The following is a 541,391-nucleotide window of genomic DNA, read 5'->3' on the forward strand; positions in this document are numbered from 1 at the left end:
GCACAAGATGCTGCTTGAACATTGACATTTTCCTTTGCCGAAAAAACAAAGTTAGAAAATCTTTCTATAAAAAAAGTAAGCAACGAGGGAAAGATCCTCACAAGGGTGCCAAGAGGGAGATCCCTCTTTGACTAAGCTATCCTTATATACTCATGACCTCTATATTGGTCACTATAATCTTATGATGTATGTTTGGTTTTACTTCTAGTTTGATGTGCATGATATATAAGCAGTAGTTACTTTTAACATTTTACACTTATGATATTTTGAGTAGACTCACGTAGTGTTGATCCTTTTAGGATCAAAGGGGGGAAAATGTAGGGAATTAATGTGCACCAATGATTAAAATATATACATGTCTTTCACATTGAATAAAGGTCTTGCTTTAAAAGTCTAAAAAAGTTTGGTATGCTGCAGAAAAGAGACAGAGGGTCTGGCATGCTGCTCAAAGTGCAACTTTAGATCAGCGCAAGATGCTGCTCTAACGGTTCTAAGTGCAACTTTAGATCAGAACAAGACAGTGAGTCTGGCAAGTCCAGCTAAAAGTGGCTTCTGCACTGAGGCTAAGTTAAGAGTGCACAGATGTCCAGCAAACAGACAGCCGAGCCCAAATAAGGCCTATGTATGAGACATATGCTTGAAGAATAGAAACACAGAAGGTTTAAGTACCAAGATTATGCCAACCATGTTTAATGTGAAATGCTATAATCATGAATCACTGAATGAAAACTTTGCTCTGCAATGATCACTGAATGAAAACTTTGCTCTGAAACAATAATGACTGGAATATGATGTGTTTTTGATTTAATGGCAACATATGTTATTATGACTTATAAGAGATATAATCATGACCTGTAATAAAGTGTTTTTTAATTAAATATATAAAAAATATGTTTTGAAAAGGACTTTCCTCCGGTAGGATAAAATTAATTAAACTTAACTGAAGAAAATGCATCTAAAATGATGAAAAGAAAGGAGGAGCTTGGGGGAGGAGCCCCCAACAGCCTGAAATGTATAAAAGGGAAGCTGTTTCATTGTATGTTCAGTTCTCCGGAGATCATCTCAGTGTGTATGCTCTGTGTTTTTCAATAAAACACTCTGGACCTGGAAGACCGCAACTTCTGCCTGTTTTTTTAGATTTCTGGTTGAAGACTTTTCTGCTTTTTGAGAACTTTGAATTTTTATAAAACTTAGCTTCAATTTTTAAGTCGTTGGGAAGAGAACATCCACGACATGAGAAGCTGGGCTGTCTGGAAGGCCGTGGGAAGTTTTCTGAGGGGAATAAGATGGCAGGACTTTGAGAAGCGGTCAACAATAGTGAATATGGTGGACATACCTCGAGAGACAGGGAGACCGGTGACGAAATCGATGGCGATATGGGACCAGGGACGCGAGGGAACAGGAAGTGGTTGAAGCAGGCCAGAAGGAGGTTGGTGTGAGGCTTTGTTACGGGCACATGTGGGGCAAGCCAACACATACTCCTTTACGTCCCTGTGGAGAGTTGGCCACCAGAAGCGTCTGGAGATGAGAGCTACTGTTCTACTGACTCCTGGATGAGCAGAGAATTTGGCGGTATGCATCCACTGGATGAGACGGGACCTGACGGAAGATGGAACATAGGTACGGTTAGGGGGACCGTTACCTGGATCTGGTTCAGTGGCCAGGGCTGAGTTGATGAGGTCAGTTATTTCCCAATTGACTACTCCCACTGTACAGGTAGCCGGAAGAACAGGTTCAGGTGTCTCGGGATGATCGACGGAGTAGAGACGAGAGAGAGAATCGGGCTTCACGTTCTTGGATCCGGGTCTGTAGGAGATGATTAGGTTAAACCGAGAAAAGAAGATTGACCACCTGGATTGGCGGGGATTAGCTTGTTTGGTTGACTGGATGTAAGCCAGGTTCTTGTGGTCTGTCCATACAAGAACCGGGTGCTCAGCTCCCTCCAGCCAATGCCTCCATTCCTCCAGCGCCAGTTTGATGGCCAGAAGTTCTCGGTCACCCACATCATAATTTTGCTCAGCGGAAGAAAGCCTACGGGAAAAGAAAGAACAGGGGTGTATCTTCTGATCTGAGTCTAGTCTCTGGGATAGGACTGCTCCAACACCGGAATCTGAAGCCTCCACCTCAAGGATAAATTGCTTAGCTGGATCAGGTTGCATGAGGACTGGTGCTCTGGAAAATAATGACTTTAATTTTTCAAATGCTGCTTGAGCCTCGGGAGTCCACTGAAAACTGCGTTTGACAGAGGTCAGAGAAGTTAATTGAAGGGCGGTCTGGCTGTAGTTTCTGATAAATCGACGATAGAAGTTAGCAAAACCCAGAAACCTTTGTAGTTGTTTGCGGTTCTCTGGAACTGGCCAGTCTAAAACTGCCTTAATCTTGTCCTCGGATGGTTTAACCTGGCTGCCCTCGAGCACAAACCCCAAAAAGGTGACTGAAGGTTGATGAAATTCACACTTCTCGGCTTTCACGAACAGTTTGTTCTCCAGCAGTCTCTGTAAAACAAGACGGACATGATTCTTATGTTCTTCGAGGTCCTTGGAGTAAATGAGAATGTCATCAATGTACACGAAAACAAACACGTTGAGAAAGTCTCTTAGAACATCGTTAACGAGGGCCTGGAAGCAGGCTGGAGCGTTGGTTAGACCAAAGGGCATAACGAGATATTCGAATTGGCCCAAGGGTGTTTTGAAGGCAGTTTTCCATTCGTCGCCTTCACGGATCCTAAGGAGATGATAAGCGTTTCTTAAATCCAGTTTAGAAAATACAGTAGCTCCCTGTACGGGCTCAAAAGCAGAGGCAAGAAGAGGCAGTGGGTATTTGTTTTTAATAGTGATCTGGTTCAAACCTCGGTAGTCAATACAAGGTCTCAGGGAACCATCCTTCTTTCCCACGAAGAAGAACCCGGCGCCCAATGGAGAAGATGAAGGGCGAATTATTCCAGCAGCTAATGATTCGTTGATGTATTTTTCCATTGTTTCTCTCTCGGGCTTAGAAATGTTATACAATCTACTGCTAGGTAAAGGAGCACCAAGTAAAAGTTCAATGGCGCAATCGTATGGTCTGTGTGGAGGTAGGGACGTCGCACTGACCTTACTGAAGACTGGGGCTAGATCATGGTACTCAGAGGGAACTGAAGAAAGGTCAGGAGAGTCCATCTCCCCCCACCTCTAGGAGACCCCACCAAGGGGGCAGCAGAACGAAGGCATGTCTCGTGGCATGAGATGGACCATGATTCCAGGTGACGTTTAGTCCAGTTAATGTGAGGATTATGCTTCTCCAACCATTCGAAACCGAGCACCAGCGGGGAACATGCAGAGGGAAAAACAAAAAATGTTATAGTCTCTCGGTGGTTACCTGACAGAAGTAGCTCGAGGGGCTGAGTTTGGTGGGTAACTTGATGGAGTCTTCTTCCGTCAATAGCGGATACATTGAGAGGCTGAGTCAGGGGAATGGTTTCAATTTGGAGTTGCTGGACGAGGTTTGAATCGATAAGGTTACATTCACAACCTGAATCGATAAATGCTGAGAAGGAGAGGCTCTGGTTAGCACAGAAAAGTGTGGCAGGCAGCAACAGTCGAGGAGATTTCTTAGTGTTTATTTGGCCCGCCAGACTCCTCAGATCCTCTGGCGGGCCCAGGCTTTTGATTTAGCCGGGCAGGAAGCAATGAAGTGTCCACTCTCACCACAGTAGATACATAGTTTGCTTAGAAAACGCCTTTGTCTCTCCTCTGGAGTGAGCCTGGTGTGTCCCACCTGCATGGGTTCGACATCCCTTTCGCCCGAATGAGAGGCTTGAACAGGCAACGGTAGAGACTGGGGCTTAGGCCTCTGAATGGGCAGCTGCTCTGTAGAGGGAGAACAAACAGTCACGTTATGTGAGGCAGAAGAAAGTGTACCCTGCTTCTTAGAACTGTTTCTGGCTCGTATTCTATTATCTAATCTGATGGAGAGGCGAATTAAATCTTCGAGGGTAGCAGGTTCGTCGAGGGTTGCGAGTTCATCTTTAATGTGCTCGTTTAATCCCATGAAAAAGGCTCCCTTTAAGGCGCTTTGGTTCCATCCGGAAGCTGCCGCTTTAACCCGGAAGTTAATGGAAAATTCAGCCACCGAAGAGTTTCCCTGTTTAAGATTGAAAAGAGCTCTAGAATCAATAGTTTGATCAGTTTCTTGGTTGAATACCTGGGTAAATTCAGAAATGAAATCAGAGTAGTAGCAATTTAAGCTATCGTCAGCGGCAAATCTTGCCTGAGCCCATTCTAAGGCTCTTCCTGTTAACTGCGAGAGAATGAAAGTTATCTTCTTATGATCCGTGGAAAAACAGCCAGGGGAGTTCTGAAAAATCAACCGACATTGAAATAAAAATCCTTTGCATTCTTTCATGCTACCAGAAAATCTTTCTGGGAGACTAGGACGGAACTCAGATGACGTCACAGCTGGTGACCTCGGAGGTGGAACTGGACCCGGAAATGGTTGTGGGACAGCATTAGCGCTGTTCAGATAATTAGCACAGCTCTGTAGCATTTGGTTATGAGTGTCAACTAGACGGTATAACTCACGGAGCATTTGGGTTTGTCCCTGAATTTGAGCATCCTGCTCCTCCAGTCGACGGGTGAGGTGATCTGCTGGGCCTTGAGTTAGGCCGCAGTGTTCTGTCATGATGGGTTCACTGAAAGCGACCCAAGAATGCAGAACACCACTGACGGACACAAGGATGAAAGTTTAACAGTTTTATTAATGCACAAGCATACTGAATATACGGGTTCTGGTTCGGGGCCTGGATTCTGGTTCACCGGAGTCTGCGTAAGAGACAGTTCAGTTAGCGTTGCCAACAGAGGTTTGATTTCCTGAAGTTTACTGATTGTACCTTGAGGGTTCTTGAGGTTAGCTTTGGGAGAGTCTCTGTTGGTTCTGGAGATGAGTTCATCAGCAGAGTCCGTTTGCTGCTTCAGCGTCTCACGTCTTATTTGAACAGACCTTGGCTTTGGGTTTCCCAGCTCTAGTCCAGAGCTGCTTGGAGGTTCTCTGTGAATCTTCAGGTTTGGCTCAGAGGGTCGGCTCGGCAGGTTAGCTCTTCCAGAGCTTTCACAGAGGAGGCACAGGTTTCCTGGAAAACAGACACAGGGGTTAGAATCCTAGCTGGATTCAAAAGTCATCGAATTACTCTGAGGATCAAGGCTTAAGCGCTGACCAACTGGAACAACACTGCGACGTTGAGGCAAGGTCTGAAGACAGCTTAAGTAGTGGATCCTCTGATGATCTTGACGAGCTGCAGCTGTGCAGGAGGCTCCCTCAGAGGATCCACGGCGGACTCTGCTGGAGAAAGGTGGAATTTCTCCAGCTCCCAACACCCTGTTCCTCTCCTGTCTGGATCATATTCTGTTTCCCCTATAATGTTTTTGGTTAACTGCAGACTGAATTCTTTATGACTTTTTTTCTGTCACTCTTCCATAAAGGCCAAAATATGACAAATTTCAAAATGATACTTGTGTAAAGCACTGATTTTATTAGCATCACAGGGACCTTGGCAAACACTACAGCATTACCATAACTCAAAAATGCATCCAACCACCACTAAGGCATTCTCCTTTTATCTTTTAATTAGTTATTTTTGCATCGTCCGCTACTGTAAGCAGCAGATTTGGTATTTATTTGCTGAAACACAGGCTCCCATGTGCTGCTCCACGCAGGCCGCTGTCCTCTTTGATTCTGGCTGATGGAATCCCACCAAGCTACACAATATGTGTCTGTATTAAACCCTTCTGATTCAAAATCATCCTCAAAAGAGCAGAGCAAAAGAGAATACCTTCACGATGAGGCAAATGCACAAAAAGAAGAAAAGGGTGAGAAGAAAAGACAACAGAAAAACTTGATGTGATTTATTTATTTTTTATTCCCATGATCAATCTGCTGCCAGTCACAGGGAATGATTAAAAGGAAGCTGCTTCTTATTGATCTCTGGCACAAAGCTCAACAAGCTACAGTGGTAGATCAAAAGAAACAGGAAAATAGATTACAGTACATTAACATCAGCTACGTTCATGAGAATATTGGTTTTCTGGTAATGGGAGCATGTCAAGAGTCAAATGCAATGTTTACTAAAAGAAAAAAGAATTCCCTTTAATTTGGCCCTAATTTGTTTGAATTTTTAACAACAGGAAAGATTTTTCCCACAGAATGACCAGTGATGTGGTGAGCAGCTTTTAAGCTGCTGCTCCTTAGCAGGACTCTGTCACTGGTACTCTGCTAAAGTGTCAGGGTTACCATTGAGATTAATCTAAAACTGGCCACAGGGTTATTTTTAGACCTGGCTGCAGGGTAAAAAGTTTCTGAGCCTCATAAAGTAGGTCAGCTCAAGTGGTGTTCACATCGGGGTTATGTACAATTACTGAAAAGTTGCATCTCCGGTGCAGGACAACTTTTTAATCGACTCTTCAGTGAATCAGCAGGCCAGCTTCTCCCTCACTGACTTCCCTTTTTTCTAATCTCCTCTAATCCACAAACAGTTTGTTCTTCAAATCTGTTTTCTGAACATCGTCAGAAAACAGCTGTTGGTCATTTGTACAGTTGCTGCAGCTTTTCCTGCCTGATGGAAGCATCTTAGATATTTCTCATTCTGTAGTTTGCCTTTTTTTCCACTCTTTCTTACTTTAAGCCTCTTGGTTGTTTAAGCAGGACATGCTTTAGAGCAGATGTCTTCAACAGAGGGGCCGCAATCCCTAGGAGGTCCACGCCATAGAGGTACTGCATTGGGGTCGTGAAAATTTTGGTTGATTAGACTTTTTTTATATTTCCCCTTGCAATTTTTTCCACTAATTGAAATGTCTTTAAATCCGCATGAACATGAATTCAACACACTGTAGTAAACAGATAAATGGAGGCAGAAGATGTCTTTCACTCATCAATGCACACATTCAGGAGCTTTTTCAAGCTGGGCACCATTTCATTCACAACACCTCTCCCATCAACCATCAATCAGTATCAGAAATACTTTAATAATCCCAAGGCGAAATTACTTTCGTTACATTACTCCATCTGTAATAGACTTACTATAGGACCAGTTTGATATAACATAATTTAAACAATAAATATATAAAATCATCCATCCAATATCCATCTCGCCATCAGTTTGGGGGTCCTTGGCCTGGAAAACCTTGAAGACTTCTGCTTTCGAGGAATTTGTCACAACATTCTTGTTCAGCCTTCTCCTTCTTGCCTCCGATGATTTACATGGTTAAAGACAAGTATAGCTATACACAGCTGTGCTGAAATTATTCTTTTTTTTACAATAGACTTATGAAAGTCTTATTTATTTTCAGCTTCCTTCCTGTGGGCCACGATCCTACAACTTATTTTTTATTTTGCAAATTTCTTTGAGGCTCAAAAGATGGTTTGTGAATTCATGAATAGCGAATGCTAATGCAGTCCAGGTAACACTCTGCTGTATGTACCCCACCGGCGCATCGGCTGCATTAATTGAATAACAGTAGGAGAGCAGGTGACAGTGTTGGAGCAAAAAATGATGAGTGGCACGTCCTGCATTCCAACTTTGACGGGTAAACAATCTAATTGATTTTTTTTTTCTATGCCGTCTCGCCGGACCGTTCAGCACCACATTTCCTGTTGAAGCTGTGACCATCATCTGTGTTTGCAGAACAGACAAGCCCGTCATCTGTAGCACTGAAAACATGTCAAGTTAGAACGAGTAATTTGTGGTGATGAATGACAAGTGCGGGCTCCTGTTCAGTAGACTGAGCGCTCATTAGAAAACACATTTTCAGATGTCGCCGAGCTTCTTTGTTTTTTTTTTTTTTTCTGTTCCTTTTTAGGGGTAGAATAAACAGTTATTGCTTGAATACTGCAGTGTCATAGAGACGAGCAGAAGGAACTTAAACCTCAATTGACATGTCTCAGGCAGCCGACTTTTTTGAACGTTGACAGCCATCTGTGTGGATTCCTTTCACTCTCCACTAATGAGCTGTGGGTTGAGGAGACCCAATCTACACAGGGCTGTCCCTTGGGCCCCCGTGCAGCTGCTGGGCACCCACACTCTCATGTGCATAGAAGTTACCCCCCTCCATCCAATCATCACCAAACACACACACACATAAAAAGATCCACTTCTTTCCTTCCACGTGCGAATGGACACTTTAACTAACTCTGAACTTGATCCGGTCGAGCTGCTTTTTTACAACGTATAAATTATGTACATTAAGTCCTACATGCCTTACAAAAGTCTTCACGCCCTTTAAACTTTTTTGTTAATCTTGCAATATTACAACCACAATTATTTAGATTTTACTTGAACTTTATGCAACATATCAGCACAATGAGGGTTGAATAAATGAATAGAAGGAAAAAACATAATATCTTGTACCTTTTATACATAATATTTTTTACATTGAGTGTTTTGTTATTGTCATGTGATTCCTGCGATGGACTGGCGACCTGTCCAGGGTGTACCCCGCCTCTTGCCCATTGACAGCTGGAGATAGGCACCAGCACCCCTCACGACCCCACTTGGAAGTAAGCTTGTTAGACAATGGATGGATAGATGAATTGTTATTCAGCTATTTTACCTCAGAAGCCCCTTTATGAAATTTGTCTTAATTTTACAACATCAAAAATCACCTGGTATGTAAATAGGGTCCACATATCTGTAATTTACAGCTTTTCTTTTAAGGTTTGCTGGAGATGTTGCAGGTGAGCAAACATCATAAAGACAAAGCTACACAGTGAACAGGTCAAGGAGAAAGTTTAATTTGATTCCCTTGATTTATTAGCGCTGGTTCACAACACTCTTCATCTTAATGCACTTTAGAGAGACAATTTCATCAGATCATACAGTCACTGACTTGTAAGAGTTGCTTCCAATGGATTAGCATGTAGGGACAGAAGGTATTAACCTGCATTTTGTCAATGGCCTCAGCAATCCCTCGCACCTAGCATGCACACCTACAGTGGAGAGGACCCCCCCCCCCCCCCACCACACCACCACCCCACACTTTAGCAGAACAAGGATCAATGTGAGCCGAGGCCAACTGGGGTTTTAACGAGACAGAAGCAGACACACAAAAGGAACAGACACACTGGTCCACGAATACTTTCGGTGTTAGAAAAGCAGCATAGCTCCATAGCTCTGTCCATGAAAGAAACAGTTCTGCAGTTTAGCTCTGAGCCAATTTTCATGGCAATAGGGATCAAAGAGAGCACATAGAGTTAGTCACAGTAAAAACTGAGCACATAACTATGTCTAGGAAAGAAACAGGACCAAGCACTGAAAAAAATCCAACTTTAGCATCTATAACGCTACGTTCACACCGGACGCAGCAAGAGCAGCAAAATCTCGTCTGCTGCTTCCTTTTTGCTGCTTGTACCAGTTAGTTCTGACGCGCGGCTGAAGCAGCTTTGCTGCTCTTTCTGCGCAGTGCAAAAGTGTGTCTGACGCGCGTTGGGCGGAGCTTCACTATCCTTTCTCTGCCTTGCAGCTATATGTGCTGTGATCAGTGGGAATAAAGTAGTTTTAATCTGTTTTTAAGTGAGAAAATACACCTGAAAACTTCATCACTGCAGTCAGTTCATTCAGATTATTCTCCTGCCTTCCAATATTATTTCTGTCGGAGGCGCTCAGACCCCCACATACCAGCGGTGCGCCGACAGTAGGAATCCCTTCAACAGCAGCCTCTGGTCGGGTCGCCTCCTCGCGGTTCACCGTGGCGGCTGGTAGGTGTTTTTCATCTAAATAATCCAAACTGCAGGCACCACGATAATAAAAGCGAACATATTCTGCTGGCAGGTTTCTGCATTTTAAGTTAATTTAGGCGTCAATAAACTGTTTCAGAGGAGTAATCACAGCGCTCTGTGTCATCAGCGATGTGTCGCTCTCCCTGCCAGCTCCCAGATCAGCTCCTCTGATTGGTTGACGCGGCGCATCGAGCAGCAAAAGTTCAATTTTTCCATCTCGAGCAGCAGCGCGTTTGCGGTGCGTCAGATGCTTAAATGCACCCGACGCGCTGCTTCAGCTGCTCAGACGCGCTGCTTCAGCTGCTCAAAATGCGCTGCCGGCCCTTTTGCTGCGCCTTGACGCGCGTCAACCATTGACTTTGCATGTAAACTCACTGCTTCTGTCGCGCCAGCTGCGTCTGGTGTGAACGTAGCATAATGGCCACAACAGAGAAGTTGAACTAACAAATACTGGAGAAATGGAGACAAGGAGCAGAAAGAATCAGAATGATGAAAAGTACAGTCCCTATGTCCTCCAGTATACTAAGCCTTTAGCAGCATAACTATAGTGATAGCTCAGTATAACCTAAGCCACTCTAACTATATAAAATGTAAAGTTTTAAGCCTAGTCTTAAAAGTAGACAGGGTGTCTGCCTCACGGACTAAAACTGGTAGTTGGTTCCACAGGAGAGGAGCCTGATAGATAAAAGATCTGCCTCCCATTCTATTTTTAGAAATTCTAGGAACCACTAGTAAACCTGAAGTTTGAGAGTGAAGTGCTCAATTAGAGACATAAGGAAAACAACTATAACCTGAAATAAAATGCAGCTTGGTTATCTAAGGCTTTATACTGTATGTGAGAAGGAGGATTTGAAATTATTTTCTGGATATAACAGGAAGCGAATCAAGGGAAGCTAAAGTTATGGATGACTTTGGGGTTATAAACCAGTAGTGAAAGCTTTACACATCTCACATAGCTAAGTTCAATCAATTACCTGAAAACGACAATGAAGTCTGAATCTTTAAGTGGTCTCTACCTATACTGAGTGAGTGGAGAAGTACAGCATCAGTCAGAGAATGCTAACCTTTACAAGCTCATTTATTCATATTCAAAGAATTAGAATAATTTTAAAAGTTTTGCACATTTTGGTAACAAATCTCATTTAGTAAAACATAGTACATAGATTTATTCCTCATTTTTAAAACGTGACATTTTATTAATACACAGCTGATAAGAACACAGTTTTCATGATAAAAATATCAAGTAGTTCATTAAAAAATGAATTCAGATAGGTGAGCTAAACGAAAACTATGCTAGATAACAGTTAAGTTGCGATTTTTAAAAATCACTCCTGATTACAAAATGCATCCTGACTCTAATTTTATGTTAGAAAGCACAGCACCACTCCCTAAAAACACCATTCCTAATCTAAAGAGTGGCAGCATCATGCTGTGGGCACACAAAAGGTGGTGAGAGTTGATGGAAAGGCAGATTGATCGACATGAGGGGCAATCGTGGAAGAAAACAAGTTAGAGGCAGGAACAAAAAAACTTGAAAATTGGCATATTTAACATCAAACTGAAAAAAAAGGCTTAGCATACAACCATTGTTGCATACAAAGTTTTTTGTTGGCGATTTCTTTTCTATTCTTGTGTTTTATTTATTTTGCAAGAACAACTGAGGAACAATACTGTGCATGTGCACAGGGCTTAAACAAGAAAGCAATGCAGCACAGCACCTCCCAGCAAAGTGTGAAAATAATGAATAAAAGTCCAGGATTTAATGTGAAAAAGAGCAAATAAATATTCCAAGAGTGATAAGAATGTAACAGCTCAGAAAACAGCATGAAAGTCGGTGTTTACTGAAGAAGGGCTAAAGCTGCCGAGGTGTTCAGATGTAATAAGTTGATGGATGTGTGAGTGAATGTCCTCATTAATATTGATACTAATGATAGCAATGATATTTTAGTCTCTATAGCCTTAGTATAAATATAATTATAAAGAGATGTTGCCCCCTGGCTTTCTGATAGTTCTGTGGTGCTGCCAACAGAGGGCGCCGCGTTTTTTTATGTCTGCTCATAGCACCCAGTGCTGGAATTCAATAGAGCAGTGGTCCCCAACCTTTTTTGCACCACGGACCACTATATGTCAGACAATATTTTCACGGACCGGCCGGGGATGGGGGTAAATATGATGAAGTAAAATGATACGACTGGCATAAAATCAAATACAAACATAGCATAGCATAAAAATAAAACAAGCCGGTCCCATCTAGGCGTAATCGGAGACAATGACACACAAAGTTTGCTCCTGATCTCCAGTCTGCTCCTTAGCTTTGTTTTGGTCGCGGTAACCAAGGAAAATCCCGCTTCACAAAGATAAGATGTTATAGATAGGATGAGTCTTGAATTGAATTAATCTGTGTCAAGAGGCACAGATGCACTGAGTGATGTAATTAGGAGAGAATACCGCAATTTTTTATATTTTTCAAAATAAAACATCACTCAGGCTCTGACCGTCGATAAATCATAAATATATATATATATATATATATATATATATTTTTTTTTTTTTCTGTGCAGCCCAGTACCAAATGACCGACGGACCGGTACCGGTCTGCGGCCCGATGGTTGGGGATCGCTGCAATAGAGGCTCAAGAAGGACTATGTAAACACTACCAGGATGGACCCTTGGAGTATATGACCTTGTTTTATCATGACTCAATGGTTTACGCCCTTCTTGGCACAGGGATACTTATGTGACTATGGGGCTAAAATAATATTTTTTAACAATGTGTCTCAATTGTTTACTTTTTACTTGTTTTACTTGTTCCTGATTTCTCTCACACAGGTGACATCATCAATGCTAACGCAGCGTGATGATGTCACAAGACACAGCTGCGGGGGGACAAAGGCCACGCAGCTGGCCAGTGAGGGTTCAGACTCAGCTTTTTGTTAGTGGGAAGGGCGCCAAATGCCCAATGTTAGCGGTCAACCCATGATTCAAAACATACGTTATCGGCTATTTTAGGTTGGAAATAGGCTAGAGAAAACTTTAAACCAGACGACTCTATAATCTGGTTGGATTGTCTCAGTAAAGTTCTTGGAGAGAATTTGTGTTGTGGATTGGCTCTATATAAATAAATTGTGAATAAATGTGTGATTGATGAAGTGAGCAAAGCAGGTAAGCAAACTAAAAATAGGTCAGATCCAAGTTTGACAATTGTTTTGTTTTTCTCCTTTATTTTTTGCCCTGATGACGTTCCGTACCTGTAGATGATGTGACAATGTGAGGAGATCCATCTGATCCATATCATTCGCAAAAGCAAATGAGCTGGAACGTGGCTGATACAGTGTGTGAATAGAAAATGACAGGAAGAGCCTAATCAATGTCCTGCAGGGCTGGCAACCATGTCCCCTTTGTTTCTTTTTGTAAATACAAGCCTCTTTAACATCACAATGTGAGCCATTATCTCTCCTGGCAAGGTAAATTTTTTGGAGGAGCTGCACACAACAAGAAAAAAAAAGCATACATTTTCTCTCAGTTTGGAGCCGATCAGTTGGACAAGATCTAAAGTCATGCAAATGCTTCAGCAGGAAAATACTGGCAAAACTCATTCTAATTATTCCATATCAGCACATTTGCATGGAATAGACTTTTTTTTTTTTTCTTAAGAAGGGAAGAGTTAATGATCAGTGGAGCTTGGGCATGGAGCCTGTTTAGGAATTCACAGCATTTTGATCTAATCACAGAATCAAAATATTCATGAAACACAATGATATCTCCCCCAAGCAGGCGGCTAGCCATTAATTTTCAAATTCAGGTAATTTATTAACACTTATCAGGGGCTGAAAAAGCCTTGCTCTGTGTTTGTAAAGTGGCTGAGAGGGAGAGAGGAGTTCGAGAAAACTGATTCCAGATGATTTATAACCATGTGTTAGGTGCATTTTCACCAGGTATTCAATTAGAATGCATGTCCAATTTTCTATTCTAGATCTACAGTTAAAAACTCTATTAAAGCACCATTTTCCTTAGCATACATATCTATTATCAGCGTTCACAGCAAATTTGATCACTTTGGACCCGGTTGTGTCATTGTGCTCTTTTATAGCTCCTTGCTCTCTTTATTTCCCTCTAATTAGAATATATTTGACAATAGACTACAAAGTGCTTCTCAGGCATATTTTTTCCACATATGTTAACCACTTGCTTCAGTATTTATTTGTGCAATTAAAACGGTGGTTCTAGAGTAAGAATATCACAGTTGCAGTCATTACCATTAACCACGAAAGCTGCTTGATCTCTCTCATGCTTAGCGTTTAACATCCTACTCCTGCCTAGCTATTCACTGCTCTTTGGCTCGTATGCACAGTTAACACTTGAAACTTTGCATTCAGGTGTTTTTCTACTTTTGCATGTAACTTCTGAGAGAATAAAAAAAACAGCTTTTGACACTGCAGGCTTAAACTAACACATTTTCAGAAGCAGCTACTAGCTTTCTCACTTGTCCTTATTTCAATGTTGTTGTTTTTTTTAAATCTATATGAAGAGATTTTTGTTCCATTATTGTTGCAAGCAAAGAACATGTTATGTAATTGGAAATAAAAAAATGCAATCCAGATATGAAACAAAAAAAAGGTTTTAGCTTTGCTGTCTCTTGTGTTCTATTTTTTCCAGATTTCTCTTTTTCTAGATATTGTTACCAATTGCAATCTTCTCAAAATGTGTTTTGCAGACCTCCCTTGATGCACACGTTGACCTAGAGAAATGCATCTTTGCTCACAGAAGTGAAGTGAGTGTGATCAGTAAAACAGAATCTAAAAAGACAGCAATTCATAAAATCTAATAAAAAAATAGAATATATATAAATATATTTATCAAATAATAATAAAAAAAATGAAATTTGGAATTTGGAAAAAAAAAACTGCAAAGTTCAAAAAGCTGTTTATGTTTAAGAAATTTTTAAAAGTTTTATCTATAGACTGCATTTTTTCATTAATTCCCATATAGAAAATTTGTAGTTTGCATGAATAATGGAAAAACCGTCATATGATGAACTTAAGAGTTAAACACCTGTAGAAGTTGGGGACAAAGAGATCAAAGAGGTTTTGCATGGGCGGTTCTACACAAGAGCCGAATGGGGCCTATGCCCCTGTTATGGCCCCTGTACTCTAGATATTATAATAGATCAGTTCCCTATGATGTTACAGTTACAATTTATGTGCTGGCACATAATTGATTAAAAACTTGATAAAAAATTATGTTTACATGATATTTATGTCCTGCTTTGTAATCCAGTGCAGAATCACCTGCACCTTGGCGTATGTCTCATAGATTAGGAGGAACTGGGGAGGAACAGTCCTTTTCTTTACTCCTGTTCATGCATATCTATCAAAATTCAGCGCTATGTTTCCTCCCAAGGTCTGAGCGCCAACGACTAAATAATTATATCAATACATTTCTTTTAATTGTCTTTTCTCTCCATGTGAGTTTTTAAGATTGCAATACTTTTATTTTCTTGGATGGATGATTTTTGCTTACACTTGAGTAAAACTCTCACGCTCAAAAATCAGTACTCTTCCCACCTCCTAGCATATGTTAAACTGCCAAAAAAAAAAGAAGAAGAAAAAAGAGCAATCTCCTACATGCCATACACTGAAGTTTAAAGACAAAATGCAAAAAGATTTATGGCTTTGGGAAGCTGCTGCAAAGCCTGGCATCTCATCCATCTTGATTTATATAAAAGCATAATGTTTCCTAAAGTAACTTTCAACATTTTGAAGCGTGTCCAATACTTTTGCTGCAAGTATTTCAGTGATTCCCACATCTATTAAAATGTATGTTACATATCTATGTGCTATTTAATATGCAATGTATGCAACTTTTCCAAAGGGAAATACTTTGAAAAAGACAAAAAACCTGATTGAGTTTCTGTGATTCACATCTTAGAGATTCTAAAGAAGGCAGCATCTCCAACATGTTCAGTACTGCAATAGATTTTGTGTAGCTGTTAATTCATCAAGGGGGTTGTGTGGGTGTATTTTTGTTAACCAATCTACACCACAGTGCAAAGATAATATCACCTACCTACTATTGTACATTTACACATCTCAAGGAAGCAGTGGGCCACATATCTTCCGAGTGTTGCTCACACAGCAGTGGTCTGGGGAGAAGGATGGTCCAAGGACAAGGCTGAAAAACAGCAGGGTTGGCCTCTTTTTGTCTCCCACTAATATAGTGGGATGGATTCAAATGGCCCCTAAAGCTAAGCTGAGCCGAGCCCTGAGCTGCGATTGCTCCCTGATAACGACAAGATGGATCAATACATGCGTTGTAGAGGTTAAATGATGTTATGTTGTTGCTTGTTATTGGACATGGCGTGTCACACTCCATGATACTGACACCTTTTTTTCCCTTTGCATTTTGCTGAAGACCCCACATTGCTCCTAATTTTCATCTATTATTGAGATATTTGACAATTAACCCCCCTAGCGTGTAAACAATAAAATTAAGCACCTCCAAATGGCCTTATTACTGCCTGGGTGTATTGATCTGCTTTGGAAACAACTAACCCTTAGGTATATACTAACATTGTTTAAAAAGACTGGGAACAAGATACATTTTCATTCAGGAAAGCAGATTATTTGATAATCTTTCTATTTTCAGAAAAGGCAGCGAGGCGGAGAGAAAATAGTTACTCATCTAAAGATGGGAAGAATGTTATTGAGTAGCGCTTAATAAAGACTGGCATGTTGGAGTCAAGTTTTTTATAACGAACCAAAGATGCTTAATAATTAAAAAATACTTTATTAATCCGAAAAAGAAAATATTTATTAAATTAAATGACTATCGTGATAAAACTGTTTTTTAGGGATGCCAGAAAAGAAGACTAGTCAGAATAGCGATCATAAACGTAAGTATGAGGAGTTTGTAAACTCTACTGTGACATGATGCGCCTTTTCTTCAGATGAGAAAGAGATTTTTCATGTTCATTGGAAAGTATGATGCATGAATCTGTGATGCTTTTGGTCTTTTTATTTCCTGAGGAACCTGGATATCTTGAGCTGTCTCAAATGCCATGGGGAACTTAAATACAAAATCTGGAACCATTTTTTTTATTTATTTTTTATTTATTACCTTAGACGCAGATTAACAGGCAAATAGTACCACAAAAAAGAAAAGCAGGAAAAAAAACAGACAAAGAGAAAAAAATAAATAAATAATACTAATTAAGTCTAAACTGTCAGAAAACAGCATCACTGTAAAGTTTAGCCTATAGCACATATCTTATCTAGGTCTTTGCTCTAGAAAAGGATATTTTAGATTTCGAAAAAGCCATAATGATAATAATAGTAGTAATAATAATATTTATACATGGTTATAGTATTTGTATAAGAGTCCTTAAATACCAAATCAACACAGAAATAGTTCACCAGATACATAAACACCCTTCATCCAAGGTCGTCCCCTGAGTCAAATCCTATAGAACTCTATTGAGATAAGATAAGGAGATGAGAGCAGAAGAGATGATTCTGGATGATCTAGAAGAAAGGAGCCCAGGTTCAGCCCGCAAGAGCAAACATCTGGTAACTTTTAGACACTTCCCTTTTTCTATATAACTCAATCTAATGAGTGGAAAGTGCAGAACCAGTAGGAGTGATACTGTTAAGTTCGTAAAACCTACTATGATTATAAAGGGACTCTAAATAAATATTGATAGCCCAAAATGCTCCATGAGATTTAGCTTAGCTGCAATAATAAAATAATTGGCTTTAAAAATTCAATACCGAAAACTGTCCCCCATAAAACATAAATGCTAAGTCTAAAAACTGCATAAATTCTGTATTAGAACTCTTTAAATGTACAGTAGTAAATTACTCTGATTTTTGTTGTCAGTTTTTGGCAAATATACTAATAACCTTGCAGATGCTGTCGTTGCATGTGGATGCATGTAGAGCAAACACTTAAAAGTTTCTTAAGGTATTTTCCTGCACGGCCCTTTATTACTTACCTACATTTGTATAGTATGTGGACACACATCAAATATGGAATACCACTGGAATGATAAATAAAAGATCAGATTAAGTCATAAAAAACTGACAAATGGAGCCTAGGCGGAAGTTTAACTAAATAAACTGATTACTTGACTTAACTAGCTTTGAACCGCGCCTCCATGAAAGCCTATCAGCACCCAAAGTTTATCTTAAAAGGCCTCCGATACGCAATTTGTCTGCTTCTATTGCGCAAGCAGTGGTTTAAATCCACCTCCAGCTTCATTCCTCCTGCACTCTTACTGCATTCCGTGTCTCATTTCAACCGATCTGGCAGAAAACCGCCATGTTGAGCCTGGTTCTGCCACAGGTTTCATCCAAATGGGGAGATTTTCCTCTCCACTGTCGCTTCATGCTTGCTAATCTTGGACAGGTTCTCTTAACCTGTATTATCAAAGCTGGACTTCCATCTTCCAGGTCCCTGAGTGAAGTAGAGACTGACACGGGACTGGATTTTCACTCCTGTCCCGTCCCACTCCCACAGAAAAAAATTGTGTCCCGTCCCGATCCCGGGCCAGAGTAGAAATCTAAATCCTGTCCCGTCCCACTCCTGGTGAAATTACTCCCACTCCCATCCCGCTCCCATTCAGAATGACTCCCGCTCCCGCACCACTCCCATGATCTGTTCGAAAACCTAGGACGCGTCCTTAGAAGGCCAGATTCGAAGTACGATTACGTCATAGTGCGGCGCTGAGGTCTGGTCGGATTCCAAGACTCCTTTTTATGCGGCCTTAAAATGTGTCCTTCTTTTAGCCCGATTTGAAGGATGAGTGTCGATGTATCCTCGGTGTCCTTGGTTTACCCAGGATTCATTGCAAGACCAAGCAAGCCGTGATCAGAGGAAAGGTTACTTGGCGCCGAACAGTGGTGAAAATTGGAAGTTCAGTTTAATATAATCCAGTCTGTGAATAGTTCCGTCTGAAATGAATGAAAATAGTTGTTTTAATGGTTATTGAGTCAGATATGTGGCGGTAATGTTTGATTTATCTAAAGGTTTTTATCTGTTACTGTGTAAATGAGTTTGGCTGTAATTTAAGGACAGATTCTAATAGATCTGCAGGGTGGGGGGAACTATAAATCTGATAGGATTTTTATCTTTTTATTGATGTTTTGCACAATAGGCTTAACTAAGATTTTTTTCCTGTTTAATATTAGAGATTTTGCAGATATGTTTTTAATACATACATTGTTTAGATTTACTTATATCTTTCTATCCCTTTTATAGAATAGAATAGAAAATCCCTTTATTGTCCCACAATGTCCAAATTTACAGCAGCAGAAAGATTATTGAAAATGGTCACACAAATGTGGACCTTAGAAAAATGTATAAGAATAACATAATAGGGAAGAGTTAAAAAAAATACAATACTGTAAAGTGTTTTAACAATATAAAACTGGAGAATAAATAACCAATATGCAGCTATGGACATTTTTGCAGTGATGGATATTTAAAAATAGCAGCAACATCAGAGATGTGCAGAATGACAGCAGCAGGTTATTTAACTGACTAAGGTTTCTATCATTACATTTGATTTTATTTGTTCCTGCTCCCGGTGGTTGGAAACTTTATTCCACTCTGGATTCTCATCAGTCTTTGTTCACTTTACAATAAAAACGAAATAAATAAACAAACAATTTTGGAAACTTCGGTTTTCATTCTTTTCCTGCTTTGTGTGTCAACTTTCGCGGTTGCTAAGCAACAGACCTTACGGCGATAAAACCCGCTGAAGGGTAGACCTGGTCGAATTCACAGCCAAAACTCTTCCAGTCTCCTTATTTTCACGGACTTCAAAGGATCCAGTCTAAGTAGACCGCGTCCTTGGAGGATGCAGCCCAGGATTTCGAACAGAGCCCCATTGTTGTTGTTTTTGAGCACGGGTGAAAAACTCAGAGCGGAATCACTGTTGGTTTTTGGGTCGTGTAGTTTTTTTGACTCGCATTATAGTGTAGGCTTAAAGGAAAAAAAAACTACAAAATGGCGGCGCCGCGCCAGTACTGGATTTGTTTTCTTTCTATTTTATTTAATTTTTTGGCATTGATACTAGTTTTTTTTTAGTTATTATCTGTTTGCTCCCGCTCCCGTCTGCTCCCGTTAATGTTTAATCCTGTACCGTCCCAATCACGTGATCGTTACTAATACTGACTCCCATCCCACGGGAATCCCACGGGAATCCCGTTACCTGTGGGATTCCCGAAAAAATGTCAGTCTCTAGAGTGAAGCTCTAGTATCAGCTCACACAGTCCTCTGGATCTCCCCATAAAGCTCAGCAGACCGTCTCTCTAAACAGCAGTCTAAGGACTGACCTATACTTCATCTCCACTCCACCACCAGTTTCAGGCCTGGGTGGAAACAGCCCTTTTGTTTACTCCTGTTCATGCATATCTATCAAAATTCAGCGCTATGTTTCCTGCCGAGGTCTGAGCGCCGAATACTAAATAATTGTATCAATAAATTACTTCTAATTGTCTTTTCTCTCCGTTTGAGATTGATATTCAGTCAGTTTGCTCTGTATGCTTTATGTGTATTCCAAACTATTTTCTGAGAAGAACAAGCAGCTTGCACAGGTATCTTCTGACGACTAATAACACCAGGGTGAGGAGGACTCTGTTGTGCTTAATCCTACTGGAATTTTGACCAAAGCATGTCTCAGATATTTCATTAAGACTAGTGTCATCAGTCTGTTAACAGGACGTTCTTTCTGTCATCACTTTTATGGTAATAATGCTTACAATTTGATTCAGACTCTTGACAGCAAACATTGAGCCATAGTAAAATCCCCATTTATGCGAGGCTGAACAGCACATTAAAAAACGAGGCAATAAAACAAGCCAAAGATTTGTCGAATGTCTCAGAGATTCATATTACCTGAAGAGGTGTGCTGTGGTTGACTAATATATTCTGGCAGTGGAAGGTACCTGTAAAAAAATAAAAAAATATTGCCTTGAGACGTGTTTCGGCTTTGTTGAACAGGTGGTGTGATGAAGGACTATAAGCGGCCTCTTACTCGTAAAGGTTTTAAATGTATTTAATGAGCTCGTTGTTAACAAGTGGAGGAAAAACACGGTTTGTCATACATTACCTTGGTTCACTGTGCTCACATGTACCTCTTCACTCTCCTCTTTGTGTGCGCCAGGCAGGGAAGTTAAATTAAATTCACATTATTTAAAGCTTTCTCTTTTTTTAGTTGCTCAGAAGTAAAAAATAAAATAAAAAAAAGAGCTTTGGTAAAACAACTAATGATGGGATGAAAACATGTGGTGCAGAAACATTTGGATCTTTTATGTCAAAACAACAGATCACGTCCCAGTTTTACTTCTTAATGGTATTACATGCTGTTTAAACTAGAGTCATGATGAAGACATACAGTAAAACTCCCTTCTTATTAGAGCAAACTTCACTCAGAGCAACAAAACGGTTCTTTAAGAAACTTTAATAGAGAACAACTTCAGAGCCAACTATAGGAGCATTCAAATTTAACAGCCTCTCAATGTTTTTTTTTGTTCACCATAGCTATAAGTATAATATTTCTGCAAACATTTTTTTCATAATATGCAGTGCGTCTCTATTAGAAGGAAAGGTTTCTGCACTTATTCCTGAGTTACTGTATTGTCTCTAAAGTAGCATGACTGTCATGATGGGCTTAAAGGACTTAATCCACATGCAGAACACCAAACTGGAGACAGAGGAAAATTTAACAATGTTTATTAAAGAGGAAACACACAGGGTAATATGGACTGGTTCTGGTACAGGTCCGGGACTGGTTTCACAGATATCTGAAGGGATGAGAGTTTGATTAGCCAGGCAGTTAGATGGTTTGACCAGTGAGTAATTTCTGAATGTACCTTGAAGAGGTTCTGACAGATCCTTGAGATGGGGAACCGGTTGGGTCCAGAGATTGTGGAATTAGCAGAGAGCTCAGCAGCAGCAGCGTCTAGCTTCTGGTTAGTGAGGCTCTGACGTGTGTTTGGTTCCTAGCTCTTCCCTGAGAGCTGAAGGAGGAATCCAGACTGAGACCTACAGGTTTGACTTCCTTGGGCAGGCAGGCAGGTTTCCAGGTAAAGCTCATCCAGAGCTTCAGACTTCGGTCAGGTTTTCTGTGAGTAAAGAAGACAGAGGCAGGTTAGAATCCAGTTCCTCTCTAGAGTCTACTGTGATTCACTATGTTTGCAGAGGCTTAGGTTTGCTAACCAAACTTGGTCAACACTCCGGCATCGAAGGAGGGTCTGACTGCTGCTTATGTAGGAAGGTCTCCTGATGAGTAGATGAGCTTCAGGTGTGCTGGAGGCTCCAGCCCAGGAGACCCACAGCGCTCTCTGCTGGAGACAGATGGAGGTCTCCAGATCCCAACAGTAACCCCAGTCTTTAACAGAAAACATATAACAGAAGATGATCCTCGGCGCCCTCTGGCGGGCAAGCCTCAGGATCCCAACAATGACAGGATAAAGACAAAGATATTTTTCTGTACAGGATGCTCTTGACTAGGGGTGTAAATCACATCCATCATGGCGATTCGATTCAGTATCGATTTCCTGACCCAACGATTCGATTATTTTTGATACTTAAGAATACACCACGATTCGATTCGATTCGATTCGATTAATCGATTAATCGATTAATCGGTTAATTTTTTTTTTATTATTATTATTTTATTTTTTTTTACACCTTACAGGCTAAACAAAGTTTCAAGTTTGAAATAAATCAATGAAAGCTGTAATATCATTATGCATTTTCTTTAGAAACAACAGCAAATAACAGAAGTAGAAAAGTTGCATCAAAAAATACTGCAAAAATACTGCACAATATCAGTGTAATGAGTTCAATGCAATACCTCGGCTCCAGAGAAACTGTCCAACATATTTTTTCAGAATGTAATAAATATATTCAGGAAAGAGATATGTTGTGTAGAGAGTTAGACAGGAATAAAAATAAACTAGATATAAGGGAATTGTTTCAAAGGTCATCTGGGGATGTAGTTTTTGGTAGTATTTTTAATTTTCTAAGAAGAACGGGTATTTTAGGGAGAATATAACAGTTTGTCTGGTCCATACTCCATTCTGGAAGGTGGCGGTAATGCACCTATAAGTTGTTTGCCAACCGCCATTAAAAAAAAGAAGAAGAAGAAGGCTCCAGAGTGTTGACGTCACCGCCCCTTGAGAGACGCTCCGCTGCTCCTCTCCCAGAGTGTAGCTGACCGCAAACAGTGCACCAGACAGGAGGCCGGCTTGTTTTTTTTTATTACCGAAATTGCGGAAAACAACTCGTGAAGTTTGACCCGCTAGAAGAGCGAGGTGCGCGAGAACGCTGGGAGCCTTTTTCCAGCTGAATATCCGCTCTTTTTGCCCCATTGTCCCTCCGTCGTTGGACTAAACTCGCCCCCACTTCCTCATCGCCTCGGCCGTATCTAGACCCACAGCGTGTAGCTCAGACCACGCTTCAATATTGAGCATAATTTAAAAATGTCTGTGTGAAGCTTGCTGCAACAAACTGCTGTAAGAGTATAACCAGGAAGCGCGGTAGGAGGGCAAAATAGGTTTAGCGGCACCGCAGCACGGGAGGAAGAATTACGCCCAGGAGCAAATGGATAAAAATAGACCGGAGGAAAAAAAAAAAACATGAATCGATTATCTTGCGGACGTGTCGATGCATCGGATCGTCGGCTTTTGGATCGATGCATCGATACAAAACGATTATTATTTACACCCCTACTCTTGACGGCCAATATAGCCAACCTGTGTGGTTGTTTTTAACCTGGTTAGCACCTTATATAACACATTTCACAGACAAGAGAACTTCAGTAGGTGCTTTACAAAGAAAATGCTAAAATACAATGAGATACAAGATGGGTAAAACTACAATAAAACAAAATCTAAAACAATACAAGAAACGAGAAAAAAATCAGCATGGTTGTCATCAGGCAAACTACTGGTGTTAAAATGCACGGAGCATCTTCAGCAAGCAGGTGTACATGTCAGGAATTTAAAATGCTATGTATGAGTTTATGTTAGATCTTCTATTACGGAGGTCTTCAACAGGGGGTCCGCGACCCATAGAGGGTCCATGGAGGTACTGCATGGGTGTCACGAAAGTGTTTTTTCCACTAATTGTGTGTAAATGTCTTTAAATACACATTAACATGAAGTCAACACACTGTAGTAAACAGATAAAAAGAAGCAGAAAATGTCATCAATGCACACATTAAGCGACACACAGGAGCTCTTTCAAGCTGGGCACCGTTTTATTCACAACACCTGTCCCATCAACCAGGAATCAGAATCAGAAATACTTTAATAATCCCATGAGGGGTTACATTACTCCATCTGTAATAGAGTGACTATAGGAACAGTTTGATATAAAACAATATACATATATATATATATATATATATATATATATATATATATATATATATATATATATATATATATATATATATATATATATATATATATATTAGTGCTGTCAATCGATTAAAATTTTTTAATCGCGATTAATCGCATCAATGCCTGAGTTAACTCGCGATTAATCGCATTTTAATCGCACATTTTTTTCCTGATTGAAAATCATTTAAATACTCTCGATGACATACAAAAAAATACATACAGGCTAGGTTTGTGCCAATGTTCTTTTTTTAAAATGAAAACAGGTCACAGATACTGATTTATGCCAAAAATAACAAATATGTAGCCAAAAAAAAGGCCCTGAAAACAGGCTGATGTAAAAGACAGTCTTTACAGTTAATACAGTCTTTTGAACAAAGACAAGCATTTTACCCTACTGCTATAAAATGTAGTAGAGTTAACATTAGATGTTAATTAACCAAGGTAATAATGAACAATTTTCAATCAATACATCAAAATCAATAGACCGACATCACTAGATGGAGGTAGTCTATGCTCTAGAAAGTTACTTTTCAGCCTCTTAACAAGAATGAGAACACACACACACCCACCCACCCACCCACACACACACACACACGATACCGACCTGTGGCGAACACAGACGGCAAGAGTGCCGTAGCAGATTCCATTTCACCTCAGTAATCTGTTTTCTCAGCGTATTTCAGGTTGCTACTAGTTACCAGACACTCAACTTGTTTGTTGGTGGTGGGGCTTAAAGAAAAGGCACTAGCGCCACCCAGTGTATGAGCGTCTTTTTTCCTTGAGGAGCTCCGCTCTCGAAGCCTATGAGAAATGCATAGACTGGGGGAAAATAGCCCCGCCTTCCCGCAGGCTGCAGCGGGATGTACTTGGAAAATTGTACCATAAAACCACATAGCGTTAATCTCACGTTAAAAAAAATTATCGCCGTTAAAATGGCCTCGCGTTAACGCGATAATAACGCGATATTTTGACAGCACTAAAATATATATATATATATATATATATATATATTAAATTCGAGGGTCCCCTCTCCATCTCGTCATCAGCTTGGGGGTCCTTGGCCTGGAAAACATTTAGGTTTTGTTCTATTAAAACATTTTTTTAGCCGCTGCTGGGACTTTTACTGTGTCTTCTTCTCATTGTCTCCCTTCCTCACTATTGCTCAGGGCAGTTTCATGTTTAACGCTATAACTGTCAGGGTTCTTCCCTCTGCTTGGATTTATTTTTAGTTTTTTTTTGTGTTCTGTGTCTTTGTAGTTGATTTCTACCAGTGCTGAGTTCTTTAGTTACCCTCAGTTGCCCCCTTGTGCTTGTTTCCTTTCCCCTTGGCTTCGTCCTAGTTGGTGCTGCTCCCAATCTGCTGATTAGCCTGTCTTGGTTCAGTCTCTCCATATATACACCACCTCTGCAGTTACTCAGTGCTGGTTTGTTGTTAAGTTGCTTCATCTCTGGCTCCCCCCATGAGTTTTCCCTGAAGTTTCCTATTTTTGGTCCTCAGTATTTCGTATGTTGGATTTTGGATTCCTGCCTCATTGTTCTCATTAAATCTACAAGACTCGCCTCTGCCTCCCGATCTCTGCATTTAGGTCCTCAAAAACCTCCACCCAATCTTGACAATGAACGATGTAACTGCAGCTTAAATAATCTGATTACCTACCAGCCTATGCACAATTTGGAGGTGTGTGTGTGCATGTTCCTTCAGAGCAGGAAACCATTTTATTCAGGGAGAACCACCAAATTCTTTTCTATACGAGCGAATGACCAGAATTGATTATTAAACCTTGAAATGGTTTCATATTGGTGGCAGAAAGAACTTTTGTGTCGTAGAATGCTCTTAACACCATCAACAGCAGTTCAACAATTTCTTTAAAAGTTTTTCCTTAATCATGAAGCCAGCATAAATACTCCTCATAGTTTTTTAAAGGTTTGTCAGGCCCAGGCTTACTGTGAGCTACCCCCGCTGCTAAAAGCCCCCTACATGAAGTACTAAACATCCAAAATGGCCTCATGTTCCAATACCATGTAGCTCAAATAAAATAGCTGTTTTACTTCCTCAATTGTAATAGCTTTGTATTAATATTGCAATTTAGCTATTTTTGTATGTATTTACCAAAAAGTAGATTCATCTTAAATATTTATCAATACGCTGCTCTGGATCCATCCATCGTAGGCAGATCTCAGAACTTAAACTGAAAACACAAGGAGACAAAGGTCTCAATTTAGCAACAGTGGCATCAGATAAAAGAGTTTGCCCTGCAACTGAAGGGTTGTTGGTTCAAGCCCCGGCTCCGGCTCTCAGGGTCATTGGCGTCTTTGGGCAAGACACTTCATCTGCACTACTGATGGTTATCAGAGGGACTGGGTTCACCAGTGTACGGCAACCTCACTTCGGTCAGTGAGCCCCAGGGCAGCTGTGGCTACAGTGTAGTTAGCCACCATCAGTGTATGAGTGCTAATGGGCAATTTAAAGCACTTTGGTCAATTCTCCTGACTTGAAAATATAGGCTATATAGGTACAGGCCATTTACCAAAGCATTACTGTACATCCATGTTCATTAACTGCACATGAAATTTGGACAAAAAAACACACAGCAAACAAAGACAGCAATAAATTCCAAACAAATCGCAGATTTTCTGAACCTAATAGCTTCTAACCAAACAGAATTTAAGGCAAATTTGACAAAAATTGTGATTCTGCAAGGAATTTCTGTTTTATAAGAAATAACCAGATGTGCTGCTGATATTTATGTTACAAGAATACCTGATAACTACCTAATAAAATGAGTCATTCAATATTTACGATGAAGTACAATGCTAATACTATAGAGAGCTTTAGCTTATATTACGAGTCACATTACTACAACCAGCAATTAGCAGCTTAGGGTGTACTTGTCTGCATGTTGACGACTCAGACTCTTGTTTCTGAGGTGCGCAACTTGGCTGTGTTAAGGGATTATCAGTGCTCCAAATTACATAACTGAACTAATGAGATACACACTCGCACAGTCTCAACCCGTATTCCCACCGGGTGCCTCACTGGCGGAGTGAAATATTCCACAAGTCCCTGTGGACTCCCAGCATATCCCTGCCTGTCTGGGGGAAAGGAGAGCTGAGCGTGCAGGTGAACACAGAGAGGAAGTAAATGAAGATGCATTGCCACCAAAAGTGACCGACATGAAGCTAATATGCTGTAAATGTTCAGCAGCTGGACTCCAACTCCTTCCCTTTGTGAGGAAAAATAAATTTTTATGTCGTTCCTGTAGCTCATGTCTTAGACAAAAAAAAACTGATGTTCTTTATGAGTTGCAGAGTCATCAACAAATCCCACTGTAAAAAAATAACACATGGTTATATTTGCTGTTTGTTTTTATTTCAAAGCAAACTGATTGTTGACTGTATGACTGGAGTGAAACTGAGACAAAAAAGCACTTTAGGATGGAAAAGCACTCCAAAAAATGGCATCTTTCTTTCTCTCATGCAGCGCAGAAAATTGAGGTCATGCTGTTGTTTTCTACTCGTGGTAATAAGGCATTAGATATAATTGTAGGTTTTGTTTAACATTCCATTTTTTTATTACATGTTTATGGCTCACAACCTGGCACCCAATTTATATCTCACTATGAACCACTTGGTGAGAGATTTAAAGCAAAAAACACAAAATATAATGATTTACACCAAATGAAACAGTCAACATTAACCAAATCTTTTCATGCCTTTTTCACTTGACTTTTCCTCAGTATCTGTCATAAGTTTCCAAGCGGTTTCAAATATTCATCCTTTTGTAATATTGCAACCCCCAGTATTAATTGTGATTATTATGACAGACCAATAGGAAGCTAAAGAAAACAGTGATCATTTATATTATATCTGTCTGCAAAGACTAATCTTTGAAATATGCACATCATTTTTTCTTGTCATTTTTCTAACATCTACTTAAAATAAAGGGCAATTAATTGACTTTAGAAGTCATCTTATTAATAACAACAGACTAGTCAGTTTTTTTTTTTTTGTTTAACATCTAATTGAACCCTAGGAGATCTGCTCAGGCCACCATCTTAAATGGAAGCAACATGGTACCACTTCTTTTATCTTTGTAAAACCTTGCATCCTTCACCTTCCTCTTTCAACCTACTTTAAGTTGTCCCATAAAGTTTCAATAATACCCAAAGACGTATTTGGCTGTAATGCAAATATCCAAGGGGTGTGAAGTATGTAAACATTTGCCTGTAACTGTGTTTTATACTCTTAATTGTATAAATACTGATTGGCACTGCAATAAAAAGACCCAAACAAAAGCACTTTGCATGACTGTTTTCTCTGAGGAAATTTCTCATAAGAAAAGCTTCAAATAACTCTTCTTTCAAGCAGGCAAACTGTGCCAAAAATGGATATTTGCAACAACAACAAAAAGGACTCTGTCATCAGTGGTGGACTGTTTCCACACTCTTAATAATGGACTATGAAGCAACTATTTTGACTCACTGCAACACAAAACGTGGAATTAAAGTCGCTCTAATATAGAGAGGAATCAACCTAACTGGAGGGGACAGATTCTCAGCATTATTTATCATGTTACAATGAGCTTATCCCATAATTACCGTATGGTAATTCCCTTATGGATGTCAGCTGTGTTTTTCCTCTCTCTCCTCATCCAAATTAAAATCTACAGTGCCTTCTTTATCATTCTAACTACTGTATATTACCTCTAGTACTAATAATGAGGCTTTTAAAAGACACTTACCTAAAAAAAAACCTAATTGTTTTTGTTTGATTTTGGTCACATTTTATCAGGACTGGCGGTTAATTAATAGCAATTATACATTAACTATTAAAGGAGGAACCTTATTAATTAATAGCCTCAGATGCAATTAAATTACAGATGCACACACCAATTTAGCTTCCAACTTTCCTTAATCCTGCGTAATTTCAAAGGGATTTCAGAAAGGGGGAAAACGATTCATTATGGCAGTAGTAGGTGTTAATTAGGAAGTAACTAGGGGGTGCATCTAATATGGATGCTGTGCTGATGTGTGTGTGTGTTTGTGTGTGTGTCTGTGTAGTATGGGATTGTCAGAGCAGGCGTAGGATCAGGCTGGTATTTATGAAGCACAAACAGAACGGATAAGTTCACCACACGCACACAACGGCCACATTTCTTCTCCAAGAACAAGACATTTTACTGATGCCACAGCAGAGGTGTGTGTTTCTATCAGCTTAAAGCTGCCTTTCTTAGAAACAGTTTCCATTCTTCATCACATCCAGAACTGCTGCCACTCATTCTTCTTCTATGGTCATTGCTGGCTTTTATTATTGTGATACTAAGGGCTAAAAATCACAAGCTAACTACTGTAAATTAGGAGAAAGGGACAGTTTATGCAGGTTTCTTTTCAACATAGTTAAAATTGTTTGTCTTCCAGACATTTATCTACACCTGCAGTGACTAAAAGTGAGGAAATTCCTCTTTGATGCACTTCTCAGAAAAAATGTTTTTCCCTTTCCACCCTTGAATGCAGCCCACTACAACAGTTTAGTTAGATTAAATGACAAAGAGCAGCTTAGGGGAAGCTGGATGTACTCCCGCCATCTTCTGCAAGGTTTAGAGGAACAGTGCAGCTCGCATGGGAATATTCTAGGCAACATTCATGTTGTCCGATTATGTTAATAGTAAATCCAATTATGCACTCACACCGTAATGTTTGAAAAATAAAACTGGGCTTGTTGCCCATTTGGTCCCAGAGAAGTGGAACCAGGTTACTTATTTTTGAAAACATTAGATGGTTACCTTGCCTTTCCTTTTTTTTCTTCTTCTTCTTTTTTTACATTTAATGTTCAGCACACTTTTGATACACATACAAAAAATAAAAAAGTTCACTGGCTGCATTTGTTACATCACTACCAGTCATATTAATTATAATATTTAATACTATTAGCAAAATGATAAAGAATAAAGTGCATATTTTTATGAGACCTTGTGATTTTTTCTGGTAATAATTAGAACTATTCTTCTAAATGTAAACACTTTTAGGAGAAGACTAATTAGGTCAGTGGGTAAAACTTAGAGCATTTTCTATGCAGAAGCTAAAGTTCATGCATGAATTTGATTTAGATAATTACCCTAAGCCAGGTATACACTGTGCGATTTTTTTCAATTATTGCATGCAGCTATAGCTATAGCTGTTTCATCGTACAGTGTGAGTTCATAGTTCAGAGCTCAAAATGTATGTTACAGTTACAGTATGTTAGAACTTACAGCTCACAATGTATGTTCTCACACTGTGCGACACTGAACATCTAAAAACCATGTGGGACTCAGCCCTGCAGTGAGATGGCACTATTCGGACATGTCTATCCAGAAACCAAATGAGTAGAAGAGGAATATGAAGCTCACTAGAGTGAAACGTGCTTTCTTGGGAATTTGTGCAAATTTGTGCTGAAAACCCTGAAAGAAAAAATGCTACGATGTATTTGGACAAAGACATGGCTGAGCAAACATGGCTACTAGGGTCTGTCAATTTTACAGAAAGAACTCCATTTCACTCTCACCCCCGCCATGCTTTTGTGTTTTCGTCTGAGAGGAAGAAGAAGAAGAATCCTTGCTTGCCCACAACGGCTGACTTTTAAATACCGGTATATTTGCTTTTCTCCCGACATTAGCATTCCTGATCGGGATGTGATCGTGAGAGGCTGATCGGCCTTCGTTACCCCCCTGTACACTACACAATGCATGACAACCCATCAAGTTGAAACTCAGACCGTTGGAAAAATTCTTGCACAAAAGTTGGCCCGAAAAGTGAAATAAATCGTACAGTGTATGCCCGGCTCCAGGAAATCAGTTCAAATAAAAATCAAGCAGAACTGGTCCAACTCTTATGCTAACATATGATTTAAAAATGTTTTGATTTTCATTTAAAGCTACAGTGTGTAATAATTACAGGGATATACAGTCAGAAATGTAATATATTATACATAACTATGTTATTTATCATCATCTACGAGCTCAGCCTCTTAACCTTAATATTTGCGTTGCCTTAGAATTCGTTATTTATAATTACATAGGAGCGGGTCTCGCAGCCATGGAGGCAGACATCTTTGCGCTACGGCAGCGCAGAGCCAACAAACTAGCGATTGCGAGATCGCCCATTACGCTCGAAAGTAACTACGGCAAGTTGAGAGAGATGAACTGAGACAGTACTGAACAATAGATGGCAGTATTATGCCTGAGAATACTATCTGTAAAATTATCTATGTAAACAAACCTCATCACTTGAGAAGGTAGGTGATGCGGACGTCGTGGAAGACATTTTGTCCCGTAACGCTCGCCGTACTGTTGGGGGGGAGAAGCGGTGGGGGGGAGATGTTCATGTTGCTGCGGTCTGCAGTCTGAACGTTAGATGTCGCTGAAAATTACACACTGTAGCTTTAAAAAATTGGAAAACAAAGTTTGTAAAAAGTTAGTTTTCTTAACTTTTTACCAAACTATTAAGAAAAGGATGATGTGAACTGTCTTTGCAGTCCATCTTGCAAACTTTATAATTTCATTTCATTTCTGTTTTTAAACTTTCCCTGTTTACTATGTCCAATAGCATTCAGCTATATTAGTCTAATTTCTTATTTCTGTTACCTTTGTACAGTAGTTTTCAGCTGATGTTTTGACCTGTCCTTCAGTAAATTCCAAGTATCTAGAGGCAGGATGAAGAAATGAGACTCACAAGAGACATGAGTGGTGCTGAGGGTAACTGCAGCCATCAGGGAAGCCATCATGGGTGTGCACGAAAACGCAGACAGGTCGTATTCACAGCACACTGCTGGAGATGCTGTTTACTACATGACGTTTAACTCCATCACCACGACATGCAACTACTACTGAAAAAACTGTGACTTCTTGTATCAAAGCTGTGCACATACAGCATCAAATGACATCACATCCTGAGGACTGCACAGGAAATTCTGCACCTGAATTGGAAACACAGCCTATTGAAGGCAACGGAGGGATGTGTTGGTGGGCTTGTTGGTTTTTAACGCTTCATCCACTTTAAGCATAAAAAAACTGAACATGCATGTCTATTCTTCCTTTAAACGTTTCCTTTTGCCTTTGTTCAGCTACTTTTGTGTTAATACATCTCTCTCTCTCTCACCTACGTCCCATGCCATTCTCCACACTCCTCAGTAGTCAAGTTCACTGTTGGCCATTTTCCTTAACTGCTTTCTCCAATTCTATCATTGAATCTTCGTTATCGTCATCACCCGATCCTGTCTCCATTTTGGCTCTATGGACAACATACAGAACATGAAATCCTGCAGGAAGAAAGGATAGACGCTGCATTTGCTTAGTTTCATTGATGGTTTAGATGGAGTGAATTCCCCTTTTCTTTTATGTTTGTTGTTACTTTTTTTTTTTTAAGCATTCCTTTGTAAAAAACACTTGGGTCCCTGCTGGGGTCGTGAGGGGTGCTGGTGCCTATCTCCTGCTGTCTATGGGCGAGAGGCGGGGTACACCCTGGACTGGTCGCCGGTCCATTGCAGGGCAACTAAGAGACAGTGTTGCCCTGCAATGGACCGGTCATGATTTTGGACTGTGGAAGCTGGAGCACCCAGAGACAACCCACACTCAGGGGGGACATGCAAACTTCATGCAGAAAGACCCCGGGCCAGGAATCGAACAGAAACCTTCTTGCCGCAAGGTACCGTATTTTCACGACCATAAGGCGCACCGGACTAAAAGGCGCAGTCTCAGTTATGTGTCCCATTTCTGTATTTAACACACACATAAGGTGCACCGGACTATAGGGCGCGTTTTTTATATACAGGTACATGTCCTCTCAGGTGGATTTTCCCACTTAAAAACATATTAAAACTACTTTATTCCCACTGATCACAGCAAATAAAGCTGCAAGGTGTATTTATTACAAAGTATTATTCAAACCTGGGAACCGGCTGTGAGAGACACATCGCTGATGACACAGGGCTGTGATTACTCCTCTGATACAGTTTATTGACGCATAAATTAACTTAAAACATAGGCAGGATAATAATCTGGATGAACTGACTGCAATGATTAAATTTTCAGGTGGACTTTCTCACTCAAAAAGATTTAGATTATTTAGATGAAAAAACACCTGCGGAGGTGAGCCCGGATGCGCCGCGGCCCAGAGGCTGCTGTTGAATTAAGTTTTCAGGTAGAAAAATAGAGCGGGAGCAAAACTGAGTATGATTGTGCTTTATTCAAGTATTTAGCCTATTACGGAGTATTAATCAAACCCCTCAAAGTCCTCATCCTCTGTTTCTGAATTAAACAGCTGCGCTAAATCCGACATGCCAGTTTCCCCTTCTTCTTCGCTGTCAGAGTCATTTTCCGTGCCGGGCGGCTCCCTGGAAATGATGCCGGCTTTTGCGAAAGCCTCTTTAGGCAAAGTCTTTCTTTTAAAAATCACCATAGGCGGCAGTTTCTGTCCATTTGCGTGGCAGCCAAGCACAACAGTAAACGACGCCTTTTCATACCCCGTTGTGTGTATCGCTACAGTGCTGGTCCCCTTCTTCTCCACGGTGTGATTCACCGGGATGTCGAAAGTGAGCGGCACCTCGTCCATGTTGGTGATGTGGCTTGGCTGGATGACTTTGTCAGCGATGTGTTTGCTGCAGAAGGAGTGGAAGCTCGCCAGCTTTTCATCATAATCCGCCGGACGTCGCTGAGCAACTGTAGTCCTGGTCCGGATGGAAAAATTGCACCGTTTCATAAAATGGAAGCACCACGATGGACCTCCTTGAAAATTTTCAATTTTCATTTCTTCCGCCAGCTTTACTGCTTTTAGTCGAACAGTGACCGTTGAAACGCTGGCCCCACTCGTTCTTTGCTCCACGATCCACCGCTCCAGTCTTTCCTCCAACTCGGGCCACCTGGCCTTATGTCCGCGGAAACTCAGCTGCGTCTTCTTCACCAGTCGGAGTTCGTTTTCCAGCTTCCTCCACTTGCGAACCATCGATTCATTTATATTGAATTCTCTCGCAGCTGCTCGATTTCCATGTTCCTCTGCGTAGCTGATAGCCTTCAGTTTAAACTGGGCTTCATAGGCGTGTCTCTTTGCCAATTTCAGGGTTGTTAAGACAACAATGTTCTGCATAAAGCACATACCTGTTCTTTTATACACAAGCCACGCCCACACTTCCCCCTTTAAGGTTCTCACATACTCATGGTGGTCTCAACAACGTCCGCAGATAGGGCGCACCGTACCATAGGGCGCACCCCACATTTTGAGGGAAAAAAAAGACGTTTAGGTGCGCCTTATAGTCGTGAAAATACGGTACAAACATTCATCCACTAATCAATTCAGTTATCTTGTGTTTACACAACCATAGGACAGAATTACAGAGCCATGTTATTTCTTAATCAAAAGTAAAGATGGAGGAAATACAATGAAGGAAGTGGGGAATCCTCTTAAAAAGTTCTTAGGTGGCTTTTGAGGAAGTTGTTTTCATTTAGCCTAGAAGAACTGTTTCATATCCTACCTCCAGCGCAGACACTGACCAGCTAACCCTCCACTGTCAGCCAGCCATAGTTCCTCCTACAGTAACTCAGTCTCCTTGGCGGGCTTCTCTGATGTACCACCTTCAGTATTTTGTCTACCCTGAGGACTTATCTGATTGTCTGTGGTCTATAGCCCGCCTCAGTCAGCTGTAGCCTCTGTAGCCTCTTTGGCTCACTGCTGGCTGTCGCTATACTCTACAGCTAGCAGTGGCTTACCGCTGCCTTCTCTCCCTGCTCTGGTGCAATGTTTTCCTCTGATACTGATTTCCTGCTGCTCGACTCTAAACTCCATTAAACCCCAGTCGGAACTCTGACCTCTGTTGTCCTGGAGAATCAGGTGAACCCAGAATAGCAACACCATCGCCTTTGTTTGTTTTAAAAAAAAGAAACAATAGTCACTCGGTAAAATCCCTGTCATCCATGTTTTCTGTAAAATTTTCTCTAGCTCTTCTCAGCAGCAACTATGAATACTTCAGTCAATTCCAGTTTATTAATTATGTTCAAAAGTTTTCTACTTAAAGTCGTAGGGAAATCGTATTTAAATGTCAAATCATTCTGGCTTAAACATGTATATAAATGTACTCAATATCAGACGATATTGTCCCAAAATTTAGAAAATTTCAATTTAAAAAAAATGTCATAAAATCTGTGGAGGGGTTGTTCGTTATCTTCTACAGGTCAGTTAGTTATACGTCAGCTTGTACACCTAAATTCGGCCAATCATATATCGACAGTCATCTGTCAGTCAAGTTTTTTGGGTCATAGCATCTTAATTCATATGTTGCAGCTAATATACGCAACGGTTGAAATAAAAATAATTTCCTTTCCCATTGAGTTCCGTCCCAGTGTTCACAGGGATGGACGTCTGTGTCTTCAGCAGGCGTAGAGCTAACAGAACTGGCAGCGTTGTGAGGCAAGGGCTCAAACATGTACGGCTGTAAGCCTTCTACACCAAACCAAGCTTCTGCCGCCCTGGCGTCCTCTTCCACAACATCTTCGTCCCCGCTTTCCTCCTTTAAATAAAAATGATATGAAGGAGGAGACTCATCCACGACCTCCGACACTAAACTCTCCTCCTCTTGCATGTTTCCTCTGTCCATAGCGTTCCTTGACAGTGTCGTTTCTAAGTCACCAATTTAGTGCTACTTGATCCCAATGGAATTTCCCATTGGGAACCTACTAGCACTAAGTTGCTAACTGGTTAGCAAGATGCTTCCGGGACACAGGCCACAACCAAACTTGCTTGCAAATCTTCCACTACAACAATCCCACCCCCTTGATAAATGACCAATTACATTCACTTTATTCACTCGTGTAAAGTCGTGCACCACTCAGGAGAATTCGGAAATGCAAGTTGGAAAAGCAGCTTCCCTGCGACTTTAAGTTGACTCTATTTATTACATTTGTTCAGTGTCTTTACAGCAATCTCTCTCCCCTGAATTCAAATGTAGGATTTGTATGGAGTCTATAAAAGCAAAATTAAACTAAGAGAATAGATGTGCAAAAAACTCCTCTTTCAAAATAAGAAAAACATTGAGCACAACAATGTTTCAATGTAAACATCTGCCTGTTTGCTGTGGGTTTGGGAACACAGAAAAAATACAAAAGAAGAAAACAGAGGAGCAGTGATCTGCAATTGTTTTCTATGATAAAGAAAAAGTTAAAAGAGTTAACGGCCATAGCTACTCCTTTAGTGGCTTCAACTTGGAGAGAATCACAACTAGCTGTGCTGCTTCCATCAACACCCTTGTTTATAGATGTTGGAGATTGGCCTGTTTTCCAGTGTAGTCCTGTTTCTCTGACCGTGACTGAGTGGATGTGCTCTCTTCATCCTCTGACATGGAAGCTGGCTCGGAGCTCGTCTGCCTGGCTGTGTGTTTCCTGGACGGGGCCGCCTTTTACAGCTGCTTTTTGTGTCTCTGCTTTTGACTCCTTGAACCCCAGTCGGCCTCGGCAGATGACCGCTCTCACTGAGCCTGGTTCTGCTGGAGGTTTCTTCCTGTTAAAAGGGAGTTTTTCCTCTCGACTGTTGCTACAAGTATGCTTAGTGTGAGGGATTGTATTTGAGTCAATGAGTCAATGCAATCAACTGGTTTTCCTTAGATAGAAAACTTTGAATCAATTTGACTGTATGATCTGGTTGAACTGTAAAGTGCCTTGAGATGACATGTGTTGTGAATTTGGAGCTATAGAAATAAACTGAATTGAATTGAAATTGAACTAAACAGACATGATCATAACCAGTAGTGAGTTTCTGTCAAAAACAGTTAGTTTGAGCGATACCTCCTTTATGAAGCAAACACTGTAAAAAAAAGATATGTATATATTTAGACAAAATTTATGAAATGGTTTTAAAAAGGGAAATAATAAAAAAATAAGTACACCACTTTTCATTTGACTGCCAGCTGTAGTTAACATTTGAGGAGAACTCACACTGTTTGTCATTAAACCAAAACACTAGCAGTTATTTGAGCTAGAAAATTAATCAGAATATAAATTTCTAGTAATTTAATAAAGTTAAAGGACTGCTTTATATATTTTTTTTTACCTAAAATGAATTTGGATAAATGTGATTAAGTTTAGTTATTAGAACATGTTAAATTGGGTTACTTTAAACAAAAATAGTTTGGCTATGTAACTAGAATAGTAATGGAAAGGTGTTATATTTTATCCTTTTTTTTTTTTTTCCTGACAGGCTTTTCAAAATAAGACATTCACTCTGCTACCTGGCAGAATCTGCAGGATTATAGATAAATCAGCTATTCCATTAAAACCCTTAAATTTCTAAACCTTGATCTGTCAGGTAATAACCGGTTGTCCTTTATTTAAAGTAGCCAATGTTTCTGTTTTCCTTTTATTTCCCCAATTTTCTTTCTTCTTTTCAGCTTTTTGCTGCCCAGATCCACGTGATTTAAACATTTGCTGTTTGTGTCGTACATAAAACAGCCTCTAAAACACCCAAACTGTCTGAGCCCTGCTAATTAATGTTTACTAAACTTGAAAGGCAACATAGACTACACTGGGAACTGTAATTACAAATACGGCAATCTGTTTCTTGGGTGACTGAGACCATTAAAAGTCCGACTTAAATGGGCCCACAAAGCTAACAAAAACATGTATTTACAATATTTCAAGCTCATTTTGATCCCTCAAGACATCCTATCAGTGACAAGTCCCTGATCGGAGAAGAAACCATGCAACACAGTCAAACCAGCAATTAGTGCAAATTAGCCAACATTTTCAAAAAATGTCTTTGCTCTGAAAATGGCTGCTTTGTAGTTCAAAAAAAAATCCCACTTTGGCCTTGGAGTGGGAGGGTTTCCAGCAAATGCTTAAATCCTAAAATAAGTACTGCAATCTTCTGGCACAGACACACTGTAATGCTTAAAAAACAATTTAGCAACTGTCATCGCTGTAATTACAGTAACTAATTACCATCCTCAGCAAACAAATAGCTTAACATAATAGGCAGGCCCAATCAATTTGAAGAAATGCAAATTCTGAAAGTAAAAAAAGAAAAAAAAAGACATTTTGCCAAACCTGAAAGAATTACAAGGAAATAATACACTTTGTTTTATCCTCACATAATTCCCAGGGAATATCATATCATAAATATTTGCATTCAGTTCTTATCAGGACATTTGCATTTGCCTCTTATCAGTCAGCAAGCCAGGTACTGGCAGATAGGGAGGGCTGCCTCCACGCCATACACACATTTGTAATGAGTCACGTCGCAGGCTGATATCATATTTTGGCTAGAACTTTATCACCAAAACGAGGAGGTCATTTTCTCCTGGAGTTGGCTCATCTTGGAACTGTCTTTGAGTTTTTTTTCCCTCTGATGTGATTCAGCTGAGATTCATTTTTTAAAGCCCACAAAAAGGATTATTTCTTCTCCTCCCCCAACCGAAACAGGCCCCATATCAGTGGCACGTTTGCTTGCAATGATTATCATTCTGTCATAAAATATTTCAGTTTTATCAGAGTATTATTTTATTTGCCACAGCATCCCTCCGAACAGAAGCTCTGGGGAAAGGGGAGAAGAAGAAGAGGGAGGGGGGGTGAAAAAGAGCTCATCTGCATGAACAGCAGTGGATGACAGGCGGGAGGCTCCGAACCGCCATCTCATTTTTAGGTAGACGTGTGCAACAGTTTCCAGGGGGGGAAATTAAAGTAATTGTTTGATAACATTTTCAAAACGGTATTCCACAATAACAATTTCATGGTGAATTGCAGAGTATAATTATAAATCAGCGTTTTTTTTTCCTTGGACAGCCAAGAAACACTGGGGGTCAAGTAAAGTATCCTAGTCAAATTCTCCTCTCATTAGTGCAATCGTTTCTCTCTGCTAATTATTTCCTCTCTTTCTCACCCGCACTCTCTCTCTCCCTCCACTTGACTGTTCAGAGCTATGTACAATATTAAGCTACCCAACAATTTGATATAATTTTCCTTAAAAAATATTTTAAAAAATGCATTTTATTCATTATATACAGCTTTATGTGACAAAATGTTTAAATTTTGTTTTATGTAATGTAATCATGCATATTAGAAAGTGTGCTTGGTGTTTTTTATGTAATTGTAAAGGTGTAGTTTGAATCCAGTTGACAGGAAATATCCATTCTCCTCCCAATAGTGGAAAGATGTAGGAGAGGGAAAAAGAAAAGAGAAAAAAAAGAAAAGGCACAGATGTATCATTAAAGGTTTTAGGAGGCATTTCGACATATAATCTATCTAAACAAGTTAGTCAAACCAGAAAAGCAATGAAATAGGAAATCATTTTATTAACATTGAATAGTGGCCAGGTTAAATTTAGTAGAAATTGCAGAGATAGCAGACAGGAAACTCATTGTTCGGCAGTCTGTCCAGTCCTCTTATTGCGTTTTGCCCTTCTTAGCTTGGAGCAGGGCAGCTGGATTACCTTAACGATTCTCCTTAAATCTTATCTCAGGATTTGTTTAAACAAAGGAGGGAAGACATTCCATAGGGCCCACCTCTGATGGCCCACCAAAAGGAAAACCAAAAAGGCTTTCGGACAATCAGCAGCTGCCTTTTTTCAAGTATCAGCTCTGAGTGCTCAGAGACTTAATTTCATGCAGGACAAACAAATATTGCAAAATATTGCTCCAGTAAATGTGTCACAGTCTGATTTTTTGACTGATGACTTACATAAATGTTCAGTACCTTTAATCACACAACTTTCCCGTGGCACATGCTATGTTTAATTGTGCCTTTAAAAACTTAAGACGGAGGTCTTCAACAGGGGGTCCATGGCCCCTAGGGGGTCCATGGAGGTACTGCATGGGGGTCACGAAAATGTTGGTTGATTAGACTTTTTTTTTAATATTCCCCCTTGCAATTCTTTCCACTAGTTAAAATGTCTTTACATCCACATTAACATGAATTCAACAGACTGTAGTAAACAGATAAATGGAGGCAGAAGATGTCTTTCTGTCATTAATGCACACATTCAGCAACACACAGGAACTCTTTCAAGCTGGGCACCGTTTCATTCACAACACCTGTCCCATCAACCAGGAATAAGAATCAGAAATACTTGAATAATCTCAGGGCCAAATAACTTTTGTTACATTAATCCATCTGTAATAGAGTGACTATAGGACCAGTTTGATATAAGACATTTATACACTAGTAGACTGGTGTTCGGTCGTTCTGTCCCCTGCTGGCTCCCTACTCCCATCCACCAGAGTTCTCGGACCAGCCCCAGATCTGGTTCTGCTGCACTGTAGTCGACCAATATCCCGGATGATTTTGAAATACCCCCTGGACATTTTTTTTTTGGTATGAAAAGTATTTCTGGGAAAAGGAAGGCGTCTGGTCATCCTAACTTAAAGGTCATAGCAAATTCTTCATTGAAATGGCACATTTTTCAAAAATAACACCCTCAGAACATCTGGAGTGGTGCAGAGCAAAAATATAAATTTCACTGAAAAACATACAACTCTAAATAATGCTATTTTATACATATGACAGGTTCAAAATATATCACTATTCACTTTTGGTTTTGATGCCAAACACATGAAAGCATATTAAACCAACAGAAATAATACGTTACACATGAGACGAGGCTCTAGATCCTAGTAGCTCTGTGATTTCCACATGGAGATTGCAACTTTCCTCCCACGCAGGTAAGTTAAAGGAATAATAAGCGATAAATATATATATTTATATTTATGTATCTTTCTTTTCCATTGAAATAACGCCAGCCAGCTGCTAAAATTAAAAAATTAGCGGTTGCCTAGCTCAAGTGGTGAGTCACCCGTCCTGCATTGTGCTTGGAATCCAGAGGTTCTGAGTTCAAGCCGCACCCCCACAGACTGGTACTCTGGGTCCCTGAGGAACCCCACACTGCTCCCCGCACAATGGCAGCCCACTGATCCCCAAGGTGATGGTTTAAGTGCAAAGAGTTAATGTCGTTGCTCTGTACTTGTGACAGTGTAATTACAATAACATGCTGAAGAAAAAAAAACCTTTAAAAATTGTTTTGTAAAGAAAGTATCGTTTTCAAAATTGACTAGGGTAAAACATCACACACAATCTCTGTATAATTCTCTAGGCTCTTGTTTACGTACCTGAGTATGTATGAAAAACGACCACTCTGGGCTCATCAGGGTAGCAGAGGAGTAAAATGGCAGAAAGTGCTCTTCCTCGTTTATTCATTGTAGTAAGGCTGAGTGTTTACACGGCCACCATGTTGAGTGTGTGATTATTAGTTTTTTGTTTAGCAAAAAGATGAGAGGAGGGAAACAATAGATCTCAAATTGTATATTAAAATAAATTTTAAATTATTTTATGCAATAAAAGTAGCAAATCACACTATGATGTGTACATATGTGTCTGTAAATATTGTTAATATCATCAAGCTTTGATACAGTGTGTTTTTTGATAAATTTGACCCCCATTGCCTATAATCTGTGCATTCTGAATTGGAAATCTGTAACTCAAAGCTCTAGGCACTAAGATATGACATGAATAAATAAGAGAAAGTGGCACGTTTGTTTCAAAAGGCCCGATTCAAAATGGTCGACTTCCCTTTGGGTTTGGACCATGGCTTGAAGATGCTTTTTTTATGCATTCTGATGGGTTATATATGTGTACTAAATTTCACAATCCTCGGAAAAAGGATGGCTTGGGGGTTATTTACCTTTGTCCCCTGGCAAGAGGTCTTAGCTAGAAATTTGGCCACACCCACATACTTTGTCGCAGCAAAAATCTCTTAATAACTTTTGATCACTAATGTCTTTTTTGTTTTTAGTCACTAATGTCTGAAGTCTTGGCTCAGTTAGTTAGAAGTATGTGACAGACAGAAAAGTTGTAGCAGAAGTTCACTGAGATTAGAGTAAAAAGGCCAAGTGATGGCTGTGATGAAAAAATGGCTGACTTCCTGTGGTATTTGGAACATGGTTCCTTGAGACTTTTTCATAGGTTTTCTTGGTTACACATGTGCACCAAATTCTATAAATCCCAGTCAAAGCATGGTCTGGGTTTTTTTTTTGTTTTTTTGTTTTTTGCCTAAAAGTCCTATTGGCCATGCCAGCATGCTTTGATATAGATCAATTATTTGGATAACTTTTAACCATAAAGGCTTTAAGCCTCTGCCTAATGAATTAAATGCCTGTAACCCAGAATCTGTAGCAGAGGTTAGTGTAAAAACAACAGTTAAAAGAAAGCCAAGTAAAAACTTTAATTCAAAAAGGCTTACTTCCAGTGGGGTTCGTGCAATGGCTCCAATATAGTTTTTTGTAGTGTCTTGTCTTGATGGTTTATACATGTCTACCAACTGTCTTAATTCCCAGTCAAAGCATGGTCTGGGGCTGATTGTTTGTTTTGTTAAAAAAAAGTTTGTGCTTGGCCATGCCCACATGCTTTAATGTAAAAAAAATATATTTTATTAACCTTTGATCCCCTGTGTATTTAGTCTGTATGTAGTGAATTTTGTAGACTCTGACTTAGAAGCTCTAGGAGGGGTTCACTAAGATACATCATAAGTAAATGAGAAAATGTGGCACATTTGACCAAAAATAGTTGACTTCCTGTGGGGTTTGGAGCATCGCTCTGAGAGACATTTTTGGATATCCTGGAGGCATGCACACCTGTACCACAGTTTCATAATCTTCCAGTAAGCATGGATTGGGATGGGTTGTTTTAGTGTTTCTAGAAGCTGTAGAGAAATTAAGCCACGCCCACCAGGTATTGGGCTGTTTGGGTTAGGATTAGAATCCATCATATTAATTTTGGTCCGGATTCGAAATCTTATCTCAGGATTTGTTTAAACAAAAGAGGCAAGACATTCCATAGGGCCCACCTCTGATGGCCCACCAAAAAGAAAACCAAAAAGGCTTTCGGACAATCAGCAGCTGCCTTTTTTCAAGTATCAGCTCTGAGTGCTCAGAGACTTCATTTCATGCAGGACGTACAAATATTGCAAAATGTTGCTCCAGTAAATGTGTCACAGTCCGATTTTTTGACTGATAACTTACATAACTGTTCAGTACCTTTAATCACACAAGTTTCCCGTAGCACATGCTATGTTTAATTGTGCCTTTAAAAACTTAAGACGGAGGTCTTCAACAGGGGGTCCATAACCCCTAGGGGGTCCATGGAGGTACTGCATGAGGTCGCAAAAGTTTTGGTTGATTAGACTTTTTTTTATATTCCCCCCTGCAATCTTGTCCACCAATTGAAATGTCTTTACCTCCACATTAACATGAATTCAAGATCTATTTGGAAATGAGAGCCAATGGTCATGGAAAATGCTGTTTATTCAAAACTCTCAAACATCTCATTGGCCTTCTGAACTAGTTTCAAGTTGATGGGGTTAAAAATGTCAGAAAAGGACCCTACCAAGTAAAAAAAGGCTCTTTCTTCTCTCGGGGGGCAGGTCTTTCATTATGTCATCACTTGACCAGCCAGTATTGTCATGCACCCAAAGGGATGGTTTTTGTAAAAGTTATTGCATTTAAATTGCTTCAACATACCCAAATATAAAAACCTTAAAACCACATACGCCTTACCTACATACTGACCAAGTTTGAAGCTGGTGGTTGAAAATCCCGAGGAGGAGTTTGTTAAAGTTTTACATAAACAAATATGAAATATTGACCTTTGACTCTAAATGGCAGACTTCCTGTCACTTTTAGGGTATATCTCCAGGAGATGTTTTTTTTATGATTTGAAGTCTACCTATGTACCATTTCAAATCTCTGCGACTTAAGGTTTTCCCCATCTCAGTTTAAGGGATGCTGTTAAGGTGTTTGGCCATGCCCATTTCGGAATCCATTAAAATACATACATTTCAAATGAGGGAAAATTTACTGTGAAAAATAATAAACATTCTTAGACTTAGACAGATTTATTTTGTAATTTTTTTATACACGATGAAAATTTTGTTTAAAACAGCTCTAGACAATTTCATTTTTTAACTATTATTCAAATGACAATAGGCTTTTGCAGCAGAACCCTGCACCGGATCTGGTACCCGTGGATATCTGGCGACTACCCATATAAAACATAAATCTACGGGTAGAAAAAAAACCCTATATTATTTCACAGGTGCGGGCACGGGTATAAACGAATAAAATGTTGCTATCACATGCATGTAAATACATGCAAGAGTACCCAGAAAACAGTATTTTTTAAGCAATGAGGAAAACCTTCTTAATTCTGCCAATTTACAGCTGTTAAAGGAATAGTACACCCAAAACATGATTAGCCTTCATTTTCTACTCACCCCCATGCTGAACAACACTCTGGAGTACTTTTTTGATATCTCAAATGCATCTGGAGATCTGGGAGGCTTCTTGCTGTCTGCTGACATTCAAATAATGGAGGTCTATGGTGACCGAGACAGAAAGATCCATAAAAGTCCACAAAAACGTGTCAATATTCCTCCATACTGCTCGTCCAATGTAATCCAAGTGTCCTGAGTGGGTAGCATCCAGAATTTACTCGAAACGAAGTCATTTAGAACGTTTTAGAGCCTAAACTGTAGTGTATAGGATTTCCTAATAGCGCCCCCATGCGCGCTCACGATTCTACGGAAGCCGACAGACCAAACCGGAAGAAAGTGCGCATTCAGCGTCTGCTCTGCCGATAATGCAAGCGTAGAAGAAATGTGCTGTTTACCTGTGCAAAGAAAGAAACAACGAAAGAAAAATGTCTGAGGACTTCAGTGTTGAGGAAGAGCATGAGTTCTTTGCCGAGCTGAATGCGCACTTTCATCTGCTCTCTTCTGCCTCTGTTATTAAGAACGGCTGTGTGTTCACTTTAAGATCAAAGGTCAGGTCCAACTATTTTTTATGAGTTTTAAATGGGGATAATTACGGGTAATGGGTCAGGTCTTGGTTCTGAACTCTGGGTACAGGTGGTTACAGTTTTAAAAAATCAGACCCATACAGGACTCTGCTTTGCAGCACTTTGCTGCTCGTGGCTAATGAAGAATCAAAAAATCAAATCTTTTATTCAGATATTAATTTTTTTCAATTATCTGAAACAATGAATTGAAAAAATGGCAAGTATTAATAAAACATTTAGACTTTTTCTAAATCAAGCCTTAAATTTTTTTGTGTTTGATTGTATTTTTTAATACATGAATCTGGAAAAGGGCTGTTTTCCCTGCTGCCCTCTGGGAGGAGGCTTCGCTGCAGGTCCAGCAGGTTCTGAAACAGCTTTCCTGCTGCTGCCAGACTGTTGAATTTTTGAAACCCTAATCAAGACTCTTCATCACACTTGTAAACATCATATTTGCAAAACATAGCTGGTTTTTCATAATCCCTTTAAATAAAACACAACTCAATGTTCTACTGCATTTTGCACCATAATTATTTATTTTGCACTAAACTTTTTCATCTTAATGTCATTATGCACCTTTATTTTTCAAACTGTTGTCTTTTCTCCTACACTGTCTACATTCTGATCACTGATGCACTAAATGGTAATGTTCATTTCACTGTTATGAACGTAAGCTGCTTATTTTACTGTTGTAATCTGTATGCAACAGGATTTCGTTTTGTACACACTCTGTGCATACAAAATGACAAAAAAAAGTTTGTCTAAGTCAAAAGGCTGGCTTTACAAACATTTTTATAAAAGAAATCCTGCAAAGTTTGTCATTCTTTTATATCCTTATATATATGTTTTTTTTTCTCATTATACAGTAAATACAGTTATTCTTAAGAGTTAATGATTAGAGAATATTATTACAACTAAAAGTACCGTACAAAGTAATTCAGCAGACAGATACAGGATATATATGGGGCTAAGTTAAAAGGGTTAGAAAAAAGGGTAAGTGAGAAAAATGTTCTTAACTTCTAGAGGCATCTAAACACACAGTCCAAAGAAGTAGATCATTAAAGATCCATATCTCAGGTTGGAGAATCTGTTAGCAGAACAGCCATTGAACACATCATTTAAATGGTGAGGGGCTATGGACAGGTGGGGAGCTAGTGGGTGGCCTGGGGTGGCCACCCCCTAGCTCCAAACTGAATAATAAAACAAAAAATTAAATCGGGGCATAAGTTAATCGTTTGATATATTAAGTGAAAAGAGCAAGCCATTTGCAGCTCTGAAACCCTCAGATCCGACGGGAAAAAAATGTGTTTATATCTTAAATTGACTGAAGCTAAAAGTACAAGAACTACATTTTTTTTTAAATATAGAAAATAAAACTATAAAATAAAACAAAATATTATTCCAAAGCATCTATCAGTTGTAGTTTCTGTTCCAGTGCATGCAATAATTTATTTACCACAACTTTATTATGTCTACTGTACAGGGGCCATAACAGGGTCCAGGACCAGCTCTACAGGGGCTCTGGCCCCCGCTAGCCCCCGCCTATAACAACCCATGTCTAGGAGTCCTATTTTTAATGAGCAATAAAGAACAACCACTCTTACATTATTGTGTTTATTATGTAGAACTATAAATCATTTAGACATTATAGGTCTATAACTATATTGTGTATAAATAAGATCTTTATGAGCAACGATTTATTTGGAAAATACGTATATTGTACTCATTCATTTTCCAGTTGGTACAGTGTGACCAGTGTAAATTGACAATGTTAGATACATTTTATACATGTTTGGGAGATTTTTCTATGTTTGGTATAAAAAGCAGGAAACACAAATACGCCTATAAGCCCTTACAGTTTCTAGAACAGTTTAACTATTATATTAATAATTCATTTACATAGTAGATCTGTTGTTTCCACTGGTTTTCATTAAACAGTGATGCAAAAAAGTAATTTTTTTACCAAGGCACTGTATATTTTACCCTAAATAAAAATTGGAAATTGTGACACATAAAAAAATCCTGTTATTTATATTGTGTTGTGTTGCCAGTGACACAGTGCACAGATTCCCAATGGACAATAGAAAAACAGAAGTGTTTATTAATGTAATTTTTCATCATATAATTGTGCATCGATGCATGTTTAAACATGTCTGTTAGATTCTGTAAATTTAATTAAAATGTGTTGGCAGCAAAAAGTGGGGACAAGACAAGAATCGTTATTATCATTCTTTATAAGTAATACAATTTTGACAATATCGTATAATTACATTTATTTTTAGTTAAATTGTAAAGTAGCTGTGAATTTGAAAAATATTACAACATGAACATAGCTTGTTTAATGGTAAAATCTGTATTTTTGTATGTATTATATGAAAACGTTTTCTGCACAATGATATTATGACCATCAAGTGTTTCATCCAATAAAGCTTTATGGCACAAAGATAATGAACCGTTTCCCATTGTGTTAGATGTCTTAGAAAGCCATTTGATCACATTTTATACTTTAGATCATGTTATATCAGAATGTGTGTAATAAGTAGAATTTTATATGCTTAAAGTTAGGGCTTTTTTCAGGTTTCATACTGAAATAAGGCTTTAAGAGCAGCTAATACCTCTCTTTATAAAATCATGTTGTTGTCAAAGCTTTGTTATTATAATATATGAAGAAACCGGAGGATGTTTTTTAAAGCAGGACCCTTGCATTTTTCATACATCCTTGCAATCAGTCTTAAAAAGCCAACATCTGACTGAAGAGACCATGTCATCCTCAAGTTATGAACTAAAGAAAAAAAGATGGACATAGAATATCAATATTTAAACTATTCAGATTCAATGTGTTCATTTTCTTTAACAAGGCAGTATTTCTCTAATATTTGTTGGATGTTAATAGCTTAGAGTGTTAAGACAGGGTTAGAAATGAGGACCCAATTATTGCAGTATGATTTAATGCTACACTGTGTAAAAGCTTCATCTGCAGTAATGGAGAATTACCTCAGCATGCCAAATGCTTGAAATGGCTCCAACTAAAGTCAGCCTGAACCTCCTCCAGAATAATCTGCCTATAATTTTTTATCTTATACTAAGACCATAGACCATTTGGGGGTCTCAAAAATGAATCATGTGGAGAATTTGATTTTAATCGCCAGATGTAAAGACGATAGAAGTTTTTATTTCTATAAATAGAAAACACTTTAAATGTCACATTTCATTACATTGGAAAACAATGAAATCTAGATGAGTCTTCTTTTTTTTTTAGATAGGTGCATTTGTTCTTGTATTGAGGAGGTAAAGGAGACATTTTGCCAATTGAACAAGAATATTTACATTTAAAATAAGAAAACACAATTGCATTGTCTTATTTCAAGTGCATGTTATCTAATTGTGTTTAAGAGTAAAAATACTAATTCCATTGGCATTCTCATTTACCTACTCAAATTAAGGGTAAATTCACTTATTTTGAGACATTTTTACTTCTAGATTTTTTTCCATTGTAGCATAATAAAGTTGTGGAAAGTTCATCTACAGATTGAAATGAATGATATTTAAGGTTAAATGTGTAATAGCATTTCCATGTCTCCATGTTCTTTTGGAATGCCAAGCAGATCTGATTTAGAATTTCTTAGATGTAAGGAAGGTTACTATAACATCAAAAGTTTAATTTATGTCAGTGCTAAAACAAACAGGTGTTTTAAAACCAACATATTTATTTTGAAGTTTATTATCTGAGATGCAGACAGCCAGTGTAAAGACTTAAGAGCTTAAGGTTATGTGCTCTATTTTCCTTGTTGTAGTGAGGAGTCAGGAGCAGCATTCAGGATCAGATGCATCTGTCTGATCCTCTTTTGAAACAGACCTATGGAGGTAGGTTATGATTCCAACAAATGATGGATGCTTGGAGGAGTTTTTTGCCAATCCTGCTAATCTAGAAATAAGTAAAAATGTTTTAAATTAAGTGTATTTATCATTAATTTGAGTAGGTAAATTAGATGGTTTGCCAATGGAATGAGTATTTTTACTCTTAAAATAAGATATTTAGATAAAATGCACTTGAAATAAGACAAAGCAATTGTCTTTCTTATTTTAAATGTAAATCGTCTTGTTCCATTTCAAAAATGTCTTTCACCTTCTCAATTCTAAAACAAATGCACATATTTTAAGAAAAAAATCACTTATCTAGATTTAGATTTTTTGAGAGGAGGTCGACTTTGTAACTGTGTTTTTGTGTCTTTAAAGTATTAAGTCTACATGTTTTCTTATGCTTTGGTTTTGGGCTATATTGGAGATTTCTAGTTGTTTGCTGCTCCTCTGGGGTTTTTTGTCTGTTTTTTTTTTTTTTTTCAATTGAAGATCATTTCCATTTGCTCAGTTATGGAATGGATTTAACGTCACCTGTTGACATTTTGATGTGTTGTCTGAATAATTGCGGTGACTTATATTTTCTTTTTTATAATCTGATCTCGTAGAAGCATGTAGAAGATGCAATCCTTGGGAAAGCATCCAGCCATCTACAGTTTGACCCTCAGGGTCATGTTGGTGGGGTTGCTGCCTGCCTCCTGCAGCCTGAGAAGAAAGTTCGAGGTCCATCGCAGTCCTTGTGGTAAGAAAAGTATTCTGTGAGCAAAATATCCAGACAGCTGGAGCTTAGTGGATGCAGAATCTCTTTTAAGCCGTATTGTGTAATTTTGTCAAAGTTTCTTTGACTGAACATTATCTCTAAACGTGCCTCTGATATACAGACTTTCCTTCAAACCTATTTGAATATATCTGGTAATAAAATTTTAAAAACTCAGTGCAGTTTGGAGAGAAGTTTATGAGCTAAAGAGATATAAGGGGGATTTCTTTTAAGCATTGCTTTGTTACTGTTATTGCTGCAAACAAGGCAAGATGAATATTTTTTGTTGTTGTACGGATTCCTTTGCATAACTCAGAAGTTACATCTGTGAGGACACTCCTTACAGCTCACATCAGACCTGGAATCTAGTCTTTCACCTCCTTTGTTTGACTTTTTATGATTTTTCTTTTTCTATACCAGAGCAGCAATATTCCACAGAGATTGCTTCCACCCAGAGACAACCTTCACCTTGGTGGGAAGAGAAAGAATAGACCTAGTTAAAGGTTTAATTTGAATGTTCTTAAAAGAAAAAAAAAAGTATTTTCTTATAAAGTCTTAAAATGGTACAATAAAAGAAGGACATTATTTTACACTGCAAAAATCTTAGTCAATTCTCCTTAAGATAAGAGCATTTTTTTTCCTTGAATGAAGCAGGTAAGTGAGACTTACAATACACTGGAAAAAAATCGAAATCGAGATAAGTCCTATTTTTTTTTAAATAAGTGCATTTGTTTTTGGATTGAGGAGGTAAAAGAAACATCTTGCCAATGGAACAAGACAATTTATACTTAAAATAAGAAAACACAATTGCACTATCGTATTTCAAGTGCATGTTATCTAATTATCTTCTTTTAAGAGTAAAAAATACTCATTCCATTGGCAAATCATCTAATTTACCTACTCAAATTAAGGATAAATACACTTAATTTAAGACATTTTTACTTATTTCTAGATCGTTTTTCCAGTGTATGCGTACTGTAAGACAATATACATTTTAAATAATAAAAAATGCATGGTCTCATTTCAAGTTCATAATATCTAATTATCTTATTTTAAGAGTAAATATTCTTATTCCATGGGCAGATCATCTTATTTTTTCAACACAGAGACAAACAAAACAAACAAGCCAATTTACCTATTTTTTAAATAATTTAAAATTTCTTGAAATAATATATGATCTTCAGTTGAGCAGATTAGTTAAATTTGCTGAAGGTGAAATAAGAATTTTTGCCCCTAGAATAACATAATTATGTATACTTGAAACTATGAGTTTTTTTCTTATTTTAAGTGTAAAATATTTTTATTATTTACTCAAATAAAGTACAAAAACAGAACACTTATTTCAACAAAGTCACATCAGAAATAATTCACATATTTAAAAGACATATAGGGACTCAATGTTCCCCAGAACGTCTCTCATTCTTTCCTTTTAGACCAACATAAGCTTGGTGGGGATCCCGACTTTTTTATCTAAGTCTAGAATATCACACTGGAAAAAATTGAAATCTATATAACTAATTTTTTTCTTAAAATAAGTGCATCTGTTCTTGGATTGAGGAGTTAAAAGAGACATTTTGCCAATGGAACAAGACAATTTACATTCAAAATAAAAAATGCATTGTCTTATTTCAAGTGCATGTTATCTATCTTATTATTTTAACAGTAAAAATACTCATTCCGTTGGCAAACTGCCTCATTTACCTACTCAAATTAAGGGTGATTTAGGACATTTTTTCCTATTTCTAGATCGTTTTTCCAGTGCAGAAGCCCATTTCCCCCCTATCTGATTTCAGAATTGTGTTCATTTCTACCAAAGTGCTGCTAAACCAAATTTCTACTTTTAGACCACTCCTACAGCAAGAGTCACATTTTAGCCAAATTTCTGGTCCTAGTAGGGGACAAACTCTCTGTCGTGTTTGGAAGTTTTTTAAATAAGCCTGTTAGAAAGATGACACTATATCATACAGCGGTTGATCAGAGCAAATAACAGAGCAGCGTTTGGAAGGCCTTTGCCATATAACTGAGGATATATGTGGCGGCTTTATCTGCGTTAGTTACTGTACACTTGACACGTTGATAAGGTCAGCATCATATATTATTCCATACCTTGGTTGTTCTGTTGATGTGCGGTATGAAACCCTGGATCAGGGTCAGGCGGAGAGATTTATGTCTTTACTGAAGCACCTCTGAGCATTTCTCAGACTGTTTCTGTAGAGAAAAATGTGGTATAAACTGCATCTGAATTATTTATTTTCTGATAAAGCATTGATAATCCATGGTGACAGACTTAATTACACAGGAGTAGATAAATAAGGGGTAAATACTCTGTAAGTTGATAAAAACTCCTCAGTACATGCTTATATCCATAGTTGTGTGTACTAAAGAAACAGGACTAAGCACAGAAATATTTTAAATCAGAAATGTCCAGTATTGTTGATGTAGGGGCCAGTCCAATGGCTGTTATTGTTAGCCTGCTTTATCCTATCCAAATCCTTTGGATGTCTGTTAGGAGCTGTAGTAAACAATATACATATGGAGATTGTTCCCTGTTTTCCATCTTTAACTGACTTTGTGTTTTTTGCTTTAAAAGGTCGATCTTGACTTTCAGAGATTACCTTAACGTGACCAACTATTTCAGTCTTCATCTCGACTAATTTAAGAGAGTTGTACATTTTCTAAAATTAGACCAGAACCTTGCTGATAAAAACAAGTGAGCTTTTTTCACTGCAGCTGTCTAAAGACCGTTATCCTGGTCTGATTACTCATTTACCTGCCTATCTCTGCCCAGCTCTCATCATTGCTCATCTGTTTCACCTGCTTCAGTGTGTATTTAACCCGCCTTTAGATCAGTCATTTATGTGATTAATTTTGAGCCTGTGGTGAACAATTTTCCTGCGTATCTGTATTTCTGATTGCCTGATCGTGACCTAAGGCTCGACCTCTGAGCCTGCCTGCTCCCATCTGATCTGTTTGCCTGACCTGTCTTCTGACTGCTGCCGAATCTCTGTCTGTCTGTGTCTAAACCTTGGAACTGTTAGCTGACTCTGTCTCGGTTTTCCCTCGGCACGACTTTGTATCTCTGATGTCCTGGCTTTGACTTTGATTATCCTGCCTTCCTTCGGTTCTGATCTCCTGTCTGTCCTCTGACCACCGATACATCAGTGTCTGGGACTGTCTGGGCGGCACCCGCCCCAGGAACTAACCTCACCCTCTGGACTCGGACTAGACTATAGGACCAGGTTAGTGACTCACACGTAGTCACTGACCTGCTGTCTCCACCCGCAGAGTTTCATGCCTTAGAGTCTGATGCCGCTCACTGAAATCTGTTTAGCCACCTTGAATAATAGATCCTATTGTCATGTCAGTCAATGTTTGGTTGTTAATTATTTCTTTATTTGAATTGATTCATTTGAGTTACCTTGTTTGATTAGACTTGGATTGATTGATTGTGTCACCAAAAACAAATATAGGCACAATCACAGACACAGAAAAGTTTCTCAAAAAGTTTCTTAAATAAGTAATGAGAAGTTAACGGGATCGGCAGATCATTGGGAAAGGAGTCTCTGTAGGGGAGAGAAGCTGAAGCTTAACTGATGATATATTGTTTTTTGAGAGAATTATGGCTTACTGATTCCAGGAGGATGGTGACTTCCAGGACATGACTGTGTAGGATCTGTAGGAGGGGTCTGACACTGTTAAGTGGTGGATTGAAGGCAATGGTAGCTGTGGTGGAGGGCGGAACAGGCTGTGGATAGTTTTCCTGAAGCTCGGATCTGAACTTTTTGGTTTAGCATTATGAAGCCAGAGAATTTGCTGGAGAGAGACAGAACTGAACTTTTCAGAAAGCGGACAGGAGAGGACAAACTGGGGAAATCCCAGCTCAGTACAATCCTTGACGACTGGAACACAAAAGGTGTGAAAACCATCTGTCTCTGGCAAACGGCTCCCTTTTAAAGGCGGCACTGATTGTAGGAGATGAGCCTGAGCTGGGCCCAATCAGCCTAAGGAGGAAAAAGACAAGACAACAAACACAGCGCAGCCTGCCTACCTAATAGTAACCTGAACATACGTGTTTTCCTTTACTCTATGAACAATTTTAGTGATGGGTTCCCTTTTGTGAGTTGAGCATCTGCTTCCAAAAAATGTGTCCACTTAACTGCCGGTTGCATTTACTTACATTTACTCTCTCCATACTTTTAATATATATCCCAGACTCTATCAAGGCTGTTTTGGTTCTGAACATGACTAATAACCTTTGACAAACACGTTGAAAAGCCCTCCATCTCGATCGACATTGTCTCCTGTTTCACATCGGTCATCTTTTCAGTAAGACATGCAATGCAGACAATCAGAAGTGCAATGCTTTGGTAATGCAAGGCCAGCCTCCAGTATGACAGAGTCATCAGTGCTCTTTGTAACCCTTTTACTCAGATGTCGCCCACACACACAGAGTGAAAATTGACTGTTTGGCGCAGGGGAAATAGCATATGATGGAAGACAAGGACGCTGCTGGGTGGAGTCAGACTGATTAAGTGATTGTGACCATTCTAGTACCGAAAGGCTTTCTTCAATCCTGCAGATACCATCATCCTTGGGCTTTATCTTTGCTCTTGAACTTATTTTAAACACCACCACCGCCGCTGCCACCCTGCTTTCACTGCATTACATACTGTCCTCTCCTTTTGGTATCCGGTTTTGTTCCCACTGATTCATCTCGGACATCCTTCATTTCTGTCACTCTGTATATTGTGAGCTGGGGATTTTGAAGATAAGTGATAGGAGAACATTCCATACAACCGCAAATGTAATGAAGACTTGTTTAAAAAAATCTTACTTTGTATGCCATGAAGAGAGGGGATTTACTCTTTATTTATAGCTGATGTTTTTAAGACAGTAAGAACTGGATTTGCCTTTAGTTTTTGATCAAATATCTGCTGTGCACTTCTTCATCTCATCATTACTTGGTATATAAAGAGTGTTCCATAAGCGTGTTAACTGTAAAAAATTTAAGTGGTGTTTTTTTTAAGTGGGATAGAACAACATTTGACTTTAATGGTTTACGGGTGCTATATATATATATATATATATATATATATATATATATATATATATATATATATATATATATATATATATATATATATATATATATATATATATATATATATATATATATATATATATATATATATATATATATATATATATACCTTGAATCAAGAATTCAAGGTCTTGTTTGAGCTTTTACCCAATAACACTCATACTGTATGTCATTGCTTTTAGAAACACTAAACTGCCTTAATTAACCTTCATAAATAGTGCTGCTTAGTTGTACCACTTGATGCAACAATGATCTATAAAAGAAAAGACAAACACTGCAAGATGGTCTCAGAATCTGCTTGGTTTCTTGTAATATATTTTTTTCTATCTGCATGTTACTAAAAGGTTCATCAATGTTCTTCATTTCTATGCCACAAAGAAAACTACATACAGAAAAAAAGAAGCAAGGGCTTCCACAACACTTTAAACTTACCATAACAAATTTAAACCTACATAAGCCATTTTCTCTTAAAATAAGTGCATTTTTTCTTAAATTGAGATAAAAGTGAGACATTTTGCGAATGGAACGAGACAATTTACATTTAAAATAAGAAAACAGAATTGCATTGTCTTATTTCAAGTGCATATTATCTATTTATCTTATTCTACTAGTGAATATACTCATCTCATTGGCAGACTATCTCATTTACCTACTCAAATTAAAATTAAACACACTTAATTAAGACATTTTTTTACTTATTTCTAGATAATTTTTCCAGTTTATATACTCTCACATTCTAGAATGTTAAATCTATTACTTGACTCTGGCTGTGATCCCTGTTTGGATCAGAACCAGGTCCTATGGAGATCTTAATGGACACTGGTGTAATGTTTTCTGAATGTTTTGACTGAGTGAGCAAAAAAAAGCAAAACATTTAAAACATTCAAAAGGTATGGCAAACAAAGGCATAATATAGGGGCTTTGCAATTTAAAAGGCTTAAACCTTTAAGTAAACCAGGCTTTTCAAAGCCCCAGTAACGAGTCAATATACAATTAGCCGATCTAATTTCACTTTCCAGGGCTTTGATTCAGGGGTGGATCAGATCTACTTTAGATTTTAAGTCTGCAAACTGTGCTTTTAGAGTTTCCAGATCTCTGAGCTTTCAGGCTACTCTGGCTACCAAATGTAAATTTAAGATGCTTTTAGATAAAATAAGATACTCCTCAAAATATCTGTGCAGTCAGTTCAATAAAATTATGAGGCTAATTTGGATGTACTTTCTGCCTTTTCAGATCAGCAGAGCTCTCCTGGATGGCCGGTCGGGCTGCTAGGCTAGTTAAACTAACCCAGCAGTTGCACTGGAATTCTCCACTTATCACAGCCTCAACTTGGTCTGGATGTCATGTTGGCCTTTGAATGTCTCACTGACATCCAGAATTCAGAAGAAGATTTAGAAAAATTACAACAGATTATATTAGTTGAAGAAAGCACTTACAAAATATCTGCACAACGGGGTAAGGGTGGTACCAAGTTGCATCCCCTATCTATTTATAAACGATCAACCCTAAGCTATGAGAACGCTTTCAGTTTTGATTTGATGTTATTGAGCCTTTGCAGAATATGAGGAATACTTTTTTTCTTTTTAAAAGGGCTTTTCCTTTACACACTGTCTCTTTAAATTTCTAAAAAAATAAAATAAAATAAACATTGTCATTTTTAACATTTTGCCATGTGAACCAGACTTTTGCTGCCATCAGGATTACAACTGGGTGGAGTGCCTGTCATAGATGTACAATCCTGGCCCTAGGGTGACAGCTGATAAACGCCTGGTGCCTTCCAGATGTCACCTCTCCTTCACAGTACCATAAATATGTAGGCAGCATCTAATGCAAGGAAATACCATGTCTGGGATATTTATAAAATGTAGTCCCTATTTGTAATTTTACGACAGCTTCTATGCTCATCCACTGCTCTAATGCTAAGTTCAGACTGCAAGCAACAGGGGCAGCAAAAACGCATGTGCTGCTTCATTTTTTATGCTTGTACCAGTTTAGTTCTGACACGCAGCTGAAGCATCTTTGCTGCTCTAGCTGCACGGTCAAAAAGTGGGTCTGATGCACGTTGGGCGGAGCTACACTATAATTTCTTTGCCTGTAACGATGGCAGCTATATATGCTGTGATCAGTGGGTAAAAAGTAGTTTTAATATGTTTTTCAGTGAGAAAGTGTGCCTGAAAACCTTCTCTGTGCAGTCAGTTCAACCAGATTACCATCCTCCCTTCAAATATTATTTCGATTTTGGAGCCGCTCAGATCACCGTACACAGGCGGAGGTCTGTCACTAGGAATACCGTTCAACAGCAGCCTCGGGCCCGGTCGCCTTTTCACGGTTTTCCGCTGCTGTTCACAGTGGCTGAAAGTAGATGCTAGTGTTTTTCAAATTTGCTAAGCAAAAGTGCAGGCACCAGAATATTAAAAGCAAACAGGTTTTGCCCACAGATTTCAGCAATTTAAGTTAATTTAGCCGTTAATAAACTGTTTCAGAGGAGTGATCATAGTGATCTGCATCAGCATTGCTGTGTCTGTTTCCCTGCCAGCTCCCAGATCAGCTTCTCTGATTGGTTGATGTGGTGCGTCGAGCAGCAAAAGTTCAATTTTTTTCAACTCCAGGAGCTGCTGATTCCACAGTGCATCCCATGTGTGAGATGATCAGAAACTTGTGAGGCGCTGCTCAGACGTGCTGCAGGATTTTTTGCTGTGCCTTAATGCGCATCAACCATTGAATTTGCATGTAAACTAGCTGCCTCTGCTGCTTTACCTGTGAACGTAGAATTAGACAATATTCAGAGCAAAAGAATGGTAAGCTAAAATTTTGTGGATTGTATTGATATTTTATGTTTGAGAAGACCAGTCAAATTTGGCTGGGAGCACACAAGTAGACTCCAGGAAATGAACATGACATGAGGGCATTGGCGGTTCTAGACAGGGGCCAACAGGGCCAACGCCCCTGTAGATCATGTCCTGGCCCCTGTTATGGCCCCTGTACTGAAGACATAATACTCAAAGAATTTCTAATGATGATATGCGCTGAAACAGACATGGTTACTGATAGGTCCTTTGGTCTATTTCATTTGTTTTCTTTACAAATTCTGTTTTACTAATTATTTAAAATCAATAAGGTGATAGCAGTGGCATTGATATAGGATGCTAGTTTTCAACTGCTAAATGTTTTTTACAAAAGAAATAAAATACTCAAATTTTTACAGCTGAGTTTATTAGTTTTCATGTAGTTCTAATTCAGATATTATAGAAAACGGTAATTTTAACCTAAATTAATTCAAAAATATGTAAAATTCCTAATTTATGAATGCATATTGACCAAATAAGACATAGAATAGACATTTTTAATTAAGCCTAACTGAATAGAAATGTCACTTCATGCAGCTATCTTCATATACAGGTGCTGGTCATAAAATTTGAATATCATGAAAAAGTAGATTGATTTCAGTAATTCCATTTAAAAAGTGAAACTTGTATATTATATTCATACATTACATACAAACTCATATATTTCAGATGTTTATTTTGTTTAATTTTGATGATTACAAATGACAACAAATGAAAATCTCAAATTCATCATATCAGAAAATTAGAATATTGTGAAAAGGTTCAAAATTGATGGCCCCTGGTGCCACACTCTAATCAGCTAATTAACTCAAACCACCTGCAAAAGCCTTTAAATGGTCTTTCAGTCTAGTTCTATAGGCTACACAATCATGGGGAAGACTGCTGACTTGACAGTTGTCCAAAAGACGACCATCGACACCTTGCACAAGGAGGGCAAGACACAAAAGGTCATCGCTAAAGAGGCTGGCTGTTCACAGAGCTCAGTGTCCAAGCACATTAATAGAGCGGCGAAGGGAAGGAAAAGATGTGGTCGATAAAAGTGTACAAGCAAGAGAGATAACCGCACCCTGGAGAGGATTGTGAAACAAAACCCATTCAAAAATGTGGGGGAGATTCACAAAGAGTGGACTGCAGCTGGAGTGAGTGCTTCAAGAACCACCACACACAGACGTATGAAAGACATGGGTTTCTGCTGTCGCATTCCTTTTGTCAAGCCACTCTTGAACCACAGACAGCGTCAGAAGCGTCTTGCCTGGGCTAAAGAGAAACAGGACTGGACTGCTGGTGAGTGGTCCAAAGTCATGTTCTCTGATTAAAGTAAATTTTGCATTTCCTTTGGAAATCAAGGTCCCAGGGTCTGGAGGAAAAGAAGAGAGGCACTTCATCCACGTTGCTTGAAGTCCAGTGTAAAGTTTCCACAGTCAGTGATGGTTTGGGGTGCCATGTCATCTGCTGGTGTTGGTCCATTGTGTTTTCTGAGGTCCAGGGTCAACGCAGCCACATACCAGGAAGTTTTAGAGCACTTCATGCTTCCTGCAGCTGACCAACTTTTTGGAGATGCAGATTTCATTTTCCAACAGGACTTGGCACCTGCACACAGTGCCAAAGCTACCAGTACCTGGTTGAAGGACCATGGTATTCCTGTTCTTAATTGGCCAGCAAACTCTCCTGACCTTAACCCCATAGAAAATCTATGGGGTATTGTGAAGAAGAAGATGCAATACACCAGACCCAACAATTCAGAAGAGCTAAAAGCCACTATTAGAGCAACCTGGGCTATCATAACACCTGAGCAGTGCCACAGACTGATCGACTCCATGCCACGCCGCATTGCTGCAGTAATACAGGCCAAAGGAGGCCCAACTAAATACTGAGTGCTGTACATGCTCATACTTTTCATGTTCATACTTTTCAGTTGGCCAACATTTCTATAAATCCTTTGTTTTTATTGGTCTTCAGTAATATTCTAATTTTCTGATATGATGAATTTGAGATTTTCATTTGTTGTCATTTGTAATCATCAAAATTAAACAAAATAAACATCTGAAATATATGAGTTTGTATGTAATGTATGAATATAATATACAAGTTTCACTTTTTAAATGGAATTACTGAAATCAATCTACTTTTCCATGATATTCTAATTTTATGACCAGCACCTGTACTTGAATCACTTACCCTGTTTTTTATTTCATGCCTCTCTGTTCCCCCATTAAAAAAACGCACTGGCCCCCTCCTGGCCCCCTGGTACATTTGGTCTAGAACCGCCACTGCCTGAGGGCTGTTGGGATCCTCAGGCTTGCCCACCAGAGGGCGCCGAGGATCCTCTTCTGTTCTCTTTGTCTTTTTCTCTTAGGGCTGGAGTCACTGTCAGGTTCTGGAGATTACCCTTTGCCTCCAGCAGAGTGCGCCGTGGGTCCTCCTGAGCTGAGCCTCTCACACACCTGTGGCTGATCTACTCATCAGGAGGACCACAGTATTTAAGCTGCCTTCAGACCTAGATTCCAGGCCGCAGTGTTGATCTTAGTTGGTTAGCGTCCTGAGCCTCTGTGACAGAAGAATCTTGGTTATCTCTAGAGTGAGATCAGATTCTAATTCTTCCTTGTTTCTGCCTTACAGGAATCCTGTCTCCTCGTGAAGCTCTGGATGAGCTTAACCACCTGTCTCCTCGTGAAGCTCTGGATGAGCTTAACCTCCTGTCTCCTCGTGAAGCTCTGGATGAGCTTAACCTCCTGTCTCCTCGTGAAGCTCTGGATGAGCTTAACCTCCTGTCTCCTCGTGAAGCTCTGGATGAGCTTAACCACCTGTCTCCTCGTGAAGCTCTGGATGAGCTTAACCTCCTGTCTCCTCGTGAAGCTCTGGATGAGCTTAACCTCCTGTCTCCTCGTGAAGCTCTGGATGAGCTTAACCTCCTGTCTCCTCGTGAAGCTCTGGATGAGCTTAACCACCTGTCTCCTCGTGAAGCTCTGGATGAGCTTAACCTCCTGTCTCCTCGTGAAGCTCTGGATGAGCTTAACCACCTGTCTCCTCGTGAAGCTCTGGATGAGCTTAACCTCCTGTCTCCTCGTGAAGCTCTGGATGAGCTTAACCTCCTGTCTCCTCGTGAAGCTCTGGATGAGCTTAACCACCTGTCTCCTTGTGAAGCTCTGGATGAGCTTAACCTCCTGTCTCCTCGTGAAGCTCTGGATGAGCTTAACCTCCTTTCTCCTCGTGAAGCTCTGGATGAGCTTAACCTCCTGTCTCCTCGTGAAGCTCTGGATGAGCTTAACCTCCTTTCTCCTCGTGAAGCTCTGGATGAGCTTAACCACCTGTCTCCTTGTGAAGCTCTGGATGAGCTTAACCTCCTGTCTCCTCGTGAAGCTCTGGATGAGCTTAACCTCCTTTCTCCTCGTGAAGCTCTGGATGAGCTTAACCTCCTGTCTCCTCGTGAAGCTCTGGATGAGCTTAACCACCTGTCTCCTTGTGAAGCTCTGGAAAAGCAGTTTCTCTGGCCTGCAGCTCTGGGAGAGCTGCATCACAGGAAACCAGTCTCAAGCCAGAAGCTCTAGGAGAGTCTAACCAGCTAATCTGCCCTGGTGAGCCAACCCGAAGATTCCTACGTGGATGAAGCCTGAAGACTTCTGTGTGGAGTTTCCCTAGAGGTTCCCACGTGGATTTTCCCCTGTTGTTCCCTGCTAAGAGCTGGAAGCTCAGCCTGAGAAATCCTTCGTGTTTTTCCCTGATGTTCTCTGCTGTAAGCTGTAAGCTCAAACCCAGGACTGCCAGGCTAAGCCTGAAGCTAATGCTTAGCTTCACATGAACTCAGCTACCAGCCATCTCCCGTTCCCCGCACATACCCCAGTGAACCAGTCCCCTGCCTCAACTGTTCCAATTATTTCCATGTGCTTGTGACAATAAACATTGTTAACCTTTCAACCAGTTTCCTTCTCCGTGATGTTCTGCATACTTGGGTCACTTTAGAGAACCCATCATGACAAGGGCTAAGATGTTGGCGAAACAAACTAGGATAATGTTTCTCCACAAAGCCTGCAGATATCTTTTGTTTGCTTTTTTGCAATCGAATAAATTTAAGAAATTCATATTCACACTCATTGTTCTTTACAGAAAAAATCTGCTGCTTAAATAGTTTCATTCTTTGTTGTTGACAGAGTAAAAAAAAAATTAAGTTATTCTGACCTCATTAGAAACTCCATTACTGTTTACAGATCTGTGTTCCGGTTGCCTCCCAACTCCCACTAAAATGATCGGGTGTCGTCTTCATCTACATGATATCAACGCTCGTCTGCACCACAAAAAATGTAATTGCATCACTCAACACGCAGGTTAAGAGATTGGGTTGAAGAAATTAACTTTTTTTTTTTTTATAGTGCAGATTTCCCTAGTTGTTTTAATAACCCATCTCAAACCTGTGATCTAATCTACAGGAACAGTGGAAGTAATTAAAGTAGAAATTAATTACTGCCTGCGCCTGATATTCTAATAATGGCTTTGAGTTTTGTAGCAGGAAGTTGATATTTTGTCGCTCATGTTTTATCTCTCTTGGCCGTGCGTGATTCTCTGCTCTTACAGATTATTAATATAGTCAGGAAGGGAGCAGGAAATGGCAGATAAAGACGGGCAGACTTTCCTTTCTAGCACTCCTGACCACACTGGCCCCTCTTGACAGCTCCAAAGCCCCTCCTCCCCACCTCCTCCCGCTCCTCTTTTAACAGTCACTTTATCATGACAGTATTTAGAGGAGATACGGTAGGAAAGTGTGGGCCCTATGACTGCTTTTGATAGAAATTATACAATTGTTCATTAGTGGTTAAGATAATGTCCCTCACTTCTCCCTGCTACACCATCACCCCACTCTCCCGGCTCTGTTTTCCCATTGGGATCTCATTTAGGAAGCTCTGCATTCAGCAGTGCATACTGTCGGGGTTATGGATGTGACACACACAGGACCAGCCGCAGACAGTGCAGCAGGAAATGTCAAGTTAAGTGAAGGAAACAGTTCGGCCTGCACACTCTGCTGAGCAGGGTATGTACCTCCCTGTGTGCATGAGGGAGGATTGGGGGGCTACATGTGAGTCTGTCACTCTTACAGTGGCTATCATGTTTTTAATGGAAAATGGTCAGCTAAAATCAAATATTAAGCTTTGATAACTGTGTTGGAGGAGCAGTGCCCTCTGAAGTGGAAAAACCTTTCAGCTGTCTTTATATCGTATCACTTTTCACCAACTCGGGAGCTTGGGGTTGATTCTAAAGTCGTGTTTGCTCCAATTCACAGAAAGATAATTCAGTCCTTGGATACCGCCTTTGTTAGATCTCATCAGTTTGTTTTATGCATCCCATCTCAGCGGCGTCTTACTGCTTGTGACCAAGCAGGAGCTTATTAATTAAGATTTCATCCGAGCGTCTGCTCTGTGTCTGTCTACTCGGCTGCTGAACTGCCAACATTTTTTGTACTTAAAGGGATAATTCAATGCTGACCAGTAGAGTTAATTTAACGCTAAAACCCACCAGAAATACACAGTGTTATGTCCTCGCATGTCTATGTTTACAGCTTATTTATCTCCAGCAAAGCAGCCTGCTTTAAAGGTGGCCTGAACTTACTTTTATTTAATAGTTTGGAAAGTTCACCAAAAATCTGTTAATTTATGTAACAAGACCCAGAGGTATAAAAGGAAACTGAAAGTCAGCTTCATATGCAATTTACAATAATTTAAGGTCAAACACTTCATTTTAGTTTTAAAAGGCAAATATTGGTTGTTTAAAAGTTGTAGGGAAATCATATTTAAATGTCAAATAATTCTGGCTTAAACATGTATATAAATGTACTCTGTATCAGATGATATTGTCCCAAAAGTTAGAAAATTTCTATTATTAAAAAAAATTCCTGTCTTAAAACCTGTGTTTGTTTTTTTTTTGTTATCATATGCAGGCCAGTTCGTTATAGGTCAGCCTGAACACCTAAATTCATATCATATCAAATCATATATCAACGGTCATCTGTCAATCAAATGTTTTTGGTCATAGCATCTTGATTCATATGTCGCTGCTAATATACGCAACGGTTTAAATAAGAAATAAGAACAATTTCCTTTCCCATTGAGTTCCGTCCCAGTGTTCACTGGGATGGACGTCTGTGTCTTCAGCAGGCGTAGAGCTAACAGAACTGGCAGCGTTGCGAGGCAAGGGCTCAAACATGTACGGCTGTAAGCCTTCTACACCAAACCAAGCTTCTGCCGCCCTGGCGTCCTCTTCCACAACATCTTCATCCCCGCTTTCCTCCTCTAAATAAAAAATGTATGACAGAGGAGACTTACTGTATCCACAACCTCCGACACAAAACTCTCCTCCTCTTGCATGTTTCCTCTGTCCATAGCGTTCCTTGACAGTGTCGTTTCTAAGTCACCAATTTAGTGCTACTTGGTCCCAATGGAATTTCCCATTGGGAACCTACTAGCACTAAGTTGCTAACTGATTAGCAAGAAGCTTCAAAGAAACCTGCCACAATCAAATTTGCTTGCAAACCTTCCACCACAACAATCCCGCCCCCTTGATAAACAATCAATCACATTCACTTTATTCACTCGTGTAAAGTCGTGCACCACTCGGGGGAATTTGGAACTTCAACCGTTGGAACAGCAGCTTTCCCTCCGACTTTAAGCTATACTACTTTTGAATTCATTTTACCAGCAAGAGTTTGTTCACTACAAGTAGAATAACTGTTGTTTTCTTCGTCTAAAATCTCTACGAAAGTAATTTTTTAAGATGTTCCATTAGTGCTACATGGTCCCAATTTAATTTCCCATTGGGAACCTACTAGCACTAAGTTGCTAACTGGTTAGCAAGATTCTTCCGAGAAACCGGCCTCAATCAAACTTGCTTGCAGACCTTCCGCCACAACAATCCCGCCCCCTTCATAAACGACCAATCACATTCCTTTTAATCACTCGTATAAAGTCGTGCACCACTTGGGAGAATTCGGAAATGCAACGTTTCGAACAGCCGTTTCCCTACGACTTTAATAACGCATTAATTTTTATAGAAATACATTTTTGTCTGTCAGATAACTCAAATTTCGTCATACATGAGATCAAATGTTTTAATCTCTCTCTTCTTCTTTTTTACCAATAGTTTACCCTTTCTCAATGGTTTTCTTGAATTACTGCTTTTAGTTCTATATGAGTAAAAAATATGGTTAAGTAGTGCCAATTGTTGAGCACAATTTAGATGTGGATTATAAATTCAAGCACCACAGAACATAACATTAAGGAAATACAATTTGTCAATTTCAGTCTGTCAACACTGAAATGCAGACGCGCAAAAGCAACAAACATGATGTTCCTATGAAGCTACGGTAACAGAAGCTGGAGAAAAAGAAGGTTTGATATCCTGCTGAAAGTACAACTGTGCTCCTGAGAAGTCATTTCTTTGTGAGCATCAATGATATCTTCTCAAGTTGCCATGACCACAGCTGAATGCTGGACTCTAGAAAGTGTCCCTGCTTTCCTTCTATGAATGACTTAGAGCTGTTGTCCTTGACTATCATTAAAACCATATAAAGAAAATATATTATTGCTGATTTTCAATAGATAAATCTTAAAGATCTTTATCACCTCTCCCACACATTTAAAAAATAAGAAAAGTCACATGATTGGTAAAAGTAAAGATTATAATAAAAAGATGTCTAAATCTAAAAATGTCTAAATTTTTACTTCAAACTTGAAAGGATTAGAAATCAATAGAAAAGCATTCAGTTGATCCACTAAATAGAAAATGTGTAACCCTAGCTTTATATTGCCTTACTTTTTTTTTTATCAGACTAAGGCAGATAACGCTTAATATATTTAGTTTTGCTGTTATTATAAAGATAAATGACACCCCTTTTTTAAGTTTAAAGCTTTAATATATAAATCTGGATAAGGCCTTTATAAAATATAATTCTAAAATACCTTTTTAGTTATTTAAACATGAATGTATAAATGAAAGAAATAGTTGAAAATTAAAATACCTCATAAAAACTTTATTTGAAAGAAATTACATAACAAATTTGATCATATAAACTTGGGACATTGCTTGGGATAATCTGACGTCCTCTTCAACAGTCGCCACAGATCTGAACGTCAATGTTTCTCTCCCAAAAACCCCGCAGTCTTGTCAAAGCTATCAGAGCTAACGTTAATAAACTTAAAGGAAAAGTCCGGTCACATTCAGAATACAACTTCTGAAAGTACTTTAAATATGAAATTGTTACATACTGTTCAATAAATGATAAGTGTTTTTTAATTAAGAGTCATTTTCATTTGAATATGCTTTACTGGAGGCATCCATGTTTGTCAAAGAACTCTACTGCCACCTACTGGTTTGTGACGTCACGGTGCGGTATCGGCTGTTGATCAAGTCCCAGTGCTGTATCTGATGTTTGTCACAACGCGCTATTATCCAAGTCATCTTGAAAACATTCTTCTTCCAAATGTTGGCTACATATTACGTCTGTTGTTTTTCTCTGGCCAGAAGTTCGACGGCAAATTCTCCCTCTTCAAGTTGGCAATCCAACGATGAACCCGTCCGTGGAGGATCAGGAATCGGAAAGATGAAATAACTCTTTTTTTCTTTCACTTTTACCCGATGTATTCCAACATCCAACTGCCATGCACATGGGCATTGTCAGCTTAACTATAGCTCTGGTGAATTTCAATAGTGAAGTCCTCTGGAAATCTTCAAGAATTGTTGTTGATTGCAGATGTGTCTAGTAGTTCCCATTGATTTTGCTTGTAAAGCGGGGAGAATGGCGCTAGGCTTACCACACCGTGATGTCACTGCCTGAAGATGGCAGGAGTAAGGTGTTACTATATTTGGGCAAAAATGGCCGCTCCCAGTCTCATTGATCGCAACAAAAATTTTAATTTAACATTTTTGAACTGATTAATTCTAAATTTAAACCACACTTTTCCTTTAAGATGCAATACCGCCACCTACTGGGCTGGAGTCTGCACATCAGTGTTGCATTTGTGTAACAGTAAAACTGAAGAACAAAAAAATGTGATTAAGCATGCCGTTTCTTTTTTTTTTTAAATCTGTAATTAATGAAAAAACTGAAAAGCTTTAAAGTTGCAGCTACATTAATAATATTTAATTACCTCTCAGACCTGCTGCCGCTAACTAACACAATTTTTTTTCCCTCGAAACTTTATAATTATATACCATTAATATCTCTTAAACTGTTTATATAAATAATGCTATGGGAATGACAAAACAAATGCCTTATTTTTCTGTCGTTAAGAGTTTTGAAACCCTTTTAACTCTTTTTGACTGTGGAATTTGGCTGTACTATAATAATAAAAATAAAACAAATAAGACATGCATTTTATCTGACAGTTTTCAGCAAACTTCAAGCAACTTCTAAAAGCTTGGATTATCTTCTGCCAGCTAATCCTAAAGTTAGCATTAAATCTGACGTTATCTACATGTCCTTGTAAATGCCAATCTAGTTTTTATGACATTTCGTGGTTTATACTGAAATATCGGCATTAAGGTTGTGCATACCAGGGATGTGAGTACTTTTATCAAAAAAAATTGTGTTTAGTTAAAAAATATGGCTAACTGGCCGGCAGTCACATTGACAAGAAAGAAAAAGTAGCAGAACAGAACTTCCTTGCCAACAGTGAAGTCGGGTGACATACACCCCCTTTCCCCCTGTCTCCTGGATCAGCTATAAGACGATTTCAATGACATGCAGAAGATCAACTGTTGGGAGAGTGAGGACTGGAAGACAGGGGCTTAGAATCGCGGCCGGATCAGAATGAGATGAACATACAATCAGAGGCAGCGCCACACGGGCTTATCTGCCCTTTCACGATGGCTGTCATCATCTGAGAGTTCACTCAGCTTCTCCTCTGCCAAGATGAGAAGGCTTTCTGGCAGAACCGGAAAGTTTCCCCCTTTCTTTCTTTTCTTTTTTTTTTTTTTTTGCTTCAGGAGAAACTTCTGGAGGAAACTTGCAGTCCCCGACAAAAGAACACATGAAAGTCATCAAGAAGGGGGCAAAAGAAAAAAAAAAGGGAAGTCAGGAGATGTCAACCTGGGTGAGTGTAACAGAATCAAACACACGGAGGGTGAGATACCAAGCTGCAGGGCATACAGAATAAGATTAAATAATGCATGGATGTGGGGAGGCATGGCTGTAGAAAACACACAGGGCTTGAAATAAAGTTAGTTTCCAATTACAAGCTGCTCCTCTCTCTTCCTCATTCAGTTTGATCTGTATTACTGGTTTTCTTTAAGGCAGAGACATACTTTCTGTTCCAAACCCCCTCCCCCCCGCTGTGACGCTTAATGCATGCATACATTAGGTACCATAATGTACACTAGGCGTATCCCTTCAAACAACACAGCTTCATCCCCTCTGAGTGTCAGTTTGATGTGAGCTACTGATGGATTGTCGGCATATGTTACATATACTTCATACAAACCCCATTTGGCATCAGTCTTGTTGGGCTGTGTGGGAGATCCGTGACATAAAATGGCTCCATTTCAGTGCACATCACTGAACATATCCCATACAAGGCTGCGGCCAGTGTTTATAGCCTACCCCCTGTGAGGTATTGGCATCCAGTAGCGGCTCTATATCTGAGGCAGCATTGTGGCTGGTGTAGTCTTTTCCCAAGTGAGCCTTGCAATGCGAGGTGATTAGAGCATCTCTGTCAGTGGCTGAGGGGACAGATGGAGCAACAGAGGACTTTCTTGAGAGGCTATGGTAATTAGGAGTGAAAGGAGAGAAAATGGCGGCTTCAGAGCCACTGGGTTCAGGGACAAGCTTTAAACAACGCCTTTCGAGTGGCGCAGGGAGTTGTAGGCCTTTTGGCCAGTCAATGTGGCATTGTTGTGTTCGTGTTAACATGTTTGCACATGCTGTGATGTAGCTGCAGGATCACTGCTCTGGTAAAACACTATTCATACAAAAAAAAGACAGGGTTTAACCACAAACATTAACAAACAAGCAAATGTTAACGCTCAGAAGCTGCTCTGGGAAAACTTGATTCTTATTATTCTTCCAACTCTGCCAAAATGCAAAATATATCACCTAAATGTTTAACAGGATTTTTGTTTTTCCAAATGACAGAGACTGACTTCATTAACAATGTCTTAGCTATTATATTTATATAAGAAAGGGAGTGGGTAGAAAATATGATGACAGGGGGATTTAACAATTCATTACATATCACAACTTTTATGAACTTTAATCTTGGAATTATGTTTTTCAAGAAGTGTTGTTATAAACAAAAAAAAGTTATCCCTTCATTTCTTCAGTGAAAATACTGTATAGTTCTTCAAGGTAAGAATGAATGGCATTAGATTAGCAAATCAAACATAGAGTACAACATAATTTTAGCAACATTTCTCTTTCTGTTGTATATTCACATTTACAGTTACATTTTCTAGAATCATAAACTTTGTCGTAATAAACAAAAAGTTAGATCAAACCAAGTATTTATTTGGGAACTAAAACAGAAAATTGACACATTTAGCATTAATTGAAAGTTTGAAGCAGTAGAAGGTTTAGTGTTTTCTAGTATTTTATGGTGAGGTGGCTGTTAAATTCTCATTGCTAGCTTGTTAGCTCATTAGTATTTTGTCTCACTACCTCTTAACCCTATAATGCCAAATGTATCGTATTTGATACATACGGTTTCTGAAATGTTTTGCGTCTGACACCTTTTGCATAATTTAATGGTAAAAACTTTGCTCAAAATCCTATTGTACACAATCAGATATACCTGATAACAGCCAGTAGAAGACTACACAAAAAATAATCTTGACTTATTGCATAGTAATAAATGATTAATATCAAAAATGTATTTTTGCTTTTTACATATTTTGTTAAAAGGCCAAATAAGTAATTTTCTGTTTTGTTTTATTCTTGGATCAGGCTTTAAAGGGTTAAACTGCTTCCCGTTTGTTTCACAATAAAATTTTTAAAACATATTAGGGTCGCCAAGCTCAATACACCAACCTTTATATCTGGGATTCCTAAGAAAAAGTTGCAGATACACTTTGCTTTGACAAGAAAATTGGTGGAGTTTTAATACTGTAATTATTGTCATGAGAAATGTGAGGCAAGGCAAGGCAAGCTCATTTTTATCGCACAATTCGGTACAGAGACAATTTAAAGTGCTTTCCATTAATTAGATAATAAAATAGAAGAACAATAAAAGCAGAATTTAAACAAGTAAAGATAAAAATAAGATTTAAACAAAGATAGTAAAGCAAACAGTTGAAACACAAACTTAAACTAATAATACATCAGTTAAACAAATGGGTTTTTAACTTTGACTTCAAAGAACTCTGGCTTTCAACACTTTTCCAGTCTTCTAGAAGTTTGTTCCAGTTGCGCTTGGCCTCGATTCCGATACCTGGCTGTGCAGTATTGGTCGATAGCGATACCACCTGTTCGAAATTGATGTGTGTATATATATGAAGAACTGCATACTACTGCTATGTAAAATAATAGCCATCATGGCTTTGTCAAGCTGCTTCCCACCTTTGTGAAGCAGGAAAAAGACTAAAACAAAGTGAATCCAGTAGAACTTTTTATTGCCTACCTGGAATGGGTGACAATAGTGGAATAAACTTTTGGCTCTCAAAATGGTATCGGTGCCCTATTTGTTGGTGCTCGCCGATACCGATACCACCATTTTAGTGCTGGATAGGGGCCCCGCCTTATACTGGTAATGGTATTGGTGCAACACTACAGATCAGTGGAGCATAGGAACTAAATGCTGCCTCTCCATGTTTGGATCTAGTTCTGGATGAACAGAGTAGGCTAGAACTAGAAGAGCTGAGTGGTCTTCTTTCTTAAGCCGACTGTAAATCGAAATCCATATGAAGTAAATTTTGTTTATTTGTTTATTTATTTTTTCAATATTTTTCGAAATTTAAAAAAAATAATAAATGAAACTTTGAAAAACTCCTTATTTAAAAAAAAATGCTTTGAGAGTAACTTTGCTGTTTGCTTACATTTTGTTTTTATTTTTGTTCTACAATTTTTTTTTTCAGTTTTTTATTTCTCTTTTTCAGATTGAGGTTTATATAATACAGTCTTTTTAAACAGCTTCTTACCAATCACATTGTCTTCACTTCAAGCCCAATACAAACACTGAATCTTGACCAGTATATGAAATGACCAATAAATATGTTGTTGCTAACATCCAAGCAGTAAAGAATACAATCTTTAAAACTCAATCTGAAAAAATTACATTATAAAAGACAAAAATTATAAAATTATATAAATTATTAAAATATATCTGTAAAAAAATAAATTTAAAAATACAGTATACATAGTATAATATATTAATATATATTAATAGAGTATAAAATATTACTTTTCAAAATATTGAACTTGAAAATCTAAAATGTTTAAAGCAAAAGAAAAAAGACAGGATGTATTATAAAATTTGAATTAAGGTAAAATAAACTTTTGGGAAAAAAATCCTAAAAGATTTGGAAAAAAATTAAATATTCTTTTGATGAATATTAAAAAAACTGCGAAAAAAAAGAAAAAGTTACAAACCAAACCTCTTTTTGAGTAAGAAATTTTATTTCCAGATTGCATTTTTATTTTATTTTTTTCAAATTCCTATTTAGAAAATATGTTATTTACTTGTAAGAATCAATAATTGAAAAACGCAACACAAAAAGTATTTGCGTCCGTCACGGTCCAATCAGCATCCGTAGTTTATCTTAAAAGGGACTCCAATCCACATCTCATAGAAGGAGCCTAAAGTGAGGCAGTGGTCGCACTGTCAAAGATGACCCCAATTCAACCCGCCTCCATCCCCTCGTTCACCATCGTAGCTAAAGCTTCATCAGAGTGTCATTCTTCCCGGACTCTTACTGAGTTCCCTGTCTCATCTCAACATCAGCATGTCGAGCCATGGTTCTGCCAGAGGTTTCTTCGCAAAGGCGAGTTTTTCCTCTCCACTGTCGCTTTATGCTTTCTCATCATGGACAGGTTCTCTCAACCTGTGTTATCCAAGCTGGACTTCCATCTCCCAGGTCCCAGAGTGATCAGCTTGCATAACCCACCGGATCTCTTCATACAGCTCAAGCACACCGTCTCGCCAGCCAGCAGTCAAACAGCCATATTATTTACTCCTGTTTATGCCTAATAAAGCAAATTCAGCGCTAATGTTTCCTGCCGAGGTCTGAGCGCCAAATACTAAAGCAATTGTATCAATAAAACTCTTCTAATTGTCTCTTCTTTCGGTGTGAGTTTTTCAGATTGAAACAAAAATCAGTGAATCACCCCCCCACCCCTGAAAAAAAATATTTAGCTCTAATCAAAAGGTAAAAAATTGTTTTAGCATTTAATAGTACCTACTTTGAAAAAAAACTGATATATTTGAAGGTTTCAAAACTGACATAACTTATCTCTTTGCCCCTCTTGATATTAAATCGTTAAAGCTTCAACTCATTACTTAAAAAACTCAAAGAACCCCTCCTCCCCTTTGCAAAGGGGATGATTTGTCCACATTGTGATTAATTGCTTTGTCAACCATCAATCTCGAGCACCATGAAACAGCCAGAGGACCCGCTGCCAGCAGGTTGCTGTTGAAACAAAGGCGGTAAAGTCCCCATGGGGAACATATTAATGAGTCAGTGGCCACAGCTAGTAAGTCAACATTAAAACCGAATGCATTCTTTAATTAATTACATCCTAATTTATAAACACTCCTCCATTATTCTTCTTTTGCCCCTTATTTGACCTCACAAGAAGGTATTTAAGGGTTTATAGGGGTGTGGGAAAATATATTTACCGTACGTGACATTAGCGTAGCAGATTCCCAATTAAGGTTTTTTTTTTTTACATATATAAAATGAGTTACTTAAGAGCTGATTTTTGCAGCCTTTTGTTTATTAAGATACGGGATCTGACTGGACTCAAGCAGCTGCGGTTGTGTATAAACTCAGGTCTTAGGCCCATTTTATTGTTTCTACTTAGAGCAACTTGTTAAATTGCTAGTTTAACGATAGCAACCTATTTTAAAACAATTCAACCTATTCCATCAGTTCAGCCAATGATATAGAGACAAAGATAACACGAAAGATTTTTATTTGACTTCATAGATTTAGCAGAAAACCTTAACAAAATGCGATTTCCAAAGAACATTGTCTGCAGCAGCCAATACAGTCTGTCCTATGTTGTATTGCTGTAAAGCAGACATGTCTAAAGTCGTTCCACGAGGGCCGTTGTCCTGAAGGTTTTAGAGGATTCCCATGCCTCTTGTAAGGGGTATAAATGTCTGTGAGAAAAAGAAATAACAACAGACCTTCTTTAGAAAAAAAATATTTTTGCATGTCAACCTGTAACAACAAATTGTTAAGGAAAGCCCAGATTAATTGTATTGACAAAGTAACATCCACTGCCATTTATTACATGGTTATATACTGTGATTGGGGTTGTTAGCAACAACTTTCAATTGCCGTTAACTTGTTGATCAACAGTGTGGAGGTACTACTTATAAGGCTGAGTTTACCTTTAAAGTCATAGGGAAATTATATTTAAATGTCAAATCATTCTGGCTTAAACATGTATATAAATGTACTTTTTATCACATAATATTGTCCAAAAATTTAGGAAATTTCTGTTTAAAAAAAAATCTGTGTGTTGTTTTTTTTCATTATTTTTTTATTATTATTATTCATTATGCAGGCCAGTTAGTTATACGTCAGCTGGTACACCGAAATTTGGCCAATCATATATCAACGGTCATCTGTCAATCTAATTTTTTCGGTCATAGCATCTTGATTCATATGTTGCAGCTAATATACGGTTGAAATAAAAAATAAGAATCATCTACTTTCCCATTGAGTTCCGTCCCAGTGTTCACTGGGATGGACGTCTGTGTCTTCTGCAGGCGTAGAGCTAACAGAACTGGCAGCGTTGCGAGGCAAGGACTGATAAACGACCAATCACATTCACTTTATTCACTGGTGTAAAGTCGTGCACCACTCAGGAGAATTCAGAACTGCAACGGTTGGAACAGCCGCTTCCCTACGACTATAACTCCTTAGATTTAATGGATGAAACGAAGAATTTTTTTTATCTACCTACCCAGAATTGTGTTTACAAATCTGTCATTTAATGACAGAGATGCTGATAGAGATGAATGCAGCATTTTACTCTTGAAAATAACAAATAATAAATACCCTAAAGATGCTTAGCTAACCTTATTCGCCACAACCAGGAAGCGAACAGCATTTCTTTACTTTCCAAACTTGAACTTGATTTTTTTTGTTGTTCCAGATTTTATTTTTAGGCAGATTTCACATTCATAAAAGGAAGTGGACTTTCAACAAACCTCCCTTAGCCCTGTTTTTACAACAACTATTTTAAAATAGATGATGCTTTAAAAACATTTTGTTTTTTATAACCAATGTATTTTTCTTTTTTCAATGTCTTATCGGCTTATTTTAAACTAATATAATATACTTTTTGTTGAATTGTCTCTTTTATTATTTGCATCCCTTGTGAACCGTTTTGTTCTGTAAACATTTGTTGATAAATAGAGTTAAAAAAGGAAGAAAACAGAATTGTCTCAAGAGGCAGGATTTCTTCAAAAGCAGCCAATCACGGGCAGTTTACTGTCTCAGACTGTTTTCACCCTCAAACAGACAAAAGTTGACACGATCACACAGAAACAGATCCACACAACAGGGAGAGAATCCACGGGCGCATAAAAAGCAAGAGCCAAATAACATATTTTTGCCCTCAGTGTAATAAATCTGCACGTATAAAACGTTCCTAATGCGCATGAAGAGTAGTTTACCTGCATGTGTTTTTGGAATAAACTGCTCATATGAGTATTTATTACACATCTGCAATCTGGCATAATTCTGACTTAATACGTTACTATATGATAAGCACTGTGTGTTTTTTCTTTCTTTCTGAAAGTTAGCAGCCTGAGACGTTTAGACTCTGATCCATAAACAGAAATTCCATGAACAGAAACGTATAAATAATTGGAGCAGAAGTTGGATATTCTTCCCATCGGTGCCTTAAAAACAGGTAAGGAAAGGGCAAACATTCCTTATGTGGAAGCTAAAATACACTTACACTGGAAAAACTATCTAAAAATAAGAAAAAGTGTATTAAGTGTATTTACCCTTAATTTGAGTAGGTAAATTAGGTATTTGCCAATGGAATGAGTATTTTTACCTTAAAATAAGATAATTAGATAATATGCACTTGAAATAAGACAATGCAATTGTCTTTTCTTACTTTAAATGTAAATCATCTTGTTCCATTGGCAAAATGTCTCTTTTACCTCCTCAATCCAAGAAAAAATGCACTTATTTTAAGAAAGAGTGACTTATTTACAGTAGATATCAGTGTACCGTCAGGTGACCAACTTCCAACTCAGATAATGACTAACTCTGGATCAACTTTCATGTCACACACGATCACAAAAAAAAAAAAAAAAAACTTACATTGGCTCCTAAATTGGTTGGTTACTCCAAAATTGAAAAATAGGTCATTTTTTTTCCCTCAATCCGAAGTGTCTGCTAGGCTCTGTGATTTCAGATTGATATATGGAGTAGATTTATTTCATTATTATTTAATTTTAAGTAGAACTCTAGAGATTCCAGGCACAGCAGGAGCTAAGGTGTGTGTTTCTACCAAACTTCAAAGGAACGAGGAAATAAACATCAAGAAATTGGCAGAAATAATTGTATTATTTTAATGAGAGGTACTCAGGTATTGAAATGTAATTTTTTTGGATAAAAATATATATTTTTTCATGCCTCCCTCAGGATGATATGTTAAAATTATCCCAGTGGAGTTTGTTTTTTTTTCTCTTTGGAATAGCAGCAAAGCTTTAAGGATATAAAGTGAACAAATGTATTGCAGGACAGAAATTAAATCCAAAGTAATTTCAGTCTGTTTCAGTTTGGTGCTCTCAGTACAGAGAGTTGTGTTCTAACACAGGTCAGTTCCAGAATAACTCACGTCTAACTCAACTAAATTACTCCCCCACAACCTCTTTCATTTTATTGATGGCTTCAGACTTCAGGCCGACCCTCATGATTAAATCAAACCTAATCGAGGTCGGTCCGTTTTGGCTGCTCCAGAGCCCCTCAACATCATCATTTCAACCCCACCTCTGCACTGACTCCCCAGCGAGCCTGCCAAACAGCTGCTCATCATATGTCTTGTCACAGTCCTTGTCCTGCTTTTTGGAACAGCGGCTCCTCCATTCACCAGGTTTGGTTTGAAATTTCACCACGATCCAAATCAGAAATGAGACTTTGTGTTTAAGATTTCACTTCCAAGCTGTTTCTGCCTGTGGGACCTGGTCCTTGGGCTTTTCATCAGCTGCCATTTTCGACGGCATGCAGTAATTTCATGGCTCATTGCAAGCGCTGAAAACCTTTGAAACTGCAAATGTTAACTTTGCCTGGCCTGGAGCCATTTAGGAAGCGATTAATTTAGCAAACAGAAGTGAGCCACTTTCTCCTCCTAGCCTGCGCATAATTTTTTGGGGAAGGGGGTGGTGGGTGCGTGAGAGGCGGGGGTGGGCTTCTATCTGTATTTGAGTACGAGTGAGCAATGTAATGACGGCTGCTGTAATTGTGGCAGTGTGAAAATGGTTCCTACCTGAGCCTCTGCTATCTGACTAATCTCTGCTGGCTGAGCTTTTACAGCTCGGCTGATTGAGAAGAGGTGGAATCACTTACAAAAAAGCTTGACCTCATTTCTTCTTGTAAGTTGTTAAAGCATGTTAAGAGCATGTTTTGTTTGCATTTTTTTCAGCATTTTTTTTCCTGCTGATTCTGTTTACAGATTTGCAAATCACAGAATTCATTTTCTTTTTTTTTAAACACATAATTCTTTGACCCATTGGGGAAGCAAGTGTTTGATTTGGAAAAAGAAGCAGAGACAGTACTGAGGGAAGTGATGCTTTTTTTTTTTTTTGGCTACGGTATGCTCAGGAAATAGTGTGGATCCCAGTGAGAGGCTCATGGTGTTTGCCCAGTATTCCTGGAGGCTTGTTTTGTCACAGACTCTGTGCAGCAAGGCATGGGAGCGGCAGAAGGCAGCGGGTCGGCCAGCCTTCCCCCACAGCTGTCCTCCTCCATTCTGGCACCCGACTTTACCAAGCCAATATGAAAACAAATTCTCAGCCCTCTTCGCAATTAATTTTCCCTCGCAGCAGAAAAAAAATAAATAAAAAATCAGTCTTGACAACATAACATATAGCAGGTTGTGTACAGAAAATCTGGCTGCACACAGAAGCAGAACAACCTCACAAAAATCTGTTTGTTTCCCAAGAGTAATTTTTCACTCTGCTGGGAGCAGTTGTCTCGCACATATTCCTCCTCATGTGCATATAGATCAGTGCAGACCATTGAAGTGGTACTAAAGTGCACAATGGGGAAAAATGCATGAATATTTTATACATCTAACGTTTATTTTTGTATTTATGGGTAATAGCTGTGATGTGGAAGTTTCAGGGTAATATTTAGGAATGTCGTACATTGTTTTTATTCTCATAACAAAAGCTGGGAAGAGGAAAATCCAAACTTGAGATAAAGCAAACTTTGCCTTAATTATTTGACAAAGCTTTAAAAAAAATCAACGTGTTTTGAAAGAATGAGGCGCCGAAATAACAAAAAGGAGTAGACCTGAATGATCCAAAATCCTATTTTGATTCTTACCTCTCCAGCATAGTTGTCTGTGTCACTGCAGTGTTTAGGAAACGACTGCTTCCTTACCTGGATGCCCCTACAGCTACATCTGCATCCTGTTTTACCACAGCCATCCCCCCTCCCCTCAACCCAAACCATTAATTTCACAGAAAGCCGTTCACAATAACTACGAGATACTGGGCAGCGGTCTTCAAACGCTTTCTTCCTCCCTTCTTATCATAAAGGTCCCACATGTCTTGGCAATATCCCCAAAATACGGAAAAAAAGAAGATAAATTTGTCCTAATTACGTCCCTCGAACAATGTTGTTTGACGGCCAAAGACATCAAATTAAATACTATTTTGATTCTGCAAAAGTGGTGTCAAGGTCTTATATTTTCATTGCAGGTACACTGCCTGATAAATATGAAGGAGAGAATAGTAATTATAGGGTGGAAATGACATCAGAAATTAAGCAAATTGTGAAAGGGTTTGGCTTTAAATGGGTTTGAGCCAGGAATTAAAAAGACCATTAACTGGGAAGAGGCAGGTGTTATCCTCACGGCCCAAAACAAAACAAACAGATAGAGGGTGTGTGTGTGTGTGTGTGTGTGTGTGTGTGTTCTCATGAAGGGATATGCAGGTGTGTGCTGTTATCTTAGAAATCCCATGTCATTATCCAGCGAGGGTGTATTTAGCTGATTTACTTCAGTCCTGTGAGAATTAGTTTCATAAATATATATATGTATATATATATATATATATATATATATATATATATATATATATATATATATATATATATATATATATATATATATATATATATACATATACATATATACATACACACACGTATATATATATATATATATATATGTACATTTACATATATATATACATATAAATATATATACATATATACTTATATATATATATATATATATATATATATATATATATATATATATATATATATATATATATATATATATATATATATATATATATATATATATATATATATATATATATGTAAATGTTCATATATAATATATATATATTTTTTTTACCTCCCACTGTTCTATAGTGGGACTGATTCAATAATTAATTAAATGGCAAGCTTTGTCACAATTAATCAGCTTTATTCTAAGCCAACTATTCATACAGGTTACTTAACGTACTCTATTTAAATAACACTTTATATTTTTATAAAGAAACTTTCATACATTTGTCACCTACTGTATTACAATTCAAATAGCTTAGAATAAATGCACCAACCAGTTTTGTTTGTATAACTTTGTCCTTTAAAGAATTGCAACCTGAAGGATACATGTCTTTAATTTATTGGGGAAAAAACAAAGTTTTGTCTGTGAATGTCTGAACTTTTTGGTATGAAATTAAAATCTATTCTAGATTTAATGTTTTTTTACCTGGAGGGACAGCAAGCAAATTGGACTAATTTCTTAAAAACATGCATATACCATTTTGGAAAGTTCACTGTTAAAAATCTTAAAATGCATCAAAAAATGCAAAGTTCTGCTATAGTTAATTTCAATTGCGTGGTTCAGCCTGGTCCAATCCAACATTTTGACTGTTTCTATCATCAAGCTGGTCCATACAACCAAATCCGACCACAATGTCTATAGTCCTCTACGGTAGCTCTATGGACTAATGGTTCGGATCAGTTAAGGTGTTGCTACTGGTGTTAAATATAACAATCTATTGACTGCTGGACAGAATATTGTCACATGGGAGGTGTAAAACAAACAGCAATTCAGCCAAAGTTGGATTCATATAAAGATTTCTGCAAACAATAGTAGACAAATAAATCACTTGAACTGTTGTTTATTACCTTCAATTTGTCTTTATGCTGATGTGATGCTAGGCTAGGGATTAGTCCCTGCATGGCAGAGAGACTTGCTATTGAAATGCTCGCTTGAATCAAGTTTTTGATCGTTTTTTATTAATGATCTGATCATTTTTTCATGCAGGTAGGAATAAAATGGTGAATTAAATAATTCTGCATCACTGCTCCACTTTTGTTCATAACAGATTGTGCAAGCTTTCTCTGTAAATGGAAAATACAATCATTTTAGTTTGCAGACCAAAATAAAGTGTTTTGCTTATGTGAGAAAATATTTCTTTAATAACCTTTGTTTACCAGCTATGATTGAGGACAAAGAAAAAAAGTTTTTTTCAAGAAGTGTCAACTGCATCTGAACGTATCTCATTTAAAACTTTTAGTTCCCTTTTACATAAAAGGAATCCACAAAATAGTGCCAGCGTTTTGTGGATTAAATTCACCAGCTCGGAAACTGCACTTTTAAAATCTCGTTTTAATGATTCTTTGCTATATTTTAATACAGAATGTATTTATTTGTTTTATGTCATTATTCATATGCAACTAACTTAATTAAGTTTAAGTAAAGTTAAGTAAAGTAAGTCATTATTACTTTAAGGTGCTTTGTGTTGAGATGCAATTGTGGACCTTTCGTCCAGGTCTTCTTGAGTTTGGAACTTGTTTTTTTCCTTGTGAAATAAAGAGTTAAATGAAATGAAAATAAAAAAACAAGAAACTGTTAACCTGCCAGATCTTAATTTTTAAAGCATAAGGTAAACACAGGATACTGAATGCTCTGTTGCAAAGGTGCAAACAAAACTTTCAGGTTAACCACTGAAGAAGCTGGACTTTTACTCAGACTGGCTATTTTAGATTAGTTGTTAGCTTTGTAATATATGTTCATGTCACAATTCACATTCTCCATTCATGGTTTCATTGAATTAACTTTCTCTGCATTTCTAAATCCAGATTAAAAGAACCTGAATTCTTGCTCTAAGTAAAGTGTTGCACAGTGACTGCACCAGATTTCAAAAGGCAGAGGATCAGAGTCTCATTTCACCCCATTTTGTGTTGCCATAGTTTTTTTCTCTTTCATTTTTTTTTCTTTTATCAAACCCATACCTGGTCTTTTCGTGAGCCCAGAGAAATTTAAAGGTGATGAGAGGTCTTCTTACTGATAGGACACGAGGCTGGTGTGGTGATCAGACGAAATTACATGAAGTCCCCCCCCCCAACCCTTCTAGACTACACTTGCCTGCTTTTATTCTCTCCTCTCATTTAATCAAAGTTCTCGCCGCCTGATGCTGCCCTCTCTCTTGGCCAGGTGTCAAACACTTTCCATTGATGTCAATGTGGTGATAATCACAAAGTCTATCCACAGATGCCAGCGTGTGCAGGCATTTCACTGGGGCACCGCATTCTCTGCTCAACACCTCTGAGGCATGTAAGATTATTTCTCCAATCTGAAAGAGAGAATAACCTCCATGAAGGAACCAAATCACAATATAAAGTAATTAAGCACATTATCAACTTGGAGGTTAATTAGTGAGACCTTACACTGCAGCACCATTGGTAGCATTGCAAACAGACAAATGCTTTTGGTTTTTTCCGTCTACTTCTGACCACTCTCTCACACATGTACACGCACTCGTGCCCATCCAATGCACAACACTTTAAGGCGTTTGATTGTCGCTTTCTGACGCTCTGAAATTGATTAAACAAGTCGCGATCCAGCTTAATTAATAGAAACTATCTGCAGTTCAAAGCGCCTTAACTGAAATGTTGTGTCTTGGTGCTGCCCTCCCGCTAATTTTGCTTAAACAATAGAAGAAATTAATCAAACACTTGTATGAAATGACATTTTTAAGCAATCTTTGATGTTATAGTTTATATTAAAAGGTGCCAGAAAGTTAATATACTGTTAGCCAGTGTTTATCCAATGACAGAAAAAGGACTGTACCCTAGCTGCAATATCACAACACCGGGATGACAACATGCTCAGCCTCTGTATCTCTGAAGTGCAGCTGAGTCCAAAATGGCACACTGACAACAACATACATAGTTGCTGCATAGAAACAAAAGAAGAAGCATTCCTAATTATTGACAAGCAACATATATTTACTTTTCCTCATTTGAAAGTGATAAGCCCTTGAAGCTCCACTCAGTGTCTGCAGTGTGAAGATGTCCCTATCAAAAAACAACAGGCATACCTGTTTATTCAGGAAAGGCTTGGCAAGAAAACACCAGCCCCTGTGCTGCAGCTCCGAGTGAAGCCTTTAACTAACTTAACTTTTCTCCCTCTCTTTTTTCACACACACACATTCAATTTTTTTGATTGGTCCTTTTGTGCTTCATATCTCCTTTTTAACTACTGTAGAAGGGGAAGAAACACACACAGGGGTTCGGGCTTCAAACCTACATGTACATTTCATTATCCTTGTTTCAGTAGTTTTAAAAAGGCTTGGCTCTCTAAAGCAATGATTCATGAGAACTCAAACCCTGAGGCTTTGGGCTGCAGGACCAGTTACTGTAAAATATGCAGACAGCCTATTTACATACTGTATCCCAACTTAACTACCAGGGAAACTCTTTAAGAAATACGTCTCGATATATTAGTCTGTTTGTATTATTGGTATCATATCAACTCAACTCAAACTTTATTTATAAAGCCCATTTAAAACAACCAGGGTTGACCAAAGTGCAGTTCATATATCACAGTTGCAGGAAATAAGGTAAAAACTTAAAAGCTAAAATACTTAAACACTATGAGATCAAATAGAATTAAATAAGTAAAAAAAAAAAATTTATTTACATTTGTCATATCAAATCTGACAATAAATTAGCCTCATAGAGAGAAAAAAATTCAAAGGAAACCTATTAGCATCTGAAATATTATATTAGAAATACTGTATTTTGCCAGGGTGACCATATTTTCTTTTGGGAAAACCAGGACACCTTGGGGGTGGGGGAATCTCTGTTCCCATGCATAGAGACGTCTGTGGCATGCACTCACTTAACATAGACCTACGTAATCCTACAATAACATGATATTTACTAGCCTGACGTAGTCCGACTCAATTCTAGTCAGAATATGAGTCTGATACTGCTCCATAGAGCTGTGATTATGGGGCGTGTTTTGAACGAACCAGGAAAAAAAATGCCTCTGTACTCAATTGGACAGACCTACAACCAATAAGAGCAACGGAGTGCGTGACGTATCTTAAGCGAGGCATAGTTGTTGTCCACAAAAATCAAAGCGTGCAGTTTCACGCCTATAATAAGAAGATGAGTCTTGATCGCGTTTCTCTGTTCCTCTTTTAAAATTAATTTGCTGTCATCTTCTAGAACAGACCTAATAGCAGAATCTACTCACCCAAACTCTCCAGCGGCAGCCATTATTGTTGTCACCCAAGCGCGCTTTGGTCACGTGGTTGATAACGTTACTCTTGATCATCTGTCCATCATCGTATAAAGCCCACCCTGACAATTTGATTGGATCGCCTGACAGTGGGCTTTAATACTCGCGCTACTATGGAGCAGAGCCAGACCGAACTTCCCCCGACCTCAAACCTTGTGGGCGGGACTAAGTTCGGACTGGCACCCAGGCTAGATATTTACAGTTGATTTATTAAAAATGCTTTTCAGTAAAATTCAACAGCAATAAATTCAATAAAAAATTATAATTTCATTAAAAATGCATTGATTAAAAATGCTTAACAATTCCTGTAATGAATGAATAGTACAATGAAAGAAATAATGTCTCATCTAAACATCCCTCACATAACAATAAAATTCAACAGTAACTCTCAACTCCCAATAACACATGATACACAACACAAGATAATGTCTGTTTTGTAGGCGACTGGAAAAAATAAACAAATGAGCTAATTAACAAAAAATACCTCTTGTGTAGCAAAAATAACTCAAAATGTACCAAAAATGAACAAACATATCAATAGACTATCTTTACTTTCGGTGTCCAGGTGGCTTTTCAGATTCCTTGCACCTCCGTTGGACACCGAGACATATGTGCCTGCTTTGCACACTGTGCACAAGGCCTCCCGTTTGTCTCGACCCCGTCTGAAAGCGGGGAAACTCTTTTGTAAATCGTCGGTAAACATAAATTTGCGCCTTTGCATGATGTTGGCGTACTGACAGCCACGCTATTCATATTCTGATTAAGAGCAGGGCTGCCCGCACTGAGGCGGCTCAATGATTACGTCACACGCAGCGCCGTGCGCACTGCCTTAGCGCCTGTACATTTAATGGTCCAATTAAGGTAATTTAAAAAAACAGGACATTTCCTCACTTATTAAAAAAAAAACCAGGACGCCCGGGACAGGACGTGAAATACAGACCTGTCCTGGGAAATATGGATGTTTGGTCAACCTATATTTTGCAGTCCTTAAAATACAGTCCATTCCCTTTTAGGGATTGTATTAAAAGAAGTTAGACCTACACAGCTAATGACACACAAACATTACTGGTATTACATGGATAGAAGATGGACTGGTCAAACCCAGACATTGACACTGATGATCTGTAGACATTCAGGTAATAAGATGCACTGACAATTCATTGCATTTACAATATAATTGCAAATTAACGAAACAGTTTCCAAATACAACGGCACTGAATTTTAGTCATTTTACATCTCACTCCAGCTCCTTAGGTGGCAGTGCAACACTGAAGAGAAGAGAGAGGTCTAGTCAGTTAGTGTGTTGCAACTTAGTGCTTTTCTTACTAAATATAGTAAGAAAAGCAAAGTATGGCAAAGCTATATTCATCCATCCATCCATTTTCCATCACACTTATCCCAAGGGAGTCGCGAGGGGTGCTGGTACCTATTTCCAGCTGTCTACAGGCAAGAGGCGGGGTCAGCCTGGACAGGTCCCCAGTCCATCGCAGGGCAACACAAATAACCATTCAGGCATACACTCACACCTAAGGAGAATTTAGAGAAGCCAATGGACCTAACAGTCATGTTTTTGGACTGTGGGAGGAAGCTGGAGTACCCAGAGAGAACCCACGCATGCACAGGGAGAACATGCAAACTCCATGCAGGAAGACCCCGGGCTAGGATTTGAACCCAGAACCTTCTTGCTGCAAGGCAGCAGTGCTACCCACTGAGCAGCTCCAAGCCATGTTAATAAAGCTTTATTTATATTTTCAAATCTCTCCAGCTCCAGGCTGGGTGACAAATTAATTGGCTTGTTGCACCAGGCAACGTAAATGTAATTCCGCATTCCTACGTGTGATGTTGTCCCCTTCCAGTGCCGTTCTCTAAAAACAATTGCGCAGTTTTACGACCGCTGTCTTCAGGACCTGCTTAAAGTTTTTATTAACAACCCTCTTTGCTTGATTGGGGCTTTGTCATCCCAACACACAAAAATGTGCAAGATTGTAAACTTTGATTTTAATGAATCACACACCCGCAAATAACCTAGCAACTCAGTTATTAGCACGTTACAATAGCTAAATACAGAATATAAAGTACAAACTTACCTTGCATAGTGGCAAACCTGGGCATCTGTGGCGGTAAAGCCCTCCAGACAAAACCTGAGTTGCAGCCGCTCAGTTTGACTCCGAGTCAACTCAGGCTGTCTCAGCAGGGACTCAACTTCTTTTATTAACTCGTTGGCCATTACCCACGTTGCCGCTGAAACAAAATAATCGTGGCCGGGAACCACCACCTCCTTCTGCGATTCATAAGAGTCCTCAGGATCTGTAGCCGCAGTGCTCTCCTCCAGCCGTGGCCTACGCTCCCAAACTAGGGCTGTTTCTCACTATGTGTACTTCTGCGTTCTCATGTGCTCGTTTACTCGTAAAGCGTCATCAGCCCCAGCTTTGTACTGTTTCAATTCACAAGCACAGCAGACCGAGAATGGACAAAGTACCCGGATGTTGTTCTGGCCCCTCCCTCTTTACCCAGCATGCATCAGAGCAGACTTGTCCATTCTTGAGATTGATAGCTGTCCCAGCATGAACTGCGGCTGCAGCAGCTTCCAGGTTAGTGCTCACAGAGCTCAGAGTATTAAGTAAAAAGTTCTCTTTTCTGTTGCTGTTGTTCAGTAAAAGTACGTTTTAAGATAATTTTAGGCGAGAATATTCTACTTTAACGCATCACTAGCAGAGTGTGTGGTGATGTCACGAGTATGATTTTGTTCCAATTGACCCATATTTATGCTGCATGCTTCCGTTCTGCCCAGACCAGTGTTGGGCAAGCTACTTGTCCAGTGTAGTGAGCTAAGCTATCAGTTATTGAACAATAAATTAAGCTTCACTACACCAAAGCTACCAAATAAAGAATTATAGCAAGCTAAGTTACACTAATGTGTTAAAAGTAGCTTAACTACATCAGAAGCTACTTAACGTTGTTCCAACCTAATATCAATTCAAAATGAGTCTGATACACTGGTTAAAATATTTATTAAAGATCAGCCAATGACATAACACACTGTAAACATTGCTTTATGATCAGCATATTAAAATAAAAACTAAAGTAATTACTAGTAGACAAACTAGTAAACAATCTGCTGTTATTAGAACCAAATTAAAGGTACTGTGTAGTGTTCTACACACCGAGACATGGCTATGAGTTTGCATTCAATGGACATCTCCAGGGAAAACAAAACCCTACAAAAGACCTCAATTAAACAGTTGATTCAAGTAACAAACAAAACTATGGGAGAATTATCCTGCCATAATGCAAGAGCACATAACTTCAATTAGAGAAAAGAATTTCATCTTCTTGCTCTCAAAACTTATAATGCTCACACTCAAAACATGCGCTCTCTCTCAAATATTTTCTCTTCTCTCTCAAATCTTTGTTTCTTCTCGCAGATTTAATGCTTCTTGCACAGATATTTTCTCCTCTCGCTTGCCTCCTTCTCGTCGTGCACAAACCGCGCTCTGCTCAAGTCTCAGTTACGCTCGCAAACCCGTAGGCTCTGCTTGCGGATTTGTTTTGCTCTCTCTCAGACTGCAGTTGGATCGTCGCCTAGCAACTATTCCAGCCAATAGAACGACAGCCTGGGAAAGGGTGCGCTTGTTTAACCCTACGGAGTGTGCCTGTGCTACTACGCCACTTATAAGAGCATCAGCTGAAACTGCTATTTACAGTAGTTTTGTGGCTGATTGTTGTTTAGAAATAGAAAACCTGGTTTCATTTCTTAGTTTTGCCTTGGATTTTGTAGCGTTTGTGGACGCTACGTCGCTACTTGATCAAGACAATAACGTCGCTACAGGAAAGTTACTTGATAAATAAAGCAGCGGCGCTACGGTCAAGCTACTGGAAAATGTAGTTTAACTAATAGCTTCGCTACATGTAGCGGCGCTACTGCACATCACTGGCCCAGACTTTCCTTTGTTCTTCTCAAGAACATACTTGGTGAGAACACAAGTCCGTACTTGTCACAGTCTTGGTTTTGTTATGTTTATTTAGAGTATTCAGCATTACTTTGCTTCTTGTTTTAGTGTTTAATTATTATTTTGTTGTTTTCTTGTTAGTTCCTGTCTTCCAGGTTTTCCATTTGTTGTCCTCTGCTGCCCTCTTGTGTCCTCTTTCTCTTGCTCTGTTTTCTGCTCTGTCCTCACCTGTTTTCAATCCTCTCGTTAGCCCTCTCTTTGTCTCTGTCCCCTTTAAAAGCCCTCCCTCTTCAGTTCCTGTTTGCTGGATCCTCGTCTAACGTCTGTCTGCTTACCTCATCTCTCCCTGGCTCCTAGAGTTTGGTTTCCCCTGATGTCTCCTTGGTTCTGGTTTGTTTGTTATTTTTGTTGGATTTTTTTATTCCTGCCTCTGTTCCTGTGAACCTCATTAAACCCACCTAAATTCACCTCTGCCTACCTGCCTCTGCTTTTGGGTCCTCAATCCAACACCAAATCGTGACAGTACTCATGTTCTTGTGAATTGAGAAATAGCCTAGGTCTTGGCTCAGACAATGTAGACATCCCAAGTCTCCTGGAAGTTCGGGCAGTCTCCCTGATATTGACAGTTGTTTACGGAGGCCCACGAGTCTGATCAATTATCCCAGATTTTAGACTATACTAGGTGTTGTTTTTTTAATGTGAGTGAGAGCGTGCAGGCAACACAATAATTTGTGCGTCAAGTGCGGATTAGAGCTACTTCAATTGCGCAGACACAGCAAGAGAGGAGGTGTGGGGAAGAGGTTGCTTGTGAAACATGTGAAACAGTAGAAACAACTGGGGGAAAAAATTTTTCATAGTTAGCATTATTTAGGAAAAAAATCATGTTTTTTCAATTTGTACATGTATGCATCTAGAAGCTAACTGCTGGATTAGGGGAGCCAGCGGTCGGTCCGAGTGGCGGAACGGAATGAGAGAAGGCATCAGCTGGTCCATGTCTGTGTGTGAGGTAGAACACAGTCTAGAAACAGTCTTTCTAGGGCTAGATTAAAATGCCTTTTTTTTTAAAGCCACTAAATTCAATTCAATTTATTTCTATTGCAGCAATTCACAACACATCTCAAGGCACTTTACAGTTCACCAGATGATACAGTCAAATTGATTCAAAGTTTTCTATCTTAGGAAAACCAGCTGATTGCATCAACTCATTGACTTGAATGCAATCCCTCACACTAAACATACTTGTAGCGACAGTGGAGAGGAAAGACTCCCTGTTAACAGGAAGAAACCTCCAGCAGAACACTTTAGTTAGATTTTTATATTCAGATTAAATTACAACCATTAAGACATCTAGAAATCTGGATCATTCTCATGAGCAGCCTGAAGCACACACAAAAAAATTACATGTTTTATTGTTTTTAGACCTCTAGAATAATGAAAGATAAGCCCTCAGGGCATAAAAATAATCCGTCCTTTAATAAAGTTTTAGTGAAACCTAACGGGAATATATTTTCACAATCCTAAACCTATTTGCTATCCATAGATACAGCAGTGCTTTTTGATTTAAATAAGCTGTTATTATTTTGATAGGATGTAAATGTAAAATTTAAAGTTAATGTATATTTAACTTTGTCATGTTTTGATCATTTTCCTTTGTAAAATATTACAATAAAAATTACATCGACAATGTGAATTATACTTTTTATTTTCACATCTTTATAGAAGTATTAAAGCTTGTGTAATTTTGGGTCTGGGTGAGAACCCAAGATCAATGTCTGTCATGGGGCCCCAAATTCTTGCCGACCCCCCTGTATCTCCCATTGAGTGCACCACCCAATTATGTATTTATAAACTACTCAATCTAAGCTATGAGGACTCTTCCTTTTTCATGTGACGTTATTGGACTTTTGCAGAATTTGCACTCATTAAAGCAATACTTGATTTTTGCTACTAGAAAGCAATATTTATAAAACCCTGTGCCTTTAAACTTTGACCCTATACATTTTCTACAATGTATATGTATGTATATGTATGTGTATGGAAATGAAGCTCTAGCGAAAGTTCAATTGAAGAAACTCTGACTTACCTCACATCATCAGAAGCCGATCCGTCTCCGAAGCGAGCCAATCAGCTTTGAACTACTCCACCACGAAGCCCAATCAGCGTCCTGCTTCCACTTTATAAACTCCCTCAAATCTCACCACAGCCGCTATCCTGCAATCGCAATGTCGGATTTCGATCCAGACGACAATCCACCCTCCTCCATCCCCTTCTCCGCCATCGCAGCTGAATCGTCCTCCATGACACGACTTCACCTCAACCTCATCAGAGAGTATTAATCTCAGTTGTCACCATCCCTCGTCTCATCGCATTGGTCCGGCAGAAGACCACCATGTTGAGCCCGGTTCTGCCAGAGGTTTCTTCCCAAAGGGGAGTTTTTCCTCTCCACTGTCGCTTCATGCTTGCTCATCATGGACACTTCACGGTACCTGCATCACCGAGCAGGACCTCTATATCCCGAGTCTGAGTGAAGCCCCGGCGTCAGCTCCCTCAGTCTTCTAGTCCCACAATTCTGCCCAGCAGATCACCTTGTCAACCAGCTCGGATTAAACCACCACCAGTTTCAGGCCCGGGGGGAACATCCCTATTCACATTCATCTACTCATGCATGTTAAAGCATAATTCAGCATGAATGTTCCTGCCGAGGTCTGAGCGCCAAAGACTATACTTTCTTATCAATAAATTCTTCTAATTATCTTTTCTCTCTGTGTGAGTTTTTCAGATTGAACTGTTTTTGTTAGATTATATACACCTCCTACATCACAAGAAAAAGAACAGCTGCTTTTTCGCTGCAAGACTTGAAAGCCAGATCAGACAGCATTCTTCACCCCTCCCTCTCTGTTCAGCTCATCCTGCCGGCGACCCCCCCCCCCCCCCTTTTTTTTTTCTTAAATGGCATGAAGGTTGAGTTGGAGTCTAAGATCATTGCGCCTCAGACCACACAGATGGGGAGAGATAAAAGTTCTCTGTGAGCCGCTCACAGTGCTGCCATTTTGCACAGAAGGCGAAGGGACATGAGGGGTGGGAGGAGACAGGATGAGGGAGGGAGGAGGGAGAGGGGGAGCCACCTGCGGCCGTGACATCACCACCACCTTATCGCATATCATGTATCACCTGCAGCTCCACGTCAAGCCCAAAGAGACAGATTTCATCTGTCATCTCTGAGAGGATCTCAATATAATTTACTCTGCTGATCTGACATCCAGAGGAGAGGAGTAGAGTTGCCAAACCTAATCTTACAGACGAGCACTCTCTTTTTTCTGCCCAGTCATGTCCTCTGGTGCTGATGTGAAGGGGGAGAGGGGCTGGCATATCAGATTCAACTGTTATTTGAAAGCAGCATCTTGGGTTAAGTGGCTCTTGTGGTTTCATTTCTCTGGAAACTCGATTCCATGTTGGAGTCACCCCGCTGTTCCAAGGAAACACTCCATGGTTTTGTACACTGAAAAAAAAAATCTATAAATACACATATCTCACACAAAAAAAAAAAAAAAAAAGTTACAGACAAGAAACTGAACTCACAGAATGGAGAGCAAAGTTTTACCACATACATCACCGGTTCCATCTCCATGGTGTCTGTACTGTTACGCACTGCAGGAAAGTAGGGGGGAAAAAAGATTTGCGTAAAAGCCAGAAGCTAAACACAGACGTAGTATCAAAAGCAAAACCTAATTAGAAGGACTAATCAACTTTAATGTCTTATTATTTATGGGAGAGCAGAAAGATAATTAGTCTTGGGGTTCCTCCTCTGTTTCTTGGCAGTCATGCTATTAATAAAGAGTTGATGCTGTCTAGGACGGCCACCTACATATAGAGTTAATTGCAGGCCTTTGCCCTCAAGCAACCTTCTAGTTGAAGAGGCAACATGAAAATTGGCCTTTTCAGCCTGGCTGGTAACTGTTCATATTTGACAGCACTTTTTTTAGAGTAATACTTTCACTAGAAACTAAAGCACAACATACTAGGAGCTGGAATATTCTGCTTTTTGCTGTAATAAATGTTATTTAGGGTTAAAACAAATGTGTTTTTAGAACGTCTTTAGTTTATAAGATAATTTAGAAAGTATTGAAAGGATATTAATAACATTTGCTAGTTACAATGCAATAGCATATGGTTCTAACACCTATTTATCGGAAAATATATTACTAAATATGAAAGTAATTAGAGCAGCTGGGGGCTCAGGGCCCTGGGTCTCTTCTGGGATAAACAATACTGATTAATTCCTTTTTTTCTTTTCTTTTTTTTTTTACAGGTTAGCATACACTGGAAAAATGATCTACCATTATGTACAAAATTCTCGAAATAAATATGTTTGCTCTTACTTTGAAAAATAAAATATGAATGAAATACACTGATCTTCCAATGGGATAAGTATTTTAGGCTTATTGGATGTTGTGCACTTTAAAAAAAGACATAAATCATATTTTTTTATGGAAAATTATTCCTTACCTGCTTAAATCAGGGGGAAATACATTAGTTACAAGCAAAAATGACTTACTTTACAGTCTGCAGGCAAGTGAGACAGTAATTCTGTATGCTGTTGTTGAAGTTTCAATTTCTTTATTCTAGTTTGTCACTAATTTAGGTTTTAGGTAAAGGAACAGTTTTTACTGTAAAACTCAAAGTGAACTTTGTTGTTTCCTACTAAAAATAAGGGTTATTTTTATCGATTACTTTTCCAAACAAATAACACATTTTCAGAATTATAATGAATGTATAAAACAATTCTAGAAATGATAACACAGAAATTCCTTTAATAGTATGTAAAATTACAAGTCACCAAGCAATTAAAGCTGCAGATATGCTTTTATAACCTAACTCTGCTTTGAAGCTGAAAGAAAACCAAGAATATTTACAGGGATGTTAAACGATTACGTCACATTTAGGGGAGCAGCACAATCATATTTTATTATTAGTAATTTTTTACATTTTTGTTTAATGAGAAATTTACCACGTTTTTTTTAAACTTTCACTAAGAGCAACTCCTGTCCAATAATGACCACTTTTGTCTTGAATGTAATAGCTCTAAAATTCCAGTCATCCAGGTTTTCATGTTTTAAGTGATTTTTGAAATTTCACTAACTGCTTAAGTTAATCAGGATTTATAGAATAATGTGTTAAAAGAAATTTTATAAATTATTTTGGACTTGTGGAAAAATATAGTAAAATTTTACACTAGCCGTCCTTCTACTTACAATTTTTTATGCAAATTTTGAAATATTGAATTAGAAGTGTTCTTTTTATTTCTGGCTAGTGTAACATATAATGGCATTACTCTTTACTATTACTGCTTTGCCTGATTTGCAGGATGGAAATAATTGGCATTTTCTTAAAAGTTAGCTTAAATCTGCATGACATTTGCATGGAAATATGGCTTATTTTTCTCTGAAAACACTACATTTATCTTAGTTAATAAACTGCTTAGAAGTAGATTTAAATTTGGCAAGGTCACATTTTGATTAACCCCTAGCTGTCGGTTTTGGCTTAAAGCTATTGGCTCCTTAACCCTCAAGGGAGGTCTTCAACAGGGGGTCCACGACCCCTAGGGGGTCCACAGAGGTACTGCACCGGGGTCGCGAAAAGTTTGGTTGATTAAACTTTTTTTTATATTCCCCTCTGCAACTTTTTCCACTAATTGAAATGTCTTTAAATCCACTTTAACATGAATTCAACACACTGAAGTAAACAGATAAATGGAGGCAGAAGATGTCTTTCAGTCATCAATGCACACATTCGGCGACACACAAGAGCTCTTTCAAGCTGGGCACCGTTTCATTCACAACACCTGTCCCATCAGCCAGGAATCAGAATCAGAAATACTTTAATAATCCCAGGGAGAAATTACTTTTGTTACATTACTCCATCGTTAATAGAGTGACTATAGGAACAGTTTGATATAACACAATTTCATACTATATATAATTAGGGGGTCACGGCTCCATCTTGCCATCAGTTTGGGGGTCCTTGGCCTGGAAAACGTTGAAGACCGCTGGTCTAGGGGCCTCCAGTTGGCAATGGATGGTTAAACTTCCCTCTCTAGATGTGAGCCTGTTTACAATGACTTTAAAAAAATAAAAAAAGATCTTTTCTGTTGTTCCTGGTATTTATCTTTGCGAGGAGTTTAATTTATTGTTAATAATATTAACATTTAGTGACCAACCATGCTGGTTGAAATATTCTATATCGTTCCTAAATTGTAGTGCACACAAAATCTGTTCGGGGGCCAGAAATGGCCTATGAGCCACACTTTAGACACAGTCACCATATGAGAGGTATAGCGACTGAATATAAATATATTCCATTTTCTCTATTTTTGTTGGCAAAAAAAAAAAAATGCTTGTTACTTTCAGTCCATTTAACATCTTAAACGTTTATGTTTTAGAAAACATGAAAAAGTCACTTTACTTTTACAAGGCAGTCTATTTAACCAGATCCTCTTCTAAGAAGTCATTCATGGTACTCTTCAAGGGTAACCAGTCACTGTCTTATAACTTTATTATTCTTTCCTAATCGGTTTATAAATATTTATGAATCACCAAAGCCACCTTGGCTTGCTTTGGAGATTGAAGGCGGGACGTAGTATGTAAGTTCCAAAGCAGCCTTCAGTCGGGTGCAGAAAGATAGCATGAGCAGGAGATTTGTGACAGAGCAGAGCATGAAACCCATCACTTGATGAGTGGAAATCCCTACTTTCTAATTAATAGAGGTACACAGGCCAGGAGGATAAGGAGGATCAGGGAAATGAAATCAGCAAAAAGATACCATCACTCATTTCTGAGGTCCATTGTCACACTTCAGAATCTGCTGTAATGAATCACTCAAGCATTCTGCAGATACATTTGAATGGTGGGGGAGACTCATTGTCCAGTGGAGAGCATTCGATAAGGATCTTTTCTCTTGCCTTTCCCTCTCCTTCGGCTTCTCCTTTTCCTCTTTTGTCAAAAAGCCTCCTGATCAAAAAGCAAAATCAAGGCTCGAGCAACAGGTATGCCGCCTGAAAGGCTGCCTTAATCTGCAAGTGAACTGGAAAGCTATCTCGGATTTAAGAATAAAGTGGTATGCTTCAAGAAGTTTCAGGGAATTTGTTTCATGAGATCCACTCAAGGGTAAGACGAGGTAAGGTGAAAGTATAGGTTTCCTAAAAGCAGATCTAGTTCTTGTGAAGCACACGGCATAACCTGCCACTAATACTGAAAAAGAAAAAAAGTCATTTTCCCAAACCAAAACTTTCAGATTCACAAACAAAATAACTCTCACTGGGAAGAAATAAACAAGAGTCATTTTGGTTGTTCAGGACATTTAAAGGTGAGTGGTTATATTACATGGCTTTACAAAAAATACCAAAAAGCAGAAAGTTATATACACCAATTTTCCGTCTTCATAGTTTTTAGATGCTCTATTTTTGAGCCTTAATAGAATTCCAGCACGCGCAAAATAAGCAGACATAAACAGACATGGAGCCATCTGCTGGCAATATTACAGAACTACCATAGAGAGACTATTGAATAGAGTCCAACTATTTTTATTTTATTCCCAATATTTATTGTTTGTTTATTGTCATTACGCTGCCACAAGTACAGAACAAAAAAAATTAACTCAGCATTTAACCCATCCCCTTGGGGAGCAGTGAACTGCCATGTGTGGCCCCCAGGGAGCAGTGTGGGGGTTAAGGGTCTTGCTCAAAAACCCAGGGTGGCAGTCCGTGGGAGTGGGGCTTAAATTCAGAACCTCAGATTCCAAGCGCAATGCTCTAACCTCTAGTCCGCCGTTCATTAGCGTGAAGGGTCTTGCCTAAGGACCCACACTGGCAGCTCATTCCCCCCAATGTTTACTCACACATCTATCAACTTAACAGCAACATCTGCAAGCAACAAGAAACAGCAAGTTCCAATGGCAATGATGTAAGCAGACCAAACCCAAAGACGTCCTGTCTGTGAGACAAACCATCTGCTGCAGAACTGTGATGCAGGTGAGCCAGACTTCCGTCATGCCGCTTTGGCTTCCAGCCTGGATGGGAGAGACTGCCTTCACGTGAAGTCCCCTGTAGTCTTTTGAAGTCAGTTCGCGAGCAAATTGAGCCGTCTTCTCCTGCGATTCAGAACCTCTCATTGCAGTGTACCCATCGCGATTCATGCTTCTTGTGAAGCGGACAAGAAAACAGTTGTGGCCGCCCTTGGTCCACCAGAACTGTTGAACACAGGACCACCCGTGCTGTGAGGAGCCAGCTCCACAGTGCACCAATTAGGGCTCCTGACATGTAAGTTAACAAATCAATTAAAGCCTATCAGAATCCCTTGTTGCTTGCATCAGACTGATTCAAATCTCCCGAGAGCTGACCCGACTTTGGAAACGGAATGGTTTGTGGACTGGATTGGATCGGAAGCATGCTCAATCAAGGTGCTATAGCTTGGTTCAGTGCAGTTATTTAGGTTTTTGCATGTATTTAATTGAGATTCTTGATTTTAAAGCTGATGGTTGATATGAAAGATTTCTAAATAAATTCTGGTGTCAAGAATGAAAGTGTGACTGTCTGCAACTGAATTATCTTCTTTAGTTTTGTCTTCTCGTTCTGTTGTCCTTAAGTTAAAGTGCTAAAAGTGACTTGCTAGCATGATAAGGCCTTTTTGATGTCTCATTGGAGTCATGTTTTATGCGTTTTACAACTCATTGTATGTCCCTGCATTATTAGCCCTACAACTTCCCTCATTGTATGATTGGAGCGGCAATTTTATGAGTTTTATGACCCATTGTGCTCCCCAGCACTGTTAACACACCTTCTTTGACCATATGGTAGAGAAAGCAATTTTGTGGTTTTATTACTCTTTGGCTGTTTCTGCAAGTCCACCCTAACACCTAAATCCTTCAATCACTTGTCATGAACCGAGGACAGATGGACCCAATATTCAAGGAGAGACAGTCAGTAGGAAAGTTCAAAAAGTTTATTAAAATAAAACAAAAACTGAAGTGGAGCTGAGGCTCACGGACACTGCAGGAGGGGGGGCGGGGCACCGCCCAATCTCAGACACTCTAAGGGAGAAACACAGGTAAGTGACCACGATCATCTGACTGAAGATGATGTTCTCAGTGAGTCACTTACCTGGTTTAGCAGTTCAGTCCATACCCTTTGAGAGGGGTGCAATCCAGCCAATGGGCTGACAGCTGACGCAGCTCCCGTCACCCAGAGTGTCCCCGGTGCAGGACCTTTAAAGTGGTCTCCTCCCTGGAACCAGGCTTACTTGGATAAAAACTGAACCTCCCCACATATTGAGCCAAAAATCCAGAGGACTCCGCGGGGGAGGAACAGTGGACGATCAGGAGACGAGACAAACACAAAAACCCTCTTTCCACTGGCCACCAGGATCCAGGACATGAACCATGAAATCAAAAACTGAACGGACAGACTAACAGACAAACAAGTAATGATCTGGCACTGAATGCTCAGGCTGAACTGAATATAAACCAGAGGAAACAGGTGAGAGGAATAAATTATAATTGAGGCAGGGAGGGAGACAACAGGTGAAAGGAATTACTAATTAAGGAGTCGCAAACAGGCCAGATCATGACATCACTATATAGAGCAGGAACTATATAGTGGACTTTCTAGTGAACTCAGTTAACTGACTGGAGCAGTTTGCTCATTAGTAGTAAAAAAAAAAAAAAAAAAGTCTACAACAGTTACAGGAATCATTTGATTGCATTCAAGGTTGTGCAAAAAAATATTAAGTTAAGGGTATAATGATTTTTGTACAGGCCTGTTCTCCTTTTTTATATATCTGTTGGTTAAAGTGGTTAAATGAGCTGAAGAAGAAGGGTATATAGTCTTCAACAATTGGCTGAGCTGAGGGCTTGGACCTGTGTCAATAGACTGGATCAGGGGCAAACAAAGAAGACAAGTAAGAGTTTTCCAATTAAACTTACGACTGTTACTCATAACAGAAATTTTAAATTTGGATACAACATAATACCAAGCTGATCTGAAAGACTAAATACCAGTTATTTGATTTACATTCAATATGCATTTGTCTAAAGTCTTAAGTAGAATCTACTCACAATAAATGCATTTTTCCCAAGAAACATGACATATGATCCTTCTCTAAATAAGTAAATTTGACTCAAATTATCAGTAAAACAGCTATTTTTGAGGAAAAAAATATGTCTATATCTGGAAAAATGTACTTTTGTTTACCCTTCTGGGTTGATTGTCTTTCTCTGGATAACAGTGCCAAATTCTAAAACATTTGTCCAGATGAAGCTAAAGAAAATGTAAAGGTGACTTACCATCTTCTAGTTAGCTTAAAGTCTCTATTTCTTCAGAAATGAAAAGTCACACCAATTTAGAGTTGTGTGTCATCAGCGTAGCTAATGGCAAATTGTTGTTGTGTTTCTGTTGTCTATCGAAAACTCCACTAAGATCTAAAAATATCAGCACTAAATATTTCTTAAATATATTAAATGCGCTATGAAGCATTTTCTGTAATATCAATGGTTTTAAAACTAGACTGGAATGTTATGACTGCTCAGTAAGCACAGAGACATCAAGGCAACTACTTACTAGGAATGAGTTGAATGAAAGTCCTTGTGCTTGTGAGAGTAATGAAAGCTGTTGAGTTTGAATTGACAAGAACATTACTATGGGTCAGCACTGGCACATGAAGTGAAATTGTCATTGTACAAAATCAAAAGTCAGTTAATAGGGTCCTTCCCCCACATTCCCAGTTCACATGTGTTTCGAGTAGATATTGAAGACCACTCTAAACCCATGATGTGTTCCTACTTTGTAGTTTGCACTAAAAATAATTACTGCTTAAAGAACAGTATAAAATGTCCATTGATAAATAAGCTAGCTACACTTTGAAATGTGTACACCTGGATGTTATTACTTTATAGTATTAGATGTTTCCAGAGGTGTCAAGTAATGAAGTACAAATACTTTGTTACTGTACTTAAGTACAGTTTTTAGGTATCTATACTTTACTCCATTACTTATTTTTTTCCCTACTTCTGACTTCTACTCATTACATTTTCACACAAGTATCTGTACTTTCTATTCCTTACATTTAAAAAAAAAAAAAACGTTACTCGTTACTCTTGGCTTCGGTTTAATGTTTATAAATATTTATTTCACGTCATGTGCGCCATCCAATGCAGATCATTGTCTCCATACACATCTAGTGAAAACTAGTGTAATTGGAGGAGTCATATAACGCAAACACTCATTGGTTAGTTAAAGGAAATCATCAGAAGCAAGCAGGTGTTCTTCAAACTGCAAACGTGAATTATCTACGCCATGCTACATTGTTGGATTCAGAAAAAGATATTCGTATGTCTGAAAGGTAGGACACAGGCGAGAGCGAATCGGGAGACGCAGACCAACAAAACCTCCCTCATCCTTGGCCCTGTCTCAAAGAATTTCTTGAAATAGTCGAAAAATTTAGATTTCAATTCATATACTGTAGTGGCATCTGCCATTTTTTTTTAAAAGGTTACTTTATACTAGTTTTTGGAGCAAATACTTTTCCACTTTTACTTAAAGAGGTCAAGTTGATATTTTTAAACTGCAGTATCTATACTTCTACTTATGTAACAAATGTGTGTACTTTTGACACCACTGGATGTTTCTATCGCTGACCTGGAGATAGTGGACACCCCATTATGCTACTGAGGTTTTAACTTAAACAATAAACATAAGTCATAACACTATGGCCCCTTACATAAAGGGTCAGAGCAGTTGATTAGGAGACTGAGAACTTTGCAATAATAAGAGTCCCTGGAGACATTTTATTCTCTATGATTTCTCATCAGCCATCCTCCCTAGTGTAGTTTGTGGTGCTGCAGTTTATCTACAGCTAAGAAGAAACATATGTATATATACGTGCAGTTTTATTTAAAATACGAGCATGTAAACTATAAACCTTGCACATTCTGAATGTTTTCTGCATTCAGATTCAATAACATAAGCCCTCCAATGTGCCATACGCATAAGTTCATGCTCCTTTAAATTTGTGGCTTGCTTTTTATGCAACTGTAGATTCCCTCCTACTCATGAGGACCCGTCTCTGTTTAATGTCAACTTTTATCCCTTTGAGGCTGAAAACAACCTGTGAAAATTAACTACTTGTGATTTTCAGTTTAGTTTCACCTCTGAGAACAGTACTGGTACTGGAGAACGTACCTGGTTTCTCCGTCAAGCCAGGCACGGTTGTTTTGAGCTTAGCAGACAGCCGAACGCAACGAATGACCAACACAGTGAAAGTATGAACATGCACACAGAGAGAGAGAAACCATTCCAATGTTACTTACAATCGCATCAGCAGAAACGCAAGGTCTGCGTCAGCCTTGCAGCCTTCTTTTTATTTTAGCTCTCGCCATTCGGAAAAAGCTTGCCCGATGTATACCCGTGTACGACTCCTCTCTCTGTCCGGAGCCCTTTTCCTTTTTCTTGCCTGCTCCGACATGGGCTTTCGCTGTTTTCACGCTGGTTCCGCCATGATAACTGCACAAAGATCGCCACTGTGCTAGCAACGAGCATGCTTTCAACTGGGGGCGTGTAGCAGTTCTCGCCGTAAAGCAAGACCGACTCTCGCGAGACTTCTGAGCCTGTGGGTGCGGGCCGAGGGCTCCTGCAATTGCAAGTGCGGTATTTCTCCCACAGACCACTAGGGCGGCCGAGAATACCTTTGTTCAACCTGAAATGACTCATTTAATCATCCAAAACGTTATGGAACACATTAATTAACTGAAAAATGTTGCATAGAGTGCCTTTAAATTTAGATTATACATTTATATTTTATAATTTATGTTTATAAAAATAATTTTGAACTATATTTATATATTTTTTTTAGATATGCAGATAAATATTTAATCTTTAATGACGAGTAAAGTGTAATTAAATTTTTCGTCAGATTGGTAATGTATTTCTTTGCCCATTGACTTTCTAAAAAGTTGTAAATGTGCAGTAGCTCCTCTGCAATAGTATAGGAGAGCTCTGGACAGCAACTCTCATCACAGTTGTTGTGTGGATGATTGACAGACCGAGTTGTGGGAGGGAAGCAAACTTACCAAGAGAAGCTGGAGGTGAAACCGTTTGGACCTGATCAGCCAAACATCAAAATTAATCAGCAGTCCAAATGACAGATGGAGACGGGAAACTCTGTCTTTTTCCAGGACCGGGTTTGGCTACAAGGCTTGGCTAACTGCATGCAGCGAGGCTAACGCTTTATTCTGCTGTCTTGACTGCCTGACTCTTTTTTCAAACGTCATGACCTGATCCAGCATTGATAAAGAAAGCTAGGACTGATTTAAAACACTTTTTAGAGAAGGCAAAGAAGAATGAACAATCTGGGATTCACATGGAAAATAATATATCATAGTGTATAATTCTACCTGTTTGTTCATTTGCATAGTTGCTCTTAAATAAACACATTCTCAGAAAATAAATAGTTTAAAGCTGACTAATAGCTTCTTAATTATTTAACAAGTACATTATTTTTTTCAGGTTTGTGACACATTATGGAAACATGCAAAACACAGCTTTGCCTTCACAAAACCTCAGAAGGGCAAGATTTATGTACGAAAAGTAAACCTGTATTTGCAATTATGTGTTGTTTTTATTTGTTACGTTTTATTGTTTGTTGGTATACGTCTATTTTGAATTTATACCCCGCCCTGGAGAAAATTCCACCAGCCGCCACTGGATTCTTGATAATAGCCGCAAACTGAATATAAATGTAAATGTCTGTTTTCAACTATAAATGAGATTTTATTCAACCTTCCTTTCCTCGATATTAACAGTGCTAACTTAGCTCATTAGAGGTTTAGAATTTAACATTAAAACATTTTCAACATTTTGCTACTGCTCTCAGAACACATTCATTTATGTGTCGAACTAACGATGACTTCATTTAACCACTTTTTAACTGTTCAAGTGAAAAGTGGTTAGCCTAAATATGCTTTGCTAACATTACTAGCTACAATTACAAAGAAAACAAAGTTGTCCTAAGAGACGGGGTCTCCTGAAAAGTAGCCAATCACAGGCAGTCTACTTTCTCAGGTTTGTTCCTGCCTCAAAGGGAAAAAAGTTTACCTGAGTTACAAAAACAGGTCCACAAATGAGCAGGAGAGAATCTACAGGCAAATAAAAGCAAGACATGAGAACAGAGAAGAAGCAGGAACTCATACTTGGGACATATTGGGGACCTCATTGTCAGGGTTTGGTTGTGGTTTGTTGACCCAAATGCAGAGGCAGGGAGGAAGAGGTGAATTTATTGATGATTTAATGAAAGGTTAACTGAATACAGAGGCAGGAAATCCAAAAATCTAAATATGAAAACAAAATCCAAACGAACAGGAAAAATGGAATCCAAAATCCAAAAATGAAAACAAGGTCCAAACAAATAGGAAACCAGGAGTCCAAAAATCAAAACATAAAAACAAGTCAAAACGAACCAGAAACCATGGAGACATCAAGGGGATCACTATCACAAGGAAGAAGGCTCAGAGAGACGAGTTGGAGGAAGTAAGACGAGGAACCAGCACCAAAGAACTAAACAGAGTGAGTATTTAAGGGAGACTGAAACAAACAGAGGACTAACGAGCAGATTGGGAGCAGGTGTGAACAGAGCAGGAGAGGAAAAGGAGCTAGGGAAAAAGGAGAACACAAGAGGGCAGCAGAGGGTAACAAATAAAAACCTAAAACTGAAAATAACCAGAAAACACAACAAAATAAGAATTAAACTACTAAGACTATAAAACATGGAACAAAGTAAAACTGAATACTTAAAAAAAAAAAAAACATAACAGAGCCAGGACTGAGACAGTAACTAAGAATAAACCAGAGAACACAAGAAAATAAAAAATTAAACCACTAAAACTGGAAAACAAGGGACAAAGCAAAACTGGATACTCAAAAGAAAACATAACAGAACCAAGACTGAGACAGTAACTGAGAAAAAATCCAAAGAACAAAAGAAAATAAGAATTTAACCAAAAAAAACTAGAAAACAAGGAGCAAAGCAAAACCGAACATCCAAAAGAAAAACATAACAGAACCAGAACTCTAACACTCATGCTATTAAATTTAAACACAGAAAACATTCCAAGTCATGGAGTAGTTTACATACACATGTTTGAAATTAAACTCCTTGTATGAGTATATTTTATTCATTTTGGCATTCATTCTTTGGCATGACCCTGAATTTATATAAACAGTTGGATAAGCTCATCAGGAAGACCAGCTCTGTCCTAAGATGCCCCTTTGACCCGGTACAATAGCATGAGACACCTGGGAAACATAACATTACTGTTAGGCAGTGTCTCCTTTTCAATGCAAGAAGCTGTTGCAGAGTTGGAGAGGTTCTTCAGCGACATATGCTGCATTATAAAAGGAATCCTACCACAGGTCAAATCTAAATGTATTGCTGAAAAATATTTATTGGAGAACCACGCTGTGTTTATATTTCTCCTGTTTATTTCACTGTCTTTTTGAATTCTTATAAATACTCTGTTCTTACTGATAGTGTTTTTTTTTTTAATATATCAGCTATTAATCTTCTTATTTCACAAGTTGACCTTTACTGCACAATCTCGTCCTTGATTTTCTTGTTATATTATTTACCCTTGTGTCCAAGTGCATATACTTCCATTTGCTTTTGACTTACTTTTGGGACTCTTGAATATCCCCACTGAGCGACACTACAGGTCTTTCTGGTCTATTTTCTATTATTCATATTATTCTTCTGCACCAGTTTTGTTTCACAGACACTGATTTTGAGGTGAAATAAGCATCACAGAACATGCAAAATCCATCACTGGATCACACAGTACATAAGATGGGAATGTTATACAGAGGAAGCTCTGCCATTAGCTTTTATTTCATCTTTGCTGTTCAGCTGAGTATTAGCTGTGAATTGCTTCTCAAGAAAAAAACATCTACAAAGAAATTGCACCATCTTGATTTTTTTTTTATTTTAAATCACAAACTTATAACTGATAATGATTATGATATTAAAGCTGATTCAGCTGCAGCAGAAGATCTATAGCATTAAACTGAGTCACAAAAAGGCTGTGCATAAAAAAGAAGGCTTTAAAAACCTTGTCTGTTTGCAGCTACTGTAAAACATTACCGGTTTAATCTGCTTCCCCTGTAAGGAATACGAGAAACGCAAGCCTAAGCTCTGAACATATTAGCTGCTCTTCACAAAGCTGGCAGGCTGTGCACAGCTCCTCGACATTTGAAAACACATAACTGCGATGGGGAAATCTGAAAGCAACATGAGAACAGAAATAAAATGCTGCAAATACATTTCTGTATCCTTGCTGTTTATGTTTCCACAATGCACCCAGAGCATGTTACATGTCGTTATGCAGAATCCAGTGTATCTTCTGTTTAGTCTTTGTTTTTGTTTGCTTTCCATACATTTGAGTTCTTTAATTCAACCCAGGGGAGCAGAGACCACGAAGAAGAGGAAGAATATCTTTAAACTTCCCTTTTGTTCCATATATTTCTTTTACTTTCACCCTTATATCTCACCGCAATTATTTAATGTACTGTACACCCAGTCACAGTCTGCATATGAGATATGAATATAATTGTATGTTACTTTTTAATTACAGGAAAAATCTAACTTGTAAGATGATGGGCTGGAAGGTACCACTGCATTGTTATTTTTTTTTTCATCCTCTTTTTCTGATTATGTGAGCTGGGCTCCTTTGCTAAGCGATGATAAGCAGAATTTCCATGTTCTCTGCATAATTAATCCATCTTTGCCTCTCTTCATGCCAACTCTGCCGTTATCGCGGGCACATGCCTGAATAGCAAAAGAATCCTCTCTTCAATTGGAACTTATTGATATTCCGAAAAAAAGAAGAAAAAAAAAGAAAAACTGGAAATCCTCAAATTTAAGCCACAGATTGTTAAATGGATTAATTTCGCGGCAATCGCAGGCATCTAACGCGGGGAGACAGGCAAAGCAAATTGAAAGTGTCTCCTGTTTGTGGAGTTTTAGTCCCAAATGATAGGGCTTATTGGCATGTTTTTTCCCCTCTTCATAGTCAGAAATTACCATTTATTTGCATGCCATAAAATACTTTTATATGGTTGAAAATTCAGAGGAAGTTCTTTCAATGCCTGTCGTTGGCTTCATGATAACAACTTCAGCTCCCCACATCTGGACGCTTTTGATACTGGCTGAAAGGAATGTCTGAATATTTAATATTTTTATCTGCTCTCATCGATGGTTTCACCATTAAGGATGGCTCTGCTGTTTGCATGGAGCCTGGCAGATGTAGATTTATTTTTCTGAGCTGTCTACGGCCTGCCTTTCTGTGAATAGATTGAAGCATTTTTCCATTTTGCTGTGCACTGATGCCTCTGCATATGTAATAAACCAGCAGACACACTTATAAAATACATCAACAGACTGTATTATAATACTGCATTCAGATGTGGCTCCTCAGTCACTCGTGCACATACAGGGAAATAGGTTGGAAAAAAAATCCACTACATGCATCAAATATAATTTACTTGACCTCATAAAAATGAATAACATTAAATCACAAGATGTCAAAACACTGTTTGTGTGTGAATCAATATAAATCTAATGTGGGCACTTTTCTCTGCAGCAGCAGAGAAAGAAGGACATGATCAGACCAGGAGAGCTGTCTTTTAGGATGTAACACACATCAAACTGATGTTTTCAATATGAATTTAAACATATTCCACCTATTCATTCAGTTAGTTACATTTTGATTTGCACAGCTTGGAAGTGTGCTTTCCCTCTTAGCAAAACGAGTCGGACACGTTTTAAAATAAATACAAGGCTTTAAGTGTGAACTGTAAGATTCAGAAGAAAAAAAAGGTACAACTTTAGACTCTAAAAGAAGAATCTGTTATGGATTGGGTATATACAGCCAACTGTTTTTAAAATTAGAAGAATTAGTAATAAATAATTGTATTTGTTTAATTCAGTCTCAATGTCTACAAAAACAAAAACAACATCATTTTAGAGTTTGTCTAATACTTTAATAAAAAAAAACAGAAATAATTCTGAAAACTGAAAGTTTTTTACTATTAAAAAATAAAATAACTGATTATTTAATCAACATATTAGTTTCTATTGTTTATATAAAATGTTTGTCAGATTTTACCTGAATACAAAAAATTAAAATAGACATTCTAATATTTACAGTAGAACTATTAAAAACAGATATGTTTCACTTCTAGCTAGTTAAACGAGAGCGCTAATGCTAAAGCCAAACCAGCTAGCATGATGACCGAGGCATGATCACGATGAGATGTAGACGTCATAAAAAAAAGCTTTAAATAAAAGCTTTTTACTGATTATTTTATAAAAATAAATATAAAAAACTTATTTTAAAATGTTTAAAATTGAATATCAAATCATTTGAAAAGAACTACTTCACTAATTTAATTTAGGGATGATATTTTGAACAGTTTTTTAATTCAAACAGCTTATTTCTTACATTTTAGCTATTAAAATTACATTACATCCCTCAAAAATATTTTAAAATTCTACTCAAATAAAATATTTGCAAGCTTTTTTGTTAATTTTTTTGTGGCCTTGAATAAAATCTGCTTCCTCTTTAGGAAAATGTCAAAATGTATTCCCTTTTTTAGGGGTGCTTCTGATATAAAATGTGCTTTGGTTACACAGAGCTCTTTGTATTCAGTTTTTAAAATATATTTTCTAGCTATAGTTTATCTAATAAGAAAAAAAAATCACAATAATTGATTCAAGTTATTGGTTGCTTTTAAGAGATATCTGTTTCTAAACACCTTTTTTTTAATTATAGGTTTTGTGTCATTGATTTATTAGGTTATTGCTATTATTTAATTGTAAACAGAAATATTAATTTTATGTACAGCTTCACTGTAAATCATATGCAACCCTTAAACAGAATACATAATTTTTCATCTTAATAAATAGGCCTATAGGTTAAATGTTCATTTTTACATCCGAACCCCTGCGATCTCATAACACACACATTATTTGCAGGTATTGTTCATTCATTCATTCATTCATTCATTCATTCATTCATTCATTCATTCATTCATTCATTCATTCATTCATTAATTCATTCATTCATTGGTTCATTATTAATTTATTCCACAGGCTTTAGTCCTTCACATTTACTGTCAGCTCCGTTTTTTTTTCCATCTCAGCATGCACCAACCCTAACATTTCTCGAAATGAACCTCCTTGAAACTATGACGGATATTTGGGATTTTAATCCACTAAAAGCTTGCCGGTTTATCCTCTGGGGGTGTAACAATCTCCGCTTCTGACCACCTAAAAAAAAAGAAAAAAGGGAAAGACTTAGATTAGCTGTAAGAATGAGCAGCCCTATAGTTTTCCCTCCTCTTCCTCCTCCCTTCTTTTCCTCCTCCTCTCAAAAACAGCTTTTATTTACAGATTTACACACTCCCATTGGGAGGAGCATAGTTTGTTCATCCGCCCTCTTTCAGTATCTTTATCATTTTTCCTGGACTTTTATTTTTTTTTGGTGTAAACTTAAGATGCTTTTTTGGGTTGTGTAGCATTTTTGATAGCTGTGTTTTTTATTTTAAGCTTCCTGTTAAATGTGAAGGATGAGAAGAAGATGGAAAGTGGCACAGAGAGAGCAAAGCGTCCCTGGAAAGAGCTGGCGCTGAGGCCCTCCAGGGCTGCGGGTGGGTTTGGCAGCCCGGCCAGCGGAGTGGGCACTTTCTCACTCTCTGCTGCTGGAGATGCTGGCTGGCTTAATGGGAGATATGGGGGGGGGGGGGGGGGGGGGGGGGGGACTGAAGAGGTACAGTCCCAGACACAGGAGACTTTCTCCAATCAAATAATAAAAACTCATTTTAGTTGTTATAGACAAATGGTTAAATAAAAAGCATTGTTCTCTCAATTAAAGGTTTGTTTCAAACGGTTCTGCTTTAATTGTTCAGGTATACCGGCTGAAAGATGGTGCTGCTTCCTGAATAAAGAGCAACAGTTGGAATATGTGATGAAACATGTTTCTACATGAGCTATTTTTTCATAAATTTCATTTCATTATTATCGCTAGTAAAAAGAGTTATATAGGCTGGGTACCACCCAAAGCCTTTCTCCAACACTCCCCCCTTATACCACTCTCCACATCACACTCACTCCCACTTTACTTCCTCACAAGACAAACCAATCCCCAACAGCCAGAGGGTGACATCGCAGCAGGCAAACTTCCACCACTGGTGTCCCAGTTGAGCTGCTGAGGCTGCTTTTTAAGGAAGCTGCCGCTGTCCACGCCATGGCTGTCACTTCCAAGAGCCACCGGACATGTGTGATCCGTTAAAGAAATCAACCTTGTAATTTGTCACAGCAGAACCCCCCTGTGATATTACTCAGTCAGCGCAGCAGCTCAACCCAAACATAATAAAGAGGAGGGCTGAGGCTGGGTTTTGAGAAACATACTGATGGAGGGTGCTTGTAAAATTAAACCAGTAGAGGAAAAGGGAAGGCTCTGTTTCATTTGGGTGTTTTTTAAAGTTATTTGAATCTTTTCAAATTTGTTTTTCATTTAAAAAAACTTATTCTGTGCCTCCTTTAATTTGATTGTGTCTCTATGTTTTATATAATAAATATAAACCAAAAAAAGATATATATATCCAAAATTGTCATATATATATGTATACACACACACACACACATACATATATATTTATATATATAGATATGGATATATATGTAGCTTAACCCTTTTCACCTTTTTATCCTGATTATCTAATTTTTTTTATATGATTTAATTACAGATTTTGAGTAACTTTATGATTTTCATTTAATTTTAAATGTATGGAGTCATTTATTTTGCAATAAAAAGAATGATAATGTTCCTTGTTTGCTTTTGTACAAATGTATTTGTGTTGTTATTACATATATTACATATATTTTTTTATTGTAACAGTTCAGCATCTTTATCGTGTGAATGACAAATAAAAAATCCCTATTAGACTGAAAGTAAAGCTAAGATTAAATAAGCGTTTGAACTTTTGCAGCATTTTTTTAAAAAGCATAAATCTTGGATTATAAAGGCATCTAAACCATATTTATAGGCTTTAAATGCTTAAATCAGATGCATAAAACTTTTTCAGTACTGCAAAATTTTTACAGTAATTTCTGATCATTATGTCCAAGAAGGAATCAGGATGACATTAAACAGATGATTCATTTAAAACATTGTTCTTAAGCGTGAAAAATAAATAAACCCCCAGACAGCTCCATCATCATCGTGACTGCCCTGACACTGAACGCTGCTGCCCAAATGTGACCTGGCAGTTCTAATCAAAAGATTTAGTACATTAAATCAACCTTTCCCTCTTATAATCAGATTATATGAGAGCACTGCGCAGCATCTCCGCAGTCATACTGTATACCCTAACCTATTAATGTGACCAACCTTGTGTCAGTGATTTCCCCTGCGATGGAATCAGTATCATGTTAATTATCACAACCATCTGGTCTCAGCAGTGAAGAAAATATAAAAAAATAAAAGCTTTCTGTTCCTCTCGCAGATTTGTAGCTGCCAATCAAAGTCGGCTTCAAACGAGCCACTGGGGCTCAGGAACAGCACAGGAGAACCACCCTCCAGTCTCAGAGGATTTAGGAGTGGCGTTAAATTAATCTGGAGCTGGCAATTTGACTCCACTCTCTCCCCATGTTGTTGCTCTCGCCACAAATCATTATTGATTTTGGTGCAGGGTGCCTTAATATACCCAAGATAGGCTATTTATGTGCATTTAACATGGTCATTTTAGCGCCTGCGTGTTTTTATTGCAGGAATGTTTGTGGGGGTGAAAAATTAATCAGTGGAAATATTAAAATGTTTTCATGTTTTTAAAATATTGTCGGCTGAAGCAAATATTTGTTTTTGACTCTGTTCCGTGACATCAGCATCACTGGATCACAATTAAAGCTACATGTGAGAATAACATAGAAAAGAGGGCAAATATAAATATACATATATTTACATGTTTAGTCTAAACAGGGGAGTCTTTGCGATGGATGTCAAGCCCCATCTGAAGGTGAGCCGCCGCTGACCCTTGTGTCACATAAATTATTCTGCAGTTTCAGACTCCATCCTAAAGTTGTGGAATTGGGTTACGAGATAATTTCACAGGCCACTTGCTTGTCTTCCTTGGCAGTCCAACTGGCTAATTGAAGAGAGTGATTTCCAGTTTGGGCAGCTATTCAGAACATGGCAGTCAAAATCTGAACCATTCAAAGACTCTTCTTTTCTCAGTCTCTCTCTCGCTTTTTTTTTTTTAACTAAATATTTCAAAATGTTTTCCTTTTGCACAGAGACTAATTAAAAACACTCTGATTTTGACTGATTCTTTATCAAATCAAGCTTAAAAAGAGAACATTTTATTCCTCCAGATGTTAAAAACCTTTTTATTATAGTTAAAACTGAAACTATCTGATTGTTTATTCTTAATCTGATAAATTACTTAATTTACTCTAAAGGAATAGTTCAATTTATTCCCTTACTTATCTTTTCACTTACATAAATGAATTAGAACCTCAGCACCCTTATCAACTCATAAATTATATAATAGCAACACTGGAAAAATGATCTAGAAATGAGTTAAGGTTTTCTTAAATTAAGTGTATTTACCCTTAATCTGAGCAGGTAAATGAGATAATATGCCAATGGAATGAGTATTGTTACACTTAAAATAAGATAATTAGATAAAAAGCACTTGAAATGAGAGAATGCACTTATTTTAAGTGTAAATTGTCTTGCTCCATTTGTAAAATGTCTCTTTGACCTCCTCAATCCAAGAACAAATGTACTTATTTTAAGGTAAAAATGACTTGTCTAGGTTTCCATTTTTACCAGTGAGATAATAAATAGTTATCAATCCAGAATCATCTTTTTCATACTCGTTTAGAAACTTTAAGCTGAGGTCGACCAAAACCAAATTAGCTGAACAATAAAAGGATACAGTTTCACAGATCCAGTCATCAGTGACTATAAAGTAGTTTTATTGAGGTTTTATGGATTCAGAGGATCCATAAAACGACTCTGCTGGATCCTCCTTGGCGACAGAATCATGAGCAGCTTCACTGTTTCTTTCATGTAGTGATCTGTTTAAAGAGGAATGACTATTAGTTTATTGTTGAGAGATACAGTAAGTACGTAGACATCACTCGAATTTTAATATTGTTTTCAAAGCTATTCTACATATAAAAATGTGTAACTCTATACTAGTTTTCAAGAAGACTTTAAAATCTAAAATTGTAAAAGGTTGCAATGAAATTTTACTGAGTTTGATGTTTCAGTTTAAGTTATGTGTTTTGTAATTATTAATTAGTACCAAATTTTAATTGTGAATTATTGTAATGATGGTACAGGAAAGGCAAAGATAAGCATTGGACCTTCAGTCTATTCCTTTTTCGGTTGGTGTCTGATGGATTCTTTAGTAAAAGATATTATTTTATTTTTTGTTTTTAAAGCGAAATAAAGTAATCATTCATTCATTCATATTTCATGATTGTTTGACACGTTTGACCTGGTAAAACTAATTTAGAGATTAAATCTATTCTCCAACACTGAAACTGTCTCAAATATAAGTAAACTTACTGGATCTCTGAAATGTTCTACACAAAATCTATCAGTAAAGCAATCAATGTTGTTTTTTTGTTGTTGTTTTTTACAATAAAGCATTTTTGCACACTGACTGTTATATTTAATTCTATATAATTATTATATATAATTATATTTGGCCATATTTGTCATTAACATGCCCTCCATTTTTTTTTTATATATATATAGCGCAGCACACCTAAACAATTCAAACTCTGTCTCAATTTTTTTCCTAAATGTTTTATTGATTTTTTTCTCTAGCACATAGTTACCATATAAAACTGCTCCAGATTTATTGTTTATCAAACAAATATGACGGGAAACGAGTTTCCACTTCTTCTTTTTATGGCACATGAACAGTTTGAGTATTTTTTGTTTGTTTAACAAGTAAAGTCACTCTATTGAAATCACTCTATTAAAGTTTCTTTGCATTTAGGGTCATCGATGTTACAGTTAATGGTTTACACAGTGTTTAATCTACTCTCAGCATTTCTATGTAGTTTATTCTGTCTGATGGATTCAGCATTAAATCATTAAATGAGGAGCTTGTTAAATTTTATGTGTCCTAGATAAAGTACATAAAATTTTGTCACTTTTTTCCTTTAAAGAGGGGAAAAAAGTGTGTTTTGTTTGTATTACCCTGCTCTCCACCCACACCCCAAAATAAAATAAACAAACAAGGAAAAACAAAACAATAATAGACTAACTATTAATTAATACCAGATGTGTGAAAGTGACTACAGATCACAAGAAGTTCACGACGCCGCGGCTACGGTGCCCGGTGAGGAACAAACCTTTTCTTCAAACAAAAGCATGAAACGCTTTATGGCACATGATCAGTTTAAATAGTTTTTTTGTTTTTGTACAAATAAAGTCACTCTATTTGTTAAAGTTTCTTTGCATTAAGGGTCATTTATGTTACAGTTAGTTTTTTACACAGTGTTCAATCTACTCTCAGCATTTCTATGTAGTTTGATCTGTCTGATAAATTCAGCATCATTAAATAAAGCAGGAATTTGATTTCGTTCACACTGTATTTTATTAAAGTTTTTCGTTTTTTGGCTATAACCTAAGTTTTGTTTGGTGTAAAATACAGATGCTCTTTTCTATATCAGTTTAACATTACATAGAAAGTATTAGATAATTGTTGCTATTGATGCACTGTTTAACAATAATCAGTCTGCAGCTATCTTTAGGGTAGATGTGGATTATAATTGAGCTGTGATGGACTCAAAGATGCTTTAGTGAGCTGCAGGCAGCACTAAACTCCTCCTGCTGTGTTTCAGTGCTGCAGACATTGATTGGTCAGAGATATGAATGAGTCATGGGCTGTTTTTACCTAAAAAGCTGCAGTAAAGGGGTCGATTTAAAATAAACTGACTGCTCAGTTCAGTATCATGATAAATATAAACCATTTTTAAATCAACATTAAAGTTAAGAAAACAATTGTTTCCCTCAAAGAGGATTTTTTTTTAAAGAATTAACATTTTATTTACACCATTCAAACAATAGATAAATTATTGATGTAAATCAAAGTTAGTTAAAAATGACTATTAAGGTAAAAAAAAAAAAGTTTCAGCTAAAAAAAGGAGCTTGTTAAAATTTTATTTGTCCTATATAAAGTACATTAAATTTTGTCACTTTTTTTCCTTTAAAGAGGAAAGTGTGTTTTGTTTGTGTTACCCTGCGCTCCACCCACATCCCAAAATAAAACAAACAAGGAAAAACAAAACAATAATGGACTGACTGAGGGTTATTAATTAATACCAGACGTGTGATAGTGACTGCAGATCACAAGAAGTTCACGACGGTTACGGTGCCCGGCGAGGAACAAACCTTATCTTCAAACAAAAGCGCGAAACGCTTTCACCTCCCCAGTCAGTGCGCGCGGATCCCGGAGAAGCGCAGGAGAGGAAAAAAAAGGGGGGAAGAGCGAGGCAGAGAGAGACCAGGAGAGAGAGAGAGGAGGGAGGGAGTGTGTGAGGGAGTCAGAGCTGGAGCCAGAGAGACCAGAAAGATAAAGGAAAACACAGACGGAACGATAGACTTGTGCGTTTTTAAAAAAGTGCTGCTGCCTCCTTCTTCTTTAGCTTCAGTTTCCAGTAGATAAGAAAAGAAAAAAAGAAAACCACCTTCCAAAATCCGACTGCTTGGATGAAGCTGAACCTATCGATCTGTCAGTATCAGTACACCTGGATTCAGTGAGCAGCCGCGCAGCAGGCATGTCCCGAAGGAAGCAGAGCAACCCCCGGCAGATCAAACGTAAGTTCATTTTTACTCTTCATTTTTTTCCCTTATTAGAAAACGTATCTTCAGCATTGTTGAACTTTGCAAAAATAAAAAATAAAAAAAAACGGTGTAATTAAGCTGATCAACTATGGGCGCGCGCCGCTGCGTCCTGTCCGTCACGCGCTCCGCTCATCCTCAGCGACACAATTATGGATTTATTACTAATTAATAAACATTCAGAGTGAAACCCCGGCTGTAAACTTTCTGAAAAGTTGCAAGAAACCTGCCTTATTTTCGCGTTGCTTTATAGAAGCGTTAATCTAAACTGCACCAGAGTGCATCACTCTGAGTTCTGGAAAGCGCTTTAATTGGCACTAAATCCACATTATAGGCCAGAAATGATAAGGCAGCATGTAAGAATAACTTAAATAAAGACAATTTCGCTATAAAGTGTGAATTGTTGCAGCACAGACTCACATCGACTGCACACACTCTATCATAATTTACAGTTTTCACTTTTTTTCCCACCGTGCACACCGTCTGGCAGGTGTGTCTCTGGGTGCATGAATGCATGCACATGCAAAAGAAACGCTTTTTGGACAGTTTATAAACTGGCATTTGCAGCATATTTTAAACATGCATAAAGCCTACTGTAAAATGGCCCAGCTAGAGATAACACACACTTTTGAAACTCTTTGTAAAAATGAATAAAAAAAAATTGGACAAAACTCACAATATGATTTTATTTATGATTGTTGCTTAATGGTGTGTTCACATTTGCAAAACAAGTTTGATGCTTTTTGAAATACAGCTTTGAAGCAACTTTTAAGGTTTTGAGTGAGTATTGGTTTTGTAAACACACTGGTTTAGCTGTCAAATGTGTGTGTGTGTGTGTGTGTGTTCAGTGTGACAGTTATATGCAGGTTCTGAAAGAGGATAAAAAGCAGATAGTGTGTTGTTTCTAATGCTAGGGGTGCACTGATGATCTGTTAAGTCATTTATTTTGATTAATAATAAGAGGTAATAATTGATGCACACATGTAGTGTGTGTTTGTGTTTGCAGGAATGAGGGGACTTGCCTGTTGATGAAGAGAGTTTGTGTGTATTTCATTTGCAACGTTTATATTTTATGTTTTTGGTTACTGAAAGAGATTATTTTAAAATGTACTTTTTTGTTTTATATTTTGGGATTTTAGTTTTTATCCCTAAAAAAAAAAAAAAAAGTTGTTAATTGCTTTTCATTTTACAATTTTTTTTAAATGTATTTTCTTTTTGTTTTCCTTATATATTTTACAATTATATGCAGCAAAAGCTAAGAGAAAGCGTCCGTAGTTATATTGACGGTCTCCCTGAAATAAAACCATCTGTGACGTGATAGGCCTTCACGTCTTTAAACCAATCCTGTTGGTGTCTTCAATTTTTTTATTTATTTAATTTGCTCTTGTGTCGCGAAAGGGAATCTAATGCTGTTCTGCTTTCGTCACTTTTGACCCAACCTTTGTGTGGGTTAGCATGTCACGTGTAAGATCTTGTATGTGTCTACATATATATATAAGCAGAAAAGGTCATGTGGAGCCTAGATCCTTGTTTCCATCCCAGGAACCCCCCCTCCAAAAAAAAAAGAAAAGGAAAGCAGAGCAGGCAATACATAGAGAGTCAGCACAGACAGTCATTCTAAAGGACAAAAAGGTTGTCGGGCGCAGTCCTCACCACCCCCCCTTTTTTTCTCCCACCCTCCTGCATACATTGGGCCGTTATCTAAAATTGTGATTTATGCAGTATTTTAATATTTTGCTTATTCTTTCCCCTTGGGTGCTCTCGGAGCGGCGATAAAAAGGCGATGCTGAAAGAGCACCATTAATTTGCTCCGATGACTGAGGAGATAAGGCCAGATAATGGGGAAGATAAGCAGAGAAGATATACCATCAGAAACCCGATTATTACCATTAAAATTCCAGCCCAGCAATCTGCAGCTGGCTGATAATTCCTTCTCCGTTTCCACCACTTTGGATGATAAGGCAAAAAATAGTCACTCAGAGCTCCTTGATTAGACTGCCTGGATATCCCGATAATACAGTGATAAATTATGTATTTTCCTCCTTGTTTTTTTTCCCCTCACTGAAATGTTTCATCTGATTATATTATATATATATATATATATATATATATATATATATATATATATATATATATATATATATATATATATATATATATATATATATATATATATATGTATATATATATATGGTTGCTGTTGTTTTTCACATAGAGAAAGAAAGAAAATCCCATTCACTTTTATTGTAATAAGAGTTTGATAGAAAGAGGAGATAGTGGTGGAGGTGTTTTGTGTGGGAGCACATATCAATGTTATCAGCTCATCTCCCCGGGCCAGCTGCTGGCTGCTGTTGTTTTTAGCCTTATCACCCTGTGCCAATATGCCAATAAATTGCCCAGATTGTTAGTCATTTCAAACGTTAGGGTTTGGGGGTCGGCGGGTGGGTGGGTTGGAACAGAGGTGTGGGGGGGCGAGGATTCAGGAGAAAATTGACAGATGTGATGAAAATATCGCTGATGCTCGGGCAGAGTGCGATTAGCTGATGTAATATGATGGGCGAATTCCTTCAAGCGCCCTCAATCCCCTCTTTACCCCCCCCCGTCTTGCTCCTCCCTCTAACACCCCCCCACCCCCATCATCTTTTGGTAGAGTCCATACCTCCACTCACAGAGAGGAGGAACAGTTTGATGCTTAATAGGAAGGGAAGATACCAGGAACCTGGTTGGAGTAATTTTTCTGTAAAATTGCCCCCCAAAGTTTCATAGTGGAAAGGAAGATGGGGTGGGGGGGGTAGGATGATGTAGGGGAGCACGCCTCCGCCGGTGTTTATGGCAACATATTGAAGCGCCCGCCACCCCCCCCCCTTGGAGGCCAGGCGCCGTCATCTGATGTCAAATGTGCTTATTATACTGACTTAGTGCTCTCCCCTTTTTACTGTTGTCTTCACTTTATGGACCATCTGAGAATTCATGCTGCATCCTCCGGCTCTTTTAGCCGCCGTTGTAGAAAATGAAGCGCCAGAGTGTGGTGTTTACTGTAAGTTTGTGTGGTGCCAGTGTGGCGAGAGCACAGGTTCCCACAGCTTACTGCTATGTGCTACAGTCCAAATGCTCCATCTTACCTCCTTAAAGATGCTATGTGCAATGAGGGGTCAAAATGTCATGATTTAGTGGTAAAAGCAAAACAAATTCTTACATGTTTATAATAATGTTTAGGCTATTTTCACTAGAGATGCAGCAATCCTTTTTTTCCCCCTATCTAATCTGATACCGATACATGGGCTGAGCGTTTTGGCTGATATCCTAAACTTATCCAATATGACTGTCTAATGAATGAACCGTAAACCTCGCCATGTGGGAAGAAGTCAAAGGAGTCATGCTTGATGTAAACTTTGCTGAAAAAAGGTGACAAAAGAACTCATCTCTAGCTGCCGTGTGATGATGTAATCAGCGTTCAATGCAATCATTAAACTGAAATCTCTAAATCTTTGTAACTCTATTACTGTGTCTGATTTCAGGTAGATTAGAAACTAATATCTGAATTTAATATTAAAGTTTCTGTAACCAACAGGTTCATAATTAATGGCTCAGTTGTTCTCATACCTTTTGTAAATGTCTGTTTTTCTTTGTAATATAGATCAAGCCTTTTCTAACATGCTACTCTGCAAAAGAAATAATTAAAATATGAATAATTCACGCTAATATTGTATTGGGTCTATATCGATATGTGCCAATGTTTCAGGCTGCGATGTAAGTATTGTATGGGAAAGAAAGAAAAATTGACACAGTATTTAAATTAAGTGTATTTAGGTAAATAAGATGATTTGCCAATCGAATGAGTATTTTTATTCTAAGAATAGGATTATTAGATAATATGAAATTGAAATAAGACAATGAATGTCTTGTTCCATTGTGGCAATGTTTCTCACTTTCCACCTTAATTAAAAAAATTATGCATTTATTTTAAGAAAAAACTACTTATTTAGATTACTGTTTTTGCAGTGTATCAGGATATGACTGCATTTAAGTTTATAAGCTGGCCCATTTTCACTTTGCACACCATGACTTTTGTTTTGCTACCAGATTTTTTTTTTTTGGTTTTTCTTCCAAATTGATCTAGCCTCTTAGCTAGACATACTCTAACCTGCTGTCCATAGTGTGCAGCAACAGGTGGGGGAGGGGCTCACTCTTTGATCCAGCAGAAGGAAAAATCTTGCCACTAAGGCTTTTTCTTTTAAAAAGAAAGGAACGTTTTAGTGCTTGAAAGAGATAAATGCAACCAACCCATTCATAAATTAACCTTATTCAGTTTTTGCCAAACCCCAAAAAAAAGTATTACACACAAACTGAGCTTCAAATAGAGCTCGTTAAGCATGGACTGATACTTATCAAAGAGATTTCATACCTTAGTTAAAAAGGAGCTGATCTTAGATGGTCCAGGTGTCAAAGAGAAGGGAAATAATCCTTCATTATGTAGCAGAATAGATACCTAATTGATAATTCATGATTTGAATAATTGATTAATTTATAATAAAACATAATTAAGTCTTTTTGCTTCTGAAACTACTTGTATTCCTTACAATAAGTTATACAATTGGAAAAACGCGATAATTTCAATTGAAATCGAATAGATGACCAAATATCTGACTCATGTCATGTGCAGTAAAGCTCGAAGGATGAGAAAACATTTCAATTTCATGTGCTGAATTCTACTAATCGCTAACTTTCTTTCTACCTGGTGACCTTTCAGCTAACTTCCAACCTTTCAAGTATGTAACCCTTGAAAAATGACAACAAAATGGCTCTTCTTCTCGCCCTACCCCGCCCCAATCCAGTCAGTGTGAACCTGAACCACAGCTGAACAGAGCTGCTCCAGCTTAATGTCTGCTTTTTATCACGCCAACCATTTTTTCCATCTCCACTCCACAGTTAATCTCTCCAACTCCTTAGCATACGGCCACTTTATGTAACGTCAGCATACTGTTTATCATATCAGGTGACATTTCTATCTTGGAGGGGCATTTATCAGAGGCAGATTACACTAGTAAGGGATAAGGGGAGTGTTTACAGAATTGACTGCCAACATCCTGTATCTGAATGTGTGTGTTTGTGCTTGTTTGAGTATACATTGGTGCGTGTATGTTAGGCGTTTTTCAGCAGAGCCTTTGGAGCTGTTAGCTTGATGTGCTTCATGCGTGTGTATTTTTCTCTCGCTTTGACTTCTTATTCGTATTTCCTACAACTTAGCTATGTGGGCTATATGTGGAAAATGCTGAAATGTCACCCCTGGCCCGCCAAACGCTGGCAGCTCAAGTCGTCAGATGTTTTGGGGGTGTAGAAATCTTAGAAAAAAAAAAATAAAATGTTTACATGCCAGCTTCCCAGTATATTTAAGGGTCCTCCTTTCATTCGGGTGACAATCACGGCACGTCTCTCGTGTTTCTCTGGTTGATTTCTGTCAGGAGAAGAATGGTTGTTGAATGCCAACTTTCCCTCAAACATCTGTTCCCTGCCAATAACAGCTTGTGCCGTTGCCTTGTCTTAGCTGAAGGATCCCCAATTGCCTCCTCACTTTTAACACAAAGCAACAATGCAGATGAGTGTCATCCCCTGCATTGTTTTTAATTTTTTATTCATTTTGTGTCTAAACCCAGACTGTTTCTTGTATAAACTCTTTGTGCTTCTATTGCTTTGATTGGTCCCTACATTTAAAGTCTCCATAGCTATTGGGGGAGGATTTTATGGCAGCTGCTGCTTCCCCTTTTTTGTTAACGTCGGTGTTGGATTCGCTGAGCCGAAGCAGATACACTGTCGGAGCCGAATGTCGCCCCTCGCTGTGGCTTCAGCCTGCAGTGCCTGGCTGGGCAGCTGTGGGAGATGTGGGCAGGGTTGCCGCTAAAGGTGGAGGTCACTTCCTCTCCCGGCTTCCTCTTTATCTTCCTCTTTCCTGAATTCCACTGCTATTATTCTAATAACCGCTGGTTCAAACGGCCGCCATTGTGTTTTTATTTTTATTGGAACATAGGATCTGTCACCAACGTGGATAAAATTGTCATTTTTAGAAGAATGTCTGAGACGAAACTAAAGCGGAGTAAAACCTTTAGAGCTACTAGCAATGAGCGGCTTCAACACCAGAAAGTTTATGTATTATGTTTTCCATGGCTTTAAAGACCTTTCATGGCATTTTAATGAAAAGTGCATAAAGCCCAACCTCCCCCTCCCTGACTTGTTGTTGCTCACCACTGATCAGTTTAAAATCATAGGGAAATCCTATTTAAATGTCAAATCATTCTGGCTTAAATATGTATATAAATGTACTCTTAATCAGACTTCATCTGTCTTAAAATCAGTGTTTTTTTTATCTTATGCAGGCCAGTTAGTTATACGTCAGCCTGAACACCTTAATTCGTCCAATCAAATATAAACGGTCATCTGTCAATCAAATTCTTTCAGTCATAGCATCTTGATTCATAAGTCGCTGTTAATATACGCAACGGTTGAAATAAGAAATAGGAATAATTTCCTTTCCCATTGAGTTCCGTCCCAGTGTTCACGGGGATGGACGTCTGTGTCTTCAGCAGGCGTGGAGCTAACAGAACTGGCAGCGTTGCGAGGCAAGGGCTCAAACATGTACGGCTGGAAGCCTTCTACACCAAACCAAGCTTCTGCCGCCCTGGCGTCCTATTCCACAACATCTTTGTCCCCACTTTCCTCCTATAAATAAAAAATGTATGACGGAGGAGACTCATCCAAGACGTCGACACTAAACTCTCCTCCTCTTTCGTGTTTCCTCTGTCCATAGCGTTCCTTGACAGTGTCGTTTCTAAGTCACCAATTTAGTGCTACTTGGTCCCAATGGAATTTCCCATTGGGAACCTACTAGCACAAACCGTCTACAACCAAACCTTTAGCAAAGCAATCCTGCCCCCTTGATAAACAACCAATTACATTGTAAAGTCGTGCACCACTCGGGAAAATTTGGAAATGCAACCATTAGAACAGGCACTTCCCTACGACTTAAAGAAATCTTCCATCAGTGATGAGAAGGTAAATCCGCAGAACTCCTCCCCTCTTAGTTTTTCCTAAAACAAGTTGGACAGCTTTTTTAACAAGATTAAATCAGAATTCAGTGCATCCTGCTTGCTTGCATACTGCTATCTTTCAGAGTCTCATATCTTCTCTTTAAATTCTTTTTTCAACTTTTTTTTCCCCCTTTTAATGGTATTCCCCTTGTTTTGATTTCATATCACCGATGCTCACTGAGCCCCGGGAAACAATTGACTTTCAGCTCGCTTTAAGTTAATAGCCTTGTCTCTTTCCTCGTTTCGGATCAATATTAGTATTAATTAATCAGCATTATCAGGAGCAGGATCTAGTTCCATTTGTTGTTACATCTGCAAAATATCAATAGAGAAAGTGGACTCCCTGATCGTCATGGCAACTTCATCTCTCAGGTCAAAGAGAGTTTATCTTATCTTGCTGCTGAGAGTGGCAAACTGCTCAGGAATCTAGTTTAGACCCAGAGATCATTGATTTAAGCTTTTTTTTTTTTTTTTCTCTTTGCCCCACCTTGTTGTTTCAGGAGAGAAAAGAGGAGGCCAAAAAAAAAGGGTGGAATTCTAATCGCAAAGGAGATGTGAGATTTGAATATTGATGTCTGAAGACCATTACAGCAAAGAGGGCCTCTGGTCTTGCTGTTGCTCAAGTACGTCCTTTTAAGACCCAGACAAAGCTTTGATTATGAGACGTGTCACCATGGAGTATGTCTGTATAGCTGACAGTGTTGGACTGCAGGGATCAGTTTCCTGCAGTCACCAGCCCAGAATGTTAACACAGCTATCTGCACATCCTGGCGTTTCTACGGGCCTCTGCATGTTTACCGTGTGATGGGATTACTCTTAGAAACATTCAGAGTGGCCTGAAAGGGGTTTATTGAAATTATTGATTTGTGCAACATGAGGTGTTTCCAGTTTAAAATGGTTTCCTATATATGAGAAAACATCAATGTTACATTTAGATGTCATTTTTCCAAATACATAAAGAAATGTTTTCACTTACAGAGGTGGGTATTTATCGAATCGATTATCCTCACTGGGATACATTTCTTATCGTCTTGACAATGAATTATAATAGATGTTTAAATCGATTTTGGTTTTCCTCCCAAAAATGGGTTGATTGTAAAAAGTTGGATTTTTGCTTTTCTTGTATTCTTGTGTAGGATTGGGGATGCAATATTATCACAGTTTAGTTCAGTTTCAAATTCCAGACCTTTAGCTACGGTATGCATTTATTGTGGATCTGTAGCCATGCAATAGGGATGAGAAAGTTGCAGCTAGCCTACAGATCCATTAATTTAAGTAAGGGTAAGCAGTTTTTCCCACACATTAACAATAAATTCCTGCAACAATGGACTCTGGACAAGCAAGTTTTCAAGGTCATGAAAATAATGAAACACTGGAGTAAAGCATCTAACTAATGGTGATTAGTGCAAAAGAAAATCAAATGAAATCAGAATATTGGTTGGAAAAAAACGCAATTTAGATTTTCTCCCCGTAAAATCATTCAGTCCTATAAGGGATTGACAACATCGAAGACTATCATTAAATGCAGATAAAGATCATAACTCTTTATGTAACTGGTGCCCTTAAGATACCTGTTTTAAATGGGTAATGTTTTTAAAAGTAGTAAATTGTAGGGCTATGGTTGCTGTAGCATGCAGACATAGACATACTGGTAAGTAATAAGGAGTTTTTATTATTTTTAAATTGTTCATGATAAGATCTTGAGATATGGTGATAAGAATTTTAATCCCTAACCACTAACTCTACCCTGGAACAGCATGTGTTTGTAAGAATTACAGCTGAGTTGGTTTATTTCTTTTGAAACGTAAAGAAAAAAAAAAACGTGGTAGAAAAAAAAAACATACATCAAAGGTGTTCTGGGTAGCAAAATATGAAAAAGCATCTTTTGCTCTTGTCCATGCAGCTTTAGTTGTTGTGGCTGTATTTTTGCCCACGAGAAGTGCAAAAATATTCAGAAACTGACCTCTTTTTCATGCAGGAGACACAGAGTTGATTATAAATTTCCTCGAGCCAGGACCTATAAATTGCAGAGCAAAGTGTGTGGGTCTCACGGGAAGTTAGGCCAGGTGTGATCTATCCGTGTGGGTTGGCAAGCCTGGTTGCCTGGATCTACCTCGTTGTACTTCCGAATGCTCCTCCGGGTTGGAGCAGAGGGCGCGGGTACTTTTTTTTTTTTTTCCTAACACCTCTTCTTTTTGCCTCCAGGACACAATTGCCTCATTTAACATTCTCTATTTGGCCTCTGCCAAGAGGGGAAATAGCCAGGGTGAGGGAGGGAGGTCGCCACACATCATGAATTCTTCTTTCATTTAACTTGCATAGTCCCTTTTCACCTTGGTGATGCACATGGATCAGGAATGAAGATATTGCTCAATTAAGGGGATTTCTGAGGTGGCTCCTGAGGTATTGCAGTTATTTTTCTGCCACTCCGAGGTTCTGATGTATCATGGATATGGATATTGAGTTCATCGCATCCGCGTGATGCTTTGACATCCTCACAGCCCAGAAGAGAAACAGCTCTGTGCCAGACACAGGAAACTCTCTCGCCTTCATGTTTGCAAAATAAAGTCCAGGGGTGGAAATATGTCAGTCTCCCTTCTACAGGCTTATAAGTAACTTGTGTGTTTCTATTCAGACCCTTTTTTTTGTCTCTTTCAATCGAATTAGCCACAGATGATCAAAACATTTTCATGGAATCTGTCAAAACTGATATTAGGGGTTTGACTGAATCTTGGATGAGACGGATGCGAGGGACTTGTTTGGAAAGATGACTCACGGCTTGCAGCAGGCATTGTCACCTTTTATTCTTAGCATTGTACGGCGTAAATACCGGCCAACATTGAGTTTGACTCGTCTTTGTGTAAAAACTGTGAATTCGATTGTAATTTTAAAAGAGGGGATCTGGAGGTTAGAGTGTTGGAGGAAAGGACTGGGAGAACATGGTTTTTCCGAGCTGGAATAGAAGCTGGCACTTCCAGAGAGTGATGGCCTAATAGCTGTTCAGTCTAAATCTCTGGCTTGGCAGGAATTACCGAGGATGTATTTGTGGGGGCGCGCTGAGACGCAGAAGTTTGCGACGAGGTTGAAACGCACCCGGCGTGGCAGTTCAGGGATAGTTGGCAGCCCGAGGATTAAGTAACAAGCCTTTCACTTCAATTTGTTCATCAGCATTTTCCGCCAGACAAACGCCACAAAACACACACCATCTTAAAGGTTGGGTGGAAAATCACTAATGACAGAGCTTTGTACACAGATAAACAATTTCTGTCAAATACGTTGGAAAATTATAAAGCAAACTCAGAAACACATTAATGCTGTAAAAGAGGCTGTGTTTAGATTTGCATCACTGCAAAGCTGGTAAAGCTGTTGACAGCACAGCTTACCCCCGTGATGCGATCAGAGGCCGTATCTGCCTGCTTGTGATTAGCGAGCGAGCGCGGCGACGCAAATATACAAACGGAGGTGATACTCAAGTGGAAACAGGTTGACGATGATTGATTTTATTTATTTCAAATGGGTTTGGATTGAGTGAGTGCACCAGTGGGCAGTGACAAAAGCAGGGACGTGTTGCAGAGAGCACGTCTTCCTCTTCTTTTTATTGTCTTAAAGCAAGCTTTGTGAAGTGACACAGTAAACACCAGGAGAGAAATGCTGCAGCTATTATTTCACATTCAGCCCATTTTCTTTGTCTGCATGTATGTGTGTGTGTGTGTCAGCGTGTTTGTATTTCAGAGAATGCTTATCTGGTAATTACTAAAAACTGTTGACACTGAGCAAGTGCTGTAGCCAACTAAAATGCCTTTTTGTCTTATGATATCAGATCGGATTTTTATCTGTGGTTCATGGAATCGTGCATCCCTGAAAAGCTAAGATAACCGCCTCAAACTCCTTATTTTCCAGTATGAGTGTAGAATTAAGAGTCTGGGTTAAAAAAAAATAGGGAGAGTATCTAAAAAAAGAAAGTCATTACATCTGCTGTTCATTTTCTTTGCTCAAATACGGATAGTAAATATATTTTTCTTTGCGGGATAAGTCTTAGGAATGCGTCTGTGAATCTTTGAGACATACGTTTGACCATAATCAAGTTTCTTTAAACCCTCAGAAACAGGATAACGACTGGGTCAGATGATAAGCCTGGGCAAAAAGAGGGAGAGAAAAAAACCTGTGATAGACGAGGAGAAAATCTGATTGATTGATGTCTGCTGGCTCCGCCACCATCACAAGCCGGTTGACAGTTAGTTTAGGATCAGATGATTTTGCTCTTAAGATTGGGGTTGAGGGAGAGCTAGGCAAATATGAAGGACACAAAGGTCAATGGCTTCCCTCCTCCTCTCTGTATCTATCTCTGCCTCGCAATAGCTTGCTTTGACAAACTCTAATATGTCGCTAAGCTTTGTGGAAGCAGGACACATGGTCATAGTTTGTACTGTAATATCCTATAGCGGTAATCTCACAAGGCTATGATTGAAAGTGCTGGAAGGAACCGGCTGCTTGCAGGGACTCGTTGACATCATCAGTTGCTGCGGACTGGCACATGTCTGCTGGCGTGTTTGAACGGTGTTTCCCCCCCCGCTGGGACCGAGTAAGTTAAACAACAGCTTCGACTTAAAGGGGATCTGTTATTGTAAGCAGGATCTGATAGGATGCCGCCACATTATGAGTTTGTAAAGCAAAGAGGGGGCAAAAATGGATTCTCCAGAGAGTGTGGTTTTGGGGGAAAAAACGACGAACGTGGAACTGTGACAAAGGGTGATTGGAGACGTATTGTAAATAAACACCCCAGCCTTATGCAGCTCCCTCGTGGTGTCTTTAGAGAGATGTTCCATGCTAGATTTCAGCTGTCACTGGTGCTACAAGGACTGCTCTGGGGTTGACCCTCGTTGGCTAGATTGTTGTGATGCCAGGTTTAAATTAAACCAAAGTAAACTTTCACCAGAGGCTTATTTTATCTTTCCTTGGGCAGAACAAGTTGTAATAATCCCACTGGTTGCCATTTTGTTCCTTTAATCAGTGTTTAGATTTTGTAATACGAGGCTTGGAGGTGTAAGGGTGCATCAAGCTCTCATAACCAGAGAACAAAGAGGAGGTTTCATACTTTTTAAAGAATCTCCATTCACTTTTATTACTAAATATACATTTAATCAGCTGTAATATTTTATATATGGAACTTGAGATGATTAGATTTAGCCCAGTCTGGACAGATGATATAATTGGTATGGTAGCAACTGCTAGGAAATAAACTTTACTGATTTGGCACAGAAATCTTCATTGATTCATGGTTTTTATTCCTTATTGATTTGAAATTTTGATCATTAATCTAACCCAAACATAGCAGGCAGACCGATACATCGGCTGGCCGATGTCATTGGCCGAAATTAGCCTTTTTATCTTATTAATATTCGCTGATATGTAGTGTTGCGCCAGTGCCATTTTTAGGCCCTGATACCTGTGCAGTATTGGCCCATACCGATACAGTCTGTTTGAAACCGATGTTTACATGAAGAACTACATACTACTTGGATGTAAAATAATTGCCATCATGGCTTTGTCAAGCTGCTGCCTACCTTTGTGAAGCAGAAAATAGACTAAAACAAAGTGAATCCAGTAGAACTTTTTATTGCCTACCTGGAATGGGTGACAATAGTGGAATAAACTTTTGGCTCTCAAAAAGGTATTGGTGCCCATTTATTGGTACTCGCCGATACCAATACCAATTAATAACAATATTGAATTTGTTACACAGTAGAATAAAACAACAAAACGTTTCTCTAAAGGGGGTAGTTTTATCGATTAAAGGTAGATCATAGTTTATTTTATTGCAATTTCTAGTTCACCTTTATTGATTTTTATTTTTTCATCTGCTGATAGGGTTGGAGCAGGGGTAGAGATGGAAAGGGCTCAAGACTGTCTTGTAAACAAAAGGAAGAAAAGTTTGGTTGTATTCAGCAGGTGTGTGTTAAGATCGTATCAAGTGCATGCATTGCCACTCAATGTTTTTTTTTTTTTTTTAATTGAGAATAACATTTGTTATCACTGTTCAATTTTTATTATTTTAATGGAGTAAAGAAAAGCAATATCTAAGCTTTAAGAAGTGGCCCAAAATTATCGGCAGCACATAACAGATAGTTAGATTGATGTTAAATTCATTGGTATCAGCTTTGGTCGAAAAAATAAAAACTGTCTTGGTCGATCTCTTAATCATCGTATAAACATCTACTAGAGTTTGAATTATTTTCTTGCATGTATTCATGAAAATGGGCTTTTTTCACAATATAGGGTAAAACAGTAGTTATTAGTCAGGCTATCTGCTGATGTAACCATCCTGCATTTCGCTCTCTAATAGACATACTGCTTCTAGATTGTCTTTTGTATTTGCACCATGTTTTCTTTATACATTCTGCAGTATCTCCAAACCAGAGATTTTTTGCTTTTTTTAAATTGTGAACATTTCCACTAGCCGTCTTTCAGCCGACTGCCAGTGAGCAGCAACTGGTGGGGGAGGAATGGCAGTTTTGTTACTCTATGCTCCTTACTATGAAGGACCAACTCTGCCATATTTAAAAATAAATACAGAAATAAATAAATGCTCAATAAATGTTTAAGCATACAATTAATTGCCAACAAAAAAGTGAGACATAAATGTATATAACTGTTAATTAGCTTCTTTATTTATTTGCCTTTGTAATACTTACCTTATTTATTTTTCTGTCCTTTATAATCTTCAACTTTATTTTTTAATTACTTATATTTTTAAGTATTTATTTATGTGCATGTTATTATATTTTTGTCTGTTTTATTCTTCCTTTGTATTTTTTTACCTTAGTTATTTCTTCGCCGCTGTTTATTTCTCTCTGCCCTTTTTACATTTCTCTATGCCCTTTTTACATTCCTCTATGCCCTTTTTACATTCCTCTATGCCCTTTTTACATTTCTGTATGCATTTCTATCTCATTATGCAAATGAGGAGGGGGTGTGTCCTAGAGAGTCAACTTCTGCTCATTGGTTGGCTTGGCGGTCCATCTTCTTAACTCACAGAGCTCAGAGTACTAAGTTAAATGTTCTCTTTTCTGTTGCTGTTGTTCAATAAAAGTACGTTTTAAGATCATTTGAGGCGAGAACCTTATACTTTTAAGCATCACCATATGGCCCATTCACAGATTTAATGCGTAATTCAAAAGAAAATGTGACGAACTTGAGAGGACCGTGGCAACCAGCAAAGCTCCGAAGCTGACGGCAGCCAGGTCTAACCACAGCCCATCGGCAGCGGCCCTCTCTCGGCATAGCCGTGTGTGAAGCATGTTGGTTAGCATTTTACTACATCGGTCGAATCTACAGGAGGAGAGTCTGATGTCGAGTCTGAAGTCATTAGAACTTGAGTAGGGACTTTGCCAAACTTTGCCAAATACAACAAAAAATCGCCATCATAGCCTGGCTATAGACCTGGCTGCCGTCAGCTTGGGAGCTCCGCTGGTTGCCACGGTCCTCTCAAGTTCGTCACATTTTCTTTTAAATTACGCATTAAATCTGTGAATGGGTCATATGGTGATGCTTAAAAATATAAGGTTCTCGCCTCAAATTATCTTAAAACGTACTTTTATTGAACAACAGCAACAGAAAAGAGAACATTTAACTTAGTACTCTGAGCTCTGTGAGTTAAGAAGATGAGCAGAAGCCAACCAATGAGCAGAAGTTGACTCTCTAGGACACACCCCCTCCTCATTTGCATAATGAGATAGAAATGCATAAAGAAATGTAAAAAGGGCAGAGAGAAATGTAAAAAGGCAGAGAGAAATAAACAGCGGCGAAGAAATAACTAAGGTAAAAAAATACAAAGGAAGAATAAAACAGACAAAAATATAATAACATGCACATAAATAAATACTTAAAAATATAAGTAATTAAAAAATAAAGTTGAAGATTATAAAGGACAGAAAAATAAATAAGGTAAATATTACAAAGGCAAATAAATAAAGAAGCTAATTAAGAGTTATATACATTTATGTCTCACTTTTTTGTTGGCAATTAATTGTATGCTTATACATTTATTGAGCATTTATTTATTTCTGTATTTATTTTTAAATATGGCAGAGTTGGTCCTTCATACCTTACAGCCAGAAAATCTCTGATGGCTCTGGCACGTTCTATGGAAACTCATTAAAATGTCTTTAAATCGTATTAATACTATTAAAAATATTAATAGTTTTATTCTGATTGAGTGAGCGTCCTGGCTAAGACAGGTTACACAACAGTCACAAGATCTGATCTGTTAGAGGCTTGTACTTGTTAAAGAACAGTGATTTATCCCTTTATTTCAGCACCAGTAGTGATATCATTAGCTTTTTTTGTGAGGGCTCTATTGTTAGCCAGCGGCTAGACATCCTTCCATTAACCGTTTTTTAAATTTAATTTTTTTGCGTTTTGCAGTGTTGGAAACAACAAATTTGGATCAACTTACATTCATTTCAGAAAAAGTTTTATGGTCTTGAAGTTGTTTGACTTTCAAAAGAGAATAAAGAGGAGTTGAAAACACATTTGTTGGATGAGTTCTGATGTCGCAAACTGACGACATATAACTAATCAGCTTTTTCCGCCACCACCGGCGTCCTGAATGAAGCATTAGAATCACATTTCTCTCTAGATGTCTCCGGATGGCACGTGTCATCCCTCATACTTGCTGGCATTATAATTAAGCACAACTCACCTGATTTCAACACATTGAATAAAACCTTGTTCCTTTACTGCTCTGGGTCTAGCTTGCTAGTTCTATTACCTGTTTACTACAGTGAAGCATAACCTAAATGTATGAGACATTACACTCTGCATCAACCAGGTTAATTCACTCCAACACTGATCGAAATACACCTACAGTATCTTTAAAGTACTATAAATTCCTCATGTATTTTGAGTTTGCTACCGTATCGGTAAGTATATGTGGAAAAGATCCAGTAAAGCAGATTTCAAGGCCCGCCTCTGAACTGATTATGCTTAAATACAGATAAAGATAGTGTAGTCATATTTGCATGTTCAGTGGTGATGTCAGACAAAAAATTTCTAATGCAGTGTAAAAAGATGTTCTAAGAAAAATCATTATTATTGTATACAGTGTAGGGCAAAATGCTTTAAAGATTTAGGGATAGAAATAAGTACTTCCTGTGCCCTAATTATGTTATTTAATTGTGACTTGGATGAATTTCTGATTGAACATACATACATCAGCTAACGGAATGGATTGGGTAGTGGCACGCATTATCAAAACTTGATCCTCATGGTTATTGATATAGGCTGTTGAATTATGGGTAATTCTGGTGGAAATGTAAACTCCCCCCTCACACACTGTAATTGGTCCAGTCTGTATTAGACTGCAGAGACTTAAGGCTCATTTATACTCAGAAACCAGGTCGTCTGCGTGTGTGTCGCAGTGAACGCAGATATGCCCCCCGCCCCTTCCGCAGACACTCTGCTGCACCTCTCCGAAATTGTAGGTGACCGCAGACAGTGCCACGGATAGTAGGCCTCTGATTGGCCTCTGAACATAGCCTAGAAGAAGCTTCAATATTCGGCATAAATCAAAAATATCTGTGACAAGCTCACTGCGACACACTGCTGTGGGAGGATAACCAGCCGTTTATCCTTTCCAAACTAACTTTTGTCTTGTGGAAGTCTGTCTGGTTGGCCAGGTTAAAACAGCAGTGCAATTAAAAAACAAATCGTCCTTTTTTATTTAAAAATAGGAGCCCATAACTTCAAATCTTAGGCTAATAATAGAAATGTTATGTACTGACAACAAATGGATAGAGCTAAGAGAGACAGGCTTAACTTTAATGAGAGACATCAAGCTCTTTTGATGATGAAGATTTCATGGATTTTGGCTCGTTACAAAAATATAGCCCAAACATTGGATCCTTAGTGATGTCTGATGTTAAATAGGTTTTCCTTCAAGGGTCCATCCCTAACAGACATGTCCATTAGCTTTGTCTGGGAGCTCCTTTAAAGATCAAGGTCTCACTTGTAATGAAGTGGAAATGCAAATGCAAGTCAAATTCAACTATTGTGGATCGTCTGTTTTAATGAAGTTTTCACTAAAAGAAATGTAGCTTCCATTCAGAGCCTCTAGCCAAACAATAAAAAACAGGGATAATCCAGAGACAATCCTCATCCAAATGAAACCGGACATCATTTAGGGGAAGAGACAACAACTCTTTGTTTGTTTGAAGTGGTTGATATGACAACCTCCTTGTCAAAGACTCGGGGGGAATAAAAGGGATTTGTAATTACCATAATTATCTCTTATATGTTTTCACCTAATGATGTCCATTAAATGCCCGGGACTTCATTATAGGCCGCTTCACTGTAGGTTGGCATACACTCATAATACAGCATGTTATATTACACAGAGAGAGCACAAGTAATGAACTTCTTTCATCGCAGATGTTTATCGCGCAGCCCTTCTGGGGAAAAAAAGCTGATGTACTACAGCTTTTTGTTACAGCTGGATTAGAACAATTCTCATAGTTCCCATTTATCTTTCACATTTTCTCCGCATGTGATATCAACCCAATTGGCTTCATGTCTAAACAGGATGGCTCTCTAATCTACACCGCTGTTCGTTTCATGTAAAACATCTCATTTTGTGGCTTAGACTGGTGGCGGGCCTTATCGTTACATAATTCGCTGCCCTCTTCGTGGTTTTCATTGTGGCAATTTATTTAAATTCCCCCATGTTTATATATTTTCTGTCTCCCTTTATTCTCGGTGATTGCCTTTTTATAAGTTCAAAGACTCATCTTGCAGACTTTTGATACGAATTGGCAACAGGGAGCATGGAAAGCTGAGCTGTTTTGTTGGAGAGCAGAGGTAGGAGCTCGTGTCCATCTATGACTCGAGGCGCTAAGCTCAAGGCTGAGCTAACCCCGTCGGAGGGACAGATATAACACCTTTTTACCATCCTCACCTCAGCAGGTACAGCGTTTGGCAGATCTTAGCTGAATAAATGTGTGCAGTTCTACTCCTGTGCTGAGGCCCTCAGTCCTTGCATGTGGCTTCGCTCCTGTGGACGCTTTGGTCTTTGTCTGCCACCTATCAGCCTATCAGCAGTGTCTCTGAAGCCCGGTTGTATAATTCACCATTTATGGCTTTGTGGAGAGAGATGACGGTCGGGGCGGCGGAATAGCTCCAGGCCTTCCCTTCAGTGAGTGGATTAACGGCGGCCTGCTTTAGCGCTCTCAGCCGCGGTGTGAAATCGGCCCTGCTTCGGCGCCGGCGATCAGGCTGCCTTTCTCTCTCTTTCCCTCTCCTTTCCATCTCTCTGTCTCCTCACCTCATGCAAAGCCTCTCCCAGCCATCTGTGAAATGTGGAAACTCTGTGTCTAAGTTGAGTTCAGATCCCATCCCCTCCCGTCAAGCTGAGGCCAGCAAGCAAATGGGCAGGCATTCGGCAGAGGGGCTTTGCAGGGGAGGAGGAGAGGAAGGAAAGAGATGATGAGGCGGGGGGGGGGTGCAGCTCCCTGATGTCGTGCCACGTGTGCAGGAACCCTGCCTGTTCTCCGCGGGCGAGTTGGAGGAGGGTCCAGGCCTGGGTGCCGGCCGAGAGATCTCTGGTTCCTGCTTGCAGGTCCAAATCCCCCCTCTGTGTGTGTCTGTGCGGAGGCGAGGCGATGGCACAGCTCCCCTGAGCCCCTGCCCAGTCCTTTGAAGATAAGATGGTGATACAGACTCCCTTTCGGTACGAAGCTAACCGATGGTCTTTGTGCGACACACTTGCCTGTTTCCGCTGGAGCCTGCAGCTGAAACACCTATGGTCTTTACTGAAACGAATCGGCTTCATGGCCTGTGGTCAAATTAGATTATGAATGGGTGACAAAATTTTAGATCATATGTTTAGGATATTCGTTTTTTATTTTTTTTTGCCACTATTCATGCTGATAACGTGGAGTTGTGCTAGGGCTGATTCTCTATTTCCATTTGATTCCCCTCCACTGAAAAGAATCACTTTCCTTTAAAACCCACTACTGACTTACCTTTTTCCCCCACTCAATTTTTCATGGCAACTAGTTTTCATTTTAACTCTGATTTCTCTACCATCTCCCCTCTGTTGCTCTTAATCACCGCATATTTTTTTTTCTTTTTCCATGTCTGCCCTTTGCATTTATAACCATATTTTGTGACACTCATGGGCCAATTCTCCCACTTCTGGCTCGCCACGACAGCTTTTCGAAAGAGCGTCCTTGGTAATCAGGCTTTTGAATCATGAAGTCAACATTTCCCTTTTTTCTCTTCTGCTATCCTGCGGCTTTGGGAGTTCAGAGCCGTGCATAATGTCTGGTGATTGCACGGCATTATGGTGGTTTGGAAAGCCAAGCTTGAGGTCCAGCCACGCACATCTTTCCATAGACAATGGGGATCTGTGTGTCCCTCTGAGCTCATCAGGGATGGGGCGTTGATTGCTTTTTGATACCCCTCCAACGTGGATGAGGTCCTGCATACATCAACTAATTAGAATGTACTTAGAGCATTTGTATGTGACAGACCCAACACTTCTCATCAGATCCTTAGCCCAAGTGCACTAACCATATTCACCAAAGGGCTTTACCAAATTCAAAAGAAAATAGGTCAGAACTAGAGCTTTCATATGTGGGAGAGAGTTGATATATAGTAAGAAATAAAAGACAAAGATTTTATTATCACAACAGTCATAGATGCTTTGATTATTAAAAACAAATGATGTTCAAATCCAAAGAAATTCAAGAACAAAGACAAAGTCTTTATTATCTAGATAGGTTTCCTAAACTATTTTGCAAAAATAATTAGAGCCATTATGCTTTTGTGGAAAAATGGTTAAGTGTTGTTAAGGAACTTAATTTACTTCAAGAACCCAACAAATATTCATCCAAGATTCATATTTCTGTATTTCCTGTCCTGCTCTTATAGAAGTCTCTATATGCCACTGTTTTTCATCCTTCAACTTTAGTTAAACCCTTAAACGGATAGCTCAGCTTTGAGAGTGAGGCTGCTACAACTAAATATGCTGCATCAACATCAATTCACACACATTTATGAAATAAAAGTTGAATATAAGACAACATCCCTGTTGCTTACACAATTTTTATCTTGGCAGGGCTTCTCAGAAAGCCCTCATAAGTCAGCTAACGAGACCTTATTTCTGTCACAGACTCACTAAACGGCCTAGCATCATGCTAGGATCTGTAGAGGGTGTTGGGGTGTTGCTATATATTTCATAAAGGCATTCTATTACACCCCCGTGGCTCGTAGGTAACAGCATACTGTGGTCTGGTCCCCAGGCAGCAGAGAATAAAGTGTACGACATGGCACTGGAACAGAAATCTAACTGCTGTTTCTGCAGCTAATCTTGACTTGGATCTTAATTCCAATAAAGAGTTATATATATTTTTTTCAAAGCATAAGCCAAGCAACAACACTCCACTCTGTGTTTTCAGCAGGTATGCTTTATTCAATATCATTTCAGATAAGAAGCGTAATCCTGTGGAGGAGGAGGGCATAGTGATGTATATTGACCAGCTCAATGATAGCCATGCGGTGCATGACTGTGATGGGAGAGTAGCAAATAACGATTTGTGTCATCGGCTCAATCAGGTGGTGAGGATTATGGAATACTGTCCTCATTGTTGTCAGCTTCCAACTGTATTGGGTGAAATTTAAATGCTCTGCAACTGGGGAAAGGTAAGACATAGTGTCTTGGGGCAGGGCTTCTCAAACACTAAGTGGGGGGGTCATGAGATGAGATTCTCAATCATTGTGATGTGATCCCTGAGGAGCATGGACCAACGGGAAATAAATCCATTTACCATGAAACATTAGGATATTACATTTTAAATGGTACATTTTATTTATAGTATTTCAAATATTGAATTATAATTTTAAAATTTACATTTAAATAATTTTCCACTAAATAATAAAAAGATATTCAAAAAAAGATACATTAACTTTACTGTATTTGTATATAAATAAGGGTTTAAACAATTAATCGGATTAATAATAGTCAACTAATATAGTAATCGATTAATCATTAACTGGAGTAGTTAAGTAAGCAGTAATTACACCAAAATTGTAAAAATATATATATAAACATTTTGAATTTAAGATAAAAAAAAATCTTTTTCGTCTGTCAATTATCTCTATCCAGAACTCCTCACTTAATTTCATAAAAAGTCTTCTTTAAGCAACTCTTTCCTATCCGATTATTAATTGAAAAAATAAGTGACAGATTAATCGATTTGCAAAAATAATCGTTAGTTTCAGCACTAATATAAATACTGGGTTAAATAATAATATTTATTTTTAGGGGGTCTTTAATCTATGGGACTGTTTTTTTTTTTTTTTTTTACTTTTTTGGGATCTTAGGCTGAAAAGTTTAGGATACCCTGACTTAGAAAAGTGTAATCAGAAATTTGAGTGTGTTTAACTTCAGTTTTAGGTATATAAATATGAGAGGGCAAATTAAAGAAGTGTAGTATTTAAAGTTTATGGTAATTGTCCATTTTTTCAGAGGAACAACAAAGCTGAAAATAGTGGTATGCGTTAAATTTGAATATTTATCCTGTGTTTCCTCAATCTCTGGATTAAATCTAGTAGAACCGATTGCCTTCAGAAGTCAAATAGTAAACAGTGAGTAATTTAATCTGGTCATTAAAACAGCTGTTCTGTTTTCACATGTTTGTTGGAAAAGGTTAGGAAACAAACTGCACCACAAAGAGAGCTGCTAAACTAACAACTAAATAAATACAGAGTAGGATTTTTTTTTTATACCTGTTTGTGAACCTCTTTTGTTCACTCTTTTAATTTTCTGAGCTTGACATATAGCTAGTTAAACACCAAAGCCTGTTAACATGTTCCTCCTAGCTGTTATTCAGTGGATAGAATAAGATAAACAAAAAAGAAAATTGGCAGCTCTCATAGAGCCTGTCCAGCCAAACTTACGTCATATTCTCGGCACATTAGCCTGGAGAGGAGCGACTAGAGCCCGATTTTAAGGGCGGGACTAACAGTTAGTGGAAACAGTTTATAAAAATCATATAATTGTGGCTGTGAGGCAAAAATATTTATAGAAATAAAGAAAAGATATTATAGCAGCCAGTTGTTGAAGTTTTAACCATGTTAACAGCTCTTTTGAGACACGCTTTTTGCAATTTCTTCTTTGCAATCTTGACGGTTATGGTTACAGAAAAGTGCTTTCTTATCATTGGCCCGTCTCCCGTGCTGTGATTGGTCCAGTCCGTTTTAGATTGAAGAGAAATTAGCCTCACCAGTCTCACCTACACCCGGTGTAAGTCTGCCTGCTTAACCAGGAAGCATCGTTTTACACAACGATGATGTATTGGTGTAAAATATTTATTTCTCTTACTTTACACAAAAACTTGTAAAAGTTTCAACTATGCAGCTTAGGGGTCTAAATATACAGTGTATGTTGAATAATTGATTGAATTTGATCATTTTCTGGTCAATGAGCACAAATGTATGAATAATAAATCACGAGAAAGAACCCACAACCTTTACCAGCCATTGCTGTTGGATGCAGGGGGGGATTTACCATTAGGCAATACTAGGCAGTTGCATTGGGCCCCAAGTTCCTGGGGGCTCCATAAAACTGTGTTTACATGTATGGTTAATACAACTATTCCTTATTTGTGCACATTAGTTATGTTTTTGATAAAAAATCCTTGGGCTAAAATGCCATCAGAACTAGGGTTGTCACGATACTAAACTTTGCAACTCGATACCGATACTACCGGTAAGTAAAATATTCGATTCTCGATACCCTTTTCGATACCACACGAATAAAAACAAAGACTCTAAAATTCAACAGAAATATTTGTCATTACTAAAGAAATACAAGAAATAAATAAAAAAAACAATAAGAATAATATTTTGAGGTTGTATGCTGTGCACAATATTAAACAAGCTTGATAAAAAACTTACAAAATTAAAATTAAGTGTTCCTTCCTTGGCTATGCTTTGCAGACATAACAATGACGCCAGCCAAACCAGTTAAACAAAAATCAGTCTCAGCAGCTGCACCTGTTACAAAAAAAGTCTGAAACTGAAAAATGCACAGAATTATTCAATCACACAGTGTTCAGAAAGTGCATTTTCCACTATTCTGCACTTTAGATGGCTGTATCGATACTTTTGAAAATGAGTATTGTATCCGGATACAACGTTTCAGTATCGATACTTTTGACAAACCTAATCAGAACGCTTATAATATTACAGTAAGTGTGTCTCTGTAGCTATTATTTCATTTAAATAAAAAATGGAGAACAGATAAGCAGATCATGGCTTGTCTACGGTAAAAAGAAGCACTTTTTTACTTTTGCCATCGCCTTTTTGGAAACACAGGAAGGAGAAATCAGCTAAGTGAGCTTAGTGAGTCCGCTGAGTACATAAAATAGAGAAGAAAACAACAGGAAAAGGGACAAGAAGACAGGGACTAAACCCGGAAAAAAAAATAATGGATGTCTATTCTATTAAAATTTCTGTGTGTTGTCTTCTCAATTCAGAGGGTCCCTGCCTGTTTTTGCCTAGGGCCCCAAATTTCCTAATTCTGCCCCTGGTTGCATGGGAGTTGTATCTGCGCCTTCTCCCTCTTCTTAGACAGGATTGTTGTAAAGCCAGGTCACTCAGGTCAGTGCCGCACTGCTTCGGTCTCACCTTCCAGAGTGACTTCCATCAGTGGAGAGCACCCACATGCTTCATTTCATCAGGTTTTCTTTTATCTTGACTGGCCAGGCCCACGACCCCTGAACACTGATAGTCTAACACGACTGCCAGAGAGCATTACCGGGGCATTGTGGGGAATCAGAAGGAACCTAACTAGGTTAAGTTTTCTCTTCTGTTAGATTTTTACTTTGCTCTGGTGTGTGATTCACTGACCTGCATGTGTGTTTCTTTGAACCTTTTGGGACACAAGAGTTCAGGTTTGAATACTTCAGACGGAGTGAACCGTTAAAGGACCTGGAGGGTGAAAGACATTTCTATGATGGACCAAATGAAAATTCTGCTTTTGAAGCATGTTTTTAAATATATACAAGGTGCTCGGCAGGTAGTGCAGCTTTCTACATCTAATTTTAAAAAACAGAGGTGCTGATTACGCTCTGAATTTTCCAATTTCCATGAACCATGAATGTGTCATGTTTACTTTCTTTGCATGGCAGAAGAAAAATAAATGCTCACAGTTCCCTGTAAAGACAGATATGAAAGGAAGCACCGAGACCTCTTTCAGCTCTTTCTCTGGTGTCGTCCCTCTTTTACCGCTTAGGTGGTCTCTGCCATCTGACTGCGGTTTGAAGTCAGCAGAAGTCTGCAATATTTGCTTTTCAGCAATTCTCGCTCACTCTGTGTCTTTTAAAAAAATATGACCACTGGGTTCACCTCTGAGAAAGAAAAGACTCAAATTAGGTGGCTTGGTTTGTTTGGGCCTTTCCTTACGAGAGGTTTTCGGGTCGGTTTGTTGTGGTGAGGTAAAGGTGATGGACAGGGAAGGGTGGGGGCAGTGATTGTGGTGTTGGAGAGTGTGAGAAGCCAGGCGGGGCCATCAGGGAGTGGCAGATAGCCACAGTTCAGACCTGCTGGGGTGTGATCTCACCAGAGAAGTAAGGCTCGGCCAATCTTAGGCAGCCTTGCTTAAAAAGCAAGTGACAGAAGGTGATGAACAGGGAGATTACAGCATTTGAAAGAAAAAGGGAAAGGCGCAATCAGTGACATAAAAAAAAAACAGTTTTACTTAACCAGATAAGTGATGAGGGGATTGGTCTCCTCTTTATTGCTTTCTGTTGATTAGATTTCTTTAAATGCATGCTCACATTATTTGATATTTTTCAAATGCATAGACCAGTATTGTTACATGCAATGTTTTTCTGAATTACTCTACATTAATGTTTCTTTTTGCTTTATTAGCAGATAAAACAGATAAAACTCTTCCTGTATGTTTAGGATCAAAAAGGAGGCACAATAAAATACATGGGAGCAGGGCGTAAACAAGGAAATAGGTGAAGTTTGCATGACAATTAAATAAAAACATTGCACATGTGTAAGTCAATTGGATTGTTATGCCACTAGTTAAATCAGGCTGTTACTGTATTACTGAGGGGTAAACCTTTGGTTTTGTTGGGTTTTTAGCTTACTCACAATTTTTTGCCTTTTGAAATTATTTCATTTGGATATTTTTTGTAACCTGTCTTTTCAGCTACATCTTTGTTAAGGACCCTTTTGCTGTCTGATTATTAATTAATTAATCGAAAAAATATATACACAGATTAATCTATTTGCAAAATATTTGCAGCCCCAGTCAGAATCCACACTTCGCAGAAGACGTCCTACACACTCCACTTTGTTTTTAAAAGATATAAATATAAAAAAGTATAACAGCGGATGTCTGGGGTCAGTGATTCACCTACATGTTATGAATGCTGGCGTACCATAAAAAATAAATTATAAACAGTTTAGTTTGTGCCTTCAAGTCGTTGCCCATAGGAAGACGTTACTTGGATACAACCTAACGGAATATCTTCAGAACGGCTCCAAATGACACAAAACTCATATGAGTGAGTAGAACATGATGTAATAACGTAAAATATATAAAATCCCTTTAAGCCTCTTTAATTTGTTGCCATGATTGGCTAAAATCAAACTGTGCGGCTTCACTCAGTGTCCTCTCCCTGATAGATTTGAGTTAGTTAATTTCAGCACTAGCACTTATAGAGAAATCATAAATGTACTGGAAGGTCAGAAGTTGTCTACAAAACTCTGATGTGTGCATCTTTATGCAAATCTCTTTTAAGCAATGCATGTACATGTACCTCTGTTGACCGCCTTCCCTTTTCCGTGTAACACTTCATGAACTAAAAGGTGACATTGTACCTTATAGAATGCGTGCATGTTTTGCTGCATTGAATGCTATTTTTAATGGCATTATTCAAGAAGGGAGTTTGCTGCTCCTTTTTTCTTGTAATGGTGAGTGTGTGGGTGGGTGGGTTGTAAGGGAGGCTGCAAAGCTGCTGAGACCCCTTCGTTATCAGCACCAGATGCACGTTGACTTCAGACTTTCAGTGGAAGGTAAAGAGAGAGGGGAGGGAAATTAATGAGAGCCATAAAACCAGCAGGATAAATAATTAGCCAACTGGTTCTCAGATCTGTCCCTTCGTTTTTTTCTTTTCTTTTTTCTCTTCAAATAAATCCTCACAAAGTTTCTTTGTCAAAACTGCAAGCTGACACTCTTAGGTGCATCTGTATGTGTGCTTATTTACATTTTCTGACTTTTCTTAAGCCTCAGGTGCCAGTTTTACTGTCTATTCCTTTCTTTGTGTGCATATGAGTGACATGTCAGTCTGTTGACTGGAGCGGTTTCGCTTCCCACCTGAGCAACATACATGGACAATAAAAGACCTCTCAGCTGTCATAATTGAGCTCATAAATCATCTCAATGACATGGTGTCAGAGTTTGTGTCCAATTTTTTGTTTAGAATAATCAAAGTTGTGATGGAGCCTTGCTTAGTCCAACCTGATGTTCCCCAACTGAGCCTATAGAGAAGGAGTGGCTTTTCTCTGCATAGATAACAGAACCTAATTGCACCTTAAATTGCACCTTTGTGCCCCCCCCCTCCCCATTCACCATCAAAGCTAATATTTCTCTTGCATTAGAGCACACTTTGTAGCAGTGTGCTGATCTGAAAGTTACATGCCGTTCAGTCCCTGAGGATTTTGTATTATTGTTGTCAGGCTGTGTGGAGCACAGCCACTTGCATTGTTCTAATGCACCAAGCAGTAGATTTGAAAAAAAAAAAAAAAAAAAAAAGAGCTGAGCAATCACAGAAAGACTTACCCTATCCTGCAGTCTTTGATCACTATTCATACGTCTGCACTAAGTAATCTTCGCCTCTAATCTTATTCACAGATATAAATAAACAAGCAATGCTCTGAATGACACGAGAGCATACGAGTGAACATCCAGAGGATTATGGTAATTTTATGGATAAATAGGAGTGTTTAAAAAAAAAAAAAAACGGGGATAAAAAAAAAAATGGATATATCTTTCAAAAAAACGCTGTGAAACCATGAACCCAGAGACATCAGTGAGCGTGCAGATAAACTGACTTAATAGAGGACAGACAGGCGGGCTTTTTGTGAGAAGATTGGGTTGTTTCAGGCGAGGTTTTGGCATGGAAAAACGTGCCGGGTACCAGTATAAAGGCATACCAAGGTTTAAAAAAATATTTTAATTAGATGCCAGAAAAGAGCTGCAATAAGCAGAGACTTCTTCAGCTGAATGGAAAAGAGACTGATAGCAAGGCCCCTTACCCACCTGTTGCTGCACACTGTCTGTCAGCTGGATGTTTAAATACCTTTGAAATTCTTCCTTTCTTTAGAAAAAAGACAAATTTGAAACAGTCTCCTTTCATGATGTCTACTCATCATTCTTGTTCAAGTAAAAGTGGGGAAACTAATAAGATCCTAGTTGCCAACTCTTCGCTAGCCACATCCTGTCATAATAAGGCCACTGTCCGCAATTATTACGGTTTTAAATGGCAGCCTAGACCCAAGGGTTAACACCAGCTGGTTTATTTAATGCTTTTTATGCTTCGCCTTTAAATATGACCTAAACCTGACATTTAACCCTTTTGTCCATTTGAATGCCTGTGAGAAATAGCATTATGTTTATCTTTTTATTAACAGCTGATTATGTCACATAGAGGCAAAAACAGTGGAGGATATAATTGCAGGGATTTTGTTTATATTTTTTGAAATCTTAAATGTACGGTGGCTTTGAGCATGCATGATAATACATCTACAGCCTCTACAATGAGGTATGTATGACTTTCACTGTGCTCTTCCTCTTGCTCTTATTGTGAGTGGGAGAGACCGCTCTGCCATGGCTGGTCGGCCTGTTAGCACCCTGGGTTGGGAAGGGACCCCACAGCAATACCTGCTGCCTAGGGACGAGCAAGAATGAGCTATACCTCAGTATCTAATGCCCATTTTCCACTAGTACCAACAGAGCGATCCACTACAGATTTGCCTTTTTCTACGCTTCCATTAGTAACTGTTACATAGATCCGTTACCATTTATAGAACCTGCTAGATTGTGGGTTTAATCGTTCCAAGGAATTCTGGGAAACATGAAAAATCAGTGGACTGTTAGTCACCGATTGGTTAGGGGGAAATGTTACTAATCACAGCTTATCTTATTTACTAATATCTTTAACTATTAAAACTAGAGATGCACGATATTGGGATTTTGGCCGATATCCGATATGCCGATATTTTAAAACTCATGTAGCCGATAACTGATATCGATACTGATGTTAAAGCTGGACAAAAATAAGTAGTCATTGAAAATAGCAGTTTTGTTATCCATTTCTGACACTTTGAAAAATAATATACTCAAATATATTTTCATATGCTGATATCAAATAGATTTTTTAAAACGCGGTATCAATCTATTTTACTTTCAAAATCTCGTGAAATTTCATCATTCTGTTACAAACTCTCGTGATATTTTGCAAATTCTTGTGAGATTTTGTTAGTAAAATAGATCGATACCGCGTCAATATATCAGCATATAAAAATATGGCAAAATTTCGTGAATTTTCGGGGGATTTCGTAGCATAACGATGACATATAGCAATATTTCATTAGTAAAAGAGATTGATATGGTGTTTTTAAATGGCAATATATCAGCATATGAAGATATTGTGATATTTTAATGTATCAATATTTTTTTTAAGTCTGTAAAAAGACATTTTTGAGGAAGAAGAAGTAGTATTTTTTTTGTTAGACTTTAGAAACTCAGAAGCTGATCAAATATCAGGTTAAATATCGGTGTGGTGGCCGATTTCCGATATTCATTTTTAAGGCCGATACAGGCCGATACCGATAGGGGGCCGATTATATCGTGCATCCCTAATTAAAACATTGTAGGTTGAGTTTTTCCAGCCTTTTCTATTGTCACAAGTGAAGAGCAACGAAATTAACTCTTCGCATTTAACCCACACCCTTGGGGAGCAGTGGGCTGCCATTGTGCGACGCCCTGGAGCAGTGTGGGGTTAAGGGTTTTTGCTCAGGAGTGGAAGTCTGTGGGACTGGGGCTCAAACTCACAACCTCAGGATTCCAAGCTCTATGCCCTAACCACTATGCCACCACTCCAACCTTATGATGTATAGAAGGATTAATATAAGATAGTAGTAGGTAGCATTAGTATTAGATAAAGTTAGCTTATATATGCTGTAGCCTGTGTCTTTCCATTTACTAAAGTATAACTTCTTTCTCTCTCTAGTTCATATCCAGGTTCCCTTATCTTGACGTCCACAGCCTTCCTTGGTTCTCCTCTTTTACTCTGAGCCTTAAAACAGCCATAAACAGAGCAGGATCTTATTGTGGTGTAGCTTCAAACTACCTGCCTTACTAAGACCAATGGAAAAGAGGCATACGAGTGTTCAGTAACACACACACACAAAAATGGCACTAGTTAGAGGTTGAAATACTTGCTAAATATAACAGCAGAGTATCTGAGATGATAACACTAGATTAGCTTTGGGTAAAGCAGCTGACTGCAGGCTGTAGCTGCCTAATAATTCAATTCAGTTTATTTATATAGAGCCAATTTACCACTCCTGTCATCTCAGGGTGCTTTACAGAGACAATTCAATCAGATCATCCAGACTGATTGGTTTAAAGTTTCCAATTTAGGGAAACCAAGCTGAATGCATTCAGTCAATGACTTTGCAGAATTCGCTCCACCTGGATGAGGATGTAGAGACATTTAATATTGCCTTGCATTGAGATTTTGCAACCAGATTGCTGGACTAGTTAACCAGCTTGTAATAATTGTTATTGAGAGAGAGAGGAGATGTTATAGCATATGTTTAAAGCTAAATGCCTGCTATAAAAGCACTATTTGTGCTTTTTGTTTTGAAGAAAATTCTTGTGGTATCCATTTTTGCTTTGAATTGTTGAACTACTGTGACCCCATTAAATGGTGTAATTTTGCTTATGACTCTTTTACTGTGAGAATCCTATATTTGCTTGTGGTACCAGTATAGCTGCAGATACAATCACTAAACAGCATCTGGATCAACGTTTCCACGCTCTCAATTGATTTTTAGGACTTTGGCTCTTTATCTAATCTCTTCTAACTTAACTTTTTGTAAGTCAGAAATCAATTATGTCTCCTTTTCAAATGAAAGGCAAAAAAAAAAAACTAGTGTATGGCTTTAAAGTCAGCCTTGCTCTCCTTTGACACAGTGCATTACAAAGGGAAAGGAAAATCACACTGCATACCTGATCCATAAAAAAACGCCTTTGAAATGGATTGCTGGGTGCAATCCAGTCTGGCACAAGTCATGGCAATGATGGCACAGCCTCTGGGTGTTGGGGCGCTTGGCCTGGACAAGATGGTTGCTGGGCCCTATATCAGTGGGCACTGGCCCATCCTCCGGGGAGCTCCTAAGCCATGCCGTCTGAAGAAGAACTGATGAGGTTGGCAGCACATGTGGGCATGTTACCGGTTTTTTATTTCAGTCGGATGCGGCTCCGATGTTATCATCTTCAGTCAACAGAGCCGCAAACTGACCCAGATGAATTTCTATAACAAAAACTCTTCCCCCCTTAATCATCTATTCCACCTACACCAGTTGTGAGTCATTCCCCTTCGTGATAGGCTCACATTCTGCAGGAAGTCGACAGCTGCAGGAGTTTTTAGGAAATAGTCGATAACAATCCACGGGGCAAAGAAACTTCCACCTTTGATGGGAAGTTGAAAAGAGCGTGTTCCACTGTTGGTTTGGCAGAACATTAGACATGGCTGCAGGCGGGCCAAGGCCAGCGAGGGATCGAGCTGTTTTAATAGGGCTCATCCAGAGGTGACGAGAGTGCAGAATGCTCTAAACTGGAGGTGTGAGCCGGGGCTGCCACTACATATCTTTTGTCTTTCATTATCTTTATTTCCTTATTATTTTAAATAGCCGGTGTGTGCATATGCGAGTGTTTTTTTCTCTTCTCTAGAAGCTTTTTTGATATCCATTTAGATTGGGGCTTCATTAAAAACCTCAGACAATGGAGTGACTTCTAATTAAGAAGCGCCGCATCTGGCCCCTGGCACCCTATCCTGTTGTTCCATCTATTTTGCTGGGGAGAATTCATTTGTTTCTTAATTAAGAAAAACACCAATAGCGTGAAAAATCTGCTTATGGTACCTGAATCCTAATGAGCTAAATAGTGAGGGGAAAGGGAAATCACATTCCAGTAGCCCTAGAAATGAACTCAGAGCTGATAAAAATGAACTAACTAGCCTTGCATAAATCCAAGCTGTGGAGAAAGTGTACCATCATTATGGCTAAGACAATATGCAAACTATCTTCAAAGAAATCAAATTGCCAGAATGTTTTCATTTGCATGTATTAACCATTAACATAATGAGGAGAAGTGACATTGGACCCGGATTGTGTGTCTGTTTGGATTGATAACTCTGCTGCATCTGCAAATAGTCTCCTCTGCAAAATTATGCTAGCAGTCAAATCAGTGCTGAACTGTGGAGGGAAAGGGAGAATGATGGAGGGAGGGAGAGAAAGACAGAGGTGCACTGAGAGGGGAAGGCTTTCTGCTTTTTTTCGCCGTTTTATCAGGGAGCTCGGTGCAAACCTGCTGCAGTGTTGAATCGGAGCCATCATCCCCCCCTGACAGCTATCCTTAAACAGGAAAGGGCCGCGAGTTGTCCTCTCTGAGGCTCTGCAGAAACCCGCCCTGTGTGCTGTTGTTTTTTTTTTCTATTTGTATGACAAACATCTAGCTGGAGACTTACTCTCCAGTGGGCGCACTTCACCCACACGCCTGCACACGGACTCATACATACGTGTCAAACCCCAGCTGCATCCAAACGCTTCCAGGACACCAAAGTCTCACTTATCTGCTCCGTATATGCCCCACATTGGCTAGTTGGCGGGCAACCAGCCAAACCCAGTGTGCATTCCCCACTGCAGGCGTCAAACCCCAAACAGTCTTCAACGTTTAATTTTATTATTATTTTTTTCAGCATGCTATTTCTCAGGATCAGCCTCCTAGGTCAAATTATTCAATTAAAGTGTCTGTTTATGACTGATACCAAAGCTGGGTGGTGGGTCTACTTATCACCTATTTTGCAGATTGGTGTTCTCGCAGAATACCACCATAAAGATTGTCTTGGCTGTAATTAAAATGGCACAGGGACAAATTTTGGCGCAGAGCTAAGAAATGAAGGAGGTAGAGGTGGGGAGCGGGGAGAAACCGCTGGGGCTGCATTCAGTTAAATATAGTTAAAGCTTTAAAATCAAAGTAAAAAAAAAATATCCCCAAAGGCCTAATATGTAGCTAGCATGTGTAAGATGCAGAGGGGTTAGCAAACTTGGATGTTCCTGGTGGATTTCTGTGCAAGAAGTAAACAGGAATCGGGGATGGTTTCTGTGGTAGAGCGGTTGCTCTTTTGACTTTCTAAATGCCATCTGGGGCCAGCATCCATGCACAGTCCGGCTTGTTTGATGAGCTACTGGCAGGCTTTGGAGACACGTGTCCCCCGTGCCTCGTTGCAAACGTACCTTTCACCGTTAGTGAGTCCACCAAGCCTGCGTGCGACTTCTCAGGGAAAAAATAGAAAAGAAATCAAAGCAATAAGCTGAGAGTGTTAAGCCAGAGTATGGGTGGGGTGGTTGGGGGGAGAGAGAGAAAGGAAAGAAAAGTAAAACCTGAGCGACTTTGGATTTCGACAGAATCTCCGGACAAAAAAGAAAAAAATTTGCATTGTTATCGCAGATAGCTGGTGATGTTTTCACTTGGTTGTACTTTTTTTTTTCCGGTGGAATATTGGAAATGTAAACCGAGCCTCTAACGACTCCCTTAATGACGCGGATCTTGCTTCTCTCTCCCCCGGATCGCGTCTTAGCGGGGCTTCTCGGCACGGGATGTCTGATATCTGAATATTAAAAGGGAGTTTCAAGCTCATCTGCAAATGTGATTTGCACATATCACACTTGTGCAGTCGTCAAGCTGCTTCATCGCCAAGCTTCTGAGCAAAGAAGACACAGGCAGGGGAGGGAGGGAGAAAAAGAAACAGAAAGATGCACATATGGGTTGCTATTGATGTATTCCATTTCTGACCTAATTTAAATCCCTGCCAACAAGCTCATATGCATACTGTACATTTGCTAAATTACAGAGTGTAAACCTCAGCCGCCTCATGGAGACAGGTGTAAACATGGCTGTTGTCATAATGTGCTACCTGTACATATAATAATTGGGCCATGCTGTTACTGAGCCCAACAAAAATAATTTGGACATCATTTTGATGCCTGGAGGGGCCCCTGGGGAATGCCCCTGTTGAACGAAGGTGGCCCATTGACATGCCATACACGCCAAGATATAATTACGGCTGCCTGTCTTTGTTCCTCCCGAGTTTGCTCTCAGAACACTAGTAATTATTTTTGATATTTTGGTATTCTTTTACAAGTGAGCTAGTCTCTGTGGACTTGATCATTACATGGGTGAAAATGAAGCTGCAAATTAGCTCCCCTGCTGCCGAATCCCAAATTCAGTAATTCAGTGTCACATAATAACAGGGAAGTTGCTTAGAGGAGGAACTTGAAGTGCAAAGGCTGATCTGAGATTTGATTTGGGGATTTTGACACACGGCAGCTCCCGTTCCTCACTTTTGGCTGCCTTGACGACTATCTGCTGGGGGGGGGCTGATAATAAGGGGCAGTGCCAGAATATCTTTAGGGTATGCAGCGTGTCGAGCTGCGGTTTGTTGTCATGATAATCCCCTCATTTGTAATGTCGGGATCAGCAGGTTACGGCTCTCCACTTGCCTTCCGTGTCAAGGCTTGGGACCGGCGAGGTGGATTGTCATTTCTGAAGCAATATTTTGACAGCGCCTTCACTTTACTCGTATGCCGAGGCTCAAAGGTCAGAGCTGTGCCACTTCCATTTACTGTGCATGAACACTCAATCCCTGAGGAGCTCTCTACATCTCCCAGTGACACACACACAGTGGATGCAGCTGCTCTTTGTGTTTTAACTCACTTGTTTTAGGAGATAAATGTCAGAGCCGGTCCCTCTTAGAGCTTCACAGCCAGTTTAAAGCTCCTGAACTGCAGGGGAATTACAGATTCTCAATGTTTGGGATGGGGGGGAATAGTAGAAAGCCTGTTTTCCATGTCTGCCATCCTTCCAATTAATGTATCAGAGACAGCCACCTCAGTCAGAGCTGTCCTTGCTCCCTCCCATCCTATCACTCACACACATGGACATACTGCTGGGGATTTTTTAAAAACATAGTGTGCTGTGATTTCTGCAACAATGTCTCAACGGTGTAGCTGTCATTCGTTTCCCTGTGTGCCCAGCGCCGCCCCTCACATGCACCGGCAGGTTATGTCAAGCAAATAAGGCACTTGTCAGTAATACAAAAAGACATTGTTGCCGGGCCATTGTTACCTGCTCTGCCAGCTATCATATAGAAAGTGATAGAGTGACGGTGTTGCTGCAGCTCTGTGTAGCACCAGAGCCCCCAGGGGTATTATGGGTTTAAATCTCCCTCTCACAGTTCCGCTCCGGGCCAGGAGGAGGATCATCATTAGCCGGAGCAGATGGAGGGGCTTCAGCGCTGTTTTCCTCTACTAACTCTGCTGCTGTCAGACTTTTTATGCTGGAATCTGGGCTGGAAAAATGCAAGTGGATGGGAGTCCTGGTAGACAGTTAATGATGAAATAAACATGAAATCATTTGAAACACAGAACCAGGAGACTGAATCATCATTTATATGTGAAGTTAGAGATGCAGAGATTTGGTCTAGTACAGCTCAGCCATTATGTCTCTATCTATCTACCTACCTACCTACCTACCTACCTACCTACCTACCTACCTACCTACCTACCTACCTACCTACCTACCTACCTACCTACCTACCTACCTACCTACCTACCTACCTACCTACCTACCTACCTACCTACCTACCTACCTACCTACCTACCTACCTACCTACCTACCTACCTACCTACCTACCTACCTACCTACCTACCTACCTACCTACCTACCTACCTACCTACCTACCTACCTACCTACCTACCTACCTACCTACCTACCTACCTACCTACCTACCTACCTACCTACCTACCTACCTACCTACCTACCTACCTACCTACCTACCTACCTACCTACCTACCTACCTACCTACCTACCTACCTACCTACCTACCTACCTACCTACCTACCTACCTACCTACCTACCTACCTACCTACCTACCTACCTACCTACCTACCTACCTACCTACCTACCTACCTACCTACCTACCTACCTACCTACCTACCTACCTACCTACCTACCTACCTACCTACCTACCTACCTACCTACCTACCTACCTACCTACCTACCTACCTACCTACCTACCTACCTACCTACCTACCTACCTACCTACCTACCTACCTACCTACCTACCTACCTACCTACCTACCTACCTACCTACCTACCTACCTACCTACCTACCTACCTACCTACCTACCTACCTACCTACCTACCTACCTACCTACCTACCTACCTACCTACCTACCTACCTACCTACCTACCTACCTACCTACCTACCTACCTACCTACCTACCTACCTACCTACCTACCTACCTACCTACCTACCTACCTACCTACCTACCTACCTACCTACCTACCTACCTACCTACCTACCTACCTACCTACCTACCTACCTACCTACCTACCTACCTACCTACCTACCTACCTACCTACCTACCTACCTACCTACCTACCTACCTACCTACCTACCTACCTACCTACCTACCTACCTACCTACCTACCTACCTACCTACCTACCTACCTACCTACCTACCTACCTACCTACCTACCTACCTACCTACCTACCTACCTACCTACCTACCTACCTACCTATCTATCTATCTATCTATCTATCTATCTATGAACATATGTTTTTATAAATTATTAAAACTATCTACTGGACTTTGTTTCCAAGTTTGAATACGTTTCGCTTCACTTTCAGGAAGCTTTTTCAGTTCAACAATTCAGTTGAATTAAAAAAGCTTCCTGGATGGGAAGCGAAACATCTTCACCAGCTTTAGAAAATAAATCGAAACTTGGGAGGTTGTGAGCAAAATAGCTGAGTAAGCATCTATAGAGAAGATATATTGATTATATTTGGCACTCTGGACCATAAGCAGATTACAGTGACTTTAAAGCATTGTTTATCAGGAGGATGTGGCAAACTAAAGCATGGTTGGTGGTTGTCCAATGGAAATTGATCTATCTTATATCCAAAAAAGCAGCCAAAACTGTAAATGTGCAAACTGGCAAATGGCTTTTGATTGTTGTTTGAGCACCATGGCAACATAGATACAGCTGTATACAGGGTATACATTATACTTTACATATAATATTGGAAAATAATGCAATTGTTTTCAAATAAAGGGTTACATTATTCATTATAAATACTTTTACCCACAACATGGTCATTTTACCTTCTATTTTCCCCTTTTCTATAATTTCTTGTGCTGACTGAATCCCTCCCCCTTGATAAACAACCAATCACATTCACTTTATTCACTCGTGTAAAGTTGGGCACCACTTGGGAGAATTTGGAACTTCAACTGTTGGAACTGCCGCTTCCCTACGACTTTAAGCTACACTTCTTTTGAATTCGTATTACCAGCAACAGTTAGTTGCAAGTAGAATAACTGTTTATTTCTTCGTCTAAAATCTCTACGAAAGTCATTTTTTAAGATGTTCCATTTTTCCTCCTCTTAATGAAAATAATTAAAATAAACAGAGACTTTTTTTGTCACTTTGTTAAATGGCAGAGCTGAGTCTGTCTTTAAGACATACAATGATCATTTTCTACTTTCGGCTTCTTTAGATCGCCAATGAAATGTAAAATAACAGCAAATATAGCAGTGTATTCTCATTATCAGTTCGTATGAAATCGTACGAAAAGTTGTGCACAGTAGTTTCGTACGTTTTAGACGTTTTTTTAGTCGTATTTCGTCGTATTTTTACGTCTTGCCTCGAGACAAGATATCCTTGCACATGCGCATCTTACGCACCATTAAATAACATAGAATTTAGCATACAATTAACCCTGACCCTGACCCTAACCCTAAGCCTAAGATACAAAACAGCAAGCAACCTAGTGAGAGACATCAAGAAGTAATTATTGCACTGTTTTTCCCAGTTTTACGTCCGTCCGCGGATCTGCTTTTTTCGTCTGTCTGGCTGCGCATGCGCACTAATCTGTTTTTTTTCGAGGAAAAACGTCCAAAACGTACGAAATACTGTGCATAACTTTTCGTGCAATTTCATACGAACCGATAATAAGAATATGTTGAATATAGGTAATAATATGTTAAGACTTCAAAAGACATTTGATCCTTAAGAAACGGGTGCAATACAGTTTGTGCGAGTGGAGTTGCCATATGTTGATGTCATAAGAAGGGGCGGGGCCACGAGCAGATCTGACCGCCAGAGCAGATTTGGTACCCACACCGTAAATGCAGCTCTTAAACAATAATTTTAAGTTTGTTTAATCAAATTCAGAAGCAGAAAAGTAGTAAATGATTTGACGCATACAGGAGGATAATCTTGCTTTATGTTCAGGGTTTTTTTTTTTGAGCATATTATTCTACAACAACCCATCTTCCAAAGATCAAATCAAATTTAAAGCTAAATCTCTTAACGTTAGACAATGAGACTTCAAAGAAAGCAGCATTTTGACTCTATACATCTCTAGATTTTAAGTGAAAGCTTAGAGATATGCAAAATGAGGCTTGTTTCATTGTCCACTGCTGATAGATAAAAAACAACTTTTCAAAAGTCTGTGCTTTATCAGGTATTTAAACAACTCCCATCTTCCTTGTAAAATGTAACAGGAAGTGGGATTTCAAGTTAATCAGAACAATCATTTGTCAATAGGGAGTATTTATCTCCAGCAGCCATGAGCTGTTCATTGATGTAGCAGAATTTCACCATGTATTGGAGGCCTGTTATCCAGGGAATAAGGGGTGTGTGTGTGTGGGTGGGTGTGGGTTAGTGGGCCTGTTTTCTGTGAAGCGCTGGCAGAATCCTAATCGTCCAGCGTGACGGTATTCATGGCTACATCAAGAATTATGAAGGAGGCAGAGGGATGGAGGGGGGGGGGGGGGGGGGGGGGGGGTAAAAAATGAAGCTTTCTCAGTCTGTGTTTTAAAGGACAGTGCTTTGAATGTCATTTGACAATTTCCTTTTAATTAGAACTAATTTACAGAAAGATGCCCAGCAGCTAATCTTTACAGGATAATTAACTTCTATTTTCTTTACTTTTAATTAAAAAGTGGAAAAGATTTAGCTGATCCACAAAGAATTGTTCTTTTGAAATGTTCATCAGACTTCACACTTCTTTTGGCATTGGTAATATTTAGATCCTATCTGCCGCTCGCAGTCTCCACTGAGTTATTGCAGCGATTTTCTCCCTCTTATCCGGGGTATTAAGAAGTAGAACTATCAATAGTAGAAATAGGAACCAGAGGCAAATTAGAATTGAATTAATGAAGAATTTATTGCTAAAAGACCCCCCCTCCCCTCACCTCCATCCTTTATAATACTGGGATGAAATTGACATCTTAGATATATCCATTTCATAGAAATTCCTTGATGAGGAAATGCTTTTTTATCGACACTATTTGATGCTGTAATCAGCTTCCTTGTTCATAAGTAAACCCTTTAATTTCTTTGAAATTATTCTAGACTAAAAGCTAATCATTGCAAAAGCCTTTTTTTTGCATTTATTATATTGCTATTTCAGGCCTGCAGGCTTTCTGGCCCCAAAACATGATGAATATTAGACTTTTTTAGGTTAAACTGCGGCCTCCTCATAAGTACTTAAGACGCAGTTAAGTGCCGTGTGGCTCAACAGATTGAAAAGTCCCTCAGCCTCATCAGAGCTGCTGGAGAAAAGTCTTTTCTGGCCACTGTTAGCACCTTCCAAACAGACTTTACTTAGTGGAGATAAAGTGAGCCAATATGAGGTGAGCGTGCGGCAGACAGAGCCTCCACTCATCTGAAAACGAAGCCAGTGGCTGAAGATGGATGCCCCCACTTAACCATGATAGCTCCCTGGAGGAGCCTCACTCAATGGCTTCATTAGAAGTGAACGTTCTAGTAAAAAGCTCGCTTATAAACCCGTAATTAAGAGCACAAATATTTTACCTGCTTTGTTTCAGCTGTCACCGCCACGTGGTTAACTTATATTTCCCTATAAGTAACAGACGGGCTCCAATAAATCATGCAGTTTGATGAGAAGCGGTGAGGAGCAACTTTCCGTTTGCTTTAACAGCATTTTAATCCCCTCATTGTACCTGCGCTGATAAAACAGACACAATTCAACCCATAAAGTGCAGTTCACAGCAGTTTGGGTTGGTGATGTAGCCCACATTCTTAACAAATTTGATTGTTAAGAAAAAAGCTGAGTCATAACCAGAAAGAAATACAATCAAACTGAATCTGATTATTCTGTGTTATGATAAAATGCATTCAAATGTTATTTTGCCAAATGAGATCAAACTCGTCCTCCAATAGAGTGACTGATACAATCCTACCAGCTGAGTGAGATTATGGCAACACACTGCAAAACAAAATATTGTCAAGCACATTTTTCTTGAAAAATTTGTGTTTTTCTTCAATTTGAGCTGTGACTCAGACATTCTGTCCCTAAAATCACATGATTAACATTTGAAATGAGGAAAAAGCAACTCCATTATTTAATTTAAAATGCATAATGGCTGAAATACCCAATCCAGTGGCATATAATTTTATTTTACCTGCTCAAATTATGGCAAATGATTATTTTTTTAAACCTATTTTTAGAATAAGTAGTATAATATATGCATATATCAATCAATTATAAGCCTTGGGAATAATTAGGTAATCTGGTTTGCCTTCTCTCAAAAACAGACAAAGAACTAAACTGATTTCTGATTGAGGTGCACAACTTGACTCAACTATTAATATAATGTTCATATCTTTTCCATTAAACCAGCATGCCGTCTTGTATCCAGAAATCAACAGCTTAAATGTGTTTTTCAGTGGCAATCTCTGGCTTTGAGTTTGAGTTTGAGTTGCTTTGAGAGTTTGTATTTAGCATTTGCAGCAGCATCAAAGTAGCTGAAGTTGTTTACTGATAGAAATTCTTCATTCATGACTGAAATTTTCTCCATCAAGTCTCTTTTCTTAGCTTTGTTCTGGTTACAGTAAATGTTTTTCTCCTGGACAAATCCCCCCATGGAGCTGCTTTAGTGTTACTGCAGCTGCATACATCCATCTTCATGTTATGAGGGATTGCAGCAAAGTCTATATACAAGCAAAGGATTCTGCAAAGTCAGTTACTTGATGCAATCATCAGGGTTTCCTTAGATTGAGAATTGGTGCAACTGAATTAAACTGAACAAGTTTTCCAGCAGTGATGTTATTTTCGACAGAGCTCTTCTGTCTCCCACCACTTTTTCCAGGTCGAAGGGATATTCTACAAAACAGCTAATGAGATATTCTAACCACTTCCTATCACCTATAAATGAGCTGCAAAAAGAAAAAGAATTAGTTTATCTATGTTAATCATGTAGGTCCATCAAAGATCAACTGTTTTACTTTATGTTTTTTTAATAAACTTTCAGGCACCCTCAGGAAAATGTGTATGCTTTCCTTACATCTCCATTAGTTTCTGGTGAATATCAGTGATTTCATTGCATCAGCAAAAACAGGCCTGTGTTAGATTGAAATTACTTTCTGAGGGTTTTTTTTGTGTGTGCAAACATTAAGACATTTCATGAAACGGGTTCTGTTCTTTTTGCCCTTTTTTTTTTTTAGTTGAGATACATCTTTTCTGACCAGGCTCATTTTAAGCTGATCATGACCATCGATCCCAGCAATGTCAAAACACATTTAACAGTCAAGCTATGTTAATTTCCATCTGTAAACACAATTGGTTTGGTGCACCAATGTATCCTGCTGGGGATTTATGGTGCTGGAAACTATAAGCAACATGACAGGCTATGTTTTCGGTGTTAAAAAGCATAAAAAATACCTTTTAGAGGGATTTCCTAAACACAGATTAATTCAAGCAAAGCTTATTATGGTTCCTTTTTCGAAATATTTCTATATTTTTTAATGACACAAGTTAGTGTTTCTTTTTTTATAAAAAAAAAAAGCATTATATAAAAGAAGGTTTGCTTGAAATGTTTGAATTGTAGCATTGGGTAATAGCAGATGTGAGTTTAAAATGTAAAACACAAATCAAACCATAGGTATAAAATTTGTGTTGCACCGATGCCCAGATCCAGCACTAAAATTGTGGATCCTTTCTGTTGGATTCAGAAAATGTAGGTTTGCAAATAAATAGATATTAAGTCTACACAGGAAAGAGATTCAAGCAGCTTCTGCAGGAGCGGAAGGAAAAGCCCAACCCAACTTCAAGCTTATTTCTTATTAACAGAACATAACACATGGTTACAAAACAGTATTTGTTCTGACAGAACAATTGATCAGTTCATGAAGACAGAATGCTCCATCAGAATGACAAGGCAGGATGGTCTCCTGACTGAATCATGAGACAGGAGTGGAGCAACACCTTGCAAAAATGTTTCATAAGCACAGATTAATTTTATAATCATCATTGAATAAACCTAACAGGTTCGGCGAGTACCAACAAATAGGGCAGCGATACCAGCCAAATGATTGTTCAACTATTGTCATCCATTCAAGGTAGGCAATAAAAAGTTCTACTGGATTCGCTTTGTTTTAGTCTTTTTCCTGCTTCACAAAGGTAGGCAGCAGCTTGACAAAGCCATGATGGCAATTATTTTACATCCAGGTAGTATGCAGTTCTTCATATATACACACACATCAATTTCAAACAGATGGTATCAGTATCGGCCAATACGGCACAGCCAGGTATCGGGTATCAGGGCCAAAAAATGTCATTGGTGCAACACTATATAAAATAATTGAAGTTGTTTGCAAAAGTTTAAAAGATATAGTAAAGTTAAATATTAGCTGTTTAATAATTAATCAGGTGAGAGTATTTTCTCTAATTTATTACAATAACACCATAATGGTCATAAGAATGTTCGAAAAATAATTTTAAACCTCTTCTGTTCGACTCTTTACTACTAGCTGTGTTAGTTAATAAACCACAGTTGGTTAAATTAGGCTGCTATTGGTTTTAGAAGATAAAGTGTTTAAAGGAAATTTGGGCCATTTTAAGGAGTAAAATTAGTTCTGTTCAAAATAGATTATAGATAAATATCATTTGGACCATGGAGGCGTCGTGGTACCAGTTCCTGTTCAGAGTCTCTCTCCTTAAACTCCAGAGAGGGGGAGAGTCAGCCCAGTAAAACAGGACTAAACTCTACAGAGGAAGAGGCTGGCATCTGCTGAAGCCCTCGGGCACGCTCAGAGGTGCCTCCAGCATTTTAATGGCGTAGTCAAATGCCAGCATGTTTTCATGCTATTCCAATTCAAATTCATTGGATAAAGAAGTGAGAGCATGTTATTCTCCTTCAACAGGCCAGACAGAAGCGCTGGGCGTGACAACACAGAACTTAGCAACTCTGGAAACATGCTGGGATCCAACGCTGTGTCTGATTGGAATAATACACGCCACCAGAACTCTGTTAGCTCTCTTTATTAAACACTTTTTTTTTCTTTTAAGGAAGTTTTGTTTGTTTTTTCTGCACGTGGGTTAAATAAAAAAGGCTTTTAATAGGACTTTCCTCAAACCAGTGGGTGTGTTTCAATCTTACTTCACATGGAAACTCCTAAATGAATGATTTCATCACATTGTGCGATGTTTACATGCCATGTCATCTTTAGTGTTGCAGCCTGAGAGAGAAGTGTGTGTTTATTAACCAGGGAATACATGTATTTACCAATTTACCACCCCACCCGACGCCGACCGCCTCCTATCACACCACAGCCCACCCTCCCGCCCTTTTTTTTTTTTTGCCACACTTTCCAGACGAGTGTCACCGCTGAGTTTTCAAGCAGTTTGTTGACTGCTGATTGTAAGTGCCCAAATTTAGGAAGGAAGCCATTTCTAATCAGGAGAATTACATTGCTTAGCAACCGGAAAATCAAGTTAAACAATAGCATTGCTTATTCTTGCTCGCAGAACGCGTTGTTCTCCACTGAAGCTGCTCCACGCTCCTCCCAGAGCGCACACACATTTACACGCACAAGAACCTTTTCACTGACAACATGCATGTGGATAATTTACGTTTGACTCGTGTTACGGCATTAGCTCCACATTTAGTTTTTTGATCACAGACTGTAGAACTTGGAGAAAGGCTCTCGTTTTTATGACATTTTCAATGCATGAAAAGGAAAAGATAGAAATGGAGCAGTCCTTTGAGGTTTCCTGTGGCGTATTAGACTATTAACAGTTGCATAAATGGTATCTATTTCATTACTGTGATCAAGGATTAAATTAGAAGCGTGAACTCTGTAACGTATATGCTAAGTTGCCACTAAAGTCAAGAGAGCCCTCTGCTTCCCAAAGGTCATTAGGAGCGGAGGAGACGCTCTCTTCCTCATTTCTCTGAATATTTATAAGTTCATCCTATGAGTTTACTAGTGGTTCCTCGAATTTCTAAAAGAAGAATGGGAGGCAGATCTTTTATCTAGTTTTATCTAGTTTAAGGCCGTGAGGCAGACACCCTGTCTACTTTTAAGGCTAGGGTTAAAACTTCCCTTTTTTATAAAGCTTATAGGTAGAGTGGCTCAGGTTATCCTGATTTATCTCTATAGTTATGCTGCTATAGGCTTAGACTGCTGGAGGACATAGAGACCCCTATTTCATCATTCTGCTCCATTCTATCTCTATTCTCCCACTCTGCAGAATTTGTTAGTTCAATCTCTAACGTTCTGCTCTCTCTGAATTTTCTCATAGTAGCTTCATCTGTTCTGTTCCTGTTTGGCTGTGACTCCATCCTGGAGAGAAATATCAACAACTTTATTTATAGATGTTGGAGCTTGGCCTGTTTTTCAGTGTAGTCCTGTTTCTCTGACTGGGACTAACTGAATGTGCTCTCTTGATCCTCTGACATGGGAGCTGGCTCGGAGCTCGTCTGCCTGGCTGTGTGTTTCCTGGACAAGGCCGCCTTTTACAGTCGCTTTTTGTATCTCTGCTTCTGTCTCCTTGAACCCCAGTCGGCCTCAGCAGATGGCTGCTCACACTGAGCCTGGTTCTGCTGGAGGTTTCTTCCTGTTAAAAGGGAGTTTTTCCTTCCCACTGTCGCTACAAGCATGCTTAGTGTGAGAGATTGGCTTTGAGTCAATGAGTCGATGCAACAAAGGTGGTTTTCCTTAAGTAGAAAACTTTGAATCAATTTGACTGTATGATCTGGTGAACTATAAAGTGCATTGAGATGACATGTGTTGGGAATTGGTGCTATTTAAATAAACTGAATTGAATTGAGTTGAAATAGTTTCTTGTTTCTCTTTGGTGAAAGTTTCAGTGGAAAAGTGAGAAAGGCTTGATGGCCAAGTCGCTGTGATTTGGCAGAGGTTGGCCTGTGTGGCCTCTGCTGGATTTTAGGTTCTGCACGATGCATACATGTTTAGCCTCAGGTGCTGTTTTTTATCCCCAGGCCAGCTTGGACACGTTTTCAATGGACCTTTTTTTGGATGGAAAAACTGTATAGGTGGATGCAAAAAAAAAAAAAAGAAAAGATTTCCATGCTTATAGAGATCTGCCGCTTTGTTCTGTCAGATTCAATTACCTCACCTCTAATTAGGGAGCTATAGAAGAGGCTGGGTTTGTGATCCACACATCACACTGTGGAGCCTGCTGATAATGCACGGTATCGCTATCACAGCCCGGCCACAAGCTCCCCACATTGCAAACGGTTGAAAAAGCATTCCATGAAATTAGCAGCCACTTCTACAGTTCTGCACATACCCACAGATTTCTTTAGAGCTCTTCCTTTTTTTTTTTTTTTCAAAGCGAGCTTTGGATGAAAGGTTGGCACATTTTTCTTTCCATCTTCTGTTTTTATCCACTAAGTCACAGACTGTAGAGCAAAGTATTTTCCTAACAGATATGCTCATTCCTCCACCTGTGTCCGTGCTCCTCTCCCCTCTGCTCCTCTTTTCTCCATGACTCATTAATCCTCTGTCCATCATATGGTCTCAGAGTATCACCCCGTTTTATAGACCCAGCAGGGGCATTACCATATCCCTCTCCGGAGCTCCACTCCGCATGGCCGATCGCTATCAGTCGGAGGCCATGCCATGAACAAAAGAGCCACTGTGATCAAGCCTGCATTGGACTAGCAATGTCTCTATTAGCACGGGCTGCTCCTTCTGCAGGAGTGTTTGAGCGAGGATAGTTTCTGCCTGTGGCTGACAGCAGAAGAATCGGATGAATGTGGAGGATGCAGTTCAAGCTGGAAGGTTGCAGAGATATCTGGATGCAAGTGCTGTGACGATGCATCTGTTCACGATATATAAACTAGAGTAAAAGGCTCCAAAAAGATGCCAAATTGGCTCCTTTTTAAGTCTAAGCAACAAAATAAAGGTTTTGGAAAGAATCAGCAATCAGGGTAAAAATCACGTGTTTTAATGAGACTGTGTTTCTCAGATTTTGATCACGTAACCAGATTTTCACTGCTGTTTAAAGCCAGAAGTTGTCCAGTCTTTATACCTTCAGAGTGAAGAGCCGCCAAATGAAGGATTTAGAGGAAAAGCTTCACTTTTACTTATAGCTGACTGTTAATACAAGAGGTCAAATCAAGAGCTGCTTCCCCTTGTCCTTCAAAATTAGAGCCTAACTGAGCTCAGAAAGCCTTAAACTTCCCTCCAGCGCGGCACCCATCGATTGCTTTAGTAATCGATTATTTTTTAGATTAATCTATTCATCTAAAAAATATTTTTAGTAGAGTAAGAGTTTTAAACAAGCAAATATTATTGAAAAAAACACATACATACATGAATAAAGAAATAATTTAATTTAATATGGAAAATATATTCTAATTTTATAATTTTTTTCTTTAAATCTATAGTTTTTTTCCTTAATTGCTGTGGTAAGCAGGTTATTCTTTTAGCAAATGGTATGTCTGTATAGTATGGTATAGTCTGTTTACCATTATTGTAGGTAACAGTTCCATTTCAACTACTAAATAGTTCATCATCCATTCATCCATCTATCCATCATCCGCTTATACATCCATCATCCATCTTCCATTTATCCATCATCCATCCATTCATCCATCCCTCCATCATCCATCCATTATCCATTCATCCATCCCTCCATCATCCATCCATCCATCCATTCATCCATCCCTCCATCATCCATCATCCATCCATTATCCATTCATCCATCCCTCCATCATCCATCCATCCATTATCCATTCATCCATCCCTCCATCATCCATCATCCATCCATTATCCATTCATCCATCCCTCCATCATCCATCCATCCATTATCCATTCATCCATCCCTCCATCATCCATCCATTATCCATTCATCCATCCCTCCATCATCCATCCATCCATTATCCATTCATCCATCCCTCCATCATCCATCATCCATCCATTATCCATTCATCCATCCCTCCATCATCCATCCATCCATTATCCATTCAGCCATCCCTCCATCATCCATCCATTATCCATTCATCCATCCCTCCATCATCCATCCATCCATTATCCATTCAGCCATCCCTCCATCATCCATCATCCATCCATTATCCATTCATCCATCCCTCCATCATCCATCCATTATCCATTCATCCATCCCTCCATCATCCATCCATTATCCATTCATCCATCCCTCCATCATCCATCCATTATCCATTCATCCATCCCTCCATCATCCATCCATTATCCATTCATCCATCCATCCCTCCATCATCCATCCATCCATCCATCCATCCATCCATTATCCATTCATCCATCCTTCCATCATCCATCATCCATCCATTATCCATTCATCCATCCATCCCTCCATCATCCATCCATCCATCCATTATCCATTCATCCATCCATCCCTCCATCATCCATCCATCCATCCATTATCCATTCATCCATCCCTCCATCATCCATCCATTATCTATTCATCCATCCCTCCATCATCCATCATCCATCCATTATCCATTCATCCATCCCTCCATGATCCATCCATTCATCCATTATCAATTCATCCATCCCTCCATCATCCATCCATCCATCTATTATCCATTCATCCATCCCTCCATCATCCATCCATTATCTATTCATCCATCCCTCCATCATCCATCATCCATCCATTATCCATTCATCCATCCCTCCATCATCCATCCATCCATCCATTATCCATTCATCCATCCCTCCATCATCCATCATCCATCCATTATCCATTCATCCATCCCTCCATCATCCATCCATCCATCCATTATCCATTCATCCATCCCTCCATCATCCATCATCCATCCATTATCCATTCATCCATCCCTCAATCATCCATCATCCATCCATTATCCATTCATCCATCCCTCCATCATCCATCATCCATCCATTATCCATTCATCCATCCCTCCATCTTCCATCATCAATCCATTATTTATTCATCCATTCATCCCTCCATCATCCATCCATCCATCCATCCATCCATTATCCATTCATCCATCCCTCCATCATCCATCATCCATCCATCCATCCCTCCATCATCCATCCATCCATCCATTATCCATTCATCCATCCCTCCATCATCCATCCATTATCCATCCATCCATCCATCCATCTATCCATCCATCCATCCATCCATCCATCCATCTATCCATCCATCCATTCATCCATCCCTCCATCATCCATCCATTATCCATCCATCCATCCATCTATCCATCCATCCATCCATTATCCATCCATCCATCCATCCATCCATCCGTCCATCCATCCATCCATCCATCCATCTATCTATCTATCCATCCATCCATCATCCATCCATCCATCATCCATCCATCCATCCATCCATCCATCCATCATCCATCCATCCATCCATCCATCCATCCATCCATCCATCCATCCATCCATCCATCCATCCATCCATCCATCCATCCATCAATATTGGAACTATTTTCTATCTCATTGTCGTACCTTGGACTACATACTGTACATGAAGGAAAACTACTCCCCTCCTCCTCCTCCTCCTTGTTTGAAGGCAGGCTCTGTTTTGCCACGGTGAGGTGAAATGCAGACGTCTTCTCCGTGGTGTCATTGGCCATCTGAACTCCGGCGGAGGCTTGATAAGAGGCAGAAGCAGCAAACAGTCCTCTGGCCCAGTTCGTCAGCAGCCCCCTATAGAAATGCACCGAGGAGCGCGGGTCACACAGAGAATGTGACAGGATTTTAAACAGTACACAACTAAATATAGCAGGAACGCCACTATCAGAAAATGAGTTAGGAGTGTGGTGCTGGTCGTTTAGAAAGTCATTATTCTTATCATTGCTGTCTCTGAAATAATTTCAGGTCTCTCCATGCAATGAATACTGTATAATAAGCTAAACATGTGAGAATGCAGGCAAACTTTTGCCATCTACGCGGCTCTCAAGAAGTAGCCCATCAGGCCCCCTTTAATGATCCAGACAGGGTGGAATATTTCATTTTTCCATATTCACTAAGGCCCCCAGTATCTCTATCGCTCTGAAAATGCTCCATTTAGTTACTATCTGCTAGAGTGGGGAAGTGAGATGCCCTTATTCTGAGTCTATTAAACCTCAATTCTATCTCATCTTATCTACCTAATCTGTGTGTCTTATTGACCATGAAGTTTATCTTTAATCTCCCTTTACTCTTATTATCTCACAACACTGTAGGTCTATTTTCTGCCGCAATAGTGCTGCCTGTATTTGCGAGCAACAGAGGAAGAATCATTTAGCTGTACACACGGTCCTCATTCAGCTGTGTAATGGAATGTGTACAGACCGCGCGTATAGAAATGTATTTCCTTGCTTTCTTTCACACCGTCTTCATTTGCCTTGGCAGAAGCTTTTAACGCCAGTCATACAAGCTCCCCTTGATACTGTGATATTTATCTCTCGGTATCATCCTAAGCCATGGTAGACTCATCGAGTCACTTCACGCCTCACTGCGCTCTTCTGCGAATCAGCAGAAGGCATCAGATAAGATCATAAAACTGTATCCTCATTTAAAAGCAGCACTCGGCCTCTGCAGTGTCTATTAGAGATCTGTGCGCTAATTCTTTTCATGTCCCGGGCTCCTGCAGATGCTGGCTTCTACAAAGGAGTAATTTATAAGACTAATGAAAAGAGCAAGCAGTTTGTGGACATCAGGGGGGTCTTTTTATGAGGCTTCGGGTGCGGAGAAGAAAGAGAAACAGGAGGGCTGAAATTATTGCTTTATTAAAGCTGAAGGGTTCACTCCTGCTGCAACAGAACAAACACGCTGAGAGGCGTTGAGAGGATACCAGTGCACCTTGTTTAGGTGATGAAGAAACATAACTAGTGACAAGTAGGACATTTGAACGGTAAAATGTAGCACCGGTTTACTGTACTCCCACCTTGTTTTTTTTTTTTTTTTACTGTATCCAGGCTTTTGTAATTTGGTTGGGAACAAAGGCATTCAGCTAAAGGTCTGCTGTTGGATTTAGGAATTTCTTTAGAGTGGGAAAGGAAATGTTTTGCATTTTCAGTCTGCATCTTTTATCCGACCATTTTCCGTCACGCTTATCCCAAGTAGGGTCGCGAAGGGTGCTGTGCCTATCCCCAGCTGTCTACTGGTGAGAGGCGGGGGGATACACCCTGGACAGGTCGCCAGTCCATCTCAGGACAACACAGAGGCTAACAAACATAAAGACAAATTTAAGAGAAACCAATTAACCCGACAGTCATCTTTTTGGACTTTTGGAGGCAGCCAGAGTACCCAGAGAGAACCCACGCATGCTCAGGGAGAACATGCAAACTCCATACAGAAAGAGCGGGCCGGGAATTGAACCTTGATCTTCTTGCTGCACCATCTATCCCATGGTCCAACAGTCCCTTCCTTGATTCCTCCTATCATTATTTCCCGTCTTTTGCTCTTTATTATTTACTTCCACCTGTAATTCTTGTCTCATTTCCTCTTCCTAACTTTATTTCTAGTGTCCTTTCTTTTCTTTTGTGCTTAATTAGTCCTTGTTTTGATCCTTTCTCTACATACATCTGTCTTTCCTATTATCCTTTCTTCCTTATTTCCTTTCTTCCTTGTGACTTGCACTCTTTTGCCCTTCCTTCCTCTCTTCCTCCTTCATTACTTGTATTCTTCATTCCTTCTCCCCTTCTCTTCTCTCCTTTGTGGCCTTTCCTACTTGATTTAATTCAATCCTTGTGTCCTTTCTTCCTTGCATCCTTCTGCTCTAGTCTGCAGGTTCAAATCTAAAACCTGGCTGGAGTCGAGGTTTATAGGGATTATGTTTTTTATAAACAGTTTTTTTGAAAGAAATATGGGATTTCTCTTATTTCTTTAAATTAATGTAAGTTTTTAGCTGTTTTGGAATGAAACATAAAAAATAAAACATCATCGCTGGACCAGAAGTCCCAATATTGAAACATAAAGAGCTAATTTTACTATATTTTTTTCCTTTTTCTTTCATAAACATAAAAACACTCACACAATTTTTTTCATTACTGTTTTTATGGTAATTCGTGGAGAGAAAAAAAAAGACTGCAGACATGTTTTCAAGACACAGAAATGTGTGCCAGATGCACCATTATCTTAATAACATTCAGAAGCCGGGTGAGACGTTTTTCACAACTAATACAATTCAGGTAGCAGTACAGTAATTCCATCAACAGCCTTGATTGAAGCAAAAAGCAAAACAAAAAAAATGGTAATATGCAAATACCAACAGAGATGTACAGCTACAAGCAAAATTCTGGAATCATTTAGATTTAAAGAAATAATATTGCACAGAGGGGGGAAAAAATTTATCACACGGAAAAGTGTCTCCTTTAAGATTGCACTGGTGTATTACCCCGAGGCTTGGAATGTAAATGGAAAATCAACATTGTACCCTGTGATAAGGCTAACAAATTAATAAAAGTATTTTTCTCTCACTCCCCCCCCTCCACTCCCATACTGATCCCTCTATGAAAAGTCTGGAAAGGACCTTTTTTTTTTCCCTCCCCCCTCCTCCCTCCATCTGTGTGAGGTTTTGTTTTGCAGGTAGAAGGATTAACATCAAGCTCACCTTGGCTGCATGTCAACTCGCTTTTCTCACCAGCGTCACAAAGGACTTTTCCTGTAGCTATTGAGGAAAGACTGTGAAATATTGTTGCAAATATAGATTAATATATATTTATCTTACTGACAGGACTCTGGGTGCACTTGAACATAGCGTAGACAAGACCGTGTTTTGAATTGCATCTGAATCAGTTGGATTGCAAGAAGAGGGGCGCAAAGAAGCAGAAGTTCTTTGTTTGTTCTTGAAAGCCTGAAGGATGTGATGAAACTGCTGAACATTTCCCTCGTGTGTCTGTGTGTGTGTTTATGTATGAATGTGTGTGTGTGTTCCCTCAGGTCCTCTGGAGGATGGCCTGGAGGAAGAAGAGGAGGAGTGTGTCTCCGAGGAGAACGAGCTCCTGGCCAAAGACGAGTTCTCGGTGGAAGAGAACTTCCCGGCAGAGTTTGAAAGCGAGAACATGAACTGTGAAGACATGGAGTACTTCTGCAACAAAGGTGAGGGGTTGAGGGTAGAAATAATGCTGGAAATGTGGTGTGAAAGACTAGAAGTGGATGAAAACTTTGATGAGTGAAGTGTTTCTCCTTAGTGGCAGAGAGATTTTATCCTGCACCCCAACATTGACTTCCTGCAATCCGCCAAAGAGCAACGGTTTGATCTGAGAGTGCACTGGAAAAAACGATCTAGAAATAAGTAAAAATTTCTTAAATTAAGTGTATTTACCCTTAATTTGAGTAGGTAAATTAGATAGTTTGCAAATGGAATGAGTATTTTTACTCTTAAAATGAGATAATTAGATAAAATGCACTTGAAATAAGTTAATGCAACTGTGTTTTCTTATTTTAAGTGTAAATTGTCTTGTTCCATTGGCAAAATGTATCTTTTACCTCCTCAATCCAAAAACAAATGCACTTATTTTAAGAAAAAATGACCTATCTGGATTTAGATTTTTTCCAGTGTGAGATGGTATGTTTGGACCACCAGGTTTCTGCTGTGCTGCAGCCCTCCCCTGCTCAGCAGCACCTGCTACAGCTCGGAGGTCCATCACTTTAAAGCGCCACTGCATCGCCAAACGCGCTCCACTCCTCTTTGAACTGCAATTCAATTAGATTGCCTCTTTGTGTGTTTGTTTGACTTCAGTCACACCTTGCCATCACAGAAGCTAATTTGTGGTCTGCTTCAGGTTACAGTACGAAGATGACAGGCTCGTCCCGCTTCCCTTTCCCCCTCCCTCCGTCCCACCTTCAACAGCCTCTGGTTGTGTGGAGCTCGCTGCCCCAGGTGGCCCCCGCTCTCGTTGGCGCACGGATCCCTTAAATTGGACTTTTTAATGAAGAACCGATGCTTTGAATGTCTGCCCCTTCGTTTGTCTTTCAAAGGAAAAATTTGTTTAGACTTATTTCCACCCCCAGACACTTCTAAACTGATGTGCCTTGTGGGATTACAATTATTCCAGACGAAATAAATCTTTCATGTTTCAGGTAGGCTCCCCCCCAGTAATCGTATCAATAATGTTTTCCTTTTGTTCTCAGGAGGGGAAAAATTGAACGGCCCAATTGTTTAAAAATTGCAATTACAAGCAATGTCTCGGTTTCTTTGCCCTTTTCTTTGTCTTTCTTGTAACACGAACATCCTCAGACTTCAAAGCACAATGCATGGGCCTATAACCAGCCGTTAGTCATGAAGTAGATGGTAGTGTATATGGCGATTTAAAAAAAAAAGAGGAAAAAAAAAAGTTGTGGAAATCTTCAAAGAACCTCGCCGGAGTTGCTTGATACTCCCTTTGTTTTGGATAAAACCGCCAGAAACTAAGACTCAAATCTTCTTTCCGTGTTTTCCAATAAACTCAACATGACATAGCAATCCCAAATGTCAAATACTTCTTTTCGTGGGCATTGGTAATCTGTTCCTTGTCACACACAAGCCTTAGCAGTCAGATTTTTTTGTATTACTTCCCAATCTAAGCTTACAGTGGCTAAGTCCCCCATTGCCTCCTAAGACCTAAATGATGTACTATCCACTGCTCGGTTTTCTGTGTGGCAAATTCAGTGCTATCTTCAGGTATACCCCCCTCGCCTCTCTTATAAAGCTTTCCTCCATTAGATCTCTATAAAACTAATGTCATAGTGGCTTAAATTTACCCCACTTATGTGAAATTCCTGCGAATTAAACAGGGTGCAATCCTGGCAGCATTAAATGGTTTAAGTGTGTTATTCCTCGACTATAGGAAGGCAAAAAAAAAAAGAAAAAGAGAGAGCCCCCTTGATTAACTAAACCCTCTCAAATGCGATGGCATGCTGTAATTAGCCCTGTGCGGACTTGAACGTGGGTTTAAAGGCAGCCACTCATCCCATGGCCTTTATCTGTGGCTGCTTCCTCGAGAATAAGGTCTCCCGTGTAAGGTTCCTGCACTGAGCAGCGGCTCTCCGGTCTTAGCTTAGCCTTGTATCTGTGTAGTCACTCTCTGAAATGGGCTTGTCAGGGAGACCTAAAACCTTCCATTAAAAGTTTCAGTCCATAATAGGTATTAAAAAGCTGTAGGAACACAAAGAGGAGTACCAATTTTCATTAACATATGAAGCACTTATTAACTTTGATCAGAGAGCGGTGAAGAAGCAAAGCCGCTTAAAGGCGCAAAGGTCAAGAAGTTGAATGCCACCAAAGACTCAGCCATTTGCCTTACCCTTGCAGAAAAGCGTCTCCCCAGATAAGTGCATGGAGCACCTTGACGTCCCATTTTGGTCTGAGGCAGGAGGAACCGTGAAATCTGCTCTTAGTTTTGTTTTGTTCAGGTTCTTAAGGAATTGGAGGCACTTGATATGTTTCTCTTGTTGAACGCCATGATTTCTTCCAAACCTCCCTAAAGTCACCTGCAGACGTCCCGCCTTCTATATGTGTGATTTTCCTGATGGCTTTGTCACTTTTTGTTTTTCAATGATAGGGCAGGCTTCAGTGCCTCTAGATACTAGAGCTTTAAATCCAGATACAGTTTTTTGCAAAAGTATTCACACCCTTCGGACATTTTCAACTGTTTGTCTGTATCCATCCACAAAATGTTATATATGTAATTGTAATTCAGTGTAAAAGATAGATAAAGGGTAGTTCTGAACTGTTTGAAGGTTTTCCATTTTATTTTTAACAAAGTTCGAAAAATTGGATTATTAAGTAACTTTGAATCTAATATATCTCAATGAAAGTTACATTTTTAGCTTTCAGATGGTACATAAATAGTGAAAATAGTCCATTCCTGTGTAACTTATTCTCAGCTTAAATCTAATTATTTAGAATAGTGAACAAACAGAATCATAGAGACTAAAGAATATGACAGACAGGCCAAGAGAAAAGTTGTTTAAAAGTAGAGTAAGGTTAGAAAATATTTTAATGACGGTTCGATCGGTCAGCTGAATGTAGAAAAGGTATGGCACAACGACACACCGACAACACATGGCCTTCCACCTAAATTAGCGTGGTGTCCTTGTCCAACATTTATAATGGGGGCAAAAGAGATGCTGATATTAGTAAAGATACATATAGGCTTGGGGGGAAACAATTAGTTCCACATAAGGATGTAAACAAGTGATCAGCTTACCAGTCACTGTTATTATTATTACTATTAATTCGATTCAAATTTCTTTTATCGAATTCGTTGATAAAAACAGCTAAAAAGGGATTTCACTGTGTTTTTATCTCACTATCATCCACTAGAGGGCACACCTCTGTCTTCTTAGGCAGATTCTCACTGGTGTTTGCAAGAGAAGTAATACCAAAGCAAAGGCGTGCGAGAGTAGAAGTATGAATCCATCCAGAGTCTGTGCTGGGATTATTTACTCTGTTTAATGGTGATAAGGATGCAGAATGGACTTCACGCAGTTTTTTTATGTAAATGTAAAGACTGGATTAACTCCATCCAGGTATCACCTAAATAGCGCTAATTTAGCTGTGCTGTATGGTGGAGGAGTGTCCCTTCTCTGCTTTGTTCAGAAGCAGTGGCGCTACCAGGGAGTGGCCACGGCCACCATGTGCAATGTCCTGGCCAGCCCACTGGCCAACCCACTGGCCACCCCACTGGCCTACCCACTGGCCAACCCACTGGCCACCACTTTGGCCAACCCACTGGCCACCCCACCGGCCAACCCACTGGCCACCCCACTGGCCACCCCATTAGCCACCCTACAGTGTAAATTGTAGTACCATCAGTTTATTTTTCACCATAATTTTTTGAATTGAAAAAGCTTTGTGCTGTATGGTGGAGGATCGTCCCTTCTCTGCTTTGTTCAGAAGCAGTGGCCCTACTAGGCAGTGGCCACGGCCACCATGTGCAATGTACTGGCCAGCCCACTGGCCAACCCACTGGCCACCCCACTGGCCAACCCACTGGCCACCACTTTGGCCAACCCACTGGCCACCACTTTGGCCACCCCACTGGCCGCCCCACTGGCCACCCCACTGGCCACCCCACTGGCCACCCCACTGGCCACCCCACTGGCCAACCCACTGGCCACCCCACTGGCCACCCCACTGGCCACCCCACTGGCCAACCCACTGGCCACCCCACTGGCCACCCCACTGGCCACCCCACTGGCCACCCCACTGGCCACCCCACTGGCCAACCCACTGGCCGCCCCACTGGCCACCCCACTGGCCAACCCACTGGCCACCCCACTGGCCAACCCACTGGCCACCCCACTGGCCAACCCACTGGCCAGCCCACTGGCCACCCAATTAGCCACCCTACAGTGTAAATTGTAGTACTATCAGTTTATTTTTCACCATAATTTTTTGAATTGAAAAAGCTTCCTGGATGAGAAGCGAAACATCTAGTCGATTGTTTTTAATTTTCTTTTTATGGACTGCCTATGACCTGGATGACTGAGAACCTTCACCAGCGTATCAGTTTATTTCTACATACATGTTTATCTCAATGGTGGAACCCTGAATTTATGGCTTTTAGTTACAGTGTGCTACCCCAAGATGTTAGTGGCCCCATCTGGCCACCCCTGTGAAACATTTCTGTAGGCGCCACTTCTCAGAAGGTGAAGATGTGATGATAGAAAACTGAATAACATTGCGCAAAAAGTTTGTAACATGATAGAGAAAGATATGTAGCAATTGGCACCATATATAGGCAAAGCTTTTGTAAGTTAATGCACTTTATGATGCCAATTTTAACATTACTCTGAGCAACCAGAACCCTCTGTTCAAAAGCACTGCTACCAGCACAAAGTTTATTCAGCTATTTATGCTGAATAACACTAATCACAGAGCTATATCACAGTAAGCGTCCACTTCTTTGAAACAAAGTGGTAAATAGTCAGCGAGTTAGAGCAACATACCCTGTCTGCTAATTAGTTTTACATCTTTGTATTTAGATAATCATACAGTTTGTTTTGATTAAAATCAAATAGGTTCTTGATTGACTTTATTTTATACATATTTCTGAGTTCTGTTTTGTGTAAGACAACATTTTATTTTGTTAATACAGTCAGTATTGAATACAAATGGCACAATACATTGTTTCAGCATATTGTGACAAATGATATTTACATCTTTATTTCATGGAAAGATCTTCTTGTTACAAGAAAAACAAAATGGCAACCTATCATACTTAGTTGGTGGACAAGATCAATTAACTTTGGATTAATTAATTAACATTAGGATTACATTTCTAGTTCTGCACTTTAAGATTAAAAATTTGCGGTCAGTTGGTAAGAACTAAAACGTTTTTCATTTACTCACATGCAAAATGCAATTTGTGAATGACCAATCTGCTGCAAAACACTAGCGGCTGGAGCAGAGGTTCACCTTCCAGGAAGACAACGCTTAACACAAAGCCAGAGCTACATGGCTTAGATGAAAGCACGCCCACTCAGGATTCAGACATCCAATGAAATCAAATTAAAGTATCTGTGGCCAGACTTTAAAATTGCTGTTCACGGTTGCTCTCTATTGAATCTGACTAATTTGCAATAGAGAACAAGCCTATATTCAGGCTCTAAAGATGATTATAGAAAGTATTCACTATTATTACAAAGTCAAATACTGATTAGTTTGCTGGTTTTAAGAGGATGGGGGCATTGTTTATCTTTTGCAGTTTTTATTGATGTTATATAATACTTTATGCTGTTTTTATGCAGTGGGGTTGTTTTGAGTTTAGTTTCAAAAAGGGAGCTAAATAATTACGTTTTTTTTATTTTAAAATTTCCCCTGATGTATCTTCTGGCCATTTTAATTAGTTTTTATTATTTAGCCATATAATGGCTATAGCAAATAATTGCATTATTTTATAGAATACTGCAAGCCCATGGACAATAAAGTCCAATCTAGGGAGGGTTTGCAGTACAAGCTTTTAAAATGTATCTAAACCTACTTTTCAGCTGCAACTTGGGAAATACAGACCAGCACCATGTGCAGAATAAACAAGACATTTTAAAGATGGTCTGTCTACCTTTCAGAGTTGCAACGAGGGGGGTACTATAAAGAAACAACCTTTCTTTCCCCAGGTGATTAAACAGGATTCTTACCCTAAAAAAAGTTCCCCCTCCATTTCACATTTATGGAGAGTTTCCTATTTTTTCAAAGCGTGCAGATCAACACACTGGCTCAACAGCAAAGATTTATGCTCTGCGGCTGAAGCACCCGGCTCTGGAATTGGGAGAAACACTTCTTTTCAGCGAGCTTGTTTTTTTTTTGTTTTTTTTACTGAAACTGTGAAATTTCACCTTGTCGCTTCACCCCGTTTTATTGCTGGCTATATGTGAAGTTCTGCGCAGGATGTTGCCACAAGCTGTTCCCTTTGAGTGGTCCAAGTCTTGTCTGATGACAAATGACTTCCCATCTCGGCTCCGACAGTAAATTTACATTTCACTTCATGTGTGTCGTTTCCTCTGTGTAAAAAAAAAACAAAACAAAAAAAAACCTTTTTTTGGAAGTCACATTCCATGATTTTCTTTGTTCAGGTTTTATTGTTGCTCCCTGTGTGTCAGGATATATCAATAACAACTAAATATGAATGCTTGCACTCTCATGCACTGTCCTCTACAAATGATAGGAATTACAATAGGGCAGAAAATATTTTATCAGAAGTGCTAGGTGAAAGCAAGGGCTGCAGGACTTGGTGTAGCAGATGAAAACCCCACCTTGACCTCTCAATATCCTCTCTGTGATGAAATTCACTTGCTTCAGTCAGAGGCATGTAGCAGCAAGGAGAAAGTCCCAGAATTAATTAGTCTTTGTGTAACACAGAAGTAATCAGAATCTCCAGCAACACAGGAGGAAGATCTCCTTTCACAGCTGCCAGTGCCCAGAATGGTAAATGTAGAATTTTAATGCACAGTTGATGCTGGAGAATATGGGGAAATGCTAATTTGCAATGCGATAAGATGAATCGAGTCATCCCTTTAGCCCCATTTGACTCAGTGGAGGAAATTAATCATTAATGTTTGTTAAGTATGACAATCTAACTGGGCCAGATCTACATGCTCAAAGACTGAGGCAGAGCGAGATAAAGACCCAGGCTGCAGACGGGGAGGAAAACTGCCAGATTCTGTAATGATGGGAATTTATTGGCATTTAAAGAGACAGTGCTGAGGCATTTCTCTAATAGCCTCCCTCCATTGGAGTGCTGTGCCTGACACAAATTGCATGCATTTCCCAACCCCTTTTTTTTTTGTCAGATAGCAGAAAAGTCTTACAGCTATGCTTGACTTTAGTGAAAAAGGTTGCTTTCTGGAATTGACTTAATCTGTTGCAGCATAATCTGCATCAACAAGAAGAAATCCCATATCAGGATGGAACGGGGGGAAACTGCAATCCTCCTATCAAATATCCTGAAAGTTGAGGCCAAACTGCTTTAGAAATTGTCTGGTTTAGAAAGTGAAAAAGATAAAGAAAATGCAGAAGCCATATATACCTCAAATTGATAGATTTGAATAATTCGATTTAAGGTACTTTAATAGATATTTTTAATAGTTATTTCTAAACTAGCGACCTGACCAGGGTGTATAATGCCTTTCACCCATAGGCTGCTGGAGATAGGCATCCATACATCCATCCAGGGCCTATCTGGATGGATGGATGGATGGATGGATGGATGGATGGATGGATGGATGGATGGATGGATGGATGGATGGATGGATGGATGGATGGATGGATGGATGGATCCATCCTTGTTAAGGCTGATTTATACTCAGAAACCAGGTCGTCTGCGTGTGTGTCGCACTGAATGCAAATATGCCCCCGCCCCCTCTGCAGACACTCTGCTGCACCTCTCCAAAGTTGTAGGTGGCCGCAGACAGGAGGCCTCTGATTGGTCAAATCCACATCCCCTCTACACTATGCGTATTTCCTGTTTGGTACCTTACCGGCTTGTTTTGTTTGTATGACCGCCATTGTGGAAAACGACCTTCTATCACTTATAGAACATGATCAGGATTAAAAGGCTTCTCTTAAGTCTATAAATCACTGAATGGCTTAGCTCCAAAATACATTAATGACTTATTTTGGGTGGAATAATCATCCAGACCTCTAAGGCCTTCTGGTTCAGGTTTACTCTGCCCACCTAGACCCAGAACCAAACATTGGGAAACAGCATGTAGTTCTTATTCTTCACTAATCTGGAATAAACTGCAAGAAAAGTAGTGCTACTTCTAAAATTGACTGGGAGTAGTACTAAAACCTTCTGTAACTTTAAATTCAGATTAAGAATGTATTTGTTAAGAGGTGCCTGTGACATCTAAAATTATTCTAACACATCTAACACACTGCTATCTATTTTTACAACAATTAGATTTTTCCAGCTATTTAAATAACCATTATCAATAAAAACGCCTTGCCTTGCTTAAACAAATGTTAAAGACAAAATGATGAGTTTTTACCATGTCCAAAAAAAGGTTTAGCTAATTAAGCCACAGTTTGTTTCTGTCTCTATATGTTGTGATTAGAAAATCTTAAACTTAGGCATATATTTAGATGAATAGACAAGTTCATTATAGTCGAACATCTTGTCTTTTCTAAAGGCGACAACTGTTTCTGCCACAGTCAAAGCTATATTAAAAGTTTTTATTGTCCATTAGCTTGGCGCCTAATGGAAATACAGGCCACTCCATCGTTGATACAAGTTTTTGCATTTTTGCATTATAAATGTATGGTCACCATTTAAGATACTGGTTGCTTGCAACCAATTAGTTTAAATAAATTCTAGTGTGTGTTGAGATAAACTCCTATGATCATCCAAAGCGGTGGCCCCATCTCAGTAGCTGTTAGCCTTAAACCTTTCTTAGGATTTCTTCCATTTTATCTACATATCTATCATTTTTCTAGAATAACTAGTGGAACCATTAAAGATGGTACCTTAAACTGACACATTGGCTTAAAATAATTTTATTGTTACAAGTTTAAGTCTTTAGAATCTGTGTTGAGGATTAGACAGATCTGAGCTCCTTAAAGTCACGCACGACTGATTGACATTTTCAAGGGCTTTCTGAGCAGAGACAATGCTAAAAGGAAAAGCCAATATGACTTTGTTGCTACCTTGCTCGAGGAATTGTTTGTGTAAATCGCCTATAAGCTTATTGACCCGAATGCGTGGCACGCTGCGTGGCGGCTGTGATTTGGCTGGAGAGCCGTCCTTTGATGGAGCAGCGATAGGGCTGATTTTAACAGCTCACTGGCTCCTCTTCCATGCCCGCCAACCCTGAACGCAGCAGGCCGCTTTGCCTTGCCTTGTCTCACCAGCCCTCCCCTTAGCTCCTTCGCTCTTTAGTCTTCTCTCACTCTTCTTTAAATGTAACCATTTGATCGCATGGCCGAAGCAAGACGGAAATGATTGTCAAAAGGAAGAGAAATCATTGAGAATCTGTGTCCTTTGTTTAAATTGCAGAGGGTTTCATTTCAAATTATGAGACAAGGGTTGATTATTTTGAATATTTAGAGTAGAAATGAAACAGAGCTCCTCAGTCGGTCAGTAGATTCTTAGAAATGCTAACACTGCTCATAATTTCTGCCAAACGGTGAGGTGAGCAGAGGAATGCCGCTCCAGCACTTCTTCCTCCTTCTTATTCCCTGCAGACAACTGTGCAGAAAACTTCATCAAAGCCCTGTGACATTGTTCCCTGTGAGGTTGCCTGGGCGATTGTGTTTAAAATGCACTGCAAACTGCATTAGATAGAAGGCAGAAAATCCTTAATCACTGCTTAATTAAGGAATCATCTTGTAGCTTCATTTCCCGAGCCGTAATTAAACACTTCCAATACGTTTCGTTACAGGGCTTAGCATGTTCGCCTGAGATCAAGGTAGTGCCTTTAATGTTATCTCACCAGCTCCTTTTTTCCCCCCTTTTTAAAAAAAAAACTCCGCTCCATTGGAAGGAACTGTTGATACACGCCTTTGTTATGCTCATCATAACACGAGCCTGGTATGCTAAAGAGGTTCTCCAGGCCCAACAATAAATAGTGGGGGAATTGAGTTGAGTGGGCTCCTTAATACAGTGCGAGGGAGGAGGAGCAGAGGGAGAATTGCCAGCCCAAGCAGACACTTTTATTAGCAAAACTGGGTCATAATGACCTCATGGATTGTAAGTAGGACATTTCTGAAGACTTCCCTTCAGTATCACTTTTATTTTCTTTTTTTCTAATGCATCTTCTATTTTAGTGTGAGGCAGAGAGCTGACATCCTTTTGGCAACATTCGCTACCTTCTTTGAAGTGAGCCATGTCAGGAAATAAAGCTAAACAAGCAGAGTGTGTGCTTGATCAGGAGATGAACCACGGCGAGGATGGACAGCGTCCTGTGGGCTGTGGCTCAGGGAATGTAAAGTTACAAAACTGCAAATCCGAAACACAAGATAAACAGCTAAAGATCGGCAGGTTAGGTAGTAATTACATTTCCTGACTATGGAGAAAAACAAAAACCCTACACCCCAGGCAATGCTGTTATAACCAAAATCCAAGCTGGCTAAGTTATTGATACTACCAACCATCCCTTCCAAATAAATACAGCTGAAGCATTGCCTTAATGTAAGCTTTCCTTCAAAACATCCCAGTCTTTATGGACAACTATTTAGTTAGACCTTCTCTGTCCTTGGTTATAAAAAAATAATACGACACAGAGGCGCATCTCTCCTAACCACTGGAGTCTAGACTGGAGACCAATCATTAGACGCTATCTGTATATTTAGCCTTTTATTAGGAAGGCCATTTTCTGTTTCTATCCAGTTTATTTATATAGCGCCAATTCACAGCACATGTCATCTCAAGGCACTTTATGGAGACAATTCAACCAGATCATACAGTCAAATTGATTAAAAGTTTTCTATGTGAGGAAAACCAGCTGATGGCATCAACTCCTTCACTTGAAAGCAGTCCAAGCATGCTTGGAGAAACAGTGGAGAGGAAAAACACCCTTTTAACAGGAAGACATCTCCAGCAGAACCAGGCTCAGTGTGAGCGGCCATCTTCTGAGGCTGACTGGGGTTCAAGGAGACAGAAGCAGACATACAGAAAGAAGCAACTGTGAATCAGCTCCACAGGCGACCCAGTCCAGGGAAAACAGCCAGGCAGACGAGCTCCCATGTCAGAGGATGAGGAGAGCACATACAGTTAGTCACAGTCAGAGAAACTGGGATGACGTGGCAGTGGGGTCAGACAAAGGAGTTTGCCCTGCAATCAGAGGGTTTGTAGGTTAAATTCCTATCCTGTGTAGTTGTGTCCTTGGGCAAGACACATCACCTGCATCGCCTACTGATGGTGGCGCCAGTGTACGATTTAGGTTTACTGATTTTGTTATTACGATGATGACCCTGATTTGCTGGCTCTAATATGGGGTGAAATTTATTGCAAGAAGAGCTTGTTTTGGAAATGGGAAAAAAAAGACGTTTTCTGAACTGAAATTTAAAAAAAAATCCATAAATCAACTGAAAGACGTTTTCATAAAAAAAGGTTTGAAAAGTGACTGTGGTTTACTCATATTTTTTTGTTTCAAACTAATTTATCATATTCTGGTTTTTCGAATGTTAATCTATTTTTTTTACACATTTTAATAATTCAAATATTTTTTTTATTTTTGTTTTTCAGATTTAGTTTGACAAATTCAATTCTTCTAAAATTGGGTTTTACAGATCACATTTTCTTCACTTCAAGCCAAATATAAGCGCTTACTCTTGGTGCACACATTGACCATTAAAAACAGTGTTGCTAAGATTCATGCAGACCATTAAATTGCATCTTTGCTCCCCTCCATTGCTGCATAATTTGAAAAGAATGCAATTCATAAAACTAAAAGTGAAATTATAGTACGTGTAAATATATATATATGTATATGTTGAAAACACAGAATTTAAAAAAAACTACATTTTGGAAATATTAAATATGGAAAATAAATAGATAAATAATTTGGAAGAAAAAAAATCAGAGAAAACAGCAGAATGACTCTCATTAACTTTTCCTTCAAAGTATGCATTGCTTTTTTTTTATATTTCGTTTACAAAACATGTTTGTAAAAAAAATGGAACAAAATTTATTCCATAGTCAAATGGACAGATACCATTGATTAGACATAAAGTTTTTCATCTTCCATGGCCATCTCAGTTCAGAGGGAGACAAATATCTCACCCAGGTCTCTCAGGAGAAACATTTGTTGAAAGTATAGAACTGCAAAAAGTATTGTCCTAAAGGGGCTTTGTTAAAAAAAAAATTTTTTTTGAGTTAGATTGTTTTCCCTTCCAGCATGCCAGTAAGGATATTAAAAGTTTTGCGATGTTACACTGCTGCAACAAAAACCACACTTTTATTTCAAGGCTTTCAACATGAGTTTATCAGGAGTGCCAATAAATACGACTGGGTCTATCCATATCCTTTTCCCTCTGGAGATTGTAAAGTAAAGTCAAATAATCCATCGTTTTAATCCTGGCCTGTCCTTGACCGTTCACTATTGGGTTTAAAACATCAAAGGAATGAAAAAAAAAGATGTGGTGACAAAAGTGGGGGAAAATGTTCCACTAGAAGCCATCGACCCCCAGCCCACCACCCGTTTCATGCCCCGAGCAGCTTCGCCTTAACTCCACTCAGTTTGGAGACACACTGTGCAGCCACTGTGTTGGCCACATTGGATTTATCTAGAGCACCACACTAGAGGCACCTCCTTAGCGCTGATTTATGTTCCCATAAACTTTGAGCACAAACTGTGCTTACTGTAGACATGCAAAACTAGATTTTATTTTACTGTAAGTGTATCAGAGAGCACTCAACAAGCCCTCTCGCTGCAGAATCTGTTTAACTCGGCCTTTAAGCACTTACATCCTGGAGAGAGATACCCAAATATCCCTTAGCAGGGTGTGTGTGAGCCCTGAGACTGTAAATCAGCCCCTACATCCTATAACACACATTGTAGCTCGCTCCACAATAGATCAAAGAGTAATAAATAGCCACCTCTCTTCCACACATTGCTTTCCTTCCTGTTCCATGGGGCTTCCTCCTGTCCCTGCAAGTCCTCATGGGAACTTCTTTCATACAGGAGTGCACAGCTGGCCCCGGTGAGCACTGCAAATGCACAAAGCTATACATGCCCGCATTTACACAATGGCTCAAATGTTACAGGAAAGAGCAAATGATCCCTGCTGGGACGCTCTCCAAAGTCCATAAGAATGTACAGGCAGAGCAGTCCATAATGCAGCACTTCATTAAATTAGGTCTCTTCAAATTAAATATGTGGAGAAGTTTGCTCTGCCGGGGGTCCTTAGTGGAACTTAAGGTTTGTTTGGTTTGTTTTTTCTTCTCTAACAGGTGAGGAGGACGGCAACCGAGAGGGAGGAGATGTGGAGATGGAGGGCCAGAGTGAGAAGAGCAGGAACGCTGCCGTGGGGCCTGAAGAATGGGATGGACCAAGTAAGAGGAGGATCTCTATCAATTTATTCAAGCAACTGTGAAGATATTTTTGATTAATTCATTACTGCCTAACAGTGATGGGACTCACAGTAGTAGCCTTTCAAAATTTCCCCACTTTCCATGATGGGTCCTTGGCCGGTGCTCTTAGGTTCCTTTTTAAACATCAATCTTTGTACTAAAATATTCTTTCTGTCATGATTTGTGGACATAAAGATCTAAAGAGAAGCGTCATCTCCTGGTCAGACCCTGTAATTCAGTGAAAGGGTGGAGTCAGTATAAAAAAAATATGTGTTCCAGTGGCTGGAAGTGGGCTGGCGTTCGGCTGGCGTTTGACTGGGAAGGGCCGTTTTGAATGTCTGCTACTGTAGATAGCTTGAGGAATGGCCACGCGACTGAAAACTAGAGGAATATGTTCACATGAGATGAGATGATTAAAGATATTTTGTTCATGGGGACAAGATGTTACTGGATTTCAATCAGAACACCAAAGTATATTAAGAATATCTCATCATCTGGGTATCAGTCTCTGCAATATCAAATTCAAAAAGTATTATTTGCTATAACACATTTATAAGTTAAATTATTCACAGTATTACACTTAGCATGCCATTGTGTCATTCAGTCTGGTACATGGAGGTTTTCCCAACATACTATAAGTCACAGAATACCTCTTTCCATCAACCTTTTTTTGTAATATCACATAAAAAAAGCTTAATGGTAAAAGCAAAACTGAAATCAACCACCAAAATATGCAATATGCACACAAAAAAAAGTTTGTTATGCTCGTTTGAGTTTTTTTATTGGCTTTTCCGAAAGAGTATCAATTCAGAAAAGTGGAGGAGGAAACTGGTGTTCTGAATAAAAAAACATTTGAATCTTGATAGTATAAACCATTGCTAATAATCACTAGCTCTACTTGAGCCAAGCGTGATTTAAACATATGACAAAATTACGCTCTTCATGGCTTCGTTAGTTAGCTCCAATGAATGGAAGCATCTCCAGTTTGCATTACATTTTAAAATTTGTAGAAATTTGCCTGACATTTGGAAGGAAACTTGCTAGAGAGAGATAGAAGCACTGAGGAAGATGAGGATGTCACTACTGATATGATTATTAGCAGCCATTGTTTTTTCTAGCATTAGATTAGCATTAGCATTCCTAAATTTAGGAATAGTTAAGATAAAAATAAGGATCCGCTTCTTTTCCAGAGATAGTTTAAACGTTTCAAAAATCATCATCTTCAGTCCATATCAGATTGGTCAGCTTTTATCTATGTTGTCCCTTAGCAAAAAGTAGTATACTTGAAGTAAATTTTATTAAGAATACTTAAGCATAAGTATAAGTTTAGACAAGTACTTTTAGTGTACTTAAAGTATTACTAAAGTAATACTTCTTTGAACTAAATTTGGACATTTTTAAGTTTACTAAAGTATACTTAAAGTATACTTTAGTAAACAATAAAATAAACATTAGTATAGTCAAGTACACTTGACTATACTATTGAAATTAATGCACTTTTAGTATACTTGAATAAACTACTTTTTGCTAAGGGGTGGATTTTACAGTTAGAATAAAGATTAGAAATAGACATATCCTTTATAATCATCTTGGGGAAATTCAATGCTTGAAAAACGTCCTACATTATGTCTGAAAGATAATAACATATAGCAAGAATAAACTTGAATTGATAACTCTTGCTAGCCTCCGAAGCTAATAATATTGCTAACATTTTTAGCTTTTCTGTTACAACCGTTTTCCCTCTGTTAGTTTGTTGAAAGCAGCAATAACTGATGTCATGCTCATGTTCAAAAATGCCTGAATAAGTAATTTTAGTCTATAATGTTAACTTAAAGATTGCATTCAAGCTGCTTGTTTGATAATGGTGGTTGCTGGAAGTGGTTGTTTTTGTGAGGTTTTGACGGTTTGGAACAGATTAAGAGCGAAGAACGCTGTGATTAATAAAAAAAATAATTAACTTATAATGAATATAGAAAATGTGACACAATTTCAAACTGTTTATTTATGATGGTTGTATGTAGCCTGTTAGTTTAGCATCACTAGGAAGCTGTGAAGAAGATGCAAACTTTAGCAATATTACACTGAAAAAACATAAAACACACCCGTTTTTGGTATTTACTTAATCATATTTAGTTACTTTAACACAATTGTTTCATGTTAGCAGGGTAGGACATGAAACAATTGTATTAAAGTAACTAAATATGATTAAGTAAATGCCAAAAGCCGTTACAGTATTTTTGTCAGTGTAGAGCCTAACATCCAGCCAGATTCTTAGTGTTAAAAGCTGTTTATGTTTCAGCAAGGTTTATTTTTTCACTTAGTATGATAAGTGCTGCCACAGAGATGATATTTATGTTTATCCAGAGTACTTTTGTAACAAAGTGTTGACAGCTAGCATGAAGATATAACCTTTCTAGCAGACAGGATAACTCAAGAATAGCTTATTTCCTATTTGATTAGAGACTCAAACACTGTGCATTAGTGTATCAAGCTTAAAATATTACATCCATATAGAGAGATAAATTAACAAATAATTATTGCACTAAAAACACCTATACTGACAGTTTCTGCAGTGAAGAAAGTAATGCAACAGTTTTTGGGATTTTTAGTTACTTTAACAGAATTGCTTCATGTTAGCATGGTAGTATATATAAAAAAGTAACTAAGTATGATTAAGTAAATGCCAAAAGTAGTTGCATTATTTTTTTCAGTGTGGATGGTCCTTACTTAACTTTGATTAGACATATATAAATGTTTTAATATCGAACAATCTCTTAAAACCATATCTCTTTAAGAATAACTGAAAACTGACTAAATACCATTCACTCTCTCATCAATACTCAAAACTAGTATTTCCTGAATTGTAAACCAAATAAGCCATGTTATATTTAATGGATGCTTTACTTAAAAGATTCACACATTCCCAACAAAGAGGCCCTTTTTTTCTCAAATGTTTGCCACAATAACTTAATCTATTTGATGGATATTAAAGGGAACTAGATGGTTGCATGGCAATCAGTGTTCAACCAAAGCCTGCACACCCACTGCTGAACAGACAAAATATGACTCCCTTTTACTGCATAAAATGACCTCCAGAATTTATTCCAGGTACACGAGTTTGTAAAAGAGAGAGAGAGAGATGAAAAAGGAGAGCTGGAACCATAGAAAAAAGTGGATTTGGGCAAGTTGCGCTCGCTAGCTCAAAGCCCCCTGGGGTGTGTATTTTATACTGACAGTGAATCAGTGTTATCACACCTATCAGATAATGCATTTATCATTAAATTTCACATTTGCATTTAAATCTGGGGAAGGAAATGAGCATTGCTGGCTAAAGATAAGAGCGCTGGGACGACAGTAATAAACCATCACTGTGATCAGTCAGGAGACAGGGCTGAGGGGGTCAGCTCAGAACTATGGGGGCCGTGACAAAAAGAAGGCATCACAAACGGGGGAGAAGAAAGTGCTTTTGGGCGAGAAAACGCTGAGCTTAAAAATACTGCTGTGAAAGAGAGGGATGGATGTGGCATGACTGGATGTATGACTGGATGTAATTAGGCTTCCTCGATCACGTAGTCACTGGAATGAGAATAAGAGGCTCAGAAACATGCGGCCGGACAGGCAGTTAGCAGGAAGGGAGGGAAAAGTTGGGATTTTATGAAAGAGGAGTCTCTCTTTCCTTCAGTGGAGGAAGTTTAACCCTAGAGGAGGTGAGATGAGAGTTGAGGCACATTTTATAATTCAGTAAATGACAGAATGACTGAATCCACATGTTTAAAGTCCTTTGCCCTGTCCTGTTTAAAAAAATGACTCCTGGCTGTATTCACTGTGTTTTTTTACGTAATTGATTTAGTGATAATTAATGTAACAGACCAACACAACATAGTCTAACTATGTATTTGGAGGCAAATAATGTATCATTTTTAACACGTGGAGTGCACAATACATGCAACACAACAGTTGATCTGCTTAATAGACAATGAGAGATACAGTGTTGCTGTAGATGCTGATTGGTAATGTTGACACCACTCTAACCGATCCCTGATATACCGTAATTTTCGGACTATAAGCCGCACCTGAATATAAGCCGCAGAAGCTAAATTGCATGATTTGTACATATACAAGCGGATTATAAGCCGCAGGTTTTTTTATGTTTACACACAAACTGTCTTGTGCTCGCAATGTCCGTCTTTCTCGCTGTCGTTCTGTCTCATACCACTCGGGGTAGAAGTCTGCTTCCGGAGGACCTCCTTATTCCCTCGCGCGCGGCTACCGTACTTGTGTGTTCAAGCAAATGTGACGTCAGCATGGTGCATGGTAAAATCCAGAGATTAAGGTATTACCCTAGTGGCCGTTAGCTGTAAAAGTCCATAGATAAGCCGCATTGTTATATAAGCCGCAATGTCGAAAAATGGGGAAAAAGTTGCGGCTTATAGTCCAAAAATTACGGTATGCTGCCTATTTTTTAGTGTCAGTTCTTCGATTAATATAGTGAAAACTACAATGATAATGATATATATTAACAGTCTCAAGATATGGCTGCTGGTGGCATTAATGAATCGGCGAACACATGCACCTATTGCCTAATGCCAATAATACAGGAGAAAAGCTCTAATATCTGCCAAAAATATCAAATTTATCGGCCTATTTCCACTGATTACTGCTGCGATTGCAAGTCTTTTGCATTGGTCCCCACCAGTTTCTATGCAAAATGGTTCAGCCTTGTCCAGGTTAAATTGAGAACGTCTGTGGGGAGCAAATTTCTAGCCTTGTCTAAGATTCTTAGTTGTATTTAGGTCTGGACTGCTAGCACATCATCTTATATTGGTATAAACCATTCAACTCTAGTTTCTACTTTATGTTCCTGGTTATTGCAGTGGAAAAGAATAAGACATAATATTCCTACCAGCACCTTCTGGGAACCCCTGCTTTGATTTTACAACTTTATTTATTTACCACTGAAATTTCCTTTTCCAAAATTGACAAAATATTTAGCTCCATCCATGTTCCCACCAACTCAGCTGAACTTCCATGCTTCTGCTTAGGAAAGGCATGTTTAATTGAAACTATGGTTTATTCAGTCACACACAGCAAGAACTCCTTCTAAACTGCTGTATGCTACATAGATTGTTGCAAACTGCTAACAAAACTTGGCAAATGTTTGTCCTTTTAGCAGATTCCATCACCTGAGCTCTTAATCTCTACAGCTTTATATAAATGCACCCATCCAGTTTTTTTCTGATCTAATCATCCGCCGATAACGATCTGATGAATGAATCAACCATATATATGAGTAAAGGCTTTGGCCTAGATATACTGTACATGTACTTTATATTATTTATTACTTAATAAGCAGCTAAAAAAGAGAAAGAAACAACAGTTCCATGTAAATTGCACTGGTTTGGATCTAATCTAATCCAGGTATCGGATTAGGATTAGTGCATCTAGGTACTCCAGACTAACCACTGGCCTCTTGCTTACTTAGGAGGTTTTGAATTTTGCCTTCATTTTTTTTTTTTTTTTATCTTTGTCACGCTGCAAACACTGATTTAAAAAAACAACAACAACAAAAAACAGTCGTTTACGTTTTTAAATCATACTTTTGACCATTTTGAGCTTTAAAAACAAGATGACTAGATATTTGCCATTTTAAATCTGATAGTGAAGCAATTATTTTCCTTTCTTAAACCTAAATCATATTATCCTATTCCCAAATTATCTCTTTTTTTGTCAAATCTTGGGAAAAACACACAAATTTCAATAAAGCTTGATTAATTATTTTTAATTTCTTGCAGCAAAAATGTTAAAAAGCCTTGGAATTTTATAAAACAGGCTTTCTCTTAAACTTCTCCACAGCCTTTCTACTGCGCTCCATGGTCTTTATTTTGTTTTTTCTTTTCAAAAGACTCTCCAACAAAGTACGATCCTGAAATTAAATTAATCATGAGTGAAATTTATTTGTTCTGTTGTAACAGAGAAAAGATAGGATAATGCAAATAGCACTTTGAAATTAATGCACATGTAATGTTTTGCTTTTTATACCAACACTATTATATGTTGGTCTATTATATAAGCTAATAATTAAATGCGTTGAAGTTTGCTATAAAGTGACAAATGTGGAAAAGTTCAAGGGTTTGAATACTTTTGCAGCCAGGTTATCAGTTTGAAATCTCCCACTTGTTTGCTTGACATCTGTATTATACACCAACCAATTAATGAGCGGCGTACAGCGAGGCATGCATGCCCCTACTGTGTTTTTTCAATGGGCAGCGTGAAGTGGGCAGAAATTAATCTCAGCGCATAATAATGCCATTCACTCTCTCATCATTGCTGCCATGAAAGGTCATTTCCCTTTTTAATTTTTCCCATTGTGCTGGAAAAGTCAGATGGGCATGTTATAATTTGAATAAAGGGGAGAATCAGACAATCAGATAGGGACATTTGAAATGACATGACTTCCTGTTCAAAGTGATTAAAAGCAAATTTATTTAGTTGGAGACTGTCTCCCCTTTAATCTCTTTGTAAATGTTCCGATAGTTCAGCATTCAGAAGTTCTTTGTGATTCTTTGGCTTAAGTTTAAGCAGCTGTGATTAGGATCACCAACAGATAATTTTTAATCACAGCGCGTGTGCATCTGAATGGGCTGTGTTAATGTCCGCCACATAAAAAGCAAGCGAAGCCTTTTAATGAGGTGGGCCGACTCGGAACAAGCCCACCTGCCTTGGTGACTCTATTGAAGCACCTCCATGCCGTTTCCTTTTTGCTGGTTAACAACAAAAGCCCTTTACAATCTTCATCCTGTAATTGAACGCTTTTTTTTTTTTTTTTGTTCGCCGCATTTCATCTCTACTTTAGTAACTCATGTCAAGAGCTGACCACGATTGCCTCGTGTTCTCTGATTGTCTCTGTGTGGAACGGTGGAGGAGCGAGCTGAATGAGTCACTATTAATCTGATAGCTGGCTCCTCTCTGTTGTTCAGAGAGCCGGGTCTGTGATGTGGAACACCCAGCCAGTTCCCTCTCTCCCCCTTTTCTCTCCCCTTGTTCCTACAAGTATGTCCTTAAGCAAATCTCCACACTGATCTTCTGTCTTGTGTTCATTTCTCGTCACGGATGTTTCCCAATCAGCCGCTGATTCCTGAGATAGTGTGTCATGCTATTGTGTTCATTTTCAGAGACTAGCGCTGATATGGATCTGACTCAGTTCCTCTCATTCTCTCCCACTTGCTCTCCTCAAGGCTAATTGTGGATGGTGTGTGTTAGTTAGCTAAGTGTGCTAATGAACTTGTTCTCTGTCTTATCTAAATGGCTTCTCGTGTTAACCACACCCCCGAATGAGAATTGGAAAAATCTAGGATTTCTTAGGAATCTTGTGAATTTCAGGAATTTAACCGTCGTCATTTCAAATGATCAACTACTTTGTTTATTGCTGGTCAGGTCAGGGGGGAGTGGTGGCCTAGTGGTTAGGGTATAGATCAGGGGTAACCAATTAAAAACCAATGTGGTCCGAATAAAGAAAATCATCAACCAGTAAAAATCTGGAGACATTTTTAATTATAAATAATCTGTTAGTTTAAACATGATTTAATACTGAAATAAAATTAGGTGTTTATGCATCCTGTTATACATTTAATTTTTTCAATAAAAATAATATAAAAATTTTATTTTAAAATCTAAAGTGTTTTTTTAAGTAGAGAAGAACAATCATTTAGTTTGGTATATAGTCAATTTACGGATACACATATTTTATAAAACACCTGAACTGACCGGTTTTTATTTTATTTTCTTTCTTTTATAGCGCTTAATGAGAGCAGTGGGCTTTATGCTGCGTTCACACCGGGGGCAGCTGGCGCGACAGAAGCAGCGAGTTTACATGCAAAGTCAATGGTTGACGCGCGTCAAGGCGCAGCAAAAGGTCCCGCGGCGCGTTTCGAGCAGCAAGCGCAGCGCGTCTGAACAGCTGAAGCAGCGCGTCGGGCGCGTTTTGGCATCTGACGCCGCAAACGCGTTGCTGCTCGAGATGGAAAAATTTAATTTTTGCTGCTCGACGCGCCGCGTCAACCAATCAGAGAAGCTGATCTGGGAGCTGGCTAGGAGAGAGACACAGCGCTGATGACACAGACCGCTCTGATTACTCCTCTTAAACAGTTTATTAACGCATAATTAACTTAAAATATATACATCTGCCGGCAGAATATGTTTGCTTTTATTATTGTGGTGCCTGCAGATCGGATTATTTAGATGAAAAACACCTACCAGCCGCCGCGGTACACCGCGAGGAGGCGACCCGCCAGAGGCTGCTGATGAATGGATTCCTTCTGTCGGCGCACCGCCGGTATGTGGGGGTCTGAGCGGCTCCGACAGAAATAATATTGGGAGGCAGGATTGTAATCTGGATGAACTGACTGCACTGATGAAGTTTTCAGGTGTATTTTCTCACTTAAAAACATATTAAAACTACTTTATTCCCACTGATCACAGCAAATATAGCTGCAAGGCAGAGAAAGGATAGTGAAGCTCCGCCCAACGCGCGTCAGAGCCACTTTTGGACCGCGCAGGCAGAGAAGCAAAGTTGCGCTCAGCCGCGCGTCAGAACTTACTGGTACAAGCAGCAAAAATGAAGCAGCAGACGCGATTTTGCTGCTTTTGCTGCCCCCGGTGTGAACGCAGCATTAGGCTTTAAACCTGGTTTTGAATGGAGACAAAGCCATTCTAAAGCACATATCAAGGTGTTCATTTTGAGCCTGGATCCATATTTATTTTTGATTCTGTTCATGGTAGAGAATCCTGCTTCACAGCAGCAGGTTGAGCCAAACATCCTCTAAATGTGCAGGGTCATCTTTGAGCACCATTTCACTTTTCTGTCACCAGTTCATCGTGCTTCTTCCGCCAGTCCACACTCTTTCACTTTTTCTCATCATCTTCTCCTTCTTTCCCATCGCCCGGCTTGCCACAGGTTTGTCATCTGTGTCTAAAAGTAGCAGCAGCAGCAACCCAGACTGACAGCAGCTCATTGGCTAATTTGTATCACATGCAGCCTGGTCCTGGAGGGCTTTACCGTACAAACAGCGGAAGCGGCGCAAGTGAAATTAGACACTGCCGTCAAACAACATGAGGTAATTTATAATTGTTTTAAATCAGGTTGCATCCGAATTTGCCCGCAGGTGGGTCCAGATCTCGACCGCAGTCCACTAATCTGTGATCTCTGGTATAGAGCTTGGAATCCAGAGGTTCTGAGTTCAACTCCCACAGATTGCCACTCTGGGTCCCTGAGCAAAGGCCCTTAAACCCCACACTGCTCTCCTGGTGCCGCACAAAGGCAGACCACTGCTCCCCAAAGGGATGGCTTAAATGCAGAGGTAAATTACTCCAATGTAAGATCAATAAAAGTTCAAAGTTCAGTAAAGTTCAATAATGTGCCTGCCTGGTTCCATTTAAGGCATATTTTAGGAAAACTGAATCAAGCCCTTTCCCTGTGACAGATGGGTGACTTAGACAGTATTACTGGTGGATGGATAGTTAAATGTTAAGCTTCCGTTCCATATATATATATAATGGTTATGCTACTGTATGGTTGTCGTAGCAATACTAAGTGACTATAACATCAGGAAAAAGGAAGATGAGAAATTAGAGTAATATGCTCAGAGAACAGCGCGAGAAAACCTGGAAGGTCAAGGCATCAGCAGTACCCGTGGTCATTGGGGCCACCCTCGATCGGTGACGAAGAGTTTACATATATACATATACACTTATTTATTATACATTGTAGTGTATGTGACACAACCTGCTGTAAGATCTGCACTCTCTCTGAGGTAAATCACACCAAGGTCAGAAAACTACAGCCCTGTTGATGCCGTCATGGTAACTGGAGGCACATTTTAATCAAAAAGCTTGTGGTACAAACTGAGGCCAAAGAGTTTGAAAGGCATGGGCATTTACAAGGCAGAGAGGCTGCAGTAAAAGGATGTCAGTGTTTGCGGGACCTGACCTGACATCAGCAGCTTGGATCAGGTTATTTCAGACACTTTGATTATAACCAGCAGCTTGGGTTTTTTGTACTTGTAATGGTTATCTTTTTTTACATAAAATATGAAGTTTTCTAAATAGTTTTTATTTTTTATCTTTTTTACCACAGAGGATGTAAGAACAAACAAAACAGCTTGCAGGTTAAAAAAAAAATCTCGCTATCACAACAGAGTGATAGCTTTAGAGAGAAAATTGTGTTGTTTCAGTATTCATTAACATTACAAGTATGATTGCTTCCCAAACACTTAAACAAATGAGTTACCCTCCACAGAAGGAGGGGCAGATGGAGGAAATGAATGTCACACAGTGGCAACAGAATAAATATGATCACCTTTTTACACAAATCTCTTTTATTGTTGGGACCTGATGGCCGGATTCCTGCAGCCAGCTGGGCACCTGCCAAGGCGAGGCAGGGGTCATCCAAAGGAGTGGCCATCTGATTCACCTGACACACACACTCTCAATGAAACACACATCAATAAAACCCCCCGGCATCTTTTCTGCACCTCCGTTCTCTTTCAAGACATCAAACATGCACATGCTGAAATCGCAATAGCACTTGCTCACATATGAAATATCTCTTTTTGATTTCAGCCAACGTAAGAAGGGTTGGAGTTCAATCTGTCTTTTGCCTTCCTCCAAAGAAATGCATAAAAAAAAACAATAGCCGTTTCAGGTTTAATGCACATATGTCACTGTAGCAGAAACGAAGGACCAGATGGCCATGAAACTGTGGCAGGTGCCTCAACAAATGTTTGCGATCGTCCGTGCTGCTATTTATATCGTGCTGAAATACAGACGGGCAAATATTTGCAACCTGACGGAGGATCCTTTATGTTGGGAGGTCAAAACGATCATCAGTGTAAACAGATGGAGTTAAATCGTTTTGTCGTCCCTGAAGATCAGTAATGCCTTCGATGTTTTGTCAGAAAACTTGCTGGTAAACTTAAGAACAACAAAATGCTGCGGCTATGCCTAAATAAGAAATCAATCAACTTTTCACATCCTTGTTTATTTGTGAGAAGGACTAAAATAAACTGAGATAAAAGTTTCAGACTCTAAGAAGTTTAGCATTCGCTCTCTGCTTTTAATTAAGGCATATCATAGGACCTATAACATTAATTTCCATTTAAATATCACCTTTTTCTATTGCTCAGCATTCCATGTTTTATACAGTAAAATGGTTTTTATAACCAAAAACTCATAAAGTTAATGTCGAAATTGAATCAAATCCTTCATAAATAACTCACATTTTTTAGTATACCTGTACACTTATTGTCTATGTAAACCTTGAGTTGAAGAATAAAATATTTTTATAGGAAAGTAGGTAAAGAGTCCATTCTTAAAAATTAAGATCTTAAAATTTACGTATTTCATCACTATTACAACACTGGGTTTAGAAAATTATTATAGTAGTGAAACACATCCACAAGAACACACACTGCAAAAAATTTAAATCGCAATAAGTCATTTTTTCTTAAAATAAGTGAATTTTTTTCCAGAATTGGTAAGTAAGACTCTTTACCAATGGAGCAAGACAATTTACATTTAAAATAAGAAAAAAACAATTGCATTGTTTTATTTCAAGTGCATATTATCTAATTATCTCATTTTTTTTAACACTTAATTTTTATTTAAATTTTTGCAACTTACACAGACATATACATACAAGCCTAGGGTGCCACTCAATATGGTAAAGTTTTAATAAAAAAAAAAAAAAAAAACTTTGAAAGTATATACAACAAGTTAGGCTTAAAAGTAAAGTAGGTCACATGGTTAAACATAAGTAGCTTACAAACATAAATATAGTTAGTAATTAAATAAGCAGCACCAATGGGATAAACATTAAATAGAATTATCTCATTTTAAGAGTTAAAAAAAACAAATTCCATTGGCAAATCATCTCATTTACCTGCTCAAATTAAGGCTAAATACACTTAACACACACTAAATAAACTTTAATTTAAGAAATATTTGTAAGTTTGTATTATTTCTAAAAGATGTTCACTCAGAGCTAAGCTAATGTTAGCTTACTCTCTGTTTTGATAAGACTTGTTGATACTTAATGTTCATCAGTTGTTTTCTTGCAGGACCCAATTTGTTGGAAGTCTTAAATTAAATGCCAGCAAGTTTAAATGAGACACTTTAAAAGTGTCTATATTAGTGCACGCTAGATTGAGCCAAATAAAACTTTGTAAATAACACACAAGAGTTAAATTGTTAACACTGAGAGAATTGTTTTAATCTAACACTTATCAAGATTGACTTTATCTTACTTTAGTATATAGTGTGAAAAGTTAAAACCACACTATTGTTTAAAACTTATCGGGATTTATAAACAAATATAGCAAAGTATCATCAGCATAGCAGTAGTAATTAATCCCATTCAGTCTGATATGTTGTAGCCACAGCTGCCTTGGGACACGCTGACAAACCGGAGCCCTTTAACACCATCAACACTTCACCAATGTCAGGTGTCAAAATCAACATTTACACTAGACAAGTGTTGAATTAACGCCATCCTTTCAACATAAAACCAACTTGTGTTTTATCTTTTATTTCAATGTTCTAATCATCATCGTTTTAAGATAAGATGTGGCCTGAAATGGCTTTGCTGTTCGGATCCAGGTCAGAATCTGGACTTTATAATACCTGAGTATTTTTGCTGCAAGAATGTTCAAGAATACATTCCTACTGCATGGCAAAGTTTCTTTGAGGTAACAAGAAATTTTCTAACTCATCACCCAAGTCCATTATAAAGTCAGGGTGTCGTCAGGGAAGGAGGGGCGAGCCAAAATGAAGCAGAGAGACAAACGGCGCACCCAGATGCAGATTAGGCTGCTGAAGATGAGGGTGTAAAAGGGATTTAATGGTAGGATGGATTAGAGAAATCCTTGTAACAATGTTAAATAATTATGGTTCCAGCCGAGATCAAAGCACCATTGATTGAACCCCTCAAGCCTTCAGCACATGGAGTCATGGAAAGCAAAGATTGGTAAACTCGTGCTCAGACCACTCCGGCTGCTCCACTTAAATTGGATTGGAAATATTAGGATATAGATGAATCCTTCAGGAGGCTTTCGCAAAGCTTTTGTCACCGGAAATGTAGCTTGGGAGCGCTATGAAAGGTTTGATAGTGTACTGTCTCGACAGAATCATAAGAAGAGGGTGTCGCAGCTGTCTCCGCTGATACCTAAGCGTTTTAAGTAGACTTATAGACACACTTGACTGTTATATCAGCAAACTGAAAACTTTCAGCACAGGCTTTCGTTAAAGGTTTTATTTTTTTTTTCACCCCCTCCCTCTCTCCTTCGTCATGTAATCAAGAAAATTTGGACGTGCATCATTGCAATTCCTCTACAGAAAGGGAAGGTTTTTATCTCACTCCTCCAGAGGTTTATTCAAAGTCTTCTGACAAGTCTCACAAAACATGACTGACACTGCGATTGCTGATACAGATGATGAAAGTCCATCAGCAGCTTCTGTGTGACTTCCGGGGTGTTGGTGATGTAAAATTAAATTGCAATCAAAGCGCTAAATGTAAACACTGTCTGCCGTCTCTCCAAATACATTTGTTTCTTAAGAGATTGGCGATGAAGGCCTAACGCCGTCTGGATCACCTGTGTGTAGAGAACCCCCCCACCGCAGCCACACACAGTGATGAATGATGAAATATATGCAACAAGAGATTAGACAAATCACTGTACTCCTGTGCTGCATCGCCTTGATGCAAATTTAGTCACTGATCCGCTATACTAAGAGGCTTTATGAGGGAACTTCATGGTTGTTAGTTATATAATCTAAAATAGGGCAAAATGCAATCACCATTCTTATCATCTGAGGAAGATGTCACTACAGTATATTCTGCTTTAGTTTTTTTTTTTTCCGTGTGTGTATCCGTGGGATGTGTGCAAGCAGAGAATGCCATTATGAGATAATTCACTTCCAGCCATTTTGTCCACATCTCAACTGCATTTCTGTCCACTCATAATAAAAGCATTTGCTTGTAATTATGATTTCACATGGACAAGCCCAATGATTTACACAAAATAGAGCCGTTTGCTAAGAACGGACGTGTAAAAGCGCGGCTGGTGGGGATGTTTCTGCCCCTGGGGGGACGTGACACCCATTGCATCTTCCTTGAGCTCCTTTGAAAGTGTTTGTTCTGCAGACGTTGGCCTCCAAGCGGGTTGTAGCTGCTCAGGGTGTTTTTTTTTTTTTTTGGGAACAGGTATCATTATAATTGGCTGAATATTTGATGTGTGTGTTTAGCATTAGCATGGAAGCTCCCATGTAAGCAGTGCTGGAGGATATAACACTGGGAAAACTCTGGATAAGTCAATTGAAATTTACTTACATGTTGAATTCTTCCATTTCTTGCGCCCACTTTAAATATAACTTTTGGTTGCGTGATGTTGGGTTGAAATTATTTTTATAGCTGGATTAGGTTCTTCAATCTAAATCCTCAAATTGTGCATACATTTTTTTCCATGCGTCACACAAGAGTTTAACTTTCAGTTAGTTTCCATTTAAAATCCATTCAGAACTCAATTTAACTCAGTATACTGACTCTTCAATACTTTGAAAAACTATTCATACCCTTGAAACTTCAAGCTCAGTAATAATGGATGAAGAGGAACTGCTAATAGCAGATGTGTTTTAATTGGTTAGTCTGGACTCGGGCTGAAACAACTGATTAATTTATTATTGAAATAATCGTTAACCAATTACTTATCAGTTAATCATCAACTGGAGAATTTATACCTTAAATGTAAAAAATATATTAGCAATCTTGCATTCAAGATAAAAAAAAAATATTGTCCATCAATATGATCTATCCAGAAATCTTAACTTTGCATAATTTTAGCCTTACTGTAGAAGCCATTTAAAATTTCTTCACTTTCCTTGATGGGCCCTTGGCTTGTCCCCTATGATTTCTTTTTAAACATCCATCTTTGTGCTAAAATATTCTTTCTGTTATGAGTCAGAGTACAAATAAAATGCATGCCAAATTGAAAGCCAGTGGCTGGAAGTTGGAGGGGATTTTGCTGGGAGTTGCAGGGAAGTTGGCTGCTATTCAGCTGGAGTTTGACAGGGAAGGGCCATTTTGAATGGCTGCTACTGTACCTGGTTTTATTTTAAAAATATTTAAGCTGCGCATACAGTATACAAGTTTATACACTTTTCAGGCTGATTCTACAAAATTTTGGGATCGGTCCGAGTTCCAGCATTACCCTGTGTCCTGTTTTGTGTGGTATACAGGGGGAAACGACGGGCCATCAGCCTCTCAAGACCACCTCGCAATCAGAAATCAGAAGAAAATCAGTCATGTTTGAAATTCAATCAATCCTTGTAAGGTGTTTATGGGCAGATCCTGCTGTTAAAGCAGAGCTACGAGCCAATTTACCAGAACCTTACGCACTGTGCATGTGCAAACAAGGGAGTTTTTCTTCTTCATCTTCCAGATTGATGAGTCCGACCAGCACCATCTCTCGGCGCTGAGTCTGACGTGTGGTTTCTGGACGTGCAATGTGAGCAGTTAGATAGCATCAGAGTTTTTGGCCGTACAGTGTAAGAGCAAACATTGTGAGCTGTAAACCTTTAAACCCTGCGGTTCCTTCGTACAGTTTGAGCTGTAGCTGCGTGCAACGATTGGAAGTATCGTGCAGTGTATTCCCACTTTACAGGACCTTTTGCCATCTGATTATTAATTGTTTAATCCAATAAATAGTTGAACGATGAATCGGTTAGCAAAATAACAACAATAGCTCTAGTCTGGGCTTTGAAGAGCTGGTTATCCTCCCGCAGCAGTGTGTTGCAGTGAGTTTGTTGCAGACATTTTTTGATTCATGCAATATTGAAGCATGGTCTGCGCTTTGTTATTCCACGCCACAACGCAAGACGTACAATCAGGAACTAGCTGTGGGTCTAGATACGGCCAAGGCGGTGAGGAAGTGGGGGAAAGTTTGTGTGACAACGGCAGTGATGGGCAGTAGCGCCGCTACATGTAGCGAAGCTATTAGTTTAACTACATTTTCCAGTAGCTTGACCGTAGCGACGCTGCTTTATTTATCAAGTAACTTTCCTGTAGCGACGTTATTGTTTTGATCAAGTAGCGACGTAGCGTCCACAAACGCTACAAAATCCAGGGCATAACTAAGAAATGAAACCAGGTTTTCTATTTTGAAACAACAATCAGCCACAAAACTACTGTAAATAGCAGTTTCAGCTGACGCTCTAAGTGGCGTAGTAGCACAGGCACACTCCGTAGGGTTAAACAAGCGCACCCTTTCCGAGGCTGTCGTTCTATTGGCTGGAAAGGTTGCTAGGCGACGATCCAACTGCAATCTGAGTGAGAGCAAAAAAAATCCTCAAGCAGAGCCTACGGGTTTGCGAGCGTATCTGAGACTCAAATAGAGCGCGGTTTGTGCGCGGAGAGAAGGAGGCAAGTGAGAGGAGAAAATATCTGTGCAAGAAGCATTAAATCTGAGAGAAGAAATAAAGATTTGAGAGAGAAGAGAAGAGAGAGCGCATGTTTTGAGTGTGAGCATTATAAGTTTTGAGTGCAAGAAGATGAAATTCTTTTCTCAAATTGAAATGATGTGCTCTTGCATTATGGCAGGATAATTCTCCCATTTGTGCCACTAAGATACTCTAATTAGAGAGCAGTAGTGAAACTTACATATTGTATTTCCATGGCCTAGTTTACCTGACAGGATAATTACATAAATCTGTTTTTAGGTATGGAGGAACAGCTCTAATGTATATAAAATGAATACATAAATAAATAAATGCTCAATAAATAAATAAATAAGCATTCAATTAATTGCCCCCAAAATACAATGAATCAATATGTAGGTAGAAATTAAATTATATGGTGAGACATAAATATATGTATCACTTAATTAGCTTCTTTATTTTTTCACCTTCTTTTGTAAACAGTTTCATTTGTTACTTGAATCGACTGTTTAATTGGGGTCTGAAGAAGTTTTGCTCTAAGGGAGACCCTAAAGAAATAAGATGCCTTTTGTAGGGTTTTGTTTTCCCTAGAGATGTTAATTGAATGCAAACTCATAGCCATGTCTCCATGTGTAGAACACTACACTGTACCTTTCATTTGGTTCTAATAACAGCAGATTGTTTACTAGTTTGTCTACTAGTAATTACTTTAGTTTTTATTTTAATATGCTGATCATAAAGCAATGTTTACAGTGTGTTATGTCATTGGCTGATCTTTAATAAATATTTTAACCAGTGTATCAGACTCATTTTGAATTGATATTAGGTTGGAACAACGTTAAGTAGCTTCTGATGTAGTTAAGCTACTTTTAACACATTAGTGTAACTTAGCTTGCTATAATTCTTTAGGTGGTAGCTTTGGTGTAGTGAAGCTTCATTTATTGTTGAGTAACTGATAGCTTAGCTCACTACACTGGACAAGTAGCTTGCCCAACACTGGACAACGGAGGGACATGAGGGTGAAAAAGAGCGGGGATCCAGATGGAAAAAGGTTCCTAACGTTCTCACACACCTCACTCTTCTAGCTGGTCCATCTTCACGAGTCGTTTTCCACAATGGCGGTCATATAAACAAAACAAGCCGGTAAGGTACCAAACAGGAGATACGCATAGTGTAGAGAGGATGTAGAATTGACCAATCAGAGGCCTCCTGTCTGCGGTCACCTACAATTTGGGAGAGGTGCAGCAGAGTGTCTGTGTTCACTTTGCATTCCTTGCATTCCTTCCTTGACTTTGACATGTGAATATGAATGTGCTTTCATTTAAACCATTCTAGGCTCAATCTGGTATTTCTTTTTTGATTTGTTCTGCTTGAAAATTGTTCAAAGCAGCTTCCTACTAAAGAAAAGCATCAATTCAGTATGATGCTACCAACACCACCAGCACCTTCTTTCCCATGTTTGCAGGATCTCTGCTGCTCCTCCACAGTCACTATTGGCTTTATGGTTACTTCTCTGAGGAATGTTGTGTTTGGTTCTACAATCATATGGAAAGTTTTCCCAGTCATGAAATGTTAAAAGGATAGGGTATGAAAACTTTTCCAAAGTTACCCTCATTCATACCATTGTACTGCTTTCACACTAATAGGTGATAGGTCGTTGAAAGCCTCCTGTTAACAGCGGTCATGCCAATCCTGCTGCCTCTTGGAGGTTCTGCTTATGGGCGGGCCTGTTTGTCAAGGGAATTCAAATCCCCCCAATAATAGCAATAATCATGATACTGAGACGTTAATAAAAAATGGCATGTTCTCTCCCTGATCGTGCGAGTGTTGTGGTATTCAATTATGCAATTTTCATTGGCATATTAATCATCTTTTCAACAAACAAGCCACCGTTAATTAAAGCAAAGCATGGATAAAGACGTGTTGCCGGATCATCACTCCGTTTATCGCTGCGCGCACACACGCAGTTAAGTAAATTCAGGCTGTGAGATGAATTTCAATGGTCTCCCTCCTACTTGCTCAATGTGTTTGCTCTTTCCTGTATAGGTACCCATACATACAGTATGTGTACATTATGTTACAAAGGGCGGAATATGTGACTCTTCCCAAAAAAGACAGCATCTTAATTTAATCTTAATATTTATTCTGCTCTTTCCCTTCCTTTTCCACCCTTTTTTTCAGGTTTATTGGAATGAATGTTGCTTCTGATAATGTCTGCCACAGCTCTCAGTTTACAGGTCAATCAGTCACTTTGTTATAAGCCTTCTGTGTGCATATATATGAAGATTTATGTCTGTATACATATGAAGGAATGTAAACTTTTATGTCAGGTAAAGGTATAGTTGTGACATTATATGTATAATGCAGTGGTTATGTCTGAGAATAGGTGTGAAAAAAGGTAACCTGTGTAATCTTACCCCAATCCTTAAAGGAATAGTACACCCAAAACTTGATTAGCCTTCATTTTCTACTCACCCCCATGCTGAACAACACTCTGGAGTACTTTTTTGATATCTCAAATGCATGTGGAGATCTGGGAGGCTTCTTGCTGTCTGCTGACATTCAAATAATGGAGGTCTATGGTGCCCGAGGCAGAAAGGTCCATAAAAGTCCATATAAAACGTGTCAATATTCCTCCATACTGCTCGTCCAATGTATTCCAAGTGTCCTGAGTGGATAGCATCCAGAATTTACTTGAAACGAAGTCATTTAGAATGTTTTTAGAGCATAAACAGTAGTGTATAGGATTTCCTGAAAGCGCGCGCCGGCGCGTTCATGACGCTACGGAAGCCGGCATTCAGCGTCTGCTCTGACGATAATGCAAGCGTAGAAGAAGAAATGTGCTGTTTACCTGTGCAAAGAAAGAAACAACGAAAGAAAAATGTCTGAGGACTTCAGTGTTGAGGAAGAGCATGAGTTCTTTGCCGAGCTGAATGCGCACTTTCATCTGGCTTGGTCTGCCGCGGTTTCCGTAGCGTCATGAACGCGCCGGCGCGCGCTTTCAGGAACTCCTATACACTACTGTTTATGCTCTAAAAACATTCTAAAGGACTTCGTTTCGAGTAAATTCTGGATGCTACCCACTCAGGACACTTGGAATAAATTGGACGAGCAGTATGGAGGAATATTGACACGTTTTTTGTGGACTTTTATGGACCTTTCTGTCTCGGGCGCCATAGACTTCCATTATTTGAATGTCAGCAGACAGCAAGAAGCCTCCCAGATCTCCAGATGCATTTGAGATATCAAAAAAGTACTCCAGAGTGTTGTTCAGCATGGGGGTGAGTAGAAAATGAAGGCTAATCATGTTTTGGGTGTACTATTCCTTTAAAGTCGTAGTGAAATCATATTTAAATGTCAAATCATTCTGGCTTAAACATGTATATAAATGTACTCTTTATTAGATGATATTGTCCCAAAATTAAATTAAAGATTAATTTTTTGTTTTCCGTTATCTTATGCAGGCCAGTTAGTTATACCTCAGCTTGTACACCTAAATTCTGCCAATCATATATCAACGGTCATCTGTCCATCTAATTTTTCGGTCATAGCATCTTGATTCATATGTTGCAGCTAATATACGCAACGGTTGAAATAAGAAATAAGAATCCTTTCCTTTCCCATTGAGTTCCGTCCCAGTGTTGGACGTCTGCGTCTTCAGCAGGCGTAGAGCTAACAGAACTGGCAGCGTTGCGAGGCAAGGGCTCAAACATGTACGGCTGTAAGCCTTCTACACCAAACCAAGCTTCTGCCGCCCTGGCGTCCTCTTCCACAACATCTTCGTCCCCGCTTTCCTCCTCTAAATAAAAACTGTATGACGGAGGAGACTCATCCACGACCTCCGACACAAAACTCTCCTCCTCTTGCATGTTTCCTCTGTCCATAGCGTTCCTTGACAGTGTCGTTTCTAAGTCACCAATTTAGTGCTATTTGGTCCCAATGGAATTTCCCATTGGGAACCTACTAGCACTAAGTGGCTAACTGGTTAGCAAGATGCTTCAGAGAAACTGGCCACAATCAAACTTGCTTGTGAACCTTCCGTTACAACAAGCCCCATTGATAAATAACCAATCACATTCACTTTATTCACTGGTGTAAATTCGTGCACCACTCAGGAGAATTCGGAAAAGCAACGGTTTGAACGGCCATTTCCTTACGACTTTAAACCAGCAAGCTTCCTGATTCCTACTTTACTTTTAAATCCAAACTCTTCCAAAAGTGCATCAAGTGAGCAAATAAAATAATTAACTGTACATATAAATAAACATGTCTTCAGGAAATTTTTTCTCTAGATATTTGTGGTAAGATTAGACGTTTTTCCATTATAATCTTTTCCTTTTAGCAGCGATTTGTTAAATTTTGAGAGTCACAGCATCAGTAGAAGGGAATTATATCTAAACATTTCTACCTGGTCTGACTTTTTTCTGTTAGAATAGTGTTTTTAGGGAGCCTCTTGGCCCTGTTCTTTAATGGATAGAGACTATTCTGGATCTAGGAGGATATGCCCCTCTCTAAAATCATAGCTCTACTGTCATTCAGTCACTTAATAGATGTAAGGAAATGTGATGGGCGCAGCCAGCAGAGGAAAAAAAAAAGAGAATTCGAGGCATCTGCAGACACTTTGCTTGTCCCCATCCCTCATTGTGGAGCAACTTTATCAGCACCAGCCGCTCACCCACTCGCTAAACTGGAGGGCCAGTCGCCTCTTAACTTAAACATAAGATCTTTGTGGTTTGAAGCACTCGGCTGCTCTGCTCCCAGTGTGCAGCTGAAAGGCAAACACGAGTCCAGTGTCGCCGTCTCCCATCAGAAAATCACACCTCATGGAAAACTTGTTTGTGCTGCGTTAGCTCGAATCTAAATGCACTCAAACAGACTGTTGCACTGGAGCAAGATCCGCCACCACCTCCCTTAGAAGAGGAAGGGGGAAAAAAGGGAAGATGATGAAGAGAGAGAAGGGAAAAAAAAGATGGAGATGGAGAAAAGAGGCGGAGGAGTGAGAAAGGGGGGAGAGAAAAGTCAAAAACCTCCACATAACAATGCCGGAGAAAAATCAGAACATTTTCCCCCGAAAGATGGGCCATTTCCAAATCCTTGTGCCCTATCAGACAAATTAAAGTAAATCAAGCATGAAATGAAGCAGAAGAGCCCGGAGATAAGGCTCCTTTAAGTCGTTTACAGATTAGGACAGAGGGAGAGAGTGAGGGAGAGAGGTGCATCTGGTCTCTGGCAGTGAAGGAGGCTAGTTTCTCATTTCACAATAGCAGCCTGTGTATAGGATTACTCTCCCCTGTCACCGACATGAGGAGCAGTGGGGGAATAGACGTCCACAAAACGTGTCTAAATATGTCTCCCCAGAATCGTTCTGAACCCAGAACCTCTCAGCAAGGGGGCCCGATGTGACGCTCGATAAGCAAACGCGCTCCACGCAGCGTTTGAGCCCCTCGCTGCCTTCCGTTTGTTTGTTATTTCAGACGCCCCTTCACCTTTTTCTTTTGCTCAAGTGGCTTCATCACTGCGCGGCTTAAAAAGCGAAGCGAGCTCGGGATTGGCTGCGCCTCGTCATGTGATTGTACGGCTGTCAGGTCCTGTGCGCGTGTTAAGGCCCATTCATACCTCACGTAAAAGACGGATACGGATACGTGTGGAGTGTTTAATACGTTCTAACCGTCGATTTCGGCCGTACTTTGACACGAAAATTGGGAGCTTACGCTTACGGACGAAACGGATCAATACGGAGCAATACTACCGGAAACGGTGGGGGCGCTATTGAGTTTTTAGTACAAAATGTCAACAAAATCACAAAGAAGGTTAGAATTCTGGGCTTTAAACAATGGCGGGATTCGAGTAACGACTCTCGGAGCTTGCCCAGCACTGCCACCTAGAGGAAATACGGGTTATTGCGCACCTCAACGGACGGAGGTATGAAGGAGTCAACGGATAGAACGTACGGACAGAAATACGGACGTGCAGGCCAAACGTGAGGTATGAATGGGCCTTAAAGGCCCATTCTTACCTCACGTAAAAGACGGATACGGATACGTGTGGAGTGTTTCATACGTTCTAACCGTCGATTTCGCCCGTACTTTGACACGAAAATTGGGAGCTTACGCTTACGGACGAAACGGATCAATACGGAGCAATACTACCGGAAACGGTGGGGGCGCTATTGAGTTTTTAGTACAAAATGTCAACAAAATCACAAAGAAGGTTAGAATGCAACAGAATCAGGTCTTGGACCATCGCCATGTTTTGATCAATGACGAATCATTGGCGCCCAGCACTGCCACCTAGAGGAAATACGGGTTATTGCGCACCTCAACGGACGGAGGTATGAAGGAGTCAACGGATAGAACGTACGGACAGAAATACGGACGTGCAGGCCAAACGTGAGGTATGTATACGCCTTTAGAGGCGCCCTTAGATCAGGTCTGGGGGAGGTGAGGAGAGGAAGAGTCGTTCTATTGGGGGTTGATCGAGTTCTATTCTCAGTATAGTTTTAGTTTTTATATCAATATGAAACAGGGTTGTTTCATTTAGTATCTCCTCCCTCTGTTTTCTTCCTTATATCAGGCGATTATTTACGGTTTTATTTTAGGCCTCATTTAATTATGGAATTAGAGTTTACAGTGTTGACACACAGGCAAGCAAGCAGGCGATGGAAACTAAACCATCCTACCTTCTGTGTGACACACACACACACAGTCTCCCACACAAGGTAAGAGACTGTGCTGCTTTGATGCCTCCCTGGATTTTGTTTCACTCCCTTCGTGCATCTTCTTTGGGAGCGATGAAAGGTGGGCTCGGCCTAACCCCGGTTAAAAAAACCTGCCCTCCAAAGCCTCAACCTCGACCTTCATCCTAGGTTTAGCTCCTATATCAGACCATCTCCAGGCATTTAAAAATACTCCTGAAACTCAATGATTTAACCCGCTTTTTTACGCTGTTCACATCAAAACTGGATGAAAAGGAGCTTAATCCATCTTATCTGGTGACTGTCAAACTGCTCGCGCTAAAACCTACTCACAAAAGACAACTAGGTCACCCATGAAAGAAATAAACAGAATTCCCTGTTACACAGGGGAAGTTACAGCCTGGTAATTGACTTGAGAGAGGCTGGATGAGTGTTTTCTTCAAAAACTTTCTTTATGAAATAACAACATTAAAAAGGCTATTTGTAATAGCGTTGTGCCGATGCCATTTTTCGGCCCAGATACCCCGATACCTGGCTGTGCATTATCGGCCGATACCGATACCATCTGTTTGAAATTGATGTGTGTATATATGAAGAACTGCATACTACTTGGATGTAAAATAATTGCCATCATGGCTTTGTCAAGCTGCTGCCTACCTTTGTGAAGCAGGAAAAATACTAAAACAAAGTGAATCCAGGAGAACTTTTTATTGCCTACCTGGATTTCACCATTCCAGTGCTTGATGGGGGGCCCCGCCCGATACTGGTATCTCCTCTAGAAAATGAAGCATGTTTTTATCAACTATATATTCAAGTTGTATTTATCTTTAAAGGAAAAGTCCGGTCATATTCAGAATTCAAACTTCTGAAAGTACTTTAAATATAAAATTGTTACATACTGTTCAATAAATGATAAGTGTTTTTAATCAAGAGTCATTTTCATTTGAATGTGCTTTACTGGAGGAATCCAAGTTTGTCAAAGAACCTACCGGTTTGTGACGTCACGGTGCGGTATCGGCTGTTGATCAAGTCCCAGTGCTGTATCTGGTGTTTGTCACAACGCACTATTATCTAAGACATCTTGAAAACATTTTTCTTCCAAATGTTGGCTACATATTACGGGTTTTTTATCTGGCCAGAAGTTCAATGGCAAATCCTCCCTCTTCAAGTTGGCAATCCAACGACGAACCCGGTACAGTAGCAGCCATTCAAACGGTCCGGATAATGAATCGGAAAGGTGAAATAACAATTTTTTTCGTTCACTTTTACCCAGGCATTGTCAGTTTCACTATAGCTCTGGTGAATTCCAATGGTGAAGTCCTCTGGAAATCTTCAATTATTTTTGTTGATTGCAGATGCATCTAGTAGTTCCAATTGATTTTGCTTGTAAAGCGGGGAGAATGGAGCTAGGCTTACCGCACCGTGACGTCACTGCCTGAAGATGTCAGGAGTGAGGCGTTACTATATTTGGGCAAAAATGGCCGCTCCCAGACTCAGTGATCGCAATGAAAATGATTGTTTCAATTGTTTTACTGATTAACCCTAAATTCATAAAATCACTGCGAACGTATTAGTTTAAGGTATAGATAATGATCCATTGATTATTCCTTGCTGACCAGACTTTTTCTTTAAAGCCCATGTCAGCACGTTGCATTTGGTATCATTTATTACCACACACTTTCATAATCAATTAAGTTATTCCAAGCTAGACATAAACAAAAACTGCTATAAAACAAAAACAAAAAACAGATGAAATGTTTGTCACCTTCATACAGATAAACACTCAGTAACTGTTGTTTCTAACTGCGGTGTTAAACTGCTCATTATCATAGTGCTTCTGCAAAGGAGGCCTGTTTCACTGCCGAACAAATGGAAATCTCTGATTGGTCAGATGCTGATGATCCTATCTAGGATTGATTAGCAGGTGGCGCCAGGTCAATGGAATGCAGGGCAACATCGCAACGTTACAGGCATCCCCAAAGTAGGTCCTGGAGGGCCGCTGTCCTGCAGGTTTTAGAGGTTTCCCTGCTTCAGCACAGCTGATTTACATTGATTGTTGATTAACAGGCTTTTGCTGAACTGCAGTCATCAGAACCAGCTGTGCTAAAGCAGAGAAACCTCTAAAACCTGCAGGACAGTGGTTCTCGAGAACCGACTTTGGGGAAGCCTGTATAACAGCTTATTCTCTCCGGCCTTATTTATAGGAATTTAGGAAAAGTTTGATGAAAAAAAACTTTTGGGCGTTAAAATGTTTTTAAAGGTAATCATCAGGTGATTCCTGGTGTCACTTGTATTTATTTATTTTTTTATAAATCATTTGAAATCAAATCTTAAACAGCCAAACATCCCCTTCTCTTTACAGCTTCAGTCTTAGTTTTGTTATCCTGTTGTCAGCCAGGCATGCTGTCCCACTGCACCGCTGACCATCCCTCACTCATCCTGTCACACTCAGGTAGAGTAATGTGCCTTTGATGCGTTTGAAATTTGAAAGAAAAGCGTTTAAACAGATCAGATTGCAGCAGGACTGCTTTGTGTCCTCTAGATGTTGTCTGTGATATCTGTGTGCGAGGACAGTTATTCTTTAAGTTTGGCCGTCTCCTTTTACATGCCATCAATAGGAACTGCGGTGCTTGGCTAAAGATGGATGCCTCAGAGATTGTTGTCAGCCGTCCTGCTGCTAACTTCTCCAGGCTTTTTGAAGAGATGCCGTGCCTGACAGCTGGTATATTTCAGGTGTTCGATGACACCAAACCACAATGGCTGTGTTGATATTGTACTGCAGGACTCAGCTTCTTGTCTGTGAGTGTATTTAGATTGTCGGCAGCAATAGTTTGCAAAAATGAGTGCAGGTTTTTTACTTTTATCAATTCAGAATAAATATGCTGTTATTCTGTTGGGTTTCAGATTGAACGTGCCTTTTATTTAGAAAATGATTACTCTGTCCACTGCTCAATGGTGCAGTGGGTAGCACTGCTGCCTTGCAGCAAGAGGGTTCTGGGTTCGATTCCTGGCCTGGGGTCTTTCTGCATGGAGTTTGTTCCCCCTGAGCATGCGTGGGTTCTCTCCGGGTACTCTGGCTTCCTCTCACAGTCTGAAACTGCCCACATGTCCAAATGTGGGAAGTATCTTCTCTAAATTGTCCTTAGGTGTGAGTGTGTGCATGAATGGTTGCCTCTCTTCCTAAAGAGGAGATAGGTACCAGCACTTCTTGTGACCCCACTTGGGACAAACGTGTAAGAAAATGGATGGATTACTCTGTCCAATGCTTTAAAGGAATGGACTACTCACTCAAAACAGATATTTATTCCCTATCAATATATTAAAGGATTCATGACTAGTTGAACATGTTGGTCTAAATATGTTGTAATTTCCCTTATTTTTGATGCATAAAACCCCATGAAATTATATATCTTTTTTTACCAGAATCAGATAATTCTCACTCATGGAGTTTGCCATTTTTTAGCCCACAAAATTGCACGCTGGGTAAATAACGTGGTTGCATGGTAAGGCATTACTGAAGGAACATCTCTGTTCTGTTGACAATAAGGAGCTCAGGTTCTTCAATCTAAAGGACTTCTACAGCTGCCCTGAGCCTATATGTGAAGTGTCACAGCTGAAATGCCCTAATCCTTTTGTCTTGTTTAACTCTTTTCCACCCAAGCTGTTTATGCCTGAAAACAAGACACCCCCCAGTTGGTTGCCTTTAAACGTGCTCTGCAGCAAACAGAGCTTAGAGATCATAATGCAGCTACCTGTAAATCAGCAGGTTAGTGTAAAAAGGTGGGGAATATTAGGAGGTTTTGGGGGGGGGTCCCTCGACGTATTAAAACAAATGCCTCTCTCCCAGATAATACTGTGGGCTGCAGGTTATAAATGATGCATTTTGCTCACCAAGACCTGATAAAAGCAGTTTGGGCACAAGAGGTAGAAAGTTCATCGCTTTCTTATCAAAGCTTGGTGACATTTCTCCTTCAGCTGTAAAATTTCATATCACATATCAGCTTTAAAGATGTGAAACCTTTTGTTGAACCGATACGGCGCCTTCCATTTCATCCAATATGGCTCCCCTCATGGTATATTAATTTATAGCCCATTTGCCGGCTGTATAACACCGCCTATCAGCGGAGATGACTGGGGTTCGGTGGGACGTCTCCTGAATTGCCACACACAGGTTATTGAACTTTGAACAGCAGTAATTTATTTGCTTTGATTCAGAGGCGCTGCTTGATATCTAGAAGGATGGTCTGCAGCATGAAGCTCAAGCCTCTCGTCTGCTCTCACTCATTCTTTGTTTTCCTACAGTATCCATGCTTACTGTTAATAATGCTGATAACTGGAGAAAAGGTGAAATAAACCAAAGGCAGGGCTGCTAATCAGGCTTTTTTTTCACTGCAGGCAATTTCTTTCTATTGAAGAGACCCCTTTGAACTGGTTAAAGAAGTTAAATTGATGCTAAACACACCTGCAGTAGGTCAGATCTGTTTGCTTTGATTCCTTCGTGTAGAAAACGTCTCTATGTCCATCATAAGTTCCACTTCAGGCTATAAATTCTATGAAATTTTATACCTGCACCCAATGTGCAATTACTATGAGATCTACACTGAAACTGTATCTTAAATATTGCCTCTTAAAAATATCATTGTAGCAACATAGCACCTTCTAATTTATAACATTGTTAGATGTAATAAAGGGTTTTTCAGCAGTTCTCTGTCTACTTTTGCAATGTTTATTACATTAAAAAACAGTCGCAGCATCATGTTGCAGGGATGCTTTTCTTTAGCAGGGATAGAGAAACTAAAAACAATCTGAGGTAATTTGATTACAGGTTTAAAAGACTTGAAAATGAGGCGAAGATTTGTTTTCCAGGAAGTCAGCGTACTCCAGAGCTACAGGAGAAGGGATCAAATTAAAGTATTTCATTACTTTGAATGACCTAGTCCAGGGTTCTGCAAAATGCGGCTCCAGAACCACATGTGGCTATTTGGCCTTTTTATGGCAGCCTCACAACTTTGAATAGGAAATTATTTTAAATTTCCCCTGGAGGGAGGAGCGATGATGCATTTCTATTGGTCTGCCTGGTTGTTATATTGAATATTATTGGTCAAGAGAGAGCGTTTTTAATGAGCTTTAAGGGGAGAAACTTGAATCTTTAAATCAAGATTTGGAAAAATAAATTCAAAATAAAAAAAAAAAGAAAATTAGAAAACACAATCATCTTGTTACAGGTGATGAAGCAGACTGAAAATGTTTTGTCATTGTCTCCTTTCTATCTCCTCTTTCTTTCATCTTTTTTTTCTTTTTTTCCTTTTTCTTCTGTTTTTTTGCTCTATTTACATTGCAGTGTCCATATAAACTGTAAAACTCCCTGCATGAATATAATAAAGCAATTTATATGCATGAAACAAGTGGAGCAGTATGGCAATTGCCGTACTGTTCCACTTGTGAAAGTAAAATGTGTTGGGCTCTTTTTGGCATCAAGACAATTATTCTTATTGCCACATTGCCAGACAGGACACTGAAAAAAAAAAAAATTAACAGCGAAAGAAAAAATTATTACATTTGAAAAAACTTAAATTATGTTTTTTATTACGTTTTTTTTTTTATTTCCTTTGACAAAATATATATATATATATTTTTTAATAAAATTTCATTTCTAAAACTTTTTTTTCCATTGAAACAATTTCCCAATTGTTTCTGATTTTTTTTCCATAGTTAATTCTTTTCATCCATAAATACAAATTTTCATTTGAAACCACCTACGATTTTAATTTAACCAAACGGCGTTGAAAGTTCACTTCTTTCAGTGCAGAATAATGTTCTGTTCCTTTTTGTTCGCTGTAAAATGAATTTCTAGTCTTAAGTTTGGGTGAAATAACCGCTGTTAGCATTCTAGTTCAAGTTGAGGTGGTTGAAAGGTTAATGCAGGGTTTTCTTTGTATAATATGTATAATAACTGGATATGAAGAGAGAAATGTATGTGCTAAAGGATTGTTGAGAATCCCTTTATTATATCTAATAATATCATTCAGAGGTAGAAAGGGGCCGTTTCGCTCTCTGCCTGTCGACGGTTGACACCCACTTATTCTTCAGATCATCGCCGGCTGGCGTCCTGCCACCGACGAACTCATTAGCTTTCAGTTTTATGACACCGAAAGGAGAGGGACGCCCTGTTTCTCACCGTTTTTTCTAAAACTGTAGCAGAAAAGAAAGGCATGGAGACACGTGCGCATTAAAAAATAAAAAAAAAACACACACACAAGCAGATGCCAGCATGGAGCATCTTGGTTGCTATCTGAGGAGGATCTCCCCACACAAAGGGACATTCATTGGTCTGCCAAGTATCTGTGGAGTGCAGGGACAGACCCTAGAGTCTAGCGACAGATGATGATCTTATCGGAGGGTGGGGGGTGAGGCGTCAAGGCGGTGGGAGTAGGGGGTGAAGGTGGTGGAGAAGTTTTGGTGGAGATTCAGAGGAGGGAGGGGTATGCTGTATTGCCAAGCGTGCAGCATTGAACATTAGATGGTGACGAACGGAGGCGACCATGATGAGCCTTCAGCTAACCACCTTAACTAAGGTGACCAGATTTCTGCGGTCTAAACCAACTCGTTAAAGAAAATAATTACATATCATTAAAATGAAAATAGGAAACTGGGACAGTAATGCTTTCATCAATTTTTACAAATTTTTTGATATTTAAACAACAAAAATGAAGTGTAAAAAAACAGCCAAACAACTCAAACTAACTATCTGATATTAACTAAAGGTCATCGATCAGTTGTAAAAACATCTTTAGGTGAACCCTTGTTGATCCTTGGAGTACCACCGAACCAGATTAGTGCCTTACCAGGAGTTTTAAATCACTCTGTTTAATTTCATCTGAGTATATTTCCTCATGCAGCCAATGGTCTGTCTTACTTTTTATTAATTAGCTTGGTTTATGTTACATTTCCAGTCCTCATCTTTGGTAAAACAAAAAAACATCAAAGGCTTATTTCTTTATTATCAACAAAATAATAAAGTGTGTATGTATATATGTATGTATATATATTTATATGTACATATGTTAAATGTTTTATTCTATTTCATGAACCTCTGTAGTCCAGCGAACACTTATTCTGTATTTTTAAATCAGTTTTGAGGAGTTATTGCTGTTTTTATTTCTTTTTATATTTGTCTTTTACATTGTAGCATGCTTACTGTTACTTACTTACTGTTACTTACTTACTTTTTTTAGGTAGACAATTTTAAGATCTGTCCAGGGACAACAGATGAAAAATAGCCTTTTGGCTAATTCTGGTGCATTTGCTGGAATGCTTTTTAATGTACACTGTCCCGATTTTACCCATGAAACGGTAAAATCAGGGACATTTCCGGGGATAGCCTTAGCCGGGGACAGGTGGTCCAAAACGGTGACTGTCTCTGGAAATTGGGGATGTCTGGTCAACATAACCTAAACACAAGATGCTGTGTTTAATATATATATATATATATATATATATATATATATATATATATATATATATATATATATATATATATATATATATATATATATATTGCTGGTATTTTTGATTTTCTGTGTAGTTCATTTTTGTTTTGAGCCTCTATTTGGGAACAAAGTGAAAAGACGAAACGTCTGGATTCTTATTCAGTTCAATATCAGAGAGACTTTACAAGGACAAAGAGGTTGAGATCAAATTCAAAATGAATCAGATTTAAATGCATGTATTGATGCCAGAGTCATGAAAGGTCTGTGTTTAGGATTTTCTAGCGAATAATACCAATAAAATGTAAAAGTTGATGAAAACAAGTTGAAGGGAAACTCATTATTCTGCTGTTGCTGCTATCTTTTCTGGAGATTCTCCACTTGTATCTGTAACAGATGTGAAAAAGGGATCTGGGAGCCAAGATCCTCAGGCAACATTTGGTTATGAGACGCGCACGACGAGCACGTCAACATGGCCGACCGCAAACAGCAAAGCCTGTATCGTACTGTTTGTGTCGACTCTTTCTCCGTGCACCTCCACATTACCTCGTTATTTCAGTTATTTATTTATTAATGTTAGATAAAATGGGCCCCACCCTGAATCCGAAGAGGAGGAGGAAGAGTCAGAGTATTTGGCTGGGGACGGCTTGTGTGTGTGCGAGTGAGTGAGTGTGTCAAGCGGGGCTAAACAGGAACTTGCATCCAAGCGGTTAAAGGCCGCGGGTCTTATCTGAGGACAAACAGAATGCATCAAGCGGTGGCTGTTGCTCTCAGTGATGACGGCCAGCTGTGCACCAGTGTTTAATTATTTCTGTGTAATGAGCTTACCCACCTTCCACTGCAGCATCAGGAAGGCAGCATGCAACAGCAGGAGGGGGGGGGCAGCGGATAGAAAGGGAGGGGAAGGATGAGATAAAGCTGTCAAGAATATCTAACTTTAAGGCTGATTCTGAAACCGCGTAATCTCCCTAAAATATAAATAAACATTCGCTTTCATTAACTTTTTATCTACATTTATGCAAAGAAAGCTCTAAAAAGAGACGTTTGTTTTACCCAAAGGTGGCATTTAACTCTTCAAGCGGGATGAATATAATTTATATAGAAGGGTCATTGGATTTTTACAATGGGTCATTTGTCGTTGGTGGCCTCTTTAGACGCGACCTCCGCCGCGGTTCTACATGCAAAGCAGCACATAGTCACGCATTTCCATACCAACAATACCTGCGCTGCAGATACACGCTTGATATTTACAGAGTAGGCTGGCGCTGAATAGGTCATTATAAAGCAGGCGCATCACAAAGTTCACCGATCGCTGCGCTTCGTTCAGCCCATGTGGCCTCAGGAGGTAACAAACAGGGTTCAAAGACACATTGTTAACGACACATGTCTGGTTTGTTCGCACACGTTCTGCAAACATGAAGGACAACCAGAAAAAACAGGCACATTATGGCTGGAATATGAACCAGATGACCAGGATGTGGGTTTGACTAACTTACTAACTGGGTTAGTTTCTCAACCCAAAAAGTTTAGAGCTGTTGCTTTATTGCAACTCTTAATTTCAGGAAACTACAAAGTTAACACTCTTTATATTTACCTTTTCATGCACCGATGATGGTAAGCTAAGCTGTAGCTAAATAACTGCAATAACCTACAAAATAACTGGATTAGTTTAGATTAGTTTAGAACTATGAACCCATCCATCCACTTTCTACACCATCTTATTCCATCTCCAGTTGATAACATCAACTTTACTGTGTTCTGAAGTGAAGTAGGTTTCCTCACCTTATAAGGAGACCAATAAGGAGATTTTTGGATAAAACTAAGGAACTTCAAAGGCACCAATCAATTGTTTTAGTAATTCATCTATCGATTGTTTTATTTTTAGCTTTTCAATAAATCAATTATTCCAAAATATATTTTTGGTTTTTATATGACAATATAAATAAAAATTTGCAATAAAAACTCTTGATTTTTTATGTTTCACAAATACATTCTTATTTTTGTGACTTATGGGAACATTTTATTGGCCTTTTATAAGGCCTATCCCATATATATATATATATATATATATATATATATATATATATATATATATATATATATATATATATATATATATATATATATATATATATATATATATATATACATACATAAAGAAACTATTCAATTTTATGTGGAAAATATTTATGTATGTATAAAAAAATGTATTTATATTTGTAGACTTTATATCTCATATCTGTAAGTAGCTTCTTATTTCTGTCTACCACTACTTTACGTAGAGATTTGATTTGATTACAAAATAAGTTGGAAGAGAAGTTATTTCAATAATCAATTAATCACAAATAAATGTTTTAGCCCTAGTCTTAAGCCTTTTTCGATCCCTTGCATACCACTTACAAATAGAATCTCCTCCGTCTCTCAGTGAGGTCTTAAAGCACTAGATCTATATCCAGCCATTCAGCAAAGATTCTGCTACATGGCTGCACATCTTATTTTGGCATTTGACCAATTTGATGAACCCTTGATGAACCTACTGTAAATTAATTTGAAAAAAAAAAAAAGTCAAGAAAAAAAGGTAAAAAGCTATTTTAAAAGTTAAAAAGTTAATAAGCCTAGTTAACAATTATATTTAGGTTTATAAACTAAAAAATGTAAGTAGCAGTATCAACATTAATGCCTTTAAGGTTATGTTGTACCAATATACAGGTGCTGGTCATAAAATTAGAATATCATGAAAAAGTAGATTGATTTCAGTAATTCCATTTAAAAAGTGAAACTTGTATATTATATTCATACATTACATACAAACTCATATATTTCAGATGTTTATTTTGTTTAATTTTGATGATTACAAATGACAACAAATGAAAATCTCAAATTCATCATATCAGAAAATTAGAATATTGTGAAAAGGTTCAAAATTGATGGCCCCTGGTGCCACACTCTAATCAGCTAATTAACTCAAACCACCTGCAAAAGCCTTTAAATGGTCTTTCAGTCTAGTTCTATAGGCTACACAATCATGGGGAAGACTGCTGACTTGACAGTTGTCCAAAAGACGACCATCGACACCTTGCACAAGGAGGGCAAGACACAAAAGGTCATCGCTAAAGAGGCTGGCTGTTCACAGAGCTCAGTGTCCAAGCACATTAATAGAGAGGCGAAGGGAAGGAAAAGATGTGGTCGAAAAAAGTGTACAAGCAAGAGAGATAACCGCACCCTGGAGAGGATTGTGAAACAAAACCCATTCAAAAATGTGGGGGAGATTCACAAAGAGTGGACTGCAGCTGGAGTGAGTGCTTCAAGAACCACCACACACAGACGTATGAAAGACATGGGTTTCTGCTGTCGCATTCCTTGTGTCAAGCCACTCTTGAACCACAGACAGCGTCAGAAGCGTCTTGCCTGGGCTAAAGAGAAACAGGACTGGACTGCTGGTGAGTGGTCCAAAGTCATGTTCTCTGATGAAAGTAAATTTTGCATTTCCTTTGGAAATCAAGGTCCCAGAGTCTGGAGGAAAAGAAGAGAGGCACTTCATCCACGTTGCTTGAAGTCCAGTGTAAAGTTTCCACAGTCAGTGATGGTTTGGGGTGCCATGTCATCTGCTGGTGTTGGTCCATTGTGTTTTCTGAGGTCCAGGGTCAACGCAGCCACATACCAGGAAGTTTTAGAGCACTTCATGCTTCCTGCAGCTGACCAACTTTTTGGAGATGCAGATTTCATTTTCCAACAGGACTTGGCACCTGCACACAGTGCCAAAGCTACCAGTACCTGGTTGAAGGACCATGGTATCCCTGTTCTTAATTGGCCAGCAAACTCTCCTGACCTTAACCCCATAGAAAATCTATGGGGTATTGTGAAGAAGAAGATGCAATACACCAGACCCAACAATTCAGAAGAGCTAAAAGCCACTATTAGAGCAACCTGGGCTATCATAACACCTGAGCAGTGCCACAGACTGATCGACTCCATGCCACGCCGCATTGCTGCAGTAATACAGGCCAAAGGAGGCCCAACTAAATACTGAGTGCTGTACATGCTCATACTTTTCATGTTCATACTTTTCAGTTGGCCAACATTTCTATAAATCCTTTGTTTTTATTGGTCTTCAGTAATATTCTAATTTTCTGATATGATGAATTTGAGATTTTCATTTGTTGTCATTTGTAATCATCAAAATTAAACAAAATAAACATCTGAAATATATGTGTTTGTATGTAATGTATGAATATAATATACAAGTTTCACTTTTTAAATGGAATTACTGAAATCAATCTACTTTTTCATGATATTCTAATTTTATGACCAGCACCTGTACATGTGTTTCTTTCACTCTCAGGGTGTTATTTTTCTTAATATATATGGCAAGTTGGCGTTACAAAGGTAATAAGGTCTTGTCCTGGATTCAAATAACACTTTTGGCTTGAAATTTAGATTTTCAAAGTATTTCACTGAGTGCCCTATAAAGGGTTAACAGCATAAAACCAGCGGATATGTCGATGTTTTTTGTTGTTGGCCATAGTATGACATGTTTATCCTGGTTACAAGGATACAAGGATAATCTACCGGTATGAAAGATGTTAAAAAAAAAAAAAAAGAGGTTGCACTAAATAAAAACCAGTCCTGGAACCCTTGGACTTCTAACATGACTCAAGCAATTTTAAAAGAGCAACTACATTTCCTGGGTTTATGATGTTGTCAGAGCAACCAGCTTGAACTGCAACGTGCTGCATGCTTTCTCTCAGCAACGCACACAAAGACAGACATCCCAGAAACATCCTCCTCTGCAAAGCTCGTCACAGCCCTCCACAAGGTTTATCATAACTATTTGATTAATCACCCTCCTAGAAAAAGTACACTAAATCTAAGAGATAAGATAGCCGGGGGCGTCAGGGAGGTGAGCGCCGGTAGTACTAACAGTGCTATCCGGTTCCACTGTTAATTAACTGGAGCTCTGCAGAGCACTAACAAGGGCTCTTCCTTTCCTGGAACAACAGAAATAGGCCTGCTTAGCTCCCCCTCAGCAGCCAGTGAGCCTGCACTGTCTCACAGAGATTATCTCCACACAAGACACCTTTCAAGTAAGGTTAGGGCTCCCTGCGTCTGAGGAACACCATCAGATGGATGCTCGCTTGATTTGCTAATCCATGCTGAGAATGACTGGCTTTAACCTTTATGGGGTTTTTTATAGGGATGTGATGCAGAAAGAAAGGTCCATGTGTCAGTTTGAAATATCAGGAATAAACATGATTGTGATTTGAACCTGAATTCTGACCGGCTATTTTTAAACCTTTCAGGAGAGCTGGACGCGTTCCTCAAAGACGGCGAGCGTCGGATCCACAGCCGGCAGCAGCTTCCTGTGGGGACAACATGGGGACCGTTTGAAGGAAAGATCGAGATAAGCACTGACACCGCCGCACTGGTATGTCCTGTAGCCATGTGGGCAAGAGAAAGAGAATTAAAACGGGAATGAAAAAACACCTTTAGGACAGAGCAAACAGAGAATAATTAAAGAGGGGGCTTTGGAGCCACAGTGCAATAAAAAAGTGTGATTTTAGAAGTTATTTAGATGAGAAACTGCTTCAGGTAAGCAAGCAGGAGTTGCCTTGCTCAGAAGTGTTATCAATAAGTAATGAGACACCCATGAATTGAACTCTACTGTAGCTTGGCTTAGAAACTATTAAATGAAGTCAAAAAACTGGATTTTTTTAAATTAATAAATTCAATTTATTTCTGTAGCGCCAATTCAAAACACATGTCATCTCAACGCACTTTACAATTCAACCAGATCATCCAGTCAAATTGATTCAAAGTTTTCTATCTAAGTAAAACCAGTTCTTTGCATCTACTCAATGCAATTCCTCAAACTAAGCATGCTTATAGTAACAGTGGAGAGAAAAAACTCCCTTTTAACAGGATGAAACCTCCAGCAGAACCAGGCTCAGTGTGAGCGGCCATCTGCTGAGGCCGACTGGGGTTCAAGGAGACAGAAGCAGAGATACAAAAAGCAACTCATTTTTCACCAGATGATGAGTGCAGCAGTGTTCTTTACTTTTCTTTACCTGTATGGAGTTGAGGCACCAAAACGTTGACATTAATAATTATTAATTACCATTAGTAACCATAAAACTGACTTTGCACATCCTGTTTAAAAAAACAACTCCTAGTCAGTTCATCAGGCTTCTCTAAAAACAAATTTAAGAAAACCACCGACACATGTTGGTGGTGTACTGCCACTGAATTTACAGCATGTCAGCTACAACCCCAGCAACATGTGTGGCCTCATTTTGTGCAGCCAATGCAAAAAAATCCAGAAATTATTTTTGTATGGTTTATAAAATAAGTGACCGATGACTATTATTTTTGTAATAACAAGTCTGAGTTTAGCAAACAGTTCACCATTTTATATTATGGTCTTAATGATGGAAAAAATGCTTTGTGTTATGAAACAACACAATACATTCTGATGTCTGAAACATTAAAAACTACAATTTCTGACATTCAAAGCAACTTAATATAATTAGTAAGCGTAGGAGAAGCATGCTGTGGATATGTTTTCCCTCAAATTACTTATTATGCATTTAAAGGTGTGATGAGACATATTATCAACAGGTCTTATAAAAACAAAGAGGAAAAAGGCTAAGGTTAGCCTAGCATTTTTGGCAAACTACCCGGGATGCAAAGATTGTTTCCAAGACATTTCGCCACCTCTCCAGGAAGCTTTCTCAAATCTTGGAAACCAAGTCCAGTGGTTTTTTTTTTTTTTTTTTTTTACGGAATGACTATAGGGCTGGGTATTGTTCAAAAATCTTCGGTGCCGATACCAATACTGATACCTTCACTTCGATACCGGTTCCTGAACGATACTTTTTTCGATACCAGTTTTATAATATCAATTCGAAGAAAAAGAAAATTACACAACATAAAAAAGTACAAATCTTGAGTTTTATTTTAAGCTCTGATTTTTCCATTTACATTTTTCCTCTTACATAAAACATTTTTTTTTTCAGTGAAGAAGAACAGTTTCAAACAAGTAATTGTCTAATATTCACTGTTACATTGTGAGGAACTTTTTACTTAGCAGTTTTTCTTTAGAAAAATTAACATGTCTGCTTTCTCAGGAGACAAACAAGCCCGTTGAATGGGGTCTGACAGAAATAAAATTGGAAGGCAGTATGTTAATCTGGATAAACTGACTGCAATGATTAAGTTTTCAGGTGGATTTTTCTCTTAAAAACATAATAAAACTACTTTATTCTAACTGATCACAGCAAATATAGCTGCAAGGCAAATAAAGGATAGAGAAGCTCCGCACAACGCGTGTCATAGCCACTTTTCGACCATGCAGCCAGAGCAGCAAAGCTGCTTCAGCCGCGCATCAGAAGCTGGTACAAGCAGCAGAAAGGAAGCAGTAGACGCGATTTTGCTGCTCTTGCTGTGTCCGCTGTGAAAGCAGCATGATTCACTCCGCTCTGGCTTTGCTCTGCCCACAGGCTGCTGAGAGGAGGATGGTCGCGCCGGCTGCGGTCCGCTCTTCTTGCAGTCAAACACAGAGCAACTTTCTGCTCTTAAATAGTTTCTGTGCACGATGTATTGAATTGCGCACTATTGGCATCAGTCTTAATAAAGTGAAGCCACACTGTTGACCTGGGGGGCATTTTAAAGGGGTTCCACGACGCTCGCAACCAGTTCACAACAGATACACATGAACCCTGGCTGTAGGCGTGACCACCTATGTATTTTTCATGGATGACGCAATCACGTTAAGTGTTACAGCCAATCACTGAAAGTTGGTACCGAAAGACGAGGCATGTTTCGATACTCGGTAGAACCGAAGCATTTCGGTCGGTACCATAAAAGAACTGATGTTCGGTACCCAGCCCTAAATGACTATTACTTGGATGACTGAGAATCTTCATCAGCAATATGGAGGTTTCTTAAAGGCTGCCTTCAGGTGTCTCAATTCATATTTGGAAACAAATTAGTTACTCATCTCATTTGTTTAATAATTGATTTGAAGCGTATTGATCTCACATTTGAGGAACTTACCTCTGCATTTAACCCATCCCCTTGGGGAGCAGTGGGCTGCTATCTTCGGGCGCCCGGGGAGCAGCGTAGGGTAAATGGTCTTGCTCAGGGACCCAGAGTGGCAGTCTGTGGGAGTGGGGCTCAAACTCAGAGCCTTAGCTTTCCAAGCTCTATACCTTAACCACTAGGCTGCCACTCTTCTTTGTATGGAGTGAAATTTATTTCATTATTGATGCAAGCAAAGAACATGCTGTGGAAATAAAATTTAGAAAAAAATGCAATCCATAAAAGAAATTTTAAAAAATATATATATAAAAAAGGTTTTGAGAATAACTTTGTTTTTTTTCTGTGATGAATTTTTATTATTATTAATTTTACTTTTATGATTTCTTATTTTATTTTTTTCACATTTCTGAGTCTGATGAATTGCATACCTTTTCACAGTTTCTTCACCTCTTTCTCTAAAGATATTTTGGTCTGCACTGATGTTAACATTTCCAATGGTCAATGTGCAAGTCAAGGGCAAAAAAATTTAATTTGAAAATATAAAATCTGTAAATAGATTGAAAGAAATTGTTTCATAAAATAAAATGTTAAAATAAAAAAAAGTTGAAAACATAAAATCTCAGAAAACAGCAAAATTTTCTCCAAAAACCTTTTCTGATTTCAGTTTTTGCAAAGTTACATCAGCATTGTATTTTTTATTCCATTTACTAAACCTCTTCTTCACTTGCAACAATAATGGAACAAATTAACACAACATGTTTGGAGTTAATGGGGAAACTCTCAACCAAGTTAACTACCTGTGCTGAAGCACCATAATAAACCTGCTAAATGTCTCATTAGGGAAAACAATATTAGCTCCATGTGGGAACATTAGCATCTCTCTGACTTTATTACTGAACTTTAAACTTCCAAAACACTTTAAATATCACTTTCTATAATACAGCATTAGATAGAATCTATATAAACCAATATCTATTATTTAATACCAGGTTGGGGCATTTCTAGCCCTTATACATCCCATTATATTTTTGTGTCTGCTTCTCAGAGAAGCTTCCTAAAGCTCCATCAGTTACATGATTACGTTCTTCAACATTTAAACAGTAAATTTGTCCTGTTCTACGACATCCTAACACACTGAGGCGAGTCCTATGGGATGAAACATAAGGATTTAAATGGGTTTTAACCGCTGGATCTGCATATTTCATGTCAAAACATTTTAATTGGCAGATTTAGAGCTTGAGCTACGCTTCAACTGAAAGAAGTCACTACTCATTATTTCCAAACACTACCCTGCACACAGCAGCTTTCTATCTGTAGTTTGAAAGATCCCAGCAGAGGCTGGCGCTGACCTGCTGCTCTACTGGAGTGACAAGTCCTTCATGGGGTTTGATCCTTCATTCTACATTTGGATTAATTAAGAGACTCTTATTAAAGTCATCAGCAGCCTCTTATTCATCCTGTTAAAACACATAAGGACAAAAACGTCCACGAGGGTTTTCAGACTCAGAGGCCGCTCCTTTCATTTTTTTTTTTCAGGATTCCTTGAATGCAGAACTTTATTAAATCATTTTCAGAGTTTTGACTGTTTTCTAAGCTTCCCTCGTGGGTTTTGAAGTCATCAGTGGCTTTAAATAACTCCGGCCGTATTATAGCCATGAAATACGGCTTCTCTCGGAGCAAAGCCGGTGATCCTTCAGTGGAAAAGTGATTTGACTGAGCAACTCATCAAGTTGCCTTCAGAAAGGATACTCTTCAACTAAAGTGTAGGGGGTGGCCAGGGGTAGCCATGACCACCAGCTAGCCAATCACTAGCCAATCCTTTGGCCGCTAAATAGATTTCTTCTTCCCATGTAGATTGACATAACAACCTCCTTCGTATGGTGGAAAAGAGAAAGCTTCCCAAACATTATTCTTTTTTAAGAATTGTATTTTTTTATGACAATTTTTTTATTTATCTTAATATTACAAAGTTTTCATTAATTGATATTTGCAATTTTGTATAGATTCTTTTATTTAAGATTTTTTTAGCTAATTTTTTAATTTAGCTTTTTACAGTAAATGAATGAATGTCTGATGTATTTTTTTCACGGTACATTCACATTCAGGTATGTAATGATGCGTTAATGAAGCGTTAAGATGATCTCATGACCCCCTACCTGGTGTCACGTGGTCCCCCAGGGGATCCCAGCCCTCACTTTGAGAACCCCTGATAAACGCGTATTTAAGTATTGATAAAAAAAACAACTGCTCTGTCCATTTAATATGCTAAAATACAACTATATATATAATTCATTTAGTTAACATAGCTGTATAAATGTGTTTAGATTTATGAAAAGCTGGTCAGTCTTCAGAGATTTATTTGTAAAATACAGATGCTGATTATTGTAGATTCACCCTATGAAAATGTTCTCGCTCCACCACTGCTAAAGCTCCATACAAAAGTATTCACACCCCTTAATGCTTTTTGATATTTTGTTTCCTTACATACAGTATGTGCTGCCTTTCTTTGCTTTTTTTGTTCACCAATGGGCCCAAGGTGGTTATATACTAAAATTAAATAACAAACATCTTGGGTCCTGCTGTTACTTTGGTTGGATTTAATTAACGATTATAGGTTAAAGAGTTAACGAGCCGGTCAGACTGACTTACCTGATTTCAAAGGCGGGACCAACAGAGACACTGACAACAGGTTGTAACCAATCAGATAACTATAGATGTGACAAAAACATTTTTTTTTTTTTTTTTTTTTTTTTTTTAGAAAAGAAAAGCTTTTAAAGCAGCCAGTTGTTAAAATGTTTAAGTATATAAACAGCTTTTTTGGGACAAAATAAATCACATACAGAAAAGTCTCTCCATTGCAGCTGTAGTCTCGATTGTTATGCTGTGTTCACACCGGACGCAGCAAGGGCAGCAAAATCGCGTCTGCTGCTTCATTTTTACTGCTTGTACCAGTTAGTTCTGACTCGCGGCTGAAGCAGCTTTGCTGCTTTGGCTGCGCGGTGCAAAAGTGGGTCTGACGCCCGTTGGGTGGAGCTTCACTATCCTTTCTCTGCCTTGCAGGTATATTTGCTGTGATCAGTGGGAATAAAGTAGTTTTATTATGTTTTTAAGTGAGAAAATACACCTGAAAACTTCATCATTGCAGTCAGTTCATCCAGATTACCATCCTGCCTTCCAATATTATTTCTGTCGGAGCAGCTCAGACCCCCACATACCAGCGGTGCGCTGTCAGTAGGAATCCCTTCATCAGCAGCCTCTGGCCGGGTCGCCGCCTCGCGGTTCACCGCTGCGGCTGGTAGGTGTTTTTCATCTAAATAATCTAAACTGCAGGCACCAGCATAATAAAAGCTAACATATTCTGCCGGCAGATTTCTGCATTTTAAGTTAATTTATGCGTCAATAAACTGTTTCAGAGGAGTGATCACAGCGCTCTGTGTCATCAGCGATGTGTCTGTCTCACCGCCAGCTCCCAGATCAGCTTCTCTGATTGGTTGACGTGGCGCGTCGAGCTGCAAAAGTAAAATTTTTCCATCTCGAGCAGCAGCGCGTTTGCGGCGCGCCACGCGCGTCAGATGCTTAAACGCGCCCGACGCGCTGCGCCTGCTGCTCAAAACGCGCTGCGGGACCTTTTGCTGCGCCTTGATGCGCGTCAACCTTTGACTTTGCATGTAAACTCGCTGCTTCTGTCGCGCCTGCTGCGTCCGGTGTAAACGCAGCATTATGTTTAATATAAGGCTGAATACAAATGCATCCCCTGATTTTAAATCTTTATTTTATTAGGAATTTCTACTTTTCTTTCAAACCACAAAAATGTAATTACTTTATGTTGTTTTTTTCTATAAAACCAGAATAAAACACATAGTTGGTTATAATAAAGCACAGCTTGGAAAAGTTCAAGACCCTAAGCGCTACATTTCCCAAAGTTTGTCCCAGAGATCTATAAACTCATTAAATCAGTCTTTTTTCAAATACGTCTGTTTCTTTTATTCAGTATCTCCTCATAAGACACAAACAACTTCATCTCACCACCTGCTGAACGCCACACATAGACTGGTTGTTGCTCTTGGCGAGAACTGCATGTCTTAAACTAACTGCCCCTTGGAGAATTCATCATTTCTTCCCACATCCTCCCCAACTTTTATTTTTCCTTTTTTTTTTTTATAGAGTGAGCAGGTGCTGGTCATCACCTGTAATGGGCTGCGGAGGGGTTACAGAATATGCCTTAACTCCCCTGCAATTAAAAGCAGAGGAAGATACTCTGCCTTTAAGGATCTCCTGCTTGTCTTTTCTCATGGGGGCTCTTTTCAATGCTTGCCCTCCTCCACTCATGAGTTTCATCTCCCAAATGGGGTAGAGGCTGTTAGCAGCTTCTCACCATCTCTTATTAAAAGCTAGGTCAACCCCAGTTGGCATCTTTTGTATGAGCCACCTTCCTTTTAAGGTTCAGAGCAACTTTTTTCTTTGTTTCTGGGCTTTGGATGTGTCTGAAACGTCATAATTCATGTTTTTTTGTTTGTTTTTTAGTAGAATGAGAGTAGAATAGTTTGGCTTATCAAGTTTCCTCGTTAAACACTCATACTCTGGAAACATTTTTAATGTATTGCAGCATCCATTATCTTAGTTATTTCAGTGGGAGGTGATGATTTTTAGACACTGACACATCTAGACAGGAAGCGATCTGGATGGCTCACCTGAAGAAGGGAAAAGTTGAGCTAACGAACGTGACTGCGAGGAGAGGGAGGAGGTGGGGGGAGATGACGGAGAAAGCCTGGCTGGGTTTGATGCATGTGAGGGCGGCCGCCGCTGCAGAGCAGGGTCAGGAGGTGGCAGAAAGCGTTTGAGCTAGAAATAAAGGCTCATTGCTTCACGGGCCTTTACCTCACCAAGGAGGCACACTCAGTCATTCTTATGAAGTGTGACCTCCGCACACTATTAAATCTCCTTTTACTCGCTTGGATTTTTTTGAAACCATAAAGGTGAATGAATTATCCATAGGCAGTCAGGTATATGGCAGGAGTGACACCTCTCCCCTGCTCAATACACATGACCCGCTGGTGAGATATTGATATGGCCTCTGGGAAAATCAAACATATTTTATCCCTCCATCCAGACACATCGTTTAAAGCGGGACATTTTTAGAGGTCAAGCTATTTTCGGCAAGCCGCCACATTAGGTGCACGGGTCTGTTTCACGATCTCTGGCTTGAAGCCCAGACACAGGCTAAAGTGAGAGGACTCCTTAAAGGGGCTTACAGTAAATGATGAAATTACTGTGAATTTAAGCAGCGTTTGCAATAAACTGGACAGGAGAGGCATTTTTTGGGGTGGGCGGATGCATTCAGGAGGAGAATGTGCTGGGTTAGGTCGGCGCCTGGGGAGCCAGATCCCCAGGAGGGTAAGAAATGGGGGAGCTGGCGTCCGCCGTGGCCTGCAGGTGGAAGACAGGCATCGGTGATGGATGATGCTGAGAAAGAGCGGCGAGTGGAGCGTTTCATGCATTTGTCCAGGCAGGTCTTGAAAGAGAGGTGTGAAGCTTGAAAAAAAGAGAGCAAGTGAAAAGAGATACAGAGAAATGGCAGGAGGAAAAAAAAACAGAAGGGAAAGAGCATGACAGGAAATCTGGGCATCTGCAGGACAGAGATAGGGTCACATCTCGACCGTTTATCAAAGAGGAAAGCAGATTTCACAGCTGATGGGTTGCCGTGGCAGGTTTGTGGACCCCAGGGGCTCCGCTTGGCATGAGGGAGTGAAGTTGTAGTTATTGCTGCTGCAGACCTGTTAACACAAACACATTGCACTGTCAGCTCGTGCCTGGCTTCTTTTGCACGGCTCTTCGTCATTCTTGTGTAACTTGAAGACTACATGCTAACTTAAACCTCTTTATGTTTATGTGGAGGAAAGAAAGCAAAATAAAGCTGCAATAATTCCAGATCACCATGTTTTGAGAGCTCTGATCTGCAGATGTGGATATTTTATTTCTTTTGAAGACATATAAAAACACCAAAACTGCCCTAGTCTGATTCCTGTATAAATTTGAAACTTAAACCGCCATAGCAAATAATTTTGTACACTTCAAACACGGATCTAACAAGTAAAAATTTCTTAGAATAGGAGAAGATGGTCTTAATTGGATCATATGAATAAGATTATCTACCTCCAAATTAATATTTTTGCACTTAAAATAAGACAGTTAGCTTTTTTGCACTTGAAAAAGGTAAATGAGTTTCTTAATTTATTTTCTAAACATACCATTTCAACCATTTTATCCACAAATTTTCTTGTTCTGTTCGATTCAATTCAGTTTATTTACAATTCACAAGACATTTCATCTCAAGGCCCAAGACTGGATGATCAGTTCAACCTGATCATCCAGTCAGATTGATTCAAAGTTTTCTATCTAAGGAAAACCAGTTGCTTGCATCGACTCATTGACTTGAAGGCAATCCCTCACACTAAGCATGCTTGTAGCGACAGTGGAGAGGAAAAACTCCATTTTAACAGGAAGAAACCTCCAGCAGAACCAGGCTCAGTGTGAGCGGCCATCTGCTGAGGCCAACTGGGGTTCAAGGAGACAGAAGCAGACATACAGAAAGTAACTGTAAAAGGCGGCCTGGTGCAGGAAACACACAGCCAGGCAGACGAGCTCCGAGCCAACTTCCATATCAGAGGGAGCTGTTGTCTTATCAGCTCAAATCAAGGCAAAATACACGTCTTATAAGAAAAAATAACTTACGGCATATACATAATCTGTATATAAGTGATATATATATCAATATTCTTTCTTTGAAAAACCTCTCAGAGTTAAAGCTGTCTTCGAATGTTAAAATCTTCTGTTTCTGGGATAGACTTATCAATCAAAATAAAAGTGCATTTACTTTACTGATTATATCTTAATAATCTTATTCCTCTATTTATATGCCTGAAAATGTTTCTGCAGCCAAACCAGTTCACCTTTTAATACATTTTTCTCCGTAGTTTGTAACCTTAATTTTAAAGGAAATAAGTTCTGGTTTCCTTAATTATGTATTTATATAGTTTATTAATAAATGACCTTTGAGTTCCTTATAGACAAAGTCCTTGAGTCTTTCTGTTAGATATGATCTTTGTTTATAGAAATAAATGTAAATACTTGTAAAGTTACTCTTTAAAGTAGTCAGAATCTTTCTCATTGGCCAAGTTTGTTGCATAAACAACAAAGTTGACTTGGGTTTCTATCCCTCACATCATAACAAGATTACTTAAATATTTAAAACCATAGAAGAAATGAAATAAGGGCAAGCAGCAGTGTGTGTCTGCATACAGACCCTGCAGAGATGCTAGCTGACCCTAGACTAGACTAAAACCCAGATACCTAAAAGAAGAGTTATCTTTCTGGATGCAGTCACAACTTCCACCCTTCATTATATTGTTCAAAACATTTTTTTTTTCTGCCCTGCTAATCAGTGATTGGGGTCAATCAAATATAAAATCCATTCAAATGACCAGTACATTTCTTTTTGCATCTCTATAAAACTACTTTTAATCAAGCAGCATTGATTGATAGTCAAAGGTCTGGGTGCCCTAATGGGAAATTAATTCACTGGTTTAACTTAGTTTATATTTAGTTTCACCTAAATCACAAGAATAAGGAGAAATATTAAAGGAAAATGGCATCATTAGTTCATATTTGAATGGTTTTAGAAGATGAGAGTTGCTGATGAAAGCAAGTAGAAAAAAAGAAAAAAAAAGGGGGGGTTATTACTTATTCCTGCTATAGTTAGCTGCTTTCCCTGCTCTGCTCCTCCTCCTCCTCCACCCGCTCCTCTCCGACTGACTGATGGAGCTGCCAGTGTGCCGTCTCATCCCTCACTTCACTCACTGATCAATCAGACCATTAGACTCCAATTACAACCCGAGCCCCGGCGCAGGTGAGCGACTAGAACATTCAGCCGGGGCCGGCCCCGGCTCCCTCACACTCTCCAAATTAACGCAAATTAATAGTGACACTCAGACATAAATGTCTGCAATCGGGGGGCCAAATTAACAGTCCCGGTCGAAGCTATTGAGTAGCAGGTGTCTTTAAAAGCTGTAATTACCTACGCTGGACAGAAGCAGGAGGAAGACCGTGGCCCTGCGGTTTGCCTGGAGTAACAGGCCTGGCCCCGGTGAGCCGGGCCTCCATTGTAGGTGTTAATAATTGATTGGGAGGCAAGCTATTAATGAGCAGCAGATTTAGAGCTGTGTTGTAAATGTGTGTTGATGAGGGTGTTGCTGCCTCTCATACAATGCCTTACCAATGCTAATTACTGGGGGCTTAGTCAAGGTGCAACTGTAATGAGTCTGGATTCAATAGAGATCTGGTTGTTATGTGTTTTGAGGACCTTTTAGTACAAATTACACACTAATTGAAAAGCATAAAGCTTGCTTAATTCCAGATAGCATCTATCATGCTTTGGTGTTTTTGTTTGTTTGTTTTTTTCAATCTTGTCTTCTGTCTTCACATTATTGAATTAGCTCAGCTTGCTGTTATTACAGGTTTTATTCTACAAGAGCCTTGAAGAAAAGGAAAATTATTTGGAAAGTTTGAGGTTTTAAGAATCTAATGAAAGATCATGAACAAGTTTGAGTTTTATTTTTCATGGTTTTCTATTTTTATTTACAATTAAAACGTAGAATTTACTTCTCCTGCTGTAAAGTTCAATTCACTACAGTTTATTTTTATAGCCCTATTTCACAACAAAGGTCACTTTTTTATAGAGAAAATAAAGTCAGATTGGTAAAAACCAACCAATTTTGTGTTCAATCAATGTGGCGATAGCATGCATTTGCTAACTCTCTGTCTGGACTCTACAGCAATCCCTCACACTGAGCATGCATGTGGTGACAGTCAAGAGGAAAAACTCTCTTTAAACAGGAAGAAACCTCCAGTAGAACCAGGCTCAGTGTGAGCGGCCTTCAATTGAGGCCGACTGGGAATCAAGGAGACAGAAGCAGACACATAAACGGAGCATAGAGACTCTGATCTATAAATTTTCCATGTTTGCAAAGCAAAGGAATGGTTCTAAAGGTCTAAAAGGATGAAACAGAGCTGAACCCACAGATATGTCTAGAGGAGAAACAGGACCAAACACTGAAAAACAAAGTTTTTGACAGCACCAGCTCAACTCATGGTGAGATGAAGCTACTATGACAAGAACAGGCAGAGAAAACATGAAGTTATTGGTTGAACTAACTAATAAAATAATGTGTTTACTTGTTTTACCACATAAAAGAAATGTTGCTGCACACTGCTACAGAGCTGGCTGAAAGAAGGCACCAACCCTTGCTTATAAGTCCCATATGGCTGTAAAAACACTTGGGCAGTACATTTTCTTTAAACTGCCTTATTCGTGTTAGCCGCCTGAACATAGTGCCTGAGTAATTAACCAAAAAGTCATTAGCTTTATAGACTTGTCTCACACTATATGTTTTTGCTCCACATACATGGTACAATAAAAAAATAGAAAAATAAACCTTATATAGCCTATTTTAGATAAGAATATAGATAAGGAAATTATTTTAGTTTTATCTCAACTCCATAAATATTATGCGTGAAAGCATGAAAAAGCTACGGCGGAATTGGTTAAGAGCGGCTATTGGTCTGCAGCAGGCCAATAGTTAACTCTAGTGAGTGTCGTGAGAGAGAAGGCTGCCTTCAAGTGACATACAAACATCAAAATCGTATCTGTGCCCTATTTGTTGGTACTCGCCGATACCGATATCACCATTTTAGTGCTGGACCGGGCCCCTGCACCATACTGGTATCGGTGCAACACTAATAAATATGTATAAAAACTGTAGTACATAGATTATGTTTGGGTAATAAAATATAGTTATTGTTAAATTATTTTTAAAGCAGTTCAAATTATTGTCGATATTTAGTTTGAAATAAAAGCCTTTTTTTCTTTGTTTTTAAGGTTGGGGTTAGGTTACTATGCTCTGAGACGTTTACAAACTTCGCTACCAGCTGCTAACTAGCTTAGCCGCAGCAGGCTACCTCCTCTTTCAGAAAAACTTGCAACCAGTTGAGCTGCTGGTGAAAAAAATAAAAAAAAAATCACAAAAAGTGACTATTAACCTTTAAGACACCTTTTTTTGCTGTTCTGAAACCATAACTTGTCCCTTTTTCTTTACTCATCGCCTCTAATTGGCCCACACCTCCCCAAATATCTAAAACATCAATTAAACCTTCGCAGCATTTGACCATCTAGGATTTTACTGGACAGTAAGTTTGATAGTGTTAACTCTACCTGAATAAGAAATTGGGAACTGCTTGTTATTTTTAAATATTTCAAAGGATTTTGCTGCTGTTTTCTAAAAAAACAGCCAATTGATTTTTCTCCACGCTGAAAACCAAGCCATAATTCTTTATTTACTGTAAATCTACCAGTTTATTCTCACATCTGTATTCACGGGCAACGTTCAAATTCTGCTTCAGTGTAAAAACCAGAACCAGATACAGCTGCACACAGACTTCTGCACACAGACACGTTCTCTGTGCTCTCGCCTCTTTACACGTGTTTTAGGTCTTAAGAGACGGTTGTGAAGGTGGTGGCGAGTGGGAGGGAAGGAGCGGCGTCTGATGCTTTTGCCTGCGAACAGAGAGCTTTAGCTCGTAGACTACAGAGGAGCAAAAAATGTCAAGATACTGTCCTAATTTTCACCTGGGACAGAGTGGGAAAGGCACACGCTGTAAGCCTATGGAGGGTGATTATTGTGTAATTTTGAACACGGGTAGGAATATGGGCCCAAAAAGCAGAACAATCCAGAAATTATTCAGCCCTTCACTCAAGCTATTTATCTCAGCCCCCTTTTGCCCACCCTCTCCCCCTATGCTATGTTTATTGTTAGCTACCCCTAAACTTTAACAAGTGGTGGCAGATTTTTCTGTTTCAGAAATTATATTTTTCTTCTTGTCATTGCTTCATTAATCAAGAGGAGGCATTCTGAAAAATGTTTTGTTTTGGAGGCTGCAATCTATTTTGTGTATGTGTGTGTACGTGTGTGTGTGTGTTGTAGTTAATCTGCGCCCGTGGCAGGTTTCCCCTCCGAAACGCAGCGCTAAGCAGCGGTATCGCAGGCCTATTGTTGTAGCCTCTGTCATAGCAAGGAGAGCCTGATGCAGGCCTGGGCTCGCCTGATAAGGAAAAGAGGATTCAACATGGCTGGAAAGGAGAATCAGTGGGACTTGAGAGTGGAGTACGGATGGGGCAGATGTGCTCACACACACACACACACACACTGACTACATACAGAAACAGACAAACATACAGAAAGATTGCACGCACGCACAGACACGCACAAATCATAAACCATCATCACACTGGCACATGCCCAGGCAATTATTTACAGTAACATCCAATTACATATGCAAGAAGGCACCCCAGGATAGGACCTCTCTGTAGCATAGCTGCTAAATCATGCACACACACGTATGCATCAAATATGCAAATACAAAAACAAACAACCAATAAACTTATAGAAAGAAAGAAAGGCTGAGGTATTTACGTCTTCCTTATATCCCCATCTAAACGTGGCCTTTGCTTTGCAAATTAAAGTCCCACTGTCTCAGATACGGTTTGAAAATGCTCAACATTATCACAACTAACGGGATTTAAATTTCTGTGTTGGACACACAAATAATTTTGGCACGGCGAACGGCGCTTCGTCTAATGAAATAATGGGCCCAAATTTTAGGCGGAGAACCAATTTGTGATTGCACGCACCAATTATTTCTTGGGTTTAAACCAATATCAGAGCCGCGGTCTCTTCAGATGGGTGAAATTGTAATTATCTGGCCCGCTTTGCCTCACTCAGTGGTGTCCCTAGATTTATCGATGGCGTCGTTGATGGCTTTGAAGGGAAAAAAGGTGGAAATATCAAAGCAGAGCCTTTTAGGTTTGGGCTTTAGAAAACACTTGATATTTGTTTTTGAGTCAGAATCATAAGTAATCTTTCCATTTTTTAAATTTTATTTCCAAGCGTGTATCTTTAAAGTTTTTCTGTGCATAGCTGGAAGCCATGACCGCCCACTCCTCTACACATTAACCGTCAAACAGGCAGTCGGCTGGCCTGTTCCGGCTGCAGCTGAGCCTCATCGTTTGACAGATAAAACATGGTTGACTTGATCTACAAGTGAACCTGACATTTTGCTGTTCATCACAACTACCATAACTGATATGGCAGACGGCCTGATAAGCACAACAGGAGCCACTGATTTGCTTTGTGGTTACTGTACAGTAATGGCTGCATGGTTTCCTCAAACATATGGTGACTTCATCATAACACAAAACCAAAAGGCGCTCATTTAGCACTGAGATCATTAGTTAGTGGCCTTTCAAGATTTAATTATAGCCCAAGCAAACATCACTGGGACATAAATGATGGCAGCAACACAGAAGACAAGGTTTCTTTGAACTTATTAAGTTAAACCTTATTAATGAACCTATATTAATATATTAATGCTATCAAATTAAAGGTGTTTAATTTAGTAAAATATAACTGTACGTCATGCAGGTTTAATTTATCACTATTGGAAGGGTTAGAACTGATGCTTTATAATAAATTGTAGTTATTCATTATTATTTATTATTCAATAAACCAAAACAGTCACATTCTGTAGTTTAGTGTTTATATTATATGCAGCCAAATTCAATAAATCAGATGGGTTCATTACATTTACTAGCCTAAATCTGCTTACAGCTAAAGAAAACTCAACATTTAAGATTATTTTCAGACCAATAAACTTTTATCACAGTGGTGTAGGCTTACAAAAATCTGTTTGTTTGATGCATATTTAAAGGCTGGTGTTTTCTTGATTTTTTGTAATGGTGATTTCAATTTTACAAAACGAGCCTCATAGGAATCCAATTCCTGTTATACCTGATATATCTGTATATATGCTGCATCTTCTGATCAAATGTTTTAGGAATAGAATCTGCAGAGTTTTTCAAGAAAACATAGCCTTTTAGAGATCATCACTGGGCAGCCATTTGCTTAAAAAAAGAGCATTTTTTAATCCAGTTAAATTATTTAAAGTTCCTCTTGGCATGGCCTTCTATGATACCAAATCCAAGGAAAAAAACTTTAAAAAATATGGGGATAAAATATTGTTGTATCCATTTATCTCTACTGGTTACTATAAACAGAAGAGCTCAAATCATACATTTTTATTTAAAAAAAAGTTGTCTGACTGTCTTCCTTGTAAGCTAAGGAGATGTTTTTTCTGCCTTATTTCACCCAGCTGGTCGGCAGTGTGCAGCAACAGTCAGAGGAGCGGCAGTGGGCTCCTAGTCAATGCTTAAAAAAAACAGCCTTAAACAGTAAACTGTGGCTTTATCATTAATATATCATTAATCTGAATGTTTAAATCAGAGAACACGTTTTTATAGGTGTGTTTCAAATTAAAGTTAAAAAAATAACATTGTTATTAACATTTATAGAGCTGAACTGGCTCCTCCTGTCTCTCTTTTATTACATGGTTTCAGTTCATTGGGGTTAAAAAAAATACCTTATTTCCAGGGATTTTAGTGCCATTTAGTACGGAAGAGGATTAGGGCTACTGAAAAAAAAAAAAAAAGTTAACTGATTTTTTTATTTTATTTCAGTATAGTATGGGAAAAAAGTCAGAATTCTGACTTTAATCTCAGAATTCTGACTTTTTTCTCAAAATTCTGACTTTTTTATTCTCAGATTTCAGTCAGAATTCTGAGAATAAAAAAGTCAGAATTCTGACTTTTTTCCCATGTTAAACTGAAATAAAATTAAAAAATCAGTTAACTCAGTGGCCCTAATCCTCTTCCGTACATTTAGTGACATTTAACCTACTTAAAAAAACAGCTTTAGAGACACATGGATGTCCAAAAACAAGGGCTCTGTTTTCCCTGGCATTGGACTCACATATTCATTGCAGGCGTTTTATAAATTCAGACCACTGCTGGTGGAAGATCTTCTTTAGCTGTTATCTAATGAGCTTAAAAGCAGGCAGCAAGTAAGAAAAGCCTCATCTCCATCTTTACAGAATGTGCTTAGGGCCACTAACGCAAAACGGAGGGCTTCACCGCTTAAACACACATCGCCTTGTTTTACAGCACACAATATGTCTTCTCCAGTGACTGATCATCCACCACTTCAATACACCACAGACCTCCAGAGCAGCAAAGGTGCAGAAAGGGGGGGGGGGGGGGGCATAAAGAAAAGAGAAGAGAAACAAAGTTGAGTGGTGCCAGCTGCTTTGCCATCTGTCACTGTCATGGCTGTAGTCATTTGGGATGCCATGTTGAGACAAGTTTCTGGAGAGAAGCTGGACGTCATTTTCATTATTTTCATTTGGAAGTTGCTGGCTTTGTCTGAGCAGGAGCGACATCTAAAACGTTTAAAGGAAGCCGGGGATGGCGGACATTGACAAAAAAGACCTGTCCTATATACTAATATTCTTTACATCCCATTTTTTTCTTGACTCCACAGGTCACTGTTACAAATTATAGAGGTTTACTCTCCTGGTTGCATTAGCCAAGAGGAAAGGAGAGAATTGCAGAGGCTTAGCTCCATTTTCCAAGAAGGATAGCCACCCTGCAGGGATGCCAACCCCTGCTGCAAGACCTTGATAGCTCCGCACATCCTCTAACCAGGCATTAAAGTCGTAGGGAAACGGCTGCTCCAACAGTTTCATTTCCGAATTCTTCCGAGTGGTGCCTGACTTTACATGAGTGAATAAAGTGAATGTGAATAAAGGCGGGATTGTTGTGGCAGAAAGTTCGCAAGCAAGTTTGATTGTGGCCGGTGTCTCAGAAGCATCTTCCTGACCAGTTAGCAACTTAGTGCTAGTAGGTTCCTAACGGGAAATTCCATTGGGACCAAGTAGCACTGAATTGGTGACTTAGAAACGACACTGTCAAGGAACGCTATGGACAGCGGAAACATGCAAGAGGAGGAGAGTTTAGTGTCGGAGGTCGTGGATGAGTCTCCTCCATAATACATTTTTTATTTAGAGGAGGAAAGCGGGGACGAAGATGTTGTGGAAGAGGACGCCAGGGCGGCAGAAGCTTGGTTTGGTGTGGAAGGCTTACAGCCGTACATGTTTGAGCCCTTGCCTCGCAACGCTGCCAGTTCTGTTAGCTCTACGCCTGCTGAAGACACAGATGTCCATCCCCGTGAACACTGGGACGGAACTCAATGGGAAAGGAAATGATTCTTATGTCTGATTTCAACCGTTGCGTATATAAGCTGCGACATATGAATCAAGATGCTATGACCAAACAAACTTAACTGACAGATGACCTTTGATATGTGATTGGCCGATTTTAGGTGTTCAGGCAGACGTATAACTAACTGGCCTGCTTAAGATAACGAAAAAAAAGACAATATTGTCTGATAAAGAGTACATTTATATACATGTTTAGGCCAGAATGATTTGACATTTAAATATGATTTCCCTACAACATTAATGGCTTTGGATTGTCAGCCTTGTTGGTTTCTGGTCAGCCAGGCCCTGTCCAGATGAATCGAAATCCAGTCTTCTCATTTGAAAAAACAAAACAGAGAAAGGAGGTTAGCATTGAAGATAAGAAATCTGATCGGTGCTAAAGACAGGAAAGGTCTGGAGAGTGTCCGTTCCCTTCCTGGTGGTCCAGCAGCACCTCATTAGATGGATTTGTATGAGGCTGTTGAAGTAGTAATATTATACTGCGGGCTTGTCGGCAGACTAATTGGGTAACAAAGACCATTTTCCAGCTTGAGAAACCCATCTTTTAACAGTGCGTGTGCTGAGCCTCTGATAAGAAAGTTCAAGTCTAATGCATTCGGCGAGGGCCAAGTTCACCATCTTTATCTTATTTACTTAACTTGGTGTAAATATTGTGAGGGTTTTTTTTTTCCTTGGGTTTAATAAGAGCCCATTTCTCTTGAAGTGCATGCAGGGATCAAACCGCTGAACGGTACAGTCGAAGGTGGCGAGGTGGTGCAGATTTCAAATAACTGCTGGCTGGTTCTGTATGTCGTTAGCGCACAGCTCCGACGTTTCATGTTTCCTCTCCTACGTCTTAATTTCCATCTACTGAACCTTAAACTATAGCCGGTACAATTCTAAACGTATCGTTACACTGAAATGTATGGAACAGAGAGTCTTCTATAATATAGAAAATCACACACTAGATGCCTTTCTAAAGGATCGGGAAATTTTCTAACTGCACAAGTGAAGAGCAGGGAGTTCAAAAGAATATTAAAATCCAATACCTAAAGGGGGGCACCAAGGTTTATCTTAAGTCAGAGGCTTTATTCAAGCATCATGCCTTCTACTTTATTGTTTGTCTTTATTTACTGCCTCTGACTGATCCTAGTCTTCCATGTGTGGTTATGAGAGCGGGGATTTGTTGTGACCCCATTGACTGATTGGCTCCTGAGTTTCCATTTCTTCCTCTTTGAAGAAATCCTAAAGCCTGTGTGTTTATTCCAAGCAGGAGAGAGAGAAAAAAAGGAGATGGTCTGTCCAGAGAATACGCCACCTGCCACCTTGACCCCCAGGGGCCACGGTAATATCCATGCAGGTGAACATTACTGACTTGGGGTTCTCTATTATGTTCCCCACATGCAGCTTCCTGCTGCTCGGGAGTCAGACTCAACTTGCATGCAGAAGATCAAACAAGTTCTTCCCAAAGGAATTGAAATGGGAAATTTGGAGTAATTCAAATAGTGAGTAGTGAAGCGACAGGGCTGCATTCGGTCCCCGGACCGAAGCCAAACACAAGGTGTGTGCTCTACCTCCAAGACACGATTAAGTCCGGGAGCACATGCATTACAAATAAGGCTTTCACTTGTTTACAACTTCAAATAGTCGTCAGTACATTTAGATAGTTACAGCAATGCTCACGCCTCCCGGTCGTAGAGTTTGCTTTCACAAAGAGAAACGGTTATATTGAGCCTGTATGTTAGCGCCTAAGGAAGGTGGACATGAAAGGCAATGGCTGTCAAAAGTCTGCACACCCCAGCTTAGATGGCAGGTCTCTGTCACACCAAACAAAGAGACAAGGAAAAAGAACGTCTTTTTTTCATGATTACTAAGTTTCTAATTATTCAACACAAAAACAAAGCTGTGTTTGGAGGGTAAACATGAAAAAGATGTTTTCATAAGCATGCATAGTCTTTTGTTTTAGTTTTAGGACTGAACTCTTTTAAGAATCAGACTTTTAATTTTGTCACATTTGCTGTTTTTGTGTCACCAAGTCCCCCAAACTAAATGGAACAGCCTTCATCAGATGATTATTTGGGTCTGATTTAGTTCTGGACACCAAATCATGTTCTTGTGGTGGAGCCTTCATATTGTTAAGCTTAACAGATGCTTTGACTCATTGTGTGTTGGAAAAATCAAATCCTTCTTCATCTTCCATCTCTAGCAGACACCTGAAGGCCTGGGGATGAAAACTGACTGACATTTGGAGCTGATTCTGATTTCATTGCCCTTGAGAAGAAGTTCTGTTCCCTCTAAAGAGAAGCAGAGCTTCATCCTGGCACCGTATTTCTAATGTGGATATAATCTTCTCTTTGGTGATTTGCTCTTTTCTCTCTAAAATATATGTTGGGGTTGTGGCTGAACCTTCGGGTTTGCTTTCCTTAGATGGAAAACATGGGAGATTTTATCCAGGCTTTTAGAAGGAGAGGATAATCCAGCTCTATGGAGAACACAGGAGAAAGTTGCTGCATGATGATATGCAGTTCTTTTGATTAATGACAGATAAATCTTTAGTGATGCTGCTATTGTTTTACATTTTCAAAAAATACAAATTACTACTTTAGTAAAAGTAAAAAGCAGTCCTCCTAGAAATTATCTAGGTTAGAATAAAATGGCATTTTATATGAAATACTTCTTAAGTGCTGAAAAATTTGTTTTGATCGTTGCATTTGATTTAACATGTAGAAATGATTCAATCAGAATATTGTAAAGAATAAAATAAAATAACATGTTTTACAAAATAACAAACCGATGCAGAAGAAATACTTTTTTTTAACTTTAAGAAAACAATAATTTCAGGTAGTAATAAACATATCTTAGGAGATGGAAAAGTAAACTACTAATACCTACTACTAACTGTATATTCACCTGATCTACAAATACCTCAAGTTACTCACAAATGCATGAAATTCAAGTACCAGACAGCGAAATGTCTCCATCTAACCAAGTCTTACGGCCATATATTTAGCAGAAAAGTCTTTTGATTGATATACTTTTAGATTATTAATCTTCCTTTGAGAAAAATTTAGCTTAAAATAGGTGCAATAGTTTGCCAGTGGAGTAAGACCTATCTAAATCATGATATATATTCTCAAAACAACAAGTCTTACTGTACTGACAGATTATTGCACTTATTTTTTGGAGAATATAATCAAAAGAAGATTAATACTGCTCTTTATTAGTGTATAAATGTAAAAATAATATGAAAAATACTCTTTAGCTAGAAACTTTTTACAGTGTGGCGATACTTCTCAGTAATGTTCACTAAAGTAAGATAAGAAGAACAGCTCAGTAAAAATGCTTCTAAAAGTATTTCTTTCCAAAACAATAATGAAATAAATAAAACTAAACACTTCTTTGAATGTCTAGAAAAGTATAATGCTCAAATGGTTTTCCAGCCTCTACTGATTAATCTGTATGATGAAACAGTTATATGTCTACAGTTACGTCTTTATAAAATATGACTTTTGTGGACGGATGTAACAGCGAATGTAAATACACTTCCGCTTAAACAGCTGCACCTTATTCCAGATTAAGAATATGCTAATGAAAATTAAGGTGAGAGCTGAGCGGATTTTGAGCGGAGCGTCCTGGCACAACTTTAAGCGAACATCCTCTTGAGTGCGGAGTGGGAATTGCGAGGTGCGGCGCTCCACTCCGTTCACATGGTCTGATATTTATATGTCTATATTTGAGCAGGGGAGTGGCGGCCTAGTGCTGAGGGCATAGAGCTTGGAATCCAGAAGTTCTGAGTTCTAGCCTAACTCCCACAGACTGCCACTCTAGATCCCTGAGCAAAGACCCACAACCCCACACTTTTTTCCGGGCACCGCACAATGGCAGCCCACTGCTCCCCAAGGGGATGGGTGAAAAGCAGAGAAATAGATAAATAAAGTTCCCTTATTATCAGGGTTTTTGCGATTGTCTCTTCGATTCTGCATCTCACTTAATCAATAGATGAAGCTGCCATGTTGTTTTGTTTCATGCTTTTGTTCTGGAATTTGTGGACTATTTATAAGCACTGTACATTTGGTAATTAACACCATTTAGAGTAAATAAAGTTAGTCAAACTAAAAGGAAAGTATAGAAGATAAGAAAAGTAAAGGAAGAGATTTTAACAAGCTGCTTAAGTTCAGAGCTGGAGAACCTCATTGTGCCTGAAGGTCTTGTCAAACAGTGATGCTCTACTGTATTCCCACTCCTCTCTCCTCCTTTCTTTAGCTTAGTTAGCTCCCTATTCAGGACAACACATTGTTAGGATGTGCTATTTATAATTAAGCAGAGCTTCTGAATCAAAATCCCAAACAGCCTGTCATCACTCAGCTTCATTATGGCGTAAAAAAAGGCAAGTGAACATACAGAAAGCATGCCATGCCACCCATAGTCAGAATAAATACGACCACTGAGTGCATTTCAATGGAGCCAAATAAGAAATAGCAAATGCTGCACATGAACTTTGATGCTTACAGTCCAGTCAGCGGGATAAAAGGTGATTTAAATGAGAAAATATTTACTGCTCATAGCGGCGCCATGATAGCAGCAGTCAAATAAAGGCACATGTGATGGGTGTCCCTTTAAAGATTCCGGGGAACAGCGGTGACTCTCTCAGTTTAATCGATTTTAAAATGAAAAGTCAATTTAACAAAGTTGAAAAGGGAAAGATGGGCTGAGGGAAGAAAAGAAAGAAAGAAAGAGAGAGAGAAGGGGGGGGGTGCATTCTCTTGCACTCAAGCAGTAAACTAACTGCCTCGCAGAGCAGGCAGATTTCAGCTGAATTATCTCCCACCTCACATTTGCTCTTAGGCAAGCAGTTTAAAAAGCCAAGCGATTGAGCCAGTGATCCAATTTGAAATGCAGAAATGATTAGAGCAGCTTGCCTCATTTCATATCAAAATTCTCTGATTTATGACAGGGCACCAGCCAAGATCCATCTCTGAAGGGAATTAGTGTGCGATTCCTGCATATTTCTGTTATTTAGTCTCCCAATAGCAGATGCTCAAGCCTTCCTTAGAAAAAGGAAGAGAGGTAGAGGAAGAAAAAAAACAGAAACGAAGGCGGAGCGTAGCTATCTTTTCATTTCAGCACATGTAACCGTGGCCATTTAAAAAGAGGAGGAAATGACACAAAGGGAGGCTTGAGAAATGGAGGCATTTGCCACTTTAGTTAAAATGTTATTTCAGCATCTAGTTAGGGTTTACACACAACTTTAGCAAGCATGGATCATGGGAGAACACAGACTGTGGGGTTGGCCTAGCTTTTGTGTTGGAGAGGAAAAAAAAAGACCTTTGCAATTCATCCATCCTTGAGGCTAAGAAAATATTAATACGCAGAAGCGATAACAAGGGCTGGAGGAAAATCTCCCTTAATGAAATTTCCAGTTGACCACATGCAATTTGTTTCATCGCAGTGAACAACTAATTGCAATGGACGTTATCAAGGTGTGAGTGTGCTGTCTGCTGTAAACTGACTGGTAGAACAGGTACAAATCCTTTATCCTCAGTCCTATGATGGAGGCAGAACATAGAAACTAGACATAGAGCATACACTGGAAAAACTATCTAGAAATAAGTAAAACATTCTTAAATTAAGTGTATTTACCCTTGATTTTAATAGGCAAATGAGATAATTTGTATTTTTACTCTTAAAATAAAACAACTAGATAAAATACACTAGAAATAAGACAATGCAGCTGTGTTTCCTTATTTTAAATCTAAATTGTCTTGTTTCATTGGCAAAATGTCTCTTTTATCACCTCAATTCAAGAACAAATGCACTTATTTTAAGAAAAAAATGACTTATTTAGATTTTGATTTTTTTCCAGTGTACGGTCCTGTGTGTATTACGGTGGCTCCATGTGTTTTTATTCCTCTATAAAATAAGATTTTATAGCAGGAGTGCACAATCAAGTAAAAGTATATCTTTTTCATAATCTGGTTTCAAATTATGTTTTATTTAAGACTAGACAATATGTATCAAACTGTTTTCTAACTCTGGGGGTGATTTTTTTTTCTACATATAATAGATATCCAGATCCGTCAAGCGGCTCTTTTTTGTAAATAACAACCTAATGCTAGGTCTTGTTGCTATTTCTGATGATATTGGACACATAACTGCAGGTATATTTACTATTCTTCTTTAAAAACATTATTTGTCTTTACAATTGTCTCTGTAAAGTGCCTTAAGATGACGTGTTGTGAATTGGCGCTATATAAATAAAGTAAATTGAAATGGTTGTTCCTATAGGCAGAGCCCTCGTTCCAAATCGCTCACCAGTCCGGTCATTACGCAGCATTTCCTGTTAGCGTCCCTCTAAGCAGTGGATTTCCTTCATCCAGGGGAGGACTGGTCACAAACAACCATTTACATAAATAACGTTCTTGTCACTTCCTGATCCGTCCCTGAAGCGCGATTCATACCATCAGCTGATTTGCGCAACCAGATATACATCCAGATAACCATAAATGATGTAATTATGGTACTAAATTTACTTATTTCTATCCTTAACTCTCTGATGAATGCTAATACACATCTTTAAAAAAATGTTTTATGACTTTTCTGAGACTAACTGCTTCTCTGATGTCATCATCGGAGATGTTCAGAGTAGTTCGGCAAAATATGATTAAACCATGTTTATTTGCATTTTAGTTGTTTCTTTTTTTAGGTCACCCAATATATACCATAAGGTTAATGCGAGAGGAAAAAGTAAAACTTAAAAATACTAGTTTTATGTTTAAATCCAAAGCGGGAAGTAGCATAGGATCCTAGAGATAAAACAGAAAGGATTTTAAGGGTTATTTTCTCCTGAAAAACATATTTACACTAACTATTTTTGGGGAGGGAGAATCATAATTTAGGTCTTTTTTACAAAATAAAAGCAGATCTATATCTGGATGAGCTTATGGTACAGATCACATAGTGACATTTCTCACGGTTGTCTGTTATTGCTCATTAGGAAATGGTAAAAATGTTTTACTGAATCTTAGCATGAATCTTATCCTTGAAAAAAGTGATAAGAATTAACTAATAAGAATCGAATCTAAAGTCTGATTTTGTTCAGATTGCTGGATATTGGAATTTAATGAACTTACAGAGGAAAGTTCATCTTTGCTTACAAATATATTTATATTTAATATGTATTTCACTCTTGTTTCTCAGTTTGACCAATTCTGCTTTTTAGGTGTTGCTGTATTTTAGTGATTTTTGGGGACCAGCTAACAGCTAGCCTTCATGCAAACCATTTATAAACATTTCCCCAAACTGCTTCATAAATTTTATTTTAGCAACATTTTAGGATAGCAGATATCAAGCAATTATTCCAAAGACTGCAAATCCAGAACAAAAAAAATATTTTAAACAGCCTTTGTGACACAATTACAACCTCTTTTTTTTTTTTTTACTAAGATTAAATACATAGAATACATTATGATCTGGATGATGTCAATTTTAGATGTACTTCTAGTGCTTATTCCACTTATTTTTACGTTAACTCACTAAAAAATGCTATTCTGTTACCTAGAGGTAGAAGCTTTTATTCGGAAGATTAAAATGTTTTTTTAAACTGAAAATAAAAACACAGGGTTTTAATGGATGTGTTTTGATTATCAGAAAACTTAAATTAGTTTTAATGCATTTATTAATAGAAAAATAAATAAGATTTCCTAGATTTTGACATGTCAGTCTGATCAAAACCAGTCAGTTGGCTTATTGTCCCTCTATTAATTGATTGGATCTCATACTAAGACTTATGGAAGCTTAAACTTAATAGGAGACTAGGTTAACCCTAAAATGTCACACTGATTTATGAAGGAAAGGAAAAATAAATATAACATGCCTACAACACATCAACACATACTAATAGTAATGAATCTATTGGGATTGCCCCCCTCCCAATTCCAGGATGTGTTCAAAGTCTTTCTTGTTTTTATTAGAAAGCAGTGCTGCGTTCACACCAGGTGGGAACTGTAAGAATTCAGGGAATGTCTTGATGTATTCAGAATGAGTGGTTTTGATCTCTCAGTTGTCTAAATCCCACAGCTGTGGGATCAAGACGGATACAGTGCCAGCCGGTGACCTTGTGTAGGGTGGGGTCGGAGGAGCGGGAGGGGGGGTTAGCAATGAGAGAAAAAATAATCATTCCCACCCAAGGTCGGTATCGATTTCACCTGCCCTGACCGTGACGCGGGTTAAGAGTAGCCAGTGGTGGTGAAATGGTCAGCGGTGATATCATTAGCTCGTTGTTTACACGGGGAAACTGGGAGCGAGGAGGAGAAGGCTGAGTGTCACGAGCCACTTTCTTCTTCACCTCCTTCAGCTGATCAGAGGATCATGGTATCAAGGAGGGATTAGTAGCGACTTGGGATTTGTGTGATTGGTTAATTTATTGCAGTGATGGCAGGTCTTTCATCTATGGCAACATTTAATCAGCGCAGCCACAGAGGCTATTACAGGTTAGCTCCTTTCTGGAGTCAGACTGGATGTGCCATCAGCTCTATCACAATTCCCCCTGAAATTTCCAAATTATCTGGAACAGGCTTTAGCTTCTCAGAAATAAAAATTAGAACAGATTCCTGATAGAAGCTTTTGCTCACACAGGGCCAATTATAAATAGCACAGCCCCGGCTTGGAAGAAGGAAAAGCAGAAAAGGAGGGGGGGGGGGGAAATCCAGGTCTGAGAGATGTGCGGGGAACTTATCGTTCAGTCCCCGCTCCGCTCTGATCCAAATCCGTGTGGCTGAAAATTTATATTAGATGTTATCACAGAGGCACATAAGTCTTGGAAAATCAATGGAGGTTATCTTTTATGTTGCAGCAACTTGTGGAAATATTGATTTTCATTTTACAGCGAATTTGGAGCATCAGTTTGTAATCACTTCCTAGCTGACTACACTGTTCTGGTCACTGTATCTCTTACAGAGGGAACGGTAACGGAGCTCAGAGGGGGGGAAAAAAATAAGAAGGGTATTGAAACCAGTGGAGTGAAGGTGGAAGGTGGATAAACCGTAACAGAGTGCACAGAGAGGGAAGCTTAGAGGCCCGACGGGGATAACAGTTAGTTTGTTACACTGATACTGAAGTGATAAAAGTAGCTTTACTCATTTTAGGATAAATTAATGGTAAATATGACATTTATTACATGAGGGCAAAATGATATAGACAGAGATACGCTGGTATAAGGTTCTCATTCCTCATAGTCATTCCAAAATAATAAAATTAAAAACAATCATGCTGGAAAAACGATCTAGAAATAAGTACAAATTACTTTAATTAGCTTAATTTGAGCAGGTAAATGAGACAGTTTGCCAATGGAATAAGTATTTTTACTCTTAAAATAAGATAATTTGATAATATGCACTTGAAATAAGACAATGCTATTGTGTTTTCTTATTTTGAAAAAATGGCGTGCCCTGGCACCGAATAGAGAAGGACGACCACACAGACAACCGGAAAGGCATACCAAGAACTGCTTTTTGCCTGCGCACTTCCGCTTGAGGTCTGCGCAGGTTTGCGACTGTCCGATGCGTAGTCAGGATTTTATAGAGCTGCGTTGCAGAGCCTCTGCGCAGGGGCAGATCTGCACAGAGAGAAATTTGACAGCTGCAGAGGCTATGCATCAGAAGCATAAATTATCCTTAAGTCTTTGACTCTTATATGGTGCTAAAAATGCTGAGGTTTGTCTGTTCCAGAGCAACTGCTTGGTCTTCCTCTCTGCTGCTCTGTGATGAACCCGTGTCTTCTCTGAGACGTTTTGCACTGGAAAAACGATCTAGAAATGAGTAAAAATGTCTTAAATAAAGTGTATTTATCCTTAATTTGAGTAGGTTAATTAGATGATTTCCCAGTGGAATGAGTATTTTTACTCTTAAAATACGATTGTTAGATAATATGCACTTAAAACAAGACAATTCAATTGTGTTTTCGTATTTTAAGTGTAAATTGTCTTGTTCCATTGGCAATATGTCTCTTTTACCTCCTCAATCCAATAATAAATGCACTTATTTTAGGATAAAATGACTTATCTCGATTTCGATTTTTCTCCAGTGTGTGCGACCTTACAGTAGCAGGCATTTTAAATGTAACCACTTTCCTTGGCTTCTCCCCTGAATTTTTTTTTTTAAACATCAATCTTTGTACTAAAATCTTCTTTCTGTCATGATTTGTGGACATTAAGATCTAAAGAGAAGCGTCATCTCTTGGTCAGACCCTGTAGTTCAGTGAAAGGGTGGAGTCAGAGTAAAAAGTATGGAAGAGAGGGGTCACTCCAGTGGCTGGAAGTTGAAGGGAAGTGGGCTGCCATTCGGCTGGCATTTCACTGGGAATAATTTTGAATGGTTAACACTGTACAAACAGTAGAAGCATGACTACACCAACACATGCAGCTCAGAGGATCCTGTTTTTCAAAAAGAACTTCTTTCAGAGATTTCTGATTAAAGACAGTGCAGCACTGAACACCTTCATCATATCATGGTGAACCTTTCTGTTTATCCCCTGAGGTGTAATCATGAGAACCTCCCACTGTTCCTTATGTTCATCCTCTTCTGTACGTAGATATCTGTCTATCTTAAACCTGTCAGCATATTTCCCCCTATATCGACGTTTTTGCATCACCTAGTTTGTTTTACTTCTATCTAATCAAGGAGTTGGTTTTAACCAAGCCCCTTCGTCGTATGTTACCCTCTCTCCGGGCAAATTGTAATTTTCTGGCTGTCAGTCTGCGTTTCTCCTGAATGGCCGACTCGCCCAGTTACCCCAAACGTTTTTATTTGCATTTGCAGAGGCTCCACGCTGCGCTGACGCCAACATGTCTTTAAGACCAACTATGTGAAGTGCAGTTCCTCGTGTGCTTTCTCTCCTTTGATTTAGCGTGGCACCTGCGTGGATGCGTTGCCCTTACAAAGCACATAGTTTAACTGTTTATTTTTATGCAAATCCGCATTTGGTGCGGAGGCGGAGAAAGGGGAGGTGGGTGTTAGTGGTTGTTGCTGATAAGTTTCCAACAAAATTCAACCCAAAGAAGTAAAAGAGACTGATAGCTTAATTAGAGAATAAAGAAAGCTTCTTAAAAAGGAAGACTTTTAAAAGAAAAAAGTGAAGAATCTACTTTAATGTAATGTTTGATAGGAGCAGGTGGAATATGGTGAATTCCCAGAGGCACAGAGAGACGGCAGAAGGGCCCCTCGCTGCCTGAATAAGAGATGGCTCCAGTCTGGAGATCTGAGAAAGGGTTAATCTGATTCCCATTTCAGATAGTCGTCCTGGCAACAATCGGCCGGTCTGCTCTGCTCCTTTGACAGGGGTGTGAGATTTTCAGGTTAGAGAGATAGAAGACTTTATTGTGGGGCTAATTTGAAATGTGAAATTGTGGATGACTTAAATTACAGAGGTCCCCCCCCCCCCCCATCCCTTTCCCTCTCTCAGTCTCTCATCTGCTGCCAGCACAGGATAAGAAGATGCCAGGAGAAGTATTAAGAATATCAACAGACACAATTTACTGTCTGTGTTTGATCAATTTGGCTCTGCGCCTTGCAGCATGCAAGGTTATATATATATATATATATATATATATATATATATATATATATATATATATATATATATATATAGGTGCTGTTCTTTTAATTTTGCCCACAGATCAGATCGCTATCAGCTCCTGGAGCGGTATTTGCTTTTTTTGTAAATGATGCTCCTCAAATAGAGAGAGAAAAAGGAAATCTGTCCTGCAGCCTCCGACTCTGCAGAGTTCATAGAAAGAGACGCGGGTGGGTGGAGGAGTAGGAGGAGGGGGGGCACTGCCTGAGCACTGTGCTCATCTCTTGTGCATATCTGTGCCAATTCAGACCTTTAACATGCTCAAGTGACATTTGCATTTATCCTTGAAGGTTGTTGCCTTTTGCGGGGGAGAAATAAGTGAAAAGCACCGGAGAGGGGTTGTTTTTTTATATTTATTTATATATTTTTTTGTTGCATTAGTCAGATGGACAGTGTCCTGTCCCTGGCTCACTCAGATGAGGAAAAAAAAGGAAACAAAGTGTGAAGCTTGCAGAGTCGACCCATTTTCTTTTTGCTAAACTATTTCTGTTACACCTTAATAAAGTCAGAGATTGGAAGGTGACACGGTTCGAAAGTAGCAGCCTGAGAATACTGACACTGCTGCTGTGATTGGGTTACCAATCCACCTCTTCTACATTTATAACCCCATGGCGTGGAATCACATGAAGAAAAGAAGGATTACAGCACAAAGAGAAAGTATTCATACCCTCTGCTACATCTTTTAAACCTGCTTTATAAATAAAAAGCAGAAATCTGCATAGTTTATCCTAAAACCCTGATAAAGTACTGAGCTATAAAACAGTTTTTATATTTTAACAAAGTGTAGCAAATATACTATGAAGTCAAAAGTGCACAGACACGTCAACTATATCAAATACTGATATAGTTTTAACTACAAACAGACTGATCTACTGCACTGGGGGGAAAAATCTATCTAGAAAAAAGAAATCTAGAAATAAGTAAAAGTGTCTTAAAATAAGTGTATTTACCCTTCATTTGATTTTTACTCTTAAAATAAGATAATTAGATAAAATGCACTAGAAATAAGACAATGCAATTGTGTTTTTTTATTTTAAATGTAAATTGTCTTGTTCCATTGGCAAAATATCTCTTGTACCTCCTCAATCCCAGAGCAAATGCACTTATTTTAAGAATTAATGACTTATCTAGATTTCAATTTTTTCCACCATCAGCTCATTTCCGCATATACATCCGGGTCGCCCTTTGATTTTATTTTCTTAAAAAGACCTAAATTATGTTTTTCCCACCCCAAAAATAGTAAGCGTACTAAAATATGATGTGTTAAAGGTTAATAATTTATTTCCTGAAAAAATAAATGCCTTAAAATCCTTTCTGTTTTATCACTCGTCTCTACCGGATCTGCACCAGAAATGGGATCCTACGCTACTTCCGGTGGCTAACTTTTTCGGCTTTGGATTTAAACATAAATCTAGTCTTTTTTGAGTTTTATGTTTTCCTTTTATGTTAACATTATGGTATAAAGTGCGTTATCTAAAGTAAGAAACAACTCAAATGCAGATTAACATGGTTTAATCATATTTTGCCGGACTGCTCTGAGCATGTCCCATGATGACGTCAGAGAGGCAGTTTAACAAAGAAAATGTAAAAAGCATTAAAATTGTCTCACAAAAGTCATGAAACAATTTTTAAAGATGTTTATTAGTATTCTTTAGAGTTTAGGATAGAAATAAGTCATTTTTGTACCATAATTACATTATTTATGGACACCCGGATGTATATTTGGGTGCGCATGTGCAAACGGATTGAGTAGTGACACCGTTTTTCTTCCTGGTCTCAGCTTGTAACGTAAGCAAAGCATCTCCGGGCTGAGATGGTTTTTAATCTGCTCACAGAAACTTCAAACTCTGTGTAGAGAGTAGTTTTTGTGCCTGTGTTTTAAATAAAATTATAAAAGTATGAGTATATATTGTGCGTGTGCCTCATTGACAGGATTCAGACTTCATAGAATGGATATAGTAGTCTTTATTAATCAATTATGTCCTCACAGTCCTGAGGGAATTTGGTGTTTGCGACAGTTTTAGAAATAAATGAGTAGTTCTCCATATTATTTATTTATTGTTTTTTTATGTTCTCAGAGTTTGCAATAGATGCTATTTTACAAACAGGACTTAAAATTGTAAATATTATGAACATAAAAACACAGCAGGAAGGTAAATATGAAAATTGAGGACAGGTTTCAATGTTTCAAGTATTTCTCAAAGAGCTCTGTTTAATCTGTCATCTGATGATAGGAACATGACAAAAAAGAAAAAAATAGTTGTTCATCTAAGTTGACAGGATGAGGAAGTGGATAGTTTATCAGAGAGGCAGCCAATAAGCTAATGGTAACGCTGGAGGAGAGATCCACCACTCATTTTATTATTATCAAAAATAAAACTCTTGATACAAGAATACAGTTTGTTACAAGTCGAGTAGGAAACACAGCAAAAACCCGGACAATGTGGTGGGATCAGATGGGACCAAACTTGGTTAGCCTCCTGAAAGCTAACATTGCCCACAGTGACACATGGTGGAGGCAGCACCATGCTGAGGGGAGGCATGAGGCCGATTATACTTTTGCTTCAGGTGTTAGGACAGGGCAACATGTAGGAAAGATCAACACACGTTCTTAGAATGGCCAAATCAAAGTCTAGAACACAGGTGTCAAACTGGTTCCAGAAAGGGCCGTGTGGCTGCAGGTTTTCTTTCCAATCAAGCAATAGCACACCAGACTCCATTCATCTCATCAAGTCATCATGTTCAGATTGAACTCTTTTGATGAGATGACTGGAGATCTGTGTGCTATTGCTTGGTTAGAAAGAAAACCTGCAGCCACACGGCACTTTCTGGAACCAGTTTGACACCCCTGGTCTAGAACAACAGGAGATGTTAAAGGTATTGTGGAGGATTTTCATGATTTTTTTGTAAATCCCGCCCTCTCAACTTAGAAAAAAAAAGCACATGTACAACCCTGTACCCGCTCCTAAGAGGGAACGCCTATTAAACTCATACAACAGCATGAACGAGCCCATTTCTCCTTGTGCACGCTCTGTTTTAAAGTTCTCATAGCTCATACAAGCTTACTGGCGTCCTAATGTCCGCCCTAACCCCTAAATCCTTCGATCACTATATAGAGCATGGACTATATAGTGGACTTTATAGCGAACTCAGTTAACTTAATATTCGGACAGATGATCACTGCTTTTTATTCACCGTTGGTCACGTAATTCCGCCTCCATTGCACGGTGCCTCCGCCATCTTTGTTATTAGTTGCCGCTGTCAGGTTTCGACAGCCTAAAGCATTCAGGGATATATCTGCCTCTTCTGAGCCCCTTCTTTTCTTCTCATACACCTCATATTCACTTTCTCTCTTGCGTTCATTGAGGAGAGCTTCAATGACTGTCTGAAACCGTAGCTCACCACACATATACGCATCAAAGTGCGCATGCGTAGAAAAATATAGCTAATGGGACAAGCACATAGGACGGCCTTACGTAAACATATCACCGGAATGATTAATGATTAGGAGGGCCACTTATTTAGAGGATCCACCCGAAAATAAAAGATTGTCCTCTATACCTTTACCATTCTTTGACTAAGACTGAGTTCATGAAAAGCATGTTGAACCTAAAAGCTGAATACAATTTTTATTACTTTTTTGTTTTTTTTATGTATTGTTTTCATCATGTCGTAGATGACCATGTGTCTTTCACATTAATAACATTTATGTAAATAATTTGTCTTTGTAATCTGACATGTGGGAAAGAAACAGAACAAAGAAACAATCTGGTGACACTGAACCATGGGAATCTTTTCTCTATCTCATTGTTTGATCTTTCTTCTCAGAATAAAAGTCCACGTTTGACCTCTGACCGAGAAGAAAAACGACCTTACACATTCAGAATAATTTCCCGGCATATTATAAAAACTCTAACCTCAATCGCCCTTTGAAATGGATACTGATTCTTTAAATTCCTTCCCGCATGTTTCAGGAAATAGTGAGATCCCGGTGATAGCGCGGCACAATGTGCCCAAAGTTCACTGCAGAACACCGACTTCCTTCTCTCTGAAAGTCACCATCTTATTTATTTTCCCTCTTTTTCTTTCTTTTTTTTCTGATTACCGGACACCTGGTGTTTTTCTCCTAATCTGGACCATCTGATGCTGGATCACCAAGTTCACTTTCTCCTTTTGCTCTTCCTCTTGCACCCATTTGTCATCATTCCAACCTATTCAGTTGCTTTTGTCTGGAGGCGGTCGTGCACGCACACACAAACACACACAAGAACCGTCCAAGACTTTTACATTTTCTCACTGGACTCAAGTTGCATGCTGCTTAGCTCCTGAAATCGCCTCTTTATGGCTATTCATGGAAGCTGAAAGCGTAACTCTGTGCTTATTAATATTTGTTTAATCACCAAAATAAGCAAATGATTAGTGTCTGTTATCTGTCCTCGACCAGAAGATGAAGAGCACGGTCCCGGTGGTGCTGAGCGCCGGGCCCAGGTGGCTGCTGGATGTGACTTGGCAGGGAGCAGAAGACAACAAAAACAACTGTGTGGTGTACAGCAAAGGTAAGCAAGCAGCTCCTGCGTCCCGTTATCTCCCCTCGTCGTGCCACAATGATAAACCCTCCCTCTCTTTCTTTTACTTTCCCCTTCTCTCTTTCTTACTCTCCTTGCGCCTCCAAAGTCACAAACATTCACACATAATTGCAGCAGCATAAGGAGCCGCTTCGCCAACGTATCTGCCTCCCTCCTCCCAAAGGTCATTTATATAAAACTCTGATTAGGAACTGAGAAACATCACCTGACATGCAAAGTTAATGGTCTTTAGATCTCATAAGGTAATTAATGCCCACTATTTTTTCTCAGATATACTAAGTGAATCGTTATCACGGCGCAAAGCTTAAGAGGATAGAGGCTTCATTTGCTCCCAGAGCAAAGAGATACAAAAAAAAAAGGATTTATCTCAAGATGTGTTGATTAACATAACTCCATCTTTAATTCTGTTTCATTCCTATAAATAGTAGAAAAAGTCCCCAAACTTTAAGATAAAGCTCTGATTAAAGCAGGTATGAGCTGGTTGTTGCAGGGAACAGGCCTGGGTTACGGCTACAGTAGGGCTGTAAATTGGTAAGAATGATGTGATACGAAACGTGTCACGATACGATACATCCTGATACATTAACAAGAAAGATATTTGATTCTTAGATTATTATAGCTCTAGAAACTTCACAGAATTCACTGCGGCTGCTGCAGAGCAGCTAAATAATAGGCTGTTGTACAAAGTGCTGCCAACTAGTGACTGGAGGTTTAAGAGTTATATAAAAGTAAGTAAATAAGTAAGTAATGGATATTTTTTACATTTAAGATCCATTCAGCAGCAGGGGCGGATTTAGAGAAATTTGGGGCCCTACTGTAGGCAAAGACAGGCAGGGGGCCCTCTGAGTTGAGAAGAAAACACATAAAACAGACCCATTATAGACAGAGAGAGATTTCAATAGAAAATTGTTCCAGGTTTAGTCCCTCTCTTCTTGTCCCTTTTCTTCTTGTTTTCCTCTCTATGTTTTGTGCTCAGCTGACTTTTCATGCTGTCTCAAAAGGAATAAAATATTTTTTTTTTCCAAGCACTAAGCTCACTTAGCTGATTGCTCCTTCCTTTGTTTCCAAAAAGGTGACGGCAAAAGTAAAAAAAAAGTCCTTCTTTTCTGCTTATCTGTTCTCCATTTTTCATTTGGATGACATAATAGCTGCATGAATCATGACAGCAGACAAGATAGAGGAGAGCAGGAGGCGGGGTTACCAATCTACTTGCTCTGGAGAGCAGAGTTCGCTGCTTTTAGATGTTGCCTCCAAAGTCTCCAGTGGCAGAAAAAGTCGCTAGAGTTGGCGCTAGGTGCTTTTTTGAAATAAAAGTGCTAGAGGGGTATGAAAAGTCACTAAATATAGCGACAAAAGCGCTATATTCGCAACACTGCTCTACGCATCGTTTGTTTTCAAATGGTTTGCTGCTGTCTGTTTGGACCTTTCTAAACATGTTGATGGCATTTTAGCAAAAGGATTTTAATCAAAAACATAATTAATGTGTAAACGATACTGCTAAATCAGTACCAGTATCATAATAACATTGATTTAAATATCGTCTAGTGAAATATGTGGCGATATTTGACATTGATCTTTTTTTCTTACTCCCCTAGTGACTGTGCTGCCCCTCCCCTACCAGTTGCTCCTGTTTTATTTATTCTCGCAACAAAGATTGATTCTGCTTCGTTAGCTGTAGCAAAAACAATCAGATGCGGTAACCCAATTTACTCGTTAAAAAGATAAAAGCTAAAAAATCTTCTCCTCATGGCTGTAACACAGTTAAATACAGCTCCTTTTACTGTGTTATCATACAGGGAAGTCTCACACTATCCTGTGAAGAGCTCAGGGTGATGCAGATTGCTTTTTAAAAATACCAAAAAGTCTTCAGAGAAACCGACACAACAGTCTCTAAACCTCACTTCTCATGAAAGCAGGAGGCTTCGTCAAGAATAAATGGGTTGAGACGGAGCGCTTAAGCAGAAACACAGCACAATAAATACGTAAATAAAGTTGAGCATCGGCTCCCAAAGGGGTTAAGGAAAAGGGCTCCATTTATCACTTTTCAAAAATGATTACCCCGTGACAATACCCCCTCAAAGCTGAACCGCAGCTTCTTCTTCTTCTCCCTCAAAGTGAATAAGTGGCAGGAGTGGGATTTGCAACCCGGATTTTCGGTCTCCCAATTCTCATCTACTAATCACTAGACTGCACTGGGGAGTTATCCTCTTAACCGGCTACTTAACTTTGTGCTCTTTATCACCAAATCATTAAAGTTTTGATAAGCTGTTAAAGAAGATTATGCACTTCTTTTAAAATCTTCTAATCTTTGCGCACAGAGTCAGCCTCTGTATGAAACATAAAAGAGATTCTTTTCACTTTTTCTTCTCCCCCCAACAGCAGTAAATTCACAATCGCCTGCCTTCATACATGTATCCCGGAGATAAGATCACGAACAATGCAGGCGAGCATCATCACCCCGAATGGGTATTGCTGGCAGTTGCTTTTGTTTGTCACTTCTAGCTTGACCTTATTAAATTAAACACAATAGGATCTCCTGCTGAGAGTTGTTCCTCGTTGTACCGTATGAGTTCATTACCCTAAATCCTCCACAAGAAGCTGCACATGAAGCCGATTGATAACTCTAAGTGATATTTGATCAAATGTTTAACGCAAAAAATAATAATTTAGACCTCCTGATAGAATTTGAGGGGCTTTTTTTCATCTTAAACATGCTCCACCTATGCTGAATTAGATGTTTCTATCTATTATTCATGCAATGAGGAGAAAATATGCTCTAAGAGATTCTGAACCGATATCAAACACAGATCTGACCAGATGTGGAGCAGTTTTTCCCAATAAGTGTTGGCTAAATTTACTTGGTGCTCGTTTCTCAAGGTTTTTGTAGATTTTTTATTTTTTTCCTTTAGCAAAGATTGGTCCACCTTTTGCTCCCAGCGACCATTTTTCCTCCTTTTTTTTTTTCCAACAGACTTGAAGTAAGTTCTGAAAGTGTTCAAGCGTTTGATGGCGGCCAGGCGTTTGACTCTTTGACTCGGTTTCTGCGGCTCATTCTTCTCCGTCTTCTTCTTTTAAATATTCCAATCTATATGTCTGCACAACCCCTCCGGAGGTGACATTGAACATGGAGCGCCAGCCGGGGTGGAAACTCTCAAATCTTTGTCAGGTTTACTATTGAGTTTAGCTCTTTCTTTTTTTTTTTGATATATACATATTTTTTGCATCAGTTTTGAAGCTGAGCTGGAATTGGGTTTTTCATATCAAGCGCAGAGTGGCTCAGCTTGAGAAGGTAAAAAAGAATAAAATAAAACTCCTTGCCGGAGTCTGACAGGAACTAACTTCATATCCGGATTGTTTATATCTTCACTGCGGTGCTGTTTCCTCTCTGTGGGCCGCTCCATTGCTCCCTGTATTTTTGAATAACAGTCAATATCTCAATGCACAGTTTGCTTACAGAATATATTCTGGCTCATGTTTGGCTGGTCGCGGTTTGCTTTAAGGCTGCCTGCAAAGATAGTAACACTTCTCCTTGGATGTTTGCCAGTGTGAATCATTGGAGAGAACTTCTGAATAAAGACTTGCGTCTGGCTTGAGTGGCTCTTCCCTGGCGGCCATCAGTCCTATGATTTCTGAGATGCTGCTCCGCCTCTGTCCCAAGAACTGGTTGGATCGAGGAAAAGGATTCATTTGCTTTTTTAAGTGTATCGTCCTCCTGTGCGATACACTGAGCCTGCATTTTAATGTTATTATTATAAGGTAAAATGTCATGCCTATCCCTGATTTAAAGTTATAGTTATATTCAGGGCTACTGAGAAAGTTTGTGTAATCATAGAGAAAACTTTATTTGAAAAAAGATGAATAAGCTTCATTCATTATGTTTCAATCTCTTTTGTTTATTAGAGTTTAGTATAGTTATATTTCTAGATGTATTGGCAATAAAGCTTGCTGAATCTGATCAAGAACAAGGACATTTTTCAATTAGTTTTTATTTTCAACTGAGGAATAAAAGGCCAGTTGCTCAGCATCACTGTTATTAATTTGGAGCCTTCATTTCTGCGGTTCACTGGCAGGAACTTGGTGTTTTAGTTGTAGATGCTGATTGCAGGGCGTCTGGAGGCAGATGTGGAGCAGATTTGCGCTTTGTTTTGTAAAATGAATAACTTAAAGTTTAGCAGAAGAATGATAACATTCAACATTTCTGATTTTCAAATATTCAACCTTTTTTAGCTTAATCACACTGCAACAAATGTAAATCTAAATAAGTCATTTTTTCTTAAAATAAGTGTGTTTAGTCTTGAATTGAGGAGGTAAGTGAGACACTTTAAAATAAGAAAAAATAACTGCATTGTCTTATTTCAAGTCCATATTATCTAATTGTCTTCTTTTAAGAATAAAAATACAAATTCCAATTGCAGATCATCAAATAAAGCTACATTTAGCAAGATCGTTTTTGCAGTGCAGTTTGAACTACATGGTTCTAATCTGGAGGTTTTAGGCCCAATCCCAGCCCATCCCACCTGTTTTATAACCTTAATTAAAAAAATCTTAATTTATACTTTTATTCAAGGCCCAAAACATTAAAACAATGAAATAATTTCACTTTCACACCAAATCTGTACTATTTTTAGCCTAAGGATCACTTATATGTTTATTTTGACATATTTCAACAAGCTGAAGTGATGCTACACAGACTGTGCAGAACTTAAAGTGTCCTAGTCAAAGCCCAGATTATATTCAGTTGAAAATATCCGACCCTGCTTGGATCAGTTTAATGATAGGAGTCCTCTGGCAGTAACTGCTGCCAAATGCGCTTTAGCTAAATGTTAACCTGTGATCTTTTCTACCAGGTGTGTTGTAATGTGCAAACATTTTAACCTCAGTCTGAAATTGTCTTCTGACTTTCTCAGTATTTGGTATATTGTTTTTTTCTTAGGAAACATGATATGGAGAAAGTGATGATTTCAACCAGCTGGTGGCGCTGCAGTTATAGGACTCTTTCTGCAACGTCTACATTTAAGTTAACCTTAAAATCCCTCTTTCATGAGCGTTTAAACGAGTTAAAGATTGTTCTACATCTTCTAAAAGTGGATTTTAGGTGATTTTTTTTTTTTTTTTTTTCAACAGTACTAATACTGTTCCTTTTCCTCCAGCGAGGGGCAGACAGAGCCCAGCAGTGGAAATAAGGAAAAGAGGAATATCTGTTTTTCCCAGGCTTTCAGCATGGCCCTGTTTGTTTTACATTAAACTCCCAGGAAGAGCCTTAGCAGCCAGCCATTACTAAAACTCTCAACTCCACCACTGTGCTAACTCATTATCGAGAAATCCACCTGGAACTCCCACAATGCTCTCTCCTCCACACTCCGACAGTCTCTTTGAACCTCAGAAGTTATAGAAACAGGAGGCAAGTCTGCAGAGTAATTATATGTTACAGTAACACCGGAGCACAGGGAGCGAGGGAGAGGATGACAGACAGGAAGACAGAGAGAAACCGGTGGAGAATTTTCTGTTCAGATAAACAACGACGACGAGGACGAGAAACACTGCAGCTGGAGAGCAGGGGAGTCTTAACAGAGAAGACAAATTCAGACACATTCAGATTTTTCGTCTTATCTAACACCTGCTAGTTGAATTGGTTGGCGGACCGGGAGGAAAACCGGTCTGATCAGTTTTTAAAACCAGATTTGTTAGGATAATTATCATTGATGATGTGTGAGTTTATTACACCTTAATATCAGCTGCCTGTTGTGTGTTAGAACTGATGTTTTCCACAATAGTTTATCTAATTAACACAGTTCCTCACACAGCTGTAATTTTCATTTTGAAGGTGGCAAAGATTTGGGAATGGAATGAGAGTGAAGAAGAAAGTGTAATATTTTAATAAGGCTGGAGAAATGATGTCTGCTCATCTGCTAATGTGTATGATGTAACGATGTGATGATGTGGCAGACTGGAGATGTATAAAATGCCTCTTTAACTGTTTATCAGGGCCACTTCCTGAGAGGTGAGCAGCTGCCTTCTGTAAATTCTAAACAATTTCTCTGATCTGAGTAAGATTATTTCTATCAGAATCTGTTGTCATGTCTCCTGGTTGTTTAATACATATAAGTTATGAAGTGTTATTTAAAGAGTTTTTCCCGAATGATCTCTTTTCAGGAAAAAGAACCGGAGAGAGAAAGCTTCAAGGTGTAGACAGGGAGCCTATATTTAACATCTATTAGAAAATGGTTTTATTTTGGACTGGGCGTGGATTAGTTGCTCAAATTAAGGTATACTATAGTTTTTAAAAAGCAAAAGATTTAAAGGAGATTTAAGCTTCAGTGAGGAAACTTTAAATGAATTAAAACTTAAGCCTGATTTAATCTTTTAAACAACTACGTTGTTCATGTTTACTTATAAATTAAAACTAAGGCGATGTTTTTCAGGAATCTGATCTTTTTGTGTGTTCGTTCCAATTACCTTTAAAACCCGGCCTGTATCTGACTTCAGTGTGAACCAGAGAAGCTGTTTATTGCTTCAGCAGGTGCTCTGTGTGAAACACCTGAATAAAAAGAGGGTAACACTCTTAATTGTGCAGTTTTAGGGCGATCTGATACCATTTGAGCTTTCTGGACACGGAGACATAGCCACATCCTGATGGTTACTATAAGTCTTTCATTTAATCCTGAATAAAGCTCTGAGTCCGTTTATTAAAGAGCTCTAAAATCTTGACATCTCTCCTTTGTGCATCACTGCAAAAAACTGAAGTATACGTTTTTTAAGTGAAGTATAAGTATACTTTTTAAATTTCTTTTAATTTGAGCAGGTGTGTAAAAGGAAATCCAAAGGAATAACATGATTCAAGCTTAGAACAAGAAAGAAAACACCAAATTCTCTTATTTCAAGTGCTTAATATGCAATAATCTTACTTTAAACCCAATAATACTAATTCCATTGGCAGATAATCTGATCTACCTACTTTTAAGGAAACGTATTTATCCTAGCTTTGTCTGTGTTGCTAACTGCAGGTGTTTCCTGCTGGGGGACAAATAATTGTGACAAATTTGATGGATAGTGATGTTAAAATCACATCTAATCAGGGTTGGTCGTTCCCACTGGAGTCACGTTCTAAAAGATCAGATATGGAGCTGGGGTTAAACCGACAACCCTGCATCCAACAGCATTATAAAGTTATTAGTGAGGTAATGAAGTAATGCACTTTTTTCTGTTGATTTAAAAAATTAGCTGCACTTGTCACACATCTTGTTTTGGTCTACAGGCTCCCAAAAATTTCATATATTGGTCCTTAAAGTTTTCTGTATAAAAAAAAAATAATAATAATAATAATAACTTTTATGATGAGTAAACCAAATGAGTTTTATCTTCTCATTAAGGTCGTTTTCAGAACATGACTGGTCAGCTGCAGGTTGGCTAATTAAAGCAGCCACTACCATGTTAATATTAGATATTTGCTTATATGTATGTTTATAAAAATCCAGATAAGCCCATAGAAATCCTAAACATAACATTAAAGGAAGTGTAATAATTTTAACAGGATGAAGGATCATTTTTTGCTTTTCATTGAGCCTTTAATGTACAAAGCATATTGTTACCTGCTATCTGCATCCATTCAGAGTCAGCACATAACATGGCATTATTTAGAGGTCACCCAAACTTTTCAAATGCAAATGCGAGAAATTCACTAATGTAACGAGAGCGCTTTTATATAAGGGAAGAAAGAGTAGAAAAGGCCGACTGTGTCTTCGCAAAGGTTCCTTTTCATTGGCTTTTTTGGCTGATATACATTACTTTTTTTATGTTAATAACTGACCCCAGTATATTTGGTGAGAAAAAAAAAAAAAAAAAAAAAAAATATATATATATATATATATATATTATTTATTTTTTATTTTTTTCCCTTAAATCTCCGTCTGCTGCTTCCTGTGCTGCTCCCCTGGCAACATGCAGCATCAAACGGTGAAAGGAGGGGACTCTTACAGTTCAGCGTTTAATTGTTCAGTTCAGACCCCATCTTTTAGAGTGACTGCGGAGAATAGGAGGAGGGTTATTATCTGTTATCTGGGAACATAGCGAAATAGTGTGACGGAATAATAACTAAACAACCGGCACAATGTAAAAATTTCATTATCAGTGTATTAAAACAAAATTGTACCCTAAAGGAGTCCCCCCTCCGCCTCCCCCTCCTCAGCACAGCTCCAAGCAGCCGACTAATTATGTTTAATTAAAAGACAACAGAGATCAACAGAATCATTTTCATTTGGAAATTATTAATGATTCCACTGCAACAATAATTGATTGCAGTGAGCCACGCGATAACTGGGTGCGGTCAGGATGGAGAGAGCTGGCAGGAGGAGGGACATCTGATTTAGGCTCTTTTTTTCTCCACTGGATGAGAAACGTGTCTTTTAGCTGAGTCCTTCACTATAGAGTGATAGAAGTTAAAAATCTTCCTGTGTGGTATTGAGAAGAGGGAGAAAACTACAGACAATGTGGGGCAGTTTGATCATTTTCACATCAGAGAGAATATAACCATCGATCACACACATTTAGGAAGTAAGTGTTTAACATACACTCACACTGTTAAATAGAAACAAAGCTGTTTCTATTGTGGGTGAATCTATAAAGGATTTATTCCATTTTTGGCTTTTGAGACCTGCTGTAGTTCATGGATTCAATATTATTAACAGGTAAAGAAAAACTTTTTTTTACAGACAATCAGTTGAATCACCTTGGCCTAATTTGAAAAGCTACTGGTCACACAGCATTTCATTTAGATTAAGATCCAGATTATGATTAAGGCCACTCCAGAATCTTATTTTCTATTTTATTTAGTTTGGGGTTTTTGTTGTTGTTGTTGTTGTTGTTGTTATTTAACTCATTTGGAGGTGTAATCATTTGTTATTATCCTTCTCTATGACCCCGGTGTCCCTGGGATGTTAAAAACCCAATGTCCAAATTATGCCAGCTATGTGGCATACATTTTTTTAGATGTGTAGAGACCACTGCATCGCGTTCTCTTCAGGTTATAGATGTTGGAGATCAGCCTGTTTTTCAGTGTAGTCCTGTTTCTCTGACTGTGACTAACTGGATGTGCTCTCTTCATCCTCTGACATGGGAGCTGCCTTGGAGCTCGTCTGCCTGGATGTGTGTTTCCTGGATGGGGCCGCCTTTTACAGATGCTTTTTTTTTTTTTTTTTTATCTCTGCTTCTGTCTCTGCTTCTGTCTCCTTGAACCCCAGTTGGCCTCAGCAGATGGCTGGAGGTTTCTTCCTGTTAAAAGGGAGTTTTTCCTCTCTACTGTCGCTACAAACCCTCTTAGTGTAAGGGATTACCTTTGAGTCAATGAGTCGATGTAATCAACTGGTTTTCCTTAAATAGAAAACTGAATCAATTTGACTGGATGATCTGGTTTAATTATAAAGTGCCTTGAGATGACATGTGTTGTGAATTTGCGCTATAGCCTATATATAAATAAACTAAATTGAATTGAATTGGTTAAGTGAACATGATGAGAGGAAACTAGTCAGGTTTTTTTTTTTTTTTTCTTTCTGAAGCTTGATTTCCTAACCCCTGGTTTAGATTAGGTCCTCATATGATCTTCTGGATGAGTTAACGATGCTTCTCCACTGATACATAATGGCTCTCTGTATTGTTTACTAAAACCGGAAAGAGCTTTGAAACCTATTCCAGACTAATGGTTTTCAACGTCTTTCTCATTTGTTACTGAAATTCTACCTCAGGAAATAACAAGAAACAAAATTTTATTTAGCCTACTTCATGTTGTCAGACAGGTTATAATAAAACGATTTCCTGATTTAATAGAAAAGTTAATCAGACATTTCTAGTGAAAATAACCAAAGTAATGGTAAAAATCTAAGAAATTCCAGATTTAGGAATAGTTGCTATTATGTTGCTATTTCAACATCAGGCTATTTGGTTACTGCAGCCTTTTCCCATTGAAGGTACACAGTCAGGTTATTTGAAATTTCTTAATTCTTAAACAGTAGCTCCCTCTGGTTAATGAAGAAAAGTTAAACATCCAGTTTGGTATAAAAAGGGAAATATTTAAACGAGTGGAACTGGATGGATGGATGGATGGATGGATGGATGGACGGACGGACGGACGGACGGACGGACGGACGGACGGACTGGTTCTTACCTTTAATGCTGTGTCCCTGTTTGTGTTTGCTAGGGTTGGGAATTTTGTTTTTACTTGATGAGGCTCTGGCTAGAATTTACCACAACATAAGTAAATAAATTTGGTTTATTTGAAATAATATCTGTTGGCCTTCGACAACGCTGAACTGTCGCTTTATTGTAAGCTGCCATTGACAGTTGGGCTCTATTTAGAAGTCGCTATCTTGCTTTTGTATTTTTTACTGTTTTCAGTGCTGCACTTTAAAAAAATAAAATTGTCTGGAGAGCTGTTCTTAACGAAATTTATTTTTGTCTACATTCATGTACACAAAATGACAAAATAAATCTGTCTAACTCTAAGTCTCTTCTGAGTGTTCGGCAGTATTCCTTGCAGATGGCACCAGGTCTCTTTATATCAGCTGCTGAAATTCTATTTAGGCTCAGAAAGCACTGTCTAAACACCCTCAGGATGGACACTTGGTGTTTATAGCTTTATTTTATCATGATCAAATTGATCTGGGTTTTTGTATGGGCAAACAATGTGTCTTTGCACCTTTAAATACAGTTAAATATAGGCACTATTGTCACAGTATAGAGAAAAGCATTTTTTCTGAGAATGTTGCATGAAATATCCAAACAGTAGGAACCTGAAAGGGGGCAATACTTGCTCACTGTGCACACACTACATGGAGACCTAGACAGGTTTTTCTAACAGACACTAGAAGGACGTCAGCTCCAGACGTTTCCTTCTTCAGTCTTTTATGTGCATTGTTCTCCCACTGTGCTGGCAGTTTCCCTGTGGTAGACATTATATCACAACCACTAGACAACACAGTCTACCTCACCACCCACGTTCACTGCAAAAACAGGCATAGCAGACAACATTACAGACATGCTGCATATTGTTTGCTGACACTTATATGCTCATATGTATTCATACACTAAGCCTAGAGACAAAACCACGATGGGGAGAGAGGGGGGTGTTAAAGGCATGATGGGCACTGATGAGAGTAAACACTCATATATCCGTTTACCATGTTGCCATCGTGATCTCTGGCTATTCTGCAGCCTTTTGCAAATGATGGTGTCTGTCTGTCTTCATCCTATAGGCAGTCGATCCTGTATGGGTGCTAATGAGCGTGGGCTGTCCTCAGAGCAGGAGGCTTTGGGTTGTGCCATTCACTCTGGATATTTAAATGCCTTGTAGAGCTTAAGTAGTCCCACTTTTCCCTGTCAGGGCAGCGTTCAATCCTGCTGCGACCATTAATTATGATACCATTGTGCTCCAGTGTGGCTAATAAGAGTGATGTATTGCGCCCTCGTGGCATTATAATCATCTGAGTGAAGCACCTGGACTTCACAGGGCTTGCTTTAAGCACTACATGAAGAAGAAGAAAATAGGAGTGAAGTGGGAGCGTTTCTGCTCTCAGTCTCGACTGCAGTGTGTCTGTGGATTGACATGGAAGCAGGCTGCAGATTTCTCTTAGTCAGAGGATGAATCGATACCTAATCAATGAAGAACAATATGTAATGTGGCTGTTTATAAGGTACACTTTGCAGCCCAACATTGTTATTTGTAGCTTAATGTGACTGACTGCGTGAAGAAGTACTGTACACTTTTAGATCTGGGTTAAACCCTTTCCTGCATGACACACTATGTGATTCAATGTTCTGCTATGAGGTTTGGGTTTGTATCTATTAGAACTGAGGCTGAACATTTTGCTCATTCTTCTTTGCAAAACAAGTTTGCTTAGATTGGATGGAGGGTGTCTGCAATATCAAAAATGTTAATTTTACAGTAAATGTGTTGCACATTGACTTCCACAATTGTTTAATGTAATTCAACTATGTGAGAGTTAGTTCCTCCAAAGAGTTGGTGTTAACCTGTCGAGTCAAATCCAAACAACTCTAGAAAGTTTTGATTTTTAAATAGCTGTAATGGACTAATGACAGCAACAGGGGACTTTAGAGTTTTGGCTTTTGTTTATTTAGGATTCCCGTTACTACAAACATTACAATTACATCAATATTTAACATCCATCCATTCATTTTCTGTCATGCTTTTCCCAAGCAGGGTCGCAAGGGGTGCTGGTGCCTATCTTCTACTGCATATGGGCAAGCTAATTAACCCAACATTCATATTTTTGGACTGTGGGAGGAAGCCGGAGTACCCGGAGAGAACCAAAGCATGCTCAGGGAGAACATGCAAACTCCATGCAGAAAGACCCCGGGCCGGGAATCGAACCCGAAACCTTCTTTCTGCAAGATAGCAGTGCTGCTGACTGCGTCACTGAGCAGCCCCTCATTCTTAAACAAACTTTATTTAAAAATAAAAAGAAAGATCATGATCTTTAAGAAATAAAGTTCAACATCAAATTTGATGAACATTACAAAAAAGTTATAAAGAAATTAAAAGGAATACGTAAACAATGCAATACAACTTAACAAGGTTAGTCCAGCTTCTATACCCCTTTGAAGTCCCACTGATGGGCAATGATTCTGCCACCACCATATTTCCCATGTTTCATGTTAAGGACAGTCGGTTCAGATTAGAAAACAATGGACTCACTTTGCTAATGGGATGGCTTTTGAAGGAAGTTTGTACATGAACGCTTGATGCGCTAAACATCAGGTATTCAGTTATTGTCTAATACTGAGGCCGCTTCTAAGTTCACAAGAACGCGAGTACGGACTTGTGTCCTCGCCAAGTATGTTCTTTAGAAGAACAGTAAGAGACCACAAACAGTAAGAAAGAAAGTGTGGACTCTGGGAGAACGGGAGCACGCAGCATAAATATGGGTCAATTGGAACAGAAGCGTACTGATGACATCACCACACGCTCAGCTCTTCTGGAGCTGCATTTCACCTCCTGTTATTAATAGTCTCTAAATGATAATAAAATCTTACTTCTTTCATTTATTGAGGGAATAATAATTTACACAGTCAGTTAAACACAAATCAAATGAATATTTTGTCAAATAAAACAAAAAAATCACCATCAGAGCCAGCGGTTCTTCACACACAGCTATGCAGAGAGAGGGCTGCTGCAGACGGACTCATGTTAGAACTGGCTGGTTACCCTCTGAGGTCCGCTGGTTGCCACAATCCTCTCAACTTCAGGATGTTTTTTTTAAATTATGCATTAAATCAGTAAATGGGCCATATGGTGACGTTTGAAAGGAAAATATTCTCGCCTCAAAAGATCTTAAAACGTACTTTTATCGAACAACAGCAACAGAAAAGAGAACTTTTAACTTAATACTCTGGAACCTGGAAGCTGCTGCAGCAAATGCATGCTGGGACAGCTGTCAATCTCAAGAACGGACAAATCTGCTCTAATGCATGCTGGGTAAAGAGGGAGGGGCCAGAACAACATCCGAGGACTTTGTCCGTTCTCTGTCTGCTGTTCTTGTGAATTGAAACAGTACTAGGGGTGAGGAGTATGAGGTTTTTCGAGTACATGAGCACATTAGAACACACGAGTACACATACTGAGAAACGTCATGAGGGATTTCCTTGTGTTTTCCCATAAAGCACATCACGGTTGTGAAGTGACAAAATGTGAAAAAGTTTCTGAGGTGTGAGAACTTCCACGAGGCCGTGCTTCCTCACAGGTTTTACAGATGAACTTCCCTCAGAGATCTGGTTAAGTGTGTTTTAAAGAGCTTCTTAATATTTGGTTCATGTCTCTTCAGCGCTGCATGTCTTTACTGCCGGAGAAGGAGGGAGAGAAAAAAAAAAAAGATCATATTCCATTACATTAATCACTGCAAGTTAATGTGATTATATGTACTTTATATTTCCCTTCTTAACATCCCTTCCTTAACGGCATAATCAATGGCCGTTTTATATTCATTGAAAAATTCGGCGGATATGAAAATAAGCCCCTGCGACTTTCTTTTTAATCTACTTTGGGATCTGGAATCGGTAATTAAAGAGTTCATTCTCCGTGTGTCTTCTAAAAGGCCCTCAGCCTGCTTTTAGGCCTGGGCACGATCCAGCCCGCCGCCCCCATCTCTGCTGCGCTTAAGTAGGTGTGAAAAGCATTGTCAGTTTGCTCTGGGATAAAGCTTTAGGATGCCATTGGTCAGAGTCGACCCCCCACTCTCTCAAATGCACATAGGCACACATAGATAAAACATCCAGGAGAAGGTTGGTGCAAGAAGTGTGCAAGAATAATCAGGGACAAAAGTTGAGAGCTGGGGAGAGGGGCCTTCCTGCACATCCACATGCCCCCCCATCGCTCTTTATAAAGAGGGGGGGCGGCTGTTTTTCATCGCTCTGGGGACGAGTGTGCAGGAGAGATGGAGGGACAGAGATAAAGGAATAGCTGAGGTGGAGGGTTGTTTAAAGCGTCAGTCAGCGTGATGGAAAAGCACGCGGTTAAAGTCTCTCTGAGGGTTGAGACAGGACCGCAGCGCGCGGAGCTGAACAAGGGAAAGTGATGTTCCCACAGAAAGGAGGAGAAGATGGGCAGATGGAAAAGTGAAAGGAAAAGCACAGCGAGGGGGCGAGAACATGGAGAATGGGGAGAAAAAAACATATTTATCAAGGTTTAAATGAGATAAGCTAGTTTTGAGAATACAGAAAGCAGTCTAAATCCATTCTAGCCATGTTAGAGGAGCCAATTTTCCCTTTGATAATGTACACTCCTGAAAATCAATTTTTTGGTTTGGCAAAAACATAATCAGATTCCCTTTGAAGAAATAGCTCCAGATATTACTAAATTGTTTTCTGGGGTCGCCACTGTGTTCATAGAGGGGAGCTCGGTGATAACCTTTCATACCAACCTTTGCAGCTAATCCATTTTATTGATTGTGTATCCACATGTGTGGATAATAAAAAAAAACAGCACAGCACCCAAAGCATTTAGAGCCACGTATCAGGGTGATATCTCACTTCTTTTCTTTCTCATCGCACAAAACAGAACGATGCAAGCAAAAGCATCCTCTAACAATCGTATCTTATCAGTTTGTTGCTTTATCATGTGATCCGGACTAGTGATCTAAACTGGTGAGGAGCTCTACAAACCCAATGAGGGGGCATGAGGTCGGTGCTACAACAAACTGTAGGAGAGCTTGATACAAAGATTTGTCAGTAGATCTATGAAAAAAATCTAATTCGGCATAAATCTTGGAAGATAGGAGATAAAAACTACCATTTTACATGATAGTTAACCACCAGGTGATAATTTAGCAGATATTATTCCAGAGATGTTTTTTTTATGTTTTGTTCATGGCTCTGCCTTACTATAGAGCTAATGGAGATGAATGCATCCACGTATTACATCAGGGATGCAAACAAATATAAGATTAATTGTTAATTAATGTTTGATTATATCAAAATGTGTTCCATCTAATTATATGATGATTAAGTGACGTCAGTGTTGTAAAGATACCTCCATCTTATAGAGGGCGTTGTAGTTTATTCTTAAGCTTAACCTCACTGGAATTTGCAACAGAAGTAATGAAGTAGTGGGAGGCATATGACAGGGTCATTTGCGCATCCAGATAAACATCTGGGACGACCTCAGTTTTATTTTGTTAAAAAGACCTAAATTACATTTTTCGCTCCCCAAAAATAGTAAGCATACTAAGTCTTTTTTAGTTTTATGTTGTCCTTTTGTTTTAATCTTATGGTAAATAGTGCGTAATCTAAAAAAAGAACCAAACTAAAATCCAGATAAACATGTTTTAATCATATTTTGCCGGACTACTCGGAGCATGTCCGATGATGATGTCAGAGAAGAAGTTTAACGACGAAAATGTAAAAAGCATCAAAGAAAATGTAAAAAGCATCAAATTTATCTCACAAAAGTCATAGAACATTTTTTAAAGATGTGTATTACCATTCTTTAGAGAGTTAAGGATAGAAATAAGCCATTTTAGTACCATAATTATATTATTTACGGACACCCGGATGCAAATCTGTTCGCGCACAGGCAGGACGGTTCGTGTCTCTGGGACGGCTCGGTTAGTGACAAGGCATGCTAGAGCAGAAATAAGAATCATCCATATAATTTACCTCGTTTAATGGTAACTATGATGCAGATTTTTGTGGTTCCAATAAACCTGATAAACTCTTTACGTTATCACCTTGGTAGCACCTATTTAGATGTAACTTCTCTTCTGTAATGTAATAGCAAATAGTAACCGGTGTTCTGTCAGATGACCATACGCGGTCAGACCAGCATACTCACTGTCAGTACCCATTTATCCCTTTAGTTTTGTGCAAAACATAAACTTTAAACTACCTTAAAGGGCGTGTATCCCTTTAGTGATGCACAAAAACAATTTAATTACTTACTTGTTTGGAGCATATGGTGGTCTCACCTTAAATATTTTTTTTTGTACATGACTAAAGTGATACAAGCCCATTGAAGTAGTTTAAAGTCTATTTTTCATACAAAACTAAAGGGATAAAGACAAATCTGAGGTGTTGCGCATGCGTATTGACTATAGGTATGCTGGTCTGACAGGGTATGCTCATCTGACAGAACACCGGCACTGAATGCTGGATAACTGTTAAAACAGAGACCTTTATCCCAGTTAGCATCACATTCTTTGAAACAAAGATGTAAAGAGTCTGACAGTATGTCAGAGCGACATACCCTGTCTGTTATCGATAGTTTTACGTCTGTGTTCATTGGAAATTTTTAAGGTTTTCACACAAATCTCCTTTTTTTTATTCAGTAACATCAAAGGTTCCTGATTTTTATCTAATAATCAAGTTCAATAATGTGTTTTTTAATTAAGTCAGTATTTTATAAAGCTGGAACATTAAATTGTTAAAATAATATTTTCAGTACAAAGTATTGTAAAAATAAAGTTTTGTCCTTTCTGTTATGGAAGGATCCTCTGTATACAAGAAAAAAATCAGATTTTTTTAGTAAACTTTTGCTTACTGTATGCCTACTTTAGGTGTTTGACATCCCTCCTCACTCTTTAGTGTCGAGACTTTAAGGTTTCCCCTCTTTATGCCTCAATAAGTATCACTGTTGTTCTTTAGGAAAAGAAAATATCACAGATTAGGATTATAAAACAACATTATGCCACATTTTTTTCAAATTCAAGCAGTTTTATAAGTAATACATTCAATTAATTGTATGAAAATAACACATTATTCACAAGAATCTGGCAGTGAAATTAAGAGCTTTATTTTTTGAGGCAGTCTCAACAATTTAGCAGAACCGCTGTTCACACCATGTGAAAAATGTTTTGCTTCCACTTAACTTTCAATAAATCAGAATCAGACTCTGATTATGATTCTATTTAGCACTCCAACCAAACAGATTCATTTAAAAACTAATGTTTTACCTCTTTTAGTTCCAAAAATATATAAAAAAACATTTCAATGTGTTTCTTCAAAAAATAACTTTTAGCCCAATTAGTTCCAGTAAGACTTTACCATCTGAAGCTGAGTGCATGCATTTCAGTCTGTTTTACGTAGATAAATATCTAGTAGGACGTCCTCTCTCCCCTGTTTGGACTGGGGTGCAGAAAAAAAGCCGTACCCAGACTGACAGCAGTTATCAGGTTAGCAGCGGAGGCAAACATTTACCAAACTCCCTGGTTGACACAAACGCTGGTTTTCCCCACATGCAGGTCTGATGCATCCATCTTCAGCGCCCTACATGACCCGCTGCACGCCATATCATCACTCATGAAGGAGCACTGTAGTCTGCGTTAGACATGCATGGTGCAGATTTCAACACGGTCATGATTCCTGCACAATCCCATTGGCTGTATCATCCTCATTTTTACATATTTAACGACGCTTCACCTGAAGCTTTGACCATGAAATTTTCTGCTCATGAGGTGAACCCTTTCCCCCATTGGGTTGCTTTACTGCCTGAGCTCTGCTGACCTCTGCCTGCCGCCGCAGGTTGACAGAGATGGGTGCCTGCTGTTGTCTCATAGGCGTGAGAGAGAAAGAGACGAGCAGACAGCCGTGCTGTAGGTACAGTAGCGTGCAGGACCAGACATCGATGTGGTCCAGGTCAGACGGGGCCATTCATTCTCTGAGCCCCAGGGAGGAGAGAAGGAGAGAAGATGCAGTGCGTGTGTGTGTGTGCATAAGGAGGGTGAGAGATGTTGGAGGGGCGCGCACTGATGCACTGTTTCTCTTAACTCTGTCAAAGCCACTCCATTGTGCTCCCCCGTGCAGTGAGTGGAAACCAATCTGTCATCGCTCCACTAGCCAGCACACTGGAAGGGGGCTAGACTCCTGGAAACACAAGTCTATTCAATGTGAAATGTAACTGAAATCTGAGCTGCTGGATAGATGGATCCAAAATAAAAAAAAACCCTGATGTTAAATTTTTTTTTTTTGCTCTCCCACACACTGTGAAATAAGGGCTGTGGGTTGAAACATTGAATCTAATGGAGATCGGTTTCTGTCTTATATCTTGGCCCTTGTTTTTTTTTTTTTTCCTCAGAGAAGTGATTGACATGTTTCGTTGGTAAAATTTCCGACCAAAGCATGTTTACTTGGGGAGTGTTGGTCTGGTGGTTAGAGCAGTGGGTTTGTGCTCTGAGGAGGTCGCAAGTACCCGGTTCAATCCCTGCAGCCTGCACTGTTTTCACTTTATTTTTGGTAAATTATCCAACATTAAACACAGGAAACAGTAAAAGAGACAACAATTTACCAAAATTAAGAATAAGCTAAAGCAGGAATATGCCAAGGGGATGGGTTAAATGCAGGGATAAATTTCTCCAATGTGAGATCCATAAAGTTCAAATATGATTATTATTATTAGTTACCATGGAGGTACTGCATGGTCGCGAAAAGTTTTGTTTGATTACACTTTTTTTTTTATTTTATTCCTCTCTGCAATTTTTTCCACTTGTTGAAATGTCTTTAAATCCACATTAACATGAATTCGATACACTATATTAAACAGATAAGTGGAGGCAGAAGATGTCTTTCAGTCATCAATGCACACATTCAGCGACACACAGGAGCTCTTTCAAGGTGGGCACCATTTCATTCACAACACCTGTCCCATCAACCAGGAATCAGAAATACTTTAATACCGGTAATCCCAGGGAAAAATCACTTTCGTTACATTACTCCATCTGTGATAGAGTGACTATAGGACCAGTTTGATATAACGCAATTTCTTACAATATATATTTAGGGGTTCCCTGCTTCATCTCGCCATCAGTTTGGGGGTCCTTGCCCTGGAAAACATTGAAACCCCCTAGCATAGAGATGAAGGCCTCCCTTACAACAGTATATTTAGGCAGATGTAGAGAAAAGACAAAAGTGTAAATGTACGAATTTTAGGTTGTTTCTTCATTATCATTATCAACTTTATTTGTAGAGCTTCTTAAAACAGCTACAGCTAAAAAAAAATTGCTGAACATAGCTTAAAATAATTAAACACAATAGAGAATAAAATGCAGCATAAAAATATCAAGTAAGGCAATAATAAGAACTTGCTTAAGCTAAATAATCAAGGTCTCAATTACTAAGTCCTGCCAGTGAATAAAAATACGTTTTGAGCCGTGTTTTAAAATTCTGCAGTGAAGGAGCCTCCCTAATGTGCAGCAGGAGGCTCTTCCATAAAGGAGGAGCAGTGATAGAGAAAGCTGTGGCCTATCAGAACATCTCTAAACAATTGTGTCTAGAGTTGATCTTGATTATACATGCCTTTGTGTCTTCCTGTTTAGACTACTGTAACAGTCTGTTCTCATGTCTAAACAAAAAGAAATTGTCTCGTCTTCAGGAGGTTCAGAACTCTGTGGCGAAGTTACCGACTCGTACAAAAAGAAGGGCTCATATTACACCGATTCTAGAAGCTGTTCATTGGTTCCCAGTCTCTTTTCGGTTCCAGTTTGAAATCCTGGTGCTGACCTTCAGGGCCTTTCACCGTCAGGCTCCCTACATTACAGACTTGTTGTGTCCTTATACCCCCTAACGGAGGCTGAGGTCTCAGGACCAGAACCTGCTCATGGTCCCTCGTACTCGTCACAGGACCAGTGGAGGTCGTTCCTTTCAGGCGGTCATACCGGCGCTCTGAAACGACCTTCTGCTCTCCTCGCACTTACTTGATTCTGTTTATGTTTTTAAAAGTGAACTAAAAATCTATTTGTTTAAGAAATCATTTTAATTCCAGTTTATTCTGGTTGTTTTATGACCATGTCTTTTGTGACTGTTAATGTATTTTACTTTATTTGTGAAGCACTTTGTGACCTCTACGTCTGTGAAAGGTGCTATAGAAATAAAGATTACTTCCTTACTCATAGCTTCCTCTATAACATCGGTACCTGCAGTTTCTTCCTCCTTTCACATCCTGTCTACCTGTCACCCAGCTTCAACATGGCCACTGCCTCCGCTGCCCTGAGCTTGCTAAGCCTGCATACCGTTGAATAGTGGCGACTAATGCTATGTTCCAATGCCATTTGGAGTCATTGCTCCCCCCTCTCTTCACAGGAACCCCCAGCCCACCCCTCTTTTCGCCATTTTTTGCCTGTAATCTCCCTACTCCTCGCTGTTGTGGGGTGGCATGCCCGCTGCTCTCGCCACTATTTTCCATCCCCTCTCCTTCACAGAATCAACACCTCCACCATTTTAATCCTTTTGACCCAAGCCCTGTGTGTTTCCCTCTATCAACAGCTTCTGGAGATTACATCCTGCTTGCCTCCTTAAAGCTGTGTGCTTCAGTCACTTGGGCTGCAGCTGCCCAGTGCATGCTGGGGTCTTAGTCAGACACTGCTGGGTGTGATAGCCACTGTGGCTAGTTAGCTCGGTCAGGGTCAAGCCAGGCAGCGGCCGGTTTGAAGAGCGGCGGGAGGAGGACGGAGGGAGGCAAAGTAACACAAGCTTCTGGGAGACTTGGAGTGAACTCTGGCTTTATTAGGAAGTTTCCCTCCAACATTAAAAGTTGTATTTCTAGTATTAGTTCAGCATTAGCATGCTTAGCTGTAGTGGACGGCTCTCATTCTGCAGAGAGTCAAGATATCCTCACAATAAAGTCAGACAAACGGACACAAGACTCAAATTTTCTTAGATAAATATGTTTGTTTGCAGATATTAAAACACAATTCAAGTTTTCACAGGAGACGATTACTCAGCTTATCAATTAACGACACAAAGTTATGTTGGTAAAGGCTGTATTAGCTAACACTGACGACCAGTGATGAGTGTTAAATTTTAACCTTTTTTTTATCTATATGCTCTAACTAGTGATTGAAAGTCTGAATTGTAAAAAAATGTTTTTTTTTGTCATCAAATGCATAAGAACAGAAGATTTCTACCATTTTCCACCCTAAATTTATCAACCGGCAAAACTTTAAGTTTATTTAAAATGAGAGGAAGTTTAATTAGATATCGATATTTGAGGCAGATGTTGACACTGATTATTTTGACATTACTCTAAGAGATCCCCGATATGTGCTGCTGATATTTTTGTGCCGATTCTTGGAGGTGACATTTCTTTTCCTCTCTCCATTTAAATGAAAAAAAAAACTATAATTATGCATGTGTTTTATTTGATCTTAATGCACTGCATGCTGAATGCACAAATGAATCACCAAACAGATGTACATATCGGCCCAGACCGATACAGGACTAAAAACATGAATATATAGCTAAACTATTAGCTTATCTGTCCTTATATAGTCCTGAAACAAAACCTTTCATTAACCCTGTAATGCCAAATGTATCATATTTGATACATACGGTTTCTGAAATGTTTTGCGTCTGACACCTTTTGCATAATTTAATGGTAAAAACTTTGCTCAAAATCCTATTATACACAATTAGATATACCTAATAACAGAGGGCAGAAGACTGCACAAAAAATAATTTTGACTTTTCGCATAGTTTTAAATTATTAATATCATAAAAAGTAATTTTCTATTTTGTTTTATTCTTGGATCGGGCTTTAAAGTGTTAAGGATGCAATGGCGATATTGCAGCTTTGAGTACTGATATTGATACGTCAGCACAAATGAAGCATAGTTTTATTACTCTTTTTTAAATGTAGAATATTAGAAAAGGATTGATAATATTACTTTACCCAAATACAGAACAAAAATCAACAACAATACAGAGAATAACTGAACTTTAATATCAGTTTGGGACATCCTTATTACAAACATGTCCATTTTTCCACATATGCACAGCACATATTTCTCTTTCAGTTCAGAATTGCAAACACAGATCCAAACTAACAGGTCAGACCTCGAACCTAAAACTGAAAACAGGTATAAGCCTGGAAAAAGATTGGAACATTACACCTCTAGAGTGAGTTTTTGGATGTGTGACGGGCTTTTATTTGTGCTGTGGCACTATAACAGTAATGATGATGATGATTCATGTGCTTCTCCAGGCCGTGTCATTGTTTGGACACCACTGGAGCCCAAAACCTCTATTAAAGAAAACAAAATAACCTTTTCTGGTTACAGGAATTTTGCTCTTCCGAAAAAAAAAGAGGCACAACAAATATGAAAATGTTTGTGAATCTCAGGCCAAATCTAAACAGAAGTTGCCAACAGTGTCGTGTTACATATAAGCATCAGTTGTTTTAAATTGCTATAATCAGCTCACTATAAGCTGATTTCCTTTCCCACACACACTCACTATGATTTCACATCTTTAGACCAAAGAAAGAGAAAATATTTTTTATAGTACTTTCACAGAACCTCTCTTCAAAAACTACCCCTTTAAAACCCATTTCTGGCCTAATATAGAGCTTTTATCTCTGTTGTTTTCCGCCAGCCACCATCTTGGGCAACTTTACTTGGTAAAGTTAAGACCTTTGAGATTTACAGACAAAAACCCAGTGATTTTTTTTTTCTTAAGGCAGGAATTTGGCAACAGTGGAGAGATGAAACTCCCTTTTAACAGGAGGATCGCCATCTACCAGGCCCTGCTGGGATAAGGGGAGAGCAAACACAGAATGACCAGAGGTCAGAGGTGACACTAAGAAATATGCAACAAATGAATTCATCTATTAGTGCAGATTACATTTTATAAACATTTAGGAAGTGTTTATGTAAAAGAGCCACACTGGAAAAAATTGAAATCTAGATAAGCGATTTTTCTAAATATAATAGAGTTTTTTCTTGAATTAAGGAGGTAAGTGAGACACTTTGCCAATAGAACGAGACAATTTACATTTAAAGTAAGAAAAAAAGAGTTGCATTGTCTTATTTCAAGAGCTTAATATCTAACTATCTTGTTTTAAGAGTAAAAGGCTCATTTCATTGGCAAATCATCTTATATACCTACTCAAAATAAGGGTAAATACACTTATTTTAAGATGTTTTTCTTATTTCTAGAATGTTTTTGCAGTCCAGTTCAGTAGAACTGCAGTCCATTTGTTCTGTTTCTTAAAATTTTGTTTTCTCTTTACTAATGCAAACTTCTATGCACTGCAAAAAAAAATTTAGAAACAAGCAAAGATTTCTTAAATTAAGTGTATTTACCCTTAATTTGAGTAGGTAAATGAAGTAGTTTGCCAATGAAATAAGTATTATAATAAGATATTTAGATAAAATGCACATGAAATAAGACATGCAATTGTGTTTTCTTATTTTAAATGTAACTTATCTCGTTTAATTGGCAAAATGTCTCTTTTACCTCCTCAATCCATCAACAAATGCACATTAAACGAAGCCTCTGACCCAGACTCCAGTTAAATAAAAGCCTATCAGCATGTTGGCCCCTCACATCGGAGAGTCTGCCTTTATATAGACGGCCTGTAAACGCTGATTAGTGAGTGTTTTTGATTAAAATTCAAACACATGTGATCCTCCGGTGGAGCCAATCACCTCCTCCTCCTTTGCCTCCTTCCTTGTTGTGTCTGAGCGTGAACGTACAGTGGGACATATATTAACACATACACACGATTCCCTGTGAGTCACCTCCTTCCCCGCCTCCGTCTAGCCTGTTCTCATGGCTCAGCAGAGCACTGGGCTGATTTAAAGGACCCCTTACAAATGGGAAGGTTGCAAGCGAAGACAAAAACCAGAGACAAATCAGCGCTGCCGCCTCAAGGTTTCTGCTAAAGCCGTTGCATCTGCAGGGGGAGCCGCAGATTGGTGAAAAATATACACACACTCCATCCTGTCACAACGCTTTTGGCTTATCTTGAGTGACTGTCAAGGCTGCGAATATCAGGGAATGGACAGAAATATATAAAATTAATAAGCCGCTGGATGTTGTCGGGGAGTTACGATGATTCATAAATCCTGGTTTGATTATGGCGACAAGGCTTAAACCCACTGCTCCCTATTGCACACAGCAGTGGTTGGACTGGGCTTTTTTTTTCTGTTTGGGAGATAGAAGCCCTTAGTTCGCAAAAGTAAGACTTACCAACCCGTCCGACACCCCCTCCCTCCTTTTCTTCTTCTTTCACGAGTGACAAATATTAAAAAGGAGGCCTGAGGGAAGCGTTACCACCTTTAATAGAAGGGCGCATACATAGCAAGGTGAAACTGGGGCCAAAGGCAGAGAAACGCTTTTCACAAAGAGAGAGGTGGAGAAGAAGGAGAAAATGTCTCCAAATTATCAGTTGTTCTTCCTGTGTCGGGTCAGGGGTCCCGACGCTTTTATTTGTTTGTTTGTTTGTTTTTTTATACTAAGGGGATGGATGCTATCTCTCTCGCCATCAAAGCAGGTCTGCTCTGTCGAGTGCTGCAGGTAATATTTCATGTCAGGAATTAAGCAAACCTTCCCACCGACCGGACTCCTTTCTACAATTACAAAGCCGACACATCCATCATTGTCCTATTTCTCTGTTCACGATTGGCTTGTGTTGTGAAAAGAGACTCAAAGATCCACTTAGAAATAGATTTAATCCATGTGTTCTCCTATTTCCATGTACAGTTTTCTACACTGGAAAAAAATCAAGATCTAGATAAGTAATTTTTTCTTAAAATAAGTGCATTTGTTGTTGGATTGAGGAGGTAAAAGAGACATTTTGCCAATGGAACAAAATAATTTACATTTAAAATAAGAAAACACAATTGCATGTCTTATTTCAAGTGCATTTTATCTAAATATCTTATTTTAAAAGTAAAAATACTCATTCCATTGGCAAATCATCTAATTTACCACAAATTAAGGGTAAATATACTTAATCCGGGAATTTTTACTTATTTCTAGATTGTTTTTCCAGCTTATTTTATTTTGAAAGCTATTAGTACCTACATATAACTTCTTATATCCGGCTAAGCCGACTGATTTAGCCTTAATAATCAAAATTGATCAGTCTTATAAAAGGTTTGTATAAAGTACAAAACTAGAATAACAAAAAGCAATTATTCCTGTTACATTGGTCTCATATACCTTGAGTGGATGTGAAGCTAACATAGACTTAAATAACTTCCAGCAGTCTGTAAATCCTGATTAAAGTAAGTGTGAAACAGCCATTCACTCACCTGGTCTGGGACTCTTTGTGCCACACTGGGTGGTACTTTTATGTGGCAGGTGACATTTCTTTTGTGTGTGCATATGTAGTTGTGTCATGTTGGCCTTATTAAACATGGCAACTAATAAATACTTCCCCCAGAGGAAGTAAATTGTGGCTGCATGTCCGCTGCCCGCTCCACAGAGCGGCTGTAGATCACCGGGAACCAGACACTTTCCCAAGCTGCTGGTTAAAAACAAGTATGCGCCTTCAGCTGCTGTCTTCTTACTGTTAGCCTTTTCTGCATTGTGTTGGTGTGGAGGACTTTAATTTTTATCCTCTTTAAATTTTTTATGCGTCCAGCGATGTCCAGCGATGCAACATGAATGCATACTTCTGGATAAGTCTGCCATCACCCACAGCATGCATTACACTGGGAAAAAAATTGTATTTTTACTCTTAAAATAAGATAACTAGATAATGTGCACTTGAATTAAGACAATGCAATTGTGTTTTCTTATTTTAATTGTAAAATATCTTGTTCCATTGGCAAAATGACTCGTTTACCTCCGCAATCCAAGAACAAATGCACTTTTTTTAAGAAAAAATGACTTATCTAGATTTAAACTTTTTCCAGTGTACACTGGAAAAAGGATCTAAAAATAAGTAGAAATATCTTAAATTAAGTGTATTTACGCTTAATTTGAGTAGGTAAATGAGATAGTTTGCCAATGGAATGAGTATTTTTGCTCTTAAAATACGAAAATTAGATAAAATGCACCTGAAACAAGACAATGCAATTGTGTTTGCTTATTGTAAGTGTAAATTGTCTTGTTCCATTGGCAACATGTATCTTGTACCTACTAAATCCAAGAACAAATACACTTATTTTAAGAAAAAACAACTTATCTAGATTTCGATTTTTTGTCCAGTGTAGACTGGGGCTTCTGTGTTCTGTGGTGCACAGTGGTGCAAATGCAGATACACACTGCAAAAAATCTGAATCTAGATAAGTAATTTTTTCTTAAAATAAGTGCATTTGTTCTTGGATTGAGGAGGTAAAATAGACATTTTGCCAATGGAACAAGACAACTTACACTTAAAATAAGAAAACACAATTGCACTGTCTTATTTCAAGTGCATATTATCTAATTATCTTATTTTAAGAGTAAAATTACTCATTCCATTGGCAAACTTTCTCATTTACCTGCTCAAATTAAGGGTGAATACACTCAATTTAAGACATTTTTTATTTATTTCTAGATCGTTTTTGCAGTGCACATCCTTAATATTAACCAACTCCTGCTCTGTATCAACTCATTAATCCAATGTTGCTTTATACCTATGCTCTCATTGTTTGCTAACCTCATTTTTTGGTTTGGGCCTTGATCCATGGAAAATATGACAATGAAGAAATATTCTAATTAGACTTCTATGTCTAATCTCTGAGGCTTTACTTGTCAATAAAATGTTGTCAGTGAAGCGAAAGCCTCTGTAAATGAAATGAGTCTGCAGTTCTGAAGTGTAAACCGTGTGTCACATTGTTCACTCAGAGGAGGGGTGTTGTCGGAAGAGTAAAAATGACAAGGAAAAACATATCTGGTGCAAATTCACCCTCAAACCCCCTTCCCCTCCCCCTCGTTCTGTGTGGGAGAGGTCATGCTTTTTGAACACAGGCTTTATTAAATACATTTATTCCACGTATTTCTTGTAACGGCATAAAAAAAAATAAGTAATGAGGTGTTAGAGATAACTATGTGAAGACAATAAGCCATGCAGTTGTTCTGCTGTAGCTGCTTTTTGACTCAATTAACCCGTTTTTCAAACTCTGAAGAATATTACCGCCTTCTGCAGCTTTTCAAAATGGCACATTTGACTCACATCATGTGAGTTCTGTGGGAATTCAAGGCTCAACGTCCATAATGGGGGGGGGGGGGGGGGGGGGGGGGGGACACTTACATCTTTGTTGCGATACTCTCTAACACTTTTCTGCTAAAGATGCCATTGGCATTCACCATGAATTATTCAACAGCTGCATCTGTGCACAGCAATGCAAGCAGGCGCCGCTGTAAACAGATTTTCTGTCCGCCATCCTCACTAATTTGAAGCGTAGGGCAGCGTAAGAGCCAAGTAATCACACAGTAACCCCGTTTTACCTTCCATATTAAGCCCGTCTTAGCACTTCCTCTTTCATTGGAGGACAATTTTTGTTGAACCTGCACAAAAAATATGAGTTTATTTCTTTTTATTAGTCGATTTGTCTAGTTTTTATTTCATCAATTACTTTTTCTTAGAAATCGCTAAAAATTATTAACTAATGTAATGTTGATTCATTAAACTCTAATAGAGATAGAGACCCCACGACTCTGGCTATGTGTAATCACTTTAGTTCCTCGCTGACTTTGGGTCCTGAAATAGAAAATATGAATATTAAATGGACTTTAAATCCCTGAAAATCTTATTTTTTTCTCCAGAACAAGAAAATTGACACATCCATTGCATTACTGCTTCTCCCATCTTTGGCTAATGGAGATTTCACATTATAGCACCATGAAATGTGCTCAGCATTTAACAAAAATTAACTTTTTAAGAATTCCAGAAGAAGAAATGAGAAAAAGAAAAGGCCTTTACCAGACCACCCCCTCCTTTTTAACTGCTGCATGGATTTGCCCTGACCTTGAACCGCTTGTATCGACCCATCCAGATCTGTGGCAGTGACACATGTCATGTGTTGGAGGATGGAAAGCAGGAAGCAGAGGAGACAAGAGGGAGTGATCTTGGTCCGTCGCCCAGTCGGAGTCGGGAGTCTGCCCCTCGTGTCAGAGGACGGCCATGTTTGGCCCCAAACACAGACTGCACCTCATCCACTAATCTCAGCACGAGAACACCTTTGGGTGGCTGTTGGTAGTGAAAGGGAAGAGAAGAAGAGCCTATCTCCAGATCCTCCTCTTGTGAAGCTGACCTGGCTGAAGCAGAGCCAAGCTTCCCTTCCTCCTTCCTGTTGTGCAACACTTGCTCTCTCTCACACACCAAGCAGAGAGACTCAAACTACAAACGACAAAGATGCTCCTCACAAAGAGACGTCTTAGAACTCCCCTACTCGTGTTTTTTTTTTCTTGAATCTCAGGTTATACAATCATGAAATGGAAAGCGCTTTATCTCACATGCACGAAGTTAACACATATCGACCCGATGTTTCTGCAAAACACCGCAACGCTTGGCTGGACTCTTCTTTTTTTTTCTTTCACCCTGATAGATTGCACCAAGGCGGTGGAATAAATTGTAATTGACTCACAAAGCCTCTGAAATTGAGATCAAAAACACTCCCTGAGCAAGATTAACATCGTTATTTTACAAAGATGGCTATTGTCACCCAGAAGACAGACGCCATTGTGTCCCGGGCTCTTGTGCAAGTATTTATCTTCCAGCATCAAACGGCTGCCTTTCACCTTCAGTTGGAAGCTAATTGATAGACTGAGACCTCACGCATCAAGCAAACACCGGGACTTTAAAAGTGTCTGTAAATAAATAAATCATGAAGTTTGTTTTTTTCCCTCTTGAGTCAAAAGTAGGTTTTTTTTTAGCTCTTTGTGTTTGTGTTTGCACCAACATGAGGCTAAAACCCTGAAGACTGAAACGTTTAGGAAAGCTCCTAAATAGCAGCTCTGAAGCTGGGTCTGAGCTTTGTCATCACGCTTCAAGAATTTCCTTTTAATGTACTGTAATGTGAAATTCAGTGGGGACAAGTTTAATTGAGTTTTACACAAACCAGTTGGGAGTAGCGCTGGAAGGTAGGTGATGTTGAGGTTTTTAATCTCTGGCTCCGGAGAGGCTTGTTGACGGAGTGGTTCTTTCTCTTTGTGAGGAAAAAAAGAGGAAGCCTAAGAAATGATACATCCATGGATAAAACCAATTGGCAACCCTCAAAGGGACGGGGGGTTGATAAGGCAAATCCAGCACTTGTAGAGAAATAAAAGAATCCAACTGTTCATTAAAATGGGAAACAAAACAGGCGATTGAGAAGGAAGGCAGCCTGCTCGGTGGAGGAGTGAGCGCAACAGACAAACAGAGCCAGAGATATCAGAGGAAAGGATTGGAAAATAATCAAGGATTTGTGAGGAGAATTAATAAGAAAGATAGGCACAAATAAGGATTTCTTTCTCTCTCTGTAAAATTAGGAAGGATGGACCACAATAATCAAACAGTTTAAAAGGCATAAGCTACATATGTTGACACCAATTGGGGAAAAAAAATCTTTTAGATTTAAAGGTTGCTTTCTTTCTGTCGTGCAGCCTTAGACTGCAAGGCAGAAGGACCTTTGTGATGAGAGAGACAGAAACAGATTAATGAGAGCTGTATCTTCGCTCTAAGTCGACAATCTGCTTCCTGTAACTTGAATAGACTCTATTGGAAATTAGGAGGATGCCTAACCTCACAGAAAAGGTTTCTGCAACCATTAAAAACATTCGCCTTAACTATCAATGCTTTATTATGACGGAGTATTAGGGCCAGGCTAGACCTTTTTTTCTTCTTCTTTTTTTCGAGAATAAAGTCGTAACATTACAAGAATAAAGTCATAAAATTAGGAGAATAAAGTTGTAATAAATACAGGGGGGGGGGAATCGCAAAGAGATTAGTCACAAAATCGAGAATAAAGTCCAAAAATTAAGAGAAACAAGTTGTATTTTATGACAACTTTTACAAGAAGCACTTTCTTCACTAAAATGAGTAATGTCAAACATTATGTGAAGTTATACTTTTGTACTGGTTTGACAAATAAGGAAATCTTTTAGCATCAAATTGGACAAAATGTCAAAGTGGACAAAGTGGTTGCTGATTGGTGGAGCTGGTCGGCCGTCATCTGCTGGCCGGAGCTAAAAGTTTTCGTTCTGAAACGGGTTGCTGTATGATGACTTCATTATCGTAAAATTAGGACTTTATTGTCGTAATATTACAAATTTATTCTCAAAATAAAAAAACAAAAAAAATCTCTAGCCTGGCCCTAATACTCCGTAGTACTTTAGGAGTCAAAGTAAAAGCCGAGTGACAGTAAAATCCAATCAAATAGCAATAAATGCCAGGTGTTAAAGATGTAATTAAAGATTAACAGAGTTCAAACCTTTGCTCTTATTTTTATCGATGGTTTTTTGTCTCCTGACATTTCTGACCTACAAATAACCCTTTTGGCTAATTCTGCTTTTTTATTTTATTTTTTTTTACATCTTTTATTGTCATTACACTGTCACAGGTACAGAGCAACGAAATTCACTCTCTGCATTTAACCCATCCATCCCCCTTGGGAAGCAGTGGGCTGCCATTGTGCAGCGCCCGGGCAGCAGTGTGGGGTTCAGGGTCTTTACTCAGAAACCCAGAGTGGCACTCTGTGGGAGTGGGGCTCAAACTCAGAACCTCTGGATTCCAAGCCCACTGCTCTAACTATGAGGCCTCCACTTCTCTAGTTCCCTTTTCTGTAACAACTGAAAGAAAAGCGAAATGAGGAACAGCATTTAAAAAGAAAGATAAATTTAACATGTTTGCTTACAAAGAAAGACTGCAAGCTCAAAGAACAAAAAAATAAAACACTCCACTCTTTTCAGCCTTCCTGTTATTTGCTGAAAATTTTACTCTTTCACAGCCTGATAGAAACACAATCGCATCTCTGACACATTTTCAGTTTCTAATCATCAGAGTTACCTTTCCAGTAGGGACCAATAGGCCTATCTAGAGTATTTGTTGATGCTGTGGCTAAATACCTAGACATAGCAACTAATTTCTTTGTACTAACCAATAAATTCAGGTTAATTCCCACCCTAGACATTTGTGCTCAGGTTATACACTATAATTATAGATCTTGTGTAAATCGGCCAAAATGTGACCGTTTTGTGGTTGAGTAGAAACATTTCCCTTGCAGTGTGTTTTGAAATGTCTGTGCACGATATCTCCATGGTTGTTCTCTTGCCGTCGGACATTTCTGACAGGGGACTCTTACCTGACCCCCCCCTCTCTGTAATGAGGTTCTGAGTCAGGGACTTAAGGTGATACAAACAAAGGGATAAAGAAAGCCTGAAGAGGAGAGGCAGGGGGAAAGGCCAGGATGGGGAGGGTGGTGGCTGGGTTGATGCAACCAGCAGTGAAATAATCAGCACTTGTTTGATCGGCTGTTGAGACATTCCATTGGTGTTTTTTTTGTGAAAGAGAGCCATTCATCAACATATCAATAAAAATATGGAGCAGATTATTATAGGGCCTGCTTACCATGACCCCACTCCCTCGTAAATTATGGGCCTGCCGCTGCTGCTTGTATTAATTATAATTAGAATGCTGATAATGCGTGTGCTCTTTTATTACAGGAGCTGAATCAATTTTACAGTATTATTAAGGCCTGCAAGGTCACACAAAGTTGCCAGGGCGAAGGGATGGCTCCTTGTAAAGACTGAGCGCAACCTGAGAGGAGAAAGAAAAGAGAAACTAAAGCAAGTCAGGGCCAGTTTTAAAGGGGTTTTAGGTTAGAGACGGTTTCATTTTCCTCATCACAAAACTTTCTTTCATGTGTTAAAACTTGAATATATTTATTTTTTGGCCTTGTCTGCATGGCATGTTTGTTTCTCCAAAAAGATAATTGTTTTTGTCCTTCTGAAAAGCAACACAAAGTGTCACAATAGTGTAGCTGTGCTTTTCTAGTAGAAGTGCATCAGGTATCTTAAAGCAACTGTCCAAAATTTGACTCTTAAACCATTCCTATCATTTTACTGTAAATAATGCCACTATGAAAATCTATGTTTTCAAGTAAAATATTACACTTGTCATATACAACATTATCATTATAGAATGAAAAACACAGGAAAAACTGTTTTGAAAAGTGCAAGTAATGTATGAATTCCACAATTTTTTTTTAAGTCTGAAGTTCAGTCGAAACACTTTTAAAAAGTGTTTTGACTGAACTTCTTTGATTAAAATCTTGGAATAAACTGCTGCGTATCTTAATATCTGAAGTACTAAAGTAAATTTTTTGAACTGTAACAGCATTAAATCCTTAACTCCCTTATTCTCTGTGCCTGGTTATTTATTTTCTGCAGTAGATCCACATTAAAGCAATAAAACAATAACGTTACAATAGAAATAGATGTTAATATTTCAATCTAACAAGTGAGAAAAAATGGCGCAAAATCCGCACTGAGGCTCTGGATTAAACAACCACAAAGCCCAAAACCCACTAGCCCAGATCTTTGGGGTGCTTCAGCTTTTAAACTAACTGACTCCCTATGAGTGCTTCATTAGTGAATAAGTGAAGAACAAACTATGTTTATGCAACAAAAAGCCTTATCTGTTAACAACAGATGTTTCCTATTTACATCTACCTGTTGTCAAGTGAGTTTTATATACACTCAGAGGAACAGTTTGTACTTTTCACTAACCCCAATTTCTGTTCGAAGCTAGAAGTCATGTCAGCAAAACTGTTACCATGATTTCTTGATGATCTGCCTTACAAGCAAAGGCTTGACTGAAGTCAAATATCTAGCGGTACTATAGTAAAAAGAATAGAATAAAGGTGAAAGTCGTAGGGAAATCATATTTAAATGTCCAATCTTTCTGGCTTAAACATGTATATAAATGTACTCTTAATCAGACGATATTGTCCCAAAATTTAGAATATTTCTATTCTTAAAAAATATCCTGTCTTAAAATCTGTGTTTAATTTCGTTATCTTATGCAGGCCAGTTAGTTATACGTCAGCCTGAACACCTAAATTCGGCCAATGAGAAATCAGAATAATTTCCTTTCCCATGTAGTTCCGTCCCAGTGTTCACGGGGATGGACGTCTGTGTCTTCAGCAGGCGTAGAGCTAACAGAACTGGCAGCGTTGCGAGGCAAGGGCTCAAACATGTACGGCTGTAAGCCTTCTACACCAAACCAAGCTTCTGCCGCCCTGGCATCCTCTTCCACAACATCTTCATCCCCGCTTTCCTCCTCTAAATAAAAAATGGATGATGGAGGAGACTCATCCACGACCTCCGACACTAAACTGTCCTCCTCTAGCATGTTTCCTCTGTCCATAGCGTTCCTTGACAGTGTCGTTTCTAAGTCACCAATTTAGTGCTACTTGGTCCCAATGGAATTTCCCATTGGGAACCTACTAGCACTAAGTTGCTAACTGGTTAGCAAGATGCTTCCGACAAACCGGCCACAACCAAACTTGTTTGCGAACCTTCCACCACAACAATCCTGCCCCCTTGATAATCAACCAAACACATTCACTTTATTCAGTCGTGTAAAGTCGCGGATCACTCGGGAGAATTCGGAAATGCAACAGTTGGAACAGCCGCTTTCCTACGACTTTAACTATCCAGGGAAAAAGTAAAGCAGGTTATAATTCACCAAAACCAGAAGAGGAAGTGTTGAACCTGTGGTTAAGCTTCACTGCTGTTACCTTGGATATAATGTGTTAATGGTCCAGAGAGTGGTTTTCTTTGCCTAATCTAAGAACAAAAAAGTTCTAATAAGGTTATCTAAAGTGGTATTTTTTGTTGTTTTTTTCTTCCAAACTTAAGTTTTTTGAAAGTCAGAATACCCTGTTTGAAAAAACCAAGACTTACTTGTTTCGGTGTCCGCCCTGGTTACTGCTTCTGTAAGCCCGTGCTTAGGTCCGGCCCAGTACACAGAGGCAATAGAAATCTACATGTAGCAAGTTGTTTTTGCAGACACATTAATCTGTTTTGGACTACTTTAAAATGAAGCAATACTGGCACACGTTGTCCAAGTAAATCCCCATGACAGATTACAAAGATGGACCAGCGAAATGTTGCCTCACTTCCTTGGTTCTTGTTGGGTCTAGTTTGCATTTTTTTGACAGTTCACAGGAGAGAGCGTGTTTTTTGGCCAAATGTCGAATCTCAACTTACTCTAAATTCATAAGGCACCCCACTGGCCTGTTCCTCTGTTTCCCCCCTCACCGCCTTCCTCATGGGTTCGACTGTCAGATGGCCCTACAACAATGGATCTTACCAGCCTATCAGCCAGCTCCGACCTTTGTAGCTTGCTGCGTGCCTTTAAAGAATGGATTTAGCATTGCTTGGCGAGGTTCAAACCACCAACCCACGACACAGATTTTCCTTTTTTTCCCCTGCAAATCTACATATCTGCTCAGCCCGTTTTCACATTTAAAATGCATTGCCACATGTTAAATTGTTCTCCTCCCAATATGGGGCAGAGACCACAGTGGTTTGTCTCCGGTGTGTCTTCTAAGTGAATCACCTGTTAGAGTTAATAAGCCTGTAATCTTTACAGTAAACATGCTCATAATTAGTGCTATGCATGTACAGAGATTTGACAAAATAAGAGATGCTTATTTACTTCCATGTTTCTAAATAAAGAGAGTTATTGTGCAAGTTGAAGTAAATCTCTCCTGTGTTTAGTACTTAACAAGAATTTGCAGGAAAACTGCATGATTAGTAGTCATGCTGCCCCCCGTTGTTATTAATCGCTTCTTTATTTCCTTCCTATCCTGTCTTGTGTAAATTTTAGATATTTTTTGCCCTTTAGTGTTAAAATGACAAAGCACTGGACTGAGAATGCATGCATCTGTCATGAAATTATACAATCCATCAGCCCTCATTGAACTGGGCATTGAATCTGAGCTGCAGACTCGGGGTCCTGGTGGTGAATCTTGATTATGGGCTCTGTGATATTGTAAATGACTTGAATTCCTCTGAATGTTTGGATTAATCGGTTTGTGCAGATGTTAGTTTCTCCTTGCTTTTTTTTTTTTTTCTTAACGGGCGCCATTTTGAACAGTTGCTTATTTCTATTCCACCGTTACATTCTGCATACAAAGCAGATTTGTAGATAGGTAATCCTTGACATTTTTTTAAGACAGGTTATTATAGGATTGAGGGTTGAGTGTGTCTGATTGAGTGTGTGTGCATGTGCTGAGGAAATTATGTATATTCCTAAAGTTGGTGACAAAGAGCTGTCTCGAGGCAAGAGATACAGTAAATGTCTCTCCTCACCTCTCACCTAACAACATCCATTCTTCCTTAAAACTGAGCACACACCAGATACACACATTTTACCATCTCCAGCTGCTCCTCCTGCCTCCTCTCCACCACCTCCAAGATTTCTTTGAAACGCCTCAGGCTAAAAAGCTGGTTACTCTCCCCTTGGCTTCCAGCTTCCAGATTATTTCTCAATGCCAGGGTTAGTGTGCGAGCCCAACTCCAACCCCCACATCATTGCACCACCCAGCGCTGTTTCAAACGTGGCCCCACCTGTCACCTGTCAGACGCACCCTACCTTTAAGTGGCCGGTTATTTTCCATTGGTCCTAGATGTCTTTCATATCATGGCTCATTAAAGCGCAGCGCAGTAGGCAGCATATTTACATAGGCTACCGGGGAGGTTTTAATTTGCGTCGGTACAGAGCATGACCGGAACTGAGGAAGGCAGAGCCAAAATGACTTTTTCACACCCCCCCCACTCCGAAAGTCAGATGCCAACCCTTCCCCCCTCATCTTCTTTTTTTTCTTCCACCATTTGAAAACATGTAGCTGGGCATAATTGCTTGAACCGGGGCACAAAGTCTGAGACAGAGCCGTCACTGAGCGGGCCGAGGTTTCTCCCAGGCGACGGAGCGGGAGGCCAATCAAAGCCGGCAAGTGAGCAGTGCGGGGTTGTGATCATTCGACTGAATATATAAACCATTAGTCTCTTCAGAAAGTCCCAACTCTTTCAAACAGTTTACAACTTTCTAATGTTTACTCCCTCTGACTGGCTGCTATTTTCATGGCCCAGTGCAGAATCCAGCCGTACTGCCAAATGCAGCCCTGTTCTTACAGCAGTAATGGCCGTTTTTATGCTTATTTAGCAAATGACGAGCTTTTTTTCACTCTTTAATTGGCACTGCAGAGCCTCTGTAGCTTCTATTGCTGTTAAGTAGAAATATTATTTAGATTTTGTCATCATTTTGTTTCCAAAGCACGTTTGTGCTTTGCACAGGTGGTCATCAAAATATCTCTTTAACAAAGCTGAGCAGCAATTAATTATTTCTTTTAAGCTAAAGGCACATGGTTTCAAACAACTAAGAACCAGAAAATTGATTTCAACAAATTTATTGCAATTCCCAGTACACTTTGTTCGAAGTCAGCTGATCAGTAAGTATAGTCCACCTCTGGAAAACACTGAATCCCCCTGATGTTGTCCTGCAGCACAGACACGATAGCTTGTCAGAGCTGTTGTACAGAAACGATTCAAGCAGATCAAACACTCAGATTGGTTAAACGTTCCCTATCTAAGGAAACTCAGCTGATTGCAGTCAGCCGTTCACTTTGCAGGACTCTCTCCTCCCTGATGAGCATGTGGCTACAGTAGATATTCACTTGCATTGTGGTGTCTGCAGCAAACCCTCAAACTGAGCGTGCATGCTGTGACAATGAGGAGGGAAAAAAAACTTTTAACAGCAAGAAACATCTAGCAGAATGATGAAACTGGTCCCTATGTCCTCCAGCAGCGTAAGCCTTTAGCAGCATAACCAGTACTCGAGTTAGTATTAAAAAAAAATTTAAAAATCATCCCCCTTTTTAAATGGCCATCCCTCATACCATCCCCTGTGACAGTTGATTACTGAATGTGTAAAATTTCCTCTATATACTAACAATAAGGGGAATAATATTGCTCTTTCAACATTTGGGTGCAGACTTACGAGTAGCCTGAGCAAAATTAAAAAAATCAAAGAAGTGGCCTTTTTCCTCTGCATTTGTCCCTAACTATGTATGGGTAGTGATAGCCATGCCAGTCCATGGACTGACTGCAGTTCTACTGTAAGGTGTCTCGGTCAAGGTCAATGACCGGCGTACCTGACATGGAGCAACCATACCATGCATATTGCTTCAGGTTAATAGCCTACAACTTGACTAGTGAGCATAACTACAGTATAGAGATAGCTCAGGATAACCAGAGTGACTCTAAGTATAAGTTTTATTAAAAATAAATGTTTTTAAGCCTAGTCTAATTAAGTAGAAGAAGAGTTCAGAGTTGAGCAGAGAAAACCATAAACATACAGCCAGAGCTGCAATGGGTTGGTTTAGTTCATAGTATGTTCAAGTGTTAGGATGGCAAAATCAGTCCAGGCCTTAAAACTAATAGAAACATGTGGAAATATTCTAACATTTGTGTTCATAGATACTTTCAAACTAGAGATAAAGTAGAGGATGTGACTTAAAAGCTCTTGTATCTGCTAAGCTTATATACAAATACCACAAATATTAGTATTTAATACATACTTTTATACATTAATGTATGAATGTATGGAAAAGTTTAAAAGGCAATAGTACGCCTTCGAGGCACAAATGCTCTATATTTTTTGCTAACTTTGAAAATACTAATTATTTATCTAAAGTACCAGTCAAGCTGCTAAATTCTGAAATTTGACCTAAAACATTGAATGTAGCTTCTGTCAGATTTCCACTAAGAGTTTCCATAAACAGTGCCTGGATCCACGCAGCATAGATCTCCCATATGAGTTCATGATACCACCATCGGGAATCTGTTCAAAAATACAAGGAGCCATTCAGGTTAATATTGTCATGAGAGGCTTGTTCCCACCAAACAGCAAAGAAACACTGGGAGACTCAGCAGTCGCAGAGTCTGATCCTCAAACATTTTGCTCTCCTCCCACATCTCTCTGAGGACTTGCCGCCACAAACTGGCTCCTGCAGATGCACTCCAAATAGCAGGCTGTTCATCATGCATTGTCATAGAACAGTCTCGTTCCCCTGCCACCCGTGCACAACGATACCCCCACCACTACCCATGTAAATCCCCCCCCTGTCTAGTCCACCGATGCTGTTGGCCCTACATCCCACTGCACAGCTCCGATATCAATCAACAGCAATGAGGCTGGCTCCGGCTCTCTCATCACACCGAACTACACTGTCTCGCCCTTGCCCAGGCAACCACACCCAAGCCAGGACGGTTGCCTCGCCATGCTATGTGGGACTGGACAGATAGGTGGGAAAGTGGACAGACAGACAATCGAACAGACAGACATGCAGCCGTGTGATTTCAGAGTAAATTTGGAAAGCATATTGTCTAATTTTGCCATCTGTCTTGGAGGGAGCGATGGCAGCGTGGAGCTCATTTGCCGTCTGCTTGCTTTATTGCGGCTATACGGAACAAGTTTTTGGAGCAGGATGCAGGCCCTGATGGGCAGCCCTGCTCAGCAGAGAGGCGTGTCTGCTCAGGCAATAGGTTCCCGGCACTCCATCATGAGCTACTGCTTGTCTGTCACCAAGAGGCACATCCAAAACTACTTATGTATTAAAGCTTCGATCGTTGCTGGCTCGTAATAAAAAATACAACAAAGGAAACTAAAATGCCTTCTCAGCTCGAGGATTTGCTCAGATTTCTGAGGACAAGTTTATGTGGACAAGTTGGGGAGAAAAACAGTTTTGCACCCTGTGTCCATTTCTAGCGGTGTCTCCTACAACCAGGCCGTTATGAACCGAGTCCAGCTCGCTCTCCTATATACACACAGGCACACGCACGCGTACATCCCCGTCACACATTGTGGATCACGTCTGGTTCAGCTGCTCCTTGGCTCTGACATTAATACAGAGCAGATTGGTGGAGATCTGCAGCCCTTGTTGTTTGATCTTTCCTCCTCTTGCCACATTTCCTGGCACTGCCCCCCTGCCACACCGCGTGGCGCAGGCAGGACTGGCATGGCCTCAACGTGCCTGCCAGGTTTGTTCTCTGTCTTCTTCGCCTTCCAACTTATTCCCTTATGCCCGCTCCATGGATTCGGCTCTGCAAATTACAAGAGCTCCCCTACCCCCAGCGACAGCCTGGATTCAAGAGACCTTCAATCTATCAGTTTGTCTTCTTCAGAGAGGAGTGATGCTACCTCGGCCTGTTATGTGTCACTCGCCTTCCTTTTTTCCATCATAATTGTCCTCTACAGTAAATTAGGTTATCTCCCTCATTCTCCTTTCCAAGTTTGAGCTGTAAAAGGTGTTCTGTGAAGATTTAATTTTGGCACAAATGACATAAACTATCAAATATTAGAAGTATGAAGCTGTAAGGCCATGACTAAACATAGGATACAAGCCAAGATTTGCCTAAGAACAAAAGACTTCCCTGAGCCAGCAGAAGCCTCAAGTTGAACAAACACTGTATTTTATTATCAGGAGCCCATCCCCATCCATTCTCCATTTGTTCAGGACCATCATTTAGTATTTAATACCATCTCGGTCCTGGAAAAAGTGAAATTGACTCTCACTGGAGGAAATTTTATAATGCCACATTAAGGCAAGTATGAATTAAAAGCAAACAGGTTCGGGAGGTAAAGGCAGCATCAGCGCCTCCTGGAGTATTTGTTCAAAGGAATGACAGACAGAAGTGTCCTCCTAATTTGTTTTTTCCCCCCGTAGGCTTTCATCTATAACTTTGCACACAAAAAGAAAGGCACATTATTTTGTAATAATGCTGCCACATAATGTAGACACCCAATTTGCGCGGTCTATCACTTTGCCTTCCCCCCGTTTATGACTCGGCATCAGATCACGGCCTCATCCTCCCCCTTTTCTGCATCAAGCACTTCATTTGCCACTAATGGCACGAGCGCGATCGTTATCATCCTAATTTATTCCAACTTTAAGATGAAGCAGTGCATAAGGTACAAGAGACAATAAGTTAAGAAAAAAAAGCCAGCGTGATGCCGCAGTTAATGAGGCACATCTTTTTTCTTTTATTTTTTTGTGCCATTAGGGTCAAAGGCACACTGGAAAAATGATGTAGAAGTAAGTAAAATGTTCTTAAATTAGGTGTATTTCCTCTTAATTTGAGTAGGTAAATTAGATAGCTTTCCAATGGGATGAGTATTATCACTTATAAAAAAAGATAATTAGATAATGCAATTGTTTCTTTCTTATTTGAAATGTAAATTGTCTTGTTCCATTGGCAAAATGTCTCACTTTCCCCCTCAATTAAAAAAAATAATGCACTTATTTAAAGAAAAAAATGACTCATGTAGATTTACATTTTTTGCAGGGCAGAAAACTGAAATGGCAATCCAGAAAAGAGAGGGTGGAGGAGGCTGAACTGTGTTTTGTTGTTTTTTGGTTCTGAATCGCCTTTTAAAAGGAAACTTGATCAAACCTTGAAATGGAAGCGTGTAGATCAGCTGGAGTTGTAGACTGGCTAAGGCCCTTAAGAGCCTTTAAAGGAGACACTGAACGGAGGAAGAAACTGACTCCAAGGACTGTATTGACTCCCAATGATGTCTCTGTTAAGTGTGATTTAGCAGGACAAAGTAGCTCAGATTGTAATGTTAGTAAATTTATGGCGACTGCTGATAGAAGTACAGCATTATTCTACAAGAAAGTAACTAGAAAAGGTTTTTAAATACAAATCTGAAAATTGTGGTGCACATATGTGCTCAGTCCGCCGTCAGAAATGATCTGATTAGAATACACTGGAGGATAATTTAACTATAATCTAAATCCAGCTGTTCTGCGGCACATCAGGGGTTTGTTAGCGGTCAATGGTGTTCAAACAGCACCATAAACACCAAGGAGCAGAGCAAAAAGGTCAGAGTTTTACATTTAACATCTCACAGACAGAAAGAGTACGACTAGAGTATAGTTTTTTATTTTTCTGTTTTCCACCAGTCATTTGTAGGGACAACCCACTGAGGTGTTCTAGAGATGAAACCAAAATTTAACCTTCGAAATTATGTGTGAGGAAAATCCTAACACTGCGCAAAACCCATAATGCATGATCACCACCATGAAGCAAAGCTGTGGCAGCATTATGATGTGGGGAAAAGCTGGTTAGATGATTGAAATCAAGCGCAATCCTTAAAGAGAAAATGCATTTTAAAGGTTTCAGGAAGGGAGGCTGTAGCTGAAGTTTACATAACACCAGACAATGAGCCTTAACATAAAAGATAGAGGAATTCAAAGTGTTTTCATATATTTTCATACATTAGCCAACTTTTTATATATTAGCCAACAAACCCAGGGTTAAATCCAAAAGAATATCTGTACCCGGAGAGGGAAACTGTTGATGCTGATGCTTAGATTGAGCTGTTTTACAAAGAAGAATGGGCTGAATTACAATTCCCAAATTTACAATCATAGAAAGGAGTAGAAAAAATCTATGGAGTGAATGTTGTCCCATTATTGTTACAAGCAAAGAATATATTTTGTAAATAGAAATCTGAAAAAAATACATTTCAGAAATGAAACCTAAAAACGTATTAATCCAAGCAAATGTTTGAGTCAGTTTGTTTTTTTCTTAGATTAAATCTTTTTAAATAATTAAATTTTTTCACATATTTTTATTTATTTGTTTTTCTTAGAAATTTTAGATTTTCAAATTTTACTTTGTCAAATTTCTCTTTTTCAGATTAAGGTTTACTTCTTGGGGCAGGCTTTCCTCCATAGTGAGGAACAAAGATCCATTTCTATCGACCTGCAATGCTGTAAGCAAAAACATTTTTAATTGGTCGAGAGTAAGTTTTTGTTTTACGCTTGTAGTAAAAATAAAATATATAACTATAAAATTGTCAAAATTGAAAAAAATAAAGCTTACATTTTTTTTATGAAATAAAAAAAACAGTAAGTTACAACCTGTCTTGATTAAGAAGTTTTTCAATTTTTTCATATTTTATTTTACAAAACGTTTTCTCTGCCAGCAACTATAATGGAACAAAATTCACTCCATATTGAACTGAGTTTTTTTTTTCTTCCAGTCATTAATCTTCTTCCCCTGATGGGATCTGATATAAAATATTTGTCTTGTTAAAAAAATGGTGCACTGCAGCATGAAATATTCCCTTATTCAGGTCCTTAAAGTATTTGATCAAAGTATTTGTGAGCGGGAAATAAACAGCTGTACACGTTTACCAAACTTTAGGTGCCCTGCTCACAAAGAAAGCCCTGTCTCTACCAACCAGACTCCCAGAAGCCACGTTTCCTGCTTAACTGAGTTGGACTTATGTAGCTCCGGTTTCATATATCGAATTCTTTATTTTAACCAAAGGCAGCCCAAAGACAGAGCAGAACAAGAGATGAGCTCCATTCATCAGTTTGGCAACTACTCCCTCTCCATCCACAAAAGAATGAAAAGCTTCTCTCAAGAGTGAACACGGTGTCTCCTAATGTGAACACAGGACCAGTGTGTCTCTCAGGCCTCCTGGGCAACATATGGAGCCCTCCAAGTTTGCGTTCAACTTCCTAACGGCTATTGTGAAGAGTGGCGCTCTGAACGGGGCCCTCTGAGAGCTAATTAGAAACCCTCGTGCATAAAACCTTGCTTGGGAGTTGCTGTGGGCTGCACCGGGGCCCAAACAAGGCAGGATCTGTGCTGCCTGCGAGATAATAAACAGAATTTGCATATAATTGTTAACGTCTGGCATCCTCCGAACGATGGCCAAGCCGCTCCTCTGAGACACATCGATCAAAAAAAATAAAGTTTGGGGAGAGCATCTGATTGTTTACAGGCTCCTGTAATGTGAGAAAGATGTTTGGATGTTTGTTTTTTTGTTTTTTTATTCAGAACCTGATAGCTCCGCTAATTATTCCTCTCACCCTCCACCGCTTCAAACTTGTGATTGGTTACAGATAATAAGGAATCCCTACAAAACATATTTAGCTGCATAGTAATTAAGCTGTATTAGACTTTATTCATACCTGCCAGAGTGTAATACTGCACTGTTACACGGTGACGCTTTCAATTAATGAAAATGTCTAAAGCAGCATACATCTGGGATCAGCGTGCAGGCTCCAGCTCCACTGTATTTGTCATGCGCTGTAAGCCAACACAATTACACAGACCTAACTGTAATTGCAAAGTAGCAGCTCTCACAATGGCGGAAATAGAATTATCTCGACGGAAAGCGCTAGCAGGTCCAGTGGGTCATGAGAAAGAGGAGTAAAACGGGCAGGCGGGGGTGTCAGAGGAAAAAAAAGTGCAACCTTTTTACCAACCTGTAAATCAGCCTTCACTTTTAAGCGGAGGGAAAATAAATAATGTCTGAAAAGTGCAGCGATTTTGGTGATTTAGGGGGAGCTTTTGAGAAGCGTATTACTAGAGGTGACAGCTGGTGGGAGATAGGCAGGTTGTGTTAAGAGGAAAGGATAAGAGGCTATGACATTATGTCTGCGGGGTTACGGTGTCAGAGTCAAAGCGTGAGCCACTATTGTTGGATCAATACTCCTCAGTTTTGCACTTATCTCTGGGCTGATGGTTAGCAGCAGCTTCTCTGGGTAAACACAGGGACTAAATGCCACTACACTGCAAAAACGATCTAAAAATAGGTCAAGATTTCTTAAATTAAGTGTATTTACCCCTAATTTGAGTATATAAGATGATTTGCTAATGGGATGAGGATTTCTACTCTTAAAATAAGATAGTTAGATAATATGCACTTGAAATATTCTTATTTTAAATGTAAATTGTTTTGTTCCATTGGCAAAGTTTCACAGTTAAAACCTCAATTCAAGAAAGAATGCACATCTTTAAGAAAAAATGACTTACTGAGATTTCTATTTTTTTTTCAGTGTACTGAGAGACCCTCCTGCCTCAACTTTCTACTGTAGGAGCGAAGCATTGCACTGCAAACATTGATCCAGTAATAAGTAAAAATGTCTTAAATTAAGTGTATTTCCCTTAATTTGAGCAGGTAAATAGGATGATTTGCCAATGGAATTAGTTTATTTTATTCTTAAAATAAGACATTTAGATAATATGCACTTGAAATAAGAAAATGCAATTCTTTTTTTTTTTTTTTTTATGTAACTGGTCTTGTTCCATTGGCAAAGTGACTCACTTACCTCCTCAATTCAAGAATAAATCCACTTATTTTAAGAAAGATTTACTTAATTAGATTTTTGCAGTGTGGATATGAAATAATTAACAACCAAGCTTTGTTTTTAGACTTTCTAGCTTTGGGATAATATTATTTTATATTTGATTATTGTTTTTACCAAAAAAAATACAGCATTATACATAAACACTCCATTGTATGTTTCAACAGTACAACTAAAATAAAGTAGGTGTAAACATAAAATACACGTAGTATGCAAAATAAATTAACCTTTTAAAGTTTTAACTTTATAGTGAGTTATCATTTTTACACTACTTATTTTTAAGAAGTCATACTTTGCATAAATACTTTAGATATTACTAAATCATTTCAGAAGAAGATAAATACTGATGCACAGCCTCCTTCCTTTACTTCCTGTGTAAATAATTATACTTCTTTGCAAATAGTGGTGCAATAAAACATGGCAGTGGTTTTAAAGTTGTTTTAGCACTGTTCTAGTTACTTTGGTGTTTGTACCTCTCTGTCTTACTGCTAGCTTCAGCTTCTGGATCCAGCTAGCAGTAAATACTGATACCTTTATTTAGTTTAACTCCTCATTAATTAGAGTCTAAGTACTGGTGATCTTTGGGTAATTTTAATTTTAAGAAAGCAACTGGAGTCTGAAAAGTGTCAGTTTAAAAGGCAGTCTATCCAGACACTCTTTCCAGGTGTTCCTCTGAAATGCCTTGCTGGTTTTGTTCTCACTGTTTCACACAGGAAGATAATCAGTGGCGCACCAACTCCTACTTCCATTTCCTGTGTCAAAATAATAATGGGCGTTTCTCAATTCTCGTGAAGTCCGTTCGTGAAGTCCGTTCTTGGCGAGAACGCAGGAAGATCGGACTTGACGAGAACGCAAGCACGTATGTGTATTGGAACAGAAGCGTACTCGTGACGTCATCACATGCAACGTTGTTTAGCATTTCTTTAACAGTCAAAACTATTTATTCCCTACACAAAACATTTTGAAAACAATATTGTTTATTTCTAAAGCTTAAAAAACATTTAAAAAAATTACTGAACCGCAAAAAACCGCCATCAGAACGAGCGGTAGTTCACACATAACTAGACCGAGAGAAGTGCACTACAGACGGGGTAAATTTGGCCCTGGCTGCGGTTACCCTCGGAGGTCTGCTGGTCACTCTGGTCCGCTCAACGTCGGACTTTTTTTTTAAATTTCGCACTAACTTTGTAAACAGGCCACACAGGGAGGCTTCAATGTATAATGTTATCGCCTCAAACGATTTCAAGACGTACTTTGGAAGAACAACAGCAGCAGAAAAGGGAATGTTTAACTTAACACTGTGAGCGCTGTCTTGAATGAAGCTGCGGCCACGGGGCATTCTGGGGAAGCGGTCAGTCTGAAGAACGCACAAGTCTGCTCTGATGCATGCTCGATAAAGAGGGCGGGGTGAGAACAACATCTGGGGATTTGATGCGTTCTCGATCTGGCGTTCTCGAGAATTGGAACGGTACTCGGGCTGAGGCTGATGACGTGTAACGAGCACACGAGCACACGAAAACGCTCAAGAACGCATATTGAGAAACGCCCAATGTCTTACTTGTAAATACTAACGTAATGTAACATGACAAGTTCTTTTAACAGACATAAATTACTGTTTGTATAAACTTTTGCAATGTTTTAGAGCCTGAGGCTCTTTAACATGCTGAAAGTCTGCTTTCCTCTTAGCATCTATCAAGCTAGCAGTTAGCTTTAGTCTTCAGGACCGAATAGTTTCTCTACTCTCTACTATCTGCTCTGAAGTTCTTGACGTAATACATTTTGATTGCTTTAGAAATTCTTAACTATCTTTTCAATTAAATTTATTTATATAGCACCAATTCACAACACATGTCATCTCAAGGCACTTTACAGTTCACCAGATCATCCAGTCGAATTGATTAAAAGTTTTCTATCTAAGGAAAACCAGTTGATTGCATCGACTCATTGACTCAAAGGCAATCCCTCACACTAAGCATGCTTGTAGCGACAGTGGAGAGGAAAAACTCCCTTTTAACAGGAAGTGTGTGAGTGTGAGCGACCATCTGCTGAGGCCGAATGGGGTTCAAAACAGGCCAATCTCCAACATCTATAAACAATGGTGTTGATGGCAGCAGCACAGCTGATATTTCTCTCCAGGATGGCGTCACAGCCAAACAGGAACAGACCAGATGAAGCTACTATGAAAAAAAGCAGAGAGAGCAAATTGTTAGAGATTGAATTAACAAATACTGCAGCGTAGGAAATAGAGATAGATCTCTTTAATGTGCTGATGGCGAAACGTCTTCAAATCTTGGAAACCAAGTCCAGTGGATTTTTTGAACTTTTACGGAATCTCTTTAATGTATGTTATTAAAGCATTTTGTTGATTTTGGATAGGTTTAATGTTTTGACCTTATGATTTTTGTCAGGTTTTACTGATCTCTTATGTTCACCCTTTATGCATAGGATAAAAAAATACAATCCTGCTCTTAAGCAGGAAAAGGGAAACATTGTCACAGTGAGAAACAAGAAAAAACTGTCTACTTTCAAGTCTTTCATTAAAACTTCTGAGGCCTCGGAGTTAATCCTTGCTGTACGCAGAACAAAAACTCAGCATTCAACAATTAAAAAAACAAGAGCAAAGTAAGAGAGAAGGGAAGAGAGACATAGGAAGAAAGATGAGGCGGGATGTTGGGTTGGTGATGGGGGGGGGTGTTCTGGGTACTGGCCTGATCGCTACATATTCATATTCCTATGCAGGCGTTATCACTTAGAAGGCTTTCTAATTACAACAACAAGACAAAAACTCCTTGGATTCCTTCCAGACCCGCTAAATGATAAAAAAAGCTTGCACTCTCTCTCCTTCTTAATCTCTGCAAAGCACCTTGGTGCCTCATCTCCCAAATACAGGCGAATGAATGTGAAAATGCCATTTGGAGATGCAGGTGTGACATTTGATAAGAAACTTCTGGATTAAATATGTTCTGCTAATGAGGAACCCAGCTACCCCATCAGGGCAAAACTATTGGTGGGATTGTGCGCGCCCTGATAACGTTATGCACGCAAAAAAAAACCAAAAAAAAAACATCCCAAATTAAAAAGAAAAGAAAAGAAGGGAGGGGGGGGATAACTGTTTTCATATTTTGCTGTTTGGAGTTTTTTTTTCTTCTTCTTCTTGGGGAGGGGTGGAAGACACAATTTCAAAGGGTATGTTAATGTTGCATTGAATGTTGGAACAAAAGAGTTGAAAGTTTCAGGGGATCTGGCAGGGAGTGTAATACGCTGGCTATAGTTAATACGCAAGAGGAAAAAAAGAGGGGGGGGGACTAAGCCATTGGTGTAGCAGAGTGGGAAGTCCCTGGCCCTGGCTTGACATTTAGAACGATTTGGAGAAGATTAAAGCCGTATTACTGCTGTAGTCCGTAATGTGGCCCTGTAATGAGGTGCGAGTGCATTACCATCCTGCAGGACGGTATCTGCCCTCTTCTTCTGAGGGAGGGGATACAGATACGTTCCTGTACTGGGGTAGGATGGGGGGGGAGCATCGCCAGTAAAAGTTTGTTCGCTGGAGAGAAGGGGAAGAGGTTCCAGAGGCCTGCCAGCAAGAGCCCAGTCTGCCACAGCTGAAAACGTGTCCGTCTAAACCAGCTTAGTTCAGCCAGCCAGTAAAGTGTCTCAGACTGACAGGCGGCACTTTGTTATCCGGACCAGTAACTGGAGGTCCAATGTCATGCAGACTGGAAAAATTGTGTATTCAAAAAGAAATTAAAAAATGGAACGTGGTATTACAGTAATTCTAGCAGCTTTGCTTTGACAATAATTATTTTTGGCCGCTTGGCTTCTCTTTTTTCTTATTTTTCTGTTCTCGAATACACAGAAGAGCTAACACTGAAGCATTTTTAACTAAAAGAGGATAGAAAAAAAATGGCTGAAAAGAGACACGTTATCTCCCAAACTAAAAAAAAAAAAGACAGGTAATGCAGAGTTAGCGTGTGCAAATGAAGGTTGCAGGTGTCGTCCGTCCGTTTAAATCGCTCTTTATGATGTTAATTAGTTGTTAGCGTAATTTTCGCCGCCGCCCGCCATCAACCGTGAGAAGTTCAGAGACCCCGCTGTTAGCAGAGAGTCGGTGCCGTGGCATCGTTTCAAGAGCTCCCAAACAGGACGGCCAGCGATAACGAACAGGTGATGGGGCCTGATGCCTATGGCAGCGGGATATTGCCGAGACAATTGAATTGGTGGCGAAGAAATGAATCTTCTGGACAGCATATCTCATGTTAAAACAACACACATTGCATGCAATTTGCTTATGCAGAAGGGTGATAAAGTGTGCTTATTTAAAAGATAAACAAAGAGGGGGGGGCGGGGGATCTAGTGCAGTAAATTGTGCATGTGTGTTTTTTCCTGATGAGTAACGCCAGAGGTTTATAGTCCCAGACACAGCAGCAGTACTTTATGGCAGCTCTGTCAAGGTGATAGCAGTATTTGTGATACTGCGATTTATGTCGTACTGTATTCACACTGTACGCGGTGTTCTGTATTTAAATGTACTTAAGAAGATTTGGTGTTTGTCTTGTGTTTTGAGGAAGTGCCCTTTGAATGATGTCACCCTCTACACGGGGGTCAGATTTATTTCCCCGGTGGAATCCAAGGTTAAACTCAAACCTTCCAAGTTTTTTTTTTTTTCTGGAGCCGTTCAAATAGAGAGGAGATTCGCTCTCTCTCTATCCCCTGCCACAGCTAATCTTAACCCCCTTCGCAATAACATTTCCACTCGGCTTCCTCCGACTCCAGACATATTTGCTCTCCCTTGCTGCTTGTGTCCTGTTAAGATTTAAACAGCAAACACCAAATGTGGAAGATAACCTGTGAGAGAAAAAAAAGAGAAAAGAGAGAGGAGAAAAAAAAAGAAAAAGGGAGACTTGACTCCGAACATTATTTTAAAGACCGGATCTGAGAGCTTGCAGCACGGCAGTCGTGCAGTCGGGTGTGATTATCTGTCGTGATCCCTCTCCGATGCACCAGAGTCATTCATCTGCCGATCCTCCTTTAACACCCCCCCCCACCCCCGACTTGTGCTCACACACACATAGGGCCCTATGCAAAGCAACGGCAGAGCCCCCCCTCCTAATCATGTCGACACTGCGTGTCAGCGTGGTGGATGAGCGGGGCCTAGAGATGAGGACGGCTCTGTAAACACGAGCAGGCAGCGGGGAGCCCCCCCCACCCCCAGCCTTTCCTTGGAATAAGCAAAAGGGAAGATTTAGGGATTTTCGCGGGTCCCAACTTTGTAGTATCAGCTCAGGGTGTTTTTCTGGGTGCTGCCGATGGGATATTGTTCTTAGCTTATGAAGTGCCGCCTCCCTGTTATAAGCTATCTCCTTTCTGTCAATAGAATTACAAATTTGGAGCCGAACACCCCCTCCCCTCCCGCACCCCCCTTCCTTGCGGTTTAACTCCTCAGTATCTGCTGCCGTTCACATATTGTCTACAGATTCTGACCTTTGCTGCTGGCCTCTAATTTTTTAGATAACAAGCTGAATCTTTACGAGCAGCTCTTATTATGCTGCCGGCGGCATTTTTTCATTTGACCTCTAGATTCATAGAAGTCAACTTTTAATTTTTCTTTTTTTTTTTCCTTGTTTGTTACAAACTATCCTGACAGAGCAGTAAATCAAATGTGCGTCAAGTATTCTATAAACAAGCTAATACGGTTGGGTGTTGTTGTATCAATCGGGGACATATATTAGAATAAAACTCACAAAAAATGAAATAAATAAATAAAAACGGTGAGCTGTGCTCTTCTCTCCCTGTCAGGATATTCTATTATAGAGCGTGCTCCCGCCCCTTGTTTTGATACAGCAGTAATTTAAAGAGCGATCTTAATTGACTTATTTTTTCCGCATGTCTGTTGGAGCTTGTGCATGCACTCCCAATAAGAGTCTTGTTTCTTTATTGGGCCACACACAATGTACCGAGTTCAATTTTACCATTCATAATGAATGCAGCCTCGCCATTCAAATGCAGCCATAAGCACACAGCAGATAAGAATTTAATTAAATGTAGATTAAAACCAAACAGGAAAACACACTGGCTGATAATTTTTTATCACGTCCCCTGGTCATATTTTTTTTTTCCCCTCTGCCCCCCCTCCCTCCGCCAGTTTCCTCCCTCCCAACCGCCACCCCCCCCTCTCCAGTTCATACTTTTGACTTGTTCCTCCTTGGGCTACGTCTTTTCAGCTTGCCAAAAGTGGCGAAACACCTCACACACATCTCACCGTGGCGCCGTGAGATTGTGGCAAAATGCAAAAGGAAAAAAAAAAAAAAAACGAGGGGCGGTCACACGATTAATCAGAATCCTGGTGTCTGGAGGAAGATGGAAGCTGGAGGAGGGGGTGCAAGGAAGGAATTAGTTGCTTCATCCCAAATTTGCATCATATTCCAAAGGACGATCCCAACACTGTAGGCAAGGGGAAACATATCTCGCTCTCTGCAGGAACAATTAAATGTTTTGCTACAATGGGGAATAAATGTCACCTTCAGTATCAAATTGTCCATACTTGCTAAACATGTTGTTGCACCGAGTGCCTCGAAAGCATGCCTGAGCAGGGAGAAGGGTGGATTTTTTTTATTTTATTTTTGTAAGTGGACCACAGCCTCGGCTAACGCGCTGTGACACACATTCAGGAGCTGTTCACCTCAGGCTCTAATAGTGTGTCGAACTCCACTGGGGATACAGCGAGCAACTGCAGTCATGTCAGGGATTTCCTCCCACTGAAACCTTACACCAAGGGGGGGGGGCTCACTTACATATTAAACCAGACATTAGATTTACACGATTTTTCCACCATGTTTAACAATTTAATTATTATGAAACTTGACAGGCCTGCTGTTAATTGTTTTTAGGAATATTCATTTTTGTTCTAATGGAGAATCGCATCTTTATTCCGACTTTATAGGTTAATTCATTCAAACATGGACCTGAGTTCCTTTTATAAATATTTCTGCAATAGTGAGAGAAAAACCAAACTTTTTTTCTACTTATTTTATAGCATCTTGAAGAGATCCTGCTGTTTCATCTGCAGAGAAAGGTTAGAGACATCCATGTTGCTGATGCCCGCCTGGCGCTCCCACCGCCCCGCCGCCGCCGCTGCATCTCTGTTCCACTCTATTACCCTCACGCGGGCGAATGGCCTTTTCTGTGGGGAAAAGAGCAATTTCCTGTCGCAGTCTGTTTGATCAAGTGCTAAACCCTTGTGATCAATAGAGAGACAGATGTCGGCTCCAGATGGCCGCGCGGTGATACCTGGGGCAGCGCGGGGGGCTTGCCAGGACGACAGAATGGCAATGAGCGAGGGGCAGCGGCTGTGCTCCTGATGCACCAGCCGCCGACGCACCAACGTGACAAACGCAATTAGGCCCTTTAGCCGCAGATTATTTATTTCCCTCTCAAAGCGGCTGAAAATTTAATTAGCACATACTTTAAGCAATATGTAGAGTTACAGGGGTGCAGAGACGGAGGGCACGCTGAGGTGATGCATGTGTGTGTCGAACAGCAACAAATTAACTCCCACATGTTAACTGGTGAACACTCGTGAAATAAACACATAACTTTGTTGGAAATGAGGAAATCAATAGATGCCGAATTCCAAAATGGACGACAGGTGCATCTTTCTGGCTCTCTGTGTTTCTGGAGAGGAGAGAAATAACTGCCAGCGCCAGAAGGCCAAAATAGACCTTTCCAAAGAAGAGGGACAGAGGAGGAGAGAGCCTTCCATGTTTTAAAAGGCAAGCATTTGCATTAGGGCTGGCATTCACCATCCATACCCCCCCCTCCTCTCAAATACACACACACACACACACTCTGGTACACCCACACACCCGCAGACCGGCCAGCCAGCCCATGTGGCGCAGGGCCGGAGCCATGTTGGAGGAACCACTGAGGCGAGTGGCGGCGGCGGGAAAAAAAACCCCAGAGCTCGCCGCCATTGGCTCCACGCCGTTCACCTGCTCCCGCAGAGGCATGATGGGTAGGGGGGGGGAATGGGCCACGGGGCCACAGCTGGAGAAAGGGAGGGGTAGAGGGGTTTAGCTGGGCCGTCCTGTCACAGGGGTCTTCTGGTCCCATTAGCAGGTCTTGGTCAGGACGGGCCCCCGACCAGCCTGCCGCCGCAGCGGGGGCCGCAGTAAACACATGTCGACTGGCCACGGCGAGGACACAGGCAGCACTTCCCCGCAGAGAGGGAGAGCTAATAGAGATCTCAGAGGGACAAACCTGTCCAAATCAAGAATAAAGCCGAGCGGAAAGCAGCCAGTCAGAGCTCTGCTTTAATGGTCCACTCCACTTTAGTGGGGAGGAGCTGCTGTCTAATGAGGGAAAGCAGCTTCGTACTGAAGGAATGCTGCTTCTTTTGTTTAAGGACTCAACTTACTCCAAAATGTTGAAAATCATTTCATTAGCCTGAGAGGAAGAAAAAAAAAGAAGGAAACCTGCATATTTTTACACATAATGACTGAATCTCTGATTATTCATCAGTTATTACTTTTATAATTGAAATACTCCTGCTTTCATTGCATTGTAATAGAGTAAAAATAGCTACTAATTCACAGCTCCACTTTCTCCCCCCTTATTGAATAATTACAACACCATTAGCAGGCAAACATCCCTCTGCTGTCGTCCTGAACGGGGAAGCTCCACAGGAACGTCTTTGCTTTTCAAAGCTAAAACCTTTCATTTATCCCCCTGCAAAAACGCTTACTCAATCTCATCTCGCCGTCAGGGCGGTCAAAAACGTCCTCAAACACTTCCCTAATTGAGAGGCTGGATGACATTGCTCTGTGAGGCTGGCGTTGTGCTGCCTGTGAATGTATACAGTAGAAGAAGAGAGAGAGGCGTGCACTGCGGCGGGCTCCCCTGGGAGGACTCTTTAATTTGTGCATCTCGACCCGCGTGCCATTCGCTTCAAGGCCCAGGAGCTCTCGCTAACCAACTGCATTTGAAAAAAAAAAAAAAAAACAATTCCTCTGAAATTTATCTGAATGTTTAACCATAAGAGAAGAGAAATCTAAGATAATAAGAGCAAAGGAAGCTTACTGGATGATTTCTGCTGAATTGAAATACTTAAATCCTGCCATTTGTGTGACTTTGTGTCAAAAAGGGAGAGGGGAAAAAAACAAAAAAAAACAGATCATGAGACATTTTATATCTTTGGTCACAGAACAAAAAGGTTATTATAAAATTACAAAATTAATCTGTTTCTCAAAAAGACTAAATAGTCAGAACCATGTTTGGAAGACGTATGTGCTTCCTCGCCATGTCTGAGGCATGGCATCATCACAGGCCTGCAGCTTCAGCATGAGAAGAGTGCCTCCTAGTGGTGGAAAGAAAACATGAAGGGTTGGTAAACATTCTATCAGAGCTGACTTTAAGTCGTAAAGTCAGACTATTCTAGTTTAAAGTGGCATCAGTAATAGTAATCGTTGTCTTTTTCTGCCCAGAGTGATGCTTCCACTCATCAGGTTCTGGATCGGTGCAGCTGTGAGTCATCCTGTTCATCTCTGATACAATCCAAATATTTACTGCTGTCCACAAGCAAGATTTGTTCACTGCACAGTCCACTCAGCTGTCAGGTGCAGATACAGACGTTATGATCCATGGACCATCATAGGGAAGCCATGTTGGTGTCATGTTGTGGAGGTTTCCTGCCACGAAGCTTTGTTTAAGCAAAGTGAGGCGACTGTTTGAGGCGCTCAGCTACTTGATATTCGGACGTGCGAGTGGCTTGTTCCCATTTGACCAGGAGGAGCCGGAGCTGATTTAAAGACAAGAGGAGTAGAGGTCTTTAATTACAACCCCTCTCTGTGGCTTCAGGCACCGCTGGCCTCACTTCACAATTAAGACCAGCAGTTAGTGCAGAGCCTAAAGAAGGAGATGAGAAATGCAAGTAGCCGTAGAGAAAGAAAAAAAAGAGAGAATCCTTAATATTAATAATCAACTTCACAAAGGAGACTGGACTTCACTCTGAATCTGGAATCACATTTAAAACGAAACACTTTAACTCTGTTAAAGTACAAAATAAATTTTACATTGTTGATACAAACCGTTGAAATTAAACGAATCAAATTAATTTAGAGGTTTGGTTTAGAGGTTAATTTTAAATACAAGTGCTGAGTGGAAACCAAAGACCTTTAAAAACTCTGGTAAATAAGGTCGTTTTTCAGCAATTTATAAAGTGAACTTCAATGAGATATTTGCCTCTTTTCCACCTTTATTTAATTGGGAAATATTCCCTGTGACTAAAAATGAATTCTCTAGCAAAGATGATATTACAGCAGTGGCAATTACTGTGGTTTCATCACTAGTCTGGTTTGTCTGGTTGTGTTAAATAAAAAGAAAAAGTAGAAAATGGTGTGTAATTAAGGTAAAGGTACCTTGGATAAATAATACTGTTTGGATGGAATAATACGCCCAACCCACAACAAATGAAAATTTGGACGGAAAAACTTTTTTTCTTTAAAAATAAGGAAGTATTTCAAACATTATATATTGTTTTTAGAAATCTTGAATCCGTTTAAGATTATTTAGTCTGTCCAGTCCCAAATCCTATTTATATAAAAATAAGCTTAATCCAGATTAGCATGTTTTTTATGCATTTGAAATACTGCCTTTTTGTTGTTTTCTTAAATAGAAATAAGGTTTTATTTATCTCAAGGTACTACTCTGTTCATGGTGCCATGATGAAATTCAGGGAATAAACTGGTCTAGTCTGTTTTTTTCCTTTTTGATAGACTCTAGCTCTTTGGTCAAGCCTTGAAATTAAGTTTGAAAACAGATGACAACTTTAATGTTTTCACCACACTGGAAAAAATCTAAATCTAGATAAGTAATTTTTTCTTAGAATAAGTGCATTTGTTCTTGGATTGAGGAGGTAAAAGAAACATTTTGCCTATGGAACAAGACGATTTACATTTAAAATAAGAAAACACAATTACATCGTCTTATTTCAAGTGTATTTTATCTAAATATCTTTTTCTAAGAGTAAAATACTAATTCCGTTGACAGATCATCTTGTTTACCTACTCAATTTAATGGTAAATACATTTAATTTAAGAATTTTTTACCTATTTCTAGATTGTTTTTCCAGTGCAGCTTACACTTACCAAGTCGCTGTATTCTCACTTTGCTTACAAAGCGTTATATATATTCTCTGGAACTAAAAAATACCGAAAGTGTAGGTGTTTATTTTTTTAGCGAAACTGACTAAAACTTTATAAATGAATCCTTGCAACCCAAGAAAAAACAAACAAAATCAAACATGTTTCTAACTTTAAAATCACACAGTCATATCCACTTTAAGAAAAGATAACTTCATTTTTTTGTATTGTTGTTGTATTGCTCCTCAAAGTAAAATGGTTAAATCTGTTGTTAAAAGTAGGAAAGGGGATTCTGTAGTGGAAGACATGTCCAACAGTTGTTTGTGTATTTATGAATCGTGCGCACGCATCAGTGCCCCCCACTTTCGCAAAACTTCTCTACGCTGCAAACGCCTCAGCCGGTAGTTTTGTATTTCACCTAGAGAGGCTTGTAACAATGGCAGCTGTATTTGCTGTGATTAGTGGGTAAAAAGTAGTTTGAATCTGTTTTGAAGTGAGAAAGTCAACCTGAAAACTTCATCAGTGCAGTCAGTTCATCCAGATTACCTTCCTGCATTCAAATAGTAATGCCCTCGGTGCGCTGTCACTAGGAATCCCATTCAACAGCAGCCTATGGCACGGTCACCTCCTCAGGTTTGCCGCTGCGGCTGGAAGGTGGTTTTCATGTACGTAATCCAAACTGCAGGCACATGGACAATAAAAGTGAACATGTTAGGCTTGCAGATTTTGGTATTTTAGGTCAATTTAGGCGTTAATAAACTGTTTCAGATGAGTGATCATAGCGATCTGCATCAGCAGTGCTGTGTCTGTCTTCCTGCCAGCTCCCAGATCAGCTTCTCTGATTGGTTGATGTGATGCGTCCAGCAGCTTTCCAACTCCAGCAGCTGCGTTTGCAGCACGTCCCGCGCGTCAAATGCTCAGAAGCTCACGGTGCGCTGCTTCAGCTGCTCAGACGCGCTGCTCCTGCTGCTCAAAACGCACTGCAGGACCTTTTGCTGCGCCTTGATGCGCGTCAACCATTGACTTTGCATGTAAACTAGCTGCTCCTGCTGCCTCTGCTGCTTTAGGTGTGAATGTAGCATTATTTTAGGAGTTCAAATGGCAGACTCCTCCACAGTGAATATGTTGTTTTTTAATAAAAACATTGTATTTAAAAAATAAAACACCTCCATGATGTTGTTGAACAGGCGTAGGAGTACATTTTCGTGCCGGACCGTAGCCAAACAGCGTATGAGTTACGCTTGGAGCCTATGTAAATAACGTACCGGTGGCAGGTACGCAAAATGTTTGATAGACAAACAAGTAGCCAATCCACTTTCGACAGTAGCCAAAATGGATTTGTAGGTCCCATCACAGCCAGAGTTTATGGATTGGATGGAACCATAAGTGCAAGAATAGCAGGCATCAATTAAGTTATTTTAGATGAATCTGGACACTTAAATCCTTTCATACCTTTAAAAGATGCTGTTGTTGCTAAACTAGCTAAAAACAGGGGAAGAAATGAAACCTGATTCACGTGGAGACAACATTAGGCGTCCTGGCAAAAAGTATTTAGTCCTTTAGGCTGTGCCGCCATTTTAGAGGATCCTAACTCTGGCACCTGGTTTCACAGTTATTTGTGAAACCAGGTGCCAGAGTGGAACAACTTAAACACTTCCTGTTTCGCTGTGTACACGCCGTAGGCCGCAGACTTTTTTTGAAAGGCACCTTCATATCTCCATCCCCCCCCTTTGTAACTCAAATGCGCCTTTTTGCTGCTATGTCGCTGCGTTTACGTTAGACACTGCCTACTTTGGTTTTTCTTAACTGTTTTTGGTGTGATTATTCGGCAGTGTCACAGCACCGCCAAAGGGCCTGGCATATGTACTACAGCATCCTCGATGTGCTTGTGTACAGGGGTGTGGATGCAATTTAGAAATAAACATTTTATGGAAACTGTTTCAACCATAAAACTTACACTGTATAAAATATAAGATTTTTCTTTTAAGTATCTTTTTTCATAATTTGAGCAAGTAGTCAAGATAGTTTTTACATTTAAAATAAAAGAAAAATCCCAATATCTTATTTTGATAGCATTATATCTAATTATTGTGTTTCAAGGGCAAGATCATCTTATTGACCTGCTCAAATACACTTTTTTTAAGACATATTTTTTGTTTTTAGATTAGGTTTTGCGGTGTAAAAAAGTTCTAATCCTTTAGTAACTTTGTGTAGTCATTCAGAAATACTATATCAGTGTCACTATTCCCTGCTGGAAACTGAACCAACATTTGCAGTAAAATTGTAGTTAATGGGAAGTGCATTTTACAAACTGAAATGCTTGATGACAATAAAAGAAAATTGATGGCTAATATCAAATACCCTCCAAAATTAAATGTTTATAGCACATGATGCTTGGAGATAACGCCAGTGGCGCCCTTTCAGGGCTCCCAGAAGCCCCGTTCAAACCCTTCCTATAATACGTGGCTGCAGTGCAGTGAGACTATACTCCAGAGCCGTTATGGCCTCAGCTACCGTAATGTGTTTGGACAGATGGGAGAAGCAAGTGCTGATGTGCTTAACTACGCATTTTACAGCTAAACTATTAAAGAGTTGTGCTGTTTACACACCAGCATTTGAATACCTGTCTTCAGGCCAGTTTAATTATCCGGGCCCTTCTGTTATTTCTGCTGCTTTGTTGTCTTTCAGCTCTTTTTTTTTATTTTTTTGCATGAGGCATGAGAGATTTGTTTGCAGCTTCATTAAGATATGGTGGTGGTAGCAGCTTGCAGGAAGCAAAAAGGAAAAATTGCTCAAGTATCTCATACTCCATTCGCCCTGCCTTCCTCATACAAACAAAGATACCGTACAAAACCCACGTTTCTTATAAAGTCATATAAAGTGAGAAAATTAAAAAATGCCCTGTGATGCCTGCACTTGAAAATCTCTCAGGGCTTTAGGCAAAGGGGAGGAGACACGCACCCCCCAGGTCCCTCTGATTCATCCTGACACGTTTGATTAGCTCATGAGTGCTTATAGACGGGGGGGAAAGGGTTTGCATTATAATTTTGTTTCATGAATTCCTTCATATGTTCATCTTCAGCTGCATGTTCAAATGAACCATTAATCAAAGAGAAGAGAGGGAAGAGGGCATTTAGCCAGCAGTCTCAGGGCCTCAGTTAGCCGGTGGATATGGTATTGAGAGACGGTCGGAAGCAATGGTTTTTAATTATCTGGACTACATACAGGATGCCGTTTTTGATTGTTTTAATGAGGCAGCTGGCCTATTGTCTCCCCTTAATTCCTCCATTGTTTTAAGAATATGTCATAGTTCTTTATTCTTTTATCAGGTGCTCTGCAGGAGGATTCAGACAATAGCCTTCTCTCCAACTGCATTGGCCACTGCACAAAGGCAGCTCACACTGCAGACAGTTAGCAGGCAAACAAGTGCAAATCACAAGCTGCACTTTCTTTTAGCCTTTCCCCCAGTTTCTTAACTTAACGCTTTCGGCTGTTCACTCTAACTCTTGACCCCTCCCCCTCCCTTTCTTTCATGCCCCTTATTCATGCCTTTGTCACCAGTGGCTCACCTGAATTTCTCAGATTTGAATCACCTGTCAGGAAAAGGGCTGTGCGAGGCAAACAGCCATGACAAATCTGCTCTAAAGAACTCCTCCGTGGAACATTTGTTTTTTGTCTCTACTCAGGCAGGTTTTTAGCGCTTTGCTTCGTGATGCAACACCTTGCAAAAGTATTCATCTTTCATACATGCTGAAGTTTTAATGGCTTTCCATGACCATGAAATTGCATTTTACTGGGATTATTTTTACCAACTGTACCACAACAAGGTAGCACATGGCTGGGATTTCAAAGTAAGATGATAAATAAAACCTTAATATTATAATGTGCCTTTGCATAGAGTCCTTATCACTTGTGGAAACTCTTAGATAAAATCTGGCTCAACATATTAACTTTGGAGGTTATCTTATTGGTAAATATCTAAACTATATGAGGATTTAATCTCATTATAAACCCAAGGCTTCTGTGGAGGCAGCATGCAGGGTGTGGGGAAGTTTAAATAAGTTTAATAAGCAAGTTTAGAGCTTTTGTTTTTTTTTATCAGTTCGATTTGGAAAGCCTCAGAGGAAAAAAATAAGACCAGAGTGTATTTAGGGAATTCTTTCACATAATGGCAGAAAAGCAGGTAGGATGATCATTAGCATATGCAGCTATTAAAAAAGGACTAGGGTATTTTGTACCTATATTTCTGGAAAAGTCATCTTCTTTACCTTTAATCAATTATGATTTTGCATAATTCCACTATATACATTCATTAATACATACATGAAATAGGTTTATCAGTAATATATCCCTAATTGAATAGGGAACTAATAGCTAAATTACAGAGACACATAAGTTACCTTTTGCCTTTTCCTCCATGAATAAAAATAACTAGTCTAACTAGTCTCTGCATTTGTCATCTTTAATGTTAGTTTATTGATGTGAATAATTATAGCTTCATTGTTATAGTCAGTTTATGGTTATTATACTAACAATTAACATGTAATATAGGACCAAGCACTTCACAGTATTTCTGCTGCCACCCTCTGGTGTAGGGGCATCTAATAATTAGCTAAGGATGACCATGGCCACCACTGGCCCCCCGTCTAGCTTCGCCTCTGGACTCAGACGAGCTATGCTAGAATTCATATCACACTTTTCTGATTGTGATTAGCCAAACATTAAAAAAACATTAATTACACACTCTTTTACATCACTCGTCTATCATCACATACAATTGCAATAAAATCTTTTAAAGTTTGTGATTGTAAATGCCACAAATCCAGTGGAGGGGACGACTGTAGTTTGACCATATGCATCAAACTCCAGGTCGGCGGGCCGAATCTGGAATGCCACAGCATTTTATCCGGCCATCGACAGCCAAAAACAAAACATGCCATAAAATCAAGGATTAATGTATGTCCCTTTAACAATCCTCTAGTGTGCTCTCTCACTGCAAGAATCTAACCCATGCTTGCCATCTTATATCTATATCTAGCCAAAAAGTCTTTTTGATCTTGTTTTGAGATTAATATACCAAACAAGAGCATATTCTGTTAGATTAATGATCTTCGTTTGAACAAATTCTACTTAAAATAAGTGTGATAATCTTCCAGTGCAGCAAGATAATTGCACTTGGTAAGACTTCTGAAAATCAAATATGTTTAATGTTTTCACTTGTTTTAAGAGTCATTTGAAAAAAAGATTAATAATCTAACATAATCTCCTTTTGGTTTGTATTTAATCTCAAAACAAGATCAAAAAATACATTTTGTTTAGATCTAAGGTTGCAAGACTTGGTCAGATTGAGAATTATTGCAAAATGATCCTTCTAAAGCCTTGATGATGCTGAAATAAAGATGATTTTAACTCATATCCAGTTGCTCTGCTGTTTGCATGTGATGTTTGTCAGTGGATGCAGCAGCATCTTTAATCTGCAAAGAATCCTGCAAACCTGAGCAATTGTCTTTCTCGTTCCTATCTAGATTCCTCTAATGGTGTAATTCAGTCAGTTTTCCTTCAGCCTGAAATGAGTCAGTATAACAAGCTCAGCAGCACATCGGTAAAACTAGGACACACAGTCCTGAAACTCTCTTCCAGACTTCTCACACGCAGCAGATGGATTTGTAGCAGTCTTGGCTGCAGGGAAGCATCCCGAGAACGCATTTGTCAAAATGCAGTCAAACATTTTCATCAGATGCCAGATGATCTGCTTTATTTTCAGCTGAGGACGGTTTTCTCAGGTTTGGATTGATCCAAATAAGACGGGTTGGTAGCTGAGGCATCGGCGCCTCGTTTCAGATTCTCTTTATAAGCCAAGAGCATCCGAACAACAACGGGAGACTCAACTTTTGTGGCTTACATTCCTCGCCATTGTCAGCTGCAGTTTGTATCTACCTTGACGGCAGCTGGGGCAGACAGTGAAGAGGAGTTTTGTTATTTTAATTAGGAGATAAAAAGTCGAAGGGTCTCTCCAGGCAGTGTGTGGTATGACAGAATAAAAATAAAAAAAAGAGGATAAGGCAGAGAGGCCTGAAGTGTGCGCGTCGTCGCAGCAGATTGGCCGACAGATAGGCACTGCTCTTTAAAGTGACGCTGGAAACACACACACGCTCCCGGAGAGGAAGTGTGCACACAAAACGGCACAGAGACAGATAGCATATTTCACTCCTCTGACATGTTTGTGCCGCTCTAATTTTCAGTAAGTCAGCAGCAGAAAAGAAAGTCCTGGTATGGTGACGTGAAATCTGAAGCACTCTGATTTACATGTGATGCATCTTTAGGTGAAGTTTTTCCTTTTCCAAAAAGAACAGAAATGTGGATTTACTTCCACACATCATTCACCTTCATCCAGTCCTCAGAGCCGTTTTAAACTCTGATTCACAGATTTTGTGCAAACATGAGTAATCAGTGCTGCACACGTGTTGGGGGGGCTGTCCTCCATCTTTGCTACACTCCTCAGGACTCTCTTTATTCCACACCAGCCTGGCCTCACGTCACGTCGCCTCTCAGCCTGACGCTCCGTCGGTATGTTTGCACATCTTTGAAAGCCAACTGTGCGCTCTAATTAATTGTCCAGCCTTCCTCAGAAACAATGTCCTAATTCTGCCATTTAGCAGGAGCGTATCATGGTTTGTTGTTATCTCCGCAGCCAGATTTCTGTAAATAGTCATATTAAAAACTTTAATCTCTTCAATGGGGGGGGGGAATGAAGTGCAGGCGAAAAAGCCTGTCATGTGTTGAGATAATGTTTTTTTTCCTTTTTTATCTGAGTTAAAACCTTCATTCACTCCGTTTACCCCCCTCCCTCTGTCCCTGGCTTGATGAATATGTTCAGAAGATTTCAGACGGATGGCTAATCCCAAAACACAACAATCTAATAATATGGAGGGCCTGTCTCAGTGCTGCAGCTGACAGCAGCACCGCAGGCAGTAGACCCTACAACCCCCCCCCCCCCCCCCAAAAAAAAAAATATATATATGTATATATATATATTTATATATAGTATGGAAGGACTGGACTAAGTCAAGAAACTAACCAAGGGTGAAATAGCAATGCTGTTGGAAGTTTCTTCTACAACAATTCCCACTGTGATACATGGTGGTGGCAGCATCATGCTCAGAGAAAGCTTTTCTTTAGCAGGGCCGGTAAGAAGTTGGTGGAAAAGCAATTGAGCTGAATACATAGAAATCCTTAAAGCCAGCCTTGTTTTACACCTGACCAATCACAGCAGAGGGGGCGGGCCCATTAGCTGTAAAAATGACAGTCCAGATTGCAGCTCCAACAGTCATGTTTTAATGATGCCTTTTTTTTTAATATGTGAACTTGTGCGTTCTCATTTACTCGTGAAACGTCATCAGCCTCAGCCATAGTACTGTTCCAGTTCACAAGAACAGCAGACCGTGAACTGACAAAGTCCCCGGATGTTGCTCATGCCCCTCCCTCTTTACCCAGCATGCATCAGAGCAGACTCGTCCATTCATGAGATTGACAGCCTTCCCAGCATGCACTGCGGCAGCAGCAGCTTCCAATGGAGCGCTCACAGAGCTCAGAGTATTAAGTTAAAGGTTCTCTTTTCTGTTGCTTTTGTTCAATAAAAGTACGTTTTAAGATCATTTGAGGCGAGAAAATTACCCTTTTAAGTGTCACTATATGGAGCATTTACTGATTTAGTCCGTAATAAAAAAAAAAAAGCTCAGATGATGAGAGGACCGTGGCAACCAGCGGACCTCAGAGGGTAACAGCACCCATGTCTAATCCCAGCCCGTCTGCAGCAGCCCTCTCTCTGCAAAGCCATGTGTGAAGGACCGCTGGCTCTGATGGCGAGATTTTAGTTTTATTTGGCAAAATGTTCAGTTGATTTGTGTTTATCTGACTTTTTTCATTATTTTTCCCCCAATAAATGAAAAAAGTAAGAATTTATTATTATGTAGCGTGTGGTGACGTCACGAGTACGCTTCTGTTCTAATCGACCCATATTTATGAACTGGGAAGCGGCCTATATGTTTGTGTCACATTGGTCATTATCTGATTGGTTCTAAATTGGTTCCCACTGACTTTCTTAGTCCCGTCTTTAAAATCAGGCTCTGCTGGCTCCTTTCTAGACTAATACGCTGTGTACATGATGTAAGTCAGTCTGGCTGGCCAGGCTACAATTATACAGGAATATCTAGAGATTTAAAGCAGAAAACATTCAGTTAGGTTGCCTATCTATCAGCTGTCCAATCAAAAAAGTCTGATTATTGGTGAAAATACAGATGTTCATAAAGTTGCCGTTAGCATGCTGGTACTTCATAGTGTTAATTTAATGCTTAAAAAGCAAAGTTCACCTAATTTTCTGGTATTTCCAAAGGTTTCATGCATCTTCATGCATATTCATATTCAATTCATCGTTTTTTCACCCAGAGTTATTTAACCAAAGCTCCTGTCTGATTTATAGTACTTCCAAACTCCACTTGATGTTTGTGATGAGAACAAAGCTGGTTGTTTTTGTTGTTTTTGTTTTTCTGGCATACCTCCTGAAGCAACAAGATGGTAGACTGATAGTACCTAGTAGCTGTTATGTAGACTTGTTGACCCCAGAGACGCCACTCTTGTGCTGTTCATGACTATCAGAAGCGTTTAGGATTGAAACAAATCTCTTTGCTTTCTCCAGGCGGCCAGCTGTGGTGCACCACCACCAAGAACATGATGGAGGGCGAGGAGCTGGTGGCGTTTGCGGTGGACTTTGACTCACGCCTGCAGGCGTTGAACCACATGTCTCTGAGCGAGGGCATGTACCCGGCCCGGCTGCTGGACAGCATCCAGCTCCTGCCACAGCAGGCCGCCATGGCCTCCATCCTCCCTACTGCCATCGTCAACAGTAAGTCTCCAAACTTTTCTTTTTCTCCCAGTCTCTGAACTCAGTCACCTGCTTAACAGGAAGCGTTGTCTCCGCTGGGTGTAGATTAACCCAGATGAGTCTCTGCGCTGCAGATAAGAACCACCGACCTTCAAGTTTTGGGTTCACATAAACACACCCAGACTCGATGCTAACGTGTTAATTGCAGGATACTCGCCTCATGCAAATAGTGTGTTTGTTTATTTAGCGAGGGCTATCAGGGTTCAGTCCGACAGGGAGGCTTCTGTAAGCAGATGGTCCAGTGTTCTTGTTTGCCCTTGAGAAAGGGTACCAACCTCGTGGTAGCGGCACAGCGATAGGCTGCAGCCGTGGATTTGGTGGAAAAGCCTTTTAATGCAGGCTTTGAGAGTCACAACCGGAGAAGAGGAGTGTTTATCTGCAAGCTATTTATCTTCATACTAACACTTGAAAGCATTTTGTGCCCTGATATAGTGTCATCCCCCTCCCCACCACCCTTTTGTCTCTTTCTGTGTCCCTGCAGAAGACATTTTTCCTTGCAAAGCATGTGGAATCTGGTTTCGGAGCGAAAGGAATCTGCAAGCCCATCTGATGTATTATTGTAGCGGACGGCAACGGGAAACGGAGACGGTGGTGGAGGACGGTGACAACGGACCCCACCAGACCCCGAGTATCTGCCCCTTCCCTCAGTGCAACAAGAGCTTCTCTGGAGCCAGGGCCCTGGAAATGCATTTAAGCACTTCACACAGCGGTTAGTCACAATATCATTGGTCCAAAAGAAACAGATGTGAAGAAATGGATTTGCTTCCTTTAATTCTTCAGTTGCTGCTGGTTTTGCAATGCTGATTTCAGGGAGGAATGATAATCCTTATCGCCACTTATTTGAATGAAATTGATGAAATTCCTATAATTAATCATATTGATAAAATCAGATAGTACCCAGCCTCATTATGGCCAGAGATGTAGGATCAGAAGTTTACTTAAGAGTAACCATTCTTGTCCCTAATCATGAGGTAGGCTGAGAAATAGGAATAAGTGACATCTGGGCTTTAGGCAAGGAGGGAAGAGTACATAAAAGATGTAATCAAGTATAAGTAAATTCAATATAATTCAGTTTATTTCTATAGCGCCAATTCACAACACGTCATCTCCAGGCACTTTACAGAGACAATTCAACCAGATCATCCAGTCACATTGGTTCAAAGTTGTTTATCTAAGGAAAACCTGCTGATTGCATCGACTCATTGACTCCAAGCCAACTAAACTGGAAGTAAACTACTATTTGGTATAAAGCAGAGGTCACGGAAAAACGGACCAGGGTCTGGAACCGGACCCACCTGCTGGCTAATCCGGAGCACTATTTTTATACACGAGGGTTTGTTCTTCAGTGAAGTTATTTACAGTAGAGGAGCCAAACATTTTACTTCAGCAAGAGTGGTGATATTTTCATAAGATGTCATTAAAGTAAAGTATGGTGCAGTAAAACCACAACTAAATGCATCTCTCTTTCAAAACGTTACTCAAGTAACTGAGTAAATGTAACTAGTTACTACACTCTTCTGACTTTAGGGAAAATATCCTCCACATTTTGAAAAAAAAATCTGGATATTTTGAAACAAACTCTTTGGAAGGTACGACACGGTGGTGGTGGTATGATGCTGGACAAAGATGAATTGCAGTAACTGAATAATAAAGGATTTTTTTTTTTTTTTTACATGGAGTCAGTTTGGTTTATAAAGCTTTTATCTCTCACAGAAGCAATTAGGAAAAATATCACCACTAGGTGGGGCTGTGGAGCACTGTCGGTAAACCAAAACAAGACGTGTGATAAATGAAGCCTCTTGAGTGTCCCAACCTTAGTAGAAAGCAGTGTTACACTTACAGTAACCATCATAACCGTCATTTATAAATGATAGAGCCCATTTATTCATGATTAACGGGTTTATTTAGTTATTAATCCTCAACAATAATTTAAAAACTACATGTTACACCTTTAATCTAAACCATGTATATGAGGTAAATAGATTGTTTATTAAGGTCTGATGTTGGTTTAGGGCTAAACCAACATGGAAGGGCAATATGATCTATTTATCTTTAATAAATGTTTTAGATGCTGTTTATAAGTGATGTCTAACATTGATCAACTATTGGTTAATCATTAATTAATGGTCCCTTTACCATTTATAACTGATGGTTATTGTAAAGTGTTACTGAAAGCAGATACTCTGAGTAGCTCTACCCCTCTCTTTGGGAAGTAGAAGAGGAAAGGTGGGTGGAGTCCTCATCGGATGCCTCCTGTTCTCATTGGTTCCTGAGCCATGGGGGTGTGGCCACAGGTAGTTAATTGGCAGCCTGCCTGGCATGTAATTAAGAGACAGGAGAACGGCATAGAGGTTGTGTGTGATGTCACAATCTAAAAAGATACCTTTAGGTTTTCACATCACTGTTTTTCATTCAGTTCCATCTCAAATAATGAGTGATTTATCTTTTTTCTATTATTTGTGTTTTTCTGAATATATTTTAGGTTATTAAAATATTAAACATGATAAAAGAGGAAAAAAAGACAGGGAGAAATGCTTTTCCATGGCAACCTTGAAGCACAATAAACAGAGCTTTGTAGTGTTAACAGCTTTTGTAGATACGTTTTAAATTTCAAATGATGCTGCTTTTGAAAATTCTGACAATTGGACAGATTTCAGCCTGAAGATTGAAAAAAAAGCGACTGTCATTTCATATAAGACATATACATACCCTGCTGTCACTGTGCATAGTTGACAGTTTATCGTAAAAAAAAAAAAAAAAAATTGAGAGTATGTGAATAAGCTTGGCGTAAAGCACGGGTGTTTGATGGTTTCTGCTGTGAACTCTAAAGGAGAAGTGGGAGACGAGATTCTGAGCATTTCTCTCTTTTATCTCCCTCACAGGTGTCAAAATGGAAGAGAGCCTCCCTCCTGGCACCAGCTTGAAATGCACAATCTGTAACTACACGGCAGATTCTCTTATTACATTCCAGCATCACATCATGTCTCACCTGTCACAGGCGGCCTTCAGATGCAATCACTGCCATATCAGCTTCCAGAGCCACAGGGAACTCTTACAGCATCAGGACTTACATGGGCACGGCAGCAAACTTCACAGGGAAGGCGACGGCACTGAGCTTTCCCCCAGGGGTCCGGAGGAAAGCCTCCAGCAGCAGCAGCAGGGCCGCGCTGAGCTGGCCAACAGGAAGGACGCTCTGATGGGAAGTCCCAAAGGGGCCATCAGTAAGGAGACCAGCACAGACGGAGAGGCTGACAAGGCTGAGAAGAAGCCCATGCCGTCTGCTCAGAAGGGAGAGGCCCACCCAGGCAGCAAAGCCAGTTTTTCTTACACTAGGATCAAATCTGAGCCCTCCAGCCCCCGTCTGGCCTCCTCCCCTGTACAGCATAACATGCCTACATTTCCCATGGGCCCCTTCTTGTCTCAGTTTGCTTTCTCCCAGGACATTTCCGTCGTCCCACAGGCTTCTGAGATTCTTGCTAAAATGTCAGAGCTGGTCCATCGAAGACTGCGCCATGGCGGGAACAGCTACCCTCCTGTCATCTACAGTCCTCTGATGCCCAAAGGGGCCACCTGCTTCGAATGCAACATCACCTTCAGCAACCTGGACAACTACCTGGTCCATAAAAAGCACTACTGCAACAGCCGCTGGCAGCACATGACGAAGTCTTCGGACTTCTCGGCTCTCTCCGATAAGGTTCCAGAAGCGGTGAGCCCAAACAGCGGTCACAGTTCTGTTAGCATGATGGCCGGCTGCCATCCCACAGAGGCCGAAGGCCACCTAATGCAGTCCGCTTGTATGAACTCCAACGTTTTGGACATGATTAACGCGGCGGCCAAAGGCCCCGATAAGGATCTAGCAGGACAGGTGAAAAAGGTGTCGACCCCAACGGGGGTAGAGGACCGACTCAACGGGAAGCAACTGGAAGGGAAAAGTCCGAGCACAGGGTTAGTGGAAAGCGACAATGACCCCAGCAAGACCACCTGCGAAGCCTGCAATATCACCTTCAGCCGCCACGAGACGTACATGGTCCACAAGCAGTATTACTGCGCCACTCGTCACGATCCTCCCATGAAACGGATGTCCGCTAATAAGGTGCCCTCCATGCAGAGAACCATGAGGACCCGCAAGCGCAGAAAGATGTACGAAATGTGTCTCCCCGATCAGGATCCCCAGAGGATCCCTATGGGTCAGCCGGGTTTCCTCGGAGTTCCTCCGATGAACCCGTGTACATCTCAGGAGGCCGTGGAGAGCCTAGCAGACCGCTTCCACCCCCGCTGTGATATCTTCCCTGGCATGGTACCCAAACACCTGGAGGCCTCTCTGACTGTCACTAAGCCTATTCTGCCTCCCAAATGCAGCACCGGGGAGCAGCAGGAGCTGGACGCACCCATTGATCTCAGCAAAAAATGTTCACCTGTCCCAGATAAGACGTGTAGCTCTCCCAAAAGACTTTTGGACTATCACGAATGTGCAGTGTGCAAGATAAGTTTCAACAAAGTGGAGAACTACCTGGCACACAAACAGAACTTTTGCCCTGCGACAGCTGCTGCCACAGCTGCTGCTGCTGCAGCTCAACAACAGCAGCAACACAATGAAGGCAGCACCTTGGAGTCTGCTATGTTCCCAGATGTGAAGAGTGAAGGGAACAACAGCCCCGATGACGGTTACGATAAGAGCCCTGGCAAATGTGAGAAGAACGGAAATGGGAAGGTGGCGGTGCAGAATGGAGGCATGTTCCCCCCTCACCTGGCGCCCGTGCCCGGACTTAAGCCTTTCACTGAGCCTCAGCTCATCCCAACAAAAGACGAGAACAAGAATATGTTTCTGCCCCACTGCCTTTATCCAGGAGCAATAAAGAAGGCGAAAGGTCCTGAGCAAATATCGCCGTATTTTGGGATAAAGCCGACAGATTATGTGGCAGGAGGGCCAGCGGCGCAGGGAGAAGCAGGAGAACAGGAACAGAGCGTCAACGGCGGAGGAGAGACAGGAACCACCAGAGACCAGGCCCCACAGCCCACAGCAAACGGCTGCCCCCACCCAGGCAAGGAACCCCTTCCCCTCCTGCCCAAAAACCGGAGCATGGTCATCGTCAACGGGGGGCACAAGGCGGAGGAGCGGTCAGGCACGGCGCCTCCGCAGCAGGAGAACCAGCCCCAGTCAGACAGCCAACCCTCCAACCCCTCACCCACGTGGGGCGCCGAAAATCAGGCCGACTCCAACGAGAACATGTCCCCATCTTCCAAGTCCCCCGGCGAGGAGGCGGCGCCGGCGGCCAACAAAGGCGTGAACGGCTCGGGGAGCGGCAAATACTGCCGCCTGTGTGACATCCAGTTCAACAACCTATCAAACTTTATTACCCATAAGAAGTTTTACTGTTCATCTCATGCTGCAGAGCATGTCAAATAAGCTGAGAACACCAGGACCCTTCCTTTTCCTTCCCCTCCACCTTTAAACCAGACTTCTCCTCCTTTTTCCCCCCCCCTCTGTTTTTGGTACACTGTTGTGTCTGGAATAGTGCATCATGCAGTGCTAAACGCTGCTTGTGGACAATCAAGAGAAGCTTCTTCTTTCATCGTTTTAAGACTTAAAAATGCAAACCACCGGTTTGGGTGAAAAAAAAAACAAAAAAACACAAAAAAATGAAGAAAAGAAACGAGAATCAAGAATAATATTGGTGCCACGTTCACATTAATTTATTTTACAATCAGTATTACTAGGAGTAGTGATCTTAATTTAAATTCAAAAATGAAATTTATATCAGAGTTGTTTGTAATGTTATTGTATAGTCATTCTTGTGTAGCACACATATTGTTTACACTGTAATGTAGGCTCAACGAAACAAACAATACAAAAACGACGACGCATTTTAGACTCAAAATAGCTACTGAGGCACTTGTGTATTCTTATTTGCTGTACCAGTTTCCGTATGCTCAAAATGTCTCCTGCAGATGACAGCTAACGACTCGTTCGTCTTATAAAACCACCGACCGAAGGCGGTTTCCCGGGCTCGGCCCTGCATCTCACATTTTAGCATACGTACATGGCTTTGCATACATATGTGGCTGTTTGTCCTCGTCTCTTTCGTTCAACTCAAATGTGGATGTTTTCATGAGGATGACGACATTCTTGTATAGTACTCGTATTTCTGTTGAATGATACACTTTGGTCTCCCTTTTTGAAATTTGCTCTCAATGCAATACTTTGTAAATGGGGGAACATTACTGATAGCAGTATTATGACACGGGGACTGTGCATATAATTATTTGTTTCCCCAAAAACAAGAAAAAAAGGAGAAAGAAAAAAAAGACGCTGTTGGAGAATGAAGTTTATTGCTGAAGAACAAGTTGGGAGTGAGGTCAGTGGGGAAAACTGATGTAAAATGATCATTCCAATGTCCTGATTATGGGAGAAAATGTTTCTTAAAACGTTGTTGCTATGCATGTATATGGATGGAATTAAATTCCAGATCTGTTGGAAATTTTTATTTTGATGTGGTGTCATAATTAAACTTAAATCCTCAGGATAAACAAGTGGTCTTTGTTCATTATTTCTGAAGCATTAGCTTTAGCTAATGCTAGTATGTTAGCAAGAAAGCTAACAAAAAATCTAAATGTTGTATTTTGAAAGAATGGTTTCACTTTTTGAAAATTTACAGAATACAAAAAAATAAATAAAAATCTGCATTTTCTAATCGGTGTTTCATTAGAAAAATATAGTTCAACCTTTTTTTTTTATTGATATTTTGTTTTGTGCTAGTACTGAATTAATAGAAAACATGAAAAATTATATGATTTTAAAATGGAGAAGAAAAAAAGCCTTTATGTTCCATTCAATTTAGTTTATTTAAATAGCGTCAATTCAACACATATCATCTCAAGGCACTTTGTTCACCAGATCATCCAATCAAATTGATTCAAAGTTTTCTATCTAAGGAAAACCAGTTGATTGCATCAACTGGTTTACTTGAAGGCAATCCCTCACACTAAGCATGCTTGTAGCGACAGTGGAGAGGAAAAACTCCCTTTTAACAGGAAGAAACCTCCGGCAGAACCAGGCTCAGTGTGAGCGGCCATCTGCTGAGGCCGACTGGGGTTCAAGGAGACAGAAGCAAAGATAGAAAAGGCAGCTGTAAAAGGCGACCCAATCCAGGAAACACACAGCCAGCTCCCATGTCAGAGGATGAAGACGGCACATCCAGTTAGTCATGGTTTAGACAGTTATATGTTTGTTTAGGTCATTTAATTTAATCTAGGGTTGCCCTATTTTAGTGATAGCCTCTTCCCATCAATTTAGATCAGCTTTTAACTCTAACCATAAAATAATTTAATAAAATGACTCCTACAGCATGATGCTGCCACTACATTTCCCCATGTTAATGGCACATTAAAGATACATTGTTTATAGAGTATTTCATCTTTTTTATGTCAGCTGAAAGTTGGATTTTGGCTAAATAAGTCTCTAATAATCCCAAAGTGGGGTGGTCCTCCTAATAAAGAGCTAAAATTAGGATTACTACAGTTAAAAGGTGGCAGTCTTAAAATGCCATGGATTGGGGCTCATGAAAACTTTAATGTTTTTGTAAACCATAGGCTTCTCTGTTTAGCAGGATTATACCATCCTCTTAGGTTTGCAGCAGATATATATAGATATATGTATATATTTCTAGTCTTTTTTTTTTTTTTTATGAGTGATGAGAATCTTTCACCATTTCAAAGAACACCATTTTCTGCTACTGCAGTTTTGTTTTCGGGTTGTTTTTGTTTTGTTTTTTGCTGCATTTCTGTTTCATTCATAAATTTTATTTCCACCTTTGTTGCATTCTTGGTGCTTTTGCATTCGTTTTTTTTTTTGCCCATGTTTTGGAGTTTGGGTCGTTCATGTCTCTGCAAGGCATTTGGTCGTCTGTGGCTCATTTAGTCGTCTGCACCCTTTGGCCACAGTATAGATTCTCCGTCATTTTTAATGTTTCAAAATTATCCTAAATTTATCTCGTCTGCCGTGTTTCTTGTTAATGGTGCTTCTGGTTTATTCTTTTGCATTGCATAACATTGTTTTACAGAACAGCTGGATTTATACCAACATAAAATCACCCCAGATGAGCTCTATTATTGATAAGGACTTTGGAAGGCAGTCAGTCACTCTGGACTTTATTTAGGGGTATCAGTGAAAGCTAGACTGATTATAAGAACCTTCAGATTTGTGTTAAGTAATGCATCACATTTCATCTACGTTAAATCTATGCAATACCCTGTTTGTAAATTAGATCCCAGTAAAACACACTTAGGTTTCTGTTTTTATTATATTGAAACGCACAAAGGATTCATGATTATGAAGCTGAATTTTTTGCAGGAAGTTAAATGAACTGAAGGTAGTTTTCCTGTTGGCCAAAGCGTGACAGAGTATTAAGATAAAGGAGTTTGACGGTGACGTCTGTGTGTCCGCGACCTGTAATAGGAAAAATGTATTAATTCTTTGGCAGCGGCTAATCTAAAGAAGCTGCAATAACTTAGAAGATGAGATGAATCTATGATAGAACATGTTTGATCACTGAATGGCCCCCAGTTATCTTCAATTAGAAAACTGTAGCTATGAAGTAGAACTGTGCAGAAATGTGTTGTGGGAAAGACTTTCTGATGAACCTTAGCAGACGTGCAGAAAACGAAGCGCAGCACAGAGAGGTAAAACGATAAGCAGGAGGTTTTATTGAATATTTAAAACATATTCAGGTGTAGCTCGGCCCATATCTGAGGCGTCCCTTCCTTCTCTGGCCACAGGTCACTCGCTCTGCGGTCTGGCTTGACGCTGGCTGACGAGTTTCCACAGGTGCTGGCTGATGGCAGATGGCTGCTTGTAGATCATTCGCCGGTCTGCTCCTTTTATGTGAACGTGATTGGCCGATGGGTAGGATTCCTTCAGAAACCTCTTTTGATGTCGGGCTACCATCTGGTGCAGGAGGAATATGATTTACAGTGTTACTGGAGCATTGTTCATTTACAGCAGAGGAAGTGGAGCAGCCGCAGCAAACACTCACTTGGTTCAGGTGTTCTGGTATTTGCTCGTCAAACAGCTCCCCAGTCAGCATGCTCACCGTTATCTTGCTGGAGAAGGGTTTAAACTTTGTGATGTCCCTTTAAAAAAAAAACAATATTAAAACATAATGACGTATCTGGTGGATTTTATATACAGAAACAAGCTGTTGTACATGTTTATCTATTCTATGGAGTGAATGTTGTTTCGTTATTTTTGCAAACAAAGGACATGTTTTGTAAATATAAATAGAAAGGAAAAAAACACATTACTTTATTTAAAACTGAAAGAAGCAATCCAGAAAGAAATTTCAAATTTCCTTTTGCGACTTTTCCCTGATTTTATTTTCCCAAATACTTTTTCAAATAGTTTTTATCCCATTTTTTTCATATTTATTTTGTACATATCTATTTTTTCCATTTTATTTATTTAAATTCATTTTTTTAAAATTACATCGAATTTGCTAATTTTCATTTAGAATTGCGTTTCATAGATCAGATTCTCTTCCCTTCTGGGGGCGGGCTTTCCCCCGGAGTGAGGAGCGAAGAATCATTTCTATTGGTCAGCTGGGCCTTAGCAACAACATCGTATTGGTCGATGTGCAGGTCACTAGCGGGTTTGAAATGGTCTTAAAGTGAAGAGACTGATCTCTAAAATGCCATTTGAAAAGAAGGCAATTCATAAAACTTCATTTAAAAAAGGAAAATTTTATTTAAAAAAAAATGAAAATTACACACACATATGAACACGGACAGACAGACAGACGGACGGACGGACGGACGGACGGACAGACAGACAGACAGACAGACAGACAGACAGACAGACAGACAGACAGACAGACAGACAGACAGACAGATAGATAGATAGATAGATAGATAGATAGATAGATAGAAAACCTTTTGTTGATTAAGATGATTTTCAAACTTTAATTTCTGCATATCATTTTTCTTTTTTAATTCAAATTAAAACATAATTGAACAACATTCACTCCATACGTACCTGACTTGAGCAGCACTTTCATTCATGAAATAATGCTCGTCCACTGCACTGCTTTGGTGGGCTGGGTTACTAAGGAGGTACTTCTATAAGACAGAGACGGGAAAAACAGATTAGCCTGATGATAATTATTCAGAAAAAAATCTGTTAAATAATTGAAATCAACTTCAGAAATGTATTGAAGGAGAAACCAAAATATATAAATCTATAATAATATAACTACAAATCACTTTTTTAATTGAGTGCGTAAACCGTCAAATTTTCAACCCCTTACTTTTTACATAGTTCTTTATTATTTTCACCAATCAGTTGTTTTAAACACGTTGCTTTTCAAAGTTCCTTACACATTTTTGTGTTGTTTTTTAATTATTAAGGATTAAATTAAAAGACAGTAAACTTTTAAATGTGGAGCACTGTTCTTGATAATGATTCTCCCTATACATAGTTAAAGTCTTGGGTTCCTGACGTCTTCACAAAAAGTTTTGGATAAGAAGGCAAAATGCAAAATAAAAGATCCATTCAACTAATAAATGAACTGTTTGATCACTTTACCATTAAGTTTGATGGCTACCTCCCTTATATGCCATTATGCCTGGTTTAAGAAAAAAATTAAGAGGAGTAGAAATTCTGATCAAAAAAGCTTCAACATATATTACATTTTATAATGTGTTCATAGATCCTTATTGTCATTTTATAAACATTTATCTAACAGGGTTGATCTTAAGATGAACTGGAATTATAATAGAACCAGTATGTATGATAAATGTCCATGGGCGTGCTTTGGTGGTGCAGTATTTAGCTCACACAACCCATGTATGGAGGCCTTAGTCCATGACCTGGGCGACGTGGGTTCGAATCTGGTCTGTGGTCCTTTCCCACATGTCTCTCCCTCTCTCATACCCCTTTCCTGTCAGCCTACTGTACATAAAACGAGCCATTAGTGCCGTAAAAATAAAAATAAGTAAATACAATGTAAAAAATGACATGTTCATAATAAACGACTGGGAAGTTTACACGCCCTCCCAGTAATGAAAATAATAAATTCTCATTTGTGATTCCCAAAAAAACAAAACTGAACAAAGAAATAAAAAAATTACTAAACAATCATTCAGAAAAATAAAATATAGATTTTGGATTTTTGTCTAAAAAAATAATTCCCAAAAACCAAAGTGTTTCAGACAAATCAAAGTGCCTTGCTCATGAGCGGTAAACCGACATCCCTGTCAACAGGTGCAGAAGTCTGACTGAACATTTGCTGAACGAAATGTTAGTTCTGGAGCTCCATCAGGCTTGTTTACTTCTTTTATTTATTTATATGTATATGTTTATATTTATTAATATAAACACGTAAATATATATATATATATTTTTTTTTTCAATATCAATGTTATGATTTACATTTTTGTTATAACTTTTGTCAATTTCAATTTATTTTACTGGCAATTTTTTATTTTTTTTTTCCCTTTCTTTAATGAAAATGTGTGAAAACTTTATAGCAGCCCTGGATTTATTTACTGGAGATTTTTTTACGTCTCCTCAGGCAGCTGGTGTCTGGCAGAAAGCCTTCACTGCCATCCAATAATCCTAATTTAATTGAAACTTGTTTTTAATACCGATAAAAACCAGTTGAATGTATTTTTCCGTATCTGAGGGACTTTTAAAGATCCCCTCAATGTTTTCTTGAGAAGGAAATGAAATAGATTATAAACACCTGCTCTTTTTTCATTTGATGACAAACCCCTAAATGAAAAAAATTGTAAAATAAAAGGCTAAAATTTAAAATAGATTTTTGTTTTTGAAGCAGATTGCGTTATTCTGGTGCACGTTTTATGTCAGTGTTAGAATATGAACCATAAATGCCCAATTCAATAAATAAATGTACCATTTAATAATCAAAATAACATTATAAATAAAATAGGTAAATGTCATCAATAATATATTAATATAAAATGAATCTAATTACTACACTCGTTGAATTTAGAGGGAAATACAATATATTCCTAAGGGGTCTCCAGTCTGTAGCACTGATAGTTTTTGGGGTCACAGGTTGGAAAGTCCGGGTCGGTCAGCGCGGCCAGGTGTCATGCACCACAGAGAAGACGTGAACTCCCAACTGGAGCTGAATTTTCTTTACTTCCATTCATGGTCCACACCTTACTGGATCGGGGGGGTTCAGATCCCATTCATTTCATTACAAACAAATCTGGTTCAATTAGGCTGCTTAGAGAAGCTGCCCTTGAGAAAAGGGCCGCCTGCTCTATTGAGCCTGGCATGCTTGTATCCATGTCTTTCCGCCTCTGTGTGTGAGTGTGTGTGTGTGTGTGTGTGTGTGTGTGTGTGTGTGTGTGTGTGTGTGTGTGTGTGTGTGTGTGTGTGTGTGTGTGTGTGTGTGTGTGTGTGTGTGTGTATGTGTGTGTGTGTGTGTGGGTGTGTGAACATCATAACCTTCACTGGCCTGACGACAAAATCCTTTTTTTTGTCCTGTCCTTGGAGAATTCAAGCACAATGATGTCCTTGTCTCCTTGGCAACAACTGAAATGCTTAAAAAGCTGAAATAGGTCCCCCATCACTGCTGCCATCGAGTTGTGGGTGGCTGGCAGCAGAGAACAAGGCGTCTTAACGAACTCTTAACACTTCAGGCAATACTTCATCGCATCCCAGAGACAGCAGCAGGGAAACGGTGGAATGGATCTCTGAGAGGCTGTTTTCAATCGATAACCTCAGCACCTCTCAGAACGCCTTCTCTAAAAGACGCGGCTTGGTCTGCGTCCGTTCCTGCTCTGCTTTTAGCCGTTTTCACAGGTTTTCTAAAAACGACCACAGGACTCTGAGACAAGAGGGGCCGGAAAATGATTTACAACACATCTGAACGTGGAGCTAAAAGGAGATAAATATAATCTGCAACACAAAGAGCAGAGCTTAACAGCTGTATCCTCTCAATCTGTATGACCTGTCAGAAAGCTGTCTAACATCCCCGGCATCAGCAGACAAATACAGTCCGTCTGCTGCATCATGTCAGCCCTCAAGAAGGCGAAGCGCTTTTCTTTTAAACAAAAAAAAAAAAAAAAGATGTGTGTGTCACATCCAGCAGGATTCTGTGTGTCTGACAGTTTGGAGACAAACGCTCCTGCAATCATCACCCACTCTTCTATCTGGGCTGAGGAGGAGGAGGAGGCGCGATTATTCTCCCGCTAGCACCATCCAGTGGCTGCACAGGAAACACAACAGGACCCTACTGCAGTCTATCAATGTTTATCCATGTATTATGACAGAACAGTTCTCTGCAGGGAACCGCTGGAAACTTTTTATTTATCCCTAAAGTTTAAACCTAAATAACAAACAGCTTCCAAGCTTTAAGCTCACAGTGAAGTAAATCCTGACCTGACGCTGCATGACCTCCTCAGTGAGGTTTTCTCCCTTTAGCACCGGCTCCATGGCCCCCAGGATGATCAGCATGCGGCTCAGACCCGTGGCTGCTGAAAACTGACGGACCTGGAGAGAAGGAAGCAGCCTCCCATACCTGAAACAGGTGAAGAGACATAGATCAACAACTTGGAGGAGGGTTCTGTCCACCAATGCTGTCCTATGAGGAGCGTTAGCTTGTTCAGATTGAGCTGCAGCAGAAATGAAAGTCAACAGAAAGCTTTAACAACATAAATGCACCATTTTTCTATTGCAAAATATTGCGTGAAGGTTTGAATGTTCTTCCTTATCTAAATAATCAAGTCGATCTAAGCAGTTCACTCATAAAACCAACTCTGCTCATGTTTCAAACTTTCTTAAGAGAATAAATTTGCCTGGGAATAAAAACTCCCCTGCCCTTTTTTGGCAGATGAGAGAAGATGAGCTGCATGATTTTGTAACTCAGGAGGCCCAATCGGTTTCGGCTCACTGGTGCTCTGAATTGGCTAGTCTCAGCCTGTGGAGCCCAATCAATAGCGTGGCACGACAGCTGGCGACATCGTCCGCCTTTACATGCAGCAGATCTTCGCCCTGCTTGTCCTGTGAGCCTCATCCTCGTCTCTGCCTTATCTGACCGCCGCTGGATCGCAGATGCTCGCAGTTCAAACACCTAATAAATCAATTTCGGTTCTCATCTTGCTTCTAAAGTTACAGCCCAGTGAAGAATGAGGAGGATTGGTGGTTGATAGTTTAAAGTGTGGCCCAAGAAAACAGAGAAAAAGATTAGATTTAAAGTTAATCGTTTCATTTCAACATTTACCAATAAAGAAACACAGAAAAGTTTTCAGAATGTTGTAATTTAGTTCTTATTGTTCTTATTGAACATCTGCAAACGCTGCATCTGTAGGATTTTAGAGGAAAAAACCTGAAGAAACAACGATCAACAAGTGCCATCATAAAAATGAGGCTTCATGATGACAGCAATTATCAACCTGCAGAACTACAGGCCTATTTCAAACCTCCCCTTCAACAGTAAGACTATCATAAACTATGTTTGTCTTCCAGTCAGGCTTCTGTTCTCAGTCCAAGACAGAGAGCTACTGAACAATGAGTTCTTTGACATCTGTAAAAATGCAGACAGTGGAAAAACTGCTGTGCTGGTTTTATTGGACCTGGGTGCAGCATTCCACACTGCTGGTCGCTGCATTTCATTGCAGTGGCTGGAAAACTGAGTCGGTCTTTCTGATCCAGCACTGGACGGGTTTAAATCCTACATGAAGGACGGCAACCTTTTTGTATCAGTAGGTAATCAGAGATCACTAAAAATGACATGTGGAGTTCTCCAAGGGTCCATCCCGGGACCCCTCCTATTAAATATCGACATGCTCCCTTTACCTCAAATTCTAATAAAGAGCAACATAGGCTACCATACAGAAACCGCTCTTCAACTACATAAATGAAAATGTCCCTTATAATGAATAAATATGACCTGAAATAAATAGATGTAATATTTATTTATCTACATTATATAAAAAAAACATTATAATTCCAATTTTAAAATGCACTTTTAAGATTAATAATTAAATATCCCTTTAAATAAACAAAATAGAATTCAAATTATATCAAATTCAATAATTCAGAGCTTTAACAAAAGTCATATATTTGATACATAATTACTTTGTATTCATAACCTACGGAGGGTGATTAGTGGATACTGAAACAGTAAATAAATACAGAATTTACTTCATAAATACGTAATTAATTACATTGGATCAAATAAATATAATGGTTTTATTTTAAAAAAGTGAATATAATTTTTTTTAATGATTTAATAAGTTATTTCATGTTCATGCTCTTAAGGAGAGGCGGCTGGCCAATAGAGGGCGCTGTCCCACTCCCCCAATGACCTTGATTAAGACGTACAAAATCACAATATTTGAAAATATACTTTTTAGATGTGCAAGATAAATATTACATTTTTAATGAGGTATAAAGCTGTTTCGTTCATCGTCAGATTGGTGACCTATTTCCGACCTTGGGGGCGCAAACATCTTTGCCCATAGAGTTTGGTTAAAAGTTGTTTATGCGCAGTAGCTCCTCCGCAATACACAACCATAGGACCATCTGAGGCGCAGCTCTCCTCTGCCCAGAGCTGATGGCAACTTTATTTGCAACATTTTATTTTTGCCGGATCTGGTATTTTCTGCTCTGTAGAACGGAAAAATATGCGAGGAACAATATTATTTCAGCAATAGCTCATTTATTTTAGTGTTTACATCGGAGGCATTGTGTTTTAATTAAGTGAGCTTTTTATTGTGACCACCAGGAACTTCATAGCATTGTTGGCTAATTTTGGCTAATTTTTAATGTTTGACTTAAAGAGTTTTCCTTAAAATGTAAGGGGTTATGGGGCTTGTTTTAGATAACAGTCCAAATTATTAACTACCGGTAATCACAAAGTTCTGATGATTTTGTTGGTTTTATTTAATTTGGAACAGTTTTTTGGGATCCGTGGCTTATTTTGTATACAGAACCTAAATTGAAAGCAATTGAATGATCAATTTGATGATGATGATTATAAATGAACCCCATGAAACCCCCAATGAATCCCAATTTAAGGACCCTTTGGACTTGTGAAGGACTGAAAGTATTAAACTTGTCATTGCTAATTGTTTATTCTATTTTGTCCTCTTCTGACTGTTAATATTTTTTACGTTTGTTTTGAAAATTTATATATTTTCAATTTAAAACTTCACATTTGTTGTCGGTCTTCATTCACCTCCCAGGCTCCATTACGAACCAGTCTTCTGATGCTATTAACCCTTTTAAAGCTTAACCAATAGAATTACATGACGCTTTCTTCTGATTTCCTCCTTTGCCTCCTTTTTCAAACGATCTGACCAGCATGCGTTAAGACAGCTATGACTGATTTAAAGCAATTTTCAGATAATTGTTTTTGTTTGTTGTATTTCATTGTTACAGAAGCATATTGCATTCACCAAAAAAAAAAATAAAAAATCAGACAGCTTATCTCATAATTGCGAGATCTGTACCTCGTAATTATGAGATCTTTTCTAATAATTATGAGATCTTATCTATATATTTGGTCATGATTACTTGAGCCAGTAATGTAGCATCTCTCAGAAAACTGGTCTTCATGATCATTTCTTAAAAATATCTGCACGTTTCACTGAACAGTTCTCTGTACCGAGGTCTGACCTGATACGCGTTGGAGTTCCGCTCCTGTTTTCCACTTCATCAATAAAGTACCCAGCTATAACCCTGGGATTATTACTTGTGGGAACGCCTATTAAACTCGTGTGAGAGCGTGCACGAGCCCATTGCTCCTCGTGCACGCTCTGTTTAAAAGTTTCTGCTTGCATTGCTCATACATGCTTACAATCCAAAAGAAGATTTGCAATTTTTCCCACTTTGTCAGACTCACCACCGATAGGTGAAAATGGGGTCGAGCACGTAGGGCGGCCTTACGTAAATATATCACCAGAATGATTGACAATTAGGAGAACCACTTATTTAGATGATCCACCCCGAAAAATAACATCCTCCTCTATATCTTTAATTTAAATAGTCAAACATCCAAGTAACAAGTAAAGGAGGCGGGACTAAGACTACTTAGATAGAAACCCTGGCGTCTGATTGGCTTCTTCTCACTGAGCAAGGTTAGAAACTTCTCCCTGGTTTGATTTCACTTTGACGTCAATATTATCGCTGAAATTGGTGGAAATAACTTCAATAAATATTGCAATTTATTCTCAGCACATTGGGTGAGCAACTCCAGACTCTATATCCCTGGTTTGGTCTCAAATAGATCTAATTAGGTAATGAGAGAGCGTGCTGTGGTCTAGTGTGGTGAGGGCTTATTAGAGATCAAACTGGGTAAAACTTCCTAGTTTTCTTAGTTCAATCAGTCTAACAAGGTTAATAAAGAGATCAACCTGTATCAGTCGATCTCTAGCTTGGATGGAGCAGTTCACACATGCAAAACCTTTTAAATAAGCTCTGCACACACTATTCCTGAGCTAATCTGAAGGGAACCTGATATTTGGAGGTTTGTACGTAGTAACCGATTCTGCAGAAAGCTGTAAGATAAACTGCTTTGTTGGAATTTGCAAACCTCCATAAAGTGAAGTTGCAGAAAGGATGGGCTGAATAACCTGTATGAAGACTTGAGAGTTTGATCAATTCAGACTGAAAACCTACTGATTTTTACTTTTAAAATTTTTATTGTTAAGGATGTTTTTTGTGTTTCACGCTCCTGAACAGATTTAAACAGTTTTATAGCAGAGTATTTACCAGAAGGCTTTTATGAACATGCACAAATGATCTTTGACGGCGTAGAAATTAAAAAGCACCTTTTTTAAACTCAACTCCTCAGCTTTAGCATCTGATTGCTTATCACTAATCAACCCGATCTGTTTTCTTTTGACACCAACATGCTCCGGATGCTCCTGAAACCAGCACTTCTTCTGTCCCTTTATTCCGCTCTTATCAAACCGCTATCATAAACATGCGCTTTTCATGTGTAAAATAACCCCTTCCACCTGTGGTTGATACGACATGTTTCTACATAAACAACTGTGGCTAGATATACCAGTACGGCTCTGACAAAGCGTGTCAGCGGTGATCGGTCTGATAAAGACCAAACAAATAGTGGAGACTATATTTGACTGTTACACCCAGCTATGTAAGATAACATGTCCGCCTTATTCATGGTAGAGAGAAAAAAAAAAAAAGAGTCCTTTATGGACAATAACAGCTGTAGAAGACGGGGTAGAAAAAACAAGCGGGATGTAATAATTCAGAGTCTTTGTTAGACGGAGAAAACTTTGTATATCAGGATTGTGAAGAGTGACGCTTTGACATTTTCATCTTCCTTTCCACAGTTTTCCTCAGAAGTCATTCTGGCAACACAATTTGGAGCTGACTGCTCGACCCGGCTCTTAAGAGACATCTCAGTCTCTGCACATTTTCCACCTGTCACCCTTCTCCTACCACTTGGTTCCAAAAATAAAAAATAAAAAGAAATAAAGAGAGAGAGAGAGGGGTGAGGAAAGTGTGTCCCTATCAGCCAGCCCAGCTCCAATCTAGTCAAATCATTCCCAGGTCTGGCATTCAAACATTATTTCAAGGATTCTCCAGCCACCTGTCCCGTTCCTTCTCCCTTTTTTTTTCCATTTTTAATTCTGCCCCTGAGTGAGGATTATGCGAAGCAAGGCATGCGTGTCAAAGGGAAATTTAGTGGGTAAAGACAGCCAAGATTGGTGGGATGAATTAAACAGATAACGGGAGGAGCCGAAGTGGGGGAACCATGTAGAGCAAAACGCCTCACCGATGTTGGTCATTTCAGAGGGGCTCTTTTTTTTTTTTTTTCCTCTCCTCCCCACAGGAGCGAGGAGCCAATATCTAAATTAATAAAGTGATGAAATGAGTTTGTGCCGTGGACTTTCTGCTGTTTGACTTTCCCATCTGGATTAGTGCAGGCTGAATGGACGCTCTGTTACTTTTGTTACAACTACGCAATTCACTGTCGGAATTTGGCCCCGTAGCGATAAGGCTCCCCTCCTCCTCCTCCTCCTGCTGCCGCTCATTACCATCTCATCCCATATGCAGGGCCTCCGTTACCTGAGAGCATGCTCACACACAAAACACCCACTATTACACAGCCGTTCACAAACTATTACAACAAGCGTGGAACGTTCAAACATGGACTATTACACCACGCCACGCCATTACATCAAAGGTTTTTTATTTATTCGTCAGAAAATAATAAAGGATGTAGTATTTTACAGCAATGGTCGTCGTATTTATGAAGTATAACTAGATCATGTGACTGGAAGTTTACCAAAAGCACAGAATAATTCATGATAAACTGAATGATAGATGATAAATGAGGTCAAACAGCAGAATTACTCAGAAATGTTAAAATGGTAAAGAGAAAATAATCCACAATCACTCTCTGCAGTGTTATTTAAAGAAGGTTTCTATTTGTAAAATGAAACTTTTATTCCAAAATATGGAGTTAATTAATTTTCAATATTGTTTTAAGCAAAGAAGGTTTTTAAATGGAAATCTTAAAAAAAAAATAATAATAATCCAAAAATCATCACTTTGAAAAAATTCCATTAAAAAAAATGGATGCAAGAGGAATTTTACCGTTTTTTCAAATTGTATTTTTAAAATATTTTGTAATATTTCAATTTACCAATTTTTTTCATATTTTATTATTGTTTCTAATTATTTTTGTCAAGTCTCTTTTTCAGATTGAGTTTTAGGAATTGCGTTTTTTTCCAAATTGCTGCTTTCTCTTCAATTCTTCCCTCTGGATGGTGAAGGGAAGGTTTCCATGGATATTAAAACATTCCCTTTGGTCAAAGAGAGAGTCTTTGTATTTGGCTTTAAGTGAGGAGAATGTGATCTGTGAAACACATTTATAAAAAAAAAAAAAAACTATTTGTAAAACTCAATCTGAACCAGAGAAATTTGAAAAAGAACTAAATCTTAAAAACGGTAAAACATTTTTTTTTTTTTTGAAAGAATAAAATCTGAATAGAGTTTCTCTCAAAACAATTTTAAAGTTGTTTTTTTTTCTTTCTGGATTTAATTCTTCTCATTTCTATAAATCAAATAGATTCTCACTCCATAAAAAAGCAACGCAGAGTAACCTTTAGCCACTAGGGGCGCTAGACCTTTAACTTTCAGGTTAAATAAACATTTTCCAGCATAAGATCCGACTGTCTGGAGTTACAATGGGAATTTTTTGGAGGACAACCTGCATGGAGTATCAATATGCACCAAGTGCTGAATATTGACATCAAAAAATCCTGTAATATATCTCAAATGTAGCTAAAACTGGAGTCAACTTCTGTTGAACTTCCAGGAAAATTTCAGGCTTTGTGGTTCTAAGATTAAAACTGCAAACACTTTGAAAAAGACATGAAGAGAAAAAGAAGAAGGAAGAAAAAAAAAGGAAATAAAGATGTTGAAAAGAGACAGAAAACGATAAAAAGGAAAAAAAATAATGCAATTTTATTCAGTCTTTATTTGTATAATTAATCTGTTTTGTTTATTTATTTCACATGACCCCATGTCTTTCTTCGCCTTGGGCCCCTAATTGGTTTAATCCACCACTGGATTCATAAAGTACTTCTACAGGCAATATTTCACCATATATTTGCTTTGAAAGGCTTAAATTCTTATGATTGATCAGTCAGTGGTGGCAAACTTCCCTTTGAGGAAAATAAAGAATGAAAATAAGCACTTTATGTCCTCCTGTTTCTATGGAGCATAAATGTAATGAGACAGGAGATGAAAAACATCTTTGAGAGATGTTTGTAAATTTGGAAAGACAAGAGAACATCATGTTCACCTAAATAAGAACCTTTAACCTGTTTAGTGTTTTTGGTTTAGGATCAGATTTTAAAATTCTCATCACATTTTTGAGGCAAAGCAGCACAATATGTGTAAATCCCTTTATTGCCCCTTAATGGAGAAATTCACTCTCTGCATTTAACCCATTCCTAAGGGTTCTTTGCAGAGGTCTTTGCTCTGGGACCCAGAGACAGGTTATGGGGATCAAACCACGTACAAGCGCACTGCTCTAACCACTAGGCAAACACTCCCAATATAAAAAAAACTCGATTGACTTTAACCCTTTATAGGGCAATCAGTGAAATACTCTGAAAATCTAAATTTCAAGCCAATAGTGTTATTAGAATCCAGGACAAGACCTTATGACCTTTTTAACATTCAGAAAATATGGATATTTTGATGGTTAAAATGAATGTCAATGTAGTAACAAGAAATGCAAACTTGCCCGAATATATTAAGAAAAATAACAAGAGCAATTCTATAAGGAAATTCATGAAAAACACTCTTAGAATGAAAGAAGCATTTTTTTTGGTACAACATAATCTTAGAGGCATTAATGCTGATACATCTTTTAGTTTATTAACCTCAATATAATTGTTAACTAGGCTTATTAACTTTTTAACATTTCAATTAGCTTTTTATCCTTTTTTCTTAACTTTTAAAAAAAAAATTCAACTTAATTGACAGTATTTATCATTCAAGGGCTCATCTAATTGGTCAAATCCCAAAATAAGATGTACAGCCATGTAGCAGCATCTTTACTGAATGGCTGGATATAGATCTTGTGCTTTTACACTCACCGGCCACTTTATTAGGTACCCCATGCTAGTAACGGGTTGGACCCCCTTTTGCCTTCAGAACTGCCTCAATTCTTCATGGCATAGATTCAACAAGGTGCTGGAAGCATTCCTCAGGGAGTTTGGTCCATATTGACATGATGGCATCACACAGTTGCCGCAGATTTGTCGGCTGCACATCCATGATGCGAATCTCCCGTTCCACCACATCCCAAAGATGCTCTATTGGATTGAGATCTGGTGACTGTGGAGGCCATTTGAGTACAGTGAACTCATTGTCATGTTCAAGAAACCAGTCTGAGATGATTCCAGCTTTATGACATGGCGCATTATCCTGCTGAAAGCAGCCATCAGAAGTTGGGTACATTGTGGTCATAAAGGGATGGACATGGTCAGCAACAATACTCAGGTAGGCTGTGGCGTTACAACAATGCTCAATTGGTACCAAGGGGCCCAAAGAGTGCCAAGAAAATATTCCCCACACCATGACACCACCACCACCAGCCTGAACCGTTGATACAAGGCAGGATGGATCCATGCTTTCATGTTGTAGACGCCAAATTCTGACCCTACCATCCGAATGTCGCAGCAGAAATCGAGACTCATCAGACCAGGCAACGTTTTTCCAATCTTCTATTGTCCAATTTCGATGAGCTTGTGCAAATTGTAGCCTCAGTTTCCTGTTCTTAGCTGAAAGGAGTGGCACCCGGTGTGGTCTTCTGCTGCTGTAGCCCATCTGCCTCAAAGTTCGACGTACTGTGCGTTCAGAGATGCTCTTCTGCCCACCTTGGTTGTAACGGGTGGTTATTTGAGTCACTGTTGCCCTTCTATCAGCTCGAACCAGTCTGGCCATTCTCCTCTGACCTCTGGCATCAACAAGGCATTTCCGCCCACAGAACTGCCGCTCACTGGATGTTTTTTCTTTTTCGGACCATTCTCTGTAAACCCTAGAGATGGTTGTGCGTGAAAATCCCAGTAGATCAGCAGTTTCTGAAATACTCAGACCAGCCCTTCTGGCACCAACAATCATGCCACGTTCAAAGTCACTCAAATCACCTTTCTTCCCCATACTGATGCTCGGTTTGAACTGCAGGAGATTGTCTTGACTATGTCTACATGCCTAAATGCACTGAGTTGCTGCGATGTGATTGGCTGCTTAGAAATTAAGTGTTAACGAGCAGTTGGACAGGTGTACCTAATAAAGTGGCCGGTGAGTGTAGACCTCAATGGGATAAAGGGTTAAAGATTTATTCAAGTTTACTGATGTTCTGGGACGAAAAAATTTATGATAAAATAACTGAACATTGTCTGACAGACAACTCAAACTCCTTTTATGAGTTACATTCACCCAGCTGCGCTAACATCACTCGTAAAAACCGTGAGAGATGCAATCAAACTTGCAACCCTCTGATTTCAGATGATTGCTCTTCATGACAGCAGATTAAATTATTATTCTATCTGATTCCTAATCACTAGAGCCACTAATAAGAGCTAAAGCTTGCACTTCAGAGAGAATAAAGCCTGATTCAATCAAGATCCTCAGAAGAGCAGGGCTCCAAAGGTTCAAACGGTCGTACTGTAAGTCAACACAAGGTGTCACTCTTGCACCACAGCAGATGCCATCCCAGCACTCCTGGTGTTCCCTGCTCTCTCTCTCTCCACTTGGCACCAGTATCATAGATTACACGGGGGTAAACACAGGGAGGCTGGAGCGGGCCTGCTTCATTAGCAGAGCGAGAGAGCAAAAGTTACGCTTACACTGGTTTCTAATTACAATCAATTGGCTTTCCTGACTCATCTGGGAGTCTCAGGATGAGGAGGCAGGATCGGGTGGAAGCTGATTCAGGAGAGGAAGACATGCTGGAGGCTGTTAAACATAGACAGCTATGGATTTACTGAAGCAAAATAAAGAAAGCCCATCAGACATTTCTATTTTCTAGATATTTAAATAGAGGATCTTCCCTTTATAAAATAAATCTAATGTAACTAAAGCAGATGCATAGCCACACATCTTTTCATAACCTCTTTGCATCCCACCATCAGTGGACGAACCCTGGAGGGGTTTAGGGCAGTGCACCACAGGATTATTGAGCAGAAACAAGAGGAGGTGTGAGCAGACGGAGGGGGAGGACTCAGAAATAAACAAATCAAACCACAATCAGCAGTGAAATATATTCACTATTATTTCTATCTATTGGTTTCACAGATAGTAGCAGTTGTGAGTCGTCAGTGACAGCAGCTGTCGTATGCGAGCTGTCATGGGAAGCAGACTCCAGGTGAGCCACCAACCTGTCTGTCTGCTGCACAGCAAACTAGGAGGGTAACACACTGCTCCGCTCACATTCATCGTACATTAGCGGTGTTTGTGTGATCCTGGCAGGGTGTGTGTGTCTCTGAGCAGGTTTTCATGAGCATATTAATGAGGCAGACGGATGTGTGGGCTATATGGTGTCACTTCTAATCCAGACTCATAACTCAGTCAAAGAGGCAGCCAGCTGCAGGGCCGACACTATGAGGCTCGCCACCTGATAGGATTCCTCTGGGTTTACTTTCAGGTGTCCAGATTCGCAGACGGGGAGGAAGAAAGCACAGACTGATGCCTTGTTCTATAGTTTTCTTTCTTTTTAAATCAGATTACCTGTAAAAAGCAATTTTCATCATCATTTGACATTATTATACTGTAAATTGTTTTTTCATTTAATGTTTTTATAATGGCTGTGCCATTTCTCCTGCCCTCTCACCACCTGTGTCTCAACAATAGGCTCTATGCACAGCTCCACTACTTCCTGAATTTAAGGCAGCTCCTTTGTTTCCTGTCTTTCATGATTGGATGCACTGATTAATCCAGGTGTGTATGACCTAAGTAACTGGCCAGACACACCTGGATTAATCAGTTCGTCCAGTAATGAAAGACAGGAAACAAAGGAGCTGCCTTAAATTCAGGAAGTAGTGGAGCTGTGCATAGAGCCCATTATAGAATTTCAACCCTTCTGATGACCAGTATAGAGCTTATAGACCAGATCTGCTTCTATTTTAACTTTAAAAGATCAAAAAAGTTTTTACAGCAGGCAACTTTAGGGATATGGGGATAAAACACCATTTATATACATACTTACAAAGAAAACCTTCTTATTTCCCTCTATATACATTGTACAAAATGCCTTCATTGCAGCATTTGGTTAGGTAGGTGGGTGGACAGACGGACAGACATGTTCACCAGGAGGAAAGTATTAATTTGTTTCTCTTATTAAATGAGAACAGTTCAATCACAGGGTGGTAGGATGAATCTGCCTGGGTAAATTCTCAGTCATTCAGCTCATGGCAAACAAAAAATAAGCTTAAATCAAAGGAAACCAGACTTTCACCCAGTTTTACTGAAACCATTTTGACGCCTCTACACACTCTGATGCTTTTAGCAGCATGGAGCTCCATCCTCTTAAAGGTATAGAGGAAGATCTATTATTTCCAGGTGGATCATCTAAATGAGTGGTCCTCCTAACTGTCAATCATTCTGGTGATATGTTTACGTAAGGCCGCCCTACGTGCTCGTCCCCATTTTCCCTTACCGGTGGTGAGTCTGACATAGTGGGAAAATTGCAAATCTTCTTTTGGAAAGTTAGCTTGTATGAGCGATACAAGCAGCAACTTTTATTTATTTTTTTATTTTTTTTAAAGCAGCAACTTTTAAATAGAGCGTGCACGAGGGGATATGTTTACATAAGGTCGTCCTACGTGCTCGTCCCATTAGCTGTCTTTCTAAAGAACTTCGGCCTTATGGGGACAGTCCCCACCAATTATTTCCACTTTTTTCCCCTTTTCGCTCATGTACTTTAGCCAAAGGTAACAGAGGTTGGGTGCAGCCAACTGTGTTCAGAGCGTTTTGAGTCAGTGTTTTTCTTCCTCTCTCTCGCTGCTCCCGTGTCCCGCCTCTCGGTGTGACATCCTCAAAAATGTCGCTTTGAGACATCTGATTTGCGGTCGCATTTCACTGCACAGAGAGTAGCTTCGTGGTTGGAGGAGAGACACACAGCAGCACTCAGTGAATATTAACCTGCAGCTAGTTCGATGTTTAAGTAAAAGTTAGGAGATGGGTTGGTTAAAAAATTAGAGATGCCACCGGAAAATTTGTTTGTTAGACATACTTTTTCAGCTATGGCAACAGATTGTAAGTTTATACAAGTTGGTATAATAATGCAAGAAGCTTGAGAAAAATAGTTTGTTCTTCTTTACTAATTAAAAACTCTTGGCTTCTCAGAGGACCCATGACTCCCAGTTACAGCTTAAAAATAACATGTTTTCTTATTGAACAGAAAGATATACCTGGGAATTTTGTTTCTGGCATCATTATATTAGTAAAGAGGTTAATAAATCTTTTAAAACAGAGCACAGAGAGAAGTCGGGAGAGCTGCAGATTTAAAGGTGAAACAGATTTACTGGGATATGTGACATGCAATGAAATATATCTCCAAGTTCAAATAAGATGCTATGCTATATTTATATTTAAAATGAAGGATATCTATATTTTTCTGGATGGATGGATGGATGGAATTGAAATTGTATTTCTAGGGATGCATGATATATTGATTTTGGCATCAGAATCAGCATTTATTCGTTATCTTTCTTTTTTATACGTTACTGTTTTTGGGCCCTATATATGTAATGCAGTAAAAGGCATCTCTCTAACATCTATAAATATAAAAATCAGTGTATTTTAGTTCTCTTGTGTTCTCTTTGAGCTCGTTTTTGGAAAATACAAAAACCTAATGAAAGTGTTTCTGTCGAGTAACTGTAGATCCATCAGCCCCCACCTGAGTGTCCCCACCAACATTCATCACAAAGTTCCACCCTTGGCATGCACACTTTCAGGTGTATATCTGTGGTGAGCTACAGTGTCAGTTATTGAAGCGCGCCTTTCTCCCCGCGGTTCTTTGAAAATGGCCGAGGGTTATAGGAGTGTCTACGAAGTGTATGAGAAGAAAAGAAAGGCCTCAGAAGAGGCAGATATATCCCAGAATGCTTTGCACAGAGAGCTCTCCTCGGGAAGCATTAGGGGATTTGCTGTCACAGCGGCCCGCTGTTACCATAAGCTGTCGATGCCAGACAGTGGCGAGTAATAAAGATGGCGCAGGCACCGCGCAGTGAAGGACGAGTGACCAACCGAGCAAAAAGCTGTGATTATCTGTCTAAACATTCAGTTAACTGAATTTGCTATAAAGTCCACTATAAAGTCCCCGCTGTATGTGGACACAGTAAGCGTTTATGAGCTATGAGGACAGCGCATTTTTAACAGGGCGTGAAATGGGCTCGTGCATGCTCTCGCACGTATGTTTTTTTAAGTGAAGAGTGAACAATACCTTTAAGGACATGACAAGTCAGATGCAAATCAAAGACCAACCCATCGTTCTGTTTTGTTGTTGGAATCGGTTGTGTTCTATAGGTTTTATGTTTGGCCATTAGTTTCATGATCAGACTGCTGGTGTAACCTTTTTAAAATGACTTCAAGAACATAGCTGTAGAGATATGGGAGCTGGATCCTCCCCTTCTGTTCAGGGAGGATTCAATGTTCACAAAGATGGCTTCCTTCATCCGCTTGTCCAGGATCAGAGGCCGCTGAGTAGGTTCACTCAAAGTTGAGCACATGTGTAACAAGTATGAGAAGCCATTATCAGTGGAGCAATGAGCTGATGAGTCACCATGACGACAGGGAACAGAAGTGCCTATTTCACACCACTGGAACCAGAGATTTTAATGAAGAATTAGAAAAAGAATATTGGAGAAAGTGTTTAAAAGAGCAACAGCTGCAAACAAGAGGGAGAAGGTTGCTGCTCGAGTTAGTGCTTTAGTTTATTTGTAGTCGTGTATGGCAGGCCATTTTGACATTTATTAAAAGTGCTCTCCTCTCTGTTGTTCCATCTGTAGATCACCAAAATAGATTTCTTCCAAGTCAAAATCCCATTTGTAGTTTGAACTGCAATAATAGGTTTTCTGAATTATATTTTATGCAAATTGAATTGAAACGGAATTTTACAAAATGCAAAAAAAAAAGTACCAGTAAGAATAAAAATGTATATACTTAGAAATGTTTACACATTCCAAGTGACTGTTTTGATATTCATCAGCCTGACTTAATAAGTATTAATGATATCTGAAATACATTACTTCCTAATCAAAATAATAGAAATGATAACCATTAATGGTTGGAATATGGAGATCTGTTAAAGTTGTAACATTATGAGAATAAAGTCTTAAAATTACGAGAATAAAGTCGTAACATTACAAGAATAAAGTCTTAAAATTACCAGTTTAAAGTCGTAACATTACAAGAATAAAATTATGAGAATTAAGTCGTAAATTACGAAAATAAAGGCTTAAAATTATGAGAATAAAGTCACAACGCGAATAGTCATTAAATTACGAGAATAAAGTCATAAATTACGAGAATAAAGTTGTAAAATTATTAACAGTATAATAATAAATTAGATAGTGATGTTATTAATTTCATAAATCTTGCAGAAATAAATGTAACATGTCTTCACCTTTTGAAAAACAAATAGAGCATTGCTTTCCATATATTTCCGTAAAAGTTTAAAAAGCAATCCACTGGACTGGTTTCCAAGGTTTGAAGACGTTTCAGTGAGTTTGAGTCTTTATATAAGCAAGGCCTTGTATTGCTTGGAAACATGCAAACTTTCCATTTATTATATAAATGAGGCATGTTTTCATTCCATTCACTTTTTCACTGTAAATATTTGTCTTTAAAATTCAGGATTTTACTCTTTTAGAGTATTTTCAGAGAAAGAGGGGCTTAGCAGTTTGTTTTTTAAGACTCGCGTTTTTATTTTTTTATTCCTATATATTATTGGTATTTTAATTTATCAATATTCATGGTAAGAACAGAAGGTTTTGTGCAAAAAGTTGAATTAAGATTTTATTTACTGATAATAACTAAAAAACTAAGAATCAGATAAATAAAGGTTATCAGAAAATGGCCACAAAATCTTTTATCAGTGCACAAACACTTTAAGGCTAATCCTTATTTAGACATTTAAGCACAGATAGAGAATTAACCATCTTAATGGGTATTTTTCATTTTTCTCTATCGTTCTATAATCAGTTGTTTACAATCTTACTGCCAAGATGGAGACCTTTTACGCCTGTGCGTTAAATTCAAATGAGCCAAATCAACTGAAAATGAAATCAAGCAAAGCATAATGACTAACACATAAAGTGACTCCAACGCAGAGAACAAGCTGATGAGGAGGCCTTGGAGAGGCGCTCCTAAGAAGACTGAGCTACTCTAAACACAGTGAGGTTACATTAAAACAGGCAATCAGTAATCATTAAAATGTAAGGACTGTTCAATTAGAGAAGAGCAGCTCCTGCTGTTTCTGCTCTCAGGAACAAAAACGGCTCTCATGGTGTTCATTAGTTTTAACTCTGCCCTTACGGAATAAGGAAGGAGATGGAAATGCAGTTTAGTTTTTGTTTTCTTTCTAATGAAATTTAAACGGCTAAGGGACTATTTATGGCTGTTGTTCCTCTGCTAAGATACAGACAATATTATTTAAACTAGCAATAAGGAAAATTCATGGCTAAAGCTTTCCAAAGAGTAGCAAACTTAAAAATTCCTGCACATTTATTATTATAGAAAAATTAAGACTTTCATATTGCATAGGATTAGGGTTGCAACTCCCTGGAAAAAAAAAAATAAAAAAAGGGACACCTGTGCATGCCAGCTGACCTGATTGCCTTTACCCCTCCTGGCATGTTTTTTAGTTTTTTAGTGTGAAATTATTTTTTTAACTATTTGAATCAAATCTGCATTGAATTAGATGCATATTTGTGAGTGACATAAACACATGGAAAACAAGTTATTATCCAGCAATTCACTTTAATACAAAATAACAAACTTTGCTGAATAAAATAAGTATCTTAAACATAAGCCTGTCCTGTTTAACTTCAAACTGTAAAAATAATTCTAAAACAAAAAATAAATAGTGCACATTTTTGGTGCAACAGCAAACTTGTGCAAACTTGTAAACATATTTGTGCCTTAAATGCCCCTTAGATTTGTAAAACAGAAAAAAATAATAATAATAATAATTAGCTCAATGCCACATTATGTTAGCCTCGAGAGACCATCCTGATCTTGCAAGCTTTCAAGGTTTCACTCGCTAATCAGTCTGGAGACTCTCTGTTAAAGAAAATTTGGAGCCATTCACCAAACGAACGTCCAATCAGCGTTGGCTTTGAGGCGGGTTGAGGTGTGACGCAACGAGAAGCGCGACAGTTCAGTCTAAAGAACATGGCGGCTTCAGCCGATGAAACTAGCGTTAGCGTGGCTATCGAGCAAGTTTTATCGGAATTACAGAGTATTTCTTCACTGAAAGAAGAGCAAAACACTGCTCTGGAGGCTTTTCTCAGAGGAAAAGATGTTTTTGCTCTTCTCCCGACTGGTTTCGGCAAGAGTAGCCTGGCTTGTGGTTGTGTTTTCGTCGTCGCTCTGTTAGTACGTGATATACTTCGTTGATCTGATTGGTTTATTTGGCCCGTCTATCACCAACATAGGCCAATCAGCTAACCAGTATTTTCGCCCCTTCCCAAAATTACTTCAATGGAAGGTTTCCAGATGGATATGCGGAGCCGAACCCAACCTGGTGACGGAGCCCCGTGATTTCCCCCCGCCCGCCTGGCCGCCATTGACCAGGCTACCGGAACAGCCCCAGAGTTCACGACTCAGTTCTGCTAGACTGTAGTCGACCAAAATCCCAGACGATTTTCAAATTCTCCCAGGACTTTTTTTAAGTATGAAAAGTAGGACATGTCTGTGAAAAGAGGACGTCTGGTCACTCTAATCTAATGTGCCCTTTTTCTTCATTTTACATTAGCTTTTTACTGAATATTTTTTTAACTCTCACAATAATACGGGACAAAGTGCGTTCCTTTTCCACTAAATACCTGACAGGTACTTCTATTTCTAAGTGTGAAACATTTCCATTTTCCAAGGGAACGTTGGCAACCCTATGTAGGGTTGAAGAGAGCATCTTTAGTCAGAAGCTTGAAGGGTAAAAACTGAACTGATGGAGAATTAAAAGGGAAGCAAACAGGTTGTAGAACAGAGATCAGGAAGCAGCAGTGGTATGAGTTTGCAGAGCAAATAATGCAAGATAAACATAAGGCCCGCAGTTGAGAGGCACATTCAATAGAAGGCATCTGAGAAATTAAGTTTAAAGCAGCAATGAAACTGCCTGAACTAGCTCATGGTGCTCTTTTTTCAAAATGTAGTTTTGATTTACTTTGATTTAAGTGCATCCATTCTGTCACAGTGGTGTTTTTGTCAAGCTGCAAAGTGGCCTCATATTTCTTGAGAATGCTGCAAACTGTTTTGTTTCTAAAACTGTGGAGGTCTTTCATGTCCTCTGGCCATGTTCAAAGATAAAATACTAAGAAATTATCACATGACTTGAGGAGTCATATCTGATTTCCAGCCCTTCAGTTAACCCGCTGAGTATGTTTGTCTTGTCCCTGTTAGCAAGGCATGGCAAATGTATATGTAAAGCATAAATCAGTACAAAGACAATGCAAAGTGCTTTACATGATTAACATATAGGAAAATAAAACAGAATCAAAGCAAGTAGGGAAAAAAAATAAAAAATAAAATAAAAAATGCAGAAACAAAAAAGAATATTTAAAAATAGTTTGACTAAAGAAAATAAAGAAGTTGAACTAATTATGTTTCAGTTAAACTGTTTAACTAGAACAGTCGAAGTCAATCCTAAACAAACGTGTTTTTAGTCTTGATTTAAAGCTACAGTGTGTAATAATTACAGGGACACACGGTCAGAAATGTAATATATTATACATGACTATGTTATTTATCATCATCTACGAGCTCAGCCTTTTAACCTTAATATTTGCGTTGCCTTAGAATTCGTTATTTATAATTACATAGGAGCGGGTCTCGCAGCCATGGAGGCAGACATCTTTGCGCTACGGCAGCGCAGAGCCAACAAACTAGCGATTGCGAGATCGCCCATTCCGCTCAAAAGTAACTACGGCAAGTTGAGAGAGATGAACTGAGACGGTACTGAACACACAGACTAATGAAATACTATCTGTAAAATTATCTATGTAAACAAACCTCATCACTTGAGAAGGTAGGTGATGCGGACGTCGTGGAAGACATTTTGTCCCGTAACGCTCGCCGTACTGTTGGGGGGGAGAAGCGGTGGGGGGGGAGATGTTCATGTTGCTGCGGTCTGCAGTCTGACTGCTAGATGTCGCTGAAAATTACACACTGTAGCTTTAAAGGAACTCAGGCTTTCCGCACTTTTACAGTTTTCTGGAAGTTTGTTCCAGATTAGTGGAGCATAGGAACTAAATGCTGCCTCTCTATGTTTAGTTCTGGTTCTAGGTATGCAGAGCAGGCTGGAGCCAGAAGAACTGAGTGGTCTGGAGGGTTGATACACTGATAGCAGGTCTGTGATGTATTTAGGTGCTAAGCCATTCAGAGATTTATAGACTAACAGAAGTATTTTAAAGTCTATTCTCTGAGATACAGGGAGCCAGTGTAAGGACTTTAGAACTGGGGTGATGTGCTCTACTTTCTTAGTCTTAGTGAGGACACGTGCAGCGTTCTGGATCAGCTGCAGCTGTCTGATCCACTTTTTAGGCAGACCTGTGAAAACACCGTTGCAGTAATCAATTCGACTAAAAATAAACGCATGGATTAGTTTTTCCAGATCATGCTGAGACATTAGTCCTTTAATCCTGGAAATGTTCTTCAGGTGATAGAAAGCCGACCTTGTAATTGTCTTTAAATGCTTTTGGAGGTTCAAGTCTGAATCCAGCACTACACCTAGATTTCAGGCCTGATCAGTGGTTATTAGCTGAAGCGACTTAAACTGTGTGCTCACTTTAGATCTCTCCTCTATCGGTCCAAAGATTATTACTTCAGTTTTGTTTTTATTCAGTTGAAGAAAATTATGGCGCATCCAGGCATTAATTTCTTCTAAGCATTTCCTCAGTGCTTGAACTGGTTCATAGTCACCTGGTGACATGGTGATGTAAAGCTGTGTGTCGTCTGCATAGTTATGGTAACTGATGTTGCTGTTTTTTATTAACTGAGCAAGAGGGAGCATGTAGATATTGAATAGGAGGGGACCCAGGATGGACCCTTGGGGAACCCCACATGTGATTTTTGTCATCTCTGATGTGAAGTTGCCTACTGACACAAATAATAGCATCTGCATTAAAAGGAGTGTGTGCTCTATAGTGGCCTTCACCATCAAGCTGAAGTGTGAACTGTCAAATGGCTGCCATGAGTCCATCCTTACATTCTTCAATGGTCAGCTTTTTCTTCTGAAATTTGACAGATGTGGTCTTCAAAATGTTTCCAATGTCAAGCATGTTTGACAGAAAGCACTGAAAACGCTCTGTGCAGGTTTGCTGCTATTCACTGTCATCACTCGTAGCCAGTTGAATTTTAATAGCTGGAATTGGTCTTGATATGTTTAACAGTGTCTCATGTCTCCATGTAGACCATCTGATATTATGAAACTTACCTGGTTTCACAAAGGATATCCAAATTTCTTCACACAGCTTCTACAGTGGAGCATTTTTATTTTTTGCACCACCTTTTTGTTAGCAAAACTCCAGCAGGCTGGCAACAGTGAGATTAAATGTCTCACAGTAAAGAACGGTGCGATCGGTTGATTTTGCACAATTCTCCAGTGTGTGTGTGTTTGTGTGTGGTGCACACTGGAGAATTATTATAATAACATTCTTTCAGATCAAGATCAGAACCTAGGCTCGATTAAAAGGAGTAAGATAAAACTTAAAATCAATAAGAGACACAGACCAGGGATACTCCCTTAAAAGTTTAAATGCCGGCTTCTTATTGAACATATGGACTAAAAGCAACGACTTACATTCAACATTTAGTGTGGAATAAATCCCTTAGCATCTATCGAACTGCATTGTGGCCACCCCTTCTCTCTAAACACAAAGTTTCATTTATTTATTTTTTTACCTTTAACAATCTCTCCGTTGAATGGAGCCGTAAACGGCACAAGGTGGCTTTCCGCGTAGAACTTTCGTGTAGCACCGACCACAATCTATCTGGCGACTTGAGCAAGAAACAAGAGAAAGAGGTACACGCTTTCCTAAGACCCACACTTCTTCTTCTGTTTTGTTAATACTGTTAGTTTCAGAGAGCACCTTTGCTACCACTGGGTGCGCAGTGGTTAGCACTGTTCCCTTGCAGCAAGAAGATCCGGGTTCGATTCATGGCACAGGGTGTTTCTGCATGGAGTTTGCATGTTCTCCCTGAGCATCGGTGGGTTCTCTCCGGGTACTCTGGCTTCCTCACACAGTCAAAAAAAAAAAATGACTGTTAGGTTAATTAATTTGTTTCTCTTAATTGTCCTTAGGTGTGAGTGTGTGTGTGAATGGTTGTCCTGTTTTGTCCCTGCTTTGCTGTGTTTTGTCTGAATGTCACCCGAATTCAAAGAATGGATCTGGGCAGTTGGTCTCTCAACGCAATTGATCAATTTTTATCAGCTGGAAGACAGGGAAATGGGGAGCCGTCCTGTCCTGCCAGGAGATACTTCATGGGATACACCATAAACTCCTGGGAGGCTGGAGGATGGTGTGTTTTAAAATGTTGTCAGTGGATGATATCGAAGATGTATTTCGGATTTATTATATTTGGATTTCTCCTGTTTGGATGTGGAGGATACCTGAGGTATCCACAATTACAGAGGATGTCGGTGGCCAATTGGGCATGGATTAGCCTGCTGACAGCGGTTGACACGCTTACAAAGGCTGTGAACAAGCAGGACCGTGAGCTGAGCCGTATGCTGGGTGCGACTGGGCTGTGGGGGTTGAACTCAAAGGTGAGATGGGATAATATCTTGGATGTGCGTGCTCGCTTCAAGGCGGAAAAGCCAAACAATTTTTAAATATTGGATTCGCCATGTAGAGCCAGCAAAAAAAGACTCAAGGCTTTAATGTAGACAGTAGTGCCAGTTGATAAACTTCCATCTCATCAAAACAATGGTGTGTGGACAGCGTTCATAGACAAATTGAACACACAACACACACAACTAATGCCCAAGTGTTAGATTGACCTTCATGTGGCTCAAGCCTCTGATGTGACCCTCTGCTGAAATGTTTGTCTCATGTTTATGTCTGATTTTCTTCTGCTGAGGTTTTTTTGATATCTCAAACTGTATCCTGTCAAGGAGAAAGTTTGAAATATGTTTTTTTCCCCCTCTTCCTAGTGTCTACTATCTGTCCACAGAGATAAATGCAGCGCTATAGGGAACCGCCTCATGGTGGGGCCCTTGGCAGCCATAACACGCCAAAGGTAACGTTCTGCAGCACTCATGGCCTCAGTAAATCTTTCCCCCTGTCAGCCCCCCACCCCACCCCAACGTATGTTATGTACGTGATGAACAGTTTGTACTTAAACTGAAATCTTGATTACGATGTAAATTGTAGTTGACAATAAAGAAATTGATCAATTGATTTTTTTCTACCTTTTAAAACAACTTAAAGTCATTGGTAGTGTAATGATCTCCCAGCAGCAGCTCCAACCTGCCAATGTGACAATGACTGACACGCTCCCTGCGCATCTCCGTAAGTGTAGAGAAGTGCAAAACGACAGGAGGACAGCAGTTGTGCAAAAAGGAAAACAACTTATGTTAACAAAAAAAAAGCTTGATGAATAATCAGCCTCTTCACACTGCTCATTTAAACTAGAAATCCCATAGATGTGTGATTCCTAAAACAGGGCTGGATGTTAACCATCGCCGATCGCCCGGGGCATTGTCGGGACTCGGGAGAGCACAAATTTCATTGAATTTGCCCGCTGGGCAAATGCAATGATCGCAAAAAAAATTTATCACTCAAAATTACTTTTAAATTACCGACATTCGCTTAAAAAAGGACCCACAAGCGTTGCCGGCGCCATTTTTGTTGTTTTGTACATATTCCTGCGTGATTTGAAAAAGCTGCGAGATTTTCCGCAAGATGGCATGATTTATGTCCGGGAATTGGCGCGAATCAGACACATTTTTTTCGACTTGGCAGGCTAAAAAAAACAAGGCAAAAAAATAAGTAAGTAGAGTAGCACACCCACCACCTATTTTACCCTCCGCCCATTTCACCAACCACCCAGATAACCCTAGATTAAAAATTATTGGTCAGGGATTAGGAAAATTGGCAGAATTGTCAGGGAAAACTAATCCTGAGTCAGTTAAAAGTCAGGGACTTCTGAAATGATGTAAGACTGTGGAAACCCTGTATAAAATAGCTATGTATAATGGTTCTCTAGAAAAGTCACATTATATTAATAGTATTATCTTGTATAAACATACCGACTCTAAAATAAAAGTTATTCATTTGTTACATTGACTTCTGTCTTGTGATTCATCTTAAGTTTTTAACCTGTCAATTTCTTTCTAGATTTTTAACATTACAATTTATTTTTTTCCAAGCACACAACAGTTTAAAGCAAAGTTTAGTTTGAAAAGAATGTGCAGGAAGGATTGAAAAGCATGTTAAAACGGTAATGTAGGCTTGAGTTCATTATCTGATAGGGGTGTCAATAATAGTTGTTTTGTATCGATGCATCGATCTAACAGCCGACGATCCGATGCATCGACACGTCCGCAACATAATCGATTCAAGTTTTTTTTTTCCTCCGGTCTATTTTTATCCATTTGCTCCTGGGCGTAATTCTCCCTCCCGTGCTGCGGTGGCGCTAAACCTATTTTGCCCTCCTACCTCGCTTCCTGGTTATACTCTTACAGCAGTGTGTTATACTAAGCTTCACACAGACATTTTTAAGTTATGCTCAATATTGAAGCGTGGTCTGTGCTACACGTTGTTGGTCTAGATACGGCCGAGGCTGCGAGGAAGTGGGGGCGAGTTTAGTCCGACGACGGAGGGACATGAGGGCCAAAAAGAGCGGAGATCCAGGTGGAAAAAGGGTCCCAGCGTTCTCGCGCACCTCACTCTTCTAGCGGGTCAAACTTCACAAGTTGTTTTCCACAATTTTGGTCATAAAAACAAAACAAGCCGGCCTCCTGTCTGCAGCACTGTTTGCGGACAGCTACAAGTTGATAGAGGTGCAGCAGAGCGTCTGTGGAGGGGGCGGGGACGTCTGGAGCCGAGGTATTGCATTGCACTCATTGCACTGATTATGTGCAGTATTTTTGCAGTATTTTTTGATGCAACTTTTCTACTTCTGTTATTTGCTGTTGTTTCAACAAAAAAAAATGCATAACGATATTACAGCTTTCATTGATTTATTTCAAACTTGAAACTTTGTTTAGCCTGTAAGGTGTAAAAAAAAAAATTTTTAAATAAAAAAATTAACCGATTAATCGAATCAAATCGTGGTGTATTCTTGAGTATCGAAAATAATCGAATCGTTGGGTCAGGAAATCGATACTGAATCGAATCGCCATGATGGATGCGATTTACACCCCTACTATCCGACTCCTGCATATACACACCAGGAACCTGTAAACTTAAAAAATACTCAATTACAAAAAGCATTTTAAAAACTAACATGTTTCATTGATATATATACAAAAATGAATATTAGGAACTATATTTATCAAACATTATACTGTGCAAGTAAAAATTGTTTCTGGGCAAATGAAATGTGAAAGTCACTTGCCCAATGGGCCGGTGACCCAGTGGACCACCAAATGTATGGGGACAACTTTAAAGATGCAGCTTATTTATATATAGAATGGGTTCTCCTTTTGATAAACTGAATGACTTGCACTCCCAAAACTGGATGAGGAAGTGTGGAAACTTAAAAAAATAATAAAGACACTAAAACATCTTAAAAAAAAAATTTTCATTTCTACATCTATGGAAGTTAAATATGTACAGGAATCTACTGTTTCTTCCTTTGAGAATAGCAGATGGAATTGAGCTTATTTAGACTGTATAATGAATTACCAAAAATGTTCAAACAACAGTTATAAAAGGTTTCATCAAAAATCTCACTTATTCAGGGGAAAGCTCCTGCAGCACCCTCTAGCTCCAATAAGTGGTTCTTGTCATGCATGCAGTTTGTCCAAATACACACTTTGCTTCTGATCTCTGATCCAAGACACACTGCTGGATTCCTCATCAGGCTGCATAATCTCTACATGAAAGGGGCTGAGACACCTGCTGTTATGTCTTCAGAGGAAAATCCCCCAATAAGATGCTGACCCCTTTCAAAAAAACGGCACACAGGAAAATACCTACACAGACACCTGCACACCCCTTTCTCAAGAGATGCTGCTGATCCGTTTTGTAGGGATGTAACAGAAGTAATCTTGGGAGCGAGTCTGTGTTAATGACTTGGTCTTTGATGTGTAAATCCCGTCCCAGAGCAAAGCTGATACAGTCTCTCCACAATCCTGCTCACATGCAGTCTTCCTCCAGTCTGTCTTATTGAACCTGTGTACCAAATGCTGCCAGACTTTTGACAGCTAATAATAGCAGGCCCTAAGATAGAGAAGTGCTTGCTGACATGCAATTTTGCAGAGAGAGAAAGTGAATAGAAATATTGTGAAAAGTGTTTTACATCACCCTACAGAACCCCATATCTCAATTCTTCTCACTATTTTCTCCCTGAACTGATATAAAGCTGAGATAATTTTTTCCCCCTGCATAAACGTAAGTCATTTGCTTCATTTCATCTCTGCATTGCTTCTCCGCAGAGTAATTGGATTGTGGTTGCACTGTCATGTACTTGTTTAAATGTATGCCTATTAATCAGAGGATAATTGGACACATACCCCTGATAAATGCTGCTGCTCCACTTTGAGTCACGTACAAATTAGGCCATTTTCAGGGATCCGTTTCTTATCTGGCTTGACTCATGCTTATATAAGCTGCAAGCTAATAGTTTTCTTTGGACTTGCAACATCCTCATGGGCATAACTCAATTAGTATGCTTTTACCACTTTACTCGTTGGGTTCTTTTTATATGTGGGATTTTACATATATTAACTTTTAGTTAGAAATTTTAGCTGACACTGCACAATATAAGACATCCTGCATGCAAGCCACAGCGCTGCTTTTTAAAGAAGTTTAACTAAGCAAAGATTATTAGCAACCATTGCAGAACCTCAAGCACAGGAGCAGACAAGCAGTACCTTCTACCATTTAACCAAGTTGAAGTGAGGGGCGGCCTTTTTCTAGAGCCAACACTAACTTTTCTCATCACTGCCAGAGCACAAATTAGACACCACGCATCTGTCGCCAATGGTACTACTATCCACTTATGTGATTCTCCTTGTCGCTTTTTTTTTAGGGTAAAAAAAAACAGGACTATAGCGTATAATTTTCCTTTTGTGAAAAAAAAAAAAAAAAAAGTGAAACACAGGGGGAATGAATAGTTGTCTTAAGGACCACCCAGTATCAGTATCACCATAAATACCTGCTAATAGTGATCCTGGATCATTCATTAATTTGAGTAGGTAAATAAGATGATCTCTCAATGGAATGAGTAGTTTAACTAGTTCATTAAACATTATGTACTTGGAATAACAACGCGATTGTTTGTTTGTTTGTTTTTTAAAGTAAACTGTGTTTTTGCAGTAGCAAAGTGTCTCACCTAACTTCTTCAATAAAAAAAAGTGCATTTACTTTAAGAAACTGACTTAGAGTTCAGTTTTTGGCAGTGCATGAGACACTTCAATATTTTTTCAATATGAGAACCTGCTTATGGAAGATATCCATCCACTGTGTCTTCTTTGAACAGCAAACTGAGAAAACCGTGAACGATGTGCTTTCGAGATGCGATTTACCACGCACACGCTGAGGCTATGCTGTCAGTGAAATCCAAAAGCCTTTGATGATTTGATCAATTATACACTCATAACAAAATCTGAAGTGGTGCCGTACCATTTGACAACTATATAGGACATGCTGTACTTGTTAGCAATCAGACACGGAAAGTGTTGCATAACTGGCATTTAAATCGACGGTCCTCCTCTGCTCTCTCATGTATGATAAGTACAGAATAATGAAACATGTGCTGCGGCTAAGACTACCACTCCACGTTGAATCATCCCATGCAGATTAAACAGGGTGTATTTTACACTTTTAGAAACCCAGTCCCAACCGCTGCCACAACACTTTGTTCCCCACTCATCTGTTTCCTGCCAGAAGGCTACAGGCTGCTAACGAGCTTCCTTGGCCTCCAATTAATCATGCTAATGAGCCCCACCCAGCAGACTAATCAGATGCATACATGAAACATCTTTTTTCTCTGTTTCCTTTATTACAAATCAACTTTAAAGCTTTCCATCTCCCCTCTTTCTCTGCTTCCTAATATTCATTCTAAGCTCCTTCACCCTCCACATTTTTCCTCCTCCCACAGACAGGCAGCATCCAATGTACTCACCAGTACTCCTTCCATTGGTCCTCTTCAAAAATGTCCTCCGGGATGGGATCTATCAGCACCAGGTCTGACACTTGCCTGAGGACAAGGACACACACACACACACACACTCAGACGAAGTAAGACTACGAAAACTCGACCACTTTACCCTCCAAGCCTAGGCCATAATGAGCGTGAAATAGATGGTGCCATCCCGGCCGTCATGCTGCAGATTTGTCATTTTATGGCACCACATACTCTCAGGTAATATTTCCATTTGGAAAGGTTTCTTCAACCCATCCCTATATCATTCTCTTAACGACAGGAACGTTGTGCCAAATAAAACTGTAAATCTTCCGCACTGGTACGAGGATGCTGACATGTTAATCACCAAGTTGTCAGAGAGGTGGTTGAATTATGCTGGTTGATGGGGAAGGATACTGGAACATCTTCAGCTTAAAACCTGAAAATTGACCAGCTCGGATATCTGCTAATATCTATAAAAAATATCTAATAAAAAAAAAAAATTTGAATTAAAAATTAAAAATAGAGATCATATTATATCTAAGAATAGAATTTAACACAAATAAAGCCTTAAATGGACAATGTCCATCTTTTATTAGAGATCTGATTGTGCCTTATGTTCCTGCGATATCTGCATGTGCAACCACACAACAAATGGTCTGGTAATTCTTTCATTAAATCTTCTATTTTACTGTACTGTATTTCATTTTTTTCTACTTTGATTTGGCATTGGTTGACTATTTGGGTGCACACATTTAGTTGACTCATTTTGTCATTTCTCGCTTGGTTTTCTGTACATTAATATATTTTTCATTTGAGTTGCCATTTCCTGGGAGGCTGTCATGAGTGAATCAGCCCCAGCTGCAAAGGATCTCCTCATTGACATGGAGGCCCTGTTGGACTCTTCCTCTTACATTTAGAAGGGGTGTAGGAAGGGTTTAGGTTTCTGTATTTGGTTTTGTTTTCTATAATTACATTTGGAACGTTTAATATTTAAGTCCTTTTCCTCATAGGTTGCTGATTTAGTATTGTGCTGATTAGTTTTGTTTTTTGTTGTAGTTTTGTTTAGGAAAAACGTATTTTGTTTCCTTCTCGTTTCAAAATGGTCTGATCAACCAGTGTATATATATATATATGTTTCCCTTGTGTGTCAGTTACGTAGGTAGGTTGTTTTCCTTGATGGGCCCAGTCTTGTTTGAAGTTTGAACTTTATTTTTGCAAAATAAATTTGTTACAATTTTTCATCAATGACTTCCCTGTGTTTCTCTGATTTTTTTTTTTTTATTTTTGGCCCTCACAGTTCCTAACAGAGCCCTTTGCTCTCAATCTGCAGGTTTACTAGTGGTTCCTAGAATTTCTAAAAGTAGAATGGGAGGCAGATCTTTTAGTTATCAGGCTCCTCTCCTGTGGAACCAACTACCAGTTTTAGTCCGTGAGGCAGACACCCTGTCTACTATTACGGCTAGGCTTAAAACTTTCCTTTTTGATAAAGCTTATAGTTAAAGTGGCTCAGGTTATCCTGAGCTATCTCTATAGTTATGCTGCTATAGGCTTAGACTGCTGGAGGACATAGGGACCCCTATTTCATCATTCTATCTCTATTCTCCCACTCTGCACAATCTATTAGTTCAATCTCTAACGTTCTGCTCTCTTTGCTTTTTTTCATAGTAGCTTCATCTGGTCTGTTCCTGTTTGGTTGTGACTCCATCATGGAGAGAAATATCAGCTGTGCTGCTGCCATCTGCACCTTTGTTTATAGACGTTGGAGATCGGCCTGTTTTTCAGTGTAGTCCCGTTTCTCTGACTGTGACTGGCTGGATGTGCTCTCTTCATCCTCTGACATGGGAGCTGGCTCAGAGTTGGCTTGGATTCTTTTCTAATTATCTTTTACAGATTACACATTTCTATTGGAAGTTAGCAACATTTTTATGGTCAAATGTGAGGCTTTGTATTGGGTTTGAAGGAAAAACAATCTGATCTGTGAAATGTAATTTAAAAATATTACCTTTCATAAAACTCAATTTAAAAGAAAAAATTATTTGAAAATATAAAATCTGTAAAACATAAAATACATCACAAAAAAGCAAGGTGACTCTTAAACCATCACTGGATTAAAATGTTTTCAGAGTTTCATTTATGGATTGTATTTTGCTTCAAATTTCCATTAAAACAATACATTTTTGCAACATATATGGAACAAAATTGACTCCATAGTTTGTGTCGAGGTGGTCTTGACTCTGAAGCTGCTATGGAAAATATGAGCGTCTATAAGCTGGAAACTGCAATGCTATCACCTAGCACCGATACTTAAAGCAAATCAAACACCATAACTTCAGACAGGGTGGGATTATGTGGGTGTAAAATATTACGGTCGGACTTGATCAATAACTGACGTCAGTGACAACACGTTTATAATAGAGTAGGTTGCTTTGATCCAGTTTGTTTAAATACATTTTTAGTCCATTCTCAAAGATCCCCATGAGTAATGTCTGAACCACCTCAGCCCAAACATTTGTGGAAATTAACAACCCCTTAGAAACAGTAATAAAATCTGTTATTATAATATAACAAACAATTCTTTTTTTTTTTAAACAGCAACATTCAGATTTAGCTGCAGACAAACATCCCACTGCCTCGATACGAAGAAATACCTAACAGCTTCACTATCTTAAACGTTGACAGTTTCTTTCTAAAAGTGAGTCCCTGACAGGGAAATTGTTACTACGGTGATATCGCTGACAACCCTCAACCGTTGCAAATGCACCAAGCTCTGACATGGTGCAGGAAACATCTCAAGCAAAAAAGTAAACCAAACATGAGGATGAGCCAATATAAGATTATACAGAGGTATATCCAGGTACCCTGGAAGGCTCAACAAAATCTAAACATGAATCAGTTTTAAAAAAGACATGTGGAACCATATGAACCACACACAGCATGAGAGGGTAGGTTTAAACAGCTTGTTTCTCGCTACAGAGAGAGAAAATCATGGCTTCTTTTGTTATATTAGTCAGACTGGTTCAGATTCAAAGCCGTTCATTTCAATTCATTAATCTTTGTTTCTTATGAGGGGCAAACAAAGGCATTTTTTTTTTTTTAGATAAGAAATTTTAACTGTAGTTTAGTTTATCTTCATGCAACAAGCACAGGGCGACAGTGAGAGCAACAAATCCACTCTAACAGAGAGAAACCTCCAGTAACACCAGGCTCCCCCCAACAAGTTTATGTTGCAGCAGCTCAAAGCCCACCCTCACTTTGATCTGCTTACAGAGAAGACCCGTTCTCAGGATGTTAGCTGACCTAGAAATACGCTTTCTCTAAGGGTGTCTAATATAATGCCTGATCCGCAGCAGGCCCCCTCTGCTCCAAAATAAACTCATTCCTTTTTATTCCTTTTTATGTACAGCTGCTCTTTCTGGTGTTGTCGTGTTTTCCTTTACATTTTCCATGTCCTTTTTTAAATCTATAAGGTTCATCATCAACAGGAAAAACTTGATTTCATATTATCTACGAATGTTCTGTAATCTATCTCTGTATATATATACACATACATATTTGTGTACATTCTGACTTATTATTGCAGGCAAGAGATCAAGAAATTGTCTTTTTTAAATCAAAGCTGCAGCTCAAAGTTTGAACATTACGGCGCTGTCACATCTTGAGCATTTACAGGTGCTGGTCATAAAATTAGAATATCATGAAAAAGTAGATTGATTTCAGTAATTCCATTTAAAAAGTGAAACTTGTATATTATATTCATACATTACATACAAACTCATATATTTCAGATGTTTATTTTGTTTAATTTTGATGATTACAAATGACAACAAATGAAAATCTCAAATTCATCCTATCAGAAAATTAGAATATTGTGAAAAGGTTCAAAATGGATGGCCCCTGGTGCCACACTCTAATCAGCTAATTAACTCAAACCACCTGCAAAAGCCTTTAAATGGTCTTTCAGTCTAGTTCTATAGGCTACACAATCATGGGGAAGACTGCTGACTTGACAGTTGTCCAAAAGACGACCATCGACACCTTGCACAAGGAGGGCAAGACACAAAAGGTCATCGCTAAAGAGGCTGGCTGTTCACAGAGCTCAGTGTCCAAGCACATTAATAGAGAGGCGAAGGGAAGGAAAAGATGTGGTCGAAAAAAGTGTACAAGCAAGAGAGATAACCGCACCCTGGAGAGGATTGTGAAACAAAACCCCTTCAAAAATGTGGGGGAGATTCACAAAGAGTGGACTGCAGCTGGAGTGAGTGCTTCAAGAACCACCACACACAGACGTATGAAAGACATGGGTTTCTGCTGTCGCATTCCTTGTGTCAAGCCACTCTTGAACCACAGACAGCGTCAGAAGCGTCTTGCCTGGGCTAAAGAGAAACAGGACTGGACTGCTGGTGAGTGGTCCAAAGTCATGTTCTCTGATGAAAGTAAATTTTGCATTTCCTTTGGAAATCAAGGTCCCAGAGTCTGGAGGAAAAGAAGAGAGGCACTTCATCCACGTTGCTTGAAGTCCAGTGTAAAGTTTCCACAGTCAGTGATGGTTTGGGGTGCCATGTCATCTGCTGGTGTTGGTCCATTGTGTTTTCTGAGGTCCAGGGTCAACGCAGCCACATACCAGGAAGTTTTAGAGCACTTCATGCTTCCTGCAGCTGACCAACTTTTTGGAGATGCAGATTTCATTTTCCAACAGGACTTGGCACCTGCACACAGTGCCAAAGCTACCAGTACCTGGTTGAAGGACCATGGTAGCCCTGTTCTTAATTGGCCAGCAAACTCTCCTGACCTTAACCCCATAGAAAATCTATGGGGTATTGTGAAGAAGAAGATGCAATACACCAGACCCAACAATTCAGAAGAGCTAAAAGCCACTATTAGAGCAACCTGGGCTATCATAACACCTGAGCAGTGCCACAGACTGATCGACTCCATGCCACGCCGCATTGCTGCAGTAATACAGGCCAAAGGAGGCCCAACTAAATACTGAGTGCTGTACATGCTCATACTTTTCATGTTCATACTTTTCAGTTGGCCAACATTTCTATAAATCCTTTGTTTTTATTGGTCTTCAGTAATATTCTAATTTTCTGATATGATGAATTTGAGATTTTCATTTGTTGTCATTTGTAATCATCAAAATTAAACAAAATAAACATCTGAAATATATGAGTTTGTATGTAATGTATGAATATAATATACAAGTTTCACTTTTTGAATGGAATTACTGAAATCAATCTACTTTTTCATGATATTCTAATTTTATGACCAGCACCTGTAGACAGCCTATGCCCGACGTACCAGAATCTTCAAAAATGTTGGTACATGCTTTGGGGGTATACATAATGTATTCATAACAAGTCCACAACTTATGTCCAATGACAGCCTAACTTATGCATAACGCAGCGTAATTCCCATAATAGGTCAGAAGCCAGTGTCCTGAGGGGGGCAGCAATGTGCCTAGAGGCGCCCAGCCTGCATAAAAAGCACAGGAAGATTTATCTAACCTTGGCAGTTGCGGTGTTAACCTAGTTGCCGTTTACGGCCCACCAAAAAAGTGATGAGATGATGCTGAGGTTGTATGGATTCCCGTCTCATCCTTGCCGGATCCTCCATCTCTTGTGGAACGTCTGCTCACCATAAAGTCTGGAGGACTACTGACGGTTTCCCCTATCATACCAAAACGTTGCCAATACGCCATTAAACAGCAGCTGTTAGCATAGGCGGATCTACTGGGGTGGCATAGGGTGGCAAATGCCACCCTAAATGACAGCCTTGCCACCCCAGCTGCCACCCCAGTTGGCGGTAGGGGTGGCGAGGCTTATAAATTATGGATCATTTGAGAATTACGACCGCTAATTTCCAATGTCGGACTGCAGTGAATGCAGCACGAGATGACGCGAGAGCGACTGAGACTGATTGTTTTGAAAACCGAATGGGGCAAAGCGAGGGAGCCAGGGATCATGGGGAGAGGAGAAACGGGATGAAACAGGTAAAAATTGATTAACTATCTATCGAGAAATTAAATCATAATGAAAGCACAATGTTGCTAGCATAGCTGCATGGCTGATTTTGAGATGATAAAAATCAGGTTGCAGAACGTTATTTCTCTAACTATGATGTTAGTTAGGCCTGACGTCTCAGGCTCATAAAGACATATTTGCGGTCAACTATGACAGAAAAGAGACGATCAAGTTTGGTTGTACTCAAATCAAAACGCACAAAGGCATTGGATCTAAATAAAGTTGTGAAGCGTTTTGCTTAGCAACATGGAAATCACCGCATTCAGCTGTTATAGTCATGTTAACTTTATGTTCTGCTCTCTGGTGAGCCTTTACAGAGCTGTTACATTTTGTTTTGGCACCTGAGAAGATCTGATATTTCCTTTAATAAAACCAAAAGTGTTAAAAGTTAAAAATGTGATACTGGTGTGAATCCGGCTCAATATGAAGCAGTGTTGTTGTTTCTTTTTTTGTATATATAATATGAAACTATCCAGAAATTACCTGTATGAACCTACTCACAAGCAAAATGTATTTTTATGTTGCTTCTTTTCAGATTTGTGGAGATTTTGATGTAACATACAGTACCTGCCTTTTTGTTTTTGTTGATACAGCAGTATGGAGGACCAACTCTGCCATATTTAAAAATAAATACAGAAATAAATAAATAAGCATACAATTAATTGCCACCAAAAATACAAACAACAAATAAATGTAAGTAGAAATTAAATTATACAGCTAGTCATAAAGGTATATAACTCTTTTAATTGGCTTCTTTATTTCTTTGCCTTTTTAATATTTACCTTATTTATTTTTTTGTCATTTACTATCTTCAACTTCATTTTTTAATTACTTATATTTTTAAGTATTTATTTATGTGCATGTTATCATATTTTTGTCTGTTTTATTCTTCCTTTGTATTTTTTTACCCTAGTTATTTCTTCGCCGCTATTTCTTTCTGCCTGCCCTTTTAACATTTCTGCCTGCCATTATAATATAATTTCTAATTACATTTATTTGTTGATTGTATTTTTGGTGGCAATTAATTGTATGCTTATTTATTTATTGAGCATTTATTTATTTCTGTATTTATTTTTAAATATGGCAGAGTTGGTCCTCCATATACAGCTCTATCTACAGCATATTTACATGCATGAAATGTCCCTTTCATGTTGCCTTAACTGCTGTATGTCAAGTTACTGAGGAACAAATGGGGTAAATATGTGTTCAGAGTAAACAATACATAGATGTCTGGTACCTTGTTCGGGTGCCTTGACCCATTTATTTCTACTGTGTAGTTATGCTCACTTTAGTACAGCTCAGTCCATAGATCTCTGATGGGTAACTTTTTCTTTCTATAGTTTCTTCTTGTGCAAATGCTGCAAAGCTGCCTCTCTGACAGTCAGTCTCACACATCTGCGACTCAGCACCTGTGTCTCACCTTAATACCTTTCCTGTCATAAGGCCCCTCTAGAAGTAGTGTTATCATTCTTCTATCTCCTATTAAGTGAGATCACATAGTACGATGTATTATTAATATGAACTTTTTCACATGAAACACTAGTACTGTACATACTATTCTCACCAAACTGTGATAACTGTGATTAAATTCAGTGTAAACAAATGCCATATGTTGCCACCCCTAAAAAATTCCTGTCCCCCTCTTGCCACCCCATAAATATTTTTCTAGATCCGCCCCTGGCTGTTAGAAACACGTACAGCGGTCGTCTGGAACACGACAAATATGTTGATATGTGTTGGAGATAAGTTCTTGATAAGTTATTCATAAGTTCTTCATAGGTTTTGGATAAGCAATGACTTATGAGTAACTTAAACTTAACGTACGTCAACCATCAGATAAGTTGTCTGTAACTTATGCCCCACGTATGTTATACACTCACATACGTCAGGAAATTTTTAGCATGCTCAAAATTTTTTCGCCATACTTGCCATATGTCGACGTGTGCCCGCGTGTTTCAGCGTGCTCATACCTTATACAAAACTTACGTATAATTTATCCAACAAAAGGCAGCGTTTTTGCCAGATTTTTCGTACGTCAGGCAAACGTCGGCTACATCGTTGAGGTGTGACAGCGCCATAATGCTCCACCTCATGTTCAGCTCTCTACACGCTAATATTCAACCATAAATGGTCCATGCAAAGCACCGCATAGATGTCAATTTATATTTAAATGAGCCAGCTGATCAATGTTTTCACAGGAAGGGAGGTAGGAAAAATTAAAAACACTCCAAAAGGTGGTTTCAGGCAGAGAGTTAATTAATGGTTGATTCCGTTTAATGTGGGGGAATCTACTCTGGGACTACAGAGTGGTCAACACCTGTAAATAAAAATAATAAACACATAAAAATACAGATGCCATCTATAAGATCTTATCAGATATATGAGCTTGTTATATTTATACCTATAATTCATCTATAGATACATAATTGATCTTGAAGGTATAATAACCCGACTACAGCATGAAGCCATGTCCATTTTCTGCCTATAATAAACAATAATAAATATATAAACACCTATATTTTATGAATATATTTTAAATGCACTGTTTAGTGTTTTGTTTATCTTCCATTTTTTGTGTAATATTTTTCGGTTTATTTTTGTATTAACTAATTAGCTCAGGCAGTAATCATTGACATAATACGCATTTTGTAGTTATAGGAGCCATTTTTCCGGTCCTGTGTTTATCACCACCAGGGGGCGTATTTCATTATGAGTTCTGATCATTTGATGGGGGATGGGCTTATGGTAATTATGTTTCTGTTCAGGTGTTGTTAACGAGAGGAGGCAACACTTTTCTACTGTGTTTGCTTTAGATCAATGTCGAATTTATGTATATATGTAAAGGCAATTAGTAAAACCATGGGCATTGTTATGTTAATAAATTACGTTATTATAAGTAAAAGTAAAGATCGGCATGATAGTCTTAATTGAGAGCAAGTAAAACCAACGCCTTTCAGGAATAGCAACCAGTCGCCTAAATATAGGATTTTAGCCGCTACACCAATAAAATTACAAAACAGAAAATAAATGGGACACGTCACCAATCTGAAATGGGGGGAATGTAGTTTTAATGGTAATACTGCAGAGAGTTATTATTGCCTTCAGATGACTTATTAAATGGGACCAGTCTCTGGGAGTGGTTTTAAGCTAACGTTGCAGACCACCTCAAACCCTATATGAATATTCTAATAGTGTAGAGTTATTGCAGTTTCCTTGGAAAAGCTAAAAGCATCTGATGCTATTAATCAAGCAATTTGTCTGGAGGTTATATATAGAGAACTACGATCCCAATACGTCTTTATTAACCTTGTTTGGAGCAAAGGTTTTCTACTCCCCACTTTGAAATATTCCCTTAGGGAACAAGAAGCATTTCTCCTAACAACAAAACCCTCTATAGACTTAACCCAGAAGATTTTTTTTTTTTGTGTTTCCATCTTAGAAGACTTACACGTCATGAATGTGGCTGTAGAACCTGCTGTTGAGCGCTCCGAGCTCTGAGCCAACGAGTATGAATGGGGGGGCTATTTCTGCAGCCCGCAGGAGTCGGTGCAGATCGTCCACCATCCTGCAACACATTACACTCATCACAATCAGGACACGCTGCAAACTGGGCCAGGACATTCATCCCAGCTGCCAGGTGGGCCAGAGGTCACCGGCATGAAAGATGGAGACAACAATAAGCTAAAGCTAAATGTAAAAAGGAGCGAAGAGCAGAGAGGACATTTGATGCAAAGCAATGATGCCACTTTTACAAAAAACAGAAAAGTCTGATTTCCATCAGAGTTCCACTTCTATTAATTCTCATTTCAATTCCTGAAACATTCATTTGACACAATAGGAAAAAAGGGACATATTTGGTAGAAAAAACCCTTGTTTATAACTAGAGGGGTCAGAGGTTTCCGATAGTTCTAGAGCAGGTTTTAACCTACAGCAGCAGGAGTTTTGGTAAAGCTGAGCAATAAATCTATTTTATCCATCAATAAAACTTTTTGGTATGAAAGAGGATTTTTCTCAGAAATATATGTCCAGATTCATATAAAATGAAATAACTGATGGCTGGCATTCTTGGAATTATCGTTGCCCTTAAAAAATGAATAATTAAAATCCATAAACTCTGGCCGTGGTGGAAAACATTAGCCAATCCACTTTGGCTACTTTGTGAAGTGGATTGGCTACTTGTTTGTCAATAAGTCCATTTTGTGTCATTTTGTGTATGTGCCACTATGACGTTATATAGTAAGGCTTTAAGTGTAACTCATACGCTGTTTGGCTAGCGGTCCGCCATTACACCAAAGCATGAAGAAGTACTCCTATGCCTGTTTACGGAAGCATATCGCATTTACCAATGAAAAAAACAAATCGGACAACTTATCTCATAATTACGTGATCAGTATCTTGTAATTATCTTATGATCACTTTATTCTTTTCTCAGAATAAAGAGATACTGATCTCAGAATTACAAGATACGATCCTGATCTCAATATTATGAGATCAAGCATCGATTTTGGATCCTTATTGTTGAGTTATTGTTATTCTTTGGAAATTCGATTATTTCAATAAATAGATAAAAATAAATCAGTTGGATGATGTTTCTGTCATGATCTTGGCGCTGATGGTTTGGGTTTTTTTCTTTGCTCCCCTGTCTAATTGGTTCTGCAGCTGATTAACGGCGATCATTTCCATCCGGTTCCTCTGCTATTTATGTTGTGTGCTTGCCTTCCATCAGGGCCTGGTTATTCGAGCGTTTCGGTGAGACTAACTCTAGCTTTCTGAATTTTGTTCTGTTTTTCCTGATTGTGACCTATTTCTGCCCCGGGGATCCCATGTTTTGCTTCGCCCCTGATTGCTCTGTTAGTCGCATCTGTTCTGGATTCTTCCGGCTTCTGAACCTGGACCTGTCTTCTGACTCCGGCTTTGGATTTCCTCTCAAGGACACTGTCGCTTCTCGGCGTCGGCTGGTGGCTGCTCTGCTCTCTCTCTAGGAACTCTGGGGGCGGCGCCCTCCGCAAGCCGGGGATTAACTTCCCATTTGGATTCAACTCTTTTCTCAGAGAACAGACTGAACTTTGAATCAGGTCTGTGATTTTTGCTCCTAGTCGTGATCAGCCCCACATCCAGTCACTGACCTGTATTTCCTGTCTCTGCAGAGATTCGCTTGTAGCTGACGAGCATCCCTGTGCTCCTGTTTGTTTTAAATAAACGCTTTGAACTTTCCCACTGCCTGTCGCACCTCGAATTCTGGGTCCGACGTTCTGAGATCGTTACAGTTTTGCTTATTCTTTGTTAACATTTCCATAAATTCAACATTCTGTTTGCAGGAAAGCTCGTCAGAAGGTTATTGGTCGGACTTACACTAAACAGTTAACTGTTTGTGTTTTGCTTTAATCGTCAGACTTATTTCTTTACTTTATATGAAACAAATTAGACTGTTTGGTAAAAACTAGCTTCTCTTTCTGGGAAACAGTCACTTGAAACATCTTTCCTAATTTCTAAACAACACAGTGATGTGTTGTTAAACTGGGGGCTTTTATCTTTGCTACATACGAGCAGGTGGCTTTGCAGAACTTTTTCCCTCTTATTAAAGTAATAATTTATTTAACATTTAAAAGGACTAATCATGTCCAGGTTTCAACCATCTGACCCAAACCATCAAACCAAAATACGGTTGGAGCCGTGACGAGTGACGTAACGTACTCACCGGCCGGTTGTGGACGCCCCCCAGACTTTCTCTGTTCCTGTCGTTTCGTTCTGCATCACTCGCTTGCTGAATCCCAGTCCCACCCTGTCATATGTACAAACCTGAGGGGAGGGGGCAAACAGGGACAGCTCTGAGGCAGGGCTTGTTTTTAATAATAATCCAGAAGTCTCCTTTAAAGAAAACAACAAAAAAACAACCAAACCTGTACTGATGTTGAGGCAGTGGCCAGTGCTGTCACTGCTGTCCTACTTTAGTTGTTTTCTGTGTAACTACACTCTTCCTAACAAGCCAGTGACCTAATTTGGGTCACAGCTTCAGACAAACAACATGGGGCAGCCTGTCAGGCTCAGTGCTGCTGAGCCGAGCGTTGTTGAGCAAAAAAGGAACTGACAGGGTGACTGGAAGGGCTGTGTCTGCATGACCCTGACAGTAACCAACAACATGGACACAAGAGCAGGAAAATCACCCGTTTCCTGCACTTAGCGCATCATTCAAACTATTTATTCACTTCTTTTATTTCATACACCATAAATATGTGGATTTATCACCTTGGTCAGAGAGGAAATTTTCTCCTGGACGTAGAACCAGACGTCAGAGGACATTCCTGTTGGTGCATCTAGTATAACTATAAAAGAGAAAATGAATAACAGACTAGTTAGAGCTCAGCATAGAGAACATGTATGTGAAGAGCAGAACATTTATTACCAGCTGGTTTTCCTCGTCCTTTGCACAAGAGATGCAGTTTCTGCCCCAAACCAACGTCCACCATCTGCCCCTCTGGAGGTCAAACACAAAACATACAAAGCAGAGTTTATTTTAGCTGATGGCAAACTGAGAATTTTATACACCTCTGCCAAGGGAAGACTTTAAAAGACTATCAAAAGAAATCCAAACATGCTCTCTGCTGATATAAGAGAGAATACCTTTTGGCAGAAGCACCTGTCCTTCTCTCTGCAGCGACGCGTAGTTGAGGAACGGGGGAACGATCACGATCAGAAGTAAACATTTCCCAAAGTTGATGAGAATGGAGCTGTAAGACACCCGGACCGTAGATTCAGCTTGCCCTCCCCGTCTCTGCTCCTGGTCATAAGAAGGATGGGAAAAGAAGGTAAAAAAAATAAAACACTCAGCTTTTTAGCTGTGAAGTTCAAAGCTTTACTCAAATCAGGAGTTAAGAACTTCCTATTAATCTGAGGATTTTTTTAGTTTTCTTTTTCCAGTGATTGTTTTTCCTCAGTATTAAATGGAAGCACAAGTCTTCATTTTTCATGCATTCTGACTATTTTTGCATAAATTAAACGTTTAATCGCTCAAATGCACACAAAAAAACAGTCAGAAGTCTCTGTTAGACAAGCTCTGCTAAAGGTTCTTCAACAGTTTCTAACTTGACCAAGCTATGGCCTAACTGTAATGTTGGCTGTAACTGGAACAATCAAATCTACAATAGAGAAAAGGTTTTCTTCACAATAATTTGTCGAAGAATAAAGCCTTAAAAAAAATAAACCTTACAATAAGAATGATATCGTTAGTAGTGTTGCACCGATACAGATACCAGTATCGGGCATAGCCCCAATCCAGCACTAAAATGGTGGCATCGGTATCGGTGAGTACCAACAAATAGGAAACTGATACCATTTCAAGAGCCAAAAGTTTATTCAACTATTGTCACCCTTTTCAGGTAGGCAATAAAAAGTTCTACTGGATTCACTTTGTATTAGTCTTTTTCCTGCTTCACAAAGGTAGGCAGCAGCTTGACAAAGACATGATGGTGATTATTTTACATCCAAGTAGTGTGCAGTTCTTCATACATACACACACACATCCATTTCAAACGGATGGATGGGTATCGGTCAATTCTGCACAGCCAGGTATCGGGGTCAAAAAATGGCATCGGCGCAACACTAGTTGTTAGGTGAAAAATCAAACCGTGAAGCTGGACAGAGCTTACCAGCTCCCCACATAAACAAGCCAAGGCATTCTGGGGTTAAGATTTATTATGTTGAAACAATAATTACGATTTTTAGCAGCATTGAAGAAAGTTTTTAAAAATTTAAAAAAGGAAAGTAAACCAGAAGCTAGAGAACACCACTAGCTGTCCAGCAAGATGGAGGTAGCATCATGCTGTGGGGCTGCTTGCTACTCCAGGTAGTTAAGAGTAGAAACAGGTGATGATCTTAAAAAAATAAAAACATGTCCATGCTGAGATAAAATTTTTCAATTGAACAGAATTTTGTTTTTTTTATTTTTGATATGGAGGATCGTGACTGAATTTATGGTAATAGCTTAAAAAAACTTGTATTGGAGGTGAAACTTGACAGTTAACCAATCAATAGTGGGGGTTGAGTCTGTATGTATGATACGGCTCCTCTGGAGATTAAAGAAAAACCACACAATCATTTGGGAAAAATGACGTAAAGCTTCTTCTGAATGCAGCATTTGTGTCTTAGTAGAATTATTCTCAACTAGGACTCCAACTAGCCATAATTTAGCAAATCGATTAATCTGTTTATCTTTTCGATTGATCGATTTATAATCAGATAGCGAAAGATTTCTTAAAGAAGATTTTTTGACAAACTAAAACGTTTCCACTTGGGGAGTTCTGGATGGAGAATATTGACAGAAAAAAAATATTTTTTCCTTTCATCTTAAATGCAAAATTTTTATTATTTTTTTTTTCCTACAATTTTGATAGATAACAGCTCTAAGTGGGTCGCTCTGTCAGCAAAAGGCATGTTTTACTGTCTCTATACTCCAGTTAATGATTGATTGATTACTAAATGAGTTGAAGATTATTTCAATAATTGGTTAATCATGATTAAGCCGATTCATTGTTTCAGCATTAATTAATGTTCTTAGATGGATAGTTAGTGGTGTTTACATTCAGCTTGTAAGAAGAAGAATTTTTAACTTCCTTTTTTCTATGAAGTTTTAAGAATCCCATTATAAGTAGAAAAGGTTTGTTTTGCAGCTGAGGCTGTTAGTTTAGCCCACATTGTGCTTTTAAAGCTCAGTCCAAATGTCAGAAGCAATAAAGTGGCTCATTTTGCATGATCTCATTAAGACGCCATTTCGGGGACTTCAGTGAAAAGTTGCTTTAGAAATTAATTAATTTGCAAACAGCATTATTATTATTATTGGTTAATCATGATTATACAGAGTAAATATTAGAAAGGTTAACTTTGATAATAGAAATGTGGAGGTTTTCCAAAATGTGCTAAGATTTCCATAAACCTTAGCAAATCATGGGGACCCAATGTTCTAGTGGGGACCAATGTCTGGTCTCCATGGAAACAAATGCTGTTTTAGGTAGAGTTTAGGATAAGATTAGCGTTGGGTATCAACCTGTAATGGTTAGGGTTAGGTTAAGGCTCATGGTTAAGCTGTAATACTGGCTTGAATTGAAAGTCCCCACAAGGATATAGAAACATGCTTGCATGCGAGTGTGTGGGTGGGTGCACTTGTATGGTATAGAACTCAGAGCGAGGATCATTTTCCGATTTCACCGTCACAATGAGGGCCAGTTGTTAAGTGAGGACATTTTGCTGGTCCTCACACCGTCATTTGCCATTGGTTAGGTTTAGGGCTAAGGTGTATATTGGGTTAGGTTGAGGTATGCACTGGTAATGGTTATGTTTAGGGTTAGTTTTAGGGTTAGGGCACAGAAAGGGTTGAAAATGACTGAAAATCAACTGAAGTCAATGAGAGTCAACACACGGTCCTCACTACATTTAGCAGAACAAACATGGGTGTGTATTTATGTGTCTATTCCCAGCAACTAAAACAAAATCATGTAAAGTATTAAGCCAGATTATAAATAAAATAACTTTAACATAAGAACATGCAGATTTGTCATTGAAACCTAAAGAATTTATTTTTTTAACCTTTATTTAACCAGGGAAAAAATCCCATTGAGATTAAAAACCATTTTTTCAAGGGAGTCCTGGCCAAGAGGCAGCAAAGTTACATAATATACAGAAATACATTAAATTAAATGACAGGTACATAAAAAAACATATTAAGTAAAACAATTACAGCTCATTGAGGCTGCTTCAAATTATTTCACTTTCAATTTAAAAGCATTTAAAGATAAAAACTCAGTCAACTTCAAGTTTCCTTGTTAAAAAATTCCACGCACAAGGAGCTGCGTAGCTAAAGGCTTTCTTCCCCAGTTATGTGCTGCAAAAGGAGCAACAGCTGATCGTTGGTTCTCAGGCCAGAAGAAGCCATGCTTTTCTCTGTAAGTGAGGTACAAATGTAAGAGGGCAGTAATCCAAGAAGGGCCTTGAAAATAAAAGTGTACCAATGACACTTCTCGTAGAGAGGGAAGGCCAACCCACCTGAGAGTACAGGTCACCAGGGGCGCCGCCAGGCATTTGAGGCCCCATAAAAGACTCTATCGCCACCCCCCTCAAAAAAAAAAACATGTATGCAAGCTTTAAAACTGCTATCAAGATGCAATTTAGAGTATCATTAACATTTTCGATGTAATTTTTATTGTTAAATTTCTACAAATGAAAAGGATCAGAATGTGACAAAGTTAGATGTACATTAACTTTAAAAAAAAACAAAAAACTTTGATGGTCAATATATTCCTGCTTTGTTTCACTGTTTACTGCTAAAAAATGAGAGAGAACACAAGATTATTTATTTTACTGCTGGATTTTTTTATATTAGAAAATCTATAGGAACAAATCTTTTCCTCCTCTTTTGGGCCCCACCTCAATCAAGGGCCCTTAAAATCGTCCTAACTTTTTTCCCAGGCGCCCCTGCAGATCACAGTGATGTGTCATGTTTGTGATTAAGCATGGTAAACAGAGTCCAACAGTTGAAGACATGAAGAAGTAGCATTCTTATTAAAAAGGTCACCATAATCTAATAAAATATCTCTTTGCATCAGATCCTTTCCTCTTCAGCCTCCTGATCAGAGATGCTTCATCTCTGCAGCTTCATCACAGAGATGCTGCAACCTGCAGCTGTTTGACAGAAAAGCAATGACGTTCCTGCTGAGCAAATAAAACTGTCTTTCTACTGATTATCGAAAATATGTTTTTTTTTTCAGTCCTCTGCCTTTACAGTTCTTTAAAACTTTAAACAACCCAACTACAATATGTATTTATCTATATACGTTTCCTAAATTAAAAATATACTGTCGCATTTTTAGTAGCACTGCAGTTTTTATTTTAAAAGGGAAAAGAGGAACACTTTACAAAACGATCAGTGGCAAATAAATGTTTTAAACAAAGTTGATTAAACATTTTTGTTCCTGAGAGCATCAGATGAACTGAACTATCAGCTTCCTTCTGCAGACAACAGGTTTATATCATCGACAAACACTAAACTACCTTTTTATCCGCGTTTGGAGGATATGTGCCTGCTGGCTGAGGTTCATGTTTCCGACGCATTTTGGATCTAACGCTAGTTTTAGGCAGTAAAACGTCATGAATGAATGAAAGTCGCTGACTTCCTGGTTCAGCTACGGCAAGGGGAGAAGGACAATCTTTCTGTCAAACGAGTTGCACCGGTTAACAAGTTAGCGTTTTCTATTTAGAATGGTTGGTTTTACATGAAAGATGTATTTTTAAATTTATTTTATTATTATTATTATTATTATTATTATTTAATTAAGTTTTTTTTGGCGATAATCTGTTTCTCACAGACAAGCTATATTTAATTAGAAATTAACAAATGCGAGTTTTATAGGAATAACATCGTGGCAGATAATGTAAATAAACAACAGAAGTATTAAGGTTAGATTAAAAACGATAAATACACAAATATTGGTCTGTTCCTGTCAAAAATAAACATTACTAATATAAAAATATAATCCTAATAATAATAATAATTATTATTATTATTATTGTTCTTTTTGTTGTTATTATTATTAAAGTATAAGATAAAAGACTAGTAATTGCAAGAATGGATTTTATTCGTTTTGTAATTTATTAAATTAAAATGCCCATCTTCTACCATTTAACTGCAATATAACTACTGACCTGCGGGAGTCGCTGTAACTCATAAATCTTCTTTACCAAAAGCCTTTTCATAATGTCTCTTAATATATAATTACAAAGCAAAAGCATGAATCATCCCTGTTTAATTATCTCTCCCTTCTGAAATAATTGTTTATCCAATTAAAATTGAGGTTCATAAATAAACAAATTAAACATGCAAATGCTGTCTTTATACTAAAAGATGAGAAATTAGTCAGAGTGTTTGATTTCTCTAAATGTTGCTGTTCCAGGAGCTTAACCAGCAATCAAGACCTGAAATAATAATATAACTTGCTGATGTTTTGCATGACAGAAGGGTTCAAAGTGATCAATAACCAGAAATAGTCATCTTTTATCTGTCATGTAAATTCGTGCAGATGGGTAAACTGTGGTTTATTGTGTGTTTTATGCACTTGAGGTTAGATTTGAGGGCTTATTTAATGTAGAAATACCATGTTCAGATGGCAGAAATAGAGAGAAAGCCACAATAAAAAAACCTGAATGCAGTTTGCTGTCAAGGTAAATTGCAGCTATTGTAACAGGTAAACAACTGGAAAATATTTTAGTCTTTAGATGAGCAAGGTTGTTCTCTTACCCCAAAGGACTTGCAACCTTAATTAAATAAAAAGGCTTCATGTTGCTGAAGGCTGCAGAGCGGGCATTTTGTTTGTGAAAAATTTGGAACATTACCTTTATTTTTTCTACCACAATATTTACCACCTTGAACTGGTATGACATTAATTCTCGCTAAACTCCACATAAATCTGCAGTTATAAAATTGATAAAAGATCAAATTTCCATGGGTGGTGAAATATTTGCAAGAAAATGTTAGAAACTTTAAAATCAGACTACCAATGCAACTTTCCGGAGTATAAACGAGTAAAACCTATTTGTTCAGCAGGTGACTTTAGCCATGCACGGGATTCATTGCAGTAATTAAAATGCCTGGCTGGATGATGATGAATGTCAGCTATTTGTGCAGTGTCAGGCTGCTGTTTGTGTGTCGGGGTATCTATGGTTGATTAAAGGTAATGATGCAGAGCCATCACAGCCTCTTGCTTCTGTTCTGACTCCACATAATTAGAACAGAGAGAAGGATGGTACCATCACAGAACTGTTGCTTCTACCTACAGCGTCTCCTTGTAAAGCAGCTTCCTGGGTCCTTACCTCTGTGTGGCCCTTCAGAACCCGCAGGTTGCTTTATTTTCTCTTGCAAAAGGTTAAGGAAAAACTCTTTTATTGAATGATTGTTTCTGAAACAAGATGTGTAATTTACAGATATTTAGAGTGAATTTTTAATTACTAAAAAAAAAACACATTTTATACAATGGGAATTTGAAAATAAGACATTTCATTAATAGGGATTTTAAAATATTGAATCCAAAATTAAAATTAAAAATGAGTTTTAATAGAAAAAAACGTTTTCTGAGTAACTTTTCTAGTTTCCATATATTTTTTATTTAATGTTCAAACGTTTTTTTTATATTCTATTTCTATTTTTTTATAAAAAAAAAAAAAGTTGTAGAGATTTTAAATATATAGTTAAAATGTAAAAATATATAGTTTAAAATAAAAATGGAAATAACATAATCTGAGAATTAAAAAAAAAATTTAATTAGAAGTTAATTTTCTTGATTCCATTTTTTTCAACTTTCAATTTATACAAAGTATTTCTTTACATATTTGCATCACTTTGCTTGTAACAATAATAAAACAAGAATTATCTCTGATTTGTTTATGGTAATAGGTAGAATAATAGACAGAACAAACTTTAGACTTCAGAACAAGATTAGCAAACCTTACATTCATACTCCAGCTCCTCCACTTATAGAATCGGGTGACCTGGAGAGAACGATCCACATTTTGGGCTCAAACATACAGGAGTTGATGATAATCCTGACAAATTCACAGTTGGACCCAAATTCTTCTATTGCACACTGAAGGTCGTGACTCGTGGCTCACCGAGTTACGGAGGAGGGCTGTGTATCTATAGCTATGAAGTTGTGATCTACTCTTTTGTCCTTTATCAAATAAATTCTGTTTTTATTACAGTAGACGTTTGGCTGAAGATGGACCCAAAAGCAGAGGAAATATTTGTTGGTAATTTGCTCCTGAGCATAAAGTATTTTAGTCCATTTATAAACACCTGTGTAGCCACCTCATCCTGATTAGATCTGAGGTTTCAATAAGCCTTTCATCGCCAAATAAAGTATCTTTTCATTTTTGGCCTGATAAACCTTAGAATTGTAGAGATTGTACTGGGTTACAAATTCAGTTCTTTAATAACAATAATTAAAAAAAAAGAAAATAATAATAATACAAGGAGGTCTTGCATAGGGAGAATCAGGTCAAGACGAGATGGTAGAGAAACAGGGAGATTTAGTAACATGCGGTTTGATTGAAGAATGCAGCAGAGAACAGCTAAAGATAAGAAAACATGAGGAGCAGCTGATGCGTAGTGATGAGAGAGCAGCTGAAGGAGAACAACTAATCCACACAGATAGAGCCGAGCTGGGTCACAAACTAACAAACGTTAACTGAACACTGAAATTGTGACATATAGTTTGATTGTATGCAAGTTTTTTAGGAGTGCGAATGAATTCATTTTCTATTACAATCTTCTTAAAGGAGTGTGGGAGTCTAAAGATTTATCTCCAGCCTGGTTCTGCAGTACCACCTTTCCTCCAGCAGGCGCTGCCAGCAGGCAGCCACAGGTACTGTAGCCACAGGTGTTCTCTATCAGATCATCAACACAGAAGCTTAAGAAGCGCTCCATGCCAGCACCTCTGTGCCAGAGGTTGAGCTTAATCTCTTTCTCCTGTGTGTTTTTCCTAGAGTGCCTTTGACCATGTTCTCTTGTCTCCAGGTTATCAAATTCTTGAAACTCTTTTCAGGTCAGTCCCAGCCTCAGGGCTCACCCGCAACTCTGGTTCCAAGTCTTAGCAGGCTGTGTCTAGATTCTAGCACCTCTGATCATCTCAAAATTTTGGACTGTTCACTGCAGAACCCTGGCCCTTATCAGACCCCCCTCCTACTTTACTTTAGTAGACATTCAACCACAGCCTAAAAAAGTATAATGTGTTGTCCTTCAGTCCAAGCCCCTGTTTCCTGGAGGTCCTGATTATTGTTCATTTTTTGTAAAATATGCTGGTGAAGATTCTCGGTCATCCTGGTCATAGTCATTCCAACAAAGTTAAAAAACAATCGACTAAACTTTGTTTTCCAAGTTTGAAAATGTTTCGCTTCCCATCCACGAAGCTTTTTCAATTAAAAATGTCAGAATTAGCGTTTTAGTTCCAAGCTTTATAGAGTAGCCCAGCAAAGCCTTGTTATGGCTTAGAGAAAATTCAAATTGAACCAAAAAAAAAGGTCCAGCCCTAAGTAATGTGGAGTCGTTGATGTCTTTGTTGGTCTATAATACCCAATATTGACCTATGCCGCTGAATGCGTTAGGATCATTGTTGGTCTGGCTGACCAGGCGACATGTTTTGGCCCTCTGCATAGCGATGAGGGATGAGATGATAGTGGAAAGGAATCGACTCTATTGCTGCATTGTAGGTTTTTGAGAGCTGAAACCTGAGTCCAGCCCCTCCGTTTAAGGTTGGTTTTTCTCTCCTAACATAAATGGCTTCCTTCACACCCCTTTCAAACCACCTGTATTCTTTGTCCAAAATGTGAACATTCTGGTCCTCAAAAGACTGTCTTTTGTCCTTAAGGTATAGATGGACAGCCGAGTCTTGTAGTCCATGTAGCCCATCTGTGTTGAGCTATGTGTCTGTGGAGAGGTTGTTTGGTGTCTTCAATATAAAGATCAGAACATCCTCTGGCTGGAATTTAACACTAATCCTGACATTTTGAATTGAAAAAGCTTCCTGGATGGGAAGCGAAATGTCTTCAGGCTTGGAGAACAAAGTCCAGTAGATTGTTGTTGGGTTTTTTTACTTTTTTGACATCTTTTGTAAATAAACCTTTAAACTTTTCTCCTGACTCATGGGTGCGTTCTGCAATTAGATTAAATCAAAATGTAACATCTTGTCAAGGAGAAAATGAGCCAGACTCCTAAAATGTCTTTTTAAATGTTGGTCTGAGTCATTTAAAGAATGGAAGTTAAATGTGATGAATTTCTTTTTTATCCTTACAAACATTAGCAATTAATTTATGATTTTTATGTCCTTTAAAACAAGAAAAAAGGTAATATGGTAAGTTATTCTTTTTGGACATTTCTCATAAATAACATCTGTCCCCCATCAGCAGAGGGTAGAAGAGCTGCCAGGTCACCTTGACAACATGCCGGGTGGGCTGCTGGGTTGTTTTCTGTTGTTTGTGTTTTTGCCATGTCTTGAGGCGTCTTTCTCCGCCCCGCTTCTGACATTCTGCAGAGGCAAACATAAAGCATTTTATCCTTTCACTACGCTGCATCTTTCCAAAACAACACATACAGGATGGGACAGCTGCTGAATGTGGCAAAGTGTGAGTGCAAATAATAACCTATTATTGTGACATTTATGGAATAAGTCCTGTGTGCTAACCTTGAAGGACCCTTTCTGCTTATTCTTAGGCTTTTCGCCTCGGTCTCCAGCAGAGAAAGAATTTTCTTTTATTTGAATATCACATTACACCCCAGTTTTGACCCACGTGCTTGCAGACTTTCTTTGTGAACCTGAAATCAAACCGTGTTTAAGATAGTGTGGCAGGGGGATGAAAAGCCACTTCCTCTTTGTCTTATCTGTACTGTCACATACAACGCAGGTTGACAGACTGATATTTCCAGATTTGGCTATCTGTGCTTCTAAAGGCCAAACCCCTAACCCTGCTGAAGCATTTATATCTCTCTGCATGCTGCTTTGTCTTCTTTAAGCCCCCCATGACTGAATAGCCTTGTGCTGCTTTTCTGCAGCTCCTCTGCACAACAGTAATGTTACACTTTTTAGAAGCTGTGAATCATCTGCGTTTAGAGTTGGTAGTGTCCCCTCATTGATTATATCAGGAATTCTGCTAACTACAAGAAAATCCTGAAGGAGAATATCTGGCTAACCTTTTTGTGACCTCAAGTTCATTTATAGTTTAGAAAATAATATCAGCAAATCCTCCAAATGGCTCAAATGATGGCTTTGCAGCATCTTAGTAAAGGAGGAAGCTTAAATCTAGATGAGATCCTGTGTTTACTGACTTCAGTCAGCCAATCATAGTGAAAACCCCTCATATGTGGCTGAATTTGTCATGATTTTGTCATGATTTTACCTAAAGCTCGGACCCACATCAAGGAAGAAGGATCCAGACCTCCTGTTTGAATCCCCAGCTCGGTTTGAGGCTCAGTTGATTCCTTCAGGGAGTGAAGATCGGAAAAGGTCCAGTTTGCAGGAAGACTTCCTGTCGAGAGGCAAAGACGAAAAACGAAGTTAAAACTCAGAAAGTCAAGAACTCAGTCTTAGGACGTTTCTCAATATGCGTTCTTGAGCGTTCTCGTGTGCTCGTGACACGTCATCCGCCTCAGTCCGAGTACCGTTCCAATTCTCGAGAACACATCAAATCCCCGGATGTTGTTCTCGCCCCGCCCTCTTTATCGAGCATGCATCAGAGCAGACTTGTGCGTTCTTCAGACTGACCGCTTCCCCAGAATGCCCCGCGGCCGCTGCTTGATTCGAGACAGCGCTCACAGTGTTAAGTTAAACATTCGCTTTTCTGCTGCTGTTGTTCTTCAAAAGTACGTTTTGAAATCATTTTAGGTGATAACATTATACATTTAAGCCTCCCTGTGTGGCCTGTTTAAAAAGTTAGTGCGAAATAAAAGAAAAAAGTCCGACGTTGAGCGGACCAGAGTGACCAGCAGACCTCCGAGGGTAACCGCAGCCAGGGCTAAATTTACCCCGTCTGTAGTGCACTTCTCTCGGTCTACTTATGTGTGAACTACCGCTGGTTCTGGTGGCGGTTTTTTGCGGTTCGGTAATTTTTTAAAATGTTTCCTAAGCTTTAGAAATTAAAAATATTGTTTTCAAAATGTTTTGTGTAGGGAATAAATAGTTTTGACTGTTAAAGAAATGCTAAACAACGTTGCCTGTGATGACGTCACGAGTACGCTTTTGTTCCAATACACATACGTGCTCGCGTTCTCGTCAAGTCCGATCTTCCTGCGTTCTCGCCAAGAACGGACTTGACGAGAACGCGAGTACATACTTACTCAGCAAAACTCAGCTTGGCTAGAGTACCCAAAACTGGCAGACCAGAACCAGGCGCCTCCTGCTGGTGGAAGGGAGAACAACACAAAAAGACAAGCACACAGACTGGAGTCCTGACAGAATTACTCTAAGCTTGCAATGACAGCAGTTTCAGGATTTTATATGGCAAATACTTTCCAACAAAGAGCCTTTTTTCCATAAGAAATAATGATCATTTACTTAAGCTATCCTTGTCTTTTATAAATATTTCATGAGCTCAAACATGTAAATAAGACTTAATGGATGGATTGTCTGCTTTTTTAACACCATTGAATAAACAAACCATGTTAACTAAGCAAATATGGACTCACTGGTGGGGAAATTCAAATTTTCCGCATCTTGGTATTCATTAGACAATTGTTTGTTTTCACAGTGGTTAAATGTTACGGGTGCAACCAAAGGCGTTTTTTTTGGCTTTATCTATTGAAAATGTTGTGCTTTCCAAAGACAAATCTTCAACCGATTACACACATTTGTCTGTTTTGTGTGAAGTGACTTCATTGGGCCCTTTGTCTTTGGAAATACACTGTCTCCTTCTCTTATTAATGAGTGAGGATGTTCACAGAGGATATTTGGCGCAGGCATCTGTCCTCAGCCTCTATGTGGCCCTCATTGATTTCACCCCCTCACTGCTGAAGTGCAACATCCAATCAATACAGTAACAAGTCTTCATTTATGCTTGAGAAATGCAGTCTCTACTCTGCCAGCGGCATTGGGCTTGGGTAGGCCTTTGCTCCGGGCATATTTTTTTTTATTTTCGATTACGACTACTACAGTACCATGCATGCTTCATAATGCAAAGGACATGTTGGTAAATTAGCATTAGTAATCTAAAGGAGTGCATTCGTTCACGATGTAAAAATCATTTCCAACCCTTTGGAAAAGAGTTTAGAAAGAAGACATTGCATAGATGCTGTTGATTAGATTATTATTACAAACTGCAATAGAATAGATTTCACTAAGAAATACCACCTATTTTAGGATCTATTCATCAATAGAGGAACAGATGCATTTCCCCTTAAAGCATCATTATGGGGTGCTGCTGTGGCGTGGAGCCAGAGCACATGACCAATATAACGCTTGTCACAGGTTCAAGTCCTGGTTCAGCTGACCTTTGCAGGATGTCTCTAGCCCCTCTTGTAACCCACTTTTGAATAATAACAAAACAATGGCCACCAGAACAGAAATATAAAAAAAAATCTTTAATTTCCATGTTTAGCACCTCTTAACACCATTTTTGTTGACATTGTCTCAAATAAACAGCGTGTGTTGGCTCCTCTTAGGCCTGGGGCCTGTTTCAATAAGGAAGTTCAACCAACTCTGAGTTAAAACTTGAACTCTGAGTTGACTTATCCTGAGATTGGAAACTCTGAGTTTTGGGTTTCAGAACAGCTGAAATGAGTTAGTTCAATCAACTCTAAATTGACTGACTCTGAGTTAAGCGCGTGCACCACAACTATAAAAAGCCATTATCAATGGAGCACAGATATTACGAGTCACCATGGCAACAGCGTCAGACAAAAAAAGGTGTGCATATTTCTCACCAGCAGAACTGGATGTGCTTATGCAAGCATATGCAGAATTTGAACATGTATTTTTTTTAAAAAGCAACACGGCTGCAGCGGCGAATGAGAGAGTTAGCTTGGGTGAAAATAGCTGCTCGAGTCAATGCGTAAGTTTACATTTTAATTACTTTTATACAGTGTTGGGTATAATGAATTAAGTTACTTAAGTCATATAAATACTATAATTAAATTAAAGACTATACAACAATAGTGGATTTAATATCAAATTTTAAAAGGTATATTTTGATTTGAACTTTCTCCCTCTAGTTACACACTTTCGTCAATTTAAGATTAATTCATGCAATTGAATATTGTTTATTTGAAAGCATTAGAAGTGCAGTTTCTTGTCTCTCCTTGTATTGTTCAAGTGGTTGAGGTTGATTTGGGATTTAGAAAGTAATTAATAAGTAAGTAAAACAAATTAGTAAGTAGACCAATACTTTCTAGAGACAGTAATTATTACATTAATCTAATTAGACTTGTTGAAGATAAAATTTGTAGTTAGTTATTAAGAACTATTTTAGAGTAACTTACCCAACTGTTATAATATCAGAGGGGAAACTGGAAGAACAGTATTTTATTAAACCTAATTTAGTTTTCATGGATAGGTGCAATCCTGCAGGCATCAAAAGAACATGGCAGCAGCTGAAAATGAAATATAAAAACATACTTCAAGCAGGTAAGCCTTGAGCACATCATGGGAGTAGAGTAGCTACCTGGCTTTACAAACATTTGACATATTAAATGACTAAATGGCATTCAGTGTCTAGCAGTGCAGCAGCATTTTTGACATAGGTCTAAATGTTCATTCTCATTTGACTTCTACTCAGCCAACAGAAAGAAGGCAGAGGCTCGTAAAACAGGGGGAGGACCTGCACCACCACCCCTGACAAATGCAGAAGAGATGGCCCTGAGCCTAAATGCTGGAAGGCCAATGGCTGAGGGAATTCCTGGAGGGACTTCATCAGAGCCAGTCACTCCAGAAGATTTAAGTACCTTTATAAAATGTAAGAGGTCTACCTACAGTGTTATTTTTTTATGTAGACTAAATGTGATATTTCCATTTATATTACTTTGGGTTGGGTTTTTTGTTGGTCCCAACAGATTCGGATGGTAATATCTGCCTCTTGAAGCCTCCTGTCCCAACAGTACCCCATCCAGTTGTCAGGAGCCTACTCCATACACCATCAATTATGACAAATAGTATTATAAAGTGTACTCTATGAAATGCTCATCTTCACAGGATGATGGGGATGAAGAAACTGTTTCTGCTGCCACAGACAGGCCTAGAGAGGTAATTTTAATATTATTTGTCTACACATCAAACAATCTACACATTCACATTTATATGTGGAGTAGCCTATAGAATCCAAGTTTATATCTATAAATGTTCATTCTTATCTCTACACCCCAGAGTGTGGAAGAACAGCAGGAGGAAGGTCCATCAACATGATGGACACAGTTTAGTGATTTACAGTAAATGCCAGTTTCATTCTGAATTGTAGACTACATTCAGGATGTGACTCTAATCTAATGTATTTTCAGTTGCCAGTTAAGGAGTTATATAGACTTCTTCTTATTAAAAAGATAGAAAAAAACAGCAAAGAACTTGTATACTTGGAACGCCGGATCCAAAAGGCAGATCTGGAAATCGACATTCTGAAACTAAAGCTAGAGGTGAGCGTATGGTCACAGGTGAATTCTAGGAAGTATTGAAAATATTTTAAAATCTTTTTTTTTTTTTTTTAGCAAATGAAGAACACCATATAAATTGCTGTGATTTTGTTTATTAATTAGTTTATTTTGTGGTTGCATTTGTATGAAATAAAGAACACCATACATTGCTGTGATTTTGTGTTTATTCATTTTTTTGTGTGGTGGTGGTGGATATCATGTGTATTAATCTGAGAAGACATTGCGGCATATCATATCCCGGACTACCCTTCCATCCTGGAAATCTGCAGGGTTGATGAGCTCTTCCTCAGGGTCTTGTAATTGTAGGGCAGAGTGTTGCTCCCCTCTAATTATGGCAATATTATGGAGAACAACACATGCCACAATAATGTCGCAGGCCCTTTCAGGGGTTACCCTGAGGGGACGTAGGCACTGGAAAAGTGCTTTCAACAGGCCTATGGTCATCTCCACCCGGGCTCTCGTCCTGCAGTGTGCCACATTGCAGCGCTGCTGTGGGCCTGGTTCAGGTTCTGGGTAAGGGGTCATAAGATTTGGTCGGCATGGGTAACCCCTATCTCCCAGCAGAAAGCCATCAATCTCTCCTGTAAGAAAGTTCACATTGCTTTAGAGCTGCATAGAAATTCCCCTGTAAGTGTTTAGTGCATACATTGAAATATGTGTAAAGGATATACATTTACTTACCCCTTTCCAGTCTGTTGCTCAGGGTTGACTCCCGATAGATTCTTGAGTCATGAACAGAGCCAGGCCACTTGGCCTCCACATTTGTAATTATATGTGCAGCATCACATATGATCTTGACAGTGCAAAGAATGAGAGATGTTACAGTATTGTGGTGTAGTCTTTGACCATTAGAAACAGTAGGCTGTCAGTGTACCTGCACATTAATACTGTGGATGGATCTCCTGTTCACATAGTCCGCTTCATTTTCAGAAGGTGCAATGATCGGAATATGTGTGCCATCAATGCATCCAACCACATTCGGAAATCGGTAGTTCTGACCTATTTGGTCAGAACTACCTTTGACTATCAAACTGTTAAATGAGATATAATTTGTTTAAGGTTGTGGTCAAACTCTTTTATTCATTTTAATAATTGCTTTTATTGTGTTTTTATCTTTATCTACTGTTAGATACAGTAGATACAGACGGGGAAGTGCTGGCCTAATGGTTTGAGCATTTCGCTTGGGTGCTGGAGGTTCTGAGTTCAATCCCACAGACTGCCTCTCTGGCTCCATTGGGCAAGACCCTTAACCCCTCACTGACTGAATTTCTCCATTGTGAGAATAATAGTCACAGGTTTGATTAAATGAGAATAAAGTGTTGCACCTGTCCCCAGTTTCTATTCCAGGTCAAAGTTATTGCTTTGTGACAGCCTAGCATGTATTATACAACAGGAGTTAGATCCAAGACTCACAATAATGAGATTTTATGGACAAACGGGAGAAAATGCAAAGAACACCAGACAAAGAAAACTCACACTATGAAAAACACAGGAAGAGAAAAGGGGGAATAGAAAGAGAGAGATAGAAAGTAAAACAAACAATGCATTTAACTTAATTAATTGTATATTGTGAAGTCTTGTTTTTCAGGGGGCTCGATGCCAACCTTCACCTTGGGCCCAAAAAACAAAAATCTACACCGTTTAAAGCCCCCCCCCCAAAAAAATTTAAGGTTATGGCTGTATTGAAATGACCTTAAATGATTTACATCTATGTATTTTTCAAACTTTTATTCACCGCCGACCCACCAGCCTCTTTTTGCATTACCTTTCCATGCCAAAAATGAAATGAACTTTAGGTAACACAGTGGTGGGCTTCCTATAATCTTCGTGCAGGTGAAATTAAACAGAAAGACAATTCTGAGTATTCTCCAATGCACAGAAGAGAATTAGGGCCACTAAAAAAAGGTTAACAGATTTTTAAAATATTATTTCAGTTTAATATGAGAAAAAATATGAGAATTCTGACTTTAATCTCAGAATTCTGACAGGAAAGGGGGTATGAGAGAGGGGGAGAGACATGCGGCAAAGGACCACAGGTTGGATTCAAACCTGGTTCAGCTACATTGAGGACTAAGGCCTCCGTAAATGCGCCGTGCGTGCTAATCAATGTGCCACCAGCACGCCCCAGAATTCTGACTCTAAACTCAGAATTCTGAGTTTAGAGTCAGAATTCTGAGATTAAAGTCAAAATTCTGAGGAAAAAGTGAGAATTCTGAGGAGAAAAGTGAGAATTTTGAGGAAAAAAGTAAGAATTCTGAGGAGAAAAGTCAGTATTCTGAGGAGAAAAGTCAGTATTCTGAGATTAAAGTCAGAATTCTGAGGAAAAAAGTCTGAATTCTGAGATTAAAGTCAGAATTCTGAGGAAAAAAGTCTGAATTCTGAGGAAAAAGTGAGAATTCTGAGGAGAAAAGTGAGAATTTTGAGGGAAAAAGTAAGAATTCTGAGGAGAAAAGTCAGTATTCTGAGGAGAAAAGTCAGTATTCTGAGATTAAAGTCAGAATTCTGAGGAAAAAAGTCTGAATTCTGAGATTAAAGTCAGAATTCTGAGGAAAAAAGTCTGAATTCTGAGGAAAAAAGTGAGAATTCTAAGATTAAAGTCAGAATTCTGAGTTTAGAGTGAGAATTCTGAGTTTAGAGTGAGAATTCTGAGGAAAAAGTCAGAATTCTGAGCAAAAAGTCAGAATTCTGAGCAAAAAAGTGAGAATTCTGAGGAAAAAAGTAAGAATTCTGAGGAGAAAACTCAGTATTCTGAGATTAAAGTCAGAATTCTGAGGAAAAAATGGGGAAAAGTTGTGAGGAAAAAAGTAAGAATTCTAAGATTAAAGTCAGAATTCTGAGATTAAAGTCAGAATTCTGAGTTTGGAGTGGGAATTCTGAGTTTAGAGTGAGAATTCTGAGATTAAAGTGAGAATTCTGAGGAGAAAAGTGAGAATTCTGAGGAAAAAAGTAAGAATTCTGAGGAGAAAAGTCAGTATTCTGAGGAGAAAAGTCAGTATTCTGGGATTAAAGTCAGAATTCTGAGATTAAAGTCAGAATTCTGAGTTTGGAGTGAGAATTCTGAGTTTAGAGTGAAAATTCTGAGGAAAAAGTCAGAATTCTGAGGAAAAAGTCAGAATTCTGAGCAAAAAAGTAAGAATTCTGAGGAAAAAAGTAAGAATTCTGAGGAGAAAAGTCAGTATTCTGAGATTAAAGTCAGAATTCTGAGGAAAAAATTGGGAAAATTGTGAGGAAAAAAGTGAGAATTCTAAGATTAAAGTCAGAATTCTGAGATTAAAGTCAGAATTCTGAGTTTGGAGTGGGAATTCTGAGTTTAGAGTGAGAATTCTGAGATTAAAGTGAGAATTCTGAGGAGAAAAGTCAGTATTCTGAGATTAAAGTCAGAATTCTGAGGAAAAAATGGGGAAAATTGTGAGGAAAAAAGTGAGAATTCTAAGATTAAAGTCAGAATTCTGAGATTAAAGTCAGAATTCTGAGTTTAGAGTGAGAATTCTGAGATTAAAGTCAGAATTCTGAGATTAAAGTCAGAATTCTGAGCAAAAAAGTGAGAATTCTGATATTAAAGTCAGAATTCTGAGATTAAAGTCAGAATTCTGAGATTAAAGTCAGAATTCTGAGGGAAAAAGTGAGAATTCTGATATTAAAGTCAGAATTCTGATATTAAAGTCAGAATTCTGAGATTAAAGTCAGAATTCTGAGCAAAAAAGTGAGAATTCTGATATTAAAGTCAGAATTCTGATATTAAAGTCAGAATTCTGAGATTAAAGTCAGAATTCTGAGGGAAAAAGCCAGAATTCTGACATTAAAGTCAGAATTCTGACATTTTTGTCATATTATACTGAAATAAAATTTTAAAAATCAGTGAACTTTTTTTGTTTTTTTCAGTGGCCCTAATCCTCTTCCTTACTGATGGGGCTGTCTGGGTTTTGTTTATTTATGGTTTGAAACATACAGGCTGCAGTGGTGTCTGGTCCTGCAGCTGAACCCATCCCAGAATGACAGCTCCTCTCTCCTCTCTCTCTCTCTCTCCACCCCGGGGCTTGCTGGGACCTTCCGCTTGGTACGGTCCGCTCCTCCCCTCTCCTACGTTTCACCGATGGTAGTTTCTATTGGGAGAAGGTCAAATGACTCCGCATGTCTGCTTCTGTGTACATTCCCGCTACGGCACACGCCTGCTGAGGAAAACATTTCCACCCACAGCCAGCCGCCCCGCCGGGGAAGCGTCTCCGAGCGTCTCCTTCGGGGACCTTCACCATCCACAGCCTCAGAAAGTAAGTAAAACGCGCCGCGTCCAAAGCTCGACGTTCCTGGCTTTCATTGGGACCGGCTCGCTTCTTCCTTGATGTTTAATGTTTGCAAAGAGTTGCGCTTCCGTGCAGCTGGTGGCGTGTCTGGTTAAAAATAGTTGAGAGGAGGATGCAGTGATGCTTCCAGGAGACGCAGGTGATCAGTCAACCCAGGTTTCCCTCCTTCTCTGCACAGCTGCTGCTTATTTTTTTTAAATTAAAGGTGCTTTGGTTGAAATAAATCAACCTAACGGGACATTACTTTTTGCAGAAACGCGTTTCGGTTTAAATGTCCCACTGACTGAATAATGCATTATGCAACCTAAATGGCAGGAATGAAATAAAGTCTATTTGAGCAATTTAAAGATGTCCTTTTGAAGTCTGTGCTCCTATCAGGAATGTGTGCAAAGTTCTGAAAAGCTGCAAAGCTCCAAGGAAGGCAGGCTTAATGAAGTGAGTCATCTGAGTGAGGCCAACAGCTCCCCTCCCCTGCAGAGTAGTGTGCTGTTAAGCCTATTAAAGCATTGCATAATGCAATAAGGTATAGTCCCATAAGGTGCAGATGCAGCTACCTGCGGGTTTCCATGGCTGAGAACCTCTGTGTGTGTATATATATGCATGTTCAGGTTGCTTTTAATCTGTCTAATAAAACATCTCAGCCCAGAGGGAGGAGTCCGGTTGTTCAGTGCTGACAGGAGAGGAAACTGGATCACAGTACCAAACTCAGTCTGCTCCAATATGTTTGCTCAAGGTCACTGAGAAAATAAAGGTTGATGAAAGCAGGAGCTAAAAGAGGGAAATGGGTTAAAAATGTGTTTATTTCTGCCTTAAAGTCGTAGGGAAATCATATTTAAATGTCAAATCATTCTTGCTTAAACGTGTGTATAAATGGACTCTTTATCAGATGATATTGTCCCTCGTTATCTTCTACAGGCCAGTTAGTTGTATGTCAGCTTGAAAACCTAAATTCGGCCAATCATATATCAACGGTCATCTGTCAATCACATTTTTTCGGTCATGGCATCTTGATTCATGTCGCAGCTAATATACGCAACGGTTGACATAAGAAATACGAATAATTTCCTTTCCCATTGAGTTACGTCCCAGTGTTCACGGGGATGGACGTCTGTGTCTTCAGCAGGCGTAGAGCTAACAGAACTGGCAGCGTTGCGAGGCAAGGGCTCAAACATGTACGGCTGGAAGCCTTCTACACCAAACCAAGCTTCTGCCGCCCTGGCGTCCTCTTCCACAACATCTTCCTCCCCGCTTTCCTCCTCTAAATAAAAAATGTATGACGGAGGAGACTCATCCACGACCTCCGACACTAAACTCTCCTCCTCTTGCATGTTTCCTCTGTCCATAGCGTTCCTTGACAGTGTCGTTTCTAAGTCACCAATTTAGTGCTACTTGGTCCCAATGGAATTTCCCATTGGGAACCTATTAGCACTAAGTTGCTAACTGGTTAGCAAGGTGCTTCCAATGAACAGGCCACAACCAAAAGGCTTGTGAACCTTCTGCCACAACAATCCCGCACCCTTGATAAACGACCAATCACATTCACTTTATTCACTCGTGTAAAGTCGTGCACCACTCGGTAGAATTCCGAAATGCAACATTTGGAACAACCGCTTCCCTACGACTTTAAGTACTATTAGTTATATATATGTGTGTGTGTGTGTGTGTGTATGTATGTATATATATATATAAAGGGAGTTGTTTGTTTGTTGCAGATTTGGATGAATGTATCCCCTAGAAATGAACCAATCAGACGTTTTGTGGCTGATTATTTTTATTTATTTTTTTCCTAGCCATTGGCCCAAATGTGATCTTTGATTATAGCTAAACTCTTTAACTCCAGCCATATTTTGTGTAGAAGACATCTAAAGGATTTCCACAATTTCCAAAACTGGCATGTTCTCAGACAGACAGAATTAGGCCATTCAAAGTAATCAAACTGAGCCAACTTGTTGGATTTATTTCAACTCTCTGCTGCTGTCTGTTGTAACTGTTTGAGGCTGTTTTGCTTGATAAGTTCCAACTAAGTTCTCTGCACAGCTTGTTCATCAGTACACAAAAGACACAGGAAAAGGAGTAGCTTCTGTCAGTGGCTCTTGCTATGATTTGAATCCCATATGTTCCTTAGAGAGGTTTAAACAGGAGTAACCTTCCTGTTATCAGCTAAAAATGTTGTCAGCCTGAGCAGACCTCTGAGTTGTTTTCATGTCACTGAGGATTCAGTTTTGTTTAAAGAAGCTTCTTTTTAATATTATTGCCTCCTTTGACTATATTGGCAGACCTCGATGAAGCTGGAAATAATAGATTCTCATCTTTGAAATGTTTCTGAGTGAAGATCAGGCTGAAGATGGGGAATTTCTGGCTTTTTATGAACGATACAGAACATTTTATCACAGGTTTAATTGATCACCAATGTGTGCTGCAGATTCTTCGGGCCAATTTTGGTCTATTATTTGGCATAAACGGATATGCACACACACACCTACACTATATATATATATATATATATATATATATATATTAATAAACAGGAGCAAACATGCTTGCTTTAGTAAAATGTATTCACACACGAAGCTGGGTCGTGTTTTATGCTGTTCCTTTTCATGTTTTATGCTATTTCCTTTAATTGTATTTAATTAGATTTTTTTGGTATCACATTTGATCATATTACTTAGAAATAGACTGCATATGTAAATTACTCTATAAATGTTATTTAAAAGCAATTTTTTTATGATAGTTTAATATTATTTTAGATTACCAGGTTTCCCCCAAACTAGATTTGGAGAGTTGGCATCCAGCCCACATTGGATAATGCCGCTATACAAATGAAGGGAATTAAATTGAAATTGAATGAAGTATCACTATCATTATTCTTTTAATAAATAATAATAAATAAATAATAAATATCAGTATTAACTTCATCTCGATGGCTTTGAACCTCATCTTTCTTTTACAGCCACTTTCAGATTGCCTGTAGAACACACAATCTGCAGATTTTTAATGGGGCGGAACCAAAACGATAGCACAGCAATTTTTGTAAATCACGGAGGAGCCATTCCAACTTATTGCAACACATAATTTGAGAGAAAAAGAGGAAAAAAAAGCATATGAAATTTAGCAACTCTTCTTTTAAATCTTTGAAGATCAGGTCTAGAATATTTACTTTTTTCCCTTTGGAAACCATCTGTTTTTGTGCAACTTTTTCAATTTTAGAAGGTGCTGAATCTCTTCAGTTACCTCAGCCCAGTAAATCTTCACCATGGGACACTTTAGCATTTTCATCAGCATTTAAGGCTGACATTTGAAGCCCATATTACTTTTTCTTCTTCCGTTTACATGATAAAAATGACAGCATGGTAAAAAAAAATCGCCTTAACAAAGAAGTTTGTCTCAAAAAATGAAACAAAACATTAAAAACTGCTAATAAATTGCAGCACTGTTGCTGAATTCATCCATGTAATGGCGAACACATGCTCTTTTTGATCAAACTTTAATTATCAGTCTACTTCTAGCTCAGGCAGATTAAGCTGGGCTCCATGAATTCATCAGGAATTTTAATGATCACTGGTTAGAACCTGTTGGCATTTTTCCTCACTTAAATGACGAACCAGGGAAGGAACTGAACAAATGGCTTCTTCTGCAAATGGTTTCAGCTCTATGAAGTTTTGATTCACTTGTTGAGTTCTTGTTTGAAATGTCACAGAATCTTGGAGGTCATAAAAACACACACATATACTTGTTCTGCCATCTTACCCCAGGCTCACACCGACTCCGGTCTTACCGTTGCGGTGCGGTGGGTGCGGCGCCGCAGTGATTCCAAGTCATTAAAAAGACGTAAACCTCTCTCACCGGCTGCTGAGCTGTCCGGCTGCGGTTACCGAGACACTCCGGCGCTGCAGAAAATTCCGCAAGAAAGCTATCCTTGGGGCGTGCCGGAGAACCTCCGCAACAAGCTCTCGCAAATATCCTTATTTGGGCCGTGTTATCGCGTGAAGTTACGTGAACTCAAGTGAACTTCTGTTAAATCTCCGGACCTGTTGCCGGAGCCGCAGAGCCGCACCGCACCGTAGTCAAAAGGGCGGTGTGAGAGGGGATGTGCGGGAGTTGCGGTCTCCGTCGGCTCGGTAACCGCACCGGAGCCAGTGTGAGCAAGGGGTAAGTGAGAACCATGTGTTTAATCCCATTGACTTCTATTGATTTTCAGTCATTTTCAACCCTTTCTATGCCCTAACCCTAAAACTTACCCTAAACTTAACCATTACTAATGCATACCTCACCCTAACCCTAACCAAATGACCCTTTGCCCTAAACCTAACATTAGCAAAATAGCGTGAGGACCGTCAAAATGTCCTTACTTTGAAACAACTGGTCCTCAATTTGATGGTGAAATTGGTAAAATAGTCCTCACTCTGAGGGCTAGACAGGTGTGTACACATGCACGCACGCACACACACACACACACACTTTCAGCTATAGCTCACACGATCAAATTATACATGCTGCCTCTGGCTTTGATTAATCCCTCCCCTTTCCATCATCGGTTTGTGCTTGCTGTTGCCAATTGATTACTGCATGCTGCTGATGACACTGAACTATATTCCTGTTGTAAAAGTGATTTGGAACATGCCGTTACCAAAGGAACTAATTCAATCAGTTGTACAACTTTCACAATCTATGATATGAATCTTTTTAAATTTTTGTTTTTAAAAAGCTGCACCTTTTTAGGTCTGTGACTTCATCATCTCAGGTATTTTTAAACATTCTGCAGATGTGTCCATTTGGACCGGAAGCAGCTCTTTGATTCTGTCTCATTAAGCCCATTAATGCATGTCTACATAGGTAAAACCTCTGTGCCTGTGCTACGCATGTGTCAAATTGCCAAAAATGGATGTCTGCTGTTTCCAAGCACATTTTTAAGTCAATCTTTTTCAAATAATAGGCTCTATGCACAACTCCACCACTTCCTGAACTTCAGGAGGCTCCTGTGCTTCCTGTCTTTAATGATTGGATGCACTGATTAATCCAAGTGTGTATGACCTAAGTAACTGGCCAGACACACCTGGATTGATCAGTTAATCCAGTAATAAAAGACAGGAAACAAAGGAGCTACCTTAAATTCAGGAAGTAGTGGAGCTGTGCATAGAGCCCATTGCTTGCTTAATCATCAAGTGTTACAGACTGTCTTTAGACTCTCTGGATTAATTTTGCAAAGGTGTCTGAACCCAGTCGAGTCTTTTTGGATTCAGCAGCTTATAAAACCAGCAGCTCTGTAAAATTACTTATCCATTGTAGGGATGGCGCCACGTTAGCAATGGTTCTACTTTGTTCTTGGATGTTGATGCACAAACAGATAATGCACACATCCATTTTCCATCACATTTTATCCCAGCTGGGGTCGCGAGTGGTACTGGTGCCTATCTCCAGCTATCTACAGGCGAGAGGCGTCGTACACCCTGGACAGGTCGCCAGTCCATTGGATTATTATATTTAGAATATATATATAAGACTCTCCTCTAAAACTCACTGGTAGCATCAATCTGAGCCTAAAACCAGTGAAGGTATAGAAGCTGTTTCCAAGAACCAGAATCACCTGGTTAAATAGCGCCATATGAAATGGTGGAGTCCATAAGCTGTGTAAAGCCTTCAGTATTGGATAGCCATGATTTTACACTCTCAATGCCAAATGACTGCTCTTAAATTTAACTTTATTGATCTCACATTGGAGAAATTTACCTCTGCATTTAACCCATCCCTTTGGGGAGCAGTGGGCTGCCATCGTGGGGTACCCGAGGAGCAGTGTGGGGTTAAGGGTCTTTGCTCAGAGACTCAGAGTGGCAGTCTGTGGGAGTGAAGCTTGAACTCAGAACCTCAGGATTCCAAACTCTATGCCCTAACCGCTAGGCCGCCACTCCTCACATCAATTTGATAAATGGTCCCTGGTTAGGGGATGTATCAAATATTAAACTAAGAACAATTGGCCAGAAGTTTATTTATATAGCTCCAATTCACAACACATCGTCTCAACCCATTATAGAAACAAATCAATCATACAGTTGGATTGGTTTAAAATGTTATCATCTGAGGGAAGACCTGCAGATTTCATCCAGTAATTGACTTTTCAGGATTTTCTCCTCCTGGATGAATGTGTAGTGACAGTAGAGGTTTGTTTGCATCGTGTCGCTGGAAATGCAGTACTTCCTGGAATATCTGCAAGTAGAACGTTTCATATAGTTATTCAGTCCCTCTACCTGGAGTTCTCTGCTGAATGAATGCAAATGCAATTATATTTGTTTGACATGATGCTGAGAGTCTTGACACTGAGGTGCATAATGCATGTATGCAGTTTATTGTAGTATTACATCGATACTGATACCAGTATGGGGTAGGGCCCTGATACTGCACCAAAATGTTGTTTTGAGAGCCAAAACTATTGTCACCCATTCCAGGTAGGCAATAAAAAGTTCTACTGGATTCATTTTGTATTAGTCTTTTTCCTGCTTCACAAAGGTAGGCAGCAGCTTAAAAAAAGCCATGATGGCAATTATTTTACATCCAAGTGTATGCAGTTCTTCATATATACACACACACATCAATTTCAATCAGATGGTATCTGTATCGGCCGATACTGCACAGCCAGGTATCGGGGCCTAAAAAGGGCATAGGAGCAACACTAGTTTATAGGGTCAGGGAATGGTGGCGTTATACACAACATAACATTAGGTTAGTTGACTCCTGTCAAGGATATGAAGGATTCCTTAATGCAGTGTGTTGTTACAAAGAAGGCAGAATGAGCTTTGAAAAGGACCAAATGTTCAAGTGTCAGACAAGACATCTACAGGACTGTTTTTATTCCAGAAAAAAAGATTTCCATAAAAGGAATCCAGCTTGTTTAAAAACACAGTAGATCAGCTGACTTGTATTCTTCCATTTGTGTTTTTTTTTTCTTTTTTGTTTGTTGAGCTGCCTGTCTGTTATCCCACAGTCTAATCATGATAATCTCCAAATGGACTTATGGGGATGAGCGTTCTCGGCAGCATTCCCAAACGATCAGGTGAAGAACAAGTAAGCTCAAGGTTGAACAGTAGTAGGACAATGGTTACATAGTTGGACAGGGCCTGCTTTTGGTCTTTTATAACTTTACCTACATGCAGTAAACCGCTCCATGGAGCTGACTGGAGGATTAGAGGATTTGCAGTACTAAGCTACAGGAACCAAGCCCATTGACCCTCTAATGTCTCCTCCTCCCTGGTGCGGAGCAACAATCCACTCTCCTCTTTTCTCCCAGTTGGCTGGGGAGTTCACCACGTGACCAAGATCAGAGATCATATGGATGGGATAAAAGGAAGTTGGAGCTTACATAGAGTGGTTAAATCAGTTTGCTCTTCCATTAGTTTGAAAGCACTGACTCTTTCCATATTTCTGCCAGTTTTTTCAGGTTAACATTCTCTGATAAATCAGCAGATTTTACACAATGTGTCATGGAAGCTTGTGTCCAGCCAGAGTTACAGCCTGCTTTGTTAATGCAGTGATGAAATAGATGGTGCAACACCATTTGTCTGAAAGTTGTGACGGGATGATGGTGGCACTGTCAGCGGACTTAAATCTGATTAGGTCCCATCAGTTAAAGTTAAGCAAGCTTTCCATTTAGTTTCACTTGCAGACAGCCTGGTAGCTAATGGAATCCCAGCCGGGGGACGCGGGTCATTGTTGACTGACACTCCGCGGGCGTTTGTCTCTGTCAGCCTAATATGGCAGTGTGAAGTGACTCAGCAGAGAGCGGTCCCAAACCCCAGCCGGGTCCTTGGCTTTAACTCAAACTGACAGTGTTCCAGTTCTTATCCTTACCTTGCCACCAGCAACTCTGCTGGAAAGCTGGAGTTTTTCTTTTGTTGAATGTGCTGTCGTCATGGATTGGACTGGAAAAGCAGCAGCTCATGATGATCTTTGACACGGATCTCAAAAGGTGTCTTGTTTAAAGTTTCAGTTCTTGTAACTTGCTACTCTGGGTCTGATTCCCACTGGTTCTGCTATTTTGAAGGTTTTTTAGCCAATTCTTGCTCTACCCAGTGAGGGTGCTTCACCATGTGCTCTTCCTTGGACTACATTGTTGTTCATATTTTTCATGGTTAGTTTACTTACAGCACAGTGTTTACTTTTCTTGGGGTTAAAAGACTAGAAAAGTAGAGTTGTTCACATCCATCCATCTTCTTCCACTTTTCCGGGGTCGTGTCACGGGGGTAGCAGCTTCAGTAGGGAGGCCCAGACGTCCCTCTCCCAAGCCACTTGGGCCAGCTCCTCCGGGGGAATCCCAAGGCGCTCCCAGGCCAGCCGAGAAACATAGACCCTCCAGCGTGTCCTGGGTCTCCCCCTGGGCCTTCTCCCGGTTGGACATGGCCGGAATACCTCACCAGGGAGACGTCCAGGAGGCATCCTAACCAGATGCCTGAGCCAGCTCAGGTGGAGTCTCCGCCTCAACAAAACGATATCAGCAAGGCGAAGGGTCCAGTGCAGGTGAAACGGCATAGATGGGCACAAAGTTGTAGCAGCCAATCGAGTCTCTCTCTGAGAACGTCACTGTGAAGATTGAAAAACTCAGTCCTATTTACAGATTCTTTAGACCAGGGGTCATTGGTGGACGTTTCCAGCTTCAGAGTAATGATTGTTACTACTTTTCATTGTTTAATAGAATATGTTCTGCTGTTTATACAGCATGTGAGGGAGAAAAGTGTTTTTGTTATATTTTACATTGTTGGGTCATGGCCATTACAACCACTGCTAAAATAAGTGTAAACGAGTATCAAAATGGCAACTTATCGCCTTGGAAAATAATGATACCTTCACGTGGTCTGGCAAAGAGTATAGAAGAGAAACATGTTGGATCTAAAGATTATCCTGACCTGAACTTTGGCAAGACATTTACAGAGTTCTTAATTTACCTGCTACAGGAAGAAGAGGGTGCATCAAATGCATCGACTGATTGCTAGCGAGCATCTGATAAAAATCAAACAATAACGTTAATTTCAAAAACAACTTAAGTTTAAACAGGGATATACTTTTAGAAAATATATATGTCACATCAATTGTGTAAACTACAGACACAACGATGGAGAACATTTAAGGATGCAGTATTTACCACACTGAATCATTTCGCTGCCCTCCGCCATGTTGAAAGGTTTACCTCATTTCTGGTATCAGAATATTCTCGCTTTCCAGTGGAAATTACAACATGAGTCTGTGTTCATGTGTAATTTTCATCTCAGCTTTTGGTATGTACCATAACTACGGTGGCACATAAAGGCACAGTGAGTCAAATTTCCCAATTCTGAGTCCTGAGGTGAATCACAAGTACCATAACATCAGACCGAGGGGTTTAGGTGCTAATGAATAAGATTTAACCAAAAGAGACTTTAGAAGTCATTGCCACCTTAAAAAAATTATACAAATGAAGGAAATCTACACATCTTTGGTTCCTGTGTACCATCATATATATTTTTTTCTATTTTAAGCAATATTCCAGCTGTTTCTATGGTAGATTTATAAGTGAAAAGGACGACTAAGCCTTAACTTTAACCCTGTGGTCCAAGGATTCAGGGTGTTTGTTCAAGATCCTCCTGCAGTTGCTCCACCACCTCAGAGAGGTTTGATCTCCATTTTGATGACCTACCCAAAATAGCATGGTATTCAAAAGTTTATATAAGTCATTAACTGGATAAATGTGCTAAAGCGACTTTCTGAATGTAGGGCAGATGTAAAATAAACAGAAAAACTAATTTGTATACGAGTTTGTTCAGAGACTCTGATCTTGGTCAGGCTAAGATAATTCTTGGGATCTGATTTGCAATAAGAGCAGGTACACTGAGTACCTGCTCTTATTGCAAATATAATGAAAACAAAACACTTACTGATTATCCTTTTTTTGGCTTCTGATCATATTTCAGAACATATGCATAATTAAATCCATTATCAAAATGCTCACTCCGCTTGGATGATCCTTGAACATCCTGCAGATGTCTGATGATAGATTGTAAATATGAGTCTGACATGATTTAAAGGGAATCTAGAGACTAGAGCGGCGGGTCCGGTGGAGTGGCGGGTCCGGTAGACCAAGAGATTAGACAGTTTCAATTGACTTCAGTGTTGCCAACTCCTCAGTAAGGAAAGTAGCTATTGGCTGTGCTATAAGTCGCTAAAAGTCCTTGAATGACGTGATTGCCTAATTTGCATAATCTGCTACATAATGTGATCTGCATGTTATTGACACCATGGGAGAAATAAAGTAGTTAGAGAGAGACAAAGTGAGTAAAAACAACCAGATTATATAGACCTACTTTTTCTGTCCATTAATTTTTGTTTATTTAGTCATTTTATTCATTCATTTTTATTTTTTTATTAATGTTTATTTTATTACAATACTAACCCTCCTCCTTTACCCAGGCTTGGGACTGGCAAAATTAACCATAAAGAGACAATATGGCGGAGTTACAAATTTATTTATTTTTTTCTTTTTTCCCTTGTGGTCCAATAAGGAGCTTTAAAATCATGGTAAAACATCAACATTTTGAATCATAACATTTTTTACATTACATTAACTTAAAAATCTAAATGGAACAAAAAAAGACTTCAAAGAATCGATGACAATGTGAGCAAATAATGGTAATTATTATTAATTTTTTAAACTAATAAGATTTCCCTCCACGCACAAAGAGCTAGTCATCGTCATGTTGGTCAAGGTTTTCTATGGCAGGTTCAGCAAGTGAGGGAGCTGACTTCAGCTTGATCATCCTGCGCCGTCAATCCCACCGGATGCGTGCGGTAGGCCTGTTGCAATAATCAATAAATCAATTAATCGCACGATAAATAAAAACTATCCATGTCATTTAATTTATCGGCTATATCGTCTCTGCCTGTGTTTTTCTCTTTCTATTGATGATGCTGGATGAAAAGGCTTAACTCCGGTGCTATCCACTGACCCCTCCCCTTCCTCATTTTTGAGGAGTGAGGAGGAGTGGACTATCGTATCAGGTAGTCAGCGCGCATCATTTTGTACTTCTGCAGCTTTAGAGCCCCATGAGGAGTTAGAGGAGTTAGCGAGGTAAAAAAAAACAAAACACATCTTATGTTGGGGGGGAAAAGCTCGAAATGGAACTGGTTTCAAAGCCGAATGCAACAGCTGCAGTGAGGGAGTATTTTGGATTCAAACCAAATGAATGAGGTGAACCGCTGGACCCATGCGAGCCACTATGTCGCATTTGTCATAAAACAGTAGCAACTAAGAGCAGCAATACAGCCAACCTACACATGAACCTAAAGCACAACCACTCAGCACAGTGTCTCCAGCTAGGGACAAAAAGTACAAGCGGTGGCCCGCCTGCGTCTTCAAGTTTGCGACAGTCCACCATCACTGAAGCAATTAACCGACAGGCAGCATATAAAAAGGACGGTGCAAAGTGGTGCAAGTATGTTTATCTTTGGCAGGAAAATGCATGCATTATGTCATTTCCATTAAATCAGTGTAAAAAGGTCTTAAAACAATATTATCGTTTATCGCAATAATTTTTGATACAATTAATCTTTCAGCAAAATTTGTTATCGTGACAGGCCTAGCGTGCGGTTCATTTGCAGTCTGAACGCTGAGGGTAAACATGCTGTGGCTCTGACTGCAGCACTGAGAGGGACTCCTGCGGGAGCCGGAGAACGGGGTTTGGACTTGGGAGGCACCCCATGGCAGACACCAGAAAAGTCGCTTGTCGCTTTTTTGAAAAACAGCCGCTGGATGGGGTCTGAAAAGTTGCTAAATATAGCGACAAAGTCGCTGATTTGGCAACACTGATTGACTTGGGTTAAAACTGTAAAGAAAAATATAAATGTAAAGCTATAGATTTAGATGTAGCTTAACCTTGAAGCCTCTTGATTCTTCATTGAATTATTGAAAAACTGTAAAGAATTTTAATTTCGACATTTTTAAAGGCCATCAACTTGTATCTGTTGCCCTTTAGATTTGCAGCTGACATTTAAAAGTTAATGTCTGTATGACGGCACCATTACCTCTGGTTGTTTTCTTCAAACTCAACAATACAAAAGCTTTAAGGTGATGTTTCATTTGCCTCCAAAAAACTACACTGAAGTATTATATCCAGCAACTAACTTTGAACATCCCTGTTTTCTCCTAAAGGATCAGATGAGCCTTTTAGAAGATAACAATAAAGCCCAATGCCAATCTGAAATCACCGAGAAAATGTCAGAAATGACAAAAGGGGTGTTTATTCCCTGTGCCATAATTGACTGATCATTACCATAATGGCATTGTGTTTCCTGCCAAGCAGTTGTGACCCTTATTAGTTCAGGAAGCGACCTGCAATCAGGGTTGCTAGGTGCTATCCGATCCACCGGAGGATAGGAATTGGGAAAAGAAAGGGGAGATAAAGGGTTTGATGTGGAGAGATGTGAACAATGGAGAGGTGCAGAATAGGGGATGAGGAAGCGACAGCAGTGAGGACCAGAAGGAGAGATGAGCCCTGATTGAAATGTAACTGTAGAATCGTCATTAAGATTTTAGTTGAGTGTGGTCTGCATTAATATTTCCACTTCTGCAGATTTAAAGACTACATCGTGAATATAGTCGTTTCATTTGAGTAAAACTCTAAAGGTTTGGAGACTTGCATTGCCTAAAAATATCCAGCCCTGCTGGCTGTGTACATGTGGCCTTTGGACCCTTTTTTTCCTTTTATCTTGTGTGTTTCCTCTCGAACAGTTTCCACCTTAACTTCAAGCTGGGACAGATAATCCTGCCACAAAATCAATACTCCTTTGCTCCTGCTCCATCTGTTTTTTCCATCCATCTGTTTTTTCCTCCTTAACTCATAACAACATTCACATCCTGACTTACATTGTGATTGAAGCCTTATTTATGCAACAATATTATTACCATCATTACTGATTAAACTATCACAGAAGACATGCATTGTAAATTTCAGGAATATGCATATCCAATAAACATCTTATCCAATTACAATCACAAGCTTTAATGTTTTTGAGGGGGGTTATAAATAAAAAAAACGGCATGAATTTGTGCATGATTATGCAAGGTAAGGACAACTCTGGGGTCTGAAAGGCTTTTACTGCTTCTCAACTTTCTAGAGCACCTTCTTTTTCATGTTTGCCTCCCCTACACGGCTTAAGGCATTTACTTTCTTTCTGCAATGCATTTCTTTTTACCATTCTTACTTAAAGGCAAGGGCGTAGGAATATGTTTACAATTGGGGGGGACACATGTCGGAAATCTGAGATTCGTAAATATTCAACAGAAACATATCTTAAGTACGCTACTTAAAAAAAACAGGCTATTTAATCTTTTACTTTATTCCTTTATAAATGTGTTTGCAAAAATAATGCATTTAAAATTAACATAATGCATTTGTTCATAAGATGTGAGCATATCACCAAACAAAATGACTGGAGTCTTTTATTAAGCAAAGGGAGATGTCTTTCAAGGGCTTCAGCCCTTGGCATATTTAGTGTCCGCATACGCACTAGAAAATCAAAACAATTCAGTAGGCCACACAAGTGCAAAGTTTGATATGTTTTATTTTGTCAAACTTGCAATAATGGTCAAAAATGAATTTATATAGGTTGACTGACAGAGGGAGCTGACAGTGTGTTGAAGAATTATGGACAGGGCGCTTTGAAGCATCTGGTTCAAAAACGCATTCTAAATCTTTGGTAGAAATCCATCCATCCTTCCATTTTCTGTACACCCTGTCCCTTAGTGGGGTCGGGAGGTGCTGGTGCGGGGTCCACCCTAGACAGGTGGCCAGTCTGTCCAGACCTTTGGTAGAAATGGCGTCTTTAATTCCAATTTGCAGTACAGAACAGAGAAAACTACAGAGTTGTCAATGTTGTGTTAATCTGTTTATAGTGTAAAAAGAGGAGCCAGCAGTTTGAGGAAATAAAGGTGCAGAAGTTAATTAGTTGGTTAATTAGTGGTTGCACAACCAATGCGACCGCCGCTGCTAAGAATTAAAATTAATTCTCCCTGTGGTTAACTAACGATCAGGAGCCCGGCAGGTATAACATCTGTCCATTTCGGCGAATCAAAACTATGCAAAAAATAAAAAATCCTCGTAAAACGCACGCCCAGACCGGGCTAATTTCAACACAAGTTGTGTTAGGTGACTGTTACTCACACTGACGTTTCTCTTTTAAAAAAAATCTGAGTAAGTCCTACTGCTGTTTCAGCCTTTTAGTTGGTGGTGGCAATGTACTGAAATGAGATATAAAAAAAATAATATATAAAAAACATTTTGGCTAGCGTGGCAAACGTCTAGAGAAAGTTAGCAGTTAAATATTGGATGAGTGATCATCCCAAGACTACGGAAGAGGATTAGTTACGTGATTTTCACATTTTATTTCAGTTTAATACGGGAAAAAAGTCAGAATTCTGACTTTTATTTTCAGAATTAAGACTTTTTTTCTCAGAATTTTGGATCTTAATGTAGATGGGCACCATGAAGGCAGAGAAGTGGAGCACTCAGCTTCACTGACAAAGATGTGAGTTGTTTGAGAGAGCCAGTGACACATTGGTGGAAAATGACAGAATTAGGCAACTTTTTACGTGCCCGAGGGGTCCCCTCATTAATGGAGGAGCAGAAGGTCATTAAAACAAGAGAGCTAGTCTCTAAAATAGACATGGCTATGGCTTGATGCTAACATGTTTGTTGTTAAACATACTTTTGTTATATTACATTTGTGTTGTGTTTTCCAAATAGTGTAGAAAATTAATGGTGGGTTTATAATGTTTACCTTTTATGTGCAGGACAGGGAGCAGAGAAGTGTAGCATTACCTCCAACTAGTTAAACTCATAATTATGAAGTTATTCAACAAATTCCTCAAGTAAAAAAGTGCAACTTTTTTATTTATTTATTTATTTTTACCAGATTTGTGGATTAATTTCAAAATTATGTATTCCTTCCAAATTTCCAAATCTGAAGAATTTTTTAAACCAATATCTACATTATTTAACATTTAGTTTATGTTTTAGCAGTACTTCCTGTTATATTTCTTTATACGTATATTTTACATTTTCTTGCACAGCAAGCTCAGCAGATTTGAAATTGTGTGCTTGTGTAAACACTAGTCAATCTTTACTCTAAACATATATTCTGGTTATTTTTTATGTAGACCTTCTTGTTTTTATATATCTGTATAGTCCCCCCTCCCCCCACCAAAAAAAACTGTAAATTGATGAAAAACATTAATCATCTGTCAGATTTCTGAGAAAAAAGTCAGAATTCTGAGATTAAAGTCAGAAATCTGGGAAAAAAAGTCAGAAAAAAAAGTCTGAATTCTGAGATTAAAGTCAGAATTCTGAGAAAAGTCAGAATGTTAAAACTAAAAAAACATTTAAAAATCAGTTAACGTTTTTCAGTGGCCCTAATCCTCTTCCTACAAGTCTAAGATGCCTAAACCAAAAAGATTCAGTTTCTATATATGAAAGTGAACTGACAACAAGACGTTATAAATAAGCAATATTCATAGCAGCATTCCCGACAGACCATTTTACCTCATTAACAAGTTTCTGACTTTCTGTATCGCTGTTTCCCTCTGAGTGCTCAAACACTCAACAGTTCACAGAGGGGAGGGGGAGTACAGTGACGTAACGCTATGCTGCGCCTTCAAAATAAAAGCACGATAGTTAAAAAATTGTCAAAATCTAATATTTTGCGGTACAATTTTTGGGGGGGACATATCCACCTGGCTTTTATATTGGGGGGGACATGTCCCCCCCGTCCCCCCCGCTTCCTACGCCGCTGCTTAAAGGTGTATTAAATCAATTCCCAATAACGGCGCTGCACACTACAACATGCTTGGGTTGTCGTGTTGCACTGTGCACTTTACCAGCACATTGTAGTTGATATAGAGTCGGCAGCTTTAAACGGAAGTGTCACGAACACCGGCGGTACCTGCTGATACTTCTGCAAGTCTGAGGGATTCGCCTCGATCCATTACATGCTTGGATGCTGATGGTGTTTGTCAGCATGCTCTGCATGGCCAGAGGCAATTAAGCTGAAACACAAGCTTGATTTAATGAAGCTTGGCAGGAAAAACATCCTCAAACAAGTTTTGCTTTTGAGATGAAAGAAAAGGAGCTTGTGATGCTGGTGGGGGGGCGCTTCACCAAGTACTGATGAAATCAAAAGACAGGTAAACGGGAGCAAACAAATTTTCCCTTGACATGACTAAGATCTTTTTTTCCTTTTCCCATGTTGAATCCCTGACTATTTCTAAGGCTGAAGCAGTGTTTAATCCAGTGGCAGCTGCTATAGATTAAAAATACACGTATACCAAAAACCGATGAAACGTTTACTTAGTTATCACTCCAGTATATTCAAATGAATGCCAACAACAGAAAACATTATAAAAACACTTTATAAAACAAAGCATAATTTCATGTAGGTTTATTTTTTGTACATAAATCTTACCCTTCTGAGGCTTTGTGAAGGCAAATCTGTGTTTTGCATTCTCCAATATTGTGTTACAAACCTGAAAAATAATGCACCAGTTTAATAATGGGGACGCTATTAGTCAGCTTTATATATTTTTTATTATATTTAACTATTTATTTTCTGAGAATGTGTTGATTTAAGAGCAACTATACAAACGGAATCCCAGATTGTTCATTCGTTTTTGCCTTTTCTAAAAAGTGCTTTAAATCAGTGCTATCTGTCTTTATCCATACTGGGTCAGATCCTGATGATTGAAAAAGGAGGCAAGGAAAGCAGAATAAAGCCTTAGCCTCGCTACATGCAGTTAGCCAAGAGACGGACATACTACTCCATAGTGCACTGGAAAACATCCAAATCTAGATACGTCCTTTTTTCTTAAAATAAGTGCATTTGTTCTTGAATTGAGGAGATAAAAGAGACATATTGCCAATTATCTCATTTACATACTCAAATCAAGGGTAAATACACTTAATTTTAGAAAATTTTACTTATTTCTAAAATGTTTTTGCAGTGTGTAATATTTTTTACACTCTTAATTCACTTAAATACTGCCTCGGTCACTTAATTCCTGCAGTGGATCCACATTAATCAATATAATATTCTTGTGAGAATAGAAATAGATTTTAACACTTTAACCAGTTGTAAAAAAAATGGTACAGAACCAGCCTGAGGCTTTTACTGATTGATACAACATGGTCAAACTCCAAGAATCCTGATATGTGGGATTCAGCAGCTTTTAAACTAACTAGACTGTTGCCTATGAATGCTTCCTTGATAAATCAGTGAAGAATAAGCTATGCGTGTGCATCTATGGGTCTTAACTGTTAAGATTTTTGTTTTCCTTATTATATGTATCTATTGTGAAGTGATATTTGTACCACCACCCCCCACTTTCCGTTCTTTATTCAGTGTTTCCCTACACTTTTTGACTTGTGTACCCCTTTGGGCATTTTGTCCTACTAGGAGTACCCCACCCCCCCTCACTCAAAAGTATTGATGATTGTCAAGTGCAGGGGTGCTCAAGTCCAGTCCTCAAGAGCTACTATCCTGCAACTTTTCGATGCACCCTACTTTTAACACACCTGAATCAAATGTGGCTCGTTACCTTTCCTCTGCTGGGCTAAATGATGGATTGAGCAGTTCAATTCAGGTGTGTTAGAGAAGAGATGCATCTAAAAGTTGCAGGATGGTAGCTCTTGAGGACTGGACTTGAGCACCCCTGGTCAAGTGGAATGCATAATAACTGATTATAAAATAGAGACTGTTTTTCTTACTTTTAATCTAACCATTTCATTCTTATCATTTTATGCTTTCAATCTCAAATAAAAACATCATGAATTTGTTGCCTGGAAGTTAGTAAGGAATCAAAATAAATACAAAATACAATCATATTATAAACCTGTAATTATAAAACTGGAGCTACCTTATAATCACATTTTAAATTTGAATTGTGAACAAAAATTATAGACAGACTTGATTTACTAGATTTACTTTGTTTTTCAACATTACTTAAGCTGTTTTGATGAGCTCTGATAGTTCAGTGTGGAAAAACAGCTGATCCCAGGCTGTTCTCTAAATCCAGGCTGTTCCTCTACTTGGTTCGATGTGTCAAAGCTGAAGGTGAACTCAAACATATAATAAAAACTGACCTTTTTGTTGATAAAAGCTTGTTTAATTTTTCTATCATCTCCTCAGAAAGCAAAATAGACCCCAGCCCTATTTTATTTTATTTTAAACTTGTTCCCGGTTCCTGTCCTGCGTTGTGACCAATGAGCTGATAACATATATGTAACGATCCAGAATCCCAATGCTCTAGCCAACTGTTGCTCACAGAGAAGATAAAAAAAAAGATGTAGAAATATACTGTAGGGAGGGCTGGGGAAAAAACAAATACCTGGGTGGAAAAATCCTACAATAATGAAAATAAAGCACACTGCAAATATGAATCGAATTCAATGCAGATTTGAGTCAAATAAAAAAAAAAATCATTTCTCACACAAAGGGGGGCTAAAAAGAAATCACAACGCCAAGAGGAGTGAAGGTACATGAGGTGCTGTTTTTTTTTCTTTTCTTTTTTCTAGGGAGTTGGCACCCCAACTGCGACACACATGCAGACGAGCTGGTTTCTGAGTATAAACCAGGCTTAAGCCAGACTAGGCTAAGCTAGCTGCCCTTTCTCTCATCCTGGACTCCATTTTTACATCAAGCTTTCAAGAGGCTCTTGGTTTGATCGTAGAGTTAGTTACTAAAGATGCTCTGGATGCAGTGTTAAATATAATCTTTCCCTTTTGTTGGCCTCCTATGCCCGCGTTTAAACAGATTTAAATTAACCCTTTGATTCCTGTCTGCATCCTAACATGACGTCATTTTAAAATCTGATTGAAACTGAAGACGATGTGGGGAAAAGGAACAGGAGATTACAAGGGTAGCTTTTGTTTTCCTCAGCAGCTTGATGGATGTTTCCCTGTTGGTTCCTGATGGGCAGCTGAAAGCTGGCTGAGTCCCAGCAGGGGGAAAAGAGACAAACATGCTGAGTTGGTTAGACTGTGCTGAATGTAGAGGAGCAGACCACACCAGCATCTTTAATGGAACAGAGGGGAAATTATGCTTTTATTTGGTTACATGTTTTGTTTTTTTATTGATAACTAAAGCTCCTCATGAGTCATTAAATCACAGTGAACGTATTAATTTTAGGTATACATAATGATCCATTGATTAATGCTTTCTGAACGGACTTTTCCTTTAACCCTTTCTTTTTGGCATCAGAGCAAGAAAACACTTCATATTGCCTGGCAGCTTCTTGAATCTTACCTCTGATATTTCAACGCTTTATTTTGGACACGATCTTCAAGTGTTTAAAGGATGGAAAGCCTCTTTTCCATCACCCTAATCTTTTGTCATCTCCACAGATTGTCTTTAGGATCAAAGTGTTTTCCCCTTTAGGAGAGAAAATCTGCCTTTGATGCTATAAAGCCAAAAAATCCAACGTACCATTTACTTATACTGACAGAACAAAACACCGTGCTCTAAGGATTGTTGTGGCTCATATAAACAACAGAACCTTGCTTCCAAAAAGCAGAACTGTACTTTTTAAATCCTGGTCAAACTTTGGAGTTAATTAATTCAGGATTTTTCACAGAGGGTCCAACTATAGGTGCTTAGGTTCATCCCTCCCTCTCCCTCTGTCCCTCCACTCATCTCATTACCGACAGCAGAGGGTGAGAAGTGAGGCCTGCATAGACCTATGCATTAATTATTGAATCCTGTCTTCTTTTACCGCAGCTCCTCCTCCACAGTCCCTGATAGCCTCTGCTCTGTTATGTACAGGTTAACCTGCAGGCTTCATGCAGCAGAAATGAAAGCAGCAAACAGACTTCAGGGATTTGATCAATGGGATGAGGTGCTGCTAAACGGCGTCTGTGCGACAGGTTGGCCCGCTGGGGCCAGATATGTCGCTCCCCGTTTTTAATTACATTTCGGTTGTTCCGGTTGAGCTTCATGCTCAATTAATTTCCATTCAGTATTAAATGGTGGGGAGAGGTAGGCAAATAGTTATTAAAAAAGGACATTTGATCCGTTTATTGTCTTTGCTGATCGGCGGCGCTGTGCTCTCATGCCCCTGCCCGCTAGATTCGAAACGCTCAGTTTGAGGCCGGCTAATGAAGGCCGTGGAGGTCAGAGTGGCCGAGACTTTTAGACAAGTTTAGGGCGACTCGCCGTGACGCTTGATCCCCTCCCCCCCAAACTGTCTGTCCTCTTCAGCTACCTTTGTGCTGACTGTGAGTGTTTGCTTCCTGCAGGTTTGAAAAGGCAACATCAAACCTCGACCTCCCAAAGCCCCCAAGCAAGAGGAGGAAGACGCTGCCAAGATGTTCAGCACCAAAAGGTCAGCACAAAGTCACTTTTGATCTGTTCCAGTATAAATGAAGAAAAAAAGCTCAGTAGAGATTTCTGGGAACTGGAGAAAAAGATGGTAAAGTCTGATATTTCATTTTGTCAAACAGACATCAGAGATTGACAAAATGTGTAATTAGGTCATTGTACTAAAACACACACACAGTGTTATTGAATTGTTACAGTCACCCTTTAGACATCGGTGGGAATACTTTCCTTCAATCTTTGCTCAAAGTTTTAGCAGCCCTGTCTACATGTCTGTGCATTTTTAATGTGGCTCATGGTCTCATACAGTCTGCATGAATGATTCATCTGTTCTCTGGATGTTGACTGCAAGCTGCAAATGTGCTGCTGATCTTTATGCAACGTGGACCGAAGGTGCTGAACAATATGCAGGAGATTTCTAAGAAACAGAAGGATTTTTATGATCAGATGAACCCAAAATAAAAGAAATGATGTGGAAAACACACTTTTTGATCTGTACAAAATTCATATTTTTTAGGATGAAAATTTGTTGTTTTTGTTTTTTTTCCGCCGGGAATATTTATTGGATTAAAAGGAGCAGCTACTTTACCTTAAGATGATGTAGAAGTTTCAAATATGTTTCAGTATACAATAAGTGACCAGGGATTTTCTGGTATTTTGCAAATGTATCTTCATTATTGCTTTTATAGTAATGAAAGTTATATAATTTGAGAAATATTTCAAAATTCTCCCATTTGGCAATATTCAAAATTTGCAGGTTCAGTAAAATTGTCCAGTTTATGGGATCAAAGTATCTCTAAATATAAAATGAAACTAAAATCAATAATGAGTAATTATTTACTCATTTAGAGAACAGTTTTCCTTCCTCCGCCCTTTCTTACCTTGAATAGATGTTTTTTATGGGGGTCCCCTCTGATAGACTCTAATAAACACAGTGCTATTGCTGCAGACTGATTTAATGCTTTAATTTGGTGTCTGTGAGCCTTTATATACTTTTAGAGCTCATGTTTTGTTGTATAACTTATCATATAACCAATTTAATACTAACAACAATCTGTCAAGCAAGTCTGAAGCATCTTTTATTCCTTTTTAGATAAAAGCTTATCAGAAAGTAGACAAAGTCTCAATCAGATCTTCTGTCTAATAGGAACTTAGCGCTGTGGGTATGTGGTGAAATAATGCTGTGTTGCTGTAGTTTCTAATCTTTTAATCAAGGACTCCCATACGGATTGTTTAAGATGCTTCTAATCAGGCGTTCCCAAACATTTCACCTCCAAAATATAGCTCTTTTACAGCCTGACGACCCATTAAAATAAAAATTATTGCATGTCATTTTTGAAATAACATTTAATTATTTCATCATTTTTAGTTGATATTGATTTTAGAGATGTCCCGATCCAGGTTTTTGCTCTTCAGATCCGATACCGATATTGTTTTCGGACTTCCGATCCGATACCGATACTGGCCGATACCAGCCTATCCGAGCATGTATTTAGGTTTAAGTTAAAGTATTTAGCCTTAGTTGTAAGACTCATGTTGAAAAGGGTTTTAGTACTCTTGATAACATCTAGCCAGCTGAATTAGGTGAGATTGAATAAAACGCAATGATTGGTAACAACAAACTTACCTGTTTATTAAGAGATAAACACAAACTGTGCAATTTTAGATTGCTATTCATAATTTTGTCCAGTGAACAGTAAAACCTTAAACAGTTAAATGTGCTATATTACTGTAAGTTTTAATAAAAATGCAAAACAGACAAGAGTGGAAAATAGTCTATTAACTTAGAATCAGGACTCTACTCTTGAAAAAAGACACTGCTTAAAAAAAAATCAGTGCAAATAATAGTGAACTATTACACAAAAATGCCTTATACTCCCCAATGTCCTCCACACCTAGTCTCCATCTACACATCGTGCAGGGTAAAATAATCCCACACGGCTGACATTTTCCCCGCTATCTTCCAATTCACCTGTTTTAATGGTTAGGCCGGGAGACAGACCCAAAAAGACCTATGGGTGTGTTGAAGGTGTTCTGGAAAATGCGGACCGAATTCGGGGAACAGTGGCGCAAAATAGTGGAATGGATCGTTTCAATCGGCGAAACTGGAAAAATACGGACCGGATTTTTGTTTTTTAAAACTGGATCAGCAGTCTGGATTGGCATTTTTACATGCTTTGCCGATACGCATTTTTTTTGCCAATATCGGCGTCCGATCCGATACGAGGATCGGATCGGACGCAACAGCTGAATGGCGCGGGAACTTACGGTGTAGCTACCAGATCAACTCCGGTGGTCAGATCTGCTCGGGTCCTGCTTCATGCCAGTGAAGTTACGCTACATGATTGGCTGAACATTGCCACATGATGTAAAAGAGTGAAAGTGTGAGGATAAGCAAAATCCTCGCTCCGGCCTTTGAATTGACCATATTTCTTTCGCTCCAGACTGCATCCCCATCATAGGGTGAGCGGGAAGGTGAGTTTGATGGATCGTCTCTTCTTTCACACCAGCAGCCACGACCAACAAACTTCCTAGCTGAATCTTCTGCGAATGCAAACCTTCTTTCTTTCATTTTCCTTTTCTTTATACTATTTTTTTCGGGGTGCAGTAAACAGCAGCTAGGTTATTACGGCCATCAAAGACATCTTTTTATGCAGACCGGGCAGCTCCGGGCGCATCGCTGCCTGAGGGGAGAAGCTTTAACTGTTGCTTCATAAGGCCCTGGGAATCATGCTTCTGCATCATTTCATTTGCATTACGCTGCCGTGCGTTATGCATAAGTTAGGCTGTCATTGGACAGAAGTTCTGGACTCGTAATGAATACGCTATGTATACGCCAAAAATTGAAAAAAAAAAACAGAAAGTTCAGCATATGCCAGCATTTTAGGGGATTCAGGGACGTCAGGCATACGCTGGCTAAATCGGCAAGGTGTGACAGGGCCCTAACTGACAGCAAGAAGAACAACAAAAAGGAAAAATAAATAAAAACGCCATCATGACTGTTATCTTGCTGAAAACCTTTATATGCAATTAAAGAAAACAAAACAAAAAAATCACAAGTTGACTATGCACCTTTAAATCATTCAGGCAAAGAGTGAAAACCTTGATAACTGTTTTTTATTTCCCTCTTGCTGTTGATTCATTTGCATTTGCACATGTATATAAGGTTATTATGAGTCCCCTTGCGCTTCACATGTCCACAGAACAAGACGCAACCATACTAATGGTGTCAGATTCAACTTAATAATGCAGACCTTGCTATTTTTTTCTTTGTTAAATCTTGATATGGTTTCAGGCAATGAATAATGTACACAGTGGAGTGCATATATTTTAAACTGGAGGTCTTTGAGGAAAACATCTCAGTGAGAGAATAATCACAGCTGCCTTTTTATCTGTCATTTTGTGAAAAGATTAGTTCACCTCTAGAATGAAGAGCACGCCGCCCTCGCTGCCATTATGTGATACTTTTGTTTAGTTCTTTTGAAGCAGAAAAAAACCCGGCTTTTTTGTCTGCTCTTTACAGGTTGGTTCTTCTTCCTTTGCAAGCAGCAAATTATATATTTCACTTTAGAAACATTTGAAACTAATGATAGTTAATATTGATACTGTTTTCTCTTTTTCTTTCTTTTAAATCCTTAAAAGCGTTTTTATATGACTGTGATGAATTCCACCTCAGATACTAAGTCATGATATGGATTATTACTCTTCTGTATTTTTTCAAACTTTTTTTTTTTTTTTTTTTTTATAAATATGAAATTATAAATAAAGTAAGGAGTACATTTTTATACCATTATTTTGGTATATATATTTTGTATATACATAGCGAGGACTAACTCAACACAAAATTGAAATGATAAAAGGAAAAGTATTCTGCAGAATAAAAGCTTTTTTACTCTTTTCGTTTCACTTCATATTGGGCAAAACTAAGAGGGGGAAAAAAAAAAAGGAAAAAAAAAGATATATTCATTTTTCAAATTGTATTTTTGTCAAACATTTTTTCTAAATTCTATTTTCAGATAAACACAGTTGCAAAAGAACAGACTTGATCTGAAAAACAGAAAAAAAATATATATTTATTTATTTTTCTTTTTTTATTCAATAAGATAAAAATAGAATAACAAAATGTGAGAAAACAGAAAAGCTCCTGAATATGTTAGACATGTAAATTAAAACATGTACAAATTTTTATGAGCTGCTCAGTGGCGCAGTGGTTAGCAGAACTGGAACCTCCTTGAACCTCCAAGAAGGTTCAGGGTTCAAATCCTGCTCCAGTCATGCTTTCTGCATGGAGTTTGCATGTTCTCTCTGTGCATGCGTGGGTTCTCTCCAGGTACTCTGGCTTCCTCCCACTATCTAAAAAGGTTAATAAGGTTAATTGGCTTCTCTAAATTCTCCTTAGGTGTGAGTGTGTGTGTGTGAATTTTTGTTTGTCCTGTTTGTCTCTGTGTTGCCCTGCGATGGACTGGAGACCTGTCCAGGGTGTACCAGGTGTGACCACCACCCCTCACGACCCTTGGGATAAGCGTGATGGAAAAAGGATGGATTGATGTTCAAATTTCCATTTTTTTTATTTGCAACAAAACTAAATTCACTCCTGCTAATGGAAAACTTTGAGCTCTGTTTCTTTTTATGGGCTTCAACCGCAGTCACATGCATTCTGAGGCAGGGATCTAAAACTGCTGTGGATTTTTTTATACTTTTGTATAACATAAATAACAGAATACCCAACTGCTGGACAGCCCAGTTCCTAATCCATGCTATCCGGCGAAAGTTAATTTAGAGTCCAGTGATCCATCAGAGAAAGCATCTAAAGCCTGAGTATTGTAGAAGAAAGCTGGGGTTGCCTTAGTCTCTCCAATAATACACTGAACAGTAATATCATGTAAGGCGGCTGTCCTGGTCTAATTTATGCAGTATTAATTTAGTTGTAAGTTCTTGCTTTTGTTTTATATAAAAAGTCAGCAATTCTTAAGTTTTAAAATGGAAAAAAAATAAACATGTTAATCATTCTGCTCTCATTCAAATGCAATTATGCATTCAGTGGATGAACATTGATCTAAGGGTCCAGGTTATCAATTAAAGTGACCAGATTGGTCACGAATATTGCAGGAGCAGACGGGAGTAATGGAGACGAAGAGCAGGATTTAAAAAGCTCTAGCCTAGACCCATTCATTAAGGCACTGATCATTGCTTCACCTAAAACTGGTCCAAAATAAATCTAACAGTTTGATGGCAACACTTCATATAAACAGAGTGCATCTAAAAAATAAAAAATAAAATAAAAAAGTCAAATACATTTTTAAAAAAAGCTCAAAATGAGCTAAAAAGTAAAGTCTTATTGCTTCCAGCCTTAGTTTGATGAACTACTTTGCCATTTTCCGTTGTTCATCTGTTCATACTAACATGTTTGTTGGAGCCTCACTCACAATCCCTCTTCATAAAGATGTTTGTTTATATTGCACATTCTTCATCAACTAAAACTTTTAAACACCACATCATGATAATGGAAATTAAAAAAGAGATTTTTTTTTTCCCAACAAATTGCCACAAAGGGTTGCCGTACGGGGTCACTATTGATTACTCTGACCTGCTATGATCCTTTGATGGATCACAGCTGCTAGCTATCTGCTGCATTGGCTTCCCAGTAGGGCTTGGTCATATGCACCAAGCAATATTTGACATTTTTAATCTGTGTGGCGATATTTTATATATCTCTGTTTTTTCCTCCTCAAAGTAACAATAAAAGAATCACCTTTGAATGAAAACATTTTCCCAAATGTGACACAGGATTAAGCAGCTGTAGATGGACATGAGAAATAAATGGAAAAAAAAAAATAACGTAGTAGTTATGATTTGGAGGGGCTGCTTTGGATTCAGAGAGGGAGGAAGGCAGGGAAGATGAGTGAAGACAAAATGAAGACTAGAAACAGGAACTGGTGAATCTTAAATGTAATTAATAGGGCTGCAACTAACCATTATATTTTAGATTAATCGATTAATAATCAGATGGCCAAAGGTTCCTTAGAGCATAATTTTTATAAAATTAAACGAGGTGAAACTAAAACTTTTCCACTTGAGGAGTTCTGGATAGAGCATATTGATGGACGAAAAAGTTTTTCTTAATGCAAAATTTCTACAATTCTTATTTTTACAATTTTGGTATAGATGCTGCTCAAGGTGGTAGCTCTAATGGCTAAAGACATGTTTTAGAGTTTTTACACTCCATCTAACAATCGATTAATAAATTAGTTGGCGATTATTTCAGTAATCGATTAATCCCATTATTTGTTTTAGCCCTAGTAATTGTAGTTTAGAGCACCTTGATGTAAATGATAGAGTCTCATCTTATCTCTATTGTGTCAAAAATCCCAATGTTCTTAAAATCTGAATATATTTTACCAGGTGATTTCTCCAAGCTCTTTGTAAGGACTGATAGAGAACTGTCTGCTCTGTCATAAGTAATTTTTTCACTGGTAGCTGTAATTTAGAAGTCTCTAGTTGAAGAAATATTGAATGTCTTTTTAAGAATCGGTGCAAAATATGTGCACATTCATAGCTACGGAAGAGGATTAGGGCCACTGAAAAAAAAAAAAGTAACTGATTTTTATTTTTTTTTTTTTCAGTATAGTATGGGAAAAATGTCAGAATTCTGACTTTTTTCTCAGAATTCTGACTTTAATCTCAGAATTCTGACTTTTTTCTCAGAATTCTGAGATTAAAGTCAGAATTCTGACTTTTTTCTCAGAATTCTGACTTTTTTCTCAGAATTCTGACTTTAATCACAGAATTCTGACTTTAATCACAGAATTCTGACTTTAATCTCAGAATTCTGACAATAAAAAAAGTCAGAATTCTGAGAAAAAAGTCAGAATTCTGAGAAAAAAGTCAGAATTCTGAGAAAAAAGTCAGAATTCTGAGATTAAAGTCAGAATTCTGAGATTAAAGTCAGAATTCTGAGAAAAAAGTCAGAATTCTGAGAAAAAAGTCAGAATTCTGAGATTAAAGTCAGAATTCTGAGAAAAAAGTCAGAATTCTGAGTTTCAAGTCAGAATTCTGAGGAAAAAAGTCAGAATTCTGAGAAAAAAAAGTCAGAATTCTGAGATTAAAGTCAGAATTCTGAGAAAAAAGTCAGAATTCTGAGATTAAAGTCAGAATTCTGACTTTTTTCCGTACTAAACTGAATAAAAAAAAAAAAAAATCAGTTAACTTTTTTTTTTTTTTCAGTGGCCCTAATCCTCTTCCGTAGCTGTAGTTTGGGTTGTATATTTGCAGGGTTTGGCATTACCATCCAAGTCATAACAATATGAAGATATAAGTAAAAACAACTTGGTCTTAATAATCTTCAGCTCCCAGCTCATTGGTCCTTGATTAACTTTCATAGCTCTGCTGTTGCTGCAGCTTTGTTGGCACTTTTAGCACTGATCAGTGTCTCATTGTCATGGTGGTAGCTAAGCTTACACGTTGGAAACTCTGTTAATAGAATCCCATCCTCTGCACTGACCCGCTCCCACCTGCATATCCGTCCTTGGCTGTGAGCTGCTGACATCAAGAGGCCTTGCACTTGATTATTTATGAATGCAGAAGGAGGAGAATTGTCTGGGGAGCATAGTGCATGCTGGGATACATTAACCCCCCCAGAAAGGTCTGCTGGTCCAATCATGACGTACAGCCTGCCATGCAGATTTCCCCTTAATGTCAGCCCTTTCTGCATAAGTCTGCTTGTTTCAAAGCTTTGATAATTTAGAGATTTACAGCAGTTTAGTTCTGTTCATTTCAGTTCATTTATAGAACGCAAAGCCGCAACATATGTAAACTCACCCACTTAGCTTCATGGTTTTCCATCTGAGGAAACCCAACAGACTGGATCAAGTCACTGTTTCACAGCTTTCGCTACGGCTGGATGAGCATCAGACTGTTGCTTGCATACTTGAATCTGTAATTTAATCAGGTTGGACCAGACTTGATTGATTTTGATTGATTTATTTCGATACTAAGTGAACAGCCTGATCTAATTATTCACCGACTCTTGTGGAAAATGAGACACTCTGTAGCCGGAAGGCGTCGATTGTAATGAAACTGCAACATTTTGGTCATCATGTTGGTCAGCTTTTTATTCTTTGGCTCCAGCTTTCTATGATTTAAAGATGCTTTTCTTCTGTTCTGTGTGAACAGAATTGGTCATCTGCAGGAGGAATGATGTCTTTATCTCACAGAATATGAAATTGAAATTGACAGGATGTTTACTGTTGAAGAAAAGAGTCTTAGGAAACGCTTTCTAGTTGCTGATGAAGTGTAAGCTTTTCTAAGGAAGCCTTGATTCGGTGGAGTCTGATACCAGCAAAACACCCTTTTAATTATTAGTTTGAGGCTCTTATTTTGAAAGAAGAAATCAGCAGATGAGCTGCTGTCTTAATATGGCCACTAATAAAGACTGCAGCCTTTAAAAAAAATAATATTTATTTATATTAAAAAGTCCGGTCAGGACTAAGGAATAATCAGTGGATCATTATCTATACCAGAATAATGCGTTTGCGGTGATTTATTTCATTTAGCGTTACCCCCAGATTCCACATACTCCGTCAGCGCTCTGCCCCGCTCACATACGTCGTGCGGAGCGCTTGTCTTTCATGTAAATCAATGAGAGCTGTTCCACATCCACCGCTACTCCTCCGCACGTCTCCGTCCACATACGTCTTCTCCGTCCTTCACCGACAAAATACGGAGCCGAGCTATTTTCTGCTCCGGTCCGGCCAGGTCAAGACCCGCAATTGCAATCGCACCAAAAAGGAAAAAGAACATTGAGAAATTCCGGTTTGTCAAATTAAAATATAGTAGCAACAGATCGGTGACTAGAAATTATAGCATAATTCTTATATATTCCAAAAAAAATAACACAGTTTATTTAGATAATTGGATGCAAACTATTGGAAGCAGATTTCTCATCTCCATCAAAATATTTATTTTATACTGAGGGACTTAAAGTTTAATGAAATCCATTCAAAAGAAACTTCCTATTGCAGGAATGGATGAAGAGATGCAGAGTTTGGGAGTAGAGAACAAACATAGTTCACTCAAAAAAGTTTTGAATGATCCTGGTTTATCCCCGTTACAAAAATCTACAACAAAAAAATATTTCGGCAGAAACTGAACATTATGCTGGATGATGGTGGGATTTCCTTAATACGCCTTATTAAATTAAGCATTCACAGGGTTCATACAGGAACGAGGGAACTCGGTAAAAAAAAAAACAACAATATTTTTCATTGCAATCACTGAGTCTGGGAGCGGCCATTTTTGCCCAAATATAGTAACACCTCCCTCCTGCCATCTTCCGGCAGTGATGTCACAGTTCGGTAAGCCTAGCGCCATTCTCCCCACTTTACAAGCAAAATCAATGGAAACTACTTGACACATTATTGAAGATTTCCAGAGGACTTCACCATTGAAATTCACATGTGCATGGCAGTGGGATGTTGTAGAACATTGTAGAACATTTTTCACCTTTCCTATTCATGATCCTCCACAGACCGGTTACTGTGGTCCTGGTTGTTGGATTTCCAACTTGAACTTCGCGTAGTCCCTGGTCGTCGCTATCATGGATAATAGCGCATTGTGACAAACACTAGCTACAGCACTGGGACTTGATCAACAGTCGATACCGCACCGTAGGTGGCAGTCGTGTTCTTTGACTAACATGGATGTCTCCAGTAAAGCACATTCAGATGAAATTACTCTTATCATATATTGAAAATTGTGTAATAATTTCATACTTAAAGTACTTTCAGAAGTTTGCATTCCAAATATGACAGGACTTTTCCCTTTAAAGGCTAATTACATTTATTTTGAAATCAGTGTAACTGATCCCTGATGACTGTTTAGTGATTAGGGCGGACATTCGGACACAGCCCAAGGCTGGGGCCGTATATAGTGGTTATTCCGTTTTAGATGAGTTTCTTGTGAACAGCTAGTGGATGAAAAAGTAGTGGGCTCGAAATTTCCCACAATGCACCTTGAAAAGTAGTGATCATCCATGGTCACTAGACGAGCAGCTATAAATTCGGCATGCTTTGCAAGGAATGCTCTCCTCTCAACGCATCATGGGATTTGTTGTCACAGCAGCCTGCGGTCGCTGTGACAACCAGGCGGAATCACGTGACCGACGAGGAGCAAAAAGTAGTGATCTATAAAATCAAAGTAGTTCCCTATAATCCCCGCTCTATATAGTAATCGAGGGATTTAGGTGTTACGGCAGATGCTTGGACACAGCGTTGGTTTGGTGTTGCCATGGTAACTGACTCTTTCCACAGAACGGACGCTCATTCTGTGACAGCTTATTGTTATGTTAAATAAAAGTGTCCCTTAATATAATGTGTGATTTCAGAGTCAACCATGGCAGTATCTCAGAACCATCAGGGTTTTTAAAGGTTTCCTGTAACACTTTTAACGGACATCCTGCAGCCAATCAGAATCGAGCATACACCCAGACTATGGTAAATTAACATAGACTAAAAAATTTAGATTACAGGCACTTTTAATATTTCTAAAACAGAACCAAGAGGTCACCCCTGACAAAATGAAGAATCATTCATCCTGGAGGAAGGGTCCTAAGAGATGAAAAGGCCCACTATAGTGTAAATCCTTTAAAAAAAAAAAAAAAAGTTAGTTAAATTTGCTATGAAAGCACCCAAACACTAGTGCTAACATGTGAGTTATAACTCAGCCCCAGGAGAAAAAGTCCTGTCCTTCCATGCTTTGCATAGGATCCTTTTTCTTTGTTCACCTTTTCAAACTGCGGCGGCATTTTGATGAGGCAGCTTCCAGCGTGGCGGATCGCCGGCAGTAATGAAGCCTGAGTGCCGCTAAAGTCTGAGTAATGAGGAGAGGGCTTTCTGCTGACACAGGAAGAGGGAGCTATCAAATGTCAGGGATGGGTTAATTCAACATCTTTAAGGGTCTGTGCAGAGTTAGAGAGGGTCATATGTCACTTAAGGAGCAACATATTTACTTGTCCACAAATATAGTTAATGTCACAAAAAGCACACGTGTTCTGATACCAGGTACAGGCACATAAAATGTACATATTTTGCATACTTTTGGCTTAATTATCTTTTAGCTGATTGGTTAGGGGGGAACTTTTTAGCCTAGTCGGTTTTAGAAGAAGGTAGTGGATGCTGTTTTGCAGCTACTTTAAACTAAATGAGCCTCCAGGGAGTATGTTTATGCACCTTTCTCCCTAAGCATCAATCTCCCCCTTCTGTAACACATAAATCAAATAAAAGGGCCCTTGATGGTGATCAACATCTGAGAGCAGCCATCGGATATTTAATTACACTTAATGAGGGTCATCGTTTGTGGAGATGTTCTAAAATTTGCCAGAATTAGCCTTTTAAAGTGGCATAGAGTGTTTTCTAGGCCGAATAGGTGCTTGCTTTAATTAAAAACAGTTTAACAGGTGACTGTATGTAAATACAGTGAGCAAAATTAGCATTTGGTTTCATACTTTAAATGCCTGAGACAATGAACAAATATAATGGCTTAATGCTCCATTGTCTACAAGGGTATGATAACCACACAGCTAAGATCTACTGTCAATATATCATTTAGTGTAAACATTAACTTCTGCAAAGAGACAAATTTCTGCTTTTTTTAAAATTTTGAACAGACAATATTATGTTATCTGAATTAGGGCTGGACGATATAGAAAAAAACCTTATCGATTAAAAAAAAAGCATATTGATCGATATCGATAATTATTGAAAAGATTTGAGACCATATTTATCTGCAGCTCTACCTGGACTTTTTATAATTTTGCTAAATGATTTTATTTTAATAAAAAACACAAACACAGACTTCCAATTAAATCTTTATTTAACCAACATTTTTAACCATAAAAGAATTGTTTTAAGAAAAAATTACTTAAGAGACCTGAGTTATGTTATTAAATGCTGACAAAGAATAAACTAAAGTGACCAGAAAAGTGACCAAAATAAATATAACAAATAAATAAATAGAATACCCTATTTGGGTGGGAATAGTACACCACCAGCTTGTGGTAATTAAAAGATTGTAGGACTAGGCTACCATGTAAACTCCACTCAACAAGAACAAAAACCCAAATCGACTCACCCTTTAGCCTAGCATTTCTATGGGGTATTTTTTCTCACCCCAGGTTTCTAACCGCAGTGAAGTTAATATCCAACTTGAAACTAACTTCACTGCGGTATTCTTCTAGAGGTCCTGCTGGCACCTCGTTATGGTTCAGCTTAGTTTCCTGCTTTAACCTGAGTTATTACTTTGAAGTTGCTGGCCCCTCAGCATTTTTCTCTCAATTGTTAGAACTACGTGGGAAACTGCCCAGAACCGAATATATATATATATATTTTCACGAAATTCCCGAAGATTCCTTGGAGGAGAGCAACGCCGGGGCCTACACAGCTCGTACTCCTGCGGGTGTGAGCGGCTGAGATGATAAAAAAAAAGTTGGTTGTGTTATCAGACTTCGTTTTCACTGGTTCCCGACACATTTTACAGATGACTGTTGTTTGTTTTTTGTCCGACTTGCCATGACCGAAATACTGCCAAACTGGCGAACTAGCATAAACCCTTTGAAACAATTTCCTCTGCCTCTCCTTGCTGCATCTTCATGTGCTCTGTGTTGTGGTTTGAGAGGGCGGCGCTTGGTGACGGCGTGCCTGGGTCCGTGATTGCGATTGGTTGGGAGGAAGCAGTGACTAGCATAAACCTACATGCTAGGCTACAATGAGAAGGAAGGAAAACTGCGTTTCTTTATCGAACTTTTATCGACCCTGTTTTTTTCTATTGCGCCACACTTCTATCGATCGATATATATCGTTATTGAATTATCGCCCAGCCCTAATCTGAATGGCACAACATCTGTCTATCAGTGTTGGGAAAGTTCTCTTTCTACGTGAACTAGTTCAAAGTTCAGTTCACACATTTTAAAATGAACTAGTTCAGTTCATAGTTCATAATTCAAAACCAAAAAATGAACTAGTTCATAGTTCTTTTTTTTTTCATATATTGCTCAATTACACCATAGCCTACTGTAGAATCACAGACAGTAATTAATTTATCAGTTGTAACACTGAAACTGTGCGTCAGATTTCATCTTCATATCCAGTTTTGAATCCTTATCCAACCAGGGTTTACATTAGCATTGAGGGGACAGCATTTCCCCATTGTTGCTTTAATGCTTTGTTGCTGTCCATTCACTTCACACTAGTAGCAGCTGCTGCTTTCACCCCTACAGTATATTCTCAAAAACATCAGGAAAAATGTGCTGCTTGAATGGTCTTTTTTATGAGTAATTATTAAAAGAAAAATAGGAAAGTAGTCTTTAAGGTGCAAATGTTTTTTTTTTATTTTAATAATTTTTTCCATTTGAAATTCCATTTCAATACATACTAAAAAGGAATCCTGGAATCCTGGAAAATTATACCAGGCAGGTTTAACAAACAAGTTACATGGATAGTAAAACCCTCAAGAACAGGGGTCTTCTATGTTTTCCAGACCAAGGAACCCCAAACTGATGGCGAGATGGAGCGGGGACCCCCTATTTATATATATTGTATGAAATTGTGTCCTATAGTCACTCTATTACAGATGGAGTAATGTAAAGAAATTAATTTCTCCCTGGGATTATTAAAGTTTTTCTGATTCTGATTCCTGGTTGTTGTGAAGGAAACTGTGCCCAGCTTGAAAGAGCTCCTGTGTGTCGCTGAATGTGTGCATTGATGACTGAAAGACATCTTTTGTCTCCATTTATCTGTTTACTACAGTGTGTTGATTTCATGTTAATGAGTATTTAAAGACATTTCAATTAGTGGAGTTGGAGTTTCCCATACATTTATGCCCGATGTTCACCCATGTACGACTCCTCTCTCTGTCCAGAGCCCTTTTCCTCTTTCTTGCCTGCTCCGACATGGGCTTTCGCTGTTTTCTCGCTGGTTCCGCCATGATAACTGCACAAATATCGCCACTGCGCTAGCAACGAGCATGCCTTTCACTGGGGGCGTGTAGCAGTTCTCGCCGTAAAGCAAAACCGACTCTCGCGATGCACGAGACTTCTGAGCCTGTGGGTGCGGGCCGAGGGTTCCTGCAATTACAAGTACGGTATTTCCCCCACAGACCACCAGGGCGGCCGAGAAAACCTTTGTTCGACCTGAAATGACTCATTTAATCATCCAAAACGTTATGGAACACATTAATTAACTGAAAAATGTTGCATAGTATGCCTTTAAAGGAATAGTACACCCAAAACATGATTAGCCTTCATTTTCTACTCACCCCCATGCTGAACAAAACTCTGGAGTACTTTTTTGATATCTCAAATGCATCTGGAGATCTGGGAGGCTTCTTGCTGTCTGCTGACATTCAAATAATGGAGGTCTATGGCGCCCGAGACAGAAAGGTCCACAAAAGTCCACAAAAACTTGTCAATATTCCTCCATACTGCTCGTCCAATGTAATCCAAGTGTCCTGAGTGGGTAGCATCCAGAATTTACTCGAAACGAAGTCATTTAGAATGTTTTTAGAGCATAAACAGTAGTGTATAGGATTTCCTAATAGCGCCCCCATGCGCGCTCACGATTCTACGGAAGCCGGCAGACCAAACCAGCGCATTCAGCTCGGCAAAGAACTCATGCTCTTCCTCAACACTGAAGACCTCAGACATTTTTCTTTCGTTGTTTCTTTCTTTGCACAGGTAAACAGCACATTTCTTCTTCTACGCTTGCATTATCGGCAGAGCAGACGCTGAATGCGCACTTCCTTCCGGTTTGGTCTGCCGGCTTCCGTAGAATCGTGAGCGTGCATGGGGGCGCTATTAGGAAATCCTATACACTACTGTTTATGCTCTAAAAACATTCTAAATGACTTCGTTTCGAGTAAATTCTGGATGCTACCCACTCAGGACACTTGGATTACATTGGACGAGCAGTATGGAGGAATATTGACACGTTTTTGTGGACTTTTATGGACCTTTCTGTCTCGGGCGCCATGGACCTCCATTATTTGAATGTCAGCAGACAGCAAGAAGTCTCCCAGATCTCCAGATGCATTTGAGATATCAAAAAAGTACTCCAGAGTGTTGTTCAGCATGGAGGTGAGTAGAAAATGAAGGCTAATCATGTTTTGGGTGTACTATTCCTTTAAGGAAATTATATACTGGAGAATAGAGGTTAAAGCCCAAGACTCCTTTTCACCCTTTTTTTTTTTTTTCAGATCTCAAAATTAAAAGGGAAACATATAAAAGCTTATTTTTCACACCATCTAAAGTAATGTTGTTGTTGTTGTTTTCTACAAGGCACATGGTGTTTTTCGTTCCATCACCACCTCCTCAGTTTTCCACTCCAACACTTGTCAGTCATTTTGATGTTTGTTGTCAGCCTTTAGCTAGAGGCGACAAACCTTCTAGAAGAGGAAAAAAAACAAAACAAAGGAACAGCAAAATGTTGCTTCGTTCTTCAGAAGTTGCTTTGACCTTTAGGCACTCCACAAACCACATGGCATCAGTAAACAGACAGTTATTCACTTTGTGTAATATCAATCAAAAGCAGAAAGTTACTGAACTTGAGAAGAATTGGTTCACGTTGTAATTGCAGGAGGAGGAGGAAGCGGCCGTATGTCCCAGCGGGAGCTTTAATCAGTGGGAATGTATCGTCACTCGTATCAAATCTATGTCCAGAGGTTGAATGTCAGCCAGTGACACAGGTGAAAGTGAGCCTATTGGCAGCAGATGCAGGATAATGAAAGTTTGATGCAGCTTTATTTAGAACTATATTTTACAGGATTACGTTGCGAGCTCCGTTTCCACTTCAAAGGTGAGCTTTCACCACTGCTGGGGGTTGTGTCACTATACTCCTCATAATGGGAAGGCTTCTCAAAATCTGGGGCTAATGGTACCTGGGTTTTCTTTGCCTGTTTCAGTCACGCAGCAGCATTCTCCATCTTTATGCTTTGAAGCCGTTTTGCTTGGTTAATCCATGTTGCAAGAATTGCAGGAGGTGTGTTTGTCGCACTCTGTGAGACCAGATTAGCTTTTTATTCACTTGTGGCCCGATAGAAATGAGAGAGAGGGACTGGTGGGCAGAAGAGATGTTGAACTTGCTCTCTTTATTTAAAGAAAAGGGTCTCTTATGCTTATTTAAAGAGGCGTGGTTCTATTCCAGGACTCAAGTAGAGGAAGAGGACTTTGCACGAAATCACTGTTAAATATTTATGCTATGCTGGTCCCTGCAGGCCAAAGTGTTATTCTGTGGATTGGGAAAAATCGGCAGAGCTTGTACAGATGATGACAGAGATTCTACCAAGCCTTTTGTTCTGACTGGAAACTTTATGACCAACTTTATGACTAAATGACCAATTCAGAGCTTTATATTCTGGATTGGTCGATTCAGAGTCCTGGCTTGGAGTTGATCACCAAAGATGAATGTTAATAACTGTGGGAAAATGCAGAAAGCTGGTCAGTAATTATAGGAAAAGGTTTGATTGCTTATTATTTGAGAGGATATAAGAGTTTTGTTTTTTAATTTTTATATAATATGTAATGAATGCGACTTCTTGTTTGTTTTAATACATGTGCTTGAAAATGACATGCCCAGAATGGATTAGATCAATCTTAGAAACTACAAGATTTCTTTGAATATTTATGGTACAAAGAAAAAAAAGATACTTTGCAAATACTACAGATATCTAAAACTCAAACACATATGTTCTTAATGTGCATGTAGTGACGTTTACTTTCAGGTGTTTTAAATGAACTCCTTACATTAGTGTTTTTTACTGACTTAACTCTCCGTCACTCTTAGTCATCCTGCCTTCCTCTCCTTGAACCTCCTGCATGTTGAAACCTGCCAGGTTGAGCAGCTGCTGCCACTGGGAGATCACTGACCTGGACTGAAGACATAAGATCTAAATCTTTATTTATTACACTGGAACACCAGCACATTTCAATGTCATCTTAAAAGCAGACGCTGCTCAGCTGGAGGAAGCAACAAGGACACAAACTGCATCATCACAGCACAGTGTCCTTCCTCCTGGAAGCAAAAGACAGTTTTTTAATATATTTTTTAAAGATATATACTTTTAAAGGCATTTGTAATCTTTGCAGCAGTTCCTTTCCTCTTTATTTTAAAGATTGAATATGTTAAGTCATGCAAGCAGACAAAACAAGTAGGGGCCAGTGCAGCTGCAGACGTAGCATCTCTAGGTGTTCAGATATGTTTGTTAAAGCCAGACCATCGGCTCTGATAAAGCTAGAGGTAAAAAGAAAGGAGAAACAAATGCCAGCGGTTCCAAGGTGTGCCGCCTCAGATGCTACGAAGCTTTTATCCCCTGGGCTCAGATTATTTCATTTCTTATTTAAAGATGGATTAAGAGTAAATAAATGCATAAAGGAAGAGAAAGGAAATCATGGCAAAAAATGTCTTCCATTTAGCGGTCAGATATGCAGTGGGTACTGCCCGCTTCCTCAGCCTTGGGATCTAACTCAATTTGCAGACTGCTGTGACATTTTTGTGATCACAGATTTATTGTCACAGAGCGTAAGCTTTTCCTTCTTTTTTTTAGGCACCATGAACAAACCCGTATTTGGCAGGGAGCATTAAAACATGACAATGATCATTTGTTTTTCCTGCCTTTTTCTATTGACTCAACTGACAGATGAGCAATAAAAAAAACAAAAATAAAGATGAGACGGTTTAAAAGGGATTCGAACCAACTGGGTCAGACGGACGACTTTATCTACATGCGGTCCTGGTGAGTAAGGCAGAATATAAATGATGCTTAAAGATGGGAACTAATTTTAGGCTGTTAATGCGATTAGATGTAGAGTCTATGCTGGGGTGAGTATCTCTTTAAATGGCTCTGGATTTAAAGGTGTGTGTGTGAGAGGCATAAAGAGTCATGGGGGGGGGGCTTCAGACGACTCTTCATTGGTAAAAGCTTCGACTTTTACTGCATGCCGCACTAACCCACAATGGCACTTATTTCAATTTATGGCTTTACGATAGATGGCTCAGTAAATTTTCAATGAATTTTTTTTTTTTTAAAGAAAACGCACACTAATGCATGTGTGTGACTGTCAGGAGCCACGTTTAGGGAGTGATTCTAGAAACTCCACATACAAAACCCAATGGGATGGGTTGTAAAATAAAAACGAGTGTGTTTACCATGAAGCTGATGGATTGTTTGCCCTTCAGCTGATTCTGTTAGTCGAGGTAAGCAAAGTCAGAGAGGACGTCTCATACGCCCCCCGACTTTTTATTTTTATTCAGTCACAGTTAAAATTTATGCTATCTTAAAGATTTAATATAAAACAATAACGTGATTGGATACTAGGTTGCCAACTGGAGACCTTTTTAAATCCCTATGAGACCTTTTTGTTTCAGGTGTGATCAGTTGAGCCATTTTTGAGTTTAAACTACCTACTACCTCTCTTTCTTCTTTGACTAGGTCACCATAAATACTAGCGTTGCACCGATGCCATTTTTTGGCACAGATACGATAACCGATACCTGGCTGTGCAGTATCGGCCAATACATTTCATTTCGTTTTCATTTCAAAACGTTTATTTCAAACCTGCACACATTTTACAATATAATGACAAACAATACATATGCATGGCTTGAAAAGGGGATGGAAGAAGCAAAAGCTTATACATGTCCAATCCCCTCCCGCTCATCCCAGGGACACTCCTGCAAATGACAAGACAAAGACAAGACAAGCAACCCATCCACACTCATGCATACAAGACAACACACTGGCCCAACGCTCCCTGTCCCTGCAACCCCCTCCCTACACCACACCACCCTCATAGAACATCACCCACTCTCTTCCAGGTATTTTCTCAGGACATCCCGCTTAAATATTTTTTTGAAATGGTTTATGTTTTCACAACACAATACAACAATACCGATACCACCTGTTTAAAATTGATGTGTGTGTATATATGAAGAACTGCATACTGTTTGGAGGTAAAATAATTGCCATCATGGCTTTATCAAGCTGCTGCCTACCTTTGTGAAGCAGGAAAAAGACTAAAACAAAATGAATCCAGTAGAACATTTTATTGCCTACCTGGAATGGGTGACAATAAATGGTAAATGGCATGTACTTATATAGCGCCTTTATTCAAGTTAGGAGACTTGACCAAAGAGCTTTACACTACATTCATTCACGCATTCACGCACACACTCACACACTGATGGTGGCAAGCTACATTGTAGCCACAGCTGCCCTGGGGCTCACTGACAGAAGCAGGGCTGCCGTACACTGGCGCCACCATCTGACCACCATCAGTAGACAATGCAGGTGAAGTGTCTTGTCCAAGGACACAGCGACACTGAAAGTCGGAGTCAGGGCTTGAACCGTCAATCCTTCGATTTCAGGGCAAACTCCTACATCCAACGCCACAATAGTTGAATAAACTTTTGCCTCTCCTAATGGTATCGGTGCCCTATTTGTTGGTACTCGCCAATACTGATGCCACCATTTTAGTGCTGGATTGGGGCCCCGTCTGATATTGGTATCGGTGCAACACTAATAAATACTTTCATGTTTATCTATTTGGACCATTATCCTGCTGTGAAGTTGGTTTTGTGTACTTGAGCTCAACCTTGATGGCACATTTTTCTGGTTTTGGATTTTCTTCTAGAGAGGGGATTTCATGGTTTTCCTTCAGAAGCAGAAACTAGTCTAGACTCTGGAGAAGCAAATCTTCTTCTCTGGCCATTGACCCTTGGCTACCATGTTTATATGCTTTTGAGATGTAGTTTTTCTACAATTAAACAGGAGTCTTGCCTTCCAAAAGTTTTCTCTTTTGTCCCATTATTTTATAGAATATCCACACACAAAAAAAACAAGGTAAAAAAAAAAAAATCTTGTGGATCATTGAGATGTATTTTGGGAATGTGACACAGAGCTTAAGCTTGATCAGAATACCTGAAATAGTAGACCCTCCTTCCTGTATCTAGCTGTTATCCCTTCACCTTTTATGGGTAAGAAAACTATCCAGGGTAGGAAAGGAGCTTCAGACTGCTGTCCCGAACCCAGACAGCCTTCAGCCCAATAGACGTCAACATGCAGCTCATGCTCACAGGAATGAAGCTGGTCAAATTGGGACTGCAGCTTCCAAGGAAGTGAACTGTTGCTTTCCTTTTTTAGAATTACGTAAAGACATTTGCATGCATCACCTGTCACAAAATGTTTTTTCTATAAAGTGGGCTGCCTATATGTTCTCATGCAAAGGATTGTTGGCAGCAGTATAGCTACTAGCCCCTACTAGGGAGGTCAGACAGTCCCTATAGTAACTGCTTCCTGATTCTTGCTCCTATATAACTGAGAGCACTATTAGAATTGTACTGTTGCATAGGTTTCCTTACCGCTTTGAGGTAATCAGATTAAGCCTTTGTGTTGTTTTTATGACCGGACGGCAGCTTCTCTAAAAATACGCTCTGTTTGAATTTATGGGCTGCTTCCTCTGAAGGCCAGATTCGTCGTCATAGCGTGGTACCGAGGTCTAGACGGATTCCAACACTCCTCGTTATGTGTCCTACAAATGCGTCCTTCTTTTTGCCCAAATTGAAAGACGGGTCCGATGTATCCTCTCTATCCTTGGTTATCCCAGGATTCATTGCGAGACCAAGCAAGCCGGCTGCTCCGTGATCAGAGAAAATGTTACTTAGCGCCAAGTGGTGGTGAATATTGGAAGTTCAGTTTAATATAATCCAAGTATGTGAATAGCTCGTCTGAAAATAATGAAAATAGTTGTTTTAATGGTTATAGAGTCAGATATGTGGCGGTAATGTTTGGTTTATGTAAAGGTTTTTATCTGTTACTGTCTAAATGGGTTTGGCTGTAATTTAAAGATATCTGCAATAGATTTGTATTGTTTTATACATACACTGATTAGATTTACGTATATCTTTCTACCCCTTCATTAGTGAAGTCAACATTGCTTTAGGTGTTTCTCGTGGTTCTCTTTTTTTTCACTTCCTGGATAAATCATCAGTGATCTCTTGGTGTAGTTTTGGTAGACCGGTCACCCATAGGAAGGTTTGTTCCACAGTTTCCCCCCATTTTAGATGAGTCTAAAGTTTAATCCCAAATTATTATTAACAATAATGGTAAAAATCCTTTAGTAAACCTTTGCCTTAGTATTAGATGTCAGTAACTTGGTTTCTCATCTGTTTGTAACTTTCCTTAGATTGAAGCCATGGCAACTGTCCTGTCAGATGAGCATACCCCATCGGACCAGACCAGCATACCTATAGCCAATACGCATGCGCACAAAATAATCATCTTAAATCTGCTTTTTCTATTTACTAAATCACAATTAAAAAACCCCCAAAACACATAATTTGTAAATACTTTTTAAAGACCTGCACAATTTAAGCATGGAAGATGATATAAAAAAAAGTGACTTCTTGTATAATTCACTTCAGAGTTCACAAGCAGGTTGTGTTGTGAACGACTCTCTAGTGCTCATCAGCCTCCTACACAAAGCCAACTGCTTGTTCCACTTCCCTCCTCTTTCCTCGTCTGCAGTGCAGCCTTTGGTTAATCTTTTTTCCCTCTCATGATGTCTCCATCTTCCACGCTAATGTACTACAGCTGAAGTGGCCTGGAGGGGAATGACGTGTAATGGATAAAGTACTCCAGTTAGGCTAGAATATGAAGACTGGACCGTTCTTTTTTATGCCTTTATTTGGTGTCCAGACAAATGCTGTAAGTGGTTAAACTTTCAGATCAACTGTGGTGATCTAGATGATTATATCTATAGGGAGCTGCCATGTCTAGAATATGTATCAGGCTGTAGTGTTCCAGTTTCAGTGTCCAGCAGTGAGTAAAAGTAAGGGGTTAGGGCAGGGGGGTTCAATGTTTTCCAGGCCAAGGACCCCCAAACTGATGGCGAGATGAAGCAGGGACCCCCTAATTATATATATGGTATGAAATTGCTTTATATCAAACTTGTCCAATAGTCACTCTATTACTGATGTAGTAATGTAACCAAAGTAATTTCTCCCTGGGATTATTAAAGTATTTCTGATTCCTGGTTGATGGGACAGGTGTTGTAAATGAAACGGTGCCCAGCTTGAAAGAGCTCCTGTATGTCGCTGAATGTGTGCATTGATATAGAATATAGAATTCATGTTAATGTGTATTTAAAGTCAATTAGTAGAAAAAAATTGCAGGGGGGAATATAAAAAAAATAAAGTCTAATCAACCAAAACTTTTGCGACCCCCATGCAGTACCTCCTTGGACACCCTAGGGGTCGCGGATCCCCTGTTGAAGATCTTTGAGTTAGGGGAATCATGAAGAGAATCCCTCAGAGGTTTGTGTGCCTATCTTTCTTGAAGAACTTGACATCTGCACCATTTGGAAACGAGCACTTTATGGTTCAGGACATCTCCTTTCTTACTGCACTGTGACTAATTTGGGGTCCAGTGACTTATACAGGGCTGCCATTAATAAGAGAGCAGCAACCAATGTCTTCAGAGGTATGTGGACGCTTGGACTGAGGACACGCGGCTTTTTAACTGCATCACTTTTGGTTTGTTTGTGTATTACAGTAAAGTGCATCTAGCAGAGAGGACTAATCCTGCCAATGTTATGAGACCCATAGGCTGCGGCTTTAGATAACCTTTGGTATCCGGACTCGAGAAAAAATGTCTTTTTAGATATGTGGTCCAACTTACTGCTGATTTGATGTATTTTTAGGGACAGTTGTAACACCTGAGGGCTGAGAAATGATTACAGTTTGGGAATCAGAGGCCCTTTTTTCAGCGTGTTTTGTTAGATATTTGTTATATTGTTTGTTATTCAAAGCTGTTAATTGTCTGGCAGTAAAACATTTGTAAAGATAAACATTGCGATAATCTATTTTATTGATAAAGTGATTTTTCTTTCATGGGACCCACACTGGAACCAGCTTTATTTCGATTTTTGGTTTCTGTTTTCTGTTTTTTTTTTTTTTTTTTTTTTTTTTTTTTTTTTTAGCTTTTAACTATGTTATAATTAGAGCAGAAACAATTAATTGGATTAATCGTTGTTAATCTGTTATTGAAATAATCGTCAACTAATTTAGTAATCGATGTATCATTAACTGGAGTATAGAGACTGTAAAACATGCCTTTAATGGACAGAGCAACCCACTTAGAGCAGTAATTATACAAAAATTGTACTATATATATATATATATATATATATATATATATATATATATATATAAACTTTTAGATTTAAAATAAATGTTTTCATTTATCATTATGCTCTGTCCGGAACTGCACAAATGGAAAAATTGTAGTTCAACTGGTTTGATTTTGTAATGAACGAATCTATGGCTATACGATGAATCGATAAATCTAAAAAGTAATCTACAGATTAATCGATTCGCCAGATAATCGTTAGTTGCAGCCCTAACTATAATGCTATTCCTTCATTGAAATCCTGCACAAAGTGGCTTTTCAGTTGATTCATGCACTTCTAATTGATCCTCATGAGTTCTGCTGTCTGAGCATCTGCCCCCTCCAGGAAGCTCCTACCTTAACTGTGTTGTGGCAACAGCAAAAACAAACCCCAGCTTTCTCTGATCAGAGACAGGAGATGTAAGATCGCATGTATTTAACTCAAAGATGAGGAGAAGAGGCTCTTTAGCTGCTTATCTGCACAGTAAATTAACTTTTCTTAATTTTTGTAGTGAATTTTTTTTTTTTGAAAAACAAAACTTATACAAAAGTATCATAATAAAAATGGTGTTAGAAGAAAACTTTGCTGCTTTCTCAGATGTTATTTTGCAAATCATTGCTTTCATATTTGACATTTTTTATTCAAATTAAACCACATCAATATTTTGTTTTAAATAAAACCTGAAAAAATTGAATAACAAATTTCATAGATAAGAAAATAAAATTTCAGTAAATGCCAAAGTTCGTCTCAAAACATTTATTCATGATGAAGCTTCATTTCTTGATCCAATTTTTTAATTATTATTTCTATTTGCAAAATGTCTTTGCTTGCAACAGTAAAGGAACATATCTCACTTCTTATTTTTTTCGCTAATTTCTTTGGGGTTGGAAGAAAACAACTATATTTCATAAAATATAATAATCATCTAGCTCTGAAAGCCATTATTTTATTATATATCTGTCTAAAGGCAACTTTGCAGACAAACCGTGATATAGGACCTTTGATAATTAAGGAATTGAAAGATATCTAGTTACCTTTAAATTAGCTTAAGATTAAACAATGTTGGTGAACGACTCTAGTGAAAAAGTGATGGGCTTTGACATTTTTTACAGTAATATCAATATTACTAATCTCCACTGTTTAGAGGAGTTACCTTCTTTCAAGGACTCTTGGACAGTCTTGTTTTATGCTAAGAATAATCTACTACTTTATCTCCAATGTGATCTTTGTTGAGCTCATTTTCACTCCTGTGGAAAAAACGTCTCTAAGAATTATTGTCAATGCATTTAAAGAGAAGTTTCGATTCCTAGATCTTACACTAGAGCCGCCAGTCTAACTGGAGATAAATGAAATACAAAATAGGAGTCAACTGCTATGGGAGGCAATATGGAGTGAATTTTCCACCAAAACGTGCACAAAAAGGATGTTGCACAAACGCATAAAACAAATCTTATCAGTCACAAATAAACATGTTGCACTCAAATAAATCTTATTGTTCACAAATAAAACTTGTGTTACAAACTCTCCTCAAATGTCACACGGAAATAAAACTTGTTTTTTGAACTGTCCTTAAATGTTGCACACACAAAATAATTAGTTTTACAAACCGGACTCTAACATTGCACTCAAAATATAGTTTATAAATTGTCCCTGAGTACAAAATGATCTCTGCTCGCATACAAAACCGCCTCTCCTGGTGAACGAGACAATTCTTCACACTCCGCGGCCAGTTTCTGCCAAAACGTCACGTGATAAATTCAGAATTAGCACTCTGACTAACCGACTGCAGGAGGCACCATCAAATCAAAACAATTAAAATGTGCTGGTGTTGTGCCAAGGTAATTTTAGGAGAGTTTGTAACACAAGTTTTATTTGTGAACAATTAGATTTATTTGCGTGCAACATGCTTAATGCGTGTTTGCAACATGCTTTGTGTGTGTGTGCAACATGCTTTATGTGTGTGTGCAAGATGCTTTATGTGTGTTTGCAACATGCTTTATGCATTTCCAACATGCTTTATGCATGTTTGCAACATGCTTTATGCATTTCCAACATGCTTTATGCATGTTTGCAACATGCTTTATGCATTTCCAACATGCTTTATGCATGTTTGCAACATGCTTTGTGTGCAACATGCTTTATGCGTGTTTGCAACATGCTTTACGTGTGTTTGCAACATGTTTTACATGTGTGCAACATGCTTTATGCGTGTGTGCAACATGCTTTATGCGCGTTTGCAACATGTTTTACGTGTGTGCAACATGCTTTATGCGCGTTTGCAACATGCTTTACGTGTGTTTGCAACATGTTTTACGTGTGTGCAACATGTTTTACGTGTGTGCAACATGCTTTATGCGCGTTTGCAACATGCTTTATGCGCGTTTGCAACATGCTTTATGCGCGTTTGCAACATGCTTTATGCGCGTTTGCAACATGCTTTATGCGCGTTTGCAACATGCTTTATGCGCGTTTGCAACATGCTTTATGCTCGTTTGCAACATGCTTTATGCTCATTTGCCACATGCTTTATGCGCGTTTGCAACATGCTTTGTGTGTGTGTGCAACATGCTTTACATGTGTGCAACATGTTTTTTTTGTATACAACATTTTGGCAGATATTTCACTCTATAGGCAACATCTGGATTTGTTTTAATTCCTACTGTAGAAACACTCCATGCTTATAAAAACGGACATTTCATATGCATGGAGTGGTGTCTTAGTGGTTAGGACATTGCGCTTAGAATCCAGAGGTTCTGAGTTTGAGCCCTACTCCCGCAGACAGGCACTCTGTGTCCCTGAGCAAAGGCCCTTAACCCCACACTGCTCCCCTGGTGCTGCACAATAGCAGCCCACTGCCCCCCACTGGATTAAATGCAGAGAGTTAATTCCGTTGCTCTGTACTTGTGACAATGTAATGACGATAAAAGCTGAAAAAAGAAAAAAAATGTATTATTAACTATTATAATTATTATTATTGCAATATTACACAAAAATACCCTACATATCCTCCTCATACACTATATATTCATATAAATACCTCTCATTTGTAAGTTCCACTGGAGCGTCTCTAAATGATTTCTGACAAATCTACCCAGTGGTACAGAGGCTTCTTAAAATAAACTGCCCATTTTCCCTCCATCTCTTCCTGGCTGCTGCTGGATTGGTCTGGAATCCCCCCCTTTTCCCTCCCCAGCTCTGTTGCCTAGGGTTGGGCTCATGACTCATCATAAAAGAAGAAGAAGAGAGTTAGATAACGCAGCGGGGCAGGGAACACAATGCATACAGCATACTTACATAAAACACTATATTGTTGTGAAGAAGCAAGGTCGGGTTCAATATCTGAGGGAACGTTGTGTGAATTCACATGAGCCAAGCCGCCTGTTTAGCAGGATCATCGTAATGGAGAGAACTGAAAGGTTAGGAGGTTAATTAATTAATATGGAACTAAATAAAACTGAAGGAAGGATTATTTAAGACTGGGGGAAAAAAATACACATTTATTGTAATAAAAGAAATGATGTCTGGTTCACATAGTTTAAAGGTTAACAATCAAAGTGCCTTGTAAATAAATTATAACCGTCAATTATTAACGATGCTATAAATAATGAATGCATCCGGTCTTCAGCTAAATAAATTATCTGATAGAAATGGATATTAGAAAGGCAACAGTAAATTGACTCATCTAATTATGTAACTCACCGGGGATTTAAACAGTGTGTTGTTTGTCTTCCAGCACTTTTCATTTATTCAATCAGATGTTTTTTTTAATTCCATCTGACAGAAGAGATCTTCAAATAGGCAGAAAAACTGATACAGTTTGATCTTCTTGTAAATTATTTCCCAGCTTTTCTGTATTTCCACATTATAAATCATGCACTTTGGTCTTATTTGCTTTTTATTCACAAATACAAGAATAAATCTTTCATAGTGAGACTTTGTTTTATGTATTGTTTGTTATTTTAGTTTTGGAAACCTTCGCCGTGACCCGTCACTGCTGTATCTTATTGAGCTTCATGTAGGCATGCAGAGACTTCGGCTTTTTTATGTCTTCATCTGATCAAATGTAAATCACACTTGTGACCTGTTAGCCGTCTGCAGACTGATTGCAGCTGGTGATGTGTTTACAGTCTGAAAGCCCTGATTAACTGCCGGGAAGGTTGTTCTTCATCTGCTGCAGGTAAATTAAAGCTGGGAGGCGATAGAGGCCTCTGTCGGGACCAGCTTTAGCACATCACCCAGGAGTAAATTGGCTGCAGAGTCAGCAAGAACAGCCTTCTCACTTGCTGTAGCATATTAGCAGCATCATTTCAAAAGAAAATGCTGATTTGGGGAGAAAAAGCCCAGGATTTCCCCAGGATTTTCGGCAGCCTACTCACACTGCAAGAAAAAAAAATATAGCGAACACTCAAATAACACATCCTAGATCTGAATGAATGAAATGTTCTCATTGAATACTTTGTTCTGTGCAAAGTTGAATGTGCTGACAACAAATTCACAGAAAAATAATCAATGGGTTTCACATTTATTAACCATTAGGGGCCTGAATATGGAGTCACACAGAATTAAAATGAAAAACACACTACGGGGTGATCCAACTTTGATGTATGTATGTTATTAAAATAGGTCAAAATGAGGTGACAGCATTGTGTCTAGCCTCCATGTGCCGGAATACCTCCCTTCAACACCTGGGCATGCTCCTGATGAGGTGGCGGATGGTCTCCTCAGGGATCTCCTCCTAGACCTGGACTAAAGCATCTGCCAACACCTGGACAGTCTGTGTTGCAATGTGATGTTGGTGGATGGATGAAAACATGATGTCCCACGTGTTCAATCAGATTCAGGTCTGGGGAAAGGGCGGGCCTGTTCATAGCCTCAATGCCTTCATCTTACAGGAGGTTCTGACCGAACTCCAGCCACATGAGGTCTTGCATTGTCCTGCTAAGGAGGGACCCAGAGCCAACTACACCAGCATATGGTCTCACTAAGGGTCTGAGGATCTCATCTCAGTACCTTATGCTTCCTCTGGCGAGAAAGATTGTGCTGGCGTCCAAAGAAATGGCACCCCACACCATTATTGTCAAACCGGTCATGCAGACGGCAGACCACTCTCCACAGGGTCTCCAGACTCTGTCACGTCTGTCACCTGTGCTCAGTGTGAACCTGCTTTCATTTGCTGCGCCAGCGGCAAATTTATCCGTTCTGATGTTCACTGGCAAATGCCAAGCGTCCTGCACGGTGTTCAGCTGTGAGATCAGCTCCTATCTGTGGACATGAGGCCGTCACACCATCCTCATACATTCGGTTTCTAACCATTTATGCAGACACATGCACATGTTTGACCTGGAGATCATTTTGCAAGGTTCTGGCAGTGCTCCTCCTGTTCCCCCTTGCAGAAAGGCAGAGGTAGCGGTCCTGCTGCTGGGTTGTTGCCCTCCTACCCCCTTGTTCACATCTCCTGGTGTACTGGCTTGTCTCCTGGTAGCGCCTCCATCCTCTGTACACTATGCTGACAAACAGTATTGGTGAAACACTAGTATTTAATATAGCTGGTAACATAAATGACTAAAATATGAATATTAAGTACATTTTATAATGTTTCATGCAGTATATTGTAGAGGTGGGGACTTTAGTCACAGGACTTGGACTCGAGTCAAGTATTTAATTTTAGGACTATAGACTTGACCGGGAAAAAAAGCCCAGAGACTTGACTCTGACTTTTACACCTACGACTCGGACTTGAATCGGACTTGAACCTGTTAACTTAATTTAATTTTAAAATATATTTTATTTAAAAGTAGACACCAGTGGCCATTTTAAAACCTCAAAGTACACAGCAACAAAAATTGCATCATGCAAAAAGGGCCAGATGTCCAGCATCTAACATTGCAGAAACTAACCGCAGGAAGCATCTCTTCGTTGGTGGCTACATTTAGGTAACTTGGTCCTATTAGAAAATGCTTAGTTACACATTTTTTATAACAAAATAAATGGGATTCATACAGATTTTAAAAAGGAGGCAGTCAAATATTTACATTTAACATACAATTCAACTTTGAATGAAAGAATTAAAATTCAAAGTTTCTTGAATTTGACGAGAGGAACTTATCTTAACTCGATACTCTGTCTTCAAGTCCAGAATCAAGTCTCAGTAAACAGTCAAACATGAGACCTCTGCATACCTCCTGCTTAGTGTAAAAAAAACATGTAGTCCTTTATATTAAAGCTACAGTGTGTAATAATTACAGGGATATACAGTCAGAAATGTAATATATTATACAAAACTATGTTATTTATCATCATCTACGAGCTCAGCCTCTTAACCTTAATATTTGCGTTGCCTTAGAATTCGTTATTTATAATTACATAGGAGCGGGTCTCGCAGCCATGGAGGCAGACATCTTTGCGCTACGGCAGCGCAGAGCCAACAAACTAGCGATTGCGAGATCGCCCATTACGCTCGAAAGTAACTACGGCAAGTTGAGAGAGATGAACTGAGACGGTACTGAACAATAGATGGCAGTATTATGCCTGAGAATACTATCTGTAAAATTATCTATGTAAACAAACCTCATCACTTGAGAAGGTAGGTGATGCGGACGTCGTGGAAGACATTTTGTCCCGTAACGCTAGCCGTACTGTTGGGGGGGAGAAGCGGTGGGGGGGAGATGTTCATGTTGCTGCGGTCTGCAGTCTGAACGTTAGATGTCGCTAAAAATTACACACTGTAGCTTTAAGGAAAAATTATTTTAATAGAGGAGAAATCTCACTTTTTAAAGGAAATGGTAAACCTCTAGCTGATTGATAGTCAATCACCTTTAAATAAATTCATCAATTGATAATTCACATCCCTTGTTAGCATGGTGTTATATGTTTTATAAAAACGTAAAATTTAAAAACCGTTACCCCATTTACACTACCCTTGAAAAACCGATCCATGCCGAGACCGGTCCGAGCTCGGATCAGTTAACCAGGCCAAGCTCGGTTCTGACGACCGTTTACACATCTCGGTTCCTGGACTCCTCGCCTCCTAGTGACGATCTGCGGTATTACTGCCAGTATTGAAGGAGGAAATCAAGCAGCTGGTGCACCAAAAGTTGTTTGCCAACCGCCATAAAGCACAAGAAGAAGAAGACGAAGAAGGAGGGAATCAAGCAAATCAAAATGGCGGCGCCCGTCACATTCAGAAAGTTATGCTTTATTATTATTGCTGTACTTCGGTTTTATTTAAAATGTTGCGTGGAGATGATTTCGATATTGTATATTGTTCTTCTGTTTTGTGTTGGTTGTCAAGCAACTTCCTGAGGGGCATTACCGCCAACTACTGGAATGGAGTGTGAATCGCAATGTGCAGCCAGACGGAAATGATGTGTTCTGCTCAAGCGCTCTTGTTATCATAGAACCGAGCCAGGGAAAAACCGAGCCGAGCCCACCTCTGGAACTGGTTTGCAGTTATCTCGGTTCGGTTGTGTTTAGCTCGGTTCAGTTCAGTTTGCTTTCCATTTACACACCATAAATTATCTCAGTTACTGAGCTCGGACCGGTCTCGGCTCGGTTTTTCAAGGGTAGTGGAAATGGGGTACATGTGAAACAGAAGTAACTATAATTAGCAAACATGGCACCAGCTTTTTTTTTTTTTTTGTCTTTATGGCACTAGTAGCTCGTTTTTCGTACAGTAGGCTGACAGGAAACTGGGTGTGAGAGGGGAGAGACATGCGGCAAAGGACCTCAGGTCGGATTGAAAAGATATTTATTTTTGATTCCAAACTCTAATGTATTTTAGTCTAATGATTTTAAAGTTGTAGCACTTGTTTTTAAAGCACTTCATGGTCTCGCTCCGTTATAATAAACTGAGATGTTGCCGGTACATCGCCCAGCAGAGCTCTATGGTCTGCTGATCAAATGGTTCCGGACGTCCCCAGGTCCCGGTATAAACAGTGGGGCGATCGTTCCTTTGTGGTTACCGTACCTGAACTGTGGAAAAATCTGCATATTGGTCTGCAGATTCTCACTGATCTGCACATTATTAAATCTAGATTAAAGAAACTTTTTTAAACTGGCTTTTAATACTCAGGCTTGTTTATGCGTATGATTTTTTTTTTCTTCCTGGTGCTGTAAAGTGCTATATAAATAAACTTTGATTTGATCTAATGTATTTATTAGGATCCAGGTGATGTGGAAATGAAGGGATATATGTCTTTTCCCCTTTTTCTTTAAAAGCAATTGAAGGCATAGGTCATGTGCTGCACGAGTCTACCAGCTTTGCACATCTAGACTGAAATAATCAGGTGCTACTGTGGTCTCCACCTCCATTCTGAGGCAGTCATTGTTGGCCCAGTCATTCTGCTGAATGCCCTCCCAGCAGGAGCCAAACCTCCTTAGCTTCCTTAAATAAAGTCATGCAGGAACATGGCCCAGGCAGCCATTGTGCTTTCAGTCGGACGAGAAGCCCTTTTTCTTTGGCTGCATTTGCATCGTGTTCCCGTCTGTAATTCTACAGCAGGTTGATGATGTAGAATAGGGGTCTCCAACTCCAGTCCATAAGAGCTGCTGTCCTGCAACGTTTAAATGCATCCCTGCTCCAAAACAGCAGAAATGGCTTAATTATCTCTTCAGTGCCATAATTGTGTAGCAGAGGCCTGGAAATGAGCCGTTAATTTGATTCAGGTGTGTTTGAACATGGATTCAGTTAAATCTGAGGAAAAGTCACTTCTGAAAACTCAGAATGGAGATCAAAGATGCTGAATATGGAAATACTAGAAGAGCAGAAAGTTAAAAAAACAAAATATATTTAAGAAAAATGAAAAAAGTAATAATGCCAACAAATAAAACAATATTGTGGTAAATGGGGAAATGATAATAATGATTACTTTATATTAGAAACTTTTACAAGCCGGATAAGAACAATTAGAACTGGAAAAAAAAAAAAGATTTAAAAATGTGTCTTTTGAGAGCTATTAAATGCTTCAGTTTTCCTCTTTTCTGTCTCTCCTATGTTATTCTCCTCCCTACAGCATTTATTCTACTCTGATATTCCGGTGAGTTTAATTAGTAGAACAGACATCAACTACTTTCTGTGCCAGTACTGCAGACCTGGCACTGCATGGATGTTCTGCATCTGAAAGGGTTTGCTTTGCCAAAGATATTTGCAAAATCATTTCTTTTCACACAGGAATTTTGGTTTGAAGAGCTTTTTAAAGTGGAATATTTCCAAATACTGGCTCAAGCTGAAGTAGTTCCTGTTTAAACTACCCTTTTCATTTTCTTTATTTCCCTCATCAGCAATAGATTGGGGTGGGGGATGCAACAGCTGTTTTCTGGTGTTTCAAATGAGCCCCCAGCTGCCTGTTTGACAAATATCTGGTAAAATAAAAACCTTCTGTTCGTTCTAAAAGTTGAAGCAGGTTTGTCAGAAATCTAGAAATGAAAATTTAATACAATGAAGATCAAGTACAATCAAATATAGATAAACAAGCTTGAAAGAACAAAGCGGCTTAAAGTTCTCAGTGATTAGTGTTTTCAAAAATATTGATCCTCCAAAAAGTGTTGATACTCAATATCTGGTCTCAATACTAATTAGATTTGCTCTTAATACTAAAGAGTGCTGTTTGCATCAAATTGTTTTGTATTTTAGTTTATTTTAGGATTAAAACGATTAATAAGATCAATTGTGATTAAAAGGATCATCAAATTATTTGGAAATCATATCAATACCTTGGGTGTCTTCACAGTCTGCTTCAATCGGACTTTAATTTGTTTGGCCAGAAAGTTTGGTGCGTTTAGGGAGGTATGAATGCGCATTCGACCCAAAAAAAGCAAACTCTGGTCAAAGCTGAAGTCTGGGCTTGATTGAAGTGAACTGTAGAGCCGTGCGAATAGAGATGAGAATGCCAAGGGACTGGAGACCGCTCCAAAAGGTTTAATTGTGCTGTAATTGTGTAATAATAAAAAACAAGTTAGTCATGTCTAGGGCTGGGTATTTTAGCCAAAAGTCCTGAATCGATTCGATTTTGATTCATGCAGTTTTAAATCGATTCATTTCTATTCGATCTGTTTTTACAATAATGGAAGTGGTTCGACTGTTTATGTTTTCCTGTCATATTAAACACAAAGTGCAAACTTGTAAATCAGACAGTTTTAACTTGAGATGTGAACAAAACTGTCTCAAAAGTGCAAACATGTTTGGGAAAAGTGAAAAAGTGAAGCTTTATTCGAGCAAGCAGACGTGACACAGCGGGGACACAGCAGACATGCATGAGCTGCATTATCGTCCTGCACAAACCATATTTGCAGCGTTCTCTGTAGCAACTACAACGCCCATTTGTTAATGCCTTCAGTCAACCTATTGGCTTTATTTGCAGCTGTCTGGCTTGAAGTCATCGTGGTGTTCTGTAGCATGAGATGCAAGGCGCCACTCATCATCAGTGTGGAGGGAAGTCACCTCAATGTCACATATCCAGCACATTATCTTTAGATGTTTTAAATCCAAAATGATTCCAGACATCAGACTTCAGTTGGGACAGCTTGCTGAGCGGTGTGTTATTTGGGTCGGCTTTGAATGTGAACGTCACGTGCGTCACTATAAAACGAATCCATCTGATTCCCAAAACATCGATTTTGCAAAAATGTAAAGGAATTGATCCAAGATCGATTTTTTTACTCAGCCCTAGTCATGTCTTAAAAATACCTTGTAGTCTTGACATCATTGCAATTAAGCCTTATTTGAAGCTCTCTAACCTGTCTTTAGTATTAAAAAAAACAGCCTCTCCGATCGTCTGCCTTGTTTTCCTTTCATGCTGAGCCCATTGTTTAAAGGTAATTATCTGAACATCATAGCGCTAACTACGGAAGACTATTAGGGCCAGTGGGAAAAAAAAAAAAAAAAAACAGTTAACTGATTTTTACATTTTATTTCAGTTTAGTATGGGGAAAAAAGTCAGAACTGACTTTTTTCTCAGAATTCTGACTTTTTTTATTGTCAAAATTCAGTCAGAATTATGAGAAAAAAGTAAGTTCTGACTTTAATCTCAGAATTCTGGCTTTAATCTCAGAATTCTGGCTTTAATCTCAGAATTCTGACTTTAATCTCAGAATTCTGACTTTTTTTCTCAGAGTTCTGACTTTTTTCTCAGAATTCTGACTTTAATCTCAGAATTCTGACTTTTTTTATTGTCAAAATTCAGTCAGAATTCTGAGATTAAAGTCAGAATTCTGAGAAAAAAGTCAGAATTCTGACTTTTCTCCCATTTTAAACTGAAATAAAATTTAAAAATCAGTTAATCCTAATCCTCTTCCGTAGCTAACCCTATGCTTATTATTCCATGTGTTCTTTTACACAAAGTTTTTCAACCAACCATCTTTCTAGAGTGGTTCTTGATGCAGTGCCTTCGCAGGCGAGTGCGTAAACAGGTGGGTTAAAAGGTTTGGTTTGACTAAGTGCATTATGAAATCAATCTGCACCAGATTAAAATACTAACAATGTTTTAATCTTGGTCCCTAATCAAACCGAGTCTACCGGACTATCAGGTATGAAAACAGCCATGTGCTGAAAGAACAATCTGTTTACAGCAGTAATTAGGACAAAACTATACATATAAACTATAAAACATTTTTTAAACTTTATTTTTTTTCCATTAAAGATTAAAGTGGTTCTTTATGATATAATGAAAATAAATTGCATGGATAGGTTTGTGTATTTTTATGTTTTGCCATTTGTAAATTATTTCAGATGCACAATTTGTTTTTGTTTTTTTTCTGTCTTTTAAAAGCTTATTTTTAAAGATAAATTTTATTTAGCAAACAAAATTCCCATTAAAAAAAAAAAGATTTGGAGTTTTGAAAAATAACTAATTACTAAAATGAGTGGATGCAGCACTAAGTTAGTTTGCATTTATTTGCACACTTATTAAAATAATTTCTGTGATTCTGATGAGGACAGTCTTCCACTTTGAGCTTGTAAATTATGTTTTTCTTAATTTTTTTTTTATCCCAAATGTTATTCAAACTAACTATTAAATATTTTTCTGTTCATCAATATCTATTTTGAAATTCTAGCATCCTTGCAACCCTGTCAGTGATTATAACTTATTCATTCTTTCTATGGATCCTAAATGTCTGATTTTATATATGCGACTGTGTGGAAATTAGAAATGTATTACTTCCCATTGCAAGTGGAGAAAAAAACGTAACTTGAACATCATCTTTCCAAGTGTAACCAAACAAATAGTCCTGCCTGATTGGTCTCCGAGGCGACTAATGGTAACGTTGGTCAGTGAGACTGAGTGCTGTGTGGAGATGAATGTTTAATTAGATGCACCGTGGCTCTGCTCCTTTTGCTTTGAATACTCGCATACGCTCATCTGCAATGAGTAAAGGGGGGAGAGGTGGATGGCAACCATCCAGACAAAGGCTGCCCTAAACGTTAATGATAATAATAAATAAAGGAGAATAAATGAGCCGACAGGGCAGTGCCTCAGCACATTTTCACCAAAAGACAAAACAGTGGCTGATTTCAATGTACAGAAAGTGACTCATCAGAAGGACTCCTCTTCTGTTGTGATGTTGTTTTTTTCTTTTCCTATTGATTGTATCTCTGATATAAATGTTTTATAAGTTTTTTATTTTTATTTTTGTTCAACTCTTAGTTTTTCCCAATATGAAGTGAAACGAAAAAAGTGAAAAATTTAAGCTTTTATTGTGTAGAATCCTTTTTTTTTATTATTTCAATTTTGTGTTGAGTTAGTCCTTGCTATGAACGAACAGTGTTTCCACACACAAACCTGTGTGTTTTATCTTGCAATTCAGAGATTTGACTTTGTATTTTTCCCAAAACTAATGCATTTTATTTTGCCACCGTGTCTCTTTTTTCTGTCTGACTCATGACATTCCTGTCAAATTGCTGTGTAGGTCTGACCGACATAGAGATGAGGTTTACCGCTATCTGAGCTGCGCTAGCACCACTGAAGAGAGGCATGTGCAGTCCTACTCGCCCTCTGCATTTTCATTGACCTCTTAGCAAGCTATGTTTACACTTTGTCCGTATGCGACCTGTATCTGATCTTTTTCTAACAGTCTGAACAATACAAATCAAATATTTTTCCAGATGTGACCATTTGGCTATGTGGTCTTAAATCTAATAAATATCTAATATTTTTAAATGCGACCTGAGTTTGTTTGGCCAGGTCACATTTATCCAACCTGTGTGTTAACATCTCCATTCTGCAGCCTGCTAAGCAGAAGTGGGCAGTGCTGGCTCGGTTGGAAAAGAAACAGATCGCAAGATGCACTCCAACATTACTATCCATGTTGACTTCCACAAACACAGAGCGCACCTGCTACTTAGGATGTCATTGCATCCTCTACTGTGCACACGGGACACTTAAGTTGTATGAATGCAGTTCACACAGGAGATCATATAGAAGTTGAATATATTTGGAAATGTGAACGACCTGGCAAAACAATGACGATTCACACAAAAAATCGAGCTTGAGCATACACAGAATGCTACCACACCACTGATTTTTAAACTGGGGATTTCTTTGGTTTGGAGCTCATCTGCCTGGCTGTGTGTTTCCTGGACGGGGCCGCCTTTTACAGCTGCTTTTTTTATCTCTGCTTCTTTCTCCTTGAACCCCAGTCGGCCTCAGCAGATGGCCGCTCACACTGAGCCTGGTTCTGCAGGAGGTTTCTTCCTGTCAAAGGGAGTTTTTCCTCTCCACTGTCGCTACAAGCATGCTTGGTGTGAGGGATTGCCTTTGAGTCAATAAGTAGATGCAATCAACTGGTTTCCTTAAATAGAAAACTTTGAATCAAATTGATTGACTGAATTGTCTCTGTAATATGCTTTGAGATGACCTGGCGCTATATAAACAACCTGAATTGAATTGAATTGAATCTGGTTATTTAACTTAAGATGAATGGTCTTTAAATTTGATCACCAAACAGCAAGTTAAAAAAAATAAAACTACCTCCTTTTGTGTTTCAAAATAAAAGTCCAAAACTATGAATTCAGGATTCTGCCAAAAGTGAAAACTAGTAATAAATATTTATTCCAGTTGTTTATTTTTAAAACACACAAGGAAACTAGTCTCAACAAGCATTTTGAATGTTCTATGCAAATTCAATACCTTGAGCCATCAGTATGATACATCCACCAGTTAATGCTCTTTCTCTGCTCTCTCTTGCTTTTTATGCGAAAGTCGATTATTTTCTACTTGTAGACCTGCTTCTATGCTCTGATGGCAGCTTTGCTACTGTAAGGGTGGAGCCAACCTGAAAGAGTAAACTGCCTTTGATTGGCTATTTTATATAATAAAATGTATTTTAGATGGTAATAAAAAGGTAATAAACCAAGTCTTGTCTTTCAGCTTTTATAATTTGAAGTCCCACGCCCATGCAGAGGAGCAACGATTAGCTTGCAGCCTTGGAGCCATTAACTCCTGAATTCAACTGTCTCCAGTTACAGTTGCATAACTCTATACAGTCCACTAACACATTATTGCCTTTCTGACCCAACCACACATGTGGAGAGACACGCATACGGAGGCTTTAACAAGCCCTGATAAATAACGGGCTCCCTGACCATGCAGAGCAGAGCGTAGGAAGCAAACACTAAAGGCAGTGCAGTGAAAACAAGCAGGGCTGTTATGACCGCTGCCATTAAAGGAGTCTTTTACCTCCAAGTTATGGCCATACGTTATATAAGCAAATGACTATGACTGCTGTCCTTAGAGTGGAACCATGCAGATCAACCTTTGTGCACAACATAACTTAGGAGTTCTGTGCTAAATATAATTGTGCAAAGCAACAAAATCAAGATAAAAAACTGTTTTGCTGGCTTCAGAACTAAAAAGAAAATTATATAAATATGCAGGATTCCATGAACTAATGCTAGAAAATGTGATGTACTAGGAAAGAGGTAAATATTTTCAGCTCCTGGCATAAAAAGCTGCCTGTTACTGCCCATCAAACAGAAGGTGACAATTGCTAGCACAGCTGGACCTGTCTGGGGTGTCAAGAAGAAATAATTTGCTGTACAGAGCCTACATGTGAGCTGCAGTGTCTTATTTTTTTAGCCAATTAGGCCTCATCACTTATTGCTGTAATATTCTGGTTCTTCTCTAGACATGGCGGACAGATGGAGCTCAATGGGACGCTTTAGATGAGCAGATTATACCAAAAAAAGTTTAAAAAAAAACAATCCACTGGACTTTGAATTGAAAAAGCTTCCTGGATGGGAAGCTAATCATCTTCAAACTTGAAAACAAAGTGTCAGAAATAGCGTTGAGTTCCAGGCTTATAGAGTGGACCAAAAGAAAAGCCTTGTTTTGGTTTAGAAAACATCCAAATTGAACCTGATGAACGGGTCCGCCCTTTAGGAATGGGCAGCTGTTTGGGTTCTCTGTCAGCCTAAACTACCCCATACCCGTCTATGTCTCAGGTTTAATTTGCATAAAAGCAAGAATTATAAATATAGGGTAGAGTAAAAATAAAGAATTAGAAATTGAGGGGACCAATTACACATTTACGAGTACCAATAACAAATTTATTAGTACCTATCATCAGTTTATGAGGACCAAATAATAATTGTACTGATCTCTAAAATGAGTAAGAATCACAAACTAACAAAACGTATAAGTAGGAATTGTAATATTTACAAGTATAAATCACATGTTCACAAGTTCAGGTCCAAGATTAACGAGTGCCAATGACAAATTTCAAAAAGTGTGAATCAAATATGAGAAACTATGAATCACAACTTGACAAATAAGAAGCAGAAATTTAGGGTACCAATTGCAAATTGCTTAGTACTATTCACAAATTTACTAGTACCAATCATCAGTTTATAAGTACCAATTACTAACTAGGAGAGCCAATCACTAAGTTATAGGTACAAATCGCTAATTTATAAAAATCACAATCCAACAAGTACCAATCATTAATTCACACATATGAATCTACAACCCCTAGTTAATCTGTTGCACTCGCCTCTAGTTGGTGGTGGTAAAACGCCTGAAAGTTTATGTTCGCCTTATAAAAGAGGACAACAAAACGATCGACAAAACATTTCAGCAGTTTCTCAATTCACTAGAACGCGAGTACGGACTTGTTTCCTCGCCAAGAATGTACTTGAGAAGAACACAGGAAAGTGTGGACTCTGGAAGAACGGGAGCACGCAGCAAAAATATGGGTCAGTTGGAACAGATGCATACTGATGACATCACCACACACTCAGCTCGTCTGGAGCTGCATTTCACCTCCTGTTATTAATGGTCTCTAGATATTAATAAATTATTACTTTTTTCATTTATTGGGGGAATAACAATGAACACAGTCAGATAAACACAAATCAAATGAACATTTTGCCAAATAGAACAAAAAAAAAATCGCCATCAGAGCCTGTGGTTCTTCACACACAGCTATGCAGAGAGAGAGCTGCTGCAGACAGGCTAACGTTAGACCTGGCTGCCGTTACCCTCAGAGGTCCGCTGTTCGTCGCGGTCCTCTCAACTTCAGAACATTTTTTTTTTTAATGACTCATAAAATCTGTAAATGCTCCATATAGTGAAGCTTAAAAGCATAATGTTCTCGCCTAAAATGATCTTAAAACGTACTTTTATTGAACAACAGCAACAGAAAAGAGAAGTTTTAACTTAATACTCTGACTTCTGTGAGTTAAGAAGATGGGCCTCCAACCAATGAGCAGAAGTTGACCCTCTATGACAGAAATGTAAAAACGAAAGGCAGAAATAAATAGCATAGAATAAATAAATTGGGTAAAAAATACAAAGGAAGAATAAAACAGACAAAAATATATCATTGACATAAATAAATACTTAATAAAAAATAAGTAATAATTAAATAAAGTTGAAAATTAAAATGGACAATAAATAAATAAGGTAATTATTACACAGGCAAATAAATAAAGAAGCTAATTAAGATATTTAAGATATTTATTTCCACTGGTCAAAGTTTACAACTCAAAGCTTATAAGCCTGAAGTTTATTGAAGTTTATTGGCTTACAATAACAAACTCCAACCTCTACACATAGGATTTTATTTAATGGTTATCTTTCTACATTGATCTGATCCTATTGTGTGAGAACTGTAGAACCAAGATCAGTCGGGTTTAAATGAAATTTTAAGCTATAATGTAAATGACCTATAGACTATTCTTGGAAAGAAAAAGCTGCAAGCATTTAAAAGCTAACTATAATCACAATCTGCATACTTTTCTTATTACAAACATCCAAACTTTGAAGTCATGTTTGAATATTGATTTTTTATTTATTTTGTCTTTTTGAATCATATATCTGCCTCCGTGAAAGGTGCAGCCGGGCTCACACTCTGCATCGTCCCCTGTTACGCTTGACTTGATAGGTGAAACCAACATGTCCTCCAGCAGCATCCTCCATACATTTGCGTAATGCCTCCTCTCGGGCTGAAAGCTAAAGGACGGTCGGCCACAATTATTGTGAAAGGTCATATAGTGTAGCAGAGTATGGCGCATGCACTTGGCTGCATGCATAATTCAGGACGCCCAGCTCAGGGGTTGAATGTAATCTGTTTGCTGGTCAGTTGTCACGCAGCCTTTCCAGGCATGTTTTGGAATTAGAACAAAATGGATTAGAATAAACTGAAATGGCCCCCGTTGCTGTAATAAAGCAGAACTAATGTTAAAATCAGTCGTACTGATGAAGAATGAAGTCAGAGACTCACTCATTGTCTGCTCTGTACTTCTGTTTGTGTTGGGCATTACAACAAGAGGAATCTGGCTTTTCCATATATTTGCTGGTAGTCAGAAACTATGCTTCTAAAAAAAAGTCTGCAAACTTTGCTGCTTTGGTTTTTACACGGAGAAATGATCTAGAAATAAGTAAAGAAATAAGTGTATTTCCTCTTATTTTGAGTAGGAAATAAGACAATGAAATAGTATGGAAGTAAATCTGTGTCGCTGGGATTTGAATTAAAAATGCCACTGAAATTTAAAGGTTTCAGTGTTAAAGTATATTCGGAACACATTTTTGACCAAAAAAAAATTAATTAACATTATTTCTACACAGTTTAAATTTCATTTATTTTCTCTTCAAGCTAAAAATTTTTCAGTGTTAAAAAATCTGCATAGAAAAAAATAAACCTTTCAAAATTCAAACTCAATATTTTCTATTTCACTGTCTTAAATTCGGCGTCTAAATTCAGTGTAAAAAGGGAAGGGTTACTTCAGGTCACAGACATTAGCAATGGATTGTGGCGTCCAAGACCCAGCCAATCCCGTTACGTTTTCTTAGTCACGTGACGTCACGCTTGTGGCGCTCATACTGAAGGAAAACCCGCATGTCGGAGCCGGTCATGCTAGCTAATGCTAACTCAACTACCGAAAAATGAAAGTAATAAACTCACCGTTGAGTTAGCGTTAGCGTGCATGACCGGCTCCGACATGCGGGTTTTCCTTCCGTGTGAGTATTGAATTTTTTTGTATGCAGATTTTTTAACACTGAAAAATTACACTGAAAAATAAGTATTGAAAATGTAATCACTTTGAAATAGTAATGTGAATTTTTAGCTTGAAAAGAAAATAACAAATGAAATTTAAACTGTGTAGAAATAATGACAATGACATTATTTTTAGGTCAAAAATGTGTTCTGAATATATTTTAACACTGAAACAGTAAGTACAAACATACAAAATTTAAATTTCAGTGGCATTTTTAATTCAAATCCCAGTGACACAGATTTACTTCCATACAATAGTTTTTTGTTATTTTAAATGTAAATTGTCTAATTCCGTTGGCAAAATGTCTCACTTTCCTCCTCAATTCAAGTAAAAAATGACTCGTGTAGATTTAGATTTTGTGCAGTGTATGTTAACAGTTTTTAGCTCAGACAGAAAAACAAATTCATCTTTATTTTTTATTTGTAAAGTCTTATTAGCTCTAAAGGTTGACTGGAAACAAAAAAAATGCTCCTTAAACTTTTCTTAAGACTGTTATAAAGTCCTATAGATGTGCTATGATTCATTTTGTGTTGAAAATGCCTTAAGAGTAAAGTGTGCAACATTTGCAGTCAAATAGACTTAAGTTTCTTTAATAGCCTCTTCATTTCACCAGGAAAACCCATTTACTGGATAATCAGGACCTTTAATTACTAATGTATTTTGTAAGTATTTTTTTTATACAATGTTAGTAAGGTTTGGGATTAATGGGATTGTTCAGAGAGCTCCTCCTGCAAATCTGAAAAAATGTAGTGCAGAAAACCAGCAGATGCATAAATGGGATGATGCTAAATGTTCAGATCAGGGGTCTTTTTCTGTGGATCCTATAAAATACAAGCATCTCTTTGGAGCTTCAACATTGCAGGGTTTCCAATGGTAATTTTAAAACCGTATTGCATATCTCTATTTTTGGAAAATCTTTGTTTCTCTTCAGTTTAATGTCTAAAAAAAATAAACCTGTTTTATTGGGCTGGATTGAGGGTGAAAAGGATTGTAAAAGTTGCCGACTCATGTTTTATCAATATCTGGATTATCACTTTTTCTTCATAGAAACCTGTAGAAAAACTGACTATTTATGAAGGCCTTGGCCATGGTTGATTAAATACCTCAACAACCTCCAAGTATGGAATATATGAAATTATTCCTGATCTTTTACTGCTTGATCGGCTTCCAAGAATCAGTAGTTTAGAGAAATAAAGTCAGGCTCTAGAAAGGAAGCCCAGTTGGTAATCATTCAGTGATTTCTGCTGCTAATGTCTTTCTCTCTCTGTGCCTTTGTACCTGTTAGTAGTTCCCTGCAAGAAATGTGTGAACATGAGAAAATCACACCAAGAGTTCCTCTCAGCTCTGCAGCGAGGTGCGAGTAAAAGGGAATATTCTCTGAGATGGGAGTTCTGTCTAAGAATACTTTTCTTACGGGTCTGATCAGGTGAACAAGAGCGCTGTTGTGATCAGGTACATCATTATGATAATAATTAAGAATCTGCCAATGATATTAAGTCCTCCATATGGGGAGATGGGGTCTTCATGAATGTGTTTGTTCTGCACGTCCCTTAGATGCTTAAACGGCCCAAAGTCAAAGAGGCAGTTTTCACCAAACCAACACCTGAAACTATTCTCTAACCATTTTTGCTTTTTACAGGTTGAATTATTCTGCTAGAAAAGGCTACAGTCATCAAGGAAATCCCCTCAGTGGTAAACAGACTGAACTTATTTAGGGCCTTTCTAGACATGCCATCCTCTAGAAGTGCTTTTACACAAACAAACCAAAAAAAGTGCTTTTAAACGGTTTTATTCACCTGCTGCTCCTGGTTTCAAATGAAACCTTGATCTTGGTCTGGGCAGGTTACATATTTCTATTCCCATACTGGGTGCTGTCCTGGTACCATGTGTCCCCCATGCAAGCTGTACTAATGCACCCACCCATCAGACCACTCCACCCTCATAAATTGCATTGTAGTCCAGTTCTGATGCCTGTAGTTGATTCTTTCTGTTAGTTTTATTCAATGATGATTATAAAATTAATGTGTGCTTATGAAACATTTTTGCAAGGGGATGCTCCACTCCTGTCTCAGTCAGGAGACCATCCTGCCTTGTCATTCTAATGGAGCATTCTGTCTTCATGAACTGATCAATTGTTCTGTTAGAACAATACTCTGTTTGTAACCATGTGTCATGTTCTGTTAATAAAAGCTCTGCAGAGGAGGTCCAGTGTTTGAGTCTGGGGTTCAACTGTCTCTCCTTCCTGCAGGAATTGTATCGATAAGTCTGTATTTCAGTTCTTCTTAAGAAAAAGCCTATTTATGAACCCGACACTTTCTTTGGATGCTTGGGTTCCAGCAGCCATTGCATTAGGGTGACCAAACGCTCTCTTTTTCCCTGGACATGTCCTATTTTTCATAGCAAAAAAAAATGTAAAGATTTCAAAATCGTTCGGGACGGGGCGATCAAACCCGACCCGGTGACGATAGCCACGGGGAAGCATAACGTCGGGTTAAAGAAAAGTGTACTTTTCAGAAACCCAAATCTGGTCACCCTACATTGCATGCGTATCCTACCTGGACTGCAGCTCCTGGGCGACGTACACAACAAACTGCATCTACAATAGAGGTTGAAGACTTTTGTGCATTTTAAGCCTCAGTGTCTCATAGTTTGGATTGGACCAGACACAGAAACGTGGATTCTTCATGTGGATTTTAAATGCAGGGCTCACCTGACTAAGGGTCTGATTGTGGTCATGAACCAGTGCAGGTTTCCGTTTTGCTGTTTAGTTCAGTCAAAGTAGCATTAGTTGTGTGGTTGATTTTATTCCAAAAATTTCCTGAATTCTTTCCAGCCTGTCTTATGCTGTTTGGCTCCTGGAAATTCATGAAGTTGATGTGGGGGTCGCTGGGGAAAGCAGCTACGGGAAGCTTCCTTTTGGGGGAGTGATTCCACTTAGCCTCATATGAGTCAGTATGCGCTGGGTCTGCAAGTAATGATTATTTTGCAATTCGATTTATCTGTTTATACTTTTTTTTCGTTTTAAGGTTCCTTAAAAACAATTTTTTTTCTTAAATTGACCAGATGAAACAAAAACTTTTCCACTTAAGGAGTTTTGGATCTAGCATATTGACAGATGAAAAAGGTTGTTAACCTAAATGCAAAATGTATATTAAAAATTATATGTATTTTTATTTTTTTACAATTTTGGTATAATAACTGCTTAAGGTGTGTTGCTCTGTGAGCTAAAGGCATAGTTCAGATTTTAAGCCTGGATCCTGGATTTATTTTTGATTCTGTTCATGGTGGAGAATCCTGCTTCACAGCAGCAGGTTGAGCCAAACATCCTCTAAATGTGCAGGGTCATCTTTGAACACGCCATTTCACTTTTCTTTCACCAGTTCACCACAGTTCTTCCAGCAGTCCACACTTTCTCTGCTCTCTTTTTCTCATCATCTTCTCCTTCTTTCCCATCGCCCGGCTTGCCACAGGTTTGACTGCTGTGTCTAAAAGTAGCAGCAGCAGCAGCAACCCAGACTGACAGCAGCTCATTGGATCATTTATATCACGGGTATCCGGGCATTACCATATAAACAGGAGAAGTAGTACAAGTGAATTTTGCCGGACAACATGCAGTAATTTATAAATGTTTTAAATCAGGTTGGATCCGGATCGAAGTCGGCTAATCCGTGACCTCTGGTTCAGAGTCTCCAGTTAATGATTAAGCGATTACTAAATTAGTTGGCGATTATTTCAATAATTGATTTATCATGATTAATCCAATAAATAGTTTCAGCCCTAATGTGAGCTTTGTGTAACCCTCAGCCGCCCATGATGCTGTGGCTAAGTTACCACTTAGAAACATTCAGGTTACATTTAGACCGCTATACACAAGGCAAGGCAAGGCAAATTTATTTGTATAGCACATTTCAGTACAAAGACAATGCAAAGTGCTTTACATGATTAAAATACAGGAAGATAAAACAGAATAAAAGCAAGTAGGAAAAAAAATAAAATAAAAAATGCAGAAACAAAAGAGAATATTAAAAAAAGATGGACTAAAGAAAATATGTTTTAGTTGAACTGTTTAACTAGAACAGTCGAAGGCAATCCTAAACAAATGTGTTTTTAGTCTTGATAGACCTGGATCATCACATAGAAACCTTTGTTTCCCCTTTTTTTTTTGCCCATTTCTATGCTTCCAACACATCAAACTATACGACTAGAGGCCTAATTTATATGCTGCCTAATAAATAAATATATATATATATATATATATATATATATATATATATATATACATATATAGATATAGATATATATATCTATATATATATATATCTATATCTATATATCCCATGATTATGTTATGCCTTATCAGCATATTTCCTAGCTTAAAACCTGAACTTTTTTTTTTCTTCTATGATTTGTATAAATTTCTAACTCAGAACTACAGCAGCCGGTTCAGAGATTATGGCTTTAATTTTCCATCTGCAGAAAATCTAATTGCAGAAATTCAGGTAAAGTCATTTGCAATCAGCTAATGAGATGCACAGCCTAATTGCTTTTACTAAGCTTGCAGTTCTTTACAAATAATTAAATGGTTTGGGGAAACATTTGCATAATTTTTCCATGTTTTGATCCGAAGTCATTTCAGGTCATGTTTTGACAGATGTTTGATGTATCTAAGAGGAGTTAAGTGCAAGAAAAGAGCTTTGACGACTGTGAAGAGTCTGGAATGAGAGGAACAACATCCTTAACATTGTTTTGTCTCTGAACTACTGCTTTTCTAATTTAAATGTCAAATCAGTTTTATTCTTTGTTGCCGTTTAACCGAGAGACACGTTCACCACTGTCCCTATGAGAGCTTTGCACCAAAAGTAATGTCTAGAGCAGGTGTACAATAGTAAATAAGATGATATCTGATTCTGCTGCAGCTTGTTGAACAGTTGTTTCTGTTCCTATGCATTATTATGCATACCATGATGTAAGTAAGCTCTTCCTATAAATAAATCTGAGAGGATTGTCTGGCCTGATGGTGAATTTCGAGACAAGATAAAAGCATTTATGTAACGCTGCCCAGACCCCACTGCCTCCAGCCTCCTGTCCTGCAGGCTACATCCTTGTTTTCTTCTGTTTTTTTTTGTTTTTTTTCGGGGAGGGGGGATTAAAAGCTCAATCAGTGTCAGGGCCCCCAGGGAAAGGATTTATTTGAGGCATTGTAGAGAGAAATGTGGCGAGGCATTTCTAACTTTGCTGGTCATCAGGGCTCTTATTAATTCTGGTCAAAGGTAGAACTTGATTAGAGTATATCACTGCTCTGGATAAGTGTGGGGAAAGATGTATATGAAGAAATATCTGGATTTCCAGACTTTTTCTGATCTTGGCTTTCATATCATCTCTCCTTCCTTTTGTACTCACTTTGTTCCTTCCTTGTGTCTTTCCTTTACAGTACATTTTTTGCTGCCGTTTGTGTCTTTTCTTTCCTTGGCCCTGTTTTTCTTTCTGGTTCCGTTGCTTTCTAGCGTGGCTGAACTGATTGTAGATTCACCAGAGTGAGGTGAAAATTAAGGGCATTACCTAGAAGAGGGAGAGGAGTCGGTTGCCGAGGCGATGTGGCGCCGAGAACCTTCAAACCTCTAAGTGGGATTGTAATTGACCAATAAGATTCTGAGTTTACCAAACCAGTATTCTCCCCCTCAATAGAAGCATATTATTTAATCAGAATCAGAATCAAGTTTATTGCCAAGTAGGTTTGCACTTACAAGGAATTTGACTTGGTGTTGTAGGTGCAGACAAAAAACAAAATGGATAGATTATATATATATATATATATATATATATATATATATATATATATATATATATATATATATATATATATACACACACACACAGTAGAAATCCTAAATCTTCCCAATGAATACCACCACTGCCCACCAAGCTTCAACCAATCTGCTCCGAGCTGCACTGAATCATAGGAAATAATTGGCCACAAAGATACTGCTGATTTATCTTTCAGATCGTCTCAACCAATTTTTTAGTAATATTGAAGTGGAACAGCCTTCAGCCCAATGCTGTGAGGTAACCGCTCTACAAATGCTTTTAGTTATCAGGCTCCTCTCCTGTGGAACCAACTACCAGTTTTAGTCCGTGAGGCAGACACCCTGTCTATTTTCAAGGCTAGGCTTAAAACTTTCCTTTTTGATAAAGCTTATAGTTAGAGTGGCTCAGGTTATCCTGAGCTATCATTATAGTTATGCTGCTATAGGCTTAGACTGCTGGAGTACATAGGGACCCCTATTTCATCATTCTGCTTCATTCTATCTCTATTCTCCTACTCTGCAGATCTTTAACGTTATGCTCTCTACTTTGTCTAATAGTAGCTTCATCTGGTCTTTTCCTGTTTGGCTGTGACTCCATCCTGGAGAGAAATATCAGCTGTGCTGCTGCCATCAACACCTTTGTTTATAGATGTTGGAGATCGGCCTGTTTTTCCAGTGTAGTCCTGTTTCTCTGACTGTGACTAACTGGATGTGCTCTCTTCATTCATTCCTCTCCACTGTCGCTACAAGCATGCTTAGTGTGAGGGATTGCTGAAGAGTCAAACCAATCAACTGGTTTTGCTTAGATAGAAAACTTTGAATTAATTTGATTGGATGATCTGGTTGAATTGTAAAGTCCCTTGAAATGACATGTTGTGAATTGGTGCTATATAAAGAAACTGAAATGCGGCCCTCTGAGGATCCAGCCCCTTAACTCGGACATGCCCTCTGTTGGCATGTAGCTGTGATCATGCATGGGGTTCAAAAAGTTAATGGCTAAATGATGGAACCATGTACACGAGCATTTCAAACATTGTTTTCAGATATCAATATATGATACTTTATGTCCTTTTTTTTGGAGGTTATGTATCTCCAAAACATCACCAGACTATATTTAGACATAGGGAAGATGATCTTCAGGATTCTTGAAGTATTTCTTTTTTATGCAGTCTGCTGCTGTGGATCTTATTTATGCTTTCAGATATTTTTTTCTGTTTAATCAATCATCATTTCGGCTGGTTTTACCCGAGTTCCCAGGCGGATTCAGGAGCGTGCGGCGCTCCTTTTTGTGAGGAAAGCATTGTGAGGCAGAGCCATTTTTCACCCTCTGAAACGTAATCATGCTCTGTCCAACTCAAATCGGGCCAAGAAACAGATGGCCAAGGCGGACTTTCCTTACCCAAAATATGTCAGAAGAAAAGTGGAATATCTCAATAAGATGGTGATTCTAGAAGCTCCTGTACTTTGAGTTTTACATTCAGAGACACAACCTTAAATGAATCCAGTTCTTTCTAACCCTGAGACTTGAACACACACACTTACACTTTATATTTTAATCACATTAAAGAGAAGATAAAGGCTATTTACTGCATGGATGAGATTTTAACAACTTTTTTTACTGAATGGTTGAAGTTTACAAATTTATCATGTTTGAGATTAAAAGTTTTGAATTATGGATACGGGTGAGTAACTATATTATCCCTGGCTTTGATCGACACAGGAGACAAAAACCACAACAGGCAGGACGTCAGAAATCATTAAAACTCTATTTACATCAGTGGTGTCAAAAGTACACACATTACTTCAGTAGAAGTATAGATACTGCAGTTTAAAAACACTCTGGTATCAACTTGACCTCTTTACTCAAGTAAAAGTGAAAAAGTATGTGCTCCAAAAACTACTGAAAGTATAAAAGTATAAAGTAACCTTTAAAAAAAAACATCCAGATGCCTCTATATGAATTGAAAGTTCAATTTTTGGACTATTTCAAAAAATTCTTTGAGATATTGCCAAGGATGAGGGAGGTCTTGTTTGTCTCCATCTGATTCGCTATCGCCTGTGTCCAATATTTCAGACATTTCAACATCTTTTTCTGAATCCATGTCTACAGTTTGAAGAACACCTGCTTGCTTCTGATGATTTCCTTCAGCTAACCAATGAATGTTTGCGTTATATGACTCATGACTAGATGTGGATGGCGCCAATTATCTGCATTGGATGGCACACATTGGATGGCACACATAAACATTAAACCAGGGGTAACCAATTAAAAACCAGCGGGGTCCGAATAAAGAAAATCATCAACCAGTAAAGGTCCAGAGACATTTTCAATGATCTGTTACTTTAAACAGAATATAACACTGAAATAAAATGAAGTGGGCTTTATGCTGCCCTGCAAGGCTTTAAACCTGGGTTTGAATGGAGACTAAGCCATTCTAAAGCACATATCAAGGTGCTCATGTTGAGCCTGGATCCATATTTATATTTTTTGTTTATGTTCGTGGTGGAGAATCCTGCTTCACATCCAAACATTCTCTAAATGTTCAGGCTCCCCTCCAGTCCGGGCCAGGTCAAGATCAGCTATTGCAATCTTTTGATTTGCCTTGATAACGACTCCAGCTGGAAAGGTCTCTTTAGGCAAAGTCTTTCTCTAAAAAATCACCATAGGCGGCAGTTTCTGTCCATTATACACAATCCACACCCACACTCCCCCCTTTAACGATCTCACGGTGGTCTCAACAACGTCCGCAGTAACAACACACATACGGTGCACCGCCCTATAGGGCGTGCCGCACATTTTGAGGGGAAAAAAAGACGTTTATATGCACGTTATAGTCGCGAAATTACGGTAGTCAGATTAAAATATACAAATTAGAGCATAATTCTTATAAAACTAATGTTTATTTGAAAGATTTGATGCAAACTAGGAATCAGATTTCTCATCTCCATCAGAAACTGCACATACCGTAAATCCTCTAATATAGGACGGGGCCTTTATTTCACTCAGGTGCATCTTGGTCCAGGCCATTATTGGAAGGAGGCCAGAATTAGACGCAGGCCTCTATTTCCATTTGATCAAAATGGCCTACCGGTGGAATGAATAAAAATGAGATTTTGTGTCTCTTTGAACCTATAAAATACTACGTTCATTTATTGAAAAAGTACAGTTACCCTAACGGTATACAGAACATTATTCAGACATCTTCCAGCAGCTGCAATTTTTCTGCAGGGCAATACGAAAAAAAAAAACACAGAACAGAATCTTTGCCAAACTGACTTGCGAAACAAAGTAAAAAAAAAAAAAAAAAAAAAAATGGAAACTGTTCTGCCATCACAGCGAAATTTTATTTGAGGCAGGCTAAGTGGAAGTAGGCTACCAGTATCATATATTTCAAGCGAAATTCAGAACAACGAAGGCCAATGAAATTCCGTCATTTTAACGCTGCCTGGTCACCAGATCTACCGATAATCACGTGTCTTTCAGATCCAAATGATTGCGTAAGGCCTCTACGATCTCTGTGTAAGGATGGGACTTCCCATGCTAATGGCTTGGATTCGTTAGCAAACATTGCCCCCCTGTGGTACTTGTATGTTACTATCACAAGTTGTTGAGGAATGCCCAGGAACATCGTTGCTTCTAATTATAGCCCCGGCCTGTATACGAGTCCGGCCAGTATTTATCTCCGCCGACAGTGAGACCGGCCATTATTAGAGACCCGGCCGCTAATGGAATACAGGCCAAGATTAGAGGATTTACGGTATGCTGGATACTGATGGGGATTTTTTCAATGTCATATTTAATTGAGTGTTAATTTCTGCATGTTTTGCTCCTACGAATTTAATGATAATATCGCGCATGCTCTCCTCAAGCTCCAAGGATAAGTCGGAGCACAGCAATACGGGAGGAACAGCGGAGGCTGTAGGCTTTGCTTTGCGCAGGAGGTCTGGAGCGCTGCAGGGCGGAGCGGAGGATGTGGGATTTCGGGGGAACAGGAGAAGTGGCGCAAGTGATATTTAGACACTGTCAACAGACAACATAAATTTATAAATTGTTTAAATCAGTTTGGGGCCGGATTAGCCAGCAGGTGGGTCCGGACCGCATTCCGCTAATCTGTGACCTCTGCATTAAACCGAAGCCAAGAGTAAGGAGTGACGTTTGTTTTATAAATGTAAGGAATAGAAAGTACAGATACATGTGTGAAAATGTAATGAGTAGAAGTCAGAAGTAGGAAGAAAAATAAGTAATGGAGTAAAGTATAGATGCATAAAAAGTGTACTTAAGTACATTAAAGAGGTATTTGCTTTACATCCTTTGCATTTTTACCATTCATTCGGGTCGAGTTAAATTAACTTTATTGGTTTGATTTGAACATTCCTTGAAAGAACAAAACCAAAAATATCAGAAAAGCAAAACAGACTGAAAGTGAAGTAGGTAGAATTTAAACCCCTAATTATCATTAGTCAATATTTCCTCAGGTTTTGTTTACAATTACATACAGCAAATATATCATAAGTTGGCTCTCGGCTGTAATGAGCTTAAGGGTTGAATGGTAGATCAATTAGCGGGGCCATGATTAAGACCGACGCATTGATTTACTTTTAAAACAGCAACTCATCTGCAAAGACGGAGCTGCTGTTATTTTCTCTGTTCAGTGAAGCAAAGGCATTTATCATCAGATAGGGGGCAGCAGAGGTATACCTGTACAAACAAGCATCCCCAGCAGGAAGAGGGTGAAATACTGGAAGTGTCAGTGGTAAAAAAATGAATAAAAAATAGAAATTCGGAGAAAGGGATTTGGGTCAGATGTGGCCTGGAGAAAAGGAGCTGTCGTAGTGGAACTGAACGCTACGATTGTTTGCATTTATCTGGAAAGAAGGCTGCACGCTGCCATCGAGATAAGGTGGCTCATCCTGCACCGCCTGCAGCAAATCTATATTAGTTTTTATTCCATTTGCAGCTCAAGGATGCATTTTAAGGCATGTTGTGCTTTCTCTATTTGGTTGATATTTAGAATGCAGCAGGATGCATTCTGTCCCTGGTCAGCAGACAGGACTTGGGTTAAGGTTAAATGAGTTGTGGAGTCCTCCCTCATTAATTTCTAGCTAATGGAATCCAGATAGTGTTAGCTCCTATTGATCTTTTTTTGTTTTCCTCCTCCTGAGTTGCAAACAAAAATGTGGATTGTTATGCTTTGAAAAGACACGTGAAAGCAAGCCTGATTCGCTGCAAACTCATGCCCAGTCAGAGCAAAACAAGAGCAGAGACGGAGTGACTCATCACCAGATGGCTGTGTGAAACATCTCCGCCACCAGGAGCCTTTCTGCTTTTACCAACTGGAAAAGCCCCAGATGAAAGGCTTCTGAAGCTCGAGCCACACGGCAAAAAAAATGCCCAAAATGAGGCAGACTTTGCATCGACCTGCAAAAGTATTCAAGCAGTCTGCAACTTTTTTTCTTGCATTGTCACATTCCAGCATCAGTGAATGTACTGGAATTTAATTAGATATACAGACAAAGGATCAATGCAGCGCATCGTGGGGAGCATTTTTCTCACGCTGTATGGAGAGAATTTTGCCACATTATTGCTGCTACAAAAGGTTGTGTTTTTAAGTGGAAATTTGAAAAAGAAAATCCACTCAAGATATTAAAATGTTTCAAAAGAAATCCTGCTAACAATAAAAAAAGATATTTAGAGTAACTTTGCCATTTTGTGTTTGTTTTTTCAATATTTTATCTTTGCTACTGTTCTTATTTATTAATAACAATGATTTAACTTTATTAGAGTGGAGAAATTTATCTCTGCATTTAACTCATCCCCTTGGGGAGCAGTGGGCTGCCACTGTGCGGCGGCTGGAGAGCAGTGTGGGGTTAAGGGTCTTGCTCAGGGACGCAGAGTGCAGGGATTGAACCAGATACTTGGAACCTTCTCAGAGCACAAGCGCACTGCTCTAACCATTAGGCCAACACTCGCCTAAAAATTATTTTTTTTTTACAAGTTCCATATATGGAAATCAAAAAAAAAATTTTTTTTAATCTTTTTATTTTTTACCAGTGCCATTCCTTTCAAACTGTATTTTACGGTTCTCATTCTTTAAATGTCTGCAGCTCCTCCGGAGCGAACATAGGCCTCTTTTCTTATCTGGTTACCATCAGTGATGGGAGTAACGGCGTTGAAAGTAACGGCGTTACCTTGTTTTAGTAACGAGTAATCTAACTAATTACTTTGACTGTAACTATAATGCAGTTACCACTGCAGACACCCCATTACTGCGCGTTACTCAGGTCGCACAATTAACCTTTTTCATGATAGGACTCGTGAACGCCTTGTCATGAGAGATGGGAGGATGCGAATGGCTGATGAATAGTGAGATTCCGTCTGTCAGTTGGGTAGGTGGGTGTTTCTGCTGGTGGGTGTTAACGTACAGCACACACAGAGAGATGGAGAGTGAGGAGGACTCCAGCAGCAAAACAGCGTTTTCCTGATGGAAATACCGGTGTTACATCGAGCTGCGTTTCCCCATCACATACGGTTTCCTCTGCATCTCCGCACAGCGCAGGCGGCACGAGTCACCGCGCAAGCGACAGGAAATGCGCATGCTCGCTAAAGGCGCACAATAGTCGCCCTGTGCTCGCGCCACAGGAGAACTATGGAGAGCGTGAACGATCAAATGATAGCCTATATGGAGAAAGGGAGAAATCTGGATGGATGGATGGATGGATGGATGGATGGATGGATGGATGGATACTCTGCCTTCTCAACCTACTGTATTTTTTATTTTAAACATTATTTGATGGCCTTTGTGGCAGGGATGGAGATCCATATTTTATGTCACACACAGAGTATAGATCTAGATAGATAGATAGATAGATAGATGTTGCAATATCTATAACAACCCAAACAAACAGGATTTCAGAATTAGACATCCCCAGTTATTAATTTCATACACTCACCAGATCTGAATGCCCTGTTAAAAAACTTCACATGGCGTTCCCCCCTGATGTCATTTACGTTGAGTTGCAATAAATGCAAAACTCTCTGCAGGTTCTTGTCTTTGTCGTCCGCTCTATTCAGCTGGCTTTGGAAACACACGGCGAGAAGGTGTGGGCTGGGTGGTGAGGGTTACGGGGACGAGAAACGCAAAAGTAATGCAATAGTTACTTTATCTAGTAACTAGTTACTTTTATTGTGGAGTAACTCAGTTACTTTTTGGGAGAAGTAACTAGTAAATATAACTAATTACTTTTTCAAAGTAACGTGCCCAACACTTGTTACCATGCACTGCAAAAACGATCTAGAAATAAGACATTTCTTAAATTAAGTGTATTTACCCCTAATTTAAGTAGAAAAATAAAATGATCTGCCAATGGAATCAGTATATTTACTCTTAAAATAAGATGATTAAATAACATGCACTTGAAATAAGACAATGCAATAGTGTTTTCTTACTTTAAATGTAAATTGTTTGTTCCATTGGGAAAGTTTCACATTTACCACCTCAATTCAAGGAAAATGCACTTATTTTAAGATGAAATGACTTATTAAGATTTCAACTTATTCTAGTGTGATGTTGTCTCTGCCAGTCGGCTTAGGTCAGAGTTGCTTAATTCTGCACCATTTTTTAAACGCGTCTCTGCTTCCACACACCTGAGTCAAATTATCAGGACATGAGTAGGACTCTAGAGAACACGGCCGCCGCACCCTGCGGAGGAAACTCAGAGGTTTGATTCGGTCTGTGGATCAAAGCGGGTACCAAACTATTTCCGTTTCTACTCCTGAATATTCTGTCTTCAATCCTATAATATCTGTGACTTTGATCGGTTAGGGTTAGTATTTCTAGCCTTGATGGCTCCATCCCTCCCTGGATTGGTTTTACGTCCAATCCAGTTGCACGTTATGCAGAAGCATCTCCTTGTTAAGTAAAACCTACCACCCTGACTGTAATGTTACAGGTCCCTGCTTAAGTAAAGCAGTTTAAGGCCTTAAGGCTGTTATCTTCTCTGCACCAGAGTCAATAGAACCTCCCAGTTATGTTTCCCTCCGTGTTAAACTAGCTGAATGTTAAGCGGTATGTTTAGCGGCGTACTGGGAGGGGGGAGCCTAACTGTCCATTTTGCTTTTCAAATGTAGACTGCTGGAGAGCAGTCCTGGTGGGGAAAGCTTTTCTGCTGCATTTTAAATTCCCCATCAAAGAAATTAAAGCAGCCCTTTTTTTTTTTGGTTGGACTTTTTAAGCTTTTATGGAAACTTCCTTCATTGCAGAAGTCAATTCTTTAGTCTTTTGTTGAGACTAAAACTTTGTGATTCATTAGGAAAATGCTCCCAATCGATTAGACTAAAGGTTGCAGAGAACTGAGGAGGAGAAAGGTCTTTTCTTTCTATAAACTCTGTCGTCAGTATTGGCATTCCCTCCTTAGGCTGCAGCATGAAGAGACTGGATTGTTTGTTTTCTTTTTAGAGGAAACGGTTCAGGTTTAAAAGCACACATCAAAGAGCTGCTTCGATCTGTTGCCGGTGACAACAGCGTAAACTGCACTGATTTTAGCTCCAGATGATGGAACCAGCATTGCGCTGGTTTGACGGCCTTTCAAAGCAAGCAACATCTTCAGACACATTTTCTCTCTCTGCCATTGAATGATACAAAACCAGAGGTGTCTGGTTAAATAGTCAGAAAGCATCAGCGTGGCCTCAGCAGCAGCTTGGAGCAAAGATGTAAATGGAAACATTTCTTTAAACGCCACTGTGGCCAAATGTTAGCAAAACGTTAAATACTGTAAAGTAATCAGTGATAATGGGAATGTTTGATTTGACTGTCTGCTATATCCAGTCCTCTACTGTAATCCAAAAGGAAGAATCTAGCTCCATCTCCTCTGTGGTCAGGTGTGTCTATTTCTTTTTTTATGGAAGCAGGGGAAAAGCACAGGATACAAACAAAAATAGGATTCCTTATTCTCATAAATATATATTTTCACTGAGAAGGAAGAAAAATGATGTAAAGACGGGACTAAAAATTTTAACCCAATGATTCTAGCTCTTCAAGGCTTCAGCAAAATATGTAATTTACAGCACTGTAGGCACCTGAGCTGCAGTGCACAGAGAAAACTGGAATAAAATAAAATCGGACAACACAGAGACATCACCTTGAATCCCTGTTGGCCTCGGCAGATGGCCGCTCACACTGAGCCTGGTTCTGCTGAAGGTTTCTTCCTGTTAAAATGGAGCTTTTCCTCTCCACTGTCGCTACAAGCATGCTTAATGTGAGGGATTGTATTTGAGTCAACGAGTCAATACAATCATCTGGTTTTCCTTAGATAGAAAACTTTGAATCAATCTGACTGGATGATCTGGTGAACTGTAAAGTGCTATGAGATGACATGTGTTGTGAATTGGCTCTATAGAAATAAACTGAACTAAATTCATTACCTTGCTGTGTTACCTGGGAAATACCTAAAAATGTCCGCCTTTCTGGTCTTTTCAAAAGAAAAAAACATGAGAACATATATGCCATGTATAATAAGTTTAACTGAAGCCTCTTTTACCACTGAAAATAGCTCGCTAAACCCGGGTTTTCAAACATGGGTCGACCTGCTAATAGGGGTGTAAATCACATCCATCATGGCGATTCGATTCAGTATCGATTTCCTGACCCAACGATTCGATTATTTTCGATACTTAAGAATACACCACGATTCGATTCGATTAATCGATTAATCGGTTAATTTTTTTTTATTATTATTATTATATTTTTTTTTTTTTACACCTTACAGGCTAAACAAAGTTTCAAGTTTGAAATAAATCAATGAAAGCTGTAAAATCATTATGCATTTTCTTTAGAAACAACAGCAAATAACAGAAGTAGAAAAGTTGCATCAAAAAATACTGCAAAAATACTGCACAATATCAGTGTAATGAGTTCAATGCAATACCTCGGCTCCAGAGAAACTGTCCAACATATTTTTTTAGAATGTAATAAATATATTCAGGAAAGAGATATGTTGTGTACAGAGTTAGACAGGAATAAAAATAAACTAGATATAAGGGAATTGTTTCAAAGGTCATCTGGGGATGTAGTTTTTGGTAGTATTTTAAATTTTCTAAGAAGAACGGGTATTTTAGGGAGAATATAATAGTTTGTCTGGTCCATACTCCATTCTGGAAGGTGGCGGTAATGCAACTATAAGTTGTTTGCCAACCGCCATTAAAAAAAAGAAGAAGAAGAAGGCTCCAGAGTGTCGACGTCACCGCCCCCTTGAGAGACGCTCCGCTGCTCCTCTCCCAGATTGTAGCTGACCGCAAACAGTGCACCAGACAGGAGGCCGGCTTGTTTTGTTTTTATGACCGAAATTGCGGAAAACAACTCGTGAAGTTTGACCCGCTAGAAGAGCGAGGTGCGCGAGAACGCTGGGAGCCTTTTTCCAGCTGAATCTCCGCTCTTTTTGCCCCATTGTCCCTCCGTCGTCGGACTAAACTCGCCGCCACTTCCTCATCGCCTCGGCCGTATCTAGACCCACAGCGTGTAGCCCAGACCACGCTTCAATACTGAGCATAATTTAAAAATGTCTGTGTGAAGCTTGCTGCAACAAACTGCTGTAAGAGTATAACCAGGAAGCGCGGTAGGAGGGCAAAATAGGTTTAGCGCCACCGCAGCACGGGAGGGAGAATTACGCCCAGGAGCAAATGGATAAAAATAGACCGGAGGAAAAAAAAACATTAATCGATTATCTTGCGGACGTGTCGATGCATCGGATCGTCGGCTTTTGGATCGATGCATCGATACAAAACGATTATTATTTACACCCCTACCTGCTAACAATCACCATTTGGCCACTAACAGCCGATTGTTCCCGGGTTTAAACAGGTTTTTCGGACAGTTTGAAAGGGATATCACTGAAACTCCCTATACAAGAGAACAGAACCTCCACCTGTCAAAACCTATATGTTAGAGTATGTATATACATGTATGCATATGTGTGGGTGTGCATATATTCTCTTGTCTTGTCATGTGAAATAGGTGTAAAAAGAAGAAAGGGAAAGCTGTTTTAGAGGCATGTGGAATTACTAAATCCAGAAGGAATAGCTGTATTTGATACAATGTATGAGATAAAAATAAATACGAATACAAAACAAGGAACTACATCCTCTACTTGAAATAAAAAAAAATAGGAATATTCTATTTTAGTTCTTATTTTAGTTTAGTGGCCGATGGTGGCTTAAAGGTATAGAGGACCATCTTTTTTTTCCGGGTGGATCATCTAAATATTTGGTTCTCCTAATTATCTGCTGCTCTCAACAGACCATCCAAAAGTAGAATCATAATCCTCGTGAACTGACTGCATTGTTGTCGATTTGAGGTTTACTTTTGTCTGCATGGCATCAAAACCAATAAAGCCGAGCCAGTCGCTCCATCACATCTGTCACTGTAAAAGAATAAAATAAAATAAATAACAACAAAAAAAGCAAAAACAGGAAAGCCTCACCAGGCGCACATCATAGGCGTCTGATTAAATTTAGCTTTTTCTCTGCAAAAGTGTCCAAGTTAAGGCCTTTCTGCACTTGGAAAACTAGAATAGCCCGCATCGACGACTATGGAGTGAACTATGGAGAAAAAACGTTTTTTAAATCAAATTTTGAAAAAGAATTCAGAATGCAGGAATTAAGTGTTTTAATCAAAAAAAGGCTTTTAAGATTGTCTTTGCTGTTTCTAATATTTTATGATTTTTTTTTCAAATAGAAAATGTTTTTGATAAATATAAAATGTTTCTCATTCTTTGTTTTATATCATTTCCGTTTTCCAGATTCAGTTTTATGAATTGCATTCTTGTCAAATTGTGTTTAACAAATCACATTCTCTACACATCAAGCCCATTAGCCACGCTCACACACATTAAGGAATAAAAATATTGCCATCATTCGTGCAGAACAGTGCTAATGCACCTTTACTCCTCTCTCCAGAGGAAAACCCGCCCCTAGAAGGAAACAAAATGTGATCTGGAAAAGCAATTTGAAAAGAATGCAATTTGTAAAACTCAATCTGAAAAACAGAAATTAGAATGCAAAACAAACAACAGTAAAAGATTTACTCAAAGCTAAAAAATGTAATATAAATTCAAATTTCCATTTAAAACAATAAAAGGTAAATGACAAAGTTCACTCTGTAGACGACATCCTGACCACAGCTTATGTTTCAATAGATATATTACAGTAGCTGTAAGCTACAGTCCAGAACACAGAGTTCCTGGCATCAGTGACTAAAAACATGACATCACTAATTTCCTAAGGATTTAGAAAGTAAATGAATACGATGTTTGGCTGTAAAATCTGAGCAGAACCGGTTCAGCTGGTGAATCTGAGGTCATATGGGGGCTGAGCTCTGCTGGTGTGGACATGTTGCTTCCTTGCTTCCAGCACTCAGTGCTCACAGATGGTGCAGTGTTTGGGCGATTGTGGGGAAAATAAAGCGTAATGGTCCACAAGAAATGGCAACAGATCAGCTTCACTTTGTCTGAATGAGTCATAATGACACTTTAAACCCCGTTTTAGCTGTTCTGGAAACAGAAGGAGCAGCTAGATACAAGAATGTACACATTTAATCAGATTTTCTAATAAGAAATTTGATTTTTTTTTGTTTTTCTTTTCACATTTTTCCATTCAAGCGATGAAAAATGCCATGAACTCCTCATGACAGGTGACCTTAAAGGTGGGGATAGTGTCTAGGTGTTTTCTGTAGATCTGCGTCTGGTTTGTTTAATTCTGATGCACCATGATCCCCGCAGGATTTTATCCTTTTCTTTATCTCATGTCTTCCACATCACATTTAACTTGTTTTAAAGCCTTAATGTCAAGTTTTAAGTCTTTTTCAAACCAGAAAAATGCAGGTAAACTCCACTTTTAGTTAACTTTAATAGATTTTCCTGGATTCAAAGTTCGGCCAAAGCAATGTCTAAAAGAACCAATAGATTTGGGATGACGTCCGTCTGTTTCACTTTCAACAATTGTTTTTATTAAACATTAACTCATGTACCTTTGTATGGAACCACTCTGTCATATCTAAAAATAAATACAGAAATAAATAAATGCTAACTAAATAAATAAGCATACAATTAATTGTCCCCAAAAATACATAAACTAATAAATGTAGGTAAAAAATAAATAATATAAAGGTGAATCTCTTTTAATTGGCTTCTTTATTTATTCACCTTTGTAATAATTACCTTATTTATTTATTGTCCGTTATAATCTTCAACTTAATTTATGTATTACTTATTTTTTTAAAGTATTTATTTATGTGCATGTTATATTTTTGTCTGTTTTATTCTTCCTTTGTATTTTTTACCCTATTTATTTCTTCCATGCTATTTATTTCTGCCTGTCGTTTTTACATTTCTGTCATTTTCTGCCTCTTTATGCAAATGAGGAGGGGGTGTGTCTTAGAGGGATAACTTCTGCTCATTGGTTGGCGGTCCATCTTCTTAACTCACAGAGCTCAGAGTATTAAGTTAAAAGTTCTCTTTTCTGTTGCTGTTGATCAATAAAAGTACATTTTAAGATCATTTTAGGCGAGAACATTATACTTTTAAGCATCACTATATGGCCCATTTACTGATTTTATGAGTAATTTTTAAAAACATTTTCCGAAGTTGAGGACCGCGGCGACCAGCAGACCTCTGAAGGTAACAGCAGCCAGGGCTAACATTAGCCCGTCTGCAGCAGCCCTCTCTCTGCATAGCCGAGTGTGAAGGACCGCTGGCTCTGATGGCGATTTTTATGTTTTATTTGGCAAAATGTTCATTTGATTTGTGTTTATCTGACTGTGTTCATTATTATTCCCCCAATGAATGAAAAAAGTCATAATTTCTTATTATCTAGAGACTATTAATAACAGGAAGTAAAATGCAGCTCCAGACGAGCCGAGCGTGTGGTGATGTCATCAGTACTCTTCTGTTCCAATGGACCCATATTAATGCTGCGTGCTCCCGTTCTCCCAGAGTCCACACTTTCCTGTGTTCTTCTCAAGTACATACTACGTGAGGACATGAGTCCGTACTCGCGTTCTAGTGAATCATGAAATGGCCACTGACTTCAGACTCGACTTCAGACTCTCCTCTCCTCCTGCAGATTTGACCGATGCAGTGAAATGCTAACCAACCAATGGGCAGAAGGTGACCCTCTAAGACACGCCCCCTCCTTATTTGCATAATGAGGCAGAATAGTAAAAAAGACGGCAGAAATAAATAGCGTTGAAGAAATAAAGAGGGTAAAAAAATACAAAGGAAGAATAAAACAGACAAAACTATTAACACATGCACATAAATAACATTTTCTAAACAACAGTGCTTTTCACCCCTTTATTCCTGTCCCATTTTTCACATTCTCTCTCTCCCTTTTCACTGTTCCCTGCTCTATCTTTTTTTCCTCTCGTTCTCCTGCCCCCCTTTCTTCTAGTCTTCCTCTACATTTTTTTTTTTTTTTTTTAAGAGTATGGGCCCCAGAATATCGTGCAATGAGCAGGTCCATATCCACTGACCTAAGTACCCCCGAGAAAAAAACAAAACAAAGCCTAAAGTGTTTGATACAACCCCCACCCCCCCAAAAAAACTAAATGATTGTTTTTGCTACAGAGGACCAGAATCAAAAAAATCAAACAAAATTCAAAAATGAGGCCAATAATAAGCTTTCCTGCCAACGTCTTGCTTTCCTCTCCAAAAAAACTCCTCATTCCTTTGAGTTAACATTTATTTGCATTGCAGTGTCACATTTAGGCATGGACCCTCAATACAAATCTAATTGTCACATCGGTTTCCAGTTCATGGACACATCAAAGGAACCACCTAAAGCAGCTCTTATCACCTTTATTTCAACATTTCTGTTTCTTTTCTTCAGCAGAGGGTGCCGGCATTAAAGATGCTATGCACATTGATGAAAACTGAAACAATGTAGATTTAACAGGATCCTAAGTGTCCTTTTTCTCTCTAAAATATCAGCCGAACAGTAAACATAAGGAGCTGTCATATTTTTCTGAAGCTGTTGAAGTAGTGCAGCCTTGACCAAGTTCACCTCAAAGTTGAAGGCGAGGCTGAAGGTTTCCGATGGCAATCTTAAACCTGAAGGCAGATCGGCCATTTTCCTTTGACCCCTGGAGGGGCCACCTTATAGGACCAGGGTCTTCATGTTGTCTTAGGGACCTTGTTCCCTTGTTGTGGGATAAGTAGTTCTCTATCTGCATCGACGTTCTCTCACAGGTTGATTGTGGCCTTAGCAGAGTGAGTGAAAAGAGCACTTCAGGACGTGATTCTAATCTGCACACCCGTCCCTTTAATCGGGGGAAGAAGTGGGTTGGTGCTAAAGAGCAGGCAGAAATCCAGTGGCCCAGTTAGACTGAATGACTGACGGTCCAAGAGAGCTGAGAGTGAAACAGGGAACTGATTTCTCTACTGCTTCTGTTCATCAAGCCAATGTTGATAGAACTTAGGAATGTCATGTTCTGATGATTGAAGGGCTTATGTGGATCTGATCTGATCTAGAGTTTTTGGCTACTAGGAGTGCGTCTTAGATGTCTGTGTCCATTCAGCTTGTAGTCCACTGCTGGATAAATATGGAGTGAGTTTTATTCCATTATTGTGCAAGCAAAGATGTTTTGTTGTTGGATATTTGGAAAAATAGGCTTTTCCTCTGGAGTGAGGAGCGATGATTTATATGGGTTTGCATGGATGTTAACAATAGCATTTTGTAGCATTATGAGAGAGGTGTATATTTGACTTGAAGTAAAGAGAATGTAATTGTAAAGAGTGTAATTCATAAAACTCAATCTGGAAAACTAAAATTTGAAAGTAACATTTTAGAATATATCTTTTTTGCCATATTTGAAAATCTTAAGTTTAAAAAATATACATTTTTATAAAGAAAATTTAAGAATAAAATCTAAGGAAAGAGCTAGGTTATTCGTTAAACCTTTTTTTTTTATGGGAGGTTTTCAAAGGTTCATTTTTCGGATTACAATTTCCTTTCAAATTTCCATTTACAAAATGCAATAATGGTACAAAATGTACTCCATACATGAACATTACATGTTGGAGGCGTACAGGAGGAGCCCTAAGTTCAGGATCCGTGAATAAATGATCAACGTGCCCCAAGCCAGTGGCCCCCAATCATTTTTTTGTGCAACAGACCGGTTTAATGTAGCTTTACGGACCGGTCTGTAGCTGTAGTACTGTAGTACTCCCTATGGTTATTTTATACATGCCTTTAAAAGTCGTAGGGAAGTCATATTTATATGTCAAATCCTTCTGGCTTAAACATGTATATAAATGTACTCTTTATCAGATGATGTTGTCTCAAAAGTTAGAAAAAAAAATTTCCTGTCTTAAAATCTGTGTTTTTTTTTGTTATCTTCTGCAGGCCAGTTAGTTATATGGCAGCCTGAACACCTAAATTCGGCCAATCATATATCAACGTTTATCTGTCGATCAAATTTTTTTGGTCATAGAATCTTGATTCATATGTCGTAGCTAATATACGCAACGGTTGAAATAAGAATAATTCCCTTTAGCATTGAGTTCCATCCCAGTGTTCACGGGGATGGACGTCTGTGTCTTCAGCAGGCGTAGAGCTAACAGAACTGGCAGCGTTGTGAGGCAAGGGCTCAAACATGTACGGCTGTAAGCCTTCTACACCAAACCAAGCTTCTGCCGCCCTGGCGTCCTCTTCTACAACATCTTCATCCCCGCTTTCCTCCTCTAAATAAAAATAGATGACGGAGGAGACTCATCCACGACCTCCGACACTAAACTCTCCTCCTCTTGCATGTTTCCTCTGTCCATAGCGTTCCTTGACAGTGTCGTTGCTAAGTCACCAATTTAGTGCTACTTGGTCCCAATGGAATTTCCCATTGGGAACCTACTAGCACTAAGTTGCTAACTGGTTAGCATAATGCTTCCAACAAACCGGCTACAAACAAAGGCGCTTGCGAACCTTCTGCCACCACAATCCCGCCCCCTTGATAATCAACCAATCACATTCACTTTATTCACTCGTGTAAAGTCGTGTACCACTCGGGAGAATTCAGAAATGCAGCCGTTTTCCTACGACTTTAAGGTAGAACTACTAGATAGGGTACTGTGCTGACACTAGGAACACTCTCTTAGAGGAACACTGTAATATTTAACCACTAGGGGCGCTAGACCACTACCTGCCAAGTTTAGGAGCTCTGAAAGAAACTGGCATCACCGCGCTACCGCTTGTGCTGCTACTGGTTTATGTTAAACACCATGCTGCCATAATCTGAGTACTCTCGTCTCAGTCACAACTTAAGACTGTTTGTTGAGTTTTTTTGTAACCTAGTAACACATGATGAGCTGCATTTATTTGATTTATATTTTGGTTCATCTCATAATCAGTGATTTAGAATACTTCATGATGCCTGTTGAAAAATATTCCTAAAGTTTGTGTTTTATCTGTACGTATTTGCTTGTATTGTGTCAGTAAAAGTTTCCTGGCCCGGTGTGTACAGTGAGAAACAGACAGCTGAGTTTAAGATGTGATGCATATTTTATTGAACAGAATGGGAGCTGATATCACTGAATTATGCAGCAACTGGGTTCTTTATGTTAATATTTATACATAAATGAATAAGGACGGAGCCACACGGTGCTGTGTTTTACCCTGGCATGTTTGTGGTTTGAGATGCAGAGAGGCTCACACCTTCGAATATCCCGTGTCTTTGTGGCCTCTGCATTATTCTCTGTCAGTTGTGATTATCATTAAACCCAAGGGCAGAAACATGCTGCTTGTACGAGCGCCCTTAGGCCTTCAGATGTGTCTGAAAACATTTCACTGTGACAAATATCCAGCTGATTTGCTTATATAAGCTGCGAGAATCCATTTTCCATAGATTGTAAGTTACAGTTTCTCTCTTGGCCTCCTGTTGGACTCTTTTTGAAAGAAATCTACAGTTTTTTATTTATTTATTTTTTAATTATGTATTTCGATATCAGTTTTACCAATCCCTTATATCTACTGGTGGGACTGGAGTTATCAAATCAACGCTGGATGGGTAGATTTTCACCCTAGTATTAGCTTAAAATGAGAAACATAGCTTAAAAAAAAAACAGAACACATAAATATACATGAATCCTGGAACTTTGGTCATTGACAAACAATAGTCTGAAATGTATTTTGAAACATAGTAAATGTATATAAGTCATATTACTTTTGCTGAATATAATTATTTATCTTAAATATCGATATGGATTTATTGTCCCTCCCTCCTCTTCAGATTATTTAGGACTGATTTCTGAAGTTCAGATTTTTCTTCCTCCGTTCACACAATAAAAATGACACAATGCAAAAACTGTATTAGATGAAACAAAAATGAAACGTGTATTATCAATAGTATGGCAAACAGAGGAGCAGCAATTCATGTGTTTCATCTGATGGTAAAGCATGGCTGCTGAATGCACTAATGAATCAGCGAATGCGTCCATCTATTGGCCGATCCAGATGCAAGAAAAAAAAAAAAATGCTAATATCAGCCCAAAATATGGACCCATTTCTAGATTGTTGTTTATCTTCCACAAAGCAGATATTTTTTATTGTTTATTATTAGTAGAAGGATTTTATTAGAGTACTAGCTATAAAAGAAATGGACATATAAATATACGTTCTATGCAAGTCCTTCTACTTCTTTGTTTCATTTATAAACTAATCGACCTGAAGATTTTATGCTTTTCTTTGTAAAATATTATTTATCAATATTTGTTCGTATCAGAAAAAACTGAATCTAACTTTCCAGGCCCGGATCTTGTTAATCCTGTTATTGCTTTACTTCTAGTTGTCCATCTGCTTTTTTAAAGAAGACTAAAGATTCTCAGTGAGATTAAAATCTCTGGGATTTTTTGACCACCTGCGTAGAACTTTAGTATGCATTCAGTTCCCTTAGGATCCTCAGCAGATTAAAGAACCGTATGGTGCTTCTGCTCTGTATGTGGGTGGAGGAACTTCCAACGATCCTCCAGACTTGCTGTAAATATCCGTAGTATTCCCAATAATCCTTACTATTACTGCATGAGAGCATAAAGCAGACAGCTGCTAAGGATTCCTCTGTTATGTAATGAACTCGCCCAGGTTGATAAAGCCGCTCTCTGCTAATGGAAATGCAGCAGTAATATAGCAGCCACCTGCTATCCTTGTCTTTATTAGATTTCACACTGAAGCTGATCTCATACCTTCATGGCTAAATTTGTTTGCGGCACTTTATTTTTTCTATTTTTGTCTCAAAATGCAGCAGATTTATTGAAGTGGTACTTGTTCTTTTACAATAGAGCTGTTTACTTAGTGTTCACCCTGGCTTCAGCTGCATGCATGGAATGATATTTTATCCAGCTCATGTCTGTGCAGGAACCTGGACAGCACACTGGAGAAGACGTGCAGGATCACAGGTTGTATTATTGTGTGGCTGCAGCGTGTGAGTTGCTGTCCAGAAGCAGAGGTATCACGTTTGTTTGCTCAGGAAGTTTGTAGGAGATCTGTGGTGATGGATTAGTGGTGACAGCACAGTGGTGCAGGAGGTTCTCCATGTGGTGGGGGTTGAGGGAAATTGATTCAAAGGAGAGTTGTTGCTTCATTCTGCCAGGTTAGTGTCTAGGAATAAGAAGTAGTCTAGCTGTACAAAAAAAGAAGGCGGATGTGAATTTCCTTTTTTTTTTTTCAAAGCATACACAGCCTAATTAACATATTCTATTAACCTGAAGCAATATGCATGGTATGGTTGTTCCATGTCAGGTATGCCGGTCATTGACCTTAACCAAGGCACCTTACAGTAGAACTGCAGTCAGTCCCTGCACTGGCATGGCTATCCCTGCCCCTACATAGTTAGGCACTAATTTCCCACTGAGATCAGCTTCACGAAACCACCAATTAAAAAATGAGAAAGCTAGTCTTTGAAATGTAATAAAACAGCTTTCTCTCTTTTAAGTGGCGGTGTTGTGGTTAAAATGCCACACAGACGAGAAGTTAGAGTTGACCTGTATGGGGGTCGCGAAAGTTTTGGTTGATTAGACTTTTTTTTATATATGTTTCCCTCTGCAATTTTTTCCACTAATTGAAATGTCTTTAAATCCACATTACCATGAATTGAACACACTGTAGTAAACAGATAAATGGAGGCAGAAGATGTCTTTCAGTCCTCAATGCTCACATTCAGCGACACACAGGAGCTCTTTCAAGCTGGGCACCATTTCATTCACAACACCTGCCCCATCAACCAAAAAATGACTAATATTTCATGAAAAATTAATACTCTTGTGTCCTAGATCTCATCATATATGCTTATAGGTAATTTAAGAAGGCTTTAAAAAGAAGCATGATATAAAACATTTCAAGATGCTGTTTGTTCGTTCATGTTTTCTAACGGGGCCCTTCATGAAAACAGCTGGATCCTTATAAAGATTTAATTACACACAGTTAGAATCTGTTTATCAATTAGCTTTCTTTTGATCTTAAGTAACTATTGAGGGAAAAGGGAGCATAGAATAAATGTATGTTACACTATTCAGATTTATGTGTTAAATTTATTAGAAAACCACTTTCATCTTGGTAGAAAACAGGATCAATGGAAAGACTAGATTATGGGTCACATTATTGATTTATTATTTTTTCAACTGATGTTTTTTTGTTTTTTGTTTTTTTTTTAGTAACTGATTCTTTAGAGATGAGATTATATTCTCTGTGTTTCATGGGACTGGGTTGTGTATCACTAAACATTTGAACATTTTGATGTTTGTTTGGGATATTTATATTTTTGAGTATTTTAAATTCTTTAGATAAAAAACAAAGGTTTTACTAAAAAGTGACCCAGTCTTTTAGATCAGTATCTCCCAAAATAACACATACAACTGACTGTTGACACCCAAAAATATATGCAATTCTTTTTTATTTATTTAAAGTGAAAAGTGAAATACTCATGTTTTATTAAAACTTTCAAAGTAACATTTAATTATTTACCTCACTGTGTATTTTGATTCAATAAATACCATAAATGTACCATTATTTCATGGTATATTGATTTGTTATTTTTGGCTCTCCATACACCTCAGGACTTACATCACAATGATTGTGAAAAGCACCTCAGGCCCCGTGCTTGACGTCTCACAACGATTCGGTGGATCCCGACACCTGCTCTTGTTTACTGATTTCCAAAGTTGCAGGTGTCAATCAATAAGATTGGGGTACTGAATGCAAAAAAAAAAAAAAAAAAAAAAATCAAAGAAATTGAAGTAAAATTAAAGATGAGCATGATAGAGCATTTTTTTGTCTTTTAAGACATAAAAACATCACTTAGAAATGGAAAAAACTAAAGACTCAGGTTTCTGGTGCTTTTTTATTACCATTATACCAATTGTTAAAAGTCGTTGAAGTTTTTATATTCCAACCAATAGTTGCGGTTATGAATTTATTACTCTAGTACTGTTCTGTGGGTCAAAACCCAATAAATTTGGAAACCTCCGCTCCAGATTATCTTACATTACATCTTTTTTCTAACAGTGTCCTGTCTGGCAATGTGGCAATAAGAATCATTGTCTTGATGCCAAAAAGAGCCCAACAGATTTGACTTTCATAGGTGGAGCAGTACGGCTGTCACCATAGTGTTCTGCTTGATTTATGCAGATAAATAGCTTTATTATAATTATGCAGGGAGTATTACAGATTATATGGACACTGCATGTAACTTAGACTTAGACTTAGACTTCTTTATTTGTCATTTTGTATGCACAGGGTGCATACAGAACGAAATTGCGTTACATACAGCTTATGAACGTTGCATTGATATTTCAAATGGCACGAGTTATAGAAAAATACAAAAAGTGCAGCAGTGGTCAAAGTGTGAACAGTGCAGAGGATAAGAGACAGTGTGCAAGTTGCAGTGGTTCAGTGCAAAATGGCATTTGTGCAAAAAATGCGTTATTGAAAAATACAATGTAAGTAGAACAAGAAAGGAAAAACAGGAAAAAGGAGAAAATGATGAGACAATGATGAAACATCTTCAGTCTGCTTCATCACCTGCAAAGAGATGTAAAAGAACAACAAAACCAACCGATATAGTATAGGAGATACAATAAAGTAGTAGAAGTAGTAGTAAAGTCTTGTCATTACATTACATCTTTAATATCAGTCTATATATATGTATTTTTTTTATACAGAACCAGGTTTAAAGTTGCACTTTGCTCTTTTCTGGCTCTTCGATATATTTCTGCATCATATACCACACAGCCTTTATGGCAATATTTCAGCAGGACTTGAAGGTCGACAGATGAGGGAGTGGATAACGTTCCACAATCCATTAAAAACTAAAGTTAAGAGGACCTTTGAGGTTGTAAATCCACATCTGAAATGGTTTGCCCCTATCCAGCCTAAAGGCCGTAGATCTTAAATGAACAAGATAAAGACTCCGCTTTGGATTATTGGTAGCATTTTATTACGCCGTTATTGTTTGTTTTTTACTTTCATTTCTATTATTATATACAGTATGCTTATTATGTTTGCCTGTTTTTTTGTGATTTCTGTTTTGAAAATTTCTACATAAAGTGCATTAAGTTTTATTATTTTTATTTTTTAAAAGAATAAACAGTCAAAAACCCTGTTCTCTCTTTTCTGCTATTTATAGCATCCTGTGGACCAGCCAGTGTAACTAACCCACATCACTAAGCCTGTGCCACATAGTTCCAGCCGTACAGCTGCCTTGTTTATTTGTAGTGTCCTGCAGCAGTTCTCAGGTCCGCAGTGACATATCGGAGGCTAAAAATACACAGCGGTTCTGTTTGCATCGTCCATGGCTGGGTTCAGTATTAGTACGGATAATGCAGTGCAGATTAGGACTGTTTATCAGCCACATTTAGAAACTCAATCCTACGGATCTGTGTCACACGTGTACAGCAGACTTTCTTGTTTGTTTGGTTTTTTTGTGTAGGTAGGGCCTTTAATCTGTCTCATTGTCTAAAGACATGGCTTTAGTGTTTGTTGTTGACTCAGAGCGCTGAAGCAGATTCGCTCTGGGACTTTACTGGCAAGATTTACTGGTTTTACATTTTTGGTAAAAGAAAGAAGAATTAAAGCAGATTTGCTGCATTGAACTTTTTACTGCAGGGTTTCTCATCTGCAGTTGGTTAGAGATGATGGATAATCTTCTAGAAACTGACTTTTTTTTTCTAAGACTGAAAGCAAGCAAGTTGTTCCTAATGCTGCTAAAATAACATCCATTATTATGACTGTAATTAAAGTCATAGGAAAATAATATTTAAATGTAAAATCAATCTGGCTTGAACATGTATATAAATGTACTCTTTATCAGACCATATTGTCCCAAAATTTAGAAAATTTCTGTTTAAAAAAAAAAATCCTGTCTTAAAATTGTGTTATTTTTTTTCGCTATCTTCTGCAGGCCAGTTAGTTCTACGTCAGCCTGAACACCTAAATTCAGCCAATCATATATCAACGTTCATCTGTCAATCAAACTTTTTCGGTCATAGCATCTTGATTCATATGTTGCAGCTAATATACGCAACGGTTGAAATAAGAACTAAGAATAATTTCCTTTCCCATTGAGTTCTGTCCCAGTGTTCACGGGGATGGACGTCTGTGTCTTCGTAGAGCTAACAGAACTGGCAGCGTTGCGAGACAAGGGCTCAAACATGTGCGGCTGTAAGCCTTCTACACCAAACCAAGCTTCTGCCGCCCTGGCGTCCTCTTCCACAACATCTTCGTCCCGCTTTCCTCCTCTAAATAAAAAATGTATGAAGGAGGAAACTAATCCACGACCTCCGACACAAACTCTCCTCCTCTTGCATGTTTCCTCTGTCCATAGCGTTCCTTGACAGTGTCGTTGCTAAGTCACCATTTAGTGCTACTTGGTCCCAATTGAAGTTCCCATTGGGAACCTACTAGCACTAAGTTGCTAACTGGTTAGCAAGATGCTTCAGAGAAACCGGCCACAACCAAACTTGCTTGTGAACCTTCTGCCACAACAACTCCGCCCCCTTGATAAACAACCAATCACATTCACTTTATTCACTCGTGTAAAGTCATGCACCGATCAGGAGAATTCAGAAATGCAACAGTTGGAACAGCCGCTTCCCTACGACTTTTAATTATTTGATTGTCAATCCCTGCCAGTGTTGTACAGCACTTCCATTATGTGGAGCTACTGCAGCTTAACTTGCAGCAACTTGCAGTTGTTTCCCCTTCGAGTATTTAGTGTGTTCTCCATGCACATTTTAAATGTTTTATATGTGGAGATCCAATAACATGAGGCCCTGTATATCAGTTTATTCCTACTCACCTGTGGACCTATTTCTGCACGCCTTTGCCAACTGTTGTCACTTTCAGGGAGAAATCAACTGGAGAGAGTAAACTTGCTGCGATTGGCTACTTTTCAGTAATTTCTGCCTCCTGAGACGGTACTGGTTTGTTCCTGGTTGTTCTTCATCGACTCCATGCCACGCCGCATTAATGCAGTAATTGAGGCAAAAGGAGTTCCAACCAAGTATTGAGTATTGTACATGCTCATATTTTTCATTTTCATACTTTTCAGTTGGCCAACATTTCTAAAAATCCCTTTTTTGTATTAGCCTTAAGTAATATTCTAATTTTGTGACACACGGAATTTTGGATTTTCATTTGTTGCCACTTCAAATCATCAAAATTAAATGAAATAAACATTTCAATGCATCAGTCTGTTTGCAATGAATAAATATAATGTACAAGTTACACCTTTTGAATGCAATTACTGAAATAAATCAAGTTTTTCAAAATATTCTAATTTACTGGCTTTTACCTGTAGATCTTAATGTCCGCAAATCATGACAGAATATTTTAGATGTTTAAAAATGAATTTTAGGGGACCAGCCAACAGCCCATCAAGGAAAGTGGGGAAATTTTGAATGGCTACTACTGTAGAACTTCTCTGTTCTTGGTACAGCGACTATAACTAGATATTTATCCTGATCTTTGCTGAAATGAAGATGTGGAAACCATATAATTTCACTTCCCTCTTAATAAAAGCCGCTCATTTCAAGTCTTGGTGAGACTTTAGCCTCTGATTTTTAAACGTTTTGCTTGAGTTTTCATTCAAACCTTTTTTTTAAATAATACTTTCTTGAAGTCATGTATGAATATGAGTCTGGCTCCTTTTTTAAGAATATTCTAAGCTCTCTAATGTATATATGTATTGTCCAGATGTTTTCTTTCATTTATCTAAAGTCTGCCTTTTTTTCTCAGATGTTGTTTTAGACCAAAATGTTTTGTTTTTGTTTAGTCTTTGGAGTACAGTTGCTGTGAGAGATGTAAAAAAAAAAAAAAAGCTGTTACTGGGAAACAGAAGCGTTTCAAGTCAGGCTGTCATTTTTTCTCTGCCATTTGCTCAATCAGTATCATTTCAGTCTGTTCTTTGGTAAAAGTGCAGTTTGCACATGAATGCTTTAGATTTCCTCCTGTCTGCCTTTGTCCCAATTACCCTCTGATTTGCTGCCGGTGTCTCACTGTATGCCGCCATGAGCAGAACAATTTAGGTGACGCATTGTAGGAAGATTTATTCCAACGTACTGCAAAGATGTTGGACAGGAACATCTGCAGCTTCAGATCTCCTCAAACACCAGATGTAAATTAACCGGCCACCAGCCAATCCAATTCCTAGAATTTCTTCATATATCAGTTGGGTCTGTTTGATTTTTGCCTTTTTAATTCCCCGGCATCTGCAAATGTTCCTAATGTCAGGGATAAAGTTCATAGAAAGTTGGATAACTACAGATGCTTATTTCGTTACCCCTACAGGCTCTCATGACAAACGTGAAAGCTACCAGAATATTAGCATGAACTGAATCCCACCTCTTCCAGTTAGAAATGAACACAGAAGCAGATGGGCCGTCCGTCCCTATTCCTCTGGCGACACCTTCTTGTGAGGAAGGTGGAGCATGGAGGCCTCCCTGCAAGAAACGAACAGATGTCCCGTTTGAGCCGAGCTGTGCTGGGAATATCAAGTGTGGCTGCCTGCATGGTGCTAGTTGGGCTGTTGCCCAGCGGGGGGTTTCAGCCAGGCCTCTACCTGCCCCGAAGCATAATGACCTCAACGCATCATGTCTAGCTTACGCAGCGCGTTTTCACTCAGAACATGTCTGTTGGTTTCAATTTGATGGTTGCTACCTGGTGTCTGCTGCCTTATAAATATTGTTTCACTTCAAAAAAGTATTTTTTTTTTCTTATCATAAGTGCATTTGTTCTTAAATTGCAGAAGAGAGACACTCTGCCAATGGAAAAAGACAATTTACATTTAAAATAAGAAAAAATAACTGCATTGTCTTATTTCAAGTGCATAATATCTATTATGCACTTATTTTATTTTAAGAGAAAAAATACTCCTTCCTTTGGCAAATCATCTTATTTAACTACTCAGACTAAGAGTAAATACACTTAATTTAAGAAATGTTTACTGACTTCTCAATAGTTTTTGCAATCTTGACTAAAGACAGAAATGATTGGTTAAATCCTTTCCTTATAGGCAGGATTAGTTTATTGTCTGAGAGTTGTGTGTTGTGAGGCTGTTTGATAAGCTGGAGATGCTTCTGTAGGCTTTTTTTCATAAAATTGTTCGCTAAAGTTTTAAGTTTGGGAATACTTTGACCTTTAGCTACCAGTTTTGTCCTTTTTTTCAATTTCACTTTAACCACTGATGCAAAATGAAGGCCAAATCATTTTATCAGCTACAAAGACGAGGCCCACTTGATTCCTGTCCTGTTTAAATGCTTCTTCAATTTCTTTCTTGTTGCTCTTTCAAATTAATGTGAGGCTCACCAGTCAATCGGTTAATTGATTATTCAATTAATCATCAACTAATTTGGCTATCGATTAGCTGTTAACTGGAGATATACAGACTTTAACACGCCACTGACAGAAAGAGCAACTCAATCAGAGCAGCAATTGTACAGAAAAAAAAAACCACTTTGATTTTAAGATGAAAAACAGGTAACGCTTTTTTTCAGTTTGTACGGCACTAGTGGCTCATTTTTAAGGACAGTAGGCAGTAGGGGTGTAAATCACATCCATCATGGCGATTCGATTCAGTATCGATTTCCTTACCCACCGATTCGATTATTTTCGATACTCAAGAATACACCACGATTCGATTCGATTAATCTGTTAAATTTTTTTTTTTATTATAATTTTTTTTTTACACCTTACAGGCTAAACAAAGTTTCAAGTTTGAAATAAATCAATGAAAGCTGTAATATCGTTATGCATTTTTTTTAGAAACAACAGCAAATAACAGAAGTAGAAAAGTTGCATCAAAAAATACTGCAAAAATACTGCACAATATCAGTGTAATGAGTTCAATGAAATACCTCGGCTCCAGAGTGTCGACGTCCCGTCCCCTCCACAGACGCTCCGCTGCTCCTCTCCCAAATTGTAGCTGACCGCAAACAGTGCTGCAGACAGGAGGCCGGCTTGTTTTGTTTTTATGACCGAAATTGTGGAAAACGACTCGTGAAGTTTGACCTGCTAGAAGAGCAAGGTGAGCGAGAACGCTGGGACCCTTTTTCCACCTGGATCTCCTCTCTTTTTGGCCCTCATGTCCCTCCGTCGTTGGACTAAACTTGCCCCCACTTCCTCGCCGCCTCGGCCGTATCTAGACCCACAGTGTGTAGTTCAGACCACGCTTCAATATTGAGCATAATTTAAAAATGTTTGTGTCAAGCTTACTGCAACACACTGCTGTAAGAGTATAACCAGGAAGCGCGGTAGGAGGGCAAAATAGGTTTAGCGCCACCGCAGCACGGGAGGAGAATTACGCCCAGGAGCAAAATGGATAAAAATAGACCGGAGGAAAAAAAAAACATTAATCGGTTATCTTGCGGACATGTCGATGCATCGGATCGTCGTCTTTTGGATCGATGCATCGATACAAAACGATTATTATTTACACCCCTAGTAGGCAGACTGGAAACTGGGTATGAGAGAGGGGAGGGACATGCGGGAAAGGACCACAGGTCTGATTCGCACCCGGGTTGCCCGCGTTGAGGACTATGGCCTCCGTATATATGGGCTGTGTGCTCTAACCACTGCTCCACTAAAGCACTTCTGGTATCGCTTTCTTTTATATCAATAACCATGTAATAACATTGTAATAAGAGGGCAGGTTACACTATAATACTTGGTAACAAGTAAAACTTTATTTGTTAACTACCCCAAAATTAAGGTGTATATATGCAGGTAATTACCTGCATGTAATTAGTAAATTATATGTTACTATATGCCAAAATACACTTTTGGTGGGTAATTACCATCAGGTTACCACATAACAGTTTCTATTATTGGCCAACACCTACCAACGGCTTACAAAGTAAATTGTAACTTATGATCAGGTTAATAAAGCATTATAAGACTGAACTCAACTTACATATTGATAAGACTTTAGTTAAGAACATTGGCTTGCCAGCTTCTAGGTTTAGTTTTCTGTTATATGCCAAGTAATAAACTGCATTTTACTAGAAAATAACACATTAATTTATTGCTGTTGGTGAAATGACTGAGTTTCCTGATACTAATGGTTTGACATTTAAGAAGTCTGACTTTACCTTGTCTGCCTAAAATTTCAAGCACAGCACTTACCAAAATTCTCCATAAAGTGTTTTTTGTTAAGTAAAAAAAAGTGCAAAAGTGCAATAAAAAAACTTGCTATGTTATTACCATGTTGTTACGTGGTTGTTAATGTACTGTAAAAGAAAGCGTTACCGAAAACACTTTGTCCGTAAGATTTATCCAGATTTAGCTTAACTTGCCTTTAATTGTGTATAAAATCATCTGTAAAGGAATTTTTTGCTGCCAGGAAGTAGATTAATTAATAGATTAATAAAAAAAATAGATTAATCGATTCAAAATAATAATAATTAGTTGGAGCCCTAAATGAATGTTCTCAATAACTTTGAGGACATGTCACTGACTGACACACAGATATTAAATCATTATAGTAAACTGGACACAGATGATGTAAACTTTAATTTAAATATATGATTTATTTGAATTTGAACCAAATCTAACAGCTTATGTCTCATCACAGTTGCAGTTTTTTTTGGTTGAATCTCTTGTGACTTCAAGAATTTTTCAGAGCATCTTCATCCAATTAACTTTTGCTCAATGTTTATCAAGAAAAAAAATTAAAGTGCAAATGAAGCTGGTTTTCTAATTGGTGTGCAGATTGTTAGAGTTTATTCTGCAGCAGATGGCAGTTAAATCATGCAAAGTAGAATTTTAGGAACCGCTAAAGGGAGAAAAATCAGTCCCAGCTTTTCAGAACTAACTGTGCCGATTACATATCTACTCAGCAAACTCTACACAATAAAATATTCACCTGAAATACTGCATCCCTCAGTTATATTGACCTCAGACCTTTCAGTAATGATGGTCAGATTAAGTATTAACTGTTTTTCCTTTTCTATACTTATTTTAAAGCAGTGTTGGTTATTCTCTAACGTGTCTGTAGATGTTTTGACGGTTCGCTGTAATTGTGACACATTTTGAAGCCATTTATTTTATCTACCCACCAATTAGACCACTTGCTCCCTTTGCTGTTGCTGATTTGTTTTTGTAATTTCATCAGTATTAAACATTTCTCTTCCCTTAAAGATGTAATTAATAAAATAGTTAATGGATTTATCTAGAGTAAATGCATGCTTGGAGCAGAGTTATATTACTGAATGGACTTTTTCACAAATATAAGAAGAAGGAAAACGGCTAAGATGGATATAAAGCTGTTACTGTGTCCAATGAACAATTGCATTTTATATAAGCGAGGACAGTCAGTTGCCCCTGCAGAGGAGTGGGCTGACACTTGTCTGTAATGATTTGGTTCAAGAGCCAGTTTGACATGATTGACAACTGCCCAGAGAGCTCCTGGAGGCTCCGTCTTCATTTGCTAAGCCTGTCTGGACTGTCGCTCTCCATTTAGAAGCTGTTCTTACTCCTAACATCATGGATTGGAAACTTCTTACGTTCGTTCAGAGTGACATGACCTAAACCGTCTCGTTTTGCTCCCTTATGACAACTTCCTTTTGTCGTGGATTCAGCTTGAGTAGGAGTTGAAATATGCACCGCACAGTTGCAGGGTAACGTGTTTGCTGGGTGTGTGTCGGCGAGCCGCGGAGCATGCCAAGCTGCCGCCGTCTGCAGAGGGCCACCAGGTCGAGCAGCTTGAGCCAGCGGGCCTCGCCAACTGTCGACGGGAGGGGGAGAGTGGGAGGATAAAAGGAAGAGGAGTCGGTTCAAGACGTAAGACATCAAGGTCATCCTGCTGGAAGTTCAGCGTCCTGAATTAGAGTTACGGTAACCCCATGAAACAAACTGGCAGATGCCAATAAAACACCGGTAGTGGCAGATGCCGATGCCTCCAGTCAAGCAGTGGCTGCTTTCTGTCTCAGTTACGAACAGATGTTGAAATCAGAGGGTGCAGTGAATTCAAGGGATCCTCATGGCTGTTGAAGGGCTGGCATCCAGGCAGAGATGATGGAGAGAGGCTGCCGAGTTGGGAGGAGTGTGGCATTGAAGCACATGCCTGAGGAAACGTGTGAGGTATCACTCTCCCCTCCTGGTCACTGGGATGGTGCAGATCTGCTGTATAAATCAGCATCTCTGTCTGCAGAGCAGACAGAGATAAGAAAAAGTACTTCTGTTTAATTGTGGAGTTTTGGACGAACAAACGCCTTGTGTTAGATTGTATGGCCTGGCTGTTCTGCAGCCCTTTGGAATCAAAACAAATTAAAGTTTTCAGTAGAGTTGCAACAAGAAATCGATTTGTTGCATCACCCCGCAGCACATTTCTAAACTTGAACAGCTAAACCTGAAGGATCCGAGGTTCAGAGTGTAATCAGAAAACCTTTCTCTGTTAGATTTCAGAGGTCTATGCGAAGGACAACCTGACACACTGTGTTCATTAAGCACAGCGTTGCTAGGAATACGCTAGGATCACTCCTCATTCAGAATCTGGCATTGATCTAAACAAGAGGTCACGGTTCAGTGGACAGCGGTCCGGATCAGGACCCACCTGCTGGCTAATCCGGACACAACCTGATTTAAAACATTTATAAATTACTGCATGCTGTCCGACCACAGTGTCTAATTTAACTTGCGCTGCTTCTCCTGTTAATACGGTAAAGCCCGTCCGGTTCCAGGCTACATGTGATACAAATTAGCCAATGAGCAGCTGTCAGTCTGTGTTGCTGCTGCTGCTACTTTTAGACACAGCAGGCAAACCTGTGGCAAGCCGGGCGATGGGAAAGAAGGAGAAGACGATGAGAAAAAGAGAGCAGAGAAAGTGTGGACTGCTGGAAGAACTGTGGTGAACTGGTGACAGAAAAGTGAAATGGTGCTCAAAGATGATCCTTAACATTTAGAGGATGTTATGCTCAACCTGCTGCTGTGAAGCAGGATTCTCCACCATGAACAGAATCAAAAATAAATATGGATCCAGGCTCAAAATGAGCACCTTGATATGTGCTTTAGAATGGCTTTGTCTCCATTCAAACCCAGGTTTGAAGCCTTGCAGGGCAGCATAAAGCCCACTGCGAACATTAAGCCATGAAAAAAAAAAAAAAGAAAATTAACAAACGGTCAGTTCAGGTGTTTTATAAAATGTGTGACTCAGGAAATGTAACAATCGTTGTTCTCTACTTAAAAAATATTTTAGATTTTAAAATTGAAACATTTTCTATTTTTTTTTATGTAAACAGTCAATGTGGATGCATAAACACCTCTTTTGTTTTTCAGTGTTAAATGCTGTTTAAAGTAACCGATTATAACTAAAAATGTCTCCGGACCTTTACTGGTCTTTAATTTTGCCGATTTTTAATTGGTTACCCCTGGTCTACACCAATCAAAGGATCATTTTGTCATAATCATGTTTCTTTGTTTTTGTTTATTTAGCTTTTAGCCTGTTGTGCTGCATACTGGATTTACAAATATATGCAGCTTTAGGAAAACCCACAGCAGGGGGCGTATTATACAGGGAGGCTGCTGTTTTAGCAATGCAGGCTGAGAAAACCGCTGATAAAAGACACTAAAGCAAGACTGAAATGTCAAATCTTTTATTATTTCTTGTATATAAAAAGTAAATAAAACTATCTCAGCCACAAAATGTCCATATTTATATCTAATACACTAAAACTGTACTATGCCTACTTGACCCTCTAAGCCACAGCTCTTCCTCGTTTACATGAGGCAGAAATGCATTGAAGAAATAAATAGGGTAAGAAAATACAAAGGAAGAATAAAACAGGCAAAAATATAACATGCAAATAAATAAATACTTAAAAAAATAAGTAATTATTTAAAAAAAGTGGAAGATTATAACGGACAATAAATAAATAAGGCAATTATTACAAAGGCAAAAAAAATTAAGAAGCTAATAAAAAGATATATACATTTATGTCTCACTGTATAATTTAATTTGTAGCAAAATTAGTTTGTTGCATTTTTGGGTGTAATTAATTGTATGCTAATTTATTTATGTAGCATTTATTTATTTCTGTATTGTTTTTTAAATATGGCAGAGCTGGTCCTCCATACCTTTCTCATCACTTGACCTTCATATTTGCCAACATCTAGCGGTTTAAGAGGCGGGTCACTGTCTGCAGTTCTAGACACGTGGATCTAGTTAGAGATTAAATAAAAGGAAGGGCTTCATCAGGCCAGTGTCATTTTGCCAGAGGCGACATGGTGTCCTTCATGTTCAGAGTCTGAATATGTCCACAGTGAGACAGCAGGGCCGCTCCGTGTTATTTCAAGGACACAACATAAATGACAAAGCTCATGGTAAGAAGTTTTTTTGCTAATTAATTCGGGCAGCCAGTCAAAGGTTTCAAGAGACGATCATAGGTTCTCTGCCGCCTCCGCTCTGGGTCAGTTTGGAGGCCGGATTCATCAACAAGGCTGTTTAAAGGGAATAAAGGTTTAATGAACTTCCTCTGCTGGGCTTTTTCTTTCCTTTATAATGGAGCTTCCATCACAGCAGGATCTCTGAACTGTCTGTCTACTCTGTTCCCGGTTTGCCTAAACATTCATTGGTTGAGTTTAAATGTAAACAAGCAATCCTCACAGCCCTGTCATTTCATGCCTTATTGGCTACAGAAATACTTTCATTCTAGCACACCCTTAATGGGGATTCGATTCAGTTTCAATTTCCTGACCCAACGATTCGATTATTTTTAGGGATGCACGCTATTGAGATTTTGGCCGATATCCGATATGCCGATATTTTAAAACTCATGTAGCCGATAACCGATATCGATACTGATGTTAAAGCTGGACAAAAATAAGTAGTCATTGAAAATAGCAGTTTTGTTATCCATTTCTGACACTTATAATATACTCAAATATATTTTCATATGCTGATATCAAATAGATTTTTAAAAACGCGGTATCGATCTATTTTACTTTCAAAATCTCGTGAAATTTCATCGTTCTGTTACAAACTCTCGCGATATTTTGCAAATTCTTGTGAGATTTTGTTAGTAAAATAGATCGATACCGCGTCAATATATCAACATATAAAAATATGGCAAAATGTTGTGAATTTTCGGGGGATTTCGTAGCATAACGATGACATATAGCAATATTTCATTAGTAAAAGAGATTGATATTGTGTTTTTACATGGCAATATATCAGCATATGAAGATATTGTGATATTTTAATGTATGAATATTTTTTCCCTCGTCTTTAGAAGTTTTTAAGTCTGTAAAAAAGAAGTTTTTGAGGTAGAAGAAGAAGTAGTATTTTTTTTTTTTTTAGACTTTAGAAACTCAGAAGCTGATCAAATATCGGGTTAAATATCGGTGGGGTGGCCGATGTCCGATATTCATTTTTAAGGCCGATACAGGCCGATACCGATAGGGGGCCGATTATATCGCGCATCCCTAATTATTTTCGATACTCAGGAATACACCACGATACGATTCGATTAATTGGTTAATTTCTTTCTCAGCCTCCCAGTTATAATTCTCCAATAGATTCTACATACCTTGACACAGACATTGAGAAGCTTTTCGCTCTGCTGCAGAGCAACGTGGCGTCGTCGTTAGGCTGATCCGTCCCTTCCCGTTTGTTGCCGGTTATCAGCAGGTAGAGAGGGAGGAGGGCCATGGAAGACTGCATCAGATCCTCATTTACTACGCAGCTGGAGGCTGATGACTGGAGGGCTGACTGTTTGTATGCTGCTCCCTCTGTGTTTCTCTGCACTCAGTTTTACACAGAGAAGGCAAAAGTGCAGCAGGAGAAAAAAAAACGTCCTTCAGTCTCAATGAAGCACTAATATTTTCCTTTGGTCCGCGTCTTTTTTTTTCTGTTTCGAATCAGCTGTGTGTCAGCAAAGCCCTCGGTTAGTGCAGCAAAAGGCCGGAGCTGAGGGGTGCTTCACTGTGATATAAATACACTTCAGAGGAAAATCAGTCTTTCCACCAGCTGTATGCCTACAGGCTGAAATGTTGATTCATCTAAATAGAGATGTTTGATACTGTTGACAGATGCTGCTAAGTGAAAGAAAAATCATTGGATGTAGTCCTAGTGCCTGTTTACTGCTGGGACTATTTTTTTTCTTCCTGCCAGAATGAGGCGGTTTGCTCTGTTGAGCGCTGAATTAAACTTGCAAACTGACTTTAGGAGGTTATGGTTTGACCCAAAGACGCAGCTTTACTGTCAGTATATATCTAAGCTCAAAGTAATTCATCAATTTTACAGAATTTAAGATCAAAATGATCAATAAACCAGGAAAGTTGTCTCTGGTAGATGAGGAAGCCAGCTCTCTGTTTGTGTATGAAATTATGAGAAACGATCAGAATAAAATCCTTCACTTTTATTTTTTATAAGTTACAATATTAATAATAAATATTGCAGTTGCATGTATTTGGATTTATACTGAGACTTTCAAATGACAAAGTCTGGCTGATGAATGCTGGTATCTTGTGCATCCCTATTGACATGAAAAGTTTTTCATGTTTGAAAAAACCAGGTCCGTTAAAAATAAATAAATAAATAAATAAATAAAGCTTATTTTTCTGTTCTTGGGAGCACAACCTAAGTGAAGTTCTGTTTTTATCATTTTAGTTTTGTCTTATATAGATTATTTCTTAGTTTTTTATTTTTTAGTTGTATAGATTGAGTTTTGTTCCATTATTGTTGCCAGCAAGAACACATTTTGTTCATGAAAATTTGAAAAAACAAATGAATAAATAAAAATTTGTAGATTGAAATGTGGAATAAAAAGGAAATCTAGAAATAGACTTTGAAAAAAATGTTTGTTAAAAAAAAGGTTCAGATAGAAACTTTGCTGATTTCTCAGACTTCATAAAACTTTAAGATATATAAAAAAAAAAAAAAAAACTTACAGATTTTTTGGAAAAATTTTTAGTCTGTGTTTTCAATTTTTAGTTTTTGAATTTTGTGTTTTCAAATTTCATTTTACGAATTGCATCATTTTCATCTCTTGCTATACAGATCACAATGTCTGGACAGCTGGGGGGGGCTTTCCTCTGGAGTGAAGTGAAGTCAAGTGAAGTGAATCTAATAAAGCCAATTTGAAAAAAATGTATTTCATAACAACATCAATCTTGAAAACTCAAATTCGAATACACTTCATTGTCCGCTGTTCATTGAAGATTTGTAGGGAAAATATAAAAATATACAGGTGCTGGTCATAAAATTAGAATATCATGAAAAAGTAGATTGATTTCAGTAATTCCATTTAAAAAGTGAAACTTGTATATTATATTCATACATTACATACAAACTCATATATTTCAGATGTTTATTTTGTTTAATTTTGATGATTACAAATGACAACAAATGAAAATCTCAAATTCATCATATCAGAAAATTAGAATATTGTGAAAAGGTTCAAAATTGATGGCCCCTGGTGCCACACTCTAATCAGCTAATTAACTCAAACCACCTGCAAAAGCCTTTAAATGGTCTTTCAGTCCAGTTCTATAGGCTACACAATCATGGGGAAGACTGCTGACTTGACAGTTGTCCAAAAGACGACCATCAACACCTTGCACAAGGAGGGCAAGACACAAAAGGTCATCGCTAAAGAGGCTGGCTGTTCACAGAGCTCAGTGTCCAAGCACATTAATAGAGAGGCGAAGGGAAGGAAAAGATGTGGTCGAAAAAAGTGTACAAGCAAGAGAGATAACCGCACCCTGGAGAGGATTGTGAAACAAAACCCATTCAAAAATGTGGGGGAGATTCACAAAGAGTGGACTGCAGCTGGAGTGAGTGCTTCAAGAACCACCACACACAGACGTATGAAAGACATGGGTTTCTGCTGTCGCATTCCTTGTGTCAAGCCACTCTTGAACCACAGACAGCGTCAGAAGCGTCTTGCCTGGGCTAAAGAGAAACAGGACTGGACTGCTGGTGAGTGGTCCAAAGTCATGTTCTCTGATGAAAGTAAATTTTGCATTTCCTTTGGAAATCAAGGTCCCAGAGTCTGGAGGAAAAGAAGAGAGGCACTTCATCCACGTTGCTTGAAGTCCAGTGTAATGTTTCCACAGTCAGTGATGGTTTGGGGTGCCATGTCATCTGCTGGTGTTGGTCCATTGTGTTTTCTGAGGTCCAGGGTCAACGCAGCCACATACCAGGAAGTTTTAGAGCACTTCATGCTTCCTGCAGCTGACCAACTTTTTGGAGATGCAGATTTCATTTTCCAACAGGACTTGGCACCTGCACACAGTGCCAAAGCTACCAGTACCTGGTTGAAGGACCATGGTATCCCTGTTCTTAATTGGCCAGCAAACTCTCCTGACCTTAACCCCATAGAAAATCTATGGGGTATTGTGAAGAAGAAGATGCAATACACCAGACCCAACAATTCAGAAGAGCTAAAAGCCACTATTAGAGCAACCTGGGCTATCATAACACCTGAGCAGTGCCACAGACTGATCGACTCCATGCCACGCCGCATTGCTGCAGTAATACAGGCCAAAGGAGGCCCAACTAAATACTGAGTGCTGTACATGCTCATACTTTTCATGTTCATACTTTTCAGTTGGCCAACATTTCTATAAATCCTTTGTTTTTATTGGTCTTCAGTAATATTCTAATTTTCTGATATGATGAATTTGAGATTTTCATTTGTTATCATTTGTAATCATCAAAATTAAACAAAATAAACATCTGAAATATATGAGTTTGTATGTAATGTATGAATATAATATACAAGTTTCACTTTTTAAATGGAATTACTGAAATCAATCTACTTTTTCATGATATTCTAATTTTATGACCAGCACCTGTATATTTAATATACAATATACATTAAAATGAAATAAAATCTAGCTTTAATTTCTGGACTGTTTTTTATCAACAAAATGTGTTTTGTTTTTTTTCCTGCTAATTTTGAAACTAAATTCACTCCATACTTTTGCAACTTTGATGGAAACACAACAGTGTGCATTAAATAAATGTCTAAGCGGTTCAGGGTTACAAGGATATAAACTCTTAGATTTCCAGATTTCATTTTAACCACTTAAACAGAATAAAGGAAATATTTTGATTTCTAATTGTAATAAATGATTCTATAAATAATTTCTATAGATAGCAGAGATTGTGACATTCTATTTTTGTGTGTGCAGAAAAGTTACATCAGAATAAAGCATATTTTGTTTTCTTGGCTGAAATTGAAAACACCCAAACAATTATTGGTAATACTGGTGATGAATGGATGTTAAATTACCAAAATGCTTGTAAAATGGTTAAACATCCAACAGGTCAAAAAACGTGCAGGAGCCCTCAGCTAGAACACATTACGACAAAGTGTTGGCTGTCACCAGGCCAAGGCCAGAGTGTTTCTCCAAATCATGTATGTTTGGAGTGCTTTTCAATCTACTGTGAGGCCAGTGTGGAAAGAAGCAATCTATACCCAATCCATCAAATAAAATGATATCTCTGCGACAAGTATGTTTTCAATGAGTGCCTGTTAACGCTTAGAAACACTTTACGGTTTTTATATCTTCTCTTGTCCATTTACTGTCTTCTGGTTTTTAATAAATATCCTTCTATGCACTATGGCCCAATCTAAAAGATTTAAAGGGCTCCTCAGGATAAAAAAAAATGCTGATCAGCTCTCAGCTGATCTGTGTTAATTAGAAGTTTAATTTCAGATGTATAAAATATTTTTTTAATTCATATTGAGCAGTTGATGCACTGTGCCGGCTGCACCTTTCCAAAACATTGGGAGGATAGTGTCTGTATGAGGAGTTTAAGAACATGGTTACTGTGTGCGTCTGTGTTGTGTGAATATGTCCGTATTGGTGGGGAAATATTCTTTTTTTTGTAATCCAAATTTTATTGATTTCTTGCATATTGTCAAATAAAATACAAACATGAACATTAATGAACAGAAAAGGGCTGATGCACCCCCCCACCCCTCCCATTCCCCAGGGTACAGCTGTACATATCATGTCACAGTGTTAATTCCAAAACTTATAGTATCTGGGAAAAAGTTAGTCCAGGAAAAACAAGAATCTTTATCCAACCAAATCACACAGAAGCCGTAGTCCTTTTCACAGAGTCCCTGAAACTTTTCCATTCCATGTTCTTGTTCCCTTCTATGTTGTAGAGCATGGTTTCATAGGAAGCTGTGGTCGTCATTGATTTAATCCACTCATTTAGCTCGGGACATTTTGTAGTCTTCCAATGTCTTAAGATGTTCCTACAGGCTGTCACCAGACCGACCACCAGAACTGTAAAAGCTCCTTTTGGGGTGTTCGGCATTTGAGACCTGTCTCCCAATAAACACAATTCTGGATTCTGAGGGATCTCTGAGCCAAGCTATGCTCCCAGAGTTTCCAAGACTTTAGACCAAAAAGGTGAAACCAGAGAGCAGTCCCAAAAACAATGCAGATATGTGCCCACCTCTTTCTTACATTTCCAACACATATTGTCTGACATTATTTTCATTATATGTAGCCCAGTAGGCATATGATAATATCTGTGTAGCACCTTATACTGTATAAATTTACTTCTGGCCTCCTTCACGTATTTACCACTGTCTGAGAAAACACTCAACCATTTTAGTTCTGTACACTCCATTCCCGTGGCGAAATATTCTTTGATTTGGGTGGGACTGTGTAAATGCGACTGGATAAATGTAATGTTGTCTTTATCTACTTGTCAGGTTGGGTGTTTGCCTCCGCCGCCCCACCTCCTGAACATCCTAGGCCCCAAGTATGAGCAGGGTGTGCCTCCTTTCCCTTCTTTTTCTCCCTGCCAGTGGCAGGTGCCTGTGTCCACCAGCATGCTGATGGTTCTCTAAGTGCGTGGTTGGGAGCTTCATTGGGCTCTCTCTCATTCCTTGTGGCTGCAGGGCCTCCTGAACCTGTGGGGCCCCCACTTGGTCACATTAGCATCGGCCATAGTCGTTTTTCTTCCCGATTCTGCGTAGCAAGACGCAGAATAGGGACCTTTTTGAGTATTGATGACATTCAGTTCGGATGAATGCGACCTGGCCGTTCAGGCACGGGACGCATGCGAAAAGATCGGATTCAGGACCACATAGCCAAGTGGCCTGGGTCTCATTTTGAAAAAATCGGATCTGTGTTGTTCAGGCTGTCATTAAAAGATCAGATCCAGGTCGCATATGGGCAACAAAATCGGGTTTGGGTCACTTAAGGCTGCTGTGTGAACGTAGCCGTTGATCCACACGGTCTTGGTGAAGGCTCCCAGACTGCACCGGGGCTGGTGTGAGTGTTCACATTGAGTGATTTGTATTGGGGCATTATTGTTGCAATTTCTGCGGCACCCGAATGGCATCTGCACAGCCCCCACTCCCCGTTCAGTGTGAGCCCACCATTGGTTCAAAACACGGTCCTAATTTTTAAAAATTATTTTTGGTCTCCCAGAGTCGGATCCCCTTTGATCCAGAAAAGCCTGCCCTGTAAATTCAGTCCACTTTTAAGAAGTTATTGATTTATTTTACTTAAACTTTCTCTTGTGGAGAGACTGGTCTGTTTATTAAAATCATAAAAATCAGCTAAAATCGCTATTTTTTTACGCCTTAAAATAAAATGTATTTTATTTTTCCCTTAAAGTTGATCTATAAACATAGCTGCTAGTGTCTGTGGTGTATTTTGCCACGTGCTGTAGGTGCGGTCTAAATACACAATGACTCTGCACATCACGATTAGCCCCGAGCTCACCCTGGACGCTCTGTCTCCTCTCGGTGGGAGATCTCACCTCCATGTGACTTTAGCAGCGCCGACTGAACCGCTCACAGCTGAAAAGCTCCTCCACTTTGGATGTTGCCCTCGTTCTGTATTTGCTCCAGGCTAAAGAAAGTGAGACGGCGTTAAAAAATAATTAACTAAAAGCAAGATGAGTCAGGAATACATTGCATCAGACAATTAGTCTAAAGAGGCGGTTTAAATGAACCAGGAAAGGCTATTTAAATCGGTGCATTTATCATTTCAGGTTACAGACATTAATAATCAACAGCAGATGCTTTTTTTTCTTCTCTTTTTAAGTGATTTCCTTTTTTATCGCTGCATTTGGCCTTTCGCTTTTGGTGTCATCTTTTTATTACATGCACAGCCCAACTTTAAAGCTTCATTGATCAAATCTGATGAATCACCCTTTGACACAGAATTGCCGCTGTGGCATTTAGCGAAAGGCCGACGAACGTGACGCGCCGCAGAGCTCCGTTCATCATTACAAGAAGTTGGCCCGACAGAGGAGCAGAGAGCGGCCAGAGGTTTAGGCCGGATTTTATTAGAGCTTCCGGATATAACAGAGGTCCTCATTGATATGCATGGCCACAGGTTGTTTCTGCCTGCTTTTCTTTAAGTGCTTGGAACCCAGGCTCCATGCAGGGCCGACTCATTACTGTTAGGCTCAAGGTAGTTCACAGTTGTCTGATTGTTTTTGTTATGACAGGCTGCCTCATAAGATGACATCTGTTCACAAAGCAATTTAAAAATGGTTCATTAATAATTCAGGACATCATATTTTCTCTTGTATTTTGATTAGTTTTATGATTTTATATGCTCTACTAAACTAACAACCTTACTAGGCAGAATACATTTGGTCACTTTGTCATTTTATTGATTTAGATACCTTAAGTACTAATCACTAGAACAAAATATTTGTCTGGTGAGCTCAGATAAAAAAGAAGCAAGTTGTGTATATGTTCATCAGAAGGTATTCAGTGATGTAGTCCAGGGTATACGTGGGTTTATCCACTTATTTTTCAATCAGCATTATGCATGTCCACTAATAAATCCCCAGTGATCCGCACTATTAGGTAGAATCTCTGGGCCAAATTTCCCATTTTTCCTAGGACAGTGAAGGCATCACCCGTGCTGCGCTGCTTCTGATTGGCTAGAAATCACTTCCTTTAGTGATTACATTGATTAACTGTAGTCATGACGACCGGTGAGCCAATAGGGCTTGGGATCTGCGTTGCATTGTGGGACGTGGCGGCCATGTTGATGGCTACGCGAACGTAAACATAGCTCTGATACAACGTTGTTGAACGAAGAGACATAGAAGTAGAGAGAAAAAAGATGTTAAAATCCCGAAAAGGATCTGGAATTTACCAGGACACATTAAATAGAGCAGCCAGGGACCGGCATGTTGACAAAATCAGCATTATTAATAATTTGGATCCATACGAAGTTCCAAACAATGAGTGGAGCACCGATGAGTGAGCGCCTATACTTCAAAACAGTTCCGAAGCTACAAGTCCTTGGAGTCTCATGTGCAGTTCATGAATGGATGGGTTCAGGAGCTGCAGATCATAAAGCCAGCAAACAGTGGGAACACAGTAATCCATACAAAGGTAAGCTGTGCTCAGACGGGCTCTGGAACCTGCTAGTTTAGCAACTGCTAACCGCTAGTGCTAACAACCACTCATGCATGTAATGTACTTTTAATTAGCTGCTATGTGTTTCAAAGGTGTAGTTAGTAACGTTAACTGCCAACCCTCCCTAAACCCTCTGCGTTTCTCACGTATTTGAGCCTTTTCCCGCTGCCGTTTTTATTATTTTCCCGTAAAAGATCCCAACTTTGAAGGAAAGAAACAATGTAGGCTATAAATAAAACCGTGCATCTTTAACTTACTAGAATGAAAATGCAGGGAACACACTCTCATTTACATCGGGATACTGTGGAAAGTTATGTTCGGTCTTCTTACAGCCGCGATCCAAGCTAGCCAACGACTCTTTATCTCTGACACTTCGTCTCTGTGGTTGCGCCTCCTGGCAGGAAAACGGTGGAAAGTTAACCCATTTTCTATGTTTTTCCCATGGCGATCATGTGTTGCGCTGTTACTGCCCACAATACAGCAACGGTTTACCATGGTTGAAATCAAGTTAAGGTGAAATCAATCAAATTAAAACTCGGCTGAGAGGGAGTACAGTACGCGGTAGTCGTAGGCAGTAGTCTGAGTAGCGGTAAAGGAGGCCATCAACATGACGGCCATGCAAAGTAATTACGTCATGACTCCCACGCCCTATTGGAGGAAGAGAGGATTGGTTCATATTGCTCACATATTAAATAGCATTTCTAAGTTTACTTTAAGTGATTTTCCTCTAGGATTTGCAACGATTCCGTTATATAAACCAAGCTTGTCTCACAACAATTTCATTTCCTAATTACAAGCGTTTTTGTGAATTAACATTAGCCAGCAGTTCAGCTAATGTTAGCGATGCTACCCTGTTACAGTTAGGCCTAACGTTGGTCGTTTCTCAATATGTGTAATTGTGCGTTCTCATGAGCTACCGAACCCGACACGGTGACGGTATGCTTCCCGCCGCCTACCCGGTAAGGTGACCCAGGCGGGGGCAAGCACGAGGCTGCCGGTGTTCAGGCTACTGTCTACAGCCCTGGATCCCAAGACTCGGTTCTGCTGCACCGTAGTCGACCAAAATCCCAGACGATTTTGAAATTCCCCCCAGACATTTTTTTAGGTATGAAATGTTGGACATGTCCGGGAAAAAGAGGACGTCTGGTCACCCTACCATATCATCAACCTTGATGTTTCAGTGAGTGAGTGCTTGTTGCTATGATGCGTCTTTGCTCAGCAGCTTTGCTCGTTGTAAACCAACCAATCAGCACACAGCTGATCTAAATATTAATGATGTTACCATAAAAGGAAGAAAACCTGTTGTTTCATTCTAGGGCTTTTAACCAGGCCTGCATTAGGGTAGCCTCGTGAGACCATCCTGATCTCGCGAGCTTTCAAGGTTTCACTTGCTAATCAGTCTGGAGACTCTCCGTCAAAGAAAATTTGGAGCGGTTCACCAAACGAACGTCCAATCAGCGTTGGCTTTGAGGCGGGTTGAGGTGTGACGCAACGAGAAGTGCAACAGTTCAGTCTAAAGAACATGGCGACTTTAGCCGATGAAACTAGCGTTAGCGTGGCTATCGAGCAAGTTTTATCGGAATTACACTGTATTTCTTCACTGAAAGAATAGCAAAACACTGCTCTGGAGGCTTTTCTCAGAGGAAAAGATGTTTTTGCTCTTCTCCCGACTGGTTTTGGCAAGAGTTTGATCTATCAATTGGCTCCTCTTCGTCGTCGCTCTGTTAGTACGTCATATGCTTCGTTGATCTGATTGGTTTATTTGGCCCGTCTATCACCAACATAGGCTAATCAGCTAACCAGTATTTTCGCCCCTTCCCAAAATTTCTTCAACGGAAGGTTTCCAGATGGATATGCGGAGCAAATCCATCTGGCAGAGTCAGGTTAGCATTAGGGCTCATAGAACTGCAAATATACCATTTTCAGCCCAACCAATGTTATGGACCCTATTCAGAGACCTTAAGCACCTAATACCCTATATAATCATTCTATGACCCCTTTAAAGGTGTTTTAAGGCTATTGTGGAAGAAGCTTGGTAGATAAATAAGACTTTCTGCTGTTGTTCTTTTTTTAATTCTGGAACTTGGAGGTTTCATCCAAAGTAATTAGTTGACTATAAGCTGCAGAGTTGGTGCTATGTTTCCCTCAGTCTTACATTGTTATTTTAAACTCTGAAAGGATAGTTTTAGCAACTCGATTTAGAGCAACAAAAACACTTCAGACCATCAGAGAATTAGATGCATCTTATGTTTTGAAAGGAGCTTGATCTTCCCTTTATAAATGTTTTTAAAACTGTTATTTAGCCAAAATGAGTAAAAAGTATTTCCCTTTTTTCATTTAAAAATGTTACATAAACAGTATTTATACCATTGCACCTCATTCAGGTTGCTGTGCTGCCAGAACTCAGAATGACATTAAAGTATTGTGCCGCTGCAACTGGATTTAAAGCAGAGAAAGTCGATACAGACGCCGCTCCTCTTTTCTTTAGGTCTAATCCCTCTTAGTAGGGGAGCGATAAGCACATTTTGACTTTGCCCCAAATTCCCCGTCGTTCGTGCATCCTTTGCCAAACCGAGTGGATCCCTGTAGAGTCCCACATTTTAGCGATAGCAGCTTGGCAGCCCTGAAAGTGCATCACAGCCTCTCGTCCCAGGTCGACTGCAACTGCAGAGGGGGGAAGCAAAACGTTGCTGCCATTTTTATATTTTCCTCCCTCTGCTGGTCCTGTTAGATGTTTGCATATAGATTAGTGTCTTTGCTTGCCTTTTTTTCTGTTGCTCATGAGCTCTTTGCTTACAGAGGAGATGCAGACTGTTGTACAGTTGAGAACGAAGCCTGTATAAAACCTGTGAGGCTCCAAAAAACACCTCGCTGGTGTGAGGGGATAAGCTGCCTTCTGCTGCAGCTTGTTCTGTTTGTTACAATGGAGGACAAAATAAAACGAGCTGCTTCAGTTAGGCTGCGAGAATCCTATTCGATTTAGAAACATCAGTAAAGCAGAGATCTTTGTGACATCATAACATATAGTTATGATTATTACATAAAGTTAATGCCCACAGAAAGGGTCATATTTTGTTCTTTTAATAATTTATTTCAGCATTTATTCCAAATTACTCCAGGAGATGAGAAAAAAGTTTTCATTAGTAAAGTCTTTTCATTTGTTGAATATTCTATTATCATCTATTTAAAGTGCATTTTGTTCCATTATTGTAACACATTTTGTGAAAGGATATTTGAAAAAAAAAAATGTTACGATTCAGAAATTAAACTGAAAGGTTTGATCATCAAAAAAGCTCTTTAGAGAAACTTTGCTGTTTCCATTTTAATTTTTTCACTTTTTATAGTTTTAGACGTAATTTTATAACGTTTTGGAAAATTTGTAATTTCATTAAAATTCAGCTTTTTCAAATGCACATTGACAAATAAAATGTTTGTGCTAGCGTCTTCACTCCAGAAGGGGAGAAGAAATGAACAGAAAGCGATTTTTAAAATCCAATTGGGAAAAAAGGCAGTTTGTACACTTCTGCAACTCCCAGCAAAATCTGTGGGGAAATCATATTTAAATTTCAGATCATTTTGGCTTAAGCATGATTATAAATGTACTCTTTATCCGATGATATTGTCCCAAAATTTAGAGAATGTATAAAAAAAAGAAAATCCTGTCTGAAAATCTGTGATTTTTTTCGTTATCTTATGCAGGCCAGTTAGTTATACGTCAGCCTGAACACCTAAATTCTACCAATCTTATATTAACAATCATCTGTCAATCACATTTTTTCGGTCAGGCATCTTGATTCATATGTCGCAGCTAATATACACAACGATTGAAATAAAAATAATTTCCTTTCCCATTGAGTTCCGTCCCAGTGTTCACAGGGATGGACGTCTGTGTCTTCAGCAGGCGTAGAGCTAACAGAACTGGCAGCGTTGCGAGGCAAGGGCTCAAACATGTACGGCTGTAAGCCTTCCACACCAAACCAAGCTTCTGCCGCCCTGGCGTTTCTCTTCCACAACGTCTTCATCCCCACTTTCCTCCTCTAAATAAAAAATTGTATGTCGGAGGAGACTCATCCACGACCTCCGACACTAAACTCTCCTCCTCTTGCATGTTTCCTCTGTCCATAGCGTTCCTTGACAGTGTCGTTTCTAAGTCACCAATTTAGTGCTACTTGGTCCCAATGGAATTTCCCATTGGGAACCTACTAGCACTAAGTTGCTAACTGGTTAGCAAGATGCTTCCAATAAACCGGTCACAATCAAAAAGCATGTGAATCTTCCACCACAACAACCCCGCCCTGTTAACACTAGAACTACTACGGAGGGGTCAATTGTCCTTTTTACCTAAAAGCCCTACAAGAGGGTCATTTGACCTTTGGACCTCCTGCGGACACTCCTTTTGTTGTGGAAATGTGGCTGTTAGCAGCTCATAGCTGTCACAGAGTCGCTTGAGCCTGTGTGGGGAAGGGAACCCTAAGGCAAGCTTTTAGTATAGTTTTTAGTGGATTTTTCCAGGTCAATTGACCCCTCTCTGGTAGTTCAAGGTAGGCAGAAAAATCCTGGTAGTTCTAGTGTTAATAAACAGCCAATCACATTCACTTTATTTGCTCGTGTAAAGTAGTGCACCGCTCGGGAGAATTCAGAAATGCAGCCGTTTTCCTACGACTTTAATGTCCACAAATCATGACAGAAAGAATATTTTCGTACAAAGATTAATGTTTAAGAAGGAATTGTAGGGGACCAGCCAAGGGCCCCTCAACTACTGTATTAGCCTTATAGAGTTCATGTTGGTTGTGTTGTTTGTTTTTCTCTTTTTGCTCTTGTTTTTACATTCAGCTGGAAACAGAGATTTAAATTCAAACTGTTTTCTTAGAAACACCAAGTGCCAGATAGATAGATAGATAGATAGATAGATAGATAGATAGATAGATAGATAGATAGATAGATAGATAGATAGATAGATGGGCATTTATTGAACCTTAAAGCTATGCTTTGAAAAAAGAAAAGCTTGTGCACAGAAAGCCTGCTCTTTAAGCAGTTCTTCATCCATTTCTTTCTTCTACAAACTTATTGATTTAGTCTCAGATATCGTTTTACCCTTACTTAGAACAGTTCCTCCATCCTTTAAGCATTTTACCTCACACAAACATCTGTGTTTCTATCAGTATAAGATCTGTGTCGAGTATTTAGGAGTCCTAGCCTTCACCAATATATCCCAACTTAATACACGCCTCTAAACCTAATAAAGTAGGTCCACTGTATTTGGACTGGGCTTTGCTCTCTATAAAGTCTTATCATTTCATTAAACCAACTTAGAAAAGTGATCTCCAAATATGATGATAGATGGCAATTAGTAGAATCTCCCAAAGGGAGTTTGGATAGACTCTACACAGCTTGGCATCCCAGCCACCCGACTCGCATTGAGCTCCACTGCCATTAACAGCAGCAGGTCTGTGCTTCTCACTTATTCTCCAGCCTCATTATCTGCCTTCCAAACAAACACTCTGCTTCATCTGAACAGTTGCTGCCACATCCAAGAAACTCTGTCTGCTCTAGGTCTAAGTAATACACAAATAAAGCAGATTCAGTGCACATTATTAAACATGCATTGTGTTCTGGCAGAACAGGATGGAAGGAAATACTCTGTTTCTGCAGCTTAAAGGCAAAGTCTAAAGGTATAGTAGTAAATATGGAGCTTTTGAGCTACCATTTAGCTGTAAGGATTCTTAAAATGATTTTAAGACCTCGATTACTGAAATTCATCAAGGCAAATGATTTAACTTGAGGGCTAATTTAATATTACACTCATGTGTTCTGGGCGGCTAGCTACCCGTAATGATGGCCTACCCTGCTGGTACATGGCAGTCAAATGCAGTTAATAGCATTTCTTTTCTTTTCTCCAATGTCCTGTCTGGTGATGTGGCAATAAAAATAATTGTCTTGATGCCAAAAAGAACCCAACAGATTTAACTTTCACAAGTGGAGCAGTACGGCAATCGCCATAGCGTTCAGCTTGATTAATGCATGTAAATAGGTTTATTATAATTCATGCGGGGAGTATTACAGATTATATGGACACTGCAATGTAAGTAGAACAGGAAAGGAAAAACAGGAAAAAATGAGAAAAGATGAAAGAAAGAGGAGATAAAAAGGAGATAATGATAAAACATCTTCTGTGTGCTTCATCACCTGCAAAGAAATGTAAAAAGAACAGCACAACTAATGGATATAGTATAAGAGATACAATAAAGTAGCACCTTGATGCTATCGCTGAAGTATAAGTAGTATTATTTAATCTGACATGTATACTGTGGTAGCTGAAGATAAGAATATGGGCTTTCTGTATGGAAGTGAATCTCTACAGGTGCTGGTCATAAAATTAGAATATCATGAAAAAGTAGATTGATTTCAGTAATTCCATTTAAAAAGTGAAACTTGTATATTATATTCATACATTACATACAAACTCATATATTTCAGATGTTTATTTTGTTTAATTTTGATGATTACAAATGACAACAAATGAAAATCTCAAATTCATCATATCAGAAAATTAGAATATTGTGAAAAGGTTCAAAATTGATGGCCCCTGGTGCCACACTCTAATCAGCTAATTAACTCAAACCACCTGCAAAAGCCTTTAAATGGTCTTTCAGTCTAGTTCTATAGGCTACACAATCATGGGGAAGACTGCTGACTTGACAGTTGTCCAAAAGACGACCATCGACACCTTGCACAAGGAGGGCAAGACACAAAAGGTCATCGCTAAAGAGGCTGGCTGTTCACAGAGCTCAGTGTCCAAGCACATTAATAGAGAGGCGAAGGGAAGGAAAAGATGTGGTCGAAAAAAGTGTACAAGCAAGAGAGATAACCGCACCCTGGAGAGGATTGTGAAACAAAACCCATTCAAAAATGTGGGGGAGATTCACAAAGAGTGGACTGCAGCTGGAGTGAGTGCTTCAAGAACCACCACACACAGACGTATGAAAGACATGGGTTTCTGCTGTCGCATTCCTTGTGTCAAGCCACTCTTGAACCACAGACAGCGTCAGAAGCGTCTTGCCTGGGCTAAAGAGAAACAGGACTGGACTGCTGGTGAGTGGTCCAAAGTCATGTTCTCTGATGAAAGTAAATTTTGCATTTCCTTTGGAAATCAAGGTCCCAGAGTCTGGAGGAAAAGAAGAGAGGCACTTCATCCACGTTGCTTGAAGTCCAGTGTAAAGTTTCCACAGTCAGTGATGGTTTGGGGTGCCATGTCATCTGCTGGTGTTGGTCCATTGTGTTTTCTGAGGTCCAGGGTCAACGCAGCCACATACCAGGAAGTTTTAGAGCACTTCATGCTTCCTGCAGCTGACCAACTTTTTGGAGATGCAGATTTCATTTTCCAACAGGACTTGGCACCTGCACACAGTGCCAAAGCTACCAGTACCTGGTTGAAGGACCATGGTATCCCTGTTCTTAATTGGCCAGCAAACTCTCCTGACCTTAACCCCATAGAAAATCTATGGGGTATTGTGAAGAAGAAGATGCAATACACCAGACCCAACAATTCAGAAGAGCTAAAAGCCACTATTAGAGCAACCTGGGCTATCATAACACCTGAGCAGTGCCACAGACTGATCGACTCCATGCCACGCCGCATTGCTGCAGTAATACAGGCCAAAGGAGGCCCAACTAAATACTGAGTGCTGTACATGCTCATACTTTTCATGTTCATACTTTTCAGTTGGCCAACATTTCTATAAATCCTTTGTTTTTATTGGTCTTCAGTAATATTCTAATTTTCTGATATGATGAATTTGAGATTTTCATTTGTTGTCATTTGTAATCATCAAAATTAAACAAAATAAACATCTGAAATATATGAGTTTGTATGTAATGTATGAATATAATATACAAGTTTCACTTTTTAAATGGAATTACTGAAATCAATCTACTTTTTCATGATATTCTAATTTTATGACCAGCACCTGTAAGTACCTGGAAGTACTTAGAGATTCACTGGCAGTTGGCAGCATTTGAGGGTGAAAGTAACAGGCCAAACAGAAGCCCAGAGGAAGAGATAAAGTTATAGGATCACTTTAAACCTTAAAGGGAAACGCAATTTTTTTTTTTTTTTTACATTGGGCCCTTGATTTTACGTTTACATCATGTTCTACTCACCCATATGAGTGTGTATGACGTCATCCGCGCATGCGGACTGGAGTTGTCAAAGGGCAGCCCGGGCCACAGGCGGCTACGCTCTACTCCTTCTATTCATTCTAGCTAATCTGAATCGTTCAATTCCATTTCAGAGCGAGATCATCTGTGGTAGTAGCACTAGACATCTTCCAGGCATGGGAGTAAAACTAGCAGCAGTTCAGCGGACAGGATGAATGAATAGTAGCCGGCGCGCATGGATGACGTCATCAACACGCTGCTTTGTGTAAAAAAAATATATAAATATAAAAAATATAACCATGGATGTCTGGGGGACAGTGATTGGCCTACATGTTATGAATGCTGGCGTACCATAAAGAATACATTATGAACAGTTTAGTTTGTTCCTTCAACTCGTTGCCCATAGGAAGACGTTACTTGGATATAACCTAACGGAATATCTTCAGAACAGCTCCAAATGACACAAAACTCGTATGGGTGAGAAGAACATGATGTAACAAGGTAAAATCAAGGGCCCAATGTAAAAAAAAAAAAAAAAAAAAAAAAACGGTGTTCCCCTTTAAGGCTGATTTATACTCAGAAACGAGGTCGTCTGCGTGTGTGTTGCAGTGAACGTAGATATGCTGCACCTCTCCCAAACTGTAGGTGACCGCAGACAGTGCCGCAGACAGGAGGCCTCTGATTGGTCAAATCTACATCTGCTCTACACTATGCGTATTTCCTGTTTGGTGCCTTACAGGCTTGTTTTGTTTGTATGACCGCTATTGCGGAAAAAAGACTCTTGAAGACGGACCAGCTAGAAGAGCCAGGTGTGCGAAAACGCTGGGACCGTTTTTCCACCGGGATCCCCGTTTTTTTCCCGCCCTCATGTCCCTCTGTTGTCGCACAAACTTGCCCCCACTTCCTCACTTCCTCGGACAAATCTAGACCCACAGCTAGTTCCTGTTTGTCCCTCTTGCGTTATGGCGTGGATTAACATAGTGCAGACCACGCTTCAATATGGGGCATAAATCAAAAATACCTGCAACAAGCTCTCTGCGACACACTGCTGCGGGAGGATAACCAGCCCACTGACCTTTAGCCAGAGCAGCTAGTGTTTGTCTGAACAAACCATCATTACCTGATTCTTTAGTTTCTCAGTTTAATCAATGCAAGTCAATCTGGAGGGAATCCAAAAGGCTTCCAGCTTTTGGATTAGTCAGGATGGGGGAAATCGGGACACAGGATCATACCTTTGAAAAAGCACAGAGAGGGGTGGAGGCGGGTGCGACTGTGAGGATAGTCTCTAAAATGTTTGATTTTAAATCAGTCTACCTTTTCCATCAATGTCTATATTTTTTCTTTCTGTTTTTGCATCAATAGCCAGATAAGTTGGCTCAATCTATAGTTTTTTTTATTAGAACTTTTAGTTTGGAAAAGCAAAAAGCTTGTTTATGAACATTTTTACTGCAGAGGTATCTTGCACTGTATTAAAGCCAAGATAAACAGTATTCAAGTTTTTAATATATTGATGCTGATATTGATTTTAGCTGCAGATGCATCCTCTTTATCTTTCTATTCTAATAAAGTAATTATGAAGATTTTTTTTCCCTTTTCTCTGAAAAGTTAAAAATTATAAGATGGCTTTTTTTCATTATCTGTTAGAATATCATGTAAAATAATTGATTACTAAAACAATTGTTTGTTGCATCCCTGAATCAGAGCTAAACTTCCACCTAAGTGCTTTGGTTTCTCTGAGGTTGGGAGGGAACCTAGACAGTGAGGGGTGATATTTCCATGGAGATGATGTATTTTCATTAGGCACTTAGACTCTGTGGCATGCGTGCCGCTGTAGACCAGGAAGAGATGGGCACTTGGGTGAAATGGCCAGAAAGAATCTGTTTGCTTCAGCAGTTTTGCTGGAATGATTGAAAGAGTGTGCGAGGAGGCGCATTGCTGGGAGCCTCATATTGCTGTTTCAGGACTTTTTTTTTTTTTGAGAGATAGATGGCTTTTCAGGGGCAATTCTTCACCGTGTTGCTCTGAGTTTTCACTGGTGTATTTTTAAGTTTATTTTTTATATATATATATATTATTGTGTCTCTGAGTTTGGGTTGTCGCCTGTCTGCATCCCTGGGTGGATGTATAGTTCATAAACGGGCCAGTTGAACGCTGAGCGCAGGATTAACTGTTCAGATTAACCTAGTTGGCACACTTTTATCTATAAAAACTTGAAGTATAGATCTTGTGAGCGCTTAATAGGTTTGGTGTTGTTGAAGACATATTTGATTCAACATTTTTTTGCAGGTCTTTGATGCATTTTTTACTGTGTTGTTTGTAAGGCCTTTTCTTTTAAAATCTAATTGTCACATTTCTATCCTACAAATTGGCCTATTTTCTGTTTTTACGCTCTGACCAGCAGCAGAATACAGGAGAAGTTAATCTGCCTATTGTCTGTCAGCAAAATGCATACGTATTGTCTTAAAGCAGTAATAGCTTATTTCTAAAAATAAGCTATGACTTATTATGGGGTGGAGGGGGGGGTGGGGGTGGGGGGGGTGGATTGCACAAATGCTTTCTGAAGTCAAGAAAGGGTTTTGAGATGAACCTTTCTGTTTTCTCACATTTTATTTTTTTTAAATATGCATTTTTTTTTGCATTACCTCCACCAGGGAGGTTATGTTTTTAGAAGTTTGTGTGTCTGTCTGTGTACAGGATAACTCATGGATGGATTTTAAATAAATATTTATCAGAAACATTTATCCCTCATGCCAAGGAACAGTCCATTAAATTGTGATTATGATCAGGGGGGATTTACCATTAGGCAATTCTTAAACTCTGTTTACATTTACGGTTAATACAACTATTCCTTATTTGTGCACATTAATTATGATTTTGATAAAAAAACCTTTTGCTAAAATGCCATCAGAACGCTTATAATATTAAGTGTGTCTCAGGGGCCCCGCTTCAGTGTCCACCATATTGGATCAGTCCATTTGCTGCACATGTTCAAAAAGGTCCAAACAGACAGCAGCAAACCATTTGAAAACAAACGATGTGAGGGGGAGTGTTGCCAACTTGGCGCTTGTCAGGTCTAAGCACCTAAAACATCATACATACATACCGGGAAAGAAAGAAGGCACAGAGACAATTAATTTAGTTACTTGCGAGGAGAATAGGAAGAGACTGCAGAGTTTATAAATCTCCAACCCACTCTGAAGTCTTCAGCTTTCTCCTTGCTATTTATTGAAGAAAGGGGATGTCCCTATATACACAAGCTGAGGTTTAACTAAGGGGAAGGGAAACAAAAGGATCTTACTTTAAACCTCAGCACATACAGGTGCTGGTCATAAAATTAGAATATCATGAAAAAGTAGATTGATTTCAGTAATTCCATTTAAAAAGTGAAACTTGTATATTATATTCATACATTACATACAAACTCATATATTTCAGATGTTTATTTTGTTTAATTTTGATGATTACAAATGACAACAAATGAAAATCTCAAATTCATCATATCAGAAAATTAGAATATTACTGAAGACCAATAAAAACAAAGGATTTATAGAAATGTTGGCCAACTGAAAAGTATGAACATGAAAAGTATGAGCATGTACAGCACTCAGTATTTAGTTGGGCCTCCTTTGGCCTGTATTACTGCAGCAATGCGGCGTGGCATGGAGTCGATCAGTCTGTGGCACTGCTCAGGTGTTATGATAGCCCAGGTTGCTCTAATAGTGGCTTTTAGCTCTTCTGAATTGTTGGGTCTGGTGTATTGCATCTTCTTCTTCACAATACCCCATAGATTTTCTATGGGGTTAAGGTCAGGAGAGTTTGCTGGCCATTTAAGAACAGGGATACCATGGTCCTTCAACCAGGTACTGGTAGCTTTGGCACTGTGTGCAGGTGCCAAGTCCTGTTGGAAAATGAAATCTGCATCTCCAAAAAGTTGGTCAGCTGCAGGAAGCATGAAGTGCTCTAAAACTTCCTGGTATGTGGCTGCGTTGACCCTGGACCTCAGAAAACACAATGGACCAACACCAGCAGATGACATGGCACCCCAAACCATCACTGACTGTGGAAACTTTACACTGGACTTCAAGCAACGTGGATGAAGTGCCTCTCTTCTTTTCCTCCAGACTCTGGGACCTTGATTTCCAAAGGAAATGCAAAATTTACTTTCATCAGAGAACATGACTTTGGACCACTCACCAGCAGTCCAGTTCTGTTTCTCTTTAGCCCAGGCAAGACGCTTCTGACGCTGTCTGTGGTTCAAGAGTGGCTTGACACAAGGAATGCGACAGCAGAAACCCATGTCTTTCATACGTCTGTGTGTGGTGGTTCTTGAAGCACTCACTCCAGCTGCAGTCCACTCTTTGTGAATCTCCCCCACATTTTTGAATGGGTTTTGTTTCACAATCCTCTCCAGGGTGCGGTTATCTCTCTTGCTTGTACACTTTTTTCGACCACATCTTTTCCTTCCCTTCGCCTCTCTATTAATGTGCTTGGACACTGAGCTCTGTGAACAGCCAGCCTCTTTAGCGATGACCTTTTGTGTCTTGCCCTCCTTGTGCAAGGTGTCGATGGTCGTCTTTTGGACAACTGTCAAGTCAGCAGTCTTCCCCATGATTGTGTAGCCTATAGAACTAGACTGAAAGACCATTTAAAGGCTTTTGCAGGTGGTTTGAGTTAATTAGCTGATTAGAGTGTGGCACCAGGGGCCATCAATTTTGAACCTTTTCACAATATTCTAATTTTCTGATATGATGAATTTGAGATTTTCATTTGTTGTCATTTGTAATCATCAAAATTAAACAAAATAAACATCTGAAATATATGAGTTTGTATGTAATGTATGAATATAATATACAAGTTTCACTTTTTAAATGGAATTACTGAAATCAATCTACTTTTTCATGATATTCTAATTTTATGACCAGCACCTGTATGTTAAAACAAAGCATGTGGTTGTTTTACAATTGAGTTGTTCCAAGAACACATGTTTAGAAGAAACATGTGATAGAGGATGTTCAGGCCTCTTTCACAACCTGTCCGTTGCATGACCTTTATCTGGAACAAGCTTAAGCAAGAGTTAATAAAAGATGAATCACACATTATGCATCATAATAGTTCATTAGAACACAACCCATGAAACACAAAGTAAGAGTATAAATAAAATATTTCTAACAGCGCTTTTGTAGCACTTTTATTTCAGAAAAGCGCCCAGTGCCAAACCTAGCAACTTTTTCCTGCTACTGGAGACTTTGGAGACAACCTATAAAAGCAGCGAACTCTGCTCTCCAGAACAAGTAGATTGGGAACCCCGCCTACTGCTCTCCTCTATCTTGTCTGCTGTCATGATTCATGCAGCTATTATTTCATCCAAATGAATAATGGAGAACAGATAAGCAGATCATGGCTTGTCTATAGTGAAAAGAAGGACTGGGTTATTTACTTTTGCCGTCGCCTTTTTGGAAACACAGGAAGGAGCAATCAGCTAAGTGAGCTTAGTGCTTGGAAAAAATCTTTCATTCCTTTTGAGACAGCATGAAAAAGTACAAAACAACAAGAAAGGGGAGAAGAGGAGAGGGACAAAACCTAGAACAAATAATGGATGTCTAATCTATTAAAATGTCTTCTATCTGTATAATGGATCTGTTTCATGTGTTGTCTTCTTAATTCAGAGGGCCCTGTCACTGCCCGATCCGTCCCGGAAGCTCCATCCGTTCTGCGCCATCAGCTCATTTGTGCATCCTGATATACATCCAGGTCGTCCTCGATTTTATTTTGTTTAAAAGACCTAAATGACGTTTTTCCCTCCCAAAAATAAAAGCGTACTAAAATATAATGGATTAAAGATTAATAATGTATTTGATGAGAAAATAAATGCCTTAAAATCCTTTGTGTTTTATTACTCGTCTCTGCCCGATCTGCACCGGAATGGGGATCCTACGCTACTTCCGGTGGATAACTTTTTCGGCTTTGGATTTAAACATAAATCTAGTCTTCTTTAATTTGATATTTTCGTTTTAACATTATAGTATATAGTGTGTAATCTAAAGAAAGAAACAACTAAAATGCAGATAAACATGGTTTAATCATATTTTGCCGAACTGCTCTGAGCATGTCCAATGATGACGTCAGAGAAGCAGTTTAACGAGGAAATTGTAACAAGTCATAAAACATTTTTTAAAGATGTGTATTAGCATTCTTTAGTGAAGATTGAATTAAGTAATTTTATTACCATAATTACAGTATTTATAAACACCCGGATGTATATCTGTTCGTGCATGCCCAGGACGGATCGGGTAATGAAAGGCCCTCCTGCTTGTCTTTGCCTCGGACCCCAAATTTCCTAAATCCGCCCCAGATGATGATACAGATTATAATCTCTATAACACGTTTAAAAAAAAGGTGCAAATGGTCTGTATGAGTAATTGCGCACACATGGCAGCGGTTATTGTCGCAAGAAGGAGAAATCGAAATGAAGCAAGGAGACGCAGAGAACGCATTTTTTCACTCCGTGTGAATATTTTTGGAATGAACGAGGAAACGATCATCAAAACGTATCGTTTATCCAGCATTGCCATTTTGGAGCTGTTGGGGGAACTCAGAATGGATTTGGAGCCAGCCACAAGGAGGACCCACGCAATACCAGATATCACAAAACTCCTTGCAACATTGCACTTTTTTGCATCTGGGTCATTCCAGCGTACGGTTACAGCGAGAGCTGGGATCTCCCAATGTCGTTTTTCAGAAGTGCTGTCTGACGTTCTAAATGCCATGTCGCCCTGACGCCCAACCGGAGAACCCCGACACCCTGCGCCTGTGGAGCAACATGCCAATAGTAATCAACAGTAATCTCATCCACAGTCACTTCTTGTGAGCCATTTGGTATGTGCATTTTTCTACAGGCCAATACAAAACACCTGTTTTTTTTTTTGTTTTTTTTTACTGCAGTGAAGTAGAAATTCCGCCACATACCACCTTAGGGAATAAAGGTTGCCAAAGTTTTTTATATATATATATATATATATATATATTATTTTTATTTATTTTTTTTTTTGGAGGGCGTGGGGGTGTCACTTTAAATTTAAATTTCTTAATTCACTTCTTTGTACAAACTACAAACTACTTTGCCGCAAACCACATTTCTGTTTTTGTCCTAGTCTAGAGTGAATTAACCTTTAAACACTTGTGTTCACTTGCATACCTCTAAACATTTCCTGCTTAGATTTTGTATTTAGGCTTGTTTTTCATGCAACCTCAAATAGTGACTTGCCATGGCTCCTGGGTAGGGAAAATAAAAATGATGGATGTCCACGCTGACAATGATAGAGGACAATTAGTTATACGTAAAGCTTAAATGCCCTTAATTAGCAATGATTTATTTATTGCAAACTACTCCGACATGCAAACTGAGTAGGGTGTAAAATCTATAATTGCACTGCGACCCTATTTACTAAACGCTGAAAACGTTCCATATTCATAGAACCTAGTTGCACAATTGACCTGGTTAATGTGATACTGTATGGTTAACAACATGGCAGTAGCACTAGCACCGTTTGGTCAACCGTTTGTGCAAAATGTGCAAGAAAGTACTTCATAAAATATGCTTAATATGTATTGTCTGCACTTAACTGCCGTGAAGCTACTGCTCTGAGAGCAACAATACAATCAGCAGACTCCTGCTTAATCTATCAACATAATTAGTTTTTTTTTAAATGCTGTTATTTTGTTTTTTATATTATTAATACCACTGGGTATTAAAAGAAATTTAAGCACAAAACAATCCAAATATTTCACATGATATTGGTGTAAAGAGGTTTTGTTGGTATGAAGAGCAGATGATTAGATATTTTGGTTTGTCGTGTTTCTTTCCTGATTCTTAGGGTCTTATATTAGAAAACCTTGCAAGGAGCCACTGTAAAAACCTCACAGGCATTATCTTATAATTTTATTTGTCCTTATCCTGAGTTCTCAGCCTGGGATTTGTCTCTTTTTCTGTATTTTAAAGCAGGTAACTGTTTACTGAGAGCAGAGTGCGGTGTCCGTCTCTAGGCAAATGTGACAGCAGCACAGGCGGGGCTCAGTAGGTCCTGCTTAGATGACAGTTTAGTTGCCTTTAATGTTTCCAGAGTTTTATTTTAGTTGCTAATGTTAGTTTTATTATTGATGTGTGTGACAGACATTATGTGGTACTCATAAATGGAAAAATGCAGAACGGATTAAATATGAAATTAAATATGTGGCAACTTATTTTTCTTTTAAATGACGTCAATAGTGCAGTGTTGGTTGTTTAGAAAGATAAACTTGTACCTCTGCTGGAAACTGAGACAAAACAGGTGCCAACTATTAGCAAAGTCCTCCCCATTGACTCCTGCTGCTGTCTTCCTCTTCCCTACTGTTTAATCCTTCTGACAGCTATATGCTGGGGGGGAACAAGTGATGCTAACGAATTCACCCTCAACAAGGATGTGATTAACCTATTGAATTTTTGCCGCTTAGAACATGTCCTTGCACGATTAAGTTACTGTAACGCAGCACACGGACACCGACATCCCAGATGCTGATGCCTCAGATCCGATGAGATCATTCTCCTCGCCCTTGAGCTGTGAAGGTCACCTGTCCCGTCCTCGTTCTAACAGCGGCTCCTCCCTGTAGTTTTTTTCTCCCTTTTGATCATGTCTGTAATTGTCCCTGTTTCTGTGCTTCCTGTCCCTCCTCTCCAGGCTCAAGCAGAAGTCTCAGTCGGTGGATATCGCCAGTCAAGGTTTCTCTCCAACTCTGGTGCCAGCCTCACCCCGCAACAGAGCTGCACCACCTGTTGCCAAGGCGACCACCGGCCTGGCGGTAAAGGAAAACACCACCAACTCCCAGCTGCGCTCTCCTCGGTGTGTCGAACTGAAAAGAGGGTACACCATAGGTAAATGAGGCTGATCTGTTCAGTAGACTGAAATATAAAACCTTCTTGATGCATTATATTCTCCAATCTTTTGTTGCTTTTTTTTCTTCTTTTTTTTTAAATGGGCTCATTTTTATCCTGGTCACATCTCTACAACTCAACTCAGCCACTTTCAAGTCTCCTTCCTTTACAGCTCTTAAACTATCCACTGCCTACAACTTCAATTTTAGGCCCCAGATGAGCTTTACTCCTGTGATGAAATCTATTTCTGCCGACTGCAGTGGCGCTGTGGGGGATAATTGTCTGCTCTGGTTCTGTTTCTGGGTTTCAAAGTTCGGTTAGTGCTTTGAGAGTTCAGCACTCTTTGGAGGGTTAACTTCACTTCACTGAGTTAAACTCAGTAAAACTGAGGAGTGTAATGTATCCCTGTTCCTTCTATTGATGTGATTTAGTTGTAAGTTGCTTGGAGTCGGAGAGAGGCTGCAGTGCAGTTAATTGTTCTGAAGGTGATCCACAATGTTCAGGTTTCTCTAAAGTATTTCTGTACTGTGAGAACCAATAAAGGCTGTGTGGGTGTGTTGATGACGTTAGCTGCTTCTAAATAAACTAAAACTCTACCAAAGTCATCCATTTTGACAAGTTTATTTCAAATGAGTTTAAAGTTATGGTTAAATTTTAATTTGGAGTTTTATCGAGTGGGTAAAGTAGTTAGTGTCTTATTTGCAGTGTATAACTTCTGGAGGAGATGGATGGTCAGTGTGAAGGTGCGTTCACAACGAACGCGTTCTCAAAGCATTTGATTTAGATGCAAAGTCTATGGTAGAGGGCATCAAGCAGCATCAAGACGCACTAATGAAACGGTGCATTTAAGTGTCTGGCAGTTCGAGCGTTGGAGCATCCTAATGTCCCAGTATTGGAGCTTCCCAGCGGTCAATGGTACAGTTCAGAAATCTGAACTTTGCAGCTTGAGACAGAGCGTCAACCAATCAGAAAAGTTGATCCAGGAGTTTTTTTTTAGTAGACAAACACTACATTCAAGCTGTGATTGCTACTGCAGAGCTGTCTGCATATGAAACAATAAATAAATATAAAGTGGAAGAAATCTGGAGAATGGATTATGTACAAAAAGAGAAAAGAGAGCGAGTTCTGATCGTTTACTCCACTGAAACTTATGAACTATAGCGAAACTGTTAATAAAAATCCAAATTTAACTGAAATGTTAAAACCTGCCGAAGAAATATATTCAATTGTTTGAGTGTTCAATTTGTTAAAACTATTTTTCCAACTGATCTAGCTTGTAGCTACAGAACAGCAAATAAACAACCAGAGCGTTGAAGCTTTAAGGCAACTTGACCCAGCGTCCAAATTTTTGCGTCTAAGCGTTTTTGAATCCCAGATCTCATTCAGTGTTAAAGCACTCTGAGAGTGTGGGCAATGGCTGGTATGAGGTTCACATTAAATTAAAACAATTCATTTTTTTATTTCTCTAAAGTAGATTTAGGAAGCTTCTGCTAATTTTATTAAAGAGAGAGGCCGTTTTCCCCTCTTCTCCATGAGGAAGTAACACTGGGAATACCTGAAGATATAACGAGCTGATTTAAGCTACATAATTAGTCAGGCTAGCTGATCAGTTGGCTTCTAGACCCATTCAATTCTGACTCTAGTTAAAACAGCCTTATCTTTTTTAGACTTAGACAACTTTTATTGTGATTTTGTTTACAAAATGAAATGTTTTGTACAGTTTCAGTCCGTGAATGAGCAGCAGCTTAGCAGTGAAATGAACATTCCCATTTCATAAAGGGCAGCAGTGATCAAAATGTAAACGACGTTGGAGAAAAAAACATGGTGCAAAACGCACTGATATGGAAGTTCAGAGCTTGTAAAGACAAATATATGGTGCAGATATGGTGGATCCTTGGCCTGGATGATAATTTCAGGTTGTATTTTAAGAAAGTGTGGTTCATCTGTATGGTTAGTATTATATTAAAAGGAATATCTTTCCATTTAACAGAGTAAGTCTATAAGAATATCTTCAAGAGGGAATTGAAGAAAGTTAAATTAATGTAATCCAGACTTATTAAAAAAGCTAAATCACCCTTCAGTTTCTTCAAAGGTTAAAGGTCAAATGCCAACAGGGAAAAGGCAGCGCTTTGATACAGAGACATCCTTAAGACGAAGTATATTCATACATTTTATTTTTGGAGGATATTTTGCCAAAAGACGCCAACCTACCAATATATAAAAAGAAAATTACTATCATGGACCGATGCCAGTTCAGAAGCAAGCCCCATACCAGTATCTCAGTGCACTGTTGGGACTGTGCTCCTATACTGAAGGACCAGATACTGGGGTCTTTCTTCCACTTAAAGTGATTATAAGTGTGACTTCAAATACTCCAGCCCAGTAGGTGGCAGTAATATAGGAAGAAGAATCAGCAGCAGCACAGTGGCTGGATAAACTGCCTAACAACAGCGTGACCTTAGACGGACTAAGTGTTGAGGCCGAGCTCTGTCAGTGGTGTGGGGAGAAATACCCCCGGTCAGCTCAGCATTTAGACTTCTATAGACAGGGCTCTGCTGCTCAGAAAATCACAGTTTAAAACAGGCATATACTCGAAGGAGGTTGATCCCATGTTAAGATGGGCTTACACTGTACAATTTTTTTGCCCTTTTCGGGTTGATTTTCCAGTCGTGCGAGAATTTTTCAACCGACTTTCAGCCTGATCGTGCTTCATGTAGTGTACACGTAACTTTTTTTCGGGCCGATTGATCCAGTCTTGCAGAAATGCTTTTATTTTCACACAACTTTCGCATCGACTTTGGCATGAATTTCAGCCTCACCGTGCATCCTGCATCATGTAGTACACAGGGGGTAACAAGGGCCCATTAGCCTCTCACGACCACCTCCCGATCAGGAATCGTGAGGTCGGGAGAAAATCAAACGTTCTAAATTCAGTCGGCCGTTTTGTCCAAATCGCTCAGTGGGCAAACAAGGATTCTTCTTCTTCTTCCTCTCAAACGTAGCATGGCGGGGGTGCGAGTGAAATGGAGTTCTTTCTGTAAAACTGACAGACCGTAGTAGCCCCGTTTACTCAGCCATGTTTTTGTCCAAATATGTTGTCGCCTTTTCTTTTTAGGGCTTTCAGCACAAAATTGCACAAATTGCCAATGCAGCCATTTTACTCTAGTGACTTTCATATTCCTCTTCTACTGGGTTAGCTTCCAGATAGAGTAGTCCGATTAGCGCCATCTCACTGCGGAGATTAGTCCCATGTAGTTTTTAGACGTGCAATGTGAGCAGGTAGATCGCATCAGAGCATCGGGCCGCACAGTACGAGAACAAACATCGTGAGCTGTGAACTTTTTAATAGTGTTGCTCCGATGCCATTTTTTGGCCCCGATAACGATACCCGATACCTGGCTGTGCAGTATCGGCTGATACTGATACCATAATAATGTAAAATAATTGCCATCATGGCTTTGTCAAGCTGCTGCCTACATTTGTGAAGCAGGAAAAAAATCTAATACAAAGTGAATCCAGTAGAACTTTTTATTGCCTACCTGGAATGGGTGACAATAGTTGAATAAACTTATGGCTCTCAAAATGGTATCGGTACCCTATTTGTTGGTACTCAACGATACCGATACCACCATTTTAGGGCAGTATCGGGGCCCCATCCCATACTGGTATGGTATCGGTGCAAAACTACTTTTAAACCCTGCGGCTTTGTCGTACAGTTTGAGCTGTAGCTGCGTGCAACGATTGAAAATATCGCACAGTGTACGTCCGGCTTTATGTTGAGCAGACTTATTCAAGATAAGTAACTTTCTTAACAACTAACACATTTTAGGATGATCATCCAAATGCTTCATTTGGACTAAGATTTGATTTAATATTTGACTGGAGCAAGCACTAAAATGTATGAATTTGTAATTTGGTTGGAATAAATCTGTTATGGCTGCATTCCTAACCTGCAGTACTATGGCCTCCTTCACCCTTATCTGTTAGATCTCCTCTAACAGCTCATCTTTAAGCATTCCTAGTGTGATGAGTCATTTCAGAGTAGCAGACTGCAGCTGTTTGCCAAAGGATGATTTAAGTAAAATATCGCTGGTCTGGGTGGGTTCCTGGGGCTTTTTATCCACATTCAGGACTCAGGGGTTGCATCAAGATGTGTGTGTCTGTATGAGAGTGTGTCTGTAGTCCTAACAAGTCATCGTGCATCGACTTCTCCTCTGCTGGCCAGAATTGGATCAGGGAGTGGATTGATCTGTGGTCGTCTGTATAAGCTCAGTGGGTGATAATCAATAAAGGAATTTTGGGGATAACGGCTTGTCGGGCCAGATGGACCGACTGTTCATAATTCAGCCAGTAATTTTCATCCATTAGAGATTCAGTGACAAAAGTGGGGGCTCCTTTTAGAAGCGGCCATAAGTCAGCCTGTAAATGCAGCGCGCCGTTTACTTATTGTGCTTTTACAGCTTTTAAGAGAAACATAACAAACTGTGCGAGCCTTGAACACATGAGTCATAGGAGTTCATCATTTGCCCTGGCTGCCATTGGCCTAGATAAACCACGTTCAGATCAAGGCCTATGTTTTCAGTCTTTGACTATAGAAATAAGGCATCACCACTGCTGCAACACATAATGAGACATTGATTAGTGAGAGCCTCCACTCTCCACTTCCTATCTTGATGGGATGCTGTAAGCGTCGCCCTGTGGCGTTTTATGTAGACGGACCCAGACTGGGCTGCTCCTACTGGGCTGATCATGCTAATTTATTCTAATGGGATACTAATAATGCGTCTATGCTTGTCTACAAAGCTTGAAACGGTTGTATCATTAGAGGCACCCAGCAACTAGGCAAAAGACATCTTAATAACCTGACAGATGAGGCCCCCCATCTGAGTGGTGTTTAATGATGTTGGGGGTCTTCTTCCATTAAAAGCATGTGTCCTTTAATGCAACAGGAGGAGTCTTGATTGCTTTAAATGTCTGCAAAGCAAGAAGATGATAGGGCATTGATAGTTCTATAGAGTTAGCGGAGTTGCTCATGTTTAATCTCAGAAGGTTCACTTTTAATGTGAAGAGAAAAAATATAGTCTAAGCTGAAGGACAAGAAAAAAACAGTAAGGAAAGGAGGTTAAAGGAAGGGAAGCTTGAAAACTGAAATGATAAAATGGGAAGCAATGAGATGAAATGGAAAGATTACAGAAAAAACTAGGGGCAGAGAAGCAAGTCGAATTAATTGGAGGGTAAAATTAAGGAATTAAATTGAAAGGATGGTTGAATGAGACACAGTGGATGAGCAATTAGATAACTGGAAATAAGAGCAGGGATGAAAGTAGTTTTAAATTCTTGCCAGTACCGTATAAAAAAAGTAATTGGCTCATATTTATTTTCTCATACCCTGTATGCGGTTTAAAAAGAGTTGATGTTTTTGGATATAGGCCAACATGATATAAAACGGTTTAGTTACACTTTAGTCCTTCAGATTTTAGCTTCTCTATGATCATGATTTACCGAATAGAATAAAATATTTGGGGAGAAAAAATATGTAACTTTTAAACCCTGCGATTTTGTCGTACAGTTTGAGCTGCAGCTGCGTGCAACGATTGAAAGTATCGCACAGTGAATGCCCGGCTAAAGCACCCAGATTGGTATATAGGCAGAGCTCTGCTGCTCAGAAAACTTACAAAAGCACAATGTAATACCAAGTTTAATTTGACTAAGGAATTCCTTTGTAGGGGACTAAAGGCTGGTTTATACTCAGAAACCAGGTCGTCTGCGTGTGCGTCGCAGTTAATGCAAATGTTCCCCCGCCCCTTCCACAGACACTCTGCTGCACCTCTCCCAAACTGTAGGTGACCGCAGACAGTGCTGCATGAAGGAGGCCTCTGATTGGTCAAATCTACATCCGCTCTACTCTATGCGTATTTCCTGTTTGGTACCTTACCGGATGTTTTGTTTGTATGACCGCCGTTGTGGACAAACGACTTGTGAAGATGGACCAGCTAGAAGAGCGAGGTGCGCAAGAACGCTGGGACCCTTTTTCCACCTGGATCCCCGCTCTTTTTCACCCTCATGTCCCTCTGTTGTCGCACAAACCTTCCCCCCACTTCCTCACCGCCTCGGCCGCATCTAGACCCACAGCTTCTTCCTGATTGTCCGTATTCCGTTGTGGCGTGGAATAACATAGCGAGACCACGCTTCAATATTAAGCATAAAATCAAAAATATCTGCTAGAAGCTCACTATGACACATTGCTGCATTATAACCAGCCCTTAACAAATAATTTAATCTAGTTATGTGAAAAAACCTTTTTTTTGGCCTTCTGGTTATGATACCTGCTTAGGATAGTTTTTTTTGTCACTACTCTTTGATCTGGTGCAATGCTGACGGTGTTCTTTGTTTGTTGAAAAAAAGATTTGATTAATAAATAACTTAATACAGCCTTGATAAAGCAAATTGCACAGGGAACCTCCAAGACTGTCTAATAATCTCATAGAGATTTTTAAGACGCTTTGAGGAAACATTTACTATGTATTTGAATAGATTGAAACTGGAAAAATGAAAGAGAATTAATTAAAAAAAAAAGTTATTGTGTAATAGAGAATTATTTATTATTCTGGATCATATAGGGATTTCTTATGAATCATACTTTTGATAAATCAGGCTAGTTTTCATTAGCTTCTCATGTCTTTATGCATTTCTAACGGCTCCATTTCTTGGCATTGAAAATCAGTGTGAGCTTTCTTTCATCCAGCTGACCAGTCAGCAGCAGCTGCTGTTTGAGGGGCTGCAGTGGATTGTTCTGTGGGAGATGGAGCCGGAAAAAAAACAAACTTTCTTTAACATCAGCAGTACTTTCAACTACAGGAACACCATGATAAAGAAGAGCTGTCAATACCCGTTTATCCCTTTAGTTTTGTACCAAAAAGAAACTTTAAACTACCCCAACGGGCGTGTATCCCTTCAGTCACGTACAAAGAACTATTTAATTACTGACTTTTTGGTGTTTTTTGAAGCGTATGGCGATCTCACCTGAAATGTTTTTTTTCCAGAGTTTCAGCCGGTCATTAAAAATAATTGAGTCATTAAATTATTATTTTCTAAATTAAGGCCTTAATTGGTATTAAGATTCATTAAATGTGGTTGTCATGGCATTTAAAAGGCTTTATTAAAAAAAATAAATATTATTTTTTTAAAAAGACTTTCGTCAGATATATAATATCAGATATAAATGGTTCGGCGTGTTTGCACAGAACCGCTTCCGGTTGACCGTAATGCAGTATGTTTGGAAAAGAAGGAAAATCTTGAGTATGGGGAAAATGCGAATTTCAACAAAAGCGGATGTAAAACGAGGAATTCGGGACATGGCTGCAGCCTGTCGACGGTAAAGATAATGAAGAATTTTGCCGTGTTATATATATGGATATGCATACACACGTGTGTAAAAATATATATGTGTGTGTATGTGTTTCTATATATATATATATATATATACATACATACATACAGAGAGAGCGAGATTGTTGTCATTAAAATTATTGCTTTAAAAAACATTAGACTTACTCGTTCCTTTATAAACCTATTTTTGCACATGACTAAAGTGATACATGCCCGTTGAGGTACTTTAAAGTCCATTTTTGGTACAAAACTAAAATGATAAATGCAAATCTGGCATCTCGTGCATGCGTATTGGCTATAGGGTCTGACAGAACACTGGTTTGGAAATCATAACCTTTAAAATGTTGGTAAACAGTGATTCTGGAAGTCTGTCCAATTCTATCCATTTGTCCACAGTCTATATGCTTTCTGTTAGTGTGTGTCTCACACAAGGCCCTTCAATATCCCTCCTATAGACCTGTGGGTAACAGTAGAGAGCCTGCACAGCATAATGAAGGTTCCAACCTTCATGCCCCCACCCTGGGGTGGGCAATTCCAGTTCCTGAGGGCCGCTACCCTGCAACTTTTAGATGCGTCTTTGGTTCAGCACACCTGAATCAAATAATTTGATGATTGAGAGAACTCTGGAGGAAGTGACTGCATACTAAGGAGGTAACCGAGCCATTTAATTCAGGTGTGTGGAGCAAGGATGGATCTAAAAGTTGCAGGATACCGGCCCCCAGGAACTGGAATTGCCCACCCCTGCCCTTACCTGTTGTATTTCTTCTGTTTTTCCTTTTCCTTGTTTCTGTGTTCTTTGCCTCCAATCCTCTTCTATTTCTTGCTTCCTCCATCTCTAACGCTCCTTTCTTGTTATCCCCTAATGGATTTTCTGTGTGTCTGACTGCGGGTGTAAGGATCTGATCTGTCACAACGACAAACAGCTCCGGCGGATCCCTACATGCTGTGGCACCAACCTTGGCTTTTGCCTTCAGGAAATGTTTCTTTTGCAGCGTTACAATCCTGTCTGAATGAAATCATATCAAGCAAAGTATTGATTTTTCTGAGATAAAAATTTTAGTTGAAGAGCGGATTAAAGTAGACCAATCACCCGGGGCCGTCCTGTCACACATTTTTCTTTTTATGAAACAATTTGTGTTTGCAGGAGAGAAATGGTTTGAATTCATGAGTTCTGTTTTGTGTGGAGGCTTACAGACAGAAAGTGGGCCTCCTGCTCTGCTTGCACAGCAGTACGGTCCATCTAGAGCAGCTGGCGCAGGAAATGCAAATAAAGTAGAAGAAACGACACCTGCCGATGAACCCTAACGCCCGCGGCGCGTCGGACCATTGCCTCCACCGCCTGATTATTCTCCTGTTAGTTATTCTCTGTTTTTTTTGAAGGTTAAAAAGGGAACAAACCAACAAACCCTGCTGGATGTCCAGTCATGGGAAAACAGCCTGTAACTCCATCAGCAGATTTCAGAGGGTAAAAGGTGTCAGTTTGGGTTTGAAGTGAGCATCCTCATCCCTTTATATCTGCTTTCTGCAGGTTCATGAAGGATTCTGTGTTTGTCCTTTAAAACCATACTTTTTGTTACCGGGATGCTTATTGTTTCATGATCATTCTTGTGTTTTTATCCAGCACTGTAAGCTCACCAGCCATGCTTGATTCAGTTCCTCAGGTGCAACCCTCTACATCAGGGGTATCCAATTAAAAATCAGCTGGATCCAAATAAAGAAAACCATCAACCAGTAAAGTTCTGGAGACATTTTTTAATTATAATCTGTTTAAACAGAATTTAGCCCTGAAATAAAATTAGGTTTTAATGCATCAATGTTATACATCGACTTTCAAAATAAAAAATGTCAAAAATAGAAGATTTTGCCATTTAAATATCTAAATTGTTTTTGAAATGGAGAATAACAATCATTCAGTTTGGTATATAGACAATTTCCTGACTCACTTTCTGTTATAAAACACCTGAACTGACCTTTTTTTTTTTGTTTTTTTTTTATGGCCTAATGTTCGCAGTGGGCTTTATGCTGCCCTGCAAGGCTTTAAACCTGGTTTGATTGGAGTCAAAGTCATTCTAAAGCACATATCAAGGAGCTCATTTTGAGCCTGGATCCATGTTTATTTTTTATTCTGTTCATGGTGGAGAATCCTGCTTCACAGCAGCAGGTTGAGCCAAACATACTCAAAATGTGCAGGATCATCTTTGAGCACCATTTCACTTTTCTGTCACCAGTTCACCACAGTTCTTCCAGCAGTCCACACTTTCTCTGCTCTCTTTTTCTCATCATCTTCTCCTTCTTTCCCATCGCCCGGCTTGCCACAGGTTTGCGTGCTGTGTCTAAAAGTAGCAGCAGCAGCAACCCAGACTGACAGCAGCTCATTGGCTAATCTCTATCACGTGTAGCCTGGTTCCAGACGCTCCGAAGGGCTTTACCGTATTAACAGGAGAAGCGGCGCAAGTGACGTTTAGACACTGCCGTCGGACAACATGAGGTGATTTATAATTGTTTTGAATCAGGTTGGGTCCGGATTAGCCAGCAGGTGGGTCCGGATTCTAATCTCTGCTAAACCTCTGCTCTAGTCTCTAACATCCACACCATAGCTGAGAGGTGCCAATTACAAACAGCCTAACTTTCATATGTGCTATCATTTCTGAGGTGATGGAAAGGCTCTGTGTTGTTTTCTCAGCAGGGTTTGCATTGAGTATATTTTTCAAGACTTGAGGCCTGATCAAACCAGACACATTGAGTGTCCGATTGGACGAAATATAGTATCGGACAAATTCGTAGAACTTAGAGCTTATTGAAACTACCTGGAGCTGGTCGGAGAGCACACGACTCTCTTCAGCTGTGCTTGCACAGTTTTGAACTAGATGAAGCCCTGATCTGTTTCAATCCAATGTCATGAATCAGACCGAAAAAGAGACATGGTGGCAAAGTAAAAAAAACCTCAAAGTAAGTAAAAAAAAAAAAAGCAAAGTAAGTAAAACCTCTTAATCATAAAATAAAACAGCAAGGGTTTCTCAGTTTGGTAACACATAGTATATGATAGAAGGACAGACTTAGAAACGCACATCATTTAACTTTTCAAATAAACTATGTACTTTTTCCATTGATAGGAGTTTAGGAGGTCACAAAACAAGTAAAACGAAATAGCTCCTTTTAGAGCATCAAAACAAAAATATTCAACAACAAGTATACTTATGAGGGACAGTGTGGCTCACTGTGCTCCTTTATGTATGGAAATTCTGCAAACTTAATGAAAAATCTTGCAGACAATCAAACCTGTTCAATTTGAAGTTGATGGTGCAGAGGCTGGTCATGCAGTGGGGCGCTGCTTGGTGTTTTATTGACAGCCAGTTCTGGGACTGACGCTCTGGCTTCTAAACATGTTAGTTCACCTGCTATTTTTTTTTTATATATAATTTGCATCAGTTAAATACAGGTAATTGTCTCAACCTCACCTCAACCAGAGGTTCGGCACAGATCAGGTTTTCTCACCCCAGGCATGAGCCTCTCTATACACATCGCTGCCGGTGTGACAGGGGAAAAATATCCCATTGGCGCTTACAGAGTCAGATTCGAGCAGCGTGACCCGTCCTTTAGGCTAAAATTTGATGAGGAGAACTAGCACTCTTTCACTTTCTTACACTTGAAGACACTCTTCGTCTTGCTTTCTTAAGGAAACACTGCAGATGGGGAAAGTTATAGAGGTTTAAAGTGCGATAACACAGGCTTTGTGCATCTCACAGAACGCTGCTCCAAGGACTGCTGAGTCTGAGCTTTTGCTATTTTTCATCATTTTGTTTAAGGAAGAAAACAAATGCATACATACATAGATATTACAGTTCCACATCCCTACCTACCATCCATCATTAAATGAATCCGACGGTCTAAACAGCCTCATCAGAATCTATTTAGATTCAGTCATGTGACGTGATTCATGATTTACATTAATCTTTGTGTGCTTGTTTCTGTCGCTGTGAATAGCTGCGGCTTTGTTTGCTAATTAGCCTTAACTGATAATTCCTTCCTCTGATCCTACTTTCCTCTAAAACCTTTAGAGTTACCTGTGGTGCATTAAAATCCTGGTGCACGCATAGATCTCTCTGTCAGTGGAAGTTTTAGGTGGTATTCCATCCAACAGGATGGAAAACTTTTGCTCTCCAGAGGAAGTTTAAGTTTGTGTCTTAGTATGGATTTCTTTCTTTGTAGAAAGTACACTTTTAAAGATGATCTTAATATGAAAAATGAATCTAAGATGATATCCTTTTATCACAATGTTCTTTTTTGATATAGCTAAATTCTCCAACACACTTTTAGTGTTCCTGGTCCTGCATTTCTAAGGACAATTATCTTCATTCCCAGCACCGTAACGGATGAATTACCCACCATCTTTACAAAAACAAAAGAAATGAAGCCCAGTTTGGCACCTTGTGCCGTTTCTCCTCCACCAGTCACCATTGCACACCAATAGCAATAGCGTGTCTTTGCCAGCTATTGCCTGGGGATCCTTGTCAGCTTGGTCTCCTAAGAAAAACAGTTTGGTATAACTACTTGTTTTAGCAGAAAGGACTTTCTGGCCAAGCAGTGTGCGGCCATAAAACTTCAGCTCTGTGCTGACCTGTCTGCATGGAGTCCGCATTTATGTGGAGTCTGAAGTCAGACCTAAAGGTGAAGAAAAGATATCTGTTCAGATGTTTTAAAATGTAAAACATCTGAACAGATTTCTTTTACAGCTAAATTCTATAGCTAAATTGGATTGGATTTAGATTCTAAATCCAAATATCTAAATATAAAGGTCCCCTCTTTTGGTATGTAAAAAAAATAATAGTAATTAAAATTAATGCAAGTTGAAATCACAGAAAATGGTGACAAAACAGTTGCTTTGAAACTATTTGCAATTATTTATGATAATTTATATTTTCAGAATCATGTCCATTTCTACTCCTCTCACACATGTGACAGTGTGTGATGTAATAAGAGAAGGAACCTGGTCAAACATCTAATCCACTGCAGAGTTTGTCCTTTATGGGTTTATCCCTCAGTTTGCCATCTCTCAATCTGCAGACTGTTTCTGCTGCTTTAATAATTATCTTCTTCATGAACTCTTGAAGCAGTTCATTTTTTTTTTAATATGAGACCCAAACAGTCCATAGTTTGGCAGATCTATCTGTATTTCAACGCATTTTCAAAAATGCAATAAATCAATAAATTGAAGCCTATTCAAAATCTGATCAGCTTTCCAGTTTTCTCATTAATCTGAATGACGATCTATTGTTGTTTTACTGCAAAGTGGTAAATGACATTGGGCATATCTATGAAGTTTGAAGGTTTAAGCTTCTTATCTCTCTAAATACCAATATTTCTGCTCTCCTTCTCATTAGGAGAGAACAGATTGCTTATCATTCACCAGGCGGCCTCTCTCAATCATCCACCGGGGCGTCGGTAGTGTGAGATATTACAGGAGTGAAGCTTCTCTCATTCCGCTTTAATTATTCAATTCAGCATGTGTTATTTTACTTTCATACTCTATCAATATGTCTGTTTTCATTAACGATGATGAAATATTTTGGACTACAAAAGCCATCCCCTCTGCAGGAGGAACCGGAGCCGGTTTCCCTCCAGTGGAAAAAAAGAAAAAAGATAAAGCTTAGCTTTAGCTCACAAAGGACATTCAAAACAGTTTAAAACTAGAGATCCCGGTTATTGTTTTTAAAAGCATCTCTGATGTCTGTTTTATAGCCAGTCTAACATCGAAAAAGAGTGACTAATGAATGGTATTTATGCCCTAAATGGGTGTACCTCTCACCACATCCATGCATTAAGCATAGGCTGAAATGTGATTCTTATTGAATGAACACTTATTCAATTAGAGTAAATATCCATATTTCAATACTATGCTTAAACATAAAGCCAAATCCAACATGTTTTGTTTTAATTACACGAACACGGGCATCTTAGGGTCACCCTATAAAAGCATGAGCCCCTCCATACCCATGTATTTGGAGATATGCGTAGTTGCGTAGTTGCTGGCCGATGGCGTTGTCATAGCTAACAAAAAACACACAGGAATCACAATATGGATCATATGGAGCCAATCTGACAAAATGTCTAGATGCACGACATACGGGGAAACCACCAAGGATATGGCGCACAACTATACATTTTAGTAAAGCACTAACATTTAAATTCTGTCTTGGCTAACTTAGCTAAATAAGCAGGGGGATTGTAGATTGTCTCCTTCTTATAGCCTCTCCGATGGATACTAGTTATGAATATATCATACTTGCCGAAACCAATAAGTATCACAGAATACAACTAAGACAAAAAGTTAGTATCTCGCCTATCAAGAAGAAATACAGTGACCGTGGCATTGGTTTGAAGTCGCTGCTGTTCCTTCAGCCTTCGCCAGCGTTGAAATGCTTTTCCGATACCAGGGTTCGTACGGGTGCTGGAAATCCTTGAAAATGCTTGAATTTTGACGTTGTGTTTTCAAGGTTTGAAAAGTGCTTATATTTTGGATGAAATGCTTGAAAATGCTTGAAATTATAGCTATTTCTTTCGCAACAAATACCTATCTAACTGAATCGTTTTTATTAAATGGAGAAATGAAAAGTTGGAGAGCCCGAAAATGAACGTGTTCGTCGTCTTCATCATCGGTGAACTATATGTGGAAAGGTAAGTAGTTAATTAAAACTGATAATAGAAAATAAATATCTGCCTCGTGTGCTCTGACAAATTGAGATAGGATTTAGTTTTTTGTATTCATTTCGAATGTATTCATTTATGTATTCATTTAAAATGGATCTTGAAAGTGCTTGAAAATTGCTTGATTTTGACTTTGGAAAAGGTGTACGAACCCTGGATACATATTCTGGTCTTGGCTCTTTCTTCTTCGGCCTTTCTCTTGGCAGCAGCAGCTTCACATATATTTCTCGCTCTTTTTTGACCAGGTGTTGGAGCCTGTTCTGCCATTGTGTTCAGTAGAACTAATGCTTTCCTTCTGCTGCTATCGAGACAATATGGAAGACTGAGCCAAGTGACTCGCAGACCATTCATGTGTCAGGGTACGCGCATAGGGGGGAGGGACAAGCAGACTGCCATGATTGACGTGTCAGGAACCAATCTTGTACAACGGACCATCTTTTGTGATTGGCTATTCATTGATTTCTCACTGTAGCGGGGAACATTTATTTTAGTTTAACTTCCAGACCTTCTATTTCACTGCCTGCTAAGTGGCTGTGGGGAGATCTTTAAGCCACATGGTCAAATAATGTGTCAGAAAAGATCTCCTACTGCAACTTTAACTATTCGGAAAAGACTTTAACACCTTCCATATCAGCTTCAAGGGTAGCAGATTTGCTCTGGTGGTCGGTGACGTTACGCTATATGATGGGCTGAAATAGGAGATGATGATGTAAAACATTGGTAGCCCGGACAACGATAATAACATAATGTAGTGACCGTGTGCCAAGTCGGGAGCTTCTGTAGCATTAGCGTGGCTAATGATACATGAAGTTTTACATGTTTGAAAACATTTTTAAAAGTAAATGCAAGACCATATGGTATAAAGGGGGAGAACTGGGTAACGCAGTGTGCTCACTAGCTAGGGTGGCCATTTCTATAGCACCAAAAAGGAGGACATTGTGCGGCATATCAATAAATTACTAAGGTGTACATAAGAATCGGGTAAAGTCACATTTATAGCACAATTCTTAGTAGTTTAAAGAGGATGCTTGTGTAGCTGAATAGAACAAAATATTAAAGAAATGTAAAAAAGAATTGGTTCCCAGCATTTGTATTTATTTAATACATTGTGGTGTTTAAAAAGTGACCATTTTTTAACACGATTAATTTGCGCAGAACTGCTGCAATTGATCATAAAGCAGTTGTTTGGAAAAGAAGCTCGAGAAAGAGCTAGAGAATAGGACGATGCAAACTGCAAAAAGTGGCTGGAAAAGAGGAATTCATGACATGGCTGCAGCCTGTCGAGAGTAAAGATGATTTCACCATGTTCTCTATCTATCCGTATCTATATCTATATATATATATATATATATATATATATATATATATATATATATATATATATTTATACAAATTTGAGTCATGGAACTGTGCCTACAGCTCCTTATTTCATGTAAACTAATAACTTGTGTACATGGTACTTGTTGATGGCATTAAAATTATTTCTAATAGCATTAAAAGAGCATTAAATTAGAGTTCCTCATTCCTGTATAAAACCTGTGAACGCTTAATTTAATCTGACATATTAAAAAAATCCCCATCATCATCCAGCAGATGTTCAGTTTCTGCCCAAATATTTTCTTTCTGTTGTGGATTTTTGTAACAGAGATAACTAGGATCATACATAGTTTGTATGAACTCTGTTTATTCTCTGCTTCCAAACTCATCATCTCTTCATCCATTCCTGCAATAAGAATTTTCTTTTAAAGTTGTGAGATTCACTCTAGAATCTCACAACTTCTTCCTGGTCTGTTGAAGCACCAATAGTCTGCATCCAATTATTTAATTAATTGCTCTTAGTTTTTGGGAATATATACAAACTGTGCTCTAATTTCTAGATACCGATCTGTTTTTACTATAATTTAATTTGACAAACCGGGTCTTCTCTACATTCTTTTTTCTGTTTGGTGCGATTGCAATAGCGGGTCTTGATCTGGACGGACCGGAGGGGAGCAAAAAATAGCTCAGCTCCGTATTTTGACGGTGAAGGACGGAGAAGACGTACGTGGGCGGTGACGAGCGGAGGATGTGGAACAGCTCTCATTGATTTACATGACAGACAAGTACTCCGTACGTGAGCGGGGCGGAGCGCTGACGGAGTATGTGGAATCTGGGAGTAAAGGAGGACAAATACACGTCCGGCTGGGTGCAGCGCCGGACGCCGGACAGTGCAATGAAAATCCGGACTGTCCGCCCTAAAGCCGGACATCTGGCCACCCTATCACTAGCTAATAGGTTAGCCTCTTTTAGCTCGATGGGTTAGCCATATTAAGCTACATTTCTTTTAGCTACTTTACAACAAGAATTGTTCGTTTTGTAGAAGTAGAATGTTGTTTTCTTTATCTAAAATCTCAACTTAAGTCATTTTTTCAGATGTTCAATTCATCCTCCCCTGCCCTCGGATCTTAAAGTCGTAGGGAAATCATATTTAAATGTCAAATCATTCTGGCTTAAACATGTATATAGATGTACTCTTTATCAGACGATATTGTCCCAAAATGGAGGACATTTTTCTATTTTAAAAAAACTGGAAAGCATTTACCTCAGAACGACTTGTGAAATATTAGTTCAGAGAAAAATAGAACCAACCATTGGGGTTGGCATTAGTGAATATCTTATTGGGAATAAGTTATGAGCACCTTACAAGTTTGTTAAGTGATTTAAAGAGTTAAATGTATTTTTGAATCGGTCCATCCACTGTAAACAAAACTTTATAAGTGAAGTATATTGAGGAAGACAGTAAAGAAGCACAAGAGAAATCTTCAAAAGAATTGAAATGTCATAATGGGAAAGAGTTAAGGCTCCTTGCTAATGTCGATTAAAAAGTATACCTGTCTATTCAGAAACGAGGCTTTGTTGGACTGGATACTGGATAAAGCCTCAAACTCAACTCCATTTCTGACATTTTGAATCAAAAAACATTCCTGGATGGGTAAAACGTCTTCAACCTTGGAAACAACGTCCAGTGGATTGTTTAACTTTTTTGGGATGTCCATTCAGAAAGAAACTAAGAACGGAAAATCTATAATTTTAGTTTTTGGATACTAGAAGAGAAAATGTTTGGCTAGACCAAACACAGCATTCCAAGAAAAAACATCCTGTGCCATCTATGAAGTATGGAGGTGGAGGTGTCGTGGTTTCTGAATACTTTGCTTCAGTAGTTTTTGGCCAGTTAAATAACAACAAGAACTGGGGCCTTAAGCATGGCAGAGACCTAAAACATACCTGTTAATCGCCGAAAAACTGAACAAAGTTAAAATGATCCTTCATTATTGGGAATCTTCATACCATGGAGGAGCGACCAATTTGCAGGAACAGATTTGGAAGGGGAACAAAACTCTTTCTTTTTCTGGAATATAATCAATATTCCAGCGGCAAAAAGTGTAAAAGATAAGAAAACTAGAACTTAAAAGTCTCGTTTACCTTCATACACTGTGATGACAACACAGGAGCAAGTGAACTGTGATGCTTTACTTGGGTTAGAATGTAAAATAATCTGCTTCAGATTATGCTTTCATAAACTCATGAAAAGGTTTTATTTGTGTTGTGAAGAAGTTTAAACTGTTTGATGGGTTTCCTTAAGATTGGCTTTGTTGAATATGTACAGTTAGTCCAAAGAAGTGGAAACCCAGCTGTGAGGACGGGTGGACAGACTGAGGAGAGACCTCAGGCTTGAAATCCACCTTTAATGTGAGAGTTCACCCTGACCCACAATCACTCTAACATCTCCATCCCCAAAATACAGAGATATGGCTTTCATGGAGATGGAGGCCGAAAATAAAACGTGATTGAGAGTGGTGGGATAAGAGCGTTTGGGAACACTCAGGCAGCAGAACCCACCGCTATGCCACTGAGCTCTTAGCCAGCGGTGCTGCTCGTGTGCGCAGAGATAAGCCCGATCCGTCTTGGTTTGGCAGCGCTAGCTGGTTGCGTAGCACCAGAAGGCAGCTTAGCCTCTTTACAAATCCAGATGAGCCTTTTTTTTCTCTGTGCTCACTTTCTCCCACTCTGTCTCTCTGTCTTACCTCTGCCTTTATGTCAATCTGCGGATTCTCAGTCGTTCAGAGTTTTGCTCCCTCTGTTGGCTCACCAGACCAGTATTATCTTTGTTGTTGAGCTTTAACCCTATAGGTATTCAGTTCTCAGTCCTCCATTTGCCTCTTATGTAATATTTTGTGAACTAGAGTTGTCTTTTTTCCAGCTTTTATTGTCATTACACTGTCACAAGTACAGAGCAATGAAATTTACTCTCTGCTTTTAACCCATCCCCTTGGTGAGCAGTGGGCTGCCATTGTGCGGCACTCGGAGTTAAGGGTCTTTGCTCAGAGGCCCAGAGTGGCAATCTGTGGGAGTGGGGCTCGATTTAAGAACCTCAGGAATCAGAGCTCTATGCCCTAACCACTAGGCCACCACTCCCCAATTTTCGTCTAGACAAGCAAGTCAAGAGTAACATAACCGATTATCCTGCTTTTCAGTCCAGAATCTTGTCTACTTATCTAGTAACTGCTTTAGCAAAAAATGTGCTGTAATGTTTGCAGTTAGAAGTGAGTGAAAACTGCCATCTCAGCCAAACTGGAGCTGTGTGAAGAAGTTATTTGCTCCATACAGCTAATAACTTCTTGTGCCACCCTTGGTATCTGCGACTTTCATCAACCATTTGTGCCATCAACCACAAGTGTTAAGCAGCCTTTCAGAAAATATGTGCTTAACCTTGCAGCTATATGGAGCCTAGGTGGAAGTTCAACAGAAGAAATTGATGATTGTGCTCTAAAAAGTTCCTTTGTTGCGTCTTATTCAACAGAATAATTGCCTAAATGTCTTGGCTTTAATTAAGACTTTTGGGGGGGATGGATTTGGTGTTTATTCAGCTTCTAACTTCACATTTCACTACTTGGAATCCTATAACCCAGTGAAGTCCAACCATAGGTCGGTGACCCGGTACCAAATGGCACACAGACCAATAACGGGTCTAAAAAGAATAATTTCCATTATTTTTGCAGATTTAATTTTAGTCTAAATTGTGTTTTATTTAGAAAAATCAGCAGGTTAAGCTGGGTTTTTCAAACACGGGTCATTCCACTAACAATCGCAATTTTGCTCTCTTCCCACTGGCAAAAAAAAGTCATGTCTTAACCTTTGCCTGCAAGCTGCGTGGCCTATATGCCCCCGCTGCTATGTGTCTGATGACACCATGACGTTTGCTTAGTGTTGATGATGTCACCAGTGCCACAGAAATCAGGAAAGTAAACAACGGAGAGCAACATGTAAGGAAGCCAGGGCGTAGTAAGTGTGCTTTAATGTTTAGCTGTTTTTATCAAATGTAAACAGTTGTTTTGGCTTGTTAGATCAGACATGAATGGTACCTGTGTCTTGACGTCTGTACGTTGTGTTCCATGGTATCAAGTAAATTAGCGAGTTGATTCGGGTCTGTTCCCACAGCATGCTGATTAGATTTTAACGCAGGTCACTTGCCAAGTCCTTTGACCCGGGTATACACGCATCAGTGAGCTGTTCCCACTGCCACTAAAAGCCAACTGTTCCTAGGTTTTAACAAGTTTTTCAGCCAGTGGGATACGGATATATGACTCACTATTGACATATGTCGGCCAGGACACTGTTGGTCACGCAATACCGCCTCCTGTAAACCCCCACAGTCTTACTGCAGCAAAACAAGCTCAGGAATCCCACAGATTCTCTTTATTACAAGGACATGTTTAAGCTTACCATAGCACTCAGGGAGTACTACAGTATCAGACCGTTACATGGAAAAAAATTGTCTGATACTTCACCAATACTTACTTTTTTTCATTTATTGGGGGAATAATAATTTACACAGTCAGATAAACACAAATAAAATAAAAATTTTGCCAAATAAAACAAAAAAAATCACCATCAGAGCCAGCGGTCCTTCCCACACGGCTATGCAGAGAGAGAGCTGCTGCAGACGGGATGGGATTAGACCTGGCTGCACTTAGCCTCGGAGGTCCACTTGTTAGCGTGGTCCTCTCAACATCGGAAACCTTTTTTTTATTATTACGTAATAAATCAGTGAATGGACCATAAAGTGATGCTTAAAATTATAATGTTCTCACCTCAAATGATCTTAAAACGTACTTTTATTGAACAACAGCAACAGAAAAGAGAAGTTTTAACTTAATGCTCTGAGCTCTGTAAGCGTTCAATTGAAAGCTGCTGCTGCAGTGCATGCTGGGACAGCTGTCAATCTCAAGAACAGACAAGTCTGCTCTGATGCATGCTGGGTAAAGAGGGAGGGGCGAGAACAACATCTGGGGACCTGATCTCTGTTCTTGTGAATTGGAACAGTACTAGTGCTGAGGCTGATGACGTTTCACGAGGACATGAGAACACACAGGTACACATATTGAGGAACAGCCACTATTTATTTATTTTTTAAATTTTTTACAGTTGCACTGTTTTATAAGGCCCGGTTTGTTTCGTTAGCTGTTTTGCTTTTAATAATTAAAAGCATTAGCCTACTTAAAAACTTGGTTTTCTGTTTACATGGGTTATCTTGTTTGACAGTCTTTCACTTTTTTCCATCCGTGTTAATCCCGCTGATTCTATAATATATATTTTTTTCAGCTCTCACTTGGTATCTATTCCATGTCAAAGGTTTAAGTTGGCTTGGGTAAAATGTGTACAAGATCCCCCAGAGTTAACCAAAATAAAGCGCTGCTGCCTGAGGTGCCACAGTTTATTCCACCTGTGGACATGAGGAGCCTAACAACAATATGCCTCCAGGGCTGCATGATTCAGAAAAGCTCAAATCACAGTGTTGCTGCAGACTTTAATTGGGATTTCTGATACTTCCAGAGTATTATTACACCCTGGGAACAACAAAGAGCTGGTTTGTTTCATTCAGGTGGATCTTGCGTTGCCGCCTGCGGTGTAAAGTATGATAGAAGTGCATCCCGGTGGCTTTGAGTCACAGATTGGAAGGTCAATGTACAGGCCCCGTAAGGCCTCACAGCCATTACCACAAAGGTTAATAGTATGCTCTAACTGTTTTCAGCCGGCAGTGGAGAGGATTTGATGCTAACGTGGTTACAGGCAGAGAATGTCACCTCTGTTTTAGCACGTTTTGACTTTTCACTTCATGCTTATTATTCTCCAAGCTCCCTCCACGCTCTCGCCCAGACGGCACTGGCAGTGGAATTAATCTCCGTCATCTAGAAGCTGCGACTGATAAGAAGAAAAAAGGTGATTCTGGAATAAAATGTTTGGACCTCAGGGGAGTTTTTGTTTATCATTATATGTGCTCAGTTTTATTGTTAAGCTAGTTCAAAATGCTTTGCTTCATGAAATGAGCTCATTTATAGAGATGAGGAAAAAAATACATGTTTTTCTGTGGAGTCGATTCCTTTACACAAAACAGGAGTCTGGAGGTTCAGCAAATTTAGCTCAGTGCCAATTTTCCCTGTTATGTGTTTCAATATGGTATTTTGTATTTAAATACACTTTAAAGACGATATAAAGCTTATAAGCCTTACTTGTTTTCATGACTCTTAAAGTCGTACGGAAATCATATTTAAATGTCAAATCATTCTGGCTTAAAAATGTATATAAATGTACTCCTTGTCAGATTATATTGGCCCAAAAGTTAGAAAAGGTCCATTTAAAGAAAAATATCCCAACTTCAAGTCTGTTTTTTTCCCTTTATCCTATGCAGGCCAGTTAGTTATACGTCAGCCTGAACACCTAAATTCGGCCAATCATATATATACTATCATCTGTAAATCAAATTTTTTTGGTCATAGCATGTTGATTCATATGTCGCAGCTAACATATGCAAAGGTTGAAATAAGAAATCAGAATAATTTCCTTTCCCATTGAGTTCCGTCCCAGTGTTCACGGGGATGGACGTCTGTGTCTTCAGCAGGCGTAGAGCTAACAGAACTGGCAGCGTTGCGAGGCAAGGGCTCAAACATGTACGGCTGGAAGCCTTCTACACCAAACCAAGCTTCTGCCGCCCTGGCGTCCTCTTCCACAACATCTTCGTCCCCGCTTTCCTCCTCTAAATAAAAAATGTATGATGGAGGAGACTCATCCACGACCTCCGACACTAAACTCTCCTCCTCTTGCATGTTTCCTCTGTCCATAGCGTTCCTTGACAGCGTCGTTTCTAAGTCACCAATTTAGTGCTACTTGGTCCCAATGGAATTTCCCATTGGGAACCTACTAGCACTAAGTTGCTAACTGGTTAGCAAGATGCTTCAGAGAAACTGGCCACAACCAAACTTGCTTGCAAACCTTCCGCCACAACAATCTCGCCCTTATGATAAACGACCAATCACATTCACTTTATTCACTCGTGTAAAGTCGTGCAACACTCTGGAGAAATTGGAAATGCAACGGTTGGAACAGCCGCTTCCCTACGACTTTAAACCTTCCATTCTCATTCTCTACAGTGCTTCAGTATATAAAGTTCTTTATTTTTGATCTACCATTACCTACATTATGTCCTCCTCCACAATTACGGTCATTTAAGCATCTTAATGATTTTTCCTGTTGTGTTTTGATGGCTGCATGTACTCATTTTTTTTTCTTTTTCAAATTATTCCCAACTGAAAGGAGTGGAAACACAAAATTTGTTGTGAATTTTAAGAAAACAGAGATGGGATTACAATTGGCAGGGTTTGCAAGTTGTTCAAATATAAGGATGAGGTTGTTATGTATCAAAGACTTGTGGTGACTGCTTGGTTTGCACTTGTATGCATGTGTAAAGCTTTCTTTACACATGAAAACCTAAGCAGAGGGGGATCATGGCAGCAACAGTGAGAAAGGAAAAAGACGTCCGTTTTGGAAGTTTAAGGCCCAATCTTAAAATGCCAGAGTATAGCCACTACCCTGAAGTTCTGCTGAAAATTTACATGCTAAATGCTGTCAATAATCCTGCTCTTATGCAGTGCAAGGGCACCAGATGCAGATTTTTCTCCTCAGTGTATCATGCCGTCATGTACTTGAGTCACACTGTGCAGATCTACATCATTGCACTGACTCAGTTTGGCCCGGAGCAAAAACGCCACCGAAATTTACAGCAACCAAGGCTACTGTTTGTTTTTTGTTTTTTTGTTCTTTCGGTTTTTCTTTTCCCTTCCTTAAACAACTATAGCATCATAAATTTGTCCTTCTGTGGTGCAAAGTGCCAGAGTGAGGAAAAACCTCTGAATTTACTGCAGCGCTGCTGTAAAAAAGATCTGTGCCTCGGATTTATTAGCCTGCCTATGTAATTACGTTGACCGGGAGTCTCTTGGTGGCCCGTCCCTCGTTGGGCTCAATTTATAAATGCCAGAGAGCCAGTAATCCCACTGTTTCCCACACTTATTCTGCACAGGGCTGCGGCCATCCCGTTTTTCTGGGATTGATTACATATTCCTCAAATGAAGAGTAAGCTTTTTTCCGGTGTCGATTGCTTAGACCGGCCCCTGATATTGATTTATTCTACTGCAGAGAGAAAATAAGATCTGCCACTTCACATAACTCTTGATATTTGTTTCTCTTTAGCTCATGAATTTATAAGAGCAAAACAGCTCTGTTTTCTTGTATTTAATATACTTGCTCAGAAAGCAAAAAAAAAAAAAAACTCTTTAGGTGATGGAAGTCAGTGTAAAGCATTATTTAAGTGGCAGAAAGCAGGATTGGAAGACCTTTTTGAGACAGCAGAGGCCACTGGTCTGATGCTTTGAAATATCAATAATTGTTACAATTCCCTAATGGCAGAGAGCAGGTGATCTAATTAAGCATGTGGTGTTTTTGTACCAGTTGATCAGAAACATGAGAATTTTCTCCATTAAAGCCTATAGGGTTAAAAATGAGGAATAGACTTGTCTGTAAAGAATCTGGATCGGTCTGCGAGTTCCCTACTTTTGCCTTAAGCTGCTGTTAAAACTTTTATTTTTTACTTTGTATGTAGCTATATCTTGAAATATATATTGGTCTAAATGTGGAGAAATGAAGTGCATTTTGTCTTGTTACATCAATAAAATAACAACTTGATTATCTTGTAACTTGACTTTATAAGGTAAACCTTGCATTGGCCTAGATTTGGCGAAATTCTAAAATCTTGACTGCAGATTTGTATTTGTATATCCAATGTGTGTTGAGATTCTTCTGTTCCACCACAGCAAATTTGTCATCAGGTAACTTTACATCATTTACCAAAAAATTACATGTTGGGGCCCCTAAAATTCAATATCCACATGCTCCCCCTGCTAAGACTATATCTATTAATACAAGTTACATTCTATGCGGATGACACACAGATATACACAGCTATGTCAACAGTTGACTATGAACTCATTAAAGCAGTGAATGGATAGAAGAAATCAATGTGTGGATGTGTCAACAATTTTTTTTAAGCTTAATAAAAAAACAAAAGTGAAATAAGGGACCAATGAAAGAGTGTTAAAATGTAGCACACAGCTTTACTTTATAGATCTAGGAACCAGCAATCAGGCTCTAGATCTAGGGGTAGTGATGGGTTCGGATCTCAACCTTCATCCCCGGCTCACACCGACTCCGGTCTTACCGTTGCGGTGGATGCGGCGCTGCAGTGATTCCAAGTCATTAAAAAGACCTAAACCTCTCTCACCGGCTGCTGAGCTGTCCGGCTGCGGTTACCGAGACATTCCGGCGCTGCAGAAAATTCAGCAAGAAAGCTATCCTTGCGGCGTGCCGGAGCCCTCCGCAACAACCTCTCGCAAATATCATGGCACAAACAGGAAGTTTTCCAGTGAGAATAAAAGACTTCCTGTTTTTTTAAAAATAAAACATGTTCGTTTGCATGTATTGTCTGTCTTTTCTCTCCGCCTTCCCTCTGTACAACCCATATGACTCACTGCCGCCTCCTGGTAAGACGGGGTCAAAACTTTGTGGCCCCATCACTTGATTCATTTACAGCATTTACTCGACATTTCCTTATTTGGGCCATGTTATCACGTGAAGTTACGTGAACTCTAGTGAACTTCTGTTCTTGCGAGTTAAATCTCCGGACCTGTTGCCGGAGCCGCAGAGCCGCACCGCACCGTAGTCAAAAGGGCGGTGTGAGAGGGGGTGTGCGGGAGTTGCGGTCTCCGTCGGCTCGGTAACCGCACCGGAGCCAGTGTGAGCAAGGGGTCAGAGGCTCATAAATGACTAAGTTGTCCCTCTATGTCCTAAAGAACATATCAGAGAACAAAGGACTAATGTCTTAGCAGGACCATAAAAAACTATTTCTTCAGAGGTCAGCTGCAGCTGCCTGCATCCTCACTATAAATAAGAAAGTGGAACACATCAGCCCATTTCTTTAGTGCTTCCAGTGTCTCCGTGTAAGTCAGAGAATAGACTTTTAAAACCTTGAATTAGTCTATAAATCACTGAATGAATTAGCTCCAAAGTGCATAAAATACTTGTTGTCAGTGGATCAACAGCCAGACCTCTCAGATGTTCTGGATCGTGTCTACTCTGCATACCCAGAACCAAACATGGAGGAAAACACTTTTAGTTAAAATCCTCCATTAATGTGTTTTATACTAAAAAAACATTTTTAAATCAAGGATTGAATTGACTATTTGCTATATTAAATATTGACTTTCCCTTTCAAACTGTAAATTGAAACATCTTTAGCTTTAAATGGTCCTGGCTTTACTATGCCATTTCAATGGGCTTTTCTCTGTTTTGGTTTTCCTATTTTCTGTGGATGTACAGCACACTGAATTGTCTAATCACTAAAATGTGCTGCACAAGTAAACTTACTTTGCTTTTATGAAGAATAAAACCATTGATACTGGTAGTTGAAATGGATTATCACCATCAAATAGACTCAGTTCTTGTGTCAGGAACAGATTCTTGTGAAATAATCCAAAGAATGAAATAATGAAGTAAGAAAGAGAATCCAGCAATGAGGACCTGCAGAGGAGGTGTGTATATCTGGTGTGTATATATGGGAGATAGAACAAAGAATAGGCTAATCAGCTGATAGGGAGCAGATAGAAGCAACTAGAAGGGAGCTAGGGGAAAGTAGACTGGCACAAGGGGGCTGCTTAAATGTAACTAAAAACAACTACAGTGACAAAAAGAGAAAAGAGACAAATGACCAAGAAAACTCAAAAATTACATAAATCAAAGTGTAACTGAAAACTCAAAAAGAAAATGTAAACAGAAGCAAAAAAGTCCACAAAGGGTAGAATCATGACACAACCTCTCTGCTCCTCTTATTACAACACCACAAATGTCATTGTTCCTGCTTCCAGGTCAGCGTGTCTCTGCAGGGGTTTATCCAAGAGAGAAAAATAACTGGAAGATACGTATTTAGCTGGCCAGCCCTCAGCTCTGTCCTCTCTACAAGGGTCACTGGATGGCAGACCTCTGGAAGGCTGTCTGATAGCAGCCTAGAGGCAGAACCTACACCATGCTGGATTACAGACTTTTCTTTCTCAAGGAGCCAGAACAAAGTAACCCAGTGGCTAAGGAAAACCTGCTTAACATGCCCCTCCTTACTCAGAAATTGAATTTGACTAAATTAAATCTCATCTAGAATGCATTTATGCTTTCAATTTTGAAGCACTTTATAACTATTACAGAGCTATTCGGGGCAACCCAATTTGTAGAGACAACATATTAATCATGGCGTGCCGTGTTTGCAGGGTCAGGGCTGCCTGCTCTCATAGTTATGGAGTGAATTTTCTTCCATTATTACTGCAAAAGATGTTTTGTAAATGGAAATATGGAAATGATGCAGTCCTAAAATAAAACCATTTTCAACGAAACTGCTCTTTTTCCTAATTTCTATTTTTTTCCTTTTTTTTATAAAAAAATTATTAATTTCTTACTTTTTTTGTTCTTTATTACATTTTGTTCTCAAATATCTTTTCAAATTTATATTTAAACTCTTTTTAAAGTATTTTTTCTAGTTTGTTTCCACATTGTATTTGTACTTTTTCACTTTCTCTTAAAGGAATAGTACACCCAAAACATGATTAGCCTTCATTTTCTACTCACCTCCATGCTGAACAACACTCTGGAGTACTTTTTTGATATCTCAAATGCATCTGGAGATCTGGGAGGCTTCTTGCTGTCTGCTGACATTCAAATAATGGAGGTCCATGGCGCCCGAGACAGAAAGGTCCATAAAAGTCCACAAAAACGTGTCAATATTCCTCCATACTGCTCGTCCAATGTAATCCAAGTGTCCTGAGTGGGTAGCATCCAGAATTTACTCGAAACGAAGTCATTTAGAATGTTTTTAGAGCATAAACAGTAGTGTATAGGATTTCCTAATAGCGCCCCCATGCGCGCTCACGATTCTACGGAAGCCGGCAGACCAAACCGGAAGGAAGTGCGCATTCAGCGTCTGGTCTGCCGATAATGCAAGCGTAGAAGAAGAAATGTGCTGTTTACCTGTGCAAAGAAAGAAACAACGAAAGAAAAATGTCTGAGGACTTCAGTGTTGAGGAAGAGCATGAGTTCTTTGCCGAGCTGAATGCGCTGGTTTGGTCTGCCGGCTTCCGTAGAATCGTGAGCGCGCATGGGGGCGCTATTAGGAAATCCTATACACTACTGTTTAGGCTCTAAAACGTTCTAAATGACTTCGTTTCAAGTAAATTCTGGATGCTACCCACTCAGGACACTTGGATTACATTGGACGAGCAGTATGGAGGAATATTGACAAGTTTTTGTGGACTTTTGTGGACCTTTCTGTCTCGGGCGCCATAGACCTCCATTATTTGAATGTCAGCAGACAGCAAGAAGTCTCCCAGATCTCCAGATGCATTTGAGATATCAAAAAAGTACTCCAGAGTGTTGTTCAGCATGGGGGTGAGTAGAAAATGAAGGCTAATCATGTTTTGGGTGTACTATTCCTTTAACCTCTGGGGGGGGCGGGCTTTCCTCTGTAGTGAGGAGCAAAGACGCATTCCTATTGGTCTGCTGAATGGTAGCAACAACATCTTTATTGGTCAGCAGTGATCGCCTGTTTGGGCCTGAAATGAATCTCAAACATCTACATAAAATCTGTAAGAGAAAAAAATTAAAATAATTTCATTTATTTTTTTCTTGTAGAAGTACATATTCAGTAGAAAACATCAAAATTACTTTCAACACCTTTTTATCTCCATGCATCCATTAAAGAGTTAACCCTTTGATGCCTGTTGTTGCAAATATGCAACAAACCATTTTTCTGACTCAAACAATGCCAGTTATGGCGTCTCCATGCGGACCTGGGAAACTTTTAGCAAGCCCGACTTTGTGGTGCGACTGTTCCTAATGGTACTATTGATCGTTATAAATGTTTTTACAAGTTTGCAGTATGCCTAAATTTCTATTAATTTTAGTGCGATAGTGAAAATTGAGGGGAAAAAAACAGTAGGAAATGGGAATAGTCTTTTATAATACTTTTTTGATTGGTTTAAAAACGAAAATAATCCTTAGGGATTATGGAAAACAAGAAAATTGCAAATTACAACTGATTCACGTTGCATTTACATCAGTCAGTGAGTGATTTATAGTATTATTTGGATTTTTACTTCCTCATTTAAAATCCTGTTTTCATACACTAATGGTATATTAGAGCTGAGTAGGTTTCATTAACAGACCATCATCAACGAGTCCCTCTCTACAGTTAATTACATCTTCACTGCTTCCTAATGGACTCCTCTTACTGCTTACCCAAAAGGTTACGTCTATTTAACCACATTGACATCTCACACCTTCAAATGCTGCAATATGTCTGCAGCTCCTCATTTAACCAACAACGTGTCCTTCTAGCGCGTCTCCTGGGGGCGAGGATTCATTAACCAGTTTAACGTAATTGGGAATGGAGCCTGTGTCAGGTGACGGATGGAGAGTCGGAGGGGAGGACGGCTTACAGTGGGGGGGCGGGGCAGAGCCCCGTTTTTTCCGCCATTCTTGCTGTTAAGGTGTCTGACTGGCTCCCTTTGCTTGGTGTTGCTGGGTGCAGTCTAATTCCTGTCTGGGACAAAAGAGCTACCTTTGAGGTTTTTATGCAGCTAAGTGATTTATATGAGGTTTATTTAGGGTAATGAGGGAATATATGGCTGTGTCTGAGTTTAAAGGAAGGTAATTAACTCCTGCAGAGGGGTTCAGCGTAGATAAGCAAGCGGACAGTGACATAACAACATGTTTGTTTTGTTTATATGCCCAACAGCGCTTGTGTTGTGGCTCCTCTTTCTGTCTTCCTGTCGGGTTTATTGTGGACTTAACCTTCAGGACTCGGCTCGGCTTTATTATTTTAATAAATTACCCTGCATGAAGGGAGCAGTGGTGCATGTCTGATGTATGTCCCCTCTTTCCTCCTCCCTTTTCCTCCCTTATCTCCGACCATCTTGTGTCCCGGCCGTCTGTTTCGGCGCCTATAATTAAGAGTCTTCTGGAAGCTGTCATGTGTCTCATCACCGTACGTGGTGGTCTCGATGGGGGATAACATAAAATGCAGGAAGAGATACGGGAAGAAGCAGATCTCTGCTCAGGTGATGGATGTTTTCCTCCAGCTTAGCCAATGGTCATCCGTCGGTGAGGCCGCCCAAGCTTTCTGCGAGCCTTCAGACGCCTGCAGAGGATAGATGACCCTGAGCGGGGGGCAAGGAGCTGAAAGATGGCCTGCTGTGGCGCCACCGCTTATCGATCACTGCTAGCCCCCCTGTAGAAGCGTCCTGAGAGACGAGTCTGTCAATAACAGCGGGCTGAAATGTAGTGGCGGCGGGTCGGTGTCCAGCGGGATGACACAGCATCACTTTTCCTATCTCTGCTAAAAGCATTGGGCTGATTTACGGAGGCTGATCTCCACACACTGACCACACTGACAGCAGGCATGGACTTTAGAGCTCCTACTCTGGATGTCATTGTTTTCAATTTTGACCCTAATTTCATCAATGATGCAAAACATTAGCCTCATTAGAAACTTCCATTTGTTTTTATTGCATATGATGTTTTGGACTAACAGGAAATGAAATGTGGAAAGATGAGATATGAGTATTTCTCCTTACAAAAGAAAACATGAGAAATGTGTTAATTTTTAATAGGCTGCACTGAATTCATCACTATTCTGTAAGATCATTGCCTGCTGTAAGGTTAGCTGAAATACATCTATTTCAGCTCTGCAAATCTAGAGTCAAGATGATTTATTTCAAGAGCTTTGATATTGGTTTGCCTTTGTGAACTGGAGTCTAATCCCTATTTTAAACCTCACCTGTACATTACAATGCTATCAACAAGTGGCTACGGTCGCTACGTGCTAAGAAGCTAACGTAACGTAGCCAACCTGGATACTAAATGCTATGAAAGTTAGCCAACATTAGTTAGTTTATCATTGGGACATTATAGCCGTTGATTTAATGTCACATTATAAACAACCACCAACAATATTTCTGTTAACTTACCGTAATGTCTTTGTGGTGAACTGGGACGTGTCTCTTCAGGTTTGTTGTGTTTTTTCCAGCTACTATGTGGCCCCATTCCTTCCCTTCGACTAAAATCAAGCATTTGGTTTTGTTCTCCACTTCAATGAAGTGAAAATATGTCCATATATCACGTCTCCTGTCTCCTCCGAGTGTGGCTGAGGAGACAGGGTTTGAAAAAACCCATAAAATAATAATATGTAATTTTCGTCTCGTCTTTGTTCGTGAACTAAAATGTCCATAGATTTTAGTCCAGTCTTTATTTACCGAACTGCATTTTAATCTCGTCTTTATTAGTCCACAAAAATTATT

General features: G+C 39.1%; 3 protein-coding genes across 4 annotated transcripts; 1 reads left to right on the plus strand and 2 right to left on the minus strand.

Moving 5' to 3' along the window:
- The first annotated feature begins 111,994 nt into the window (after positions 1 to 111,994).
- zfpm2a (zinc finger protein, FOG family member 2a) lies at positions 111,995 to 318,706 on the plus strand. 2 transcript variants are annotated; one of them, XM_038301803.1, is made up of 8 exons: positions 111,995 to 112,378; positions 164,072 to 164,230; positions 177,508 to 177,609; positions 213,591 to 213,715; positions 247,604 to 247,712; positions 311,933 to 312,139; positions 312,660 to 312,887; positions 315,061 to 318,706. In XM_038301803.1, exons 1-8 carry the CDS (start codon positions 112,339 to 112,341, stop codon positions 317,583 to 317,585), a joined length of 3,495 nt encoding a protein of 1,164 aa, XP_038157731.1. In that variant the 5' UTR covers positions 111,995 to 112,338; the 3' UTR covers positions 317,586 to 318,706. The 2 variants fall into 2 exon arrangements, with proteins under 2 accessions (XP_038157731.1, XP_038157730.1); XM_038301802.1 differs by having other exon boundaries at positions 111,996 to 112,378; positions 247,601 to 247,712.
- Positions 318,707 to 320,858: 2,152 nt separating this feature from the next.
- si:dkey-122a22.2 lies at positions 320,859 to 369,412 on the minus strand. The gene is made up of 11 exons (XM_038301801.1): positions 369,281 to 369,412; positions 364,862 to 365,018; positions 364,644 to 364,715; positions 364,487 to 364,563; positions 363,939 to 364,039; positions 361,689 to 361,805; positions 352,215 to 352,289; positions 325,584 to 325,722; positions 322,206 to 322,288; positions 321,211 to 321,307; positions 320,859 to 321,122 (listed from the first exon to the last, which is right to left on the minus strand). Exons 1-11 carry the CDS (start codon positions 369,338 to 369,340, stop codon positions 320,955 to 320,957), a joined length of 1,146 nt encoding a protein of 381 aa, XP_038157729.1. The 5' UTR covers positions 369,341 to 369,412; the 3' UTR covers positions 320,859 to 320,954.
- A 10,195-nt stretch (positions 369,413 to 379,607) lies between these two features.
- Positions 379,608 to 380,637, minus strand: LOC119794315 (putative nuclease HARBI1). The gene is made up of 4 exons (XM_038301804.1): positions 380,546 to 380,637; positions 380,278 to 380,434; positions 380,085 to 380,196; positions 379,608 to 379,984 (listed from the first exon to the last, which is right to left on the minus strand). The coding sequence occupies exons 1-4, from the start codon at positions 380,635 to 380,637 to the stop codon at positions 379,608 to 379,610; spliced, it is 738 nt and encodes a 245-aa protein (XP_038157732.1).
- Between the last annotated feature and the right edge of the window lie 160,754 nt (positions 380,638 to 541,391).

Source organism: Cyprinodon tularosa, unplaced genomic scaffold (genome assembly GCF_016077235.1).
Source record: "Cyprinodon tularosa strain WSP-4 unplaced genomic scaffold, ASM1607723v1 ctg475, whole genome shotgun sequence".
Taxonomy (NCBI): Eukaryota; Metazoa; Chordata; class Actinopteri; order Cyprinodontiformes; family Cyprinodontidae; genus Cyprinodon; species Cyprinodon tularosa.

What these genes read in the sequence shown, in the direction of transcription:
- zfpm2a (XM_038301802.1), top strand. Translation starts at nt 112,339, where the DNA reads ATGTCCCGAAGGAAGCAGAGCAACCCCCGGCAGATCAAAC. An exon ending in TGAAGAATGGGATGGACCAA is followed by an intron (nt 177,610 to 213,590) that starts GTAAGAGGAGGA and finishes TAAACCTTTCAG; the next exon opens with GAGAGCTGGACGCGTTCCTC. An exon ending in GCACTGACACCGCCGCACTG is followed by an intron (nt 213,716 to 247,600) that starts GTATGTCCTGTA and finishes GTCCTCGACCAG; the next exon opens with AAGATGAAGAGCACGGTCCC.
- si:dkey-122a22.2 (XM_038301801.1), bottom strand. Translation starts at nt 369,340, where the DNA reads ATGCGTCGGAAACATGAACCTCAGCCAGCAGGCACATATCCTCCAAAC. An exon ending in CTCCAAACGCGGATAAAAAG is followed by an intron (nt 365,019 to 369,280) that starts GTAGTTTAGTGT and finishes TCTTATGACCAG; the next exon opens with GAGCAGAGACGGGGAGGGCA. An exon ending in AAATTTCCTCTCTGACCAAG is followed by an intron (nt 364,040 to 364,486) that starts GTGATAAATCCA and finishes CCCTCCCCTCAG; the next exon opens with GTTTGTACATATGACAGGGT.
- LOC119794315 (XM_038301804.1), bottom strand. Translation starts at nt 380,637, where the DNA reads ATGGAGCCAGAGAGGCAGTCTGTGGGATTGAACTCAGAACCTCCAGCA. An exon ending in AGGCCAGCACTTCCCCGTCT is followed by an intron (nt 380,435 to 380,545) that starts GTATCTACTGTA and finishes CTCATTTAACAG; the next exon opens with TTTGATAGTCAAAGGTAGTT. An exon ending in TCCACAGTATTAATGTGCAG is followed by an intron (nt 380,197 to 380,277) that starts GTACACTGACAG and finishes TGCACTGTCAAG; the next exon opens with ATCATATGTGATGCTGCACA.